Raw genomic sequence first — 576716 nt, forward strand, 5'->3', positions numbered from 1 at the left:
AACATAGAGGAGAGAATGAGGGAGCATGGAGGAGGAGGGGAGGGGCAGCAAAGGAATGTCTCCCTCTTATTTGGTCACTGAGTGTGTACTTCCCATTCACTTCCTCTTTATAATCCAACAGCCCTCCCCTCACGTGCACACACACATACGCACCGACATGCACACGAACACATGCACCCTAGTATAACCTAGATGCACACATGCACACACCCCTGCTGACCCGCACACAGCCTCTTTCCCCTTTTGTTACATTCCCTGAAACAATCACAGGGAGAAGAATGAAGTTTAAAAGTAGGGCACCTTCTGCTGCAATGAAGTTTCACACAAGCAGATTCTTGGAAGTGGGCCCTGGGTGAAAAGGAGGGAGCTTGTCTTTGCTGTGTGTCTCTCGATGGGAACCAAAGGAGGATCTTCACTGGGGACTATGAGACTGGCAGTAAAAAGACATGAGGGGGGCGTTGGATGGCAGGGTGATGGAGACTAGGGTGGATGAAGGGACACGCGGGCGTGAGAGGAGACATGGGAGGTAATGGAGCTGGTGGCACTTGCGGGGGGTCATATTTTTACAAGGACACATTCCTCCGTTGGGAGAAGGACGGCTTGATGCACAGCACCAACACCAGCACAGACAGGACAGATGGTCTAGGTTTCCCTTACTGTAGCCACAGTCCATACAAACAGCAATCCTTTCTGGTTGCAAAGTTAACTTTAGGTCAGCTGATTTAACCATGAGGTAAAAAATACATTTCCAAATAAAATATGTACTGAATGCGAGCTTTCATCTCTGACAAGATGCTGCAGTTGAAAATTTCCTGTTGTGAAATCATGCGTTGTGATCACAGTAGCAAAACAAGAACTGAGAGCACAGGTGTGCAGGTGTGACACTGTGTACTCTGTGGCCACATCTAGTTCCCGGTGAGAAGGTGGGGCGGCGTTCCTACAGTTTAACCTGAAATGCTGCGTGGCTGGGGGCTAAACACCTGCGCTGCACTTGCAGGGTTACAGAAAAATAGGTAGGCAGGGTGGGGTGGGTGGGTACATCTGAGCTGCTTGTGTTTATCCCCCATCCCTGCCTAACAGGGTCTCTGGTTACTGTAGTCTCCTGGCTGAGCTGTTTCTTTTAACACATTATTCAGGTCAGGTGTACAGGGACATCTGCATGGAAAAACATTACAATAATGCTGCACTGTAGCTCTATTGACTGTGGCAAGAATAACACACCTACACCTGTTGCACCTGCACTGCCTTCTGTAAGCCACATGAATAGATAGACAGATTCCCACACCCAGGTAAATTAACTTCCTCTTGCTGTTGCAGCCTCTATACAGCTTTGATAAATAGAAACAACATAGAAGAGAGGGAACTTGAGCAGGCTCAGATCACAGCTGGGCCGGCAGACACTGTTAAGGTGGGACTTTAGTGTCAAGAGCATCAGGAGAGAAAAACAAAAACTCTGCAAGGCCCAAATAACTTGATTATACTCGCTCCACAATCAAAACAAAAGTGGCAGGCCCAATCTGTTCACTGTCAATGGCAGCTCTCATTTGTCAAGCCCATCCAAGAGGTTGGTTCTCAGGCGACTCGCACAATGCCCAGTGACAAACAGGACAAACAGGAGGGCTCTCCTTTTAGCCCTGCCTGCCACCGGGAAGCCCATCTGAAGTATTAATCTTTGCGTGGAAGAGTGGAGGAGAGGGCTCAGCCTGGCCCAGCCATTGTCCCCAGGCCTGGACTCTCTGAATGGGGCTTTGTCAGCTCCCCAGCTGCCACTGTCCATGCTCCATCTTTGGGCTTTGGCTCCCATGTCCCCTGGCCGTGCTGACTGGACGCCTCTGTGCAGCTGTGGGGATGTGCGGCTTTGTGTGTCTGTGTGTGTGTGTGTGTGTTGGGGGGGTGGAGGTCAGGTGACAAATCTCTCATCTCACACACACACAGAAACATACACAAATATGTGGCTTTACATAGAGCCTTACTTGTCGTTTCAAAATGGTGCATTCAGTTGCCATGGCATCCTAAAAACACCAAAAGGACTTCCTGTTTTGAATGTTTCCCATTCGAAGTTTTATTAAGGAAACGTAGTTTAGAAAAGTAAAACATGTATTTAAAATCATCAGAACCCTTTTGTAGTTTTCATTGTATTGCTCTTTCTATATGCATTTATTTATAATTTACACATCCAGTACACCAGTGCTGCCTGAGGTGTAAAATAAAAATCGTTGGATAGTGAGGACAATACTGAGGCTGATCTACTAGTTTCCCAGAAGCAGTTGTTTGTTTTTTCTGCATCTACCTCTTACAGCAGGGGGCATTTGGCCAGTAGTAATCAGGCCTCTCCCCCATAGGCATCTTCTGGCTACCAGCTGGGAACAGCTGGTCTCCCTTTCAGCTACCAGTGGACCTGGGCCCTGCTGGAAGTCATGGACAGAATGAGGCCTTATACAATCTGAAAAACAGGCAGCATTCACGCATTGACCGGTTCTGCTAATGAAGAGAGAGGCCTCATTAGGCTACATTTACAGTTTCTATAGAGGTGCATCTATTGTTCAGTCCAAGAAGCCAGCTACAGCCACGGGGCTTCTCAGGACAATAGAGCACCTCATCAGGTTGTGTTGCTGGATTCACCGTTTAGCAGAGTCAGCGTTAACTCACCCGAGCATCCGCTGTGCGATGTCAGTGACACACCGTTGATAAAATGAAAAATAAAATAGAGGGAGGGGTGAGGTGGTAATGTGAAATAGTTGCTGGTGGTGTTTTGGAGGGGTGGGGGGTGGGGGATGATGGCCAGAGGATGGAAAAGGGACTCGAGCGTTATTAGATTTGCAACAAGCCGTAACACTGTCTCCCATTGTGTATCCCTCCACCCCTGCCCTCCCTCCCCAAACCCCTGACCGCAGACAACACTACCGGCATCCCCTCCTCCTCTTTCTCACCCCTTCCTCACCCAGCCCCACCCCAGCACCCCACCACCAACCCCAACTAAAGCTCTCTCTAGGCAATTGCCACTGGAGTGGAAAGTATTCCAGAGCACAATGCCTACGCTCTCAATGGGTGCTTTAGCATGCCACCAGTGCGCTGTCACCAGCAGATGGGGAGCTAATTAGAAGCCATTAAAGGCCTTTGATAGTGTGTGTGGGAACCAGGCGGAGGGAGATGACCACAGGGGTGTAAAGGAGGGGGGGGCGTGAATTTTGGGTCCAGTGAATCTACAAACAGATACACATGTACACAAGTGAGAAAATGAGATAGAGGGAGACCAAGCTGTCTCTGTAAGTCCTCCAGAGCCAAGGACACAGACCAGAGGACACCTGTGGGGCTTCAAGGATCTATGTGAGGCTTCACCAAACACCAACTATCAGATGATGGTAGTGTTGCTGTAACCTGCCCCTGGCTCTCAGGGACGGGCATTTATCTACCCACCCAGTCTGCTGCCTGCACACAGGAAAACCCAGCAGGCGATGAGGCTCCAGCCGGTCTGCGCCTCTGATGACAAATCTCTGAACCAGGACTCCCACAGGAAGTGACTCCCAACCACGGGTCCTCAGTCATTACAGAGGCTGGGCTGCCCAGGGAGTTGCCAGGCCATGTCGAGGCACACTAGGAATCCAGGCGTCAACGGACACTATGCACATTGCCAGAAGCAGCGACACACACAAACAAACTGTCCAGCAAACTGTTCAGCACAAACTTCCTCCTCCTGTTTAATTAATGGGCCTTCAGTCCCATAAGTCAATCATCAGTCAGACTAGGATAGATGTGACAGCGTGATGTAGTGAAACCTTTGTATCTGACACTGCACACACACACACACCCCTTCTAGTCCCATATGAGCCTCTCCACACACCTGCACACAGGTGTGATCATTATCAAGCAAACAGGAAGAGCCTGACTGGGAACTGGAAACTAATCCCACAGCTGCAAGGAGATGGCCTGTGTGTGTGTGTGTGTGTGTGTGTGTGTGTGTGTGAGTAAAAATTGCTGAAAAACCTGCATGTGGTGCTCTCTTATGATCAAACTGCCTCCCATTTCTATTTAAAAGTGTATCTCAATAATCAAACTGAATTTCAACCCTCTGTCTAAGAAACCATAAGTCTCCTCTGCTATTATTGTGGTTGAGTCACTTTCATGTTTCAGGAAGTAGTACGAGCGCTACTTATTGTCCCTGCAGCAATAATAACAGCAGCAAAAGTGTGAAAGCATTGCTGGAATGTCCTATTTCCTCTGAAAGTATTCCTGCACCAACCTTTCCCCTTGTGGCTTCCTGTAGTGCGCTTTTGTAGATCTGTTTGCTGTAGCGATAAAGAGGGCGTATTAGCTAATATGTTTCCCCTCCACCAAATGGAACAATTTATCCTGAAAAATGCTACTGGGAAACGGTCTGTGTGCTGGCACAAATACAGCCAACATACACAAAGTCCTAAAAAAACAAAAAAAGACTTTTTGCAATTATGCTGTTTGATGGATGCAGGATGATGTTGCAACAGCACTGACACAAACAGTAGCCTGTCCTAGACAGAAAATACAAAGTGATAATCGACTCGCGAGGCTTGCTAGACTCAAATCTAAAGAGCCCACAGGGAAATGAGTTTTGTGCTGGCGATGAAGGAGGGAAGAGGACCTCTGAGAGGGCACTGCCATTCTGTCACTTAAAATCAGGAGCTAATATGTTTCACTTTTCTTTCCCCTCCTCTGCCTCTTCCCTCTGTCTTCTCTCTCACTCGCCTTGATGTGCTGTAAACAGGCTAAAAAGGGCCCAGCTGTGTGGAGTTATTGTTGGTGTCAGTAGGAAGTGCTGATAGCTTTTGCAGCTGAACAAAAGCTGGATGAGGGGAGTGGAGGGGCGCTCCAGACACTGTGGCTCCAGCCTAGATTCTCTCCCACAATCCCTGCACCGCACTCCCATTGTTCTGCCCACCCGGACCTCCCTCCGCCCTGTCAGCTGCGACCTAGGACAGAGGGCAAAAAAAAAGGACAAAAAGAAAGTTTTTTAAAAAGTTTTTACAGGCTACTGCAACAGCTAGAAAAAGTCCTACTGGTGGTAGTTAACTTAGTTACAAGGAAGCAAAAAAAAGTTATCGTTCTTGTGAAACATCTGTGCAAATTTAAGCAAATACAAATATACTTTAGATTGTAAAGAGAACAAGCTGTTTTAATTTTCTTAGAATCATGCAAATGACCAAACATGTAAGAGAAAAACTCCATGCTACAGTCAGATACCACAATTATTAGTTTATTAGCGTTATAATAATCGCAAAATTGCAAATTGCATCTGTTATTATTGCAAATCCTAAAAGATCCCAATATATTTACCCCTTCGTGGTCTAATATAAGGACAAAATGCATTACCTAAGCACATTACTTTAAATTTACTTTCCATTTTAAAATACTTTACAATGATTTATGCTGCCAGGTTTTTACATATATGATATTATTTACATAAAGGGAAACTGTTCTTTATTCTACTCCACATTACCGCCACAGCTATAGTTTTAGGCAACTTTAGATATTCTGAGTTAGTCATCTTATATACTAGAGCGATGACTGAAATATATTGTCCAAAAGTAAATAAAGTAGGCATAGACATGCAAAAACTGCATGCAATGATGATTCTATGATATAATGTTTGATAATTTTACACTTACAGGGAACTTTGTATTGTGTAATAAGTACTCTTGATACTTCCAAGTACATTTTGCTGATAACAGGCTATTTAGGTACTTTCACAATAAGTGTTGGAGCATGTATTGCTGCTTTTTCATAAGTGACATTTTATGCAAGATTATAGAGGAAAGAGTGACCGGAGTCAGTCACTTTGGAAACTGGCATTTTGGAAATGTACCATTCTTTTAAATGTATCTTTGCAGGCTATACTCTCTATTAGCTTGATGAATTATGTTTAAATTCTTCCAACAATTTATGATTATTGTCATATAATCACCACAGGGACATACAGTAGTGAAAGTGGAGGAATGCAACAGTTTCTACGTGTTAAAATGCGGAAACAACAGAAGGTCGAGCCTCCCTCGCCTTTGCTCTGCAGGTGCGCTGGGCTGTAATCTCATCCCGCTGCTTTAAGGTGATAGATGAACGACAAAGCTCCGGGGCCGGTTTGTTCTCAGGGGTCCGCGCGCCACGCAGGTGAATGGAGGAGAACGGGGTGTGAGCGCTCTTGTTTGACGTCTCCATGGAGACCGCCCGAGCGGCGCCAGGCTGACAGGCGTCAAGGCTCGGATGAATGGGTGACGTCACCGCGCTGGCGCCTGCCAGTCTGCTCGGGCTTGTTTGGACAATCTGGGGGGAAGATTCAGAACAGAGCGATGCGATCTGAGTGTGTGCACACCAGGCTGAGCACACACTGCAGAAACATGTGAAGGAATCCGTGAAGCTGCTGCTGCTGCTGCTCACACTGGGCCGCCTTTGAGCACGGAGAAGTAGGAAAAAGAGGCTCTGTGCTCCGAGAAAAGTTCAGCATAAAGGGAACTTTGAGTTTTGTCCAGAGCGCAGCGGTGTGGAGAATGACTGCGCAGCATATTTTCTTCAACAATGAACAATCTGTCCACGAATCCTAATGTTGTTAAAGCAGCGATTTGACAAATTGAATAAACTGCTGCTCTCTTTACTCACTGCATTCCACAAAGTTCACAAAACGCTTATTTCCCCAATCCTAAATCCCTCTAAGTTTATAAAAAAAAAAACACGCTGTATGTACCCACTTCTCTAACTTTACTGTACTTTACTATTGTCATCCACATCTGCAGTGGCACCAACAATTGTGACGCAAATCTAGGGCACTGTGGTAGCCTAATTATCATTAGCCATTCATCCTATTCATCCTGCCTCATCCCACACACATTCTCACAGTACATACCCAGGCATTCACCACCCCTTGACTGTCCCCAGGCAATCTACACCTGCAGAGTCCCCAAGCCACGGACAGCTGGATTCCCACATTTTACCCATAAAAGACACACATTTGTTTCCATTTGTAACGCCATCCCTCAAACAGATTGTAAATCCCGATAACCAGGCGAGCGCAGTCATTGGCTGGGAGTGTGGTTGTGGACCGGCCCATCAATACAAACGCAGGCGCCTGATTAGCTCACAGCCTTCAAACGGCACGGTTTGGACACGCCTCCGGCTCCCGCTCTGCTATAAAAGAGAGGAGGGTTGACCCATGTGGATGTTGCAAACTGTCAACATTTACTTGACATCATCGCTAAGAGGAGGAGAAGCCTAGTTGCTCATCTACTCTGCTCTTTTCGGAAACTACGCTTCCTACACGAACCAAGATGAAGGTTGTCGGAGCTACATGTGCCCTGAAGAGCAAGGTCGGCGGCGAGGACGTGGTGCGCTGCCTGTCCGATCGGAGCCTGACCATCTCCAAATGCAAGATCCCGCTGCTGGACGAACACATGACTGTCTTCCTCCAGGACATGAACAGCTGCTACAGCAAGCTGAAGGAGCTCGTGCCCACTCTGCCCACCAACAAAAAGGCTACCAAAGTGGAGATCCTTCAACATGTCATCGACTACATCTGGGATCTGCAGGTCGAGCTGGACGAGCCGGAGAAGAGCAGACAGCACGCTGCCGGCAGCGTCCCCCGCACACCGCTGACCACCCTAAACGCAGAGCGAGCCAGCATCTCAGTGGAGGTAAATATCCTGTCACATGTGGTGTGGAATAAATTTTTAGAATAAACCCCTACAGAGGTGCACGCTTCTTCCTTGTAATATGTGTTATTAAATGTCCGTGCGTAAAGTTACCAACTCCGTGCGTAAAAGTTTCCTTTTGCGCACCGCTCTGTCATAACAAACTTGTATTCGCTTGTATTTGTGCTATGCATAGCTAATAATCAATTTTCCCCTCTCTTTGCACATAGAATGGATGCTCAGATGAAAGGATTATGTGCCGCTAAGAGCTCGCGGAGCATCACACCATCACCCTGAAGCGAGCACCACGAAGAACGAACAAGGCTGCCGGATGTGACTTCTCTGTCGCATCTGGGGGGGAAAAAAACCTTGGAACTGTGTAAGGACGTTTCAAACTCCCAATGCTAGAAAACAATAACGTTGTGTGGACATCCTCCGGCGAAGGGGATCTCTGTCACTCACGGCTCTCGATTCATCAGAGAGCTCTGAGAGAAGACTTGTGGTGTCCGGATATAGACTGGGTTAGCCGGGGGACCAAGACAAGTTCAGCGCAACCAGCATCGCTTGTTGCTTGTAGAGTTTATTAAGAAAGCTGATGTTTCTGTTACGCTCTTTATTTACGTATTTTTATGTAATCGTGTAGAGAATTCAACATTTTGTAAAGATAAAGATGAAATTTCTCAGATTCCTGAGCGACAAACTGTATTGTATATTACAATGCCACATTATGTGAAGATATTGTTTTCTTACAATGTACCTTGGTGTTTTTTATTAAAACAAGAAAATTATTTTTGAACAAATACTTTTGTGTCAAGGTGTTTGTGTGTGAGACAACAGAGGGACAGGGAAGCTGTGGTGTAGTATGACATCCTATATTTTCAGTACAAACACTATAATGGAGCAGGTCACGTGGTCGTGGTTATCATGGGCTGTTAGCGCCTCATTATCATTGTGACTAATCACAGTCCGGCTGAATAGCTTTGCGTCTGAATAGCTTATCACCCAGCTGATCACTATGAGAGATTGAGGCGTTGTCATCAAATAGAGCTTCACCTAGAAAAAACCGTTCGGTCACTGAGGTAACATGAAACCAGAGCTGGTGGTCAACATAATGGCTCATAGCCAGTTAAGTTGGTGATTGCTTCACTGTGGGCAATTTAAGGTGTCACATTACAAAAGGAAGTCTCACTTTAAATAGTTACGTTAAAAGATCTGGAGGCAGAAATTGGAGGTGGTTGTTTTTTTTATTTTTTTTTTCCCGAGAGGATTTAACTAACAAAGGTATTAAGACAGTGATTAGTAAAGGTAAATGAATTATAGTGGCAAAAAAAGATGGAATACAACATCAAAGCCATTTCAACCTCTGCAGTGCTGAGGGAGAGGCGTGAAAAGGGAACCGCAGGGACAATTCAACTCCCAAGTTAATCAAAGTGTAAATATCTATAAGAAGCAGAGAGGTGTCGCAGGATGATGAGCCATAACACAAGTAAATCTACCACAGAATGGCTTTAAGAGAAGGGAAGCACCGGGCTTTAACCCCATAGAGGTGCCGAGTGATGACCTACAGAGAGCCTTTAACCTCGGCCATAAAAATATTATAAATGTTTGGGGGATTTTAGCGTATTGCGTTTGTTTTCTCCCGTGTTAAACGCCCAGATCAGATTTTAACGAGCAATTAATGCAGCTAATCAGCTCAGTCCAAACAGCTCCCATGCTACTTCTTGCCACTGTAATCGAGTTTAAAGTTAGTTTCAATTCAGAAGACATCCATCAAAATATGGTGTTTCAATTTGTTCGCGAGTAAATCAGTAGTTTTTAAGTCTCCCTCGGCACTGCAGGGGTTAAAATTGCTTTGGTGAGGCGATTCGTTATAAGATTTATTCTGTCTCCTTGGTGCAATGTTTTTCCCATTTCCCTGCGGTGCGATGCGCACAGCTGCAGCCCCGGCGTGGCCAGTGTGTGATTGTGTTTGTGTGATAGCTTTGTGCCAAGGGCAGGGGAGGGCGGCGGGGCCCAGACTGAGCGGCGCCTCGGCACACCTGGGGAAGTTCAGGTTAAATAGCTCCACATTCCTCAACACACAGCTGATTGAAACATTAACAAACAGTAATCCGCGGGCCAGGCCGCAGATGGGCCGGGAACCATGCCAACACTGGGAGAGACAGAGAGAGAGAGAGAGAGTGTGTTGCTCTCGGATAGAGATTCCCACACTGAAGTTGTATGTTATAAGTTTTCTATTAATATATACACTTCTTTTTTCAGAAACAGCTTGGGCTGTGTCCAGAAGTGGTTGAATAGCCACAGCACATACGAGCTCCTCAGTATTTCTTCGATAACTTACTGCGTAACGAGTTATCGAAGATCTGAATTCATAATTGCACATAATTATCTATATGGCAGATAGAAATCTCTTATATAATCTGGTTGAGCAGTAGAGGAAATCAGGACCAGGCTATTGCGCTCTCCTTGAGTCAATACTAGATATTTTAATTTGACATTAAATTTAATTAGAGCTGAGATTTTCTTAATTTCTCATCAGGCTGTTATTGTTACTGTAGTAAAGTCTGTGTACGTATCGAGGAGCTCTGCCTTTAACTCTCACACAGCGCCGCGATGTGACGCCGACGTGAACTGCTGCTGCTGAAGGAGGGAGGCCACAGATGTGTTGGAGGCCACTGCAGCGCCACATCGTGGTAACCGTGACATGTCACATGTTATTGAGCAGTGGTTCTCAATCGTGGCCCTCAACGAGCCCCGCTTTGCACTACTCACCGCTCATTATGTGGATCAGGTGTGTTCTTCCAGCTCGTGATTGACTGAACACACCTGATGCAGTTCATCAGCAGTAGGTAGTTGGGGAAATAAGAGTGGGATAGATGGAAAAGAAGCCGAGCAGGGGTTCCAGAGGACCCCGACTGAGAACCACTGCTATAAAGTTTTGGGTATTTATATCACTAGAGTTTCTACAAAATAAGGCTAGTTCACTCTTAGACTCCAATACAGCATACATCATTTTTTTGTGCAATACACAAAATATAAAATATACAAAAAAATAAATTTACCAAAAGCAATATGTTGTTATTAGCTACCTAACAGTACAGAAGGAAGTGACATTGGGCTAAATCAAATGCCACTGAAGGCCACCTTGGTTCTGGTGTGGATAAAATGGGAGACCCCTGACGTTGGTGGTTGAATTTTTCTGTTTGATGATATTTTGTTTCTCTACAAAGCCGACACAGGGTCTTCAATTATATTAACATGACTTTAGGTGTCAATGCATTTTTAAATATTAAACCTGTAGGTTACCAAGCAAAAGAGTTATGAGACACCATTACTCTGATGCCGAGTAATAGAACTAAAAACAAAACGAATAAAAACACACACAAAGTCCTTCTATAATTTGTTTTTGCTTTTTCCATTATCTAATAAATTGCATAGGTCACTCATTCCCCCATCTGAGAAGTTTAGAGGGGTGTTATCTCTTTGGTGGAAATGCTATTAACATAAGAGGGAGAAACCCAAATGCCCAGTTTCATGGTGAAAAAGCTTGATACTGTTCTAATCAGACTATAGAATCTTCTACCAGTTGACGTCAGACAGACGCCAGCTGAGATATAATTTTACTGTTTTTTCTTTAAACTCCCATAAAACTTAGACTAGTAAAGAACTTGGGCTGCAGTTGTTGTATGTACATGTATGTCTCAACACCACATGAGCCTTGGTGTCTTACTCAACAGTCTCCTGCTTGCAGTCAGTCAGTTCTTGAGGATGGCAGAATTATATCGGTCTTGTTCCTTATATCATTTATTGATTGAGTTGTACTCCAAAAGAAATTCATTGGAAATGTCCTTGCATCAGTCCACTGGCTTCTGCTTTTCAAAAAGCTGTCCACAGAGTTGGAATGTTCTTTTGTCTGTCTTTGTGTAGTTTTGTCCAGGATACCAATTTACCAGTAACTGTCTTTTCCAGATACAGGTGTATTAAATGTTGTATTTTTATTTTTTCTTGTCCTTTCAGCGTTTCCGTGAGTTCAGGGTCACCACAGTGGATAATTGTCCGCATGTTGATGCCCTTCGTGACAAAACCCTCCCCAATTTTTACCGGGCTTGAACCGGCACTGCACAGCTGGGGATGGGAATGGGCTGTTAGGGGTTCAGTGTCTTGCCCAGAGAAACTTCGACAAAAAGCCGGGACCGAGGATCGAACCACTGACCTTGTGGTATGTGGACGACTGCCTTACCTTCATAATTATTAATTTCACATTGACTGCACTTAGGCAATGTCCATCTAACTACCTCTAGGACTTTGGAAACCAACTGTGTTCACTAGTGTTGATTTAGAGGAGTTACATAAAGGGGGTGAATACTAATGCAACTATTTTCAGTTTTGTATTTTCACATAATTTATATAACTTTGTAATAGACAAAGTGAAAGAATAAGTATCTTTACTTTAATTTAACCAAATCTCTACTCAGATACAATTTTCATGTTATAAAATAGTAATATATCCTAGTGCCCCAATTTCTAACTTAAATTAAATATATACAGCTGTATCAATACAAATCTTTTTTTAAACAGAAGTAAACACACCACTTTGTGCATATACACTTTCTCATCTTAAAATACCAGGTAGGGAGAAAGATATTTAAAAAATTAAAAATGGAAATTAATTTAACATTTATTAGTTTCCTGCCATAACAAGACAGCTGCAGCCGTTTCCTATTTTGTCTCATCAAACTGATTAAGCCAATAATTATGCCTTCTCATATTTACTGTTCCCAGAATGAGAACTTGGTAATTTACATAGATGCATCATTGCTCATTATCAGTCAGTGGCTAATTAGAGAACCAGAGTCAAGAGTGTTTAAATAGAAATTTATATTTACATCAATATGAACATCAACAGAAAAAAATCTGTAATATACATCCTGTAAATGACAGCTTTACCTTCCTCCAAAGTAAAACAACCCAAACAATCTCTTGCCTCTTTTTGCCCTTCAACTTTACAAAGTTCCTTTTCAGCAAAATTTGCACATAAAATGAAATAGTTTCCTGAAAAATAGAAGAGATATTGATATGTATTAAAGTGGATTTCCTTCCATTGGTAATTCATTTTCACAGCAAGACATGCTTTGTTTGTTTTTTGGATGTAAATACTTTCTGTTGTGGGGTTGCAAGTTTCTAGTCCTCTTCACACTGCATTCATAGCTTCCCATGGTGACCCAAACTTAGCCCCTTGTCCTTTAACAATCAATTGTTATTATATATCCATGATATGTACCCATTTACCACCAGAATAATATAACACATATAAAAATGTACACCAGAAACATCCGAAACTATACAGAGATATGGAAAATTTTCTTTGGATTGTGCATATTGAGACGTTAGATTCAGCGACTTGAGAATAACAGTCAAAAGAAGGTGAGAATAAGGATATGTGGACGCTGCAACAACAAGGCCTGTTGATGTACTAAAGGGTGTGTTCCCATATTCAACGGACTGCAGACAAATACACACAGCTCACTGCACACAGTATCCCATAAAATAATATTATGTAATTGACTGCCCTGACAGAATTCACCTCACCCAGCTTTTAATAAAAGATCTGACGGTGTGAAAGCTCAAATCTTTAACTAGTCAGATCGTCACCACTAGCAAAAAGTGCCTCACTAAAACATAAAATACATGACTTTTTGGAAAATAAAATAATAAACAGCATTTGGAAAATGACAAACAAAGGAAAGGAGACTCAAACATGCCTGCAATATTTGCAAAGACATTAGGAAAAAAAAGCATATCAATCAAATCAACATTGACCTATGGGACACAAAAATACAACCAGGTCTCTTACTTTGTGCAATAATGGGCCTTTAAAAAGCATGTTTGATATATTTTGTAGAATATTTACAAATCATATTCACAAAGTACGTTTGAGACATCTAATACTGCCGTACCATTTGTTTGCTCATAACAGGGGTAATGATGCTCAGTTACAGTCTAAAGCATAGAGGCAAGAGTTATTGCTCCAATCTGCATAACACAGTAAACTGTGTGCTTATAGCTTCCAATGACTTTAAGAATGAGGCGCGTCCAAACGATTAAAAACAGAACAAACAAACAAACAAACAAACAAACAAACAAACAAGAAAACCATTGTTGTGAAGGCATTGAATCTCTAGTAAGGCTGTAATGATGAAGAAATATTGCATCAATCTTTGTTTCACACAGATGCCTCCGGATAAAGTGCAGCCACAGCCAGTTTTACCGTAGTCCTGTTCTGCAGCCTGGCTGTGCCCATCAGCTCCAGATCATTCATGTGAACACACAAACACACTCATGTTTGGTGTCGGTGCTTCACTTAAATAAGGTTAGAGCATGTGAGCTTTCATGTGGGGATGAAACCTGATGCACAATGTCCTCCTAGCCCACATCCCCCAGATTGAGCAGTGTGATGTGCTGAATGTATTGTGTTTTTGCTGGGAAACTCATACTCTGTGTGTATAGGTCCTGCTCCCCTCCTGGGCCAGACTGCTCTCTCACAGCTCAAAGCCTCCAGATTCCGCTTTCAGTCATAGGTCCTCAACAATACTTCTGCAGGAATGTAAAAACAATATTATTCATTTGTTTATACACATTTTTCCTTCGTTTTTATTAAATCTTTCCAAACCGCATCTGAATCCTTATGTGTCATCTACCTGATCAGGTCCCATTGGCATTCGTCCCATTACTATGGGGTTTATGCCCATTTGGCTCTGCATTTGCATCTGTCCTGGCATTTGGCCCATCTGTCCTGTACCAGCCGCGTTGACTGGCCCAGGTCCACCCATGGAGTTGTTCATCATCATGGGTCCAAACTGGCCCTGGTTGCCCTGCTGGGGGAACTGTTGCTGTGGGTAAGAGCTGAAAGAGGAGACAAAAAGAAAACATTGTGACGGATGAGATCTTAAACCACAAGTGCTAAAAAGTAAAGTCATGGGTCAGAGACACCTTATGATACCTACTTGTTGCGTGCCATGCCCCCTTGTGGCCAGCCCTTCATGTCTCCAGACGGATACATTGGCCCTCCTTGTGAATTTCCCTGCATCCCTGGCATCATGGTGTTCTGAGGAGGACCTCCCATCCGTCCTTGCATCATGGTTCCTGGTGGGCTGCTAACTGGAGCCATGAATGGTGGGTCCCCCTGCTGGTTCATCCCTGCTACTACAATAACAACAGAAACGCTATGAGTGTCACATGAATTATGAAGGGGGAATTATACAGACAACCACATCTGGGTTGGTCAACTCACCATAGTTACCTCCATAGCTGAAGCCCTGCTGTCCAGGTTGGTTAAGGGGGGGTCCTCCCATGGGGCTGTCCATTCCTCCTGGTGCAGTAACATTAGGAGGAGGACTGAAGCCTCCTGCTGCCCCCGGCTGCTGCTGTTGTTGCTGCTGCATCAGCATCATCATCCTCTGCCTGCGCACCTGGAAGGTCATCATCTCCCTGCTGCGCTGTGCTATCATCTGCGCATTCAGGAAATTTGGCTAAAGAGAAAAATACAGTCTAACCTTAATTCTGCAAATGGTGATTTGACTGACTTTATTAAAAAGTGGCAAACAAATCCAAACTACATTGGTTGTGAGGAACTGCTAACTACATACCTGACCACCCATGCCAGGCTGCATGCCCGGGCGCATGGCAGGGTTTACTCCAGGCGCATTTTCCATCTTCATGCCTTGTCGGGTCTGGTTCATAAACTGCCAGATCAGACAAGACAAAAATACAGTTAATTGTAATAGCGTGCTTATTTTGATGTTCATTATGATATATTAAAAGTAGGTATGGTGAGGCTGCAACTAGTGCTAATATTGCTATCACTGCCTCTGTTTTCGAGTTTTGGTGCAACTTGAAGCTAATTAGATAAAATGGTCCCCTCGTGCTTGTGTAGGTTTCCTCCAGGTACTTTGGTTTCCTACCACAGTCCAAAGACATGCGTGTTAGGTTAATTAGTAACTCTAACATGTCTGTAGTTGTGAATGTGAGTAAATCTCGTCCCTGCCTTTGTTCTGTCCCAGAGATAAGTGTGAAAAACAATTATACTAAAACCATGTTTCAACCATGTTTATTCTGAGGACTTTTGGAAGCCAATTTAATGCAATTTCTCATTTCCAACATTTCAAATTCCCTCATTCTAAAATGTCAAAAAGCATAAAACAAAGAATATTTTCATCAACAAAATATTTGATGCTTACTGTACTAGTACAAATATTTCTTAATTGGTAAGAAATTAATAAAAAGTTAACTTTAATTAATCAATGCGGATGAAAACTGTACCAATGTAATTTTTATTAATTTAATATAACCTTCTTAATACATTCTGACCATTTTGGTTACTTGTGATGATAAAAAAACATTTGTACTAACATGTGCATTATTATTGTGTGTATGTATGAAATATATGTTGTATTAAATTTTACATCCTTATGAAAGAACAAAATGGACTAGCTAAATGTACATTCAGCATTGTGTTAATGAAAAATATGGGCATGCAAACTTTTGCATCACACTGTAAATAGAAGGTAAATTTTAAGTTTATTTTCTGTCTGTGCCTGATCACCTGCTGCCCTTGCAACCTCTGCTGCAGCTGTAGTCGAAGAGGGGCCTTATGTGAGCCCATGCGAGGTCTCATCAGGTTTGCCCGGGGGTTCCCTATAGCCCCCATGCCTGTCATGCCAGGGAAGCCTGCCGTTTGACCCATCTGATTCATCATGGGGTTGAAGCCTCCAGGAGACTGGCCTTGAATTGTGCTGCCACCGTAGCAAGGCTGCATCCCCATTGAGGGGGGCCCTGGGGGCCCAGGATAGCCCTGGCCGTACATGGGTTTTTGATCTATGCCTATGGAAGAGTCCGGACCTGGGAAAGGCTCTGATGGTGGGCACTGACTTGAAACGTGATCCTGGCTTTGCTGGTGACCTTCAGGTTCCTGGGACTGGGGTACAGGGAAGGTTTATGTAATACCATTATAAACAAAATAAGGTTTAATGCAATGCTAATAAAAAGTTGGTTATGATAAACTGATAACTGACATAAAAAAGCAAACATGAGAAACATGGCTACAAGAACAAGCTTAAGAGATTGCTTGCATACAAGATGCTGCCCAAGACAAAAAGCTTATTACCCTAATGCAAACTGGCAATCAATTCTAAACTAATTCCCTACATTTAAATAACATGAAATGCAAAGTTAAGCTTAATTTATGCAGTGGTTGGGACCACCGTCCGAGCTTGAGAACAAGTTCTGGTTTAAATGCTCACGGACTCAGCATTTAGTTAAACAGAAAAAGCAAAAAGCATTTAAACCTATAATTACTCTTTTAAGTTACAATAAACTATACATTTTTAAAATCAATAACAACAGTCAATTTAGATCCACATTTAATATGTTATCTACAAATTGTATATGTAATATATATTGTATACTGTAGTGTGCAGTGTACCTGGCCTACTATTTCAGGGATGCCTAGGGCTCGGTCTATCTCCTGCAGAGCAATGACATCAGCAGTGTTGAGCAGAGAGTCCAGCTGGTCCAGAAGTGCACGCTCATCACTTTGACCCTCAGTGCTGGCCAGGGGCCCCAGCAGTTCTTCCAGTGGGTGTGGAAACTGGTCCCTAAACCAACAAATCACCCACGTTACATTACTTTTCAAAAAGCAACTGAAGACACTTTTAATGTTGTCTAATTAAAAGTTGAAGGTTTACCTATTTGTGCTACCCTGTGGTCTGTCCATTCCCATGGCAGAGTCTGGCCAGGAGGGTGACTGAGGTGGGGGCCCATGTCCACCAAATGGGCTCATACTCATATTGGCTTCACTAGTACCTGCAGGTGAATTCACAATAACTTCAATTTATTATTAACCAAACTGGAGTTACACCTTCACAACCCAATAAAGAGACATGTTAAATACCTGTATCCATGAGTTGATGCTGAAGCATAGACCTGGTGTTTCCAGGTACACTATTGGAGCGATTTATCATGGGTCCTCCCATTGGGCCAGTGCGACCAATGCCTGGATGTCCTGGTCCACCAGCAGGACTCCCAGTGGACCTTGGCATTCCCCACTCCCCCGGCCCTGTCATAGGAGGGCGGTGGGACATTCCCATTCCTCTGCCCATGCCTCCTAAAAAGCAAAAAGTCCATTTACATTCAGTGTTTTGTCATTACTATGGCAATGCCTACCTAAAATTGTAAAAGTAGGTAATATTGAAAAGATAAATAGTCCCATGATGAGCTATTCTGTGGGACCCAGGCCTATAAAGACAGACAGGGTGGGCATGCAAAAAAAACAAAACGTGATTAAGTTACTTGTTGGATTGCCTGGTGGTGGACATGGACCCATGGTTCCAGGAAAGCCATTTGGCACGGCCCCAGGATGGATCGGAACATCCATGTTCTCCTGTTTAACCAATGTGGGGCAGGGGACGTTCCGCCTCACAGCCAGACCACCTCCCACTGCGCCCTCACGACTTATGGGTTTGGCATCCATAGATAAGGCTCTCTGATAGACAGCACGCTGAACTGGAGGCATGGGGCCTCTCTCCCCATCTGAAACACACAGAATACAAAGGTGAGCTTAGATACTTTAACACATTTAGGTTCTAAGATTAAAATTGCAAATGATGTGTCCATGATGTGAAAACATCAAGTAAGAGTTGAAAATGCATGTGACATCTTGCTGCTTCCATAGACCCCGTGTCTTCATAATAATATTTTGCATGCATGCATTTTTTTTAATTTTTGGGTTTTTTATTTTTGAACATGGTTTACAGACTAGTGATAATTTAGTTTGACTTACCATGTAGACTGTCAGGTATATTTCCTGGTTTGTTTACCACTTCTTTCCCCGCTCTGGTGTCTGGTTCAGGATAGAAGCCAGAGTTGTTTCTTGGGCCAGAGAGAATTGTCTCCAGGATTTCAGTCTAAACAACAGAGACAAGTATGATTGGAAAACAATATTCTACAGAGCATTTTAAACTATGTCTAAGAACATGTTATTTGTGGAAAATTCCTTACCTCATCGGATGGCTCCAACTTGACCTTTCCATCAATGCAGTGTGGATCCGAGCTGTTGACCCCTGTCCCATGAGCTCCTCTTCCCTCCAGCTCCTCCACTTTGGGCTTAATATTGCCACCTTCTTTAGAGTCGTCCTTATTGAGAAGGTAGTGAAGGAGGGCATGCTGCTTCTCCTTCTTAGGGCTGTGCTGCTCCTGTTTTGATAGAACACCTCCAGGGGCTGCAGGCCCGGGATCTGGTGCCCCTGGATCCAAACCGCTCTTCCCTGTGGCCTCAGCTGTGATGCGAGCCACATCATCAGGAGTGTTCCCATTCTGCAGGAGTTTGTGGAGTATCTTGTGCTTTTCCTGCAGTGACTGATTTGACAATTGTCCTGTGCCACCAGATGACGACACAGTGCAGTGACTCCCGCCAGTAGAGGACGACACCCCTGTTGATGCAGAGGGGCTAGTAACGCCTGCGATTCCCTCTTTAGTCTCAGGCGTGGAACCAGGTCCGGAGCTGGGTGTATGACTAGTTGGCACCAGCTCATCTGTAGGTGAGGTGAGGAGCTGCAAAAGTTTCTTGTGGCACTTGTTGTCAGGGACACGTCGGTTGGATTCTCCTGCAGCCCGACCCACCTCACTGCTGGCCTGGCTGTCTGGCTTGTCAGGAGGGCCTTCACTGGTGGGGGTGTGTGGATGCTGCTGAGACTGATGTTCTCCTACAGCTCCTAGTGAACTTACTGGGCTCTTTGAGTCGGAGTAGGCTGGGAGGCCTTGTTTACAAGGTCCCCCTGATGCATGGTTGGTGGAATTGATGCTTGGGGAGCTATCAGGCTTGTGGGAGGTGGGAGAAGTGATTGGCGAAGGCATTGGATTTCCTACTCCCTCACTAATTGCTTGGAGGGCATTCAATGAGCTGCTGGAGAAGGTGGTACCTCCTCCCCCACCTCCAGAGTTACCAGGGTGACTGGAGCTCATGGGAGAGTTTATGCCTATGAAGGACAGTTAATTCATCACAATCACCAACTCAAGTGAACAATTCATGAATAAAACACATAGGTAAAGAAGTTGTGTAATAAAGTGAATTAAATAAAGCTGCAAATAAAGTTCTTGAGAAAAATTTTGGTTCATACCTCCAGGAGAGAAGGGGCTAACTCCTGTCTTAGGGCTTCTTCGTACTCTGGGTGAAACCATGACATTGTGTGGTGGCATGTTAATCCCTGGACTGGCCTGGGGGGGACTGGTCATTCCTATCCCATACCCTCCACCCCCTCCACCCCCCGGTCCCCCTGCACCTCCGTGAAATTGACCCGTCTGCTGATGCTGGTGCTGCTGGTGATGCATGCCATGGTGGCCCATTTGATTCATGGGACCCATTTGGTTCACTGAGTTCATAGGTGAGTTCATCGGATGCATGGAATTCATTTGATTTATCTGATTCATATGACCCATGTTGTTCATCTGATGCATGGAATTTAGTTGATTCATCTGGTGCATGGGATTAATCTGATTCATAGAATTCATTTGATTAATTTGGTTCATGGGATTCATGCGGTTGCCCCCAGTGTATGGAGGTACTCCTCTTTGTGGCACATTGCCCTGTTCTGCCATGCTGTAGCCCCTGTTCATGCCCATGTTCATCTGTTGGTTTGGATTGTTCATGCCCATATTTTGAGGCCTTATGCCTCCTCCCTGGTTCCCACGGTAACCATTCTGCTCCCTGTAGGAAAATACAAAAACACTAATTGAAACCATAACACTAACCATAACACCATAACACTTGTTTGACTACATTATATTCTAGTTAACTAGAAGTAACATAGTATAATATTATAGTATAAGTATTTGCACCTTTGTAGCAAGTGTGTGGACAGGAAGAAGTTTGGTTCATTGGTGTTTGGATTCTTGCAGAGGTCACTCCTGGTCTGGGCTGTGACTGGGGTGCCATCAGAGAGCGAGAAGCGGTAGAGCGGGGTCTCTGCATGGCCATTATGGAAAGCTGGAGCAGAGAAAATGAAGGACGTTTCATAAATGCCAAGCAAGTTCCTCACAATATACACTTTAATAAGGTGTCTCACTATGCTCAGATTTTTGGTAATTCATACACATGCAAAATTATCATGGGAAATGAAGTTGCAATCAAATCAGATCTGAATGTTAATAAAAAGCTTTGATGAGTCCTGATGAAGGGAAGAGATCTGTTGGTTATCACAAAGGAGGTAGAAGGTAGAGAGGTGCAGGACTACATACCATCTTGATAGTGGCGTTTGTAGGACCAGGGTTGCCCCTCGCTGCGATTGAGGAACATTTGCATGCAGCGCCTCACCAAGTCCTCCCAGCCTGGGCGCATAGTGGTGTGAAGAGAGCTCTGGTGTTCAATTTCAATCAGTTTACCTGCAATAAATGTTACACAATTGGCATTACACAAAGAATAATTTCGAGGGTTGGTAAAGGAATTCGATCTGGTGTATCTTCTTTAAACAGTAAATGCAATCTCTACATATCAAGAATAACATTTCATTGTGGTGTAAATAATTATTTTTACAGACAAATGGCACTCAGCCATGTTACCTAACTAATGTTAGGTAACATGGCCATTGTTAACTTCTATACAAAATTAATACACAAGGCAACTACTGTGCGATGTAATAGAAACCTACCAGTCAGTTCATGGCGCGTGCTAAATCTCTCGGTCCTCTCTACTGCAGTGATGCGTCGTGCCACACAGATCATACATGACTGCAGATCTGAGTAAGAGACAATGCAACCTTTAGTCCTCATTTAATTAGACTGGATGAGAAATGAAACATGTTGTGTTGTATTTTTGCACAAATTGACAAAAAAACAAAAACAAGAGAGAATGACAATAGACTGTAAGCCAAGCCTAATACTGACATAAACTAATTTTTAATCTGAGGAAAAAATTATTTCAAGACAGTTACTTTACCTTCTCCCTCCTCCATCATAGCCCGTGGCTGAGTGAGGGCAAAACATTGCATGGTCTCATAGCGCTGGCCGATGGGCCTCTCTTCTGGCAACCCATGACTCTGACCGTAGACAAAGTTCACCAGCATGCGACAATTAAATGTGTGGCTCTTTTGTCGGGGTGCCTCTCCACCCCATGATGCCCCATTTGGTGCTGTAAAGAATAAAAAAAAAGGATACTGGTAAACAAATGACCACATTTCTTTGTGTGTGCAAAAAAGTAAGTAAGCGACTATGTATGAAGTGTACATTTATGTGTACATGTTCTTGATTGAGGTTTAACCCACACATGTATAAACCCATGTCTCACCACTAGACTTGGGTAGATTCTTGTGAAAACCTTCTCTGTCCTCATCATGGATGATGTTGTACATGCTGGTGTTTATTAGCTCCTCCTGCTTGTATTGCAGGTACTGGGTCACATTGTCTGACACAAATACAATGTTTCCTTCTCGGTTCACCACAAACAGAAAGCCATCCAAAGCCTAATGACAGAAGGGCCATAAATGTGCAGACATGAATGGAAGAAGACTTAAAATGCACTTAACAACATTATATCACTAAACTTATTCCTTTAAAATTTCCCCCTGCTAGATACCAGCTGACACATTTTTATCAACTTCAAGAGAGCAAGTGACAACAAAGCACTGGTCCAGCATATGGAAGGACGACTAATTGGTGTTAGTCTTTTGTCCCACAGCGATTGTCCCCAAGCTGACCTGTAGGAGTAGAGGTCCCAGATGGTCCTTGTCAATGACCCCTTGACCAGTGGAGGACACATCCGCCTTCTGGACATCATCATCACTGCACGAGCCCTTTCCTAAAGACAGATAAAGCACATGATACTGCTGAAAAAGAAGAGGATCATTTTACAACTAACTAGGCATCTGGACTTTGTACTTGTTGGGTTACATATTAGTGACCTAAAAATAATTTATTTTTCACATTTACTTACAGAATATGAATGTTTCCAACCAAAGTAAGAAATATCTCACCTTTCAGTATATTAACTCATACTCTTAATAACCATAACTGATGTATTGTTTTAAGGCAACTATTCTATGATTGACAGCTAGTTGCTTCCCTTCATTCAATGTAATAAAGTACTTTTCTGACCACCAGGTGGCAGCATAAGTAGTTGATACATGGTTGGCATGTCTTTCTATTTTTAAAATCAGCATGTGTCTGAGGCTTTGTTAGATACCACTCACTCTGTATATCGCTTTCATCTCTGTCACAAGACACTATGCCAGATGACAAATGATGCCACTAGATAGATTTCATTTCATTTTAAAGCATTTTGTACAAGCAAATGGATTTGAAAATGCTGACAGACACCTGAGAAACTGATTGCAATGAAGAAAAATGTGTGAACTGGGGGAGGGAAAAATGTGTTATAGGGACCACTGTGAGAAAAGAGGGAAAAATAGGCCTTCCATCATTCTCATTCTGTAACTATGGCAACCTGGCAGCACAACACCAGGGCCAGCAGTAGCCAGCTGTGACCCTCTGGGTAGATTCCAATGTGATTGCTCTCTTTCTTCCTTATCCACTTAACCTCAGAGATATAATCTTAACCAGGTGGAAGACATATGCTCCTATACCCTTGCAATCATGTCAAATCTGCAAAATAACTTGAAAATGGCCTAGGAGCCACTCTGATTTCTGTATCACCAGTGTTATTAGTCTCCCAGAGAGAAGCAGGGTTTGGCACTTACAGATACAGACTGTCACTGACAGCCTTGAGCCATGACCACCAAGAAGTGGTCTCAATTACTGGTGTTCATTTACCCCCAGACACAAACAGCCATACTGGCTGTTGGTCTGAAGTAGCTTGGCCTTGAACCAAACACACCACTTCATCACTAGCATCACCTGTCCTACACCAGGGCAAAGGAAAAGAGTCAGCCTATAACTTCATTCACTGTTTACTCTTCCAAATCTGTGTTGTCGAACGATAATCAACTTATAGTCAAATGTACTCATGGCCAGGAGTGCATGGTGTATGGGTGTCATTTGTACAGGGGTAGTACCTTGCTCTTTGATTTGTCTGATCTGTCTCACAGTCTCCTTGAGGATGGCACATTTGTCAGGCTTGACGTTGAAGCTGTCGATGTTGGAGAGGTTAGCAGAGATGAGCTCAGCCAGCTCCTCAATGTACTTACTCTCCTGCTCTCTCCGACGTTTGTCACACCTGCCAGGACGCCAAGGGGATTAAACAAGTTGCCATGACAACCTAACCTCCCCATGCCTCATCCGTACACAGGCCATACAGCTCAGATGCCTCAGATATTTTGCTAGTAGCAACCACACATATGAAACACAGGGCCGGAATGTTTACATGAGGCCAGGGGCTGGATAAATGACCTGATGCACTTTCTGACATTCATACAACACACATGCAACACCAGCCGACAGTGGATTTATATATAACACTTAACAGAAGAGACAGCACTCACCCTAAGCCTGGTGTGTCACAGGTGGACAGTTTACGTTTGCGGTCAGAGCACAGTGGCTCCAACGAGTTGTCTCCTATGCCACTCATTTTCAGCACATATCAGCACCTGAAAGCACATTCACATATGCACAGCATATTTATTTGCAGGCAGGACATATGTAATGAGAGTGTAGTTTTACATGCTCACGTGCATGTGTGTGTACGTTACAATCTAATCAAAGGATAAGTGTGGATTGGGAAGTGTCCTGAGCACTTAGGTTTTTGCCAAATCCCCTCAGACATTATGTCAAAGCTTAGTGTTGAGTAAGAGATAAAACTGCAAAATCTCAGAGTTATTAAGGGGATAAACTAAGTGGAGATTCCTCAGTATATTCCTACAGCAATATGATGGTAGGCTATACAGTTAGTAAGGCAGCCTTGGCTCCTGCTTAATGCTTGATGGCAGTGAAATCTCATCTGTTCCACTGTGAGGAGCAACTGATGATGATGTAGTGATTTGGAGCCTCAGGGGAGATGGGTCATTCTGCGTTCAGCCAGCATGCCCGCTAGAGTGATACCACTTTGCTAGCAGTGCTAACACACATTGAATATAAAAAACATTTCTACTACACTCACATGTTAAGGCTTGTTGTAGCAGAGCCTGCAAAAGAATTGGGTTCTTGTAGCTACTGTTCCAGCAAGGTACATATTCATCAGCCTGTCTAACTGTTTAGTAAAAACACCCACTCTGCTCAAGCTTATGGAGCCTAGAAACTATCCAGACAAGGATCCACAGCATTTTCCAGGGACTAGTAAAAATTATCCTTCTTCCGCATTCTCTTTACTCTGCACTTTCCATACTAGGCTTTAGTCATAGGCTTTAACTCCTCTTTTCCTCCCATACCTTCCTCAGACAACCCCTCCCTTGTTCTCCTGGCATATCAGTACTGGACTGGGGACCCTGCCCTTGTTTTCTGCTCTGGCATTGCCCTGTGAATGACCCCCTAAAAGTTCATGTCAGAGGAAACCTCTATAGCTAGATTCTAAGGTCACTGCTCTTTCCTATTCCCACCCTGAAACACACACAAAGCCGTAGCGTGACACTGTACAACCACATTGTTTTACTACAAGTCTATTCTGGACTTTGAGTCTACATGTGTATGTGTGCACACACAAGCACTCTTAAACACTGAGTGAGCTCATTCCAGAGTGGAAAACTGTAGAACGGATGGTACCCATTATGCAATTCCTTTTCCGCAACGGCAGGCTAGGACATGAAGCCCATTCACTCGCTACTACCAGTGCTGCTAAAAAAGCACCAAGTTTCAGACACCCAGTCTGCACCATAAATCTGCATCACATGCTTTGTGTCTGTCTACCTTTCACCACCCCTCTCGAGATCTGCCTGTCCTGATCCGGCTATGACTCCTGCTGCCCTCCCTTCTTTCTTTCTTCCTTCCTTCCTGGTTTCTGTCCTAAGGTTCACCTCTGCAGCAGTGGAGAAAGATGACATCAGCCCTCTACCAAGCTCACATCCCGAAACGGACAAACAGCACAGCTGAGGCTGATGGGATCCTTATTGAGAACAAGGAAAGCACTGCAAGGTAGACCAGCTGCCACTGGTTGTGGGGAAGCAATGCCAAAACCCAGAGTGAATGTATACAGGTTTCTACATGAAAATACAGTTAATGCACACAACTGCAGTAAAACTACCATACAATTTATAGTGCTTTAGTTTTCACAACATTATATCTGATTTATTCACTCAACTTGCATATTTTAAAAAGTTGAAATTATCTGAAAACTGCTAGCCCAAGTAGGTAAAACCTCTACAAGAGAGCAAGCAGCCCAACCAGAACCCCAGAGGATTCTCAACACGCCTGGCGCTATGCCACTGGACTGAATCTGCTTCATATGACAATGGGAAACTTGCTTAGAAATGAGATGAGACACTGCACAAACTATCAAGTTCATAGATAGCAGCTGCCAATGTGAGAAATATAAGATCTCATAAGTAAAAATAAAATGTTCTGAAGCTTTAATAGACAGTCAACATGCAGTGTGTGTACAAGTATAAACGAGTGTATGTATTTCTACATATACCGTATCCTCACCTTGGCCAGGACAAGCCCCAGTCAAGCTCCATTCAGGGTCTAGTTTTGCTTTAATGTCTCAACATCTCCTGAAAACAGAAGAGAATAAGGTCATGAACTGTGGTGCTCTCTGAATCTCTAGATGTGTCAGCATAAGTTGATAATGGCACTCAGCTTTCTTTAAAACTATCAGGAGCTCTTTATATGTTTTGCTTTCACAGAAATTCATGGGAAAAAAAAATTTCTAAAATTGCACAGGAAGCCACAGCAGATAGCATCCTGTTTGCGTCCTCCCCACCGCCAGTTCCACTGCGTCATCATTTCCTTTTCCTGGAAATGTGGCCACTCATCCACCCTATTTACATAATATGTTTATTAGGCTGGTTCATTTTCACCCTGGTTCCTAAACACCTTATATATTTGCTGCTGGCCATTTGAGGCTTTCTAATGCTTAGCAAACTCAAAACAAGATAGAAAAAAAAAAAAAAAAAAAAAAACAGTGTACAAGCAATCCATTCCACAAAGGTCAGAAAGTTCCTGCAAAAATGAATCAAATGGTTTCTAAATTTAAACTCTGACCGGACTTTTCCTGGTTGGCTATATAGTGACGAAGGAATTGCTTCGTTTGTTGAATAATTATTTATAGTAAGTGGGCAGGTCAGTTTCTTTCTCAACTAGCCTTTTTTTAAACACAGTATTTATATTAGTTCGCGAAACATTAGTCAGACACTGCAAGTATTTGCATTACTTTCAATTGTTATAATCATTGTAAAAAAAGGCCTTTCTCACCAAAGCAATTGGAAAAGCTGTCATCACAGCAACAGCATTTAATCGCTCTTTACCTAGTCACCAATATCTGTGTATAATTTTTTCAGTTTTAAAATTCAGTATTACACTTTGATCTAATAATTTTACTCAGGGTTTTCAAGCCACATTTCGTATCAAGGAACATATAGATTATAAAGTCATGACCCAAATACTGGAATGGCCTGATTTTCATTGTGGACACAAACTGCTCCAAAACCATTGACCTTTAGCACCACCATCCCACTTCCAGAGATAAGCCGTTAAAATGTTCTTTTCTACTTAAGAATGTGATAATACTGCTACAATACTCTGTGACTGCCAGTCACTTAAAAAGATTTAATAAATTAAATTCAACACCAACACAACAACAACAACAAAAAAAAAAAACTATTATGACACTACAATTAGGTTTGGCCTTATTATTCATAAGTCTAACTCTTGGACATTAAAGCTGCACACACAGGCAGTAGTTACAAGCTTGCTACTTACTCTCTCTGTGTGTGTGCAAGATGCTTCACCACAGACCACTGATCACATCAGTCCTCAGCGCAGAGCTGCTACTGAGCTAATGCTGCAGCTGAATTATTTAACACAGAAATAGAGAAACGAGCTCCCATTCTTTCAACTGTTCAACAGTTCTGATCAACTTTTTCAAAGATAAGACAATAAAAGAAATTGCTGAAAAAAATTCTGTTTTAACTTTGTCATTACTGAGTGTAGATTAATGAGGAAAAGCTTGGTATAAAGTCTGCAATGAGAGCTCCCCAAGAAAACAAATAACACACAGACACGCACAACCTAAACTCCAGGTGTCTCAAGTGCGAGAAGGACAAAAAAGACGTAGTAGTATTTTGGTTTCTGTGCCAAGTTGTGAGAATTCCATCACTTTTCAATTCAATTAAACTCAACTTTATTTAAATGGCGCCAATTCAAAAGAAAGTCATCTCAAGGCAGAACAAGCTTCTTTACAAAATAAAGTCAAGACTATAAAGATGTATAGAGAGAACCCAACAATTACCCCTGGAGCAAGCCCTAGGCCACAGGCCTTTAACGGAAAAAACCTCAAGAAGAACCAGGCTCAGGGTGGGCGGCCATCTGCCTTGACCGGTTGGGGTGAGTGGAAAGTGGAGAGAGAAAAGAAAAAGAGCAACAACAAACAATTGGGCAGGTTGGTAGGACCAGTAGCTGTGAACTGAAAAACACACAGCTCCAAAGCCAGGGACACCTGCAGAAAGAGACAGAGAGGGGGGCAGAGAAGGAGAAAGACACTGTCATACAGTGGTGACAATTGTGGGGTGAGAGGAGAGGTGAGAAGGACAAGAGGAGGAAAGGAGCTCAGTGCTTTAGGGGGTGGGTCCCCTATAGCAGCACGTCTATAACTAACTAAAAGCTTTATTAAAGAGGAAGGCTTTAAAAGTAAAGAGGGTGTCTGCTTCCTGAATCAGAACTGGTAGCTTGTTCCACAGGAGAGGAGCTTGATATCTAAAGGCTCTGCCTCCCATTCTACCTTTGGATATTCTGGGAATCACAAGTAGGCCTGCATTCTGAGATCGAACTGGTCTACTGAGATGATATGGAACTATGAGGTCTTTTATATATGATGGTGCTTGACCGTTTAGCACTTTATATGTAAGAAGTACGGTTTTAAATTCTGTTCTAGATTTTTTTTTAGATTTTTTTTCTTGCTAATACCAGTCAGCAATCTTGCTGCAGCTTTAATTTCAGGCTCTTTAGGGAGTTACTGGGGCATCCTGAAAGTAGGGAATTAACAGTAGTCCAACCTAGAAGTAACAAATGCAGGGACTAGTTTTTTGGCATCACTTTGAGATAGGATGCTCCTAATTTTGGAAATGTTCCGTAGGTGGAAGAAGGCTGTTCTAGAGATTTGTTTTATATGTGACGTAAAGAACAAACCCTGGTCAAAAATAACTCCAAGGTTCCTTAAAGTAGTACTAGAGGCCAAAGTTATGCCATCTAGAGTAACGATATGGCTGGAAAGCATATTTCTGAAACTTATAGGCCCAAATACTATGACTTCAGTTTTGTCTGAGTTTAGAAGTCAAAAATTGTGGGACATCCAGGCCTTTATATCTTTTAGCCAAGGTTGAAGCTTGATTAACTGTTTTTGTTTTGTTTTTTCCATTTACTTGTAGTTGTGTTGGAGTTTTTTTTTTTTTTATTTGCTGTTATTAGCTAAAACATTAGTCACACATCCCATACAAGCTGTCTGCTCACAAGGAAGAAGTTTCAGAACGTGTGTCAGAACGTGTTTTTCTCAGGGCTAGATAAAGAATTCTAAGCCTGTTTCACATATGAAGTTCGGACAATGTCAGGAGAAATCAACATTAGACATTGTCTGGAGTTAAGTTCCACACATGTAGGTATAACAAACAGCGGGAGATCACCCGAGTGAGAAAGCATGCTCATGGAAGAAACTCTGCTTGTTTTCAGTGTGTGGTCAGCACACACAGGAGGCACAACATGATTGAAAACTTTGTGTTTGTTTACTGTGCATCGAACCAAAATAAACAAGAAAATTAAAAAAGGTTCTATCATTCTACTACAAGAAGAGTCGGCTGATAGATACTGAGCAGCGTGTTGCACGCACAAGCTCATGCACATAATACGTACAGAATACTAGGGGACTCGCAGGACAGTCCAGATAATAATAATAATAATAATAATAATAATAATAATAATAATAATAACCAGTCAGGAGCATCTCACCCTGACATTTTAGTGGGAATCACTGCAGTATAGATTAGAATAACATAATATTAGGACCACTCAAAACCATAATGTATCATTGTAAATTGAAATGCGAATAACAGTGGTTTTATGAACTCAAATTTTGATCCTACTGTCTTGGAAGTGAAGCCCTTTCTGACCATTGTCAGAAATTATATTTATAGGATTGATGGAATTTCATATCCACATATTGTAATTTTAATCAGCTTTTTACACTGTGGCATATTTGGTAAACAGTCGGCTTAAATAGCCGTTTTTTTAAAAGTCACTTCATATTTACCCATTCACACACTTGCACATCAATAACGGAACCTGCCATACAGGTGCAATACACCTGCTAGGAACAACTCGGGGTTCAGAGTCGAAATGTACACAGAAGAAAAAAAGAATCCCATTTGGAGTTCATTATCAAGCATTTGCTCAGTTTCTCCTCAGGTGACATACCTCAAGCCATGCTCATTAGAGAAGATGTTATGATTGTAACTAGGTTTTAGAACCAGCAGAGCAACATAAACGAAAAAAACCTGAACAAAAAACACTGTATTTTTAAATCATCGAATACATACACAGTTTAAAATTTAAAAAATACGTTTAATATAATTGTGACATTAATCCTTGGGTGAAGTTTAAAAAGAATAATGAAGTCTGTCAATAAAATCAGTTTAACTTACACTGATGTGCTGAAATGATTTTACACATTGGCACGATCTAGCTTTCAGTCACATACACAGGTGAAATGGTAGCAATGTGAAATTATTTTTTTTTTTAATAGGCCATGTGGTTCCAGACATCGGCTGATGGCAATTGATTAAAAAAAAAAAATCAATAATCGACCTGATCAGTTATGGTGGCTTGTGGTGGTGTAATGATGTGGGGTATATTTTCCTTAAACCCTTTGGGCCCTTTGGTACAATCGTTGAAATGGCACAGCCTACCTGACTATTGTACCAATCCTCTGATGGCTACTTTCAGCAGAATAATATGCCATGTTACAAAGGAAAAATCTTCTCAAACTGGTTTCTTGAACAAGACAATGAATTCATAGTATTCAAATGGGCTCCCCAGCCACTAGATCCAAAAGAGCACCTTTGGGATGTGGTGTGGTGGGAAATCCATATCACAGATGTGCAACTGACAAATCTGCAGCAACTGCAGGAGCCTATCATGTTTATTTGGACCAAAAATTCTAGGAAATGTTTCAAGCACCTTGTTAAATCTATCCCATTAGGAATTAAGGCAGCTCTGAAGGCAAAAAGGTGTCCAACCCGGTACAAGCAAAGTGTACCTAATAAAATGGCTGGTAAGTGTATGGCACAGGGACTATTAGAATCATCATCAAACTGGTGTGATTGTGTGCATTAAAGGGTTAAATGGAGCATTTATTAAACGCTTTACAGGAGATTTCAAAATATTGAGATATATATCATGAATCATGACACACTCTAAAATTATTGTAATATTTGTTACAGGCTACATTACCTGGTCCTTATGTGAGCTACAGCTCTCTGTCCATGAAGTAGGATAAATTGCCCTTATAAGTGGTTTCACAAATTATAGATTTAAGAATGTGACATCGTTGTGCTAAACAGTGTGCTGTTGTGGCTTAGCTCTGAGGCCATTACACAGAAATAATTTACATTTATTCACTCAATTATATTGAGTAAATAAATAGGAATTTACACACATTGAATGAAACACTTTTAAGACTTGACTGCTCACTAATTGTTTTAAAAATGTCTCAAACGTTAACCACTCTCAGCGCATGACATGAACTTTCATTTTTGTGAGGTCTGTGCAAAATGACTGAAGCACAAAAACAAGGGGACCATGAACATCATCACTGCTGTTGCTTTATAGAATTTGGAACTAAATTTCACTGCTTAGCCGGCATCTATCATCTTGACGTTTGGGAATTTCCCCTTAATTTTGAGGGACGATAACTTCCAGAGGCAAACATTTTTCATAAGGCCCTTCTTGTTTCCTTATTGGCCATTTTCCTGCTAACGTCACCCATGATGTTAATGAAACATGGGCTACTGAAACTGGAGCCAGAGGATTTGATGGCAAGACAGAGAATGCTGCCCGACAATAAGATTTAAGGCTGGGGACGAAGAGGACATATGTCAAGCATATGTGTACAATGTTGATGTTGGGAAAATGAAGCTGTAAATTGTCCACAAAAAGCCTCTATTTAGCTGCCGTGGAATTCCAGCAAAGCTTTGAAACTAGGCTGAAAACAACCATCCTTTGGTTTGTCTGTAGTAAAACCTGGTGCAAAGCAGGATTTTCCCATCTATTCTGTATATCTAAAAACAAAACAAAACAAAACAAAAAAACACCAAAGCCATTTTTTCAGTTTCACTAAATTCACTCAGATACGTCTTGAGAAGGGGGAAGCCTCAACAATTGTGACCAACTTAAAGTTATTAAAATTATTAAAGTCACATAAGGAGCAGTCCACAGCACACCTTTCAAAACCATAGTAGTGACGTAAACATGAAAAAAGAGAGGAGAACAGGAAGGTGGAGCTGGAACAGAAAACAGAAAACACTTGCTCTAAGAAATTTACCGCAGTTTGTTAAGCATTTTAGAAAAGCATCAGCCAAAATGAAGCCGCGTTTTTTTAACGTCAAGGTTAAATATAACTGGCCAACAAGTCTGTAAATGACAAGCTGTTTCCTAAACATTGAACATTTGAACCGACCCAAAGTTGACGATGAGAAATAATGTGATGGGAATTTACATTAAATTAAAAAATTGATTTGGTAGCTCTTTCCTCAAACCTGTAGCCATAATGATTGACGACTGTGGCAAGGGAGAGAAGGTAGCAGAGAGAAAACTTCCATCACAGGAGTGTTTTATCTTCCATCTAGGAAAAAAACATCCCCCACCTTCGCACAATGCTCACATCACACACACAGAGATCAGGCAGGCTATGTGTGCATCTTCCCGTTTTTCCTCACACAAACTGGAACATATAGAAATACCAGGGAAAATAAATGAAGGTGGAAACAAAGACATGGCAGATTCCACTGTGTGTGTGTGTGTGTGTGTGTGTGTAACATCTCTTACAGCTATCCATCATAGCATAAAACAGACAAAGAAAAGAAAAGAATAGGAAAGGACCCATACAAGCACAGAATAAACCAGCAAGCTAATCACATAGCAGAGGTGTAATAGTGCATTTATAACAATACTTCATTTTGAATGAGTGTGACATTAAGCCGTGTGGTACGTGTGAGGATGCTGCATCCTCCTGAAGAGTCCAAAAAGCCCAAACAAGATGCAGGCGGTTGCAAAGCTAACATTATGGAAATTAGTTCATTAATCAATGGCTAAGAAGCCTTTTATCTGTTGAACCAGAACACAAGGGTCTGATCAGCCTCCATGCTGCTCAGTCTGATAACACACACATCTTCACTAGCAACTGATGCAAATGCAGAGAGAAGATAAATCTCATGAAGCCACGGAAAATTCAGTATGAAGTTACAGTATGTCAGCCATTATAATTAGTTTTTACAATGTTTATAGGAGCTCATGGTGATATAAAAGACTGTGCTTTAATTTAACTTTGCTTTCATAAGCTGCATTTGTGAAAATATTTTAACTGTTGTAAAAAAACAGGTATTCATTTTCAGACCACAGTGCAGCTCTGAATGTTTTCTCCTTTCCCTTCCTCCCTCCCTACCGCTTGTGTCCTTCTCTCCGCCCTCTCAGTGCGCCCTCCCCCTCCTGCTCCCTCCATCGTCCCTGTTGGATTGGTGGAGTAAACACAGGAAGAGAGCGGGCTCTGTTCCACCACACCAGAGCTGGAGCTGGGCGTTCCTGCAGAGCTCCTGCGCCGGGGTCAAAAGTTTACTGTGGTTTTCGTTTCACCTTTTCTCAGCCAATCACGGCAGCATACTGCAGCGCCTGAACTTTGACCCCTGAAAAGAATTCCACTCAAAAGATGGTCTGACGCCAGTTTCACAAATGCATCCCCTCCCGTCTTTATCCTTACTACTTCTTTTCCTTTCTTTCAACTGGTCAATTTTATATGTTGGCAGAGACACCAGGTACAAGACACTAAAGAAATGAGGCCTACAGGATAATGCAGAGCAGGAGAAAAACTATATTTTTTATTTGCTCACAGTTATGCACTTTCAGAAAACTATCAATACCTGCTTTTTCTAAATCTCCCACTCTGTTGAGCTGTTGACCTTGGCCGGTAAAACACAATTTACCTACCTAGAAATGTAACTACAGGTGACTCATTTTAAAGAAGCCTTTTTTGTCATTGAGCACATATATATATTCCACATACATGTTACAATGACATTCTTTCTCTACATTTAACCCATCCCCCTGGGGGGGAGCAGTGGGCACCTGTGGGGTGGCGCCCGGGGAGCTAGCGCTGAGTGTCTTGCTTAGGGACACACCTGGTGGGTAGGCTGGGATTTGATCCTGCAACTTCTGTATCCTTTCCTGCTGCTCTACCTATTGAGCTTTTAACAGTGCGACACTTAAAAATACCACTATTAAAAATGGGTTCAAATGCATAGGCTGGATAGAGGGGTTGCAAGGACCATGTGTTGAAAAACAAACAGAAAAGGCATTTGGAGGAAAAAAATGGAGAGCTCTGGTGGCCTTGTATCATAACACTATGGAAACTGTTTAGGAATGAAATCAGAGTTGCTCAGTCAAACTGTACACACGCACATACAGCCATAATTCAACTGTGGAGTTGTTTTTGTCTTTGTGACACTGCAGTCTGTTCTCATCTGCTGAGTGATTAAGACTGCACTGCTTCCCTGTAAGGGAGTGGCCAAAGGACAACACACTCAGATTTAATGGACATGTGACTTACAATTGTAAACTGGTGTAGGGACCCCTCAAAATGCACCTGAAAGGCTCTAAGCTCTGGTCTGGGGTCTAAATGTTTTATATTTGCTACTGGTGGAATCTTAGCAACTGTTTCTCTTCTTTAGTCTTCAGATCTAACTTTAGGTTATTTATAGTAAAAGCAGCAACAAAACTTGAAGACGTGTTTTCACCATTTGTGTTGGATGCAAACAGGTAACTGCTTTCAGAAAATGTTCCAAATGAAATTTTTTTCTAAATCAAGCCATGGAAGGGCTATAAACTGGAAAAACTCAAATGTCTTTAATGATACTACATTACTGCACAACGTTGTCACAGCTCGCAGTATTTTTCTAGTTTTTTAAATATTTAAATTGCTAATAACATATAGTGTACCCGATAATTTAATTTTGAAAATAAAAATCTACTTCTGAATTATAATATGCCTAGTGAAGCATTCTTCATTATACTTTGTTGGCAGTTAGCTTTTCTCTCAGTTAGTTAAAGACAATAGACCTGCCTGTCAGACACATCGAATGCCAAGTATAAAAGCTTAACGGCAACATGTTAGCACATGTTGGTAGCGTTGCTGTAAAAATATGAACAGTTTCCCGACAGTACAGTAAGTTACACCACATTAATAAATTAAACTTCAGACAGATCAAACAATTTAGATTATATTTACAGTAAAATGAAAATCCAATGTCTTGTGACTGACTTAATGTCTTGTCAGGCACAAGCAAATCTGACACCTAATATGCTTACGTCACATAAAAACTGTACTTATCTAAATAAAAGTCAGCAAAATACTCTGCACATATTGTACTGATCATCACGCCTTCAAGCTATCTCATGTGTGAAATCCACTACAACAGACTTCTTTATGCTGATTGTGCTTTAGAAAGAATTGTTGCGTGGGAACTATATCCTGCTTTTATCTGTAAAGCAAAAAAAAAAGAAAAACTTCTAGTACAAACAACTTGTCATTCAAAACTAATACTGTAAATAACTGGAAACATTTTCCTTTGGCTTTATGTAGAAAAACCTGTATAGGTAAGATATTTAGTTTCTAGATTGTTTTCCTAAAAAAAAATTAGGTCCAGATAATATAAAAACAAGCTTATTAAACCATATGGACTGACCAGTTAATGTGACAATATATACTGTACACACTTTTATTTAGTGGGGCCTCGGAGAGTGTGTTTGGCCTCCTCAACTGTCAATACACTGCAATGTCTTCTTAAACCCAAACTCTTTCATATGATTTCAAGCGTGGCCACATGAAACAGCCATGGATTATAATAGTCTATATCTTTATGATACTTTTAATTAAATAGGGGCCTTTACCTTTCCTATGTTTTACATAATCCTAAAGAATCCCTTCTTCCAGTAGGGCAACAGCATTCAAATGAGCCTACAAGTAGCCTACCAAAAGAAACTAACAAAATGAAAATATAGAGTTGCCATATGTAAAACACCTACAAACAGATTACCAGATCAGACTAATGGCCTAACGCTTATGGAAGATGGAAGACAATATAAAATCTATGCCACTGGTCAGGGCTGGGTGATATGGAAAAAAACCTTATCATCAAATCTTATCTTTTCATATCGATATATAAACCAAATTACTATTTCTGTCCAGCTTAAAGGTTCCCTGTTACTTTTAAGAGTGATAAGAAAATAGAAGTTTGATAATAGTTTTAATTTTAATTTTAATTTTTTATATTTTTTTTTATTTATTTTCTTTCACAAATTTAACATGACAAATGCACTGCAGAACATTGTACAACCATTTCAAATAAAAGTAAGTGTATATAATAAACTAGAGTTTCAATTATGACCACTCAGAAGCTTTTAGGTTTTACATGAAAACCACAACAACTTAACTCAAATCTAAAGGTAAAATCTTAAGAGTTTCAAGTTTAGAGGAAAAACAGAAAATAGCATTTATTGTAAGGCATGGAAATGGTTGCTCGCTGGATGTTTTAGGGGGACCACCTGGACTTGAACTTTAAAGTCTTGGATTGTGGACAGCTTTATATTTTAAAAAAGACATTAGTGGCATTATCTGTCTTTGAGGCAACGTGGCTTGGCAATGCATGCTAGTCTGGCTGTTGTTGGACTTTAACTAGCCAAAATATCTCCATGCTACCGAATTCCTCTGAACCTTTTTTTCAACAATGAGCTTGTCTTTGAGCCCTGGAGATGTTACGTTCTGTTGGCGTTTTCTATATGAACTCGCTCCCTAGTGTGCGTACTATTTTGCATGGTTGCCGACTGTTACCCTAAGCTGCCCTCTGCTGTTTGAGTCAGCCTAACAGATGTGATTTGTTCTATTGATGTTGTGTCAACCATATCCTAAATTTCTATTGAGGAAAAATTATTTTGCGATAATTATTCTTATTGTTCTATCACCGAGCCCTACCATTAGTGCAATGCTTGATGTGATGTGGCAATGTCAGAAGGCAAGTGTTAGCTCGGCTATTCTGGGGACCGTGGTAAGCTCCAGAGCAGCAACCTTTTGACTGCAGTTTTGCTTTAACGACAGGCTACATAAACAGCGGCCTCGTTACCAAGCAGAGTGAAGAACATCAACTGTAAAAGAACATTTTCCACATTACCCAGAAATTAGGCAAAAATGTAAAAAGCCCTATCAAGAAATAACTGTTATAAAAACAGGAATAGTTTTAAATTATCTGACACATGCCTTACCAGTGTTGACATGCTGTAGTAAGTCTGGAGCCTTAACAATGGCGTTGAACTCTATCATTCACCACTTGACTTTTCGTTGAACTCGAGCCTCCAATAAAGCAGAAATCGCAATTGTGGAAAATCAAAACAGTGCGTAGCACAGTGCTGTGAGAAAATGTCTGCCCACTCTCTGCAAATGTCTTTTAATGAAAGGAACTTTTGAACTGCAGGTGAACTATAACATAGGAGACATTAAGTGCCTTTACAGACCCTGCCTTCATAGACATATCCTCTTACAACTTGCCATGGCAGCCACAGTTGATTCTCAACTCACACAGAACCAGATGCCACACCCCACTGTCCCAAAAGTTCACCATCAAACTGTTTTGTCCTGGACATGTACAGAGAAAGAGAGAAATACAATGCAAATAAAAACAGGCAACCACACCCCACACTACTGAATTATAGTGATGAGCATTGAGGCAGTAAAGTTTAACTTCTAAAATCTAAGATTGGACAGGAAACTTGGCCACACTGTAGTGGTCAAGGTCAAAGCCCCTTCTTGTTGGGTATAAACTAACCATTTTCCTTTACAGACACACCCTTTTCAATTACTGTGTACTTGATGGAGTTAGAGAACATATCACACAAGAACTGTAGGCAAGGATAAGAGGTCCATTTAGCAGTTAAGAAGTTCACTCTCATCCCCTATTTACCACCCCCTTTTTCTCCCTTATGCTGAATAACAGACAGAGGGAGCATCTGGTAGCAGTTATCTCACAAACCAAACTTTTTTTTTTTTCACCCTTGGTGTTTCTCCCCCAAAACATTTTATCAAAGAAGGCCCTTTACAAAACACAAACAAGGTCTAGCTAACACTTTACAATGGTAACAATCTCAGCCATGGAGCTACCCTCCCACTGGCTTGTTCAGGTGAACCCGTTTTACGAGCATTCTTCAGCTGGGGGAGTGAAAGTTAAAGTGGGAGTTGAAGTTAAAGAAGAAGGGCAAGGGGGGGGGGGGACAAAGCTCTTGGCACCCCCTTCCCTAATAAACTCTGTCTTCATCCAATCAGCAAGAGCTATGGAGAGTGAACTGTCCAAATCCTTGCTGCTTATAAACTGGAATTGGGTGCAATGATTGCTTCAGGCTGCCTGTTTGGCTTTTGGAAGTGTGCATGGCTCACATATGGCCCAGCTAACATTACACTTGGGTATGACCTCAGAGCAGAAGAAGACAGGACCAAGTGGAAGAATGAGATGTGACTTCACATATAGTCAGAGGGCAAACTGCACCACTGGATATGGGACCCTTCCCTTATTTCGGCTTTCTCATATTAGTGAATAAGAATCTTGTATCAGCAGGTCTCATCTCTTACTCTCACATTTGTTTGGGCAAAGTAGCTGTAGATATTTAAGCAGTGGAAGCATGACTGCCATGTTCAGCAGACAGTGTATATTTACATCCACAGGGGTAGGCAGAAAAAAAGCAAACCTACCTGTTTAGTACTACCACGCCAACACACCTGAGAATGGTATGCACACTTTACCTCCAAATACAAATCCTTATATGAGAGGCCTTGAGATGTGGGTACTAAACAGGATGTTTTACACAGCTGACAAACATAAACTGTTGTTTCCTTGAACTTGCTGTTAAAACAGCCTCTCATGACAAGTCAGAGTCAACTCTGACTATTACAGATTAAAGCTTCAGAGAATACTGAAACTGTATACAAACAGTTGAATACACTCGACTTGAAAACCGGCCAAAATAAATATCATGTACACTCACAAAAAATTACTAAACACTTAATTTTTTACTGAATGATGAGCAATAGTTGTAATTTATCATACAAAACAACTATATATTTCTTCACCAACGTTGCACCCTCCATACTACTGCTAATACTAAGACCAAGGAGTCATATTACAAACAGGGAAAACAATCCGGTTTTCTTTTCAGCTTTGTGTGTCATCATGAGTCCACTGCTCATCCACAGTCGTATCACTCTTAATTTGAATAAACACACTACATGACTGATTGGCAGTTACTTGGTCTCTCATAGAACAAACAAAATTCTAAAAGCCATCTATTCGGGCATTAGTAAGGCAATGCTGCTTGGAAAAGTCCTAATTAAGACAGTTATCAAAAAGTCTCTTTGCCACGCAAAATTAGAAAGTTTCCCATTTATGTTCCCTCTGTTATTAAAACAAAATGTATACAGCAAAGTTAAATCAGTATATATTTTTTGAATTAATGTAATAAATGTTTAGGTAAGAAATATGCTTTTTAAAAGTTAGGGACACCTTATTCCTAATGCATTTCCATATATAATTTCTAGCGTTTACAACATATTGGGTTGAAGACAGAGCTCAATGTGGCAAAGTTTACTAAGTATAATAAACAAAATAATTAAAAGCCATAATAAATTGAATTTTTAGATAATTATATGCGATGTCTGCTACTTGGATTTATTTATTGTTTGGTAGCTACACTTGAATTGTTCTGTTGACAGATGGGCATAGATTGAAAAACAAAAGCATTAGTTAAATACAAGTTAAGACACTAAATTTACGCTCATTTGATGATTGATCAGGCGATTTGATCTAACCACAGAATCTGCTATCACAGAGAGACTTGAGTCCCATGAGAAAAAGTGATAAGTTAATGAATTATTGAGAACACAGGGGCCTGCAGACAAAGAGCAAAAGCCATGCATCCCAGTCACTTCTTCACCCCATTTGCAGTCAAAGAATCCCCCCAAAGATTGATTCATTGTTAACACAGCCTGACACCCTGTGTGAAGGAGAAAGAAAGTGGTAGATAAAGGAACGGAGAATGAAGGACAGGGGCTCCATTTACCAAGAATATGAGCAGAAGCATTTCATTGGACAGGTTCCCACAGTGGTCGTTCTACCACTCACAAAAATACCATATACGTGGGATTCAGTAATGGCATTTCATCAGACTTAAAATAAGGACAAGTTCGCTCATCTGATGACTGATAACTGCCAGCAGTGCCATTCCCATGTGTTTATTCTCTGCTGCACACAAGTGAAATACCCACATTAGTGAGCTATAGCTTCCATTGAGCTGCTGCATAAAATCATAGAAGCAAGACTTTTTGAGTAGATGACATCATAGTAGCCAGTCCATGTAGCAATATAACAATAATACCTAAATAATGTCAGAGACTCTCACGTGAAAAAAGCACTGAGCTGTAAATGCCTGCAAGTATTGGCAGGGATGGCCCCAGGGGAGGAGAGCAACAGCACACCTAGACCTCAGCCATTTCAGTGGAATGACTAACTGATCTCCTCATTGTCTGCCTACTCATGAGCACATGGTACAAGAATGTCCTTTAACCACCTCAAAAACTGAGTGCTCAGCATACACTTTGCGGACCAGAGAGAAAGTAAACCTGGACTAGACCTGAACCCGAGTGCTCAACACTCAATGAAACACATCCACTTCCCTCTGCCAGTCTGGCTCCCTCCACACACACCTACATATAATTTATCAGCAATGACAACAAATGTTAGCATTGTTTGATGGGTCATTATACAACCACTGCAATTATGGATCTGTATTCAAACCCCTGAGCTGTACTACTAAGTGTTACCAGTGAGGGACAGTGATGTAGTAATACACACAAGGTGGTTGGTATTCATCACAAAAAAGAAAACATATTTCTTAAAAATCAGCAGGTCGTGGTGTTAAATGCTTTTACTAGAGCTAAATCTGTTTGTTGCCATCTGCATTGCACTTTTTGTGCAATTAACGTTAAAGGTAAGAAAACACAAACCACAATACGATGCATAATACACGTATGACCCCTCTACAGAGTTTTTAAGTGCGTTTTCCCTTGATTACAGTCGTGGTATAATGTAGTTAGACAACAGAAACATAAACCATTTTGCTTTTCTTACAACAGACCAACGTTACTATTGCGAGGTTACCCTATGTTAGCTGTGGACTCAGTCGATTCCTGCAGTATCTGCTAAACCCAAAGTGTGAAGCAAGTTAGATCATCTGATAAAAAAATAAAATAAAAACATTACCCTATTCAACCGTGTTGTGAACCATGAACACAACTAAGTGGCGCTACAAAGTTTTACATGAACACTGAAATACAAACCAGTTCACTCACCACATAAGCAGTCTTGAGTATTAACAACTAGGCTACTGCATCTCAACGAATCAGAGAGCCCGTGTCTCGTAAACTTTGTAGCTAGCGTGTAATAGAAACACCAACAAAAATCCTAAGCGATAATAATGACACATTATAACGACACGTATCATATGTATTATTACCTTATTTATAGTTTAGGAGCCGCCAACATCACAACAATCATTCCGTGAGAAACACACAGTGTCGGTGGGTCGTTGTATCACGGTAGCTTAAAAACCACAGCCTGCTCGGAAGCGGAGAAACACCAACTGCCTCAGTGACAAATTTGCGCGTTCAAACATCACCTAATAACCCAGGTCCATACGTTGTTATACCAGAATAATAAGCCAAATTTAGGCAACTCACCACGCTCGGCGCTTTCATTGAGCACAGCAGTTTCTTTCACGCCTTTACAAACTCTCCGCCATCTTCGGCAGGACCGTGTTTGTTTAAATGGGAAACACTCCCAGAGCAGAGGGAGCCAGCTTGTAGCCGAGCGACGTGGCTTCTGGGTAATGTAGTTGGTTTCCTTTGCCAGCCACATCAAACGATTTGCCACGTTCTGCAAATGAACTACACGTACACCAATACCCATAGGTTATATGAGCAGTCTTCACTGATATAATTATAGGAGAGATTTAAGATGTATTTATAGGCTGGCAGCAAAGCAGATTTATGCAAATGAATGATCAAAACCAGTGGATCCCTCAGTTGTTAAAATAACTTTACAACATTATTTTTTCCCAAATAGTAAAGAAAATGTGTTTGTGCATTCGCTATCTATTTAATAATGGCATACATTGCATACTTGTACACACGAATGAAGCTTGTCTTTTTTTTCTAACTATGCAATATAAAAAAATATAAAAAAAAGTTTTTCCAATAAGGAGTTTCTCTGGGACATTACACATGTCTAGGCAATTTGACAACATTGAGAAATATGGACTGAACTAAGTAGGGATAAATATTATTGCCAAATATTCATTTACAATGATGGTTTGTGTGTTTTTAAATCATAAACCTCATAAACTGCACACACTTGACCCTGTATTAGCTTACACTTCTGTCTGTTACAAAGTAATTGCTCTCATGTGAGACATGTGAAGCCTGATACTGTACCTAACAGATACTGGGTCCACTATTTTCTTTGGAAAGCGTAGAACCATTATGGCCTGGAATAGCCACAGAGGATGGAGGAAATGGTCTCCATGGTGATCTCTCAGGCACACTAGTTTTAAATTTTTACTACTACAGAGGGAATGAGGGCCAAAGATGGAGGGAAACCAGCAGGAGGGTGGTGAGGGGGTTGAAGAGGCTGTGTTAAATAACAGGTACTTAGCTCCAGCTACTTGCTCTTTTGTGTCTTAACAAAAATCTGTATACAATCAACATACTTATACATGAAAAAATGAAAGTGTGTGTATGCAGAATGCAAACATCCTTATAGTTTTTTGGTTTAAATATATTTGCTGAGAAAGAAGTGAAGTTCATTACCACTGGTGCAGTTAACCTTTATGGGACCCATTCACAAAATGTACTCTAACTTCGCTCTTGGGAAGACAATATCTACTTATATTAGATAATTCCCTAAAGTGTTACACAACTTACAAAAAGGGTATTATGGCATTCATATGTTTATCATGAAAACTGATACAAAGCATGACTGCAAATAGATCAATTCAAATTTAAGTTGTTTTTTTTTTTTTTTGCTAATGTTATGTTTTTGATGATTGATTACATAATGAAAAACCAAAGGGGAGAAGCCTTGTGTATTTGCCTTGTGTGTGTTTTTTGGTCTGTTTGTATATCAGCCTGTGTGAGAGAGCTTCAATTACATTCCATAAAGACCCAAAAAGGGGCCCCGTGGCCCTCTGTTTGTACCCCTTCCCCCACAAAACATGGCAAGCTGACCTCCCCCTCAGTGAATGTGAGACATCCCCTCCCCCTCACTACTTTGTAAAGGACAGGAGATAACAGTTTGAAAATACAGGAGATGGCCTCATAATCATGAATGCATTCAGATGGGTTTACCTGCAAACAGATGATAGATGCCTTTCTGTGCTTCAGATCAATTTTCATCCCGCAAATTTGCAGGTCTACGAAGATGCAATACAGCAAAAATGCGAGCAAACAAACAGTATTTATAAGTTAGATAGACTTTGTGAACTTTAATTTCTAACTAGCTAAAAAGGCACATGGATATTAATCACTGTCAGGGTTAGCAAAGTTGCATATTTTATAAATCCATTTATACGTTTTTTCTGTAGCCTGCAGTCCATGTCACTTAATTTGTTAAGTGCAAGCCAGTATAAGGTTAACGTGAGTTAATCAGTGGTCCCATCTGATAGATCTCAAACAGCTGGTATTATTACATAACTCCTTTCAGGGTTAAGACTCCTGTCAGTAATAAATCAGATCAAGCCTTTAAAAGGAGAATAGCGAAACAATTAAACACACTACCCGTAACATTTACTTGACAACTAGAATGCACGTCCAAAGACACGCACGCACGCACACGCGCTTATTATTTGAACCAGGAAAGTCTTACTAGGGCGCCATCTTGGGGACTGCAGGGGTTGTTACGTTACCAGTCAACCACCTGTGAAAGGTGTCTGCTGCCTGAATTGGTGTAAGCACATCACGGTACGTCACGGTGCCAAGTAAAATTTGATTTCAAAATAGCCTAGAGTTGCAAAAGTTATTCTCAGTGTACCAGGGTTAAAGTTTTCGTACACAGATATTTAGTTTATGTCTGCTTCCTAGTCAATGTTAAGCAGTAGAAATAACTTGGCTAAGCTTAGCTAACTAACCCAGAAATGTATAACTTTAGCTTTGCTAACCTTAGCTACTAGCATTACGACGACTATATAGTGCTAAAAATTAAACCGGTTTACTATCTGAAAATCTGGCTGGTCACATACCGTTTCCAGATTTAGTTCTCCTGGAAAAAGTCATAGTAGTAGAATTGATAGTGCACATTTTATATATTTTGTTCAGTTTGCTAGCATCTTCATTTGACCTACACTAAGTAATTGTTGGTAAAAGCTGGTGCACAAAAACAAGGTTCAACGTCCAGAGACAGAGGCACATTTTGTCACTTGGTGGTGTCTGATGTTAAGGCTCTCTCTAAAAGAGGGGAGCTGTTTGAAATTCAGATTTAAGACATTCATTGCATCTTGTTGACATATTGTAGTACGTACATAGCTTTGTAACTACTAAAGGACGTAAAGTTAAATAAATCTGTGGTTGCATGTACAAAGTGACGCTCACCTAAACTTACGGCATGTAGTATTCTAACATAGGTTTACTGATGTTGCAAAATATGATTAGCCTACTATTGACTGTACATGATGAGGAATCGAAGGTGACAAGGAACATACACATAGGTAGATGATGAGTTATAACATTCAGGACATAAGTTCTACTTCATGTTGTTCCTTGTGAGTTAATACATAACAGCTACTCAGAATGACCAATACTTCTGTGTGTCACATCCTTTTTAATAGCAACAAAACTTTTGTCAAATGGGTTTCTTGATTTTTTTTTTTAGATTTATGTGGTGATTGCTGATGTGAGTAAGGGTAGTGGACAAAGTGTAGAGCACTGTTATGTAATTTTCCCACAAGAGGTCACTGCTGTCTTTCTTCCTGTTAAATGAGAGGCCTTGATCAGCCAAACCATACAGGCACATGCTGTTCAGCACCAAAGTCTTATAAATTACTAGAAGCAGCATACAGTTAACATTATCACCATCAACCATCAGTTAAAATAAACAATCCATTCTGGTATATAATCTTTTACTTACAGAGAAGCATTCCCCCCCCAAGGTGGCCATTGGTGCATTGGCGGGCCACACCTGGTGGGGTGGGATTTGATCCCACGTCCTTCTGCATACCAACCCAATGCTGTACCACTGTGGCACCACCCCTTGATTCTCTAAAGTTGCATGTGTGGTAGGTGGCTCTACTGTCCACTATTTCACCAGTTAATTCAATTCAACTTTATTTTTATAGCACCAATTCACAACAAAGTTATATAAAGATGTATAGAGAAAACCCAACAATTCCCCCTTGAGCAAGACCTAGGCAAGAGTGGAGAGGAAAAACTCCCTTTAATGGAACAAACCTCTAGCAGAACCAGGCTCAGGGTGGGCAGCCATCTGTCTTGACCGTTTGGGGTTAGTGGGAAGTGGAGAGAGAAAAGAAATGAGCAACAAAAAGCAACAAGACATTGGACAGGTTGGTGGAACGAGTAGGTGTGAGCTGGAAAACACACCGCTCCAAAGCCGGGGACACCTGCAGAAAGGGACAGAGAGAAGGGGACAGAGAAGGAGAAAGACAACTACAGGAGAAAGAGCACACAAAGTTAATGACACACAGTGGTGACAATTGTGAGTTGAGATGAGAGAAGAGAGGTACAAGAGGAGGAAAGGAGCTCAGTGCTTTGGGGGGTGGGCCCCCCAGCAGTCTACGCCTATAGTAGCATGACTATAACTAACTAAAAGCTTTATCAAAGAGGTTTTAAGCCTAGACCTAAAAGTAGAGAGGGTGTTCCAGAATCTGAACTGGGAGCTGGTTCCACAGGAGAGGAGATGAAAGGATTTAGATTAACAGTTAACTGATAATTTTAAGTCTGTCAAAATGAGACAGTTTTTGAATAGGCAATTTTAAACAAAAAGCTTCCAGTTACAATAGTTACTGTAGGTAGATAGGTCATAAAAAAGGACAATATTGTAAATGTTGTGCTGACATTTGCCTGCTGAAGTGACGAGAAATGCATTTTCAAATGCCAAATTTTTTTAATGGTGTTAAGATAAAATTGTATATGGGAGTCATGGGAAAATATTGTTGATTTAGGTTCCGTGGTGATAATAGAAATCAGAAAAGGAATGTCAGTTTCCTGAACCGTATAAGTCTGGCTTATCTGGAACCACATTGTAAACATGTAATTACACCATTTCAAAAGCTAGTATTTAGGCAAATCATATGACTGTCTGCTGTTTTAGAATTATCATTAACATTTTAATGGTTTGATTTTTTTAATTTAGTGCAACAGAGTGTTTTATTTATATGGCATTTTTTTTAAATAAACAAATTATAAACACTATCTGGAACTAAAGTCTGGAACTTCCTCATAGATGCAACCTCAGGCCTGTTTTTATATGCTGGCTGCCCTAGCTGTGCCAAAAGCCTTCCCTTTAGCAAGTTTATGAAACAACAAAAGCTTTAAGTTGTCTTCCTTGTAGCTGATAGCTGTACAGCTTCTAACTGTCTTGATCCGGGCCTTGTTTGTCTTGCTCTAGATACTGTGTTTCAGCTTGCCTGTGCTGAACAAAAGACAAGCAGCCAGGAAATACACCAGCCAATCACTAGCTGCCTTACATTTTGTCAGCACAGATGGCCAGTCTCAGTGTGCCTTATATGAGAACAGTGAGTTGGACAGCTTGGAGAGCCGTGGTTATGCTCTGAACAGGGTGAGGGCTAACAGGGCTGTCCTCCATGTTTTAATAAGCATTGACATGTCATAAAGAGTTTTTAGCCATGCATCCACAGAGGTAAGCCTTATTTTCATTCTTTCACATATACTACTACATTGATAAAACACCAGCCACTGTGTATGATCTCTGCCTGAGTAATAATACACGCATGTCTGACAGACTGGGGAAGGGGGACTAGTTTTTGTCACAACACAGCATAGGAGTATGGCTTGGAAAGAGAGCATAGCATAATACAGTAGGACAGACTGCCTCTACTAGCTGGATGGCTGTCTGGACACATATGATAGGGGGCCACAGGTCAAGTTAAAGGTCCCTGTATATTCATAGAATAGTGACTGAAAACATGCCTTATTTTGTGAAGATCAAAGTTTCAAGAGGTTTTACGGCTTTTCCTTGCCATTGCTGTCAAGATTGCAGGCCTTGTGAGGAGTCCAGGCACGATGGGAAAGAGGAAAGTCCCCAGAGGAATTAACAGATGGTAAACTGACAGCACAGCAAGTTTAATTTAGGCCTCAAACTGACATGAGAATAGGGCAGCAAGGCACTGTTGTTAATTGTTTGCTAGACCAACCTGACTATAAAAACCCACAGGAAACCATGTTCTTGACAAATATTTAAGCCTCTTATTTAAAGAAAACATTTCACTTCTCTGCAGTTCCCCCTTTACTATATGAATAAACACACATTTTTATTTGTCCAATCCTGTAATCTGCTCACCAGTTTCTAAAACACCAACTACCCAGAGACTAAACATGCAGTAGCAACTTAGATATCACAGGACTGAGCAGATTGGCTCAGTCTAATTTTGTGTAGGACCTAGTGCTGTTCTTTGCTGCTGAGTGTCAGCCATTTTAGACAGCTTCCTTTTTCTGTCCCTGGGTGTTTATATGTAGAGAAAAAGAAAGGAGGGACTTCCTCTGAAAAGAAATCATATCTCATCTATGAGGCATGGCAACCTGTCTGAAGTCAATGAGGTTTGATGGAAATCTGTTAAAATATAATCATGTTGATGGTGATTTTCTGCATGCATGTCTTAGATAAATACAGTCCAGGTATTGACAGTTTAATAATTGTGTCTATTTCTGCCAGTTTATCAATACTTTATTTCCTAAACATATATTTTAGGTGGAATGTGAGACATGTGTTTTGGTATTATTAATAATTACTAAACAATAAATTATCCTTGTCTTTCTCTAAAATGTCCAACGGCTGACCACCTTGGATCTGTCCAGAGGACATATTTAGCCCGGAAATTTTGGCCTTGTTTTGTTTCGATTAAGAAGGATACTTGATACTTGTGTTAATTGTAAGTTAAGTTAAGTGAAATGTATATATTTGTCAAACAGGAGATGCTTAGACAGAAAGAAAAGAAAATGTATAGCCTTGATTTAAGTTGTTTACACATGCAAACAACAGACTATTCCTCACTTTCAAATCTCCAGGCAAATATTGATTTCGAGACAGTACATGCTAAAAAAGAATTGCAGGGAAAGATGGAGGGAGGGAGAGGTTTAAGCTTTAAACATAGTCAGGGAGGCCTGTGACATTTGCAGTTCTGTCTTTGTGTTCACTATTAAGGCCCATGCTGCATATCAGCATGCTGGGGCACATAATAAGCTGCATGTGGTCTCTTACAGCAGATTTGACTGCTGCCGTGTGTACGTGCTGTGTGTGCGGTGCGCACAGCGGTCAGAGAGAGAGAGAGAGAGAGAGAGGCTTCAAAATGGACGCCCTACACATAAACTGACTGAGAGCACAGCGAGGGAGGAAATAAGATTCTCTCCCTCTCCATTCTGTAGAGCTGCATCCTACATGTCTGTTAAAAGGCACAAGGCCAGCACATGTCTGTATTGGGTTTTAAGGCAGTGAGTGACTTGGTTTTCAGGAGGTTTTTTAACAACAGTAAGGAGCTCTACTCTGCATTGCAGCACTGTGACTGAGGAGAGCGGGGAGAAGAGAGCCTGTTTGGCACATCGAGGCAGAGCACCCAATCAGGCATCTCCATGTGGTGCTTGAGCCAATCAGCGGCCTGCAGTCGAGGTTAAAGATTGACAATTGCAGGAGAGAGCAGCAGGGAGAGAAGGCCTTCTGGGAAACCTGGACCCATCTTTTCCCTCATCCCCCAACGTTCTCAATAATTGAAAAAGATTAAAGAATAGGCTGAAGAATCTGTATGTGAGTAAGGAGAAAGGTATGCTGTTGATTTCCTACATTAAAGTGTGGATGTTTTGGAAATGGTGGGTGTGGAAAGGGATGTTTCAGCAGGTTGCATTGTGTGTTATGTGGTCTTCTTGGAAAAATGTTTTTGTTTGGATGGGTAGCATTCATTTTTTCACTTTTTTACTGTCCCTGTCTTTGTCTCTCATTGCTGTATTTCTGGGTCTGGACAGGACAGGACATTGCTGGGGTAGCTTGTGAGGCTGTCCAGACAGGCTAGATGAGGAGGCCATTAAAGCCATTTCACTGCACTCCTGTCTGTGTCTGCAGATGAGCGGTGTTTCTGTCTGTCATTTCATCCTTCTTTATTGATGGAGGAGGAGGGGTGTGGTGGTGGGTCAACAAGAAATTAGATATGGATGCAATTTTTTTGTTTATAGTGAATGACTATTTTTGTAGACATTGAAATTGTCCTTTCTTCAGGTGTTAGTGAAATAGAAAGTTGAAGCCATGTGAACTGAGAGGCCAGTGCATCTGCTGTGGCGTCAGAGAAAATGGCAACATTAACAGGATCGACAACAGGGCACCTGCAATCCAATATGAATCAGGTTGAACTGAAAAACAAAAACCTGCTGGAAAGATTTTTAATAAAAGGAGGTTCAGATCACCCTGTGGCTTGCATTTCAAGGAGGTGTTTCTCAACATTACTGTCTGTGATTATTCAGTTTATTATGATTTGCTATCTATTATTGGATCACTTTAAAGGTGTTACATTAAAACAGCTCTGTTTACAGGCTTTTCACTTGTTGGATGTCAGAAGGTTTAGATACTGTAGATTGTACCGTTTTGTGTTTTCATGATTACTATTTTTAGAACTGTAGCTGGTGCCTGCTATTTATATTTAGAGATTGAGGCACTGGTGCTCCAGTAATGGTCAATGATTTTCTTTAATTAAGTTAAACATCTTTTTAATATTTAGAATAGTTGTAATTGCTGCATTTGGGTGTATGGTTTGTGTAATTTATAGTAATATAATTTAATGCTGTATTGTCAGTGTTTTAGGTCACAATGGGTATTAAAAGTTAGGAGAAGTTATGTTTTTTATTACAAGTACACAGTACCTGTACAGTACTGTATGTCTTATACAAAGAACTTTATACTACTTAAAACCCTGTTAACTGTTAGGGGACATGGGCGCCATCTTGTGATCTGTTCAGGCTTTTTACTTGTGCCTTCTACTGTGGTTAGAATGGGTTACTTCTATACTTTTCTTTGGCAAAAAAAGTTGTTTAAATCTAATTTTAATTCTAGAAATTAAATCCCAATAACAGAAGAGTAAAGGACAAATGTTTTTGTTAACTGCAAATGTTGCTGGTAAAATTAGGATATCTTTCAGTATTTCATTTTTTACCGTCCTGTCTGAAAGGCCATATTTCTTTCAATAAATGGTTGTGGAAAAACGGTACCACTTACAGACACAATTTAGCAACATGAATAAATTCATTCACATCATTATAATAACTAATTTAATTTTTTTTTTGCAAAGCACATGAAATGTAATTTGAAGATGGGTCTCATTATGACTTTATTTATGATGCTTCCAGGTGAGGATCATAAATCTACGTGGCATCTTTGTTGGCAAAATAATGGATTTTGTGTCTCTAACAACACCATTGAAATAGAATGAGAGGAATGTAAAGCTTAGACTTGAAAGTGGAAAACTAACTTTCTTGAGGTTTCCATGAATCTCAAGCAAGTCAGGTTGAAATAACTATGATGTAGAAAATCTCTACAGGCATGAGATTGTTTAATATTAAATCCAATGTGATTGTTTGTGTGTCTTTTTAAACATTGCTGTTTTTTGCCACAGGAAATGACATTTTAAACAACATTTTAAACCCCTTGGAATCTAGGATGCCTTGTCTATAGTGTACTTCTAAAATGTCTTTTTTTAAAGGAATATTTTCAAATACTGTACATTTTGTAACTTAATTATTACAGCAAACCAATTTTAGCATATGATACGGCTTTGGCTATAGGTTTCATTGCACTGGGCAGCCTTTGATGATACTCTTTATTAGTGTTTCAGAGCGAGAGGGACTGGAACTGAAGCAATGGAGATTTCAACACGTTCCAAAGGTAAGAAGATACTATACTAATTTGTTTTTAGATAGGTTAGAAAAACATTCTTTTTTTTGTGCATATGAACATTTGCAGTTATGTGTAAAATGCTTTTGTTTTGGTTATTGGTTGGATTTATAGTGTCACAATGTTTACTGGCTTTACCTAAATGTGTGAGTGCTTACTTAGGTGTGTTCTTCCTGTTTTGCGGACACTGTGAGTGTGTAATATGTTACTATTCTTTACAGGTTCAGACAGTGGGTCAACAGAGCGGATGGCTCAAAAACGAAGGATGCCCAGTCCTTCTCACTCGTCTAATGGTCACTCCTCTGCTGAAACCTCACCCTGCCCCATGAAAAAGAAGAAGAAACCAGGTGCTGTTAGCAGTAGCAAAGACCAGGTAAAAATCAAGATTCAGAAAACCAAGACCATCGCTCTCACCTGTTTTTCTGTTTTAAAGGATATTCATTGATGTCAGCTAGCAAACTCAGTCTCTGCTTTAATTTCTGCTGGAATCAAGACAGTCCCGTTTGGCTCTCGCTGTATGTGCATAAAGTTGAGTTTGCCCCAAATTTTCTCTGGACTTCAAGATATCTACAGTCCCTCCTCTGTATTCCTTGTTACTATAGTAATAGTTAAGCTTTTCTAAATAAGTAGTTATTATCAGTTTTACTTTTTTTTTGCATTCTTTCCGTAGCTACATTTATGGTCACAGTCACCGACTTTGCTGTTTGAAATGGTTAAATCAGGGTAAAGCAAGTTTTAATGTAAATTTTTGCTAAAACTCAGCGAGGGTAGTGTGATGTAATACTACCCAGGAAGTTGTGTAGAACACGTAGGAAAGTCACAGGGAAATCCCTCATGTACAGCATTTTCAACATTTGCAAAAAGGATTTAGTGTTTCAGACAATACTAGATGACACAACCATTATGAACATCTTTTGCTCTGTGGAAGAACTTGTAATTCAGTAATTCATATTCTGTCAGTATTTTAGGGCCTTTTTTATTTAGGGAAGGTTTACTAAGCATGAATGCTCTTTGCAGATCGATGCATTATTCACAGTTAGTCACGCCCACACCTGGAAGTAGCCCAGTACATTTAATGTTTTGCCTCTGAGTAACTCCAGTGGGGCAAATGCGGTGGAACTTTGTTCAACTAAATAAATAAATTAATGTAAGGTAAAATGTAGTTGGTGTTTATTTAGAAAATGTTCTAAATTATGACTGTTTGACATTTGAATGATGATAAATGTTTTTATTATATAATTATATATTATACAAATCTTGTTTGAAACATTTTGATACACATTGTAGAATTCAAACTATCTGTTAGACATTTGCCCTGAACCTCTAATTAAAACATAATCTTTATTTCCCCGTGTTTGCAAAATTCTCTGCAGTCTGTTAAAACCAAGTGGTTATATTTGTTTACTTTTATCTTTGTTTTATATGTGCATGTATTGCTGGCTTTAGGCTTAAAGCACATTTTTGAAAAATTCAAAGTAGTTAAATGATTGGTAATGCTGTACACTTGGCACATTAGGTTGACCATTGTAAATGATTAGCAGCTACTAAACAATTTGACTTTTTGCTTTAATTTACCATCCTGCATATTGTTTAAAGATTGATTTGCAAAAGAAAGAATGAAATCCGAGAACTAAATTACACTTCTTACAGTAAATATCTAGTATGTTATGTAATTTGAGTCACTTTTATGGTTACTTTTAAGGTTTCTGGCATACCCATCAACACATAACACACTACATTTTGTTGATACTGTGCATTTGTGCTTGGCTTTCTAATCTTCCCCAACTTTGTGTTTCTTTTGCCTGCATTCCAGTCAGAACTAAGACATGGTCCCTTTTACTATGTGAAGCAGCCAGCACTCACCACAGACCCTGTTGATGTTGTACCGCAGGACGGCAGGAATGACTTCTACTGCTGGCTGTGCCACCGAGAGGGCCAGGTGCTCTGCTGTGAGCTCTGCCCCAGGGTGTACCATGCCAAGTGCCTCAAACTGCCAGCCGAGCCCGAGGGCGACTGGTTCTGTCCGGAGTGTGAGGTACTGACCCTGGAATGTGTATCGTGTATAGGTGTTGAAAACATATGCTGAGTCATCAACAATTCAGTAATTGTATATAAACAAAATGTTAAACTCTTATCTTCTTAATGTGTTTCAGAAAATAACAGTTGCAGAGTGTATAGAGACTCAGAGCAAAGCCATGATGATGCTTACAATAGACCAGCTGTCTTACCTACTAAAGTTTGCCCTTCAGAAGATGAAACAACCAGGTGTAAGTATTCAGGCCTCTATCCTGCCAGGGACTTCAAGAAGCTTTCATACTGATAAAGTAGTAATGGGGCAGGTAGCTTTAATACAGATTGCTCTTTTTATCCTGACTTTAATTTCTCTTTTTACTTACTGTATATGGAGAATATTCATCATTTGCATATTGGCATGCCATCTTTTTGAGTCAGTCTTGATTTGTAGATAGCTTATGAAACAAAAGACACACTTTTTTCTGGTGATTGTACTCCATTCAGTTAGGATCTGTACCCTAAAATACTACCTGTCCACATATCAGTCTGACATGATATAGTATAATTTGCATGTGCATATAGTCTCAAATAACAGAACTAACAGTCATTGTACTATAATGGGCCTGTCATGGCTGGAAATCATGAAGGTAAACATACTAGCTGGTGGTGAGGATACAGCTGCCCCTCTCACTCTCTTTCAGGATCATCCCCGCTTGTCATCTCGCTCCCCCCATGCAGCTTCCACGCAGAGAAAGACTTTTAATTGGGTAAACAATTACACCACTAACAAGACCCCGTCATGATTTCTTCCTCCACTGGTTTTCCTCCTTTTGTTTGAAGCGGCTTTTAGAGTAGTAGCATGGTGGTAGCATGTTAATGTGCAGTAGAGGGCAAGGTTGTCCTGGTAGTTTGGCCTGAGAGTTTGTTTACCTTCAGTCACTTTTCTGTCTACACCAACTTATAGACTGAACCCTTCCAGAAACCTGTTTCCCTTGAACAACATCCAGATTACGCAGAGTACATTTTTCATCCCATGGATCTTTGCACACTTGAGAAGGTAAATTGTTACACATCTATTACAATATATTTTAAAAAGCTGAATAGTTTGACAATCTTTTCTGCACTGCAGAATATCAAAAAGAAAATGTACGGCTGCACAGAGGCCTTCCTGGCAGATGCTAAATGGATTTTGCACAACTGTATCATATACAATGGAGGTATGTTGTGAATTTTGGGCATCGTATGAAAGAGTAATCTTTTAAAGCTGGGTGATATTACTCAAATCAACATAGTAAATTTAGTAGGATTATATTTTCAGTAGTTTCAGATCGATATGTTAAATGTGGTATTTTATAATCAGATATTAAATTATAAGTGTATGTTATTACATTACTGCTATGCAAAGGTGTATGTTATTACTTTTTTATTTTGTAATCATAGGTTTCCCAGATTATTTTGGATAACACAATTATCTCAATACAATTCCACTGAAATACTATAATTATATTAACTTGTTTAGTCTGTATATGTTGATTAACATACATTTATGTTCTTGTTTCAGGCAATCACAAACTCACCGCCACAGCTAAAGTAATAGTAAAAATCTGTGAACATGAGGTATGTGTGCTTTGTGTCAGATGAGATCTTTATATTCAAGTTAAATGTTGTATTTGTGTATTGATGACAGCAGACATGAAATGACCTTTTGATAAATCTTTTGATTCTTTTTTATAGATGAATGAGATTGAAGTTTGCCCAGAGTGTTACCTATCTGCTTGCCAAAAGAGAGACAATTGGTTTTGTGAGCCTTGTGTAAGGAAGTAGAGTAACCTGATGTTTCTGTTAATGATTCCATTGTTTACTCATGCAAACATGAATCACCGGAATACTTCCACTTAGATCCAGTGTTTTATTGTATGTCTGCAGAGTAACCCACATCCTCTAGTCTGGGCCAAATTGAAGGGATTTCCATTCTGGCCTGCTAAAGCTCTACGGGACAAAGATGGACAGGTGGATGCTCGTTTCTTTGGCCAGCATGACAGGTATCAGCCATTCCTCGTTAATATTTTCAGGCTCAAATGCACATTGTAAGCTTTATTGTAACACAGAATTATGCTGTAAATCTTTGTCCTACAGAGCATGGGTTCCTTTAAACAATTGCTACCTCATGTCCAAAGAAATTCCATTCTCTGTGAAGAAGACCAAAAGCATCTTCAACAGTGCCATGCAAGAGATGGAGGTGTATGTTGAGAACATGAGGAAGAAGTTCAGAGTGTTTAACTATGCCCCCTTCAGGACACCCTACACTCCTGACAACAATTTCCAGATGCTGCTGGATCCCTCCAACCCCTCATCCACTCCTGTCAAACCTGAGAAACAGGAGAAGATCAAGCTGAGCTTTGACATAACTGCATCTCCAAAGATCCCATTGGCCAGGAGCATGGTGTCTGGAGGTGGGGTGGGAGGGAGCACAGCTGGGCGGCGGCTCCCTCTCAGTGACATGTCTCGCTCCCCAATGAGCACAAACTCTTCTGCTCATACTGGTTCAGATGGGGAACAAGAGACAGTGGAGAAGTCACAGACAAAAGCCCCAAACAGCCAGTACAGTACAGGAGAGGAGCCCACTGACTCTACAGGTATGCCTGAAGATGTTTTGTAGTATAGCTTTAATATGTGCCAAATTAAATGGCAGTAGATTTAATGTTTTCAGTAAATTTCCCTGAATAGCGTCACCAACCCATCCTCGGCCTGGTCCTGCAGGCGCTTCACTGGAAAGCCCGAAACCATTCCACTCTCAGACTCCTGGCACCCCCAAGCAAGAGAAAACTCCACAGACCGGAAGCATTCTGAACCTCAATCTAGGTTAATATTTTGTGCTAATTGTGTCATGTGCATTGATGTAAGCAAATGTAGGCAATTATTCGTCTTGTGCACATATTGTTGTTTGTAATTACTTTACGTTGTATTTTGCCAGATCGGAGTAAAGCCGAAATGGACTTAAAAGAGCTTAGTGAAACAGTTCAGCAAAAGCAAGGAACAACACCAGTCCTGACCTCCCCAAAAAGACAGATCAAAAGCCGTTTCCAGCTGAACCTGGACAAAACCATTGAGAGCTGCAAGGCACAGCTGGGTCAGTAGCCAAATAAATGAAATTTTGGAGATGTTGCTTATAATACGATGTAATATCTATTGTGTGAATCTATAAGCAATTTAAATAGCAGTGAAATACCCTACCCCTTCCTTTGCTTTGAAGGTATCGATGAGATTTCTGTGGATGTGTATAAAGGTGTGGAACACAGTGACTCAGAAGACTCTGATAAATCTGACTCAAGTGACAGTGAATATGCCAGTGATGAAGAGCCAAAGAGCAAAGAGGGTCAGGACACATTGCCTAATGATGAAGACCAAAAAGACCCTGCCAAAAGTAAAGTCAAAGACCAGCCTTCAAACAACCAAGGTGGTAAAGTGGATACACGAGTGGCATCTGATTCTGCAGCAGGTGAAACCACTGTGCTAGCATCAGATGCTCCGATAACAGACAAAACAAGCACTGATTCAGAAACAGAAACTGTGGAGAAGACCCAAGCAACTCATGCATCACCTAATCCCAGAGAGAGGGCCCAGGTAAAAGAAGAAGCAAAGCAGCCTGTGCCCGGGGAGGACTCCGACTCAGAGAGGGAGCTGGTTATTGACCTTGGAGAGGAACTGGGAGGCAAGGACAGGAAGAGAAGCAGAAAAGACAACACTACTGTAAAAGATACATCTGCTAGTAAAACTGAAGGTGAGAGTTTTTCTGTGAAGATCTAATTTTGTCTAATGATCCTTCAAAAAATAAACACTCAATGTAATAAACATAATGTAGATACTTTTTCTTGTAGGTAAATCCCTGACCCCTTCGACTCTCCCATCTCAAAACAGTACAACTCCTTCCACACCCTCGAGTGTTTCTACGCAGTCCCCTATGGCCATTCCTGTCACCATGCTTTCTTTTACTACTCCCTCTCCTGCAACAATAAGCCTTGCAACTGTGTCCACTGCCACAGCAACGCCCCCATCTTCCTCCTCCTCCTCGGCCTCCAGCACACCAGCTTTGAAGAAACAGCGTCCTCTGCTGCCCAGAGAGACAGTGCCAGTGGTGCAGAGAGCGGTGGTGTGGAATCCAACTGCCAAGTTCCAGACATCCTCGCAGAAGTGGCACATGCAGAAAGTACAGCGTCAGCAACAGAACCAGCAACCTGTGGCAACGGCACAAATTCAGGCATCGTCACCCAGGCAAGGCCAGGCTCAAGTGCTGACCCAGACTCAGGCCACTGGAAATGTCTCAACAGCTGTTTCCTCATCTTCGGCACAACAGTCTTCGCAAAGCACACGCTATCAAACCAGACAGGCTGTCAAAGGTGAATAAAATGGGTTTTAATCACAATATTAACAGAATTCAAGTGTGTTAGCCAGTAAAAGCTAAATTCCTTCCAGATAATAATGAGATGTAAACATGCTATGTGTACACATTTGATGTCCACTGTATACAACATAGGTGCTAAATTAACCATAATTTGGAGTATTATCAATTTGGACTCTGCAGCCACCGTCCTACATGCAAAATGTTTCACCAGTTTGTCCATAATGATGTTTTGATATTTATATATTATATATTTAAATATAAATATATTTTTAATTGTAGCTGTCCAACAAAAAGACACTCCACTCAGCACATCCACATCAGCTGTCACCCTGGTGACCAGTACTCCAGCCTCTGTTGCAATCGTAGCAGCATCAAGTCTAGGCACAGTTGCTTCATCTTCACCAGTGGCAACAGATCTTTCTATCCCCACTGCCTCAGCGGATGTGGCTGCAGACATTGCCAAGTACACTAACAAAGTAGGAACAATTTTCTGGCTTTCTGAGTTGCAGTTTCCACTGTCTTGTCAGTTTACATAACATTATGATCTTTTGTTTTTTAGATAATGGATGCAATCAAAGGTACCATGACTGAGATCTACAATGACCTTTCTAAGAGTGCTTCAGGGAATACTATAGCAGAGGTACCAGTTCACTCTTGACCTGTGAGACTTTTTACTACTCAGACCATAACAGTGACTGGATACAACTCTTTGCCTACTTATCCAAACATGTTCATGTCTTTTTCTTACAGATAAGACGTCTTAGAATTGAAATAGAAAAGTTACAATGGTTGCATCAACAAGAGTTGTCAGAAATGAAGCACAATCTTGGTGAGAACTTGGAGGATATGAAAAATGTTTTATATGTAGACCACTTTTGCCAAAACAGTGTACAGTATTCTACTTTTGTTTGAACATATGTGTATACATCAATTTAGAATTGACAATGGCAGAGATGAGGCAAAGTCTGGAGCAGGAGAGGGAAAGGCTCGTCACTGAAGTGAAAAAACAGATGGAGTTGGAAAAGCAGCAAGCAGTGGATGAGACAAAGAAGAAACAGTGGTGTGCCAACTGCAGGAAAGAGGCCATCTTCTACTGTTGCTGGAACACCAGCTATTGCGATTACCCCTGTCAACAAGCTCACTGGCCAGAACATATGAAGTCCTGCACTCAGTCAGGTAACCTCACGTGCCACAATTAACATGTTGACGACATTTACACAAACAAGAACTATTGTTTTATGGCAGTTTTTAGCAATGACTGCAAGTCTTCAGTCTTTTGCTGCCTACATAACTACCAGCCACCTCACTAATGACATTTCCATATATCTAATGTTTTGTTTGTAGCCACAGCCCCACAGCAAGAACCAGAGGCTGAGTCTACAGCAGACAACCCAAACAAAAGTTCAGGGCAGACAAGTGGAGGCCAAAACTCCCTCAGAGACACAATGGCCTCAGCACCATCAGACAAAGACTGTGACACAGAGAAGAGTATGGATAATGTTGCTGTCACGTTGTCATAACTGAGTTTACCATACTTGAAAATGTAAATGTTTAGATTGTGTTTTTCAAGAATAAGTATATGTAAATTGTTGTGTTCAAGTGGTTGCAATCCAAATAATTTATGTTTTGGGTTGCCTTTCAGGGATCGCATACTGGTCTTTGAAACATTTAAAATTTAGACACTGGCAGGAAACAGTAATCACTTGAGAATGCAGTTGAAATTGTATACTGCATATTCATACACTCCTCTGCAATCTATAGAGAGCTGTCAGTATAAAAATCTAAAGAGCATGCCTGAGTGTCACTAAACATCCACATAATAATGCACAACCGTTAAGCGGTTAAGACTGCCAGACTTTACCCACATTAATGGACCACTGCAGTTTTAGAATAGAGGACTGTTGACAGAAATGTCTGTAAATTACTTTTGTATTCTGTGTTAATTTATTTGTTATTCAAATGTTGCCTGCTGTATACTGCAAAGAAAAAACCTAATACAAACATTTTAAACAAACTGTTTACACTATGGTGTGTTTAGTTATGAAACCGTATATAATCTGTTATCATAGTTTCAAATGTTGATTGTGTTGAGTTGTAAAAGGAAGCAGTTTATAAAACTCAGCTTCAGATAATACAAGTTTAAAAAAATCTAACATTACTTCAGTCGAAGTCACGAACACGTTTAACTATTAAAATGTTTACATTATTTATTTATAGGGTATTTGTAGACCAGAACGGCCACGAACGTCTACAAGCAGAACAAACCCAGCTTTGTTGGTTGAGCCGGCTCAGTTCTCCTCCGGTGCAGTCGGGGCGCTGTAGGTAAAGAGCGTATTCTTTAAAGCGTCAGCCATCTGCCGCAGTCAGTTAGCTCCAGCGGGAACGGAAAATGGAGGATTGACCGTCAGAGGAGCGAGGGGACACCAACGGTATTTGTAGCGCATAGGTGGGTAGAATGCAGCAATTTAATGCAGTCGAATCGTAATGTTGATCTTGTGTGGAGTGCCGTGTTTTTATTTTTGTTCCCTTGTAGTGGCGGATCCACTGCTGGCACCCGAGGCAATGTTGGACATAATGCGCCTGATAATAACGTTAGCTGTGGCGTCAACTCTTAAGTTGTGCGCTTCCAAACTACGCCTTTACATTTTATTATGTATTTGCTATTCACAGACGCGTCTTGTAACATAATGGACTTTGAAGCGTTAACAATACATCATTGTCCGTGTCTAGCTACTGGTTAAGTTTACGTTTAGCTCGCCCATGCCCTTAGCGGCTAATGCTATTAGCCAGACGTGCTAGCTACTAGTGCACGTTTTGCAACGACCAGTTTCTCGAAGGGACAGAACGTCAAATGACAAGAAGAAAGTGTGTTAAACCTGCTAAATGCTTGCTTATCGTTAGATAAGGAGCATTCCACTCCAGCATAATGTAACGGTTTGTGGACCGTGTAGGTATTTAATAGCAGTAAACCATCGACAATTGTTGAGCTAACTATTAACTACGGGTTGGGGAACGTTCGTGTGATTTGCGGCCATCATTGGCTGGTTCGGATGTGCAGCGCTGTGTTGTTGAAGCTGTATGATCGGTCCCTCCTGGATTTTGAGATCGCAGCTGTAAATGTAACTAATCTTCCGTGAACTTTGTGTGGCTAATTTTAGAAAAAAAAAATTTTACACACTGCAACTGGCACCAAAGCGGTTGCGAATTCAGGAATTATAGGCCACAACAATCAAAAAGACGGCTACGAAATCCTGGAAGGACTATCCGATCCTTTTCATTGGCCTCAATTGTTCATACCTTAATGTCAAGTCCTAATAATGTTCTGCTACCTCCGATTGCGATAACCTTACACGCGTTTGGTTAATTATCTGCAAGCGATAATTACGGCGTATTGGGTCATAATGTGCAGATGGTTTCACTTATTTGCAGCCGCAATTAACGTAACAATTATCCGCACGGCTTGTTGTCAATATGCTGCAATGTTACTATTGGATCTGTACACGCCAGAAATTTGACTTCATTGCTTTGTTTGAAGGTGTAACGTAAATATACGCTTGTGTTGAATTAAGTCGCCTCAGGCCCCTCCCATCTCCCTTGGCAACAGTTTTCTCCCTTTCACGTGGCATGGAGTCGTGACCACAGGCATGTCATTGGAGGAATCCTGCTTAATCGCCTTCAGATTATTTTTTTCATTCCGTGTTGACGGTGCAGTGTGCAACGCTTGTCGATGGCTCGATTCTAAATTGTATAAATCACCTATAATTGCGTACTAACGGAGTATTAAAACTACCGCGGGTCACTAAGGTTTATGATTTAGTGAGAATTGTCTTCAAACTAGGAAAAAAACATTTCCAAACAGAGTGCACTGGGAATGATTCGGATGTGAAAGGACTTTCCAAGCAAACCGCGAAAAAGATGAACTGTGTGCTGAAAAGAAAGGTCTCTAACTTTATATACCAGTGAAGCAAACTTCAAAGCCAGTTAGCATTATATTGTAGCGATTTAAAAGTATAAAAATCTTATAGTATAAAAGATATTTAGCGGTGTTCCAAGGAAGTAGTAGTAGTAATAATAATGATAATAATAATTAATAATAATGTTTAATATTAATAATAAAGATGAGGGTGTCATTACTGTGAATGCGCCAGATTACAAATGGTGTGTTTTGTTCAATAGTTGGCCATCTAGTTATTACACAATCAGTGGGGCAGTTTAAATAAAAAAACACTACAAAAATAAATAAACACACTTTTTTGTCACATCAGTTCATTTGCCAGTTGCAGTTTGGCAAACATATTTAATTTACAGTGAACATGATTTACTTGTTTTTATTATAATAACCTAGTTCATACTGTTATTGCATATGGTCTATGTGGATCCTAATTTGTTTTCCTCTTTTTGGCAGATTAATTAACCGCGTACCAATACTCATGATTACCGCTGCAAAGCCTTTTTGTTTGACAAGGTGCTCTGTTCCCCATCATTGCTGAATTACAGGTACAGACACTGGCTATATTATGTGTTCCTAAATTAAAGAATAGCTGGACTGTCTAGAGAGTTAATTCTTAAATTTTCATCTGCATTATGTCTTGGATATAATTTAACCTATTGCGATCAACAAGAAGCATTTCCGCTGTTTGCTGGGCTTCAGATGATTTTGTTTTATTTTCTTCATTGTCTGACATTGCCTCAAACATGACATTCTGGTCTGGATCCCCATCTTTAAATTAACAGTAGACATTAAGCACCTGTTTTTAGGTGCAGTCTACAGTGTCATATTCAGCCACTCTTTATTTTTTACTGTGATATGCCCTTACTTGCAGCATTCAGCAGAGTGTATGTAAAGATTATTAAAATAGCACTTCTCAAAAACTATTGATTCAAAGTGCTTCACACAGATTGGGCATCAGTTTACACAAATCATGAGATACTACATATATCAGCTTCCCTTCCATCACTCTCTCACACACAGACTTAACATTAGGAAAATGTGGAAAAAAAGAATATAAATAGAAGTAAAACTAAGATATAGTTTACTTTTTATTCAACCAGCAACCAATGAAGAGGGGTCAGCACTACAGTTTTTTGTTCTCTGCACTTTAGTAAGAAGTCAGGCTGCAGCATGTTGAACCATGTTTGTAAAGCAAACAGTACAGTTACAATTATCAAGGGATAAGGACACATGGCTACAATTATTAGTTGGAAATGTTACAATCATTGTAATATTACTTTCACAATATTAACTAATTGAAATCCAATTGTCACAGTTTGGGGAGAAAGGATTCCAAACAAGTATCTCCAGCAGGGTAAATGGAACGAAAGCAGTATTTTGTGAAATGAAAGCCTGTGCGAACATGAAAGACTAAGTTCACAAAATTATTACTGTTTGACACAAAATGTAAGTCATTTGTATTGTTACATATATGTCCGTTCCCTGAGATTTTAGATGGTTTTGATTAGGCTGAATTGGCAAATGTGAAGTAGTTAAAATTAACTATACCTCTAAATAGCTCTAGGCATCTACAGTGTTGTGTGAGGTTAAATAACTCAATTTGTGGCCACATTTCAAATATCCTTGAAACACTGACTGGAGGACACTATATGCTTCATTGTTTAGAGTGGTCTTAATACTTTTAATGTGTTTGTGTTGCCCTCAATAATTCACTTCTCTACATATGTAGCAGCTACGATATTATTAATGAGTAATTGGGATGTTATAATATGAAAGTGATTTTTGCATAATCTCTATACAGCTTCCATTAAAATAATTACTAGGTATTACGAGTAATTGATGCAGATTTGTTTTTTTTATTTGTTGTTTTTTTATAGGTGTACAAGCATAAACATTTTAAACTTGGAGCAAACCCAGCTTTGGATTATTAATAAAAACATAGTAAGCTTCAGAGTCTGTTATACTTATGAACATTATGAACTGACAAGAGTGACTCATAGTTGGTCTCTTGTGCTTTTCTCTTAACTGTAGACATTCAATTTGAAAAATAGTGATTGACTCCATCATCTATGGAGGAGAATGTGAGCCCTGAGCTCTCTCTAGCTCCTGAGCCAGAGCAGAGCCAGGACCATATGGATAGCTCCTCTCAAGGTACCTTGGATGAGTTTCTTGTCCTCTATCAGTAAGGGGTGGTAATATTTTAGTAATACGCTGTATGTGTATATATGATTAAAAAAAAATAAAATAAATATATATCCAATAATATATACACAAACAACTGATGGGTTCTGTGGTGTTTTGAGTGATTTATACATTTTATTGAAACCAAGTAAGGGGTGTATCCAAATCAAGTACTCCATTTTAAAACTTTCTGATTTTATATTTAAGCTTGATCACAAAACAAATCAGCACTTTATTTGCAGTGTCATTATGTTGCACTCTGAATACATGATTAATATTTTGTCCATGGCTTTTTTGGTCAACAGGTGCTGGAGATGGGAATATTGGGCAAAAGGAGCTGTTACAAACTCAGAGCAAAAATGTGGCCAGAGAGACACTAGAGGAGCCAGATAAATCGTCCACAGCCAACAGTGAAATAAAGAAGACTTGGGGTTTCCGTCGGTCCACTGTCTTAAAAAGAGAAATGCCTGTGGAGGCAGCCACCAACAGCCCTGAAAACCGCTGTCCTGTACGTCGTAGTGGTAGGCAGCCTAAGCGCACTGACAAACTAGAAGAATTTCTCTTGACTGCTAAAAGAGGGTCAAGAAAGTGTGCCCCTCCCATTCTGGAGAGTGGAGATCCTCCTTCACAAACTCCAACTGATGCAGAGACTGCCTCAGAGGCCAGCTTTGATGGTAACGCTGACACCAAGGCTGCAGAGGACAAGGTGGAGTGCCCAGAGAGGAGGACGAGAAGTGGTACAAAAAAGCAGACCCAAAGGAAAGCCCAAGCTGCCAGACAGACCAGACGAAGTGGTAGGGCAACAGTAAAAGATGAAGGAAGCTCTGACAATGAGGAAGAGAGCAGAGATGCTGCCAAGAAGGAAGAGATGCACGATAATGAGGTGAATAAAGAAGAAAAGGCTGATCTTAACCCTGAAGATTTAGAGAACACCACTAAAGCACAGCCTCAGCCAGAGTTGGACTCTGAGAAGAACGAGGTTGCAAAGGAGAAAGATGAACATGGAGAGACAAATGATATGGCAGAAACAGAGGAGACTGATGAGGACAGCACGGACGAGCCTGCAGCAATGCTGGTAAAACGTGGACCAATAAGAATGTATGTCAATAAAAAGAAGGCAGCCAATAGGAACACTAGCCCCATTAAAGCTCCTGCTCCTGCCAGGAAGGAAACTAAGCCTAAATTGTCTCAAGCTACAGGAAAAACTCGCATGTCCCAGAAGCAAGAGGACATGGATGATGAGAATGGGTCTTCGTCTTGTTCCTCTTCATCATCGGTTGAGTCTGATGATGGAGGCTATGACCCCAATGCACTTTACTGCATCTGCCGCCAGAAACACAACAAAAGGTATTTTTGTCTTATTTGTTGGTTGGTTATTTAAATATTTATACTGAAAATGTGTAAATGATGTGTAATGACACTGCTCTCAATTTTACACTAAACTCTGCATAAAGTTGTAATTCTCATTTTTGTTATGGCATAGCTATACAAAAGCTCTTGTCAGCAAAAGAAAATCAGCTAATCTTCTCTTGGCAGTTATGCCTCGATAAAGTGGGTCTACAAATGTATTGTGCTTACTAGGTTCATGATCTGCTGTGACCGCTGTGAGGAATGGTTCCACGGAGACTGTGTGGGTATCACTGAGGCCCGTGGGCGCCTAATGGAGAGAAATGGGGAGGACTACATCTGCCCCAACTGCACTGCTAAGAAAAACCAGGTGGTCAGGCCTGCCACGTCTATCCTCTCAACAAGCACGGACACTGGGAAGCCTGAAGGTGATGTTATTCCTGCTGCTGCTTCTGCTGTGACCTCTTCTTCAAATTCAGAGATGGCCAGTGGATCAGATGCCAGTTCATCAGCTGTTCAAGCCGCACGACCAGAACCTCTGTCTTCCGGTGGAACTGAAGAGAAAGGATCAGAGGACATGGGCATTAAAGGCAGGATAGAGAAGGCAACTAATCCAACTGGCAAAAAGAAGATAAAAATATTTCAGCCGGTAGGTCCTTGCAACTGATCTTAACCTAAAATATTTAATTACTGTGTGTTTAACAGCACACAAGTTATAAAATTGAGTTAGTGCACATATTATTCTGTTGTCCAGTGCTTCGTACTGCATGTCAAGTGTTGTCTCACTAATCCGAATTTCAAAATTGCTATGTTAATTTCAGTTGCATGTTTTCTTCTATAAAGAGTTAATATGGAAATAAAATGTGATTGCATGTCATCACAAAGTAATGTAAAGTGGGATTTGTATTAACTTCCTTCAGTCTGTAATTATAGTACAGTGTATTTTTACACTGTACTATAATTAATTAAATATATAATTAAATAAATATATATGCTGCTGCAGGCATTAATTAAATATCTAATTATTATTATATTTAATAATAAACAAAATATTTGTATATTTTGAGCCTTGTTTTTACACTTATTTCAAAAAGTCTTTGTTTCCATCCGTATCTAATAAAAATAGGTATGAGAATCAAAAACATTTTTTTACCCCTCATTACCTGTTCTATTGTAATTGAATTGGCACAGGCATTGCAGCAGCCAGCTGAACTGAAAGCAGATCAGAAGGTGACATCAAAAGTGGAAAGAAAAGCTGCACCCACCACAGATCAGAAAGCGCTACTAGACACAGAGCAGAAAGTGGCGTCAAATGTAGAGGTGAAAACAACCCCAACACTAGAGGTGCCTGATGAGAAGACTGAGCAGAAGGCTGGGGAAGAGTCTTCACTTCCAAAATGTATTGGGCCTGGTTGTGAGAATAATGCTCAGCCAGACTCTGTGTACTGTGGAAACGACTGTATCCTAAGACATGCTGCAGCAGCCATGAAGTCCATCACTGATGTCAAAGAACCCAAGCAGAAGGACAAGGACAAGGCCAAGGCTCTGAAAACCAAGTCCACACCAAAGGTAACCTGGGCCACCTGAAATGACAAGCTTTGCCTATATTGAAACAAATGTTGATGGCTTTCATCTGCCTTGAATAACCAACATAACATCTCTGTAAATCATATAAATAACAGAAATGGAAGCATGTTCTTAGTTGTGTAGGATTGGTAGTCTGTGTCATAGTCATTTAGATGAGTTTAAACCCATGTTTTGAGCACAGGTGAAAATAAGTTATAAAAGTCTTATTGTTTGATAAATGCTTATTATTAGCATTTTTATAGCACTTGTCACATAAAAAAAAAACTCCTGTTTAATTTAATACAACTGCAGTGTCAAGTTTCATTGCTGTTTATACATCATCTGCCTTTAATGTCACAATGTTACCATATGACTTTCTACTACTCCCAAAAAAAAATTTGAGTTTAACAAGTAATAACCAGAAGCTGCTGTTCTTTGATACGTGCGTGTGTACACACAAGTACTGCCTCCACAAGGAAATGTGGTGAGTGGTGGCCTTAAGATATTGATTGTCAGCTGACCATGATAATCATTGTCTGTTGCTAACTAGCTCAGAAACTGGTTACTTTCAGTGGAATGGGATCTATTGACTGGTCAGCTGATTGCAGCAATGGTATCATCATTCCTGTTGGACCTTAGTATGAACAAAGATGCACCATACAGATTAAACTAAGAAGTGGAGAATGTGTTGAGATACCTAGAGTTACTTAATTTTGTAAGCTAACTTGTGATCAGTTTTTATTTTACTGTTGATATGCTGCTTCTGTCACTTTTACATCTGCATCAGCAAATAGTACTAGTCTTAAAATCCTCCACATTTGTTGCTGTTATAATTGATTGGCCGCTAGTTTAAAATCCTACCTATTAACTGCATTTATACCTGGATTTAAAAGGAATGTATTGTCTTCTTAATCTTAACACTGCAGCTGATTGACACTTCACAAGCTTGGTGAGCAAGAAAATGGAACATAGGAGCTGAATGGATTGTGATATTTTGTTTCAAATAAGTTGTGTGTTCAAGCATACGACTTTCTTTTTTTTTTATTATTATTAATACAGTACTACTGTATGACAAATTCCTTAGTGTTGCAGTTAACACAGGGTAAAATGTACCTGCCAAGAATAATTTACTAGACTCTGTACATTTTCATGGAAATAGGTTTGGGTTTCCAGAAGCTACATTGTGTACAGTGTTGGATGCTGCCAATCCTCAGCGTGGAGCATGCAGAGATGCCATGGATTTTCTTTGTTTATATACAGTTGTTTAAAAATGGAGAGCAGACATGCTAAAAGCAGACAGTTTTTTTTTTTTTTTTAAATATTTTTTAAATTTTAACCCAGGTTTCCTGGCATGTTGTACTTCACGGAGGGATTCCTCTGCTTTTAAAAAGCTGGTGTAGCTTGAGCCAAGCATTTCTGTATATGTGAGCTCACTGAATTCTAAAAGGCCTGAATTTTATTTTATTTATTTTGTTTCCCCTTTCCATCCACCCAGAGAAGCACTGCTGGTGGGAAGAAGACCCAGAAAAAGACCCAGGAGGAGTCAGACAGTGAGGAAGACCACAGTCCTGATCCTGAGGATGATGAGGATGATGAAGATGAGCATGCTGAGGAACATCCACCCCCGCCAACCACTGCATCCTGGTCCAGCGACCATAATTACATTGCAGTAACACCAGAAAAGACTACACCCATATCACCAACAGTGTTAAACAAAAAGTGTATGTATCTCTTTGAAGGTCTTAGGCTGTTGTTGAAACCACATTGCTGTTTCCAATATATATATGTGGCTTTAGTAATGCTAACATAATTTAGCAATGATCCATACATTTGGGTAGGAAGAAAATGAACTCATCTGTGCACTAGATTTAAAAATTTTTGCCAAAGTGTTGTAAGCTTAATCAACGTTAAGGCTTTTCCTCAATTAATTGTTGGCAGCTGTGGCAAAGGTAAGTGTCATCTGTGACTTTAGGTAAGTATCTGGTAATGTAGAATACTTGTTTTGGAAAGGGTTTTATTTAAATTTTTATTTTTTTGTGGTCAAAGTGTAAAACTACTACTCTAGAAATCGTATCATATGTGAACCTTTGTAAAATATGAAACTAATCCACATTATGTCTTCAGTACTATTTCGGTTTGAGCTTGGGGACTTAATATTCTTAGCAGGAATCATGTATTACAAATTTAAAAAAAAAACAAAAAAAAACGGGAACTTATCAGAAAGTATAGGATCCAGTGTCTTTTGCCCCCCTCCCCGGTTCACCTCTAATATGGTCTATAAATAAGGAAACAAACTACTTCTGCATTTTAACTTGTTTTTTCTTATAATGTTGACTGTCTTTTTGGAGTAGCCCCTATGACTACGTCAGAATTAAAATGCAGAAAAGTAGAAGTCAAGTGGTTAGAACCCATAAAGAAGCTTGATTATAGGAAAGATGGAGAGTGATGGATGTGATGAACAGGAAGGTGTGTGTCCGTCTGTGTGTCTTGCTTTATGTGCTTCTGTGGGTCTCTCCACTTTCCGGCTTCAGCTGTTGGTCCTAAAAAGCTCCCTCCCTCCATTTTTCCATCAGGTAGGTGTCTCAGCATTCCCCCATGTTCATGTGGACTAATGAAGCTAAAACAGCTCATATTGAGCTTATGTCAGCTGTAAAAACAACCTCGTAGTAGTGGTGGTGGTGTGGTGGTGTTTTTTCTTTTTCCCCCTAGGGTTACGTTTTTAGGTAACTGACCTTTTCAAGTTTTTTTCATACATAATTATATGATGCATCAATTCTCGTGGGAAAGTGGCTTTAAAATAAAAGGTGATTTAACAGATTTTTGGATGCCTCGATTGATTATGTGAGCAGTGTTTGCTTGCTGTAGGAAAGCCTGATCAGTTCAGCTCAAACAAGCATATACAACTGATTTACCCACATACTCTTGAGATGTGACACTGAAGAGCCCAGCAGATGGTGAACAGCTAAGGAAAATCCTCTGCCAGACTTCTCCATTCACAGTTCAGTGTGGGACCAGGCCACTTGGAGGTACTGCAGTGAAGTTCAGGAAGACCACAGTAGAAGATGAAATGTGAAGACCAGGGCTGAGGGCACAGATTCAGGAGACTCAACTTCAAAGTTTTTCCACACATTTTGTACCAAATGAGATTTGCTATGTTGATTGGAACTTTGGTGGGAATGAAATGTGGACGTTCTCAGTTCATTTAACACAATAGAACTTTTAAAAAGTTTTTGAAGGCACTATAAAGAGTAATTCATTCAATATAAGCATGTGTTTAGATGATGTAGTTTGATCATGTTTAGAAAATCAGTGTGATAGGTGATTGTTGTGTGTCTGACAGGGAAATATAGGTAATTGCTTTGGCTTTCCATAGCACTCTGCTGCTATTTGGATTCATGTGACAACCTTCAGAAAATGGTTGACTGCTTCTAGTGTCAAGAGTTTGCACAACATTGAGGTCAACACATTTTTGAGGACATACAAGTGAGGTTAATGCCTAAACTGTAAAAGTTTAACATAAAACTTAAACATGATGGATGAATCACTAGTATATGAAGATGACAGTTTGCAGAGGGTTCTGATAAGTAGTCAGTGTATTGTCATTTTACTTTCTTTAAATGTGTATATAATTTTTATGTGAATATTGATGGATTTTGAAGAAGCAATCATTGCTGCATAATCACACACTACAGAACCATGAACAAAACTTGATTTAGTGTCTTAGTTTTCAGCTCATTTTTATCAGCTGATAATGTCTGTAGCCAAGGTGTGATCTGAATACATTTTTAGTTGAAGGTCTTTCTCCAATTACCTTTTGTTGCTGTCATTCTGTGGAAGTAGTGTGGAGGTTTCAGTAGGGAGTGATGCAGGTGAGGTGAACAGCATTTAAGCCCACTAGTGGTTGCTGCTGTTTAAGTGAGAACTTAGCATTTGGACTCCCTTTATTTTCAGTGACTGCAGGTCATAAGTTCACAGTAGGAGTTGGCTTAAACTAATCCTCTAGCTTATTATTTTCCATAATGGATTTATTGTTACTAAACATGAGTTATTCACTTCTTATGCGCTATGATTAAGCTCACCAGTTGGTGTCTGGGGAGAAAATCTTTTCTTTTTTTCAAAAGGACCTGCATAAACAGCACTATGTATTGTCCTACTGGTACAAATAAAGCAGGAATTGAACTGCCCAGTTGTCAACTTTGTTTTTATTTTTAAATGATTTATTGAAATGTCTGTAATGTGAAAATGTGAACACTTTTGAGTGAAATATTAAGAGGGTTTCATTATTCATTTCATGTTTACTTCTTTGCTTAACATTTTGGTAGTTGAGTTTTTTCAGTGTTGAAATTGTCATTTTATGGAGTTTCTGTTGTTATAATAGCGGGCTTAATTATACATGCAAAATTATAATCTATACTATTACTAAACTGGTTATGCTGCATTTGTCTTTACATATAGTAAATGGTGGCACCTTTAAAATGTTTCATCTTGTTTTTGATTTCCAGCTCCTTCCAAAGAAGAGAAGCTGAATGAGAAGGAGGAGAAAGAGAAGGAACCAACCCCAACGTCTGAGAAACCTCCAGCATCTACACCAGTCAAAGCAAATAAGAGGCCCCTGACCACAAAAGCAGCAAAGCTTTCCCCAAAAAGCAAGAAGTCTTCTCTTCAGACCACCAGCTCAAAGTCGTCCAAGAAACCTGTCACACCACCAAGTAAAACTGTACCTAAGTCCAAGAAAACAGGCTCAGCCCCTGCCCATGCCCCATCTCCACTCCCTCAAGGTCCAATCCACATCACAGGAGCATTGAGAGTCACCAAGTCCAACTTCACCATTCCTAAGAAGCAACCACAACAAAAGGAGTCTCCGTCCCATAGTCAATCCTCCTCATCCTCCAGAGTCCTGTCACCTCCAGTTTCTAAAACTCACTCAAGCCACTCGTCCTCAAAACCTCCACATCCTGCTGCTTCAGCACCTCCTGTGCCCCATATGCCACCTCCACCCAACAACCAGATGAGACAGAATATCCGCCGCTCGCTCACAGACATAATCTATAAGAGGTGAGTGTCCCAAAAAGTCCAGTTGAATTAGTTACGAAAAAGTCTTCTCTAAACATGTTCAAGAACCAGTTTCTGTTGTATTCCTTATCACCAGGGTGAGTGACAGTGATGATCTGAAAATGAGTGAGAGCGAGGTGGGACGACTGGCAGTTGCCATTGAGAAAGAAATGTTCAACCTCTGTCTTAGCACTGACAGCAAGTACAAGAACAAATACAGGTCGCTTATGTTCAATCTCAAGGATCCTAAAAACAAAGTGAGTCGACACAGGCATGCAAGAAAAGTAGATTTGCATTCGTTTACAGAAATTGTTTTTGTGTTTATTCACGTTTTGTATATTTGAAGGTGTTGCCTACATTTAAAAAATCTTGTGATTCATTTCTTCATATTGAATGTTAAATAACCTTGTGGTATGTTTTCCCAGGGCTTGTTCTACAGAGTTGTGGGCGGTGAGGTTAGTCCCTTCAGACTGGTGAGACTAAGTGCTGAAGAGTTGCTTTCCAAAGAAATATCAGAGTGGAAGAAGCCTGATGTTTCTGAGGTAAATATTACTCAGCTTCACTTAAAAACCATGCGTTCATAAATAAATGTTAAAAATATTGAGCAAAGTTTGACTTAAATGTTTGTGCTTTATTTAAATAAAATTACGCTCATTTATGAATGTTGCCTGCAGGGCCAGTCTCTCGGTACAAGGGCCCATTCAGGGCAGTCCAGATTAGGCAACAGGCAGGATTCCTCCTCTCGTAGTGTGGATATGGAGGATGCTCCACCAACATCTGATGCCGATGTATGTATTCCTGCCACCACTTCATCTACTCGCATGGCTTCTGCTGCAGTAAGTGGTGGCATGCTGTTTCTCTATAGCTTTCACACTTTTGTCACCTTTGCATGAGGGTGTCTGTGCACTCACCGTAAAATCAGTAGCAACAATGCCATAGGTTAGTTATGTTAATAGCTGTCCTGTTCTTCAGTGCAATTCCCTTCATTCTGTAGCTTTATCTTTCTTAATCACTAGTTGGCCCTTAATCTTTGTGTTATATGAGTGCTCGTCCGTTCCAGTCCATTTAAGATTGTTTTCTTTTTTCTCAGGACCAAGATGAGTCTGGCTTGACTCCTTCGCTTTCAGCTCAGTCCTCTGCTGCTGAGGGGAACAGTGGCAGCAGCATGCCAGACATTTTCAGTAGTATGCTCAAAGATACCACTTCAGAACACAGGACTCATTTATTTGACCTCAACTGTAAGATTTGCACAGGTAAATAAGTGGCTGACATAAAGTGAAAGGGTAGCATCCATCCAGTGAATTAAAACATTGTTATTATAAGATTATTACTATTTTGTAATGTTGTCTTCTAGGCCAGAAGATGGAAGATGAGCCAGCAGCTAAGAAAGCCAAACTGACTAAAAAACCTGAAATAAAGCCACCCAGACAAGAGCTGCCCTCATCAAGGGCAGTTGACATCTCACCTGTCGGCCAAACACAGCTCCTGACGACCTACCAGCACCAAGACCCCTTAGCCTACCAACCCTTGGTCTCTCAATCATACCAGTCCACTACAGAGCCTGTGGTCCCTGAATCACAGCCACAACCTTACCAAGAGGACCTCAGTTTGCTGGCAGCTCCAGCTATGGCCCCAATACCTGTTGCCCCAACTGTTTCTTCTGTCAGCATCACCCGCCGAGACCCACGCATGGCCAGACACGGCTCTGGTGTGACTGTCACCTATACTGCTCCAGAGAAACCCAGCAACAATTCAGCAGATTCATTCCCATCTCCCGTTAGTGGTCCAGTGGAGGTTGGACCCAAGACACCACTGCCAATGCCACCAGTTCCGCCACCTCCTGTGGCTGTCTCCAAATCAGCTAAAACAAGGTGCGCAATATATCTGTATGCCCAATAAATTTTGTATTCTGTGTGTGTCTGTGTGGAAATTTTTATATCTTCTTTAAAAGGAAAGTTTTATTTATTTATTTATTTTTGTTTGTTTACAGTACATCTGAACCTCCTCCTGAGGGCGAGACTGCAATCTTCCTTCATGGTCAAGAGAGGATTTGGAAGGGATTTATCAACATGCAGTCGGTGGCTAAGTTTGTGACCAAGGCATACTTGGTTTCAGGATCTTTTGAACACCTGAAGGAGGTTAGTAATTTTATACATTTTTATGTAGTTAAACAATTAGGTTATGACTAAGGAAATGTTGGGGATACATAAGACGCTTTTGTCATTGTTGTGCAGGATTTGCCAGACACCATTCATATTGGGGGAAGAATATCTCCAAATACAGTGTGGGATTATGTGGGGAAGCTGAAAACCTCACTCTCCAAGGTTTGTTTGCACAAAGATTAACTTACAGTTTTTTAGTTCTTGCCTTATTTAACTGGTTTTCGCTCTCTTTTAAACCTTTGCTTACAGGAGCTGTGCCTGATCCGTTTCCATCCAGCCACAGAGGAAGAGGAGGTTGCATATGTCTCTCTCTACTCTTACTTCAGCAGCAGGAAAAGATTTGGTGTGGTGGCTAACAATAACCGCCGCATCAAAGACCTCTATCTTATTCCTCTGGGATCAAAAGACCCATTACCCTCCAAACTGTTGCCATTTGATGGGCCAGGTAAGCGTTTACAGGGATAAACAAATACATCCGTGTCGTTACTAAAATGTTTTTGCATTTCTTTTAATGTTTTCCTGTTCATTTCCTTACGTTTCCTTGTCATACATGAGGTAAGTATACACTGATCGGACATTATGACCAACTGTGCAATTTAATGCAGCCCAATACAGCTTTTAGGTTAACACTCAGTTAAAGGGGAAACTTTTACTGTTTTTATTATTGAGGTGTAAGTAGGTAGTGGAGGCAGTTCTAATGTTTTGGTCACCCTATTTAAAATGAACGAGGTGACCAAAACATTGCTTCTCCTATCTCTGACAGTTTCAACCTAAAAACTGAGAAACTATAACCTTGTAAAAGTCGAATTCACGGCAATGCCACTGTATTGGATTGCATTAAATTGCATAGGTGGTCATAATGTTTTGCCTGATCGGTGTATTTAGTTTCACCATAATTTGAAATCTGTTTTAAATGAGAACAGTTGGAATCATGGGTTTGTACTGTAGGGGGCAGTCACAGTCCTTAATTCTCCTCTTGAAAACACCTCTGTGTATGTAGTAGTTACTGTGTTCTCTGCTTTGTATCTGACTTTGTATCATACATTTCTAATAAAGGAGGTTTGCATCGTAGGTTGGTGCCGTTTTGAGTCCAGTCTCAGCCTGTTGTTTCTTAAGACTAGGCTTGACATAAACATACTTGAATACAGCTGTAATCATTCAATTCATGTGTGGTAACGTATTGGCTCTGCGCTAGTTCACAACACAAGCTTGCTTCTCTAACCTTTAGGCCCAGTAACTTTCTTAAACATGTCCACCTAAATGAAGAATCGGTACCTAAACTGAATTTACAATCAGTGATTGTGCAACACTGTTTACTGTACCACATGGCAATTACAGATGTGAAATGAAATGATGTCTTTTTTAGAGGGTCTTAAACTTCAGAAGTTTTACTGCATATTATGCCTCAGAAATGTATCTGTGTATAGATTTAGATAGTTTTTTCCTTTAATTCATTATGTGGGTTAAGAAATGTTTAATTGTACTTCTGACAAATGTTACAGGCTTACAGGCAAATGAAATTTCAATAGTAACTATATTCTGCACCTGACTCTGGATCAACTAGGACAATATAGTTAACCACCTGCTGTAGTCTTTATTAATGCATTGTTTTATCAACTTTTGGCTGCCAAATATCAACAGTGGATGATATTAGTTTCAGTTTGTATCTTGGTTGTATGTGGCTGATCATTTAGATCTCAGCCACAAATATGGGACTTCTATTAACAAAGGGTTAAGTCCTGTCAGCATTTTGTATTTATTTTTCTATTGTAATTTTTGAAAAATAGTTAAATTTAGGAACAGTTTATGAAGTTTGTTTTTATTGTAAAAGTCAGAAATGCTTTAATACTTTAGTCAAACTATTGTGTTTGACTGTGTTTGACGAATGATATGTGAAATTGTATTTGTTATTTGACAAGTGTTTTCTAAGGTTCTTTTTTTTTTTTTGTCTATGTTGCAGGTCTTGAACCAGCTCGCCCGAACCTCCTCTTGGGGCTGCTGATCTGCCAGAAAGACAGAAAGCGGGCTGGGGCTCCATTAGAAACTGAGGAGAAGCGGCTCAAGACTCAAACCAAAGATGCTGATGACACTGGTCTTCCAAAACTTTCTCCCTCAGTCAGAACAGAAAAAAATACCCGCCAGAGTCTAGAAATCCCGTTTAGCACAACTCCTCCAGGATCACCACCATCCAGCTCCTCTGAGACATCAAGCAGCACTGTGGCAGCCTCCTCAGTCCTTTCCTTCCTGTCATCTGTCAAAACTCCAGCCATATCCAGTACAGCTGGCAAAGACTCCCCATCATCATCCAGCTCTGTTGCTTCCTCTGCACAAAATGCCACTCCTCTTCAGACCATCCTCAACACTCTTTTTGGTAAGAAAAAGCATGACTCAGAAGCCTCTAATTCTCCATCTGATCAAAGTGGGGAACTCTCCATCCCACCTGCTACATTACTAGACCCCATTGTGCAACGCTTTGCCCAGATTTCTAAAGAGAACCCAGAGGAGGAGGATGAGGATGACCGACCATATGATCCAGAAGAGGAGTATGACCCCAGTAGGGGCTACAATGTGCCAAAAAAGCCTGTTGAGGTAGTAAGCAAACAACAGGTCTCCCAGCAGCCAGGGGTGGGAGCAAGTGAAGTTGATGATGTGGCATATGACCCAGAAGATGACTCTATTTTTGAAGATGTCAAACCTTTAGTAGCAGTTAAACCTACAACTGAATGTATAACAGATCCACAAAATAGTCAGGAGTCTTTCCAGCATCAGGGAGAACAGCTAATGCCATCCACAGGGACACCTGGTGCCTCATTGACACCTCCAGACTCACTGTTAACTCAACCTGCCAAATCCCTCTTGGGCAGTAGTCAGCTCCTGCAGCTTGGCAAAAAGGTTGAGGAGTTGGTGAAATCTTCATCGGTTTCTCCGTTAATTAACCAGAGGAGAGATCCTAGGCAAAGCAGGGATCCTCGCCAGGCTGCTGCCAGTAGAAAACCAAGTGATGAGTCCAATGAGAAGGAAGATACATCAGCTTCTTTGTCAGATTCTGCTGTTCCTGCAGAGCCTGTGGTTCAAGAGCAACAGCTGTCTAATGTAGCAGAACTCCCAGATGTCCCACAAAGTCCAGAGACATCATTGCTACAAGAAGTAAAAAGCGAAAAGCTGCCATTCATGGAGTCTGACAAGGCAGAGGTGGCAATTCCTTTATTGGGAGAGGAAGTGGAACCTGACATGGAGGTCAACTACATGGATGACAAAGATGTCAAAAGTGAGGAAGCTGAGCCCATCAAGATTGAAACGGAAACGGACAAGTACAGTATTTGGCCAAACGCTGCAAGTATTTTAAAATCCGGTGAAGACTCAGAGTATGATGAGAATAGCCAAGATACACCCGTCTCAGGCTATTATAATGACCCTGAACACACCTCCACAATAACTTCCACAATTCCTGTACTCACCCAGAGCACAACAGTGGTTGACACTCAGCATCATACAGCACATCGCATGTCAGTGCCAGGCATTGACAAGTATAGACTTCCAACTGAAATTCCTCCACCCTCTAACTTCCCTCCACCCCATCCGATACAGGGACAAAACCTGATCATGAGGCCTCCACCAATGTCTATGCCGCCACCCATGCAAAGTCTTCCTCCGATGTCAGTGCCCCCTCCTATACAGGGACCCCCTCCACCCATCCATGTTCTTCCCCCTGTGCGTGGTCCTCCCCCCATGCAAGGTGACAGCAATCAGCCATATGGACCACCTCCGGCTCCATACCCTCCCTATCAGAACCAGTGGCCTGGCACTCAGCCACCGCCGCAGCAGCAGCATCTTCCTGCACCCCCACCTCAAAATATCATGCCACCCAGGGGACCACCACTGCCATTCCCTCCAATGGCCCAGAGGGGCCCCCCTCCTCAAATATTTGATCCCTCCATTCCCCCTCAGCACATTGGACAACAAGGCCCACCTCCTGCTTTTGATGGACAGAACAGCTTGCCACCACCCAGATTCACTGGTCCCCCACCTCCTTTTAATTTCCCTGCAAACAGAGGTCCTCCTCCACCGTTCACGGGGCCACCTCCTGGTCATTTTGAGAACAGGCTTCCTCCTCCATCTCACTTCCAAGGGGCCAGGGGTCCTCCTCCATCTCAGTATGGTGACCATGGGGCCCAACCTCCCATGGTAGATCAACCTCGAGGTCCTGCAGAACAGTACAACACAGACCCTGCTAATTCTTTCAAGCCAAGTGTGGATCAGAATCCAAACTCTCTCCATATTTTTAAGGACAATCAGGGTCCCATGCCAGGCCCAGCATACCGGGGACTTCCACTTTCCCCGTATGAGGACAAAAGAGGCCCACCTCCTGGTGGAGAGACAAGCAGGCAACATTTCAATCCACATAACCAGTATGGAAGCTCCAGGTCCCACTCACCACCACATCGAGGATCTTTTGATGACCATCGAGGTCCTCCCCCTCAGGATAAGAGGCCCCACCCTTCTCAGCCTTTTGTAGGAACAGAGCGATACCGCTTCGATAGGCACTCAGATGAGGCTAGACCTGTTTGCCACAGTGGGCCACTGCTGCCAACTCCTTCAGAGGCCCCCCTAGGTCCTCCAAGTCGCATTGGAGGTCACAGTCCCGACCTTCATAGGGAAGACCATTGGCGCCGCCACTCTCCTGAAATGAGGAGGAGGAGCAGTACCACCAGAGAGGACTCAGAACCTCGAAGTGGAGATCGCTTCTGTCGCTTTGAAGGTGTGCTCCGTGAACCTGCCTCTGGTCTTCTGCAATCCTCTGAAGAGAAACAGAGGGAGCTGCTTGAAGATCGGAGGAGAGAAAGAGAGCGGGAGATGCCACACACTGTCAGGCCCTCGTGGGAGAGGGGGCAGGGAAAGCATTGGAGCAGAGAGCGAGAGTGGGACAGAGGCAGAGAGAGGAACCGAGATCGAGACCGAAGCAAAGAAAGAGACCGCAGCAGAGGGAGGGAAGGTGAGAGGCACAGGGAGGCAGAAGGAGAACGACATAGGGATCAAGAGACAGACAAAAGGAGAGACCGGGAGAGAGACAGAGAAAAGGAAAGGACCAGAGAAAAAGATTCTGACAGGAGGGACTACGACCGTGACAGAGCGAGAAACCGCGAACGTGACAGAGACCGTGAACGTGATCGTGACCGTGAACGTGAACGTGATCGTGATCGTGACCGTGACCGTGACCGTGACCGTGACAGAGAGCGAGAGCGAGACAGGAGACGGGACAGATCCAGAAGTAGAGAGCGAGACCGGGACCGGGACCGTGGGAAAGACCGGGTCAGAGACAAAGAAAGGGAGAAGGAAAAAGACAGAGACAAAGACAGAGATCGTCGGGACAGGAGCAGAAGCAGAGAGAAGAGAGAGGACAAAAAGGACAGTAAACAGGATGCTTCTAAGGAGAGTGACAAAACTACAGAAAAGGACAAAAACACGTCTTAGTCTCTGTTTATGGACACTACGTTGTGGTCTTGAGAGACTCTTAAAACGTTTTCCACTTGATTTCATCACTGTATATGTGGATGAGCAGTATTTTGTTAAATTTCCACAACTGTTTTCCTCCTTGAAAAGCATGTGGCAATATTTGCATATCTGCGTCAAGATTTCTAAGTTAGTTTTTTCACCTTTTGAAAATTAAAAAACTACGGCCGTTTAAGTTGCTTCTGTACATGATGCATTAAGTAGGCCATTGTGTTCCATTACAGTTACCTTTTTTTCTGTCAAAGTAATGTTTTAAGAAAACAATAATGTAACTGATTAACACACTGTTCACAATATGTAAATATGAATGTATTTGTGTAAATACTGATGTTTTTAATCATACTTTTCTAAGTAGAGAAAATAAAAGCCATATATCTAAGATATTGTGAAGGTAAAGGCAACACTGGTGACACAATTGTGTTTATATGTCCTACAACTTTAAACAAAGTTTCCAGCTATCAACAGTATATACCCCAACAGTGGTTAATGAAATGTCCTGAGTTTGTTTCAGCTCAACCAATTAAACACGTTTGATGATATTTGTGATTATCTTATTGTAAATTATGTACATGATGTGAGGAGTTATGGTTTGCTGAAAAAGTATTGTGAAATGTCTTTGTCAAGATGGCATTCTGGTTCAGCCATAATCGTGACTATGATATGAGTTCTATGCTCAGTTATCCAGTTCAGTTACGGATGGAAAAAGTAAATAACAAAATGGCTGTTTTAAACACTATTGAACTGCAGATATCAAGTGTTAAGGCCTTGTTGACTTTAAATCTACAGATTCAAAGACAAACTCAATTCTGAATTCAATATCCAACATTAATTTATTTTATATACAAATTGACCCTGTAATTGTCAGCAATAAAAACAATATTGTGACTTACACACCAGTGGAACAAAACTTTTCACAAGGACATTTGTGCTATAAATTGCAAACTTTCAATTAGGACACAGATGGAACAGACTGTTCAAGTAATTAATTCATAAAAAGGGACCAAAGATCTGTTACCAAAACTTAATGTGAAACTAAAAAGCAGCTGTCAAGCAACAGCATGAGAAAATATTTATTTCTGGCAGAACTGTGCTGTGGGTGAAGACATATTTGAGTAGAAAAGAATTATAAGTAATTTACCACTGTAAATATTCTAAAAGTGAAATATATGCATTCAAATGTTTACTAAAAAAATATTTGCTTCAAATATAAATATAACAAATGTTGCAGCTGTAAGACAAAGTGTAGTAATTTTTACGCTAATGTACTTTCCACTTACATTCCACTACTTGCCATAGCTTGTTGCAGTTTTTAAAACTTCAAAATATTATGCTTGTTATTTTTATCTTCGTCATAATCTGTACTGAAATGGATTATTGCTAATGAGTTAACGTGCCATAATTATTAAGAATACATGCTAGACAGTTTTGTCTATTTGGCTCAGTCTTCACCCTCTACACTGAAATCTCTCTGATGCTGTGACCACATCATCTGTATTTTTTGGGGGCACCACACAAACTCATCTTTGGGAATGTAGTTTAAATAGGCGAACTTTAGAAGACGCCTGCGTTCCGACTTATTACGGACAGCAAACACAAAGTAGTTGAGTACGCTCTCCTTCACACATGGAAGTTCTCCATGGACCAGAGTTTCATTTAGGAAGAAGTGGACCAGAGGGGCTTGGTAGTGAGGGTACCCCAGGGTTCCAAGACACTTCAGGATTCGAGTGATGCGCAGATTGTTGTGGGTGTGACTGTCAGTGACAAACAGTAAAAAGTAAAACACAACATAGAAGGTTTGGTTGTTTTCAGAGAAAAACGTGATTCATTTTCCAAGTGCAATTCACCTGTTGAGGTTGTTGAACCTCTCTCTCCAGTTTGAGGCTCTCCGCACTTTTCCTTTTTCCTTATCATACAAGGTGATACCATAAAAGTCCAACATGAGCTGGTATGACTTCAGCAGATTTTCCTTTGCAGTCTTGTTGCTGAGAAAATCCTGTTGGACAGACAGTATCTCTGTTAGAGGACATGGATCATGTTTGAAATGTCAAGATGGTAGCTTTCAGATGTTTACCTGTATTTCTCCTCTTGTCAGCGCAGGCGCCTGAAAGTTCATCCCTGGTTCCTGCAGTGGGAACAACCTTTGGAGAAAAAATAAATAAGTTACAAATTTCATATGCTGAAATTGCATGTACTTCATTCCACTTGTGACTACAGACAACTTACCATTGAATATATGTGTGCACATACTCCAATGCGTCATACTCTCCATACCAGTCGTTGTGGAAATCTTGTATGTAGATACCTCATAACAGAAATGCAGAAATGTCAATCTACAAATAAATCAGCTCAAATTACAATAGATGCTATAGTTAAACAGACTGATTATGAGTTACAAAATAAATTCTTTACTGATACTGATTTGCACTAAAAAGCCAATCAAACCCTGCTGGATGCTTACCATCAGGTAAACACGCCTTAGTTCCAAGGTAGAATTCCAAAATGGGCTTGTCGCCCTGCAGAGCAGAGCAGAAATTCACGTTAAAACTGGACATGGGACATTTAAATGTATTTCAAATTAAGTAAAAGCCACTCAGACATGTATGTGTGAGACATACTTACAGGGTCCTGGATGAAATCGTGCAACCTGATCGGGGACTATGGGGAGAACATAAAACGGCACTGCGTAAGTCCAGTAAAAGGTGGCAATGTTAATGGACTCTGCCCAGTGTGTGTGTGTGTGTGTGTGTGTGTGTGTGTGTGTGTGTGTGTTTGACTTACATCGTAGTCGTGCCTGTAGTTCTGCATGTCTCTTGCAGCATTTTCAAATCTGCCAAACTTGTACTGAAACACAAAAAGACAGTTGAAGATCAGATTATACTTAGAAATTCAAACATGCCCCAAAATAAACACGTGTTAGTTTCCTGGGGGGCCTAGGTTGGTTTACTCACGGATCTGAAACTTGCTTTACGTCTGGTTCTCGCCCACGTGCGCGGCCGCTCCAGCCCCTCGCTCTCCCACGTTGAATCATACCTGCAGTACAGCTCATCAGTGGCGTCAACACCATAATCCTCGCTGTCAAACTCGTCGTCCTCACTTCCTTCACAGCTTTGTGTCTCGCAGTTTGGCTGTCGAAAGGACTCTTGTGGACCGTGCTCGACCTCCGCCTGGGAACCGCTCTGTGGTTGCGTGTTAGCCTCGTTTATTTCACTTTCTATGGGAGCATCGCCACTGTTTCGCCAGTTGATCGCTAAACGTAGAAGTCCAGTAAATGGAATGGAGAAGTATCTTGGAATAAAAGCCACTACGCGCCATAACCGTTCAATCAAACACCAAAGTCCGCCGAAGCCAAAGCTGCTCATCTTGAAGACCGAATGTCCGGCTCCACCACACAGCTGCTTCTTCTTCAGGCTTCCTGTTTGTGCCCTGTGCATCACTTTCACTTTCTGTAAGAGTCTTTACAGAAAATAGAAACTGTACCGCTCACGAGCCCAATGAGCAAAAACACAATATATATTGTGTCTTAAATCGCCTTAAAAGAAGCATCACGGAGAGGCCCGTTGTCTTTTTCAGCATCCACAGTGGTCAGATAGGAGCTTTTTTACTTACAAGGTTGGGGATTGAACCCACAACCTTGCAACTACAAGTTTTATTTGCTAACCTTAAGGCTACAGCCATAAATCCAGGTTTTAATAGTTTAAGGGGTGATGCCCTCAAATTCAAAGACTATTAGTTACCAAGTTTTAGATGTAGTGCATTACCCTGTTTACTTCCTTAAGCTATATTTGTAAAAAGGAGAAAAATATCCATATGCTGTTTTCAATCACTGACACAAACAAGGTAAAGTAGGACAATTCTTAGACCCCCCACCCAAACTGAGAAAACCTTTAAAAAAACCTTTGTAACATATTTTGTTCTCAGCGTAGTTAAAGCCTTTAGACATTATGGCTCTTTATTTTATGTTGGGCTGTATTGCCCTGGACTTTCAGCTGCCATCTTATCCAGAGCTCTTTTAAAAAAAGAGGATCTACCTGGTTACATTTGTTAGATTTAAAGAATAAAGAAAATAAGAAATAGACATATAATAAAAATAACTCTAAAGGATTCACAAACTTTCAAGCACCACATGGCTGGGTCTAATTGACACATATTCATTTAGGAAACAGTTACATGCATTGTACATTAGTGCTTATCAGTAGGTTAAACATGGGAATAAAAATGCAAGGAACTAGATGATAACTCTGTTTGCATTTGGACTGTCTGGTTCATTTATGAAAATGTCCTATTACATTATATAACTATACATTTTTCCAAAATGATTTCCAAGTCAGATAGAAACATATCATTCCATAATTATTATGGCTATTATGGTGAATTGTTGTAAAATAAATTAAAGTGTAGCTTATTTGTATTAATTTATTTGCTGAATCCAAGTTTTCGTTTTTTTTCACCTTGTTTGTTTCCCTGCGGGCAACACTGCTGATGTGGTCCACTAACCAGGACCATAAAATCACACTTGTGACAAAACATAATCAGATTTGTATTTCAACTCTGTCATCTTTCACAGAAAAAGACACAATTATTGGAATTTCAGAACACAAAGTCTGTAGTCAACTACATTTTACTGCTATCGGAGAAAACAGGAAACCTTATTTATTTACTTATTAAACAGTCTTTAAAGGAAGTGTTATTCTTTTTGTTATAGCAATCAATAGACTACGTCTCAGTGCTGTACACGCTCATCACATCGACTCTCTTTATCTTTACTGCCGTCACCACCTGTCATCAGACTAAAGATAACATCATGTTTGCAGGATATTTCACTGCCTCCTTTTTCATGGGCATGGCACATGGACAGATGAGAGTCTTAGCTCCAGTTGGTGGACATCATCCTCCTAATGTGTTCCTGTAGAAGATAAAAGAATTGCAGGAAGTGAGAGACAGGAGATGAAGTGCATCAGATAATGCAGCATCATTAGTCCATGGTTAAACCACAGGGCCCTTATTAAAACTATTATACAGTATATCTTAACATTTGTGAGTGTATGTATATGTGTGTACCTTCGCTCACTTGCTCTGTGCTTTGGTCCAGCATACAATGTGAAATTTACATAAGCAATTGATCTTGAATAATACTGACGTTAGCAATGTGTGCTCTTACTCAGTTGGTGAGGCAGTTATCTCTCCAAGACGCTTTTCAAAACGGATATTATTGCTCCTATTGCCATTGGAGACAATCAGTCTATAGTATATGCTGCACTGTGGACATTTGCTCAGCAGTAGATTCATTTGCGCGTACTGAACGGGATAAGGTCCTGTGCTGTCACTAAATGATACAAATACAGTGTTGAGATAGCCATATGTTCTGTAGGGAATGGAAGCAATAAATGTGGCTTTTATTGACAGGTCCACACTCTTTATGGTGCGGTTTAATGCATGAATAGGCCCCACAAAGGACCTCCTGAAATAAATGGGAACTTGTGCAGGGTATGAAACTGAAATAACTCTTCAGCCGGAGTTATAGGAGTCAGCCTGTTTTCTGGCTGTTCTGCTGTGAACCCAATTAGCATGACACTGAGCAAAAAGCTAACAGATGCCACTGAAAACCTCAGCGAGGCTCCACAAACCAAGCCTCCACGCTGCAGGTTCAAACTGTACACATAAACCATCTCCACCATCTCTCTCACTCAGCCCCTGGACTAGATTATGACTGCAGCTCTGCGGATCACCCAGTGACTAAGTGTGCTTGATAAAGGTCAGTGCTGCCACCAGTTAATGCTTCATCGCTCAGAGTGATGCTTTAGCCAAGCGTATTGTGAATACTCCGCACATGAACGCTTCACGGGGCAAAATAATCAGAAGAGTAGAGTTTTGAAAGGCCGGTTGTTTCTGCTGTGTTTCCCTGAACCCAGACACAACACACACCTAGTTTCTGACACTTTTGTATCCCAAACCTCTTCAAACACAGGATCATTGATTAACAGCTTGCAGTCAGTCTGGAGAAGCTGTCAGCAAAGATACTTCACAAAATGGGAGGATGTTTGATAAAAGGGACAACGAGTGATGATAAATACTGACAAGTAAGAATGTGGCAGACTTGTGAAGTAGCAGACAAGGTGAATTTCACTTTATGGGCAACAGTATTTATTCAATTATGTCATTTTTTTTTTAATTGTCCAGCACCATATAATTTGTGTCTAATCTGGGAAAAACACTGTTTTTTGTTAAAAAAAACCTATTTTTTAATTTGTAACTTTTTGACAGAAGATGCTTTACGTCCCAGAAACGTCTAAGTGTACGTCCACTGCACATGTTTACCACTTTATCGGTTGTTTACTGGGCCACTATTGACTTTGAAACCAGTTGAGATCTCACAAAATAATTCAAACGTGTCTTTAAGACAGATTCAAAGTGAGCTCAGAAAACCTGCGCTCCTTCACTTTATAATCAGTCATCAGGTTTCAACCCCTGAACGAACACAACTCTGGACAGTGAACGGTAATAAATTGTAGACAGACTGAACGCTGATGCACAGATGTTTAAAGCCTGTTTATCTGATCACAACGTAATCGAACAGACTGAATTTACAACACGTTTTATTGCAGCAGACCAACGGAGTCTCAGATGTCGATAAAGATTAACAGATCTTATGGAGGACGCGTCTGTCCTCTGTGCGTCCGTCCCTATGAGCGGCAGCACCCTGCGCTCTGCGCGCACTCCGGAGACTTGAGGATGAAGACTCAGAACATCAGGACCCTGTCTCTCATCCTCTCCATTCTTTTCTACCTGCTCCTCGGAGCGGCCGTCTTCGACGCACTGGAGTCGGAAAGTGAGAGCTCGAGGAAAAAGGCGCTGGAGCAGAAGCTGAACGAGCTGAAGAAGAAGTACGGCTTCACCGAGGATGACTACAGGGAGATTGAGAGAGTGGTGATCCTGTCGAAGCCGCACAGAGCAGGGAGCCAGTGGCAGTTCGCAGGCTCGTTTTATTTTTCCATCACTGTTATCACCACCATTGGCAAGTAGACGCACTAGTTTGTCTATATGTGCTTCCCTGAACACACATTTCTACGTCTGTTGGTGTGTGATGTTCACACGGGGCTGCTGCAGTGTGATGCAGTGTCAACGTGTTGTGATCACACTTCAGTGACCTCCTACAGATTAGCACCTTGTAAACAATAAATGACACTTCTGCTGTTCTGGTCAACACGTCTTCACACTGGTTACACTGATTTCTGCAACTTTGTCAAAACTTTCCTGTGTGATGCTCTTCTCTGCTTTTCATGTGCTTTTTGGATTGTTGCTCCGTCTTTGTTCTACATTTGGGTTCATCCGTCTATAAGCAGTTTCCATTCAACATCAACTTTATTGCACAACAGCAGCTGGGTTGCTTTTTCTAATATCTGGCAAAAAATGAAACCAGAGAGGCATCTTTCAACATCACCATTAACAATAACACTGAGATACATTTTGGATCAAAACTGACAAACTTGAGTTTTTTTTTTTTTTAAAGTGTTTACAGTTGATCCGTGATTTCAATGTTAAGCAGGATGTTACTGACCTCTATCTTTGCCCTGTTTTTAACTTTTTAAAATGTTTGCATCTCAAACTTGGATATTGAGTGATAGTAATGCTACTTGCAACGTGACATCAAACAGCAGCTAGAGGAGGATAAGCCCCTAAAATGACCTTTGGACACTATCCTCCCATTCTGAACCGGTTTATGTCTCCGTTGTGCATCAGCAGGTTCTCCCCACATTCAGGATCAGACTCCAGCTTACACATCTTTATATCCTAATCCATTTACTTTTCCAACAGTTGCCTTTACAAAGCTGCAGCCTGAGCGTAAGAAAATATGTATAATTGATTTGTTCATGCTTCTATTTGCTGAGGGTCAATGCGAAGGCAACACCCCCAGACAGTCAAAGCAGGGATTCATCATGAATAATGCAAACCTTATGTCAACAGCTTCCAATCAGACTGAGAGAAGACAGCAGGTGATCTGGGCCTTTTGTAAAGATGTATATAGATAAATCTCAGCAATTTTGAGCACAAATTTCAGAGATATATTTATAAAATACACTTTGTATTTGTAAAAATGAGTCAAAGGACCATAATACCAGCTCTTTAAGCAGTGGTCGAGACGCAGTTTGACTTTGACCTTTAGAGTTTAACAAGTGAGTGTCTTCGTCCAAGCAGCAGTATATCTTGGTGACAATTAATGTTCAAAGATTTAGTACCTGACAATGTGTTACCTGCATTTTAATGTGACTTTACAGGTTATGGCCACGTTGCTCCTCGCACTGATGCCGGCAAAGCCTTCTGTATGTTTTACGCAGTCCTGGGTATTCCTCTGACACTGGTCATGTTCCAAAGCCTGGGAGAGAGGATCAATACATTTGTCCGCTACCTCATGCGCAGAGCCAAGGAGGGCCTGGGTTTACAGAAGACAGAGGTGTCTATGGGGAACATGATTCTGGTGGGTCTGTTGTCCTGCATGAGCACACTATGCATTGGAGCTGCGGCTTTCTCCCATTTTGAGGACTGGACCTTCTTCAGCGCCTACTACTATTGCTTCATCACTCTGACTACCATTGGCCTTGGGGATTTTGTGGCCCTGCAGAAGAAAGATGGTCTCCAGAAGCGACCCCCTTATGTGGCCTTCAGCTTTATGTACATTTTGGTTGGCTTAACAGTCATTGGAGCTTTTCTTAACCTGGTGGTGCTGAGGTTTCTCACTGTAAGTTCAGATGAGCCTGACATGAGGGGAGAGGCACAGAGAGAGGAACAGGGACACTCTAGGGGCAAGAAGGACAACAGAAAAGTGCCAGACACTGAAGTAGAACCTGCAGTATTTAAAGATGGAGGTGGCAGGGGAAGCAGTTGGTGCAACCTGAGCCTGCCCGTCGAGGAGGGCACCAGCTGTTTGAACCTCCTCCCTTCTTCGGCAGAGGAGTGCAGACTTAATGAATCTGAGCAGCTAGAGCACTCGATGCTCCCAAGACCCAGCAGATTCAGGTCGTTGGTCTGCTGCATCTGCTGTGGTATGGACATGTCCGACCGTCCCCACCGTGACAAGGAGTGTGGCCACAGCAACCCCGTCTTTTACAACTCCATCTCCTACAGGGTGGACCAGGGCTCATGCAGCTCTTGTACTGTGTCATCACATGACTCCCCCAGCAGTACAGCTCTATGCTTAGGCAAGAACCACCCTCACAGCAGGAGGAGGTCATTCTAACTCTGAAGTCTTGACTTTATGTGAGCTTATGTGGATTTTTTTGCACTCAACCCAGAACAGATAAAAAGAATCACCCTATGCTGTCATAGTCATGAATGTACTAATACCGGTTACTGTACAAATAACATACAGGTTCAAATGTATTTTTCTATAAAATGTGTTTGAAAAAACAAATGAAAGTATACAGAAACTGTTAACCCACGTGTAGCCCAACATTACTGTCCCAGTGCGCTCTGTCGGTGTAAAGGGAGTGTGTGATCAACCAGCAGAAATCTAACATTTGCCTGAGAAAGTCAGGCTCACTGTATCTGCGTGAATTTTTCAGATGTCAGACTTTCTGCAGCGCGGTCACCTGTGACCTCTAGTAATCACGGCTGTCTTCTAATAGGGACGTACACTCTGTCGCTCTGGCTTGTTCCCAAGGTAACGTTTCCATCGCCTTTGCTCGGTGCAGTGGAAAGCTGGAGAGGGACACGCACAGTGCAATGAGCAGCAACTGTCTGAAGGCAGCAACCAGTTAAAACTGTAATTTCCAGACCGAGTCCCCTGTGATAAATGAGTTTGTCGACAAAATGTGAGTGTTTGGACTAAAATAGTGGAAAAATTGAAATGCCTCCAAATGGGATTTTAATTACCTTCTCAGACATGTGGTTGACTCACACATTGCTTTTATTCAAATTAGATGTACATTGCAAACCACAGAGATGAGGAGAAATGCCTAACCTTTCAATATTCAATCACTTAAAAAAAGGGTTTCATTTATTCACCTTGGTATTATCTAATTTATTCAAAACATTACTTAAAGGAGGACTCCACCAAACTACATATAAAGGGAATTCTCACAAAAAGTTAGAGATATTCGAGTTTCGGGTGAAATTTCAGAATGCAACTAAAATGCCCTGTAACCTTTATCGATGAACCTAATTTGACCTTCTCTAGTCTTTGGAATGCACATGTCCAACTGTTTAATGTTTCCGTACTTACTGCAACATCCTGTTCTCCAACAATGTGATTAACCGCAAAAATCACACATGATTCACGCCTGATCCATAAACCGACCACTAAATGTTCTGGTTCAATAATAACGTGCATTTAAACAGTCCTCTCTCATCATTCTGTTCACATTTTGACGTCATGAGACCAAGAGGACACCTAACAGTTGACACTGACATTTTTAGTTTTGGTAAATCCACCACTGTTGTCAGCTTTTGTTTCAGTAGTTTGAGATGAAGAAATGACCATTTAATGCTCCTACTTAAATGCCCTATTTTAATGATATAATGGGAAATGTAGGATCCAGAGGAAAGCTGCACAGGTACAGAGAGAACAAAGAAACGCCACATAGAGAGGCTACAGCCAGCAGGCGAATTCGAACAGGGGACCTTCTACCTGTGAGGTGGTAGTGCAAACCACTCCACCACCTTGTTGCCCCTAAATCACTGAAGTGAACCTTGGAATGTGTGGTTTCAGTGATACTTTTAATAAAACCACTGACACAAGACATGCAGACAGGAGAATGAGATTCATAATTTGGACCTGTGAAACCCATTGTGTCTGAAACACAGGTTGTCCAATCAACTTCCTTCCTATTCATATTTATGTTTTATTCAATAATTTCCTTCTTATTATACTTTCACTCAGCACCATGACATACCTCCTGAGAGTTTTCAATATTTCTGAACTCAGTCAAAAGAGTCATGCTGTTTTTAATTCGGGCAATAATATCACAGAAGACTTTTGGGACTTTTTTATGTTGCATAAAACAGGTATATAGAGACAATTTTCCCGCTGTGCTTCTCGGTAGATGATTTTAAAAAGCAGGATACATTTGAACACTGCCAGCTTTTTGAAGATACAATTTCTAACTTTACTTGTTAGTATTTCAATAATCTGTAACTGACCTACACCCTGTGGACAGTCAACCTGAAGATCACTTTAGTTTTGCATCATATCATAATAATGACAGAAACCTCTAGCGGTCACCACCAGCGACTTGCATTGAATGGCATCTTCTTCATGTTCACATTTCTCACACCAGGGAGCAGCATTGCTCCACATTAAACACGGGCTTCTGCCATGTCCACTGAACAGAGGGGATCATGTGAAATATTTGCATGGTTAAGTTTCAGTTCTCAAAAACTGGAACCTCAACAATTACAACAATGCAAATAAGGTTTTTGTCTCCACATTTATGTGTGTATTTGTGTGTCTCTAACCACAGGACAGGAGGCAGCTGCAGAGGTTTACTCCTGCGTTTCATCAGCGTTCTATATAAAATCAAAGCATGACAGCAGAAATTAGTTTTCATTTGACAGCATGAACCATGACACAGATTATTTCTTTGAGAATGGATGTTCAGGGCCTTGATAAGAGAGCACAAGGTTTCCAGTCATGTGTACAGACGCTTCAGCTTCCAGCTCCGATTTATAAAGATATTTGTGAACCAGTAGAAAAGAGAGAATTGAACAATGTGCCTCATATCTGTGGATACTGTGGATTACTATTTACTGATTGATGAAAGCTCATATCTCATTTGCATAATTGCCCCATTAATATTGCAGATGGTGCTTCACTTTATTCTGTTATGATGCCTAAAACGCCTCCTTATAATATGACTGGCTGCTCCAGCACATTGAGCCTAAAAGTGTTGAAAACTCTGCAGACCACTGATCAAATACTAATACTCATAAATTCTGTTTTTTGACATGCAGAATGTGTTGTTTTACACCTTCACAGAGACCATCGCGTGATGATTGTTTTGCTGTTATGTTATCTTATGCTTTACTGTGGCAAAAATGGCCCCCTGGATAGATCCTGGATTTTTCAAGCTTCCTGTGTGGCTCAGTGAGCTGCAATCAATTGAGCTGTTCTCAAAAAAAAAAAAAAAACTACTGAAGTACTTTATGTGTATATAATGGCCATTATTATCAGTGATGAGCTGCAGGTGGTGGTAGTGATCTTTTTAAAAAGTATTTCAGATGCGTCCAATTTCCATGTACAAACTCAAGCAGGCTCTAGCATATTCTGTTCACATTTAATGCAGTTCAGTGGAAAGTCCATTCATTTTCGAATTATAGGTTGTTTTCTTTTTTTTTCTTTTTTTTTTTTGTGAAATGAATGTGCACCAATGTTCCTGGGCAACCAGGTTACTCAGGAACATTATGCTCAGCTCTAAAAGAGTGAAAATGACTGCAAATCTATAAGCATGTAATTCAGAATGATAATATTGCAAAACACTTTAGTTCATTAAAAAACAACAATAACCTCCCATTTAACTCAGTGTTCATTGATTACTGTGTTGAATTCCATTAAGGCAACACCAATACACAACTGGTTATACTCTGCTGTACCGTAGTATTGCAGGACTGGGAGAGTGGGTGAATAATTGATTAAAGGGTGAACACACCCTGTTAAGTCATTTGTGTCCGGTGTTGAAGGATCTCTCATGTGCAGTCGCGTGGTACTGCATACAAGATTAAACATAAAACAAACTGTGGTTCAAGCAGAGTGCAACTTAAGTCAATTCTTAAAAATAAAACACCTTTAATATGGCAGTAATATGTGTGTTCATGACAGAAACATGCAAATGAAGTGTGTATGAATGAATGAACAAATAAACTGTAGAAGTATCAGCTGCCATGTTTTCATCATTGAGAAATATGTTTGTCTGTGTACACTGTATTGACAGTCTTTCTGGGGGGGCTGGGAGATTATGAGTTATATTACTGGATGCTCTTCAGCATACCAGAGCACATTCTCTCAGGCTCACAGAGAACACAAAAAAAGATTAAGGAACTAAAAACAAATGTTATATTTATTCAGATTGATTAAATAAGTAGAAATTAGGATTCCGTTGGAGAGCATTGAGAAAACAGGCATTAATAGTAGTTTATTGGTGGGCTAATTGCTCATTAATTTTAATTTCTAGCCAATTTGCTGCTTGTGTTGAAAAGGCTGTTTTTCTCAGTGGTTGTCTTCTTCAATCAGCCACTGCATTTGACACACTGTGTCTCTTTGACATTTCATGTGAAAGGGATCATCCTGCCTGATTAATTGCAATTTAAGTTAAGATTTAAAGGGGAGTTTGAATCAACCTTTAATCAGCGGGGCTACAAGTCAGCAATAAAGACATTTAAATTTGATGACAAATCACAAACTGACAATCAAGTGAAGTGCATTCTCTCTTGAAGCCTCGACTTTTAATGGTTAAACAATACAATGCTAAATGTTTCTACTTCAGTGCTACTGACTATATACCCTGCTTTGAGAGAAAACTATGTATATTCACTGACATGGTCTAATCTAATGTGAGCTTTTTTATAGCCATATTAGAAGCAGGGATGGATCATGGATTATAGTGTTATTTAAACCATCCATACTATTAACCCAGACAAGTTAAATCTATTCTACTTAACTTAACGCAAGGGATTTCCTAAATAATTATAACTAATGGATAGTTGAAAAACAAATTAGTTACAATGATATTGACTTAAATGCAGCATATATTACATTTTAAATTCAACACAAGTAAGGGCAGATTATTTGTATTCAAATTTTAAATTGATCAAATATTTAGAATTGAAACCGAGAACTCAAACCCATACAATTTGAGTGGGTGGATTGGGGCATAGTAGAGTCATCATATTTGTCTTTCCAAGATGATCCGTGTTTTTGCGTCCAGATTTAAACCTGATGTCTCATACAAAAATGTTATTAAGCACATTGATCCCTTCATAATAGTACAATATGCTCAGATTGGGTAAGTGATGAAACAAAAATAATAAAAAACAACAACCCTAATCTTTTGAGTAACAGTTACTGAAACAAATTTCAGGCTAACACTCAGCCAATATGAGTAATACTGAAATTTCTTCCACACTGTACGATTGATTGTAATGAGATTATGTCAGACATTCATGGTGCCCAGAGGATAAACCCGCTGATTTAGCTGTATCCAGACTCCATAGGGTCAGAGTGAATGAATGAAATTTGCCACAGATATTCCAGGTTCATTGAGAATAAATTTGAATGACTTTTGTGATGCCTTGACTCATTTCTTGTTTGTCTCCCAGTGGGGAATTTGAGGCAAGCAGCAGTGGTGGATGACACATTACTAACTAAGAAAGCAGTAAAGGGAGAAAAGCCTTTAGGGCAAATCATTCCCAGTGATTCAGTGTGTTGTCTGAGGCAACGGATGTAAAATTATCTAGGTTGGCTGTTATCCATTTCCTATTCAGTTGTACCATTTAACAAGACAACAGCTTCTCTGAACACACGGCTTCCTGTCCAAACAGTGGCTCTGAGATGCAGTGAGAGATGCGAGAAATGAAGAGGTGGTGCTGTGAAGATCATATTCCAGAGGAAGAACATACAGTATCTGCAGCAATGAACTTAAACCTTGGCCAGTGGCAGATTAACGTCTGTTTTTCTATTGTTTGTGAGTGATCTGTGTGATAGGAGGACAGGTTGGAAAAAGTGAAGACGTCAGAAGACTCCAAAGTCAAAAGCTTATTATGGAAGTAGGAAGCACACAAAAGTCACATTTAAGACATATACATCATTGTGAGATGAGGACATTCGTCTATTCTGCAGAATCTATGGCTCATTGCCACACAGTGTCCCACAGGTCACACTTATCTCCTGTCCGACAGCAGCATATTTTTCTCATTATGTGCAGCTCTACATAGAATTTGCAAAAATATGTTTCCTCCTGTAAGTAAGACTGATTCAGAAGTTGCTGTCAGGGCAGAATTTCAATGAGTGCGATAAGGCCATAGAGAAAAATGCAATACAATGGTCCTCAGTGCTGTTGGATAACAAATGTATCATTTTTTCATAATATGTTTTTTTTAATTTTTGTAATGTGCAGGGAGGAGAGGGAAAGAGGATCCTCCAAAGAATAGTTCCCATTGGAGATATGAAAGCTGATTTATTCATGGTTCTTCAGCTCAGAACTCTAAAAGATTGACAACAGAGTGATTTGCCACTTCGGTTAATCTTCCTAAATGAGCAAGTAGTCAGATCTTTGCTACAGCTCCTGCACTAAATAATTCAATACACTGCGCTTCAGTTTTATTCAATTTTTATCTTTTTTCCTCACTGTCGGGAGGCCATCATTGCTACTGTATCAAGAGGCTGCAGAATTCTTTTCATATAGGACCACACTCATTAGGAGCAGTCTTTTGGGAATAGGTCATAACAACAAAGAGAGACGATAAAAAAAGGGAAAATTATATAAAATAATGGCGAGATAAAAGGGCTGCATTTTACTGTAATAGCTCGTCCAGTATATGCATAAGTTCCTCACTTTAGATCTTATCGAGGCTCACAGTCAAGCAATCTTCCTTTTCTATGAAACATTTCATTGTCCACCCTAAATAGGGCCATTTTATCCCCACTGGGATTATCAATGACCACAGCAGCATCTTAGAAATACCAGTTGACTGAAATGGTTCCTTCTGAACAATCAGTGCTGTTTATCGCAGCACCATTTCCCTCCTCCCACGCTCTCATTTTTTTCATTCCTAGATATAATGATTTTAATATTCCATTGACTGTGTCTTTGCTGGTCTGTTGAGCAGGAAGCAGACGTTTCCATCAGCAGAGCTGCGCCTGGCATTCATCATCAAAGGTCTGCCCAGGAAACAGACAGCTTTACACTCATCTGCATCTGCTTGGTATGCCAACTGGGTGAACATCCACATCATCCTACCCACACTGTTATTTCTGATTAGCATATAATGCATCAATTACCTCACTTTCACCAAACAGAAAAGCTACTACAAGTTTTGTTTCCAAGGCAACTATGAAGAGCGCTGGCGGCAGGAGTAAATTGGTTTGGCAGTAAAAGTTAGATTGCGATGGCAAGAGCCAAATATGGGGCAACAATTGTTGTCCGTCACAGTCGATCCGAACATATGGAATGTGATAAGGAAGTCCACTGAGGATGGAGAGGTTTAACTAAACAAATGAGATGGTTACACAATCACAAACAGGCTACTTTAAATAAAAGTATTGGGACTTTCTGATGAACACACTCATGAATCCAATCTAGATGTTTACATCTAGAAAAGTACATTTGACCTGGATAAATCGTGATATTCATCAGTTAATGATGAATAATAGGGACGTTATGTTGATAAAAATCCACATTGATCATAATGCAAACAGATGTACTTATCTTTAAAGGATTAAGGAAGGAAGGAATTACTTAGCCAATTAAGAAAAAGCAATGTCAGCTTACTTCATGCAGTTCTTTGCTGACTCACCAGGTAATAGCTCACTTGTTCTGAAAACAAAAAACAAAAAACTAAATATGAAAGGGTATAACAAAATTGGTCAGCGCATGTTGGTCCGCGGACGACTGTTGCCTTACCAACTGAGCCACAGCTGCCCCCGATGTGTGTATGTGCATTTTAATTTAATTTAAGATGGACGTTCAAAGTTCCCACAACATGGTTCTTGTGCGTTTTGATTTCACCTAATCACCTGATTTTCTTCTAAATGGCATCTTTCAATGTTAGACATATCACAGTCAGATCAAAAGCTTGTCACTGAATTTATTGAGCTCATTTCTGTTTCTACACCATTAAAACCTTCTAATGTATTTAACTTCTTGACCTTTCTCTGAGCACTGTTCATGCAGAACCAGGCATCTATAAGAAGACTTTTAAAATGTATTATTGTTTATTTGTTTGGGCTTTTAAATTGCTTTAAAATTGTGTAAAGCAAGACCTAACATCACAGGTTGGTGTGGTCCAACCAGAATATATATGTAATATCTATGTTTTTGTATTAAGATGTCTACAAAGATAGATTTTTACCTCTTCACATTACTCAACCAACTTATAGTCTAGTCTCTGACACCTTGCTGCTTTTCTTTTCCTTTAGGAGACTTGAAATCTACTCTACTTAACCCAGCTCTCGCTTTCCCTGCCCAGAGTTTCAGGTTGTCTTCATTAATAAATTACAGTATATGAGAATGCTCCAAAACTTACTAATAGAGCTTGTTTGGTTGGAAAGGAAAAAGGTTTACGAGCAAATGTTCAGTGTATCTGGGTCACAGGAGGCTTCAGTGGCAACATTCCACATCAAGATAACTTTAGGTATTTGTAAGAATAGAAAAAGGTAATGTTCTGTTAATTCCTCCAAAAATCAGTAATCAATTTAGTATTGTAAGATCAGCAGTTACTCATATATTAAATATCAATAAACGGCACAAATTATTAATTATGTTATTCCCTTAGCACTAGCCAGACTTTGTCTAGACTATAACAATATTTAACAATAGTGTATATTGTACAATTTGTTCAACAATTTCCTACTTTGGTGCCACTGCCTCCAAAAGCTAAAAGTAAAGCTTTATGTTTTTGGGTCTAATTGTATTTGAATATGCAGTACTAAGGTGCAGTCTAAGTAATATAGTTAGTGGTTAGTCTGATGGATTATTACACATTCCAGATGCACTGATTTGTAAAGTGGCTATTAAAACTGTTATTTTAAGACATTTGTTGTTTATTTTAATTAATATTTGCTCATCTAGTGTTTTATACTGTTTGTCAAAAAAACTGCAAACTGACTGAAACCCAGCAAAACCCAAAGAATTATTATTACTGGTCGGCTTCTGGGGCCACAAATTAAGCTGCCTGCTATGGAGGCCTTGAAACCGACACAATGTACAAAGGATGAGGTGCTCGACTGGGACCGACAGCTCAGTTTTGCCCCAGGGCCCCCTGGTGGGTTTCTCCAGCAATGTTTTATTTTTTTATCGAAAGCGTCCTCCACGCAACAAATTTTCACATGTGCATTTAAGCCTTATTTTCTGTTAATATTTCAGCAACAATTCAGTACAACAAGTCGACGAAAAGACACCGTCTTATTTGATTCATGAATAAAGCAACAAAACCAGACAGCCCAGTCGATAGACATGGCATGACATATGAACTGCAAATCTACCGTGTGTTTTATTGCATGAGGCCTCAGCTGTGTGACTCACACTGGCTGTGCATGCCTCCCACTTGAGCATCAATCTTGTATCTTAAATCTCTTGTTTTCTCTGCACCACAGAAGCATGAGACATCTGAATTAAAGATGGGCTTAAAATGCACCATCACTCATCGTCCCCAGTGTCACCACCTGCAGAGACTTTCTAACAAGACTATGGACGAACACACAAGAAACACAAGACATGCAGGTTTTACTATTTCAAATAAAAAGCTGACTTTGTGATTTTAAAAGTGTGGAAAGATTATAACTATTTTTTTAAGGTTTTGCATACTAGGACTTTAGTGCTGCTACAGTATGTGTAATCTGGTGAAGTGTGTAGGAATGTGTGACTGTGTGACCATATCAGAGGGAAACAATATGAAGACCTTGACTGTAATGGGAAAATCCCCAATACAGTATTAGCTCCTTTGATACTGCAATCACACACATACACCAGATGCAAGATATTGCTCACCCTGACAAAGAAGTTACCAAGAGCCTTTTCTTTTGTTTTCCTGTTTAGCAGCTCTCTTTGCTATATGATTCGCTTCACTGCATAAAAGAACATTCAACCCTTATTCAAATCAAGGCCACCAATGTTTAGGATTATAGGAAAATAATTTGATATTAAAAATGAAATGCTCAGCTTATAAAGAGGATCACAGGACAGCTTATAAGGGGATGCACATGGATTTTACATTTAACAAAGTTGCATGCAATTAACATGATATCCCATGTAATGCTGACATGGCACACTCAATCCCTGGTTAATCTGTTGTGATATGACACAGATGATCAGATTAAGTTGACAGTTTTCACATATTGAATGGATGCAAGAACTGGATTGCATCTAATCATTACATGTGTGTTTTTCCAAGGGGAGTGCAATATGTGTTTTGCGTGGTCTGTCTGTGTGTTTACATATCAAACAAAAAAGAAATCTGTGGGAGAAACGCTGCCAAAAGTTCCTTTGTTTACACCAGAGGAGAAATATATATTGGTTCACCATTACATGAAATGTATTATTATTACGTGAGTGTAGAATACAGCATTGATAATTGCCCTTTAAGATCCAACCTTGTCACTCCCCACCTGTAAAGGCAGTGAAGAGTGATGACGCTTTCTTTTCCTTCTTCTTTCCGCTATGGATGGAACCCTATAGGTGGTGATTGTTGGAGGGAGATGGAGCTTTTGAAATGTTAGTTGAACTGAAGCAGGTAGCAGATGACAACTGTAAGGTGGGCAGTAAGGTGGGCAGAGTGGACGAAGGCATGGCAACAGCATAGTACATCTGACAGCTTTAGTCCACTACCTTAATGAAAAGGGTCTGTTGGATGGGCTACATGCTGGAAAGAATTTATCAGTGAAGCAATGCACTCAAGTTGACTGGGTAAACTAGCTTGCAGGCTTTGCTTAATTTATGTCGATCACAATATTGTTTGTCTCATTTTATTACTTGTCAATCCACTAATCTGACATCTGCAGTAACGTATTGCTGCCACCATTTTTTACTCCGTGTCTGCTTATAATGAGAAAATTATCTCATAACAACAAGAAAACTTCTTGTTATAATGAGAAGATTCTTTGAAATAGTGTATATAGTAAAGCTGTCCTCAGAGCTGCTGCTATTGTTCCTGACAGGGATGAACGTGAACGTTTGAATGGACTGATTAACTGTAAATCCTTCCTGTATACACCTCAGGTATTGGAGCTTATATCCGTGTAGTCTGAAGGTGCATTTGACAGTATCCTTCAGAGTGTGCGCATGTAACAACACGCTGATGTTTCAGTTAAAGTTTGTCAAACTATGGCCCAACGCCGTTTAATTTGTTAAACTTTCTTTTTGGCTCTTTCGTTGATTTGAGGACATACACAAAAGCCAAAGACTGTCACACCATCAATGAAGGCTTTCTTTTTATGGGATGCTCCTGTTCCAACAAGGGCTAAAGCTCTCGGTGTTACATACACTACAGCCCCAGTTAAACATCTGAACAAACCTTTGTCATTCTGTGGTTTTTCCTTCTGATTTATGTTTGTTAATACTGAAGTTATCAGAACTATGACTTAAAATACAAAATTATGTAGTGGTCAAAAACATTTAATCTAAGCAAATGATTTAACATTTCACACTGAGCATACTAATCCTCAACCACTATATCCCACACAAAGACAAACACGCACACGCCGCAGCTTTAATACACAAGAAACTGAGTTGGGACTGTGACACATGGGTTCATGGGTTTGTCTTCAATATGCAATTTCTATATAAGGTCTGTATTTTGTGTACTGTGGAACATGTATTGTGCTTGAGGACTACCAACACCAAGAAGCAAATTCCTTTTATGTGTCATAGCAGACTAGGCCAAAAAAGCCATTTCTATTTTATTCTGTTTCTTTTAACAGCCCCTTCTGATTTGAAAACAGTCTTGCACACTCTTTGTATTCCCTTTATTCTCTCCACCAGCCTTATGAGGTAGTCACCTGAATTTGTTTCTCAACAGTCTTGAAGGAGTTCCTACGTAATGAGCATTTGTTGGCTGCTTTCTTTTACCTGCTGTTCAACTCATCCAAATCCATCTCAGCTACATTTGTGTTGTGTGATTGTGGAGCCACAATCTCCTTACATAGCCTGAAAGAGTGTCTGGGCAAGACATTTCCCCTAAAAGCGTTTCACAAAGCATAGCGGTAATTAAAAACCATTACACATAACTGCATCAAAAAGCTCAAAAAGACATATGAGGGGTCGCAGAGGTTCACTAGCTTTAACAGAAAAAAACAAAAACAAAACATAATCACAATATCACAAGGGTGAGTTGGGTGGGGTATCCAAATGATTGACCTTTGAAGCACCAATGAAGGGAAGAAACTTAGGGACTTAGGTGTGTTTTTGTAATAAAAGTCACCTCTTACTTTGAATAAACTTTGAATAAACCCGGCAAATCATTTCTTAACAGTTCTCCGAGTTATGCTAGTGCTTGGTCACCGAGAAGAGCTTCAAGTGTCTTAAAGCCTATCTATGCAATGTCTACTCTGGGCAATCTACTATATGAAACCTGATATACTTTAACATGTTTTTCTTATTTGATAGTTTTGTTGCCTTCAGTGTAGAGCGACAAAATGGAAAATGGATTGAAACAAACATTTTCACAACAAATAAGCAAGATAAATGCTTGATTAAGACAAAATAGATCATAATGCTGAAGTATTTACAATAAGTAATAAACCTTTGTTCATCACTTCAGCTTAATAGCAGGGAGTCAATGAAAATGTAAACAGTCTAAAAGTGGACTAAGCTCACTTTCAGGAAATCCGGTAAAGATATGTTTGATTAGGGTGGTTTGGAGATCCAGACATCATCGCATAATGTGATAATAATATGATGATTATTGCTCATATGTTTAGTTTTTTTGTAATGTGCCAGTAAAACACTTTTCATGTGGTTTATAATGAGGGAAGAGTCATGTGCAGAACTCCTAGAACAGGCACATGTGATGTAGGAAATAACAAATGTGCCAAATGAGCCAAGAAGAATTAGAAGTTTTTGTGTTTGTTTTGCTACTGAAGTTGCAGTGTGTGTGAATGCATGCATGGATGCATGTGTGCGTGTGTGTGTCGGAGATTGAGAGAGAATATGTCATGCCTGCAGCTAACCTGGCTCAGTGGAGCTGTGTATCCCTTGGAGAGGTGATTAAACAAAGAGTTGAAAGCCAGAGGTGTCTCTCTGTTGGAGTCCAGCAGAATGCGTATGTCACTGTTCTGCTTAATATCAGCCACACGCCCTACATACTGGCTCAGAGTCAGTAGTAAAAAATCATGTTTATCACCAGCTGCAAAGCTGCTTTGACTACATGAGATACTTTATTCCCCTAAGCTCATTATTCTTCCAAATGAGAAGAAGAAGATCATTCATAATTGTATTTCTTCTTGCAACTCTGTTTACATCTCTTGACCGTTTATGACCGGCCTACAACAAAACTTTGTCCTAGCCGAGTCTAAAGTGTATTTCAAAGACGTGGCAGCATCGAGTTCAAATCAGGTTGCACATAAATTTGCAAGTCCACATACTGACATTCTTACACTGGCTGTCCATTGCATTCAGTTCAAGTCTGCTGTGAAAGACGATTGAATCAAAAGTAATCACTCCATTGAGGTCCTATTTCAAAGAATTTGGAACTGTCTACAACCACTGGACTGTAGACACTTCAAAAACAGGTCGTGTTCTATCTGTTTTTGTCGCTTTTGTTTGGGTTTAAAACCATATATATATATACAGTCATGTGGTTTGTTGTTGTGAATCTCATTTTCTTACGACTCTGTCTGCACTTTACAGCTTCTAATCCTTAAGCCCTTTCTGCAACATAGTTTTTCTTCATTTACTTTTGTTTGTTGTGGAAAAGAGATGTTGGCACCAATTAAAGTAATGTACATTTTGATTTTCCTATAATCACACTAACCATAGTGATGTTTTCTGAGTTTTTCTTCCTTTTCTGTTTTGAGAGGCACACTCCTATGTAATTTAGGGGGATGTAATGATTTTTGTTTAACAGAACAGCTGTCAGATGGTGACCCTTATAACTAATTGAACTTCAGACTTGATGTGAAAAAATCCAATTTGGAGCCGCAGTAAAGTGAATCGCAATATACAGAACTCCAATAAAACAATGGAAATCAAACTGAATGTTGAAACATATAAACTCTGATTGCTCTGGTTTTTGTGTGTACGTTTAGGGGTCATTTGTGAGAGTAGAGGAGAAAAAATATTTATTTCCTTTAAATTACGTTGTGAAAAATAGCTGGCAAAACATATTAAACAGCTAATGACCTTTGAGAATTGCTGCATAGCGCTATTGCTGACTACAAGAATCAGTGCTCGGCATGTCGTGGAGCATTGGGCAGAATTCACACCATGCCTCCCTCAAGTACACTTCATGATTATTTATTTGAGGTTTACTGTTTCACCACTATTTTAAGAAATTTACATACTGAAAATTAGACAGGCCTATTGAATTTAGGCTAAGTAAAGGATTGTGATGGTGTTGCTCCGTATTGGCTTTCATCTGAGAGATGTAGGTTTAACTGCACATCTGATAAAAGGAAAGTGTTTACCTATAGAGTTTTACAGAAAATGATGCCCTCAGGTCAAATGCTTCTTGATCACCAGGGCCTGCTGAGGGGAAAAATGTTTGTGCTAACAGTATTTAGTGGCAGAGCTGTGCACTGAACGCAGCCCTTCAGAAAAAAATCTCGTTAGCTTTTCTCTAACAGCATTACACCTGCTGATGAATATATAAATATAATTAAAAGTTAGTTTTCCCCCTTGGTACAGTATGTGCACAGTATAAAAAAGCAGAGTGTTGCTGGAGATATTTAAGGTCTGTGTAAAGCAAAAATAAACATGAGTTCTGAGTTTGTCACACCACAGGAAAATGTGTTATTAATTACCCAGCCAAATTCAGATGAATAAAACACTTGGCAAGTACATAGAAGTAGGTTTAAAAAACACGGAAATATAAGCATTACTCTTTGCTCTTGGGTGAAGCGTGGACAGGTATTCAAGTCATAGTAACATGGTTTTGTCCACATTCGTAATACTCTCAAATCCGTTCTTCTAAAGAACAATCCAATGTTCTAGCTGCAAAAACCTCTACAGCAATCAGTTCCTCTGTTATGCTTTTATTCCAAACATATCAGAACAAGCCATGGGTGGAACATAGTGTTCTTTAAGGGATGCTACACCAAGAAAAATGACTTCTAAATTTGTTGTCTGTTTTTCATTGAATTACTTCATGTTCCCCATTAACCATTACGTAATTTGATCATTTGATCGTCATTCGGGTAAATTAAACTCAACACTCGGACACAGCTTATAAATTTACAGAGTTGCTGGACATAAGAAAAGGGTAGTGAAGAGTTCTGGTCCCTTCATTAAAATGACACGATGCAATGCTGTCTGTAATTCTAAGAAAAACTAATGGTCCAGAAATGATCTGTGTTATTATCAGGCGAAATATTTTTAATGATTTATCGTTATTCTCTAGCTTTGTAGCATGAGTACAGTTGTGCTGGCTGTTTCACAGCAGTCAGTTTATGAAAGATATCTGAAATTTCCCTTTAAAATTAAAGTGTGACAGGCCAAACAGATAAATAAACTTCTAAATGAGAGATTATATTGTCTGGTGTTTCACTATTCAGGAAATAGTGTGTCATTCTCCAGTTCATTAAATTAGACTTTGAAACGATTTGTTAATTTGTCTATCACATTACCATTCAGTTACAGCTGAAACTAATTTTTTTTTACAGTACAATATAGAATTCAGTGTCATTATTGCTATATTAATGGTGCATGCATTATTATTTTAACTATTTGTGTATTGAGTTGAACTGAATTTTTATTAGTACAATGTACAGCGTAACACACTACTCCCTCATTTTATGTGTTTGTACAGATTAGCAAGAATTTCAGCAGCTTCACCAAAGTACGCAGAGAACTGGGTTCCTTCGAAAGCGAGAAGGTCGAGTTTGCCAGTAAGGTATGTGTGGCTTCTCTGACATTCTGTCTGCAGGTATGGTAGCAGAGACCTATAAATTCTTTTTTGTTGTTGTTGTTGTTATGACAGACTAAGGTTGAACAGGGAAAAAGAAAGACGTCATGGTCACATATTGATTTGCTATTTTTGAAAGTATTTAAATTGGTTAAAATCTTATTTCACCTTAGAGTTGTGCACAGCATTTTGGATCTACAATCTTTTACTTTAGATGAGTCAGAGACAAGGTCATTTTATTTTTCATTTGATGCTGTCCTACTCATTTACAAACTTAACCATAACTTCATGAAGCATTAATAATGGGATCTGTGCTACAGACACAGCGTTCAGCCTTTTTTATTGTCATATTAATGCAACTTACATCAGTTTTCCAAAGACTCTTCAAGTGTCCTTCAACAACTTTTACAGACACTGGCTGCAGCTACCGGTCAAACACTTTACACTATACTGTCTGAATCTGCCAAATTACCTGCATCGTTAACAAAATGTAGAAAACATTTTTCTGAGCTTTTAGCGCTGATCAATGTTATTTCTTATTAAAACAGAACTGAAAGATATAACTCTGTCGCAGTTGAAAGAAGCAGCCTGAACTTTTCTCTTTAGGTTATTTTATATCAAACTGCCACACCAGTGTATCTGTGCTGCAGTTAACCTTAATGAGTAAACAAGTTTTTTCTCACCAACACTATATTAAACTACTACATACAATTATTTTAAATATCACAAATAGACTAACTAGTAAATTAAAACAGCCTCACTATTTGCCAGGTCCTGCAGAGAATTGATGAACCAAGGTGAGGTACATTCATATTAATAGTAATAACCATTCAAAACACAGGCTCTACCTGCAGGTGCCTCTGTTTCACCACATTACTGGAGAATTTTTGCCTATTCAATCAACAAAAAATACAGATACAACATCAAAGGTTTTAGTTATTTTTTATTTTTAATCCACAGATCAGTAATTGATCCAAAACTAGAATTCTCAGTCAGATAAATAACACTTGATACCTTTTTCTGTACCTGATATTAGTGGATGACCCTTTCTACCAGTTGGGCCACAGTTGCCCCAACTTTAAGAGTTATTTTGAAATAATATTTTTGAAAAGTAGAGGTGATGTATTATTATTCCTAGTCTTCATTACTATTATTACTAGCATTCTGTATATGCATTTAATCAGCAGGACAAGTTTAGCATCTTGAATTAACGGCTCTGATTCCTGATTTTGAGATAACTGCCGGTATCTTGTGATGGATTTTCGATTACATGGCTCCTGGGCTTTACTTTATTTCTCTGAGATTAAAGCTGATGGCTACTATGTCAGACTTGACTCAGATGTTAGAATAATCGCTTGGAATCGAAAATCCATCACTATGTTATATGTACCTAAGTCCTGGTTCTGAATGGAGAAGCTTTGCGTCCAAAAAAAGAAAGATGCTGTGGCAGACGCCTGATAGAAACATTGTCAACAAACCCATTTGCTACCTCTAAATCCTCCTGACAATTCAGGATAGAGCAGCGCGCTCTATTCACGCACAGGCTCACTCACATTACCCAGACTTTGTAATAGGGCTTGCAGAAGTCTGGGTAATCTCCAGGCGGTCTCAGGAAGATCAGTGCGTGTGAGAAAGCGGCTTATGTTTACATGAAGGCTGGGCTGAGATGAGAATGAAACTGACCTTAGGTGAAGCACAGTACATTTACCAGCAACAAAGTTGTCACCACAGACATTTATTAATAATTACAAACAAAAAAGACAGTAGAACATGTAAGAAAGACTTTCATGTACATATAATGATGTCAATATTTTAGTAAGACCTACTTCAAAAAACCTGAACAATTACTTCATTGCTTAGACTGTGGTAGATATGTGATCTATACTGAGCAGATCTGTCTCTCTCTCTCTCTCTCTCTCTCTCTCTTTATATATATATATAAAATATATATTTACATATGAAAAATAAAAGCAAGAACAATATGGTCTTACATGCCAGAGTCTTCACATGCCCAGGGGTGGGTCACAGAAATTAACTGTGTCTAATGACTCACAACACTGAGATGAAGGCACCATATTAAGCTCGGATAAAACTGTGGCAGAAAAGTGCCTTTTTCATTCCAACAGACGTTTTGTCTGTACTGAAATTAAGCTGCAATAGAAATCAAACCTTTTCTTTTTCTTTTTGAAACATAGCTGAAATGACAAAAAATGTTTTTATCTGTAGAACTAAGCCGTATTATTTACTGGTACAGTGATTTATGTTTTTTCAAGTATGAGAGCTTCTAGACGCCTGGTGATGTAGTCATTTATTTGTATTCAGTGTATTCACTTACATGTGCAAGCCAGCTGGGAATATGGCACTATGGTTAGTTTGTGACGATATCTCTTTAAACTACAGAGTTGCTAGAAGGACAATAATTTCACATTGTCTGTAACAGTCTTTAAATCATTTCTCTTTTGTACCGTTAATAAGCTGTTAACTTCTCTTATTTCAAACTCTCCGGCTCTCTCTGTTGCCACAAAGGTCAGTACTCATGGCTGGCCATAGCAGTTCCTTTGAAATGCAATTTAAATGGCGGTGCCAGGCCCGAAGTCTTTTTTTCCTGTTACACACATTGTGGATGTTCCTTTTGAAACCGCTGTACATTCAAAGGGCAGCCCAATTTTTTGCCTCATGGCCAACAATAGCTCTCTGCCCACAAAGCTGCAGTTCCATGTAAACAGCAGGTAGAAACTCTGGCACTGCACTTTGGAAGCACTTCAAGTTGAGTCCATTAAATTTAGAGAAAATAATGCGAGGGTGAAAACACACTTTTAAGGTTTTTTTTTTTTCGGGAATCACAATTCACATGAGCCCAGGAAATTATGAGGTCAGCTTTGCCCTTTTACTGTGTTGATTATTCACTTCAATAGTAGCAAATCTAAAGTCATCTTTAAACTAATTGCTAACAACATGTTTGGTCACTACGCAAACCCACAAATACAGATGAAAGAACTGAGCTGTGGATTTTAGCTGCGCTACAAAAAGGAGAGCTGTATAACAAGTGCAGCCTGGAGCTGCTCTTGTTATACAGAAAACTAGAACAGTAAGAGTCAGTAAACAGCAGGTGTTAATGAGAAAAACCTTTATCATGCTTGTTTAGCTGAAATTTAATTATAGAGTTGGATATCATTCAGTGTATATTTGTGTAACATAGCAGTGACTATGAAAGAATCAGCAACAACATTAATACCTTCTAATGGTTTTAATATAAAAATATGTTTTTGTAAAACATAATACGAACTGTTAAATGCTGAAATCATCATTATGTTAACCACCTGTCATCACATAAAATGGTTAAAATCGGCTCCATCATTATCGACAGTCTTTACACATTGTACCCTAATTACTATAATCAGTATTTTTTTAAATAGATTGTTTTCCTAGTAGAGCACGTTTGCTGTTGTACTTTAAGCAAAATGTAGATTATCTACTCAGTACTTTCACTTAAGTAAAGACTTCAATTTATACTTGTAGTGGAGAAACAATTTCAAACTTGCACTTTTACAAGAATATTGAGTTTTTGTAATTCTATTACCAGTGCACACAGTGTATGACCAAGGTGTTATTAATGTGGATATAGAAAAGAATCAACCCCCCTGGAATTTTTCACCCTTTTCTTTTAATACATTGTATGATGGACAATTATATGTGTGGTTCTCTGGGCAAGACAGCGAAACCCCTAACGGCCCATTCCCCTCCCCAGCTGTGCAGTGCTGGTCCAAGCTGGTAGAAATTGGGGAGGGTTGCGTCAGGAAGGGCAAGCGATTTAAAAAAGACTGTGTCAAATCAACCAGCGGCGAATGATCCGCTGTGGCGACCCTGAACTCACGGGATAAGCCGAAAGGACAAAAGAAACCCAAATCATTTGAAATTTACAAAACAACTTTTTTATGTCAAAGTAGAAGCAAATCTCCACAATGCGTACAATTTTTGAATTAATCAAAAATATAAAACTAAAAATTAAATTAGTGATTGCAGAGATAACCCCTCTTTAATGTAACTCACCTAAATCATCAGTGGTGCTGCCATTTAGTCTCTAAGTCAGTTTCTAAGTTAATGTGTTTAAGGATTGTAGAATAAATACACTTACTCCAGTTACTACTGAATCAGTGTCCTGGTCAAAAACTACATCATGAACACAAAAACAAGACTGCACTTAACTGAAAAGATGATTAAACAGCAGAAGTCAGAGGATTGATGAAAGAACATTTCCTAGTGGCTACATCTCTTGGCATATGGTGAAATCTATCATTCAGAAATGGAAAGAATACAGTATGTAGCAAGTATAAATCAGCCTAAAGCAGGTCATCTTCAAAAACTGAGTTACTGCACAAAAAGGACACTAGCAAGGAAGACAAACAGGGGAGACCACCAAGACACTTATGACTCCTCTGAAGAAGTTGCAAATGTCAGCGACTTAAATGGTAGAAAGTGAACATACAAGATCTATTGTATACATGTTGCCTCAGGTCGTCAGCGGGAGGAAACAAATGTCAAACTAAATCTCAGCTGTGGGAGACTCTGAAGTCAAGTAGAAGTTTCTATGGTATGATCAGTCCGAAATTCTAAGGTCTGATTAGCTATGTGGCCATCAGACTAAACATTCTGACCGTGGTTTAAAAAATTAAAGCAAATATCTTCCAGGGGGTGTGATTCTTTTCCATATTCACTGTATGTATGGTCTGGCTAGTTTTTGTGTAGATGATCCATTGCTATTATACTGTTACACCCTCAGGAGAAGGTTCTGTGACAGTAATACAGGATAGATGCAGGGTGGCAGTATGTTTAAAATAGCTTCTAGAATAGCTACCTCTGTGGCTTAGTTGTTTCAGATGTATGTGAAAAGAGAAGACTGTGCTGCCTTAGTGGCACAGTGCGAAACGCTGCATTGTGAGGCTGCAGCCGGCAATTCTCCCTGTAACCCCATTGTGACTGGCAGACACGGGGACACTGCTGCTTCCCGCTGGCAGTGCTGCAGATGATGAATGATGCCATGCTGAACTAGTTTAAGAGGAGCATCACACAATTGTTCATTTCAAAAGGCACTGCTTCACACAGCGGCCTGGGAAACTGCATGGAAAGTAATATCCATCAACAGCCAGCCAAGCAGTAGCGCTATCAGCAAACACAATTTAGAGCTGAGAAACATTATTGTTTTTCTCCCCCTGCTCTGTTCATCTCACTACAACGATGAACTGGCTGAGTGACGCTCATTTGATAAATATGATACCGCTGTCATAATAATATGAACTTGGTCATTATTGGGAGGAATTGAGTTTGGATGAAAAGACATTGTGTAAAAACAGAAAAATTCCTTTTTTTATCAGCTTCATATTGGTGCAAGGCTTATAAAGAAACTTTCTTCTGCCTCAAATTTTGGATTAAAGTTGTTGACACTACATTACAGCCTGCATGAAAGTGCCTTACAGCTCTTGAAACCAATATGAAAAATGTAAATTCAATTTCAAAATTGTAACAAAAACAAATTCCATTTTATTGTAATTACTACAAAACCCTCTCAATCGCATAACAAATGACAATTTGGCCTAATAAATCACATTTTATGGAATCACAGAAAATCTTTTTTAAAAAATGTATTTATTATTTTTTTACATGAAAGTGCTGTTGACTGAGAAAGTGTTCTACTAGGAGCATTGCATATTAATCTGTTGTAAAATAATGCTCATTTGTCGGAACAGAAATGAGCAGATTTTATTATTTAGCAATAGTACTTTTATAATAACTAAATATCCTTTGGTTTTCTTGCTTTAGGCTTTTGAATAAATTTCCACCATTTGGGTAATTTGTGTCTCTCCATTCTAGCTTCTATGCTTGTTTGAGTGTGCCAAATCAAAAAATTGAATCCATTACCTGTGGTATGCGTAACACAAATGTAGAAAAAAAGCATGACTTTGTGTAATGGCTCTGGTTTTAACAGACTTTATTGTCAATGTCAGCATGAACACACTGAGTTATAATGTTCAAAAGCTGTTCAAAAACAGCAGGTTCAGTCACGGCGAATATGTCCCAAAGAACAGAATGATATTTTGGGAGATTTTTCGATTATTCACTTTCCTGCAGAAAGTTAGATGATGATACCAGTCTCAAGGTAAATATGAGGCAACAACCAACAGGGATTGAGCTTACTGTAGCACAAACACAGGCAACAAAGCAAAGGTGCTACTGTAGGACTTGTGTGTGAATTGGGTTATCATTAGACAGAGCCAGGCCAGCAACTCTTTATGCTACACCAAACGAACCAGCTGCTGCCTTGGCTTTTTATTTAGTGCAAATATACAAGAGAGGTATTGATTTTTTTAACTCAGCGAGAAGTAGAGCGGGGAATGAAAGGTTTGACGGATTTTCTTCTCTTTGATCATAGGAACTGGAGATATGCCCCAGTTGTCCACATCATGATTACTTATTGAGATTCAGAATACAGTCATGAGATGAAGCAAAATGGGCCCGTCTGATTAAACTGTGCACATACTGTAGTGGATGCAAATATTCAGTGGAGATGAGGTGATAAGTGAAGCCTAAAGAGCAACATTAGAGGGGAAGCAGGGTGAAATAGAACAGTAAAGTGTCTTATTATCCCAGTACATATGAAGTATTGAACATCTTTATCATTTGCAGGTAAATGGTACATGCAGCATGGTTCAGCTTCCTACAGTGACCATCTAAAATCTGAAATCTGCACCATAGCATGTTAAAGCGAACAATTCAGGGTCTGGGAATGTAACTTCCACCATATTCATGACAAGGGTTAGATGGTGGAAAAAGTATCATGGTAGATGCTTTCAGGCTTAAAATATGTGATATATGAAATATGAAATGTGAGATCAAAGTTGTGAAGTTAAAAGCCTTTAAGGCGTTTTTGGCTCTTCAGTTCCACCACAAGGTTGCCACAATCTAGCACAGTGATTTTACTTGTAGTGTAGTAGAGTGTGCGCACACACACACACACACACACACACACACACACACACACACACACACACACACACACACACACACACACACACACACACACACACACACACACACACATACATGCGCATACTGCAGACAAGTTTCAAAACAAGTTAGTAGTTTGTCTCTTTTCATCACAGCCATACTGTTTGTGTTTACTGTATCACTATTCTTGACATCTGTGTCATAATTGTTAAATGTTCGTTCAAGTTAAACCGGGAAAATGAGCAGCTTGAGTAAGTAGTTTCCTAATTATTGTAAATTTATTTTACAACCCCAATTCAAAAAAGATGATGTGTAAAACCTAAATAAAAACAGAATGTATTTATTTGCAAATCTAATCAACCAATAATTTATTCACAATGGAACATAGTGTAAACAACATATAAGATGTTGAGATATTTTACCATTTCATGGAAAATATTAGCTCATATTGAATCTGATGGCAACGACTGATGGTCCCTCTCCTCTTTAGTCCACAGGACAGGGTGTCCATGGTTTTCACAAACAACTTCAAATTTGGATTCATCTGACCACAGAACAGTTTTTCATTTTGCCTCAGACCATTTTAAATGAGCTTTGGCCCAGAGAACACAGCGGCGTTTCGGGATCGTGTTCAAATGTGGTTTCTTTTTTTTTTTGCACGATACAGCTTTAACTTAATTTGTGGATTTGCACAGCGAACTGTGATTTCTGGAAGTGTTCTTAAGACCATGCAGTGATGTCCAGTAGAGAACCCTGCCTGTTTTTAATGCAGTGCTGCCTGAGGGCCTGAAGATCACATGCATCCACCTTTGACCTTTGGCCTTGTCCCTCGCACACAGAGATTCCTCCTGATTCCCCTATTCTTTTGATGCCATTATACATTGTAGATGATGGGATCTTCAAAGTCTTCGCAATTTTACACTGAGGAACATCTTTTTATTGTCACACAGTTTTGGGAAGCAGTTCGTCACATCTTTACATTCAAGATTCTCTGCCTCTCTGAAATGCTCCTTTTATACCCAGTCATGTTACTCACCTGTTGCCAATTAACCTAATTAGCTGTCAAATTCCCAGAGATGACTTTTTCCAGCTTTTTGTTGCCGGTGTTCATTGAGAGTGTTGCTGCTATCAAATTCATTGAATTGGGCTTGTAATATTTACAGTTTGCCATTCAGGTCAACGCTGCTATAATTCTGCAATCTAAACTATCTCTCAGTGGATTTTGAAATAGTTCAATCAATGCTTCAAATAAAAGAGAAAATTAGGTGAATTCTATTTAATGCAGACAGAGAATAAGTAATATCTCCTGCCACTGTTGTTCTTTTATAAATCATGACACAATATGTGTTCCCAGGCTTCTGATGTTTGAGACCCATAAGAAATGCAAATGTGCTTATTGGCTTGGTATATTGTGGCATAACAAAATCCCACAATAGCCATTATCACCAGTGGCCTCCACAGATCACCTCTTAAAACAGCAGATCCTTCTGCAGCTACACCGTCATAAATTCTGACAACAATATTTCTTCCCCTCACCCTTTAGATTTGTCAGAGACATCTACAGTATCACGGCACACCTGACTGAAGTTTCCTCAGATCCAGTTTAATGCCCTACTAGTGTACACAGGCTGAAGCCAAATGACTCTGAGCCCTGCTATGATGAGATCATATCAACAGGTTGCTACACACAGATCTGGGCCTCGTTTCCTGATAACAGGCGTTCGGAGAGGTAAAGTGCTTTTAGGGGTTTATTCATTATCTGTCTGCATTACTCATAGCTGCAATTAAAGTGAGTCTATGCACAACATAATTAAGTGTATGTTAATTAATGCTGCTCTCCCTCCCTCTGAAAGGTGCTGTTGAGGTGTTGTTCATTTGCTTTTATAATGCCTGATTCATCGAATTGTATGTTCCTTTTTTAAATTATATAAAATTGCACTATGAAAAATGAAATAAACCTTCGCATACGCTCAGAACCAGAAACTCCATCCCATAACATTATCTTCCAGTGCAATACACACACAGTACATTAATGGGTTCTGTGTTAATAACATACTGCATGTGCCCCCAAGCAAAAAATATAATAACCTCACATGTAGGTGTGATGATTTGTATTATTAGCTCCCTGGCTAGGAGAGCTGTTAATTTCAGCTACACATTAATTAGGTGTTGCTGTCACAGCGACTACTACACCATATGTGTAAGGGGAGGATGGAGAGAGGACAAGGCTTTGAGGCTCTGCTTCAGCCGTATGATGTACAACTCATGACTAGTTTTACAGCTTGTCGGTGAGTTATTGACATTGTTTTGAAAATAGAAACGTCCCTTTCCTGTCCCGTCTTTCCACAGCATCAATCACAAATTCCATTCACTTCCAGTAGCTGAGTGCATTCAAACCAAGACAGACAATGTTCTACATGGAACAATGTCAATACTGTAACATGAGCAGCGTCAGAAAGCCTAAACATTACCTTTATATATACTGTGGCTGACTTTTCCATTTTTCTGAAATTGCTGATTTTGAACCTTCCTGGAATTTAATTAACTTGCTTTATTTTTGGACTAAAATAGTGTCTGATGAAAATCTAGACATAATTACTTGGAAACCTTGTTGCTAATCATCATAAAATGCCACAGAATGTCAGAGCTGAGTAAAGTGAGTTCAGTTGGATCAACATTCTGTTACTCTCAGACGGAGAAAGCAGAACTTCAGCACATTTTCGGTCACCCCTCTGAGCTTGTTTGTGTGATAAAAGCAGCGGTCTAAAACTCAATAGCTGAAGCTAAATGCAACATGCTTACAGTGTTTCTACGTGGTTGTGCAGCAATGAGTTTTAATGTTTATCCGTATATCTCATTGTACGCTTCCCTAAATCATCTGTGTGTTATTCATATTCATGCTTAACATATCATAAGTTCAAACCACCAATGCATAGACATGCAACTCCAGGACTTTTTACATGAAGAACAGCAATGAATATGTGAACTCTTTTCTGTGTCTCATTTAGAGGGTGCATATGTCTGAAAACATAATTTCACAGCTCATGGGGTTTTATTCGAGTGCTGCTCTTGTGTTACCTTATTTGTCATGGTTCTCACTGATTTCATTTTTCAAATTGACATCAAAACAGTGTTTTGTGCTCCGTACTAATAATCCGATCTCCAGTTGTTTGTGTTGCTTTCCCCAGCCAGTAAAATGTGCACATTATGATAGTATGTGATGGATATGTGTGTGAGCAGCATATTGTTCATCATCAGATCAGAAAAGACACCTTTCTTTATGGTGATTCGTTAGAATATTGGCCTTTGCGTCTGAGTGAGACATTCTCATAAATTGTAATGCTTTCATGTGCTTGTGCTTTAAAAACTGTAGTAATAGAGAGAGAGAGTGGGAGCATGAAAGGGTGGGAGTGAGACGAGAAGGTTGTTCTGTAATCCTTGTCGTCTTGGTAGGGAAGTTCAGTGTTTGAACAGAGAGTGACGAGGCGGGGCACAAACCTCCAGGATGGATCTCTGAGATTAAAGTGCCCCGATCGCTGCTCTCACATCACATCCCCTACCATCAGGGGGGAATTCATTTACTCACACAGAAAGACGGGGCAACTGAGAGTGCAGGGGAGAACTGACAGAAAATGGAAAGCAAAAGCCTGTCTGGAGGCTTTGTAGGAATTGAAAGCAGTTGAACTCTCTAAGGGCCTGTGGTTTGGCATAGAGAGTAGGGAGACACATATGAATATACTTTATGTATAGCGACTTGTGTGAATCTGTTTTCTTTCCTCCTTAGACAAAATATATCACTGCAACCCAAGTGGTGAATCTAAAGATAAAATAAAACCAACAAATGATAAAGTTCACAGCACAAAGGTGGACCTTTATGTAGTATCACGTCTACGTTAAGTCAAAATGTTACATTGCAAATGGAAACGGATACACTTAGAAAGGCTTAGAAATATTTATTTTGGGCTGTCTCATGCCAGGGACTGTCCAGAGAGGAGGGCACTGTTTTCTGGCCGACTAGTGGCTCACGATTCACCAAAACTGGACCGTGTTTGTACAGCATCGCATATGGCTGTGCAAATAACAACCTTTTTAACAAATAAATGTGTTCCAATCTATGTGACAGTGGTCACCATGACAAGTTTTTTCTGGTCTATTGGCTGACTAGTGGCAGTGACATGCAACAGGCCACAAACATCCCCTAGTTTTTTAAGGTGCTAATTTGTGTTACAGTCAGACAGATAGATAGACATCCACAATGCAATAATATCTATTGGAAAATGAAAACATCTTAGCATTTGCTGACCGGATATTCTCTGAGGCTTGTTTGCAAATGACATCACTGCATTGCTGTGGTGTGAGCTGTATGAAGGAGGACAAGAAGTGATTTTCTACATTGAAAGCGCGACCACAGACTCTCAAGACGCCTGTGGTTTGTGTTGTTTATGGTTGTTCCAATTGATCAAGCCAAAAAAGCACAAACAGCTTTCATTGAGTAGTTGTTCATAAGAGGGGGAAATAGAAGAAATAGAGCAAAATACACAGTTTTGCAAACCCTCCTACACTCAAGTCTTCTAAACTTAAATCTCAGTTAAAAAACAGGCAAAGTAAATAACTTATGCAACTGCAATGAGCTGCAATGACTTCTGCATCTGACCTCTGAAAGTGATTAACCTGACATAAAATGTACAAAAAAACTTTAATATATAGAGGCACCATGAAATTAAATGTTTGATTTTTAATGAATTCATAGAGCTATAAAAAGGAAAAGCCACTCACCCTCCCACCCTGTGAAAAACTAAATGACACCATGAAGCACCTTGGTACTAATGCTTACAAAAGAGTGAAGGAAAGTGTCTTGAAAATCTATGTGAATTAACAAAGCACCAAACTTTGACACAGAAAAGCACAGTCTGTTTCAAACTGTTTCACACTTAGTCTGCATTCTTTCTTTTAACCTCAACCACAATTCTTATATTACTTTAACCACAGGTTTATTATTGTAGCCATGTAGATAGACATTCTTTAGCATAACTAGCATGTTATGGTAGCCTAGTTATTTTAACCCAAACCAAGATTATCCCTAAATTTAACTAAACCTTTGATAATCTAACTTTAAGAATCCTGAAACTGAAACAAGCAAATTGAATTCAATCACAATTCTACACTTAAGTTTTTCCCCCAGTAAATGTAAGAGAGGAGGCTTCATTTGCTGTGTTGTTTCCATACATTCATTTAGCCACATGGCATTATTGCTGCTAAAAGTTTACATTGTTTATTAATATTCATCATGAAATGTTCAGTAAAAACTGTACCTTACACCAACGGCACTTTTAAACTCTGAAATAACGTCTCCTCTGTCTGCTTTAAATTCCGGGAGGTCTTGTTTTTTGAAACATTACACCCCACTTCAGCACCTTTTTTATCCCTTTACCAAAGTCCAAATCCCTCCCGTCCGCTGTTCTCTGCCTAGGAAAGATGTTTGGTGGTCCCAGCACCACACAGAAAACACCAAGCAAAACTCTTTAGCTCAGTGATCCCACGATGGTGGAATGAACTACCAAACTCTGCTTGCTCAGCAACCTCACTCCCAATATTCAAAAAACTGCTGAAAACAGAACTCTCCTGCACCTGCCTATGCACATAAATCTATAAACAAAAAAAAAAAACTAAAAACCCTCTCTGCTCATTCGTGCACTTGCATCTTATGAAAGGAAACACTTCTGTTGACAGGACTTTGCTTTGATGTTTTCTCCTTGACTTAGATTTTGCTTGCCTTGCACCTCACTTGTAAGTCTCATTGGATAAAAGCATTTGCTAATTGACTGTCTCAATCTAAATGTCAGTGCAAATATCAGTCTGCTCCAACATTGTTTTAACAAAGGCACACAGCAGTGCCTACTGTCAGAAAGGATATAGGTCAGAAGACAGAAAGGACATCTTAATTAAAAAAGAGTGACATTCCCAGTGATTAGCGCCACTGTCTCACAGCTAGAAGGTTGCAGGTTCAGGTCCCGGCTGTGGCCTGTCTGTTCGAAGTTTGCATGTTTCCTCCAGCTACTCCAGTTTCCTCCCACAGTCCAGAAACATGCATGCTAGGTTAACTGGTGAATCTAAAATAGCCTGTAGGTGTGAGTGTGAATGGTTGTCTGTCTCTGTCTCTGTGTGTATCTCTCTCTGTGGCTCTGAGATAGACTGGTGACCTGTCCAGGGTGTATACCGCCTCTCACCTGGAGACAGCTAGGATAGGCTCCAGCCCCCCCTGTGACCCAAATAGGATAAGTGGTGATGGATGGACAGTTGGATAGTTATTTTACATATTGTGGGTTTAGCTGCTGCTGTTGCTACTTCATAGTTTAGTTAGCTATCATTCACAAGGATTTCAACCTGTATCCAGAATGCATGTTACTGGGCAACTTGACAGAAACGGGGGAATTTTAATATTACAGAATGAATTAAGAGAGAAGAAAATAATGATGCTGCCGAAACATGTAGAAATTAAAGAAGGTAAAGAGAAAAGCTTGAATTTACTTGTATATAAGTGTCACTTATTTTTCATTTTCGATTCTTCATTTAGGTTGAGATTGCTAAAACAGGGGGCAGACAAGTCTGCAGATAACAAAAAAAGCTGTCAAATCATTTCAGGTTTCAAACAAACTGCCTTTTGCAAAGTTTATGAACAATAAATTCCACATCAATTAGCTCCTTTGTGGAATCAGCATTAGAAGACCAGGGCAGTCAAGTTACATTAGGAAAGAAAATGTAAAAAGTTTCCCCTATTGTAGCTACAGCTAAGCAATCAAACTAGAAAGGAATGTATCCCACATGAAATTGCGCCATAACTGATATTTGACATAATTGATATTTGTGATATTATCACATTTATAATATAACTTCATAGGCTTGTGCAGCACTGTACTGGAAAATAGTTCACTGAGGCAAATCTATCAAGACCCTGTGTCAAACTCAGCCTTTGTGCTGAGGGATTTCATTCACTGTCAAACACTCATGGTATCACACACAATGAACATGAATACCCTACTTACTTTATAATAATTCTATTGGCATTTGTCCAGTCGCAAGTGCTCCTGGGCAAAAAAATCCTAGGAGAATAACTGATTAGGCCGTATTAGTAAAAACACCTCTGTGGGGGCCTGTGGGTACATTTTTAAAATGTAGGCAAAGTTGATATTCCATTAATTTGAAGTAGTATTATGGAATATTCTATAAGTGTACAGATGGATTTATTTGAGCATAACTAACAAATAACACATTTAGTAACAACAAATAACAAACATTCAATAAAACTAAAAGTGTGCTTGATCGCTTCAGATAACAATTCACAGAAATATAGGGATTAAAGATAATTTTTTTTATCATCCAAAATTAACAAACGAATTGTTTGCCTTTAAAGTTGGTTGACACAAAGAACAAAACGAGTCAGGCACCTCCTTGACAAAACAAAAGAGTAACTCAGTGAGTTGTTTTCCGATGCCTGTGTTGTGACTGCAGACACTAAAAAATAATTCAGCATAGAGGTTATTTCTGATAGCATCATCAGGCAAAAGTTCATAGCTTGTCTAGATTGTCTGTCCTCTGCTCCTCTCAGCAGTGGAACTTTATTGTGTGTGTTCCAATGGACCTAAACTGTCTTGAGCTCTTCCTTTCATGCTGCAACCTCCAGCAATCATCTGACCTTTCATCTCAAACCACCCAGTTTTTGCTCACAAGAGGTTCTCCACATTACAACTCCCAGAGTGAGCTCCCTTTAGGCCACTTTCTGAGCCATTGGGGAAGAGGACATATGCTTGCTTAGAAAGAGTTTTGGATTTGGGCTAATTTACAAAGCTTAGGCATCAACTTTGATAAATGCTATTCAAGTTCTCTTTATAGAGCAGTGATTCACAGTCCATGTGTAGATTGTTTTCTGAAATAGGGCCATATGATAAGCTACACAATTAGCAATTTCATTACAAGATCAGAAAGCAGATTGCTGTGAAATTATCAGGTCTATTGTGTGTCATTGTTAACTGTCAGTTTGCTTTTGTTATGAACACTATGCTTTTAATAAAATATTAAACACTTACTGTGGTAGAGCAGGTGAAAATGAAACTAATTAATATATCTTTGAATTTTCTGAACATGTCAACCAAAACAACTTAAAAGGCATCACCCACCCTGTATCTTTTTTTCTTCTAAGCAGAGATAACAGTGGGTTCCTCTGAGCTGCCTGTATCAGCTCTTGTGTCTGTGTTTTGTCAGAACAGCCTACAGCACTCACAGATTGGAAAAGCTAACTTTTGTATTTAAACCATTTTACAGTTTTTTTCTTTCTTTTTCCTCCCTGTGATAGGCAGTGCTGGCTGTACTAACAGGGGTCATAACAAACTGCAGAAGCAATATTATATAACAAAGAGGGAAAAGTTGTCTGAAAACTCTTTTGCTGAAATATAGTGTCTCACTGCACATGTCAGTGCTACATAGTAGCTAGTTATAGAAGAAAGGCCTGTGTAAGGGTGAAAGATAGTAGCATGAAAATCCCTTTCAATGAACAGGCATGTAATTAGGGTGGAGATTGAAGCCCAAACATTTGCGAGACAGTTTTTCTAACCACTAAAACTGACACCAGCTTTGCTGCATTCTCCACTCAAGGCGCATTCATTGTCCAGTCACATATACAGTATGTAGGTGTTGATTCCTGCTTGAGATTTGACTTGTAGCATGCTGTAATTCTTTGGTATATCTTGCAAATTAAAGAGAGTTCAAGTGAGTGTTCTTGGATCATTTTGTCTCACCTGAAACAAATTGCCCCCATGATGCAGCACTTTGCTAGTTTAAGCAAACCTATGCAGAATTTAGAAACTAAATTAAACATCACTGACAGTCTACAACACCATTCAGCGGTAAGGTTCACCCAGGGACCAATTTTTTAATTTGGTGCTAATTCAAGATTCAAGATTCAAACAACTTTATTGATCGCATAGGGAAATTGTGTTGCCTTGTTACAGCTGCTCTCCATGTGGACCAAGACAATAGGGGCAACAGGGCACTCAAGTACTTTGTTGTACTTTGTTGATCATTAAGTAAGAGGAGGAGTAAACATAAATGAAATAAATTGAAATAAAAATAAAACCATTTGTCCATATTGTTGATGTTTTACCATTGGGCAGCACGATGTATGTGTCCAAATTGTTTTGTTTGTCTTCAAACTCATTTAATGTAAAAGCAAAAAATTTGAAACAGTTTATTTTAATTGCATTTAAGAGCAGATGTCCTGTGGGGCAACAGGTGAAGTTGCAGTAGCTTTTGTTAATGCACCTTTGACGGTGACACATGTACTGTACGCTCTCAGTGTTGCACTAAGATTAAATATCTAATTAATGCATTCATCATAAACAGAGGTGTGCTACATTTGCAGATTAATTAAGGCACTTTTGTTATTGTATGTTTATGGCCTGAGAAATAGTGTTTTCTGTGTACTGACTGCCTGTCATTTATTTATATATGACAGGCTATATATGATATCCAAATCTGTACTTTTATTAAAGTTAAGTTTATTATACATAACATATAATCTAATTTCAAAAAGTTTGTTGTTCAAACAGCATGGCACAGAACAAGGCACCACAGTAGCATCCACATCTGTCTCTTCACAGGTAGTGTTATAGATAAGAATTTACATGACTGCTTTTGATAGAAAGTAGCAAATTGACAATGCGTTTTGAGCTAAATGCTTACAAAATATTTAAAAGGCTGATATGCTTTAGTCATGTTATGTGGGAAATGTCTACCATATTCACCAACCTATTTTTTAACTTTCTAATTAGGGTTAAAAAAACCACAACTGAGGCTAATAGGCTGAGTTTTGCAGTTATATGGTACAAAACCAAATTTCAGATAAATTGTCGATCTTATAACGGCACTTTTTGAAAAAGAAAGAGAATGTATTCTCTGGGGGACATGAAGGTACATGGTCTGCACTTATATAGCACTTTTTCTACCTATTGGTACTCAAAGTGCTTTACACTGCTTCTTATTCAACCATTCACACACACACCAATGGGGGAGCTGGTATGGAGCCATCCAACCCTCACTGAGAGCAACTAAGTTGGGGTTCAGAGTTTTGACACACTTTGACATGTGACTGGAGGAGCCGGGGATCGAACCAGCAATTGGGGGGGGGGATAGGTGGACGACCGCTCTACCTTCCTGCACCATCCTGTCAAGATCATGACAATACATCCAGTGCTTGAAATATTCTCAGTCTGAGCCAAACTCATGGGCTGAATGACCAACATTGCCATCTGCACCTAACACATAAATAATTAACTTGTCATATTTATCAAATTTTCTTCTTATTGTATCATCTTGCTTTGCAGCTGTTTTGTTACAGTCTCATGTTTTTATCAAAAGTCTCTGTTCGTCTTAGGCACATAAATCAGTAGGTTACTGCCAAAGGGGCTGCCTGTTAATGATACAGTCTCTTAATTAGATAAAGCCTCTGCTCCCAATTTGCTGTGTGCCTATTGTGGATGAAGCACAAACTCAAATATGCAGAGCCAATGCTAAGTGGAGCACAGTCAGGACTCAGGCTGGTGGCTATATTTGTGATGTCTGCTGCCACTGTAGGTTTTTCCTCGGCCCCACAGTATTCGACATAATGAACAGGCTAGAAAAGCATCTCCCACCATTTGGGCGAAAACACACGATACTTGAAATTAGCAGCTCTGTAATTATCTTGTTTTTGCATCACCTTGGATGCAGCATCTTATTTTGACAGAAAGATTAGCAGTGCAATAGTTAAAGCTAAAGATGCAATAATGAGCAGGAGTTGCATCTGAAAGTGTGACTATTTTTAGTTTAGTACTTTTGTTTGTTTGTACTGATCCTGGTGACAAATTCAATTTCACTGGCATATTACACATGAGGCACTTTAAAGATGCTCTCCTACTTTGTAGTATATTGCCCCCGGAACCATAAATAATTGCCCGTGCTCACTATTTATGTTTATTACACTCAGCTCTGAAGACATGCATGTCTGTAGGGGTTAGAACTAGATTAATGTGTGAGCTTGGACTCCTCGTATGACAACCTGTAACCAATTCAATAAACAAGTCTTGATGTTGGCAATTTCTCAGACCCGTATTCAATAATATAGGTCCCTCTTACTCTGTTGGTTCCTGAGGGAAACACATAGCGGAAACTGTATGGCAGTATCATAACACAAGACATGAACCTGCCTATATGAAGTCAAATCCTTATGACGTGGAAGTACAACCTGGTAACAACATCTCACAAACTCTCGTGTCTCGGTTGTGCTTTGTGATGATACCGCAAGGCCCAATTCTGGCTTATCTGCTTAATCAATCTCTTGTACATTTTCTTTTGAAGTAGATTGACTGCTTCTACCTAGACAGTCAATTCTGGCGGGCTAAAGTGAGTGCAGTTTCACACTGCCATTCACTGGTCCTCATGAATTGCAATCTATTGATCATACTGCTGAATAAAGAAGCCAAATCTGGGCCAGCTGCCTTGTCAGCTGTTTTTCTGTTGGCTTGTAGGACAAAAAAACAAAAACAAAAAACGGAGAGAATGCAACCAAGAAGAAATAAGAGAAGCACCAAGAGGAATTTTACTTTAAATGTTGTTTATCTACTGTAGCTTGAAGTGCAAATGTGGGATCTTCAAGGGACTTTTGGATCACTGTAATCCAGACTTAAGAGTGGACATTCATTTAGTTTATGAGGTGACTGTGTTCCTCAAATAATTACATCTTTGTTAAAAGAAAGTAGTTTGTGGTCCCTGATAACGTGTTTCCTGTCGATTGATGCACTTGAAGCCTCATGTTGTGGCACACCGTGACATCCTGAAATGTCACTAGAGCCATTTAACAAACATGCAATTATTAACAGTGAATGCAGTGCAGTCTGAAGTTTCACTTCAGTGGATAAGCCATTTAATCAAATTTATCCAAAAGCGCACAAATCTGTCAGTAAATATGTGAAATTTCTGTGCAAAAGTAGCAAAACACTTGCATCATACCAGTCATTAATTTTGCTGAGATGTGTTTTTATGTTTGAGCGATGATGCTGGAGCAGCTGCAGTCGTTGATGGAGAAAATAAACAGCTAAAATACATAAAAAGACTAACGATATGAAAGTAGTTTGATGAAAAAAAAATCCATCAGTCATGTTTGTGTGTGTTTGTGTATGTCTATGTGTTTACTCCTCATGAGTGCATGTATTGATGACAGCTACATTTTTCTCAGTTAAAGTCATTACCATTATCTGTGGAGATGTTGACTCAAATGCAGTATGCAGTCTTCCTCAATAGAAGATTAATGATAATCATTTATTAAGGTAACAACACAAACTCATGTAATAGGATTTCCAACTTTAAATTTAATATTTGATTAACATTAAAATGTAATGACATCCAGTGCATGAAGTAGCGTTTCCTCAGAAACCTCTGTGGATAAACCCCCATCTTCCATGATGCAGGAACTTTAAGGACATAAAAATGTGGTTGATTACTTCAAGTATTCAGATTATCCGCCATTAAAAACATGATTACACTGATTCAAGTGTGGATTTTCCTTGTGCTTTTTGCATGTTCCCCTTATAGTTGCAGCGGTTTCCTCCAGTGGTTCCAAAAACATACAGTTGGATGAATTGGTAAAAGTGAATTGATTTATACACGTGGATGTGGACAGGAACGGCTGTCTGTCTCTATGTGGGAACCCTGTGATGGACCCTGTCTTTCACCCAATGGCAGCTAGGATTAGCTCCATCCCCCCTGCAAACAACACGTGTCCCTGGAGGCTAAGTGTTGAAGATAACAGATGGATGGATAGATGGAAACACTAAATCATAAATTTGTAATTATATTAGTTTATTGTGTTTGTTGTTTTACCACCAGGCACATTTTTTTTAATTTGGGGGAAACAGGTGAAGCTAAACACAAACCCTGATGTTTTATGACTTTAAATAGTTAATGACGTTGTTAACAAGCTTGTTTAGTTCTTTTTATAGTTTCCACCAGGCTGAGCTCTTCAGTGTCTTAATTCTCCACTGTTTTCACTGGCTTGTTGGTAAGTATGTAAAGCTGTTTGGTGCTGGAAAGGTAGGGGGTTACAAAAAGCTGACTCCTACTTCAGTAATGGAGCAGATGTGGGACTCCAATATAAAGAGCCATTCCATTGTACATCTAAAGCTTGATTCCTGGTTCAGAAGTTGGGCATCTAGGAAACTGAATGAGTGAGTGTTGCTGTTTAGTGTTGACTGCAGGTCACCTTTCAACACCTGTGAATTGAACTGTTCAAAGCCTGTCACGTGCAAAGTAGGAGAAATTTAAGTTACACTAAAAATGATAAGGACCTCCAAAGGATGAATAAATGAATTATAAATATATACATTTTGGATGTTAAAGAAACTGGATTTGTGAGGGAGAAAGGAAGAAGGGCAGGAGGCTCTGTGGTACACTGACATAAACAATTTTCAATTTAATAAATCTACACTTAGGGCTACAACGAAAGCATATTTTCAAGAGTGTTTAATCCATTATTTGGTGTTTGATTATACCTAGTTTGAGTTTACCTGCGAGCTGCGGCCATTCTGTGTGGAGTTTGCATGTTCTCCCAGGGTTTTCCCAGGGTCCTCTGGTTTAATTCCTACAGTCCAAACACTAGCTGTAAACTAATTTTTGATTGTCATGGACATAAGTGCATATGGACAGTGAAGAAAATGTTCTGATTCTGAACCTTAAAATCAGCTAAAATGCATTTGAATTCAGATATTTTAAAATACATCCACAGCAAAAAGTGATTCTTTTCTTCCACACAGTCTTCAAATTTTGAAAGTGCGGTGGGCCTCTTCTGTGAGCTCTGATCTTTAGTTCTTTCCATAGATTTTCAAATGGATTCAAGTCAGGTGATGGGCTGGGTCATTCTCTGAAACCAACTGAGAGTTTCCTTGGCGGTGTGTTTTTGATCATTGTCTGTTGAATTTAATTTCGGTCTCATCTGACCAGACTATATTCTTCCAGTATTTCACAGTCTTGTCCAAATTGTTGTGCAGCAAACTGTCATTGAGCTTCAACAAGCTTTTTCTTCAGCAATGAAGTCTGGTGAGCGTACATACAGGCCGTGGCGGATTAGTGCTTATTGAAACAATTGTACCTGTTAATTCCAGGTCTTTCTGAAACTCTCCACAAGTGGTCCTTGGCTCTTGGACAACTCTTCTGATAATTCTTTTTAATCCTCTGTCAGAAAACCTGCGAGCGGCACCTAGTTGTTGCCAGTTTATGGTAAAATGAGGTTCTTTCTACTACTACCAAAGGAGCTCTTTGATTTTACAAATCATAAGATGTTTCTTGTACTTTGAAATACACAGGAACAGAAATGACTGGGGGAGAAATAATGTCAGTCACAGAAATTGTTAGGTTTTGAGTGAGAGAAGTCAATGTAAGTGTCTCGATGAGTGATCGGCACTAGCCAATGCTAACCACACCTGACCTGACACTTCACTCACAGTACAGAGTTATAGAGTTTGCTCACATACCATGATATAATAAAACGAGTGTTGGTCCTCTGATACTACTGGCAGGAGTTGGTTCCCATAGAGTAATGTGCAAGGATCTTGGAACTTGTCTGTTGTTACTGACATTAAATATTAAAATTGTATTCCACACTAACTACGTTTTATTATGCTCTAGCATAAGGGTGAAAGGAGGAGACACAGGAGAGAGAAGCTACATTTATCTTAAGGCAGATCTGCAAGCGCAACAAGTCTGATATCAGTTACCTGTCGATCTTATACAACTTTTGTCTTTTACCATTGGTGGTAAGTAACATTTACATAAGTAGTGTAATTAAGTACATTTTTGATATACTATATATTACATACTACATACTATGTATTTGCATTTTAGGTTACCTATAGTTCATATCAGACGTAAATGTATTTTTTACTTCACAATGTTTTTTTGACAGCTTTAGTTACTTTGCAGATGTAGATTCTCCAAACAAATATAATCAACTAATAAATAACAGTATGATATAGGCTGTAATTATGGATTAACCTACTGGCCATACTACACTTTTGCTTTTGTTACATTCAGTATATACATTCAGTATATGCCAATACTTTTGCATAATAATTTATGTAACTGTTCCTATGCAGGACATTAATTTAACAGTATTTCTACGCTGCATTGATACCTGATTCACCACCACTATTTACACACCTTCAAACACACTCACTTGTGTTATATTAATGTGACTGAGTTATGTACAGTATGGAAAACTGTGTACTACTGCTCCTTAATTTATCTTTGTCTTAGCAGCGGTCAGACATGAATGTTTGCCACTGAACAACTGTCTTTTTGAGTCTGTGACATAAAGTGTTGCAAAATATAAGAGACTTCCAACTTTTCTCTTCTCGCCCAATTGTTCGGATTATTTTCCCAGGTGCGCTCGCCCAGCACAGTTGCATGGCACATCAGTGTAACTAGGCTCAGCTAATCATGATTACATTTATTGGCAGGTATTTTAATAGTTGTTTATATTGTCACGATTTTGTTGCCCGTGTTTATTTTGTTTCTGTTTTCCCCAGCTTCACTTCCTGTCTTTTATTTTGTAGCACCTCAGTCTACTTCCTGTCTTTAGTGTCATCAGCCCCTGATTATTTTCACCTACACCCCTGTCTTTCCCCTCAGTTCCCTGTCAGTTTGTTGTTGTTGTTGTTATGTTGTATGCTCCTGAACAGCCAGTTCTGGATCATTTCCCTGTTTGCACTCCTGTTTCTCTGTTCTCCATATTTGGACTCACTGTTTTATTATAAGAATTGATTAGTTATTGGTCACTGTTTTTTCTGCCTCTGTTCTACACTCCTGTATTTAGGTTTGTGTTCAGACTCTTAGTTTTTTGCCTTTATTGCTTGTGTTTTCCCGTCCTCTTCGTGGAGTGATTTTCAGTTGTGTTTTGGTTTTATTTTTTGCCCCAAGCTCACTGCATTATTTTTGTGATCTATGATTTTATTTGCATGTAAATGAAACACCTACACTTTCCTGGCATCTTTACTCTATAAAAATGTCTATCTACAGAACATATACAGTAGCGTAGACATAGAAGTGATGCAAGTTTCTTCTACTTTTCAATAGTTTAAACGAGTTATTCCCTACACTGCTGTCTATGCATCAGAATAATTGTTAACAAGGGAATTTAACCTACTCTTTAGGACACTCACAGCACTTTTCTCTTCATGCCATTTCCGGTTTCCGCTTTTTATGACAGTTATCTGACAGTGACTTTTCTTGGCCTGCCACACGGAAACAAATCTGCTGCACTGTCAGTTTGACAGCGCCCTATGTCAGAGAAAGGCAAACTGAAAGGTCTGTCAGGGCCGGTGAAATTATTTCTCCTGTCCTGATGCACTTTCTGACAGATTGCCATCCTCACACACTACTCCGCCTCGACTTACCTCTGTCCTCCCCAGTCTCAGTGGAAACACTGGCAAAACATGATTGATAGAAAAGTGCAGGCAGAAGAATAATGTCAGCACTTGTTGCCTTACAGAGGTCTCCATCAGTGGCACAGTTAACAGAGGCCCTCCATCCATCGTGAAAAAAACTCCAGACATAACCCAGGTCCCCAAACAAATGTCACTCGAGTCAGTATTCCTTGTATTTGCATTGTATGTAATGTTATGGAGTTCTGCCAAGTGCTGACAGACAACTGGTAAAGACTGGAAGATGCTGTGAATATAGAAGAGTTAAGCCTCAGCGGTGACATTTTGAAAATGCTTGTTTTATGTTGGCCCGCAGTGTTGCATTTTGACTCAACAGCTTTTAAGAGCCCTGTGCTGTGTCTACAGAGATGTCAACACTGTTAACAATGTGTCGAGCTTACAGGCTGGAGCTAAAGAAAACCCATCCAGCTTCGTTAGACCTATCGAGTGGGAATATAATTGGTAATATAAGTAAGGAACTTGCCAGGACTCATGTCTGGCTTTAAATGGGGTCATAAATGCAATCAGTGTTTACAGTTTTGTGGCAAAACTGCTCCTGCAGGATCCATTTGCTCTGAGTTTAAAGTTAACATGCCGCTGGTACTTTTCAAATCATAATTCACATTTCTAGAGCTACGGAAGAAGAGTAATTTGTCATTTATTTATCATGTGACATGCATGTAAATGAATTACTTAGATGAGCTTTAGAGTCCATTCTATCCTGCCTCTAGTTCCCTATCGTTCATCCCTCACTCCCACTGTCTTCTCTCCTCAGCAGAGCTGTGCTCGTATCTATTACATGGCTCCACTCCTGTGATAAATCTGTCTGTCAGCAAGACATCATAATCAAATTTTTCCAGAGGTCATTTAACATTGCAGAGGAGGGACTTCACTTTAGCCCTCGGAAGATCCAGCTCAAATACAATTTATGTGTCAGAGATGAATTGGAGAATGAAACATTTATGGAGAAAATGAACAGTCTCGCTGACTGAAATAGCCTTGTTATGGCTGTGTCACTTTATCTGCTAACTTGCATCACTGGTATTTAGGTGCTGTTCCCCCAATCAACCTGCCTTTGATTTAAATAATAGATAGGATAGCGATACCTGATTTTTTTCCTCATTACTGTCACCAGTATGTAACAGTTAATTTAGATAATCAATCAGGTAGAGAAAGGCTGTACAATGAAGGGCTCTGGAGTACAACTCTAGTTGTATAAGTACAGGTAGAGCCATCTAATGAGGTCTAGGTCTCAATGAATGTGTCTCTCAGGCAGTCACAATGTGCCCATACACTTCATGGTGTACCAGCGCTACAACAAGCTACTAGACACGGTTGACATACCGTATCTAATACAACCTTACACAAGAGTGGACCTTTGCTCTTGGTTGATTTAAAAGAATACCTAAAGTGACTGAATATAAAGGCGATGTGTGAAGCCAGTTCTACCTTTGTAGAACTTATATAATATGATAATATTTTAGTGTGTTGTATTGGAATGTAGACTTTCTAGCAAGTTACCTACTGCCATTTACGTAATTTATAAGATGACCCAAAATAAAAATAAAAAAAACACAAATACGCATATTGTATGCTTTGTGTTATGTTGTTGACATTACAAATATTATCAGTTGCAAACTTCCTCTGTGTGCAAAGAGACTGGGTTCTGGGGTTTTTCTCATTATTCTGGTCAAAGAAATTGGCTGCCATTTTAGTGCCCAGCACACAAGTCACAGGGTTTGGACAGACCCAGTTTCTAGCCAGATGGATCAGTTGGATCACTAGGCTATTGGTGGTAATCAGCTGACGACCTCTGTGCCAACTGGGATGACAGCTGACATGTAGTTTTTGAAACACTATCTTCAGTGGATGTTGAATTTGGTAATTATGGCCAAACCAGTAAGCAAGTGGCGCTTGGGTTTGTTATGCAGCAAATAGTGCAGGAAATGGAACCAAAAAGGCTTCACACATATTCCTTCAACCTGTATACAGAATATTGGAATCTAACCTTAATCTTTTGCTTGTGTCTGATACATTCAGAGTAGCAGGGATCAAGCTTAATTATGGGCTTCAGCTACAGATTTCCCATCTCTTCCCTTCCCCTGGTGCTGAAAATTACAAATTAAAAGCTCACTAATCAGAAAGCTGTAGAGTGCCAAGAGCATCCAAAGTAATGAAAATGTAACTGCAGAAGCCATCAGGGCTTTTAACCCCATTTTCAACCATGGACATTTTCATTTATCTGTTTGAAGCATCAGGATCTCATCAGCAGCTCGTGTTGTATGATGTTGTTGTGAAATAAATTAACACAATGGTGCCATGGCTAATTTCAAAAGTTCATCAGTCACCTGACGATTAGGCTTTTGAACAAATAGAGGGTTGTGAATATAATTGCTTCAAGGTATTTAATACTGAATGAAATCTCTTAATTAAAAGGTGAGTTTGTCCAGTATCTTTTTTCAAATAAAGTTATGCACAATATTCACAAAGGAATTTTTTTTTCATGTTGTAGATGCTAATATTGGCAGAAGTTTTATTACACAACACTGAAGTTCTTACATTTGAACTTTTATAAAACGTCTCATGTTGTACCTTTATAGGGGTTATCAGGCTCACAATACAATGTTGGTTAGTCACTTTAATATTAAAGACGTGGATTAACTGTATTTATTGGCTGGTAATAAGTGTTTATTTTATAATACTGTAGAACTGTTCTGTCTAACTTCAAAACAGAAGTGCAAACTTGCAATGAAGGCATTGTGAGTGTGGGTTACTGCTGGAACAGTTTTTCCAACATCAAGGCCCGTGTCACACTTGTTTTTGAAGTGAAATAAACATTTACAAATGAATAATTGATTTTATCTGTATTATTTTGGGGGAAGGAATAGGGAAATATGCATGTTTCGGGTTCTTCAAAGACATACCTAATGCATAAGTAATGCCTTCCACTTTCAAGTGTAAAGTCCCACTTTTGCCTCAGGTATTTCATTTCTCTGTGTTTGTATCTCCCTCTGCATTCTCCGCAAACACAAATCAGAATAAAAAAAGTAGAGAAAAGACACGGAAGTGCTTATATGACACATTAAAGCTCAAATGGAAGTGCGGCACTTCTCCTTATTAAAATGTTGCAACGATCCCATTTTTACCAACGTCATCTGCAGAGCCGTTAGTCCAGTACAGTGACAGTGTTACCAGCAGACCACATGGTGCTCGTCTCAGGTCATGCAGAGTTATTCCACTGCAATGACAACACGATCACGCAAAAGCTGCCAGCTCTCGTGTGGCCCCAGAATAGGTCGGCAGCTATGGGGCCATGATGGCGGAAATGTAATTCTGTTGAGGAGATTAGATTCAGGCTTCTTGACCCTGTGGCAAAGACTAGCTCCCGGCGTTACACATCTGTTTGGACATTAATTGGCTCCAGTGGTTCAGAAACAGTTCTCGAAACAGAGCATGGCTGAGGTACAAAACGGAATAATAAAAAATCGAGCGTGGTCTTTTCCTAATCGATGTTATCCTTAAGGCCAAATTCAGAGGTAGAGGAAGCAATCAAGAAAACAATGGTGGCTACAAGAGTGATTTTGTGGGACAGCAGCTCTGTAGATCGGAGGGTGGGCTGTCTGGTATTAGAGAAAGAGGAGGGCCACGTGCCCAAGCTGACAACAGCAAAAGTAAAATTGGTGAACTGTATACAGGTGGAAAATATTTGAGGCACCCATCTTGCAACAGCTTTAGTACTGTATGGCCTAAAAGGACTGACACTGATAAAAAAAACTGTACCAGAACAGAAAAAGACATCACATATGCAAAGGACAGCATAAAAATTTTGTGGCACCCATGAGGTGTCACCTCATGTACAAAATGTACCTCAAAGGGGTAAATCTTACACCTTTTGATCAATTATGTCTAATTGCTTAGTTTAAATGCACGAAAAAAAACCTTTAAATCCCGATTTTGTTACTTCTACTCTTTTGTTTCGAAAGTATTTAGTAATATACAAAATAAATACATAGAAATGTACCCTGCTCTGTTGTACTACACTGTATGCAACAAACACCTTTAAATAACCTATTTTCATATGGATTACACATTGGGGTCCACACTGATAGTGTGAAAAACATTGTATATAATGACAATTATGACATTGTTTTACATACCAATGTAATACTGCAGCTCTACCTGGGAAAGGACACAAAAGTGTTTAAAGTTTATCTTTTAATCTGAGGATAACCGAGAACTTGAAAATGAAGAAAGTGTCCCCACACACACACAGCAAGGAAATATATTTGTGTTTGTGTGTGTTTGTTTGTGTCTTTAAAAAGACAAATGCCGTTGATTGGACAGTCCATGTCAACGCTGACCACCTGCATTGACTTCTGTCACGTCAGGATTGACTTTAGTCCTCTGGGAGTGTGTTTAGATCCACTTGGTCGATTTTAGCTTACCCAGTGAAGCGCACATCTTGCCAACGTGATCACTTGAGCAGAATTTATATGGACTGAAAGTCTGTGTGACAGTGGGGGAACTAAAGAATCCTGTCTGCTGTCAGTCACTTATAAATAATGTTGGTGTCCCTAAACCTTTATCATGTAGAAGTGTGAAATGTGAGCAGGCTACACTTTCACAGCTCTTATAAATGTATTAACTCACACGGTAAGATTTAATTAGGCAGCTCCATGAATCTGTAGTCAGGCAGGCAGCTGACAGTTTTAATATACAAAATATCTTGATTTATTGGATGCAGACAGTTGAAGTACCTGTGATGCAGCGGCAGACCAGCCAGTGCTGTAGCATTAGCTTCAGCACCATGAACAGATTGTGAATCCTCGGCTGTGGTTTTCTGTACTGATCACATTCATGCTGCACCTTTAGTGAAATAAATATTACTTTTGCAAATAAGTCTCATTAAATTACTAATTACCATTAGTATACTGTGCAAAAGTAAAGGGGTCATGATTTTTTTCTTAACATCTTTGAGCAAACCAGTTAAAACACACGTACTTAGCCCAAACCACACCTTCCTTATCAGCACTGTAGCACTTTGATCACTTCTTTAGCTGTCAAAAACTATGGATGACTTATGAGAGCTACATGCTGGACTCAAACATGGCACCCAGTCACTTGACTCAAAATTACTCATCTTGTACATGACCCAAAAACGTTTCCTTGCTTCCTGCTTCCTCCTGTGACGATCTCATAAAAAAAACATACTTTTTAAGACTGATTTATATGTCTCCGTTGACAGGGGCCTATGCAGAGAAGGGAATTATCGGTAACCGTAGGCCAGCCGTGCACACCTCCAAATTCTCAACAAAGTGTTGGAGATGTCCTTCGACTAAGCTGATTGGATAATGTCTGGAATCGTGCTGAAGAAGAACAGAAAAGTAGAAGAACTGTAACCGTTTACTTGTCTCGATGTTCACAATGATTTTCTATCATATTTTTCTATATTTAAAAATATATTCCATTATTTTACTGCTGCTTTTTTCAGTCTTTAGTGTATCCATTTTGTTTGCACTGTGTTTTGAGAGGTGTATTTAAACTTATGGCATTTTGTTTCCATAAAGGAAAATTTAAAAAAAGGAACTTTATATGGGACAAAAACTACGTTTATTCAATAACAACAAAGTACAGGACATTGTAGTTCTCTTTGTTTTTTAAATACTTCACATCCTCATCGAGGGTACTCCAGAGGCTTCACATACTTTCTCTTCCCATTGGTATTTTGTGCTCTTTAGTTCAGTAGACCACACATCAGCAGAGCGTCTTGCCAAAGAATCGTTTCTGCAGAGGTGTAAAAAGTTAATCAGGTCTATTTTATCGCAGAAATCCATCTTTACAGATGTGCTGTGAACTATAGGACAAGAAATTACAATTTCCACATTTCTTCTTCATTTTTAGCAAATTTGTTTGTTAAATGCAATACTACCCTCTTGTGGAGATGTACATCTTCTCTGCAAGTGTGAAAGAAATGTGTGAACTTACCCAAGCGTAGGTCTACGTTGACGTTACCGTGAATCAACGGACAAGTATAATTTGGCCTTTAAGGTTTTGAAACCTTTTATAGACGTAAATCTCCATAGATTGTTAGAAGTTCAAGGAGTTCTGTCATGAGATGTCAATATTTATCATTTATCATTATTTAATCTTCGATTATTATAGGCAAAATGGACTAAAAGGTGATGGACACCCTGGTCAAATGTCCTAGTTTTTCTAGTTTGGATTTCAAATTTTTGTTTAGCCAAATCCTCTGGGCCTAACTTTTAATGTTATAAAACTGATTTTGTAGACCACTATATATTATGTGGTGACATCAGGGAAGCTAAAAGCACACTTTTGTTAGTATGTTCATTTTAAAATGGCCAACACTGACTAGTTTCTCTAGTTTTTAAATTACCAATAATAGCTCTCTACCATTACCTGACATCTCCCATTCTGTTGATGTTTCTGCTCTGTCTGTCTGTCATGTAACCGAATTCCCTGGATCCTTTATTGTGACACATGCACAACCGTTGGCTTGGGTTGAGTTGTACCCAGCTCTCTTATTAAATACATGTAAATAACAATGTTTAACATTGTTTTAGGATATGAAATTTAATCTGTCATTTTAATAGTTGATCTTTGCTACCTTTTCATAATTTGCTGCCAATTGAAACATCTTTACTGGTCAATTGGTTAGATTCAACAAAAAATACATTTTTTTCTTGTCATTGTTGTTGAGGAGAAATTAATGTGAAGTCTCATAAATATATTATGTTCTTCACCTGAACCCGTCAAAAGCAGGTAGAGTTTTTGTGGATGAACTGAAGAACCCACCTCAGACAATGTGCCTCCTGTCTGGCCTGATTATGGACTGCATTAATGCAGGTTACACTGCATTTATTAACTGGAGTACCCAAAGTGCATCCGAAACATTTTAAATGTATTAAGCAGATGGTGAACCTGGGCAGAGGTGACACCAAGAATTCGGACTGTAAAAAGTGAGCTTTCAGATGCAGGGCTGTCCTGGCCTGACAAAATGCATAAAATCTAATCACAGATGGAAATTATAAATCACATATTTTGTATGTTTGTGTAAGCAGACTAGGTTTTTGGTTAGGTTATGATATTTTGAATAGAATTTAACACAAAATGTACTGCATTGTATATTTAACACAGCACACTTTGTGTGTTGTTTGTGTGTGTAACTTTAAATACTAAGTTTAAAAGTTGTACAGTGAAAGAAGCTTGGAAAGAAACATGTAAACCTGAATTCAAATCACCTCTTGTTTATTTCAACTCAACTTTCCTAAAACACATTATTATTATTATTATTAAATCATCACTTCTCATTATAATGATCTGTGGTAATTTGGGACAGTCTTTATTGAGCACATTTAAAGGCCATGTGGATGCTGGAGCAGTGCTCTTGTGGACTAATGGGATTAAAACTACAGCCCCTTTAGTCTTGTTTGACCTGTGATCATACGTCTGGAACCTTAAAAGGCCGTGTTATTATCTCAAAGATGTGGTCTTGTGGTAACATTCACACCATATTACTCAAGAGCTACTTAGTTCAGCACAATGTTCCCTCACACACCCCCTGTACAGGCCTATTTATTAAAATACCTTTCTGCTTTCACTCAGACAAATGTGTCTACAGAAAGCCCTGTAATTATATTAATAGATTTTCTTCCTTTTTCAATATTCAAGGTCATTTTGTTGTTGAATTATGTTACACCAATTAAATGAATTGGCTTGTGTCGCAAAATGCAATCTCTGAATTGCTGCTATTTGCCTAGAGTAGTGAGTGCTTGAGAAAAATGATTTTTGAAACATCATAAAAACACACAAACCAGACTTGTTCTGTCAGCTCTACTGCTGATTAGTGTGACACTTTTGCCTTTGTGGGTTTTAAATGTAGAGCTGTCTTCTGACCTGCAAGAAAGAAACAGAGCTTTCAGAGGTTGTTTATTAAAATGCGATCGGTAGAACAATAGAAGAACTAAGAGATTGATTAGACAGAAGATGGTGTGGCTTATTGAGTGAGTTTCAGTGAGGCAGAGAGCCACCACCTGTCTAATGGACTGAGTTGCCTTGTTATTTCTCATACACATTGTTGGAAAATAGTTGCAATACACAAGCAATGCATCACACGTTTCTAACATAGTATATGGTTCATAGGCTCATACCTTCTCAGGTAGGAGCGAAACAAAATATGAGTAGCAGTGAGAATAGCAGAGAATAACACAAACCACAGAGGTCTGAGCAATTCAGTCCACTTAATTTAGATGTTTTTGGCTGTAGAACAAAGGTTTCTGGGTAACTGTGAGACAATGTGAAAGCAGAAGAGTAGTGAGCAGTGCAGACATCCAGGGTGATGACCCCCATCGAGTTCTTCAGCTTCAGGCCTAATGAGGCCTGGTTCACTGGTGTCTTATCCTTATTGCTTTTGGTTATAATGAGGGTCAGGCTGTTGGGCCACTCAGCTCTGATCACCCTTATTAGGAACGAAGAGAGCGAGAGACCTAGTAAAAAGAAAAATAGAGATTGTTTTTACTGAGAGAAGAGGTTTCTTAGTCTTTTTTTTTGTTGTCTAGATATACTACGGGCTACATTGAACGCATCTCGCAGATTCTGTTTGATTTTGTGCTGCATCAGCCATTAACAAAAGGAAACAACTGATACACGAGAATCCTCAAAGTGTTACACTTGGTTTCACACGTACTGTACACAGTCTCAGAACCATCTCTGGTCTATTTCCAGCTCCGTCTTTCTTACCCTATAGCATTAGATTTGACCGAGTGAAAGACGAACAAGTAAAAATCAATGAACAGAGCTCTGCTATTAAAAGGTCCCTTGTGGCTGTAACATGAAAAACGCATTTAACATAAATAGATTACCATGTTTACCAGCACAAGTCACCCCCGCTCTATTGCATAGGTTACTGAGGTCACTGGGATTTAATTGGGCCAAATTACTAATGAGAATTATGGAGTCTGGAAGGTTATCAAAGTAAGAAATGATTTCAAGTAGCTCCCGGTAGCTGATGAAGACGTTACACCCCAAAACATTTTAGAGATTTCTTATCAATAATATTAAGAAGATCGTTTTATTTTCAAGGCTTCTGTCACAATAACAACCAAAAATGCAACTAATTGCCTTTCTTACATTCTAATTGAAAACATCCTGAAAAGATGCTTGCACTCACGATACAATGATCTTGAGTACTGGCATTTAAATGTTTTGCATAGTTTTGCATAGTTGCCATGCATTTAAACTAAATGTTGAACTGTACTGAATATACATTAGCCGTGCATAAACCCATCCTTTTTCCTCTGTACTCTCAGCCCACACATTCCCAACCCTTCTCTAAAAGCTTTTATCAATGTCACTTGATCCTGGGAAAGGTAAAGGTAGCACCAGTGCAGAGGGACTTTGTGGTTTTGGATGAAAAGGGGTCTGGTGCCCTCACTTTGATAACCTAAGATCAAAACAAACTCCTAATGTGGTCTACATATAGAGGATTTATGTTACATGACCAAAATCATACAGAAGTACCATTATGCTGTTTGTAGGCTAAAATAGAACAAAAATGTTCAAATGTGGATGATCTCATAAATAGCTTCAAATGGAAAGCATAAAAGGAGAATGAGGAGGAGCGATGAGGAATGATAGGTACTTTAGATAGACGATGTAGAAGAGGCTAGAGCTGCTTCACTTTCAAATTACAAAAGCCCTCAAAGTACACATTGTGACACAGCTGACTGGAGAGTAATTCTGCATGATTTCCGTTCGGGAGGAAAGGCAAGGGCATATGGTTCGACAGCTGGCTGCCTTCACTACCGTGTGGAGGTGCCATGGAGCACAGGGTGATAGGGTGAATTTAGGAAAAACTGTTCTGGATCTTTGTCATGATTGGCTAATTACACTCTAATTAGACCATATAAAGAGTTAAAGGTTTGATTAATTACTGAAATGTTTGTCTCCTGCTTTTAAAAATCTGCAATTGAGTTTTCACCTCTTGGGGCAGTGGAAACGAGCTGGACATACAATTTTTACATAATATTACTTGCTTAACCAAATAATTTGGTTCATGTTGGTAAGAAATGAATAATATAGGCCTTCATTTGGAGTTCAGTTCATGGTGTAAGTCCAACATTCTCTCTCCGTTTAGCTCTCTAGGTCTTCATGCGGCTTAGCGGCTAAATGCTCCACTGTGTCGAACAGATATTGTACAGTAGATGTTCATCAAAGCAAAACAAAGCTTAAAGACACTAAAAGGCAGTGTAGAACCCCTTCACATGTATCAATGAAACACTGTAATATTATTTATGATATGATAGAACGAGTATTGGAAATATACAGTTAGTATAACTGATTTCCTCTATCTCTATCTCTTTGATTTCTGTTGCATTATCCTGCTGTTTTGCATGCAATTCCCCGAAAAGTAGATTTTTTGCTGTATTCCCTCAAGTTATTTTCATTTTTTTTGGTGTGTAATGCTATTGGAGTTTTGAATAAATTGCTTTCAGGCAGTCCGACATCCCAAACTCCAAGAGTTTTTTGTTTTGTCATGATCCTTTCAACTTGTTACTGTTATTCCCATATGTATTGGCAATAGGGATGGGACAGTTTTTCAAATGAAGCGTCCAATAATTCCTCCACCCAACTTCTCCTGCTCACATGCACCTCTGTCTTTGTCTGTCCAAGAAGTTGACATTTAAAAACACCAATAAACATTTTGTAGAAACCTCTTTACCTCACTAAAAACTCCTATAAAGCCAACAAGGATGTTAGACAAGTGCACTCTAAAGAATGGCGAAACACTGCCTCTCTCTCTGAGCATGATAGTGTGGCCTGAGAAGAGAGTGAATTGGGAAAGCAGAGAGGAGGTATAGCAGCCTGAGGCTAGTGCATCCTGATGTCTCCTCTTTTATGCAGGGAATTGAAATGGGAGAAGTGATGGAGGGAAGATGCCACTCGTCAGTCCCAGCCCCACCGTCTTCTTATCACCAGTAGCAGCCTGTGGCTTGAGGGCCCCACACAGATGAGAACCGTGGTGGTGCTGAGACCACAGGGTATCCACAAAAGCATGCTCAGGGTATGAATGATGTATGACGGAGCTGAGCTAACTCAATTCAAAACAGACCCAAACTGCTGCGAATCAAGGTCTCGTAAGGTTAAAAGTTTTAAACTAGCTAGTCTAAAGCAGCATATGGCTAGTGTTTCAAAGAGGTCAAAGGTTAATTGCCTTTCCAACCATCTCTAGGGTGGACCGTGTGTGTGGCAACTGAATTGTATTTCATGAAGAACAAACTGTAATTCTCTCCTCCTCTCCTTTTTCTCTTGATTTCTGCAATTCAAACCATACCGGTGTGGGAGGATATTACCTCTGGCATCGCAGTGTTCAGCTGACCAATTTCAAAACACATCTGTTCAATTATACCTGAGAACCTTGAGATAATCAACTCTCTTCCCTCTGGCTTCTGCTGAATTACTATTGATTCTGCCAACTTAGGAATAAGACTAAGCTCTTCTCTGCATGATTTTGTATGGGGAGAGATTATAAAATCGTAAACTCATCATTTATGTTTTTTCGTTTTACAAAACTGTCTAACACTGTATTTATGTTCTTACATGGTTGTGTTTTCTCTTCTTTTATTGTATAAAATAAGAACAATTTTTGAAAGCACAGTTTTAATTATTGTGAAATAAATACAACTCTATGCATTATTACATAAAGACAAGTCTACATATTGGGGCAAAGGTCTTTCAAATTGTCTTTATTTTTCTTATAATTAAATTTCTACTTGCTGCTTGTGCTCCTCCTTTTCACACAAACCTTTGTCCCCTGCTCTCCCTGCCTTGCAGACGTCCTTTTGTCCTCTCTCTCTGTATTCTGAATGCACCAAAGTCAAACAAAGAAATATTATAAGTAAACATTCTGTAATCAATTACTGTGGCAATTATTATTATACTATTAAACACTGACCTACTGCATAACTCTTACTTTATGCTTTGATTGTCTGACTAGTTACCATTTTCTTCCTCTTGCTCCTAATACTCACTGTTAAGAAACGTAATAATATATTATAATAAACAGGTTGCATTTCAAACACTATTAATGCTATTTATCGTGAGCAAGTACAGCTATATAGTATAGTGTTTAAATAAATGAATTATTAATTGAAAGCTGGTGCTATCTACATAAGTTGCACGTGCAGTGCGACATTACACACATTGCATGTAGTTGTACTTTAGTGCACCTTTGTTCATTGCTTGGTGATACTGTTGATAATAAACTTTCCAGGCAAGTTAGCTATGATAGCTAACATTAGTGATGGCTGACTGATAAGCGCTCAACAATAAGCCTGTTTAAGCATTCAAATTACAGGGTAGCCAGTGGGAGCTCACTGCCCCCATAAGACCCTGGGCTCCCCAAGAAGCAACAAAATCCATGTTTGGAAGGCCTTAATAATGGATTTTTTAAAAATTTAATGACTGACAAAAGAAATTCGTAATGTCTAGTTACGGTCTAATATCTTTTATAATTTTACTTTAAATATGGGTGAACCCTGCTGGGGTCATTGCACCTGACTTTATCTGCTATCGAATAAGGCCTCTTAACACCATTGATGAGCAGATGTGTGCTGTTTTTTAATTTATCATAGGCTGCTTTTATGTGCTGTTTTGTGCACCTACAGCATATAATTACTGCGCTTCGATTTGGCGTCAGATCCACTGGAGCACACCTCTTACAGCTGTCTCTCTCTTTTGCTCTCTCTCATCCTGCATCTGTCTCCTGCCTCTATAACTGGATGTCTGATTTGAACATGCAAAAAGCATCAGTACAGTGGTTTTAGCTTTATTCTCACAATGTAGAATGCATGCTCTCCTCTTACTGTCCGTCCCCCTCTCCTCCCTGAGGTTAAGTTGTGCTCTGTGTCATGTTGTAATAGGAACTGAGCAAAACACTGAGGCAGTAACTATTTATAAGTGTATCATTTTCATAACAAAAAGGCTACCAGAATCGACAGTGATATAACCAATGTAACACTAATTTTACAGTCTAGGTTTACATTTTTTAATGCATTAGCAAGTAATAAAACAGAGAGACAGTACATTGCTAAACACTGTCTCTTTGATGTACCTACCCAGAGGAGTCAGAAAAATCATTATCCTCTGCTGCCAGGGTACGGCAACACCACTTGGACACACCTTTGCTGATGGTTTATTTAGATGGTGCTAAAGTGAGTTTAACAGCAGCCTTGCATTGGTTTTATTGAGTAAATTAATGTTGGTTGGCGACAGGTGATCTCACCTGTGGATATTACGTTACAAAACCAAAAGCAGAGAAACTGCTAGTGAAAGGTTTTAGCATTCAACTAACAAGAGAAACAGAAGCTCTTAATATCCTATATCTTTAAAAAATGTTGAAAAAGATTTTTTTTTTCTGTACACAGGCGAAATTTGGGTTTAACTACAAGATGAATATATGATACAATAGTCAAACATTTCAGCTTGTTGTTTGTTATTTTCAGTACATATTATAAACAACATGCATACATATTTTAAGTGAACAAAAGTAGTGAAACATGTCAGATGTGTTTCTTTTTACCCAGTTATGTTGTGTGAAATTGATTGTTCAAACAATGCATCGCTCTAAATAACTACTCTTAGTTTTAGCTTTGAATTTTACACGTTATTCAAGTAGGATGATTAACATGAACTGTCTGTGATACAAGGGCAGCACCAAAGTGGAGTTTTTAGCATCGCCACCTCACAGCAAGTCCCAAGATCGAACCCACCTGCCATTTGTGGTAGGTCTGTGTGGAGTTTTCATGTTCTCCCGGGCCTGAAACCTGGTACTCTGGTTTTCCTACCAAAAAAAGGCCACACAAACACCACCAAGATTAATAAAAACAGCTTAGAAGTTGCAAAGAAAAGTACACAGAAGAGCCACAAACGTTCAGGAATTAAGTTTCTTGGACAGATGAACAGACCAAGATAGAGCTGTACCAAAGTGGCCAAAGTGTAGAGGAAGAAAAGATTTGCTCATGATCCAAACCATAAAAGCTCATCTGTGAGGCACTGTGGAGGTACTGTATTATGGCTTGAGCTGCTTTGCTGCTCTGGAACAGAATCACCAACTTTAATACATGTGAGGATGGTAGCAGCAGAATAAAATCAAAGATGTACAGATGTCCTTAAAACTATAACTCTGTACAGTAGGTTCTTTGTACCAGCAGACAAAAATGACCACCAGATACAATTTCTGTTTTGTGACATCTAGCTGGTATATTGCCCCTCAGATCTTTATGTAATATTTAAATTGTCAAAGTTTGTTGAGGAGGATAAAGTGGTTAAAAACACAGCACTTTCCCACTAGACACTGAAGGTTTAAATCCAGTGTAAAACTGACATTAAGGAAGCAGTAATTTGTAAAGTAAACCATGACTGTTTTACTTCCCCTAAGCATCTTTATTAGTGCCTACATCTAACCCTAATATTTTGTGCCTAACCTGTTACTTTCGTGTTTAGAGCAGAATAAATGCCTAAAGCTGAACACCATTGTAAGCGAGGGTACCTGACATTTTCTTGCCTGGGTTTTTAACAAACGCCTGCCTCACTATGTAGCTGTGCGTTTTAAACAAATGGCTCTGTGTGTCTCATGAGAGGGTAAATGTAAATTGTTGGAAGACTTGTTGGTGCAGAAACACTTTATCTGCAGATTTACAGAGAAATGCATCATGCGTCAAGACAATGATCCACAACACGCTGCCAACTCAACAAAGGAAATCCTCAAAGGGACAAAGTGGATGTATGTATTTCATCCACTAATGATGAGACTGATGGGGGAACCCCCCCAAAACAAGCAAAATCTCAAGGAGGCTGCAAATAAAGCCTTGGAAAGAAAAAGTCAATGACTGTGTTTGATGCAGTTGTTAAAAACAAAGCATATGCACCCAAATATTAACTTTAGTTTATCTTTTTTTAAAAATCCCCCAAATTCCCAACATTTTGTTCACTTTAAATTCAGGTGATCGGGTACAAAAGGTGTTATGTTCAATGCTGTTTAGATGCAAATAACAAGAAGCAAACGCTGAAAGCTTGAGCTTTTGTCTCATGTTTTGAGCTTTCACCAAGTGTCTTGGGTGAACAGCAAACACAAATGAATTGGCCTTGCCTCTGAAATACTTTTGGAGCAGTCTGTGCATCTTAACAAAACAGCTGCATATTGTACAAATGATGATGACAAAACGAAAGCTATTGCCTTTATGATAAGAGAAGTGCACATTCACTGGGCTAGTTGCCATAGCAGCCTCCCTTCTAATAATGGCTGAAAGTTTGAAATGCAGTGCTGATGGTGAGGGAATGCATCTTCATATTGTCAATGGCAGTGAAATTAACAGAATGGTAGCTGCTGCATAAATGGTGGGATTTCAATGACAAGATGTTGAAACAGAAAATCAGAAAGATCTCTTTGAAAACCTCTAGACTTTAGTTCTAAAAACAGCAGAATCACAATGCTATTCAGCTTCATTTTAGCGTGGGGCCTCTTCAGTTGCAGAATGTTTGATTTGATCACATTGATTTGTCCCCTTCAGCTTCTGCACAAGTACAGGATATTCATAAAAGTAACTGTAACACGTAATGTCCTTTACAGAGGAAGAGAACATGATATTCATTTAGTGACATTTTCTTGCACTAATGCAAGACCAGAACCAAGATAAGCTGTAAAAAAAAAAAAAAACTGACACTGCCATTACTTCAATTTCAATGACTGGGCTTTGTCGCTCTTTTAACTCAGAAGAAAGCCACAGTAGAGAGACGGCATTACTGCATTTGTTTTAAGACTGGAAATTGCTAAATGTCTCTGCTGTAAGCTGCTTGATTTAGAAGAAACGTATAAAGCTTTTCATCTCTGGGGTGTTTTCATGCTGCACAACTCCTCTCAACACCCAGCTCTACAGAAAAACAATTTGCACCCTTAAAAACTAACTGTGTCCAATTCCCACGGATGTGTTCATTTCATTCACTCTAAATGAGATTATGGACCAGTGGACTGACCCTGAAAATATCCATAGCAAATCCATTTCTTGATGCGTGGCAGAGTGTATGGATTGCTCATAAGGTGGCGCACAAAAGCTGTCTATGTAGTACATTTCACTGTATTATGGAGAATGGTCTTAAGATTACCGGTTCAATATCATGTCAAGGAAAATACCATAATCCTCTGTTTGCAGAATGTTTCTCCTTTTGTTTTTTATGTGCAATTGTAAGTTTCATCATCCGGCTGGAAGCAATGCATCATGGGATATTTCAGCCTGGTGAATGCATTCAGTAAAGTGTCTACGTAAATTCAATGGTGAATTAAAATCCAATAAAGTCGACCTTGTTTGGTTAAAGCAGCTGGTATCCGTACTTGTTTCAAAAATGCACTGAATCATTGTGAATTGTAATTTACAACTTAGCAACTAAATACACCAATATGGATTTTTAGGCGCTGCTTTAGGTTACAGCCTGGAACTTACTGCATAATTAAAAAAACAGCATAGCTTCTTTTTGATATAACTGTACTGTTTGTACCTAATTTTAAGTACAAAACAAGAGGGTAGTTTTTAAATTGATATTAAATGTATCATCTAGCATGATATAATAAATTGCTTTGATGTATGTCAAAAACTAATATATAAGATACTGGCCAACATGAGGGATGCAGAGAATAGATGCAGGTAAGAGCATCATTAGTTTACCTAGTGGTACCTCTGCTACTTAAGTGCCAGGAGTGAAATACCAAGAGCTTGCGTTTCTACAGTAATTCTTGTAAACGATGATCATATGACTATGTGTTTCTGTTTTTTTTTTTTTAAATTTATTTAAGCTTTATTTAACCTAATAAATGCCACTTTGCTTAGCAACCTCTTTTCAAAGGAGACCTGGCCAGTTTTATATTAGTTAAAATTAACACTGGCAATCACAACCCAACTCACTGATTTTTTAGTAACTTTCTACAAAATAGAACAAAGGGAATAATCAGAGGCTAACACCTCTTGAGTTACTAAGAAGGCAAATATTTTCCTCTGCAGATAAATTACTTTCCAATTATAAAATGACCTCAGCTGTACGGAAACGAAACAGATAGCATAAATCCATCAAAGCTGCAGCTTCTGAAGATTACAGTCCATACCGCCTCAGAGAACCAGAACAGTGCCAAGGATCAATTTCTACTTCATTGGACACCAATTTAAAGTCACTCAGAGTGATTCATTTGGCTGCAGGGGCAGGTCCAGGGGCCGTCGTAATGAGATTCATGCTGCTTCTCCCAATCTTAAGCCGGCACTGACATCCTGGATGCATTTAACCTCCACACTCACTCTTATATTTGCCGTTGCTTGACTGCATGAAGCCATATTGACAACAGGAATGCCAGTAAATATTTTGTTAGATTGTGTCAGTACTTTCTGTCGATGGGAAGTACACTTACAGTGGTATTCTCAAGGAGAGAGAGTACTCTGTTTTTTTAGATGTATTTTAATTTGATATAGTCCTAAAACATGCACGTGTCTGTCACTTCACAGACAGAAGTGAGTTTCAGTGAACTCTGTGTATTTAAAGGAAAATAATTAGTTGTTGATTCTGAAAGTGACTCATAAGATGCAGTCACAGTCTGTGTGAATCTCACAGATTTAAAAAACATCATTTCTAAAGTCTTTGGATGTTGTCAAATGTCCGGAATTGCTTGTGTGCGTATGTGTGTGCAGAGTATGTGTATATGTGTGCATGATTACCGAGACCTGCTGAGAGCACCCCAGTGCACCCAGAGGGGTGGCAGGGGACAGATGGCAGGGAGGGACGAGAGTGGAAGCTGCCAACTAGCATTAGTCACACCCATTACTTACAGATTCTGTGCTGGCAGACAACAAGTGACTGTGCCCCTGACGTCTACATAGCAAGAAATTCTCATTAACAATTTGCTCAGGAAGGAACAATGGGGAGCAATTAGTGACGAGCAAGAAGCATTAGAGAGGGAGAGAGGAAGGATGAGGAGTGAGAGCTCCTCGGCTGCCACTGGATGCATCATCGTGCTCCCCATCACCATCATCCCTCCTTGGCACAATAACTAACTCACACATCACTTTGGCTCCCCCTGAGATTTCATGCCTAAAATAACAAAAAGCATGTAAACTGCTGCCGCCGTGCTTAAGTGCCACTAATCTATGTGGACAGTCTGCGATGTCACGGTGTCAAGAAATGTGTTTCCAAGGTTTTTCCCCCTTCCACGCTCCCGTGCCTCTTCTGTCTTTCCTGGACATCTAAGGACAAAGACATCCTACGCACTGTTGATCTCTGCTCACAGGAGTGTGTTCTAGGCCACGCATCTTCCCCTTTTAGAAGCCTGCTAATGAAGTCACAAACAGGCCAACCCTGTGGGACGTACCCGGCCTCTGCTGCAGAAATGGAGGGAGACTTGAGGACTAATTGGCAGCACCCTTGTTTCCTGTGTAATTGCACTTATCTAGCGAGTCACCTTCGAGGGTCATTAAGAGGCTCTGGATTAATTGAGCAGAGCGTTGCAGAGTGAAGGAGAGAGAGGAGCCAGGCGGAGCAGAAATTTGGCCCATTACACCGAATGCGAAACTTTCTTGGAGTCTGACACGTCTGCTCACACGGGACACTTTCAATCAGTCTGCCTTAATCGCTCCTCCGCTGTGACTAACAAATGCTCGCAACAGTTTTCTTTTTATAGAATTCTTAGTGATCATTATTTCACAGCCTTACTCCCACCAGCCCACTCTAATGGGTCAGATACACTGCTTTAAGAGCGTGATAGAGTAATGACAGTGCTTTTAGCCTGCTCATGTGCAAGGGAGTCTGTGAATAACAAGCTACAGAGAGGACGGAGAGAAATGTTTCAAGTGGGATGTAAATTATGACTATGAGGCAGCGCGTCTGAGAAGGCAGCGTGACTTTATATGCTACATGTCCTATGTAAAAATTCACATTTCTCATCACATCAAGGGCACATACACTCCCTGGCAAAATAGAGCAGAGGAAAGCAAAGTTTAATGAAACCCAGAGCTTGGGGAAATGGCTATTGTATGTTTTTTGACTGCTTTAATGACGTGCTAGGAAGGGCTGAAATCCATTTTCAAGGTCACTTGTTGTTGGACTGTGCCTTTGTAGACGATGCCATGGATGGATTATAACAAACATGCACCTGCACCTGGCACAGACATGGACTGGGCCTCCTAAAAATGAGCAAGACACACAGAAAAAAAGAAACTACAAACAGCTTGACCACATCTCTTATATTTTTATTTTATATACAAAATAATATTTTATATAATGATTTTATTAGAATAATTTTGCTGTTCTTTGAAGTTTTTTTATGTCTCCATATTCACCTGGTTACTTTTTATGGTTGTTTTCTGTCTCTTTATGTGTTTATGTTGTGGCTGGTGTTTGTATTTCTTTCAATTTGCTTTCAGGAGCTACTGATGGTTATAAATGCTTTATATTGATCTCCATGGAGATTCTGTATGACTCCACTTCTGTCTGACAACTCAATTATACAAATTTCTTTAGCATACTGTTCTATAACAATTATAATAGGAAGCTGCTGAAGAAAGTTGTTTGGATTCATACACACTATTTTCAGAGACCTATTTTTAGTTGTAAATGGCACAACGGCAACATATCAGATGTTGAAACCAAGAAATGCTATTGTTCTGTTATTATATACTGTATCTGTAATACTTGTTGTATTTTTCCCTTAATAATGCACTAAATGTTTTCAGTGGATGACAGGTCTGGACCCCTTTACTATACAGAGCCATGCTGTTGTAATACAGTACAAGGAGAATGTGCGTTGGCATAGTGTTGTTGAAATAAGTCTCCTCTGCAAAAGATGTCATCTGCATGATAACAAATGTCATTTGGCATTAATGGTGACTTCACAGATGTGCAGGTTGCCTATGCTGTGTGCATTGATACAGCCCCACACCATCAAAGACTCAAGTTTTTGAACTGTTCACTGATAATGAGTCAGGTGGTCCCTCTACACGTAAGCATAGAGGACATAGTGCTCATAATTAAGAAAAAGGATTTCAAATTGTGGTTAGCAGTGAAGCCTCACAGCTACAAGGTTGCGGGTTTGTGCCCTTGCTGGCCATGATCTTTCTGTGCGGAGTTTTTCATGTTCCTCTGGGAACCTCAGTTTCCTCCCACAGTCCAAAGACATGCATGTTAGATTAATTGGTGACTCTAAATTGCCTGTAGGTGTGGATGTGAGCATGAATAGTTGTCTGTCTGTGTGTGTCTCTCTGTATTGGCAACCTGTCCAGGCTGTACCCCATCTCTTGCCTTATTACAGCTGGGATAGGCTCCAGCGCCCCCGTGACCCTAACAGGATAAGCGGTTTCAGATGATGGATGGATGGATGGATTTTAAATGTTGACTCGTGGGACCACAGAGCCCTTTTTCACTTCAGCTCAAAGTTTTACCTTGCATTTGTGGATGCAGTTACAATCTGTGTTCACTGATAGTGGTTTACAGAGGTGTTACTGAGCCCGTGCAGTGATGTCCACTACAGATTTGTGTCTGTTTTTAATGCAGTACCCCATGAGGGCTAAAGATCACAACGATTGAATAATGGCTTTTGGCCGTTTCCCCTGTTTGTTTGTTTTAATATTTTAAAATGAACTGTGGCTTTTAATTTTAAATAAAGATTGTTGTAATGTCTCTATGCCGTGAAACTGTTAATTTAGGGAAAAATAGATTTCAACAAGTTTTCAACAAGAAATGATGAGCCTCTGAGCTTGTGCTGGGATAGGCTTCAGTATCACTAATCTATTCATAAACATATTATTTCTTCTGTTTGGTTATAAACGTGATTTGATATCTACAGTATGAAGCTCAGAAGCCTAGTCTATTGCTCAAAACTGGCTTTTAGTCAATGTTTTTTGGTGAAATCTGTTCTTCACTTTTGGTAGCTCAGCAGGTCAGCAGTCACTCCCATAAGGGGACCACAACATGGCTTACAGCAGTAGCTGGAGTCCCACACAGTTAGCGTAACCCTTTAAATGAAGCAGACTGCAACTGCAACGATTTTCAATATTTTTCTGTGTGTATTTGAATTCATTTTAGCCAGAAGTGCGTAGCTGCTGTCTAGTGCTTGCTTAACAAATGAAGCGACTTCACCTTTTCTAATGCTTTCAGATTGATGCATCTAGTGGAGTTCTTGCTTTCTTGCATCTCTGTTGTTTGCTCGTACTGCTGGATTAGGCTGGAGTCTCTGTCGTTTGAGCGGGAGATGGATGTTGATGGGCCTGACCTTTCATTTGCGTGGTCCGCCATGCATGGCACACCAGTAGAGAGAACTGTTGTCAACAGCCGGTGTGTGCGAACAATATGCCTGTGTGCTCACTGTAATCTCTTACTAAAACATCCGTAGCTTTCTCATTGAGAAAGAGATGGAAGACAGACGAAAAGGGCATATTTGTGTTCTGCCACTTTGTGCAACAGAAAAAAAGAACTGTAGGGCAGTGCTTTGAATGAAGGCATGGTATGAGAGAGAGAGACAGAGAGAGGGGGGGGGAGAGAGAGAGAGAGATATAAAGAGAGAGGGAGAGAGAGAGAGAGAGAGAGGAGCATTGGCTGCAGCAAAATGTCAACATGATAAATCCAACCTTTACAAGCAGTATCTGCTCTAAGCGAGCTTGTGTCCCAGAATTAAAAATCAGATATATCAAATTGTTTTGGAATAATTAATTCACCATGGTCTGTCATATATCCCCACTGCGGGGTCTATAAATCCCGCTTTTAAAAAAGTTATGGCCAATATATACGCTGAGCGCTGCCCTGTGAGATAGCTCACAGGGGAAAAGGGTGGTTTTTATTGACAGAGAGGATGGCGCTTGTTAAACAAGCCTCACCAGAGCATGGTGGGTGTCAGACCCGCATGAATGAGAGATCAATCTCTCCGACCTGTGTCAAGCCTCTGATAAATGAAGCCAGAGAGGGGGGAGGGGTTATCATTGTTTCCGATGGTTTTACCTCAGAATCTACCAGCCACCGCTGTACAATAGCAATACACCACTGAAACACAGTGAGAGTGGATGCACAAAACAAACCTCAGGGGAGCAGAGCTGCCACATTCATCTACTCTTTCACATTCATCATGCCATTCAATCCAAGACTGGACTTAATACATAGAGGACTTGGGAGCATATTTTTTGTTCCTATCAATGAAAATAGTTGTGGTAACATGAAAACTAAATCACAGAAATGTTGTAGTTTGAGTTGGCTTAGCAGTGGCTATAAAGTTTACTGTTTGGAAAATATACAACCTTTTATGGTTACATGGATTTTGATCAAGCTAAATTGTTTGTATTGAGCCATCTCTTGTAAACCTTCCAGTGTATCACTCAGCAGGCAGCGTTGTGTTACAGGGGCTCACATCACTTAGTCTTATCAAATTATTTCTCTAAATGTATAATGGGGACGCTGCAGTTTTAAAGCATTTAGTTAGTCTGTAGAGGAGATATTGCCAAAATTGACATATATGTTGCCAAAAGTCTTGTCTCTAACAAATACAATAAGCATTGTGATTTTTTTTTTGTTTTTAGACCATTTTTTTCAAACTGCCAATAAATGAGAAGCTACTTATCTAAACAAAAAGAATAATTCTAGACACCATACATATCAAATCATTTTCATTAATTAATTAGCTTTTGATTTCATTGACAACATTAAAAGTTAACCTACTAACACACATGTATTCATTCATAAAAACAAAGCAGTTCATAAATTAAACAACTGCTTTGTGTTCATTCAGGTTGCAGGATGCTACAGAGTTTGAGAGAACTAGATCTATACAGACCTTAATGAGTGGTCACATCACTACACAGCAGGGGGCAAAGATTGATGGCTTTCATTGAGAGAAAGTTAATCTTATTACACGGCCATTAATAAAACAGCATTCATTAAGTGGAGTAATAAAGCTCCCATCAGTATTGTTGACTTCAACTGACATCTAATCAATACAATCCGAGGATTTCAAACTTCTGAGGATATTTCCCCTTAATTGTAACCTTTTTCAAGTACACAATATCATCCTTTTAGTTTGGGATGCACGTGGATTTTTCCACACCTCTTTTAGTTTAAACACCAGGAGGTGCTGATTAAGATCGTCAGAGATGAGGAACAAGTCACTGCAGGCATTGTTTCATGGGCGTACTGTGCTCACTGACTTTTGTGGCTTTCATTCTAAGAACAGAAGCTTACTTAGGTAGCGAGGCTTAAGAAGAATATCTCAGCTCTGTCTCCTCAGGCAGACGCTCAGGTGATAATTTCCCGCAGCAGATGAAGTGGTAAATGCAGCTTACCTAACTTTTAGAGAGTATGTGGGAGTGATGGAGGTTACCACGAGTCAAGACAGAATAGTTCAGAAAAACATAATGGTTGGATAAGAAGACAGATTAGGAGACTATTCTGCACAACATATTCTTTAGGCTTCAAACCACCAGTTGTTTTTTTCAAAGAGGATAACAAGAAGGAGAAATATAGAATTTAGCTCTATCACTGAAATATGTTTGTGCTCAAGCTGAAGTGAATTTGAATTGAAGGTAATTTTATGGTTGACATAGCAATTTTTTGGCCAGCGAGCGTCTGGTCCGAAGGTGACGATGGCTCGGAGAAAGAAAATGAGGTTCGGAGGTTCTGCTGTTGGTCATATATGGATTTATGTGTGTACAAATGTGAATGTGAAGTTGTAAGATGTTTTATATGGATTAATGTGTGTGTGTGCGCGTGCAGGTGAGAAAGCAATAAATTACAGAGTGCAGAGAAAAGTAAAAAGAGTGCATGGTTAAACACAAATGTGTCCACGCATGCACAGAACCCATGACAGATGTGCTACATGACTGCAAGTAGCCATGTTTACGTGCTCACAGATAAAAGCAAAATGGGAAAAATCCACATAGGTGAATGAAGTTATAATTAAAATCAGGTGCTGGTAACATGTACTGTGTCAAAAGCCCCTTGAATCGAGAAAATTTTAGATTTCACTTAATCTTGCTACAATAAGCCTCTTTGTGTCGGGCTCATAGCAGATGCTGCAATTCCATTGTCTGTGCAGACTAGATGACAAGATACAGCCAAACGAATGAAAGCTACAGGAAGTGATGTCACAAGCGATAAGCAATAACAAGGACACCATCAGACACTGAGCTACATAATTTGTGTCTCCATCTGTAGAAATGGCTTTCTTCCTTTTTGTCTGTGCTCTCGTCCCATATCATCTCTTATCTTAGAGCAATAATTAAACCCACGAGGGAGTATTTTATGATGGACATATAAACCTATTTAAAATGGAATTAAAGATGTTATCACACAGACTGAAATAATGAAATGCTTTGGGGAATTACATTCACTGGGCTCCTCTTGCCGGCTTTCTCCACCTGAATTAAAAGGAAACAAGCGCTCCACGCTGAAGATTACACAAGCTTGACTTGTTGCTCTCAGGAACTTTGGTGTCTATGGTCAGAGAGATGAAAGATGAATCTCTAATCATTGCGAGATTCATCATCGAATTGTGCAGAAGCAAGGCGTGCTCCTGAGGAAGATGGACTAGCGATTCATGCACTCACATTATGCTGCAAATGATCCTTAAAATTTTTCAGGTTGAGGGCTTTTTTCTCCAGAATAAAAGTTGATGACAGGGGGATAATTTTCGTAATCGCTCAATGTGATCCAATCATTTAGGATATGGATAAAACAGGGCACTGAGCCCCAGTACAACCTGTGAGGGAGTGCTGAGATAGTTTTATTTCAAGCCTTCTTTTTTTACGTACTAGATCCCACATAATCAGACCTCTTCATTCAGACCTATTACTGCTCCCGGGTCATGCTAACCCCTCATGCAACTTAGTATAGGCGCTATTCCATTACCCTCTTTCAACACTAATGACACAGAGCGTTTCTCTCTGATGTACAATAATGCAGTGCTGGGAGAGGGTGGGAGGCAGTGTGCAATAGAGATAACTAGTATCTCATTAACGGGAGCACATTCAGCTCTCCTGCTCTTCCTGGGTCTAAACAATGGGAAGTGACTTTCTGTTGCAATGAAGCCACAAAAGCATTCAAGACTAAAATAGGATTAGCTATTTCTAATGAATGCAGGTGACCTTTGGCTTTCATATTCAATGAAAAGTAGAAGTTGCAACTCAAGCAGGTCTTGAGTTTGAGCCTGCTAATTTGCAAACTTTTTCATTACTCATCACGGGAACTTTGTCATCACAGTAAATGCCTTAAACCAATTATAAGAGTTTAGGCAAGAGTGGAGGTGAAATTATCTACAAAAGAAACACTTAATTCTATTGTGTCTACCAAGGTGCAATCTGATATAAGGTAATCTGTCCACTTGGCTCCGTTGATGGTGCCTGATCTTTCATGGAGGCAATTTGCACTGTCTCTGGGCTTCACATTTCACCAACATTAACTGCACGATTAAAAACTAATTTCGGCTGTAATTCCACAGTTAAGCACCTTTTCCTCCTGCATGTTAGACTCTCGTAATCCTCCCTGTGACGTATGGATCTGCTCTTCAGAAGACACTCCAATCTGCCATCGCGCTGAATGTTTTAATTAAAAAAAAAGAAAAGAAAAGACACCTTTAACTAAAATGTGCGCCTTTTTGAAGCATTGTAATTTATGGGGCAAATTAACAAAGAGACAATGCCTCAGGGTTACAGTTCAATAAACAGTAAAAGATTTGTGAGAAAGAAGCTCACACTCGCATCAGCAGAGGAGAAGTTAACACCACATTAAATACTATGTTGCAGTCTTGCACTCAAGGCATGAGGCATCAAATATTTATGGAAGCCAGTCTGCATTGGTGTTCTTTTAAACACTTTCTTCAAGCAGATGCTTTCCCCACTCTTTCCTGGTTCATAATTTAGTTTGAGGTTGGGTGACGTTCGTCCTCGGGGCCTTTCTGAACACTGTTGACATTAAAACATCCGAAGTTTACTTAGGGTTTAAAGCACATGCTGTGCTGTTGGGAATGTGAAAACTGGCAGGCCCCCGCCAGCAGCTCCAGCACAGAGCCTGAGCAGACACAGCTATCAATATCTTCAACTTCTTTCACCATCTGATATGTTGTTTATTGTCAAGTCTGGAACATCGCTGGATCTCTCTCTTGTATGTCTGCACTTGAAGATTCATTTAAGTCTCCAAGACAGTGTGAAGTGTATCGTATCATCAGAGGAGCCTGAGAGACTGTGACGGTGACCTTGGGAACGCACTGGATCTTAGTTCTCACTCTGTGCCAAAGAAGGCTAGTGTGATGGGAGCGATGATCATGGCTTGTCTGTCGGTGTGTGGGGTGTGTGTGCTTGTATGCATGTGTGGTTGGTGTGGAAAATGGGGTCTAGGTGGGGGGACACTTCAGAATCACAGGCGATGGGGAGGGAGTTGCACTGCTGCTTCATTCTTTAGATGTCTTGGTGATGTATACTTTGGATCCAAGCTCCACTAGCAGCAGTATTGATCTCTCCTATAGTCTGTAGCTAACACATGCTCTCTCTGCACAGGAATCATACATCATTGCACTGAAACCATCTCTCATAACAGAGCAGTCAGGTCATTTTTAGTCTGCAGTAAAGAAAACGAGCCGGTCTATGAGTGATGGCAGTCACTGAGATCCACAGAGTCAGAACTTTGCAAATCTATTTCTGAGATGTTTACAGGAAGCGGTGCAATAGGTCGATCCATGTCAGTGAAGTGTCCTCATCACTGCAAAGAACACAGCCTCTAGCTATATACAGATCATGCAGACGTAGAAAAAAAATCATTAATCTGACAACTTCCATCGAAGATTCATCTGCAGTGCATCACAAGCAGAGTAAAAAGGTCTTGTTTCCTGCAGAAGGCAATGATATTTTTATTAGCAGCAGATGAATGATAATGAAAGAGAATCATCAGAAATCGCGATGATCAGCAAGCTGTTCAATGAGAAATTCGGCAGTGGAAGTACAACCATATTAACTTACCAGGTCATGCAAACATATTGATCCATGTGGAGAGTTTACCAGCACTGACCTTTGTGATTTGGGGAATATAATTAAATATGCATTATTACAGACCTTTCCAGTGATGCTTATGGATGCAGAAACATTTGGGAAATGTCAGCTTCTCTGATTTCTATATTCCAGATGAACCCTTGGTTGGTTGTAATGAACCAGAAGGAACAAATGCAGTTGAGTGTAGGTTATGCCATTTTCCCAGTCCAAAAAACACATTTGATCTGCTTGAAATGATTTCTTTGTCTTTGTTTGAGAAGATGCAAGTTAATGTTTATCCAAGTGTAGACGGATTAGCGGTGGCTGTTAGATTTGATAATAGCAGAATATCCCCAATTAAATAATGCCAACAAGCTTAAAAGATTAGCTATTCCACTTCATATGAATGCATAAAGACATTTTAATCATCATATTAACTTTATGGAACATCTTGGGGGGGGGGGGGGGGGTCATTGTTGTTGTAGCAGGCAAATGTTATAGCTGGGAGAATCTGAAATAGCATGAAAACAGAAGCTATGTGCTGAAATAAACAAGAGTACTGACTGCAGAAGAAAAGGGATGTGGCTTATCAAAGAACAGAAATTTTCTCGTCCAGTTTGTGGCGTTTGTGCAAACTTAAAAAAAAAAAAAACTCTCACAAGCTACTTACACAGTAAATTAGCTATCAGAAACCTTCAGATGTGTCCGTGTCTTTGTCAAACACAAGAAGAGATTTACTGCCTAACTTGTCTGATTTAACTTCCTTTGGAGAGTTTCTGAGTTTATAAAAAAGAGAAGTAAAAGTAAAACTTTTTTTTCCTGAATGGTTTATGCATCGGCTTTAATAACAGGTTATGTCAAAGGTATCAACAAACACACCTCAAGAATTCCACCTGAAATGCAGATGAGTCCTTGTTAGTATTCATACACTGGAATTAAAACACACACATGATAAGAATCTCAACTTGGCTCGTCTTTCTCTTAATTTCCTGTACTGTGCTGATTGGCTAATGGAAAAAAGATAGATGCCATCACTCATTGCAGCGATAAGATCAAAGTTGGCACAAATGTTTGTCACTTCATGAAGTATTGATGAATTTCCGAAATCCAGGTGGGACTGATACGTTCTTTTATGAGCAAGGTGCAAATTGCTTCATTTACTCAATAAGGACTTGTGCTGTGTGTATTCAGTATTCTGTGATTAATTGATTCTATTTTGTACATACACCACCATGAAAACAAAGATTTCTACATGTAATAAATATTATAATATTAGACAGTTCCCAGTGAAACACTGATTACACTGATCACCAAAGATTTGGCCGTATTCTGTTGATTAATCGTGGCAAAGTGAAAATGTGATGTAAACAAATGCATTATCACACAGCAGATATGATTGGCATCTAAATAATTGTAGTAGTATTGATCGGCCCCACTGACCTGTCACGGGATTGACATAATCAGCCACTTCGTAATCAGTATGTTTCACCTCTCAGATTCATTCGCCATGGGTTGGTCTATAATCATGATATATTACCTTTGAAATTAAATCGTAACGTCTGCTCTTTATCAGACGTTTTGGTGATTGTTGTGTGAATTGCTGGTGGCCAAAACACAACATGATTTTCCACGGTGCAGATTTGCCAGAAGGAACAGAAAGTTATAGATAGTTATCATTTCAATATTAAGTCTTCCAGAGAGGTTAGTCCTCAATCCGTTCTCCACCATCTCCACCACATTTGTTTACCAGTGCAGGGTAGAGATTGACTGACAATGAGCAAGTGTTAGTTTTACTTTCTGAGACATGACAGTAGCTGTGTGTATATATATATATATATATGTATATATATATATATATATATATATATATATATACACAGCTACTGTCATGTCTCAGAAAGTAAAACTAACACTTGCTCATTGTCAGTCAATATATAAATATACAATACAATATATAAAAATTCCCTTCTCACCCTTTCTTTTGGCGGCGATCTTATTCCGTCTTTCAAGCTCATTCCTCTACCAGATGCCTGGGAGCTTGAGGGTCCTGCACAGTATCTCAGCTGTTCGTAGGACTGCACACTTCTGGACAGAGATCTCAGACTTTGTTTCTGGAATCTGCTGAAGCCACTCTCCCACTTTGGGGGTCACAGCCCCCAGTGTTTCTATTACCACGGGTACAAAATGCACCTTCACCTTCCACATCTTTTCTAACTCCTCTTTCAGTCCTTGGTATTTCTCGAGATTCTCGTGTTCCTTCTTCCTGATGTTGCCATCGCTTGGGATTGCTACCACTACAGACTTGTTCTACTGTTTGTCCACAACTACTATGTTGGATTGGTTGGCCATTACCAGTTTGTCTCTGTCATTCTCCACCACCTTTGGACGTGCGTCCCATTTGGACTGTGGGACTTCCACCCAGTACTTGGCACATATGTTTCAGTACACAATGGCAGCCACTTGGTTATGGTGTTCCATGTATGCTCTGCCTGCTAGCATCTTGCACCTCGCTGTTATGTGCTGGATTGTCTCAGGGGTATCTTTGCACAGCCTGCACCTGGATCCCTGCCTTGTATGGTAGACCCTGGCCTCTTTTGATCTTGTACTTAGAGGCTGCTCCTGTGCTGCTAGGATCAGTGCCTCTTTGCTGTCTTTCAGTCCAGCTTTGTCCAGGCACTGGTAGGATCAGCCACTCCTTATATCTGAGTGCACAGAGTGCTTAGTGCACAGTCTTAGGATGCTGGCTTTGGGGTGAAACCCTCCATGCATTGTAAGGATCTTCCTTGTCTTGATGTCAGTGGCCAGCTTATTATGCCAGCGGGGTACCTGAATACCGGGAGGGCGTAGGTGTTAATCACCAGGACTATGTTCTTCCCATGCAGCTGACTTCTCAGCACTTGCCTCACTTTTTGTAGTTGCTTTACTTGTGGCCTCTTCATTGTTACCATTTGCCTGTGGGATCCCAAGGTAGATGTTGCCGTTGATATTTTAGTCACTAAAGACATACTTCACTCACTGGACCTTCTACAATTATATACACAAAGCTTATTTTTAAATGAAGCCATATTGTCAAGTCTATTTCTGGCTTGTACTGCCTCTGGTTCTGTTTTCATTATTAATTTCTACTCAGACCATTACCTGCCTCTTTAACAGTGCAAGATAAGTCAAGCTTCACACACCCAGATGCGTACAGTGCACAAAGTGTTACTCTCTAACTGAGATGAATCCTTCTGCAGGATAGACATCAGAGTTGTATTAATCTTCTCTCCATGCAGTCCACAGCCACACCCTGTCTGCAGAGATGAAGCACCGCCCTGCTCCAATCACTCTTCAGCACAGCTCTCCACATGAGATCCCCTTACACCAGATTAACTCGATTTGTGTTTTTCTGTTCCAGGCAATTAAATGTGAGTGTGTATGTAGGGTTAAATGAGATCACTGAAAGTAATTACCAGTATCCATCACTGCAGTTCAGTAAATCTGGACCATGCATCTCATTTTCCATTTCATTTTAAGGTAAAACTACAGCTGGCAGTCAGCAGTCTCCTCACCTTGGCTAAAAGGCTACTGAAGCATCATTATTTAATTTTAAGTTGGTGGTATGGCGTAGCTCTTTGTGATAAATGTATAGAACATCATGCCATGTTGGCAGCTGTGGTTCCCTCTGTGTGGTCTGCCATGATTTGTGCTGACTCTGACAGTTTACCTGTTTCAAAGGTAGAGACACCACAGAAACTGGTCAGCACTTACTCTACATTAAAAAGTGGCCAAAATTACCTCAGCAGTGTGGCCCTGTATAGAAAATAGAACCTATAACCATTTTTAAATGTTAGGAGTTTAAATGTGCTAAAACAAGGCTGCAGATATTGCTGTCACACTCTAGGTTGTGGACTACAATGCGTAGAAGACTGTGTTAAGTGTGTTTGTGCTACTGAAGAGCACAGATTCACTGTACCAGAAGTTGGGATATCCTGACTTTTATTCCCTAGAACGTGTCCTGCATCAAAAAGACTTTATTCTAAACTTTCCATAATGCAACCTGTTAACATCTTTTGTTAGATCGTTCCTCTCTGGTAAATGCCAACATCTTTCAAAATCCCCGCCCATGTTTTCTTTTATAAATGCAAAGCCTCCGATTTTAGTTTCCTTCATTAGACACTCAATAGAGCCACAGAAGACATCATACATCAGTTTTTAAAAGCTGGGTGGTACTCCTCATAATGGGTAAACTGATTTGTAGTACTGTAATCGCCACATGGAATATATAAAAGCGTTTGGAAAGATTGTAATTCTTTGCTATTAGTCTGTTTCTCAGGCTGATTATCTTCACAAACTGTACAAATAAAAATGATCTTGACTCAGTTGCTCATAAAGATAAGAAAAACGTGGTAGAATGAATAAGTCATTTGTGTGTGCATTGAAAATGTTCTTCACAGCCCTTTCTTTTGTGAAGAATGTGTGTGACAAAAGGTTCATGGGCGTCCTTGCCAAAATGGACATAGCCAAACACAATGCTCTTGCTTTTCTGTTTCTTTTGCTCAGTGCTTGAACAAGCCCTCTGTGACTCTGAGTATACAAAGGTGTGTTTGGAAAATGTATAGATAAACGTCTGGACGGACGGATGCTCTGATTATTTCCACTGAACATAATGAGAACATTGTGTTCTACATCATATTGCTGCAGCTCCAGCTCAAACTGAAAATTATCACCAGTGTTTGCAGGGGAATGACACCCATTAGGAAACTCTTACAGTCATACCTTAACTATGACAGTAACCGTGACAGTAAGGGATGAACACTGAGGAGTTGAGTCTTGGTGATTTGTAGGTGAATGAACGTTTAAGTGGAAACTTGCTGTTTGCATTAGTAGGCATGTAGTCCTGGATTATCCTTTCACACTTTGGATCTGTCTTTTTAATGTTGGCGACACCGTTTTAGTCATGATCATATTGTACACTAGGGCGGCATTATGTATCGGATTAACTTGATTAATTAATTTTCTTTTCTTCTTGAACAACCTGAAAAATGCCTAAAAATGCGAAAGTGAGATTAGTGATCGCCCTGCTGCCACTCACCAGCGTCAGCATATCTCTGGAGCTATAACAGTAATGTCAGCTGTCACCATTTCCTTGGAGACGCCTTCACATGCTTGAGCTTTGCCAGTTAACAAGCTTGAGTAATGGCGTAGGTGCAGATGACAAAATAATACCAAAGAAAGGTAGCCATGTTACCGCAGTGACATGGAAATAGATGCAGTTAATGCATCTGTTGACCAATAGTTTACTTTCTCTCCATGCTACACAGCCTGTACAAACAGTTCTAAATTGTTTATTGCAAAAACTTCCAAAAGGCTGAAAAAATAACCTTGATAATGCTACTGGAACATTTTTAATTATGGCAATCAGCAAATAGCTTACAGCAAATAGCTTCCAGAATTTCTGAAGTTTGACCTTTGCTAGGAACTAAAAGTTGTGATCTTTGCCTCTGCTCCATTTTGACCACTTTTATATCTGTGTGTTGTGACTTCCCCAAAAGTATGGAAATACAATGCTATATTAGTCCAGCAACTTAGTACGCTTTAAAATGTCCTCTATGTGTTTACAACTGCAGTGAAGTGTTTTTTAACACCCCTGTAAATACTAGATGGGGTAAAGATAAAGAAATATTGATTTCTGCTTGAAAATACTCTGCATGTGGTGCTGTTACAGTGCTGCTTTATTGGGAGGGAATGAGGGGAGAGGTACAGTGCAAATATTGTAAAGATATATACTTTATGGATAAGGTTGGCTCTGTTGATGTAAGCAAGAATATCCTGTTCATAAAAACCACTATAGCTGCACAGACTTTGGATAAAGCTCAGTCTAACGGTATCTCTGTTTCAGTAGTTGTTTGCTTTTTTTTTTTTTTTTTTTTGGTAGTGAACTCCATGTTTATGTTCTGTTCTCACAAAAATCCTGGATGCACTGTGCCCCATATTGCTGGAGAGTAAGCTGTATAAATAAGCACAAGGAGCACCTCTGGGTGTGCTGCCCCTGCCTCTTCTAAAATGACATTTTCTACTGTTTGACAGTTTCATTTTTGTTTTCACAGATGCACACTCATAATCAAGTTCTATAGTTAAACAACCTTAAAATGTTTTTTTCTGCTATATATTTTTTAAATACAAAGGTCACAGTTATGAGTTGATTTTGCAGGAAATGACAGCATTGAGCAAGAACATAGGGAGATAAGTGTCTGTGTGTGTGTGTGTGTGTGTCTGTGCGCATGCTCGCACATGTAGAGAGTAGATAAGGGTAAATTTTACACCTCTGACTAACACTTGACCTTAGGCCAGGCCTTAAATGATATGGAAATTGAGTTCTGGAGACTGTAAAACAGATCCAGCTTGGAGGAGGGAAGAAGGGATGTACTTGTCCATTTCCCTCTGTATCAGACAAAAGTTATGCAGCATGGCAGGAGAGGTCCCTCATGTAGCAAACACTAGTTTTAAAAGAGAATGAAAACAGAGTTACTCTCTTCTTCTTTATCTTTATCTCTTCAGGGAATTAGCCCATTGTTGTTTTGGACCTGGCACTGTGGACAGAGAAAAAGCTAAAACAAAATCATAGACACCAAACACGCTTACAGCTGAAACAACCATTTTCCGAATCAATAATAACAAATCTATGAGTAATCATGTGTGTTTGGGTCCACTTTCAGTTACTGGACGACTGAAACTTTCTATGTTATACAGGTACTTATACAAAAATAAGCACAGTGGGGATTTAATTGTTCGCTGCATGCTGCCTGTCCACTTGCATTTCACACCAGCCCGGCCACACAGAACTAAGATAGAAATATAAGTAGCAAAAAAGGAATGAAGAAAGTGCTGTTTTATTCTCCAGACACCCTGTGTAGTGCGTGCGTCTGCCTGTGGAATAATAAATGGTCTGAGTAAGATATGTGAGAGCAGATCACTGTTAAATATGAGAATAATGTCTGTTCAGAGTGTGATCCACTGACTTTTATAATAGAGCTACGAAGTCTTCTGTGGAGCTCTGAGAGTTGGCATGTTAAACCGCAACAGCTAAGGTCAGCCTATTGAAATGCAATATTGAGTATGTATATAACCCTAGTTGAGAGAGGCTAATGCTGGTTCAGGTTCAATGTGGTAATGAACCTTGCAGTCACACAGTCACCACAGATATTATCTGGTAAGTAATTGGCGTGCAGAGGTCCAGTTTGTGGTGAGGAATGCTGAGCGGGAGGTTTTGGGTCAAAACACACACACAGATTTCAAATTGATACAATAGAAAATATGTGGGATATTCTCTATTACAGCGCTTTACATTTAACATGGCATATCAATTTCAGGATGAACACACATTTTCATTAAGTGTGATCTGCAAGTATTCACGTTAAACTGTCATTCTGCTTTATCAGGTCTTGGGTCTTGCAGCCACAAGAAAAATCTGCTGCTTTGTCCTTTACTGAGAACCAGACAGTCTTATTCAGTCGGTCCAGTCTGTAATTAGCCATGTTCAGATCCTTTAACAGGGCCTTGTATGTACATAAGTGTAAATATGAAATGATATTACTGGGCAGAGAAATGCTTCTACTGTTTGGTTGTTTTAGCACACAGTGTAAAGGGTGGTTTTTTTTGCACATTTTCTGTATTTTACTGTAGTTCTGACTGTTGATTGTAGACTGTTCTTGTCTTCTTTAAAGGCTGGACCAAATCTGACTGCAATGGTTGTGCAAAGAACGCTCTCATTGATTGCACTATAAAACTGACAGTTTGAACTTCCTGAGTTGGCACAGAAAGTGTATTCTCTGCTGGGAATTTTTCATACTGCATCACAGAGCTCAGCACCACCTGAGTGCTGAATGTGTCTTGGTATCTTTACAGTATATTGCCTGCTATGTTTGTGATGTTCTGTCACCAGTGATGGAGATTTCTATTAGATTTAAGTTTTGCTCGGTTTAATTTGATGGGAGCTGTCAGTGGACTGTAGGGATCTTCCACTGACTTTTGTTTCAGGTTTTTAATAAATCATCCTAATATCCAATGCGTCTAAGTGCAAATGGCTTTCGACATGTCCCCTCAGTGATCGCCATAGGGGAACGTGTTCCACACGCTGATTTAGCACAAGTTTTTACACCGGATGCCCAACGGCTTTAGGGTTGTCCCTTCAGGGTTAACCCCTGAGGAACGTGTTCTGCATGTTGATTTGGCGTGAGCTTTTACACCGGATGGCCTTCCTGCAAAAACCCCCTATTTTATCTGGACTTGGGACTGGCACAAAGGTGGCCTTTGGTGACTGGGTGGGGCCAGACCTGGTTGGGATTTGAACTCGTAGCCTTCTGCATTTCAATCCACTGAGCCACTAGGCCCCCAACAAAAAAATTCTACTGAGATGTTGCTTTTTTTAAAAGTAAGATAACTGTGAATCACAAAGTAAGATTTTCTATATGGAATTTGATACAGTGTATTTAAAAGTCACCATGAGTAGTATGTGTTGTTGCAAGCCTATATGTTATGGTTTGTGTGCAAATTTCCTTCCCCAGAATGTTACCTAAGAGTGAAGAGATCTTCTCACTTTGGACTCTGAAGTTCTGTTGGGTCATAGAGAAAAATAACACATTTAGCAGCATGAGTAGTGGTGTTAACAGACCGGTAAAAATTAGCTAATGGAGTTGCTTGTCAAAACTTGGCACTGCGACATAAATAAAACACAAACTGTTTGACATGAGGTTAGTGCATTGCTTTTAAGTTTGGATCCATTATTGCGCCAGATCCACAGCTCAGTTATAAGAAGTTTTATTAAACGAAAATAGTTGACAAAAGCAGGATGGAGATGTGGTAGGACCTCCGACTCACTAGATGGTGCTGCGCTCTGGTCTCTGAGAGATAATACATGAGTGAGCAACTCAGCAATGACTTGTGGGATTTGGAGTATGGAAGGATCAATACTTACTAGAGTGATTGTGGAGAAGAGCAGAGTGTGGAGGCAAGGCAGGGGATTATGGGGTAGAGAGGATGTGGTGTTGGCAGTAGAAATAGATCCATGATGCTGCGATGATGACTGACTGACTGACATGTGGATAAGAAACAGTGGTTTGGGAATTCCCTGGGGAAGGTGCAGTGGTCTGAATCCATAGTACACAAACAGGCCTGGCAGTGAGTGCGTGGATCACAGCAATGGTGAGTGTCCAATCCCTGACTTGAAGAAACTCCAAAACACATTTAGTGACACCGAAGAAAGAAAATCCAACAAAACAAGGTGCTAAACACAGCATGGTCCAACTTGGAAATACATTCAGTGTGTTAGGCCTCATGGATACATACTTTGCATTTCAATGAGTTATGATTATAAACATAAGATCACTTTTAGAGTCATCTCTAAATAAAGTGATTTAGATATTCTGGAAAAACTGACTAGTGTGCCGCCTTCTATTTAGTAGCTGAGTATTTTTACCAACACTATAAAGAGAACGTTCAAGCTGTTTCAAACCCGAATTTTCCTTTAACAGTGCTGCCTCTCACCAAAATAAGTGATTAATGTGCTAAAGAGGGATGTGCCTCACTGATGGCCCAAAATGCTTCAGCCATTGTAACAAGCTTTAATCTATCAACGCAACTGCTGAGCTAGGTCATTTAGTCGAACACATACTGTAAACAAAGCTCTTGCCAACACACAGAGAGGGGAAAAAAAAGCCTCTCCATCACTGATAATGATCCTCAGCCATTTAGAGGGCAGGAAGCAGACAGGTTGCTCCGGCAGTAAGTGAATGAATATTCTTTAAGCATCGGAGACTAATTCACTAGCAGGACGAGCTGCCCTCGTCGAAGACAAATGTGTGTGCATAATGCTTGGGAACATTAGCGGGCGGGGTTTCTGAGGAAGAACCTACTCTTTATTTAATGCACTCCGTGCAGATGGATTGAAACCATGGAGCCCAGCACAGCAGCACAATTAATATTTTCATGAGAACTCTGGGAAAATATATCCAAAGATGTATCGCTGTTGTCAGCAAATGGCTCCAAACTCTGCTCTCCTCAGACATATTGACATTAGTGATAAACTAAGTGATGAAGCACCTCCAAATTTAGTATTGCTCTTTAAGAATTTGCCCAGGATCAACGAAATTAAACAGCTGAAGAGAAAAAGTCTCGTGATGCATTTTTCCTCTGTCGTGCGTTGTCACAGGCCCCCCTCCATGCATAGTGAGGCGCTTTAATTGTGTGCAGTGGACCATTGTTTCCTGCAGGAAGTCGAGGGAGAAAACTCTGTGAGAGCTAACAATGTCCTCGACTGACCACCATCGGTTGCTGGGTGCTCCCGGTGCAGGTGAAGCCGGGTGGTGGTGAGCAGCTGTCAGAAAGGCCTGTAATTGGAGCCCATTGCACCATTAGTTTGCCCATTAGGCCTGTTATGATCGCTGTCTGTCACCGCTACACTTCTACAGTCACTGTCTCCATTTGACCCAGGGCACTCCCTCCTACATGGGGACAGAGCTGAGGCTTAATGACTTGTCACGTGTCCACCTGTGACTCGCCAGACTGACGATCCAGCATGACACACTCCCCCAATGCACTGTCTGATCTGTAATGGTCTCCATCCATACAGGGAATTGGAGTGTTCACCCAAGGAAAAACAGCAAAAAAATTGCCATTTGTGGCAGACAATAGCAAGTAAAAGCCCAAGTGCCTGAAGAGAGGAAAGGTAATAGAAACTGTGTAGTGGTGCGATGGGAGGAGAGTGAGTGAGATGTGAGAGGTGGGTACACAGTAGACATAAAATCATCAGTTGTCAGTGCGGATAGTTTGCTTTAAAGGAGAAGTACTCTCACACCCCCCAACCCATTCCCCTCAAACACTGTGGTTCAGCTTAAATGAAAAGAAAACATGTCGCTTCTTTCAGCTTTCCTCCAGAGGAGGAAATCTCAACAAGCTCAAATTGCAACTAAAATCCTCAGCCTGCTTCCTGTGAGGCCTTACCCTGCATTGTCCCGCTCCTTTATTTACCATTTCTGCTTATTAAGCTCTCCCTCCTCAACTCTGTCAAAACAGCGTAATCTCAAGCATGACACCTGGAAATTGAGTCTAATTGGAGCTAAATGCTGTTTGTGGTAGCCAACAGCATATTGATTCTTTCTTCATTCGGCAGGAGTACGGTGTATGCTGAATGTATCCCTGCCAGGAAAACAAATGGTGAAGAAGAGCGGTGTACACCAAGGCTCGCGGCTGTCCCAGCTTCTGCTGTAACACCAGAGTTATTGTAGCAAGTGCAGGCTGCGCCAGGAAAAAGAGGGAGCTCAGATCACTGTTGGCAGCCAGCGTTGTAACTGAACATTTTTATACAAGGTTTCAATACCTTTGGGAGACAATGCAGAGTTACTTTATACTTCAGAAAATCAGAGTGGTGGTTATGTTGGCAGCATGCACAACAGTCCCTGCAAACCTTATTTTTATATTTTTCAGGTAAGAATACAGATTATTGTTATTGTAACTTTAGGATTTTGATGAATTAAAGTTTGCCATAATGTGACATGCTACACCCCCCCGTTGTGTAAATGTTTTAGCTGCATTATTGTTTAGCTCGGCAACAATGTTTTTATACTATCTCACAGTAATTAAATAAAAAGAAAAACATCTTGTCGAGTAAGCCTGATTAAAGCTGAAAAATTCAGTATGTAAATATATAATGTAGACATAATGTCATAAGATTGTGGCTGCAGTTAATATAGTTTAATTTTGGGTTTGTCTTCTTCAACAACACACCTGTTACAATATTGTGATGTGCACACATTGAATGCAGCATATTTACAGCTGCAATATGACAAGACAATATGATACTGAGTTTTGAGGACACACATTTAATGAAAATATTAAACACCACCAACAAACACTCACAGTTTGTCAAACTTGCTAACTGATTCTTGCAGCCTTATCAATTTCAAGTTCTTGAAGGCCCATCTATGTAAATGTGTGCGTTTTGAAAGTGCAAGATTTTAGTCAATCTTTTCCTATTAAAATCTAAAGGATGATTCGGAAAAACCACATTGAAGCACACTTCATTTAAATTCCTCTAAACCTGATTATTAACTTCTCCAAAGCATCTGACAGGTGAAAAGCACATTACTGGGGCTTGTGAGTGCTCCTGAAGTACAGGAGGTTTGTGTTTAAGTCTGTGTGTAGATGATAGAGTGCCTAGGGGAGTGATCCGCCAAAGCTCAGAAGGAATTGTGATTTTGATGGGGGGGATCTATATATATACCACCAGAGGGGACCCAGGCCCATGCTGTGCTCCATCCTCTCAAGTGCCTGACCAGTCCCATTGGCATAGAGGGCCAGTCAGTCATCACATGTCTGGGATGATGGCTCATATTAGCTGCTTTCTTGTCTGTTGTAGTGAAGACTCAAAGCTTTGACATGTTTCCAGCCTGAGGAAAAATTGGTGCCTCACCTTAGGCACCAATTAATCACTCCTCACTCCAAATGCACCTATATAGACAACATTTACACTTACTAATATAGTACCTCACAAACACGCACAAAATTCACTGCTCATGCAGACCATGGGAAAGGCCACAGGTGACTTTTCAGTATCATTCTTTATTATGGGTCAGGCCTGGCACCTGATGGAACCTCCACTGCCAGTGTCCTGGCAGGAAGTCCTGCTGCTTCTTGTTCCCGTTAGCCTCTTCATCCCCATGCTCCGGCTGTCATTAAAAAAATCATTACACCCCGATCCCAGATGGCCTGTTAGGATTGTTGGCGAGCCTTTAGGTTGTGGAGCAGGCTTCCTGGAAAGCCTGAGTGATCCTTGGTGAGCTAAATTCTTGTCTGTAACAATATTGCAAGTTATCCTAAAATGATGCCTTGGCAGCAGAACATTTTGGTTTTAAGGATTCAAAGTCCCAGATAAACTTCTCTCAAGATGGTTGGAATAAAAGAAGATAGATTTTGAGTCAGGAAAATGAACCAATGTTTTTTCTTAATGTGCTTTATCATAATGACAGATCATATGGTGGTGAATATGATTTATCAGTCCTTGTACAATGCCACGTTACCATATTAAAATTAGCTCCTGACTTTCTGCTCCCTGTTAGCTTAACATCAATGTTTTTTGCATACTCTTGTCTCATTTTTGTGTTGATTCCAGATGTGGCAGGCAGCTCTATGCAGCAAATAGCCTCTGATAAAATTTTTATATGTGACTGTTCCTTGGAGACTGACCTGCTGTAAAAGAAGATTAACCTACTGTATATGGACTTTGAGGTTGGGACATTTGTTGGTTCCTTGTGCTTATACTGTGTCTAATGACAGACATGTTGCAAGTTAAAGGGTAAAAAACTGAATCAGCTAATGGAAAAAAAGAATGGAGGGGATAATGGCCCACAGAATGGTTTGCCATTTGTTTATAGTGGTTGTATAAATGGTTTCTTTGTGATTGCCAATTGTAATTGCTCTTTAGCAATAAAAGTAATTTTTTTTCAATCACTTATTTCAAAAATATATAATTTGTGTACCAATGAGATGGTGGAGATTGCTTTCGGAGGCGCAGCGTAGATCATTACAGCCATGGCCACTTTAGTACCCCTTCACTTTTAGTAGTTATTTCTTTAATGCATATAGTAAATTTGCTTCCTTCACTCTGATCTTTCTTGTAAAAGCACAGCAGGAGGCTGTCTTGTATTTGCCTATTTGGAACAAATGTGAAATTATAGTCAATTAACATTAACATGGAGCACATAACACAACTGAAGGCTGGACATCTTGGTCACAAAAAGAAAGAATTATCAAAGATGGAGCCCCTGATGACAAAGGCAATGCATTTGATTTTCAAAGGGATGCAGATCTCAGCACTTTTAAATCGCTTGACCAGGCCTGGCCTTTCCACTCTCTTACCTTTCATCTCAAGAGCTGGCACCAGGAAAGAAATGATGGAAGGCTGCTCAATAATTAAATGCAGCTAGGTCTGACAAGTTCATGCTTTTATTCAGATTTGATATGAATATTGAAAACCGTGCTTCATAAGCACCAAACACTGGTCTGAAGGAGGCCTAATGGATAAACGCACAGCCCACTTTGTAATCTGTTAGCAATCTGAGGAAGGGTGAAAAGGTCTCCACCACATAAATGGAGGGCTCATTGATTCATCCTGACATTAATCTTAAAAAGTTCCTGTTTTTTCTCTTTAAAGGGTTATTTTTCATTTTAATTAAAAGACCTTGTTAATTTAAAAGTACATTTATAACACTTACTGGTCTTAAATAAAGTGTGTCAAAATTGCTTTCTGTCACCTGGTTCCATGACACACATTTACTCACCTGATCCCCACTCCATTATTAGCCAACTAGCACCCATTGAATTTGGAAAGTGGGAGTGGGTCCCACTTTCTGACAGATTCTTTAACATGCAGCACTAAATGTAGCCTTCTTGGCTTTTGGCTTGTTTTTCGTTTCTGGGCAGCTGTGGCTCAGGAGTTACCGCATTGTCTGTCACCAATCATGAGGTCGGTGGTTCAGTCCTCATCTTCCCCTGTCAACAAGTGTCTTCGCCCAGGACACTGAACCCCAAGTTGCCTCTGATGGGTCATGTAAATACCTTGCTGCTGTCATTGATGTGTGAATGTGTGAATAACAAGCAGCAAGGACTCTGAGTACCAGTAAGGCAGAAAAGTGCTAAATACTGTAAGTGCAGGCTTCATTTTATCTTCCACCTCCCTGTTACTGGACTCTCATCTGTTCAGTGTTTTGCCAATCTCCTACTGACATAAACAGTTATAATTATTATAATATATAGTTATAATTACCAGCATTGTGTGATAGAAAGCCACAGCCCAAAGGCTTTGAGGTTGATCAGTGTGTTAGATGCTGTAAAGAATCTGATGTCTAACTATTCCATTATACCGTATACTCATCCCAATCTTAGAAAGTGTGTTTTCTTCCCCTGCCTGTATATATGCACGTTGTTTCGGAAAAGGAAACCTAGATGAACAAGTACTCCAAACAAGTCTTGAAGGTTGATTTTCCAAAATTCTGCAGTATCACAGACCTTCATCCTGGCAATGACAATAACGCTGGTCCCTTGGTTTTAATATTACTCTGGTTGTTTGATATGAGAAATTCAGCTGGTGAAGTTTTGTTAATCCTTTTTTGTTAATCAGCAAAACATTGTTGAAAATGGGCGTGTTTGTTGTTATTGTGTTGTTTTTTTAAATCATTCAGCATAACCACCTGCAAATTACACAGTAGATTTGAATATGTATTCATCTCATGCTTTCACATGCAGTTTTCAGTCAACCTTTCTTTGTAGCAGCACATTTAACTATCGATGATTTTTGTTTATTTGTGAATATTACACCAGGTCATCCTAATGTGGGAGAAGTTCCAATGAAATTTTGCTTTAGGTCAGAATTATTTTAGGTTGTATGTCAGCCTAGTCCAAACCAGAGTCTATTGCCTTTGGCGTATTGCAATCTGAAGCCAATCTCCATTATGAGGATATCCTGTTTCCCCTGTTACAGTACAAATAAACATGTTATCTGTCCAATGGTGGATGGCAGAACACCTGGGACATCAGCTGTGGCTTTTGGAAACAATGTTAGTAGCTTGCCTTTGGGTTTACTATACTTCTTACTTAGTGGAGTTGATAGGCTGTGATAGCTGCCAGTATAGCCATTATGATCCTAAACATACCTCCTTAAATCTCAAAATAAGTTATTTTCAGAAAGCACACTAAGTGAACAATTTAATGTAAGTAGACACTGAATTCTGTTGCACTAAATGCACTGACTTTTTGAACGTAAACAGGCAAGTTGGTTTTCTGAATTATTGATACAGTGTGTTAAAGCATCTACATGCTTCCAAGTTGCAAATCATGTTTTAGTTTTGCACATTACTATTTGGTGAAATTTTCATCGCTTTCATCCCCTTTTAGCAAAATACACCTTCTTAGCTCCCGTCAGGCTTTTAGCATAACTGGCAGCTTGTGCATTAGCAGTGTTTCATGGAGAGGTGCTGCAGTAATCTAAAAGCTACATTTGCAATGCGTGTTTTGTCATCTCAGTGACACCCATTTGCTGCGTAAGTGCTGTAAAAACTTTTATATTGTGATATTTGTTGAACAAAAAATATGCAAACGAGAAAGTGTTTCTTGCTGAAGTACACTAATCACTAAGTGACTAAATATGGAGTGCACGTTATGTTTGAAAATGCTTGGGAATAATAAAAATCGGAGGCACAAAGTGTCATCTAGATGGAATGTGTTTATGTGTATTTAGAAAGTGTAGAAACACCCTGCTGAGCACTGTTTACCGCCTTGCTTCATTCAGCTGACCCCATGCTGAACTTGTGCGCACTGCTTGCAGAATTGCATTGTGGGATTGTTATTTTAAACAGGCAGCCAGTAGGATATGAATGAACAAAACAATGAGCAGGATTTGGCTTTTCCATCTGCTAACTCCCACTTCAGGTTCAGTGGAGCATTTGCTATTTCCAGAAAAGACCAGTTGAGCGAGGTAAACAATGCAATTCAGCAGCAGTTTGGCTTACCTGGAGGAAAGGCACCTAAGGGACAGGAGGAGATGGTAATTTGATTTCAACACATGTTGTTAATAAAGGCCTTATGGTTCTCTCTGCTGCTATGATTTCATTTAGATGCATAATGCTGAACATTAATATCAATATACACACTATTGATTTTTTTCCCTTGCTTCTTGCTTGAAAGAGAGGGCGTTTTAGAGTAGAGAAAAGGGGGATTCAGTTGCACTGAATTTAATTTGGTGGTTTCATGTCAGCATAGATATCCTGAAATTCAGACTTGTCTGAAGCCCTGTTCAATATCCTTGCTTGACCCCATCCTCTGATTTCTACTCCTCAGAGAGAGATGGATTACTCTGAAGGAAAACAAGGAGCTCTAATCTCTCTCTCTTTCTCTCTTTTACAAATTTTGTGCAAGACTTACCCACAGAACCACAGAGGGTCTCTGAAGGGGTCAGTGTTTCAGCTTTTCCATTGAGAGAAAAGGCCAAGCATGTGGGTGTTCAATGGAAATCCAACACCCAGTGTTTCCTTTGGGCTTCACAGTGGGCATCTGTTGTCCAAATGTCGAAGGTGGTTAGTGTGATTGTTTTGGTAATAAAATGTAATCCTGTGCTGGAAGTGTTCACTTGCCTCAGTGGTTATATACTGGATTCTGAAAAGAAGAATATTAGCAAGCGCTGGTGGGAAGAAGTGCAGTCAAAAATAAAACATAATTGCGATTGATGCGGAAGGAAACTCTAGCATCTCGTTCATCAGACACCAAACTGAATCCAGATATATTCTGAATGTGTACTCTGTTAATAGGGCACAATTATAAATAATGGATGCACTCAACAAAGAATATTAAAGAACAGATGTTTACTCAACATAAGTCAATAGTCGCAGAAACCTTCAATTATGGGCCCCCTGTGGGGAACAAAGATGGAGCATTAATCTGAGGCAATTGACAGCAGATGGAATTGATTACCTTATTATAAGGAAGCTTGGTTATTATTGCCATAACTCACTGCCGATTAGCAATCTTTTTCGCAGCAGAAAGAGACAGCGTAAACATGATCAAGACCTAATCACATGACCAGCCCATATTCATCTTGTATACTTGATTAGGTCAGATGTACAGAGAAAGAGAGACGAAGAAGCGAGTGGGTATCAATTTCAAGATATGAAAATGATTTCCATACACACCCCTGGGTAGTGAGAGGCTACTGTGCAACAACCTGATTGGATACCATTAATCATAACAAAATATATTATTTCAATAAAGCATGTCTTTAACATTCATGCACAAACAAACCCCACAGCCAAGTATTTATTAGGAGATAACTTCATGTAGTCTTCCCAAACAATATTTTTCTCCTTGCCCATTAAAACTGAAATACGGAAACGGGACAATCGTGGACTTTAAAATATTCTACTACCAACATTGATGAGATTTTCATGTTTTCAGGAGTATGAGTTCATATGGCGGACATACTGTATGGCAAATATGCCCTGATTTGTTCTCTGCTTGCTGAATCGCTTGAATGAGACGTTCAGCCCCTGTGCTCTGCCTGCATGATGAGGGCTGGCATCTAAACTTCCATCCTGTCAAGTGTGTGTTGGATGCATTCTTCTGACAGCTCTCTCGCTTTACTTAGCACCAGCGCCTCTTTCCCCAGCCCTCTATTTCACACCACAGAGGTCAGGGATGCTATCCGCGCGCGTGTGTGTATGTGTGTGTGTGAATAGTGTGCAAGGTGGACAGGAAAAGAGCTGAAACGTGTGTAGGGAGAAACTGTCTACCTTCTCAGTCTGTGGTGTTGTCAGGTCCATGGTGTTAAAGGACTCCAGCAGTACCTGTATGCCCCCTACCTCACTTTGCTGCAAACGGGGCCTGATATCAGCTTTCATCCATGGCACAAGTGTGTCAGGAGTGTGTGTACACGTGCCCACTGAAGTGTAACGAGTTTGTTCTTTTCTCCACGTGTGTGTGCCCTCTCCCCGCCCCCCTTCTCTACGTGGAGGAGACTGATTCTAGGACGACTTCAGGGTGAATGCAATCTTCAAACAGAATACAACATGTCAGATTTTCACACCATCTCTTCCCTGTCGACCAGATGGGAATGGGATTCATGAGGGGGAGTGAATACATCTACCACGGACCATAAGGAGGACTAGAGTCCCAGCTGCTGCAGCTTACTCTGGAGCATGGCAAGACTTTTTTTCAGTCCATCTAAACTGTTTTCCTTTCTTGCAAATAATATATCAGGAGACATTTTTTACACATTTACAGGGCTATGGAAAAAGCTCCGTCCCAGGACCCAACACAGCACAGAGAGAACAACTGCACTTCACACAGGAATGTTGCTGAAACATCTGACATCTTTTGCTTTGTATTCCTTCAGAGCTTTCCACAACAGCAAGGCTCCACCACCAGAGCAGCAAGACGCTGTAGCAGTTAGACATGATTCAGACACAAACATAAGCGTCACAGCCTTTGAGATGGGTTTCTGTGCATTTAACTCCAGTTGATGTCACTCTCAGCCACCAATAGAATACTTGATAAAGAAAGATGGATGCATTTGCAGATCATCTATTGAGTCACATTGAACAGACAGATCCTTCATCTCAACACAGAGACAGAGAACAATGAGCAAGCTTTAAAAAAGTGGTGCTGGCTTTCTCTCTACCGTGTTGTAGGACTTCATCCGAGTCTACAAATATTACCAGTGGTAATAGGATTTCAAAGTAAAATCTTGCAGTAATGAAGGAGATATTTAGATAACTTGCATAAAGTAATCAACATCAAACTTAAATTAAAATCATTGCATCTAAAAAGGTAAAATCTGTAAGTATTCAGCACATTAGGAACAATGAGGGCTGTGACAGATCAATTCAATAGCAAAGAAATATCACTGATTAAGACCAACCGTTGCATCATGTCACCTAGGCCTCTTTTGGGCACTAAAAAACATCCCGAAGACATGAGCCAACAAACCTGGAGCGCTGTATGTTTTGCGCTTGTATGAGAAGAAGTATTTATGACTAAATACTTCTACTCAAGGACGTGTCTGATAAGCATTTCCAATAGCAGCACAGGTTGCATTGGCATTGTTAACACTGTGGCCTCTTTTCACCGATGGGCAAACCTTGATCCATGTTGACTCAAGATGTTGAATTGGCTGAAAAGCTGCAGACGGGGGTCCAACAGTGCACGACCCACCGATGCTCCCCAACACCTGATGCTGGCTGACAGTCAGCTTGCTGTGCACCAGCCCTTACAGAAATCTATCTCCTGATAGAGACCACACACTGGCTCATTCATGTATTCACTGGCCACTTTGTCATTCTGGGGAACAAAACCACTCTATTGTAATTGCAGCAAAATATTGTAAGCTTCATTTTGCATACTCTTCTTCTCACCTGTCACCAACACCAGCTGCTATGCTTTGTGTAAAAGTCACGTGTCCTTTGAAGACACAATACTAGCTTTCTCCTGACCTGACACAGATCTGAACACACCGGTTCATCTGTCTCTCGTCTCCAAGTTGGAGCCCCTGCCTGTCCCAACCCAGTCTGCTGCCTGACAGGTAGCAAACTGGGCCTGACAGGTGGCCATCCAGTGTCACGGGCTCACCACAAAGAGCAGTGCCTGTCTTCACTCATTTCTTCCTTTCTGCTCCCCTGACCTGAAGTCCCCTGCTCTAAACCTCAGCCAACTCCACCTGCTGAGGGAACAGCATGCCAAACTTGGTGGCCTCTGTTTCTTTTTTTAAGGAGAAAGTCTGTTGAAATGCTTTTTCTTCCAGCTGTTTGGTGTTGTTTTAATGTATGTGTGCTGCAGCCAAAGATTGACGCATTAACTAACAAAGTGTTGAAGAGAATCTCTCAAGGTGTTAAAATAAAAGCTGTGTCTAACTAATGTCCCTTGTTAACAAGGTGTTTTAAAGAATCTGTGATGAGTTGAAACAAACAGAGTGCAGTCTCATGGGTCCTGAGAAAGTCAAGGTACCAATGTTTTAAGAAGATTTTTCTTCATAGCCCTCAAACATAACAGACATAAAAAGAGTGTTTATATAACCCAAAATCTTAATGAATGAGATGAATATAAGTCAGAGGCTTCCATTTTCAAACCAAGACCTTTCCCAGCAGGAGACAGTTTTCATATGCAAAAGCTATGGTTTGTCTAAAAGGAATCTATTAGTTTTATCAAAGCATACAGACCTTCAGATGATCCACTGCGCTGCATCTCAGCACTCATCCTTTCAGTTCGGTCTTTTCACTGAGATGCGTTGCTCTTGTTTTTTTGTTTTTCATTTTGCTCTGGAACGAGACACTTCTTTCGGCCTGAAATGTAATTGGTTTTCGTGTAAACTGAGATTGGTCAGGAGATCAGCAGATTACCTCTGCATGCTTTTCCTTGTTCTTGCAAGTACGTAAGCATACACATACGCACTGTCTGTCTACAAACACACACACACACACACACACACACACATTTAGGTGAGCACGATTAGATCGTTGCCATGGAAATCTTCCTAATGAGGGCTAAGATGACAGTTGAAATTCAGACATTATAATGCTTCACAGCAGAGGTCCCAGGAAATTGTTTCAGCTCAAGACCAAAAAAAAAAAAAGAGAGACAGTTAAATGGTCCTAAATCAGCCTTAATTTGATGTGTGATCTTCCTCACCCGTAAAGCATAATGGCCTTGAATATGTGATCCTGTCCATTCAGAGCAAGATGAAAGTATCCTGACGGCTTAGTCTGCACAAAGGTGTGCTGTTAGCAGGAACATTCACAAGGCAGTGAACAAGATGGATGTGGTGGTGCAGTTGGCTCCTCAGAGAAAGAAAGATGTCTTTTTCTCCCGCAAACCACTTTAGATGTATCTGTTTTGAAAGCCCTTATTCATAATGTGTACATATCTCAAAAATGTCATGCAATAAAATAATACCACCTAAAATATTCGTCATCCTCCTCCAACACTGTTCCACTCTCAGCATTATTTCACTGCATTGTCCAAAACAAGAAATGCCAAAGTGAAGAAAGACTGAATGTGATTTTAGAGTTATTTATAATTCCTACATTACACAGAGACTCTAGGGAAAAGAAGGGTGACCCTGCTAATGGAAGAGCTCATCAGTGTCTGCCAGGGTAATTAGCCGAATTAGCCAGTCCCTTCATCTCTGAGGTGCCCCCAGTGTCTCGGGTGAGCCTTTGACGTGCAGAGAATCTCCGCAGCAATTACTGACTTCCAGCAGGGTTGTACCTGTTGGCCCTAATGCTTTGTTTATTCCAAAACGTCGGCATGAAAGGAGCCTGAACAGCTTTTTAGATCAAGGTAGATGTCACGACATCCCGATCCATTAAACAACATTAATGCCTTGACACATAAATTAAGGTTATCTTTTTAATGCATTCCAGTTACAGTACTTGGCTTTGTAACAACCTTTAAAAAAATGTAATATAAAACTAAATAACAGCCATCTCGTTAATAGCTTAACGTGCCTGCATAGTCATTTATGAAAACATTTCAACTATCAACTATGCACTTTTTACACTTTCTTGTATAAAAAACAAAACCAATTTGTTTTTCCTCCTTCTCCTTCAGTGAGTGGTTACTTCTTCTGCCGAGCGCTCTATACTATTCAGTAACCCCCAGTCAATTAAAGGGCCTAAAAGTGATTGCCCTTTTTTTCCCTCCATAACTTCTCTCTAACTCAACCTTTTTCTTCCACTGTGGCTCACACATAGAACTGCCGGCTTCCTCTCCATCTCGCCAAGAGAATATTTAACCTTGGCGAAGCTCAGGGAGCAGATGGTGGACCCTTATGTGTGTCCGGCATCATCCACCACTAATGAAGTGATGTCTCTATAAACACCTGACAGTGGGTCAAACCAGCCTGGATATGAAGATAGCCAGCGTTGGCTGCACTGAGCAGGGAAACACTCCCAGTTCCTTATTGCATCCACATTGTTGTGCCAGCACATGAACCAGTCTTTCTGAACCAGGGCAGCCCTGCCTACTGCTGCACCTGCAACTTCACATACTAATGAGCAGAATGTGGGCTGTACACAGTAACTTAGACAGTGAACATGAGGATATGATTACAGACACAGGTCTTAATAAAAACATCACACACAATAGAAGACAAAATATTTTATTGGTCGGAATTGAATTCTTGGCTTGACTCTGAAAAAAGTGCATCTCAGCTATTGTACTAAGACTAAAAATTGATGTATTAAAACAACAGATGTTCTTGTTTTTGAATAGAGCTTTTTCACATTTAGCAGAAAAGTCACAGGTGTAATTATTAATATTGCCTGTGTTTTATTCAGGCAAGCTGGTTTCTGTTCCCTGGTATTGTATGTGCTGCTTCACTGGAATGGCTCACACTTAACCATCATTAGTATTATTAACCACTCAAGCATCTGCTGTAAAAAAAAAAAAAAAAAAGCCTATTACAAGCACTTATGTTACACAGTGAGCTCTCTTGTTTACTAATTCCAACCCTGTCTCCTAAATTTATATTTCCTAGAACTAAACTGCAAATGCAAATATGTTTTGTAGGGATCATACTGAAAACCGTTTTGAGTTTTTGTTAACAATATGAGGATATTTTTAAAATGACCATAAATGGCTAGTTAAATCTAGTTAAAAAATAAACTTTGCACACAACAAATGTGGTCCAGCCTTGCAGCACAGTATGCTGTTTGTCTGTAAGACTGGCACAGTTCACTTACATAAGAATGTTATAACTTTTAGGAGACAGTGTTGCTTATCCAGTATATGTGCTATAATTTAATCTGCAGTGGACAGCAGTTATGGACATCATTAAACATCATCTGTTGTATCATCAATGACAGGTGCTGCGGTAACTGTAATGTCTCTTGGAACATGTAACATTGTGGCATAGTTTGCAAAAGCTTGTGAACCATATTTTTAATTCCATTGCAGGACATTTTGCATTACATGGTGCATATATTTCACACACAGGATGTGGGCACTTAAATAAAATGGCAGTCAGTAAATACAGTATATACTGTAGTACTATATGTTAGGTGTAGAGGGATTTCAGACACAGCTCATTACTTTCAGAGAGTGTTGTATTAAGGGCCATTTGCAGCCGTAATGTTGCTAGGCTAACATGTTTCAAACCGTGTCTGCTGTAGTCAGCCATAAAAGTGTCTAGTAAGGTCAAGTATTACAAAGGGCGGAGGAGGAATCATGGTCACATGGTTATATGAGAAACAAGTGGATAGACTCTCCTGACACCTTTAATGCAAAAATGGACCAGGCAGAGTCTGTCAAGAGGTGAAGATTCTTAGTCATCCAGGTCATATTTATCAGAACCGATGAGAGGTGAAACATCTTCAAGAACTTCAAGTAAGCCCAGTTGCTACTGAGCACCACCTCTGGGACACCTGTCAAAAGGCTGAGACAATAGATTTCATCAAAGAATGTCATGCTGGAAGACAGAAAGCCTGAAAAGCCTGAAAAACCTTTGTGGGGCTGTTAGGACTAACCAGGAGAGAGTGACAGTTGGCGAGCAGGTAGGATCTGAACATGTTATACTGTAGTACTGAAAAGGAGAGTGCAGGGAATAATTGAGGGGTTGGGAGTAATAACAGAATGCACAGGCTAAGAATCTATATACGTTTTTTCTTTAATAGAAAAAAAAAAAACAGAACAATGAGGAGTTCTAACCAATGATGAGTAGAGTAAATTCCCAAGCACCAGGCCCAACATTAGCATTTCCTTTATACAACTGAAAGCTTTGGTAAAAGCTGGAGAGCATCAGGATTTTGTAAATTTGAGTGATTTGTTTAGTTTTTATTGTTTTACAAGGCTCCGCACAGTAATTACATAAGCACACAGGGTTTTTACACCTAATATGCTTGATTGGACAGGACAGTTAATGATAGGACTGTGTTGAAATGTACAGATTAGGGATGTTACCTCTTATTTGAAATTTCAACAATCTTTTGAATGTTTGCTATACTTTGTAAAAATATAACTTGTCTTACAGTGATAGTACCACTTTAACAAAGCTGTGAACACATATTAGCATGTCGTTTAAGTGATGTGAAGTAAGTCTGTTTTACAGAGCGCTAATCTACGGTATGTAGGTTGGGTCCAAAGTCATTTCAGTGTGTTAGTGTAATTGTGGCAGTATGGTCATGGAGTAGTTAGTGCTGCTGCCTCACAGCTAGAAGTTCCCCAATTCCAATACTGGGTTGAATGGCGCTTTTCTGTGAGGAGTTTGCATGATCTCTTGCTACTCTGGCTTCTTGCCACAGTCCAGAGACATGTATGTTAGGTTCATTTGTGACTCTAAATTGTCCGTAGGTGTAAATGTGAGTGTGAATTGCTCTCGGTCTGTGTGCTTCACTTCAGTTTACAGCCAGCCAGGCTGACTGAAAACAGTCGTGTGGGTCTGCATTGCCTTGAAAATATGTTTTATTGTGACTAAGGGTGCATGGTTTTATTTGAAGTCTTCGTTCCCTTAAAAAAAAGTCTTACATATATGCAGCTGCCACTAACAGGGTGAGAGAGCCACCTGTAAATAGTTTCTAAGCACGTACGCCGATCCGCCACTACGTTACACTACATGGTGGATTTTAACACTGTGGTGAACAGGGGTTACCGTGGGAAAATTCTGATGATGGTTTAAACCACGTGTCCTCATTATTGTGGCAGATTGGTCTATACTGTTACTTTTCCTGAAAGATATATAATCTATACTCACTTCTCTGGTCTGCTCTGTCTAAGTTCATCTATTTGTGTACCAAGCTACTTCTTCATGCATAATATCCTATTATCATCATCACTGGGCATGCCACAGGAACTCTTCCATACCTTCGTCCCCTTTCATTTTCAGTGGGAAACAAAGCCTGGGCACAGATAATTGGCTCCACTGCAAACAACTGCCTTTGTCCCTGCCACTAAATTTACTGTACTGAGAACATCTTAATGACAGACTAAGCATGTTTTTCTTTTTTCTTTTTTTCCGAATAGCCGCAGCCTCACCGCTGGTGCTTCCCTCCTGTGCTTTAGAGATGGTAAGATAGGCAAGTGTATAGCAAGAAGACTATTTGTCACTCAGCAGTAGACCGCAGACTGGGGTGTATAATTACTACTTACTGCACAATCAGCTGTCTTGTCACACCCTCAACACCAGAACTCTTCACTTTCAAATTGCTGGAGAGAGTTTTCTTTCCTCCTTTCTCTAAACTGCTTTTTAACTTCCTTATTTGGTGTCTGCTTTCTTTTTCAATAAGCATTTTATTATTCTTTCATTTACAGTAGGTCTTAGTGATATATTTACAGTACATGGAGAGAGAGAGAGAGAGATGATTCTTGGTCCTTCACTTTCTCCTCTCTCCACTTTGCTGCGCCAGCATTTCGAAAGCGGAGTAAATGGGGGTGGTGCTTTAATGCAGGGTGGGGGCTGCAGGCCCAGATGAGAACAGTCAATATTTCATATCTCTACCTGCAAGGAGACACAGAGGGCAGTGCAAATTCAAATATGGTAAGATGTATGACACCCATACACAGTTTTAACTACCTTGCCAATAGGAGATGCTGCAGAATGCTATGCAGCTGACAGCTCCTGACATAAGGAATCCATTAATTTCAACATTTGCAAATAGTACATGGTTTCCAGAAAGATGGCAGCACCGCTTCCACTATGTAAAATGAAAAATTGGATCGCAAGGACAACAATAAAATTTACATTAGCATAAATCAAATAGTCAAACTTTTACATCTTTGGATGAATTGTGTGCAAAACGTGGACATGGGTGGAAGTTTTGAATAATGCCACTTGTGAATAGTAGCAATTCTTTCCCCTCTGATCAGGTTTCAGTTGTGATTATGTGCTGCAGGTTTCAAATGTATGTTGTAATGAAAGTAGATGGCTGTGGATGAAAGAGGTGTTCCCTTCCTCACTGCCAAGTCCCATTCTTCCACCTGAACTCAATCAGCCATTCAGCCCATGTAGACGGAGCTTACTGTTGGCTCCTCATATTGGTTTCTATTGCCCAGAGAATAACTCTGCAATCAGCTCACATTTTTCCCCATATCCCTCTCAGGTTGGCCACATCTGCTCTCATTCAGGCCCCTGCCACTTACAAATGAACTACAGTCTTATCGGGGTCGCAATAGTAGCTCTGAATGATGTGATCTGATCAATTTTAGTCTGAAAATCATGAACGCTCATGAAGATGTTAATGTTGTGACCATATTCCCACATGCAGACTTATTTCTATGGTAATGCACTTATTCGCTAGGCTTTTCCAATATCTGCTTACAGCAAATCAATAAAGGCCAATGTGCTGACTGCTCTCTGTGTCATATAAACAGTGTTGGAACAGTATGCAGCAAACATGCACACATGCTACTCCTATGGCAGGCATGGAGTTGATATAATGGAAGTTTTCAGGGAAACCGCACTCCATCATAAGCCAACCATTACATAGTAAACCGGTTTTCTATCAAAGTGAAATAAATATCACCTGATGTGTGCAAATGGGAACACAGAGGACATTGTTATGAAGTATACAATGCAGTGATCTGCCCATGAAAATGATGTTGGATACACTCCTGTGAGAGAATCACATCCAATTCTCTCCACAACAATGAAGGGAATGAACTAAATCTACCTGTCTTTCTGTCTGGCCCTAGTTAAATGCAGCTTGTTGTGTTTGATCTCTACAGAAACCTGCTGTTGGCTCTTTTGCAGGGCCTTGCCACTTGGGTGCTGAACTGCTTCATTCCGGTTGCCTGTGTTTGTTTGTTTAATGCCAGGCTCTGCTTTCACACAGACATAATTAAATCAAGCCTAATCCACTATTTATGCATTCTGCTTCTGAATTATTCACACAACAGTTTTATGTGTTATTGCATTTTTTTTTCAGACACAGAAGTTGTGAGGGAGCCATTATTGAATAGAACTTCCCTCAAGATTGCTTCTTTTATTAATTAAGTCCCCCCCTCCATGCAATAACACACACTGCAGTCATGTAAAAGCTGTGTTTGCATTTTTTTTTTGTTTAAGCAAGTATGAATTTGCTTAATGCAACAATACAGTGTGTAATTAGAGTAATTATTGTGCCCCTAGAGAGTGCATCAGCTTTCCAAGAATATTTGTTAGACACTGAAATATTAATACACACACACACACACACACACACACACAAAAACCCAACAACATACAATTTATCCTTATATACTATTATCTCTCCCTAGCTTTCAATTCAAAGCTACCGTTTGCTGTGTACTGCAGTATTCTCTACTTACTTAACTTATTGTTAAGTGGTGCGACTCACCCTTCCAACCAATCAGAGAATTTCAATTATTTCTGCTTGATTAGTAAATGTGATAAAAAGTAATACCTGAAGGACTGCACAGAGCCGGGAAGAATGTAGTGCAGCAGGCACTGGGAAACCTGGGTGAAGCAGAAATGAATTAACCCATGTCACCTGCTAGTGCCGGCTTGAGTTCCACGTTGTAGCTTTAAAGGGAAACTCCACCTATTTCACACATCAGAAACAGCTGTCCTTTCAGAGCGTAGCATAGCATTCATGCTCAACACAGCACACCTGCACAGCTACAGCTTCACCAGAGCCCAGTGCCAGCTAATTACTTTGTCTCACTATGAGTGAATGCTACCACTGAGGGCAATGCAGAATTTTTGAAGAAAATAGAGAAGAGAATTGTGATAAAGAAATAAGTCTCCATAAGAAATAATCAAAACTGCTGTAACTCTTTGAAAAAGTTCATAAAATAGGAGCAGTCGGAGATTTAAGCTGAATGAGAAATTGTTCTAGGCTTTTAACATAGTCAAATCAGGAGTTGTTGACACTGAACGAATAAGCAGAACATTCACTGACAACATTTTGTATTCTTGACAATATCCACTCTTGCACTGCAATATCCACTTGTTGCAAGCAATGCATTATTCAATACATGATATATTTAGGCACTCATAGCACTTGCATATGGTTAGGAAGAGTTGTAGGTGATTTGAAGGACGAAACAAAGCATGTTTATCAAATTTAGCTGAACTCCAGTGTTTTTTGTTTTTGTTTTTTTTGTTTTTTTTGCCTTCACCACAAACTTTGGCCTCTGGAGTCAAAGACTTGGGCTTTATGTGCCCAACATTCTTATTCCCCACTTTCTTACAACCATATAAAAGGTGCCTTTCACACTAGAAAAAACACCTTCACAGGAAATATAATGGCCACAAAATTTATTTCTCAACAAAATTATAACAGGAAAAAAAAATTATAAATTAAGTTTTGGGTAACAGAGTTTGTGCCAAGCAGTATAGTGTCTTCTTAACAAATATATTTATGTGACAAATGTCTACATGTAATGTACAGTATATCTTGTCTGAAATATGTTCAATGTGCATCAGGCACAGAGTTTTTTTTATCCCTTCACATGGCAGTGGAAGTCAGCCAAGTGGAAACAGACAGAAAGGTTAATTAGGCAGAGTAGATTCTGATGTTCCAGTTCAAATGAAAATCAAATGACATCTACCCTCATCCATCACAGTCGAGCCACTCTCTGTGCACCTCTCAGGCAGTCATACTATACTGAAACAGCGGTCAAAAGGTTAGGGATACAGACAGCTGCAGGGACTTCCCCCCTGGGCGTTAAATATAGAGATCAGCCCATGCCTTTGTGTCATTACTTTTGGAACCACAGCCCTATAGACTCTGATAAAATGGAACCATTGCATATTGATTTCTCTGTGCTATTAGAATTCTGCTGTCCAGTCCCTGTGGAGGCAGGAAAGTATGTATGAAGCTCATTGGAACGGGGCACAGAAATATTACCTTAGCTAAATTAAAAAAACAGATCATGAGTGAAATTGCTTTTATATTAATTTTACATCATTTGCTTCTTTCAAGGTGTTGAGTAAATGTTTGCTTTGGTCTTTTACTGATAGATAATTTGCTTCCTGTGGTCTCCAGGCATTTCTGTTGTGCACATATCAATATTTCATTCACTCAAGAAGAGCACGTAAAAACAAAACACTGAGTTCTCTCAGCCTTTGGTACGTGAAGGCTGAGAGAACTCAGTGTTGTGGAGTTTGTGGAGGATTTGTGTTACACTTTGAGGGAGCCATCCTATCTGTGCAGCTTTTTCTGTTATTCAGAGAGCATCAATTTGATATTCATACACTGTCAACCTAAATCCTAAGAGAAAAAAACACTCATAAATTATTGTAACAGCATGCTACTCACTATATATGTTTTGGTAAAAGACCAAACAATATGTAGTCACAGGCACCAAAGTTGGCTTTTCAGTACTTAATAATTACCTGTCATTCAAAAGGAAAATGCTGGAATACTCTGTTCTTAATAAGAGAGTCAATGAATTAGGAGGGTCTTTCTGATTTTCACTATGCTGTCACACAACTCTGTAAATGTCTGTGAAGTTTTCTCCTTTGTCAGCAGTGAAAAAAAAGTTTCTCATTTACATGCGGGCCGTACTACTTCCCTGCACAGTTGACAACGTTGCAACACTTGCATCATGAGTGGCATTGCTGTGAACGCCATAGAGATGAACTTTGTGTGACTTTCACACCTCGTGGATACATCTGTTCAAAGACAAATTCACACATACAGATACTGTCACGCTGTGCATTCATGATGATGACATGTTGTGTACAGTTACAACTAATAATTATCTGTTCAAGTGTGATATCAATTCTTTGGGCTTCTGTTTCAACAACTGCATCTACTTGACAGGCTTGACAATAACTTGCAGGCTTATATTAAATGTTCTACATACCGAATAGTGCGGCACCTATAAAATGGCCTTCTATTATTATTAGTGTTATTAGATAAGAAAATGTAACAACTGTTATTATGTGACACATACTTGACTGTCCTGCCCACATGTGAGGACTGACACAATAAAGGCTCAAACAATATGACGGCACCTTTTTCTTTCTTTTTCTTTTTCCACCCAAACAATACTACAATACTCAGCCAGAGTGAGCTCTAAATTATGCTGTCCAATTGAGCTTGGCGTCTCGGTGTCAGAGACCTGACCCACCTTCTCCTTTTGGCCCTCTTTGCACCCGTCTTCCCACTCACGCACCCTACCTGCTGTCTGTTCCTATACTTGCACTCTTGCTCTCCTCTTCTATCTTTTTCTCCCGTTCCATCAGTCTTTGCCCTCTAGCCCGCACTCCCCTTTCACCCTTTTTTTTCCCAGCCCTGCTTCCTGTTGTCAAACTTTTGTTTTGTGGTTCCTCGTTCCTACTTCCTGTTTGTAGTTATGTCGCTAACTTTACTCAATTTACCGACCCTGATTGTTTTCACCTGTGCCCCTGTCTACTTTAACCCTGTGTTAGAGTCACTCCCTGCAGGGTCCTCTTCAGAACTTACCTGAAATGGATTGTGAGTTGGTTTTGGTCTGGTTTAGTTTATTAATTGCTCATTAGTTTCCACAACTCTCAGCCTGCTTTGTTAACTTAGTTTGCCTCATGTTCACCCCTCTTAGTTTAATTTATCTTTATGTGTAGTTTCTGATTTCTTTCCGGCTGTCTGTATGTTTAGTCTTCGCTCAGTCTGTTAGCTTCCTAGTTCACTTCACTCGGGTGTATGTTTAGCCTCTAGTTCATTCTACCCGGTATGTTTAGATTTTAAAAATTTGGTTAATTTCTGTGTTTTTGTTTTAGCTAATGTGGCTATCGAATTCCCACCCCTTATTTTTACTTTATTTTTTGTTTTAAGTTCATGTTGCTTCTGTCCTCTCTTTTGGAGTGATTTTGAGTTACCTTAGTTTCTCTGGAAAATCTCAAATTCTGTCTTCACTCTCCTTTTGTTGTCCTTGCTGCTATTGGTCCGCACATATAAACTGAAATTGTGACCCTCCGTACCTCCTCCCGGTCCAGGTTGAGTTTGGTCCAGGGATGATTTAGAGAGACAACATTTACACAAGTTTTTAGTTGTCTATAAACTGTTTGACTAAACTGGCTAAACCTTTGAGTACAAATGGTTCACAAAAGTATCAAATGATGAAAAACCTAGAGAATTATTAAAAACCTCTTTGTATCAAATAGACTCCCATAAATGATAAACACATGTTACTTAGAGCCACGTGTTATTTTGCTCAGGAGGATCAGAGCTTTGCCGATAGTGAGGGCCACAATATGCAAGCCTCTCAAACCTCTGTGGGGTTAGTGTGTGCGTGCTGGCACAAATGGAGCTAAAGCTGAGCTACAAGTGTATCATGAAAATTAATCTTCAGTAAGTTAAGTTCTTTCCTAATTATTATATTGGTATCAGACCTAAGAAGTCATGTACTGGTTGGCTCTAATTTATCCAGGCAGGATCATTAAATTCCCAATGAGCCCTTGCAAATTTTGTGCCTTGGTGATAAATGCGGTACAAACTGTTGGAAATATGCACTTCCCAAAACTGAATTTATGAATAAAAGTATTGTATCTTATTACATTCAGCTTGTTGTGCCCCCCCCCCCCCCCCCCCAAAAAAAAAAAGGGGGGGGGGGGGGGCAACAGGAGAAAATCGAAGAAATTAGGATATGCTTGTGAGAAGCAGATAATTCTTCCCAAACCATCACACTAGTGGAAACAGTAATTCATGACATGACAAACTAAGAGTCTTGTCATCTTATAATCTAAAGGAGGTGTTTCTAACTTTTTCCTCTCCTATGAAAAGAGAACAGGGACCCATTTTGTGAGATTTGTTTAATAATTCAGCACGGCCTTAAACCAATTCACTTCAAGTACCCAGATGGTATTTTTATTAGAGCAAATGCTCGATACTTGAGAGGAATAATTTACTTCCGTTCCAAAACTGGCAGGGTACCTTCGAGCCACACGGAATTTACTAAATGGAGAATCAGTCGGGCCTCTTCTTTAGGGGACCAATTCAGCAAAACAATAATTTCATGAATATCATTGGGTTTGAGCCGCAGAGACAGATGGGTTTGGGTGGCTGGTCTTTGGAGGTCTGCGTGTTCGAAAGGCACAGCAATGAGACAGTACGAGCGTAAAGAGAGATTAGATATGTCAGACAGAAAGAATCATACTACCTTGGATATTTGATGTCCTGTTCAAAGATAAAATGGGCTGTGCATCACCTTCTCCTAACTTCTGAATGTAGCTTGTGAGAGTCATTTTCACTTGCACACTGGTTACACTCTGACATTTTGTGTAACTCAAACCAGTTTTTCTCTTTTTAACTGTGCTTCCCTGTCAGCAGCTGCTCCCATGTGAGGAAATGACAGTGACTGATATGAAGATGTGAGCTGTGTTCGTTATTAGTCACTGTTTATTGTACAAGGTGTGAGTATTAAATCCTTGTCGAACAGATCCTCTGCCAAGTTTTCCAGGGTGTAATAAAAGCAAAAGCACCACGATGCCCTGAAGACAGATGAGTGGTGTCTATTTCTGATATCTCTGACCTTAAAAAAAATCCCACCCTCTGGACAGACACCCACTGAGCTATAGTCAAGTAGACTAGGTCTTAATTATCAGCCTCTAGCAGTTTGTTTTGAAGATACAGTTTAAAGGACAGAAACAGATAAAAACAGTTTTATTTTTTTATTTTTTTAAGGATATAGTGCTGAAAATAAAGTAATAAAGTGAATGGCAGTTACGGGGAAGACACTGGGCTGTGCTGATTGGCACTGCAATACTGTCCTATTCCTTTTGATGCGATTAAATTGTCATGGCCTCTCACATATGGAAATTGAGGGACTGATCTGAGGCTTCAGAAATGTCAACATAATTAAATTGTGAGTTAAAGACACAGTGCACACTTTCCCCAGGTTATATGGTGAAACTACTCGTGCAGCACATTCCCATCATTTTTAGTTTTCAATTGTTAATCTTGAATGGCCCAGTATCAGAATTTAGCTACACAGACATTTAATCCTGGATTGCATCCTGTTATTCTAGCCAGAATAACCTATAACCCTCACTCACTAGGGTAATCAGTGAAATTGTTTTTAAAACATTTGGAGACTGAATAATGGAAATGATTTGACAAAGTGGACATTAGACTTTCATTTGAACCTCATCTTCACCATCAAAGTCTTATCATAGCAGCTTTAACAAAAAGCTAAAAACTCAGTAGCTCTCGCCTTACTTATACCGTGGATCGGGGCCAGAGAGGGGAACTGGGGTGTGAAATAGACTCCAGTTAGCTGATGGACACATGAAAGGACTCGGATGGTTGGTTGTCGCTCACACCCCCAGACCCGCCTTTGCTTCATCTGAAGTCAAAATATGAATCTAAATAGCCTGGAAAATGCATTTTCTACCAATAGATCCCAGAAGTGTAGCCTGCGGGGCATCATCACAGGGAGTCATTTGGAGCTGCAGACGGTGCACGCTGCCATGCTCGCTCCACCGTGCGGTGGGAGGGGTTATAGTGACGCTGTCATCCAATGGGCACCGGCTTCCTCTGGACTGAGCGCAGCATCTCTGTCTCAGCGGCACTTTTGCGCCAGACAAGTAGGGACGGTCTCTCACTCAGCACCCGAGAAGAAGAAGCAGGGCTCCGGGAATTACTGAGGTGTATTTTTTTTTTTGGCAAACAACACTCTTTTTCCCTTTTTCCTAACACGCGGTTTTGCAAAGATGAACGTTGGCTGCGTCATCCTGGCGTGTACCTTACTTGTGGGCTCATCCTCGGTAAGATGAGTTAATTTCTGCTTGTCTTTTCGGCTAACACTACAGTGGAAGTGCTGCACTGCTGTAGAGCTTTACTTTGGCTTTGCAGCGCGCTGCAGAAGCCCTCGAAAGTGGCTGTTAGAAGCTTACTTTCGTATGGAATGTAATCGAGCTCAGTGGGGCGACGTTTGCGGTCGAGAATATTTTTGTCAAAGTGTGGCTAAGAAAGTCACGGACAACTCTGTTCATTAGCATCCTGCATTAGCAACTGCAGTGCGTTATTGCAGTGGACAGAGGTGTGTGGAGGGGCTCATCGCTCTGCAGGCTGCGAGCAACTTCGTTTACGCACGTTTACGCACTGTCATTTTTTAATGTCTCACTTGACGACTCGGTTTCTTGGTTTAGTGCTTATTTATGGAGAGCGAGCGGAAGGAGAAATGGGTGATTATGCACAAGTTAGATTACTTAATTTGCAAGCCTCGACATTTAATCCACTACTGTTCCGGTAAATTCACCACATGCGCCGATGAGCCATAACATTAACACCACCTGCTGGGTTTAAATCTTGTGGCGCACAGGCATCTGTATGAGCGCTGACTGGTCTGCGCGTCCACAAAGCCCACTCCGCAAGCTGCCGTGCACTGGGAGTCGGTCATGTCCAGCATGAAATTGTTCCCACGCTGACCTCTGGCCACCGCAACCTTAAAACCACCAGGTGGTGTCAATGTTGTGGCTCTTCGGTGTGTGTGTAATAGTAGCTGAGCTTTGCTTTGTGGGGAAATAGTACGTTGTGTATATTATGAAACAAAATGGAATAGATTTTCTGGAAAAAGAAAAATAATGAATGGGCTCCCTTCCTGTGTGTGTTGTGAAGAGTGAAAAACCTGCTGACTACTACACTTATACATCAACTGTACTTAAATACAGTTGTCTTTTCTTCGTTTTTCACACATGGACAAACACTGCACACAGGAGGCTGTTGCATGTTTAGGTCATACACCTACTGTACCAGACATCATGCTTATTATGATTGTCACTTGTGGATATAATCATGTCTGTCATCTTTACTTTATTGTCACCACATGGTGATCACAGCATAATAATCACATTGGTAAAATAATATATCCACTCTTTGTAAAGTATGTCAGTGTCTCTCTTGAGACCTGATGTTTTACTACATACAGTATTCTGAGCAGGTGTCTGAAGCCCCACATCTGGATTTCCATACGATGTGGGTCCAAGTGTAACATGCTCTAATTTGGAGCAATGCTCACTGTAGCCAAGGAGACTGTGAGGCTCGGCGTCAGTCTGAAAAGGCTGTGAGATCAGCCTGTGACCCCGTGGCCACCAGTCAATTTGCCAGTCCTTAACGGGCTGTCTTGTTTTATTCCTCAGGGAAGTAAGGCAGGCCAGCCCCTCAAACCTCCATGTAGACCAGGTTTCTCCCAGAACTTCTACACAGTCATAGTCTCGAGAGACATACTGCACGGCCAGAGCATTCTCAAAGGTAAGTCTCCCGCTGCTGATAGTCATTTATTGACTGATGATATTTTCTCTGCCCAGATGTGTCCCCAATCTCATATTGTGATTGAGTGAGTAATTGTGTGTATGTGTGTGTTTGACGGCGTGTGGGTGGGTGGGTGGAGACATATATTACAGTGCGTGACTCGCCATCATTCCCAGAGAAGTTAAGAGCAGACTCTGCCTGTGGCTGTGCAACATAAGCAGCTCAACCTGAGCTCATATATTCAAGCAGAGGGACCCAGTTGTGATGGAGCTTGGGTTGAGGGGGGAAAAAAAAATCTTGCGACATGATTGAACATTATGTGACAGCAGGTGTGTGATGTGTTCTGCTGAAGAGTTGTCATTTGATACAGAGTTTCATTGATGAATGAACACCTAGATTACACTGATTTCAGGAAATGAACAATACATTTATTTTTTTGATTGACTGAGCGTCAGGCTGACAGAGAAGACTAGTTTAGGTAGTCTGGTCCCTATTTTGCATGTTTACAACTGGAAGCCCCGAACTTTTATTTTATTCCCCGTGTTTATTGTAATACATTTTCCAGCCCTTTTATTCTTTCTGTTTTTCAGAGGAATTCAATTCTATTTTCATTCGCTCCATTTCTTTTCAGTGCAGGCAGTGTACTGAATCTGCTGCGTGGTTCATCTTCTGCCATGTGAAATTATGCTCTCTTTGCGTGTGTGTGTGCTTTTCTATTTGCTGGTGAATGTTTGCCATTATGGAGTAAAAAAAAATCCCTTTCAGCCACATCACAGCATCCCAATTTGCATAATTGACAGATGAACAAAACCTTTGACTATTGATATGCTTCTGTAACATAGAAAACATATCCAAAGCTTTAACTCTTCGGAGTCCACGATCACACTGGCACCGGCAAATCACATGACTGGTTCCATAGTCAACATCTTTTATGTAGAATATCAAAGTAAAAAAAGTTTTCAAAGACAGCCTAATACCCCTAAGGGTTAAAGCTTACAACTACAAGATGAATAAATTACCCCTAAGATGAAGACGGTGTACTTGTGCATTTTTTATAGGCTTTTGCTATAACAAATGAGGAACTTGATTTGGCTTATTTGGGCATATTGCTTTCGTCGTTACAGATTTTCTTCCACTTCCCATAACTCAACACTGTAACTCACACTTGCTAGCAACAGCTCAACAATGAGTTTAGCTCTCCCCTGACACTTTGCTCTTGTAGCCAGATATTTGTCTATTCTTACGTGAAACGCTGTTTGCCAAGAGGAAATTGCATTCTCGTTGTAACAGCTGTTTGATAATTTTCCAGCTTCAAGCTAAAACTGTTGAATTATTGTGGAGGTTATTTTGTTATTTCGGAGGCTGACAAGGACAGTGCAGCCAGTCAGTGGGGTGCAAGTTTGCCTGAAGGGTCTCGAAGCTCAAGGTTTCTGTCTGGTTGGAAATGGGCTGAGGCGTCCTTACTGACCTACACAACAACAGAGGGTGATGTGTCTAGACAGATAACGTACGCTCTCCCCTCTATTTGTGTGTTAATGTGCACGTGTGTCTCAGGGGGATGTTGGCGCACACACACACGTGCCATGTCCTGGTGTGCATAAAGGTTACATCAAAGCCTAAATGCATCAATTTGATTTAGCTTATGTGCTATATTAGCCCCAGCTTTGATCTCATATTTGCTCCAAGTCTTTTTCCTTCCTTCTGCTCATCTGTTTGTTCTGTGTGAAAATCAATCAAGAGAGCCGCACTGTTCTCCCAGCTGACCATTCATAGGGATATAGGCTGCAGAGCTTAAGTCCTCATGTAATGATTAATGTGCAGCGGCTGGCCGTATTGAAGCCCTGTTTTTTCTATAGTGGGAAACAAAGTGGAAGGAAGCCTTTTAATATTATTGCTACAATATGTATAACCTAAAACCGTCACTTTCCAAGAAAATGAATGGCTCGGGGATGGGATGAGGAAGGGTCTAGGATGCTCCAGAGCTAGGTGGGGAGCTGCTGGACCACAATGGGCTGTGGTTGTTGTCTCCCAGGAGAGATGGACAGTGAGCGATGGAGGAAGGCCCAAAGAGCCATGGCCCAGCAGGTGCAGTGTGAACCAGGCTCCTGTTTCCAGTGACTGAACAATGTGTGGACTGCAGCTCTTTTCGTGCTGATGGAGAAGGGGGAGTTGTTTTTCTTGTCTTTTGTAGTTTGGTAGCCGAGTGGGTAGTTTAGGAGTACATAACATCTTTAATATCAACTCGCCAATCTGAGTTTGCTGAATGTGTTAAAATATTTTCCTCGGTAGAATAATAGTATGCTCCTAATTTTCATGCTGTGTGTTGGAGTTTTGCATCACTGTGTACATACCCACTGCCACATCACACTTTCCATTTCACAAGGCACATTGTGGTACTTATATGTTTGACTGTGTTACCATCACATACCTGTCTCTACTGGTGATCAGAGGCCACTTTGTTACGTTCAATATTGACTAAAAAACAATGGTATAAATCTCTAACTTTGCTTCTTTACTGTATTTTCTGCTGTAGGTAAAGTGAAGTGTCCGGTTGAGATTTTAAAGGTCATTTTTGAATCGCAGTTCTTTTTTCAGTACCCCCTTTTGGTGATTTTTTTTTTTATTTTTTTTGCTTGCTTTACACGTTGAAAAGGCTGTTAGGGCTTTGCGTTTGACCATAAAAGACCTTTGTTTAACCAACTCACAAATCTCAGCGCTGCTGCTAAGTTGTGCTGAATAAATCATCCCATGCTCCCATGGAGATGTTTGTACGAGAGCTGGGTCAGGATTGGAGGGGGAGGTTGTGGCATACAGGCAGTTGGGCCTTGAGTCGTGGTCCGTGCAGTTTCCTGCTATGACCACATAAGCTATGAAAAGAAATATTCCAGTGATTGCACATCGCTGAGTAAACAGACACCTTGGAACACAGACAAGAGGATGTGGCTGCAGCACAAAAGAAATTGATTTGAAAAACAGTTCAGTCGGGATAGTGTCTCTTTAAGTCTGTCAATGCATATTTGAAAAGACGTCAGTGATGAGTTTCACCCTTTGCCCCTCGTCGGTCCTGAAAGACGGTGAACAACACAGCTCTGTGTGATTTTAGACGCCTGTCTGACTGCATATTTCGTGTATGTCACCAAATTCTGTGAGAAGGAAAATGACATTGATGGATTTACAAGATGGGAGAAACCTTGTTTTTGGAAAAAAATCAATTTCGGTTTTTCAATGGAGGCTTTTAGAAATGCAGCAGAGGGCCACTTTTTGTGGCCAAATTAGATTTAAAAACAATGATAACAACTTAATGTTTTCTGGCAGACGGCACCTCGCTCCTTAACGAAGTGTAGCATATGCGTTCATAATGCCGGTGTTTTCACCACCTTGATTCCACACTGGTCTTTGAGAGAGAACGGCTTTGTTTTCTTTTCCATCCCCTGCATTGTCTCTTGACTCTGAGGAGATGAACTTGCTGTGTGAAAAAATAATCCACAATTGAGCGACTCTTCCTGCTTCCTTCATCCCAGGGCTTTTATTTTAAAATGGGATCTATTTCAGTTATTTTATAACTGCTGCAGTGCATGCAGGGAAAAACACACAGGCACTGTATTTTCATCTGAAAGATTAACTCAAAGAGGATCATGCCTTCATCAGCTATATGCTTTGGGCATGGATTTCCTATTGTTTAAATTCGTCTCTAAAAGTTGCACATCCAAAATGACTTGTAACATGACCCCAATTAGACTACAGCAGGAAAGTCTGGCGAGGAGCCATATCTGCTTAGAAACAGCCAGCTCTGCGTTCTCTGCTGTGGAGAACTTCTGACTCCTAACCTACTATCCAAACTGACAGAGCTTTCATAAGTATGTCCAGACCCGAGAACTGAGGGGAGGGTGGGATTACATTTCCAGGCATTTGATAAGCAGGACGCCATTTTCCTCCTTCCTCACGAATGTCTCTCTTGTCCTCCAGAGAATCTTTCATCTCTCCAGCCAGGACCCGCAGTCTGTGGCGAGCTGATAGAATACAGGTACATAAGATGAGCCATATCATTTCTCTTTATCTCGCTCGCCTTCTTACCAAACCAAGCTATGCTCCTGTATCCCTCAAACTTACTACAACATGACATACATGCTGAGCCAAATCCAACAAGCAAGCCACCCAAGATTTAGTACATGCCACAGCGTAATGCTTTTCACCCTGCTTTGTAGTCATTTACTCGGTGGAGGTACACGTACAGTAGTAAGTAAAAAAAACAGGTTTTGATAGATGTGAAACCGGCTGTGGCAGAAATATTATTGCTTCTTGTCAGGGCTTCCTTGTGAATTGTATTAGTTCTTATTTTATTAGTGCCTTGATCTCCACTGAACTCCTCTCACTGTGGACTGGCTTTTCTCTGACTGTAGGTTGCTGGGTCATGGCATGCACTCTTATGGAGTTTCATCGCAACACAGATGGTTTCATTGCATTCCCATCGAAAGACAGGCGTGATTCACCTCCTTGCCTTTTAGATGGTGAGAAGCTGTCAGAGCGAACCCAAGCGCTGGAGTCTGCTGCTGAATTTTAAAAGTGCATGCTGTGCGTGTTCGTATTCTGCTGGGTGAATTTATGCAGCAGATCTACATTTCCTGACGGGATAGAGGTGAGCTAATTGTGCCCTAAATTCTGACCTTCAAAATGAGCTAAGCATGATATTATCAAATCTCGGATTTCATCTGCCAGAGCTGGAGGGTGTGGGTTAAATCATGGAGTGATTATAAGAAAAAAAGGAGAAACTAGGCACTTCTGATGGTGTTAGCCAAAAAAGAGAGTCCTTGGCAAGGGATTAACGGATAAGAAAAATTACTGTTGGACAAGGAACTTGAGAGTTACTACTACATTTCAGGAGCCGAGACAAGGGCAAAAAAAGGCATGGAAGAGTGGTGTTTTTTTTCCTCTAATGTCTTACAAACTGTCTGCAAAATAAGTCCAATTCTCCTGTATTTACATACTGTACAAAGGAAATTAGCAGAAAGCCGTTTTTTTTGTAGAACAATGCAACTCTCATGACCTTGTAATCTATGAATAGCATTTGCATTTGTTATCAAACTTTCTCACAATCGATCAGTATTAGGGCTTTGCATCACAGTGCACTTAAACGATCGGTGGCCTTGATTATGACTCTATTGGGTTTTTTTTTTTGTGTGTGTGTAGCAGAGCAGAAATGAACCATTTTCCCACTAGGAGACCTCTTTTTCACCTTTTAGCAAGTGTAACCCAGCAGCTACCAGTTCATTACTAAGGGTTTTGCCCCCTTATTGAGACTCACAGGCTTTATGTGCATCTGCATACAAATCAGGTGTTCAGGAGTGAAGTTGTGTTATTTCAGGTAAAATTATTCACTGCCTTGTTTATTTGTATTGCCGTGACAAACCACCCTTCGTTGTCATTATTGGTAGATAAATAATCATCAATAAATGGAAAAATCTGAATGTGGTCTAACTACAGGAACTCTGCAAAAGAAGCTGAAAAGAGAGTTTATTGCCAACTACGCCAGTCTGAAATAATGTGGAAAAACTCAGTTTGAACCAATTTTCCATTTCTGTTATCATCATTCTGAAATTGGGGCTTTTCAAAGCTATGATTGGCTTTACGTCATGTCAGGCTTTCTTCTTCTTCCAAGAAATAAAACACACTGGGAAATAAAAAGCACACATTCACATACTCTACAAATATGTGTCTGCTATCCATTTGCAGTAACACTGGTTTTTACCATCTAGTTTCTTTAATCTCTATCAATCCCAGTCTTACTTGATGTTCCAATTCGGGGCATTACTCTGGAGTGGATCATAGTCAGAGGAGAGTATTCTCATGGTTCTCACTTCCATTCAGTCCTCCTCGTGCACACCAAAGAGGTGGGACAAGGAGGTGATTTGGAGACTAAGAGCAGGAGAAGATGAAGGTAGAACAACTAGATCACACATTTGAAGCCATTTCTGAGCATCATCCTTTCAAACCAGTTTCCTGTGCACTTGTAAAGCACACTGTGACATTTTCACAGCCGTCAGCATGTCAGACTGATGTTTATTTTAGCAGGGTAACGGTGTGACTACACCAGACTTAGTTTTTCCCGTACGTCCACAAATAGGAATATTTTTCTGTGTTTACCGACTGATGAGCTATTAGAATCTCCACCTACTATGCCTTAGCTGCCCTCTCGCTCAGCCGTATCTCCCTGTTTTTCTCCCCACCCCCATTCGTTCGCGAGTCAGGTGCACCACATGACATATAGCTTCTCACTTTATTGATGAAATATGGCCAAGAGGTTTGACCTTGTGCTGCCACTTGACCTCACATGTTCTCCGACACGCATATCCTCCGTCGGCAGCACTGGAGGAGATGAAAAACATGGCCCCATCAAAATGATTTAAGTTTGGCTTGGCTCAACACATAGATCTATCTAAGCTGCTGCTAAATGCATCTCCAGAGGGCCACTCTGTATTGTAGTGTACAGCTATTTTCTGAAGCCACGGGGCTTTTGCTATTCTGTCGCCTTAATTAAAAGGCTGCACTGTCAGGCTGCCTTTGTTCTACAAACTCTAATATCAAAAAGGTCCCTTGCTGGAGAGGGGCTTGTGCTCTACTTTGTCCTTTGGATTAATACAGCCTGGAATCTATGTTTGATCAGGGTGCCTGCATGCTCTTGTTTTAACCATATTCTCTGGTTCATTTTTTGTTTAATTCATAAACACAGTTATTTATTTAAAAAGCAACACGGGATATTTTGTGCAATGTGTGTTTCTGTGCGTATGCGTTTTGTAGGCAGCACTCCATCCAGAGGGTGATTATCTTAAATGGAGAAATTAAAGGATTACAAACCAGCCCAGTAATCCAGCTGTCAATCTCATGGCTCATTAGTAAGCAAAGCAGAGGGATAAGGCAGAGATAGATATACAGCACACTGAGAGAGAGAGAGAGGCATACCTGTATGTAGCTGTAAAGATGTTAACATGTCAATCAAACTGAAAGGAAGGCTTTGTGTATTCCTATATTAATTAACCACTTTTATTAGTAAAACCGAGGCAGTGATTTTACCTTAACAGCTGAGATGAAAGGCCTCATACTTGAATATTTTCAGTGAGATTTAACTGAAAAATTCAATTTGCCACCGACTGTTATGTACTATGTATGTGTGTGTTGAAAGTCAGCTCCATGATTACAATCTGGCTGTATTAAAATATATATAAATAAATAATGAGGGTCATGCTACTCAACTGTTGTACATTAAAGTGCATTAGCTTGTGCACTGGAGTGTGACTCTGTACATTAGGATCCACCCTAGATTCACGTAGCTTTTCGTATGCCAAGTTGTTAACGGAGTTAATTTGGGGATTGTTCCACAGTTGCTGCTATTCGCAGCTTAAAATAGCAAATGAATGAGTGCAACTACAGTGACGTACACAGCAAAACAATAACTGTGTGTGTGCTGCAGATTAGCCTTGGAGTTGAAAGATATATAGCATCTCTCCCGTTTTTAACAGGTTCTGAGGCAGATAAAAGAAACAGTTGGGAAAACATAGCATCGTAAAAGGAAATGGAAACACAAATCCTGACTCCATCATGTGGAAACAAAGTAGGGAAATTACATCTCCAATGGTGGTGATGCTGTTTTGGATTTGATTGTATCAATTTGCTGTCTATTCTGGTCTAAAAAGCAGATGCTTTCCAGGCTTGTACTGCAACTGTGGATACCCGCTACTGGGATCTATTCCTTGTGATGCACATATCATCTAATCATCATTTTTTTTCATTATTTTTTTTTTTTTCATAAACATTCAGGACCATTACCTCAACCATTAAGTTGTCTCTGTTGGCACCTGCATTTGTTTTCATCCTTGAAACTTTCCGATTAACATTTAGAGGAGACCGTCTATTTAAATTTTTTAGTCATGGTATAGACTAGGTTTCTGGTGATTCAGCTGAATTCCTGGTACCTTTTACCTCTTCAGCAACGACTTGCTTGCTTTGTCAAAAACCACCATTGTTGCTACAGTGGTGTAAATTCGATTGTACTTTCTGCGCACACACAGTTTGAAAGAGCTCATTCTGGCCAGGATTCAGGTGGCTGATTTGGAAATCACAACACAGAAGCATGCTCCGTCCTGTTGTGATGCAGATTTGTCTGTGGGAGGCCGACAAATCTGCAAATATGCTTTGCTGACCAGAATAAACACAAGATATTCCACTGTAGACTTGTATTGCAGCTTAATCCATTCTGTTTCCTGTTTTCATCAGCGGCTCGAATGTCAGTAAAGAATTGAATTTTGTTATGTTTTTATTGCCTGCTTCGCTTTGTTTTCATGAACACGTCTGTCGCTGCATGTCTGTTTCTCTCTCTTTTCAACCTGGAGGGAGCTCATCATGGTATCTTCACCTCCCTTATGAAAAGACACCAAACAAAGCACGCTTTACTTGTCTGACTTATATTTAGACCTGCACTCAGACAAGAGCAGGTCACACACGCACACTGACGCACACGTTAACACTTGCTGTAGAGGTTAATTCATTGCACCAGAGGCCCCTGTAGGTATCTGCACAAATGTTAAATGTGTCATTAAACTATTAGCTTTGACCTCCAGATGGGTTCCTTCTACATTTTAATAATGCACCTGCAGACCTGTATGTTTTCATCCTCTGCTGAAGAACAGGAATGCGCTTAAACTGTCAGGAAAAATAGATTTCTAAATTTCTAAACCTTCTAGTTTGTGCCTTTTTTATTTTTATTGCTTACTCACTTCTTGACATGTTTTGTGTGTTAAGTGGATTGAGACGCGCACACACTCCCCGTGAGAAGATTATAGCCATCGGCTATCAACAGACATGAACAGACAGAAAATGTCCCTGTCGCACGCAAAAGTGTCTTTAATGTATCTGCACAACACGAAGATTTTTTTTTTTTTTAAACATGCTTAAGGTTAACATTTGATCTTTTAGTCTTTATTTAGCAAAAGACTGGTAATTTGTACATGTACAGAGCAAAATCTGTGGTTTAGAATCCGCTTTTCTGAAATGCGGGAGCAAATCTGTAGACCCGTCCTCTTTGCTGCCAACGTGCAATGCAGACACACACTGGTAGCATCGATCACAGCTTCAGAAGAATCACAGTTTTCTTCTCCCACACTCTCTCTCTCTCTGTGCCTCTCCTCCCCCCTCGTTCTCTTTCTCTTGTCTTCTTTTTCTCTGTAGCCTTGTATAGGTTTTCAGATAAAAATAATAGCTCTGAGAACCAAGAGAGAGGAGAGGCATAGAGGAGGAAGGGTGTTGGTGACAGTGTTGCACCACAACCCAGAAGTAAGACAATAAGAGGCAGTCTGACTAACTGTAGCCTCTGGGAATAGAAGGCTTCTTATTGCCATAAACAGCAGTTTAGCCTGGGTAAAAGAAAAACGGATGCTGCCATATTACTGTGTCATGACTACAGCCACCACAGGGCTGTGGCAAAGTGAAAGATGGCTGCTCTATCCAGGCACCTATTTAAAAGTGGCATCAGATTTATAGCAGTGAAAACCAATATAACATCAAGGCTAATCCAAATTATGACACATCAGAGCTGCCACAGATAAATGAAAGATGTACTCTAGTTCTGTGGTTTGGCACTCATTTATTTTTGGGCCTGATTTTTTTTTATTTTATTTTTTATTTTTTTTGTTACAAGCCGAGAGATTGTTGTGCTGATGAAATTTGCATACAATAGCCAACATCTGTGGTTAAGCTTGTAGCCTTTTGATTTGCAGCCCACAAGTTGCTGACTGAACATGCTATAGTCATGTCTAATGTGCCCATGCCCAGCAGGTCCAGAGGCCTACAGCACATAACTCACCTGTCGTGAATAAACATCCATCATCTGTAGATATCTGGCGGGTTTCCTGATATCATGTGGTGATTCACAGCTTGATTTGCATTTGTGTTATACTTTTCCAAGATTATATTAAACTATTGAAATACCATGCGATACTTTGACCACAGCGATGGTCTTGCTTGTTATTTTTAAATAGCTTTTCATGCTTGGGTCAGGTTCAGGGCCTGCAAAGCTCATTATTATAGCGCCAGGGTGGATGTTGGCAACAATACAAGACCTTCTTCCACTTTCAGGCCCTGCAGCGGATTTGATCAAATGTGAGGAGGAGTTGGAAGTAGGCTTGAATATCAGTGCAGTCGTATGAGTGATCAACACAGCAAGCTGCATAACAATTTACACAGAACAGTAAACAATGGACTTATTGTACATTTGCAAATGCACTGACCTTCAGATGTTCGGGGAGTTCGGAGATCATTTCCGTGGCAGTCTAGTAATATAGGGACGTCGAGGATGTCTCTACTAGAGAAACGTACATCTGTCAGCTGCTATCCTCTGAGCTCATGGTTACTCCAGATAGCTTTGTAGCAGGCCTGTTAGCTCTAACACCAACTTGGCCTTGACATGAACTTTCCTGCATAGTGAGATTTGTTGCCTGGTTTTGTTTTGTTAACTTTGGGACATTTTGTTGCAACATGGTTAAAACCGACATCTGCACTCAGTGCTCCACCTGTTGAATGCCACTTTTGGTGTCTTTGGGTGTCTTTGCAGTTTTGTGTGTCTGATGAAGCCAATTGTGAAACCACCTTCATAATTTATTGAACAGACTTTGCACTGTATTTTTCACATTCATCTTCATCTTTGTCACACCAGTAAAGTGTACTTTGCCATTTTACCACAAAAGTAATTACAAGAAACGGTATAAGGCTGAAATGTTTCGCCACTTTCATTAATGTAGCAACTGCTTCAGTATTTTAATCAGTTGTGTTGTTATTAACGCAGTTTGAAGTGGGCAGCTTGGTTTTAGTAATTCTAATGCTGTTGTACAATATTCTCATAATCATTACACACACACACACACACACACACACACACACACACACACACATCCAGTTTCCATGTTTAATATGCAGGAGACATATCCACTTGTCACATTTTAACTGTTAGAACAGCATCCAAAAAAAAAAGGATACAATTAAGAGGGACCACATGGAATCTGCCACAAAACCCACACATGCGCGTGCAAATAAAAACACACATGCGCCTGCACACAGAAACACACATGCACAAAGAGGGACACAAGATCATTTTATTTGCTGGTGTAATTCTATCAAGCAAAGACATCATCAAGAATGGGTCACACATGAAACAGTTGCCTTAAGGGTCCGGCCCTCTCCTCCTTTTTTTTATTTTTTTATTATTTTTTTTTCCACTTTTACTGTCATTCTCTTCTCACTCTCTGTGCTTTCCTGTCTCCTTTCTGTTTTGAGTTTCACCCTTTCTTCCCCTCTGAAGACTTTTGGATCTAATTTGCAGTCCTTCCTGTGCCTGCATTGCCATCTCTCTCTCAGCTTCATTGTATTCACCAGCCTGAAGCTCTGTGTGAACTTCTCTTCACACTTTGGAGATTGTATCTGTCGTTCCAGAAAGAAATGAAGGAAAGGGATCAGATGTGGACAGTGGATATCCTTTTCCCTTTTTTTTTTACAGAACATATGATACATGGAAACAACATATATGGAGCGCCCTGTGCCTGCATGCTCGAGTTTCCTCCCACTTTCAATAATCTTACAACACACCACCACAAGTCAGAAGCAGGGCCCTTGCAGGCTGCATTCTAAATACTCTCAAGGCTGGAGGCAAAGCAACATGAATTTAAATGAATTATTAAAGAGGATTATTTATTTACTTCCTCTGCACCCTGAACCACCTAACTGGCAAATCTACATAGCAATTTTTTCGAACCTGTGGCACATTTGTATGCATAATTTACACTCAGGGCTGAATATTTTCTTTAGGATGTCGAGTTTAGTCTATTCTCTGTTCACCTTTGGGAATCACCCCTGTGGACTTTGCAGTACTGTAATGCTAATGGACTTTGATTGCACATTGCACTGCACTTATCTTCATGAAGAGATTGATATTGAAATATCAGTTAGCATCATTTTCTCCATGGCCATCATATGGCGCCTCCAAATGTTGGTTTGTTTTAGATTGATGCCGTTGTGTGAATCGAGTGGTATTGTTCCGATTGGTGAATGTGTGCCAGAATGTATCTCTCTCTCTGTGTGTGTGTCAGACTATGTTGGCTGTTGGAAAAAGAGATGAATAAGCGAGCAGAGGACTGGAACCCTGCCAGCCTAGTGAGACTCCGACGCACTGCAGATAAGCCAAACCTCCATCCATTCACGTGGAGCTTTTCGCGGTGGGGTGACTACATGCTCCCACTGTCGGTGTGTCTGTCGCAGTCTGTTAGTACAGTTGGACGTGTACTCTAATTGCATAGCAGCAGATACTGTGCCATCTTAAAAGGCATGATTAAATATCAATCTGAATCACATAAGCCCAACAACCTTGGTTTTATTATGAAAATAAAATGGAAAAATCTATCTCACCTATGTCATGTTAAACAGAATTATGTATTTATAAAACCTTGCCTTGGATCATTAATGGTACAGTGCACATCAGACATAAAAAACTGTCTGCGTATAACTGAAGCGCAGAGTGTCTGAGTCATGTGTAAATAGCATATGAAATGTGGCTCAAGCTACATGTCCATGCCATCCAGTGTGATGAACAACACGTGTGCATGTGTGTGGTTGGAGACATCAACCCTGTGCTATGGAGGATCCAGCAGGAGGGCAGTTAGACTGCAGCGGGATCCTCCTGATATTACTACCAAGGGTGCAGCGTGTGCCTGATAACTAAAAATGTAGTGTTTTGTGTCAGGCCTGAATCAGTTAATGAATGGACCCTTTAAGGCAAATAAATGTGCAGGAACCATGGTGATTCTCTGTGCCAGGCACAGGCACCTTGTCTTCTACCAAGATTTACAAGTATTGAGGAACTATTGTCAGTTTAAGTATAGAAGTGCTATTGAAACTGATTATGTACTGTAATGTAGTATGTATGTAAGTGAATAAACACATCAACCTTGTGGCTTTGCCAAAATCTTTAGCCTGACAGAATTTGATTTGAAAATGTTTATTCACATGCCGTATAGTACAGGAGTTAAATTGAGATGCAAATGCATGCAGGAGAAATAAGCTTACAGCAACGATAATAGTCTTTGGAATCGAACAGTCTTTCACCTGTCAAATTCTTGATCTGGAAGTCATATTCTGAATGCAAGATCAGAAGTCAAATGCGCTGTAAAAAGATATGCAAAATGCTGGGAAGAAGAAGACAAAAGTCAAGCACAAATTGCTTTCTTTTGGATGGGAACCCAGAAACCAAGTTTCCAAGGGAGCAAAAAGTCAAAGATCCCCTCCCACACAAAAGAAAAAGCAAACTTGTGTACAGCTGCAGCCGTACAAAAACACATGGCTGCCACCATGACAAAAAATTCTGCTCCTTTTCTCAATATAATGAGAGAATTTTCTGGTTATAATGAGATTTTTTTTTTTTTTTTGGTTTGTAACATGATAGTATATCTACCCATCTGCATTCTAACGAGCTAACCACAGTAATATATTTTTGTTTTATTATGACACACGGACACATTGATTTAATCACAAAGAAACTTTCCTCATTAAACTACAAATATGTATTTTAACTACATAAAAATGAAGTTAAAATAAGCTAAAGGTTGAGTCGATGTTATACTGTGGATGGGAAATTTAAAGGAACAAAAAAATAATAAACTATAATTTGAAGGCTTTGTACATAAACGAAGCATATCAGTAGCGTCAATAATGAAAAGTTTTCAAAAGGTCTGTTCCACAATACAACAATAATTGTCAGTAGAAGAATAAATTCTCAGACTGTCCTCTGCTCATGCACTGTGTTGAGGGGAGAGAATAAGTTTCACATGATTGTTCAGCTTCACACAGCGGGTGTAGAGCAGACCTCTGACCTCTCCCTTCCTCTGACCAGTCAGGCCAACAGCATGCGAGCCATCATCTCTTCTACACGTACAGTGTGAAGTAGACTGGAACCACACGAAGTAGTTTGATGTGTGAACTTGGTGCTGTATCTGACGGCACTGAACACAGGGGCTCGAGACCGGAAGGGGTCTCCTGGGGGGCCTCACCTCCGCACTACTCACTCCTAAATGTCTCAAGCGCTGGGGGAAGGTTAAGTGCTGACAAGCTTGTATAATGGCTTACTCAGGTTATGTTATTTTGGGGGGAAAGAGCTGTGCTGCGTTGTCATATGTAGTCTTGTAAATGCTGCTGAATCAAATCCAGCTGAGCTGAGCTGAGTGCTGCAGTGCTCAGGTTACATGGTCAACATAATCCACAGAGAATCGGTATTAGTCAGGCTGGCATGATGCCGATACGCTCTGACATAATAGAATATAAAGGATGTGTGAGGGAAGTTGCATTAAGTATCTCCCAGGGCTCCTCCCTTTCATCACATGGGCGTGCACTGCACCATCCACAGCAGGGTCTAAACAGAGGAGGCTGTGCTGATGACATGCTGTCGAGTGGAAACTGGGTGAAGAGCTGAGCTGAACTAAAGTGGGAAGACAGCAGGACTGTGTCTGCCTCTGCCCCAGTCTATCTCACTATCTTCTCTGTATACGTTCCTCTTTCTTCGTCTCTTCTGGATCATAATTTTTCTTCCTCCACTGCTCTTTGACATTTATTCCCCTCCTCATTATTCACCCTTCTCTCTGAATGCTCTTTGGTGTGGTCTCTTGTCAAGCTTGTGTTGAACCTTTCTGCAAAGCCTTTGCCTATTTTATTTGTTTTACTGAATCAAGGCCACAACCGTGAGCTCTGACAGGCCTCTCCATCATGCTCGGCCTAGTGATTGATGTCAGCTGGTCTTTGGGAGACTAAGGACTTACAAAACACACAAACGGTGCACAAACGGGATGCGTGTGAAACACCTTACGCACGATAAACGAGCAATAGCTAACATCAAGGTAAATGTTAAATGGTTAAAATGTTCATTTTCTAGTTTGTCTTATCTTGTGTTTGATTAGGATGAAGCCATTTCCAGCATGTTTCTTTTTCTTTAGATGCAAGGACTCACACTAAAAGCCCTTTTATTCACACTTATTTAGATTAGGCTCCTTCAGCCCATTAGCATAGATGCTGTGGCCCTTTGGCATGAGTTCCACGTCTGACATCCAACTCAATCATTTATGCTGGCCAGTGCCAGTGTCCATGTCCAGCACAGAAAGATGGCACATGAGCAGGGGGTGGCAGCCTGCTACTCAGATGGCCTCACTACATTTGTATAAATCAAGACAATTTAAAACGTATCCCATACAGCTACAAATTACATTATTAACTTTACACATTTCTCTGCATGGCTTTCTGTCTACATCAGGTGACATTGATTGATCAAGGTCTTTCAGTGTTAAAACAAAAGAGGAGCTTGGATTGTTGCATGTGTGAAATGGGATCCAAACTGCACTGCAGTCTGCTTCCATTTACACAGAAGGATCCACCGATAACAGATGATAACAGTGAGATCTCAGAAGGCGGCTTGAGTAAAACGGTCTGCTCATTCCACACATCACATTGACGTGTTAGGCTGCAATGACAAAGCATCCTATGAGAACTTTATTGATGTATATACAGTACAAGAGGCCTATGTCTCATGTGACACATTAGAGGGCAATGAGATGGAATAAGTGCTAAGGACAGGGAGGAAGACACAGCTAAAAGAAAACATCATCAGTGAACACTTATTATCAGGAATAAATCTTCGTCTCACTCTCTCTCTCTCCTCATTTCTCATTCTTTCCCTTCTTTTCTATCTGGTGTCTCACTTAGCTCTGTTTTCTGTCATTCAGGAAAGCTCATTGACCTTTTGCCCCATGCGTCATCACATGCCCTTAACAGTAGTTTACTTTACCTCCAACAAATGTAAAACTTCATCTGAACTTTGTTTCATGTATGAAAAAAAGGTTTAGATTGTACATGATCCAATTGTAGTGATTATTGCTGGTATACACAAGGTCTAATAGTGGCCAGTGTTTGGCCAGGAAGGGTTGAATCAGGGTGCTGCTGGGAATGAAATTCCAATTCTTTTCAGGGTGAAAGCCATCAGTAACTGAAACACTAAATCATTACTCCTTAATTGAATCAGAGTTGTACTATTTTTCCTGGTTATTTGCTAGAACAACAGAATCACTTCTCATCAATGTGGGCATGTCAGTGAGAGAGTTGGTTAGTGTGGAGGCGGGGGTGAGAAAGAGAAGGAAACAGGAAGGATGAGTGAGTAAGGTAATGAAATTCCCACGTGGCTTGTCCATCCCTGAGCCCGGCACATTAATGAATGAGCAGAACTCGCCTGTCACTCTGGAATTGGACCACGCACACAACAATAGTTTCTTCCCTGACGAGGCAGGGGCAGGAGGGCTTCAATTTGCTTCTTCTCTCCCACAGAGCTTGGCATTCAGTAGAGCGTTCCTTATTCAGCGAAAGCATCCGAGGCAAAATAAAACTAGTGCCATCTGCTCCATCTCCCCTTGCTTCCTGCCACAAAGCAGATGATTATCAACTGGAGCCTGCTCAGCTTCAGCGGAGCACTGGAGCATCTGAGCCAGCAACCGAAATATCAACTGTCTGAATTTGGAAACTTTTGACAAGTTGCGGTCTTTCTGTTGTACACTTAGATTCTCCGTAATGTGCTTGTTCTCTGAGCATTCAGATCCATTGACATTTTATGCAGAACAACACATTTCTGAAATACCATGCATAATTACATTTTATGTAACACTGTAAATGCAGGCTTCAATATTTTCCATTGTTAGCAGTAATGGGCTACATTGCTTCTAGTAGTCTGTGCTTTGCTATTTTGCCTTTCCCCAGCTATGTAAGCACATACGCACAGGATCAAATGACAGCTCGAAACAATAGAAGACACTAAAAATGTGAAACGATCCATTTTTAGACTATACATATTTGAATATGGTTTATATAGATAGCATCAGTCAGTGTTTACAAGCGCCATTGCAGACTGGTAACTGATGTATATGATTTCCTTCCTGAACAGCAGCAAAACCAGCTGTGTGTTTGTCTTTCTCTTTCTTAATGGCGATGCAGAACAGTTTTCATATATAAACCAAAAATTATACATAAATACAAGCCTGAGCAGTGCATTCACAAACGTTGGGTGCAACCGCTTTTATATTCAGTCCCGTCATCTGTGTGGACTAGGGCATGGGGGTTTAGATCCCAATGCTAGCTCGACATTGTGACGTCGGTCAGCCATCTGCATTGTCCATTGACCCAATCCTTCAAATTTGGCACAAACCTCTAGTTGGACCCACGGATTAACTGATTAGATTTAGGTGGATAAACGTCAAAGGTGAAGGTCTGTGTGAGCTTATGCCTGTCCGAATTTTATCAGTCCAATTCCATAGCACCGGATGGAAAGAAGCTCATTACATCACATACTGTATGTCCACTTAGACTCTTAAATGAAGTCCTTAGCATATGAGTCTGGACAGAGGTGCAACTTGTCAGGTTGGCAGAAACATGCAACCGACCAAAACCAACAATTTATGTACTTGCTGTGTCTGTCTAAAGCCTGGTATAGTTCTTCTGTTCAATGGGATTATTAAATGAGTTACATTTTTTGCAGTGCTTGACATTTGGGTAACAGCTAAGGAATTCTTTCTTTATCAAATAATCTGTTTGTCTGATTTTTTTTTTATGGATACAGTCTTAAAAAAAAGTATAATTTTCCAGCGCTTAATAAATCTACAGTATTTACCAAATCTATAGTATTTTTAGGTTTATCCTTTAGGCAGAGTAATCATTACATGTTTAATAAGCCTAGATCACCAGTGCTGTTGTCGTCATTGGAGTATTGATGTGTATGAATCTAATAATTGATTGTAGCAAATTCGTAAACCCCCCTTTCACTTTCTGGCTCTTACTTTTGGATAAAAGATCCCATGAAGTCTGGGAGATTCCTCAGTGTAGAGATCAAACGTAGCATCATGCACTGCAGCGTTCACTAGTGAAGCTTTCTTATTTAGATTGGTGGTATTTTTTTGGTTTAGACACGCTGTTTGAGTGTATGTCCTGTCTGTCATAGTACATACAATGTCCAGCCTATCACAAAATGGATTGTCAATAGAAAAGGCTCCCTCCCCTTCACCCTAATCCGATTTGCAGCCTATTTGTCTGCCTTATAAAAGCCTTTAAGTCCGCCGCTTGGCTAGTCTTTTTTTTTTTTTTTTTTTTTTTCCACATCTCAGATCTGGGAGACAGAGATGACACGAGGACAGAGAGAGAGAAAGTGGAGCAGAGATGAAGACATGGAGAGACAGAATGTAGCGCAGCCAGGCAGCCTCACCAGGCAAGAGACAAACCAGCATGCAGACAGGACGACGCACAGTTTACAGTCGCTCCACTGCTGCTGTTTCTCTCCTTGACTGGGGAGCTTAAACTGAATAGCTTAAACAATATTTTATCAAATTTATTTCACACATGCATTTCAAATAATAAATGAAAAACATGGCAGCAGACAAGGACATGGTAAACACACAGACTTAAACAAACATCGTACAGAGACGGGAAAGATTACCAACAAATCACATGACGGGATTTGACAGTAAATCAATTATCGGTGCCTTCATCTGTGTCACACAGGATTGTGCTATGATGTGAGCTGAAAGGATGCAAGGTCACAGGGATTAGAGCCCACAATGAGGAGCAGGAGGAACAATACGGCCACAAAAGAAAATGGACAAAGAATTTTTAGACGGGGGGAAAAAACCACACAAGACTCACTTGTGGACCATAAACAACATGCAGTCCCAACTGCAAAACACCTTAAAACCTGTTTATGTTATTACACCTCTGTGCCTCTACTGGTGGTTACGGCATGTGAAGGAGCCCAGGCTGAGCTCAGCAAGTTTCCAGCGCTCACTGGTTGTTGTATTAGGAGGATGGGGGAGAGAGTCAGAGGAAGCACTGTGCTGGAGCTGTCTGCTGCCACATATAAGCATTTGTAGTTACACCTGTGCACACACTTTAAATGCCTCACCAATTCGTGTGTGTGTGTGCGTGATGTATACAATAAAAACGTATGTGTATAGGCATGAGAAAGCTTTTCACTCACAGGTTTGATCCATAGTGCGACCTTAACTTGTATTTTTGAAGAAGTGCTGAACTAATGAGATTCCACCTGGTACAATGTGGGACTGGTCTGTTGAGTCAGAAGATCCCCAGGGAAAGGAAAGAGAGGAAGAATAGCAGAATTAAGATAATGGGGATGAGCAGGAAAATGAATTATTAGCTTAGGCATTACTCACCAGGGACGATGTTACTTTGAGATGGAAACCCTCTGCCTTTCCCTGCGCTCGACTGAGACAGCCAGCTACTTGTGTGAGAGAGAGCACGGTTAAGGAGTGGATGAAGTTGAGAGCACTTAATCAACACAGCCTTTAAAGAGGGACTACACTGATTTAGTGTTGCACTGCTGTCAAGTTAAAGGACATAAACCAGACACATTTCAAAAGGAATAGTCAAAACCTGTGCTGCGTTTCCTTTAAATTTTCCCCAAATTTTAGTCCCTAGATTGACCTACACATTCAAACATGTAGCTTGATGGCGTCTTTTAATTCTTATCTCACCTGGCCATCAGTGAGTCTTCATGATACGTGTAGGGAAGCTGAAATTCATGTGTGAAATCAAACGAGCCTTTCTGAAAAATAAGGCAGCAAATCAGAGGAAAGGATGTGAATAAAGGTGGTGATTTAGAAAGAAAGCAAATGAACAGGGGGGTACATAGGGAAACAAATAGTTTGAATGGGTCTATTGACTCAGTTTGCACCAATACAACCCTGCTACTGACTGACAGTGAATTCTTCCAGAAGCCTTTATGGTCAAAGGTGGATGAGTAATGACTAACCGGCACAATTAACAAATGGATAATGGCTCCCACCGCCCACCTTCCTCCTGATCTGATGGCTTTGCAAAGCAAAGCCTGATAATGACACAAGTTTCATTCAGGCCACAGTGGGAATTTCTTTCAGCTGTCTGGCATGATAATGACCGTTTGGCCAATTTTCTCTCTTTTATCAAGACTAAGCTCCTTTTTTGTCTGAGACTCAAAATGTCTCCTCAAGGTAAAAATGTCTCCTTGTGGGGTATAATTTAAGGTTATGTTCAAACTAAGCTCAGTGAATTTTAAAATGCATCTTTTCCTTTTCCTTCCGTGAGAGGAGGGCGTCTTTCATACCCCAGCAGTAAATGCACCTGAAATTTTTTAGTTATGAGGTTGATGGAGAATATAAACCTATTGCAAAGCGATCGCATACTTTATGTCTTCACAGCACCAGTCAGGAGCTATGTGGCGCAAATGTTTTCAAGAATGTGTGATAGTTCATTTTAATTGTCGTTGTCACCCTGTACGTGTGTTGTGTTGAAACCCAATATAAAGTAAGACCATGGTGAGCAGGAGGTGGCAGAAAGGAGGTTTAAGCTGTCGAAACTCAGTACAGTCACTGGACTGTCCGTTATACTTCATACCATGCAATGTAATACGCTGATTTGCTGTTTGCCAAAGCAGAGGAGTAATAAAAATTGACGTATTTCTTTTTCTGGTGTTTTTGTGAGTCTGTGTTAAGACATTTTCCAAAGTGGCCTGACTATTCGGTTGTGGTTAAACAGTTCTCACGTGTAAAGAAAGTTCTTGAGTTTATGAGGACTGCTGTGGGCTTGGCCCCAAACATCACTTGACAAGGTTCTTGTAGTTCGGGTCAGTGTTTTGTTACTACTTTAATATTTTTTATTTGTCTTGCTGAGAGCAAAGAAGATAATCGAGGACCAAAGCAACACCAGGGGCGTGGCGTGGGAACAAGGTTGGCAATTAAATGGGTCTGAACAGACTCAATACATGCCCTCCATATTACCAAGCAGCTCTGGGAGACAGCCACACTCATTGTTTAACCTTGCAGCAGCCTGCCTGTCAGAGTGAGGAGTACCAACTTTATACAGGGGATAAATAGAGAATTTGATAAAAGCAACAAGTGTGACCCTACTTTGACCCAGGGCATGTTTATCTTTCAGACTAATGGAAGAAGGTACCGAGAGGTGCCCCAGGCGGCCGGGGGAGACAGGGAGACGGCAAATAGGCAGAGAGGGGGATGAAGCAGGATCGCCACACAAAGCCCAGCATTATTTTAGTGCCCCCACCTCTCCTGTGGGAGACTTGGCTGAATGCGGCTCTCCAGGAGCACAAATCAGTCAAGGCCACAGTGCATAGCTATTCATTTATCTGAATAACAAGTGGAATGAGGCAGAGAACGAAGCAGATTCAGTGCAGGTGAGGACATAGTGTCTGTACATATTCTCAGATTAATACTCTGACAAGGAACGTTCAATAAATGACCTTAAGCTCTATAGTGAGCATGTGCCACTGCTGGGCCATCAGTCTAACCACTACTATTGGTTGTACTTAGACCAGTTGTGGGGTTATAAAGAGGCGTAGAGCTGTAATCCTGTTGGGGCTCTCTGGGATTTGATGTAAGAGCTTTCCACTGCACTCATCCTCTGCTGTAGATCCTGTTGATGTTGCAAATTGTTTTAGCCTCTTGGCTTGGCTTGTATCTCCCTGGCCTTCCTCACTTCCTACATAAAGCTGGCAGCAGCACAGGAGGAATTCCCTGGGCTTCCTTACACTGTGCTGCGATGTGGTGCATCTGAGTATTCACTTTTACCACGCACCTACTTGTGCTAATGTTAAAGATACACTGCATTCACACACTATGTGTTGTGCTCCCTTGTGCTCTCACTTGCATTGGACTCTGGTTTTGTAGTGTTTCTTTGAAAATCTCTTTCAAAGAATCCTGAAAGCAGCACTGGTTCCCAGTTCGATGTGCAGGTGAAAACTGCTCAATTATTCTCCTCTACTTCGCTCACATCAAAGACACAGTTTTAACTGTAAGTTCCAAGTTTTTTGTGCTCATGCATTTAAGCCACGGCTCGTAGAAACTTCTGTCAGCTGCTAGAGATCTCACACTGTTGCTGCACCACTCGGCCAGGCTACAGCCACTACCACAAGGCAGTAAACTTGCACAGAATCCTAGTGCAGCCCTGTGCCTGCTGCCTTCGGTGTGGACGGCTGTTAGTACATTGGCAGGGAACAAGCGCTTTAGCCCACCTAAGAACAGGTGATCCTTCACAGATGGAAGAGGCTGCACCCAAGGGACTTCACGCTCTATCGTTTGCATCTTTGGCTCATAAATCTTTTATAAAGGATGTCAGTTTTGCTTACACAGAGGGGAGGCAAGTGCCCCTCAGGACCGGAATGAAATACAGGTATGAAAGGCTTCTGCAAGCCTTATTTGGCTTGTGTGTGAGAAAGAGCAACTTCTTTTTTGTTGCACTTTGTGCAACTGTTCTCGCCCCTAATTTGCTGCATGTTCCCACTTAAATGTGCTTATTATGTGTTACAGCATATTTACCATACTAATAGTGGTGACCATTCAAATGCAAATGAGTAAAAGCTGTTTGGAATCTGTCCAAATCCCTCCTCGCATTACACAGGATTCCTGAATCACTTAGTTTGAATATGTATCCTGACCCGACTATTATACTTTGCTGGAGTAATTCTGTGGCACAAAAGCAACAGTGTGTGTGCATTATTCATTGTCAGTGACATGGTTAGATATGCATACCTTTAGCTGAAGACAAACAAACTGACAAAACGTATTCTCTTTAAGAGAAACACAATACACAGTAGCCACCCTCTTTCCTTCACTTCTTTGTCTCCCCCTCTGTTTTGTGTTTTTTCTCTGTCCTTCTTTAAACTAAGTGATGGCTCCTGGGCTGTCTGCTGCATTGTGGCTCTAACTGCTTATGACATCAGCACTGTTTTGCTTTGATCTAACCGTCTCTGGCAAATGGCTTTTTCTTAGTCACAGCAGTGAAATTTAACACATTAAATATGAAAACAGGTCTGCCAAGGAGTCCGATGCGCAAACACACACACACCAGCTTTTACTGTTATCAGCTTTCTTTATTCTGTCTGCACGACATTGCTGACAAGCAGTTGGCCTTTGTAACCTTTGCAGTTGTTTTGACTTGTCATTTATGTTGTACATGTCATGAATATTTCGGTCCACAACAGTGCGTGTGAGTGAGGCAGGGTTTGGCCTGTAGAGAATAATACAGATCAGTGTAGACAGCTGTTTCCTTGTTCAAAATGAAGTCCCACATCATACAAATAAGAGTCAGAATTTGAATACATGAGTTGGACTCCTCTAGATCTTCCTGTAAATGTCACTGTGCATTTATGCATGAAGAGAGCCGGCAGCTTCCCTTGATAATTTCCGCCACCCTGTAGTCATTGTTGCCATGTAATTGTATTGCAACTCACCTGTTTGCTGGGGGAGTGATACTGGCTCTGTAAATCGAATTATGTTGTTTATTCCACCACTAATGAGTGATTTAATGATATAAGTGTTCTGGGCTAATGCCAACCCGGGGCCATAAGAAAACAGTGTCCCACTCTGGCAGACTTGCCAGCCAAATGAACACCATTAATGCTTGTGTGCTGCATGAGTGGAGATGATGAACAGGAATTAATCACACTGTCTTTTCTTCCAGACTTTTGTTTGTTTCTCCAGTTTCTCCCTCTCACACACCCTCCTTGTCTTGACGTTCACTGCACTCATCTCAACCTCTCTGGCAGAATCTCCATCTCCCTGTTAGTTAGCTGGTCTGTCTGTCCGTACTAATCACTCCATCTATCTGTCCATCCATCAAATGTAGCTACTTTTTCCATGTAGTATTGTTGCTCCTGTAGTCAGGGATGGAGCTGGGAGATGAAAACACATCAGCTGTATTAGAGATGGACGGTAGTTACTTCACCAGGATATTACAAGCCTTAGGGTGCCTATGGTGTACAAATAAACTACCATCATATGAAGAGAAATGCCGTTTTTTATGATCATATTTCCTCAAGCTGTTTAATGTGATTTTACTTTCATCATGCTTCTGTAAGCTGATATTAGATTTCTGCTGTCCTCTATGGAATAGTTACCAAACATGCAAGTTTAAGATCAACAATCATGCTGGAGAGAAGTTGTTAGGGTGCAACTTGATCAAGCAGAGTGGACTAAAGAGCATTTTGTTTTTAACTGTCCACTTTTAAAGCAAAAGAAAGGGATTCAGTAATACATCTTTTTCTCCATTGAGTTAAAAGGAGAGTGACAGTAAATGAGTATCGATTGGCCAGCCGCAGAGTTTGGGGTTTAAGGCCTTCAAACTGCTAGTCTGGCTGGGCGGCTATTATTAGCATTGCTCAGCATGTTGCGCACGACCCAGGTAAGTGGCTGTCCCTGACAAATGCTGTTTGCCAGCCCAGTCCATTATCTGTGGGGAGCAGACTGACCGCTGGGCCTCGCTGCTAATATGCAAGGAGATGCTTATCAGTTCAAATTAAGAGGAGGCCCTCCCAGAGACCAAAGGATGTAATTGTTTTTGACAAGCTGCGGCCCCGCAGTCGTGAACCCTCCAGAGAGGAAATGGATGGAACTCTTCATGTGGGTGGAGGTGGAGTGTTAAGTCTGAGTGAGGGGGCCAAGTGAGATGGCCTCACATACTACAACCTATCACTAGGATGTAGACAGGTGTGTAATTTAATATGGCAGTGGTGATGTTGGCATGGTAGGGGTTGAACTGACATTTTAGATTTCATAAAGTGTGTATGATTGTTTGGCATTTCTCTACACTTTGATAGACAGATTTTCAGGGAAGAATTATGCATAAAAAAAATAAAAAAAATATGTCATGGCTCAGATTTGTGCCCTAGAATATGGCTCCACCTCTGATTAACCACAAATACCATTTTAAATAATCTTAAAGAAAAAGTCTCAGAGACAGTTTATACATGCTGCTTATGAACATGACTGTCTTGATGATGTTGGCCTTGACTTTGAACAGTTTTTAATTTTTTGTGGCTGAGATGGAACGTGTCTTGGATAGCACGGGGTTCAGAAAATGTCACAGGTTCAAAATCAGACAAACCTCATCAAAATTACACATACACCCACTCAGATTATTACTCTAACTGCATGCTAAAAGTTCTGAAATGTCCTTTTTATTTGCCAAGCTCAATGCCTGTGAACTTCCTGTTAGTGATAATGATCGACTACAGCTTGTGGCTTCTTTGTGCCAACATAAAAAGGGTTTGTTTAACAGCACTCAGTGGATTAATCACCACACAGTACAATGACAAAGACCAGTGGGCTCAGTGCAGATCTGAGTAAGAGTATTGTAGATTCACACAAGCCAGGAATAACTTTTGGAGCCGTTTCTAAACAATAGCAGGTTTCAAGATCTGATGTGTGAGCTGAGAGGACATTGACTTGGATGATCCAGGTAAAACCCATAACCCGTATGCCATGGATAAGTTACTGCTGCTTGCTGTTTACATCCAAGCCAGTTTCAAAGTGCTATGGAATAAAAGGCTTGGTTCAAGTAACCCCTGCGCCAGTTTCAACATCGTTAAGCCACGTGGACAAAGTAAAAGCCTTCTGGATGTAAGGCGCCTTGCACCAGGTCCACTGGTGGATAGAGTAATGAAGAAGGAGGATTACCTCAGAATGTGTCAGCTTGACCTTCAGCTATCAGCTGTGTGGTTGAAACTTGGACACACTTACGTGTTCCAATGGGACAGTGGGCACCAAATAAACATCAGACTTGTGCGTGGAATAGATAAAGCAGGATTTTCAAATGGCCTTGCCAAAGTCCCGACCTCATCCCTCATCATCAAAACGTGAATCATGCTTAAAAGTCGCTTTGAGCCACTAGACCAACCAATTTAATTGAGCTCTACCAATTCTGTCCAGAACACTGACAAATATCCAACCCAAGGTCTGCCAGAAGCTTGTTGATGGTTCCCAAAGCACCTTAATAAGATACTTTAACGGAATGTTACTTTTGACTCTATATGTATGATTGATGTCGGACAACCTGAAATAAATTACACCCTCTGCAAAAAGATCAAAGGTATGTTTTGTGTTAATCATTCTGCCTCAGGAATAAAAAAATAAATAAATTAAAAAGCAATTGTCCAACATTGACATGCCGGTCATGTCCGCGATGTAAACAATTGCAACTGTATCAACCTAATAATGTTATTTGCTTTGCTTGTTACTTTAAATGTAAAGCTGTATTTTTGGGCAGTGGAGATGTCTGACTTAATTCATGAGGAACAGAATGGAAAATTACCTGTAATATTCCTGGCATGTTTATGTATTAGACAGACGCACTGGAGCAAAAACTGTAAATTGTCAGGACTGTTCCTGTAAAAACATGTCTTTCTGAGAGAGCAGATTTAAACTTTCCTGTTTCTCAGCTATCACACAACAACTGTGGAAAACACTGTTCACTTCATAAGTGACCCTTATGAATATCCTCTTCTGTTAACCCGTAAGAAGTTAGACATTTTATGTTATTTTTGCATCCTTTCCACATGATTTAAATCTACAGTACATAACTTTTTCTAATATTTTTTTATCGTAACATTATCATTCAGTCTGCATTTTGTTGCACAATAGTGTTACACTGTGGAGCTTCTTCCCTCACAAAGTCTTTGTAAAGTGTCTCTGTGCATGTAGCTCTTTTCTGTAGACAGAGACATAGAATCAATTTTCATTAGTGACAACTGAAACCACATAAGTCATTATAACCTGTAAATGCTGCATTAGTAAAGGCTGAACATGAGAAGCAGCTGCTGAGTTTCAACATTAACCTTTGATGAATAGGCTGTTTATGGTAAAGTAACTACTGTTTCATCTAACCTGCAAATCCTGCTGCATGAGCTTGAGTGGATTCTTCACATCAGTCTGTGCCCCCCATTCGAGCAAAGGCCTGCGGTGAATTTCCAAATGTCCCACAATCTTTACTGTATTGGCAAGTGTGTCTGCGATGCTGCATTGAGAAAGGAGCCCACTGTAAAAAAAATAGTTCAAGGGTGTATACAGCTCAGCCCATTATGACACCCTCATGTCGTCCATAGCCTAATCCACGTTTAGTAGGTGGTACCATGTTGCCATAAACCCCATAAGAAGGAAAGAAAAAACATTTTGGACGACAGACGTGTGCTTGCCGCAGACATCTGACCTCTCCCCGAAGGTCCATTAGTCTCCTGCAAATCGATAGTGTGTTCCTAACGGCTTCAAATCACAAACAAGATCTCAAAATCATATATTTCATTTGTTCTTGTCCTGTGTGGACCTTCTTCTTGCCCTTGTGAGTGGACTTAAGAGAGTAACATGACCGGGCTGTCAGTGTGTGGAAGGCATTTGGGGATTGTACGTAGGGTAGGTCAGTCATGTTTTTGAACAGTTCAGAGCCTAATTTGCTTTACTGTAGCCAGAGCAGCACCGATACCTATACGGATACCAATCACATACGAACAACTCTAGATTTTACTGAATTAGTTCTGTACCCGTTTGTCTGCAGCATGTCTGCTAGAGGTATCTCAGCTGCAGTTGAATGCTTTTTATCTGACAGCTCATGTTACAAGTATTACTGCAATAATAGGTAGAAATAATAGGAAAAATCTGCAAAAACTTCTGTACTCATAAACTTAACTTACAAAATGTAATCTGTAAGATGGTCAAGAAATAATGTGCCCTCACATCATGTTAAAAGGTTGAGATAACAAAATGACAAGTGCAATGAGAGAAATTCATCCCATGGTCCCAAATCTGAATGCTTCCAAGAGCTTGACAGGTTTTCCTCATATCAAGTCTAATGTGATACATGCTCTAAGACAGCCACAGACACAGTTACAAATATTGTTCATCAGTATTCACATTTGCCTCTATCTGCACAATTAAAGTGCTAAGAAAAATCTGCTTGATGGGCTGGATACCTCTGACAGCTGGTCCCTCAGGGAGATGGGTTTACTAATTGTTGGTTTTTACTGGCTATTGTACACTCCATTTGCCAGTATTTATGGCACAGAAAGACTGAGCAATAGCTACAGCTGCTGCGCACGGAGATGGGACAAGACGGGTATGGGTTTCGGAAGATTGCACATAAGTGCTGTTTCAGGTGATGCTGTAGAATTGCTATGAAGGGGAACAGCGGGGGTTTGCGTCGAAATAGAGTGGCAAAAAACAGATTGGAGGATCTGGTAGTTCAATGTGACAAGTCCAATATGCATTACACCGTACTTATAGAATCAGTAAATTGTACTGTTACTGCCTGGTGTTCAGTTTAATGTAAATCTTCACATTTTATTGTTGATGTGTATTGTTACAATCAGCGCTCATTAGAATTTGTTTTCCTTACTCCAGTGCCAAGAAAACAGACCCTCATTTCCCTTTTTTCTCTGTCACTTCTGCTGAAGATGCTTTTACATTTGAGCCATATGGTTGGGCACTGCTGCAAGCTGTTCAGCTGAAAATGAATACAAAAGTTAGGCACCTAGAGACGAGGCTGGAAGGTAGGCTGTTTAAAAGTTAGAACATTTCCAGTAGAATATAAAGCACTTGTTGATTTTTCTTAATTGCTTCTTAATTCAGAAAGAACACATGAGAAATCTTCATAAAAATTGGTCGTGTAGTTACCTTTAATTCTGGAAATTAAAAAGTTCTGTAACTAATACAAATAAAAAATGTTTAACAGCCCTTTGAGCTGATTTGTAAATAAGCTCCAAATGATGACAGTTGACAGATCCCTAAATGCTATGTGTCATAGGAAAATGCTCATAATTGCAACACTTACGGTGTGTACAGACAAACACACACACACACACACACACACAGACACACATCATCCAGCATTCCTAACAGTCAGCCTAGACACTGAGATCTGAAACCAATTTAATATCTGTCATGTCCCCATTAAAATCAGAGCGTTAATTACACCTTATAAAAAGGCTGTCATGTTTCATAATCCCACAAGCAGCAACAATTCAAACTCAATCAGCCACTCAGATCTAGCATTGAATTAGCACAATGTCATTCTGTAACTCAGTGGTTGTCCAGGCCAGGCTCAAGTCTGCCAATTTAAACATGTTTATTATTCCCCATCTAGATCTTATATCTGACCTTGAAGCTTTAGAGGCTCATTCTTTCTTCTGGCAGCTCAGCCTGAAGAGGATAGTGAGCTGCCAGTGTGCCAGAGGACAAGTGCTCTGTGCTGTGCTCAGTTGAGATGCAGATCACGTTAGTCTGCCATTGGCTGGCTGGCAGCTGAGAAGCGGACCACTACTCACACATCTTACTTGGTTGTTTCTCCCTCACTTCATTTGTTTTTTTTTTTTCTTTCTGCTTCCAATTCTTCCTCCACGTACATACAGCCATTTATTTCCTATGTGTGCTGTCATTATTATCCACATTTTCCCACCTGTCCACTTGTACAAAAGAGAGAAAGATTAGAAGACAGAGAGGAAATCTTCCTACTAATAGACATATTTCTGCTCTGGGGGAAATGGAAAAGACGACCAACTATATATAAATACACTATTTAGATTTTCAAAAAAGTAACTTTTGTTCAAATTTCAAAATACTTTTTTTTTTTTATGGGTTCTTTAAAACACTTATTTTCGTATCTAGCAAGCTGTTTGTGCAGATTCAATAATAACAATGAACAGCTACAGTTGCTTTGAGGCTGTACTTAGGCACCATGGTGCTTAAAAGTAATGTCAGCATGGTCACAAACCGTCACAGTAACTACATTAACTTGCATCTTTACTTGTTCGCCATACTAGTCGAGTATGTTAACATAGTAACATTTGCAGAGTGGTGCTAGATTCAAAGTAAAAGTGATGCTGATGATAAAGTCATAAGTTGTTTATTAACTAAAACCGATTATCTTCTAATATTTCATGTATTGTGACATGTAATGGACAATTTAAAACTTTAACCTGGTGCTTTGGTAGATTAACATCATGAAAAGAGAGAGTAAGACATTTCATGCACTGTGTGCTAGATTATATCTGTACAAAATTGTGTGCCAATCCATTTGGTAGATGTAGAGGATTTGAAGCGTTTAATTGAAAATTGTATTGAAATTATTAGGAGATCACCAAAGTTGAGACTGAAGTGGAAACTATGAGAGTATTAAAAAAAAAGAAGTGTTTTTTGCTGGTTTTACTGACTTTCTGAGCATATTCTCTCACCACTGACCAGTGATTAGGAAAGCAGCACAGTTTGGGAGGTTTTTTGTTGCAGTATTTGCTGACCTTATTCAGACACGGTGGTTCTCCCACACTGCATTAGTAAAGCAGACTGCGAGGCCAAAAGGAATGGACTAGGAAGGTCAGTAAATATGAAGTGCACACAGGCAGAAAAATGAAAAGAAAATCAGATGACCCATGAAGGCTTATCACCTGGGTATGACCTGCCTGTAGATTCCTTGGTGGAGGCAGAAGAGGTTAAAGTTTAAGTAGATGTCATGTTGATGTTTGGTGCAGTCCAGGAGGAGGAGGAGGTGAAGAGAGATGAGGAGGAGAAGGAGAAGGAGGACACACTGCATTGGTGTGGGAAATTGGCAAGTCTAGCCTGAAAGAAACCAAAATGCCACGCATAACTGCTGTGATTAAATTTTTTATTTTTCAGCATTTGGTGGATTTGCGTCATTCATGAGATGTTGACATTTGAAGACATTATTACAGAATATTACTTGCATCTATAGTGATTAGTGATTTAATCTAGCGGTGATTTCAGGATTTTACTGTGATTATATCACCCAACTTTTTGTGTAACTAACATTTTGCTGTCTTGATTAGTGATTTTTCTTTACCTGAGATAAAGTGGCGACCTGTCCAGGATGTACCCTGCCTCTCACCCAGTGACCAGGGAATCTAAACAGGAAGTGGTTACAGATGATGGATGGATGGATGGATGGATGGATTTTTTTCTTGTTTCATTAGTATAAATTGTGAATGAAATGCAAATGAAATGAGCATAAGTATGAAATGTGAATTCAAATGACAGGGACTTCACTTTAGCTTTACTCTAGCCAGTACTGTGTGAAAGATAACTGTAACTTCTATGAATTTAGAATGAATTAGGTGAATGCAAAATGAGGTTTTTTTTTTTAAGTAATGAAATATTTTTGGAGCAGTTTTTGTGACCTTAAATGAGAATGAGGAAGGTTATTAAGCCATACTATAAAGGTTTCAGTTCTAACAGTCCACGAAGACAAATAAGATACAAATAGAAAAAAGTCACATGGAAGCAATATTTTAAGTAGCAAAGAAATCAAAGGGAAAAAGATTGAGAGAGCATTCATTCCTCAGTGCTGCATCTGATGTCATTGCAGATCCATCAAAAATACACAAAATCCCAGAATAGAAACAGAATTCACACAAGGGCAGTCAGGAGGACTTTTATTGTGGAAATACAAATTTGGCAAAAAAGGCTGCCAGCTGGAGAAACCTGGTAAGAGCTACATATATGGAAAAATAGGCACGCAGTTCAACTGCCACAGGTCAGCAAGGTTCTGGGAGATGTATATAATTATTTTATTTTTTGGAACTGAATGTAGTGTGAGAGATACATGAGAGCTATTGAACAAAATGATTGCTTGTTTCTCTAAGAAGTAAAGCAGCACTGACTGTGTTCCAACATGACAGTGATCTTTAGTGTTCAGGCAAATATGAAGAAGACTTACAAGTGTTTGGGATTAGCCAAGTCAAAGTCCTGACTTACATCCAGTTCAGATGCTGTGTCACAAGCAGCCCAGTCACACAAAAGAGCCCTCGAACCTTTAACAAGATCAGTGAAGAGGACTGGGCAAAAGTCCCTGAAGGGAGATCCCAGAGATGAATCACGACTGTATCACTGTAGCTGGAATACTTTTTTTCCCCCCAAATGATAGATGATGAATGAGAGAGTTTTGGCAGGAGCAAAGGGAGCAACATAGGTTCAGCTGAAATACTGATGGGTGCTACAGCTTCAGTTTCTACCTGGATGTCAGTAAATGTTGCATTGGATGCACAGGACATCAGATCTCTGCCGTGCAGGTGACCATCAGGTACCTCTTAGGTTCTTACTTCATTGAGTAAAAGAAAAGCATGGGCTCTCTGGTGACAGCGTTCTAGACAGAAAATGGGTCAAAAACATAGATTTAGTATCTCAGTGTACAGTTTACCTTTTACGCTATAGGTGTGTGTAAGTGTGTGTGTAAGTGTGTGTACAAGGCAACTCTGAGTTTGCTTAGTTGCTTATGTAGATTGTATGGCGACCATCCACCTCATCGATCAGGTTGGGCAGGAAGTCTTCAGCTGAGAGTTTTAACTAACACCGTGTGTTCAGCAGTACTTGATGTTTCTATGATGAACAGTAGGTGGCGAGTTAGTGCTAATAATATGACAATACAGATAATTTTGTTCTGAACGTGGTTATTATTTATTTTTGATACAATTTTGTACAAATAACCACACTCAGACTTCTGTTACGATAATGTATTGTAACAAACTTATAATAAAACTAAAATAACACATAACACACTGTGGCAAGTGGCTGATTTTTGATCTAGTTACAACTGCTGAGTAAATAGCAGAAGATTTGTGCAGTAATAGAAAAAACTAATCCAAATTTTTTCCATCTGTGGCAGTCCTTCATCTCTGTGTATCTCAGTGTATATTATAAAGTTGGTCAGATATTTGCAGGAGATGTCAACAGTGCAATCAGAGCCCTTTCATGTTGCTCAGATCTTGTAATGCAGCATGTTTATGGCATTTTCAGAATGTAACAACAGTTCTGTTTATTGCAAGTGATCGCAGTAAACTGTGGAATATAAAGGGCCCTTGGTGTGCATTTGAAGAGGTGTAGAGAGATTAATTTGGATTAATAAATGTCTTCTACAGTCGATATGGACTTTATGGTGGTGAGACCATAGATTGATCTTATATTGCTTGGGTTTTGTGAATGATCCTTGGATGTTTCTGTTCACATCCAGAAACTGTTACATCACCCTTGAGTCTCCCATTATGATACATACAGCAACAAGTAGAGGTGATCATGTTAAAATACCCCCGTTTTTTTTCTTTAAGTGGTCATAAGATATGGTCCGATTATCGTCTAATTCACCAGTATAGACAAAGCCTTGATTTAAAGACACATAAAATGAAAGTTGTGAACAAACCTATTAAACATTTACAGCTCTGGTGAAAAAAGTAAGTCAACTCTTGGAATTAAAACTGAATCAACATAATGTGTAGCAGTAACAAGCACTTCTAGTCGTTGTGGTTTAGACCTGAACAACATTCAGAGGAAATATTTGACCAGCTTTTTGACTAAATGTTATTAAAACTCATTCAGTCTGACCATTTAAAAAACACACCAACACAAAAAAATAACACTATAATTGATTTCCCCTGCTGTCCCAAAATGCGTTTTCACCATTAGTTATGCTGATAAAATAGTCAGTAAAACAGTTGACAGGGCACATAAAATAATAAATAAGGTCAAGTTTTACTTAACTGCTGAGGCTCTATATTTGTAAAGCTTTCCCATGGCCAGGAAAACCAACTTAGCACAAGCAAACACCAAGAATCCCTCCTGCAATCTCAATGTAAGCGTGACCCTATATCTAGCGTAATATAAGATGAAAGAAAGGAAAATAATAGTCGGACAGGTTTGGAAGAACTTGACAAAATTAGATGTAAATGATATAAATAACAGTTATACTGAGTGGATGCTATTTTAGTAATGTTATTCAGAGCCTGTCAAGGTAAACTTGTGAAGTGCCGTGATAAAGTTAACACATACTGTATTATTTTACATTAACTCGCATGGAGAGAGAACATCTGTGATATTAGGAAAACTAAAATGATCTATAAATTGAGATGATTAGTAAAAGAGTAAAGGAATAGCAGCAGAAAACCTTTCGTTACCCTTTTCTTACTGTTGGCTTGAAAGAGAAAGTACACAGGAAGGGAAAGGTAGATGTGTGAATAAGTCCTGTGAATAAAAAGGCCAGCTGTTCTATCAAACTTGCAGCCACAGGTAGGGACAGTAATGCTCTGATGTTGAGCGAAATCTCACATAGAGCTCTGTAGTAGTACACACAGCAGTACAGGGACGAATGGGTAATTGAAGTCATTGTGGAGAGTCAGACATTATTGACTGTAGGAAGCATCAATGTTAAAAAGTCAGATCATAGATTTAAAAACATTGTACAAACTGATGTGCCCACAATGAGATGACAGAGAAACATTTCCAGCAGAGCTGTTAAAAGTAGTGTTTAAATTTAGTGAATGGAGGTTTTTTTCCTCCAAGCAACTTTTTATATAATGCTGCTTGTTTTTGCCTTTGCACCCTTTAGAGCTTTATTAGGGGGATTCTGAGACATAATCAGTGATCAGAGGTGTGAGTTAGACTGTGATTTCATACATACAGTATGCATGCAATCATGTCTGCAGGCCTGCCTGAGGCCTTACATGGTCATTTAGTTTTCTTGTCCACAACTAGATTCAAATAAAATACTAGACTTCAACCTCCAACCTTAGCCCAAAGGCTGTCTTTTGAAAAACTGTCTAAGTAAACCTACACATTCATAGGCAGACATAGTCAATACAGTGGGTGTGTGTGTGTGTGTGTGTGTGTGTGTGTGTGTGTGTGTGTGTGTGTGTGTGTGTGTGAGAGACCTCCATCCCCACAGCTCAGTGCCTCTCTCCTCTCTCTCTGTACGCTTTTTCTGCTGTTGCCCATTCACTCATGGATGAAATGAAGTATCCTGTTCTCTGTGGATGGATACCTGCCCAAGTTAGACTCAGTCTGACAGGTTCTAATGCGCTGGTCAGTGTAGTAAATGAGGTACTGGGAGATAGTGAAAGCTTCCTCTCCAGCTACTCCCCCCTGGCTTTGGCCTTTTCATGTATGTGATGAGTTCAGAATCCACTTGATTTAGGAAATGAACCGTTTGGTTGTTATTTTTCAGTTTGTTTTGCTTTCCTGAAATTTAATGTGTGCTAGACTGCAAGTTTAGGCTTTGTATTTTACACCTAGTGAGGGGCTGAATGCAGATTTGGGCTGAAGTCAGATGGCTATTTGTGACTTGATTGATCATGATGGATTACTTAAGGCGTGGCTTGTTGAAATGTAAGTGTTCAGAAGGGAGCTAAGAACACAGGAAGCAGAGCAGATCATTGAGTCAATCGACCGAAAGGGCTGCGGTCAATTCAAATGTGAAGAGCTTAATATGGAGACAAACGTTTTTTTGGGGGTTATCCACCCCTGGTCCCGATATTACTGTCCACTCGTTCTCCATCAGCCTTTATCCATCTCAGGGCCTCTCTTTGAGGAGAGCTACAGTATGTAGTTGTATGTTTAGTGCTGCCGACATGAACAATGGTACCATTGCCACTGTCTTGCTAGAAGGAGCACCTCAACAATTTGCAATGATTGTTCTCAAATTGCCCGACTGGGAGAATCACTTCTTCTGCTTGATATTTTAAAGTGCCTGTGATTCCGCTGGGACAAGCATCTCCGACTCCCACAGATTTTTCATTTCTCAAACTCCTCCTACCCTTCCTCCCCCCCCCCCCCCCCCCCCTTTATGATTTTGAGGGTGAGAGAGAACAGTGTGGTGCTACGATATATTGGCTGTACAGCTCAAGAAAACTAAGCAGAGCAGGGAGGTGCAGTGCAACTGAGTCTTCATTCTGAGGTGACATCCATCTTAGGCTGAATTCATCACACTCCACTGAAGTTGTTTTGCTGAGGGGAAAAAAAAAAGTTTGCTGCCACAAAGCGCCTTTTCTGAAATATTGTTTGGACTCCCCCAACCCTTTCAATCAAACCACATGATCATTATATTTGTGCGCAAACACAGAACTGCTGCACTGTGGGTGTATTATCTATTTCTATTGTGGTTGCTCAGCAAAGGCCTGATTACCCTGCCCTAGTGTTGTCACAGTACCAAAATTATTACTGTGATTCCATTTCCTGCCTAAGTACAATATCTCACCATCAGTACTGAAACAATCCCATTGCATAAAGCTAAAACATTACAAAAACTAATGGAAAAATACAGTAGATAGAAATAAAATGGAACTTAACAAAGAAAACGAGATATCACTTAGTGTTTATTAAGAGGTCTGTACTCCAGTGTGCACATTTCCATGTAATACAAATAATAATTGACAAGATGTGCAGTACATGCTATGATTTCCATTGCCATTAATTACAGCACCTATAATTACAACATTGCTTGATTGTTTCTAACTTGAACACATGATTTTTACACTTTGAATTTCATGGTAAAGTGAACCTCACCAGTGTGAGTGTTTCTCACACTCTCCTTAATCACATTCTCACGCTGATATCAGAAAGTTTGCTTGTGACAAAATGAATTAGATTTGTTGGACTTGTATTTGAAATGGTGCTTATGGCGACATTCTTAAAGTAACAGTTTTACTTTAAGGATGTTAGGGACGACACCAGGTATTGCAACAGGGTCTTTATATGTCATTATGGGTTAACGACTTGTCAGCATGTACTGTAAAGTTAATTAGCTCCTAAGTCTTGGACCCTTTTCTAAGTACTGTACATGTTTGACTATAATTACTGTAATCAGTATTGTTTAGAATACATTGTTTTCTTAGTAAAGTACTTTTACTTTTGTACTATAAATGTGGATTATCTATTTAGTATTTGAGTAAAAGATTTGAAGTGTTTCTTTGTTGTTACTAGTGGAGAATATTTTAGGCCAAAACTTGTACTTTTACTTGAGTATGTGTATTTTTAGCACCTCTGCACACAGTGTATCACATTTTGCTGTGCATGCGGCTGTATAGCTGCAGACTGCTCACAGCAATCGTGCTGACCCTTGACCTCCACGCCACCGGTGTTAAATTTGTGGCTGCTCGTTGTACAGTCCAACATGTAAACAATTGTCTGACTAAACCCATAAAAGCTGTGATCACTAAAACTCTGAATATCATGTATTTATTCCCTGTGAGGGATTTTTGTCTTCCAGCACACATTTATTTTGAACCACTGAAGTTCATGTAGTAGACAATATATTTGTTAAAAAAACTCAAATCTGAATATTTCATTAGAGCTAAATAACTGGATGTGATTTGGAGTACCTACCCTAATACGCGGTGATGAAATTGTGATTATAATTCATACCACTTGCCACCTGTTTATTACACTGCACAGTGATGTGGAAACATCTGGCTTCCATCTTTTTGACATGCAGCATGTCGGTTGTTAACAGTCTTCATGGTTAATTTTAAATGTGCTAAATGGTGTGTTAAACTTTATCTAAAAACATTTTAGATAAGGTGTAACACATTTTTTTTCTAAAACCAGCTTAAAGGGGTAGAGCAGAAAGAAACTAAATCTTCAGATGTGATAAAAATTAGCCCACACACATCGGGTTGCCACCTTCACCTGTTGCATCATCTATAGCTGATCAATAAGAGGAGCTCTGTGAGTCTCAGCCTCAAACGCCTCTCACTTTTCCATCTGCATTTCATTGTTTAACCTCTCTGTGACGTTTACAAAGTGTGTGCTGCTTAGTTGGAGTGTCGAGACAGTTGGGATGATAAATATATGTATCATGAGAGCTACAAGTGTGACAGGTCTGCCATTACCAGAGAGTGATAGCTCAAATGGAGCACCTATAATTACTGGCCTGTCGAACATCAGCCCCACTGCCTATACCAATTCAGCTTACTTTAATTAAAAAACATTGGCAGATTTGTATGCAGTAAAAAACCCTTGAACTAACATCTGTGTAGTTCTTGTTTTTTTGGGTTTTTTTTTGGGACATACGATACGCTCCGTTGTCCTCTCTCTCAGTGATGGGCCACAGTGACAGTATTGGGGTTGGTTGGTTAACAACTTATTTACAGTTTGGTCCTTTAAAAATGTAATTCTGAAATTATGTGTGAATTCAGTGTGAAGCAAACAGGGTTCTGGGGTACTGTTTGTGGCTTCGTGAATAACAATTTTACCCCATAAAGACGAGACTATAAAACGTACAGTAGTCTTTCTAAATAAGAACTTTTTTAAGGAGAAGTCAACAAGGTCGATAGCCATTGCCACTGACTGACTGTGAATGCTCAGTAAAATGTACTCACTGTTGGACAGCTTCATGTTTTGCATGACCCACAGTTCCAAATGTGACCACTATGGCAACATAACTGCACAGCTTGGTGTGTGTCTTAAGATAACTGCTTGAGTTTCTCTAAGGAGAAAACCTATGTCTCAAATACTAATGCTTTCTAACCATAACATATCTGTTTTTGTTAGTTAATAATTAAGAAGTTAATAATAATTTTTTAGACAGATGTTTGTAGAGAAATTGTTCTGGAATGTAACATCAGTGCAATTAGACAACAGCTGCAGTAACAAGTGGCAGAATTAAATGTATTTCACATTATTAGTATCTTTTTGTAGTTCAGTTGAGACGTGATAATATGGTTAGCTTCAATTTGAATCATATTTCATGTTTGCATGCACATAACATTGTTGCTAACTCTATACAGCTGTTTATTATCATCCTATTAGCTGCATTAACATTGATTTAAGATGATTGACTGGAAAATCATTGTTGTTTTAGTTTTTTCAGGATATTTCTGCAGTTGCTGTTGTTTTCCATCACACAAGAGAGAAGTGTGCATGGTCACGTTTTGTGTGATTACCAGCAGTTTGTCTGACTTTGTGTTTTAAATTGTACATTACAGTGACATTAATTTGCTGTCTCTATGATTTCATGCACATGCATGTCTCATGTTTTGACATTTGGCCTACCTTCGAAGGTATTATCTCAGGTAACACAGCGCTGTGGGCTTATCACCTGTTCTCCTCACCTGTTACCTTGGTTTGCTTGGGTGTACCCGGTGCTCCCTTTGACCCTTCCCTTGTGAACAAGGCAGAGACATTTTGAAGGACATGCCTGCCTTTTCCTGCTACCGTCTGAATCGAAATTCTGTGCTAATCAGCCAGTGCAGACCAGGCTTGCAGAGACTCTGCATGAGAGAGAAGTAAACAGACAGAAAAAAATCAATATTAGCTGCATCAATGGGCCCTCACGCTTTAAGAAACAGATTTATTCAGCACAATATTTCACCAAACTGTGTGTAGTTGTTAAAATCATGTCAAGATTAGTCATCGGTGGATTCAATCAGAAAGGGTTTAGTGTGGGCAGTTCTGTATGATGTGCTGTACTGTGTGGTGACAAGCACTCCTCCGTAATTCTAATGTGATTGGGACAATAAATACTAAACCTACTATTAGCTGAGTTCAGCAAGGTGGAAAATAAGTTGATATAACTTAATGTAATTGAGTCAGCACATGCAAATAAGCATAAGGACAGTTCTAACAAACTTTATCTCTTCTATTCTCTCAGTCTTTTACTCGCTTCCTCTGTCAGCATTGCCGAGACTCGGAGTCCGTGGTGTAGTCCTCTGGGCACTGCTGACGGGGCAGAATCAGGCTGCAGCTATTGTCGGTTATGTAAAGCTGCCAGTGTTTTTGTATGGCTTTGAAGGCCACCTGGCTGGGATAAGCTGCTGCATCTACGTGATGAGCCATCAGATATTTGAGGCCATAGGATTTCACCGCTGATTTTTTTTAAAAAAAGGAAAAGAAAAAAAAACTCTGCAATTTTCTGTTACCATTAATCTTTGTCTTTGTGTAATCTTTCTTAATGAATCAGCCAATATACCATTACTACCACAAAATTGTAACTTTCAAACAAAAGGAGTATATTGTCAAGGTGATCACTAGTTAAATAGCTGTGCGACATGACAGTATTCCTGTAGATCTGAGAGAATTATCTCTGACCGGTTAGTAATGCATTAAGAAGAGCAGTAGTATCATTAACTGGTAGCGTGTCTGTCCAGTAACATTTTCAAGAAGTGCTCAGAGTTAAAAAGTCCCCCAGTAGGACTGGGCTTTTATGTAAGCATTGGATTTGTTCAAAGCACCGTCTGTATTGATCAGATAAAATAGCTGCTATTTAAAGAGGATTGGGTTTGAATGCCATCTTTTGTTGGGTCTGTGTCCGTGGTATTCACCATGTAGATGGTTCCAGTTGTTTTCCTCTAAGCTTTTGTGCTCGGCCTCAGTCTTTTCTTGTTACTTACACTTGATGGCAAATATGTGTAGGTGGAGTTGTGGAGTAATTGCCAACAACCATTTCCTTGCCAAGATCTGTCTACTGTTCACTCTAAAGAAACATTATTAAAAACTTGATAATTTGCCACAATTTTCAGTTTGTGTTGGAGTTTTTATTGATTGTGCATTTTTCCTTTTGTGGGGCAAAAAAACACAAAGTCCTAAGTTATAAAGTTTAAATAATTTTATATTTCGTGCTGGCTTTCTATAAGGCTGCTGCTTTAATACTGTATGTGAGCAACACAGACTGGAATGTGTTGCTAAGATGGCACTGCTGACCTCTCATGTAAGAATTTAGAATTGATATTTACTAAAACCTCTAACCTGTATTAAACTACATATTTCTTCACAGATTTTTTTTTACAGTGCTGCAGATGTTTTTGCATTGCTGCCTTAAATCTATTTTTTAAAAGGGATACACCAAAGTAGATAATCTAAATGAATGGGTCTGGCCTGGCTTTCTTTTTTAGGAAACAAGGTGCTAAAAGGCTAAAAGACACTGTTGACCATTTCCTCTGTTTTGTAGATTAATTTTTCTCTTTTTGGGTAATATTTATTAGATATTGAGACATTATTATTACCTTAAGGGTCAGGTTTAGGTAAACCATGCATGTGGTTTGCAGCCATTGTGCAGAGTGACGAATGTTGCAGACCAGGGTTATACTTCACTCTTTGCAATTCATACCCATGTTACATGTATTGAAGTATTGTGGCTCTCTTGATATAAAACATGCTCTGCTCCTTCTCTCAAGAGGGATTTTATTACTATCAGTGAAGATAGGAAGTGCATTTCTAGAGCCTGGAGGGAGAGGCCTTTGACAAAATGCAGATTGGATTTTCACATGCAATAAATACTGTTTGCTTTTTTTCTGTCACACTGGCCTCACATACTGATCTTGCCCTTAAGGTGATTCCAGCATAAGTCTGCACCACACAGTCTTGCAGGATGGACAGCTTCTGACTTTTGTTCACACTGGAGCTGAGCTGTGTTGACACAAAATGACTTGTGACAGACAGTGAGAAAAGCAGAAGGAAGGCGGTGTGTTATCAGGCCAACATAGGAAGCCAGCCACTCAGAGTGATAACACAAAAAACACATTCACATCAGACAAACTGCCTCATCCCTGGCCTCCCACTATCTGCTTTCCTTCTCTTCCGCATGTCCTTTAAAAAAAAACAAAAAAACATTACATTTGGAAAGTGACAAGTTGGGATTTGCTAGCCTCTGTGTTAGAAATGAGGTTGGAAGAAATTCAAGTTCTGGGAGAGAAGGGAAAGAGAGAAAGTCTCTTTGTCTGGGTAGATAAGGTCTGAGGGGTGAAGAGAAGCCTTTTTTGTGAAGCTGAACTTCACCAGAAACTGCCTAAGGAGAATTTTTTCCCCCCCTTAACTTTCAAGCATAGTTAACATGCAGAATAGCTCCCTTGCGTGAATACTTGTGAGCAGCGTCCAGTACCTGGAGACTTAGGTGTTTGCTTACATGTTGTAGTAAAACTCTTCCACACATTAGACTGTAGCTCTCATTAGTTTCCTACCTCTAAAGAGATCCATCACCACGTCATTTTAAACTTTACGACTAGCAAACTAAAGTAGGTTGTTGGCGTTTGGAGACCCTTCATTGCTCTCGTTTGACAATGTCCGACTGCCTGTCATGCAGCAGTCTGCCGACTCAATATCTGTAACAGTGGGGAGGCACTCAAACATGAAAGCAGCAGTATTAAAATGCTTCTTTAAAAAATGGAACAAAGTCACTCAGCGTCTGATGTCTTAAGCGGATTGAGAGAAAATCCATCTGCCTTAATGTCAGCTCAGCTGTCTATGAAGTATAGTGAGTAGTAAGCTTTGTGGATGGTGATGTTAGTGAGGAGTGGACTCAAGCCGATGGCGAGAGGTGAAAGGAGCCGAGCGGGTGAGGGAAGTTTTTGTACAGTGATACCTGCAGCTTAAATGAGTGTGTGGCTTAAAAGCAGATCGGGAGCACAGGTGTGGCTGAGTGATTGGGGAATGGGAGGCCTAAATTCTGCACTCTTATGGAGCAAGGATTTTAATTGGTTTTGACAGAGACGTGACTCCCTCTTTGCCTGCTTGTCACCACTACTGCGTATTACAAATCTTATGGAAAATGTTGCAGATATTCTGAAGGCGTTACACATAACACTGTTATCGCTTACGTTTGAGTCACCAATGTGAGCTTTTAAATGCACTCTTGTTTATCTGTGCACCCGCCCAAAGTATGTTTGTTTGTGGAAGTAGTCAAGTGCTCGGATTACTCTCACAATCACCGTGAATGTGGTGAATCAAACGTGACGTGGTAAAAGTTGCTAATATGTGTCACAGTTATGGGACAAGTTGTAACAGACAGACAAAAGGACTTTATTTGAAGTTTGCTGAATTAAGCTGAAGAAATTACTGCATTATGTTTGTGTTTGGGTAATAGAACAACTAGAAACACGGAGGAGAGAGGAACTGTTTTCTCAGCTGTCTTTAACAGTTGGAACCGAGTAAGCACATTTTTGCCAAGGAGCCGAATGCATTACTGGTGCCAATGTAATATGCAAATTTTGTTAAAGGAAATGTAATTTTCCATTCCCCTTGTTGATTGCACTTATTGCAAAATGCAAAGTGATGGTGATTTAATTGAATCTCTGAATGCGACTCATTCAAATCAAAGACCAAATTAATCTGTGGTCATTATAATACAGTATGTTATGCAAATATTTTAAGCATATGACATTAAAAGCCTTCATTAATAAAATCTCCTGGAAGCCACTGTCACATGAAGATAGACGGGGTCAGTAAGAGAAGAAAATGGGCCTCACCTGCGAGGGAAAAAATGCCAGTAGCGGTTCACGTTGCTTTTATGTGATCTTTAAATGTATTCGTGTATATATACTGTAGCACACATCTATTTAATAGCAGTGTGATTGAATAGTATCCCTATCTGTATGAGTTGTACTACCATGTACACATAAGTGAATAGGTGGATTTACATTGACATACAGTATAGAACTCTTCCTAAACCTTAAAAGACTTATTATAAATTCAAATCAACAGAGTACAAGGAGCAGAGATGCTAACAGCATGTGATGGGTGTCCTGCTGTACGTCTAGCCTAGCGTATAATGTGTGTTAATGCTAGCTGGACCTCCTGGGCTGCTCTAGCATAGGGCAGAATTTTCCCTCGGGTATCGCTAACTTATTTCTGCCATCGTTTGCACATTCAACCGTATGCTGATGCATTATGTTTTTCATTATCTGTTACCACTTTTTTTCACTTTCTCACTCGCTCTCACCTCCCACAGTGCTGGACAGCATTTAACAAGCCATTGTGATTAAAAGAAATGTCAGTGCATTCATTAATTAGTCCACCGAGCAGCACGGTGCTCACTGTGCCTATTCAGCCGGGCATCTTAGAATTGCTCGATCCTTGTATCACATGACACTCTCCTGCGTTAGGGTGTGTTATATCCTCTGTGTTCAGCTGTTTTTGACTTCCTCCTTATTTAGTATTAATTTATGGGTTTACTCTCAATACTGTAGATCTCTCTTTCTCTGCTACATGCCTGTTCTCCTTTTGCCCCCCCCCCCCATTATTTCGCTTACGCTTAGTGGGATGGCCACAGCTGGCCAGACACACAGGATGGGCTATGCCTCGGGGAACTCCATGCAGCTGGCAGATAGTGAGGGGCAGTATTGGAAGTTGGGGTGAGGGGGTTGGGGACAGTGCGTTGATTCCATGGTGTACTGGGAATTTGAGGCACAACAAGATGTATGTTCAGACATTTCAGAATCATAAATAGGTTTATTCCCAACAAGGGATTTATCTTATAAACTACTTAAATGTGAAAGGCCAAGAAATGCTAAGAAATGCCATCATGGTTGCACAGCATGACTAAAGGGCAGATCTTTACCAGGACCAGGACTAGTTGCTGATCGGCTATAAGCTGTAACTGTCGAGGTAACTACTAACATGCTTGTTAGAAACGTCTTTCTGTTGTGTCTGCAACGTGCTGTTTACTCTTCCCTGGTACTATTAACTTCTGTCTCCCACACTCATAATTATCTGCAAACAATTGCTCTTTTGTGAATACTATGATGGAAAGCTCCATTTTGGATTTCCAAGCTTTTTGTTCGCTCTTAGACAGGCACTGTCAAAAAGGCTGAAAAAAACTGTGAATTAAAGTTATATTTATTTATTTTTTTATCTTTTTTTTTTTTTTTTTTTTTTTTTGACCCCAGAAAATTTTATCTACACATTAAATTTAATGGATTCTGCTGCAAACTTTTGGGTGTTTTTTGTAAAGACCTTTGTGTATTTATGTATTTTATTTATGAAGACTTGTAAAAGTTTATGTTCTATATAAATAAAAGAAAAAACCTATGTGGGTTTAAACAAGGAATATATAATTGAATTTTAAATTTAAGCCTGTTCTGGAGATTGACTATATTTTTTCATTTAATTTCTTGTGAGCACACTGAGAGCTGTAAAAAATGCTGTTCCTGTCAGGCGTGTTGTCTCCGCTCCTGCTTAGATTTAGTGCAGTTTCTGGTTTGGCATCTCGGTTGGGTTTTAATGAAACACATTTTGAGCTGTGAGTGAGGTAGGCAAGTATTAATATGTTATTTTATCCATTCTCATCCTCCATTGACAGAAAGACAAACAGGTCAGTCAATCGCACTGACTCACAGACAAAACAATGACAGCAGCAGCTAGAGGTGGATATAAACAACAAGAAGTAGTCGATACCCTGTACGATTGGAGAAATGTAATTTCCCCACTTGTAAAAATGTTCATTTATCTAAAAATACATATATGTCAAAAGTATTACTATTAGTAAAAGTATTAGTGAAGAGCAGTGGTCGAGCTGTGGTTTACCCAGTTTGATTCTTTTGATTCTTGGAACGAGCGCAGGTTGTTGTGTTTTTGTGCTGCTCTTCTAGGAGATGATCAGTTTGTCCAGTATAGTGATTTCTTCTCTGTCACATTGAGTTCTAGTAAAAATACCAAAAATGCTTTAATTTATTCTTCAAACCAAGATTAGGCAAAACCAAGATGAGTCCAGCTTGGTACTCGAGCCAGGAAATGTGCTTTATAATGAAAAGGATGAGTATTCAGATTCAGATTATTAGCCAAATGGATGGTAGGGGGCATCATCATTTTAATTTAAATTTGCCATAGACCTTCACCAGTACATACAAATTCACCGTTTTTTTATAGCATTGCTGATGAAGGTAAAGAATGCACTGTGGACCTCAGACATCAAGGCAACAGTCACAAGTTCTTGAAGTTATGAAGTTTTTTTACATGAAACCCCAGTACCCATTCAAAATCCATGCATTTTTAGCCAATAACTTTTTATTTTTTATAGTATGTATTGACAGTAGTGGAGTTTGCTGTTCCCACCCTGGATCAAGAGGGCCTGAGTATGTGGAAGTTATTTCTGCACAGTCTCCACAGTTGCCTCTTTGTTACACTGTCAAAGCCGTATTAATTTACCACTAATGCAAACCCAACATTTCTCCCTTCTCCTTCGCATTAAAACTGTTCAAATGGTAAGAAATAGGGTTGATATTAGGACGAAGCTGACCCAAGAAGCGCAGTGTATTTGTCACTTAGGTTAGCACCGACTGATATTAACATTTCCAAAAAACAGGACAAAACATTTAGCAATCGAGTGAGTCACAGTTACTGTATATTATTAGCTGATTGAAACTAATTACCATAATAGGAAGTGTATCAAACTTCTTTACCATTTGAGGTGAAAAAGTGGATAAAGTAATTTAAAAGCAATGAACATACACTCACTAGCCACCACATTAGGCACACCTACCTATACAATGTAATACAGCAGTTCTGTCATAAATTTCATGGTTATAATTTCTCTGTTTTCAAGGTAAATCTGTCAGAAAGGTGATAGTTGTACTACTGTATATGTGATTATTATTGAGGTCATAGTGGGTGATAGAGTTGTACTGCAACGCACTGTAATAAGAGGTGGCTCTAATTTTTGGCCACCCTATTCAAAATGAAAATAAAATTAGAAATGATCACCTTGTAAAAGTAGAATTCATGGCAGTGATGTTGCATTGGATTACATTAGATTGTACAGGTGGAGCTAATGGCCTGTGAATGTACACTATAACCAGCTGTAGATCATTATGGACAACACCGTGAGCACCCTCTTCATCTCCCTGTCACGTATTCTCAATGTACATTGAATGTACAATTTCTCATTTTGTAAGTGGCAAAAAGGCCACAGGACGACTCCATATATGACAGGACTGTGTATAGTGGCTGATAGGGACCTGATGTAGGCTGGGCTACCTGCTGCAGAGGGATCGGAGGGCAGGTTGGAGTCAGCGTCACAGACAAGCCTTTGTTCACCGCCTGCTGCCGCGCTCTCAGCTGGAATTCCATTTGTTCCCTCACCAGAATGAAATGGCATTGATTGTTGGCTCAGATGTCTGTTTGGAGGGAGGGGCTGGGAAACAAGAAAAAGGAGGAAAAAGAGAAGAGGATGCAGAGAGAAATAGATGGACAGCGAAGAGACAGGCAGTCTTCGGTCTTCAGATACAGAGAAAAGATGAGAAGACAGCAGGAGAAGTGTGAGGCTTCTGCAAATCTATGATAGGACTTAAAAGAGAGAAGAACAGAGAGTAAAGGCAAAATATAGGATAAAAGAAGGGAAGCTGGGCAGCAGTGCCATGTAAGCAGGTGGTGTCTGTGGAAGGCTCATCGTCAGATCTTCCTCAGTGGGGTACCTCATCAGCATTCCCACCTCAAATTTAACTATTATCAGAGAGCGGAGGAAGAGAGGGACCAACTGCTCAGAGGGATTAAGTGCTTGCTGTGTACTCAGGACATTGTAGCTTTGAATCTGGCAACCTGCATCAAATACTTTCTTCCAGGTTTCCTTCAACCCCATCAAGTGGATGTAAAAGAGATTTAGTCAAAATGTAATTGTATCCTATTATCAATCAGCTTCATACTAGTATATTAAATAGATAAAGATACAGTGTAAGATACAGTGTAAGAAAGAAAATAATCAACAATGTCCCGTCAGTAGAAAATTACGGAGACAAGAATATTTATAGAATAGTAAGATAAGAAGCCATATAACAGTTGCCTGTGGTCATATAGAAAAGTAAAAGGTATAAAAAAAACACTGTAACGTCTGTATCAACTGACTGCTGAATTTAAAGTATGTACATTGTCTCCAAATGTCCAAATAAGAAAGAATTAATGAGCAACTCACAATCGCATTAAGGGGACAGGTTTTACATTTTTTATGGATTATGCATTATTGATCAGTTCTTTCTATTCATTGTCTTAACTGCTTATCCTTTCCACCGAATCCCATGAGAGACGTACACACGCAAACAACCATTCACACTTACAGTCACTAATTAACCTAACACACATGCACCTGGAGGAAACCCACGCAAGCACAAGGACAACATGCAAACCACACATAGAAAAGCCGCAGCAGTGCTAACCGCCCGACCACTGTTGGTGATCAGATATGACCTGATCACCAACGGGCAGCACAGTGATCATCTGCATTATCTGGTACTTGTTGTTTTGGGTGTTTAGCTTTTTTTGTCAGTTTTGCTTACGTATACTATGCCCCACTAGAAGCAGTTTAATTACTTCAAATACTATAGACTGGCTCCTTCTTCCTTTTCTGGACGGTTTCTTGAACATTTCTAATTGGTGCATTGTTGATTTGATATTTGCCTAAAAAGAATTATTATGTAGCAAAGAGGAAATCAGAACTAATGTAGGACAGTCACCAAGACTTAAAGTCACCTACATGGCAGAGATCCGTGCACGTGTCCCGCTGGGTTTAGCCTCTCAGGTAACTGAACTGGCCACTGAGACTAATGTGAAAACCTGACAGTGTGACTGGAGGAGCAGAGGGCTGCCTCACAAGGTCATGTTCAGTGCAAGAACATCCCCAAACAGAATTGTGCTCCCTCTCAAACTTCAAGGCCTGGTCGCTTTCCATCCAAGCATAAGAAGAAATTTTAATGACACAAGACGGCTGAATATTCAGCCACAAAAAAAAAAAAAAAATCTAATTTATTCTGTATTTCTTAGCTCAGCACCCTCCCTGCTGTAGCTCATACTGTTATACAAACCCAAAGACTCTGCAGGAAGACATATTTTGTTACATTTTTGTAAATGTTAAGGGAAATTCAGCTGAGCTTTAAAGATGTCCTACTGCATATGGTTTTATATGCAGCCAGCACACCTGTGGGTGTTTCAGCGTACAGAAAACATGCAGCAGGGAATTCTATAGAAAGAAAAAGCCTGTATACAGGACATCAAAGCAAAGTGGTCAAATATCTGCACTGGAAAGCACAGCTCTAGCTTTACCCTGCAACTCTCTCTCTTTCTCTCTTCTATCTTTTTTCTACTTCCTTTTCTCTCTTGTTTCTTCTCTCTGTCTGCCAGTCCCGACTGCGGTGTTCCGTCTCCTGTTTTCTCCAGGGAGATACGCTTGACTCACCGCGGGCTAAAGGGAATTTGTTCTGCGCATCAAGTATGCATCATATTGCTGTTTCTTTGGGCAGCACCTCAATAAAATGTAAAACAGACAGAAAAGCACATATAGATTTGCTCCAGTGTCTCCATTCTCCCTCTTGAAGCCAGGATTCAGTTACTTAGACGAGCGTTTCACATATTTGGTTAATGGATTGAGCATGATGAGTACGTTTGTCAAGTTGATGTACCGCTGGTTTTGTTGGACGAATATATGTTTTCTGATGGTATTACAGGAGCAGTAAGTCACAGGTTTAAGAAGTCAACACATCCTGACATCTAAAATGCCACCAACATTCACCAAAACACAAAGAGTACAGAATGTGGGAATGTGTTCTTCACGCCGTGTTTAAGGGCACTGCCTTATAAGTGGGGATGTGTGGAAGCTACTGTGGTTACCTGCATGCGTATGTTACAATCTTGTTGAAATTTGACAAGGAAGTGAAGAAATGTAGAAGGGGAGAAAGAAAGTAAAGGAGGCCCTACAGGGAGAAATTAATTCGACTTGCCAAGCAGCGGTATTTGGACAATAAATCAGGCGGACCCATATTACTTGGAAGCCTAAGACTGGATTACCGACCCTGATGCACTACCTCCACTCGCATACCCGGGCAACATCAGTTATCTTGTTTTTGGTCTGAGTGCATACACTTTCAAAGACTTTAAACCTTTAAATCCCTTGGAGCTCATCAATAAATTCACTACCTGGCAGGCTGTGAGAGTCATCCTCGCAGAAGTTAGTTGGCCCTTCCCTTAACCTGTTCAGTTTTATTTCTTGCTGTTTTCTGTTTGCTGTTCTCTGTTGCTCACAGGCACTAAATGCAACTATTGATTCCCTTCATCCATTCTTAAAATATGGCAAAACATAAACAAAAATATGACATCTGTTACCCAGAATTCCACATGAGGCAATGTCATCTTCACATTCTCTATAACATCCTATTTACTCTGGCTTATTTGACAAGTCCTGCTATGGTGTGCATCTATACTTGGATGAACTTGGCAGCTATCATATGTGCTCTTATGTGAAGGCACCAGGTTTGTGTTTGTAGGAGATTTGAAGGAGGACTGATCACCTAATTACACTGAGAAAGAGAAAAAGACTATGTGATCGCAACACTATGTGTAGAGAAGAAACATTTCTCTCAGTTGGTACAGCGCCTGAGAGTCTATAGACAGATTAAAAAATGAACTGTGCATTTACAATTCTGCTGACTCTATGAAAAACAGAATTGCTACAACAGGGGGCAACATCTATGGCTTTGGTAATTATTATTTTTTTTTTTTAGTTTTTCTGGTGGATAAGAGAAGGTGGGGACAGAAGTAATATAAGAAAAAAATAGGACGGAGTTTGGTTGGGTTATTACAAGGTCAATTCCATTAAGAATGCCTCAGGATGGATGTATGGCCCATTGCTGCCGGGCATGCTGGGACCTGCCTTTCATCAATCACCAGCTCTTATGTTTTGGCCATGACACAGGAAGCAGAGGGGACTTGATTTGATTATTGCCATATTTCTGTGACTGACAGAGTTTGAGAGAAGAGCCCATAAAAATACTCGGGATTCTGTTACCAGGATTTTTAGGTGTAGAGCAGAAGGCTGTTTCTTCAAAAATGTTACTGTAGCTTATAATAACATAACAAAGCTCCCTTTTAAAGTGTTGTACTCATAATCACTGTCTCTAAAGTCTGTAAAATTACTCATGTCTGAGTCTGCAAGAATTCAAATACATGGGAAATATATTTCCTTTATTCCATTTTCATGTTGCTAAAAACCCAAGAATTACATTTCCATTTACAGCAAAAATAGTGCACTGTTGACATAAGCAGTGTGAATAATATATTAAGCTATTTTCCCGTTTGTCTATTTGAATCCATTTTCAAACTACAGTATATAGATAATGAATGGACTGCTGTTCAGCAATGTTTTTTACCTTAGCTGACAAAGTGTAAAGCAGTGCTTTCATTATGTAGTGTTACAAGGCTATTCCCACTTCCAAGTTGACTTTTTTTTATAGCAAGTGTTGTTGTCTAAGACCTGCAAACTGATCTGGACAGCTCTGCTCTTGCATTTCTTCTAACGATCCGATAGATTAGACGAGAACAGGAGTTTGTTCTTATTTGCAATTAAATCCTCATTACATTCAGTTAACCACTGTTGGGCTTGTGTCATTCTTCTCTGCTTGCTAACAAGTTTTTACAGAGTTTTTTTCTATTTTTTTTTTCATTGACCCATTGGTAACACATCCTTCCCTCACCACTCTACCGCCCAGTGGAACCAGCAAGGCTCCAGGGAGAAGACAACCTCTCCAACGGCCAATTACACCATTAATTGCTTATCAGATCCAATTTGGGATTGCAGTAAATGAAGCAAAGTATTCTCTGCTGTGTGTGTCAGTGAAAGAGTGCGAGTGTGTCTGTGTGAGGCTCAACGCAGTGTGTTGCCCTTGTCATCCCCAATCAGTAGAATTGAAACACCTAATTGCCGAGCTCCCACTCGTTTGCCTTCCAAAACATTCCTTTGTTTGTCTAATCACACGGTCTTACACGTACACACACACACACACACACACACACACACACACACACACACACACACACACACACACACACACACACACACACACACACACACACACACACACACACACTGAGTTGGATACTGTGATGCACCATAATTTTCTTATGGCTTCACTTCCTAAGGTTTACTACACACAAGCTCATGACCGCATACTTCCTGTGTGAAGAGGAGATACAGTATATTAAAGGAGAGAATAACGGCTAGATGTGCTCCGGTGGGAGGAGAAGTAATTGATGAAGACCATTTTGTTTTATAGCTGCTGTCATCTGTGAATATGCTGAGAAATCGTTTTATTAATGAAAGGGCATCATTTCTTTTTTCTGCAGTGGTGGAGGTGGTGGAGATCCATGTCAAGACAGGTCCACCTCATAGTTTGCTTTTCCTTGGTGTTTTGATTTAACGTAGTTTGCCTTTTCTGGCTTTTTATTCCTGTCCAACTTTCTTTTTCACCATAAAGCTTTTTTAGTTTTGCACGTGTCTTAAAAAAAAAAAAAAAAAACTCATCTGAACTTGAAGTTTAATTGATCTTCCTCATCGAGCTCTCCCCGTAACCCACCCACACTGTAATGAGCCATGAGAAGATTAGGCTAATTGCAGCAGGTGAGTAGCCTCTCTTGGCAGAAAAATCATGGAGAGCAGATATTTTTCTGGCAGCACCACCAAGGTGCATGGCTGAAGGAAAGCAAATGTAGAAATTCCAAACTGCAAGAAAACTTGGAGTATATGAAACAACTTTTATTGTTAGACTGAAACATATTGAATTTGTTAAAAACTAAAAGGCGTTAGACACTAAGCCACACAAAAGGCAAAAAAACAAGTTATTTAAAAAAAAAGTTTTAACTTTAAAATTTAACTGTGTCTAATACATCTAAATAAAAACTGTTGCTGGAGTTTTGACCTTTTCAGAAAACACGTGGGGACACGATCCAAACGCTCACACACGCGCACATGATTGCTGGTTAGCATAATAACCAGGCTGTTTTATATGATCTCTCATTACGTCACCTGTGACTTGTTGGACAAATAACCACTGATGCATTCAGGGTTGTTGTGTCAATTTTTGATAGACTTTAGCGATTGATTTATTTTCTCAGGGAAAGTGAATCGATGGAAATCTCATTAAAGTAGTAGTTAAAGGTCATGGCAGAAGTGTAAATGAATGCTCCAGTGAATCTGGAGGAACATACTGTATGAACTGCAGACTGCGTGATGATGCAAAGCCTAGGAAGAGTTTAATGAGACCTATGTGTTACTGTCACCTACTTTGCTTCAACCTTGTTTCTTGCTGCAACTGTGAACGGACTGTTTCAGACTGTTGCTACGACGTGTCCTCGTAACAAATGCAAGTAAACTTCTCAACTGTTTTCAATGAGTCGTTTTTTGGATTTAAGTGTCGATGATCTAAGTGTAGAAAAAGGTACTGATAATCTCAATGTGCTATATTTTCCGCTAGATGCTTAAATGGGAGGTGTGTATCAACATAGGCTCACCTCAACTTACGTGGTGGAAAATATTTTTAACTGAAACCTAAGTTTCAGATATTGTTCCTATTTTGTACAACATGGCTCCAGTAATGTGTAAATATGAAGCCATCTTTTATGCCAGGAATTGGTGGAGTTAAGGAGTGAATTTAAGATTTACTTTAGCCAGGTGAACACAAAAACAACTGATTATGTTACTGTGTGTTTGCTGGATGTGTTAATATGCAACTGTAACACCTTCAACATATCAATTTTCCAAGGTGATGATGTGGTTGCGTTGTGTTAACAGCTTGTTCTGCTGCACCCAGGGGGACAAAAACCGAATTAATGTCTGTTAGAGCTTTGGTCTTTGGCTTATTTTGAAGTTCTCTTCTGGTTTTGTTCACAAAGCCTTTTGCTCATATGTTTTAGTTTCATCACAGTCCAACAAATGTTTTCTTTCTTTAATTTATGATGACATTGTCTAAGTGTGAATGTGACTGAAAGTGTTTCTGTGAAATCTGTGAAACAATGGCAACCTGCTAAGAGTCACTGTTATCATAGACCCTTGGAATGAATGGTTAGAAAGTGGCTATAGACAAAAGCCAGTCAAGTTGATTGTAACAAAGATACATTTGTCAAGAAGCAATTTTTATTTATTTATATATATATTTTTTTTTTTTTCTGGGGAGAGTGCACCGACCACACTTAACTGTTTCAGCAGTTGTTCAGATGGCGCGGGGACTCTGCAAATGTGAGAAAATAGCTGGAGCTGGCACTTAAATGCCGCTATTGTGCTTCAAGGCAAGACTGCTCTTCACTTTTCTGAAGTGTGTAGCTATCCGTACAGTGTTGATATTATGTCTTAGGTTTTCATTTCTGGTAGAAAATGTGGTGAAGTCTCCAGGGGAGTTCAGCGTGTTTTCAACTGTTAAAAGACCCTGGACCTTGATAAGTCCTAGCGAACTCTGCGACTGTATGCCTGAGGGGACGAATATTTCCCAGACCCAATCCTCCTAAAAGAGTGTTTGGTCAAGAGCTGTTACTCATTCTATTCCCCTACCTCCTTGCCTACCCTCATTTCCTCTCCTCTTTGGGTTGTCTCACTGAGTCTCTTGCTCCAGTGGCAATGTGACAAGTGAACAATGATTCATATGCAGTGAGTGCAGAGTGGAGCCTGTTTCACGTGTCTTGTGAGCCCCACTCGAGTCACCCAGTCACCCACACATCCTACCCCCTGACACCCTCTTGTGCACACACGCTGTAAACACTTTTTTGCTTTGGGATAGTTGTGAATTTTATTTCAGTGGTGTGAAGCTGGCAGCATATGAGGAGACAGACAGGGTGAGAAAGCTGTGATGTTTACACATCTCAGATAAATGGCTGTGCTGTTTGCTTTAATAACCATACTGAATGCAAAGACACATGTAATTGCTTTGATGTTGCTCTGATGGCTACAAATAATGGCATTCTGTGTGATTACGAGGTCGGTTAGATGCTGGAGGCATACACACAGTCCCGCGTGCACAGACTCAGCACTCACACACGCAGCTGTACGTGAGAATTCCCCCATCCTTTACCTCCTTCAGTTTTTGTCTGGGTTCCCACCCCAAGGGCCTGATTTAGATGAAATGTCACTTTTAATGGAAAATTTGATGAAAGCAAAACAACAACTTGGAATATTGCTTGTGTAAGTAGCAGGAAGGGAGGCAAGTGCCAGGGCGATGTCAGCGGCAGCAGTTGTTTCTCTCTTGATTGTACTCTTTAGGAATTCATTGGCTGCCTGTATGATATTAGTGTTATAGCAAATGTAGCCCCTAGGCAGGCAGGGCAGCCAGCACAACGCTGCTCTTTATAGATGAGTGTGCCATGCGGAAATACGTTTGCAGTCCTGCTCTGCTGTTGACTAACTGTGGAACAAGCTCAGGGGGAGTGGACGCTGGCGAAAAGTGCCACAGCAGCTCATCATCTCTGCCCTCTTTCCTCCTGTTTTTTTTTCTCACTTACTTCTTGTTTTAATTGCTTTCATATCATGAATTTGGATGAGTTGCACATTAATGAGACACCAACCTCCCTGGCAAGCTGGTGTTATTTTTTTGCTCGATTGGCTTCAGTACTCCAGCATTGCTGCTCGTGTCTCTCATGCAACCAGCTGCTTCTCTGCGTCAAACCAGTGGGTATTTCTTAATGTCAGTGGTGCAGCAAATGATCATGACACACCACGGGCGACTCCAGGACCTCCCTTGGACCCCATATGTATCAGTGCAGATATAAGCTTCAGTATCATTTATGCCGGCTGCCATGCAGTTTGGTGTTTCTATAGTAACTCTGGCCACATAGAATTCCCATTAGGCAGCGTAGTAATTAATTTATCTCTATTGATCTCTTGTATCCCTCAAGCCTTTCACCAGGGTGGCCTGAAAGCTGAATACTGCATTGTTGATTGAATGCATTGTCTATCTGCAGATACGATCACAAATCAGTCCCCATCAGGGAATATCTGAGAGTGGGCCAGATTATGTTCTTTCATGCTGCAGTGATAAAGATTCATTTTGTCGTATAGCACACAAGTGACTGTAATTGAAGGTTTGGTACTGGGCAACAACCTCTGTCCTGCTCATGGTCATGTAGACTGTCATGGAAGTGACTAAATGATAAAATAGGCATGTGCAGTGCAGAACACTTAGCTAACTCCAGCTTGCCCCCAATATTTTGTTTCTGATGCATTTTGGCATAGATGGGGCAAGATGCTTAAGGTTCAGATTTTTATAATAAGCTGTTTCTGCCAGCTTCCAGCACAGTCTGACATTTACTCAGAGTAGGGCAAATAAGGATAGAGAAAAAATAAAGAATATTTGCTTAAGGACCTTCAGCTCCCTTCTCTTCCCCCGCCCCCACTTCTTCTTCATATCTTTTTGCACATTTTACTTTTCAGCTATTATGTTTCTTCTATACATATTTGACAAGTAGGAGGCATCCCTGGCAAACAGATTAAAATACATGATCATGTGGACCTCTCCAAACCATCCCAGGGAGTCCAGTGCATGTCCACTGCAGTGCAGAAAATATGAGTGTATCACAACCACTGCATTCATTACCCACTCAGAGATGCAGAGGAAAAAATCTCTAGTTGTAAACCTGCTTCACGCCTTTGGGAAAATAGGAACATACTGTAACTAGTCATTTGGATGTTAGTGACTCTCATTCTTCACTTATGTTTCCCATCTTAGCTCTGGGGTCCAGCTTTGGGAAATAAATAGCTATCAAAGAAAGGAAAATGAGAGAGATGAGGAGACAAAGCTTGAGAAGAATGATAGGGGCAGTAATGGTACAAGACAACTCAACGGGAGGCAAAAAAGGCAAAGTAAAAGCGGCAGAAGCAAGATGTAGATGGGGGGAAAAAGTAAAGATAGCTCACCTTATGTCAGCCTCTGTGACAAAAATGACTTGGAAGTTTGGAGACCAGCGTTGTCATGGAAACAGATTTTTGTGCTGCTGACAGGCGGGTGTTGCGTCTCTTTGTGTTTTTGCAGTGGATGACAATGCCCGCTGATAAAGATGTCATCCTGATAAAAGTAGGTGTTGGCCATCAACAGCCCTGAGTGATGACACGGCTTTTGCAGAAAAGCCGTATTGTCCTGAGCAGTCCACACAGGACTCTAAAGGCTGCTATGGTGTATCCTTATTTGATTTGAATTTGAAGTGTGCTACCCACAGGGCCTGTTAAAATAACACACTACAAGACAGGAGATGGGGCGTGTTATGAACTGTGGTGAAGAGGTACACTTCTGCCTTTTGTATTTGATGATGTGTGTGGGATGCAGAACAGCTGAGCAGTGTGAAAGTAAAAGATAGAAAACTTGACTGATCTCTCATCATCAATTCAGTCTTCATAACCACACAACTCATCCACTCAAGAAGGAGGAAAATACATCTCATTCCTATTAGATCAGGATTAGACGAAGGATTGCGCTGTAATCCATCTACCAACACTTACTGTACATCGTGAATCATCCAGAATCGTCCAGCTTCTGGGTTAATGATCATCAACACCAGTAATACGCAGCGTCTCTGATCACACTCTGTCTTCACTGTATTCTCACATGAGTGTGTGTGCTCGAGGCTAAAAGTCCTGTTTATCATGTCCAGGCTACTGTGCACGGGGGGCTGCATTTTTAATTAAAAGTCGTCGTATCTCTCTCACCAACATTGGGAGGTGTGATCACTAGCTGTCACTTCAGCTCAACACAAACGTGTTTATTTTTGGTCCCAGATTCATTTAATGGGCTTGTCAAAACTGATGAAAATTAGAGGAGGCAGAGGCGGCAGATAAGCCCCACTGTTATTAGATGGGCTAGAGCAGTTGTTTGTCTGCCTTAGTTTGTTCTGTGTTGACGCATAAATTCCTGTGCACGACTAGCCAGAAAATACATGACCCTGCACAACTGCAAATTTGTTCCCAGACACACGAAGTCAGATGATTAAAGTTTGCTTGACTCAAACTTTTAACTATGAATTACAAAAAATTGACACTTGTAGCTACAGAAGAAGCCCTGCAGTATTCAGCAGTGCCTCTACAATGCCGTCTGCTCCGTGTTTTCTGAAAATGTAGAACAGCAGACGTGGGAGCAGACAAACTCCTGTTCTTATTCACTTGGATGCTCTCTATCTTAGATGTCCCTCCTGAACAGACAAAAGACAGATTTTTCCAACAATCCTCTGAGGGCCAGAACAACAGTGCACCAGTGCAGCATACTGTGCATCAAATAAAGATGAGTATCAAACAAAAAGTAGGACTTATATGTATGAATCTTTGTGTAAGTGTCACTCCAGAGCCACATGAGACAACTGTATTTCTGCTAATAGCAAGACATTTGGTTGGTCTCTGCAGTTGTGTTCCAATAGATCAAATTGTAGTTTATTGGTACTATACAAGACTGAATTGAGGAGATGATGGAATTTTTACGGCTTTTCTGCCACCCATAATACAGCACGGTTGTATTTGTTCCACAGAGGGTAGTTTTATTGAAAATCTCTTCTCACTGAGGTTATGCAGACAAATGACAGCAAGGCATACGAATGCAACCATCTGCTCCCTATGTGGGCTTTAGTAGAGGGCATAATTGCGTAGTACTTTTATTGTTTTTTGTTGTTCAAGTCAATTGTCATCTCATAAAAATGCAAATACTGCACATATGGAACATGAGTGAGTCACTGAGAGCAGAGTGGGGTGGAAGATTAAAGAATGAAGGCGAAATTAAGGCAGTTTGAGAAATAAAAAGAAACTATAAATATGAGAAAAAGAGTCACAGGTAAAATGTTTGTTTGAGGTCAAGCAGGGGGTGAAAGTGTCAGGGGTGTAATGACAGAGGGAAAGAGAAACTCTTGCTAAAACGGAGCATACTTTAAAAAAGTTAGCATGCAGGGATCTTGAAATTAGTGTGGCATGTTACAAGGCAAGTGCAGAAGGGGCACTTATAGGTGCGGGTCTTGAATGCTAATGGCACTATGACGTAAGGCACAGGATGCATATGTACAGTACATGCACAGGAACACAAGTGGGACCATTTAACCTGCAGCTGACTACAGAGGGCAATGTGTAATCTAACTATAGCAATGCATAATACATAAAAAAAAGGACAGACAGAGCCAGGGAATATGGAGGAGAAGTGTACAGAAGTGTGAGTAACCAGACAGAAAGTAACAAAGACACACGCAGCAAGTGCCACACAAACACACACACACTGAATCCTCTGGCCCCTTTTGGCATAGTGACAACAGTGGGATCGGTCATTATCCGACTTGACTGCTTTTTCCCATGTATAGATACATTTCATGCACTTCTTCCTACTTGATTATAAAGCAAATGTGGATATAAGTTAAGATAATTTTGCTATATTTCGTCACATTAGAGTAGGAAATGTTAAATTGGATTATCTTCACCATACAATGCACAATAGGTGACAAGTGAAAATATATTTGGCCAAGCCACAGATGCTTAAATATCAAATTCCCCTAAGTGCCACCTAAGACCTTCACAAGAGCGGTTTGAAGTGTGTTTTCTATCCACTTAGTGCTTTCACATATCTAAGTGCTGTATTTGACCTTCTCACTGTCTCAGTGCCCAGAACTGAGATCATCACCTCTTAAATGAACCACTTTCTAAGGTTCACTTGCTGCCATTTCCCTGGAACTGGAACCAAAGACAGTGGACTATGTTAGGATCTTGAAAAAGTATAACCAGTCCTGAGGAACTGTTTTTCACAATAACCACAATCAGCATTTGGAGAAGGACAAATTATTCTATGAATTGTTTTGGCTCTTAGATACAAATGTCACTATTTGTATTAGATTCAAATAAAAACCAAAGTTTCTCATATAGATGGCTAAAAACAAAGTCATTGGTTCTATAAATACAACATCAATGACATTAATGCTTCAGACATGACATTTATAGACCATTGACATTTTAGGAGCTTTAGAAGGTCAGTGTGAAATAGTGCTGTTGGTGTGATGCTACATTTCAAAGTCTGACTTCATTTCACCTGATTTTCTCCAAGAAAGTGGCCTGGCAGTTGCTGTTTTGTACCTCAGCTTGTCAAAATGTGCTCACTGGTCCTGTGAGAGGACCAAGAGAACAATAGAACAACCAGTCACAGTCTCTCGTCATCCTTTGATGTCTCCAGGAAGCCTGTGAGCTCGCAGGGTCAGTCAGAGAGTTCCGTCGCCTCCGTAAACCGTCGAGAGCATCTGTATCAAAGGTTTAAAAGGAGAAAGAAAGACTTTAAATGTCTCGATACAGCTGCTAACATGACATGGCCAGTGAAAGACACGTCTTCGTGTAGTAAGCAGCGTGTACAGTTTGTTCTCTTGGATCAAGATCAAAGACCGCCAGCGAGCACAGAGCAGGTTTTAGTCCAGCTGAACTCACAAGCTCACCTGTTCTTGCTGATTATTGTAGACCTTCATGTTTTGGTAAAAAGACAGTTTGACACACTTTACTTGATAGGCAGAGCCAAACCACCTGCTCAAGAACACGCTACAGGGAATCTGATGAAGCAGCGTCTGCATATCAACATGCATCTCATAATGTACTGCACAGCTCCTCCGGAAGGCACCTAATAGACCTCTAACAGACTCAAGGGAGATTGTTAAAATAATGTGGCAGGTTATCTAAGACTAGCAGGGACGTATTCCCATGCGGGGATCATCAAATATATACCTAAGGGATTGAAAGCAGCCTTTATCTGCCTCCTAATAGTTACACGTTGGACATATATGATGAGAATCCCAGGTGGAACTTTTCAAAGCACCCGTTAGCAGCTCGTTGTCAATAGAAGGCAGGAGATGTGAGGGGGCATGTTGGTTGATGAGTGGGCCGCCTCACTCTTTGTTGGAATAATGGGTAAATGGGGTTGCAGGAAGATGGGGTGGGAGGGTGGAGAGCATGATAGGCTGACAGAGTGCAAATGGAAAGAGACTGTCTGCCTGGTACAGAGGTGCAGTCTCTCCTTTTCTCTCATCCTAACAGTTTAGCTGCTATTTTTCTCAATTTTATTTCAGATTTACTGTATTACATGCAGCATGTGACAAAAGTGGAGTGCGAAGAAAGCAAGTGACAGAGGAAAGCTCTGATACCCCTTATTTTGCGTTCAAATCTGTCTTTCACCCTCCTCATCTCCGTCCCAGTCCCTGTGGATTCACTGGGTCTAACTAAGCACCTTCTGTTCTCCCCAGCTTTCCCGACTCTTGATCTCCCCAGGCCCTCTGCCATCCTTCACTGGTCTTAATGACAGACATTTATTTAATTCAAGCTACTGGGAAATGAGATTAGTTTTGATGGAGGAGGACAGCCGGGACAGGGAGGGAAGTCAGTGAAAACGAGAAAGTGTGTGTGTCTGTATCCCATCACTTGCCACCTCTGCCTTTGTTACTTCAGTACAAGATCTTCTAGAATGGCACATTTAAAGTCACTGGCTTTATTACACCTCAACTCAGGTCGCAGCACAATGATGACAGAGATGATGCTGATGATGATGACGTGACGAGGATGATTATGATGGAAAAATTGTACCATGACAGCCTGTTGATGCTATTGGATGCTAATAGGCTCTGTTGGACCAAACTGTTCTAGGGATTTATTTTTATGAACTAGATCCTGTGGAGCTTCCTCCAGAACCACTTCCCTTTTCTCTGTTTGCATTCGTACCACCAGTATTAACTCTAAAGTGACACAAGGTGGCCAACAGTCTGTATCGTTTATGTATTCTTATTATATATAATAATACATTATTATTATGTATTTATTTTTTGTGAATCTGTGTGTTATAACCAATAAAACATGTAAAAATGTCATTTTCAACTCAGACACCTGCTTTTATTTTCAAAAATGTATTATAACATTTGAAATCCCTTTGAACGTGACTCAGCAGTAAATTGCTGGAATAAGGCTGATTGCCACCCGAGGAATACAGGTAGACATGGGTCACTTGGTCTCAGGAGCTGGGTTCTGAGATGCTGAGATCTCCACCGTCTCACCTGACAGAACAAGGCAAAGTGGTGCTGCATTGTGATTTCTCGATCACATTTATAAATCTGGATAAACTGACCCCATCTTAGAAATTTTATGGTTAGGCATTCCTGCAGTTTAAACACGTGAAAAGGGGGTAACATCTGGTTATAATTCTAAGATCTATGAAGACATTTCTCTAGTTCAAAAGAGCCTAATGTGTTTGCATCCACAAAATAAGCCAGATTATTTCAGTGCAGACTCATTATATTTGCAGAACCTCTGCCATTGTGATATTACTCTCCACCAAACAGCCGCATCGGACACTGTATGCTAGTTGAAGCATTGAGTCAGCAGTGTGTGTGTGTGTGTGTGTGTGTCGGACTTGTGCAGTCTCTCGCCCTCCAGCTCTGACACAGTGCAGAGAAAAGACCTTGGTTTAGACATATGTTCAATTTTGTACACTTCACACACACAAACATGGAGGCAAACACCTGCAATTTCTTGTTCTTACATTTCTGTTGAATTGCCAAGTGATTGGAATTGTGCGTGCGCGCACACACACACACACACACAGTGTTGTGCACAGTCAGCCAAATGCACATCATACAAAATAAAGCATACACATGCTCTGCCTACAGAGATACGGGGGGACTACAGAGGAACACTTGGCTGCCTAAAGCCCCCTAAGCGCATGTCAGCTCCTCCCTCCATCCCACATAGGAGCTCTGCATTTTAACTAAACATCTGGCTGTGTCAGCACCAGTTCACTACAGCGGGGGCCCTCCCCCCACCTCCCCCTTTTTGCCTCTGTGTCTCTCTCTGCACGTAAGGAGATTGCATTCAGAGAAAACACTATGTTTTATACACGTTGTGATTGGTTTTGTGTTTGCGAGTGAGCATTGTGCATGCAACATTTGGATTTAATCATCAGGCAGAAGTTGAAATGGCTGACTTTGGCTGGAAAAACACGAGCGTTTTGAGAATTAATGTATTCTAATGCACAGACACAAATGGCAAATATCCTTTCAGCATGTAAACATCTTATGTGTGATGTTTATATGCTGAAATAAAACCACCTACTGGGCTACAACAATTAATCAGCCGCTACCTACAGTGCATTAACATTAAGGTTGAGTCACCCCATTAAATGTGTTTTGCCTCAAGGGAAAGCATTTTAATGTTAGCTGAGAGAAAGTACAAATAGCTTGTGAAGGCCGGATCCATTTTATATTTAGGGTCTAACAGCATAAAGCATGTATGAATGCACTCTGCACAATAGGACTGATTTGGCTTTTGAGGTTGTTAACAGTGAAGGCTAACACAATTATTGTATAGTGACCTGACATTGTACAGGGAAATGAGAAGTCATTAACAATGGCCAGGTGGGACATTATACCAGGCGGCCAGAGGCAAATTTTTGCCAAAATGAGTAGTGTTCATTGTTTAGTCTCCCTCAGTAGTGTTCCTTTCCAGAGTTCAGATTAGTAAATTCTGTGGCTCTTTAAGTCACCAATTTGAAAAAAGTATTGATATTCTCCCCCCCACTGTTTTTGTAATTATTTGTTCTTTCACTTAAAAAAAAAGAGACACAATTGTTTTTACATCTTTCATTCCCACTGCTGCATTACTGTCTGTTGTTTCCTTTAACGTAAGAGCTGTAATTGACAATTCTTGAAAGTGAAACAACTGAAGACAAATGACGCTTTTTGAATAACATGCCCATTGCTGATGGGGAAGAAAGGGTTTGAAAAGCACCTAAGCAGCAGCTGCCTGTTTGGATAGATTCTTCTTTGCTTATTTATAAGGTTATTGGCCGGATTGATAGACTTGCCCGAGACACTTTAGCCTCATGCCTTAACTTATACCCAGCTGGCCAAATTAGTGGATGATCTCCCGACAGCCTCTCTGATGAAGAATATTTAGAAGTTAGCATCTCCAAAGCAAACAGAATTAACCCATCAATCTATGTTGAACTTTCTTTTTTTCTCATACCGTAGATGTTATGACAAAGATTTATTAGGACATGTGTATGTGTGAAATTCTACTACATGTGAAACGAGGTGATATCTCACCCAGTCTCGCTGCTTGTCTGTAACTATGACGCTGGTGTCAAAACACATTAAATCACAAAGTTCTGTTTACCAAGTTATTGTCAATAAACGCTCAGTGCAGCCTAGTAGGTTTGAATGCAGTGCACGTAAGCAATGCTTATCTCTGAAGAAAAGGGACCTTTAGTGATTACGGTGTATTGGCAGTTTGTGTATGTGTGTGTGTGTGTGTGTGTGTGTGTGTGTGTGTAACAGCAGTCTCCTGAAGTGCCCCATTACCTCTGATTTAAAGTGTGTACAGAGCAACAGGCCAAGCAATACAGTCCCTCCTCTGATGATACCAGTAGCGTTCTGCTCTCAGACAGGAGGGCTGCAGACAGGGAGAGAGATGGGAGAGAAAATGGATCTTATTCACAAACATAAATCAAATTTTATAACATTAATATTCTTTTAGCCTTTATCTTTTTTCCTCCTGCATTTGGTCCTTGCTTTAAAGAAAATCCACATGTTTAGAGACGTGCATTAGAGAAAAAACGCACTGAAAAGCTTTTTATTGTAACTATATCCAGTACACATTTATTTATGCACTCTTAGTCATACTAGATACAGACCTCATGTTAACAGCAAAATGTGCTTCAAAGCATGTGGACCATAATAAATTCTAACTAATTAGGCATTTCTTTTGAACTAGAAACATGTCTCGCTGATTGATCAAAGTGAATCATTATGATTTAAAAAAGACCTGCGAGTGCGCAGTCAAACACTTATACTGTAACTAAACCTTCCTAGTCATCAGCACAGTCAGGAGAGAACGTCATAGATTCCCCAGTGGGCTGCCTGGTATCATTAATCATCCCATAGTCGGCAGGAAAACACACTCAGATTTTGTCATAAGAGGATAAGACATGTGGTCACCAAGGCAGCATCTGCAAAGCATTTCCCTGTTTGAATCACAAACAATAGCACTCCACAGACATTCTGTTACTCTGTGGTGCCAGTCTAAGCTCTCAAGTTGTGGTTTCACGCTGGCCAACAGGGAGACATGACTCACTATGGAACAGAAGGGTTTGTGCATCTGGTGGTCTACTGCTCACATCTAAAAAAAAAAACAAACAATATTTTATTTCCTCACAGTAAATTAAATAACTTCTCTTTTAGATGTGGTTTCTACAAACAGTGGTGGTAACGTAGAATTCTTATTAGAGTTTCTGGAAGTATTATCAGTTTTTGGTAAACCCATAAAAATTAAAAATGTATTCAACAGCTCCTGTTAGAAGTTTAATCACAGGTAAAAAAATCATCTATTACCTGAATTGCTTATCCTGTTAAAGGATGCAGAGTGCTTGAGCCAGTCCCAGCTTTCACTATGTAAATGCTGAAGGGAACCATGTACAAGTTGCCATTTGACATCATGCACACTCATATTCACACACACGGGCAATTTAGATTCACCAATTAACCTTAGACTGTGCATGTCTCTGGACTGTGGGAGAAAACCCACTAAAAAGTCCGGACAATGGACTTTGAGATGATTAAATAATCTATAGAGCTGACGAAGGCTGTAGAGTCATGTGATTATTCCCTGTGGGCTGGTCACTATAAGTCACTTTGTAAACATTACACATTGTGTGTACGCATTTATTAATAGTTGGAATAAAAACATTGAATAGTGCAGCTTTAAATTAACATTTACTCGTATTTACTTTTATTAAAGTAAAGGACTTGTGTGTCTCTTCCATCAGTGTCCATTAGTTCTTTAATCTAGTAAGCAGGACGGAATACCTCTGATGTAGATCGTGTACTCACTTACTCGGCATTACTATGGCATTTTTCTCATTATTGTGAGAGCACATTGATTGAAAAACATTGCAAAGAAAATCATCACAAATTAGCAAGAACGAGTTTAAGAATTAAGCCTTACCACTGTCAGCTTCCTGTTTGAAGACGAGCTGCTGATCATTACTGGACATTTGTCTCTGCAGGCCCATGGATTAGACTTTTGCAGTCTTACCAGATGAAGCTGTAGTTTGAGTTGTATGTTAGAAACCAATAAGTCACCATAAACATACATATCTGTAGTCTGGAATAAAGCCACTTCAGGCAGTGGCCATAGTTTATTTGTTGCACTGAGGGTTGAGTATACAATTGCTCACTCCACAAGGGCCCTATTACTACAAAACGTTAATGCTCCATGTCATTGTGCTTCCATTCAGTCACTTTAGTACAATAATTAATCAAAATAAACATACAGTGCTTGACAATAAGGCTTTTATATTCTGCACTAATCAGACAACTCATTAGGCAGTAATGAGCCGACTCTGCCTGCTCTTGTCGTGTTTGGGGGGAAGTTTGGCGCATGGGGAGAAGTGTTTGTGTGTGTGTGTGAGCACACAGATACACATAGACACACATGCACACACGCATACCAGCCGGCAGTCCTGTAGTCCCACTCCAATTATGGCAGCATCTCACCCGGGAAGAAGCCCACTTACCCAGCATTCACTTTATGAATAATTGATTGTTTGTGCCAGTGTTATATTTGTAAATACACGTTTGCTCTCTGATTAATAGTTTTCAAGACATACTCATTTGTTCAATTTGATTAGACTGTTCAATGTATTATTTATTAGCCGAAAATGCTCTCCTGTTATGAGTCATCAACAAGAAGATTTGGTATACAAGAAGGGCATCAAGAAGATTTGGCATAAGGATGCTTCTGCATGCAGATGTGCTCACAACAATTCACACTAACTCATGTGGCAGGTGGAAGTGTGTGAGCGCATGTTTGTGCATGTGTCTGTGGTTTAACACATTGTTCCAGTGTGAAAATTCTGCCTGCTTTTATAGGTACAGCTTCGTTTTTATAACTGTAAGCACTGGGTGTATATCAAATATCCATATGTACATTCATTGAAACCATTGAACTGTGTTAACATCAGACATTTTTTCCATTCTCAGCAGTCAGAAAGACTGTATGGGCAAGTGCAGAGAGAAAGGTTATCAAACAGCGGATGTAATTTGGTGCTTTGTGTGAGCTCAAAATGTTTTCTTTATGTCTTTGATGAAGGAAATGAGTAACTGTGACCTTTTCGGTAAGTTTGTAATATGTGGGAGTCTGCATCATCTCTTGCTTTGACTGAATCTTTTCACAGCAACTGTCAGCTTCTTAAAAGACCCAGTGAAATCTATTGGGTGAATTTAAAAGAAAACAAATATTGTGTTTCAGGCAATAACATAGGATGTTTGTCTGAAATTAATTTCTTCACTGGAACGCAAATACAACACAAACAGCTTGTTGATTTGCCAGGCATACATACTGTACCTGATTCAGTGCTATTCTTTAAATATAAAAAAGGAAAATCAGAGCCTTTTGAGGCCATGAAAATGAAATTTGTGGGGTGGTAGCATGTATAACTTATCTTTAATACAATACTCATAGATGTGCTACATTGTGTATTACATTAGTTTAGCCAGCTGCAGCAGATCAGTTCATCTCACTGATGTATTCTTACATCAGTGCAGGCTTTGGCTGGCTTTCTTATTTCCGACTCCAGGGAGTGTACTAGCTAGCTATCAGAGATCATAAAAAACACATTTCAGATCATGAAAAGACTGAGAAGCTGACATTAAACATTATCGTACATTCTATTGTAAGTTTTCTGTGTTTTATTCTGATGGCCAGCACATCCAAGTCAGTAGGAGAAAATGACCAGAACAGATCTGTGTGGGGTTATGAGGAGACTCCACTCTCCCTCAAATTGAGACCAGCACAAATGCTATAATTCCATCGTGTCCTATTTTATAGCATTTAACGACCCTTTTAGTTACATCAGCTTATTGCAACCTGTTCTTCTGCAGTAGTTTAAAGGACGATTTTAACCATCGGCTGTTTACCCTGATGAAGAAACTCCTACATTTTGCAAAATTGAAATGGGTGGAGATGCACAATTATTAGATTTCAGCAGATTTTACTGAATTTGGTTACACTGTTGTGCTATACTTGAACGGAACCCCATCTCATAAGCCAATGTGAAACTAAAGCACCTAAATGCATTTCAACCATCATTAATACATTGAGGTTATTGGTGACACCTGTGGTTTTGCTACGGTGACAAAAAGATTTTCATGAATAACACCGGTATGGTAAATTCATTACCTGCTCACATCCATGGTACACCCATGAAGCTCCTGACTAAATCTGGCTGATTAGTCCTCTCATCAAAATGATGTGGGTTCGAACACTGTGCTTGATTGACATCTCCTTGACCCTGCTGTCAGCTATTTACTGTAGGTTATGAATCCCTTGTAATTACTGCATTTTCATAGTTGGTGTCCTCCTCAAACCACTAGCATAGCTCCATCCAACTTGGACCTGAAAAGATATTTAAATAGGCAGAGTAAATCAAAGTGTAGGTGTGCAGAGAAGTTAATGGAATATATTGTGAAGTCAGCTGAAAAGACTGGCTCGCATTAGCAGCTAATGTTTCATTACCGCCAAATCAGGCACAGTTGAGTCTTTTACTGTACCTGGCTGTGGCTGATTTACAGCATGTAAAGTGCCATTGTTAAAAACCTTGAAACCTGTTGCAAAGAGCTTGTGGACGAATTCCCAGCATATCGGTGGGGGGTGGGGGATGAGGGGGGGTCTCACTTACAAAACTGACAGACGTGGTGCATCATTGGTATCTGTATGTGTATTTGTGTGCGTGTGCTTGTGTATGTGTGCGTGTGTGTTGCTGCGCTCCTTGCGAGTGCCAGCAGGCCAACTGAAGAGAGAAGGAAAAGCAGCTCTGCTCTGCACCATATGCCAAATATGAGCTTGCCTGCCAATTTATGGGGGATACTGGCAAGTGCTAGCAAGGCTGAATTCTTGACAGAGGGAGATGAATAATTGAACATGTTCAGAGTGAAGTTCTGTTGGGATAGAGTGGGGTGCCTTTACACATGGAGAGGGAGAATGGAGACAGCCAGGCTGTATCCAAGCAAAACTCTCATTTAGAATTGGGATGTTTGCTTTTTGTAAACAAGTCAAAAAGTTGCAGAGATTTTCAGATGAACTTGAATGGATTTATGGTGAGACATGAATGGAAAAATAAGTACAGCTTATTGGCATTCATGCATTTTGATCACAACTTTAACCAAAGGGGCCAAATGCTGTCATCGATCAAAGTCTGCAACCACACAGAAAACTGTGAAGATAAATATGTATACGGAAAAATAAAGAAAGCTAAAAGAGAAATCTGTGAAACTTAATCAATTTAGCGCAGGCATTTATTCAAATGGGGTATGCATTTTATATTGAATATTTTAAAAATTTAGCAGGCCCTCCGATCAAGATCAGCCTCCGGTAAATGCCACTGTAGAAGCTTGTAAGAGCTTCCACCAAACTCTCCTAATTGGCCAGTAGTCCAACTGTGTGTCTTGACACACATAAAGGTAATTATAGAGAATGTGGTGAATCTTGATCTTTAAATATCAAAGTCGATGTCGAAATATATTTTTATTTAATTTGTTTGAGGCTGGCATGTGTAGCATAGGAACTGTTTGATTTGTAAATTATTTGATTTTAAAGTAAAAACAGTCTAACCCCAACCCCCAAAGTAGAACAGCTAAGTATTGCAGATGAGAATAGGAACATGCTGTTTAGCACAGCTCCAACAGAGCTGGTTTAGGCCTAAAACATCTGCCAGTGAGACTTTTGGCATGTTGATGTGGTGTCAGATTTACTATAAATACAGGCTGTGAGACATTCTTCATCACAGCTTCCAAGTGGTGATTACATGTAAGATATGAGGCTTTATCCCATATCTCCCATGTGTTAAATGTTCCCATTTTGTGTTGTGTCATAATTTGAGGAAGTGTGTGCCATTTATCATTGAAAAATCTCCAGCAAATCCACTTAACATCAGCAGACAACATAATGTAGAATTACTTAGTTGCTTTGTATAACAAAAACACAAATTTACAACCCTCCTCTGCCCCTGTTCACAGGCACAGGCAGTAAGAAAACCTTTGTATAGTGTTTTAGCGTGGGTTAGTTAACATTTTCTAATCAGCACTAATGCAAGTAAGAGCTGAAATCCTTTTTATTCCAGGTATGTGGTTTTCAACCAAAAGTAAACAATTAAGTTTTTTTATTGGTGGTTCTAGATAACAATAAAGATCACGGTTAGGGTAAATCACCCTCAGGGATACATGAGCACACAGATTAGTCCAATATCTGTACGTAAAGCCACAAATGTCACAAAAGCCTGTAAGTGACCTAGAGACCTCTAAGCACCATGCCTGCACCAAATGTCATAGCATTTTGAGCCAATAATTCATGACATTTTTCAGTCAGTCTGAACTAAAATTGGTGGATTGACTGACATTCCCATTCCTAACCATGTCACTGGTTTAGCTAACAATGAAAAAGTTTGATTACTTTTGCCACTTTATGCAAAAATGCATAAGAAAGCAAACTTGTCATATATTATGCTCTTTAAACCAAACAATGGGGGCTAGTGCCACCAAAGAGCCTTTTTCTTCATACTTTTTCTACATATTATTTTCCATTACCAGGAGGCAGGACTTTATGAGATGATGGGGTTTCCTACAAGAGTTTAGAAACCAAGTTGATCCATCCAGAGTCAGTTTTACAGCTTTGTAGTCTGCATTTAGTCATTTGGCAGACTTTTATTCAAAGTGACTTACAAGTGAGGTATAAAGCAAGCAAAATAACTAAATCAATGAGAAGAGCACAACAGAGCACATCTGTGTGAGAAGAAGTGTTTACTTTTCACGAGACTCAAGTGCAAGATAGGACAGATAGGAATATTTAAATAGTTAAACTGCATAGGAATTTGCATAAGAGTATCTTATTCAACTACTTTTTGAATTTTGAGAGTGAGGCTGCTGAGTGTGCACAGTTTGTTAGCATGGCCCCCATATAGGGAACAGTGAGCTGTAGACATTTGCTTGGGATCTTTTACTGTGCGTTGTGCTTTGGCAGGGCGCAGAGGGAGGGAGGAAGGGATTGTAGACCTGGATGATGGAGTTCAGGTAGGTACAGTAGGTGCTTTTGAGATGACCACTCTGTAGATGAAAGTAAGATTACACAGGGTTTTTCCAGAGAAGAATGGGTTTTTTAAATAGAAATGGAATGATAAGGTGAGGGAGGTCCAAAAAAAACAAAAAATAATGTGTTCGGTGTCCTTTCTTGGTGGACTCACAGGTCTTTACACAAGTAGGGTTGAACACAAGGGGCGATGCTCCATCCTGACAGGTGCCTTAATTATGTTAATTGTCTGAAACTGAAAGGACCCCCTCTTTGAACCAAACAAATGTGTGTGCTTTTGTTAGGTCAACTGAGTATATGCTTGTTGATTACTAAGCTGAAAGTAACAACAAGCCAAAAATAAAATTCACTAGAGCAAATCTTTCTAGCTACAGTTCCTAACACTATAAAAACAGACTAAATCAGCAGACTCAATTTCCTCTGGAACAAACATAATCCATTAGCACTCAGTTGTTCAGTGTATCTCCTGTCCTAGTTAGATGCTTGTGCTAGCTTCCCAAGTGGAGATCAGGATTTTTAATAGTCACTCCACTTAAAATACCGCCCCCTTGTTGAAACCAAACTAATTTGTGTGCGTCTGTTTGGCCAAACGTGTAAATGCTCTGATTACTGAGCTGAGACCAACAACAACAACAGGCCAAATATAAAGTTCCTAACAATAAAACAACAGACTAATTGATCAGACTAAGCAACATTATAAGTGTAAAAAGAGGCCGTAATGATCCGATTTCACCAACCAACTCAACATGGGAAGGGCAGACAACCAGGAGAGACAAATCAAGAGCCTCCATGGCTTCTGTCTGTCATGCCAAGGTGTGAATAATAATCACACACCACAATGTACATATCAGTAGTAGTATGTAATGTGCATATGCAATATCCTAAAGTTTCCAGTGTTTCATTGCATGAGCACAAGAACAATATAGAGATCACAACAAGTGTTTGAAGATAATGATGAATCCCAGTGCTGGAGGCAATGACATAAGTATAAGAGAGAAAACAAACTGTATTCTGGTTAAATGGTGCTGCCTGGATAATAGACAGAGACAAATGTGAGCGACTACGCAGTTGTGACAGCAAATTTTCTCCAACAGTAGCCCACGTTGTGTATATGTCACTGTCCGGCTATTGCCTGTCTCAGAAATTGATATGTTTTGTCCTCTTGTTTAATGGTGACTTTAGTATTGTAGTGTCACTTTTACTAAACCCCGTTATGATCTAATCATTGTTTTCTCTTTCCTCTTCCCTTGTCCTTTCTCTCCCTGTCTCTGTCTCTCTTTGTGACAGATACCACCCTGTCCAGTGAACGTGGTAAGTACAGCAGCCGCACACTTCCTTGACTTAGAGCCATCTGTGTACGGCCTCTGCCAACGACAGCTGATTGGCTGTTTGTGGAAGAAACCATTCTCAGATGTTGGTCTCAGTGGGGGAGCATTGAGCCACAAACATCATTAGCATCAACAGGAAGCTATTTTCCTCTTCATCACATTGCATGTCACGGCAAATGTTGAAACGGGGAGAAAAACATGAACCGAAGGCAATTATGAAAGCAGCATCTACAGACCCATGTGGCCAATCAGGATTTGAATTTAGCATATTTTCCCTGCATGCATTTCGCCTCGACCTACTTAGTCAATTTACCCCCTTTTGACTCCAATAGGATTTAATAAGGAGCCAATAATGCCTATCTTTTTCACTTTGTCTCATTTCAGCTTTAATAGAACGCATCTCCAAGTAGTTTAAATAGAGAGTAGATGGATTCCCCCACTGTGGCAGCTGCTCTTTTAATTTTATTTTGAATTTGACTCCCCTCTGTTGTGCTGTTATTAATGGCTTCCTGTGCTTGGAGAAGCACTTAATCACTTCATCAAACAGGTTGAAAGGGAAAGTCCATCTGCAGTACTGGCTTTGTTTATGTCTTTTATTTTGTGTGTGTGTGTGTGTGTGTGTGTGTGTGTGTGTGTTCTGAACAGACATCTGGTTTGCCTTGTAAGCAGCATGGGAGCACCTGTGGCAGTCACTTTATACCACGACTCTATAGGTGTTTGTACTGTTAATGTCATCGTCAGAGTTTCAGTGTGACACGGGGACAAAAAGTGATCTTGCTGAACTTGCTCTTTGCCTCATGAAGGATGACGCTTTAGGGAGAAATTGTTGAGCTAAATTAGTCGTCATCACATCGTGTAGACAAAAGGCCCCATGCTGTGTGTCTAGTTTCTGAAGACTTAAAGTGGCAAGAGGGCAGAGAAGTTTGAAGTTGTGGTTCACATGAAACAGTTGATGTTGCGTTTTGTGTGTCTGGTTTACCTCCATCTGCTGGTGAAGTGGATGTTAATACACAGCACTGAGGAATTCATGTGATTTATTTTTCGAGCTAGACAGCAATTTTCTGTCCTGTTAGACAAAGAACAGGAATAAAAAGCCACATTAGGTAAAGATTTGTATTATTTTGAGTGGTATCCTTGATTTTGACCTCCTCCTCTGCCTCACAATCCTGCTCTCACATTTAAACACTCGCATGACTTCTCTCTTCTCCCACACCTACTTTCTTTTTGGTACTGCTGAGTCTTCACATAATGCGAGTGACTTTCCAAGATGGAAGGCAGAAAAAAGAATAAGAAAGTACAAATTGGATTAAAAAGCAGATCAGAGAGGGAGGGTGTGCAGTGTTAGGTGAAGGTCTGTGTGACCTCGGTCCCTCCCTGATACAACCAGCAGGCAGGCTTCCAGCACATTGCTTATCCCTCACCAGAGCAGCCATCGTTGAGCCTACTCATTTTTCTTCCCACACGTAAATTTATGTGCGGTACATCAGGTACATACAGAATTCACTGTAAAACCTAAGAAACATATTTAACTTATGATTTATTTATGTTTGCAATAACATAAATGAAGCATAATGTTATTTCACTAATTAGCTTCACTTTAAATGTCTTTTACTTCTACTCAAACTTTTATCACCCAATTATATTATGTATTAATTTGCTTTCACTGTTTTTAAATAGTGATCAGATTTTTAGTCTGCAGTGCACAACAGTACATTCTTGTGCTCTTCCCTTTGCTTAACGAGCCCCCCCCCCCCGCAGTGATGGGGTGCGTTTAGAGCCGTCTGAAGGCCTCCTCAATGTGAAGTGGCTGCCGGCTCATCCTCTCCTAGTTTAATTGGCTGTACCTGAGGCAGGAGGGCAAGGTGTAATTACGATAAGAGAAAACGCTGTGCTTGGCTAGTTTTAGTGCCCTTATCTATAATCTCTGGATTGATTATGGTTTTTCTGCCAACCGTGCAAATTGTTCAGCCCGACCAACTGCGCTGGAAACCACCTTAACACTGTCTTGGCCAAACCGCAGTGTATGTCAGCAAGCTGGATGGTGTGTGTGTGTAGTGGGGGCTACAGTATTGGCTTCAAGAATGGTTCTGTTGATTCTGTGTGCCCAGTAAGTTTTACAAGCTCAAATTAATTAGGTTACATTAGCTTATGTCAATATCCAATCTCAGGAAAATGTTATAGTTGAAAATTTTGGAGATTTGTTTTATGCTAACTATGCAGCTTCAGATAGTATCGAGAAAGTTGATTTCTTAAGTGCCATGTAAACGGGAAAGCTGGTTTCCGAAATCGGGGAAGGGGATTAGGGAAACCTGGCTTGCTCAGGTAGATTTCTGTCCCGGAAAGCCGATTGCTCTGCCACGTGTATGTGTAAACAGGTTTCTAATCGGCTTTTTCTGGCTGCACATGTAAGTAACCAAAGGCTGCAGACAGGGAAAGAATGAATAAAAAGAGAGAGCGGTAATGGGTTAAGTGGGTGATGCTGCCTCATTTTACAAACAAAGTCTGACAGAAAGTTTTATTGAGGGCTTCATAGAAGTCCCTTTTCCCTGTGGGTTTTTACAATGTAGACTGTTGTGGATCAGCTGCATGTGTCCCCCCCCCCTCTGCTGTCACGCTGCTGTAACACAAACACACACAGGGAGACAGAGACAAAAGTCAGTAAGAAACGTTTTCCCTCACTATACGGTTCAAATCTGTGCACCAAAAGAAGTAAAAGGTGGAGGAGAAATTAGGTTACTCTTGAGCTGCATGTAGACGCTGATTTCCCTTAACCAGGCTTCCTAAGTGCATGTAAACACCGGTTCCCGATTACCAGAGAAAGCTGATTTCTCTGAGTACCCCGGTTACCTAAGTGCATGTAAACGCAGTTTATATATAGAGAGAAAAGGCTAGTTGGGCTCAGTCCAAACTTACTTGCTGATTGGTTTTCACTTTAGTGTTTTAAAGTAGTGATAGTGCGTTTATATAGAGGCATTTCGGTGCTGGTAGGCTGATTTTGTTTCATTTGGGAAAAAGCCAGCCATCTAGTGTCCCCGTGATTATAATTTTTATGCTAGGCTAATTGCCTGCTGCTTGTACGACGCTTCATATTTAGTGGACATGTACGGTCTGCAGTGATGGGGAAAGAAAATAATTTGCTCTCACTGTATCTTGCACATATAAACTCACTACCTCTGCATCAGATGCACCTACTGAAATGCTTTGTGTACACTTTGTCTCTCTCCCCACTACCATTCTACTTTTTCTATGGTTTTGAGTAGTGGTTGGGACTGAAAGAGCAGCTAATGGGCTGCAAAATGTCTCCAATGCTAGAGCCACAACAGAAGCTAATGTCTCAAAGCTCTTTTGAAACAACACAAGCAATGAAGAACCCTGACAGTGCAAAGAGAAGAAGGGGGCATCCCTGGTTTCTTATAATGTGTCAGCGAAGCCATTTCTGTCAGCCTAATTGTGGTGAATCTTTCCTAGTGGCCTTGGTGAAATGGTGTACAGCTGTAATTGTCTGTCGGGATGGATCGGACTTCACTGTGAGGGGTTTGCTTTTAGCAAAGGATTCTGAACGCGGCGCATCACTGTTCTGACACTTGCTGTTTCAGGCTTTCTGTCTGCAAAGCATTGTGTTGATGAGGGAAAACTCAAAGCTCGGGGATATTGACAAGGCAACGTGAAATATTACAGTTTGCAGTTTTCACGGGACAAATTGATTCACCTTCATGGAGCGTGAGAGGATTTGCTCAAAGTGAAATAATACATTCAGCTTCACAGCTCACCTTATTGATGCTAATATGTGTTCATTTGAAGAGGAGTTTGCTCACTAATCTAAGCATTTCTGTGTTTAAATGTACAAAATGAATAATCTAAAAAATAATCTGTGTAGGGATAAAATGGTTTTGCCAAAAAGAAGCTGGGTTCAACGCAATACTTGATCGTTCGCAAACGTTTTTCTTTAAAATGTGGTGAAGCGCGCAGCACCTTCTGCTTGTCTACCCCCTCAGTACCAATTAAAGCTGTTTTTCTGCAGCGGATCTTGAGCTGATGAAGACAGCCACTAAGAGCTCTTGAAGTAAAGTCGCACAGGACCTGTATGGCAGATGGTTTTTGCAAGAGTATGAGCAAAGAGAGGAAGCAGCAAAGAAGGAAACAAACAAGCATAAAAATGGCAACCTGTCTCCAGCGACGAGTCCCTGTTTTCTACCCAATTTAAGACTTCACATTTTCAAATTTTCAAACTTTTCCTCAAAAATTCTGTCAAACCTGCAGGAGTCCAGGAACAACATAAGATCTTATTCTTTGGAGAATTTTTGCACAGGATCTTCTAAAAACTACCAAGACAACTCTACTATTTCTCAGTGGTGCGAGCTGCTTGATCTCATTGCTTTGACCAGCTCTCCAACCAGAATGGAAACAAGCTTTGCTGTGGCCTTTTACTACAAAGGCTGAGATGGGAGAGTTGAGGCACAGAGGACAGCAACTAATGGCTGCAAGTCCAGCTTTCCCCCAGTGGATTACATGTTTCAAAAAAGATGCAAGCTGATCAGTATTTTTCTAGAGGAAAAAAAAGACACTTTTTGTGATGTAGATGAGAGCAGACAGCAAACTTGGTGAAACAAATGGGGTCTAGGGAATCGTGCTGGTGTCCAGAGCATAAGGAAAAAGAGATCATACACGCTACACAAAAGTGATCTTTATTTGTTTGTTTGTTTGTTTTTTGGCTTACAACAATTTACTGTGCAGTGTGTTCACTTCTACCTACGATTTCACACTTCGGTGTCGGACACATAAGTTACATACTCTGCTCTGAATGGACGGTTGTTTTCTGACATATTGTCCGCTCCCAGAAACGCCGGCAGTGTCGGCAACTTGTTTTCACTTGCCATTATTTTTTCTTAGAGCTGCAAATCCAGTTTTCACAGACAATGAATAGCAGCTGTCACTGACCCACCTTTATGAGTCTTGCAAACTTTGATCATGATATATATCACCAGAAGAACTAAACATTGACTGTGTTTTAAAGTTTTTGAAGTCCTGCCTATTTGTGCACCTGCTCTCATCTTCAGACTGTGCCTTTAATATTTCAGCCACAGTGTATACTTACCAATTAGTTCACGCTTCATTTTAACACCCGTACAGGGACTAATGAAGCCACATTTCCTGGGGTTAATTACACCAACATTATGTGATATTATGGGAAACAGGGAACGGCAATGCACACTTTAGCATCTCTCTCTTTCATCATCACCTCCTGTTGTGGGAGACTTTACCATCTCCATCTCTCCCTCCATCCCTTTATATAACTTCCCTCTCTGCTCTGTTCGGTACTATGAGGCACATCTACTCCGTCCCTCGGCGACAGTGCTGGATGGCACAGTAACATTAAGGGCCTCTGAGATGAGGATGGTCCCTACACAAATTAGAGTGTAGAGACCATTATTAAAGCCAGTTGCCACTGCTTGCTACCAACAGTTAAATTACAATGTCTCTTCAACAAAAATGCGTGCACTTTTTATTACCCGCCTTTTCCCTCCATGGCAGAGCTGTGTAGCGGAGCGAGTGAAGCTTTGCAACTATGTCATTCTTCAAGATCCAGGGTGGAATTATAATATACTACGGAGCTGACATTCGAGGCCAGGCCCTCAAAGAGGCATGCTCATGATTGGCATCCGGGTTTGCACAAAGAGCATTAAGTTTCTTCATTTCGAAAAAAAAAAGAATTTTTTTTTTTTTCTCACAGATTTTACCTCAGACGCTCAGCTTCTCAAAGGCACACAAAATACTTGAGTTTGCTTTCATGTGAAGTGTACTGAGGCGATTTCTGTGGCTGGCTTTTAACTCTTGCATTAGGTTCTTTTCTCTGTCAAATGGGTATTTCAGCAAGAACGATTTGCCTGTCAATCACAACTACCTCTCAGTGTTCTTTCCATGCGCAGATTACTTTGCTACCGTAGGGATGTGCCAAATCTGTGTGTGTGCAAATGAGCTTGTGTTTTGCATTTGTGTTTGCGTGTGTGGGTGGATGGCTGTGGGTGTGTGTGTATGCATGCCAGACATTTAATAAGTACTAATCTGTCACTTCTATAAGATTATTGCTCGAGCTGACTTCATGCGGTGCATGTCAACATCCCATCTGACGGAACCTGCTGAGTTCCTGTTTCTTTGACATTTATTCTAACTGCACTTCTCTCTATGTTACCAAATTACTTTAATCGACCCTAACTTGACACATTAATATCATTTAAACTCTCTCTGACTCATTTCTTCACAGCTGTACTGCATTTTTTTCTCAATTAGTGGCAATTTTGGTATGTGAAACACATGCAGTCTCACTGGGCCTTTTTCCATTGACGACATAATGCTGTTGTGTAATTATTGCTCATCTGCACTTAAAAGCAAATCACACAAAAAGATAAAGAATTCACTAATGATATTGCTCTGAAGAGTCCTGTTATTTTGTTAACATGAACACATTCACTTGAACAACCCCTTCTGTAAGGTTGAAAAACCTAAATACAGGGGACATTTCTGAACATATGAAGTCAGAGTCCCTACGAAATGTTTCCATAATGTGCATAAATTACCTTCTTTTGTAGTAGTAATAGAACTAATCCTAAAATGATCCTCTTTTAATCTTTAGGTCTAAAACTGCTCCGTATATGAGGTAACACACAGCAAAGTGTTACCCCTCATTTTCACACAGACAACGGAAAAACTGTGAAACACTCCGTATTCTCTGTGGAAATGGAAAATGAAACTAGTGTTTTTTGTGAAGTTTGAAGAGCCGTATTTTTCTCACCTATGACAAACTCTAATTTCCTCTGCTCCCTAGTCACGCAACTGTCAGAATCACTTTGCTTTTACAGTTTTTTCCTTCATCATCTGAAACAGCACATCCCTGTCAGACCAGCAGAGCAGCATATGGCCGTTGACATTTTATGAATTGAAGAATAAAAGAATGTTCTGTTGCTGTGAAATCTCATGGATTAATGCTCTCGTTCTTAGAGCAAACTGCATTGTTTGTTGAGGTCTTTCTACATTATGCAATACAGTATATATTCTGCACATTCTTGAGGAATATTTGCATTTTGTCCTTTGATATAGGCCACTAAGTTGCATTATATACATCTTTTGCACATCTTTAATCTGGTCAATTATAACCAGAGTAAATTTATTGTTTTCATTATGATGCTAATCAAACCTGATGATGTCCTGTGTCAGTCACTCAGTCATCTCACTGATCATTTTTGGGTGATCTTCCCTCCTTTTCTGTAACTACAATATTCGACATAGTTGATTTTCAATTCAAACATTTCCAAACTTTGTCTGATCCCAGCCTTTCACTGGGCAAGAGACAGTGTATCTCAGGGCCAACACAGAGAGACATACACAGTCAGTCAACCATTCAGACTCACAACCACACCTACGTGCAATTTACTGTCACCAGTTAACCTAACATTCATGTGTTTGGACTGTAGCAGAAAACCAGAGTAGCTGGAGGAAACCCATACAAGCATGGGGAGAACATGCAACTCCCAGCAGAAAGGCCACGGCCGACTGGTGGATTACAACCAAGGGCCTACTAGCTGTGAGGCAGCAGTACTAGCTAGCCCCAAACTTGGTTTTATACGCAAATATCTGTAACATGTGGCATCTTTCCACCAACCTCAGATGGGTTCTGTGTTTAGTGCTAATGCTAGTATCCAGACATGCAAAACTAAGATGAAGACAATGGTGAACATCGTGCCTTTTAAATCAGCATGTTACTGTTAACTCATCAATTGTTTTTAGTATTGCAAGACAACACTATACTAGGTTGCTATACTCTCTGGCTCCTGTGGACACATGTCGAAGTGTCCTTGAGCAAGACACTGAACCCCAACTTAGTTACTCCCGGTGAATGTAGGCTAGCTGCATAGCAGCTTCCCAGTCGGTGTGTGAATGTGTGTGTGTGTGTGTGTGTGTGAGTTATTGTGAGAGCGAATGGGTAAATGAGAAGCAGTGTAAAGTGCTTTGAATACCAATAGGTGGAAAAGGGCTATATAAGTGCAGACCATTTACCATTTACATTCAAACTAAAATGGGACGTCTATCAGAGTTTTTGCTTTTTATTAAATGTTTGTACGTCAGCCCAGATATATGCTGAAAATATAAACATAACATAACCAAAAGTGAATGTTCAAAAAGTTATCGCCAATAATCTGTTTTAAGCAGTATTTGTGACCCGTTTTTGTCCTTTCCTCATCTTCCACCATTGTTTCTATGACCTCTCAATGCCGCGATTCATTTTGAATTGATTGAATCGTTCTGCGCCCCTGGTATTTTTCATTTTAGGGCCAGAGGAAAGACAGCATATTGCTGGCTCAACCTTTCCAAACAGCACCTGTACAGACTGTTTTTCTTCACCCGTTCCTGCAGCTCCATCACTCTGACTCTCACCTACTCTGTAGATTAGCTCTGCACTGTGCTGGTGGAAGAATGAGGCCAACTAGAATCAAACATTAATCAGCTGCTGTTTTATAAGACAGAGGGAGTGCCTGCACTCCCTGGGCACCCCTCCTTCTTGCCCTTAGCCTGCCCTACCACCGAATGTTAATGCGACTGCCATTACTCATTTATGAGTTGCTCGCTGCCCAGAGCCTGGTGTCCAGGCCTAGGCTAGAATGGCGGGCGCACTGCAGGTGGACATCTGTGCCAGGGCATTCAGTGATGGCAAGGCCAGGTCTCTTTATAAAAGGAACATGATCATGAGAAAGGTACTGTTGAGTGGGCTGAGCTGCTTAACTGTCTGAAATGGGACTCTGGAGTTATTAGAGACAGTGGCAGTTGTGGATAGGGTGTCATATTTACTGTAGGTAGGTGACACAATTAGAAAACAACAATGTAGTCAACACTGAGAGAATCAGTCACATGAGGTCGAATTTCAAGCTGACCAATTTTTATCCAGTTAATGGGCAGTGGGATTTCATGTATTCACATTTAGGCTGTGGTAATTGGACATAAATCTCACTAAATAGTTTCAAAGGTGAGACTAAGTACCTTGATATGTGCAGACAGGCAGCTTTGAAGAGTTAAGAGCTGAGTGGTTGTTCTTGGTATCCAGGACACAGAGCGCAGCAGGAATCATTCTTATTCTTAGTAGTGACATCAATAAAGAAGCAAGCCTGCGTAAGGTGAGGTATACAGACACTTTTTCCTGAGTGTGTGAACAGTTGTCAGGCTATGAGGCAGAAAATAATGAAGGCAGGAAGTATGGTCTGTGTACACAATTGTCTGGACTTGCTACTGTGTGTGTGTCTGTGTGTGTGTGTGTGTGTGTGTGTGTGTGTGTGTGTGTGTGTGTGTGTGTATATATATATATATATATATATATATATATATATATATATATATATATATATATAAAAGAATAAGAATGATTCCTGCTGCGCTCTGTGTATATATGTGTTTGTGTTTGTGTGTGAAGAGAGTAAAGAGTCAGAAACCAAGCAGACGAATAAGGAGATTGAATGTATCTGTGTGCCAGGTGTCCTCTGCTGACGTGAGCTTGTGTGTAGCAGCAACACTAAAGGTGTTGTGAAGTGTGAAGTGGCAGATGATTCAGGATCTCACAGACTGTCACGCGATCCTGTTTCCCACATGTTTTTGAGTCTTTGTTTCAGCCGTGGTTCCAGTGCTACAGTGCCTAAGAACTGTGTGGCTACGGTCTGCTGCAGTCTTCACTGTTGCCCTGCATGTTTAATGGCTGTACTAGAAACACCACAGATGGCTCACTCCAGCACATGACTACATTTTCATGTTACACTTCATCATACAAATGATTCACCTCTTGAACATAACAAGGATATTTGAACAGTGTTTTCTACACACTGAATATATAAAAAAATAATAATCAAGCAACAGAGGTGAGCATAGACCCATCACTGCTGCACACGAGGAAAGAGAGCATAAACACAGTTTCATGTTTATTTTAGGAAAACTTGCCCGAAGAGCTTGTCTTCTCCTTCATCTCTCTTTTGCCTATGGAGCCTCATATGTTTGTGGCTTTGGGGGGGATTCACAGCAGGCAGCAGAAACAGGAAGTGTGTAGCCTCTGGCTAAAAGGTAGATACTTCTCCCATGTATACTTCTCTCTTATGGGAGTGCTAATCCCCGAGAGATGAAAGAAGACTCCCACTGGTCTCTGATCCCTGTGTCCTGCTGCGGTGGTTCATTTGGTGCCTGGTGGAGAGAGACAGGTCCAGTTGATGCTCCCACACATGGTGTCCTTGACCAAAGCACGAACGTGACTTAGACCAAGCCCCATGCTGATCCAGAAAGTTTCCCTATTAGAAATCAATGTCCGTTTGACGCCCCTTTCGTTCAAGCTTTCTCTGTGATGTGTCTGTATCACCATGGAGAAGAAGAAAGGAAGCCAAGAAGGAGAGAGAGAGAGAGAGAGAGAGAGAGAGTGCCTGTATGCATACTGAAGATCCCCTCGAACACCCCTGAATCACGGTGTTTCCTCATGGGAGGCCAGCTGTTAATGCTAGATTAACTATCTCCTCTTCATTATAGGAAACAGAGTCCTCTGCTTAACCTCGATGCTTTGAAGTGGTGTTAAAGTTCATGCCAAGTGCATTGACCATGTCTACTTTTATTGTGTATATGTGTGTCTGTGTAATATTATCCCATGCCTGTGCAGGAGTGCGTGTGTGCTACATGTATGTTTCTAGGAATATACATACATCATGTTCTGTAACTGTGCAGTGCTGGACACGTTATTTAAAAAATGTATTATATATATATTACTCATCACGCTGTTCAAAATTAATATTCTTACTTTACATACTACCCCCTGTCAAAAGTAACTGTTGCATTACTCCGACAGTTTTAACTTTCCTAGAGTCTGAAAGATGGATGGAGAGTCAATAGTGGAAATGAAAAACATCCCATTCATCTCACATGCAGCCACAAGCTTCGTTACTTCTTTGTTACTTTTTGTAACTACTGGGGATGGTTACAATCCAGTTTGTGTTGTTAAACATATTCAAGGGCTACAGCCATCCTCTGCGGCCAGTGAGGGCTCATGTTTGTTGGGATGTATCTCCAGGAACTTCACATTGTTGTGCTGTCTCTGAAAGTGTTTCAAGAAGTTTTAGGTTTTTTTTGTCTTTTTTCAAGGGAAAGAATTGTACCACTGTATGCACACAATTTAGATGTTACAATAGTTGCCATGGTGACAACAAATGTAATGTTATAATGACTTGTTTTTGGTGGGAGTAACTGTAATATAACAAATGTAACACATTACAGCCCAGCACTGTAGTGCGTGTCAATGGCACAACAAAGAACATGCTTAAATGGATTCACTCGATATCATTAAATGGGGAGGAAGAAAAAGAAATATTTATGTAACGGAAAGCTGCTTCAACTTCCACGAAGATAAACTTAGTTATAGCCCCCATTGCACTGCATCCTTGGCCATGCTGAGAGCTGCAGCTGCAGTTAACTGATTTAGGCCTTTGGTAGTTCTCCTCAATGTCATGCATTTTAAAGAACAGATAATAAACCCCAAGGGCCCTTATTCAGCACAACAGCACTTAATAGTGAAATTGCCAAACTATGTCCTCTACATTTAACCACAAATACAGTCCAGATGACTGTCTTCAGTTCTGATGACATCATAAATTCTCTGCTTGAGTGCTGAGTGCCTAAATGTTAACCTTCCTTCAGAGAAAAATAAGAATCCGCATTTAAGATATTCTTCAAGGTGTGTCTGCAAAGCCTCCTGGACCTGAATCCCAAACTATGTAAATCCAACTTGCCTTGTCGAGCCAGAGGTGCATTATGCACCATTTTAAAATCTATAAATGTAAATGAATTATTATTATTCAATTTATTTGTGCAGCGTTACACCAACCATCAAAACTAAATCAAACTCAATCCAGTTTTATGTCAGGTTTAATATCTCACTCTTTTAAAGAACATGTTGAATATGTTGTGAAGTATGGCATTTCCCTTTCTTGCTGAGAGTTAGCTGAGATGATTGACACCACTCAAACATCTGAACGATAAAGCTACTCTCTAAGTTTACCACCTAACAGCTAACTTTCAAGTTGAAAGCTTGCAGCCTACTTTAAAACTTATATTCATGTTTTGCAGAGTAGGTTAGCTCCATTTATGCACCTCCAGTTTCACCTCTGCCGGACATGTTGCGCTATACTTTAACCTACTGCTAAAACAGGTGGCACATGTTCTCCCTTTAAAAGGACACCTTTACATGCTCATAAATAACAATGGTGAATGTTAGAGCTGTGTACAACACATGGGGGTCACCTCCATACAAGTAGGGCATTGTTGTCCATGGAGGATTGAGGTGCATCCTCCCTCCATCTATCCAAAAGTGGCTACCATCAGCAGGTTTAGAGCAGGAATTGCCTGGTTAATATTTAGGACGAATCACACTGAACATTAGTTTTCCCCTAGGCTCTCCTCTCTCTCTCGTTCTCTCTGTCTCTCTCTCTGTCTGTCTTTCTGTCTCTCTCTCTGTGTGTGTGTCTCTCTCTCTCTGGTGCCAGCTATGCGACAGGTGTCTTTTCAGCCCGGAATGTGATACATGAAAGGCTGTTTGTCTGACATAGAAAATAAAATGTGCCCTGTAGGGCAACAGACATCTTGCACTGGATTAATCAAACAATAAAAAGCCCTCCCCCGAGAATCTGCCTGTATATCCATTCATGAAAACAACTACTCTGTTATTCACGCATTAACAATATGATTAAGTACCATAATATCACCTTCCAAGATGTATGCAGCTTGACATGTTGCAATTGCTTCAGTCTTTCTTTATTCACACTTTTCACAAATCCTGCTGATGGTTTGTTAAACTTCATTTTAATAAACATGTTCTGTTGTGAGTTTTTTCCACTAAAGAAACTTACTTTTAATGACATTGTGTTGACACAAAATGTAGTCTCGATTATTACAGATGTCACTTAACCTCATTACATGAGTGTGTGTTTTTGTTGTCATTACTGTGGGAGTTAATGATGCTGAGAGAGAAGGGCACTGCTCTGGGGATGCTAGAGGGACAGAAGACTTGTACCTGTCTTCTCCTGAGACTTCCATTAAGCAGCACAGTGTTCACATCATATCACATCACTGGGTCTACGGACAACTACGTTACTGCTTACTGATTTTTCATTGCATGCAGATGCATTTTCTTACAAGGCTCAAAGGCTGATTTGTAGCACTTAATATTGTGGTGGTTCTGAGCTTGCATTGAATTCAATAGTGACCAAAATTATATCCTTATTCTGCTACAACTTACAGGCTTTGTGAGTTTATCCTGTCAGTCTCCTGGATGTAGAAAATGGACAGAAATCAGTGTCATTTCATTGCACTGTGAAACTAATGGCTAAGTATTAGTATAATTAGACTCACATGATATTTGTATATTGCTGATGTGGATGCCACATTATTAACATTACAACAACAAGATTTCTCTCAAATAATTATCCAATATGGTCATGATAGTAATGTATTCATAAAGCATATTTTTTATCCGTGTTGAAGAGTTTACCACTTTATTTGACGTGTCACAGCAGCTGGGTGGTGGAGTGGTCCGTGCCTATAATCCACTGGCCTGTCTGTGTGGAGTTTGCATGTTCTCCCTGTTTACCTCTGGTTTTCTCCCACAGTCCAAACAAACATGTTAGATAAACTGGTGGGCTGTAGGTGTGAATATGAGCGTGAATGGTTGTCTGTGTATGTCTCTCTGTGTTGACCCTGAGATAAACTGGCGACCTGTCCAGGTGTAATAGGATAAGCAGGTACAGATAATAGATTGCAAGTGTCCTAAACATATTTTCATGTAAAGTAGTCATAATTACTTATGATCAAATGTGTTTTTACAGAATCTAACAGAATTTGTGTACTACTGTGGTTAGCCGGTTTGCTTCACTTAACTATGAAGAAGTAAAAATTGGGTCAAATTAGTGGGTCAGGATAATTAAAATACTTTAGTTGTTGCTTTCAAAGTATTATTCTTGCATTACATTATGGCAAATGCACAAATGCAGTTTCATTCATGCACTGTTACTTTTAAGTATTACTCAAATGTTCTTTGTGTTCAAAAAAAAGTCTATAATTACAATCATGAATCTGCAGTGCATTTTCAAACCACTCATAGTGCAGTAATACATACACACACACACACACACACACACACACACACACACACACATACACACCTCCTTATCCTGTCCACCCCCACACAAATTCACCTGGTAGAACAGAGTGACCTCGTTCTGCCAAAACCCTTCAGTCATCCTCGGTGCTCCGCACACACATGCATACACACAAACACACACTTGCCTCTCACTCAACCGTGTTGCAGGCTCCCAGTGAGCACGCTCCCTCAGTAGACCTGTTATGTGATTAGCTCAACATTGTACACTTCCACGCACACAGTTCAGGCACTAGAAAGACTGGTTAGGATCATGCTACCTATAGCTTCCTTTACTGCTCTGATGAGCGAGGGATTAGCCAGAAACTGCAGCAGCTGATGATCCCATCACTGAAAAGTTAAAATGGTGTATTTTTAGGACACTCAGTGTTTGCAGAGAGTTCTGACAGACTGTATGGACCCAGAAGGCAGTAAAATATTGCCTGACAGAAAATGTTTAACTGAGCACAACAGGGTTTTGACATGAATTTTAGATTATTATAAGGTTACAGAATGTGCATAAAAATTAATAAGGTCAGGGACATGGACAGACATTTTAAGAGGCTTTTGGTTAGATAGAGAACCGTGTGCTTATTCTTGCGCATGTAAACCAAGCAATAGATTATATGTATGTTCCACATAAAGAATACATCATTTATTTAATAAAAGAAGCCCGTGTGCTTTATATAAGAGCCATTATGTATATGAACTTGATAACTAACTAACAAAATACATACATTGCCCTATTTATACAATGTCACACAAAATTACATAGCAAGTCTAATAATCAGAACATAATTAATACAAATATATATCAGGTAAATATCAAATGATCACACACAAATGTTCAGGCAAACATGCAAACAGACCTCAGGATGAAGAATCACGTGTTTAATCGGGCATTCAGGCCTCTGTACCTTTTTTTCAACTGAGCGAACATGGCGATGCACAGGGTTTTAAAAATACAAATCTCCAGAATTTAAGCTGGTGAAAAAAATGTATGTCCCTGATCAACATATGTACTTTTAAATGTTTTGGGGGTAAAAAATTTGTAACAATAGCTTTGCAACCATGCCAGTGGGCAGTAGCAAGTAATCTGCCAATTAGTAATTCATTCAAATCAGGTCCAATGTTGCAGTGAATAATCCATACGTAACCTGCTCCTCCTCTCTAGACTCCTCTTGTCTCTGGTCTTCGACATTACATTCTTTCTTTTAATTTCTTTAATTTCTCTTTTCTTCTGTTCACTGCCAGTCCCTTTCTGTGTGACACCTCAGTGTGTTTCCTTTGTTAGTGTATAAAACAATATTTAGTTAAACTAAATACACGGATTGAATTTCAGATTTGGATTAAAGAAATTAGTCTCAAATCATACATAAATCAAAGCAAAATGCATTTTTATACAATACAATAATAAAATAGACTAATAGACTAATACATATGATACTATGATTATGCTTAGCTTGTATTGTTTAACTGAGTGTAAATGATCCACTGTAATAACTGATCAGGAGTTTTTATTTGTGCTTAACAGCACAGGGACATAATGTTACTCCTTTCCTGGGCAGTTCCTGCTCTTCCTCTCTCATCGCCAGCACCTTCTCTTTTGCTCCCAGTCTCCTCATCTTGACCCATATCTCTTCACTTCCCATAGCTTAGCTTTGATGATGCAGTATTTTTATCTTCATCTGTACAACTAGTGAACACAGTTAATATATGAAAAGCTTCCTCCACTAGGATAATCCTGCAGTGAAAATAAAATAGAGGAAGCTCATTTTAACATGTGTTTCAACCCTTTACACTAACTGAAAGGATTAAACAAGCTTTTTAACTTGTGTTGGAAGTTTAACAGTTTGACCTCACATGAAAGGGATGTTTAATTCATTTAACTAAAACTAATGAGCTGGTATATTACCAGAACATGATTATTCACCACACAGGTAGTTTGTATGATAACTGGTTATTATTCAGAAACAAAACTAACATGAAAACCAATTGGCTTTGAAATGTGTTTGTAAACTGAAATACAATATATTACTCACAAAAATGAAAATCTAAAATGAAACAAAACAGGTAAACAGAACCAACTAAAATAAAATAATAAAAGACAAAAAAAAAAAATTGTTTTTCATCATTCTGTATTTTTTTCCATTCAAAGATGTAGTAAAATCCCCGGGTGGCTCTCCTACACCACGCTCCAGGATCTAAACTCAGGCTTCATCAAGTAAAGAAACGAGGTCAGGATGTCAGGGAGAAAGCGATGGAGTCCTGTGTGGGATTACTTCAAATTGATGGTGAAATTGATCGGCAACAATGTGTAGTCTGTCTGCATAGCTGGTCTGTGTTGGACTAGTAATTTCAGGTAACGGGATCTGTGGTGCAGAAATCAAAGGTAAACCCTGACATATCTTAAAGTTAATATTTAAAGTCACCATCAAAGGAAAGATACATTGTTGATGGAAAAAGATGCAGAGAGAGAGAGAGCAGTGAGGGAAAGGTCAAATTCAGCAGCACACAAAGGATGAGCAGCTCTAGTCAATACAGTGAATCAGCCATCAATCTGTTCATTGAGACTCGTAGGATATGTCACCAAGGTTATGTGACATCTGAAATGTAAAACTTGCATGTGTCTCAGAGTTATTAATCATTTTAGTTCAACACAAACATGTCATAATATTAAAAGCGCAAAATAGGATTTGAATGAAGCTAAAATGCCCATGGGTATGAATGGCACTGAACTACAAGTAATCTTTTAGTTTAACCCCATAGTTACCTGGATCAGCTTTGGTGGCTTCACCTGTCAGTTTGCCAGAAACACGGTAACACTGTGTTAAGACAACATTTCATAGTAGGGACAAGATTATTCAATCCACCATCACCCGTCAATTGACATCTGAGATAATTTCTACTCATGAAGTTTACGTCTTTCTGATTTGATAATGTGTTTAATGTCTTTGTGTTAAGAATTGACTGAACTCGATCTCATGGAAGAGTCAAATTCTGTTCTCAAATTCAACTCACTCAGTGTTTTTGCATTACGTAAAAATCTCCCATGTTCTGCCTGGGGAAGCTTTTATCTTTCCCCCATGTCCTGTTAAATGTTCAAGTCTATTTCTTCATCCAGCAATTTCCCAACGTTTATAATGCTGCCTCAAATGATGAATTAGAGCAATGTGAATATTTCATTCCTCACCACCCCTGTAATGTTAATACTATTCAGCACATGCTGAATTTCTCTTCAGCAGAGAAAAGCAAATGTTGTACTGTCACTCCTTGAATGGAAATTTGGCAGTTACATAAATAATTTGAAGCACAACAACAGCAGCAGTGGGAAAAATGGCAGCAATACTAGCCATGCTTATTATTTATTAATTCAGCCTAGGATGAAACTTTGGTCGAAGAGGGCAAAGAGGCAGTTGCTTGGGACACTTGAGATACTCTGCACATCCTGGCATTACGTGTATTTTCATGTGAGAATTTACCAAGCCAGTTCCTACACTGTACTGCAATATTGATATCTGTCTGTCTGACTAACACGTTTGTCATTAAGTTTTGGAAATGAGTTGAAATCCACAGTGTAGCCAACATTCACAACATCTTCGTGAGGAAACCAACAAAGGATTATGGTCTGTCTGGCACAAGAATACTCTAAGTTACAACTTTAGATTTAGTTTTTGTTAAAGTCTCTCTCGGCTTCTCCACTATCTCTAGTCCACAGTAACAATCATCCATTTAACTCGTCCCGCAGAATTTCAAGCCCTATTTGACTCGAAGCCTTCACAGTAGGAGCTGTGTGGTCGCACATTGACAGTCATGCAGGAACAAAGAATAGAGTGACTCTAAGAATGTCTGAATCATCTTTTAAATATTTGTTCATTTGTGAAGTTGTATGGTTAACCCTCTTTGCAAACTTCAGACACTCAAGACGGACCAGTAAAATTCCAGGAACTAAAACTGAATCAAATAGGATTATTCAAGACACATTTTTCATTTTATTCAGTGGTACATTGGTGCATTAGTAACCACTCTTCAGAACTATTTAGGTCTTTAAGTGCACATTTCACCATGAACACGACTCGCCATTTCATCTCTCTCTCTTTTTTTTCTGTCTATTTTTATCAGATCACAAGCTCCAACAGTGTTCTTACAAATGTTTCTGCTCTCCCCTTTTCCTTTCTTTGTCTCCTCAATTTTGAGTCTCCTGACATTTCTTTTATTTAATTCTTCCTTGTCCCTCCGTCCTTTTTGCCTTCCATGCTCATTTTTATTGTTGCCTACAAAACGGAATGACGTTGCAGACAGGCTAGAACGGTTTCTTGCCTTAATAACTGTGACCTATTAAGTGACAGTGATGTCTCGGGGGAGAACTACTTGTTCTTAAATTATACATGATCACTCTCTCTTTACTCTCTCTCGCTTTCTCTTTGTTGTCCCTATGGTTGTCTTTCTTGTTATTTGTCTCGTCGACTGTATAAGGTCATCAGTATCATTTTGTCCGCAATCTTTCCTAACACCTCTCCCGATTAAGTTGTTTTTGTGCTTAAATGCCCTTATGACTGTATATGAATATCTGTAACCACCTCAGTAAAGGTTGAGGTTACCCATGAATTTGCATCCCTACTGCAGGTTGTCAACAGACCTTGTTGCTTTTGTGAAATGCTCCTATGCTTTTTATCAGGGAGAGACAAATTGCTGTTGGAAGACTGGTATTACTTTGTTGTCATTTGCCTCTCAGGTTAAAAAAATTGATGGTTATAAAAGAATTTAGAATGAATGGTTTATCAGTGAAAAAGCAGAGCTCATCCTGATAGAACTGCTATATAAAAGGAGCAGCCTTAGTAACACTGAAAGGCTTATTGTTAACTGTTAACACTTGGAATGTCACATCAATTCCTTACCTGCAATTTATAATTTCATCAGTAATAATTAAATTGCTTCACATTTGATTAGATGCTGTATAGTCAGTAAAGAAAAGGCCTACATTTTTTATATAACCAGCAAATGAGTGTTGCCATACTGCATCAATAAGATACAACGCAAGTTGTACTTGTACTATTCTGTTCATAGAAGCAGGTGACTTTTTGTCACGTTTTCATTAACTGTTGGCTAAATCTGCAATACAAGGGCATTTTTATAGCCTGCCGTTGTTAACATCAGTATCCCGTTACTGCCATTCTCTGTGAACTTGTCTAGGTGAAAACTAGTGTCCACGTTCAAGATTAAAAATTGCATTTTTTGCCAGTTAGTAACGATTAGTCAGGATAAATCATAACTTCATATAAAGTAAAACTAAGCACCTAACTGGGCTAAGTTTATCTTAAAGTTAAGGATGCACCCAGGGCACTATAGGAGAAAATCTAAGTTTGACTTTGGCTTATGTACACTTGCTCCTGGCCTGCATTACATTGCCACACTTTAAACATAGGAAAACTATTCCTTTTACTCAATGTAATATCCTGCGTGTGCCTTTCAGCTCCAGCACCATCAACATGCCTTTATTTGGTGAGCAATGATTTCTATATATTGGACATGGATGTCTTTAAATTGCCACCCTTCCAGCAGTTTATTGCATCTCGAATCTCTAATTTCATGCATATTCAATAACCTCTCCGCCAATAAACGTGGTTTTTAAAGATGTTATGGAAATTGGCTAATTCCTTGCATCTGTGGTCATTATAGTACACATGATGTGATCGCTGGAAGCACATTTGACAACATTTTCTAAGTAAATTGATAACGCAGTGTCAACATTTATCCTTGGCACTGAGGCACGAGCTCTGATGTTGTAGTTGGTGGGGGCGTGACTGTGTGGAGAATGAAAAGTGGCAAGACATCGCCTCAGAAATTTCTGCAACAAATTAAAGTTTATATTTATTTTATGCAGACTTATGGGAGACGTGAAGTTGGGCTAAATTAGACTCGTCTGCTGAAAATGATTTATTTAAAAAAACAGATGAAATCCAATTTATATATAACAAACACATAACTATTTTTACCTCTTTAAGTTAACTTTTAGCTTTTAGCCTATGTGCATAAACTGCTTGTTATATGCGCTCACTAATGATGCTTTTCCTGGTGTTTTTATTTGATTTCACCCTCATTAAAGAGTCTAGACCAGTCATTTCTATCCATATGTTGTACCTTTCATTTCACTGCTGAGAAAAACTACATAATAAAGTTAATTTTATTCAGCTAACAAGTAGGCACAGTGGACAAAAGTGACCAATAGGAGTTCTCTTAACCGAGTGCTGCGTACAATCTTAAGGCTGAGGTGTGGGGCTGAGACATCCAGAATTACCTCACTAAATAGAGCCAGTTGAGGTCATTTTTGGCATCTAATCAGGACACTCTTCGTGCACCTATCTGTGGAGATATTCTGAGCACATCCACCTGGGAAAAGAACCCGGGGCAGACCCAGAATATGCTGGAGAGATTGTATATCCCATCTGGTCTGGGAACTTCTCAGGTTCTCCCAGGAGACGCTGGAGGTCGTGGCTGTGTAGAAGGACGTGTGTGCTACTTTGCTTAGTCTGCTGCAACAAACTCCGACCCACATACTGCAGAACATGGATAGATGAATGTGAAGATGGACATTGAGCCAGATAGCAAAGGGTAGAGCACTTGGTGTAAATAAAAGCCTTGCTACTTTATAATAGTAATTCATGTTGAGCTAAACATAGTCATCAAAATAACTTTTCAAGTGTTGTGCTGCAACAGTATTTATGAGAAAAGCAGGGCTGCCATGGTCCCTTCAGATTCTGAACAATTTACATTATACAAGACATCAATATGTAGACCCACATGTGAAGATGTTACAGGTTTAGTTAAAGAAATCTAAAGTCACCCAATCAGTGATGATAACACAGGACATGAGGTAGAGGAGTGAGCAATACTAAACCTCAGATAAAGCAGATATACCTCAGCCTAGAGCTGCACCTATCAATATTTAATCAGTTATTTTTTAGCTTCTTCCCCTTTAGTCAACTGGGCATTTTTAAAGTAAATCATCAAATAATGGGGAACAACTACAAATGATTGTGTGAAAAAGTAGGATCTGGAGTTTGCTGATAAAGGTCTAGAGCACTGGGCAACTGAGCTGTTGTAGCAGGACCTTGTGAGGGCTGAGCACATAAATCACTTCTTGCACATAGAGCAAGCTTGTAAAACTTTGTGGGACAGAATTCCTCCCATTGAACGGAAGACAAATTAGACAGAAAGTGATCGTTTTATGTTGTTGTGCCAGGGTTGTGCAAGCTACAGAATTATGGAGTAAACTCAACGCCGTATTATTTTTTACCTGAAACAAATCAATGGGCACAGAGATGAAAGAAAACATTTGTAATGCAGAAACCCATCAAATATATGATAAAACTATACAATAATTGTCTAACAATTAATTCACTTCTGTGTTTAGTCATAATTCATTGAGCTAAATATCAATTTTTTTACATGTAAAGGTTTGCAGTGCTGCTGCAGAGACTGTACACACAGATGGATGCTTATAATTGCAGATATAAAAGATTACTTTGAAAAATGTTGGTGAATTGATTCAGCATAACTTAAAAGCCAGCATGGAGGTGTCTTTGAATACAGCTTTTATTTAAGTGCTTATCGGTCACATTAAGATACCTCTCCTTCTGCCTTGAACCGCATAGAGAGAACAGACTTCTTATAACACAGAAAAATGTTGAATGTTAAGTGCAGACAAGCTGTCATTTGACCTTACTCTTCTGCGAGTTTATAAATCTGTCCTTGTGTATTCACACTGAGACAAATCTATTCTTTGCTTTTTATTATCTGAAGAATGGCAAAGGGTTTTGTAAGAAACATCAACTGTGTTTTTTGGCTTTAGTATTTTAAAAGCCATACAGTATGATGCAGAGGATTTTTAAAGCTACATTGTGGAGACTGGATAGCTCATTTCATTTACACTCCTGAGTTGTGCTTATACCTGGTAAACACCGTGTTCACCGAGGAACTCTCTGGGCAGCTAAGGCCCCGAACTCATCACCCGGACTATACAAGTAGATTATTTTCATAAACTTATGGTGCAGCCCAGATCATTTGTATTGAGCTTTAAAAGTTGATTCTGTTTTTTAGTGTGAGAGTCGACTTACGCTGACAATACTTTGATATTTGTGGAGGATGTTTGAATCATTTTCTGTTGCCTAGCAGTTAACTTAAGGCTTTTGCATAGAATACAAACAGTGAACAATGTAGAAATGAAATGATTAAGAAATGTCTTCTTCTCTCTGAATGCATTATTTCCTTTGCCCCTTGTGGCCATTAATTCAGCGGATAATTGTATATGCTAATGGTGTATCCAGGGAACACGGCCTTCCTGCTGTACATGCTGACAGAGAGGAAAAGATTTTTACCACTGCCACTGTCATTTTAAAGCATGCTGGGGTCGGGGCTTTAAAGATGTCCATGTTTGTCCATCTGTCCATTGGTCAGTTCACCACTTCTATAACTCTACAACTATTGGCTGGATTGTTGTCGTATTTGGCTCAGACACTCACGTTACACTGACTTGTAGTAACTTCGGTGAGCCTCTACACTTCATCCAGTGCCATCAATAGCTTTTAATGTTTCAATATCTTTTAATGTGGAAAAAACAAATACCTGCATAACGGCCACGCTAACACTTGATTGTGAGCCTATACTGTCAGCATGTTGACATTGGCTCTCTTGGCTCAAAGCACCTCTCTTTTAGCACTGTGTTAATGCCTAATGTTGTCTGGACTTTGCTTTGAAACCCAAACGTCAGTCTTTGCAGAACAAAACATGACTGGACACACCAAAGCCACAGACACTACAGACATTTCTCAGTCCTGCCAAAATGCAGATGTCCGCTCTTTTCATAGCGGAACAATGAATTTTTAATAAGCCTGTATCACCATTCAGTGAGGGGGGAGCAGAGAAAGCGATGGAGCTGCTCAAGTTAATTTCAGTCTTCCTGGATCCATGTCTGTGCCACGTCCTCATCATATCTTCATTATCTCTTCCTCCTCCCATTTCTTTTTATCTGTGAATAACCAAAGGAGCAGTAAATGAGGAAAAGGAAAGGGAAATTGTCTTTCTTGTGTCAGTGTGGAACTGTTTGATGTGACACAGACTGGAGGGAGAGAAAATTCACATACTGTACCACAAAGAGTGTTCCTTTTTGTTTACAGCAGCCAAAGATGGACTCATTCTTCCCTTTGCTCTCTGCGTCTAGCTTAAGGCAGAAGAGAATGGAGAGAGTTTGAAGAGCTGACACAATGAGTCAGAGCGAGGCGGGAGTGAGTGTGAGGGAGAGGGAAGGGTGGTAAAGGTTTAGGCGCCTGCACTGACAGCTTTCTCCTGCAGTCTGACAGAGCTTTGTTGACGATCCGGGGTTTCACCACTGTTGCTGCTGCTCCAGGGTTTCACTGATGTTCCTGCTGCAGTAAGTGCCCAGCCCTGACCTCTTCATGCACACCGTACAAATATCCACAGTTCACGCCGCCATTGCTCGTTCCACGACCAAGTCCTCTGTGTGCGTGGATCTACATTTATAGCAGAGGAAAGGAAGTAACAAAACGGGCTGTCATGTGTTGACAGATGGCCCACACTGTCAGTAAAACGTCATCGCAGACCACATTTCCCACGAGGAGGGAGCTTGGGGGAGCGACGCCGAAGATGGCCGTTGCCATCTGTGTCTCCGCAACAGATGCCGCAGACAATACAGAGGCCACATGTGTCACACCGTGTTTCATACACAACGCTGACTGTAATGCCCCGTGCAGAGTATTAGTTCGGGTGTGTCAGCACTGTGGAAATTGCTTGATTTTTTTATTTATTTCTTTTTTGCTTCATCCTGCAAACTAACTCTGACATATTGAAGCTGTAAACCTCATTCTGTCTCTCTCATTTCTCTTCCTCTCTGCCTGATTCTCTGCCTGTCTGTCACTCATCACGTCTATCTCTGCGTCTGTTGCTCTCTCCTCCTCTCCATCTTCACACCCGCTGTCTCACTCACTCTGCACCTTGCCGACTGTGGTTAAGAGAGAGCGTGAAAAAAGATGAGCAAACACGCCGGCTGCCTCAGAATTTATTTTCAAGCCCCACATGCTCCCGCCTTCTCCCCATCTCTGCCTTCCCCTCCACCTGCAATATTCCTCCTCCACTGCACCCACACAGGATTATGCTTAAATTAGAAATGTGTTGTTTCCTTCATTCAGTCAAGTCAAAGAGTAATTGAGTTAATCTCTCTGTTCTTCTGTCTGTTGGGAAGCAGCAGAGATTAGGGCCTCCATTGGCAGAGATGGAATCACAGCTTTCAAAGATGGAATAAAAATGTCACTGCCTCTTTAATGACAGCCAGCTTGACATTTTCTCGCAAGCTTTTCTTAGAATTACGTATTAAGGATTTTTACTCTTTTAACCAACACTATGGGGGGAAATGTCGCGTCATTCCATTATTGCATCGTGGAATGTCAATGAGGGCTTTTTCAACCAGTTCACAAGATCAAAAACACAGTGTAATGAAATCCGTCTTTAGGTCTTAAAACATTTTAAAATGTTTTATCAGGACATAATTACAATTTGCAAATGTAATGTTGTAGAATAGGTGCAGTAGCTTCGTAGGATTACACGTGGCCTCATGTGCTATTGGTCCCCATGAAAACAAAGTTTCTCTTCAGCCGGAAACAAACTAGCTTTATTACATGGACCCAGATCATGTTGTCTCTCCATTACTGACAACCCTGCAAATTTCTCCGTGTGTGCAAGAATTTGCTTATCCCACCTAAACTGTAACCATGCCAGCATAGCAATTGTGCCTAATGGATTTCACTGCTCCGTTATTGCTGAATACATAAATAGTTATGGGGAGAATGAAAGCTTTTATTTTCCCCTGTGCACAGCAGAAAGACTAAGTTCAGTTTTACAAGTCCCTGCAGAATTTTTTGAATTTATTTTTTCAGATAAATGGTTTTTATGGAGGCTTATTAATGCAATATTGGAAGTGATTGGAAGTGAGCAGGGGTGTGTCAGACCACACCAAAATCCTGCGGCGGAGTCTGCTTATGTCAAGATCCTAAGGCCACCACATTATATTCTTGTTGCCCCACACAGTTCAACAAACCAGGAGCTGTTTGGTGTAAATATATTAACAAAATCTATTAATAATCCGACCATCATTGATAAATGGCTAGTGAATCTGTACTTCATTTTTGGCTTGAATGATATTACACTCATGGTTATATACTAGTATACAGTACCTTGGCTGTAACACTGGACACTGGATGATTCCACTGGCTCTATGTTACTGGCTCACAGTAACATAACAAATAAATCCCAGTTACATGATCTGGCCTATTTGTCCAAAACTGCGTGAAAACAAGTGTACTGCACAATAAAAAACCAGAAAAATCCCATTTACATTTTTGCTCTTTGGCTTGTATGTACATATTAAACAAGCTACATATACCTTGTAAATCAGTGAGTTTAAAATATGCTGGCAGGTTAATTTTTCTTACTGTTTGCTGTTTTTTTTCTCCTTACCGTTTTCTTACCGTTTTTCTTGCCAGGCTACTTGCTATGCAAAGCTGAGTTAACCCGCTGCTGGCACCACTTATGTATCTAACACGCATACGTGAAAGTTAAATTTTTCTCCTCTCATTCTCGACTAGAAAGCAAATAAGCAGATTTCCTTAAAATGTCAACCTGTTTGTGCATCCCAGTAGCTAAATGTCTACAGCGCACACCCCAAAATGTCGCCCATGGTTTGATTCCATCATCTTCCTCAAGCTTCTAATACGGAGAGAAATGGCAGGAAACAATCAAATAATCTATTGCATTGTGGAACTGTTGCTTTGTGTTGCTGTGTTATGGAGTTACAGGGTATTATGGAGGGTCACTCTAAAGTACCTTTCTCAGAGCCAGCTTGTTTAAGTTTATGGCCAACCTTGACTGCCATAGTCAAAGTGCTCCAGACTGAGCCCAGGACTTGTGATTTTAACCAAATTTGATTTTTCTGTCCATGTTTGTTGAATCTGTCTGCCTCCTCAGCGAGTCAAGGCCTGTGCTTTTAGACTGTGCAGGTTTCACACTCATTTGTGCTCTGACTCAGATGAAGAGGAAACTTTAAAAGAGTTAACAATAAAACTGGAAGTTCAAAGTCTACCGTCTGGTCTTTATTGATTCTGTTCAGTAAGTGAAGTGACGAGAGAGCAGAAAGCCTCTGGGTACATCCAAAGTGACTTGAGAGATTAATGGCACAAGATATAAACTAGTGTACATGAATCACCGTAGAAGACAAACACAGGCTACGTGAAGACATCTCTTTGTGAGCATTCCATCACTAGTGCCAGCACACCTCCACACGAGTAAATATATGAGTGGATTAGCAGAATTAAGTTTCCCGGAGGACCAGTTGGCAGGCTGAATTGGACAAACAGGTGCTTCTGTTTAGAGGTAGATGAAGGAGGAGCAGCTCCAAAAGCCTCTTCTGTCTTTTTGCTTTTCCCCTGCCTGACAGTAAACTTTAATTTGCTTGAATCTCAAAACCGTTAGAAAATTATAAGGAAGCACTCACTAAATAGTTAGCAGTTATTTAGCCAATCCTGCACCACCTGTCTGGTTCGAGATAGATCAGCATTTTCTCCTCCTCTTCTCGGGGCTTTTTCTCCTGGGTTTCTGACAGTGATCAGGGCATTTGGAGCAGTGCTGAGCCGAATGGTGCTGACAAAGCTAAAAGGCTGTGCACTTCAGGCTCCGGAGTGGCTGGATCGATGCAGTGCCATCACCGTGGCCTGGGGGGAACTACTGCCACCATCCTTCATACTGCACTGGATGTCCTCATCTGCTTCTCTGTCACCTCTGAGCCCAGGGCATGATGGAGATTTATGCATAACAGACAGCTCAAGGTCAAGCATACGTTACAGGTTAGCAAGCTACAGCGCGTGACCCTACCAATTGTGTTGGCTAACTTAGGCTCATAGTCTAAACATTCATCCATCGGAAAGTTTAACACCTCCACTGATAAATTGATGCTGGCAAGAAAGTCAAACACAGTCATGGATTTGGCATGAAAATAAAGCTCAGCACTTAATTTGATATTTTAAGGCCTGAAGCTGTGATTGCAGCAGTGCTGAGCACATTCCTCCACCACAGACTGTTTACATGGTGATTTGCAGGTTTAAATATACTTTTCACACTCAAATTTATTCCCTCAAATTTTTTATATTAGCACAATATGTATTTTCTCCCTGGAGATTTGTGAGCTTGTGGAGTGTTTGTAAACACGAAAAGTAAAAAAAAAAACACCACTCGGATGGGAAGAGGTTTCGCATGTCCTTCCATGTGATAGTAGTCATATGGAAAGATGATGTCACATTGATACCTTTGCTATATAATAACCTGCACACTGGACACACATCTTTTTGCATATCTGTGTAGTCAGTATCATTGTTTATAACTGTTTGCATTGAATCTCCTCACTGTGAACAAAGACAACGTGGTTGTTAATATTTTTCTATTTTTTCTCAAGTAGCCCTGTCTCAAGAAGCAGGGTAATCGTGTTAGTTGAATTAAGGAAAACCCTGAAACCTGACCAGAGACTGAAGGAAAAATAACCATTCTTTCTTGGTTTGACTGCTGGTAACTACAAATGTAATAATCCTGCTTTGGGAAACAGGCCGTTGATGGGCTTTTGGGCTGTATATTCAGTTCTGTTATTTCTGGTTTGGTCTTACATCCTCAAGCTTTAGCTTGTGTGAAAACAAAATTTAGCCAACCTCTCCAGGGCCCCAGAAGTGGGCCCTCGAGAGAGAAATTTTAGAAGTGGATTGCCAGGCTGGCAACGGGCCATCAGGTTTCATTTGCCAAATCAACAGAATGGATGGTGTGTTTTAATTGTTTGTAATGGCGGTGATAATGTTTCTGTGTAATTAGAGCCCTTATCTAATTAATGAAAAAGAATACCAAGAATGATTAAACATATTTTACTTAATTTGAATGGCTTTTTGCTTCTCTTGCGGTCTTGTGTGTGTCAGACAACACACAAATACATGTATTGAGCTGCAGAGTAAGTGTTTAACTTCTCTGATACAAAGAAAAAAAAATAACTCACTAATGATTTGAGAGTGGGAAAGTTTTGGAAGTAAGATAAGTTATAGTAGGGGAAATAATTACCTGCTGTAAACTGATTAGACCTAACATTTGTCAGTGGTGTCAAATGAGAAATAGCAGAAAAAACAATTTATATTTTTAAATTGAGTAAACTGTTGTTAAAAACTTAATTGCATTCATTCTTTTTTCATTTATTTCTGCTTTCCCTCTATGGTTTGGGTAGAGGGTGAGCGCCGCTTTTGTTTACACTGAGCTGTCTTAAGATGGGTTCATTCTTCTTGGTTACCCCTGGGTGCTGACAGTTTATCGTTTTTTGTTAATCGTTTGTTTTTTTAGGTTTTTTTCAGAGTGGTAATCCAAGGAGTGTTTTAGCCTTGCTTAGGCAGAAACATATCCCCATACACTGAGGAAGACATAACAAGAAGTTGGACAAACTGAATGCATTAAGGGTTTCCAGTATAGCTATAGAATAACAAAGTATGTCTATGCATGTAATTCCATAGCTCTACAAAATGTACAAAAAATAAATGTAGAGCCACAGCAACATAGAGACACCCTTGCATAAAGTGTGATTGGTGGGTTTGGTATGCGTTTTCTGAAGATGTGGTGTTGGTGGAGCTTGCTGAGAATGAAGAAAACATTAAAAAAAAGTTTCAGACCACCCAAACAGCCTCTTCTTTTTCATTATCGCACACCTACCAAAGCTGCGTGCAAACTTCATTGCGATCGTCATTGTGTGAATGAAAACAAGCAATCGTCTCTTATTCTGCTGTGCCCAGCTCTGTACTGTAGATGATTCACACCTCATTATTGTTTTATATTACATCGTAACTGAAAAAAAAAAATTCAGTAACTGTGGGGAATACAGAAGACTGTAATTAAAGCACAATACAGCCTGATGAGATAAAGTATATTTGTCTAGAGTTTGAAGAATATTCGTGTTTCTCTCTGAAACTGAACTTTAAAATAATAAACTGCATAAAACCTATACCAATCCCTTTAAACCTGGGTCAAAAAAATCCAGCTTTGCTCTCAAGAAAAAACACTTTTCCGTAGCAATATCTTTCAAACATTTATAAACTGTTCTTGCATTATAACTGTTCTTGCTGCATTATGTTTCGTTCTGGTTGTGATTTGTCTACTTACTGGTCAGTCGTCCTAAACCACACTGGCCTATGTTAGTCAAGCGTGGTGGAGTCAACTTTTCTCCCAAAGACAACACATAAAACACTTCTACGATACACTGATTTGTCTAAGTAGAGCAATTATGCCAGTTCCCATTACTTGCGATAAAACGTACAGAGTACCCATTCTAACCTGATAACCTAAACAGCCTGATTCTTTATAGATTAATGACTTGTCTCCAGCTAATGTATTTTTATCACAAGGTCATGAGTGATGTATTATCATTTAATGAGAAATACAGATATGTCTGGTGTGAGAGAGGTGGGGAAAAAGTAAACACACACATACACACACACACACACACACACACACTCATTTGACCTTTCAGAAAGGATTTTTTCTGGCCTGCGGTGAGTTGTCCTGCAGTGATAAGAATAATGGTTTTGGCATCATGGCCAGGGGGAGACCGACCTCCCATTCCCTCCTAGTAGATAGTTGAGCAGAGAGGTTCAGCCTCTCCTATTGTGCTTCCTACATCCACAGCAGACAATGAGGCTTAGCGCTGCCCACTTGAGGGACAGCCTTATGCTGGTATTAAGGACCACTGCAGATCTCTCTGATAGCTGTCACTAGGGGACTTATAGAGGAAATGCAAGGGGGGATGTAGGAAAGAAACTCGGATTAGAATATTTATAAATATCACAAATGGAAAATGTTTTTACAGGTCTGAAAGACAAAGAGGACATTCACAGGGTGTAATATTGTACCATTGTCTGAGGGGCTTTGGAAGAGTGTTAGATTCTACTGTCAAGTGTTGTGTAAAAAGAACACAGTAGGAGTTCTCTGATATTCTTCATTATTTCATTTCACTTTAGTTCACAGCTTCACTTGAAGCACAGAGTAAGTGTGAAAGGGTCTTTACTGAAATGCTCCCATCACTATCTCTGTGATCTCAGTATTTACACAGCGCCAAAGCAGTGAGGGACATCAATAGGAAAAGTTGGAAATGTTAGGTGCAAATGTATTAGTCATGTTTTTAATTGATTTTCTGGAACAGGCCAGGGTGACTTCAAAGCAAATAGCTGCTGAAAGAAAGTTTTTTGCTTTTTAAAGTAGGGCTGCACTCTAAATGACACTTTTTGGTTGAAGTACTCGGGCAAATCCAAGCTCAAATGGGATGGTATAAAAGCACACAATGACATATTTTAGCTGTAGTATGATTCGGTTTACTTATACGACGTGCTGCAAAATACTGTTTGTTACCGGTTTTATATACTACATTCTGAGGCTTTTATTTCACAATCATTTATATTACCAATACATGTAAACGAAAAAGGTGTTTTGACATAGAATTACTCTCCCGTCTAGTTTTTCTCAGCTGTGCGGAGCATTTTTGTGTCTTTGAGCTTTCACTTTCACTGGTTTGTTTAACACGCTTAACCTCGACCACATTTTCCACAGCAGCAGGGAGCTTTTCAGCAACAAACACAATCTAATAAACCCACTGTACACAACCTGCACTGAACCAAACATTCAGCACTTTATGCAAAAGACAGACCTTGGAAAATTTACAACACAGACCAAATGTGATGTTTCCAAATGTAATTTGTTCTTCCTTCCTTTCTGCTTGACGTGTAAATAAGGAACTGTCTGCTAACACCATATCCACTTTACACAAGCATTTGATAAAGACTGATGGATGGATTCAGCTTTAAAAGTATAGATTCTTTACTTACAGAATGAAATGAAAGTATTCACTTCTTCTTACTCTGTTTTTATTGGTTTGACACTAAATGTAAAATGTTTCCTGTTCAAGCCTGAAGTACTAGACATTGATTCCTGTTTTGACTTGAACACTTATGCCCTGTGGCTCAATGTTACTAGTTAGAGAAGCAATTACCTTCATAATGACAACATCAGCACCGGGCTCACAACAATTTGTCCCTATAGTCTATGTACTTGTGCTCTTTAGCTAGACATCATCTGCTTGCAGGCTTAGCTCTTCGGAGAAAACCCACCTAAATCCACTTTTGTGTCCTGGTTAACGATTGAACGGTTACCTTGGCATCATTTTTGGCTGTTTTCAACTCATAGTCTCTCTCCTTAGATCAGAAGTGAAAAGTGGCCCTAAATAGCAAGTATGTATCTAAATGAAGAATGAAAGAAGAAGCAGTGGAGGAGTAGGTGTAGCTGATCCCTCGGGTGGCCCTGATTTCCTCCTGGGGGAAATACGGATAAGTGTTTTCCTGGGGACTAATGGCTGGCCCTGGCCTATCCCTTGCCCCAGGGGGCTACGGAGTAGAGACAGGATTAGAGAGAAATGGATGAGAGCAACCGATAATGAAGGAGCTCTGTCTTAAGTCTAATCATTGGCACATGACATGATCTGGGCTGGAGAGAGGGAGAGCAAGAGAAGATAAGAGGTATGTTTCTTGTTGTGAGTACACCTTTTATCACGATTGAACATCCAATATGTTCCACATGTTGGATGCTCAGTGTGCTGCTTTATTCACTTAGCGCAAACACCCCACTCACGGATTAACATAAATGAAGCGAAAGTGTATTTTTAGTGGACTCGGATAAGACACCTCATTATTGAGACACAGTGATACACCTTTTATCACACAAATTTAGTGTTACATTTTCCTCTAACTTCAGTTCCTTTAAATTAGAGTGTCGGGCATAACAGATATTTCTGCTCTCCTCTAAGTGTATATTTGTAATGCTAATTAGGGCAATTGTGGGGAATCAAATCAAGATGCAGAACACAGCAGCTAAACAATCACCAGGGAAGGATGCAAACACTTTTATGCTAATAACACAAGAAGGGGGAAAAGATGGAGGGAAAAATAAAATGGACCCAGGGAGAAGAAAGGGCCGCTGGTCGATAAAATGAGAGAATATAAGGGAAGAGGGGGGGAGAAAATTAAAAGCTGATTACCTTGTGAGTGAGTCCTTGTTTTCTCAGAGGACTGGAGAGAGGAAGCAAGGAAGGTAATGCGAGGAAGCCTGTTTTTAGTCTTATAGTATTTATTAAGGCCAGTCTCGACGGTAATCAGGACCTGCTAAATATAACCAGCTAAAGACATAAACGCTGGACACAGACTGACTTATGTACAGTAACTGGGCTCATAACATCTCTTCTGAACTGAGGGTATTTACGTTTCAGTTACTATAATAAGAGTGTGACCATTATCTGCAATTTGTTCTCTCCACTGTACAATGTATGCAGTGGGAGCAGTGTAATTCTCACACACACACACACACACACACACACATGCTCACAAACCCACACACATACGCTCAGACACCCCCACACTCACACACACAGTGAAAATACTTACTTGAAAATAATGGTTTTTCATTACGGTCATTATACGGTTGAATGAGAATCACTGATATTTCCCAGACGCTCCTTTTGTCCCCTGATCGTTGCCCCTAGTTTGCTCACATTCCCCTCATTGTCACTTTGCCCAGCTGAGGTCCCTTCACCTCGCTCTGGGCTATGTGAAATTATTATATTGTACTGGGAGATAACAGACAGTCTGTAGCCTTCAGGCAGTATCTTCGCTTCACCTCCTTAAAAAAGATATTGCTGTGATAAAGCGTTGCTCCTTCTCTGCTCACGCTAAATCGAAGGGGAAGCCTTGAAGGCAAGGTCTGGTGAGTGTGAAGCCAGATGAAAGAAATACAAGAAGGAATTGGTTGACATGTTTTGCTGTTTTTCAAAAAGGAACATTTCTCATTACCATAAGACTCCGGGAAGGGCCACCAGCTCGGTCAGGGGAATTGTTTCCCGCCACAGTTTACTAAAGAAGGTGGATTGTTCGAAAGATTTCACTGACTTGGTATGGTCTGAAATTATTTAGTAGCTGCTGATGAGATGGTCAACTAAACGGCATGCAAACAAATTCAAGGAGAGCTGGTGCTCATTAAAGTTCACAGGTATGTGAACGAACCTGTAAAGTTTAGCAAGAATTTGTATGCTGTGTTTTATAAGAGCAGTTAGTTGTAACTTCTGCTTCTTGCAAAGCTTTAAAGTCACTCTTTGGTTATTTTCTAAATACTTGTCACTTCCATGCATGTTTTCCTAATTTGGAAGGAGACATTTCTTAACTTAGATGTTCAACTGTTGTCTGTCCAAACAACGGGCCGCCAGGATTCCCGACATAACCTTTAGCATGCTTAATCCTGGCACACCTGAGGACGGCACATATTGAGACGCACTGGTGCCCCCTAGCTGCAGAATGCTTAGGAGATAGCACATTCACAAACAAAATCACACATGCTGTGCAACAACACACACATCCACACAGAGATGAGAAAAGCTCCTGGGCTGATGGTGGTGTATTAATCACAGTGACGCCTGGCACTGCGATCTGTGACCCAGACTTTTAATTGCATCCTCTCTGCTTTGCTCCCACTCTCCCTCTTTATCTTCCCTCTTTCCCCTTTCTCCTTCCTCAAACCTCCTCATGCCCATGAGAGGAAGCTAATGCAGAGATAAGAGGGAAGGCCAAGGATGCGCAAAGCCCAAAAGTGTCCCAGCCAAAGATTGCAGGACAGCAAATGCAGCAACACATTAACGCGCTGAGCTATAATGTGAAGCTCACCGCCAAATGCGATGATGTGCAAGTGAGGTGGTGTGCAGAGAAAAAATATCTGTGAGGGAAATCTTCATAATCTATTGAAATACCATGACAACCTTTGAAAAACCCCCACAGAGCGAGTGGCCAACAACATCCACAGTATCCTGTATGTCTATATGCTTTCGTTACAGACAAATCTGCAGTATAAAGACACGCTGCATCCTGACAGGCGGGTAGGATCTAATGCAGGAAGGCTGTCTTTTACAGCTGTTCCTCTGTACCTGCAGAAGGAAAGACTCGACAGAAGGAAAACAAAGGTGTGATGGGGTGGGGGCAGCAGGGCTGTGGGCGGAGGTTGGCCGTACAGACATGGCATCGCACTAACAATGTGACAAGGTTTCATTCAGCCCCGTTAAGTGCAGCAGCACCAGATAACAAGCGTGTAGTGTTTAAAAAGTGAAACATGAGCACTGACGCACACAAATGCAGGTTGACAGCACCTTCTCTACCCACGCATGCACACATACACACACACACAAACACACAAACCTATGGGAACGCAGAGAGTCGATGACACCTATACCCATTTATGCATCAGCTGCAATAATCGTATATGCTAAGAGCTCGTGTCACACGCTCCCACTCCAATGTCCTTCTTCTCTTCTTCACTCTGGCTGCTTCACACGCACAGGTAGAGACACACACACACACACACACACTTGAGTCACAGTGGTTCCCTTTTGTGAGAACGAGCTGTCAGAGGGAACTGTGTGGGCTTTTGTTAAAACAGAACTGCAGAGGCAGAGAAATTCATTTCCAACTGCGGCAAAAAAGGGGGCCTTTTCAGGAAAGTCACATTGTACCTGCAGTGTTTTAAAAACAGCAGCATGTAAATTGAATTAGTTATGAGCATTCCTGTGGGGGTAAAGTGGGCTAGATTTCAAAACAGTTTCAAGCGTTGTGGATGTAGTGCATGGGGTGCCTCAGGTTTGACTACAGATTCACAAGATGCTGTTCTTTAGTTGTGATAAATCAAGAAGTCAGAAAATAGAGCTTTACATCTCTACGTCTCAATCTCGTTGTTCTACTGCAGTTACTTCGCCGCCCACTGAAAGGTGTAAACTTTTCCATTTCTTTTGCCTCTCGTAGGTTGAAGGAGTATTACTCAAATCTCTCTAGTAGATGAACTTGGAACATTTTTAACATTTTTAATGGCTCTTAGGTGAAAACTTTGCATGTGTATTTGTATGCTAAAATTTGGAAGATAATGTGAAATTTTAGGAATTGTTTTTATTAATCAAGATCTTTTATGAGAAAATTTAAAAACACTTCGCAGTCAAGGGCAGGTTTTTCACCAAAGTTTTTATCTGTTGCTATCAGCAGTGGATCCTCATGTGGAATTCAAGGGTCTTTAAAAATTAATTCAGCTTATTGTGAGTGACCCTGATTATCCGAGTACTTAAAACCAAATGCTTGAGCATCCTACATTTCACTCATGCTGTTTTAGTTTTAAATAATAACGGTCAAGAAAACAATGTAGATAGAAGGTTTGTTACGAACGAAGTGGTGCAGTGCAGCTACTGCAAAGAACAGATACAGATATTGGAGCTAACCACGAGGTTATGGAGAGCAACAAGGTAGTGGTGGAACGTTAAGTGTGTAGCTGTGGAGGTACGTGGTTTCTTACCTTGTTCGGTCGCAATGATTTGTGAACGTGTACTGTGGAGTGATTATGCTATCAGCTCAATTGTGGGACATGGAATTGAATAAATGTTGTGACCTCTGGAGTGGATAATCTTTGGAAAACCGGACACGAGTAAGCTCTGCCTCTACAATGATCAATCAAACCTTTGAAACTATGCTGATAAATAAGTGCAGAATTAAAGAAAAGTCACAATCTTTATGGGTTGACTTGCTCCAGAGTGCTCTGCCATCTCATACATACAGTATGTTCTGCGTTTTAGTACTGTTCATTTACTCGTCATTGGGCCCCGTGCTGCTGTCTATCACATCCTCAGCATGGCACAAATACTGTTATTTGCAAATTGAGTGGGTGGCACTGATTTTCTTGTTGGCTTGAGAGAAGCAGCGGGGTAGCAGAGGGAATGTTTACTTAGCGCTGTGCCAAGACTACGATGAACAGCACCTTAACAAAAAGAGCTCCATATGCTCAGTCAAGACCTATTTACTTGCTCCAGTCCTAGCAAAACTGACTTTCATGTCTTCCACAGCCACATAAAGTTTCCTGCACAGAAAAGGGGACATTTTTCTGACACCAGCCTTTTTAGGTACAGGGTGGTTGCTGTCTTTAGTTTGAAGCCGATATTTATACACTTTCCAAATCGCAAAAACAAAGCACTTGCAACTAGATTTCAAACAGATCAGATGGCCCAGAATAGAAGGAAGAATTATAAAAGAAAAGCTTAAGCCTGGACAGCGACAAAGCTCAGGCTGGCTGTCCTGGTTTGCCTTAGGAGGAAGTGCCTTTGTCTGCAGGGGATACAAGAGATGGAGGATAGATGAGGACAGGCTGGGATAGTGGGTGGGGTTAGGGTTAAAAAGGGTGGAAATAAGGACAGTTAGAGAGGGAGGCAAGGAGTTGTGACACTGGAAAACAGGGAAGCGGAGGAGACAAGGAGGGGATGGTGACAGGAAGAGAAGAGGGGAGGCGTGCACTGTAGACAGGTGAACATTGTGTAGGCGGATGCAGATGGATGACGGAGGCATGCTCTATGTGGATGCACAAAGCTGGCTGTGCAGAGTTACTACCTGCCATCTGTATTATGCACATGTAATGTTTCCATTCAAGAGATGCTTTGGCCGTCTCGGGGGTATTGTCGTGGATCTACAAGCAGGAAGAGACAAAGAACAGAAGCACCCGCCTCTGTGTCTCATTCACTCTGTGTGTGTGTGTGTGCGGTGTGTGTGTGTGGGGGTGTGGAGGATTCAGTGGTCGGTGGTCATGGCTGCTTGCCTGCTCTGTTTTAGCCACGTCTCTGCCGCTCTAGCCGCTCTGTTGGACAGCATGTTCTGGGCCGTAGAGTCCAGAGAAGACCAGCCAAGCAGAATGACACCAGTCTCAGCAGCCTGCCAAACACCGCTGTGGATGACAGGCTGCTCTAAAATGTACAAGACACACACGCACGCGTGCGCAAACACACACATACAGTTCAGCTGCTAGTTTAATACCCTTGATGTTTTCTTCATCAACTACATGGAACCGAGGCAGTACAGGGACACACACATATACACACACACCCAGAGGAAGAAGGCAATTGACACAATAGATCTTTGAGTCAGGACACTGTTATTATAACCACCAAGGCACAAAATTGCTCCTATTTCTATACACTTTACATTGTTTGCAGAGTCTGAACTGCTGAGCTAGCTGTTTTAAGCTAGCTGACTAACAGAGTGCATTACCACCCCTATGCATTGTAATCAACCATGTATATTATATAGTATTATACAGACATTATATAGTAATTTCGGTGCATTAATTCACATGAGATATAAAACTACACATGCAAGCTGCTGAAAGGTTTTTAACAGAGTGAGTCTTCCTGACACTCTCAGTATCAGAGAGATGCACAATTGTTGAACAAAAGGCAAAAATCCTGAAATCTTATTTTGATAAGATAACCTTGATGAAAAAAGCAAATTGTGATTGACAAACTATGGTCCAAGTCCCTGCATGCACCCAGATGTGAAATTGGCTAGTTTAGAGTTCTTCATACATTTTTATCAAGCCTTTTGACAAGCACAAGCTGACCAGGTGATGAGGTGAAGTCCAGTGGTACCATTGACTGAACCTGGGTTAAAATATGCACGTGACATTGTTGAAGAGCTGTGGGTTCACTGACCTTCGGGGCTGTCAGCTTAGAAAATGCCCTGGAGCTTGGTCTTGTTTACTCATTTTAAGTTCAGTGGTTCCTACAAAGGGATGCTGTGGTTTGCCAAGTATAATACGACCAAACAAATTACATGCACTATAGAACAATAGTGAAAAAGAACCGATTAGTAATCAACAGTGTCCCTGTTTCCATTTCCATTATGTGATGGCAGTGACTAAACTCTACAGCATTGTTTGCACATTAACTGTCTTTGTCCTAAAACTAAGGATTTTGTGAAGGCGTTGAATATTGTTCCTATTAGAGTTTATTTTGATGTATCATCCATTCCTATCTCCCTCTCTCTCTCAAACACATACCTACTGTATCTACTGTCAGAGTTGTCGTTCTGCCACTTTTACTTAACAGCACAGCAGATCAGATCCCACCACCTGATTTGAATGTGCTTTGTGAACAGGATTTTTAATGAATAGCAGAGCATTCATGAATATCTCCACACTAAGTAGATGTGTCAGCAATCGGGGTCATGGTCCCGGCCTCTCGTGGGTACACACAAGTAGGCAGTGAATGGTAAACTGGGACCCAGCCTGGTGCCCCTACAAAGAATCAAAGACAATCTCTGAACAGTGCTTCACAATTTCAGTGGCTCACACACCACACTTGTGTTCCCATGCCAACTGGCACAACTACAACACACAGGGCAGCAGACAGACCCACAGAGACCTTCTTGGTTTTATTATAGAATTAACATTGAAAATAATATGCGCCAGCTGAGGACAGACACTCTTAAAGTAGCTGTACTTTGAACTTATGCACACATACAGGCAGGAACTCATGCACATGCATTTGTAAGCAGCATTTTCCAGTGCACGTGTCCCTAAGCCTCACTTCTCCAGCTGCACCACATGAGACCTGTCTAAGTGACAACAATTAGCCAGCTCAGTTCAGGCTAATTGAAATCATTTATATAATGCACGCCTGCCATCACAATTCATCTGTGGACAATTCAAGCGGGTCTCTGTCATACAGTATATTTAATACGTAATGTTGACCCCCCCCCCCAAACAAATGATCCCCAAAGCAAGGCCATAATTTCACACCAAGTCTATCACTAACATAGTAACATCCACTGGGTTATATCTTTTTTTCTTTGTTTGTTTGTTTGTTTGTTTGCTTGTTTTAATGAAAATATAGATTGTGCTTTCCAACACAGGCGGATGCTCACATTGTCAAAACCGTGTTTACCAACTGTCTCATTACGCATGCAATTACTCAGAGGTTGAAAACAAGCAGCCTCATTTCTGTGATGCTAAGCTGCAGTGGCCGTGCGGATCTTATGCTTTATTAGCCTGTTGTTTGGGAGCTGCTTTTGACAGGAAGCTGGGCGATAAATTAAATAGATGGCTTGATAAAAAGCTTGCTGTGCAGATTTCTTCATGCTGGATTTTTGAAAAATCACACTGCCATAGCTCATAACAGGCGATCTGTTCCCTGAGTGATTTATGAAATCAATTTGTCTTGTTATCCGCAGCCACAGTTTGTGATATAAGATAAGAAGACATGCATTTAAACTTGGGGGTAGAGGGATGTGTGGTGTGTGTGTGTGTGTGTGTGTTTGCGCATTAACACAACAGCGATCACTCATTTCTGATGTCATCCCCTTTCTCATGTCATTGCATCATGGTTTAAATCATGGTATAGTTATGCCTTGACTGTTGATTAAATTTGGCAGTGGAGTGAAAGGATTTTCCAAATTGTTCTGCCTGAGACTTTGTTGGTTTCCCCTGTGTTTTTGTGCAGTAATGGCATACTCATGTCAGCCGTCAGAATATGTACTGATGCGCTCAGCTGCCAAACACCATCTCTGCCCGTCTGTCCCTGTGCGATCTATCCTGACCCTTTACTGCCGTGCACAGTGGAAAGACTGAAAACACCACATGCACCCAAACTGTCTACCTATAATGCACATGTGGATATCTCTGAAAAGATGAGTGCCAGTTTGTGTGTGTGCTTGCAAACATTGTGGCTCATCATACTGTAGCTCCTTTTCTTTTGTCTCAGTCAAGCAGAAACCTCCAAATGTCATTCAACACTGTGCTGTGTGCTTGGCAGCCAAGAATGGAGCACAATCGACCCAGTCAGCCTAATGTGCTCTAGACCTTCTCTTCATGCTCCCCCTGGAGAAGCTGAGGGAAGTGCAGTTTTGACATTGCTATCCATCTAGTTTGGGAAGAAATTGAAATGAAAGAGAATTAGGTCTCCCTCCCCCACCCTGATGTATTCCAGTTTAGAAGCAGATAAGCAGTTTGTTTTGCCAAAGACGTGAAAGCAGGGAATCAGAAGCGACAGGAAAAGGGATGAGATATTTCAAGATATGTCTTGATGGATGTGGGTTAATCTTAAACCTGCCAGATGTGTCAAGGATTTGCGAACACCTCATGGAGTAAATCTCACTGTGCCGCTCTCTAATTCTGTACACCCGTTCCCCTTTTCTGTCTGTCTCTCCAGTGAAGTTTGAGGATTGCCAGCGCAGCAGAGAGGTGGGCTTTGTCAGCAGTGACCCAAACTTCAGCGTGAGGCCTGATGGGACTGTATACGCAGAGCAGGAAGTGGCCAACTTGTCAGAGCCTGTGCAGTTCATGGTGACAGCCAAGGGGGTCCATGACCCCCACATCTGGGAGACCACTGTCAAGCTGGCTTTGGCTGGACATCCCCACCCTTTGCCACTGACAAAGGTAATGAGAAGTAAATATTTTAGCTCAAACCCAGGAACAAGTTGATGGCATTGCTTGACCTGTGTCCTCATGATTAAACTGTCAACATAAGTTAGCAAATAATACATTTGCATAACATTCAGGTCAAGATAATGTTATTGCAAACCTTCTTGTTCTTTTTCTATTACCGCTGAACAACACAGAAAACATTAAGGGAGCAGGCATCTTATTTTTATCCAGCACAGATTGTTGATTTTTGAATTATATCAGGTTTATCTGATGAATATCTATTACAAAATGGCCAAAATCAAACCTTTTGCTATGGTAATGTGCTCTCTGCAGCCAAAGAGCATTTGTTAGTCAAAGCAAACCCCACAAGATGATTGCAATCAGCCAAAAAATACAGATTTTTGTTTTAAATGATAGCTAAACTTTTGATACAATATTCTAGGAGGATTTAGATTTAACAAGAAGATTTCAAACTGGATTTAGAGTCAATAAATGCTTTAGGAGTTCAATCTGTGCTTGTTTTTTGATTGGATTTGGTGTAGATGCTGTAAAGCATCAACCCCGATGCCATTAATCGGCTCAGACTTTTATAAAACAAATAAAATATCGGAAATTGGATGAAATACAACCATGGGGACTTTTACTGATCAGAACTATTAATGCTGCCCATTTTTGGAGTCAGCGTTTACAGCGAACTCACCTTTCACTATGTCACTTACAGTACACACAGTCTTTGTGTTCCCAGCTGTCTCTAAGGTATGATTTTTATAAGAGTGCATGCACAGCAGTTACTGTAGGAGGTAGTGCGTCTCTGTATGTGAGAGCTAGAGACATGGCCCTATTTTGCTTCCAAGGCTCTATTCGCTAACAGAGACTGTAACTACACAAGGCCAAATTTATGGCCACTGTTACTGACTTTCACTACCAGGCGGCACTTTGTTGAGCGACAGACACATTATCATTTTTCCTGCACTACTTGTTGAACACCATTGGGCTTAATGTTCAGTCATGTTTCTAATCATGACAAAAAGCCCAAGACTCATGTAGCTAAAGCAATCGCAGAGTAAGGATTAGAATTCTGCCCACTCCTGGCAGTGCAATAATGGAGACTGGGAAATAATTGACATTGATTGAGCTAATGTTCCACTCTGTGGAGTCTGTAAGGACCAGGTGATGTAGTTTCAGCATACAATTATGTTCCAAACATCGTAGAGCTACAGAAAGATCAAATAATTGAACAAGAAATAAATGTGTTTTCTCTAATCGCATGGAAATTTGAAAACGAGCTTTTATACGAACAGGACAATATGCGTTATTGCTAGAACAGTGTTTACATGTGTAGTCATTTTAACTCAAATGCTATAAAGAGGTGCTATTTTAAGGTGCTTTGTCTTTTTTGGGAAATAAAGTGCTATTCTTAAAACAAATGTAAATATTCAAATTACAGACTTAGGCTACAGGAAGACATATTTACCAAACCACCATGGTGATTTTGCTAATGGAGTTTGTATGTTGACTTATATATTTCATCCTCTCAAACTGCCACTTTTAGTTTTCTTACTTAATTAAAACTACATAACATAAGAGATTTGAGTGATGACCTTTTTCCTTTTTAACGGTTTTTCCTTACTGACGTCAAGGATTTAGAACTTGAGCGCGAGACACTTATAGAGTATCACAGTTTTACTCTATACTTATTCAGAGTGGTGGACTCCTTTTTGTTACATTTTGTACTTTTCAGAATGTAACATTTATTAAAATGGAAGGCAGAAAATCAACCCCTATGTAGAGCAGCAGCGTTTGTGACCTGCTGTAATGTCAGACTGCCCTGCAGACGAGGCTCTGACATTGTGGGTGAAGTCATGTTGTTCTGTCTGCTTGGATTTCCTGTCTCCTGCTGTCTTCCCCGTCTTACTTCTACAGTTTAACAGGAAGACGTAATCTAATTGCATCATCAGTATATTGAACTGCTATGCAGGACACTTTACTATCGCGAAGTTTATCAGGTTTAGTGTTTACAATATTTATCAGCTTATAGTATTAACATGTTAGCATGCTAAGACAAAAAGAACAGTTGACTCAAATAGGCAAGTCATTGGTTTTTAATCATTGGTAGTTTGTCTCGTCCTACAGAGATATTTCCTTTCCTGCATTAGAAAAAATGTACACAGTGTAACTATACAAATATTTTCACTCTTTTCTCACCTAGCAGCATGCCAAAACCAATGAAATTACCCTGTAGAGGTTGTACATAATTTTATTTAACACATATTCTTGCATTAAATGCCTTGTTTGATCCATGCTCCACATCTAACGTGATTTCGTAACTGGTGAATTGATTGACAGACCTCTGTTGGCACATTGTGCATTACTGACACACGTGTACAGTGCATGGCACCCATAAATATTGCTGTTCCTGTTTGCATCTATTAGAGTATATTTGTGTCACAAAGAAAGTGGCATTGACTGAGAGGGTCTAGATTTCTTAAGTCCAAAATTGATCTTCGGTTATGTCTTCTCAAATTAGAGATGCTCGCTAATGTTAGTAAAATACAGCTAGTTCCCTTTGTAAGAGTAAGACTGTCCACTTTTTGCTTTTATCTTTATTCCACCTCCACTGATGTACTGCATAGTAGCATTATGAACTGGTGAGTCATTACACAGGCGTTTATTGTGTGGAGGTCAATCAAATAATTTCACAGAATTTCTGCGAGTGAATGTTAAAACAGTGTTATCAGTTCAGTGCAGTGTTTTTTGAACTATGTGTTTTCCTTCTCTACATTGGTAAACACACACAGAGGGGTGAGTAGTTGTTATCTGAGCCTGTCTCTTTGTTCTAAAAGTCAATAGTTATTTTAGACAAAAAGTTATCATAATCACATCACCTAACCGCAACCTATCTCTGCGTAATCAACATGGCAGCTGTGGATAGAAACCGCTCAGGATATCCTCTTCTTCCCAATGGCAATTAAAAGACAGGCAACTCAAATACCAACTCATTTTGTTCCCTCGCTCAGTGTAGAGACAGATAATGTGCAGAGAGAGATGCTCTAGTGTGACAAATGGTTTGCTTACTTCATCTTGTCTTAGACAAACTGTTTTCAACATGCCGTGGCTTTCTTTTCTCTTGCATAGTACCAGTGAGTTGCTGATTTGGTTTTAATAACTGGCTTAATTTCTCACTGTTGTGTTTTAGTAGAATAAATTAGCATACTTGGAATGTGCTCCATGATCGACCAGCTCAATTTTCCACTGTACAATACCACAGCAATTGAAGTGTAGAGCATCTTTGGCCTGAGAGCCCTTTCTGCTGTGTTTATGTACTCAGGCTATCGCACCTCACACAGGTAGGGCCTCTCGTTGAGTGCTCTCCAACTCGTACTGATTTCATGGCACGTTGGTTTGCCTGCTCCACCAGCTTAGAGCCCATCAGTTATGCACCACTGGATTTGGAGTCAACTGGTTGCCGGGTTGGGTTTTAGTGCTTATTTGATTTGCATTTTTACCACACTCTTCCCAGATGGCCTCACCTGTTCAAGGTAGATTACAGTGAAGGCCGGCAGCAGCAGGGTGGAACGTAAGACCCTGTGGTCCCCACTCGTGGTTGAGAAGCAACACCTGCAGGGTTGAATGGTTGTGATTTTTGCTGTGTGCTTTAACTTTGTGATTATAGCCTGATTCTGTTGACAGTCCACACCAGAAAGTTGCCAGAGTCATGAGGCAAATAGCAGCAATGTGAATTTTGTAAATTAAATACCAAGTAAGATTTAAGTGTTACTTTTCTTCTCTTTAGTTTTTGAGACATGATGTCATGGGAGAACACTCATTCCCATTGAAAACTGGTGCTCTGAATTTATCATAGTGAACTAGCAGCTCAAAGACATAAGAAATTATATCAAACAATATGAATCAAATGTTTTCAGAGGCAAACTGAATAGAGAATGGCCATTGAGTGCACATTATTATTATATTGTTCCGCCTGTTTGTCAGACTGATAACCTCCAGATGTCATCCCCAGGGCTCTGGGGCTGCAGGTCTGAAGAATGCCGCAGAAATGCACAGTCTGCCTGCGAGCAGGGAGCTGCCAGCTGGCCCTGCCTGCCTCTGGGTGTCAGGGACACACTGACTGACTCCCTGTCATGTGTTCATTCACATATTGTACACACACAGTGGGACATGCAAACACACAGACAGATATACTCACACATATGTCGACGTCTTATTTTTTACAGATTTGTATGTGTGCACACACGATTTCCCATATGCGCACGCAGGCATGGCTGAACAAACTTCACATGAACATGCCAAACTCATACATGCAGAAGAAATGTCTCAAACCCTAACAATCACATAACTTCATGGCTGCCCAGAGCATTTTGCAGTCTTTTATTGTCTCAATGCCTGTCAACTGCCATGCTGTTTGAAAGCCACATGCAGCCCCTACACCAATATCGTCTATAAGCAGGCTAACAATAAAGGGTGTCTCCCCTTTTATTGCCTCTTCTTGTGTCAGTGCCTCTGCTTAATTCCCTCATCTTTATTTCTGTTTTGGCAGCATTTGCAAAGGAATGTTGGTGCCCGATCAGTCGGATGCTTCTACCTGGTTATCTTCAGTACTGATGGGCTGCTTTAGCTAAGAAGGCTGATTACAGATTAGACTTTCTCATGGTAGCAGCACACTGGACTCATAGACAGGCTCAACATAGATGAGAAAATGCCTGCTCATGGAGTCACATATGTCGTCTGTATTTATAACTGTGCATAAGTACTGACATACAGATAATTCTGATGATCTGTATGTCAGTACAGTCATCTGCAAAAGAGAGAGTTGTTTGTCCTCACATTTGTTTTTTTGTTTGTTTGTTTTTTGTTTTACCTTCCTTTTGTTTGTTTCAATGAACATCTGCAAATACGCGCAGCCACAGAAACACACACACATTCACAGACAGAGACTAATTCCACCTGCCGCCTGTGGAGAAGGCTGGCATGCTCCCTGCCTCCCTCGTGCCAGTTGGTACCTGTGAGTGTTTTGGATGAGTGGAGCTGGAACGAGAGTTATCTTATCTGGGAAACACATCTGGTCCCCTCGCTCCTCTGTTTGTCCTCTAACCACCCACCCCGATCGCCCCGCTGCCTCTCCTGCCCGGCTCAACCCAAAGCCCTGGCTGTCTAGAGGTCCACACGGAGCTTGCAGGCCAATCCCCTGAGCTGTGAATGCGCAAGGAGTTAAAACTAAAGACTGTGCGTGTGTATACACACATACAGATAGATGGATAGATAGATAGATAGATTCTGCTAACGTCTGCATCTCTCCCAGGTAGAGCAGTTTATAGGATTAACTGCTGGTCCGTGTTTGTCATGGCTACATATCTGTGTGCATGCGTGTCTTTGCATGACATTTGTGTGTTCCAGGTGGGATGAGAGAGAGGAATTTTCAGTGTTCTTCAGGTGTGCCAAACTGCCAGCAAATGTCTGTGTGTGTGTGTGTGTGTGTGTGTGTGTGTGTGTGTGTGTGTGTGTGTGTGTGTGTGTGTGTGTGTGTGTGTGTGTGTGCAGGGGGTGCAGAAACAACAATAGGATTAGGTGGATTACAGCAATACAACCATCTTACACAGGAGGACACCACAGAGGATTGGGGAAAAATACTCAGTCTTTTATACACACTTCTAACCCTTCTTTCACCGAGCAAGATGAGCAAGAACACAATCTTCTTTCTGCAGCCGGAGCTGGGGGGAATCATTGCAAGGGGCAATTGCTCTGTATATATACAGCGACACCCATATATTCCTACATACAAGTTTCCCATATTACTGTCCTGTATGATTTTTAACATCATGTCCAAAAAACAAGATTACTTGTTTTTACACTGGAATTTTATCAATTCCTGTTTTATGTGACGATGGGCTAAAGTCAGGGCAAAATGGCACATTGTTTTCTGTCTTCACCAGAGACAGAGAGACAGGGGTGAGGGGGGAATAAGGTAGTCTTCTTTGGGATTCAGCAGGGTTAAGACACACAGCTCCTCTGTGGACAAAATCCAGCCATGTAGCCTGGGGGAGGTCTCACTTTCTTAGACAGAAGGCAGTAGGGACTTGGACAGGTTCAGGTGTCTTGCCAAAGGCCTTATGAAATGCAATGCAGCAGCACTCAGAAAAAAATGTTTATTTATGTATCATTTGCTTCTGTCACTCTTCCAAAATGGGTTTATTGTTAGTGTGACACCCCATATTTTAGTTTCAACTTTAGAAGAGGGGAAAACATGTCATTTTATAGCACTTTATAGATTCATCTTCCGACCTGTCATTGCAAAAAAGCATTCTTCAAACGATAACATGAGCAAGTTATTCACTTTGCGATGCAGCATGATATGATGTGTTTGCCTTTTTCTTTTCAGGTTGGCATTGAAGAAATGCTGTCAAGAGTGTGGGACTCCCAACCTAGAGTTATCAAGTTTCTACGAAGGCATCAGAGAGGCGCCTCTGCCAATGGGCTGAGGCGACAGAAGAGAGACTGGGTCATCCCTCCTATCAATGTGCCTGAAAACTCCAGAGGACCCTTCCCTCATATGCTTGTCAGAGTGAGTGGCAGTTTATATAAGTTTATCAAATACGACACATCTTTTCTTGATGTGCATTGACTTGGCATGCTTCAAGTTTTTTCAGAGAAAACCTAGATTCAAATTAAAACAATCAAAACCCTTGGTAGACAACTAATATACGTAGTCGTTCTACAGTCGTTCCAAGCCCTTAGTGTGAGCAAAAAAGAAGAGTGGGGAGTTAACTGTAATATTTCTTACAATCACCATGAGGCCATAAAACCCAACATTCTGGTATTTTCCATCAAGCACACCCACCAGGCAAAAAGTGCTGCTCTTGTCTCCGATTTAAGTCATGATGCTACTCTAGATGATTTGTCTGCTGTGCCTCTGGGCGCCACAGACAGGTAGACAAAAAATAATAATCCTTGCTTGTAAAAGCACACAAGTACACACGTCCTGCTTGGTCTCAAGAGTATAAATCTAAAAATTACTCTTGAGTATTTTCTCTCAGGGGTGTTTCTACAGGTGTTAATATAGCTGATGGACAGTTTTTTCTCATAACAATGCACTACATCTCTTCATAGATTATAGGGTCTGAAGTGATAAGTGGTCGTGTCATAGTGAGACTTTTTTAGTCCAGGGAGCCTAAACACTTCTGTAAGTTGGTTGTTTAAAACCAGGAACTTTAAAGTTCTACTTTGCAACAAAGTTTAACTTAATTTATGAACTGCCAAAGTAAGATTTAGAGATGTATTTTAGTGTTGTACAGTTGTTAGATTTCGTCGCTTACCCTGTTTTTCCATTTTCACTTTTGTACCATATCACAGTGAGCTCCACTGTAGAAAAAGGTGTGGATGCCAGCTCTGCATATGCAGGAGTGGTGCTCATTGCATAACCATACTCTTCTTGCTCCAAGACACAGAAGGATTTAATTTTACTGCAGCTCTAGAGTTCTCTGAAAAGAAAATGTTCAAGTGAACATGTACAGTATGCAAACATTTCTTAATTACAACCAACTGGCAACAATGAGTATCAAAACTAATGAAAGTTAAAAAGCAAGTTTCTCTTGGTGGCATCATACTCTCAGCTCTGTGCTGCTACACAAATTCCCATCACTCACTGCCTCTTATCAGTTTCCCAGGCAGATGTGCAGCTTTCTGCTGGCATTTCTGATACACACATACATACATACACTCACACAAAGTCCCTTACACCCATTTGTACAGCGCAGCTTACACTCCCGGATTACTTAAATCGCCTCTCACCAAGAAAGACGGCAGCTTTTCCACCAAAGCATGGAAGCACTCACCCTTACACACACACACACACACACACACACACACACACACAAAGCAGGGCCACAGAGTGTCAGGGAAGCCACCAAATTGTGCAGTCCTGCTGGAGAAATGGACACTCTTTTATCCCCTTTTCACATGTTTGGTGTTAGATTGTCGGATTAAACCTCAGAGGCTTCTATTGTGTGTGTGGCCATGTGAGTCTTGAGGTTGAGTTTGTTTGAGTGTACACATGCTGTGGGAGGTATGTGTGTGTGTGTGCGTGCGTGCACGTGGGTGTCACCTCTGTATACTGTATCCGGACACAGCATAGGTGTTCCTCAGCTTTCAGCGCACCACGGGGGATATGACTCTGTTGCTCTGTCCCCAACTGTCTCTGTAACTCAACTCTCCACACTGACAGCCAGCTGAGGAGCAGTGGGCATTTTCAGCTCAATCTTTAAAGCTTACACCCCTGATTACAGGACACATCCCATCTCCTGTGCTGTGGAAACTCTTTGAGCTTTCTTTAGTTGTGTGAGTGTACACACAGGTTCACCAGGTATAAAAAGACTAATTAAGCTTCAGCGTGTAATTAACACTCTGCAAACATCAAATGATGCCCAAAGAGGTGTGTGGTCGAGCCCTGGTGGTCGTCCCTTTGATTTAGAGTGGTGAAAGAACTGGCAGCATGGAGTACACTTGCAAGCTAAAGTAGAGTACATGTCCATAGCTCCACTGCTGAAGGATATTTAATTAATCCAACTGACACCGACAGGTTTATGTATATCTGTAATAACTGATCTGATCATCATTTTTTAATACTTCATTTTATAATTCATAGTTATTAAATAATGGTGCTATTTCAGTTATAGTACTTAACTTATTTTAAGTTGTAAAAACTGGCCAATAATTTGAGCAATAACTTGTCTAGATGTACACACTCACACACATACACAAAGTCTAAAAGAGCTACATTCAACTGCTGACCATTTTTACCTTGATGTGCAATTCATTTATGAAGAACCACTCTGATGTCATTGATTTACCATTGTGCTGAAATGAATGTTTCCTAGCTTCCATATTATTTGACGTGACAGGTGTAAGAGCAGTCGAAATGGAGAGGTTGGAAAACAGCTTGAGTTAAATGAGAATGAGGGGTAGATGGCAAGAATGACTTATTTTGAGAAACTGAAGAGCAGTGACAATAGGAGCAGGAAAGGGGAGTACGGGGGAACGTCTGGGACTGAAAAAAAATAAAATAAAAAGGCTTTAGAGAGTGTTGTAAATCTGTAGGGTGAGGGAGGCCAACATTAGTTTCAGGCCATTTGTGGCATTCTCATCTCAACCGTCTCCTGCAGCACCTACACTGTGGGCAATGAGGCAAAACTGATGGAAAGCAGTCTGAATGTGGGAGAGAAAAGGTCCTCCTTTCATTTAACCAGGCCCCAGACACTGGTTCCTCTCTGACCCTCTGTTAGGACAGGGAAACGAACAATATGAGTTGGAAATAATTGAGCACATTTTGGATTGTTATTTTAATATTATGTGAATCCGGAGCCAAGAGAAAGACTAAAGAGACACGTCTGTGCTTTCTGTTTCTTTTACTCTCTGCATGACTCTCTGTGCCCTTTCCGTGGAGCAGAATAGAACTGTAATGATATCTATATCTATAATGATATCTTTGTCATGCATTCACATTTTAGAAAAATGATGGTCTTAAGGTGAATAGGTGAACTGGGATTTTAGAGTGCATCTCAGTATGATTTGGTGTAGCTCATTATTCTGAATAGCCCATTATAGTAGTGCTCATGGCTAATATAATGTGATACAGTGCAGTGTCAAATGTGTCACAGTCAGAATAACTGGAGACCCCTCGTTTAGATGGATTTTATTAAAAGCAAACAAGCACACAAATAAAAACAAATGTTGAAGTTCATCCACTTAAGTTAACTTTTGCTGGAGAAAATATGACTCTTCACAAAAAGAAGTAATATGTAAATTTTTGTTACTTTTCTCATTGATTTTACTGTATATAGTGTATATAAGTGTTTATGCTTGTGTGTTTGGGTGTGTGCAGGGGGGCAAGATAGCTCACTGACACTGTAATGTCTGTAATGCTGTTTGCTCAGGATCCAAAATGAAAACACAATGGTTTATTTACCACCTCATATTGCACCGTGTATTTCATTACAGCTCATAATGAGCTTGTAATATGCTTTTTGGATCTGCTTGATTTGTCTGCAGTTTTATTGCTTCTCTTGTGCATCGAAACGTATGGTGTCCACTGTGTCTAGTTGGTGTGTGTGTCTAAGGGTGTGTCCATTAACATACATGAGGTAGTTGGATATAAACATACACCATTGCCTTGCAATATTCAAGGCAAAAGTAACCGAAATGTAACACTTAAAATAATGTTTTACTGATTTACACTCCCAGATCTTTATTTCTAGAAATAAAGTACCCATGTAACAACATCCCAGCAATTTGTTTCTCTAAGGAGAACAACAAAATAAACTGTTTAAACCACTTGTCACCATCCCAAACACATGTAGTTTTAATAATCTATTCAGTAATTAACTACTACCCTACAATTATCTTATTCCTATGACTCATAACCCATTGCTTAGCTACTCTAAGTTTCAGTTGTTGGGAGGACAGCGGCTGTAATGTAGGACCTCAGACAAAACATATCCACCATATTCGGGGATAAGGGGTGTTAGGGACGTAATCGTTACATCTTGATGACTGCACCCTGTTCCGACCTCCCATCATATTCAGTCCAGGGTGGAACAAAGGCTTACTCTGAAGGAATATCTGTGTTCCCCAGCCATTTTTTCATACTGAAGAAGCTGCTTGGATAAGTAGCGAAACGTTTTTGACCAAGAAGAAAGAAGTCCAGTTGGCATAATTCAATCTCGGATTTAATTGACTATGACCATTGTACTTCAAATTGACTAATAATTTAGTCTCTACCAGCAATTCAGTAAAATCTCAGCTACAGTTAATATCAATAGAGACATTCCATGTTCATACTGTATGAACAGTCTGTTCATACAGTTGCTCATTACATCTCAGTTCCTACAGTGTATCATCATACTATCATCATAATACAGCTTCATTTTTTAGGTCTGCATGAAACGTCTGTCTGGGGTAGTTTTTAGCTTCAAGGAGCAGACAGTTTGTTGACATGTCTCGTTCTGGTTTAAATCAGGACGCCTCTCTCTTTTTGCCTGACATGATCCTCAGAGTGTGTCCCAGAATACTAGAGTTTCTGGGTGCTGAATCATTCACATTAACAACAAGGTTGTCTGTCTAACCCACCTGCTCTGCCAGATCTGCCAAAATACGTCTCTTGTCTCCTTCTCTTTCTAGGTCTTGCATTTGAAACAGCTCAGAAAGTTTCAAACTCAAACATTAAATATTTAAGATTTAAGATTCTTCATGTTGTTTTTATTATTGTAATTAGTACAGAATTCATGATGGCCTCTTTGTCACACAAAGGCTGTTTGTATTTCTCAACCTCTAAACCTGTTGTTTTAGCATTTGGTTTAGAATGTGAATTTGAAGATCTCAAGACCTGCATATACAGGGCAGTTCAGTCCATGCATTCTGGTCTTATGAGAATTTACCCAGAAACCCAAATCTCTGTTTATGGGCCAAAATAATCATTCAGCTAGTAAAATTGTTTCTTCATCAACAAAAGTAACAGAAATATTTAAAGGAGCAAAAATATATAAATTATAGTATAATAATGAAAATTATATCAGTCCAAAAGTTTGCATCTCTCTTAATAAATTTAACACGTTGAATCAGGCATCTGATCTTTGTCAGCACTTTATGCTTGACGTGTTAAATTGGGCTTGAACTTCTAATTTGCAAGTGGACAAAGAGGCCTCCAAATGAAATTGGTAGACCTTCAGAAAGCTGGAGAGGGATGTAAAATATTTGTTTAGAGATGCTACTATCAGCTGTGAAGATCATAATGAAGAAATAGGAGAAATAAGGTCACATTAAGACTCCTCTAAGAAGACAACCAAGAAAATGTATTTGCTCAAGGGCTAAATACGTATTTAAAACAAACAGGAGATCTGGATTGACATAAGGCTGATGTTTTATTGGTACATGTCTGCATCAGGCACCGGAGCTCTTTATAAAGCGGACGGAGGAATAAATGCAGACCAGTATCAGAAGATTTTAAAGCATCAGTCAAAAAGCCAAAAATTACGAGGCAGTAGATCTATTCTCAAGACAGTGATCCAAAGCACAAAGCAAAGACAGCTCAGGACTGGTTTAAAAAATTTTATCCGGACCCGCTCAGTCTCCAGACTTGAATATCATTGAAAACCTGTCGATACATTTATAGAAGGCTGTACATGGCAGACAACCAAGTAACGTGGTAGAGACTTGGAACAATTATGACATAAAGAATGGGCTAAAATGACTCGTGTAAGCATGAAAAAGCTTTTCATAGGGTACTCAAAGAGGTTTAGAGTTGTTTATAAAGGTAAAGAGAATATAGAAATATATTAAAGAGCATTGCGTACAGGGACAATTTTATTTACTGTAAATTTGTTTTTATATACCTCTTGACCAGTTTTGTTACCTGTGATGATGAAGGAATGTTCATATTACAGTAGCTGAACAAGCAATAAATGTGATGGCGATTTCAAAGTTCTGTATCTGTGAAGGTGTAGGTGTGTGTCTGTGGATTTGTTTTCGTTCCTTCTCTGTGCTGTGTATCTGTGGGCTTCTTTGTTATTCTCAGCATCCCCCAGTAGGATAATTAGAAGGTGACAGTCCCATTAGAGCTGGCCCAGTAGTACAAAGGCTGAGTGCTGTTGTGAGTGACGGAGAGCTCAGCCTCTCACTAAATAACTGTCGGTCGGCCCTCGTCCACTCTGACCCCTCTGGCAACCTCCCTCTGAGCCTCTCAAACTCCCCTCTGGACTCTCATTGGCAGCCTTAGCAGCTCCCTGAGCCAAGCATGTCCCTCCTTTCTAGACTGGCCTCTAACTGATTGGTTGGACCCCTCTAGCCTTAGGCATGCCAGAAGGGCTTTCCACTGGCTTCAGGGTGCTGCTGATTGGCCAGACTGTCAGGGCCGCATGTCTCTTATGGGAGCGCATGGCAACCCCTTGGGTTGAGGGATGCAGTTTTACAATGGTTGTACTGTAGGTGGAGAGGAAAAGTGCAAGAGCAGCAGAAAGTTCTTCACTGCCCCGTCTCTCCATCTATAATTTGAGCAACAGTATATCTGTCTCTTTATGCCCTCATCGTGCCCTTTAGTCAGGCTTCCAGCAGTTAACCATGCCTTCATAGTAATTATCTTGTGGGACATTTCTCTGTTCTTAGAAGACCTGCAGCATGGTTTACCTATTGTCTTTATATTGAGGAAGTCTTGGGAAGAGCAGGAAAATGAACCTATTTAATGAGTGGATGCTCTCTAAGGGTCTGTGGTCTGTTTGGGGCGGGTAAGACATAAACAGTGGCCTCTGTCTCCTCCATTTCCATGGAAGAATTGGGGAATGTGGCTCTTTTCATCTGGGACACAGAATGGCTGTATTTGCTATATTCTTCTCCCTCATTGTGAATCGGGGGAATTAATGCCATTGTTAATGCAGAGAGACCGCTGGTACATTTCAACAAGATTCTTGCCTCTTGCAGAGCTCATCTAAATTGCCTGGCTAATGCTGTAATTGGGTTTGTGAGTCACTTCTTAACTCCCATTAATATTTGTTCTCCCTGTAATTGCCCCTTTTTTCCACTCCTGCATTTCATTCCTCCGTCTGGTTAATGGTCTAAGGTGGAGGCTGTGACGCATGTGTGTGCGTGTGTGTGTGTGTGTGTGTATATGTGTGTGCACTTGAGAAGGCATCTAATTTTTAATCTTTTTTTGAGCTGATAAAAAATATTAAAGCTGTGTGGCTCCTTTTCCTCATCTGGGTAACCAGGAATGATATACAGGACAGGGATGGAGGGTATTTAAGTGTAAGAGGAAGATGTCAGAATGGTTCAAGGTCAAATTTTGAGGAACAACTTCCACATATCTGTGATCCTGTGAGCTTACGATAAAAAAAATCTCCTATCCAAAGACTTAATATCAGTTTTTAAAAGAGAGCCAAAAGCTTCAATTTGGAGGTTATTTATTGGATATGCTGCGAGCTTTCAGAATTCTTCTTTCTCTTCATTAAAAGACATATTACTTGACAATACCTCTGCGCTCTCAGATGTTTTCCTCTAAGCTCCTTTCTTCTTTTCACACTCACATATAACAGGATTGTCTTTTATACATCACATTAGAACAGCTCCTCTGGAGAGAGACAAACATCGCCCCCAACAGGATTGAGCTTTTTTTCCTTAAATTGTCAAGACAAAATTTCTTAACCTATTATCCTTGATCCCAGATCCACTCCACAGAAAACATTACCTCAGGAAACCTTAGGAACTCAAGATTCAATTCAGTTGACCGTGTTAGAAAGTGAAAAGGAATGGCTGAATAACAGTGTCAGCACCAGAGCAGACAAACCTTCCTCAGGTGGTAACTCTTGGTCGTTTGTAGTGATGGGACTCTCACTGCTTCCTTCCCTCTGAGGAGAGTGAAAGACAGAGACAGACAAACTGATATGGCAGCACAACCACAGACAGAATGCGAGAGCCCACCAAATAAAAAAGAAAGTTGGAAAAGGGAAAAATATATATTTCTGGGCAGAATGGAGCTCGGTTCATTTCCCATTCAGTTTCCGATCCATAATGGACTAGCCTTCCTGCGTGCTGCGGCGCAGTCGCAGCTGTTCTTTATGAGTATCAGGGATAACTGTGTGCGACGGTGGCTGTCAGTGGCTCTCACTTGAGAGATATTAAACCTGAGCTCTCTGCAGCTTCTCTCTCACAGACCTCCTATGTGACTATTTTTAAAACCATCTGCACCATTCCTTTCTCATGGCACCACTAAAGTGACAGGTTTTACCGCTCTTCATCGCCACACTCGCACATGTAAGGTTGTTATTGTATTTCACAGGTAGGAAAGTATGAAGGCTGGCAAAAACTTGAGGGCCCACATTTTCTCTAATTGGAAATTTTGTTTCCATTTTGTCAGCCCATCTCTCTTTTTCTTTCATCCCCTGCTTCCCTATTTCCTCCTATGTCATTTTGTTGGATGTTTGTGTGGATGGCCTATCACACTGTTTGATTCCTCTTCCCCATCAAAAGCAGGGCACATCAGCTTTGAAGAGTGACAAGCACACAGCAGCAGGGATCAAAGCAATGCAAAACTAAAATTTAAGAGGAAGTTAAAAAGCATGTAGTTTTGCCATTTCCCTCGTGTTCAACAAAGAGAAAACATACTGTATGAGCAGGGAAAGAGGAGACATTATCAAACAGCGATTTTTCAAGGACTCCTGTGTAGTTTGCAGATGCACAGATGCTTTTGATAATGCTGTTTAACATTGCAATTCACCCATTTGCAGTGTCTCGTTTTAGCAGCACTTCCAGTACCTCAATGAGTGCAAAGGTTTATTGTCAGATCTGAATATTTCAACCCCAGCGGTGACACCGAAGTTAGACTGCTAAAGATAGGAAAATCAGTTGTCGACTCCAGGATGACAGTGTCATTTTCTTTCTTTGAAAGCAGTCACTAAGGTGCCAGACCTGCTATAAATCTGCTACAAAAACATGCAAAACACTAAAAGCATATTTTAAAACCATTAAATAGCTTGCCAGCAATTCCCCAAGTCGATTGGCAGCAGCTTACAAAGGAGCAGTAAAGCAAATAGAAATTAGACATGTGAGCTTGCATCTGAAATGACTGGAAATTCACACTACTTGAGGGAAATGCAAATCATTAAAGGGGGAAGAGTAAGAGAATCAGAGAGCAAATTAGATTTGGTTATCTTTAAAACATAGTGTTAAACGTCTAAACAAAAATGCTCTGTTTTGTGCCTGATCCGATTCCATACGAAGAGACGTCCATCAGATGCTTAGACAGAATACCTCAAATTAATCCTGACTTGGAGCACTTTCCTTCATTATTTCAAATTTGGAAATGCAGAACTTATGCTTTCATAATAACTACATAACCATATTGTTATGTCTTATGTGCAGACAGTTCAGAGTGGGAGACAGGGTGTCGAAGCAGAGCAGTCTTCTGAGTATCACAGGCATCCAGTCAATAAGTAGTTTCTATTAAAGGCGTTTGGATATTTGGCAAACGCCGTCTTAATTATTGTTGACAGCTATGACAGCTAAAGCATGACTAAGAGGCCGCCAGAAGGGTGCAGTCATAGCCTGTCTGTCTCCTAAGTGGTTGGCATCACTTCCTGTCATAATGCACCTCAGCGCAGAAAAGCCAACAATTTGGTTTTGTTGCATTTATACACTGCATATTAACCATCCTACAAACAGACAGACATATATCCCTCATACCACATTGTTATAACTACTGTGTTGATGTTTTCCGTGGAGCGATTGACACCATCAATGACACTTACCATCTTAGTAACAGTTGGCTTTAAGCTGCTTGGTTTTTCTCATAGAAATGTAATATTCTTGCTAACACAGTACCAAACATATCTTTATAGCTGTAAGATTAAGATGGGAACTCAATAATTAAAGCGCACACTGAAAAAAGAAGACAAATATAACAATAAGAATAAATGTGATAGATGAAAAAAATAACAATCATAGACATATCTCTAGTTAACAAACTGTGTGTGTGTGTGTGTGTGTGTGTGTGTGTGTGTGTGTGTTTTGCATTTCCAAACACCTTATAACACAGGTATATAGAGTCAACATGACTCACTCAGAATCAATATGGTTACAAAAAAGGTTAAGAAGTACAAACATTTAACTTTACTTTGTGCTTTACTGCTTTGCAATAGTGATGATGCTACATGCTATACAGTAACATTTAAATAGACAGAAAAGCCTTTAATAACTAATTATACTAATCCGTAAGTGTTACACGGGCTGGAGACGAAGCCACAGTTCATATTCATATATTTGACCCTTACATACTAGGTTAGGTTAAGGTTAAGACGTATTGGCAGTCATGTTACATCAACTATAGCCAGGTAAAAAGAGACTAATTAAACATCCACATTCTCGATGCACGTGTGACATTTAGTGGTGTATCCGTTGTGCCTCTGTAACATTTGATGTGCTGTAAAACCCAAGTGAAGTGACTGAGCCCATAAAGAGCTATAAAGTAAAATAGAAGAGAAAGAGAGAGAGAGAGAGAGGAGGACGTGAACGCAGAAGACTACCACGCAGGCCTGAGCCATTAAGCATGGAGCAAACATAAAAGAGGCTATCCAAGAGTGTAAACCACAGATTCCCATTATTGTGTGACATTAGCCCATAGCACTCAGTAACCCTTAATGATCCCATGGGTCCCTGCAGCACACTGTCCTTTAATGACTTCCTGGTTGAATCATTGTTGTTTCCTGGAAGCAAAATATTGCAGAGGAAAGGGACCTACAGCTCCACATGTGCGTGCCCTTTGCCCAGTGCTGCTTTGTTTGTTTTTCAGCATTGCTAGAAATAAGCCTGAGATGTACCATCAAATAAACACCAAATTAGTCAGTGTTTATGTAGGCATCAAACTATTTATGCAGCTAGGGTGATCATACAGGGCTGGATCAATTAACAGAGATTTGGACAAACTGAAACTTCACAGTGCGCTAATTAGGCAGCCAGCCACTATGCTCAATAAATGGAAATGTATTCCTTTCCTTTCCGTTCCCTCTGTCTGTTTGTGAGCCTTCCGTCACCCCGAGGAGTTTTAACAGAACACTAATTCTTCATCTAATTTCCCCCAGCTCCCCATTGCTTTCGCTGCCTGTGTCCCTCTACCTCTCCATCTTTCTTCTCACGCTGATAGCTTGTCCCACAGGATCCCAGCAGTTGTCAGTAATCAAGGAAATCACTCTCAAAGAGCTACAAATAGGTCACTTATCTGATGTCTGGTCTGATCTGACGGAGACAGACAGCCAGTTATGTCCCTCGCAACTGCCTCTCTCTGCTATTTTTAGTGTGATTAGTAGCCAGTCTATCTGCCAGGAGGTACTGAAGTGAATGTGAGAATGAAAGATAGCGATAGATACAAAGTGAGGATAGAAATCCCAGCTTTCATCATTAGTATTCTATTCAAATAGCTCAATTGAGGAGTTGTCACTCATGGGATTCCCAGGACTCCGAGAAGCCGTGCTTCTTCATTTATTCAATTTATTGATATAAAGCTTCTTCATTAAGACACACCAGCAAATGTGACATCTGGTCTCTGGTGGCCTCCGTGTGGAATTCTAAGCAGGCGTGGAGGCAGAGGCCACATGATGTGTAAGAGCTCCTTTGTGTCCTCTCGAGGCTATTACACAAATGTGTCAACTACACACATTCTGCTTCAAATGTACAGTGAAGAGAGTGATCAAGCACACACACACGCACACACACACACACACACGCACACATACACACACACACATACACAGTCATTTACACATCTAACTGCACTTATGTCCAGATGCAGAAGCAGGAAGCCGTGGCAGGTAAAAATTTCATGTGTGTGTTTCCCATATGACGTGGCCTTGTGAATTATTGAACTGAGCTGGTCCTTTTGATCTGCGCTTTGGTGCACAGACAGAGAATCCCTTGCCTGTCAAACACTTCACTACTCTCACATACATGACTACAAGCTACCATTTGTGCACCCAGGTAATTCTTACATGCAGAAATAGCAGATGCAGTTTGGTGGATCTTTTTTATTTTTTAATGTTCCTGCAGCTCGAGCAGATGGCATCTTTGTGCTGCGCCTCAATTCATTTATTGCGAGGCCTAAACATGTTTGTCTCCTTCACGGAACAGGACAGGCACAGTCTTATTGCTGAATATTGCATAATCTCTTTGCTCCACACACATCTATGATACACACATGAGGAGGGAGAATGAGTGAATGTACTTTTTATTTTTAAGTTAATTCTCCTTTGATTGGCAGATGGTGGCATATCATTGTCATGCCACATTGATTGATTGCTGGCCAAGTAGAACAGCCAGAGTGCACTTCAGCTGTAGAGCAATGAACATTTCACCTGACCCTGCAGGGTCCATATATGGAATGTGTGTGAGGTGAGCTTAGGAAATGAAAATTGTGTCTGTGAAAGTGTGCAGCAGAGTGCTACACTGTGGGTGTGGAAAGACCACGCTGGAAATTAAGAGAGAGGGTATCATGTTCAAACAGAGAGATGTTTTATGCAGAAGCTGCCGTCACTGCTGAACGGATGAAGTAATTTCATTTTCATGCATGATCTGCAGCCTCACAGACCAAGAAAATTGCATAGGAAGGGAAGAGAAAGATAGAGAGAAAAAAGAGTCAGGCCTTTCCTTTTTGCTTTTTCTCCATTTGACTCTGTGATTATTCCCTCTGACTTGTAACCATAGTGATGGTTCATTCCCAATAAAATAAATCGTCGGTGTTGTGTTCAGAATCTGATTTGAGGATATTTTAAAGATGCATCAAACCGGTCCGGGATCTACATCAGAGTTAGTGAGAGTTCAAACTGTTATTAATTACCCTTATTGATAATCACTTAATTTAGTTCATGTCAAATAAAATAGGTGTCCTCCTTTCGTCTTCTCAGTCATTAAGATGTTATGTTTCTTTGTCCTGTCGTACAAGAAGGAAAACATTCAGTTACAATTTGTCACATTTGGCTTTACAAAAATAAAAATGGACCCTTTTCACTCTGGGAAAGTTTATGGACAAAACTATGAATCACTCAGTTGTTAAAAAATAAATACAAATTATTGATAATGGAACTGATTGTTCAAGATACTTTTATTCAAATTCCACATCAGTGAAAGTTAAGCAGTGAAAATCACTCCTCCCTAAACTTACAACTTAATGACATCTCATGATGACCACTGGTGAGTGGACATTGCTGTGAATATAAGAGGATTAACAGCCACAATGGCTGGAAATGCACAGGAGATAAATAAAAAAACATAAAAGTAGCAAATTGTCGCTAGTGTCTCCACAATATACATTATGGGATATTGTCATACTTAATATAGTAGCTGGAGTGGCTGATGTACAGTATATAAAGCTGAAAGTGTACAATATTAAACACCACTGACCCTAAAGTGACCCAGATGGAAATTTGGCCTCATAGCTCGCCGCTATTTCTTAAAAATTGGCAACTTGGTCGATGTAATTACTGACTGAAATAATTAGTGGTAATTTTAAAAAGTAATTGTAGTTTGTTTTATTATAATTAGCCTTAATATTCGTGTATCTGGAGTGTGTGTCTCGCCTTGCATTGTTTTAGGTTGCATAAAATAACACCACTGGAATCATCTAAAGTAGAATAAAGTAATAATTTAACCCAAGAATTTATGAGAGTTACAGTATATTTTCTGTAATTATTTAATTACTTTCTTTGGGTGACAGATGATTTTAAAAAGATCTTTTCCAGTTAAGCTAAGCTATTCAGTGGCTTTCTTCATTTTTGCAACAGAAAGATGTGAGAGGTAATTAAATATATGTCCCTAAATGTCAACTAAGTCCTCAAAGTACATTAGAAAATGCTGCAATGATTAACTAAATCATATAATTATAATTTATCCTGGTAATTGTTTTGGATGCCCACATTGTTAGCATTGTTGCATTATATTGTGACACAGTGGAATCCTTGGAGCCTAATGAAAATCAATGCCACAAAAAAATAAAGAGAAATTCGATCCATCTCTTTTTGTCTTTTTTTATAGTCAGCAAGGTGCTGAGCCACAGTATTGATAGTTCTATTAATGTGGCATTGGAGGCGTTCATACTGAATCCTGCTCAATGAAAAATATATCACTCTAAATGTCACTTTTTGAAGTTTGTGTGAAATAACAGCCAAGGTGTTAAAGGTGGAACAGGCACATTGAGGTTTTAAGCTCCAGTAAGACATATTTGAGAATAACTGCATGAATCAGTGTTACGTCACCCAGGCTGGTAGCCGTCAGAAACACCTTTGTGCTGTGGCTGGCAGCGTGGACCTTTTACACTTATTCAAGGTCGGCTGTGAAAGTGCAATGCAGGTAAAGAAAACCAAAAGCTCAATAGGCCACACGCAACATTCTGATGGTGGATCTATTTCCTTCTCTGTACACGGTTCAATTTTCTATTTCCACCTTCAGGCTGTAGGTTCAGTGTTGGAACAAAAGAAAAACTTGCTGCAGAAATGTTATCATCAGTTTATCTATAAAAACTTTTCATGTACTCTCAGTCCTTTTTCCAACTTTTGGCTTTATTTTACAATTTGATGCTTGCTGTGGTCTAAAAAATACCCTTTTTCATGTAAGTGCAGAAAAGCCTGAAAAGCCAGGACTAAAAATCAGATTTTCCCCTCTGTTGAACTTGTTGTCTGTCTCTGTGTCCTCAGATCCGCTCAGATCAGGACAAAGATGTCGGCATCCGCTACAGCATCACCGGAGCGGGTGCCGATCAGCCCCCGAGTGGCATCTACAACATAGATCCCATCAGTGGCAACATGTTTGTCACGCAACCTCTGGACAGAGAAGAGAGAGCTTCTTTCCATGTAAGTCTGCTTCCATTTCTCCTCTAGCTCTTATTATTATATTTGTGTCACGATTTCCCAGCTGTCCTTGTGAATAAATCGCTCACCTTTTCTCCTTCTCCTTTTACCTTTCACTGTAACACTAATGTTGGCCAGCAAAACAAACCCACCAGTTGGAGCCCATTCAGATGACTTGCTGTTCTGTTATCCGCTGCACTGTACCTTCACACCCACCTCTTCAGGATCTGATTGATGCCAAAGCCAGCAATGAAATAAAGAATGCCTTGACAAAACACACAGCCACTTCAGCTGTCATTGAGATTGGGAATTAGCTGCACAGAGAGGTGCAGGATGGATAGAACAAAGAGGAGAGGGAGAACCGTAGTGGAGTGCAGGAAAACTGTAGTCTTTGTTCTTACCGTCAGAGCTAATGAGCAGGTGCCGCAATGTGTGTGTGCGTACATGTTTGCGTCTGCAACAGCATCTGTGCATGTGTGTGTGTGTGTGTGTGTATTAAATGCAGTCCACTATACTGTCTGATGGGTGTTTATGTCACAGGCAGAATCCATTCTCTCTTTTCTCTATCCCTTCTCACTCAGTGTGTGACTCCCACTCCTCCTTTGTGTGCTGCTGCCCCGCTTAACTTCACCATCCATACACATTGTTGCACACTCACCCCACGGTATCTGCAGCTGTGCTGTTCAAAGGTGCAGGCTGACAGCTGTACAGTTAGCCTGCATATGGCCTCTAGGAATCCTCACTAATGCACACACACACACACACACAAAAAGGCTGAGTTCACAACTGGCCCATCTGGAACTTCAGGTTAAACATCTTCGTGGATGCATGAATTAAATATTCAGACCACATGAGACTCACATTAATGCTGGGCCATTGGTTGATATGCACACAGTACAGGTCTCAGTTTATATCAGCAGAGACTAACACCTCAACTCGAGGTGAGCGCTGGTGTCAGACTCCCAACGCCTGTGTGCCTGTCAGCATGATAGATGGCTGCGCTGCAGATAGAGCTAATTCAGAAGCACATCCTGTCTCAGAGGAAGGATAGAATAAAGGAGAGAAGATCTCTTCAGTGTCTCCATCAGTGCACATCACGGTCAGCTATATGCACGCATTCTAAACACCAGTGTGCAGACAACCACAATACACACAGTGACTATCAACACATGAAGATTTAGATAATTCTCTCGTACATCTGCAAGTGTGTGTGCGTGTTTGTGTGTGTTCCATTTAGATTTAGATGAGCCTCTTGTTACCTTACTTGCTACGCTCAGGCTCTGAACACTGCTTTGTGAGTATTTGTTGACTCTCCATACCTGCTCCTACAATCAGCCAGCAAACTGGGATCAATAAATCAGTCCAGTTATTGGTCCCTAGGACTGGACGACCACTCAGTAAAGAGTTCTGATTTGACACTGCCTGTGGTGAAAACAGCATGTTAGGTTGAGGGCACTTGAAGTTGAATGCAGCTCCTATTTAGGCGCCTACGGACCCATGCTGCTTGTGATGTGATGTATGATTTAGTGTGGGAGAATGCAGCCAGCATTTGACCCAGGGGAAATTTAGTCCATTGCTTGCTTTCTTTCAACCTGACAGGAAGTTCCCAGCACCGCTGCTGTCTCGAAGGCCAAACTTTGCTTGTTAGTTTTGGGTTCAAGTGAAAAGAGAGACAAGGCTGGTGTTTTTGACAGAGTAGCACTAGAGGGAAGTGATCGGCGAGGTGAGGAGAGTGGGTGTTTGCCTGAGCCTGAATTTTGTCAGACAGGAGCTGCAGTGAGTCGTTAGGTCACAAGGAGAATCGAGCAAATATGAGAAGATTGTGTGATGAAGATTTTGTTTTCTTTTGTTTTGCTTTTTTGGTTTCATTCGTTTTTCAGTTTGCTTTTTGCATGAGTACATTTCAGCATGCAGTGACTGTTGGCCTGTGTTTCCTCTGCACAGATGCGTCAATCAGCTGCAGTTGCTGTTAGATTTTTGTCTGTTAAACTAGACTAAAGGCCTGCAGGCATGCAAGTGATTTTTTTAGACATTGTTCTTACTATGGGCATAGTGGTGCTGTGACCTAAAAGTTAGCAATAGTATGCTAAGATGCTAATGTGTACCACATACCAAACTAACATGTAGTTGTATGTATAGTAGTTTCAGCAGGAAGAGCTCTAATATTAAAGTGAGAAGGAAAAAAAACGCCACTTGCAGAATTCAGTATAAAATAGTCGAGGGTGTCCTGGAAGGACCATGCAAGTATGGTTATATATTGGGTAAAAGAACCAATAGGCCAAATATAAACTATATTTCTCCTCTGTGGTTGGTCCACTCTCGCTAAAGCTCACCCTGCAGAATACTGATGTCAGTTCACACACATACATTTGCAGTCTGAGCAGTGCACGCACTCCTCCAGGCCCTCGGATCACATTTCCAATTCCTCCATTGAGCACACAAACACAGACCCACATAAACAGACTCCAGCAGACACACATACACAGATCTGAATATAGAGACATAAACGTATAAAATATATGCAGCAAAAGTACACACACAAAACCGCTGACAGAAATGACAAAGCATACACTCACACAAATGCAACCACTTAGAGAGTAGAGACAAAAAAAACAAATGCTATCATTGCACATTCACGCAACACACAGCCATGCACTGAAGCAGCCGCACATATCACAGTCACACATCCCTCAGCGTGCAGCGTACACAGCTGAGAAAACAGATTGTGCTTGTTTGTTTGTTGGTTCTCCCCTCCATGTTTGTTTGTTGTGCTTCAGCCAATGGAAAACTAGCATCTTGAGGATCATTAAATGGCTAAAGAGGGCTCTTCTGATTGGCTGTATGTATCTCCCAAGTGTATATCTGCACACCTGTCTCAGTGCCCATGTTAATATGCGTAAACATGTGTCTGAATCAGTGTTTGGATAAGTATGTGAATACTCAAGCTGCCGCATGTTTTTGCATGTTTTGATACATCCTTGACAGGCAGGCTCAGAAGCCGACATGATTAGTTGTGCCGTGGTGAAGGCAGGTGCTGCCATTCAATCTTTCATGTCACCCCACAATACATCACGACTTCCTGTAAATAGGCTGGCAGGCAGATCCTCCTCAACTGTGTTGTGGCAGACTAAATATTTTGCTGCCAGTGTGACAGGTTTAGCCAGAATGAGAGCCCTTCTCCGCTTACCAAGCCAAGCTGTGATTGAATAACATTTCTGCAGAGGATATGAATTTATAGGCAATTGAATGAGAGGAATGTAAGTCATGGCGAACAGGGTTGGTTTATTTCCAGGGCTATTACAAAGCTTTGCGTTATGTTAGATATCATTAGTGAGGATTGGTGGGGAGTAGAGGGTGTGTAACAGCAGTGGTGGAGATTAAGACATCCCACTGTAGATGATGATTGCTTTTGTCAGTCCTCCCTGTTCAAGCCCCCACACCCCCACACTGCCTCTTTGTGTCTTCATCTCTCATTTACTTGCACAAGGCTCAGTCACTTTCCTCCTCTCCTTCCCATCTCATTTGCCATTTCCCTGCACTGCTTTTTTGTCCTTCATTCTCTTTATTTGTGCTCTCTTTTTTCTCCCACTGTGTCTGTGTGTCTATTGTCAAGAAGAGATCATCAGTCGTAGACATCCATCCAAATGGCTGCCTTTGTCAAAACAAATCCAGACAAACATTCACGCCTAACAAAAAGAAGCCACAGCTTGAGCAGCAACACCTCTCTGGTATTTTTTAGGCCTCTGGCTGTGCTAACAACAAAATAGGTGTTGTTTGTGTGTCTGGAACATTTCACTACTTTGCCCCTTTCTGTGTTTTTCTGGTCCGTGCCAAGATACCAACAGGATACTCATGCCCCGTTGGCAGACAAGAAACAGAACACTTGCCAATTGAATGGAGCTGCCAGTTAACAATGTCAAAGTTGTGCCATGTGTTGAGTTTGTTCCAGTCCAGCCTGGGCTGGAGAGTTTTATATCAATCAAGCCAACATCCTTTTGTCATCTGGGCTACGCTGAATATTCATTTACCTAAGCTAATATTTAGCACTGAATGTTAATAATCCTTTCTGTCTTTGTGTCCATTTTTGTATACTGACAGCTGCGAGCCCATGCTGTGGACATGAATGGGAACCAGGTGGAGAATCCTATTGACCTCTACATCTACGTGATTGACATGAACGACAACAGACCTGAGTTTCAGAACCAAGTTTACAACGGCTCTGTGGCCGAAGGATCCAAACCAGGTAAAAGTTATGTCCACTCACTGTAGTCTGCTCTGCATCATCAATGATGGAATTTTGAGTGAAAACACATGTCAAGTTTAGGTTGGCGTTCATATCGCACAGCAAACTGTTGTGAGAGATGAAGTGGGGGCAGAGAAGGAATAATGTGAGGAGACATATACTGCTTGGGATGAAAAGGACATCTGCAGGTTTTATTAAAACCACACAAAGGGGAGTAGAATGGTTTCAGCATCTGCTTCATAAGTGCAATGTCCAGCTGTTGACCTTTGCTGCACGTCACACGCTCTCTCCCTATGTTTTCTGTCTGCCCTATTATCGTCATACTATAAAGGCTAAAATGCAAAAAAAAAAAAAGAAAGAAAGAAAAAAGAAAAGGACATCATTGTAGTTTGGCTGATTTAGAATTAGGAACATGGTCAACAGCTGGAGCAGCAGCAGTGACTGTGAATGTGACAGCTCTCTGGCCCTGCTGGGGCCTGTAGGTTTGTCCCCAACAATCCTGCTGGAGAGAAACAGATGGTAACCAGCAGCTACCGGGAAAGAGGGACTACAGAGTGAACAATACAAAAAAATAAAAAATAAAAAAACAGTGGTACATGTTGGAAAGTGGTAGGCAGCGTAAAGCTAAATCTTTGTGATTTGTGCAGCCCTTTAAAGCTGAAAGTGTGTTTTACATGTGCCCTGAATCTACATAGCTCTTGATATTTCTTAAAAAGTTTTCTATAAAAAGACTCTGTATTTTGTTGACAGCTGTCATCAAGCTATTGCGAGTACAAATACACAGCACATTATACCTGCAGTACTTTGTGTGGCTAAAAAGTTGGTGAATTTAAAAATGTAAAATACTATCAAAAAAAGAGTACAATTTTGTGATGCACCGCCTCATTTCCTGTTTGTCTTTACTTTTGACAGTTTGAGTCTTTGTAGGTCATCCTCCTGTAACTTTAATGACAGTTGAACCAATGAAACCCATTTATTCCTTTATCAAACTTAATTTTTCAATCTTACCTGCTGTAGTCTTAGATTAACTTAGACTTGAGCAATGAACCAACATTTTAAAGTGTGAATTTGCTGTAGGTTGGTTCAGGTGTGAGTGAGCTTATGAGATATTTGTGTTACAGTATCTTGGTTGGACGCATCATTATCAGATTCTGCAGAGCATGGAGAGATACAGACCTTCTCTCTGAATCGGGGAACAGAGTTGTGGTCAGTGCAAAGCCAGAGACGAGAGCAGAATGTGCAAGTAGTTCTCATGTCTTGACTGGAAGAACTGTTGTTCTAACAATCAGACCCCGAGGACCTGTGTTTGTCTTCACAGCGTTCAGATATTGTTATGCTGCAAAGTTTAATCTCAGGGGGATTTGTAAACAATATAGGAAAGCAGGTTGTGTGTGTGTGTGTGTGTGTGTGTGTGTGTGTGTGTGTGTGTGTGTGTGTGTGTGTGTGTGTGTGATTGTGTCTGCATCAGTGTACGTGTGTTCATGGATGAGCAAGTATGGGAGGGACATTGTGTGTGTGAGTGTGTGTGTGTGTGTGTGTGTGCGTGTGTTGGTTACTCCTCAGTGGAGCGTGGGTCTATATACAGAGCTTCTAATTAGCGAGGGCAACCAGACATTCCAAAAGCTACTTTCTACGTTTTTCACTCTGATACCCTTAGCTTAGTTAAAAACGAGAGCACGCAACAACAAAAGTCTTTGAGTTTGAACAGAATTCAATCTGTGATACCAATTAAAAAGAAACATATTACATTAAGTACAGTATAATTGCTCTGCTCTTCATTAAGCAACGGCTGCCAACAACATTTGTTCCCAGAGTGCACAGTTTCAGGTGTTGGGTTTGGTGTCAGATCATATTGTGTGTGGAGTTCACTCATTGGTTTCTGAATTGGTGAATTTTAATTAGGACAAAAGGCTGCAGAGCTGTGTTGGCCTAATTGCTTATTTAGTTGAAGAAAACAAGAATGAGAATCTGATTTATCTTTAGTGCAGGTTGAAGAAGACATTTTATACTTTTCTGGCCCATTTAAGTCTTTAATTAATCCACTGCCTGATAAACCTTTTACTTACTATTAATGGACCCAGTTTAGACCTCAACCAAATTGCTTCACATTGTTGCTGAAGTTGTTTTTTATGCCCAGCAGTGGTGCAGATAGAGAACAGGATGCACACATACAAGTGTGACGCGCTGAGACATGTACATTAATTAATGTCAGTTGTGACTTTGTCTTTTTTATGCCACCATAAACACTGCTATACCGCAGCACAGAAAAAAACAAAATAGCAGCACAAGACACACCACTGAATCAACAGCACTCTGAAATTGTCTGCCTCATAAAGGGAGAGTTATCAGATGGCCCACCAGATCACTGCTAAGCTTCAGAAATCCTTTTGTGTGCATCCAGCATTTGCATGTGGCTTGGATCATTCTTTGGACTTAAAACATGACCATGAAAATCCCTCTGGTGTTACCCCAGGTGACACTCTCTTTCCAACCCAGCAACAACTGATGTGATGAAACCTGTCACAGCATTGCAGCTGGCAGGTGCTCCAGTGGGCAGCAATTTTGCTGGAATCTCTCAATTCTCTGCTTCCCACACCAGGTCTGACCAATGGTGAAACATCAAAGAATACTCATATCCATTACTACACTATGATGTAAGGTAGTACAGTTACAGTCATGTTGTAGTTTTTTTCTTCTTTTTTTTTTGAAATATTGTAGCCATTCACTGCATATACCCATCAGGATGGGGAGAACTCACCAGTACATATATGGAAAAGACAACATTTCACAAGCTTTAAGTACAAGATGTCATTGTAATTAAGTAGTGTAGTACTTTCAGATTATTTTAGCCAAATCCAAATTTAACAAGCAATGACAAACATATTTATTCACTTACCCCTTGATGCTATGAAGCCCCTCAAATTAATTTTATTCACTTCACTTGAATTGGACAGAAGCCTCAGCAGCTATGATTTTGGCAAGAAAGGGAAATTATCTGCATGATTTGATTCACAACTAGAAATATTGTTTAAGTTCTTTCAGCTTTAAAAAGGTCAAGCTGTTCAATTTTACTATTTTAATAAATGTGTGAATGTCTGAATTTGTCCAAATTGAACTAAAAAATAGTTTTAATATATTTAACTCATACTGGTAGTGTACTGGTAGTGAGCAGCCAGTTCAGTGCCTATGCTCTCTCATTCCCTCAGAAATCAAAATGAATTGAAGAATTTGAAGAAGCTGTTTTACCACCAATTGAATAATGAAACATAATGCATGAAAAGTAGAAAAATTCTCTTCGTAGATTTCTGTTGTATCATGCCAATGTCAGAGGGCTGAATTAAACCTGGGCACAAAGGAAGGTATGCTCCTCATCTTCATGCCTAAGAACAGTTTAAATTTTGTTTTAATGGTTATATTTTGAAAATAATTGTGTCATGGCAAAACATTGTTGAAATTCAAGGCCTGTATTTTTCGTAAATGCCATGCAATGGGGGCACACGTGTAAAGCTGCAGAAGTGCCGCATTCTGTATGTGCCGGCTGCGAAATCAAAGGTTTCGGAAGTATTACTACACATCTTTACATCTAGCACTGTGTGAAAACCATCAAAGACCGAGACCCACAGGGAAACGCCCTTATCACCGTCACCAGATGTTGTGTACAGAGAGATCCGATCAAACTGTCAGTCAGGATCAGTTTGCAACAGCTTCATTTGTCACTGTTTGCCGCTGTGCCCCTGCTCAGCAGCAAATGAACCTGTGACTAATAGAATTTAATTTGTGCAGGTAATCAAACATAATAAAACAGTACATGACAAAATGAGCTATCTGATCACACTGACTTCTTGTTAATAAGGAACAAATGGCATTCATTCTCAATGTGTGACGATTATCCATGGGGAATCTGATAATCTGGGGCTGCTCAGGTGGAAAGGTGGAAATGTGTGCAAGTCATTTCTTTTGGGTAGTTCTGAGTTAGCTACAGTATAAGCTCAGGTTATCAATACACACATACAATACAAAAAACACATGAACAGTGCTCGCTTTTAGGTAAGGTCACAAAACAGATCCAAAACTCAGTAAAACCATCATGACTGGGACGTGAGACAGTTCTTGCATTGTGCTAAGTGGCCTCAGATGCCAACATGGCGTGACTCCTTCAGAAACCTCTTGTGCTCTGAGGCTGCAGTGTACTCAGTGCATTTTCCCTGTGATGTTCTGCCCTTGTCCTTCCCTCCCCCTCATCCCAGACTCTGACAGCAAGTTGTTCCCTTTTATGGATCATCTTTCTCAAAAAGGCCTTCTGAAATGAGAGGCAAGATCAAAACCAGCAGCTGAGTGCCTTATCTCACAGTCAATTTGCCCTCCCAAGAGGGAACAGGGGGCTGCGTCTTTCTCTTTCTCTCCTCTTTTTCTCTCTCCTGAAGAGTTTGGTAACCATTACAGAGAGAATTAAGAGACTTATTCTGTCTTGCCTAGGAGGGGAGGGGTCATTAGGGATTGCGTAGGAGTGGAGAGAAGGAAGTGAGTAAGAAGTGTAAAAGCGCAACAGTGTTTCCATCAGCGTGTTGGACCTCAGTCATGTGAGCAGGTGTTTCTAGTTGTGTCTCTTACTGTGGTGGCAGTGCCAATTTACCAAACATATTACAACCATTTTTGTTGACACTGAGATTTAGTGGTTAACACTGCCACCTCCGTATCAAAGACCCTTTCTGTGTTCTCAACTTTCAGTTTGATCCCACTACAGTACAGGGAAGCAGTGTGTTTCAGAGAATTTACCTTTAGCACAGGAGCTGTCAGTGCCACCTTTACCTGATAACCTTCGCGAGCCTCTACTTGCATCTGTAAGTGGGTTTTCCCATATAGTGTATTTTGACTTTGGCATGCTACCAAAACCTCATTTGAACTTGTTTTTGAGTCCTAACAATTGGCTCATCAGAAGGGGTTTATGGCTAATCTGAATTGTCACGCATCAACAGAGCCAATTGGTCATTTCAGTTCTTTTTTAAAAGGCCAATTCAATATGAAAAAATCTGAAGATGATGGGATACTTGATTCCTGCTCAATACAGTAGTGCTGTTGATGCCCAATTAGCACGTAAAAAAAGGTTTTAGCCAGTCAGATGGACGGTGAAGTGATTTCTTATTGAGAAAATTGTGATACAGAGGATAATGAACTGAACGTCACAGGCAGCTTTTAGACTTTCTTTGGATTGGTGTTGAGCGTAAAAGTTTGAACCTTCTTGTTTTGAAATGGCAAAAAGAGATAACCATAATTTTTAATGTTTATTCAGCTCGTACAAACTTTCTTTCATCAACTAGTTTTGCTTGATAATTTCTCAACGCTGTAGGTTTCTACTACAGTCACCCAGTTTAATTAGTTGAGCTGTGATTCTGAAAAGTCAGGTTTTGTCTTTTCATGGTTGTAAATATTATGATGTCTTTGAGCTTGAACGCTGCAACATTTTTGCTGTATATACAAGTAAACTGGTGTAATTATGTTAGTTGTATACGGATTTTAAGTGTTTTCTTTCTTCTTTTTATTTCAATATTAAATTGGCCTCTCAAAAACCACTGGATCAACCAATCAAATTGCCTAATGCAGTTTTATTATAGTTTCGACTTTTCCTTCGTGGTTTTTATTTCTTCAACTTCAAAATATAATTTAGTGTAGTTTAAGACTGGGTTTGTTGCTTTCAATTTAGTTTTTTTTTTATGTTGATATTCACTCTGCAAATGCTTGGGAAGGAGGGACACAGTGCGTAAAGTGTACATGGCATGTACACAACTTTCTGCTAACAATCCCACAATGCAATGCTTTCCATTTTAGTCCCTTAAATTAGTCGTGTGGCTCAAAACTCTGTTAGTGATGATGCAACATGACAACAGTTGTTAAGTATCTGTAATGCCAATTGCATGCTCACAATTGAGTGAACTACTTATTCTACTTACGGGTAGAATACGGTTCAATACAATACGTAAAATACGATTCATATACTTTATATATATATTTTTAACTTTTGTTTGGTGCTATTTTTCTATGACACATTGTTGAGATTTCTGAGGTGTGTTGCACACCCACAGCTCCCTTCCTGCCATAGACCCATAGATGGATTGCGTGTAGCTTTGTGTTATCGTAGTTCTGTCTTTAGCTGACTTTACTAAGAAGAAGCCAGTTAAAGACAAGATATTATCATTTTAAGTAGGTTCAGGCTTTTTTTTCTTTAAGTTTAAGAATTTTTCTCTTGATGTTTTATTTTTTATTTATTTATTTATTTTTTTGAAGGACTTTCAAATATTTTTTATTGTATTTCCATTACATTTTGCAATAGAGACCTGAAAGGGGGGAAGCAAATTGCAACTCCAATGTCTTTCATTACAACCCGTCTATTGTAACGTTGGATCAATGATTTTTTTTGCCCATGCCTATGGATGGATAGGTCCGGACTAGTAAAACTCCCTCTCCCATGTTGTACAAGCTGCAGAGCATGTGACCCTGCACTAGGTAGGTAGAGATCCACAGGTATGGCTACAAGTTTCCAAAAAGTTTCCCACATGTTAGCTGTAGTCTTTGCGTTGAGGTATAAATGTAATGGTTAGTTTTGAATGATTTGACTGTGTCTTTGTGTCCTCAGAGGGTAGTGGGATCCATTAGAGGCACTTGTGTGAACACTGTGTCCCCTTCATCACTTTCACCAAGATTCACTGGGTTTCAACCTTTTCTCTTACCTCTCTTACCTCTCAACCACTACTTCTCCTTCCTGCTCTCTACTTACTCTGCCGTGGCCACTCTTTCCTCCTGAAAGGCAACCTCTATCTTCCCTCCACTGATGAGAGTTATTATCCTCTTATACCATCCATCCCCTGCCCTCTCGCTCCCTGACTTCCCCTTGTACTTTTGCTTTTAATGGTCTTTATAAACCCTCTCACCTCTATTCTCATCCTTACTTTTTTTCTACTTTGCAATTTCCTCCTCTGGTGCTTATCTTTGCATCTCTGTATGCCTATCTCCCTGTTCCTGCTCTGTCTATCGTTATCAGTCTATCGCCTTTTTTTTCCCTCTCTATCTCCTCTTTACTTGGGAGGCAGATGTTGACTCTGGCTGACTAGTGTTTAGGAAGCAGATAGCCCTCACCAATGATCTCAAGTCACATGGGCAAAGTGGCCAACAATATGCACGCCTGCCACCAGTTAAATTTTCAGCTCCAGCGATTTTAGCAGAAAAGCAATTAGGATTTGGAATTAGTGTTCAAATTAAAGAGGAATTAAACAGGCTCAGAGATTAACCCTTTCAGGCATAGCCATCTTGCTGAAAACGTACCACCATCATCATATCACTGAATCCTTGTCACTGAAATGACAAGGATTCAGTGATTCAACATCACGTCCTGTCACTCCCTACGGGACTGGAAAGGTTGATTATATATTGATGCGGTCTACACTGGAATAGCAGTAATTGTTTTTCTTCTTCCTGTCTTTCCTTGGATCTCTTCTTTTCCTGGCTAGACAAAGTGACAAATCCTCCATTGAAACTTAATGAAGTTTGAAATAGAAATTCGAAGCGACAATTATCCTGTCCATACAGCCTGTCACAGGAATGATGGTGCCATCTAGACCCAATTATGGGAATTGAGACACCTGTAACTGCTCAGACCCTCAGGGGATGGCCAAATCTGCCACAAAGACATTTACATTTATGAATTGGCAAGGTGGTGAAGTGAAACTTGACATTCCTACTTCTGCTGTGTGCTCAGACGCACAGGTTGTGTTTTTGCCAACTTATTTTGAATGCTTTTGATGCTGAACTGTGCTGGTTTCCTGCCTGCTTACTATTATCACACCTACCGAGGCAAACCGAGTGCTTGTGAGTTTTAAAATGACTATGCAATTCTATAGTTTTATATAGTATAGCTTTTAATTAATTTAGACAACTTTCTCTTCTTTACAATTACGATCCTATTTCCATCCTTCCTGCTTTTAAATTTTTATTTACATACATGACATTGGGCAGAGCGGGAGCCAAACTACTGACCCTGCAATTGGTGGACAATCCGCTCAACCACCTGAGCCACGAACCGTGTTGTTGATGATTCATCTGTCTCTTCTGTCTGTTGGTTCCCCACCCCCTGCAAGCTGACAGTCTTTTTTTCTTTGCAGCAGTAGCAGCAGCAGCCTGTAAATGGCTGCCTGATGGAAAGTGACATTTTCACAGAACCCTGTGAGAGAGGCGAGGTGATCTCTCCTCTTTCCAGCACAAAGTGCTCCTAATTGCCTGGTCGCGTTTGTAAGCCCAGCTGACAAACTCGTGCAAATCAATAGTTCTGCTCGGGGTAAGATACGGGGACACAGGGCCTCTCGCCCTGATACGTGCGGCGAGAAACCACACACATACATGCATACAGATGCACACACGTACCTGTAAGTAATCCTGGGCATACATACACTCGTAACCCCACACTCACACACACCCTCCACCTCGACACTGCTGTGCTGTCTGCCTTAAATGGCAGTGTTTATCCATGATTCTAAGACAAATAGGAAGAGAGCATCAGAGCATTAAGGGCAGCCACGGTGCCGCTGAAGGCTGAAATAATGGATGGTGGAAATGGCAGAAGACCCAGCGCTGCTCATTACTAAATGGACTCTGCAGAGGTGGAAATTATGCCCCACCAGCTTGGCTGTATACAAAGGACAAAACTGCACAGCTTAAAATAGGGGCTTATTTAACAGATTTTGTTTGTGTTTTGTACTCTGCTCTGTAATAGCTCTCACTCACAAAGTTGCTTTTCAAAGAAAAGAGAATGTCACAGCAATTTGCTAAGACAGATTGACTTATTTCTTGTATAGAAATGGGTTTGTGGTCTGCTGAGTTTTCTCTGAGTTCTCTTCATTCTCAAATATTTTTTTCTACAAATTCGTTATCAGTAATGGGCTTACAAGAATCCTGCATTTTTTAAGTATGTATTTTCAAAAAGTAAGTGTCCAAAAACCTTTGAAAAGTACACAACTACTGCCTGCTTGTTTTATTTTGCTCTTTACCCAGCTGGACCTCCACCATGTACACTGATGTACAAAATGTGCTTCACAGATTGTTCCACTAAGTTCTGAATCTTCTTAACTAACTAACTTTTTCTTCACAGGCTCGTCCGTGATGCAGGTGACAGCCACAGACTCTGACGATTCCACCACAGCGAATGGCATGGTTCGCTACCGCATCCTCTCTCAGACACCCCACAGTCCCATTCCCAACATGTTCACCATCAACAGCGAGACTGGGGACATAGTCACAGTGGCAGCCGGCCTGGACAGAGAGGTCAGTGTCACACACCTGTACGACAAGCCATTAGAAGGTGGCATAATTGTTACAGCAATTTAATTGGTCTAAGTCAGAAAAGAGCTAATTTTTGTTTGTTTGTTTTTTGTGGGGCGCATTTTGTACGTAGAGAACCATGAAGGTTGACCAGCCGATAGATCAAAGTCTGCTTCTACAGTATTTTTTTTTTTTTTTTCTGGATACATATATGTATGGACAGATGTGAGTTGGATGTTTCCCTTTCTGCTAAGCTAAGCTAACAGTCTTCTTCATGTCTTGAATCTCCAGACTCCCACCTGCAAAAACGTGGATATTTTCTAAAATGTTTTGAGCCACCATTACACCCATTTGTTATTCTGGTACCTTGTGTCCATTTTGCTCTTTCATGTCCCACCCACTCAAAAACAAACTTGAAAACATGACCATTCCATGCAGTCATTTATTATTTTACATTGCCTTCCTACAAGAGCATTACCACATAACTCATCTTGCAACACTGCCACCCAAACACACAGGCCAGGGGGTTGCTTTTCAGCAACTCGTGTCGTTGTGACTCAAGGATTAACTCAAATGCAAGTCAGCTACAATGACCTAGTATCATTAGATTTATTCCAAGTCTCCAACATTAGTTTTAAAATAGGCGTCTTGGCCGCCCTTTAGCCTTGAGATATCTAATTTTATTTTTATTATGAATATTTAACATTATCTTTTAAATAGCAATATATATTTTCTTTGCATAAACTTCTTGTAGCACCATGCTTAAAATCTAATAAAAAATATCAACATCAAATTCCACAAATCCCACTTTGATTATAGATATCAACCTTAAAAATATCTGGATCACTTTTAACAGTATTCACCTTTTGAAACGGTCAAATTAAATAAATGAAGCACAAATATAAATCTTGTTTTGTTTTCTTTTGAATTATGTATATAAATATAAATGACCAGCCAATATGTTTGTCTCATTGCAAAGAGCAAAGCAGATATAATGGCCTGCAAGTCCAGCATCTCTCTGCTGGAGATGTCGCTGGAGCTTTTGCTTTCATTGTCTTCTTTTGTCTTATGTTGCTGTGTGTCTCTTGTTTGCTGTGGTTCTTCGCCAACCCACACACCACCCCCAACACTTCAACACACATTATCGCTGTTCCGTCTGCCATCTTATTCTGATAATGAGGGAGGTCAACTTTGGTTTATCCCAAGCTGCATCAGGTAACTGAGGGCAGTCGTGTTTCATGGCAGCTCACCCTACAGCCTTTCTTTCGCTTCTCTCTCATACACAAACTCACACACACTCACACAAAACTTCCCCTATCTGTTGCAAGACAGAAAAAAAATACAACTGTCAAAATCAGAAAAACGTTCAAATTCATATGCCATCATTATGAGGATATTCTCACCCTCATAACTTTGTTGGGTGATTTTAGTACCGACATAAAAGCACAGTTGAGTGTGTCTCATAATGTTTATATTCTGAGAAGTCCCGTTGGTCCCCCGTGGCACTAAACCAGGCCAGGCAACACTTTGAAAATTAAATTTTACCCACAGTAAAGCCAGCGTATTTAGAGAATAATTACGGTTAAAATCTCAAGAACAGAACCAGGTTTGATAACAGAAGAATACAATATATCAATGAGCATTCCTTTTCCAAATTTTATACGGATCTGGCACGGCTTGATAGTGTGATTTATTTGTGGGACAATAAAAATGAGTGTAGTGAACGTGGGCCAGCTCAGTTCCTCTGTTTCCAGCTTGGCCCAGCCGGCAGCAGTAGCAGCTGATGTGAGTGAGAAAAAGCTCATTAATCTGGACACATCAAGCCAGGCTCAGTCCCACCTGCCTCTGATCCTCCCACTAAAACTGGGACACACCTGGGAGTTTACCCACCTGCTGTCAAGGTCATCAACACAAACGCACAAACACATTCAGACACATGGGCAATGTTTGCACATGCACACCCCCATGCAGCCATGTTTGTTGTTCGGATGCAGCTCAGACGCTCACACAGGGTGAGGAGTAGCATCGAACGTGATAAATCTGACCCCTGGTATCACGCCACAGTGCTCTGTACTCATGTTATTACACAAAAACATTTATATGCATATTCAGTGTGTAGAAACTGAATACCCGATAAACCTCTTCGCAGCACATTTAGTATTTTCTCTGTCTCCCCTCCCATCTCTTTCTCACATTTTAGCTAATCCTCATCCACCATGCTGGTTTCTAATTAGAATATTCATGTGCTAATTAAGGGGTGAAGCAGGTTTTCTCGTGTTAAAGGGACCGGGGGGTACAAGGGGGTTAGCCTGTATCACTTACCTCTGACATCACTGAATACCAATTATTCTTCCTCACTCACAGCTCACAACCCCCCTCCTCCTTTAACCTCACATGCCTTCATGTGCTCCAGCCCACTGGCTAACAAGATGGGCTAAGCAGTATACCAGTTTTTGTCTCCATGGCTCCTAAACCTTTCTAAAATATGGCTGTATAATTGTTCTGTGTGTGTTTGTAGCTTCATGTTTTAAGGGGATATAATTTAGACGGGAATTAGAAGTGAAAATGTATCTAGTTTTGTGTATGTTAAAACACAGCTTCTATTCAGGGTTGTTGGTCACCTTCCTTGTATGAATTGCTTGCGTCAGGTCCTTCCACCGCATCCCTATAGGATTAGGATCAGGACTTTGTGTCAGCCATTCCAAAACATAAACGTCTTCTGCTTAAAGATTGTTTGATAAATAACTTACGTGTTTAGGGCAATTATCGTGCTGTGTGACTCACTGCCTGTTGAGCTTCAGTTCAGGGATAAATATCTTCACATTTTTCTGTAGGATTCAAAGCTCCATGGTGACAAGCCATTCAGGTCCAGCGAAGTTGTTGGCAGACCAGTGTTCTTCATTTGTCTTTAGACATTTTTGTAAAACCACTTTCCCGCCTGGTGAATATTGTCAATTTATTTTACATTTTTTTACCTTTTTGCTTTTATTAACAATGAGTTGTGAAGACGCCGACAGTAAACATGGTAAGAGGGTACAACATCCAACAAAGGTCTCCAGCCATAACCGATCCGGTGACATTTTTGTTATACGCCATGTGCTATAATCATTTGGGTACCAAGTCGCTCCCAATTCAGTTTAATTCAGCTTTATTTAAATAGTGCCAATTCACACTCTACACAATAATAATCTCTAATCCTAAAGGTTCACATACTTTTGCCACGAACAGATACGTTAATTTTATATATATATATATATATATATGTGTATATATATATATGTATATATATATATATGTGTATATATATATATATATATATATATATATATATATGTATGTATATGTATATATATATATACGTGTATGTATATATATATATATATATATATATGTTTTTTTGCATAATTTCTTTATTTGATTCCCTTTAGTAGATTAAAGATCTATTGTAGATTTTTTTTAAAGGGTTCGCAAACTTTCAAGCACCTCTGCATATGCTCTCATAAAGTAGACTGTTCTGTCAGTCAAGGAAATGCATGTCTCATGAAGTGCAGTTTGGGTGTAGCAGAAAGCACAGTGTGAGATGTCAGGGTGCCACAGCTGGCTTGGACGTTCTTCCTTTGTGCCCTCTCACCATGGCTCTGCTTCCACTGGCAGGCAGAGCTGTTGTCTTTTATTACCTCAGGCTGTCTCAGCTTCCCATGAGCCCTCGTTTGGCATGATCTGGTGTGGCATGATGTGGTATGGCCTGGAGCCAGGCTGCCCACCATGCTGATGCCAGCTTCACATTGGACTGTCTCACAGTCGATTAGGACATCGCCTGGACTGCCTCAAGGACATGAGTGCCCACAGCCTGGCTCTGTTAAGTTTTGCAGAGCCAGGCTGTGGATACCGGCTGGGAGCAGGCTTCCTAAATGGACCTAGGAGCTTTACTGTCTCAGAGACGCTTAGTTATGTGAACTCGCCACCTTTATACCCCAGCTCCAGCATCCAGACAGCAAAGGCTTCTGAGGATTGTGAGGGGGTTGTTGATTGACATATGTAGGTGGATGTTGACTGCTTGTAGCAAACATACAATCAAGTAGATATTCACTCAATATTCACCTTGTTATATGCACGTTGCTAATGTTGAATCTGACCTTATTGTGTGTCCAGACAAGCTTGATTCGTTCCATTTACAGTACTTTCAATAGGTACCTACAGATATTTACATGTCTGGTATTATTCTTTCCAGGGTATGATAATTAACTATGTCCTTTTATTATTTATTTTTCTTTAGATCCTTAAATTGCTGAAAGCACACTTACACTAGTGGCAAATGCTAATTCTTCTCCCTAAGATGTGATTTGACTACCGAGTGACATTTTTTTTATTTGTACTGTTAAACTGTTAAAGGCATTAGTTTAACAATGTGATAGTCTGTGTGGTTTGTATTAAGTCAGCATTGTAGTTAAGTGACTAAATTCCCTCACTTGTTATATTCTTTGATGAGAGTGGAGACACCTGACATGCTCTGCTGCTGTGCAACAGGGAGCATTTGCTTGTTATCCTTCTTTAGAGTTTTTATCTGTTTGTAACATGCTGGAGCCGGCAAATCTGGCAAAAATATGCTCATCATGTTCATATTTGCCTAATAATCGTGTCCTGTGCATTGTATTGTAATGCTCGGTTAGACATTGAACTGAATCTCTCGCCAAATCTGCATGTTTTATTCCAGCAGCTTTATTCCTATGTGACTCACAGCCTTTATTTATCCAGTATGTGACTACGAGCGGTTTACGTAATTGTGGGGGCGTATCTAATCAAGTGGATTCTGAGTTTGTATCTCAGATTTACTTTCATATCTGAGTGAATGTCTCTACACTGGGACCCGGAGAAAACCTTTTCAGAGAACAGCGCAGTGCTTGCGATAAGTCTCTGCTGGCTTGGGTTCTGTTCAAACCAAGAGACCGTTGATGAAGATTGAGACAAAAGTAAAGTTAAGTGAAATTAATTGAACTGAACTTTAAATGATTCAAGTAACATTGAATAAAATAGAATCGAATGCAGCTCATTGATGTGATCTCAGGTGAACTGAATGGAAACTTTAGTGAGGGACGCCGACACTGAGGACTGCTGAGGTAAAACGAGACTAGTTAAAGTAAAGTGAGGGAGCTGGTTTTAGCTACACGTATTGGCCATTTGAAACCAATTGTAAGTGACAGGCTAATGACTGTGGCCAGCAGGAGCCCGACAGGCTGGAACACAACGCACAAATGACACGAGTAAAGAGCAAGTCTCTCTCTGCCCTCGTTGAGTGGTCTTTTACAGCACACCGAATGACATTGCACACTCAGCTCAGGTATAATTAATTCACCACTGTACGTGTGTTGCCAGAAAACTACTCCTCTCCATTTTCTTGTTCGACTTCACCTCACCATTATTTCCCCCACTTTGTTCTTACTAACAAAGTCTCACTGGAGCACAGCTCTATTTTCTTACAACAGAACAGCCCGTTTCTCCCACCTGTCCAGTCTGCGGCTTGGCTTGAATTTTTGAGAAGCTAGGACCGATAGCCTGAAGCCACGTTACTATTTTTTTTTCTTTCTTTCTCCAGTCTGTCGGCTGGTAAACTACCTAATTTAGTCCCTATGAAAAAAGGGATTGTGTTTTACTGTTCGAGGAGATCTCTGTACAGGTGTTTCTGTGGCCTTTGATGGCTTTCAGCTTGTGCAGATTAAGTCTGTGAGGCTTAAGACCTTTGAGGGAGAGTCTGGGCTGTTGCTGTTGGTCATGAGACAAGAGGCTGTTTTTCCTGCCAGTGCTGGACTCTAATCTAACAGAGAGATTTTCTGTGCAGCACTTCTGTAAGACTCATTAGAGACCCCTTTGCTGGCTTGTTCATGCAGCCACGTTTGGACAGCAGTGTGCATGGCTGTGTGTGTATGTGTGTTTTTGGGGAGTGAACATGCATGTGTATGTGTCTGAGTTTCCCACCTGTTCCCACTCAGTGCATGTGTGTATTAGAAGGGCTATAAACTCACAACTACCCTCAGATGAGGGATATAACTGTGCAGGATATGACACATTGGCCACATCCCCTACTGTGTGAGAGCTCCACCTGCTGGCTCTGCTCCTGTCATTTGTCTTCACCTGACCAAAGAAGAGGCGTCCATCAAAGCTCGGGCCTATTAGCTTCCTACAACCATCTGGTGCTATTTCCATATTGATGTATGTGACCGGATCTAAATGAGTCAGCAGAGACACAGTCATTGGAGGCTCTATTTACTGAAGCGCTCTGTGAGGGGAGATGGTATTGATATTTCATTATGAGTCTAATAAAGGGCAGCCAGTATTGAGTTTTCATTAATAGGGTTGGTTTGGTGCAGATTAACGTGTCTGCGCTCTTCATAATGGCTTGGAGAGATACTAAATGACTCCAGCAGGGTGTTTTAACTGGCCCCAATGGTTTGACTGATCTAACAATCAACTGCATCTTTCATGACTGACGAAAAGAGTGGGAGGAAGAAAGGAGATATAAAGATACACAGAGACAGAAAGACACACAGATATTGCAGACAGGCATAGAACACTGAGCAACCACGATGTGATAAGAAAGATAGCGAAAGATCAAAAGAAGCACAGAATGTGCTTAACAAAGAACACACAATAAACCAGAGGAGGATAAAAAAAAAAAGACACGACTCAAAGAAATAAAATAACAAAGAAGCAGCCACCTAAGAATGAAGCACTAACTCGCCCCTTCTGTGTCTGTATGAGTCCTCTGGCTGAGTTTATTCTCATTCCTTCAGGCACTCCCCGACATCAATGCCACTGGCCGCCAAGTCCTTAGAAAGTGCAAACCTCAGGGTGAATATGACGAAACTAGCCTAGCAGCAAACCAACATCAGTCCATCGATAGGATGCATTGTGGATGTGGAACAAAGCAGCAGGCCCTGTGCGCCAAGCTCTGGCCTGTCCTTGACGCCCATTCTCCTTCTTTGCCTCTCTCTGCTCTGATACAATAGAAGCCTGAGCGAAATGGATTATTAGGAAGAGAATAAGACCACAAAGCAGAGAGGCTTATACTGTCAGGATGGAGACACACACACACAGAGTCATCTTTCCACTGCAAAGTCTGGGGACAGCAACTTTCAGCACCATGGACAGTGTCATAATGGTGGAACATGAAGCAGCATCTCCATCTCTTTGCTTTTAAATATGGTTTTACATTTATTTTGACTAAGTTGTGTGCGAAAAAAAACAACTAACTTTTGATGGTGTTTCTTGTAAAGGTGCTGTATTATTGCAATGTGTGCTGCTGTACACTCTAGGGCAACTCCCCCTTATTGTAACTGGACTAAATAAAGCCATCATATCCCATTCCCCTATTATCTGCAGCACCATATCACATCTTAAAGGGGCAGTACCTCAATTAAAAAGAGTAATAACAGGCCTGTTCTTACAGAGGAATGTTGATACTTTGAGACATTAAAGTGCCTTTTACCAACACACTACTCCGTGTGTGTGTGTGTGTGTGTGTGTGTCCTGTTATCCCAGCCTTTGACCATGTTTTCTCTTTTTACAGAAAGTGTCTCAGTACACCATCATTGTCCAGGCCACTGATATGGAGGGAAACTTGAACTTTGGCCTGTCCAACACAGCTACAGCCCTCATCACCATTACTGACATCAATGACAATCCCCCAGAGCTGACAGTCAGGACGGTGAGTTATTTCATTGTTCTGTTAAAGAGGAAAGGACGATGCTTTATCATTTCATTCCTCTCTTGGATAAAAAATAAAATAGTTAAAATTACCTATCAATACTTGATGCTATTTCTTTGCACCACTGCTAATAAAATGCCAGTGGGCAGTTTTATTTTATTTATTTATTTTTTTATGAAATCAGGAGCTTGTTTCTGGTTTACTCCGTTTCATAACATTTAGTTGTTGTTGTTGTTTCTATGTCAGGGTTAACATACAAACTCACAAAAAGTTTGTAATGCTGTTAATGTTCAGATCAAATTCAGCCCCTCATCCCACTTTGTTATCTGTCATGCAGTCTCGAAAACCTATGCTTGGCTCATATGTCTATACAGATGTTGACCATTTGATTTTCACACTAATACTTTAAACACTATGCTACACAAATGTCTCACAAGGATATTCTGCTATGTAAAACACATAAGGATGTTACGGTCGGCAAGTCAAAGACTCCTCTTAGATTTATTACAAAAAAAATCATTATCTGGTCCTCTCAGCAACCCTTCAGTAGTAGCTCTGCTCACGTACTTTCGGAGAACTCAGAAGTGAGAAAAATGCAAATAGAACAGCTGAAAGTGTAACATAGGGTGAAAGACACATATGTAAAGAATATAAAACATGCACTATTGAGAGACAGAAAAACATCAGTTTTGGTGATGGGAGGTGTTCTCCTCCCACCCTCCTGCTCTGTGATTTCCCTGCCAGCAGAGCCTCTGGTGGCCAGGGTTTGTCTGCAGGCATCTGGCTCTGGTCCCTGATACTTCCCCATTGGTCTGACAGGAAGCCACGCTACAGCTGTCCCACTTTTTCATACTGTAGCAGTGTGTATGTAGTCAGGAAGGGCGTTACTGTTGTTTTTAGCGTGAGGGTCACTGATTTAGAAACAGCAACTAAAAGCACATCTTTCACACTGCACCCAAATGCTGACCACCACTGCCTCTTCACATATAGCTTGCAGTCTCAATTCTCAGCTCACAGAAGAGTATCAAATGCTGACCACAGCTTGACAGACCAACAGGACTTTAGCTTCTCTTTATGAGTGCACCTGGATTTCTGAGATTCCAGAGAGAGACAGATGCTGTCTGCAGCCGTGCTCAGAGGCAGAGCGAACAGTGTCTCTGCATCACACGGTGTGATCCCCGACTCCTTGTTGGGGCCGTCGTCAGCATGCATGCCAGTGCAGTCAGTTCCAGCCGCATGCTCTGATAAGAGCTCCCCAGCTGTCAGTGGTGGAGCTCACAGAACAAGGCTGCCCCCCTGCTTAGAACTGCTCCATCCCTGTCTGTGCTGCTGGCTCCATCTTTGCTCTTCGCTGGGGAGGAGCTCTGGACCTTCTGTTAGCCAGAATTGGACATGCTACACTTCAGTAGATCTGCAAAAGCACAAATACATTGTCCTTGGCCCATGCAGCTCACAGTTGTGAGACAAACAGTACATGTATGCTCCCACACCCTCTGATACTTTTTTGTCATCTTTTCAGTGCCTCATTATGTTCTCTGCATCTCCCTGAGTAAATGAGCATAGATTTGCCTGAGCTTTCCAGTAAAGGAGCAGCTGACCACATTTTCATGTCTAACTCAAAGGTGGTAATGAGTAAAAATGACTAGAAATGTGTTTTTGTTGTATGCCCTTCACTTAGACACAAACAACACACACCTTCATATGAATATCTACAACTAAGAAATTGTTCTCCACCAGATGCCGTTTCGGCTGCTTTGTCAATCTCTACTTTTTGTTTTGCTTCCCACACAAGCATCTATTCTCGGAGTAGTTTAGTAATTATTTGTGTATGACAGATGCGAGAAGAATTCATTGCTCTCTACGGAAAGCATAAAACATAAGCACACTAATTAAGTGAAATTGCTTGTGGGGGCGTAAACCTTTGCATCTAATTCAGAAAAAAAAGGCTGATGTTTTATTCATTTCACCACATGGGCCTCACTGCGCTGTGTTAGTGCTATGTTCATCATTATGTGATAAACAAAAAGACAGTAGTACTTGCCAAAGTATATCCAATCAAACTATCTAATCAAGTGTATCACACCCTTGCTGAAGTGTACCCAGTGGTTTGTCATTCACCAAACAGTGAATGCAGGAGCGTGGCTTGGAAGTCTGATGCTTGAACTCCCAGACATACAGGCATACAAATCTGAATAGAGTGCTATTTGTGATTCACCCGTAGTGCTGCACATTCTAAATAGCTGAAAGAGTTTGAGCAACAGAAATTCTCAGCATTTGCTGTTTTCCTTTGCTTCTCACTCCAGCAGCTTGATATGTCTGCATAATATGAAAAATGAGAGTGAGGGCAGACGCCTGTTGCCCGTAGCTACATTTTTATGGCACCTTAGTGAAGACATAACAGTCTTCTTAAGTGGACTGATGTCAGTCTGATATCAGTAGGAGGCTGTTTTGGGACATTTATTCTACCTAATGCTGTCATTACCATTTGGTGTTGTTTTCAACACCCCGTGAATGAAAGGGAATAGCTCATTTAGTCTTGTTGAGCTGTAGCTGTGCCATCTAATATGGAACATTTTCATTTGCTGCGTCAGTTTGCAGTTAGAAGGTAGTCGATTTTCCCTGACTGTGCAGTGCACCTTGATGCAGATTTATTTGTTGAAATGGTTTGGGGCCTGTACAGCACTGTAGCCCCACTAATTTTCCCTGGGGTGGACTGTAGCTCAAACGTTTGAAGGTTCAATCATGTCCATATTCAGATTAAAACATGAAAAGTAACTGAAATGATCGTGCACAAGTAACACTGTATTATCTGGGTTTTTGAGGGCTCCCTTTGATTAATGTTCTGATCTATTGAAATGTGTGAAGATAATAAAATAATACCCTGACACTAAGTGTCAATGATTATGCATGCAGTGAATGGTGAGGTTATTGAAGGAAGTCCCTCCTCTCAGCTCCTGTCCTTGTGTGTGTTTTTTTTTTTTGTTTGTTTTTTTCAACCCATATTCTTTATAGCAAAGCTGTGCAGCTTTTCAAAAAGTTAACTTTTAAGCAATAATATCCCACTTTGGCTCTGTTTAATCAATTCAGAGATTTTCGGTGTTACAGCCTTACTTGGTTTAGTATGACCACACACTTTGTGTATTAACTATAATGAATTCATGTCACTGCACCTAATGGTTGCAGAGCTTAAGACTTAGCTCTAATTGTGCTCTAAACAACTACATTTACAGAGGTTGTATGATACACAATATGCTGAAGTCTGAAATAATGTGTCAACTTTTATAAATAAGTGTCTGTTGAGCCATTAGCTTTATAAAACAGTGCTTGTTTCAGTAGTTTCTCTTCTTAATTTAACACAAGTTGAATTTTAATATTTTACTATAAAAACTTGTTTGTGGGGTTTTGTTTTGATTTAATTGTGCGCATCTCCTTTTACTGCCACTCAGAACATTTCTCTTCATTTATTGTTGCTTGAGAGGCCACGCTTTCCTGGGATTTGCCTCAAATAAAGTTTTAATTGCTGGCAGAGCACACAAAGTTTACATTTAAAACCCTATAAAGCCGGAATCTATAATCCTGACAACACTTTTGCTGAAATTACAAGGGAAATGAAATTTTATCATTCTTTTTATTTTTATCCTATTTGGGTTTTACACTCGTTGGTAAAATAGCCTGAGCTCCTTGATGATTACCTACAAGTGAATCCTACCTGATGCTGCTCTCTTTTCCACCTTCTTTGTTACTCCTAAATCCTTCCGAAAGTCATGGTGTGTGAGTGTGTCTGTCTCGAGCGGCTTATCAGTGGGTCCACATTGCATTTATGAGAGAGGGGCCATTTTTGGAAGCATCCTCCCCTACAGTCAGCACCATTGTGTGTGACGTTGAGAGAGCGTACTCCATTTGGCCGCCTGGCAGCATAGCCAAATGAGCTTGGAAGGTTTGGGGTAGTTTTTGTGCTAAAGCTCGGGGTAAAAATGAAATGGAGGCACCCACACGTCAGAGACTGAGAGTGCATATTTAATTTGTTCTGTGCTTATCAGCCTGGTTGTACAGCTTAGGGCAGGGAAAGAGAAGCTGTGTGGTTTGGACTTTCCTTCTATCCCACCATGAAGAAAGCATTAACGGGAACAACAGCTGGCAGACAAACACCATAAACAAGTTAACACTTCACAAGAGGAAGTGCTCTCATTGTCGTCTGTCGATGAGAGCATTTAGTGTGTGTATGTGTGTCCACCTTTCAGTGCTCATCTCTCTGCAGCCACGTACAGAATTGTAAGTCTCTATTGAGAGTCACACGTATCCTATTGCACTGAACTTCAGGCTCTGCAGCTGTCAACAAGTTTCCTCCAGAGTTAGTTCAGAGGGGAGTTGTTTGAGATTGCAATATAATGAAGATCATTAGCCAAAGATTATTCCTACCGCTGCCTTAATTACAGTACTTATCTAATTGCTTATTAAGACCTAGATTTGGTGAATGCACAGAATCTAAATGAAATGGGTAAACACTTAATTGAACAAATCCATTAGAGCAGACATGGTGTGGAGTAGGAGACTGTATTAACATAATGGAAGATATGATTCTCTATTATCCATATTAAACAAATATGCCTTATTTTCTTCCTCTCCAATCTAATTTCTCCTTCATTTGTCTTGCTACCATTTTCAATTCATGTTTTAATATAATGGGCATTATTGGCACAACCCTAAAAGCTGTTTGTTTTCATAATAGCAATTATAGAAGATACTAAATGATTGATGATGGCACAAGCAAATGTTTAAGATCTCAATAAATCAACTTTTTAACATGCATTAGCCGACTGCGGGAACAACATCAGCATAATGTAATCTTTCCCGTGCTCCCCACTGTCACCTCCAACTCACTCCCCTCTCTCTGCTTTGCTTCGTCTTCTCTCTGCCTCCCTGTAGTTTTCTGGGGAGGTGCCAGAGAACAAGGTCAACGTGGTGGTGACCAACTTGACGGTGGTGGACCGGGACCAGCCCCACAGCCCCAACTGGAATGCCGTGTATCGCATTGTCAGCGGAGACCCCTCTGGACATTTCACCATTCGCACTAACCCCATCACCAATGAGGGCATGCTGACAGTGGTCAAGGTAAAAATGAAGCTTGACCACACACGGCTCCACACACATGCTGATAATTAGCTCTTTGAAAATGAAAGTGTGCTGTTGCTTTTCATTATTATTATTCAACACTGCGTCTTGTGTGTTTCCACCTGCTCTGAAGTGCCAGATGTTTATAGCTGAGTACTTTGTTCTCACATTGTTTTCACTGAATTATATGTCATCTCTCAAATTGGAACTCTGTTGGAACTAATCTTGCAATCAGCTACACTCATTTTCCTCCCATCTCTCATCGTTTTGTTCTATCTCTCTATCTCCCCTCTCTCACCCCTTTTTCGTTTCTTTCTAGCCAGTGGATTTTGAGATGAACCGTGCTTTTATGCTGACGGTGGTGGTGTCCAACCAGGCCCACCTCGCCAGCGGCATACAGTCCTCACTTCAGTCCACAGCAGGAGTCACCATCTCTGTTCAAGATGTAAACGAGCCCCCCGTATTCCCTGTCAATCCCAAGATGATCCGCTTTGAGGAGGGCGTGCCGGCAGGGACAACCCTTACAGTGTTTGCTGCCCAGGACCCTGACCACTTCATCCACCAGATTGTCAGGTACTGTAGAGATGACACCACTTTGTACTGTAGCGTTAACCTATTTGCTGATAGGTTAAAAAAAAGAATTTCTGTAGGAATTTAGTAGGTGACTCTCAATTATGGCAGACGACTGTATTTTTCACGCATAATATTTAGTCCAAACCTACAGTTATAAACTATGTCAGTTAAAGCACTGAAGTTACTCTGAAGACCAAAAACAACTCTATACTCAAACAGTGTGTGGTATTTCCAGTATATTGCCACCCTGCGTTTGTATCTTCCTCTGAATCTGTGTGTCACCAGTGTTTAATCAGTGCTGAACAGTTTCTTCACAGTTTATCCCTCTTCTGTGACATTTTCAACTGACCCCCGCCCACATTCCGAGCTCCACTTCCCTCCCCGTTGCCAGGCGACTGGTGTGAAGAGGTCATCCTATAATAAGTCGGACACTGTCTGTCTGCCCTCTTTAGATCCCTATCTTCTTCTCTTCCTTCCAATTGATCCCTCCATCCTTTCTAACTGGAATGACACACCGCGGGCAGCGTGCCATCCCGGCATCGACCCTGTGTGACAGAAACTCCCACGTGTCCACTAAGGTCCAACGGCACCGTTCCACTTCGTAGCCAGCTCCAATGAGAAAGATTGATTTTTCTTAATGTCAGTGAAACCACCTCTTCCACCGAGGAGCCCAGTGGAAATGTTACTGAATTAATAGCGAGCGAGTGGGAGATGTCCCCATATATACTGTAGGTTTGAGCAACATCCACATCTCAGTTTCTTCTTCTAAGAAGACATGTCATAGAAAGTAAGTGGACTGGGCTCTTCTGTCCTTAGAGAGAACTCCTCTTTTCTCTCTTTCCTTCCGCCCTCTCACCCCCTTTGACCCTGTCGCTTTCTTTGCTGTCAGTCTGTGTGTCTGTTATTGATGGGAGCTCAGAGCTGCTGTTTTCACCATAGCGTCTTGCCAGCAGACGCTCATCTCATGCTCAGATGGCCTCATCTCTCCAGCTTCTACATTCCCTTTAGGCGACCTCGATTGAACCACCTCACAATACACACACAAAAGGCACAAAAATTGCCCAAACACACGAGCACCCGCAGAGAATGAGTGAAAGGCCTTTGCGAGAGCAGGAGATGGGAGAGGAGCCAGGTTGTGTTTTTTTAGGTTTCAGAATTTCTTGCCTTGTCTCTCTCTCTCTCTCTGGAGGAAAAAGAAGATGATGTGAGGCTAAGCCTGCTTGCCAGCTGATTTTACTGTTAGATGCGTGTTTGTGTGGGTAAGTTCTTGGTTTTCTGTTCCTGTTAGTATAAGAATATAAGCCCTGCAGAGTGAGGACCTCACTTTGATGTGAGGTCACGTTCATTGGCCCTCACTTCTAAAGATCTTAGGGCGTGTCTACACAGAAAGCATTTCAGCCACTTTTTTTCCAGTCATCTGCTGAACTAGCATCGTAAAGAACAGACACGCATTTTCATCATTCAAGCTGTCTACACAGGCTGCTCAACAGATTGGGCTTTGCTCATGCTATACACACATGAATGCAACCTAAACATATTCTTTACACATTTCAGTCTGTGTGTAACTACAGTGATTGTCCATTAGGCTTTGAGTGTTGCCAAAATGCAAGTCTCTCACCTGTGTAAATACAAATGGAGCAACAAAGCTGATTTTGCTCTTCAACCGTGCTGTAATATTGGGCACTAAATAGAGCCAGGTTAAGAAGGGAATGGTCCAAACTGAAGCAGCACAGACTTACATACAGCATCCTGAAACATCCACAATGGTCACTAAGCCCATGACTGCAGTTTTACGTGTGTTATTAAAAAGAAGAAGAAAAGAGATTAGCAATGGTACATGATGTTTGTGACCCATTTATGCACCAGAGACGTTTAACTCCCTGTTTGACTAGGTAAAAAGTACTGTCAGCCCCTTTAACGAATAGAAAACACATGAAAATGTGTACTACGGACGGAAACACTGAGACTCCAAACAGAATAATGAGTCATTTTCTCTGGAGGACATCGGTTCAAAATCATTTTTAAACAGCAGTTCTCATAAACTGAGAAAAAGTCAGCAGGTGTCAAAGCTGATGATGTTGGAAATGTTTCTGAGCCGTTAGTGTGGTCTCCAAGATTCTAAATAGAATATAAGGGCTAAGTTACTGCAGTCCTCACATATATATTGTGACATGTTGCTCTGCCAGCTGCAGATGAGGACGCGAGGAGGTGACATCTCGCTGGCACAGGAAGCAGAAGAGAGTGCCAGGCATGTCACGCACACACCAAAATCTAACCTGCAGGGCAACATCAGGTCCTGACTAACAGTACATGACAAGCTCTTACGCTTAAAATCATATTTTGTTAGTATATTTAGTTTTTCACAAGAAGAAATAAATATATTTAAAAATCCAGAGGGTTTCCCTATGTCTGTCTGTTTGCTAAGTAAGTACCAGTTCGGTGTGTGTGTGTGTGTGTGTGTGTGTGTGTGATTAGCTGGAGGTGGAATTTGTTTTCTTCATGCCTGTGAGGCTCTGGCTAACTAGTGTCAGCCTCCAACGCACTGCTTTAATTAATCCCCCTATCCCACTTATCACGTTTTCTTACTTCTCACCATGCTTACATTCAGAAACACGCCTCTCTCACTTTCTCGCCAGGTCTGCCTGCGTTTCTCACCCACTGCTTCTGTCGTCACAGTAACGCGCTAGCCATCCACCTACCGTGAGACTTCTTGCTGGTCCACAAGTAACCATTTCTCATTAGACCTGAGAGAGAAGCACTTTTCAGCCAGTTGTTAAGCCTCGTCATACTTGTTAATGAGATTTATGGACTTTAATTACAGCTGTCACTTTCCGCACACAGTTGATGTATCAACCTGACAGTGATGAGATGAGTTGCTGTGGAGGCTGTGTGGGTATAAAGAGCAGTGAAGTTGTCAAGAGCTGCTGTTTTGCTGTTCCACATATAGGCTCAGGTTTTCATCGGTCTTGATGCTAATGAGCTGCAGTGATAAGCTCGGTGAACATATGTTCCACTCTCTGTCATTGTAATATTTCAAAGGTGCTCGACTTGTATTGCTTATTATAGTAATGAACACTCATCTTAATAACGAGTACTTTGGATCAACAAAATTAAAATGCAGTACTGCTGAAATTCAAGTAATAGTTGGCTGCAAAAGTTAATTTGTGCAACATGTTTATGTATTTGCTTTGAATTTAATGAACTGCCTCTACTCTCTCTCTCTCTCTGTGGATGTGTGTGCGTATGTGTGTGTTCGTGTGTGTGTGTACAGGTACTCCAAGCTTTCAGACCCAGCTAATTGGCTGAAGATTAACAGGACCAACGGTCAAATCACCACCATGGCCCTGCTGGACCGAGAGTCGATGTATGTCAAGAACAACGTGTATGAGGCCACTTTCCTGGCATTCGACAATGGTAAGTCTGGTAAGTCAGGATGACTGTGTGTGTCGTGATGATCTGATAAACAATAAGGCACATACAAGGAAATATATATATATTTATGCAAAGTAGCAAACTGTCGCTCCAGTGATGGTATTGTCAGTCAGTGCACCACTTTGGTGCAGACAGAAAAACATTAACATCTATCGAGTGGATCGGCATGAAATTTGGTGCTGACATTTATGTGCACAGCTGATGAAGCCTAATGGCATGCTAAGACACAAAACCAAGATGGCACATGCCAAATGTCACACTGTTAAAATCATGTCAGTGCACTGCCTGACATACCCAGATGTTTGCCACATCGAACTGAAAAAGACAAAATCAGGTTTAACACACTTCTCAGGTTTATATTTCACAGCTCCACTGAACTCAAAACTGAAGATGAATGAACCAAAATGACATAAATAGCAAACAGTTGTGGATTTTGGCAGGAAATTGCTTCAACGGAAGTAGTGTGGGAGCGTTAAATGCAGTACGTCATAATCTTGCTACTGTATTTCCCTGCCCGATTAACTGTGGTGTTGGTGATTGTGAATGAGTGGGATGGTCTGTTCACACTATATGGTAAACAATAATCTTTACATATGCAGATGGGCCTTTGGTGGAAAAGATCTAAGAATATCTATCAGGCTCTTGCATATCAGCTTCAGCTGTTGCTACAGAGTAACCAGCTAAAAAAGTAAAGCTTCACAAAAAGGTTTACGCTCTTTGTATAAGTAGGAGGGACCCAGGTGTTTTTACTGCAGTGAGAAACCAGGGATTGGTTGCCCTGAAGCACATCAACTTTAGCTCAAAGTGTTGACTGCCTATTGATTCGGGAGCCCTGTGTCAACAAGGGGATATATTCTACTTTGATTGAAATTCTCTTTACTTATTCTACTCAAGCGAAGCATAAGATACAACAAAACACCCAGCCAATCATAACCGACAAGGCGGTCGATGGGCCTTGGGGCCTGGAGCAACAGACCTTTACATAGAGTACTTGATGCACCAAGTTACTGTCAGATAGAGGAAAAAAGGTTGAAATACAACACTGATGAGCTACTGGGGTAAACTGTATCTATGCTGCACTGCATCAGTAATTTAGTTCAGCTTGCTGAAAGTCTGTGTGCCGGAGGTTGTCAACCGAATATCAAGGCCACAATATATTACTGCAGCATGTTTGTTCGATAGAGCAACACACATAATTTCTTCATCTTTAGTTGCACTTCAAAATGTAGCTTTTGCTGTAAAACCATTGAGTTCCTTTACTCACACTGCTGCTACTGTAGTATAACATTATTTAATTACAAGTGAACATCCTGCACTAAATATTAAAGAGAAATAAACATTCTCAGCTAAATGTAGTGATTATTTAAGCTGATTTGGCACCTTTTTTCTTATTATTATTATTAAGATATGAACTGTGTTATTATTGAAAATGCTTATTTGGGATTAAAAGAGCTTATTGACCACTTACAGAGTTTTAATGTCATGTTATTGTGACCTGCCAAACCTTTTACTGAAGTTCATCATGTACATGTATAATATTTTGGTTGTAATGCATAACAGTGGACTCAGTTTTTTTACATTGAACAGAAGTTATTTCATAAGCAATTTTACACAAATTTCTTATATTATGATGCATATATAGTATTTACATAAATATTTGTCTCTATGTAATGATATTGATTTTAACCATATGAACTTACCCAACTACTTTATTTGAATAAAGGTAATAATTGTTTTTTTAGTACCTGTGTATATTCAGTACAGTACCAGTAAATATACCTGTTGTAAAACACAATAAGTTACTTATAACTTACATATTTTCCATTCATACTCCAAAAATGTTCTGTTTAAAATAACCCTGGAGTCTTTTCATCTTTTTGATTCTGCCCAGGAGTTTATGTGTAATTTGAACCACATCCCAGTCATAACAAACATTGTGAAATGAGATCATTTGTCCATTCTCAGTTTTGATTCGCCAATTTGCCACACTGTGGACAAGTGCGAGCTAGGATAGTTCTGTCAAAGCCTACATGCCCACAACCGATTCAGACTCCGTCTATGAAAAACAAAGGGCATAATGATATGTATATAAAATTATTACAAAAACATGCATAGGGTATTCTGTGATTACAGAATTATTCAGCTGTTACTCATAATGTCTCTAAATGGATTTACTAATATTGATGTAAGCCTGCAAGTTGTATAATAAAGGAATAACAATAAATAAAATCTGAATACACAGATTATGTCCTAAATCATATGCTCAGCATCATTCAAACCACGACATTAAATGGGACATACTGTAACAGGAACTAATGTTCATGGTAAAGATAGAAATACAGTATTGATACAGACACATTTAGAGTATACACACGTTTAGAGTCGCCAATTAATCTAACATGCACGTCTTTGGACTGTGTGAGGAAACCAACACAAGCACAGGAAGAACATGCAAATTAAAATAAAGTGAGATTAAATTTGTATTTTTTTTGTCCTTTCGGCTTATCCCGTGAGTTCAAGGTCACCACAGCAGATCATTGTCCGCATGTTGATTTGGCACAGTTTTTGCGCCAGATGCCCTTCCTGATGCAACCCTCCCATATTTCTAGCGGGCTTGGACCAGCACGGCACAGCTGGGGAGGGGAATGGGCTGTTAGGGGTTCAGTGTCTTCAGTGTCAAACAAGGTGCCTGCCAAAAAGTGACAAAAAGTGATTTTGTAATAGAAGCGTATCTGTACCCCTCCAGAGGTAAGGTTTAGGGGAAAGGGACAGTTAGCATAGGAAATCAGTTTTTTCATGATGCCAATCAGGCCACATATGTTATGTCAAACACAAGTCACAGCAACCATTTTGAGAAATCTCAATCTGTCCTGCTGATAGGGTCATGCTAACTTTATTTCATAATTCTTCCATGTTTCACCTATCTATAAAGTCCAAGGTTCCCTGAACTCACGGGACAAGCTGAACGGACAAAAAAAAAAGAAAAGGTTGTGGAGTTATTTCTGGTTACATTTTTGGTTATTTTTTTCAGGCAGAATTTTAAAGCTCCTGAGAACCTCACATTTTAGACATATGTCTATAAAAAAAAATATTTCTGACAATATAGGAACAATCAAGTTTATGTTTGCATAAAATATCTAGTATCATTTAGGTAACGATACGATAAGTTGTTATAATGGTCTGGCAACATAAATACACATCATCATAAGTGTCCCTCGTGCAGAGTCAAATACAACTCATCTGTACATCTACGCTATGGACACAAATTTTAAAGCAGAAAAAAAAAGCACCATCTCACACATGAACCGACCCAGCTGTTCTGTGTTTAACCTCACATGAGAATTCATCCTTTTTACAAATGTTTTCACTGCTTTCATGTCGCACCGACTTGAGCTTGACGAGCAAAACAACTTCGGGTTTCGCTTTACTTTTTCGGAAGCAAGCAGTGCACTTAAAAAACAATGAGGAGCATATTCCCAGCACCATGTTGTTACAGCAGCAGAAAAACATTTCTCAGCCGGTTAAAGTGCAGTTCAGTTACTGTGTGTGCTGTAATCAAAGCACATTAGAGCTCTTGCACTTAACAGTGCATAAAACATTAAAAGTGTGTCTCCCAGGCTGATTCGGTTCTGTTCTGGTTTGGCAGTTGTAAAAGAAACCCTGAATAGGTTAGGATGAGTTTGTGTTGCTAGTGAAGGGTTGGTGTTTGAGTCATTTCCCAGCAGGCCTTGCAGAGTGAAGATAACAGCAATCTTAACGCGTGTGTTGTCCGCTCCAATATGAGTCTCACCTCAGACTTTTCAGAGAGCAGATAGTTCTGAATGCAAGGACTAAAACATTCATGTGTTCTATCGTTTGTTTTCACTGTTTTGTTTGGGTGTGCTACTACAAATGTGTACAGCATTGTTTCTGCACTTTCAGCCACTCAGTAAACAAAACCAATTGTTTCTCTGCTGGTGCGCCTCATTTTCTCAGCTCCACTCATGAATCAGCTGGAAGACTGTAATTGAAATGGAGCGATTGTTTTTGCCGTCTTCTGTAGGTTTCTTGCTCCCTCTCCCATTATTTCATCTTTACCCGTCTGCCTCTGTTTCTCACTCCTTTCTCCATCGCTAAACTATTATCTCACCATCTCGTCCTTTGATCTCTCTGCCTCCTCTCTTTCCTCTGACCCCCCCTCAGGCTCCCCTCAAGCCAGTGGGACAGGAACCCTCCAGATCTACCTGATCGACGTGAATGACAACGCACCGGTCCTGATACCTCGGGAGGGTCAAGTGTGCGAGCGCATGCGCCCCAACTCGAAGATCAACATCACAGCCTCCGATGCTGACGCCGACCCCAATGTGGGGCCCTTTGTCTTCGAGCTGCCGTCTTTTCCTGCCAGCGTTCGCCGTAACTGGACCATTTCCAGACTGAACGGTAATTAAATGTCGTAGTGCCTTCAAAACAGTCCAAAAATGTAGCCTCGTGATGGAAAATTGAGCAAGTATGGAGAAAAGATATATGTCCATTCTGCATCCTTAGCTGAATTAAGCAATAAACTTAACAGATGGGATGCAAAGCTCCTCTACAGAATAATGGGCGACATCAATTGGGGAACTGGGGATGGCTGTAAGCTGTGAGAGAAGTCCAAGTTTAACAAAATGTCTCACAAAGCTCACAGTGAGAGACGCGGGTGCCATCCAGGGTTGACGTACGATCCATCGTTTGTGACAAATGAGATCCATTCATCTCTCTGTCCCCTGAGCAAGCGATCTGTCACCTAATCCACCCAGATGGATGTATCACAGCAGTTGTCTTGAGGACAAATCTGATCACATACCTGCATTCTTCTCCCACAGAGTCTCTCGTCTTAGCTTGACTGAGTGATAGATGCTGAAGGTTATACATTTTGTTTGGTGTTTTTTTATTTTTAATGCCTCTTCACATACATATATTTTCAGAACGCTGACAGTTTGTTCAGTTGCAGCTTTTATTTGGTGCGTCCTCGTAACCAAACACATGATGACAAGATGTCCTGAGGTAAACAAAATGTAATTTCTCTGCATTTCACCGTCTTATCTTATTTTCTTCTTCTTTTTCTTCTTTTTGTTTTACTCCTCTTCCTTCCTCATGTATTTTCGTCTGCTGCCCACGTCCCTCTATCTCGTTACATTGCCCCCCTTTCCACCATTGTCTCTCCCCCATCTCACTCCCTCACTCCAGGTGACTATGCTCAGCTCCGGCTAAGGATTCCCTACCTGGAGCCAAGCATGTACGACATCCCCATCATCGTGTCCGACTCGGGGAATCCACCTCTGTCCAACCGCTCTGTGATCAGAGTCAAAGTGTGTCCCTGTGACGATAACGGAGACTGCAGCGCCACAGGGGCTGTAGCAGCAGCCGGCCTCGGCACTGGGGCCATCATAGCTATACTCATCTGCATCATTATACTGCTCAGTGAGTACAACAAAGTGACGCAACCAAAACTAAGCACAGATAGGTCATTGCATGTGCATGTATTGCAGGATTGTTTGAATGACAGTTCCTAAGCAAAATGTTGCACTAAGACATGGTAATGCTTATGAACCCGTCTTGTGTCTTTGATGCGTTTCTGTTTCTCGCAGGCATGGTTCTGCTGTTTGTAGTGTGGATGAAACGCAGAGAAAAAGAGCGGCAGGCGAAGCCCCTGCTGATCGACCCTGAGGACGATGTCAGAGACAACATCCTGAAGTACGATGAGGAAGGAGGAGGAGAGGAGGACCAGGTACGGTTATTAGATACAGTGTATCCAGCTGTGTCCAGCTCGAAGCTGTTAACCAGCAGTGGACATTTTCTGTTTGTTTGTTTTTAAAGATGGTACTAAGCTCCTTTTAGAAAATGTCATGTATCTCTTTATAGATTAGGTTAAGTAATGGCTATTATTATGGCTTAAACAAATTATTATTTTAATTATTGATTATCCATCAGTGTTTTTCTTAATTAAAACACCACAACGCCAAATTCTAGGTCTTGGTTATGGTACCCTACTACCTAAACAATACAGATAACAGCTTATCTTAGCAGACTAAGGTTCCATTCAAGTCATTGTGACCAATGTTTCGACCACAAAATGTATTAATACAAACTTACACAACTACAATTGGTCTTTTTCAAGATCAATCAAATAGTGGCACGACACAGCTTTGCGTTTTTAAATTTGTCTCCTGTCACAAATGCAGCTGGAAGTCTGAGAACCTTTAACAATATATGTGTAAAAGATTATTTGCAGATTAGTATTTATTGCGACTTATTTAGAACCACCTCTTGTACTTGTGGGCTGTTTAAACAAGGTGCATTTTTTTCTTCTCTCTTTACTTTTCATCGACATATTTCTAATAAGTGTCTGGCTTTTAAAGGATCTCTGGCCCGACTCTGGTATTTAACTTGCCTTAAAAAAGGCCAGTTGTGGTTGAAAAGGTTGAATTAATACATTTTGGAAGCCTATAGTGCACACTCACTACAACCTTTAAAAAAGGGTGAAAGCTTTCACAACAGTGAGCCCAAAAGATCTTCTATATGATGCTGTGTAGCCTTGTTGCCCTATAGTCACTCCAAACACATCTGAATCCTTTGAACTGAAGTGGAGTGTGAATGCTGTCCTCTAAGAACCAGACATTTCAAAGAATCCTGCTGACTTTGAATGGCTTCCTGAGGAAATATCCTGGACTGTGTCTTTTTCATTTCATTTCAATTTCATATCATTGTGAACCCCTGGATATTTAAATGAGGAAACAATTTCAACTTGGTTATTACTGATGAAAACTGGTGATGTGGCTTTTTTCCTTTCAAAAAGGTTAATAAGTAGCTTTCATCTTTTTTAAATTATATTTCATGAAACTGAGAAAACGCAGAAAACTTGTCCACGTAACACTATTTCAGAATTAACTGTGGACAAGATTGGGTACAATTAGTTCACCTGGACTGGAGATTCAGTCTGTGGAGCAAAAAATAAATTTCTCTATAAAACAATGAGACTGAAATGTTTTCTGTGTGAATTCTGCCCTCTGCCCTACAAGTAGCAGGGATATAAATCCTTTTTAGTTTAAGTTCCACAACTGTGCAGCTCTCCATATGATGAGCCCCATTTCTGCTCAGAAATGGCTGTGAACATTGTTATGTGATTTATACCTCTGCTGTTTACCATTTATTCTTCTTTTGGTTGGGTCCAAACGTTTTGAAATGACAGAAAAATATCAAATGAATATTTATTTTGATCAACATAATATTTACTCCACATTCACCTTGTACAAATGTTTCTTCAACAACTCATTTTTCATTAATTTAACAGGGGAGATGGACACTTACCCCTAACATAATAATAATTCACACTGAGCTAGTACAGAAAATCCTTTATCATCAGAAGTAACAAGCATGTCCAAGTAGCATATACAAATTATAGTAAAGTTAAAAAAAAAGTTAGATAATTAGTGCAATAGTTTGCATCTCATTTTGCTCATTTGATTGATTCAAAAATTAATTTGATAAGTTCAAAATTGTGTATTTTTCCACTTAAATGAAAAGGTCTAACAGTGCTTAGCTCTGTCTCCTTTATTTAAGTCGGAGATGTATTATTAATTGTACTAGTTTTGATGCAATCCAGGTTTCTATTGCATAAAACCCTAGTGTCAGTTTCAGATGGATGCCCAGCGTATAGACATTTTTTTCACTTTTAGACCCCTGTGTTATGTGAGAAGTGTTATTTATGAGCTGCAGTGGAACAGTAAACTCAATATTCTGCTTTATTTATTTACAACATGTAGCTAAAAAGACATATAAGGACAGAAAAGACAACCAACAGTTGTATGGAATGCATGCGTATTACCAGCATCGGTTATCATTTATGTACAATTTAGTGTAGACTAAACCGCGTCCAGCAGTGAATATAGATCCAGCTGCATATTTTACATATTTTCATAATAATTATCAGTGTAAATATCAGCAGACTGAGAGCGTCCACGTATGTGTAATCTTCTCTAAAGCTTATTGTTCAATAAAAAAGTTTAATATAACAGAGTGTAATTTAATGTTAATTTTAATCAGGATTTTAGCATTTTCTGTAGACTGTGGTGTGTTCACATTGAGAAAGTGACAGAATGAGTGTTGCAAGCAAAATAGATTTTGCGTTTTCTATGTAAAAGATTAACATGCAGTTTGATGGATTTGTTATGATGCAAATATTGTGCCATATTTTTATTACAATTGGTAAGTGATACATGGCACATTGATTTTTTACTTAACATGGATTTGGGATGCAGCTAAAGTCTGTAGCAGTGCAGATTTACAAAAGAGTTCAGTTTGTCAGAAAGGCCTGAAGCCCAGATTTCACAGCCAGTCAGTCCTGAGTGCTCACAGACTTAACAGGAGCGCACATCAAAGTGTGTGAGTCAGTAAGTGTGAACAATGAGAACTGACCAGAAAATAAATTCAAGTGTTGAATCTGAGGACTGTCACAACAAAACACAGTGCTGCTCATCTTCAGCAGTAAGATGCTGCAGTTTAGAGACTGTTAATAACTCATCAATTCAGATGACGAGCACGGGGGTAATTCTCTTCACCAAACTGACCTTCTCTCCACTGCCTTCATCCAGGACTATGACTTAAGCCAGCTGCAACAGCCTGAATCTCTGGACCACATCATCAATAAGCCGTCGGGGGTGCGCAGAGTGGACGAGAGGCCTGTGATCGCTGAGTCACAGTACCCGGTCAGACCCAGTCTTCCCCACCCTGGAGACATAGGAGACTTCATTAATGATGTAAGTATGAGAAAAAACATATTTGTCTTTGTGCTTTTTCCATGGCTGCAAGTGTTTTCCAGTCACCGAAACATTCTAGTTACCAGAATTGAATGAAAGCTTGGAATTCGCTTCACTACAGTACATTCCTGCCTGTGTGTCTGCCCGCTGGAGATATTCCCCTCCGTTACACTCCTGGATAAAATGCAATGTCTGGCTCTGAAACAGCATTCAGGCTGTAATAGGACATTAAACCCCTAATGGGTGGGTGAACTAGATCGGACAACGTTTATTAGAACTGGCACCTAAGTTGTTACCATGAGAAAATTCATCACCTCCGTTATACTGTTGGTGAAAAACAACTAAATCCAGTTTTATTAGAAGCTCACCCTGACGCAGTATAAAGGTCTAACCACACAGAGCAGTAAGGGATTTTACTGCCTGTCTTCCTTGTCTTTTTATGTCCAGGGTCTGAGGGCAGCAGACAATGACCCCACAGCTCCTCCCTACGACTCCCTGCTGGTGTTTGACTACGAGGGCAGCGGTTCAACAGCTGGCTCCGTCAGCTCACTCAACTCCACCAGCTCAGGAGACCAGGACTATGACTACCTCAACGACTGGGGCCCTCGCTTCAAGAAGCTGGCCGACCTCTACGGAGGAGGGGATGATGACTGAGAGTGGAGCTGGGGGCGGGGTGGGGCTGCGGCAGGCGTCAGGAGAGGAACAACGTGCAGGGGCCAAGAACATGACGCAGGCTTCATGGTGGATGTGAGGAACAGACCCTTACTGGGGAGGTTCTCACCGAGCCCGCAAACATGATTTCCGCTGCAACGCAACTGTATTCTGGCTTTATATTTTTCAGTGGCGAGTTTGTAGTGTGATGTTTTTTAATTTTTTTTTCTCTCTTTCTTTCTTTTTGATGTTCTCTCACCGTGCTGGACCTGGAGCTCTCTGGGGACGAATCAAGGCGGTCGTGAGAGACACGAGTAGTGAATTTGTGCTTTGATTGATTGTTAAAAACGAAACCATCTCTTGCTTTAGTCTCACACTGAAGAGAATGTTTTTGGGAAGATTCTCTCTGACTCTCTCTTTCACTCTGTCGACTTGAATTTCCTTAGAACAGAAGCACTGTCATTTTATAAAGTGCCTTTTGTGATGTGTTTTTTGTATCAGACTCCTGCTATCTCAGGATCGGTTGCCATCCGTGCAGTACAGTGGAGGCGCGTCCTCTCGTCGATGTCGCCTCCCCTCCCTTTCCCACAACTCCTGCGCTCCTGAAACCAGCCCTGCCTGTCACTCTCCTCTCTCCTTCACAGTGGTGCAGATGAACAACCCCAGCAGCCAGTCCCAGGAGGGAAGGACACCACCGGGGCAGACTATCAGATATCATAACCTGATGAATTACGGCCTGAAAGAAGCCAACAGGAGTTGTTTTGGTTGATAAGAACCCTGTTCTCCAAGGACCTGCTCAGTTTGACTTTCACAAGCATCACCTGTCGACACAACTACAGCAACACGCTGATATTGTGTGACACCATTTTTATACATGTGGGGGTTTTCTAATTTAGTGGAGAATGCCTGCCTTTCCTCTGTGGTCTCATGACTTTAGGAGCCTTTATGTTGAGATGCTTGCCTGCCCTGTATGGTTTTGTGTTGCTTTCTCCACAGTGTAAAGCTTATGTAGGCATGATCTGATTAGTCAGACAGTAAAAGAAAGTGGGACTTGAAATGACTCGGAAGAAAAGGCATCTGAGAAGGATTTTTTTTTTTCTTTGTCGCCTTGAACATTCCCATTTTTTATAGGCAAACAAAATTATAAAAAGGTGCATGATTTTTTTTTTCAAAATGTTTTACTCAAAGCACTTGTTACTATGTGGTGAGAATGTGAAAATAGTCAGCAGAAACTATATGAATATACTCTGTATAAAGACACTGAGAAAATAAAAAATACTGTAAGATACCTATTTTTGAAGTATTGCTGACATAAAGGTTGCTGCTCTCTTTCTCTAGCTCCTCACTGGGCTTAGGGGATTTTTTGGCCCGTTCATTTTTAATATGTGAATCTTATTATTTTTTTGGTTTCTTGTCCTTAGTTGAATCATAATCCATTTTAAGTCAGCTCATACATTATTGTTTCAGTTTAGCTCCCTTTTTTATTTTCCATTTTAAAAATGCTTTGTTTGTACTCTTTTTATATGTGAAAACACAGCCTTCCTCGCTCACTCTGTATTGTCTCTTACAGACGTTTTCCTTCTGTCTCTGGCCTTGGGACAGTGGAAGCTTCATCAGCCATGCCTGCTGATAGTTGTTCTATTATTCAGTGTACTGGGATTCCTTTGTTCATTCATCTAGATACTGGATGTATGCTTTAGAAAATAAACAAGACATGTTTTGAAAATGGTCAGTCGTTTTATGAATATTCCACGCATGCACCATCTTCAGCAATATGCTGCTGGTTGGGTAGTAGTCCGAAAAATGTGTCACTCAGCGCTTTACATTTATAACAGGCCAGTGTGACCTTGTTCTTAAAAGCATTTTTACTGCAGCTTGATCTCTGACCAGTCTAGTTTAAAGATACCATGTGTTGGATTTGCGCATTTCTTACCAAAAATGTAGCAAAGCATGCAGTTATCCCACATCTATCCATACAGGAGGATCAGATGATAGAGGGGCCCTAAACAACACACAGAGTGCTTTAGTTATGGGCCATTGGAACAATTTAAAATATGCCATAATCTGATAAAAGAACATTTACACAGTGGCTGTAAATTCACTGTTATTTGTTCAGGAAATTATTGCTTTGTATTTGCACACTGAGTGATTGTGCTCTCAATTTGCAGTGAAATATTGTATTTGTGAGTGTTAAAAATAGTCATGAAGTGGAACAGACTCCCTTTGAAATTGAGGCAGTTAATCTTTGACCCTGTTGTGTGGATATGGGTTCATGTACTAATAAAACACCTGCTACTTGCCCATATGTTGCATCTCAGACAAAAGGAGTGTTAGAGCAGTGTATGGGGTCAGAAAGTATTTTTGTGTCCGTTCCTGTGATTTCAATTAGTCAGCTGAAGCTCCAAAAAACCCTCTGGGGACTTAAAGGGATTTAATCCTCTCCGGCTGTGTGTCTATCAATTAGCCACACCATTAATCCCCACGGCGTAATCTCATTAGATAGAGCGCCTTTAATGAGACACCCAGAGAGAAAGCAGAGAGGCAGGCAGTACGAGAGGGAGAAAAATGAGCTGGTGGCTAGCTGCAGGTAGGCCGTGTGGAGAGGTGATTAGTAGGATGGAAGAGAGGGTCAACAGAAGGAGGGCGGCGAAGGCAGCGAGACTCAAGCACAGCAGGGACGACACATAACATTTAGACGATGTTTTTGAAAAAAATATGAGAAAGTGAAGCTTAGTGATACTGTATCTTGTGATGTCCACTTTGACCAGAATGTAGAGGTGTGGGTGAAGTGAGCAGGGCTAACAGAGCGAGGTTAGTGCATGAGGTTCTCTGAGTCACACGATAGTCCAGACTGAGTAGCTCAGTAATGAGAACATCCTGTGGTTAACACCCTACTGTAAGTTAACTCTTGTTATAATAATCATGCTATAATATTAATGTATTCTCCCCTGGACTCCAGAGGTGGGGTGGGCTGTTCTAAAATAATACAGCTCGTAAAAAGTCATCTTGGTCAGAGCTAGTCAGAAGATAAGGAGATTAGCTTCGGGAAAGGTTTCTTTGAAGGGCTTAATGGAACTTCACTTGGTTTCCCTGTGGCAGAAGGAAAGAAGAAAGCAAACTCAAGTTGCCCTCTTGATAAATGGCATATATAGACTGAGAGCTTTGCTGCTGGCATGCAGCCAGTGCCTTGTGTGTTGTAAATAAAGTTCTCCACTTCAAACATGTCCAAGCCTGGCTCTTTTCATTTCCTTTCCGTATAGCTAGTGAGTCTCTCGTGCTGCTGCTGGGAACAGTCCAATCTGAAAAACACCAGCGGATGTTGGTTCTGATGCCGGCTGCGTGATCAACTGTTCACAGTTTAGTGTTGATGTTGCTGTTCAGCGGAGGTAGCAGACGGGCTGGCTCTGCTGCCTGCTTTTCTGCTGACACCACTCTGGGCCTCCCGCTATTTCAGCGCTCAGTCTAAAATGAGATCAAAGAAGCAGAATAAATTTGATGTTCCTGCTGCAAGTGGGGGAGAGAATATCTAGTGTTTAACGACCAGCCATTTATGATATGGATGGCTGGTCCAGTGGAGACACTCTGCTATTACCAAGACAGGGTGCTCACATCAGTCAGGGTTGAAACACTGTCTGTGCACTGTTAAACAGCATCTGAAAAAAAGACCATTTCCTACAAATCATAGTTGCTTTTTTGTCATATCAATAAAAGGAAGATTAAGGGGAGGACCTAGAATGTAGTATTGTTTAACTAAATCTTCACTATTGTCAGAGGTGCTGTGTGATGAAAGTACAATACTGACATTTTAAACCTACAGTGCAGAGGAATATGCAGTACATTTTACTTTACTACATTTGTCTGACAACTGCAGTTTCTCTGTTTATCTCATTGACCAGCTTTTGTGTTAACCATAATAGAATTAGTTATAAATACTAAAGCCCGTATCAGCAAACGTGGTCCAGCATTGTTTCCTTATGGCCTGAGAGCTTTGTTTAGTGCATTGGCAACAAGACTGTACATGCATTGCAGTAAGTAACCAACAAATTTAGTATTACCTACAATTTTCCCCTGGCACTAGGTCAACATCTTCAGTTTGTATAAGACTTTGGTTTGGTGCAAAATACAGTCTAGTTCGTAAATTTTGGAACGGAGGCATTTGACCTCTGTACACCACCACATTGAATTTGAATTTGAAAACATTCAAGATATGAGCACGGTGAAGATTTACAGCTTAAATTCCGAGGTTTGGACAAAAGTGTGGCATCAACTGTTCAGGAATTACAGCTATTTTCATACACAGATTTTTGGTGGCTCATAAATAATGACAAACGGCTGACAAGCAGTCGTGTGGCCTCTTCCCTTGTTACTTCATGAATAATCAAGCAGATTAAAGACCCGGAGGTGTTTCTGAGTGTTACACACGCATTTGGTAGCTGTTCACTGCTACTCTGAACATGAGGTCCAGACAGTGAAGGAGGTCATCATTAGGCTGAAAAGGCACAATAAAGCCAGCAGAGAGACTGTAAAGTGGCTCTAATTCCCGAATGGTGACTGCCACCCTTTTGTTTAACCCTTTGAAACCAAGCTGATACAAAATCTTGACTTCGCTCACAACTTGAGTGTTTAGTTTCAGATTCAATGTGGTGGAGTACAAAGCCCAAAAGCCAAAAAAATTAAAAATGAAATGTCCTAGCACGCTCATATTCAAAATTAAGATGGTGAACAAGTATTCTTGCATGTTTCTAAACTAAAATGAATTTAACCAAATTAATACACAATCATTGTCCTACATTAACACTGGCTACTGATGGGTGGGACCCAAAAAGGCCTGAGAGATTGTTTGATAATTAATTACTTTTTGCTGCCAACATTTCTGTATTTGAGCATCTATGAAATTCCTACCTCAGCAACAGGATAATATCAATGAGTTGCATTATTGGAAATGGAAAGTGTTTTGTAGCCTAACTCATACTAGAAACTGCACAGAGCATATCCCAGACAATTTTACAATTCAGTTCATTTAAGAGATCTCTTGAGAGTCAATCAACCTTATAGACGTGCAATACTCACTAAAGTACCTTGTTAATGTAGAAATAATATTAGAACATGACATGTTCTCATATATTTTCTCATCATGACATAAAAGGGTCTGAACATTTCTTCTATAACTCATGACTTAACCCTCTAATGTGAACATTCACACCACTGACTTGTCATATTCTTTTACAGCTATAATACAATAAGCATGAATGATGCAACATGGGATTGCCGTTGTGTTATTTGTTGACATCCTCAAAGCAAGTACATAAAAGCTGTGCCGCTGGTGCTGATGCTGAGCATTTTTGTAGAGAACAGCATCTATGTTTGATTACATGCTAGAGTGCAGTGAGAAATCTGAGCTGCATCCTTGAGCAGAGCGGCGTTTCTAATCAGCCGGATGTAATTCTTCACCTCCGTCACGGGTTAACTGCTTTCACCAGGACACTGGCTACATCTTTAAATAGTAGGAGAGGAATCCTTGGCAGCCAACTCAGTTTCTAGTGTCTTTTTAGGAGACAATCAAGCTACCATTCGCATCTGCCCCTCCACTTCCCCCCATCAGCGTTTTTCCAAGAATGCAGACAAACACTTATCATGAATAATGGATATAGAGCACAGGTAGTAGTCCGTGTAAATTAGTAACTGACCACCACACGTGTGTAACAGCATTAGTGTTGTAAATGTAATGATGATATTACAATAACATGAAGTGGAGTAATGACAGATCATCTGGCCATGTGCCTAATGTAAATTGATTAAGTCAGTTAGCTTTATGGCTGTTTGTATATGTGTTAGTACTGCATATATACACTCTTCTTTCAATCTCAAGAGCATAATTTACATATGTTTTATGGTAATTTTCCACTAAAGAGGCAACACTTTCCATACATAATTCATTTGTGTCTTTCTGAATCTTAAAAAGTGCTTCAAAGTGAGGTGAATGTTTTGGCCTGAAGGTGTCTCATGGTCCTTTTTCTTTCTTTTCATGATAAAAATATGCAGATATTTAATTTTTTGTGGCGGGATATATCTTTGTGGGTAGCATTTAACATTTTAAATTGGACCTTTGGTCTGTTAGTCAGTCCAGTTCAGATCCAAACTGAAAAATCTACCATTTTAAATCTACTGCCATGTTTCATACAGATTTTTATGATGAATTCTGCTCTGGAGCCACCATGAAATTGATATAATTTTTTTTAAGTGTCATGACTCATTCCGTGATTGGATGGTTTGCAATGGAACTCTGTGCAGCTTTCGTTGTAGGTGTAGCCATAGGACTCCTAGGACAAAGTGTATTCATTTTGCTGGGGTCAAATTCTAATCTATGCAATTCTCACTTTTGGCTCAGCTTTAAGTTGTGTTCTGTACCTGGCTAATTTCATGCTGACGTGATCGATCACCTATCGGGGGGGGGGGGGGGGCGCTAGAGCCACTCACATTGACATCTACAGGCAATTTATAGTCACTAATTAACCTAATGTGCATTAGTCAAACAAGCAGTTAAAGAGTCCTCATCACAAATTAAGATCAACAAATTGCCGTTGAGTCCCAGTCTGAGAATCCAATGGAAGACCACTGTGTTAAAATGGAAAAAGTGGCCTTGACTTTCACACATCAGCCTGAGTCATTTAGAGTCTTGGCACCTTAGCTTGTTTGTTCTTGTGTGCATTCAAGAGCATCAGGTCACACGTTTCCCAGTGTGAACCACAGGTGTGTACCTTCAGCATATTTTGGTACCTGTCCCACCACATAGAGGAGATGACTTTGTAAATGGAGATGTTAGTCTCCTGGGGGCTGACACTGCCTGCTGCTTGGCCTGATTCAGCTCCATTAAAGAGGCCAACGGGCTATTAACCCCTGCGTCAACACCTCACAGGTTCAGTCGTGCTTACAAACCCATTTCAGCAGTGGTCATAAACACTGGCCTTATTATAGCATTTCTGGACCAAAGCAGACTGCCCTGGTTGACCCTAAAACGAAAGAGTCCTAAAGTCAGCATTGACCTGGGGGGAAGGAGGGCACCGACGCACAGGACCTGGAGTTGTGAGGAGGTGTAGATGAATGAAATGCTTTTTGCATGTTTTATTACAGTGTTCGATTCCTCAGGAGAAGTTGTCGTTTGCTTTCATTTCAGGATAAAAGTGGTTATAGGCTATTGGATTCGCGCATCCTAATGGATGATAAAGTGCAGTGACTGAATCACACTGTGCCACATCAGTTGATCCAAATCACATTCTCATGTCCCTCCTAGGAGAGAATTTTATTCATCAGCTCAAAGCTTAATCAACAATATGCAAGGAGGCGTTGAAAAGGATAAAATTAATTAACTGACTTTTAGTATTGCATTTGTCTCACAGCATGGATACGGTGGGATTACAAGTGGGATTCTGAGTTCACTGGTTTGCAAAGTTATATCAATGAAAAAAATATCACAACCTTCCTATTCCTCTAGCTTTAGGGGTCTTGCCTTAATAAAGAATTTTATAACCTTCCAATTCATGTAAGTAATTGGGGCTAGGGGAACTCTAATTAGCCTCTAACCATCATTAAATCTGAGCCCCTCTGTGAGCATAAACAAGACAAGAATTTTAGACTGGAGACTTATCTCAAAAGTGCAAGAGAAGAACCCTGCTGCGAAGCACTATCAGAGCAGTCAAATCCCATCTTGGAATCAGACAAAAGCACTCATAGATAAGAACAGATGAACAATCACAGGCTTCAGCATGCCTGCACACACACACACAAACACACAAATAAACTAGCTTTAGATATGGTTATTATATCATCTTACTACCTTGGGGTGAAAGCAAAAATGACAAAAGTAAATGTAACAAATTAATAACAGCCGCCCCTTTTAATAAATGTCAAGTAAGGAAACAGTGATGATACTTCTTTCTTCTTCCCTCTGGCAGGCTTGGGGTGTTTACCCAACACCCTCAGGTGCAGTAACTGAGATGTCGCTAGGCAACCGCACCATCCCTGTTGTTGCTCTGCCTCTGGCACTCAAGTGGGAGCTTATGTGGACTTAAATCTGAAAGAGCAGGAGTGTTGAGGAGTGGAAGGGGGATTACCAGGAAAAATATTGGATTGGGCTGAGGCACAAGGGGCGAGGCCTTACCCGAATCACCACTGCTACCAGACAGAGACATCATGAGGGACTGTCAGACCGTGTTGGTTCTGTACTCATGACAGAAAGCCCAGCTTTCATTTATCTCTGCTTCCTCACGTGGTTTTATAATAATAATAATAACACAGATGGCTTATATTTTTTATTGTTGCCATGTGAGACCTACACATGTTGGCCACTTCTATATGTAATCAGAGCACATGAACAAGTAAACCAAATGTAACCAGCTGATATTTACTGCTTTAGTCCATTCCAGCAGTGGCCTTATAAAATGAGCTATTGCCACCTAGTGGCTCCCAGATGTACTTTAATTATAGAAAATGAAATTGTGGCTCATCAGCACTGATGGCTCCAAATATACACTTATTGTTCCTCTATGGTTTATGCAGATAGAAACACTGCTCCCAATCATTGTAACATCAGGGTACGGTCCCAGTGGCAGAATGGTTAATTATTTCCACCCCATTGTTGTGGTGAATGTTAGCAGCTGATGTGGCAGCTGTTGCAAAGGCACAGTGTGTTGGGCTGATAATGGAGACGAACTCAAACAAGACTGCCCAACAAAGAACAGCACAGACTGGTAAAGACCGTGTGCGTGTGTGAGTGATTTCATTTTGAGAGCTGTGCATGTGCTTATTGGGGTTATGCTTAATGTATAAACCTGTATAAACTCAGATTTCCTACATGTGGCTTTACAGTAAAGTAATATGTACATTTATTTGTGAACAAGTAAAGTTAGAATTTTTTAAAGGCACATTCAGCTCATTCATATACAAATCCAAATCCTTGCTCAGTATCTACTGTACTTAGGAACATATTCAGATTGTCTAATACAATACTGCCCCCTTGTGCAATACAAATAAAATACATTCTACAGAGAGCAAACCACAAATGTTACTGCAAAATCATTATTTATTAAAACTTTTAATAGAGAAAATGTTTTTTCCTTATGCCATATGGGTAAATTCTCAATTCTATACAAAACCTTGTGTAAAACCTTGTGTAACATTTACAAATATACAGGAAGAAACTCCAGTTTCTTATGTTATAGATACTAAAAACTAAAGGGGCTGCCCAGTGGCACATCAAAATATTAGCAAGTACAGAAATGATTGGAGGGCACTGTCAGTCACTATTAAAAGAGTATAAATGTGCATTGGTGAGCAGCTACAAAAATAGAAATCAGTTTCAGGTAGATTTATGTTTGGTATAGCAATAAAGGTTAAATGCCTTCTGACAGCTGTAGGAATTTTTTTAAATCAATACTTGATGTCAACCTAATAATAACATAATAAAACAACAATTTCACTGATTTGTTTTAAAACAAAAAGAGCACACCTCTCTTTATGCTAATTGTACTGTTTACATCCAACAAAATCTTGAAAACACTTTAAACATGTCCTATGCAAGTAAACATTTTGTTTTGCACTGAAACAACTGAGGTGTCATGTAAATTTAAATGAATAACTAAAACATTATTTAGGCTTGATTTTAGTAAATAAATATGGAAAAACAATTCAAGTAATGGAGATGAGAAAGAGCAGGCTACAGCTTTATGAGATACAACAGGGTTAATTGCTTTAAGATGGCTATATGGCTTATTCATAGTTAGGAAGGCAACTCAGTAGGATACACAGTTTGGAGTTCAAAGTAATTTAGTTGAAAAACAAAAATAAAATCATTATTCAATAAAATCAGTTGGGGTCTAATAAAACATACATACAAAGCCTAATTAACATACAGATAATCAGAAAATAAACTATGCTGTGTTACAGTGCATAATTGTACAATAAGTTGTTTGTTCATTCAAAACCCCTTCTTCACAAAACATAGAATCCTTATTAGCACTTTCTTGAAAAGAAGTTCCAGGGAAAATAAAGGGGAACAAGTCCATGACTCCTCTGAAAGAAAACAGGGATTATTTGAGGAAGGAGGTAGAGAGGCCATCCAATATGGCTACTACTATATTTCAGGTTTTCAGGTATGTCTAAAAACCTAGTAATGTGCCAAGTCGCTGCAATACTCCTCTTCATTTATAAGAGTCTTACACTCTCGGTGTGGTGGGAGCGGTTGGTCTCTCCACACACTTCATTTCCCCCCTCTCACCTCTCCTCGTCCTCGTCCTCGTCCTCTCCTCTCTGACATCAAGCCTATTTGAGAAAGCCCTTGTAGAGGAAATGGGAGCGACTGGTAAATCTCTCGTTCTCTAAACAGAAGAGCAGGTCCCTGAGATTGACACGTGTGATGCGCTGCCGTGTAGGTCTGGAGCCCGATGAACCAGCTCCACCAGACAGAGAGGGGCCTGTTCCTGATCCCTACGAAAGATGGGAGGGGGACACAGGTGAGTATTTGTCATTTGTTGGAGGAGCAGTCTAATGTGCCAACCATTAATTTAGAAGAGTTCCTACTTGAATGCACTTACTGTGAACCCATATTACTCACATATCCACATTTTAATGAATAACACTGTCCAACAAGGAGCATTGTTTAAAAGCGCCATCTGGCTGTGTCCTTCCTGTGCAAAATGTACTTCTCCTGAACGGGTTACTCTGAATTACTCCCACAGTCCAAAGACCTGTATTTTAGGTCAGTATTCCAAATCAAGGGACCACAGGAAGCAACCCGGTTTCTACACTTGCCAGGGGACAGCATTGAAACATTGTGAAGTAGTAATAATAAAAAGCAAAGAGAGATCTAGTAAGAAACAATGGCTAAAAGTCAGGATAAACAAAACAAAAAAAAACTAGCTAAAAGGTAACAGATAAATGATGAAAACATCATCAGTAGTAAATAAATTATAATGAAGTTATGTACACATGTTGAAGTGTTGTCTAAAAGTAAAAGATAAGTGGTTGAAACAGTTGCAGGTGCATGTGTACTATTGCAACACAGGTTTTGAAATGGAAAAAAGACAACATTCAACTAGACAATGGTCTAGTAGTTTTCCAAAGTCAAACAGTACATAACTAGGAACCCTAAAAATGCCCCTATTTGAACCCGTAATGTCATGCAAATTATTTCAGTATTGTAGTAACACAAGCATTGCTACAATTAATGAAAACTGTCACATCACCCAATTCCCTGCTACAGTACAACAATTTGCACTATAATGCAATTCTTTCTTTTCAAAAATGAAATATAAAAATTCAAAAGAAGGCAGCACTATTGTGACAGAGAGGTGCAGAAAGTGGACATCTTCTTTAAATTGTTGGAACCTGACTTAAAGGAAATGGAGGATACAGTACATATTAGCCAATGCTTCCTAAACGTGTTTTTATATTATTCATTCCTGTCGCACACACTCCAAAAATACAGGGCCATTTTTGGCAGCAAATGGTAAATGGTTCTTTTGCCGAACAGGCCAAACTCTTGCAGATTCTCCCCACTGAATTCAAACAACAGTAAGAGGTTCACTTGGGAGTGAATGAATCACTAAATGGAACAGATCCCAAAACATGCATAAAAAGAACAATACCAGGTACAAATGTCTGGTAGCAAAAACAAAAATCAATAAACTCAACCAATAATAGCAGAGAGCTTCAGGTACTACAGAACCAGAATAATGAACACTGTATCATCGAAATCTGACTGTTGACTTGAGTAAATATATAATGTGATTAAAACATTTGGCAGAAACATTTGAGTGTGCACTAGTCTAGTGCCTGAACTAATCAGATTCATAACACTGTTCTCTCCAGGTATGAGCACAGATGACCACCAGCAGGTATCTGTCAATGATACAGGATTTTCACATTAAACCTACAGTGTCTTTGTTGAGTCATGTTTGGCATGTGCATGCATCCTGTTTGAAGTAATACATAGAGTTAACATAAAGAGATGTTCTCTGCATTGTGGAGATGTTGCAGGTGAAAAATGTACAAATGCACATCGTGACTTTAAAGCTGTTTATAATAAACCAAAGCACAAGAGTAATGTACTGTTACCTCAGCTGCAGAAGAGGAAGATAGAGAATCCAGAATCCTCTTCTTCTTCCTGGGGCCTATGGCTGCTAGTGCAGTCAGATTGGCCTCTCTCTGTCTCATCTGAGCCAGCTCCTGCTGCTGCATCTGGATCACACATATATACCAACATAAAAGTTGAGCACACAATGCTTAAACATCCAGAAACAGAGACGTGTGGATTCCCTCTCTCTCCATTTCCTACCTCTTTTGCCTTCTGTTTCAGACGCAGCTGCTCTGGGTCCTCCTGGCGAGCTCGAGACTGGAGAAGAAAGACACATTAGCCATTGATGTTGCCAGAGGGTAGAGCCAAAGCACAGGTTGTGTGGGACTAAAGATACTGTAGCATTTGCATATGTTTCAAAATTAAAGAAGTTGAATAAAGTCAACAAACTTTTAAAGTTTATGATGCAAATTCTATGTCAAGAACCTGTTTTGGCAAAGCCTGGATAGATTATTTGCCTCCCTGTAACAATGTACCTTAGCTGCCTTCAGGAGGATCTCTCTCTCCTGTTCCTCCTTCCGCTGTTTCTCTAACTGGTCCAGCTGCTCAAAGAACTTAAGCTGAGTGCGAACATCACTGCTCTGCTCATAGTTGTCATCCTCCTGTCAAAGGACGGCGACATTAGTCACAAAAGCTTAAGAAAAAATAAGACTGTACGGCAGAGATTATTGCACATTTAGGAAATTATGTCGTTATTTGCATAAAAACGTACATATAATGGACAAACCAGCATTATCTGTCTGAAAAGATTTGTTTGAGATATGTTTAATCCAATATCCCATCACTTGGAGTGTGGCTGTGACTATAGTGCAGCTGTAAACAAACCTTAAAATTGACAATTTTCTGCTGGGCCACTTGGGAAACTTTATCAAGCAGGTTCTGAAGTCGCTGCTGTGTAGCATAGGAGACATAGTTCACCACATCTGCACCCAGATCTGTAATACCATAACGTCTACCTGGAAAAGAACCAGAACAACACTTTGGTGCTTTAGGAAATGGATGAAAAGATGGATGCTGTAGAGTCCTTAATGGTGTCAGTTAATCACCTATTTCTAGCATTCTTCTCTGCAGCATGGCGCAGGAGAGAAAAGCCTCATCCCTACAGGAATGTGTCACTGCTCCTACTAGTCCAGAATTGGTTGCTAAGATATTAGCACTTTCCTCTGACAGGTTCACTCCAGCCATTGAGGCAACATCATTGATGTCATCATCATCTCTGTAAACATAAGTGAGGAAAACCCAATCAAGTGTGATGACAATGACTCACTTGAAGGACTGACGCTTGGATAAAATTATGTTTTTTAAAGCTATTATGTGACAGGTTATTTGCCTTTAAATGTGGCTTGTTAAAATAAAGTTACAGAGTTACAAAAAGAACATTTCATACTCTAAATTAACAAATTTGAACACATTTGTTTTTGTTCTTACTTGAAAGTGCCACCCGCCTCCTTCAATTTGTTCTTTTGAGCCATAGTCAAGGCTGCAGCTGTGACTTGTTTAGAAACAGATGGCACCTCTGGCCTCGCAGGAACTAGCAGGGAAACAAAATATACATACATACCATTAATCATCCAAAGAAAGACACACCAATGAACAGAGAGGTAATATAAGAATGACAATCTCACCTGGCTGCAACTCTTTAAGCTGGACCTGTTGCTGTCCCAGAATGATGCGGCCAGGTGCCTGATTCCTGAGAGCCACCATGGGGGATGTTTGTAATGTTACCTGAGGTCTCAACAATGCTCTCTGCTGCTGAGGCTGGAAAACCTGAAAGTGTAATAGTAAAATGCTGCGAATACAATTTTTACTACAGCAATTTGTGTATTTTAAGGGGGTTAAAAGTTAAGTTGAGCTCACGTCTGAGATATTGAATAGTCAGTTTACCAGTGAGGTGGGCTGTCCTGGCTTAGTGATGACCGGCTGGAGCTGTGGCCTGCTGATCGTAGCAGTGATGCGAGGGGCTGGGCTGCTGAGGACCACTGTGGTGGTGCTAGGTGAGGTGAAAGACACTGGACCTGAGGCCGGCTGAGGGACCTGACTCTGCTGGATGAAGGCAGCTGAGTCTGGGGTGAGCTGCCTTAAGGCTGGGAGGCTTCGCTACAAATGGTGAACAGGAGGACAAACATTGCAGGAATGTACAATATGAAATTAATTTTCCTCTGGTCTAAAAAAAAACCCGAAAACATATATTTCACTGAAATAAAAATGACAGTAAAATATAAGTTGTTTTACCTTGAGGAAAGGCACAAGGTATGGTTGTGGTGAGGAGTTGAGCTCTTTGTACAATCTGCTGGTAAATTCCTCAGCTTCTAGTTTGCCCTCCTGGTACAAGACATAAAGAGCTAGGTGAGAGATCTGTCACATATACAGTCCCTTAGTTGAAGGTTTTGGCAAATCAAAAAAACTTCTAATTTTGAATAATTATATACCTTATCATAGTTCTTAACAAAGTGCAAATAATAAAAATAACCAATTGCGATTGTTCTGTTAATTTCATTATCAGCTGTACAGCTCACTCACCAGCAGGTTCTTGACCAGCTCTCTTACACTTGCTGCAGTCTCTGTTGACTGCTTCCCAGTGGATGCTAGCTTTATCAGCGTAGACAGGAAGTTCTTACATTTCTTCACATTTTCAATTGTCTCCTGCCATAAACACAAAACTCAGATTGTAAAAAAATCCAGGACTCACTTAACAACCAGTTATGCATTCAATTCAATTCAATTCAACTTTGTTTATATAGCGCCATTTCACAACAAAGTCATCTCAGGGCACTTTACAGAATAAAAATGCATCACAGCATGCTTTGCCTCATTTTACTACATTTCCTTATTTGACATTAACTCTACACTCCTTGGGGTTAGCACAACAAACCTTGCTCAGTGTTACTGAGGTAACGGCAGTCGCAGCTGTTTGAGTGACGGAGCTGGGGGTCATTCCTGCCACTGCAGCCCCAACAGTGCTCTGGGAATAGAGATATTGCCATCATGACATGTTATTTAGGTTTTTGAAAGGTTTCAACTCCCCCCCCCCATTACTGGAGAGTGTGGGTTGCTCTAATACATCAAACAAACCTCTGGTTCATAAGAGGAAACAGGTGCACATCTAATGCACTGAATTTTAGATGGGTGTTCACTTTTAAAAGAAAAAAAAAGCACTTGGTTGTGTTTTGGGGCTTCAGTGGTACATCAAGATAATTTGTGTTTTTTGCTGAATCTTTTGAATGTTATGGCATCCTCTGATGAGACACATGCTTCAGATGTGCCTCAGATTTTGAGCTGAAGAAATTCACACAAGAAATCACCCCGTTGTTGTTTACCTGTTCTTGTCAAAAACAATACTGTAACCTGGCTACAGTCCCGCTGAATACAGTGGCGAGTAGAGTGATGGCCAAGAATAAAAACCCATTCTTTTAATTCTATTTAGCAAATGCAGGCTATACAACTTCATGGTAGTGCACAAACTTTGATTTCCTTTTTTAATATTACAAAACTATGTTTTGTGGCATCCTTGTATCTAGATGATGGCTTAAGACGTCCTGTCCAGAGTCCAGAACATCGCGATCTCTATAGGTAAGAAAATTAATACAATAGCTCTCATAAAATAGATATTCTGTCGGTTTAGGTCTTAACTAGTAAATATAGGAACCAATGAACACGATTGCCAATAAACTGAAATAAATAAACAAAACAATATTTATTTACATTGTAAAAAAAACCATCTTTCTGTAGAGAGTTTGCATGATCTTTAAAGATACACTAACAAGATAATTCCGGCGTCACATTGGAAATATTCAGTTTATGTCTATGCTGAAGTGGCCCAAATGTGATCTCTGCCCTCATGAGACTGATCTGATTTGTTTCTGTAAGGTGTAGACAAACCAAATCATATTTTTTCCAATAGGATTTGGTCCACTATTATATGTGGCTCTGATTTCTATCATCATGATCTTTGACAATGTGACCGCTGTCAGAACTGTCAGATCAAAATTTTTGTGTCTCACAGTTCGGTAAAAATACACATAGAGGAAAACAACAACAGAGATGGAGGTGGGTGGAGAGATGAGGAAGTTTTGGTTTTGTTAGATATTTATGGAGAACCTTTTGTTCAAGCCAAGATGGAAAGAACACACCATATGAAAACCAAACAGCTTATAAAGAATCTAACATACGATGTTCTAGTTTTGATGAATGTGACTATTGACAAATTACCGGGTAATATTATGGTGTATTACAATAGAATTTTGATGATCTAATTTCAGATAGAGAATTTTGCCTTTTACTGCAAGTTCAAATTGTAAATTAGATATGTTTACACTCTGTGGTCGAAGTGCTTTGCCACATAATACTCCAGATATTACATAGTAAGTGAGAAAGTCTGAAAGGTAATTGACACAAAATAATGTACAACAGGGGTCACCAACATGGTGCCTGTGGGCACCAGGTCACCCGCAAGGACTGCATGAGTAGCCCATGGGCCTGTTCTAAAAATAACTCACCCTAGCGCCACTTACCAATGAGCTGCATCTAATTATTTGTTGTTATTCTTTTTTAAAATCACATTTGATAGCTATTGTGAGAAATCATTAACATGATCCGTGTCTTCACATCGATGAATATCATTAATGTAATTGATTATCAATAATAACATAAAAGGTCAAGGTAAATTGAGCAAATTTGTTATTTCAAAGGTGTGTATCAAACTGGTAGCCCTTCGCACTAATCGGTACCCAAGAAGCAGCTCTCAGTTTCAAAAAGGTTGGTGACCCCTGATACAACAAGCCAATTAAACAATGTCACCAATTATTTGACACCAGCTGCTGCGGTTACCTGAAGGACAGGAGGTCTATGAAGAGTTGTCGTTGCAGCAAGTGACGCTGGCGCTGGACAGCCCTGTCGGATGATGGGGCTGGGAGTCACCTGTCTGTTAATAATGGTGTTTCCTGGAGCCTGAGATGAGGCAAAAAGAGTGATGTAATGTGTAATATTCACTTTCAGAAAAAAACAAAAATATCTACCTACTGATAAATGTATTCATAAAAACCTTTCAATGTACCTAAATAAGCTATAATATTTGTAAAATTGTCCTCAACTGGAGCTTCTCTGCGCTGTAGGCAGGAACGCAAGCAGCAAACATACTGTGATACTGAGCAAGCCACTAAAAAAAAAAGATAATGGTTTCCAACATAAAGCTCATACTAGCCTAACAATATGATCATACCTGGCCAGGAGGCACGTTTGTTGGTGTAGCACTCCGAGGTGCCAGGCCTCCTTGTACTTGGGCCTGCATCTGGGCCAGAGCCTGCTGTGGAATCATCAGCAGCTGTCCACTTTCACTGCGTACAAGCACCATCCCTGGACAAGTGGGAAAATATATCAGACTGTTCACATGAAATTGCTAAGTAGAAGCTGTACCTCAAATTAAGGTAACAGCTAAACCACGACAGACAATAAACACCATCAAATCAAATGTGTGGTTTTCAGTTATTTAAAGATGTGGCTGTGGTATCAGATAGTCTGAACACACACTTTCTATAAATTCTTGTGCTAGACTAACATTACGTTTTAGCTTTATCACTCAGTGTTTCTAATAATGAAATCAATTATAAAAGTCAGTTCTATGGAAATAACCACCTATGAACATGCGGTATAAAGTTCTGATTTCACTCACCCGGGGGGAGCTGAAAGTTGTGGACACTAGGCTGTCCTGGGGACGCCTGGGGGAGTCTTGGGGCCAACGTCTGAGGCGTGATGGCTCGGATTCCGCCTTGACCGACAGCTACCGAAGCGCTGACGGCGCCCGGAGTGACAACTGGCTGCGGCGCAGACTGTATTATTGTCGTGGGCGGCTCTGCCTTGATAATGTGCGACCCTGCGCTGACAGACACCGAACTGGACAGCGGGCCATTGTTTGCAAGCGGAGGTTGTATGCCGATACCTGGTTGAGCCGTTGTATTGGTAAGCAGCGCGGGAATCGCATCATTGTTGCCATTCAAAGTTGCACCTGACCCCGCGGTTTGCATAGGCGGCCTGACGAGTGTCACAGTGGGTCCTGTGGTCTGGCTCACAGGCTGAGCTGAGGCGGCGACACTCTGTGAGTTCATGAGGGGCGTCTGAATTACACTGTTTGACGAAAGGGGCATTATCGCAGTGGGCAGCCCTTTCGACAACACTGTTCCACTGTTGACAGCTGTGACAGATACGGCAGGACCGCTGTTGTTACCACTGCCACTTGTCACTGTCGTGCCCCCGAGAGGGGCAGCGCTTCCTGAATTGTGTGAGTTCATAGCCTGGCTCCCATTGAAAGTCTGAACTGGGTATGAGCCTACTTTCCCTTGGTGGTTAGGAAGAGAAGTTACATCGCCACTAACAACAAGTGTTTTACCAGGGTCCTGTCCCGCTGTGGAGTCCGTGCTGGCCGTCGATGCGTCCATAGTTGAACCATGGGGACTTGGCTATGCTGAGACCCCCTGCGCTTCAACTTGTTTAGGAGCACAAATAATCTTGAATGTGATGGGACACCACTTTGACACATCTAGCGCTTTTTTATGTCAGCTCCGGCGCTTGCTTCTCGTGTATGCACGGAGACAAAGAGGAAAACAGCATAAGTAATTACAGCGTACCTGCTTTAGCAATCGTCTTGACCAGGTCCCAGCTGGACATTAGCTCGCGCTACCCCCTTGTCCCGGAACTATAACAATGTAATTACCGGCTGCCTCGTGCCTAGCCCAGTGGTTGTTGTGACACAAGACCGACAGTTGTGACTCTACAGACTGGAGAGGATGACTAACTACCGCTTTATTCACCTCTATGTGTAAAAACAGCTCGTCCAACGGGCCAGGGCCAACCGCCATCTTCACACTTCTGCGAGCTTGTGAGAAGTGAGGTACTTACCAACTGACGTGCGCGTGCGCACAACAAGTATACGTCTCCGTGCGGGGATTTCGTCGAGCTGTGATTGGCTGTTCAACATTCTAAAAGGCGGAACCAATGGCTTCAGCTGTCATTCCACGGGATGTTAGAGACGGAACAACGTCTTATCGGAGACGAAACAGTTTCATTAAATATTTATTCGACGACGGCGACTTTACTTCATCTCGACAACTTTTTCGAATTATAGTCGTAGCGTGTGACTTTTGGTGGAATAATAACGTGGTTTGCCACAAGCTAACACACCAAATTTCAGAGTTGAATCACTATCGATGCGCTGTGCAAGATGGCTGCAGTGTTCTGGCCATCAACTGAAGTTGCTGTTGTAAAGAGGCGTTTGAGGGCGCCCCACCCTCTTTGTAGAGAGGAAATACTGCTATCAGCTTGTCATGGGTTTAGTGTGGCCAAACTCCCCACAAGCGCCGATTTTAGACAATGCTCAATTTAAACACATTTACTTTAGTGTTGTGAAATTTCAATGCTGTAGTTCTTAAGCCATTCAACGAGCTTAGATATGAGTTTGAGAGACCATGGCACCTTCTAGAATTGACTATAAACGAATTTTAATAAATAGTATCTGGCAGGCTACGTTGATCTATATTTCAAGACATGATACATTTTGAACTGCGCACTATGCTGCACGAGGTGCGATTAGGCATCTAGCTATTTAAGAAAAGCATGGTGTTTTTTGTTCTAATCGGTATACCAGGAATTACAGGTACGTATTAAAAAGATGAGGGAATTAGAAAAGATTAAAAACTATACATGGCTCATAGAATAACTTAAATGTAAGCGTGCTTCATATTTCTCAGTATGCCAACTTTCACTTTTTGTTTTCTTTTTAACGTTAAAATGTGGCTTCATCGTCTCGTTTTGTACAACATAGCTCTGTTAATATTAGTTTCAATTCCGTTTTCAACTCCCTTTTTTATTTTTTGACACGATTTCAAGCCATATAAAGGTCTGTAGACCTTCAAGATTAAGTGGAATAACCAAACATTGTGTCAATAGAGTATTTATTTATTAACCCAGTCACGCGTCACAAATAATTTTTTTTAAATCATGTTTTTACTGCGGCCCTATTTACTAATTTTGCTACCTCAGTTTCCGGTCGTGTGGAAAACAGTGTCTATCAGGCTTTATCACGACAGTTTTATGAGAGGTCATCACCCTGTGTCACCTAGGATCCGGCCCCCATTGTTGCTCGCGGTGTACGCCTGATGCCTAAAGAAACTAACCCCCGTTGACGCACAGGTGGCCCTGCAGAAACGTTATAAAACACACAGGTGGCAGCTGATTGTTCACATTAGTGATTAGCTGGTGTCTGGTGTGCGCTGTGGCTTATTGCTCTGCGATTTAACCGTCAATTTGAAAACGCATTTCCTATGCAAACATGAGTGCTGGAGGGGGCACACCTTACATAGGTAGTAAAATAAGTTTGATATCAAAGGCACAGATTCGTTATGAAGGAATATTGTCCTCTGTCGACACAGAAAGGTCCACGATTGCTTTGGCCAAAGGTATGTTGGAAACGTGCTCTTGGTTACACGTGGGTTTCTTTTCTTTCTATTTTCTTTGCAGTTGAGCTGCTTCTGTATTCTGTAGGGGTTTTTTATTTTTACACTGCTCGAGATTTAACGATTCTTGCCATTTTTTTCCTGCCCATTTAACTTTATATTCCTTCAGTTAAATCGTATGGGACCGAGGACCGGCACACAGATAGGCCTGTGCCACCCAAAGATGACGTTTATGAATACATAATATTCAGAGGAAGCGACATCAAAGATATCACTGTATCAGAATCACCAAAACCCCATCATGGACTGCCCTGTGATCCTGCTATTGTGCAGGTATGTGAATTGGATTTTTTTTTTATTTTTATTCCAATGTTGTAGATATCTTTGTTATTAAAAGGTTAAAAAATGGAAACAACTTTCTTTGTTGTAATTCTTGTAAATGTAGTCCTCCTTAGGCAGTGCAGGAGCTGCCTATCATCCACGGTGGAGTCCATACAGGGACATTATGCCCACGTACAGCCAGCTGGCTGCTAGTTCTCTACTCAACCAGCAGTACAATGTAGCACTTGGCTTAGGTACAGTTACCATATCTTGAGATGCTCATATGTTCGGTGTTTGCAGTTAATCGAGCCCAAACATTTTTTTTTCTTTGTCCTTTCTTGTTGTCAATAAAAGGACTTCAGGGAATCCCAACCAGAAGAGCCCCAATGGTTGAGCAGGCTGTCCAGACTGTGCCATTGACCAGTGATGCTCAGAAAAGGGGGAAGACTTTACCCCAACCACAGAGCAGACAAGCTGTTCGCCCATCCCAGCGCTCTGGCCAGGAGAGTTCCCAGCTTCAGAAGGAGAACCTTCCCAGCAGTGAGTGATGAGGATTCTCAACACAAAACTATTACTTTTAATACAACTTAAATAAGTTTTTTTTTTTTTTTCACTTCATGTTTAGGTCTGGCATCCCCTCAGCCAATTACATCAAGAATTCAAAGCCAAAGTAATGAGAAGCAGAAGCAAAAACAAGGTATTGCATTTAAAATGCATATTAAGCTTAATTGTTTTTTTTTTGTTGGGTTTTTTTGGGGACAGAACATCAACATTATCTTTACACTTTCTGGTGTTTAGTCACATCTAAAGAAGGTGACAGCAGCACTTGTCAAAGTAAATAACCAAGACCAGATGGCTTAACAAATTTTACATTGTTTTTGTCTGAACTTTATCTGGTGCTCGCATGCAGGCAGTCGCAGGTCCAGAAACCGAAGCAGAGGCCAACTTATTGTCAAGAACTCAAAGCCCACAATGCTGCAGTTTGAGTCAGATTTTGATTTTGAAACTGCAAATGCTCTGTTTAAAGATGATCTTACAAAGGAGGTTGTTGGTATGTTTATTTAAAAAAAAAAAAAAAAACACAAGTTGGTATCAGTTTGGTGACAAATGTAAAAACACCTTTGTGCATTTTTGTTTTTTAAATTGCTGCAGTTGAGAAGGCGGATTCGTGGGAAGGCCAGGACAGTCAGGTTCTGCAGGAGGAGGAAACCCTTGGCGATAAGTACTATGACAAAGCGAAATGCTTCTTTGACAACATCTCATCAGAGTCCAAGCCCAGGTGATCATGTTAGGCTAGGGGTGGAAAAGTCAATGTGTTCAATTATCTCTGATCTACTCATTGCTGATTACCTGGGTCAGGTGTGTTTAGTCAATTGAAACCTAGGGGAGCAGTGGGTAGTGCAGGGATAGTTGGAAAAGCAAGCAGGGCTGCTGCCCTTGAGGAGCATGGTTCCTTACACTTGCTTTTGGGGTTTTTTAATGCTTTGCCAACATAGTTGTTTTATTAGCCTATAAGCCATTAGTTTTCTTTTTACAACCTGCTGCAAAAGTACAGGAAATCAACAATTACAGTAATGGTAAAATACAATATTTCTTGGCATGTAAAGGTATATAAATGGTTATTCAACTAAACTTGGTGTACTTTTTTTTTTTTTTTTTTTTTTTTTTAAATGAATAAAATGACAAGTTCTAATCATAACTGAACATTCTCAGGAGAACATGGGCAGAGGAGAAAAAGTTGAACATGGAAACATTTGGAGTACCTGGTCGTTTCCTGAGAGGCAGAGGATTCAGGGGCCGAGGACGTAAAGGGCAGAGCGCCACAGAGCAGCGACCCCTCCCACAAGTTGGTGGTGGGAGGGTGTGAGGGCTTTTCTGTTTGATGGTCTTTCTGTATCCTGTAAATATTTTAGTTTTCTACTTATTTAAAACAAATGGTGCATCCCTATTTTCCCCTTTTTGAAACTCTTGAAACAAAGATGTTTTTTTTTGTTATCCCAAATGTACAGTGAGGGTAATATTGTACTGGATCCTTTATATGAAATGGGAGAGGAATTTATTTTATCCGGCAGTTGTGCCCTAGAAGCAAAGTTATTCATTAAGGGTTTTGAAACATGCAAAGTGGTATTTAAACAGGCTACCAGGCATGAGCTTTATTTTTTTTTTTTCACCAAAATGTCTAATATATTAAATCTCTCTGACAGTCTTTCAAATTGCTCTTAGACTATCTTGAAGTCCAGTGGACAGACAGCCATACTTTAATTTTTTTTTTTTTAGTTTCCTTTATTATCCTTAAAGTAAACTGTAGAAACAAGCGTAACAGTGACATTAAACATGTGATTAACAGAAGTGGTTCTTGACTATAATTTCTTAAAGGTAGCTTTCCAAACTGCACCAAAGAATTTTACAATGATGGCCCCTTGCTTCAAAATATCAGTTTGAGACAATTTGTATCAGATTTCTGTATGTGGTGTCTTACAAATCAAAGCCAGTTGTTTGAACTTGGGGCCCAAGTCTTCCTGCATTATCTGAAATGAATCATCACTGGGAATTGTCATAGTGTCTAGGTCAGAGGGATCATCTGAGTCCCCTTCCTCCTCATAGAGGTGAGGTTCATAGTTGAGCAGATCATCCTCAATCTCCTGCAGAGTGGAGAGCCTCTGCAAAAAGTAAAAATCAGTCAAGCTAAACATAATTTTACTGCTGCAGGCTTACGTCACAGCACTACCAGTTCAGTAAACTGTATGTATTACCAACCCAATGGAGTAGTGTTTCGAGAGCAGCATCCAATGCATAGCTTGAGTCCCTTGTATAGTGGAAATTCACTGTGCCCATGTCTTCTTGCTGAACACAACAAGCTTACGTTAAGATCAAGTTTCTTTAGCTTCACAGTAACAGTGAGCAAAAAGTGAGCAACTTTTACTTTATCTGGTGGGTGTGGTAATAGCCATTGCCTACTGGAGAATTCAGGTTTTCTAGGATTAGAAAAGTTAAAACATGGGTAGCAAAGACATAAATATTTTAATGCACTGACCATCAGTGAGTGTGTATTTCCCTGATGCCAGTAGTCTTTGAACATGTAGGAGAAATTTTCACTTTGATGATCCCCAGAATTTTGAAAGGTGTCTTTCTCCATATCCTGTTGAAGACATTGACAAGAGCAACATTTTCAGTAAGGCTGCTCAGCAGCCTTTAAATCTTACATTTACAACAGTACTTGTACCAATGTATGTGGAGGAAAACTTAAAGATCAACTTGCTTTCTGTTCTGTTGGAGAGACCTAGTTTTGTTTTCAGTTTGCTATTCAGTGTTTTCAGTTTAACCCGTAATAACGGGGCAACTTGTCCTATGAATTCCCTCAGTACTCACCATTTTTGATAAGGACATGTATTGCGTTCCATCATAGTGACTTTGCCAGTTAAATGGGTCTTTGTATATAGCAATGGATACTACAGGTGACTGGAGGACAGAATCAGGTACCTTGAGGGGGAAAAATAGTAGAAAAATTATTCCTTGTGATTGCCCAGAAAGAAATATGCAAAGCTATCAATGACTTATTTGTAATTGTTTGAGTAATGACTTTGCAGTCCGTTCCTGGTTTCTCAATGTTTGATTTTAGAAGAGTATCTCCAGAGGAATCACTGATCTGCAAAGTTGCGAACTCTTTTTTGCAGGAGACGACAACCCCCATCAGCAGACCTATCAGATGGACAAAAAGTTTCAACATGAGTGAGTTTTAGAACTTCTCAGTACAGTGTATATACATAACAAAATGGCAGTGACTTTGTTTCTTACACAGGAGTAAAAAAAGTGATGCAAAGATTATGCCGAATGCACCAGATGCAGCTTTGGTGGCAATGTTTCTCTGTGTTCTGCAGTTAGGCATCACAGAGCAGTCACACACACAGTCACACTGAGGTTATAAACCCCAAACTGTCCCTGCATGTCAGAGATCTTCAGATCAATTATGTGTGAGCCAGCATTCACATCGGGCTGCTTCACCAAACCAACTGTGTAACCTGTGAGAAATGGTCACAAAATGTAGTGATTGTTTTTAGTATTGAATATTTGATATATATTTACTACACAGCCTAGGTTTCTCTACCATATGAGGGATCTAGTTTCCATTTTCCTTTAACATCCCCCAGCAGTTCAAATGTGAAAGGCCCTCCAAAAGGATATTCATCTAGGTCAAAGGCTGTGATGTTGGTGATAATTAGGTTGTGAGATGCACATACATCCAAATAGTCCATTGTCAGCTGTGGCACATTATCGTTTTCGTCGGTCACATGGATTTGGAGGGTAGATTTGCCTGTCAATGGTGGGTTACCTGTCCATGGGATTAAAAAAGAGAGAGGGAGAAAATGCAGACACCGATAAGCCGCAACATTGTGACCTTAAAAATGTCAGGGCAACATGGCCACTCCGAGCAGAGGTGTGCAGTTTGCAAAGGTGATAGAAGTACACAAATTCAAATACCCACTACAAGTACCACTTCAAATCTAATACACGAGTAAAAGTGCTTAGCAAATTATCTTTTTTAATTAAAGTACAATGGTAATGAATACAAAGAAAACAATGTATTTGCAAAATGTACAATGATAACTAAGATCACTGGTAAGGGTGGAGCTGATTTTAACACCACTTTGTGGTGACAGGTGATTAACTCATAATGATAAATCACCATTTATTAGTTCATACAAATTTAAAATAAACAACATTGTAACCACCAAGTGGTATTAATGCTGTGGCTGAGCCAATGTTGTAGGCCATCATTAGCTATGTTGTTTAACTTTTATAAACTTATCGATTTAAATAAATAAATGCAATCATTTTCCAACCATTAACTCTTTAATTATTTACCGTTATCCACTGCATGGAGCAAAATGTTGTAGACACCGTTAACAACATGAGGAGATTCTCTGTCTGGGGAGTTAACTGTAGTGATATCGCCAGTCTGGGGCTCCACCATCACCCAGCCAGCTGGATCATGTCCTACCTTGTACCTGTGGACAGACACAACATGTTTTATTATAGGAGGCTTTAGATCAAAGCTCACACATGTGAAAATTAACATCCTACTTACACAAAATCATGTGCGTGACTGGTGTCGGGATCGACTGCTGTCACTTTCTCAACCCAGGTTCCAGTGGGTGTGTTCTCCTTCAGCACAGCTTCTTTGACAGTCGGACTGAACACTGGAGGGTCATTGGCATCCTCTACCTCAATGATGACTTTTACAGAGTGAGGCTGGTTTGCACTTGAACCTTCACTTGTATCAATAGTCCAGAGACCTGAGGATGTCCTCTTCTTGACTTTACAAGAGACGTATGGTGCCTCATTGACCACTGAGATGGACAACTCCCTGTGTGCTCCCTTCTCAAAATCTAAAGGCTGAAATTAAACATGTATCAGTCAGGTTCACATACAAATCCCTTTTCCACAAAAGGTGGAAAATACAGGGAATTGCAAATAATTTGATACCTACCGGACTGGATTGTAAATATTACAAGGACAACATGGGAAATGTTATAACAGAGGCAGCTGCTTTGATGGGTTATATGTTGGGAGCCTCACACTTTTAAGGGATCAGATTTTTGCTATTTTGACTTGATGTTATTTCTGTACTGAAACATGATTTCAAATGTTTTGCAAATCATTGAATTCTTTAAAAAAAAAATTAACTACAAAAATGGTTTTGTGTGTAAATATTTGGACACTGCCCATAAGGACAGGAACGTACATACAAACATGTGTGTCATAATTACATGTACAGCTGGGTGTCACTGCAATGTAAAGCATGCATCCAAATAATCTAAACAGCACTTACTTTCACTACTGTCAGGATGCCATCCTTGGTGTCTGGGTCTAATTCAATCTTAAAGTGCTCTCCCTCATCACCCTGTATCGTGTACCTAGCTCTCCATGCTAAGCTGTTTGGGGTATCTTTGTCTGTAACATGCAGCTACAGCGGAGAGGAACCAATCTCATCCTCCTTTACTTTGCCAGTGCCCTAATGAATGAATCCAAGGTGCAGATGAAAGGAGAAAATGTAGAAATATGTTACTTCATATTGGTAACGTGTTCACCTAGACATCCAGCATACATGCTGTCTTTTTTAAGCTAATTTAAAATATTGTATACGATTGAATTAAGATGATCACTGTGATTATGATTAATGAATATATTTCTAATGTTGTTGAAACTGAAAAAACATACAAATGTGGAGTTATTACTGTATGCAACTCAAAATTTATACTCTAGATTATGTGTATGCACTTGACACAAAGACAATTTCCTTTTATGTGTTCTTGGCTGTGCCTGGCAAAAAGCAGTTTTCTGATTCTGAAAATGTTTATTGTGTCTTTTTGCGTTTGAAGGCAAGTAATTACATTAACATGTCAAGGGGGGGGTCAACGGGGGCCCAACAAAATATTTGCCCTGGGAAGTTTATGTAACCACGCCTACCGTTTGTCCGCTAATGGTTGGTAGGTGGTTGTTGCCATCCTGGACATAAATAACAACAGTAGTAGAACTGGACAGGCTGACTACTTCCCCATGGTCTTTGGTCTCCACCAGTAATGTGTACATTTTAGCCACCTAATAAAATCAAATGAACATCATTGGTGTCCTTTCACAAAACCAGTTGCTAAGCCATCCTATATTGAAATAATCTTAAACATCCTGCAAGAAATATAGATAACTCCTAACCCATATAAAATACATTCATTCAAGTCATTAAGCTCATCCCAACCTCATGTCACGTAATTAGAAAATGATCAAAGCAATAAAGCTGGACACAGGTCATAAGCTCCTTTCAGACATGTACTGGATTTCTGACATTATCCTGACTTTTGGGTGTATGTGTGAACAGAATTTTCCAAATAAACCGCTGCCGACATTATTCGGATTATATCCACTCGAGCCCCCTAGTGCAAAGTCGGTATTCTGCGCATAAAGTCGTCCCGAACCGGTTGGAGGAATAAAAGTGATCGAGTGGGCGTGTTTATGATGTTTTTATCGCTCAACTGCCGCTGTAGTCGAATGATTGAACCATTATTATTAGTTGCATGCATGTGATGTGCTGTAAAATAAAGACAGTTTCGGTTTTATTTCAAATTGTGCGTCGATCGAGCGGGTTTTCACACCTTCCCTCTCTCTCTCTCTCTGAGTTATAGCGGAACAGGAAATGCCACTATCACGTCCATCTATAAAATGTACTACACATCTCACTGTGGTTCTGACATATGAAAGACAATTTCCTGCCTCATGATCCAAACATCCTTTGAATGAAATTGCTCCGGACTCCGCATCAATGAAAAATTCAGTGTTTGCAGTGTTGGGAGAAGTATGTTTGATTTCATAGTGGAATGTGGAGTTTGGGGTCCCACTCTGGTCTCTGTCATGAGCCACAACTCTCAGGAGATCGGTGCCTGTTGCAAAATGACATAGATACAAAGAGAGGACTTTAGTAGATGGAGCGAGTAAGAAAACACAGCTGAGAGTGTATATTCTTTGATAAATTAACCTTGTATGCAATCTTCAGCTACATGTATTTCGTATAGATTACTCTGAAATCGTGGCGGGTTGTCGTTGATGTCCCGAATGGAAATCTCGAGTCCTAATTTAGTGTCAATTGCGAAATCTTTCTTTCTCACTTCAAATACCAGCTATAGTAAGAAAGACACTTAAAGTTAATTACACCATGAAGAAAAATTGATTATGCAGGATGTGGTGATTGTGATATTAAATTGGGTAAAACAAAGATCCAAAAATATTGTTACGTTTTAGTGTCTTTTTTTTTAAAATAAACCCTTGATAGAGATTTATAAAATTAATTGGGTTTTACTTTAGAAAAATGGGTATTATACACATCCCATATGCGCCATGTAAAGCAGCTGAATTTCTTTGCTTGCCAGACATTTAAAACAGTTCAACCACAGCTCATTGCTCAATTAGACAGCGCAATCAGCCTTAACAGTTTCCCATGTGTGCAGACTCATTAAGTCAATGTCATTAACCATGTGACATAGCTGAGATGCTGGTGTGAAATATGTGTTGAGGCAAACCTTAAGGAGTTTCTTTTCCTCATAGTCCACAGCTTTATGGATAATCAAGGCACCAGATTCTTTATCAATGGAGATGACTCCCTTTGGCTCCTCATCCGCTCCTTCCCCATAGAGATCAAAGTATACTAGATAGTCCCGCTCAATAATTATCTACAACAGAGCACCAGACAGTTTACAGTTGGCTTTTGAAAGGATAAGTCAGTTAAACATCTTAATGATGAAAAACCCACAATCTACAAAACATTTGGATAGAAGAGAGATAAACTGAAGTTTTAACCAGTGTCAAAGCAAGGCTTATTATAGGGAAATAAAGATAACAAACCAATGAGCAGACTGTCTCAAAAGCTTAGCATTCATATGTTTGGTAATTGTATTTATTACAATTCATTATATAATCTATTAGTGAAACTGTCTATTTGTTAAAATTTACTTGTGGATTTCTCACCTTGCCCAGCACATATGGGAAGGGCCCCGCATGCCCCTCCTCAATTGTAAAGGAGTTGATAATCCAAGAACGTCTTTGGCGGCTCAGCAGATCTGAGCAGGTAGCACTTGACAAATAGTAAACCTGCATAACAAACATAACCTGAAGTGCACAGTCAAGTTATAATATGTACAGAAGGACTGACTAACCCCTAACCCACAATTAAGATGTATAGTGCAGAGGAGTTGGTGAACAAGTTTCTATGAAGTGTACACATTCAAATAGGGACAGTGCAATAGTATTCTTTGCAATAAATGTGTGACCGTACACGAATAATATGCTGACCTATTGAAACACCTTGAAAAGTCACTGGCCTACATTTAAGCGTGTACTAGAAGTTAAACCAGATTGATGTGCTGCATAATTACCAGTTCCTAAGTGCACACGCACAGGCATTTTATCATTTGCACCTTATGTTTAACCATTCAAAATATTTGTATCATCTATGTGTGCATCAACAAGGTCAGTGTTACACTTACTGCAGTAGGACACTGACTTTAAAGAAAACATCAATTAAACAACATATTCTTTACCTTATAGCTCAGCAGACTACCAGAAAACAACAACTGAAAAAATGCAAATGCCTAATTTTTACACATAATTAAAACAGTTACTTTAGTCTTTAATTCTCCCAAAAACAAATGTGCCCCTTTAGGTAACATTCCAATAATCTATAATAGACATGCATAAACTCAATATTAACTTTAAAGTGATTACAAAAGAGGAAAAAAAAAGAATGGAAGTCAATGTTGCCACCTACCAAGAGGATAAAGCAGAGCATGTTGCTTGTTCAGTAAATCCAGCTCCAAGTATTCTAGGACTGACTTCCCTGATATTTGAGCAAAATAAGGTGAGACCCTGCCCCTTCTGCTTTACATACTCACATAATCACAGGTTACACTGTTTGGTGTGGCCATACATTGTGAGAACCTGTTTGAGCTTTACAATGATAAAAGTAGGAAGATTTGGGGAAATTTGTATATTTAGACTTATCTTCTAATAAGTACACTCTCTCAAAGGGCTGTTTCAGAGTTAAGCTTCGTTTTAGGGTTTTAGCTGTGAATGTTGAGATTATAGTAAGGGGCCAGGGAATGTGTTACGTCAGTAAATGTCCTCACAGCTATACAAAGACACATCTGTGCATGGGTGTGTACAAGTTATTACTCACATTATAGGGACTTAAATATGACTACACAATCACTTGTGGGAACATGGCTTTTCTCATGGGGACAAGATGCTGGAAATCATTAAATTTCACTGTGATGACTTGGTTTACGATTATGGCCTGTTTTACTTTATGTTAGGGAAAGTCTCCAGGAAATAAATGTAAGTCAATGTAATATCCCCTAAAGTTTTGGAAACCAGACTCTCTCACTCTCTTTCTGTGTGTGTGTGTGTGTCTGTGTGTGTGTGTGTGTCTGTGTGAGACTGTTTGCTCATGCTGTTGAGAACCGAACAATGGTTGCAGCAGTCAGGGTTTTCAAACACTGTCTTATAGTTGCTGACCCACAGCACTCTGGTCTCAGCACTCTGCAAACTTGACTAGTTTGAGAGGTTTTTTTTATGACGTTGAACTTCAGGTTATTTTGTGGCATCCTCAAGGTTCCCCTGAAGCAACATTTTTAACTGTTATCTACAAGCACAGCCAGCTAAAATATCCGGGAAAAGTTTTGTTATTTTTGGAAACATATGAATAGATGTTACAATTTCTTTATTGTTCAAGCAAAGGAATCTGGTTAAACATTGAAATTATTGGCAAAAAAACGACAGGACAATGCATTACTTTAAAAAATTATGCAGTTAAAAGTCAGAAACCTTCTGTCCAGGTCCCACAAGTCCAGGTCCCACTTCATTCAATTATGTTTTTTAAATTGAATGTTTGCTCTACTGTACTGTGCTCATGTTCATACTGTACAAAATTCATTATTTATCACTGACAAGTCAGGTAAGAAACATGAGGAAAACAATCCTATCCTTTAAAACATGCCATAATGGGAATTAAACAGATGTGAAATAACCACAAATCTCCTCATTTTCAGTTCAAGGCCTTCAAAAGTTCATGGCTTCCAAACACACACATAACACCTACAACCTACAAGTAAGACAGTGAACATTGACTTGGCTTCTTGCAATAGTTTGCATGCCAAAGCCTGATTTTCAGCCTCTGGCCATGGTGTCAGCAACTGTAGTTGATTATGTGAAAGGGTGAGTCCTACGAAGACAAGGATGAAGATCCAAGAAGACTTTTCACAATCTCTTTATCTGGAGGTGCAGCAGTCTTCGTGACATTGCTAGTGTGTGTTTCCTCATCGTCCGACCCAACTACAGGAGTGCATCCTCCGTTAGCACTGGTGGTTTGACTGTCAAAGGATGAGTGTGAAGATATGGAGGACATGCGGGACTTAGCTTCAAGACCCTCAAGGACGTGTCGAAAGAGGCCATTACTGATGACTTCTTCATTGTTGTTGTTATGTTGGACTGTGAATCAGATGGAAGGATTGAGTTTTGCCGTTAAATCCAATAATCTCAGTTCTAGTTGTGGTTTTTCATACCTGGCAAAGGGGACGTCAGCATTCCCTCTTCTCCTCCAGAACTGAAAAAGACATCTAAAGCCTCTTGGTCAGAGATGTCAATCAGTTCCATCTGGTCCAGCAAGTCCACGTTCACCTCCATAGATGAGATGCTTCCAATGGGGGCTGCAAGAGAAGAGGAAGGTAAAAAATGTTTATGTCTGAAAGTGCATGTAATCACAGAGATGCTACCAGTCCAACTCACGTCTCTTGTAGTCTCTGATGCAAAGGTGCGCAGAGGACAGGTAGACGTCCACATCATGCTGGAAGACCTCTTCAAAAAAGCGCTGTCTTTCTCTCAGCTTTTGCTGTTGTGCTGTGTCCACATCTGGCAGCCTCTGGCCACGTTCATTCTCGGCTGATAATCACAACAGCAGGATCCAAAGTTAGTTTTCAGCTCAGATTAAGTTTTCAGGTCAAGTTTTGTACCTAACACCAGGAGCCTTGAGGTGAGCCAGCATGTAAGAATGCACCACACAGGCTGATTTCATGGACTAGTTCCTCCACTCTGAACCTGAGAGATTACGTGGTGTTGTATAGCATAACATGACACATACTGCAGTTTAGACCTACTTTGCAAACACACGGGCATCTAATGTTGTAGCCAGAAGGGGGAGACATTGAGCTTTAAGTATTATATTCCCACTTTTTTGGACTCTGAGATTGTCAGTTGAAATGGAACACAGCAAGGACATGTAATGATAAACTCTAAACATCTTAATTTGTTCCCATGTTTCCACTTAATGTTCATTCCTGTGGATCATGACACCTTACTGATAAAACACATAACTCTAATTAAACAACTTGTGCATTCACACTGTAGAAATTTTAAATCTGTTCTGATTGATTTACAAATGGGTAAGTTGACATTCTACATTTTGAGGGAAAAATACACATTGACTTACACAGTAACATGAAATGATGGAGAATCATTTAAACAAGTAACTGGATTCCACAGACTGTTTTCTTCACACAGGAAGAAAACAACACAGTGTTGATCTCCTGCTCAACACAGGAGCTTTAGATGTGTTGATTGGTGGGCAGAGTCAAGCTATTTCCCCTTGTTTCCAGTCTTTGTGCTTAGCTGAGTGTATCCCAGCTGTACCTTCTTATTTATCTCATTATTAGTTTGGTGATTCGACTCAACCTTCATATCTAACCTGCAGCAAGAAAGTCTTCCACTGCTTTTAAATGTGCTGACAGATTATACCTTGCATATTTCAGCACATACCAGACCAGGGCTGCGGCGTCTTTTCATGCTGAATACTTGCTTTATTAGAATTCCTCCGTTTAGAGCAGTGTTTGACGTTTAAGAACTATTACAAGCAGTTGGGTGGGGCTGAACTAATTGGATGAGGCTTTCAGGCCGTGTCTAAACTGGGAAGTTTATCTGGCCTGTGTTGAGAGCAGAAGTCCCGGCAGCTCCATAAATACCCCACTGTGTGATGGAGACAGAAAAGACATTCTGCTCAGGATGTTTACAATATCACAAAATGGAGAGACTCCAGGGAATTTCTCTTGTCTCTGACCATATGAAGATACGCTCACTGAGACAACTTTTCTTTAATGCTCTCATAGCGAAGTACACGTTCAACTGCTACTGTCAGAGAACCAGCAAAAGATGTCTCCTTGTAGCATCAACAGGTGGCTTTTCTTCAGTGTGCTGCATCAGCACAGTCTTCTCCAAGTCATGCCCGGACACAAGTCTGTGGTGACAGCAGGACACAAGGCTGTGACTGCAGCTCTGCTGTTTGACAGCCTGCCTCCTGAGTGCAGGGACCTCTCTGGCTCTGGGCTCAGACAGGCAGGAGGTAGCAGAGGAAGGGGAAAATTGGGACTGGGCAGAATATGTCCAGTATGTCCATGTTGACAGAGGCCCAATAGGAATGATATTCCTCATAAAAGTAAACTGCAGCATGTGATGAACTGAAAATATCTGCCTCAGTGAGGTGATGATTTCATTGAGTCATTTCCATCTTTCCTTTTTACCAAAGAGTACAAAGCAGGTATGACTACAACTATTGTTCAGGCCACTGGTTACTACTGATTATGTAACAAATGGGTTTGACAGCATGTCACACAATACCACAGTTCTTTCTTAGTTGCATGAGAGAATCAGTGTGTCGCATTTATGAAAGCAGGAATAGTGGTTACACAATCAGAAACACAAGGGAGGAGTGCTGACCAAGCAAAGCTTCTCATCAGAGGCGTGTGTTTGGATCAAAAGAGCCTCGTGTTTATTGTGAACAAACAAACCACACACTTTGTTCGGGTGAATGACCTACTTTTCTTTGTTGGTAACACAGGTAATTGTTAAAAAGTGTTTTTGTGTGGCAGTTGTGTCTAAGAAAATAATGTTTTTCATTACAGGCTAAGGGTTTAAGTGAACTGCTTCATCCTGGAGGTTTCCCCACTCAGTTAAACCCTGATTGATCACACCATTGATTGTTTCTTCTTAAAAGGGGGAGCCTGTGGAGAGCTGAAGGTTAGCTACAGATGCATATCCTCACATTGATTTGCTTTCCTATCCTGTTCTTTTTTTCCACCGAATCGTTTTGATCGATAAGACTTCTCTATGCGGACGACCCCTGTGACCTCTGAGATGCACAACTCACATGGGTAAATCTTCTGTCACAAGAAAACCATTGCCACAGTGTCCACTGCTGATGACATCACATGTCTGGTCTCCAGCAGCCCCACCACAGCCCACTTCAGTTTCAGACCACAAGACGTCTGAGGGGTCTGTGGCTGCTCAAGAAAGAGGACAGACAGAAACTGTAAACAACCTTTGGGCATGAGCTTGACCTAATATTCTGTCTTTTTGTTCTTTCTCTCTTTAAGTCTCTTCGTCTTTCTTTCTTTCTATCAGTCTTTTTGCCTTTCTCTTTCTGTGTCTTGGCATGTCATTCTTTTCCCTATCAAAATGTCTTCAAAATCTTTTAAATGTTTTAATACTTTTTTCCTGTCATTTAGTCTTTCCATAGGTTCTTCCGTTTCTCTCAGTCCCTCAAGTCTTTTTACTTTTCCTCTTTTCTGTCCTCTGCCTTTGTTCCTATCTTCTCACTCTCTATTTTGAGTCATTGCCTTTTTATCGACATTTGTGTCTTGTTCTTTGTCTCTATCTTTTTTCTCTCTTTCTTTCTTTCTTTCTTCTTTCCCATTTCATCCTTCCTGTGGGTGCGTAGGGACTCAAGGAAGAAAAGGTCATAGATCAGGGTTTAGGACCAGCTGGACTTGCAGAATGACTGAAAGAGACAGAAAGATAGACACAGACAGAGTGGGCTGGACAAGTCTGCCTGTCACTCTGCTTCCCCACATGAAGACAAACTCAGATCCTCCGCTCAGGGGGCAGACATAGAAAAGGCTCATTCAGAGCCAGACAAAAGCAGAGATGTAAGGGAAAAGGACTGGCCTGCACGCCATAGAGATGATGCCAGTTACAGGAAATCATTTTGGACGTAGTGGAGGGGGCATGTTCAGTCTGTAATTTTATGCATAGAGCTTATAGATGTTAGTGAAAAATTGTATCATATTGTCAAATAAAAGAAATCAGTATGTGTGTACTGTAAAGAACCCCAATGTTTCTGCTTTTGTTTAATTTAGATGAAAACTGAGTCCTAATGAGACAGACTCCTGAAAAGACGGGGGCAAAGCTGCCAGCAGATGTACATCAGCTGATATAGAGATCATTAAGGGCTCTATACTGTCTTCTATTTGACTATATCTTATCTTAACAGAGCACATTTTCTAGTGTAAAAACAACATAAATGCAAAAGTTCAGATCAATGTCTGTTTTAATTTAGAATCAGAAAGATGTGTGTCTTTCCTCTGTCACATTTCTAAGAACAAGACCCTGAAAGGCTGGTTTCGGGGAAAGACAACTGAGACAACACATTCATCCTGTGGCTAAATGAAGGGATAAGAGGGTTCAGTGTCACCCACAGGCTGCCATTAGTTCATCACTATGCAAAAAGAAACTGTGAGGTCAGAGGCAGAGTCCCCTGTGATGAGGACGCGGGAAGGTCAGTGTAGAACACAGCAACACAGCTCTTCTCAACATGTGTGAAGTGTCCCTGTTAAAACCGCTCTATTGGTTGGACAGTACTTCTGCGTGTTGACTTAGCCGTCATACCATTAGACTTAAACAGCAGACTACCAAAATTAGCATCAAGCACTGCAGCGACAGTGGTTTAAGCAAAACACGTCATGACTTATCACTTTCCCCCTGTTTTTCATGTAGACCAGATCTTGACTACGGAGGACCCAAAATGTCTTGTTTATCCATAAATAGTAAATAACCTTATAATACAAACAAAATGAAATCATACATGAAGGTTATATATAGAGATAAATGATACTATAAATACAATAATATATAAAGCAGAAATACACATGTAAAAACTCTTAACCAATCAATATGAAAATGTATGTAACAAAACTAAACACATGACAAAATAAATTAAAAATATTTATTTTATTATCTTTATTTTGCTGTAAATGCTTAGTCAGTACTCGTGTAGCTCCTATTTCCCCTCTGTCAAAAACACTCTTAGGCTCTACATTTAAAAAAGAACCAGCCAGCTTCGCTGACTACTGATCACTGTGACCGAAACTCTGAGGTAATACTTGTTTGAGCTGAGACCACAGTGAAAAGACCGGCTGCTCTTTGGTTTGATGGAGGAAAGAGGTTTTCTTTCACATGGATAGGTTCCCAACTGCAACAAGAAAGGAAAGAGAAGCTTTACACACGGAGTGGCAGCTAGAAGAGTGAGGCAGCAAAGGTCAGAGAGGACAGCAGCAATTGTGAAAAAAGGCTACAAATGAGAAGGAAAACATCTACAGTATGTGGAAAAAGAGGTTAGCCAAGAGCAACGCAACACAAGGCAGTGAGTTGGCGAGAAGTAGATGATGGAGATAGGGAATTCTGCACATGTTTATTAGTTAAAGAGGACGTCTGGATGTTACTGGGAGTTTCTTCCCTACAGCACAACATAGACCTCACCAGCAGGAGCATGCTGCAACAGTTTGCAGCTGCTCTTTAATGGACCAGTCACTTTGCTAAAGCTGATACAGTAATTAATGTCTCAGTGGTCATGAAGTGCAACTGATGTAGTGCTGATTTGTCTCATAATATCATGCTTAATAAGACATGTGGTGCTTTTCCACATCCTGGGCAGCACATCCTGAAGCTCAGAGTCAGCCCTGTTTTTATTAGCCAAGGGAAGGCTAATAAAAATCTATCTATCTATCTATCTTTCTATCTATATTTCTATCTATCTTTCTATCTTTCCATCTCATGGCTGCACTTTAAAAAAACACTGTATAACACCAGTGCTTGTATCTCATTCCTCAACACAGAAAATATCTTGAATGTGAGTGGAACAGACAGGTGGCCATGCTTGTAAAATTTCAATTCTGGAGACTATGCAGTTCCTCTGTCTCACAGTTTTATTTTTGGTTTCTCTCTCTCACTGTTTTCACTCCAAAAAAGTGGGCATTTACTGGGCTCCAGTTGCAAGCACAGTGAATTATTTATGGCAGCTGTTGATCTGGCCGTTTTTGCTGGGACAAAGCAGTGTCCAGCACCATCAGGACAACAATGACATCAGTGTTAACCCTCTCCTTGCTTCCCTTTTGCCTGAAATACAACCAGACTGACAATAGGACTGTTTGTAGGTCAGCAGTCTGTCCCACTGCCCTCTATAAGCTCACAAACAGCCTGCCATGAGTTCTTATCAACACAATAGGCTTCAGCAGCTGACAAAATACCAACATATTTCCTACTTTTAAAAAAATATTCTTATTCAGAACGACTATTACTGACCAATCATATAAGATTATTAAGTATCATTGAGAAGTTCAACCAGCCAGTAGATCTTAAATGTCTGTGATGGGATCAGTAAAGTAACACAGGCTTTTGAGTTTGTTCAAAGTGAAGAGCAACAAAGCAGGGGTCTCTTTGCCTTTGAATTAATAATCAAATCACATGTAATCACAGTGAAAAACCTTCAATAATTCAGTAAAGGTTGCTTAAGTTAATCCTCTGTGTCTGAGGGTTGGGATTAGGGGTCTAACAGGACAAACTTCTTTCCCCAATAAAATCCTCACATTCACGTTAACATTCATGCTGCTCCCAGTTATTCTTGGAAAGTCTGCCCCTCCTCTCCCCATATTTGTGGAGGAGGTTTAAAGATTTTTTGTCTTTTTAGCTAGAAGAACTGTAGGAATGTTTTGTTAAAGTCAACACAGTCTCTCAGACATTTCTTTTCTATTTGTTGGGACTGTGGCAGGGTGGCCTGCAGATTCTGTATTGGCTACAGTGAACGTGAAGTTACATCATGCTGTGATAACTGTGGGGGACAGGGGTACCATCTTGTGAGCTCTGTGTTCAGCCTGCTACAGTGGTTACCTACATTCCTTTTTTGATTTCACTGGGCTAAAATGAGTTTCAAGTGTTACTACCATTTTGTCCCATCTCTTACAGTAAGCAACTGCAAGAGCCAAGTAAAATTCTCACTATATAATTATCTGAATGTTGGTTTTATTCTTTTGCTTGTTAATGTATTTGTTTTGTTTGTGTTTGAAAATGTCCTTGCACATTTATTGTCTTATTAGGCTGTGCATTTGGGTGGAGCTATACTGGAATCAATCAACAATTGCTTGTTGAAAACCCTGTTTTTAAAATTAGTGGGCTGTGTAAATAATAAATAATGTATAGCCTAGTTTGATTAAAAAAGGTTTTTTTGAAAAGTTTATTTTCAACTGGCTGCCAGCCACAAAAAGGTTGGAACAGGGACAACAAAAGCCTGAAAAAGTTGTGTGATAATGAAAAAAAAAAAAAACATCTGGTGGAACATCTCACTACTTAAGGTTAATTGGCAACAGGTCAATCAAATGGTTGACATTGACCTGAGTCGTTAAGGAGTAAAGATCAGAGCAGTTTGGAGCAGTATGATTCAAAGGAGGCCTTAAACTGTTGTGGAGCTAAAATCCTACATCAAGCTAAAAATAAACAAAAAGCTTTTAAATCTAAAGCAATTGATCTACTCAGTTCCCAAACACTTACACACTGTGATGCAATACAGTGGTAACAACATTTTTAATATGTGGTTTTACATATTTTGTATCCACCAACTCCTGGGAGAAATATGTGAGTCGTTTATTGCTAAATTTTCCACTGTTCTCCAGCACAAAATACTGTAACCAACTGTAAGAAGCTGGAATGAGGACAGTGGTGCAAACTAACAATTGTGTAGACTTCAAAATCTGAGCATTTATTTGTTTAATTGAACTACTTGTTTGTCGATAATGTTAATTGATACAGAAATAGTTACAAATTATGCTTTTTGTTGATGAACGAATCTCTTACCTAACTATTTGCTGTTGTGTGTGCAGAGTAAGGTTTCAACAGTAAAGCTGGGAGATTTAAAATAGCCTGAAAGTTGATGGAACATTTGTAGAGGTGTTTCCCACTTTGATCATCTGACAAATCAGTTTTCTCCTTTGGATATTAGCGCTTCAGTAAACAAACCAAATGACTGATCCGTCCTTTTGATTCAATGATTAACTGACCAAACAGGTGAATTTGTGTTCACTTGAGTAAACAATGTTGTTTTCTCTTTTTAGGGCTCAGCTTATGCTTGGAGGACTTAACTCTGTCTGTACACGTAGGATTTAGCCGAACAGAGATGACAGACTTGTTTTGATTTCACAGGCTGTTTTGTGTAATCACACACAAATGCACATAGAATTAAGTTTAAATGCTGAAATGCCATTAGGCGTCGAGTGTAAAGGTAAATTTTTGGTATTTGCACCATTTGAGATATTGTCACATTGGCAAGTAATGGTCATCCTGTTTATATTCCTGTGTCTGAAACAGCGCAACACAGTTTTCACACTTCTGTTTCATCAACAATGACTGAACAGCTGGAAATCTGCATTTTATTTATATAATTAGATTTAATGTCTGTGTTTATTGAGAAGAGACAGGAGCCCTAATGAATCTTCACTGACATTAAACCTCAAGAAAGTTTTTTTTTGTCTTTTCTCCATGTTTGTTCCCACTTATACACAACACTACATCCTTAAAACTGTGTTAAAAATGTACAATGTTTTTGATTTCTCATTTCCTAATAAAGATCTGAATGCTGAGAAATGTTTTTAACTGCAATCATCATGTTGTTATTGGCAGTGGAAAAACAGTAGTCTTCAGGTAATATGACAGGGGTCACTTTAAGTGATGAAAACATACCCTGCAATTTTACATTTTTCTTCACTCTCTAACAATTCTCTTATTGTTTGTGGCTGCAGGAAACAGCTGTATTCAGCAAAAATGTCCCACCATCTCTCACCTGGCACCCAACAGCACACAGTCAAAGTTATTGGCCATCTTATTTAAAACGAATGAGGTGGCCAAAACTTTCGAACCACCTCTTCTTATAATGCACTCCACAACGATCCCACTACTCACTTTGACCTCAATTAGAAACACAAAGTGGAACTGCCAACTGTAAACTGTCACAGTTTCAACCTAACAACTGAGAAATTATAACCTTGTAAAAGTATAATTCATAGCAGAGCTGCTTTATTGGATTGCCTTAAATTGCACAGGTGGTCATAATGTTATGCCTGATCAGTGTATCTGCTAGGCCATTAACAAATTATAAAAGTGAAATTGTATGAATTGTTTACAGCTTGTTTGCATTGCCCTGCGGTGCCTAGAAAATTTGTTTTTATATGTTCCAATCATAATTTCATTTTCTAGATTATTCATCATACAGGTGTTATTAAACAACAACAATGAATCTAGTTTAATGACATTTAGTCCAACAAACAATTAAAAACACATCAGCCAGACACACTCATCCACTGGGTGACATGCTTCTTCATTCCAAAGCATGGCAACGACATATTTTTAACAAATGTTGCCCCATAATGCTCCAAATCACCATGACTCAGTACAGCTGTCTGAAGTAAGCCTGTGCACGTCAGTGCACGTGCAAGATCTCCAGTGGAGTTATAGTGATTCACATTGTTTTGGACAATATTTTGTTATAAATATGTTATTTACAATATATGGCACAGTCAAACAACCTAATTCAGGATGCAGACAGGTACAAAAATTGAAGAGCTTCATTACTATTTTTTTTTTTTATTGTGGACAATACCATTAATTTAGACAATAACTGAAAGCATCTTTTTAATAAATATAAATAAAGTGTGGTATTAGCCTGTGAAATATCCTTTAAGTCACTGTTCTTAATTGTAAAACATAAACTAATTTAGAATTGTTAAAACAACCAAACTAACACTCATTAAAAAGCATCTACCTTCTCGGTCCATCACATCTAAGGGAACTGAGCTAAAAATACATGACGAGTAGAAGCAATTTTTCAACATCAAACATCCAGCCTGTCATTTAAGTCAGTAACTTTCCCCAGCTGATATGTTCTTCTCCCCACAGTGGCTCTCTGGCACATTCCCCCAATTATCAAAACATGGCTAAATTGTAATGAGGTACAGAGGCCAGGGCCGAGCAGCAGAGGGGAGACATCTTCTCTGGAGTCCCAACCCAGATCCTTTTTAGCCTCATGAAATCACACATTGATCTCACTGTGACTTATTTAATTTCAGGTCCTATCTGGGTTGGCATGTCTGTGGAACAAGCTGCAGACACCACTGCAGTCAGTCAACTCTGATGAGATCTGCAGGCACAATCCCATTAGAAATTAGAGATCTTTGTCAGGAGCTGTGCAGTGGCCCTAATCCAGGCCTGCCTCAGTGTGTGTGTGTGTGTGTGTGTGTGTGTGTGGGAATGCATCCCAGATCCTGTGCAATGAGAGTGTGACCTATTCACTTGGTATTAGTGAACATTACTCACGGTGATGACTCAACATTCCTGTCTGATTTTTGGCTGGCACAGCACTCGTACTGGTCACTTCAGGGAACATCAACACAATGGCAGGTACTTAATACTGGCTAAGCTGTCACACTGGCTTCCACATTATATCTGACACACAGACACACACACACACACACACACACGCACACACTCATTTCATGTTTGACAGTGATTGAACAGTAAATAATGTTGCCTTGAAGTTAAAAGTTTGAAGAAACAAGTCAATCAGTCCTAAGTTTCATTTAACACAGACAACATTTTATATAAACATTAAAAAATGTTTTCAATCTCTACATCCCTGCACATTACAGATACAACAACTGCAAACACACACACACACGCACACACTCACAGAAGCTGTAGATGTCGCCTGAGTCTTCTGCCTTAAATTTTCGATCTGTCTGGCCTGTACTTCTGATGACCAAATATAGAAATGAACTTTCTACTCTCTAATGTATAGATCTAAAAATAAAAACTAACGGCACATACTTGTGATCCCATCCTGACACATCCACTTGAACTAAAAGATAAGTTAGTGCAAAAGAAAAGTTATTTTTAAACATGATTTACTCACAGGGGAGGCATTTGTTGTGCAGGTTTGCTGAAGAAGAGCTCATGTTGCTGTAGAATCAAAAGAACTAGAAATAATAAATCAGTGTATCAGTGTGTGATGGCCAGTCAGCCCTGTGAGAGTTCAGCAGAGAGGCTGCTGAAGATCATCTCCCAATTCCTATGCTCACTTGCAACTGCTCCAAAGTGACTGACGCTGGCTGCCACACTGCTGCTCTCCTTCGCCTGCTTTCCTCTTTGCCCTCAGTGGATACTAAGCCTCTTGGCTGAGGCGAGAACAAGTTTGTGGATTCATGGAGCAGACCAGCTGACCAATGACAGTGAGAAGGGAGGAGCTGGGAGGGCAGGATTGAGAAGAGGGAAGGAGGGATTTTATGTAACGGAGTGGAAAATACCAAGGAGGGACAGATACATGCCTTTGTTATTTTAGTCTCCTTACACCCCCTCCCTCACCTCATCCCTGTCCTTTCTGCATCTTATTCTGTCTCCCTGTTTTGTTACTCTCTCTCTCCTGTGTCACCTTCAGGGTCAAGTCATGTCAAGAACGAGTAAAATTTCAGCTACCAGTTATTGTGGTGTTGTCATACAGCTTATTTCTTAATAATGACATCATAATAATGCTGATGTCAACCGTTTATTTATTTGTTCTTAGATTTTACTGCTAAAAAGACATTTTCCATCTTTAGTTGCAATTCTTGTAATTTCTGGTGATACTAATCTCATCAGAAAATGAATGAACTCTGTATGACCAATACTGGCTTTTAAAGCTGCACATTTGCACACTTTGTCAAGAACTAATAATCGTATAATCATGTTCTGTTTTAATGCTGAGAAAAATAGTTTACATAGACTGAATGGCAGAGTCTGGAAACTGTCAGTGTTTGAAAATCTGTGTTTTCCGGGCACCATCTAGTGGAGAACAGATGTTATTTCCACTTTCTCTAAGTTGGACGTGCAGAGGCCTCACAAAGTAGCATTACATCATTGCCTTTTTATTCTCAAAACGCTGCTTTGGCACTAGATAAAAGCTTTTAAAGAGCTTTAATTGCAAAAGATGCTGGTGTGAGTCATTGCAAAAATCTGTGGTAGATTAAGCATGAGGGAGATTAATTGTTGTGCACACTAAATCTGATTATTGGAACATTTTCAATAGAACAATATGAATTCATATTAATTGTATTACATTTTTATAAAAAAAATAAAATACATTTCTTACAAGACAACAGATTAACAATTATATGCTTAATGTATGTTGACAAGAGCACTCAAACATGCATTCCGTGTGAGCACAGAAATTTTCACTGGTGAAAGTCACACTTGGCATCGGTGCCAAGCTGCAAAGCGAAACTGCAAATACAGGCTGTAATGTAGCAGTTGGGAAGTGGTGGGAGTGATTGGCAATTTCTATCAATAAAAACATACCATTTGTAAATGTCAGTGGTTGGAGTGGTTTAGCCTAAATGCGCTAGTCGTGGCAAACACTGCGTTGCAGCATTTTACCGAACTGTGAACTTTCTTCAGCGTGTGTGTGTTTGTGTGGAGAAAGTATACAAAAAAAACAGAGAGGAAACAGATAAAGAGAGAGAAAGAGAGAGTGTGGGCAGAGCAAGCATGATGTGACTCAAAGTGAGAAATCCTCTTCACCTCAAACTAAATTATGCGTGGGCTTTCTCATAACTGGGGGTTCACCTGCTGAGGCCCTGCAAAATCAATAGCTGAGACCAGGACTGCTGTGCTGCTGAGGCGAAAGCCAACTCCTCTTTCTTGTGTTTTAAAATGAGATGAAAGAGATGGGCCAGCAAGAGGAAAGTGAGGAAAAGTATATAGAAAGGCAGCTGAGTGTGGGTGAGGGTGAATCGACATTGTTTATGGTGTCTGCACAGCCCTGAAAGGCCCCCTTTTGCTGCAAACGACTGCTTTCAGTACTTAATGCTGACCTTTGAGCAGTTTGATCAGAAGCAGTTACTGGCCATTTAAAAGCAATCACACTGTTGGACGTCTTGCTCATTCAACATGAAACACTATTAGTCTGCAACTGCCTCACGAGGTGAGAAAAGCAAATAATTGACAGCAACTGAGGGCTGTCAGATTGTGGACGTGATAGTAACATCAGCAAGATTTTGCATGTGCACGCCCAGTCTAAAGCAACGTTTTTCCAACCTCACTACACCAGGCATAACGCCAAAGCCATCAGGCAGTCATACGCCTACCATCAGCTGAGGAGTTGCACAGCAGTCTCATTTCTAATTATATACCCAACAACAGAGAGCCACACAGAGAGAGAGGGAGAGAGTGTGTGGAATTATGGAGAGAGGAAGATGAGGGTGATTACAAATGGAAGAGAGGCTGGGAGTGCTACTCAACAGCAAACACCGGGTGAACAAGTTCAGGTGTAAGAGACGGAGTGAGAAAGAAAGTAAGGGAGGTATAGAGTGAGAGACATCAAATCTGTCTGAGAAAGGTTAACAGGACTGACTGACTGAGTGGAGTGGGAGTGTAAAATGTAAAAGCGAGTAGGAGGGAAGAGAGAGAGAAAGAGAGAGAGAGAGAGAGGAGGAGGAGGAGAAGAGAAAAGAAGAGAAAAGGAGGAGAGTGCGTCTGACAGACAGTCTGTTGAGCTTGTCTGGATGCTTCTGCTTATTCTGCTCTATTTTGTTATTTCACCTGCAGCGTGGGGAGGACAACACCAGCCACACAGGTGTGCATGTGTGTTTGTGTGTGTTTAAAATGTCTGTCTTCATCTTGTGGACCCAGATGGATGAGCCGCATGAAGATGGATGCACAGAGAGACCAATGAATGGATGGAGGAACGTGTAGGTAAGTCTCCTACATGAAGCTTTTCTGAAAACCAAGACTTCCAGATATATGTAGCAAAGACCTTCGGCACATCATTTTAATTTTAATCCATTCAAATGCACCACTCGTGAAATTAGTCAAACTCTACAGCTTCATAAATAAAAACATCAAACTGACTATGACCAATATTGTCACTACTGATATGTAAATAATCTCATCTTCAGTGCAGATTATTGTTATCATGACAGCTTCAAATACACTAAACACCACTGTGTATACACTGGATTTACATAGATTAACAACCTTTAACTTTAGTGAGATTAGCTGTAGTGAATTCATCACCTCATAAGGTCTTTGAGCCCAGGTACCTTAACAGTGCAGGCCTGTTTGGGTCTGGATCTAATCCTACCTATGTGTTGGTCAGTGTGAGTAAGTACCCAAGACCTCGATTCTATTTGAATGAATTTACATTTACACTGTGGGCATTTAGCTGACAAATACATACTTATCTATTTATGTCTCATGATATAACGTTGAGTGCTCACAGAGGAATGTCAGTGTGAGGGTGTTGTCTAACATCCCCCCTCCCACACAACCACAGAGACACACATAATAGAGAAACAGCTCATATCAGAGATGTGCCTGTCAGAAAGAGTCAAAGAGGTCCATTCAGCGGCAGTTCTCAGTTATGATGATGATGACGTAACATTGGGCATTGAGATGAGCTTTGCATTGACAGGCTGTAAAAGTCCTGCACTGCTCTTTACCTCCCTGCTTTACCTTGTTTAAATATGTCAGCAGAGCTGTTGTCTAGGTAGGAAGCTGGTGTGTGTCTGTCGCCACAAAGTGCTTACATATTTATACACCCTGAACATAGTGAGTAACTGCTGTGCATGTATACAAGAAGGATGACGAGGTTTCAGTAGTTTGAGTTGTTGGTTTACGATCACTTTAGGCCCATAAGAAAGGTGCAGGCTGAGGCTGCGTGTTCAACATGCTGCACATTTAGGCGATGTCTTGGGGAAACCACAAATACTCGCCTGATCAAAATAAATGCATCTCAAAGAAGGCAAATTTACTTTGATAAAACCTTTCATCCAGCTTCAGCTATTTACTTGCTTTGTTGACTCTATCCTCATTTCCACACCAACCACACTATGCAGTATCTTCATAGCATAGTACATTTTTTTTAAACAAATGAGTTGGTAGATGTTAATCAAACTTTACCCGGTATCACAGTAGGTGGTTAGAAACCCTGATGAAGTTATGGTTGAAATGTCAAGAAGATATTCACAAGTGATGATTTCACCAAGAGACATCACATCACTTATCGTACAAGTTTTAGAGACACGCAATGTCAGAGGCAGAGAGGCTGAGTACAGAATAAAATCACTCTATCCAGCTGGACACCTTGCTCGTGACGATGTAAAGAGGAGTGATATTTGTTTCTCATACTTCTCAGATTGTGATGACCTTGGACCTTGGACCTTGCAACGTTTGCTAGGAGACTAATGGAGTCTGTTTCACATGATCACAACACCTCCCTGATGTCTGTAGGGGGGCATGCAGTGTGAGTGTCAGTGATAAGCAGCGTGAGCCAATGAGCTTCACAGCCAATCCTGCTCTAGTCCCAGACAGGGACAGTCTACCACTCAAAAAGAGGGACCAAAGACCAAGTTCACCACCACAGCCGAAGCAGCTGCCGCAGCAGTGTGATTCTGCAACGTTCAAGGCACCTTACCCTTACAAAAGCCACAGTGAGTTTAAAACAAAATACACAGGACCTTTTCAGCCCGTGCCAAGACGAGTTCCTGCACTCTACCAACCCTGGATGCCGACTCACACGTCCCCCAGGTCTAAACCTCATGTGCTATCCACCTTCAGGGAGCATGGTTGGGCTGAGTGGAGAGAGTTCAATGGCCTGCACCCTGGATGGGACTTTTCCCCTCACTATCAGCATCACAGCCACTTGTCTGGCACCTCTGCACTCTACTCTAGCCATCCACACCACCCTCCCAGATTCAGCCCCATCCCCCTGGTCTCTGAGGGCTTCCACAGGGTGGGTGAAGGATATGGCTGGGAGCAGCTGAAGACGTTAAGGGACAAGTGTTTGAATTCAGAGAGGCAGAGCAATGACAAGAATAAAGGACCTTATGTAAGGAGAAGGGACAAAAAAGTTGAGTGTTTTCCCAGGTTGGAAAAAGCAAATCCTCCATTGTTGAGCACCAGTCTACCTCCCTCTCCACACGAGGACCTTACACTGCAACGGAATTCATTGCACAAATCCACAAGGCTTGTCAACCATCCTATTTCTGGACTTTCCTTCACAAGAGTTTTCCCTGAGTATAGCTCAAAATGCACATACACGTCCATGAAAGAGGAAACATCATCAGCTCCCGCTCTCCCCTCCCCTGATGACGCCTCTTCTTCCTCTTCCTCACCTAACCATTTCCCCTGGCTGCTCCCTCACTTTGTGGCCGGCTCTCTGATTGAACTTAGAGATGGACGACTAAGAAGAGTGGAGCATTTACAGACGGAGGACTTCCTGCTCGGGTCACTGGCCTGTCCAGACCTGCGTCTGAGCTGCTACACCGTGCAGAGCATCTCGCCTTCAGCCTCCTCCTCCTGCATTTCACGCCTCCTCATTCTGCTCCACGACCAGCAGTCCCAGGTGAAAGAAATCACTGTAGTATTCATCATTCCCAGCAGGCATTTCACATGTAGCTCTTTATTCCCTTAAAGACCAGATCAACCAATTTTTGCATTCAGGTCATTTTGGAATTACAGTAAATCTTGCTGATCCATGTTCAATTTAACTTTATTTATATAGCACCAATTCACAACAAAGTCATCTTAAGGCACTTTACAGAATAAAGTCAATACTATAAAGATGTATAGAGAGAATACAACGAATCCCCCTTGAGCAAGCCCTAGGCAACAGTGTATCTGTAATATTACTGAATGAATAGAATTAAGCCACATAGTACAAATACTTGATGACAGGTTTTTACAACAATCAACTGATTCTACTCTCTGTGTAGCTAAACGCTGATATATTTTTTGCCACAAATGTAGCACAAATCTAATCAATTCTCTAGACTGTAATAATTCCACCCTCTGATGAGCAAGTGCACAGCCTGCATTTTTTCTGATTTTATTCTCCTGCATATATGCCTGTCCCTCCTCCAGGAGTTGGTGGATGTCTACGTGGAGTATCCCTTCTTTGTGCGCGGGGAGGGCTGGTCCTCCTGCAGCCCTCAGAGAACTGCCCGTATCTGTGGCCTGCAGTGCCGCCAGCTCAGTGTGGGGGATGTCTGCTTGGCTCTTACTCCCATCTCGGCTCCACAGCTTCCGACATCAGCCACCCCGGAGCCAAAACCCTCGCCCGGAACGTCAGGGGGAGGGAGTGAACTCCTAAAATTACCACACCCACTGGTTCCTCCTGAGCCACGGTGGCCGACAGGTGAGAAAAAGAAGGAGGCTGAAGCGGTCCGGAGGAGACATTATTCCGCCCCTGAGCTGAGAGGTCCAGGGACTAATTGCATGTAGGGAAGAGGGTCAATATGTTTTAATCTCTGCTATTTTCAACCTGTATTTGCTGTCATTTCTACCTCTATCATAATTCTGTGCTTGACTGTGTTGTTAAAATGTATCTAAAGAGCAAAAGCTAAAGAGGAAAGATAAGGTTGATTCTCAGGATCCCCCAGAGGCTATATTAGCAGCTATTTGTCAAGTTAAGTCAGGGATCACACACTGAATGTGTGAGTTGAATCAGAGTCAAACATCACATCTTCAGTTAGCCTGACCAAAGTCTGTGATAACACAGGACTTAATCTGTTTCATTCATTTTATTCATGATGCCTTTTGTGAGAAAGTGAAGAACAAGAGTGTAAATCTATTTTTCCACAGGGAGCTGCTTCAGTGACATGGATTCCTAGGCATAAAGAATATTGTTTTATTTCATATTATTTCTAGCTGTTTCCAGCAATGAGACAGAATCAGCCCACATTCCCTGAAAATCACATAAAAATACTCCGAACAGTCACTGCTGATGATATAGCTGAAATTCATTTTGCTTCCACCTAACATTATGTAGGAGTTCTTCATGATCAAAAATGAAAACCCTTAATGAGAGCAGCCTGATAATATTTTTCTGACTTTAAGAGGGATTTCCACATTGACAATCAACACCTATCATGATTGTATCAGAATTTATCCTTCTACCTCTATTTTCTATTTACAGTGAGAGATATCATTTGTGTTTTTATCAGTGTGGGCTGTGTTGAAATATGCTTTGCTGGAAGATTTGAATTTCTCAGTAAATGTCTTCTTTTTCCTAGTTGTTATATACACACATTATATATAGTATGTGCTTTGCTTTGTGGAATAATGTGTATTTTAAATGTCTGTTCCACTGTTTGAAGTGGAGAGGCCTGTACTATTGTGGATATTTTAAGGTGCAATCTGTGATAAGTGTACAGCATCATCTCTCAGCAAATTGTTCATGATTAAACAAAATTGAAATGTTTACCGCATCTACTTAACTTCGATGTCACATTTAGTACACAGAGGTTGTTGTACACCTATTCACAGATTGTGCTTTTCGCTTGTGAAACAGCCTTAACAAATAAACATTTTAAATTCCTGTCATATTTTTTTAGTTTTACAAAATTTTGAAAAACCAAATCACTAGGTGATAAAACCGCATATTGTCCATTTCGTGGCTGTCCTAGAGCTTTCAATCACATTGCACAATCTTATGAAAATGTGGAAACCCGCCCATACCCTTCTAAATGAGCTTTCCTTAGAAAGCTCCTTTCCTTTGCTACTTTCTTTGATTGATGACGTACAAAAATGTGAGTTTTTTCCCCCCAATTTATTCAACTACTTGAACCTGGCAAAATAAAACAATAGCCTGTGTTTCCTTACCTGCAGCAGACCAAAGGGAAGCCGCAATGAGGGTGATGGTGCAAACCCTGATATACCCTATACAAACCCAGTGATATAAATCTGCACCAGGAGACTAGGTCCGGCAGCCAGTTCTTTCCATCCTGTACACTGTTATTGACAGTCTGGGCTGTCATTCTTTGCTGAGCTCCTCTACATCAGCAGCACACAGACCAGATGCCAGACATGGTCCAAGTTGGCTGCTGAACCACAAGTGAAGTTTGTCGCAGAACCTTTTTTTTCTGATCAGGGTATCAAATTCATCCACCTCTTCCAAAAGACAAGGTGCAGTGATTCAACAGGAAGATGGAGACTTGAAGATTTGGGTCCTATGTAAAATGTCATTCATTCTCATGCCTGATGCACATAAGAGAATTTAAATGCAGATATATGCAGCACAATATTTGATCTCTTTAAACATGAAAACTCTTTACATTGCATTTAACAATTAATGTTTTGTTTCCACTGCAAAAGTAACTCAGAGCCACTGAAAATTTGTTTAGTACATTTTCTCGTTTCACACAAAAAAAATACTAATAATAATAAAATGTAAAAGTACTGTATTTAGTCCTTCCCTGTAAGCAATACTTCTGAATAGGCTGGTAGTGGTTAATATTGCATGAGAGGCTGAGCTGCTGGTCATAAAAACAGTACACCAGATTAAAGATCCATTTTTGACAGGAGTTCCCTGGTGACCAAGCAGCCAGTCATCATGTCTGTGGTTCCTCTGCTTCCTCTTTTTTAAAGCATTCCCGCCAGATTTGCAAAAGTCGTACAAGTGGGGAAAGTGATCAGTGACAGCCGCACGCTCTGACGACCATGTTGCGGTACTTCTTGAGGATGACATTGGAGCTGTCGTCAAAGTAGAGCACCGAGATGCCATGGAGCTGTGTTGGGGCACAACAGGGCTTTGGCACTGTCTCTGGATTGATAAAGTGCACCTGTGGTTAACAGAAGCATAAATCAGTCTCACCGAAAGTGGAGGTTGTAGTGAAAGTGCCTGTCATCACGGGCTGTTTGGGACTTACCAGAGTTTGCACAATAGCGTGATTGGTGGCATTCATGTAGGAGTTCAGAGGGAAGGCACATTCTCCCTCGCAGTAGTATGCTGCATAGCCCTCTGGTGCTATGATCCAGTCCTGTAGAGTAAAATCACATGCAGATGTTAGTTAAATGTCACTTTTGCAAATGAAATAAGATTTATATGAAATACAATTAAAGTTCTATATCATACCTGCCATCCCAAATCTCTGAAACTGACATAGAGCTCATGTTTTTTACATCCTTCTTTAGAAATCCCAAGGTTATCTGAACTTGAAAACATGATAATATGAGTTTATACAAATACACTCGTGTAGGTAGAGTAGCAAAGACCTCAAAGTTAGTATATTAAAAGACTGGATTCTGTGGTGATGACGTCTTTAACGGCACCTGTTTCAGCCTCTGCTGCCTTTAGTGCATCTTGGACAGTCCTCTGAGGTTTGGAGCGGTTGGACTGACGCCCTTTATTGCCATGGGCAGAGCGGGTGCCGCGGAATCGCACCTCATTGGCTTTGAAGAAGACAACCATAAACGGCTGCTTGTCCTGGGGCCCGCTGCCAGTGACCAGGCCTGCCAACCTGGGATTCGTCCTTTGACCTACAGGGGGAGACAGAGGGAAGACTTATGAAAGTTTCAGCCAAGCCCCAAAAGGACAATCACATGAAGTTTCTCCTAAACAATAAAACGACAAGAAGAATAATAACCTAAACTCTGTAAGAACTTCTTAGACAGATTAATTCAATATGGGATATCCCTTTAAGAGCATTAATGATAACCATAAATCATTAATCAAGACAATGACTGTAGTATTTGATCCCACCCCAGAACTGAATGGCAGTGACCGACCATGGCTGTCCTCCAGGACCAGGTGCAGGCCGAGGTTCTGTTCAGGGTTGACCACCCAGAGGTTACTGGTGGCGGTCAGGTCAAAAACCAGCCAACCCTCCTCTGCAGCCCAAATGACTCGCTGGTCTAGCAGCAACAGCTCCAGTTCACTGGGGAGGGAATAATATGTACTTAGAGTAAAATGAGATCCAGGTTTTAATCCTGTATGTGTCCACTCCATCAAACCATACTTGTTTGATGAAGTGCTCCCTTGAAAATGTGTTTTTGATATAAATGTCAGATTCTTGGAAGTTTCCTTGGAAGCATGACATTAAACCACCCATGCTTGCAAGTAGACAAAATGCAATGATGATGAGATTTTCACTGGGATGGGTTACTTAGAATTCATTGTTTTCAGTTGTGTAAACTGTTTTTTCATTGAAAATTTATGGAAACCAGTGGCTATCTGCAAGCTATGAAAACAGGCTGAAAAAATGCCTAGAAGCTACATGTGTGGTCTTATAATAGCTGTAGTGCAGATATATAAATGTTGTTTAAGCTAAATTCTTTACACACACTGTCCAGTCCAATAACATTGTGCCACCTACAACTGTTTATTATAAGAACTTCAAATTACAACTGTAAGAAAAGTATATAATATAGCTATTATTCAATTCTGAATCAGGGTTCCAGAGGAACTAAAAGAAGAAATGTGCTACAGTCATCAGTATTCTATTTATGTGTTATTGTTTGCTGTACAGACACTAATCTTACATATATTTTAAAAAATGCTGGCACACAGTTAGGAAACAGATAAATTACCTGCTTATTTAAATCATTTCAGTCAGTAAATTCACTTTAGGAGGTACAATAGCACAGCTAAGTGCTCCCCTCTACAGCAAACAGCCATTATAAAAGGAGCACTTTCTTAACATTCGAGAAGAAGAATACTAATTTGCTGTTTTGGTCTAAGGGCAGATTTCACACCAGAAATAGACAAAGGCATTGTTTACAGATCGTGTTTCAGACCCCAGGGCAGACGTCTGCCGCCTGCTCGTCTGTGAGAAGTGGCTTTTTTGTGTGTGTGAATGACAATGGTGTCGCCCTTAGCTTGTTGTCCATTGCAGCCTCACCGTCACCGAGAGCGGGGCTGACCAGAAGGACCAGCCCTGCCCACGCACCAGGAGGGGGAGTTGTCAGGAGTTTGAACTATTCTTCAGCACATCTGTCCTGGTGTTATCAAATTTCAAAACAGGTTTGAAAGTGTGAAAGTAACAGAGAAGCTGTCAGGCAGTCAGACAAACAGAACCATGGAGGAACATCCCCCTGTGTACCAGAGAGAGTGAATGGACATCTTGTGGGTTGAGAGTGTTGTGGTCGGAGCTGTGAGTTATAAATGCATGTCTCCTGGGCACTTTCCTGTTCTGACTGCGAGAAAAACTAGCGCTGCAGAGAACCACTGTGTTTCTGTAATTGACACTAATGTCTGTGTAAACAGCTACGGTGCTGACACTAACATCAGCAGAAATAACCTGTGGGGAAATGCAGACAGACACGGCGAGTGCAGAGAGATTTGTGTGCATGAAAAGCAGCCTAACAACTCAGTGGCGTGTCTTTAAGATGAACCACACTACTACTACTACTATAACACTAACAAAAGAGGATAATTATAAGTAGTAATGAAGTGACATTCAGTAATAGACTTAAGAATATGTTCCATCCAAAAACATCAGCACCATAGCTTTGGACCAGAAGGTACATGCTTCACATGCTAGTAGGCTCAGCATGTATATATAACACAATTTTATCCACAACTATGTTGTTTGGTTTTGGCACAACGAACGTACATGATTAGGTTAAGGCAAAACCTATTTATTAAAAAAAACTATTTGCCCCATTCTCCACCCTACAAAGATTTGTCACTTCACTCATAACTATGCTAGTAGTTAGCGGGTAACCTTCCAAACCAAGATTATAGGCTAATAACCACAGATAAGTCAACATTCGATGGCATTATGACACTGAAAGCAGCTGGATTTTGTTAACCAGAGCCGCAGAGACACTCCATAGCTCTAGAGATGGTGTTATTGGTGTGAATCTGTCATCTACTGGAGGGACTTCCTTTCATTGTACCTGTAACTTCTCTACTGCCACAATAAGGTTGATTTCTCTAGTTTACAGAGAAATATCTCAAAGGTTAAGTGGATTGTCATGACATTTGGTGCAGATGTTTTGATCCCTCAAATAGAAATGAACAAACAAGGGTTTCAGCATCTTCAACATAGCCACAATCACAGTTCCCAGACAGTGTGTCCTAATCACTTCATGGTAGAGAAAGGATTGGGACACACTTTTGGGTCCAAACCCGATCCCACCCCCAGTGTGAGTGGCAGTACTGGAACCAAGTCCAACACAGCTGAGTTTGTGCTGTGTCCAGTTTTCATACAATTAACTGGAAGAAACATAGCCAGTATGGGGCTATTATAATGATTAACAAGTAGAAAGATGGATTCATGTAATCTGTTTACTCATTTGAATTATTTGAGTACCAATGCGACTGTCTGGCTCTGTTTGGTAACCACCCTCTACTTCAGAGATCTCCTGATGTTTCCTTTAAATGAGTAACAATGTGTCAACAAATATTAGATTGCCATGAAATTGCTCAGATGATTTAAATAGCCTAATCGAAAAAATCGAGGGAAAGCAGCAATAGAACAAGAAAAAAGCATGATTATAAAAGAAAACACTCCTACCTGTTTGGAGGCTCCTGCAGGACCTGGTAGAGGCTGACTCTGAATGTCTCATTCTCATAGCTTTCCTGAATGAAATCCTTGTAAATCCTGAACTCTGCTGCTGTGACGACCTCTTCCTCTGGAATACGGGAAAGGTCAAAACGAAATTCCTTTTGGTGCTGCTGGTACAGATGATCTTGATCCTGATCCGCTATCAAGGGAATACAGAAAGATGGTAGGATAAAGATAAATTTAACCCAAGAGCAGATGATTTTCTGTTAGATGGAGGGAGGTTAGTATCTGTAAATCTAGGCTGTGATGTGTTTCAACAAGATGAAACCTTCGTATTCCACCCAATTATGAGGATTCTGTTCTCTACAGCTACCACAAAGTAAAAGACTTTTATACAGTAAAAGAAAGCTTGTGCAGCCGTGGAAAAGGCAACCGCTGGTTGCAATATCTGTCAAAGCTGATTCTCTGATGTGTGTCACTCTACCCACATCTCGGAAGCACTGTGTCAGAAATAGGAAAAATCCTGCCACTATGAGTAAAGCGATTGATCTAAACATCAGTTAAGTCGAGGCTACCATACATGCCAATGTGGGGGAGAAAAAACACACTCATGGCTCATTTTGGCTCCATGTTTAAATTGCACACATGTGCTGGCCACAAGAAAAGGCCTGTTAAGGCCCTGCACGGAAAACCACAGCAGCCAGTGAGCCTTTACACATACCCTCACAAAGTATAGAAAGCCTCACAAATTCACGAATGACTTAACTAGCAGAGTCTGTACCAACTACACCACCCTGATCATTTTGCCATGTATCCACCACCCAGTGAAGTCAAGCTGCAGTGGCCGGTGGCACAGCGGGATTTCCGCCCTGCCTTGAGCCAACTGAAGCTCTCCAGCACTCAGAGTTTCCAGGAGAACAGTGGTCAGAAAGACCCCAAAGCTCCCAAACGCATTCCAGTGTCATGTTTTTACAGCGTTAGTAATGTGTTTGTCCTTGGAAAGAGCAGTGTAGGTCTCTGCTGAAGGTGTGCAGAGCGGTGCAGCGATTAGGCACTTTAAACACATCCTGCCCTGTGGCACACGCTATGACTTCATGATGACATCACCCTGCATTCCTACTGATGGTCCACTATTGTTTCAGGGCACAGACACCCTTACATACAACATCCTAATGTTAGAAACAGAACTTTATTCTTTCCACTAAAGAGCACACGCATACTGACTCAAGCTCTTCAAAAAAACAGTCCTAACAACACAAAAACACACACAAGCCGTTTATCGTTAAGAAGAGTGCATTCTGAACCCTGCGAGTCATTTGTTTGACCGCAATTAAATGCTGGAAGGGAATGAGGGGTGTTTTTATGAAAGCAATAATTGCTTGTAAGGACTTGGTGTGTTTACGTTAGGGACCATTAGCTGCAGAGATCAGACCTCAGATATGCAAACTTCCCTCTGGGAGGCATTTCAACACTTCACATGACTTCTGAAACCGACAGCCCACACAGCCGCGATGCTATCATTAACCTACTGCCAATTTTTATATATGGGAGTTTTTTTTTTTTTTTACAAATCAGTGTGGGTGGTTTGAAGATATTTAAGACAAAACTTGAAATTTCAATGATTTAAAAAAAATCCTCTTAATCATTAATGATTAGCTTCAGTGATAATGTCATTCTGTGCATTCATCATGCTCTCTCTATTGAGATATATATAATTTTAAGTCAATAAAGTTAGTGGTAAAATTACCCATATAAAAACTTTCTGCTCTTTGTAAACTGCTGCATCTGTGGGTGAGTTTGTAAGCGGGGTTGTTGCAGATTATTAGAGCCACCAAAAGACTTTTACAGGATTTTTAAAAAAAATAAATATCCTGCAGAATGTGGAACGAGAAGAGTGAACATATCACATCAATATGGTTTGCAACTGAAACTCAGCAAAGGCTAAAAAAGAAAGCAATCATTTTGCACATGGATGTATAAATAATGAGGAGGTTAATGAGCCTTTCTGGCAGGGTGAAGGAAATTCTTCATATGATCCTCTTATTCTTCCTACAGATCAGCTTAGCAGCACAAACATTTCTTCCTGCTCTATTCTCAAAAACACAATAGTCCTTCTGTTCCTCTGTGAAACAGTCATTCCTCCAAATGTTAGGAAAACATTTTGCACTCATTCTTTTTTAATAAAATCCAGTGACATTTATCGTCATTAAACCATTTCCCATGCTCTGCAGGTGTGTTGTGGTCAATGCAACAAACTCCATAGTGAACTCATGTGTACTTGTATCCAGGAAAAGACTTCAGCAGCAATAAACAAAGAGTAGCAGAGTAGAGGCTTCGACTGATAAAATCAGGCCTCATCATCACATTCAGTCTATTTCTTTATATGTTGTATGCACAATAGAAACTACAAATGTGGACTGCAATAGCAGCTGTCTTGTGTAATGTTGCATGACAATGAGATGAATGTTTTCTGCCTGGGATTCTGAAGTATGACCTGTGGTTTGGCATTCCAACAGAAGTAAACATATGCAGCCGTGTGCATGCATCAGCATGTGTTGACTGATGTGATATACAGAATGTGTGCGTAGATTTTAAATATGTCTACACAAGTTCTTAAATAATTTTTAATAACTTCATATAACTTTTCACATACTTTCTTTCTGATGCAATTCATTTCACTTAATTTATCCACAAAAACATATACTTTTTCTTATATAATATATAATATAATATAAAAATTAGCTGCTCTAAGGTCTTTCCACCTGCAGGATATACCTGTGTGCACGGGGTAAAAGGGACAGACATTTCTTCAGCAGCTCTGCCTCACACTGGAAGCTGTGGTCTTTGGAAGGGAAATACTATAATCTGGCTTGGTCTTGAAGCGATCATCCAGAGACCACCATGATTGAGTCACTTCAGCACAATATGGGAGCCACAATTCTACTAAAAACTCTGCCAACCATCAGCACACGAGGCTAGACAGAGAGAAATAAGATTCATTGGGTCCTTTTCCCACTCTTTCCTTTTATAATCAAACTCTTCTGATGTCGAACCACATAAATCTGTTCAGAGTTTTCTGAAACATTGTTTGTTAAAGACAATCAGTTAAAACTTCACAACTGAGGACATAAAATGTCATGCACTATCAGATTATTTCACAGTCTGCAAATGTATTATATTAACTACGGTTATGGGAAAAAAATGAAAACAAAATGATTCTTTGCATAATCAAGTTCAGTCTCAATGACAACAAACAGGTGGTTAACTGTTCGAAACTTCATCTTTTCACATTGACCTGCAACCTTCACCCAAGCCCTAAAGCAGGAGATGGGCCTAAAGAAAACCAAGGCTGTTTTTTGGATGTTACCACGTCGGGATAAGAGCCACAGGCCCTGTGCTGTCTGTTCCACTATAGTGATATCAGAACAGTTGTAGGATCTCCAATAGAAACAAAGACAGGATTCGCCTTAAATACATTTAATGTGTTCTATGTGAGCCCCAACTCCTACCTGGGACCCCCTCTTATATAAACCCCTCAAACAAAAATCCAAGAAAGCAGGAATGCACGCACAAGCACCTGCAACCAACAGATTAGTACAGCAATAAAGTCCTGAGATGCAGATTGTAACTTGTCTCTCACTCCCCAGGGGTTTAGAAATGCTTGTTCAATTCCTTGTCATGCGAAACAAAGCCATGCTAAAGCCTCTCCCTGGAGCTTTGAAGGGATTCTGGTGAAATCGGATACAGGCATGTTGTCATAACATTTACTACTTGGAATGCATTCAGCTTGATTTCAAGTGAATAAAGTGACCTAAAAGCCAAAATGTCAGCGATAAAGTGGCTTTCACATTGACACGCACACTTAACCAATGAACTCTTGAAATGACAGGAAAGAACTTGAGCACAAGAAGAACATTTTAAACGGTGTATCTTAAACTAAAGATAAAACAACACTGGTTTCCACGTATACTCACAAAGGCCTTACTAGAAAATACCTTTTATTTTACATTTGTTTAATTACCTATTGATGATATAAGAGGAGCACATTTTAAGCTTGACTTCCTACTAAGCATAACAGGCAGGTACAGTAAAATATTAATATTAATGACTTTCATTATAAAGGCATAATGTTAATATAAAGCCACTATCAACACAGTGTCTGTTATCTAGTAGAATTTAGACATACTACAGCAATAACCTGCAAAAGCTGAAAGGACCAAAAGTAAGTTTGTTAACTCACCAAGATTGACGAAACTCATCACCATATCTGCGTTATCAAGGAAGCGGCTGTCCTGTGGGGTCACCGCGGCGGAACCCTGAGTCGGTAAAATTGGCTTATAATAAGAGTATGCGTCTGTCGAGATAGTATTGTACAAGTCCAGCATGAACATGGGGGCAGCGTTGTGTTTGGTATGGACGATTGGCCGCGGACGGTGCGGCAGCCCCAGGAGAGAGAGGATCTCCCGCTGCATCTCCTTGCGCTCATGGTTCCGCAGCCGCCGCTGGATGAAGCTGGAGCGCACCTCATTGTCTATGGAGAAGTTGGAGAAGGCGACCTGCGTGGCCAACGCGCAGTAAGACCAACAGAGTAGGGTCATTGTGGTCGCCAAGGAGCTTGTCATCATTTTACGCGCGGCTTTAGCAAGTCGAAAAATAAGACTAGGGATTTTGTTTCTTTATAAGGAGTCCTACTGCATGTAGGCAAATAAAACACACAGTCCTGTGTCCACTCACAATACCATCCCATCAGCGTCTGACACAGCGGTGCGCTTTTCTAGATGGCAGTTTGGGAACGGATTTTATTGAGGGTGTTTCAGGGGAGGGGCAGGAGGGGTTCAGAATGGGATAAACCAAGACTTGAAAACTGAGACAAGGTGTGGGGGTGAGGCAATTAAAAACAGCGAGAATAGATCAGTGACCCATCATGAAGTGCACTTTTATTTCTTGGTAGTAAGATGGCTGGGGTGTGGACCCCTCAGACCCAAGTGTCCCATCACTTTATCCATTGTTTGAACATGATTGTTTAGCTATTGATCAAAGTAGGATCTAGTAAATATTTGATATGCGTCTATTTCTAGGCTACTCACTTTCAAACCATCCTAATTTGCTTATAATAGTTCTGGGACAGGTACATTTACTGGGATCACTGGGATCTTTCAATACTTAAATGAGTGTATGATAAAGTATTGTCTATGATGAAGTGTTGCCCCTCCCTCCCCCACAAATCCTTTCTTCGGTGGATACCTTTGAACTCAAACAAAGTCAGGCCCACCCTAATTGTTGAGGGGTCTGAGCACCAGGAGCCCAGGTACATGAAGGGACATGCTAAAGGCCCCTATGAATACACTCCACAGCAAATGCTTAAAGGGGGTGTGTGAATGATAAAGCAAGAATCCAACACTTAAGTCCAAATTATGCGTGTGCTTAACTCTGGTTTGAGGACAGCTGCAACTAAACAATTTAAACTAAGATAATCCAGGAAAAAAAATGATTTAAAGTTATAGTTTATAAGCACAAGTCATTAGATGCTTAGTTTTCCCAGCAGAGGTCATTTTATGACTCATTCCCTAATACCCATTAGAGATCCCTATCCAGTACAAACATTTGTAAACCTTGTACTTATTCAAAAGTAACTATTTAAAGAGTGTAAAAGTTTGTTATGCATTAAGATTCTTCAGCATTGCCTGCCACATATGTTGGAATGTCTAAATGTCAATCTCTATCCACATTCTCATCTGTGTCAGGTCTAGTATGAATGGTGGACCTACGTGCAAATCAAAGACGGAGTATAATTATTATTGTTGTTGTTGTTGTTATTATTGTTGTTGTTTTTGTTGTTGTTTTTGTAGTTATAAAAAGAACAGGGTACAAGAGCAAATAAAAAATGACTTCAATAAGGGAGGGTAAAACATATGTCCACACAATCTAAGCTGTAGTAATAAAAACATAACAGGGGGAACAAGGAAGCCAAATAACCAAAGGGGAACAAGATAGACTAAATCTAACCGGCCAAAGGAATCTAGATGAAGCTGAACTTGAACATGACTAAAGGAACTATGAGCTAAATATAGAAAACTAGGAAGATAGAACATGTTAAAGATAAGTGCGAAAAAAGTTAACATAGAAGCAAAAATTAAAAACTAAGGCACAAAACAAAAGAACAATTCACAATAGAACCAAGCGCTTAGAGGCAAAAAGGCAACATGGATTTGACAAACACTGCAAGAAGCTTATAAGAGTAGGAGACTGATCAGTTGTGTGGAGCCAGTGAGGGAGAGAAATTATCATGGTGTAGCCAGGTGTGAAGTGAGTATTAGGTTGTGTGTAAAATGCAAAATAATGAGGCTGTGTATATGTGTGAATCTGATCATGAGGCAAAGAACATAAATAATCACAACAAAAACAAAGTCCAAAATGTGGATTATGACAGTATGAGACATTACGCAAAGATATTTTACACTGATCTGTGACATAGATGCTTTTGTTCAAAGTGACTTACAAGTTAGGAACGCACACACTAGGAGCTTGGGTTCAGCGTTACCCTGGGTAAGACACAGTTGTACAGGAGGAGTTAGGGATCGAGCCCCCAACCATGCAATATGGTCCACAACCCACTCCTGAGTCACAGATTGCTTTCAGTCACAGGGATGTACTGTTTCTAATAATTTAAGGTTTTCTGGTGACCTCTCTTTATCCCTGATGTGATGCTGAAAGTATGTACTGAATTAGTCCAATACTGAGTCGGTCATTTCTGTCTCCTGCTGAAACAACCATTCTGCATGTCATACTGTTTTGTTCTAACATAATAAATGTTCTAACATTTAATTTTGGGGTCTGGGTCTGTGAATATGTGAAAGATTTGATATTGTCCATGCACCACACAATCTTTATTTTAAACTACGCTAATTGCTTAATTACATTTTTGTATAAAAGTCTCCTCTACAGATGGCCGTCATTTAAAGTCAATGCTGCATAACCTACAGGGAATAGTGAAGGGAAAGTGAAGCAGATGCCCATGGGCTCAGTTTAACACAACTTTAGTTGCCAGGTAATTTGTGTAATTTTAACAGAATAAAGTTGTAAACTGTAATTTTAAAAGCAATAAAACCCTGTAATATATATCTAGTTGTATACTGTAATTCTTTTTACAGTAATTAAGTGCAACATTTAAAAAAGACTTTGTTGTTCTACAGGCACCTTTGAGAGGTGCATATTTTAAATACAAACTGGACTATAATACAGATAACAGCCTACTGTTATTTTATTTCAGTAAATTTTTAATAAGGACTTTAATTTGTAGATGAGGCTTTATAGTGTCACGATAAATGATATGGAGACTTCTAACGGTCCTTATTACTTACTTCACACAGTACTGCATATGGTAAGAGTTCATTGCCCTTTATTATTTTATACTTCACACATTTTTTCAGATGATTAATTCCCCATTAAACTATATTCAAACCCAAGATTGTCTCCTTAGCCATTTATTTTTTACATATTTAATTAAGATTACATATTGCTTGAGTTCTACGGCGGGGCATTGCATTCACCAAAGATAAAAAAAAATAACGTTTTTCGTAATTACGAGAAACGGATCTCGTAAATACGAGTTGCAGCACAGTATTTACGAGTTGTGTTTCTTGTTATTACGAGATCAGTATCTCGCATTTATGAGATAAGGTCTCAGTTTTTTTTTCTTTGGAGAATGCAATGCGCCGCCTTAGAGTTCAGTGGTGAATTGATAAAAACGTGGGTTGGAGTCAGATTTGTGAATGTGTAATTTATTTATATGATCATCAACTGGACTACGAAGGAAATCAACCATTCCATAGTTTACAAGATTTAATATCACTGATCAAAATTTCCATCTATCTGTAACAAATAAGGATAAACACTTTGAAAAAAGACAGAGATCACAGCACTTATCTGTTTAGCCTAACCTTTTAACGTTCCAATACCAGTCGCACACTTTTAATTGATGATCACTATTATGAGTGAAGACTGAGGAAAATGTTTGTCTTGCACTGACTCCAAGCGGTAAACCTTCAAATAGCATCTGTTCAGCTGGTTAATACGTCACCAAACTGCGACATATCGAAGTAGCGCCACATTTTTGATGCGCCAAATTATTTTGGCGTCTTCAACCTTTTCGGTTTAGCTACAGCCACGGCTAAAGGAAATCTGAGGTATGTAAAGCAATTTAGTTATGCGGCGGTGTTCCAGATGCTCTAATTTTAAATTTTGCTTAACGAATCAGCAACCGGTCACATCGGATTGTCTCGCAAACGGACACGGCTAACGCTAGGTAGTGTTGAATTGACTTCAAATTCTGACACACATAGCGGTAAAAATTAAAATAGTATCACAGACTTATTGTAAATATAATACACGGTAAAGTGATAGCCACATAGCCTTATGTTACCAATCTAGCTTACATCTAACGAGTGTGTAGAGGCTAGGAAAGACAAGCTAACTGACGCAGCTAGTTAGCAGCACACCTGAACGTCTCCGTTTACGTCTGTTTTGGTCTAAATTGTGTTACGCTGTTGGCTTTTCAGTATATGAAACATGTAAGTGTTGTTGACTTTCGAAACCGAATCTTATCATAAAGGTAACTTAACTGTGGGATGCTGCAACGTTAGCTAGCAAGCGTTGTATGTTAAATACAATGTTTGTTTGCATGAAACGTTATTGGACTATTAGCTACATTTATCATTATTTTTTTCCCTTTTTTGTCGCAGCTAATCTCCGTTACCTCTTAACCGCATCTTGCTTTTTGTAATGATGCACTCGAAAACGACACCCAAATGCCAATGCGATCTGTTATTCTCTACAACACACCGTACCTCTGTCTTCTCTCCCAAGTATACAGTAGGAGTCAGGTTACTGCACAATGAGTTTATTCGGGGCGAGCACGGGGTTTGGAACAGGAGGGACCGGTGTGTTTGGAAACACAACAACAGATCCCTATAATCCTATGAAGGTAAATCTGAGGAGTCAAGAAGATAGGCCTTCATGCCTTTTATAACCTGTTATGATGTATGTTTGTGTCTGGTAGTACAATGTTATTTTCTGTCCCTGCAGGATATTGAAATGACCTCACCTCCAGATGACAGCATTAGCTGTCTGGCTTTCAGCCCCCCAACAATGCCAGGGAACTTCCTCATTGGAGGTTCCTGGGCCAATGATGTAAGTTATTTTGTCAATCCAAAAAAATAGGTACACTAGACTACATTTTAGTGATTGATAATAACTTTAATATGAGTGAAGCTGAAAGGCTGTATGACACCTTCACTGTGCTTGACTACTTCTACTTTTACAAAAGCAAATTTGTGTATTAACAGTTCATCTCTGTGTTGACCTCAGGTCCGGTGCTGGGAGGTGCAGGATAATGGTCAGACTGTCCCTAAAGCCCAGCAGATGCACACAGGTCCAGTGCTAGATGCATGTTGGAGTGATGTAAGTCTCAAAATACATAGTAGCTTTAGCCCTGCAGCTGATGGCGACTGCTGCACCAGTGAATGATTTATGATCTGTTATACTCCTAAATCAGGATGGGAGTAAAGTCTTCACAGCATCCTGTGACAAGACAGCCAAGATGTGGGATCTTAACAGCAATCAAGCAATGCAGATTGCACAGGTGGGATGAGAGTCACCAATTTTACTATGTTGTCATAAGAATGAAGCAGAATCACCTCACGTATCCCATAATTTCTCTTCACAGCATGATGGTCCAATCAAAACAATCCACTGGATAAAATCTCCTAATTACAGCTGTGTCATGACTGGCAGTTGGGATAAAACACTGAAGGTACAACAGCCACTTTAAAAGAAATGTAACTGAATAACTGAACATCTAAGATAAAAGAGAGCTTTAGACAGTTATAATCAATAGATTCTTTAAATAATAGGTTTACTCAGCTTACTTTTAGCTCTGAACTTCAGTCTATCATATAAATGTTCAGATTCAACAAGAAAAATTTTTAATATTAGACTAGTTTATGGAAGATACTGAGTGCCTGTTTTTAATTTTCACATTTATGTTTTGCTTTCTTGTAATAATTAAGGATGGTGTAGGAAAAAGGTACTTCTAAAAATTACTCCTCAAGTTTATCAATATTTTGTAATTTCTGTAATTGCCAAAACTCAGTCTTTATTTCTGACTTGCTTCACGTGTAGAGACTGCTACAAATAATCGGGATGTGGCAATTGTAGGAATGTATAATGTAGACTAGAGCTTAGAAACATGTCTTTGTTTTATATTTCTCTCCAGTTCTGGGACACCCGCTCTCCCAATCCTATGTTGTCTCTGCAGATTCCAGAGAGATGCTACTGTGCAGATGTTGTAAGTGATTTCTTTTTTGGTGTTGTTTTTGTGTGTTTGTTTTTTAGGAGTATGACATGTATTTTAATGCTTGCTGAATGAAAGTTTAAAGTGTTTGGGTGTGTGTGGATTTAACCTCTCTAATCTGATATGTAGGTGTACCCCATGGCAGTTGTTGCCACAGCAGAGAGAGGTCTGATCGTGTACCAGCTGGAGAGCCAGCCATCTGAGTTTCGCAGAATAGACTCTCCTCTCAAACATCAGGCAATTACCAAAGTTCTATTAACCTTTGATTTTGATATTTCCTTATACATATTGATTTTTAAACTTTTCAAATCTTCCACAATTATATAATTTTTCTTTTGATAATGAGTAAAATGCCAGTCTTTGTAAGATATGGAGTTTTCATGCTTGGTTGCCTTTTGTTCTGATTTCCTATTCTGGACTTGCAGCACCGATGTGTTGCTATATTCAAGGACAAGCAGAATAAGCCCACAGGCTTTGCACTGGGAAGCATTGAGGGCCGAGTGGCCATCCATTATATCAACCCTCCAAACCCGTGAGTGTCTAGAACTGTTTTTACATCTTGCGTATTGTCCATTACAGTTGTAAATATAGTTGCTTTTTGTTTTGGTGTTTACAAAAATAAAGACAGTGTCAATGGCATAAGGCAAAAAATAATATGAATAAATTTGCCAATGCCTCTTTAGAGCCAAAGACAACTTCACCTTCAAGTGCCACAGGTCTAATGGAACCAACACAACCACTCCGCAGGATATCTATGCTGTAAGTTGTTCTAAATATCGGATTTTTATAATAATGTATTATTATTATTATTTTTTTTTTTTTTGTACAATTTGGTTGACATTATGCTGGAGAGAAATCCAGGTACCATTTCTCACCAGCTCATTATAATTTTCACCAAACAGGTGAATGCCATTGCCTTTCATCCTGTCCATGGCACATTGGCTACTGTGGGATCAGATGGGCGATTTAGTTTCTGGGACAAAGATGCTCGCACCAAGTTGAAGACCTCAGAGCAGCTAGACCAGCCAATTACAGCTTGCTGCTTCAACCACAATGGCAATATCTTTGCATATGCTTCCAGTTATGACTGGTCAAAGGTAGGGTGTGTAAAGACTAAATTGCAGGATTTTGTTTTTTTTTTTAACACACTAGCTGAAACCTGACCAATTGGCAGGCATCTAATCTGCATGAGCTCACTCTTCTGTTTTGGATTCATTGTGTTATTATCTAAATACCTTAGGGCCATGAGTATTACAACCCCCAGAAAAAGAACTACATCTTCCTGAGGAACGCTGCTGAGGAGCTGAAACCTCGGAACAAGAAATGGTGAGAGAAAGGAAGTCACTATCTCTAAACCTGAAGACTTTGGTCACTTGATGGGGCTGACCCAAGTCCACAGAGCCCTTGCGAATCATGCGGGGGCCTTTTAGGGCAACCCTTCGCATGCATTGGTGTTGGCAGAGTGGCTATTCACACGATTCAGTACAGCTAAAAGTAACTATTTGTTGTGGGAATGGTGCTGTACTAAACTTAGTGTTCACTTTGTAGACATATGTCTTTTCTAATGTAACAGTGTAAACTAGGCGCCTTTTGAATTTCTACAATCAGGGATTTTTCATAAATTTTTTGCAGTATGTAGCATGTAAGTAGTAAAGCTTGGTATAGGATTCAACGACAGACTTTTAAAGAACTGTCATTTATTAAATGGCGTGCATAACATTGGCATGATTCAGGAAATGTTGAAGTAAGGGTTTGTTGTCAGCTGAAGAATGCTGTTTATTCTGTTCGAAAGGGACACAGCGAAAACCTTTTCAGAATTAAAACAAAAGCAAAATGTAAATGTGACTCACTGCTCCCTCTTGTCTTTAGATTCATCGTGCCAAGTCCCATCACTTGAGGGGAAATGTGGAAGACCTACTGCTTTAGTGTGTGTATAAGCTCAAAACAGACTCCTTCCTTTGGGCAAACACCTGGAACAATGCCAAGATGCTGCGTGTACTGTCCATGGATGAATCAGAGGGGCCTACCCAACCTGGTCTCGAAGACAGCTGCAAGACAATTGGTCTTAGATCCCTTTTTTTTTTTTTTTTTTTATACTACAGCTCTCCAAAGACTTTTCATTCTTCTCTAATTTGCTGTTACTTACTTGATTAGCTCTATTATTGAAAATGGGATGTAAAATAACTAAGTGCATACTCTAAGATCAAAATGTTTTTATCCCAATTTGAAGAAGTAAGAAGGCTAAACATAACCTGATGTTATTAGTTGTTCATTGGGAGTTTATGGACCTGTATTGTGCATGCAAACCCTGACCACTTATTTCCTCTCTCAGCTGTAATTTTCTCCGTTATGTGGGTCTGACATTGGAATCGTCACAAAATCAAAACGATAAACTGAACATCTGTATCACAGTGACTCCTCCTGTCTGCTTGTTTTTATCAAAGTTAACCAGCAGGTGGAGTTTGTTAGCCTGTCAGTGTCTCAGAGAGATCAAAGCAAGACGGGGTGATTCTTCACCCAGGTTTTGTCCTTTTGCCTGGAAATACAACTGGAAATGGAGGGGATTTATCAAGAGGATATGAATGAGGTGTCATGGGCAGACAGAAAGGCCACGTGTGAAAAGTGAACCAGTTCACAGAGGAGAAGGTGTGAATTAAAGTCCTTTTTACTGAGGTCATTAGAGTATCACCTCACTGCTAGCCCTACTTTTGGTACTTAGCAGTGGAATTCCAACACTGAGGGTGGGGAGAAGTGCTGTTGCTACAGTTCACCGACCACTTCTAACGTTCATGGTGTGACATTGGTACCACTCCTCTAGACCACTGCCCCTTCATTCTTCATTTATCTGCATCAAGTTTTTTTTTTTTAACACATTGTACAGGAAGTCCTCCAGGTTGAATTGCACTCATGGTCATAAATAACAGGTTGACTCCGTGTCTTTTGCCAGCACCAGATAATGATGCCTATATTGTTAGGCAGCTACATAATTTTCACTGTTGGATGGACCTGTTGCTTTGGATCCTGGGATATGCCTTGGCCTGCACAAAAGTAATCAGTCTCTGTCAGTAACATGTAGAAAACATGGAAAATGAAAACAAACCGCACTCTTCTTACACTGGCCCAATTTCTTCCAAAATATGCCAATTGTTTTATTTTAGGGTATGCTAATGGAGAGGTTTATTGTTGTGTCTCTTCCAAATAAATGTACTGTGCTTTAGCCAATCGGTTTTCCAGCAGGATATAAAAATAACATGACAAATGCAGTTGCTTTAAATGAAGCCTAAGAGTGTTTGTGTGTTTGGATGAAGTGATGTGATTCCGTTGTACATTTACTTCAGCAGCACTTTTTGATAAACTTTCTGCAAAAACTAGACGCACCAAGATGTGGCTTAAAAGGTTCTGTGACAGTTAAATAAGGAAACTTAAACTGCTGCCAGATGCCGAAACAATTACTTCCTCATTACAGTAGTAGTACACACCATGTGGCAGGGCTCTCGGCCGTACAGTACGGATTTCCTTTGTGTGCTGAAGGACAAAAGCAGGTGCAGGTCAGCTTCGGGGAAGGCGGACCAATAGGAGGAGCCGATGAGCCCGTGGGCACTTAGCGGCAAGGCTGATTGGCTGAGAGTTGTGTGTGGGCGTGGCAGCTGCTCTAGCATATAAAATGAGCCGGCACATTTCCTCACAGTGCTTCAGAAGTCAGCAGTTTGGCTCGACCGGAGGAGGCGGCGTGGCCTGAATCATCTATGTCATCAGATTGTTGCAAGTTTAAGCGAAGGTCATAACAGAGGAGGAAACCTACATCGGAGTACAGTGAGATAATAAGTGACGCTTCACTCATGCTGGGACGCTATTAATCGCTTAGTTAGTTGTTTAGTGCGCCTCTTTTCTTTCCCCCGGCGGACTAATGCTTCTGCATCAGTTCATGAACGGAGCTTTGGAAGTCATGCATCCCACATCGCTGCAGAAAGACACTACTTTTACCAAAATCTTCGTCGGCGGGCTGCCGTACCACACCAACGATGCCTCTCTGAGAAAATACTTCGAGGCCTTTGGGGACATTGACGAGGCGGTGGTGATAACCGACAGACAGACCGGTAAATCCAGAGGATACGGCTTTGTAAGTAATATCAAGTCAGCCGTGCACCATAACATGCAGCACCAGACACACACACTCTACGTCGATTTAAACACGATAAAACAATTACAAGTAAATACAGGAGTACAACTTATTTCCTCTAATTCATTCAGGCAGTTTAGTTCTGGCGAGTGTTATTAAAACATGCGTCAAGTGTTGCACTGTGTACACAGCAATTGGCTTTTATGCGCCCTGGACCCCTTTCTCTTCAGATTTGATTTTCCTCACTAAATAAACACACTAGTTACATCAACTACATGTAATCGTTCAGATTCATCGTAATACCCCTACTAAGGTCTAAACTCATAACACCATATAGCAATTCCCTGCCTTTTTTTTTTTTTTTTTTTTTTTTGCTGGCTTGCTGTTATTTCAGCCTAATGAGGATGAGTGATCGCACAAGTTGATGGGTGAATAAGAAGATTATATTTCAACATATGTCTGACGGTCACCCTCGTTTACCCACCCACCGATGAGGAGCCAAGGCTTGTGGTTTTGGAAGTGTGTGTGTGTGTCTGAGAACGACAGAGAAAGGGAGGGGGGGGGGGGGTCTGTACTCCTTGCTTGCTTTATATGGTTAGTTTTGAGCAGTGGGGAGATTGACCTTGAACACCCTGCCCCTCATTGTTAAGGACCTGTGCAGTCGGGCCCCAGCACATGATTTACATCAAATCTTGGCTGCTGGGGGAGAAATTCCAACATCAACAAATTGGCTCACTCCTATCTTACAAATTGATTTTAAATTTCCCTTTTGATCTTATCTTTTCGAGTCATTTGACAGGCCAGTACATCATAGGTAATGTTGTGAACTCCAGAAACTTACGGCAGGATGTTTATGGTCTGTAACCTGCCGTCTGCCCTGAGTTCATGGTGTGGGTAGTGGGGGAAATGCTGTTTACTGTTTTTGCAACTTTATCTATGCCACAGTTGCTTTAGTTCATATCATCGAAAATAATGTAAGAATTTAAAGAGGTTTGGGTTTAAAAAACAGATAAACTATCCTATTCCAGGCAGATAAAAACGGCCACTCTCTGTGACACAAAGAACAGAAGCAGTAGAAGAAATGCAAATATTTACCAGAACCTTGGAAAGACACATCAGCACCAATGTGCTATCAGGCCAAAGAAGGAACGGAAAACTGTTGTGTGTGTGCATGTTTACATCTAAAGTCAGAATTGTAAGACAATTGCTCTGTGTTTACACATTAGCTCTGTAACCCAGAGGAGAGCTGTGCTGTGAGTCTCGTTTGTATCAAACGGCTGCATATGAGGCTGGTGTTTCAGGTTAAACAGGCTCAGGGCGATGTGGGTGCTGCCTGGGAAAAAGACACTCATACCCGTGATGGTGAAGTGATCAGCACTTCCATACTCCACACTCTTAGTGCGGCATGAAGCAACCTGCCAATTCTGTATTTGGAGAACTGAAGTCAGAGAAAGGTGGCTGGCAGCAAGAGGGGAGGGAGGCGCCTCCAAAGCTGAGCGCACCTTTTTTCTAAACACACTTCAGAGGTGGATTAGTAGAACCCCCCCCCCACAGCATGGCTGAGTGTAAACAAAGCCTCGTTCCTTCCTGTGTGTTCACAACACAGGCCCTGGAGTGGGCTTTGTTCCGGCTCCTTCCACTACGAAGAAGCGTACTGCTTTTAAAAACGTTCTCTTAAACAATGCAAGCTGTGGCCTACATTTACCACTGAGGTGCCTGAACTTGGCAGGACATGGCATCAAAACAGAAGGGCTCGTCTAATGCCAAGAGGGAGAGAGGAGGGGTGGACTAATACCAATCTACTTAATATTTTGTCCCTAATTGGATAAGCCCCTTGTTGCTCTTGCTAGATCCATATTTTAGCCGCTCTGCCCATGGCTGAGTGGCACTCAAGTGGCTGGCCACTGCTGCTGTGGGCAGTTTTCAAAGCTTATCATTGTGTTTTGTTTGTAGTTTCCCTTTTCCTTTAGGGGAGCAGAATCCTAACAGTGGAAAGCCTGCAGGGCTAAATTTATTATAACCCCAATTGAACACATGTTTGTTGTTTTGTGTATTTTTATTTATTTTATTTTTTTTGTTACTTTTATTTAGTCTTGTTGATGGGTTCGACTCTGTCTCCAGGTAACAATGACTGATCGAGTAGCAGCAGACAGAGCCTGCAAAGACCCCAACCCCATCATTGACGGAAGGAAAGCCAATGTCAACCTGGCCTACCTGGGGGCCAAACCTCGCAGCATACAGACAGGTGAGGTTAAGAGAATCCTTCATGAAATTGTGGTGCCTCCGTCCTACATAGCTAATGCTGATTGAGCATTGAACACAATTTAAACACCCTTAGCATAAAACTTCGGATAAACAAATAAAAAATTAAATAAACTTCAGCAATGAGAACAGCCAGAAACTAGAGCTGCAAGCAGGTGTTCTAAATACTTGTACTGTCAAACCCTGGAGAATAAAAGGTACTGTTTACTTCTGTTAAATGTGTGTGACAAAAAGAATAATCTTCCTGCTGTGTTCCAAATGTGGCAGAAGGTACATGTGCATACCAACAATCATTGTTTTCCAAACACATGTTCTTACTGTTGCTTTATGCACATTCGAAACTGTTGTTCCATTATTGGTCAGTGTGAAACAGCCTTTGCCTCTGTCTCTTCATGCCCTCTGTGGATTGTTCTCTGGTCCTCCTCTGTAAATGCAAATGTGTGTGTCTGACAGCCGGCCTCCTGTCTTCCAGGCATATCCATTGGAGTGCAGCCCATTCACCCAGCACTCATCCAGAGGCAGTATGGGTAAGTGGGCGGGAGTGGGCGCTTGTTGTTTTCTCTTGTATTTTGCTTTGTGCAACCCCACTAGGCTACTATTCCTTTGACAAACAGGGCCTCTGGAAAGTACATGCCAGTTTCTGTGTCCACATGCAACTCCACCAATAGTCTATTAGCATATCTGAGTTTTATAGGGGTGGGAGATGGTTCTCATATCTGTGTTAATAGAAGAGCATTCCAGAACTGAAAGTGTTACTTACTCGTTAAGTTCTGTCAGAAGCCCCTTGACTTATGCACATGCCTGAGTGGGCCCTGTCACTGAGGAGACTTCCTAGAAGTGGCCGTGTTGTAGAAACAGCCTGGATAGCGTCGAGGAGCCATGGTCTGCTGAGCGGCTAATGAGCATTTCGCTGCAGTAATGGCTTTTCTCACCCCCTGCAGCTCTCAGATATCACCCCTCAAGCTAAAGCTCACTGCCATTCATATTTTACACACAAAACCTCAGATCTGTGCAGAACATGAAATGCCAGAAGTAAGTCCATTCAGCATCAATAAGTTTACAAACACCTTTTCACAGAGTTCTTATGACTGTTTTGTAAAAGCAGTTAGTTAAATGTCTCACCTCTGAGCAGTTAATTTTTAATCAGTTTATAACCACACCACCATTTGCTACATTTATCTTAAATGGACTGATTTTCTAGATCTAGTTGTTAGATTTGGACAAAACTAAAAATCTATCTTTGATTGTGGAAAGCTGTGCATGCATACTTATTTCTCACGTTATACATTTCTCACATTGTACAGACTAATTAATTAACTGTAGGATTTATCACTGCAAATATTTTGTGGAGGTGGTAAGAAATCCAAATCCTTATTTATCTTCTAATTAATCTGCTTGGCAGATAAAAACACAAACTGACTCATTAAATAAAATTTTGCTTTGTGAAATGGCACATATACTGCCATGAATATAAATGTTTCCCTTCATACAAATGTAATATCATTTGTTTGTATTTTAGGAGAGCTTTATTTCAGTCTTTCTATAAAACACTAGAGCAAACCCTTATTGTTTAACATTGTGGAGATTAATATGTAATGAAAGTAATCAGCTCTGTCCAGTGTGACTCGAGCATGTAAGCTTCATGGAAACCCCAGCACAATCCACAGGGTTAAGGACAAAAACAGAAACCTTTTTGTAGTTATGGATTGTGATGAACTTTGATAAAGACATGCTATTGACCTGACAAGTAGTTTAAGCCACCCCCCTCTGTGAGAGCCTATTGGGTCTGAATAAGGAATTTAGGGATCCTTTTGGGACATGTCCTATCATGATTCAAGATCTTTGCAGGAAAGTCCCTCCCATCTCCATACCTCTGCTACCACAGTGATCACTGATGGTACCAAAACCCCAAGGACTACGAATGTGGGGCATGGTACAGCTTTGAGGCATGTGTCTGACAGCTGCTGGCTCACATTACAGCCTGTTACACCCCCTTAATCTCCCATGACCACCACCCCGGAGACTTGTAGAGGCGCACTGAGCACCTGTCCGCCCGCCTTTTAGTGATCGTCTTGCATGGCGGGTGACAGACACAGGCCTCCCCAAGATGGCAAGCACACAAGTGGCTTTTCTTTTTCTCTTCTCCCCCACAGAACCCTTGATAACAAATGGTGTGAGGACACAGTTGGGGAGTTGCATGTAGCAGTGGTTTGAATTCAGTGCTGTGGATGTGTGTGTGTGTATAGCTATGGTCAGCAGATGCTGTGGACCCTGGGATGGAGGGGTTACCCCACTGAGGCTAGGAACCTTGTTTTGATGGCTCAGTGTGTTTGCTCATTCACCTCCTGCCTGTCATAACAGTCCCCACTCTACTCACAGCCCTACTGTTTTCCCATGTCAATTTATCTTTTTTCTTCTTTTTTTTTAAGCTTTCTCTCATTACAGTGAGACCACTCCCAGCCAGTCAGATGGAGACAGTGAAAACTGACACCTCTGTGAGACTGTGAGGGATGGGGGTTTAAAGAGTAGATGGGGGGTGTACTTTGGGACTTAATGCTTAATGAGGCAGTGTGCTCCCTAGGAAACACACCCCTACAGATGTCAAACAAAACACCTTTTCTCCCCCCTCCTGTTTTCACATACCACTTAAACAAAGGAAAGGGAGAAACATTGAGTCTTCATACAAGTTTTGTAAGGTGTTGTTTAATTCTGCCCAGCCCAGTCCGGTGTGTTTTATTCTGTAGCTGTGAGTCATGTACTGAAGGTCATTTGCGTTATCATGTAGAAATATTTAGCTGCTCACTGTGATATCACCCAAGCTTTTCACATTAGCTCATTACATGGCCTTTATTAACAATGGATGCTCTGGTCTGTATTTTTAATGCTGTACGCACATGAAACGTGTTTCTGGTGAGTCTGTCTCCCCAGTGTCTCAGCCTGGCATCCGTCGAGTGGCACTATGTCAAACACACACCGACTGGGAGTCAGCACAAAACCAGCTGACCTATGATCTTCTGGCCATCATCCACATTCCCCTGCCACAGTCCCACAGTCCGCTTGGCATCTGGCATCTCTGTGGGCCCGGGAGCACGCTACTGTCCCCGTCTTGTCCTCGTCCCTTGTTTCTGTTCAAGATAAATGTTGAAATTACAGCTAACCTTTCTAGCTTTTGCATGCCCCAAAGATATTTCTTTAATTCATATTACTTTTTTACATTAATTTCTTTACATTTTACTTACATAAGTTTACTTTATTTGAGGCCCAGACTAGGACAGACCATCTGTGGGAAATTGCTATGAAGGCCAAGGAGAAGGCAGGCTTGTTATACATGTTGCAAGGGACAGTGTGTGTACATGTATGGTCATCTTTTAAAGAAGGTGTGAGCGTTTGTGAATGCCTCTTTGTAAGTAGCTCTATAGCACTGGAAGATCAAAGTGTAGTTTGTGCCCATTGGTGGGGGTTGCCTTCATTTGCTTACTCGTTACATGCCACTGTTGTCTGCTGTTATGCGTTCAGGGCTCTGACACAGTTTTTCCTTAACTTGCCAGATGTCTCGGCGAGCTTCTGTAACTGTTGAAGCACATTTAAAAAAAAAAAAACATGCCTGTCTGTAATGCCAGCTGACCAGTGTCCCAGCAGAGGAACAGAAGAAGCCCACAGTACAGGACTAAAGCCCGAGGAGGGGTTTCACAGACAATGTCCCCTTCTCCTCCTCCCCTCAGCCAGGCTCTCTCCAAGGTGGCAGTGATGGCTTGAGAGTGCAGTGCAGTGTGCTGTGATGGATTGAAGTGCCTTTTTTATCTTTTCCCTTTTGTGTGATATGAACTGAAGAGGTTGTGCTGATTGCGGTGTGACTCTTTCCCTATTATGGCATGGTTTGGGGTTTGCAGTGGTAACTGGTGTGTGGGCGGATAGATGAATGGGTTTATTTATTTTTTCCGGGAGGGGGGTGGTTTGGAGAGTGTGTGTGAGTGTGTTGAAGAGTGATGGCATCCTTGTCCATGCATGCTTCCATCTTTTGCTGTGTTGACTTAATGGCTGCCACTCATTACTGATCATCTCCTTCTTAAGGACTCAATCTGAGGAAAATTTCAAGACTGGAAATTAAATGTCGTCCATGGAAGGAAGATTTTTGTCAGCACTGAGATGTAGCTGAATGGTGAAAGTCGATGTGACTTGTGACTATTTTCTCTTTGTCTCAGGGTGTGTATCTGTAGATGTTTTCCCCCAAAAGTGTAGTGTCAAGGGTAAAGGCTCTCTGAACAATCAGTTACATCACCCTTTTTATGGGCAGTGGGTGCTTTCTGCCACTGCCTTCACTCCCTCTGGCACATACTCAGGAGAGATACTTCAACTCCTAAGTAAAAATAGACTCCAGTAGAGACTTCTCGCCTTCCATTGTCTTATGGATTAAGTGGCAAGGTAAAGACAAAGAAGGAGAGATGGTTTAATCCCCAGACCCCACAGCGCCAATCAGGTACATCTGAGGGCTGACCCATGAGGCCCGGCAGAGCCTGCCACCCAGCCTTGATGAGCTCCCCCGTCACCATTACTTCCCCCAGCTACCATTATAACCTGTGATAGTCTGCATAAAATGTACACACCCAGTGAGAACTAGGAGACTGCAACTTCTGCACTGCCCTCATGTACTTCCCTTTTTTTTTTTGTCTGTGTGTGTTTTCCGTGAGTAAAGAGCAGCAGCTGTTAAAACACTATGCTGATGCCTGAGCTTGAAAGCCTGCCAGTAACGGCTGAGTCTATCATTCAACCCCCCACCCCAAATTTACCTCATGAGGCCCTACCTAACAGGTTTTGTAGGTTTTACTAACTGACAGAGACAGAAGGTTGAATCATTTTCACCTTGTCTGCCTCTTGTCTGTTTAGCCTTTAATAACAGTGGAAGTTCATGTGAGAGCTCTCTAAGTTGAGCACACCTACAGAGTTTATATTCCCAACACACTAACCCTCAGGGAGCAAAGTAAATAATAGAAGCCAGGCCTTGAGAGTTCTCTGCTCTGCTGCTGCAGCCATTGTGTCTAACCTCATCTCTGTGTCTGTGTGCAGGTTGTCCCAGCCGTATGTCTACCCACAAACCTTTGTGCAGCCCAGCCTGGTGCTGCCTGCGCAGGTTTCCACCTCTGTCAATACCAGCCCCTACCTGGACTACAGTGCAGCCTACACCCAGTATGCTCAGGCAGCCTTTGAGCAGCAGTACCCATATGCTGCCTCCCCAGCTGGATTCCTAGGATACAGCTATGCCACCAGCCCCACAGCCACCGCTGGGCCAACTGCTGCCGCCACAGCCCCAGCCACTGTCCACCCCACCTTCCCCTCTGCCACCAGCGCAGCCCCGGCCTTTCTGCACTATGCCCCACAGCAGCATATCCAGCCAGACCGAATGCAGTGAGCTGGGAAGGAAGTGTAGAAGCGGGGGTAGTTACAGATGGAGGAGGGAGTGGTGTTTGCAGATCTTTGGAGTATGGCAAAACACCCTACAGGGTGACCCTGCTGACCCCAACAGGGGATTTCAGGAAAAAGGGTGGGACTATTGCACTATATGATTAGGATGAGCTTGCTGAGTTTGCTCACTGGTTTAAAGGGTGGGTAGGGATTTCAGGACTGACTAGGTTCAGGTTGGGAAGCTAATCGGCATAAAAGGAGGTGGCTTCCAAGGGCTTCCAGAAGCTGACACTTCATTTTTTATTATCATTATTTTTATTATAATTTTTATTGTCCTCAATTATTGTAATAATGTCATTTTCAATGTTTATTTTAATGCCCTTATTATTAATGTTATGTTTTTGACTCAATCAGTGGAAATTGTGTCTATGATGCATGTTAATATGTTGAGAGCTGGCTGGAACATGTAACACCTCTTTCCTCCTTAACTCAAAGTGTCAAGGGTGAATTTGAGGAGGCACTGCTTGTGTTAGAACACTAGAAAACAGACATTCTGGTGAAATGTGGTGCCTGGGGTGGCATACATCCAGCCTTGCGTCCAGTCTTTGGTCCCAACCTGGTGCAAAGCAATGCCCTGTGGCCAAACCTTCAGCATTCAGCTCCACACAGGAAAACGATGAGAATTCACCTCAAGGACAAAATGTTTCTGTGTAAGACTGAGATCAGCTCAATCACCACAGAACCAAGTGAACAAAAGCCTGTGTCACTGTTGGGGCTGTTTTCAGCAATCAGTCACATTAATTTGGCTTGCATGGGGCTTGATATTTTCAGAGAGATTTTGATAATCACATGCAATATGTGGATGAAGGGGACCAGGAGCGCTGGGCATCAATGTTAAAAGGTAGCTGACACTGAGCTCAAACACCAGTGTTTTTATTGTTTGTTTCTGTTTTGTCAAACTCCTCAAAAGGAAATTTGTGTACAGCATTTTCAACAGGTTTTCAGCCATAAGGTACATTTACAATATTTATATGTAGGTATTTATAAGAGGTACTAAGTTAAAATGTAAATTTTGATTACTGTGGGTATAGTTTTGTGGCACTGTCCTTTAACCTGCAGAGGAATAATGCAGATCCACAGGTGTCACATTCATTTTGCTTTTTGTCCTGTCACCACGTCGCCAGATTTGCCTAGGTGCACAACGGCTACAGTAGATTTGTCAGTCTTTGACTGGTTAGATCAGAATTTCTTTAGATTACTTTTTTTTTTTTCAATAAAATGTCTTTTATAGTCCCTTAAGAGAAGAAATGCCAAAAAATAAAAAAAATTGTATTTAGAGATGGCTCCTGACCTTTTCTTTGATTGTCAAAATGAAGCATCAATCTTGCCATTTTGTGTGTGTGTGTGTGTGTGTTATTGCAGAGTCACTATTTATAAGACAACTGATATCCAGAGCTTACTGTGATGTAACTGCGAAGGCCCTGTGGGGTGCAAGGGTTCAGTTTTGTGCGTATGCTTGTTATCAAGGTTGTCTGCTGTTAGGACTTGTGGGGGAGGGGGGAGGCCCAGACCTTTTATCATATCGCAACACCACCACCTGTCATGGGGGCTGGGGGCTGGGCGTTCCCTTGCCCAACACGCTTGGTTAAAAGAAATAAAAATAAAACTAGTCAGAATCTCTCTTAGCCAGAGTAGCAAGATTTAGTATTTTTTTTTTTTTCTTTCACTCTGCTCACTGTTGCCCAGCAGCGTCTCAATAGGTTTGTGCTAACATCAGCTATTTTAGATGTCACTCCTAAACCCCACCTTCCCAGGAGAAAAAACTAAAAGAAGGCAGCTAGAAACATAAAATGTTTTTGTACTTTTAAGGATAAATTTACCTAATGATTTACAATATAGTCTTGAGTATTTATTTATTTGTTTATTTTTTTGCTTTGTTTTAAATGAAGCACATTCAAATCTTATTTACTTGTAAAATTCTGTACCTAATTACCTGGAACACTTACCTTATCATTGTAAGTCTAAAGAGTGTGTAGTTTTATTCCTCTTACCATGCTTTCTTTTAAAATATCAAATATTGCCATGCATACATTTTCCTGAACTGCCACAATCTACCTAGCAGTAGAAATTTCATGACGGTCCTTTAAGTTGGTGACATTTCGCTCTGGATAACAGTCAATCAACCATAGAGCATCATTGTCCAAAAATGGTTTATACTGTGTATCGTTTCAACTTAAATTCAAATTTTAAAAATACAATTCTTTCTTCTTACACAACTAAATGTTAACTTGGTTAACTTTTGCATGTTGTGTAAACTCTCGTCTTAGTTTGGTTGATTAAGATTTATTAGTTTTATTGAACAAGTTGGGTTGTTTGAACAAAATAATCTATGCTATATTTGAAGTATTTGAGTCCCAAAACCCAGAAATCATTAGAATTTTACACTGGTTCCCTCATTCCAAAGTTTTTTGAATTGGTTTTTGGTTAAATGCCTGAACTAAAGTCTGTAGTTAAGCCATTTTTCTCTCCCACATAAGATTTATTAATAAATACCCCAATAATTTTTTTTCTGAGCATTTAAGAATCTTAAAAAACGTTGTTGCTTACAAGTGGCTAAATGAGACTTGAGAAGTCGTTGGGGCCAGTAATTGCATTCTTGACAGACACGGAGCCACATCCACTCACTAATCTGCCTTTATAGCCTCGTTCCCTTTATTACTCACAATCACCGGCTATATCAGGTCACTATGAAAAAAGGGATTTGTAGAGAAGTATGCCATTGGCTTTTTGTCAAGGGAACCATAGAAGTGCTAACTTCTGGATTGACCTACAAACATGCCATCAGACTTGTTTGATTTTTTTTTTTTTCAATTTAATTTGTTTATTTATTGAACATTTTTGGTAGTTCTGTGAGCTTTAGCATTCAGAAAACATCTAAAACCATCAGCTGCTCTCAGTGACTGACAAATGTGTGAAGGGGTAGGGAGTAAATTCAACACCCATCCTCATCATGGTTAACACTGTTTTCACTATTGTCAAAACAAAATAGCCCAGAACTAATTTAATAAAGACAGATAGCAGGTTTCCACCATTAATGTTTTTTTTTCATTAAAAATAAGAACATTGGGGAACTTTATCCCTCAAACAATGTGGGCATGTCTGCTAATATGCTAGTTTTGTTTTTCTATTAATTTTCACGAGTTAGTCGAATTCTCAGTAATTATTTCTTTCAAGCTTTTAAGTTAAATTATTTATAAGCTCTGCCAGGAAAAAAATGAATAAAACTTATGTTTTATTAGCTTGAAAATATTCCATGTAAATATTTATGTATGTTTAATTAAATGAGTATTTAGAGTGTAGACACCTCCAAGATTCCGACATTCAATATATACAACCAAAATAGAAATTACAGCCTTACTCAAGCACTGAAATAGTTTCTACAATTGGTAAAAAATATGACAATATCTCCCATAATGTGATTTGATTTGACAGTGTTCTTAGCTGGATAATTTGTCTGGTAAATGCTCACATCTGTTAAACTTCATAACTTCAGTCTGAGATCACTCCAAAGACATTGTCCGGGTTATTTGTTCTACGCTCTGCAGAACCAGTGAGGATAACATGTAACTGTTCTAACAGTCGGTGCTGTGGGTAAATTGACTTTTGATGTCACGTTACCGGATGAGAGCGACTGAACGTGTTACGGTGAACATAGTCTTTCAGTGAGGGTGGCAGAGTGTGCTTGTGTCTAGGAGCTGTGCTTGGACAGACAGCCTTGATATATGGCACACATTGTGTTAGGACATGAAGACGATAACACAACGGTGAAGCTGCAGTTTCTGTATCTGAATCATGTCAATGAGTTTTAAACACACTTGTTTTCAACAGAGTCCATGTCTGTGCTGTTGCTGTGTTTACTGGTTGTTACTGCAGCGAGGTAGCTCTGCTCCCCCTCTCTTCTCTTCACTTTGTCACTGTTTATCTCGCACTATCTCATCTCCCTGTTTTCTGTTTTTTTATTTATTCAAGTTTTCTGCTTGTCACTTCTGTTTTTTCTCCCCTTATACCATCTCTCCCCGTCTTCCCCCACTTCAGTGCCCAGGGTCCTGTTTCTCTTCATGTGCCATTGTTGCTCCCTCCCTCCCTCCCTTCTTCCTTGTCTCTTCCCTCTCTTTCTTTTCCTTCTATCGTTTTCTCCCTGTGAATCACACCAGAGAGGAGCAGAAACGGAGCCGTGTGTCAGCTTGATGAACGAGGTCATGCAGGCCCAGCAGACCTTGTTATGCTGAGTCACCATAAGGTCTCTCTCTCTCTCTCTCTCTCTCTCTTTCTCTCTCTCTCTCTCTCTCTCTCTCTCTCTCTCTCTCTTTCACATGAACATTCAAAGTAGCTTCAGTCAGATCTCACTCGCCACATGCTTCTTGCTTTGCTGTGCAACTCTGATGTCAAAGAATTCCTCCGAAGTCATGGACACAGTCCCACCTTATCAGACCTCCACTCAACTTGAACCAAAACCAAGAAATGACATGTCTTGTTTTTATGGTCTGAACTACATGTAGGACAACACAGAACACCTTAAGCAGCATAGTTGCATCCTTAAATTAGTGGTGAGAAACACAATCAAAACAAGAACGTCAACAAATTTGCTGTTAATTTTAGGTAGTGTACATAGATCTTATCAGATTCTGACCTCAGTCCTGAGCACGTTAACATGTGAATAGTTTGTACACCTTAAACCTCTCTGCTTAGCAGTTCTGGTGGTTAGGTAGCTAAAGTTTGACAGAGACCCATTAGTCAGCTCAGCCGCCTGTGTAACTTCAGGATTCCATTAGTCCAGATGGGAAAATCGTTAGTGTAGTTTTTTATTGTAGTGCACCTAAATTTAAATTAATCTGAAACAAAGATAGTCAGATAGTATAACACATATCATGGAAACTTATGCTAAAATGCATTTTATAGTAGTATTGCAGCTATTAACTGTTAAATAAGTTCATTTATTACATATGAAATAAGTATTTCTCTAAAGAATATAAAATAAATAACAAATGTATGTACTGTATGAATCAACAAATGCCATTAATGAGCTGCATTTAACCTAAAAGATATATAACACTACTCATGTTTGGACTTAAATAATTTATATAGAATCATCATTAGCTATAATGCAGGGGCTCATTATATTGAAACGGGAAAAGAATATGCCTTAATGTTAATTTATGCAAAAATATTCTGTCACTGAATGTCAAGCATCTTCCAGCTAACCATGGTCCCTGTCTCTGGACCTTCCTGTGGCACAACTAATTCTCCATGGGTCTCTGTGGGCCTGGGTAGTGTTGGGGCTTTGGCATCAGCTAGGCCTCTGATGCAGGCTATTTTTACCCAGGCTCTCAGAAGAAAAGACCAGATCCCATCACATGCTCTATCCTGTGGCCTTTTCCCGCACCCATTGAGATAACATGGACAGGCCCTGGGAGACAAGTGAGTAGGTGGTTGGAGAAAAAAACTAGGAGGTCAGGGGGTATCTGGCCAAAACCACTGCTGCACACAAATTTGTTTATATTTGGTTTATTACTATTGTTTTGTCTATTAAGTTAAACAGGAAGTCGTACAAAAAAGGATTAGCTAAAAACAAGAGGAGCAGGAACTTGGATCAACAGTAGGCTTTTCCATAAAGTTGGGATAGCTGTGCAGTGCCCTGCTGTGATTGAAAGGGATCCCGCCAAAGATGGAGGAACGGCGCTAAAGTATTACTTAGTCTAATGACATGGTGGAAGTTTAAATTGAACTAAAATGACAGTAAGTATGAATGGGACCAATGCTGAAGTGAAATAAAATCTGCAAGGACAAACACTGTTGTGACTCAGATGCTATAACCCCAGACAAAGGATTAAGAAATATAAGGAAATAAGGATTTAAAGCAGTTAAACTGGCTGCAAAGCTGGCAACAACTTGTAACTAGCTATGCAACCCGATCACTCAAATGTGTACCAACGCATTCTACTGGTTCAGCCAGTAAAACTGGGCACATAGCAGGCTCTTCAGCCAACATGCACCTGTCTTCTAAATAAAGATGTCCCAATTGAATTGTTGTTTTGATAGTAAGTCAGAAAAAGGGTATTGATGAGAAAAAAAAGACATGGGTGAGTGTTTTAAAGAACTAAGTTTTATAGCGTGAAGCTGCATTTAAAATTTTTAAACAAGAAAAAGAAGCTTGGACCTTTTGTCAGACAGTGAAAATGTTAATGCAAGGTAACTTTTCAACTAGGACTGTGGAGTTGTGACATATTTTTGCTTCAGTGTGAGTTTTGAGGCAGAAACAAATGCTAATTCTGCAGCAGCTCTGTGTCCTATCAGCTATTCTGATGGCCCTACACACCACTCTCACACCTCCAGCTCCTTCTGGTACTTCCTATGAGCCTGCTGATAATGAGATGAGCCAGAGGAGATATGGCCCTATACAGGACTGATACCTGTGGTAAAGGTTATCACAGTAAATGGGAGGGAAATAGTATTAATTAGTTTGTGAGACAGAAAAAGACAGACACAGTAACAGCTGGAGCAGGTTCCACTTGGAGTGAAGTGAAAAGATTAAGTGTATCTCAATGAACTGGGCACCTGGATATTTTCTAGATTATCAATTAACGCACATGCTTGTTTGTGTTTCCTAATTTGGTTGTCTTTACCCTGTCTGCCCTCCAATCATCCGTGACTCCAGCTTGGTAATGTGATCTGAGTTTGTCTCATTCATACAAGGCCTGGGTCCATCACAGCTCTGCTGCAGCATCACATTCACCCCTCATTCTCCATCACCAACAACCACTATCCCACCCCCATATCACCCAAGGGCAAGTGCAGTTGGGGCGCCACAGATGCCTACAGCCCCTCATGTCCTCCACTCATGTCCATTTCACACCATGCCACACCAGCCTGACAATGTCAATGTGCGCACACAGAAAAAATGTCACCCTCACCAAAGGTGGAGCAAGTTTGGCAGAGTGAGTTTGTTCTGTGTCTTTCTATTTCCTTATCTCTGGACAACATACTTGTACTAACGAGCAGCGCCTCCACCTCAACCTCAAACCCAGCCAGTTGCTGTTGGGGGGGCAGAAAATGGGAGGAAAGAGCAAAGGAAAAAGGGAGGGGGGAGTGAGGTTAACTACAACAGGATTAGCAAAGAAAGAGACAGAGAGGCTCAGCGCCTGACAACTACTGACAGCTGAGCTTCCTCTCTCAGTGGCATTTGCACAACCACAAACTGACACAGTCTCACACACACAGACACACATACAGATCGATCCACTTCAGCTGTATACATAGCAACTGAGTGGTCATGCACAAATTATACCCATTTTCTCTCCCATGCAGAGTTTGACACAGACTCTGTCAGACTGTGCTGCACAGTTGTCTGTTTGAAAGAGGAACTCTTATATAACAAGTACTGATGCTCAGTGTGTGAGTCTGTTTAATGTTATCTGGGTTTTCTCTGCTTTTCTTTGCAGCATCATCTCAGCTCAGATAGACACACTGAAACCGCTTTTTACATGTGTATGTGTGGTCACAAATGTCTTTCTGTCTGTGGCCACACACACCAGACCAAAGGGGGCAGTAAGCAACAGGTATAAGTGTTGGTGTAAAGGATGTTAAAACACACAGTTAGCCTTTTTTCTTCTTCTGACTTCTGGACATTGGTTGTTACTGCTGGCATATGAGGACAGCTGTGAAAACAGCCTCTTGTTGGCCTTCTCTTTTCTTTGTCTTGCTTCACAAGACAAAGAAAAGATTGAATGTGTGTCAAAAGGTGAATTACAAGTGACCTGCTTCTGCAGGTACTGTTATTTGTGGTATCTATATTTCTGTCTGTGGTCTATGCATGTGACATATATTTTTTAGATTCTCATTCAAAGTTCTGGTTTTGAAAGTAGGGGTCTCCAGGGAGCGCTGGGGGCTGGGGTGGGGGAGCTCAAGAAATTGGAGTGAAAAAAGTTTTTTAAAATCACCTTTGCTATAATATTGTCAGTGGGTTTTTAAGACATCCAATAAAAAAAAGAGCTGAATGCTGTATGAAGGATCTAGGCAAGTTTGTGAAAGATAGATAGCTAGCAGTCTGGTGTCTGTTCGGTTAAGCCAGCAGCTGGTTAACTTGATGATAATATGGAGTCTGGAACACGGAGAAACAGCTGGCTCTGTGCAAAGGTGGCAAACCTTCACAAGTCACAGTTTATCTGGTTTCTTTAATCCATACAAAAACTTTGACAAGTAAATTACAGTAAATGAGAGCTCCACAATCAAACACCAATGTTTGAGAGTTTTATACGCCCATGAATCCCCTCCCCTAACTGCGTCTTGGATGTTACAGGAGTCCAAGAGTTCGTATTAATTTAATGCACTTGTATAGGGTTAGGAGACTTGCATTCACCTGTATGCACTGAGTGTCATTCGATGCACCGATGAAGCCTTTAGCTGGAAGAAACGTAAGAAGACGTTTGGCATGTACGGCAGCTCATGAAAGCCTGTTGCCCTCCAGGTGGGGGTCTCATAGAGGTATGACATCACATGAAAACGATCAATTAAAGTTCTCTGATTTGCCCTGAATTACAACTCAGCCATTTACAGCCTAATATGATATGACATAAAGGCAATAATAACTCAGATAAAACAAGATGAAATGTGTTAATCAAAGATCTTCTGAGGTTTTGATAGGTACAGAAGATTTTGTTAGTTTTGAGCCTGATCAGCTGTTTCCTATATTTAGTGGGTCCATAAAAACACTGAGAATAACTAAGTAATAATTAACCTAATCTTCTCAGGTCTTGGCAAATGATTTAATTGTCTTTTGTTTTAGGCTTGACCAAGTTTAAAACGTTGCCCTGTCTCTAGAAAAAAAAAAGAGGACTATAGCTCTTTAGTTGAATGAGAGCAAAAAGGGACTTTTGCACTTAGGACGAGCCGTCCTCCGAGATATGGATGTTAGTCTGCATCTTGTTTCTTCATCTCCTACACTGTCTTGAACTCTCAGGCCTGTAACATCCCCCCATCACTTGTTGCTCTCATCATTTCTTTTTGGAGGCTTCCTCCAAACCTCTCCTATTTTAGTATGTTCCACCAAACATGATTTGCCCCCTTTATATAAAGAAAAAAAATACTGAGCTGCCTTCTCCTCTCTCTCACACATAAAACAAAGTAGCCCTGTGTGTTTGTGTGTGTGAGTGTGTTTCCATGCACCGCCAGTTATGTTCCCGATCCTAGAGGGAGTGATCAGCGCTCAGAGCAGCGAGGAGAATAGTGAGCATGGATTCACCAGCAGCTCTTTATAAGGGCAAGGGAAAAAAGGCCCTGCTGCCTCTATATTTAGACAGACTTTATTCGGCCTCTTCTCTTCGTTTTTCTCCCACCCCTCCAATCCCCCCACCCTCACTGCTGCTGTTAGAAATCTCTCACCAAAGCCTTGTGGGCGGGCGGCCGTCCTTTCCATCGCAGTGAGGGAAGAGAGAGCCTGATAATGATCTGGGTGATAATAACAGAGCACAGGAAACGATGGAAAGACGGAGAGAGGATGGAGGGAGAATGACAGAGAAGAGGTGGGTGGTGAGAGAAGTGTTTTTCATCGTGTCCCCTTTCACTCCTCAAAGTCTATTATTTACAGTACTAGTGATGTCCTCTCTCTGGCCCATACTCCAGTTTGTAGGAAATCCCAAGAAACGTGCATGTTATCCATCCAGCCACATAGGGAGGAGACTGACAACCGTTTGATGTCCCTGAACTACCGACTGGGCCTCCTCTAGGTCCTCTTGCTGTAACTTGCCCACTGTGTTGTATGTTGATGCAGTTTGGCACATCCTGTTGCATTAAATCTGTGCTCAAATATTTGCATATACAGTTGAAACCAGATGTTTACATATACTGTTAAAGACACATAACCATTTTTTCCCACTGTCTGACACTAAATCAGACCAAACATTTCCTGTTTTTGGTCATTTAGAATTATTGAAATTATTTCTATTTTCTAAATGCCAGAATAACGAGAGAGGGATTTTTTTTTATTACTTTCTTAATATTCAGAAGTTTACATATTTGGTAGCATTGCCTTTGAACTGTGTGACTTGGCTCACAATAGTTACCTGAAAATTTCGCCCATTCCTCTTGACAGAACTGGTGTGACTGGGTCAGGTTTGGAGGCCACCTTGCTCGCACAGGCCTTTTCAGCTCTGCCCATACATTTTCTGTAGGATTAATATCGGGGCTTTATGATAGCAGCTCCAAGCATACTGCTAAATTAGTTACTAAGTGTCCTTAAGCCACTTTGTAACTACATTCACAGTATGCTTAGGGTCCTAACCCTAACCCAGCATCTTCACAAGGTGTTTTGCTTTAGTTCTGGGGTTGATACCAAAGCACGTTCATTTCTGGGACACAGAAGCCGTCTCCTTCCTGAGCGGTATGATGGCTGGACATTTCAGTGGTGTTTATACTTGCGTATAATAGTTTGAACAGATGAACATGGCACCTTCAGACATCTGGAAATTGTATCCAAGGTTGGACCAGACTTGGGGAGGTTCACAATTCTCTTCCTGATATCTTGGCTGATTTCTTTTGATTTTCCTATGATGTCACAAAAGGAAGCAGTGTGTTTGAGGTGTGCCCTAAAAATACATCTACGGGTTTGCCTCAATTAACGTATCACAAGCTTCCAAAGCCATGACATCATCATCTGGGCTTTTCCAAATTATTTAAAGGCATAATGATCTTGGTGTATGCAAACCTCTGCATTTGAAGAAAAAAATTCTCCTTACATAGTCTTATAATTAGTCGTTAGGCCTTTGTTATTTGGCCTTATCTTCAAAGCAAAGCCTTTTTTTTCAAGAGTTTTGCCCTCTACTGTCCAAAGCAATGCCAAAGACAGGCAACACACTAATATGGTGCTCTTTCATCCACATTCATTCTTATCTTAGCTATTTCCTGGGTGTATTTAACTAACTGTAGTCATACACTATAGGCACTGCAACGGAAACAAGAAAGAGAAAAGATTTTGCGAATTTTTGCTTGAGATGAGAAAGGCTGTGGACCTGAGTCCTTTCAAACAAAAGACTTATAAAACCTAAAATAACACTTGAGTGCAGCATTGATCTCATGGATATTTACATATTATAGTTAATTGATTTGTAGGTGAATGCCAGGTCTCATGCTCATCTTTGCTTTCTAATGTTGACCTCGCTAGACGTGTTCAGTCACATCCTCCAAAGGATAAGCACATATTGTGTGTATGCAATACAGTCATTGCAGTCATACAACACATTAAAGGCTGAGACTGAGAAATGTAATTGTTTCTTTAACATTGGCTCATTTTAGATTTGTATGCCAGCAACACACTTCAGAAAAAGTGGGACAGGGCATGTTCACCATTTTCTTGCACCACCTCTACCTTTAACAACACCGTAAGTGTCTGGGGATTGGGGAGGCCAATTGCTTTAGTTTTGAAAGCATTTTTCCCTATTCTTGGTTGATATAGGATTTCAGTTGCTTAATGGTTTGGGCCCCCCTTTGTTGTATTTTTCACCTTATATTGGGTGACAGGTCGGGACGGCAGGCAGGCTAGTTTAGCACTCAGACTTTATTATGGAGCCATGCTGTTGTAATATGTGCAATATGTGGTTTGGCATTGTGTTACTGAACGAAGCATGGTAGAAGGATAGTCATTTCCAAAAAAGGATTTCAAATTTTGTCAGGATAAAAACAGAATGCAATGATTTACAAAACTCATCAACCCGTATTTTCTTCACAATAAACCTGAGACATTTTACCATTTCATGGAAAATATTACCTCATTTTAATGGCATCAACACCTCTCAGAAAAGTTGGAACAGGGTGATGTTTACCATTGTGTAGCATCCCCTCTTCTTTTAACAACTGTCTGTAAGTGTGTAGGAAGTGAGGAGACCAGTTGCTGGAGTTTAGAAGAGCTGCCCACGCCACAGGCACTAACGTACCCCCCTACCATCCTAGATGCAGGCTTATGAACTGTCCGCTGATAACAAGCTGGTTGGCCGCTCTGCTCTTCAGTCTGCAGGACACGACGTCCATGGATTCCAAAAAGAATTTCAAATTTTGATTCATCTTACCACAGAACGGTTTTCCATTTTGCCTCAGACCATTTTAAGAGAACACGGTGGCTTTTGTTCATCATGTTCACATATGGTTTCTTCTTTGCTTGATACAGCTTTAACTGTGTTCACAGACAGTGATTTCTGCAAGTGTTCCTGAGCCCACACAGTGATGTCCAGTAGAGAATCATGCCTGTTTTGGTTGTAGTGCTGACTGAGGGCCCGACGATCACACACATCCAGTTTTGACATTCAGCCTTGTCCCTTGCGCAAAGAGATTCATCCTGATTCTCTGAATCTTTTGATTATATTATATACTGTACATTTTTCTGAAATTGTTCCACAATTTCTTGGCACAGTTTGTCACAGATTGGTGAACTTAAAAGGTTCCCATTCAGCAGAAAACACGCTATGACTGATTTTAATATGTTTAAGATTATTTTGGATTTCGGACATGGGAAGTGTTCACACAAACATCTGTGGCAAAGGGCCACAAGCAGACATTGCTTTTTTCTCAAGTTTCAAAAGCCATTCAGAAACAATTGTTTTATTCATAAACCATTAATGTAATTTCTAATCTCTCTATTAAATCATAATCTAAAAAGTAACTAGTGGAAAGCTGTAATTAATGTAGTAATGTAAAAGGAACAATTTTTATAAAGTGGTATGAAATGGAAATACTCAGGTAGAAAACAGGTATCTCACATGTACTTAGTTACTTTCCACCAGTTCAAAAAGATCAACCTCACTGAGTTATGACAATCCATCCATGTACAGCAGTTGTTGAGATACTTCAGTGTGGAACAAAGCAGCAGCCATCAGTGTCATCATGATGCCCCTTCTTATAGACACATGTTGTCTGACTGGATTGTCTGTTGTCGACTGTGCTTATCTTGTGCGAAATACCCTGGAGGCATTAAATTGTGCAAAGGGGACTCAAGAATGTTTATCTTTTCTTCATTAATGAGCAAAGCAGCCCAGACAGGTGGGGCCGAATGAGGCAGAAAAATCGGATTTGCATGTGAGCTGCCAAATTCAGGAGTCACACAAGAAAAGCATCAACTGCCATGCAAATGAGAGGCAAATGAAATTCAAAAGAGGGACAAAGCAAAGGAGGGATCAAAAAATGACCGCACAGGTGTGTTTTTGGTTATGAAAACTTGGGACTATCTCAGCACTCATGGATCCATTTGTTTGTGCTCCTGACTTCAGGCTGAAGGCCTGTAAAGTTTTACCACAACAGCAACAGCAGTTTGCTAGGGGAAGGACAAACCATGACATCAGAATAGTGAAAGCAGCTCTGAAGACAATAATTCTCTGTGCAGGAGAAAAGCCAAGGCGTGGCCTGGCTGGACAGAGGCTCCTCTCAGTGGACTAGTCGGCCCAGCAGCTGTCTCAACCTCTGTCTGTATCTCTGTCACACTCACACAATTTTAGTCCAGCATGAAAGCTGACATAGCATTAGGACAAAGGATCAACAGATTTATGTTAAATCCCCTGTGTATCACTGTGTGTGTGTGTGTGTGTGTGTGTGTGTGTGTGTGTGTGTGTGTCTGTGCCTCAGCTCTAGCTCAGGAACGCAGGGACAGAGGTGGAGTAGGAGGAGACCCCAAAGAAAGAAACATAGTGAGTACAAACTGGCAAAACAAAGAACCAGTGGACAGGGAGGCCGTGCTGACAGGAGATCCAGAGTGACAGTAGCAAAGATAAGTGTGTGCACATATAAACACATAACACACAACACACAGCTTGCCCACATGAAAGCACTGTATTTACATTTTTTTTGTCCACTTGTAATTGCCTAAGGAGATAGAAAAGGCTGCGTGTGTTCTGCCAGAATACTTACGCAAGTTATTTACCAAGACCGTCCAGTGCAGAGTCCTCTTCTTCACACAGCCATAACAGCTTACAGGCCATGACAGAGAGGAGTGAAGTAGCTCACCACGTAGCTGAATTTCACACGGGGGCAGGAGACTGCTACATGATCAAGTGGAACTGAGGCTGAAGTCCCTGAAGCCTCCTAGATCCCTCCCGGGACTCACCACCTGGGTTGTGAAAAGGAGTGTGGCTGCCCTTTAAAAACAGCTCAACATGAGATGTGCAAACAGCAGTTGAGCATCATTGAGCGTGTATGAACAGTGTATCAACACAAAACCCACCTGCCCTTCAATTTAGGCCTAATGACAACAAATGCAACAAAAGCCGTGCGCAATACGCCCAGCCTCGAGGGGCCACCACAGCTATCTATTCATCTTCTCATTCACCTGTGAGGACGATTCAATAGGTCTGCATATTAATAAAAGCTTTCATACATACACACGGGCTGATAGCTTTATGAATTTGCGTAAAGGATGCTGGGTTAAACTGAGGGGGAGGTTTACATGACGATTGGGTCATTGTTGGAGCCTCCGGTTTGGCCATAAGCTTTGAGCTGTGCTCAAAGACATAAAATGCACCATTTTGTTGTTGTTTAACCAGTCAACTGTTTGCCTGAAAAGACAGACTGCTTTGATTATGCTATCACTTTTCCCATTACAGCACATAAACGCAGATGCTTAACACGGTATTGTTTTGTTTTTTTTTCCCTCTGTTTGATAGATTGCTGAATGGCTACATGTAAAATTACAAATACATTCATGGGGAGCATACTTTCTTTGTGCTCTGCTTCACATAAACCTCTCTGCTCAAAAGCAGAGCAACTCGTTGGACAAGCCGAGAGGCTGGAAATACATGTATGTGGAGACCTGACATGAACTCTGCCTGTAGCTTTGATGCTACTGTACACACTACTCAGATGATGCTTTAAGGGTTTAATAACCTTGGAAACAAGATAAGGAGCAAAGACAAAACATACTGTAACTAAAACAAGTGACATGACTGAATATGCTACATACACTGATCAGCCACAACATGCAACTAGTGATTTTAATGTTCTGGTGGACAGAGGTCAGTATGGGATCAACCTAAAGCTCGCCATGATTGACAGATGTCAGAACACTAAGATGAAAGACACCAGGTAATATCAGTGATGTGGCCTATTGGTTTAAACATCAACTGACTTTCAACAGGGAAGACTTAATATCTGTCCAGTAACACAGAAGGTTATTAAAGGTTATTCACAATAAAAAAAGTTGCTGACATTAGTGGCATTATTCAGTATGGGTCTACTTTATTCTAAAACACTTTTAGTTGCAGTATTAATATGCTTTTTTTATGCAGAATCCTTTTGAATATGATAGCCATAAGTTAGAAGACTAAATCATGACAACTATTACTTGAAGTACTGACCAGGCGTCATTAAAACCTCTCAGTATGTTTCAATTTTTGTTTATTCTGAATCTATTGGTGTCGTGGTCGATGATGTGACCATGTGATGGTGTGGGGAATGAGCCGCTTGTCTGAGTATAGTGTTATCCCTGGTCAAATCCCCCTGGATAACTGTACAGTCACTCCATAGGATGAACCGAGTGACCCTCACACACATACAGCTGCACACTGAGACACATAGTCTCCGGCTTTATCCCGGGATCAAGATCAGTCGGGACATGTTCGACTAAAGACTGGACACACGTTACACTGTCTTGAGGCAATGACAGCCACAGGGCCTTTGCTATGTGAAAGCTGTTGGCCAGCGTAGGCAAAGGACAGTGACTGCCATCTAGTGGTGCCTCTGTAAACCAGAACGCTTTCCACAGTTACTGATGTGATTTCTGAGGCAAGTTCAGACAAAACCAGCCTCCAGTGACACGGGAAACTTCCACCCATAATTCCAGATGCTGATGTTCAAATGCAATAAAATTAAAAATGTAAGAATACTATAGAAAATCATTTATAAAAAAATCCAACTTTTCAAACTATGCAACAGACCGGTAGGACTATACCATTTTTTGTTTGGTTTTGTATTTTCATATGACATTGTTTGAAAAACAGGTGTGAAAAATGCTTTAATAACTAACAAAACAGCAGTTGGCTCAGTCTACCCAATAGTCACTACACTGGTTAATCATATTGTTCATGGGCAATTTTTTTGCACTTTATTTATTTATGTTTTGTAGAGATGGGATTGTTTGCCAGTCACCAGTTTGGTCCTTGTCAAAGTTGCTGATATTCATGCTGCCCATTTTTCCTGCTTCAATCACATCAACTTCAAGAACTGATGTTTTTGTTTTTTACTGTCTAATTTATATTCATATTCTCACCCCTTGTAAGGTGCCATCGCAACAAGATAATCATTGGTATTCACTTCTCCTATCAGTGGTTTTAATGATGTGGCAGGGTTCATAGTATTATTTTTGAAAGTCTTCCTTTCGGCTGTTCCCTTTCAGGGGATGCACAGCAAATCCTGTGCCTCCATCTAACCCTGTTCTCTGCATCCTCTTTTTTCATCCTCTGTGTCAGCAACAGTTGATCCAATTTTCGTTTGAATGACATTAAGTATATATTTCTACATTTGAACTAACCTAACACCCAGAAATGAAAATAATGTAAGTTACCCAATTTCACTTCTGCTTTAGCAGATAAGGTAAAGGTTGGCAGAAATGGTAACTCTGAAATAATACAGCAGCAGATTCTTCATTTTTTTAAACATTTGTTTTGAGGAAGGGTGGTGAACATCCAGATGCATTTCTAAGCCCTGTGTGGATCTCACTTTTAGATATGTGAAACCTTTATTTTATTTATCAAGACATTAAGACCAAATGTATGTATTCACTGCTTTCCCACCATCCAAATTTCATTGGACTAGATCTGGATAAAGACAAAATACCACCACATTAAAACTTGTAAAATGAGAAATAGATTAAAACAGAGTTTAAAGGTGATTTGAACACACATTGTCATTTATGACAAGCCTAGATAGAAGTTTTTCTTCAAGTGGGTCAGAGGTGGCCTACTGATAACTAGTAAGACATGCTTACACACTCGTTAACACACAACCTGCTGAAAAAAACTGACATAAAAGCTGAACATATATTACTAACACAATATTAGCTAATTACAAAACCTAACATCAAAATATTAGACAACTGAGATATTAATGCATATATTACCATGTAACATTCATTGATGTTTGCATTTGTAGGATTAGTTTACACACAGTAACATTTCGAGAGGAATCTTATCTGAGCTGTATTTATTCAGAAAGTGCTCACCGTCTTCACTATTATTCATCACTTTTCCTAATCCGGTCGCAATACGGTGACAGCACACACTACTACACATTTCTTCTTTACATTTCATACACAAAGAAAAACTGCCTTTATGAAGTACTGATTTATTCAAACATTCATACATATTGTTTCCATTAACATGACACAATGGTAAACAAAATAAAAAGCAACATAAAACTTTAACTGACAAATTACAGCTTACTGTTACTAAATATTTTAGCATTCTGTTGTACATGACACAAAACTACACAAATGTCTTCAATAAAATCATGTACAGACATCATGGATACAGTTCACGGACCATGAAGCAGATGTTGTGTCAACCTGCAGGAAAAGTAGGTTTCTCCAACATTTGTTAGAGATAAAAAAAACAAAACAAAAAAAAACAGATACAAACTGTTGCTTTCACTATCCATCCAGTAACTTGAGGATGCTTTCCCTCTCCTTCAGTGCTTTCCAGGCCTGGTCTTTTTCCTTCTTGGTTGGAGTTCGTTTCTTCTGTCTGGCTGCCATAATTCGTCGAAATGCCTCCATCACCTCATTGTCAGACACCCTCACCCTCTGTCTCAGCTCCTGCTTGCGCATCTCCTCCTTTGCCAACCTAGGATAAAAAAAAATTAAATCATAAGTGTCGGTCATGGCTGATCAATAGTATATATGAATGCACTGTCGGTCTGTTTCATCACCGGAGAAGCTCCTGTTTCCGCGCTCTGTTGTGACCACTTAGGGCTTTCAGTTCTGCTTGTCGCTTCTGTAGCTCTGCCAGGACCTCATCCTCAGAATCTCCTCCTGGTCCAGGCCGCTCCTCTGAGTCCAAAAGCCCTTGCGCCACCAGCTCCTCTTTGATCCGTGCCTCCAGGGACCGTGTATGAGGAACACTTTGGGGGGGGGTATGACATAGAAATAATAATAAAAATATAATAATTCTGAATGGGAACTGAAAATTACAATAACACAATTTTATACCAATGCTATAAAACAAGCTTCCACCTTCAAACATACTCCAACATTACAAAGTTTATAAACCAAATATGGCATCTGTATGCAAAAATGGCTGACAATGTACCAAGTTAGCATATGTACTGCCGTCTCATATATTTATTAGGTGCAGCACAAATACCTAAAAGCTTTTCCTTGGCTTCGAGGAGATGTCCCAGCAGCATCATTAGAATCCTTCCCTGAAATGTCTGGTATAGGAGAATCCTCCATGGGGGATATAATGTTCTCCTGGAAGAAAGCGGAAGATTGTTTTATTAGTCTTTTTTCACTCATCTGTGGCTTGTGTGTGCAAAAGCCACAGTGAATTATTTAAATTTTAATCACATGTACACATGCTAAAGCTACAACACACTGACCTCTACAAGAGCCTGGAGTAGACGCTGTGTCAGAGGACCAAAAGGACAGCTGTCTTCTTGGGATTCATGCTGGGATTCTGACTTTTTCAGAAGCGAGTCCACATCTACAGTAGTTGAACACAAACAGGAGTATTAGGTTGCTAGTGCAGTTAATACAGTCAATCCATGGCAGGACTGAGGGCAAACTCATGTTTAAGATTCAGACTCCAGTCTTTCCACACCTTTCGCATCAAGTTCAGACAGCGGTCCTCCCATGAGGTTCTTCTTCTTATCGTTGGCTCGTGCTCCTTCCCTCTGCTCCTCCAGTAGATCTTCCTGAGCCCACCGCTGAGAGTAGTGTTTTCCCAGAGCTGGAATCTAGAGTTTGCACACACATAATGAATAAAGCCCCGAGTTATGGTGTGCATGACATAACAACAAGTGCAAAGGCTTTTCGCAACATACTTTGAAATATTCTGCTTCATCCTCTGGGGGTTTCAGAAGTTCTTCTAGCAATCGTATCTCTTCATTTGTGATATCTGCACAATATGGCTCAACTGATGCCCAAAATCTGAAAAAAAAAAAGTATTTAAATTGTCAGAACACCGTGCCAGAAAGAAGCATGTTCATTGAACCTTAGAACAAGAGTCCTGCTAAACCTGATTTTACTTGAGGAGTTAAAAAATAATGCAGACAAGGCAAATACAAAGAAATCTATGATATGAAAAATATTTAGAAGAACAGTTGATTCCGACCTGTTGGGAGCATCATTTTTAGGAGTGCGGGGAATGTCTTGTGGATCGTCTGTAAATTCATACTCGTGGACTTTAGGCTGCAAGTTTTTGGATTTGGGTCTGCCGGGACCAGGACCTGGCCCATGACCCCCTTTGACATCTAGCTTCTGTTTCTTTGGCTTGTGGCGAGATGTGGCAGCAGGGTCTGGGTCTTTTGCCAGCTTCAGAAAGCGCTTGTCTCCCTTTTTGTCTTGCCAGTCTGTAAGGATCTGAGATAGAAAAATGGCATTGTGAAATATCCCCAACTAAGTGATGCACATTGGATTATCCCTGTTTCTCCTACCTGTCTCTGCTCCTCCAGGGCTCTGAGGCGGCGACTAGCCGAGGACAGGAGTGTCTCCAGCTCCAGCTGCAGAGTATCCAGCTCCTCAATGCCAATGCCATCGTCCTCTGAGCGTCCTAGCACAGCAGTGTAGCGGGGACAGACTTTAACATGCTCGACGGGCTTGAAATCGTAGTATTTTAGTGGAGGACAGTCCTTCAACTCACTCATGATGCCGCAAGACAGAGAACTGGCAGTACCTGTAAGCTAATGTGGATAAGAGTGATGTGCACGATGATAATACATGATGAGTTACAGTGATGAAATGTTAGTGGCCCCTTGTCTCCACCTTTTCTATGTATCTCTCAATCACACATACACACACACACACACACACACACACACACACACGGTCAGCCTCATAGCAAACAGCTCGCTGGGGCCCAAGTGTTCACATTACTCTGACATTGTAACACCGGTCACTATCATTTAAAGTTTTCGCACACCAATAGTTTATAAGAAAAACTTCCAAAATTACAAGAAAAGCATAATACAAACCTAAAAGACAGAAATATAACTCTAATTGTTTAAGAGCAACTCTATTTACCGTCAGTGGATGGCGTCCATGTTGGAAAAACCCATCGTGATAATAGGGGGTGTGAAAAACAATGGGATAAAATGATATCCAATGTTTAAAAACACAAGGATTTTAATAAATACAATTAAAAACACAACATAAAAAATAAACAAAAATTTGAAATAGTTCTGTTTATCAAAAATAACTTTGTAGATTGTGAACATTTTAATCGGGTGTTAGAATGGTACAATCGGCCCAAACCATATTGCATATGGCAATTATAATAATTAGACTGTCGCTAAGCATTCAATTCCACATTTAAACCTTGTAATCTATTTTGACAACATTTTGTTATGCAATTTAGTCAAAAATGTCTTATAAAAGCTAAAAAGACTCATGACTGCTCAAAGTGTGTCATGTTCACAGAGCAGAGTGGACGCATCCAGGGTGTGCTCGTTTTAATATAAAAGTACTCCAGCGAAGCGGGACGATAAGTGCTAACAACAGCATATGTACTGACTAGAGAATGTCACTTCCCCCAAGGAGGGGCTAAATTAAAAACGAGCGTACCATATCGGTAGTCGACGATGTAGGATTTACGGAAGTGAGTCCCAGGCGTGGCAGAAGAACTTCCGAGTTTTGCAGCACAAAAATGGTGAGTCCTCTGTATTAAATATCTCTTATTTTCACTGATTTTTCCTTTTATTCCCTCAAACTATATTTCCATTGAAAGCGAGGTTAGCTAGCTAGCTGCGTGGTTCTCAAAGACGGGGTTTCTTGTTGACTGCAGGGAAATGAGAGGACGGGCATCCTTCACATGATGCCTACGGAAAAAGAAGTGATTTGGCTGAGCTGTTTTTTCCACACTGTCGGCCACTTTCCTCCTGGTTACTAGGACTTAAAGCTCTCTCAGATAATTATCTCTGACGGTGGAAAAGCTGTGAATTATTGGTGTAACAAACAGGGCGAGGTAGACTTGTAACATGGATGAACTGCAGTCTCGGTCACTCGAATGCATCTCATTCATATGTTAATGCAAAATTCCGCCATTCGTGTTTTAAAGACCCTTATCTATACACAGATAACATTGCATCCGTTTGATAATGATTACCATTACATTTTCTAAAGTGACTGTCGATGGCAATACGTTCACACACCGTGATCTAGTTAACAAATAGCATGAACTCACAAGACCTTCTTTGCAGTGTTATCCCCTCAGACACTGATCTTATCTCACTTCTCAGACGGCGACTCTGCGCCCCTACTTAAATGCTGTGAGGGCCACCTTGCAGGCAGCCCTCTGCCTGGAGAACTTCTCCTCTCAGGTAGTGGAGCGCCACAACAAACCGGAGGTGGAGGTCAGGTATGTTTAATGGCATATGCTTGGAATTAGCAGTCTCACTGCCTTTCATCCTGCTTTGCTTCCTCTTGTTTCTTGCGCCTGTAAGCTGTTTGTAGATCAGGTGCTGCTGCCACACAAGTAGAGACTTGTGCATGGGTGCAGAAGAAAAGCTAAGAGAGGAAAAAGAATGACACAAGCACGGGCATGGCTGTGGACTTGCTACAGCCTGTGTTCAAGTGTTTTACTAATACAATATAAAGATTACCATCTGAGGTCCTACCTGTAGCCATACAAGTTTTTAAACACAATTGCGATTGTCTGTTTTTGCTGTGAATACAGGAGCAGTAAGGAGCTGCTACTTCAGCCGGTGGTGATCAGCCGTAACGAGAAAGAGAAGGTTCTCATTGAGGGATCCATCAACTCTGTTAGAGTCAGCATCGCTGTCAAACAGGTGAATAATACCAGAAGCATTATATATTTCTAAACATGTTTCACATATCCAAAATTTTTCACACATTTAAAAAAAAATCTTCTGGTATAATTGTACGTAGGCTGATGAGATTGAGAAGATCCTTTGCCACAAGTTCATGCGTTTCATGATGATGAGAGCTGAAAACTTCTTCATTCTGAGGAGGAAACCAGTAGAGGTAAGAGACAGAGTGCACACTCATATTTAAAAGGATAAAAAAAGCGAGTGACAGAGGACTCAGTATACAGTAACAGTATGATGTGAAGAATAAAAATAACATTGGGCTTCTCATGCAGATATAAACCATTTTCCTTAAACTTGTTGCAAAAAACAGATTTCTAATAAGTATATAAAATATCTTCATAAGCTAAACAAATTTTACAAACAGGTTTTTACTCAAGTGATATGTATTTACCAGTCTTGGACTGACTCTGTTTTTGTTTCCTGTTTCACTTTGATTCAGGGATATGACATTAGCTTCTTAATTACCAACTTTCATACGGAGCAGATGTACAAACACAAGCTGGTGGACTTCGTCATCCACTTCATGGAGGAAATCGACAAAGAGATTAGTGAGATGAAACTGTCTGTTAATGCCAGGGCTCGTATCGTTGCTGAGGAATTCCTCAAGAACGTAAGGAGTTTGTTTTATGTAACCCATTTGTGTACAAATGCTCATTATTTTAAAAGGCCAAAATGCTAACTCTGAAAGTAATTTGTTCCGGTCTTCTCTACAGTTCTAATACCAGTGCTGTAGATGGTCCAACAGAAGGCTGGGTAACATTTAAATGGCCAATCAGCACAGGAGTGGAGAACTGGCCAATCAGCGAGGGGGCGAGAGGAACTTCACCAATCTGGCAATAACACCCTGACGCCTGGACACACCTCAAGTATTTCCCTGTACTCATGATTATCAATGACTGTATATAATGAACTATTTACCAGTTTCATTTTCAGCCACTTAGAACAAATCCCCAAACAAAGGCGGGTCCTTAAAGTATTAATCAAGTTGATAGCTATGAATACAGGGACATTGAGGAAGTGTTGCAAATAAAATGGCCGTTTTTGTACTTTGTGTGTATGTTCTGTCAGATTTGTTATAAATTTGTGTCTCGAATTTTCTCTGTTCAGGAGAGAAAACTTGTCAAACCCATGTTTGACAAGTAGCCTCTGTTGTTTAATCACATGAAACCAGAGCTGAGAAAAAAAACACCAAATCCCCTGTATGAAAATAATGAAAGATAATAAAACTCACTTGTTTATATCTGTGTTGTTTGTATTCACACACTGTCATTGATGGGGAGATTTTGTGCTGTGCATGTACCTATATATGGATGTGTGGCTTTTGAGGAAGTTGTTTTTTTTTGACAGCACATCTCACCTTATGCAGTTATTTCAGCTGTGAGGAAGAGGAAGTAATAACTTCATGCTGCAGACAGAATGTTAAACACTGTAGTTCTGTAACAACTTAATCCTAGCTATAAATGAAGATTAACCTTTTTAGATAGGAAAATTACATTTTCAAAATTAAGTTTACTCATTTTCTTATGACTGCTGAATATGCAGATTCTGTAGTTGCACAAAAACCTGTTGCTCAAGGTTTGTTCTACTGGATGCATACTGCCTCGCTAAACTGTTTGAGTTTTATTAAAATAAAGTAATCTTCTGAACACTCCTTGCTTATGATAATTTTCACTGTTCAATCCCAGTTCACCTTTTATATACTCCAGCATTGACAAAAAAGTAAGGGGTCTTCACCCAAACTTCCATTAGTTTGCACTTTGACCTTACAGAAACAAAGACATTTGATGGTTATTTCTATTATTTTGTGACATTTTATAAAACAATTTCTCTTTTAAAAACATAAGCAAAGCCCTTGCAGAGGGTATCGTCTAATCCAGTCACCCAAACCAATCTCAGCAGATAGACATGATGACAGGTTGGGTTATAAAAAATACATTTTTATTATAGTGGGGATGGGAACATTTTTGAAGTCATTATAAATATCCACACCAACAACTGAGAAAAATGTTTCAAGTTTTTCCTTTTCCAATACTACATTTGTTCAGATGTTTTCTTCAATAATATGCATTAAGGGCATATGTTAATATGATTGATGGTCTGTGTGTAGAATCACATTTTTGCAGGTGATCATACATTTGCAGTAGGTCACACAGGTAACCAATCTTTTAATTTTTATTTCACCATTCTATATAAAATTAAAGTGATTGTTTTCACCATAGAACTCTTTTCAATAACCCAATCTCATGACCCTGCCCATGCATTCATTCATTAAATTCCAATGTTTTAAAAAACTACACTTGAGAGTATCGTTTTCTGAGTAAATTTGTAACCTTGAAGATGCACATTATCGCTGAAGACACCCTCACATGTAACGATGATTGCACAAAACAGAAACACAACAAACATGTTGCAGAAAGTCTTGTGATCATTGCATGAAACCACAGTTAATACTGAAAAATATATATTACAGTAACCTTCAGTGGGAATTCTACTGCTGCACAATATCAACACTCCTAAACAATACTAAATATAGTGACACAGAGGAACCTGTTGTGACCGAAGTCCCCTCTATGCAAAAAGGCTTGATTACCAACTAATTTGCACCACCTTTCCAATATGAATGCTGATACCCCAACACTCATTTAGTTTTCAGGCTGAGCCCTTTCAAATCCCTTAAAAAAAGACGAACATAAATTTTACAGAAAGATGTGGAGCAACGGATGCGAAGTAAGAGGCACATCACCCAGACAGTCACCAGTGTGAGCAACTTGAAAAGGTGAAATGAAAACCCACAGGAGTTCATATCAGAGGAGGGGGGGGGATGAGAGGTCCAGCTTCATCCTGATTTTGTTCCAGCAGCGTCTGTCAGAGGTGAGGAGGGACTGTCTGCAGGGCGTCTGCAGCCGAGCGATGGACGTTCACATTCTGGAAAGAGGAACGCAGCTGTGTCAGATCGCTTTTGTACACACACGGAGGACATTCATAAACGTCAGCGTAGTTCAGGCTATTTGCCACATTTTAGGGTTTTCTAAGCTTTTTTTTTTAAATTATGCAACATATGGTTGACATAATGAACAGTGCAGGTTTTAATAGACACGGACAGATGCTGTCAGTGGCATTTAACGAGATCCATATTTGTCGGGATATCATTCATTTTAAATTTAAATTACATTACTTAAATCATGTTGCTAAAAGCTTTTGAATCTTGTTATCACTTAGAAATAATTTTTATTTCAAATAAAATGATTTACTCTTTTTACACCAAGTGCCCATTTGTAATATTTGTTCTCTAGACAGAAGAAAATCTGTGTGATAGTGACAGTTTTATTCAGGCTGATGAAAGGCAGCACTTTCTCATGCTCCCCACTGAAGTCTTTGCATATGAATGAAAGGAAATCTCTGTAGACTTCGCTTTGCACAGCAGAGTAGAAAGTAGCAAGGGCAATCGACGGGCATCTTATCGGCAAATAGCCAAGATAGGAATAAAATGGAGTCTTGTCAAATTAGTAAGAAATAGCTCTGAAGTCTAGAAAGGTCGGCCGTTCATTAGGGAATATCTTTAAGTTTAAGCTATTAAACCAAGATTTTAACTTTCTTACAATAAACAGGAAAACAGCTTGCGAGCCAAGCTTTTAAAATGAAGCACAAAACCAGTGTCGTGAGAATAAATGAAATGAAGGAGTGGAGTTTATTTAGAGTCAAGTAAACAAGAAACAGAAATATCTTCCTATTGATTCTCATCAGTGATATGGATATACTGGAATACTTTTTACATCGTTAAACAAAAAGCAAGTTTTTTTGTGCGCCCAGGATTTTCATTAGACAGTGTGAGACATCATAAATCTAGTGACAACCTAACAATGGACATTTCATAAGAAACTAAAACAGTTGTTTATGTGCAAGATGTAAGAAAACACAACTTTGTTTTGTGTTGTGCAATCCTATAAAACTAAGATTAGACTTTCCTGACCTGTGCCATCAGACATATAAAATATACAAATTAACATAGTGAAATCACTTTAACAGACAACAATCAGTGACAAAATAAGCTGCATGTTCTCAGTGCTATAAAAAAAAAAAAAAACAAGGTGCTGGGGTTTCACTGCTTCACAGTTTGGGTTACAGCATCCTTGTTTTTGTTTAATTCTCCAAAAATGGGAGAACATGCCTAACACATGATCTGTGTTGTACCATTAATTAGAAACTGGATTCCAGTCAATTACCACCATGGTCCTAAAAAGGTAAGTGGAGGAAAAACAGAAGATTCAACTAAAGCAAGGTGGAGAAGGGGGGAAACAGGATGCTGTATCTGGCAGGTACTTTGTGGGTCTGAAGGTGAGCGTAATAAAGTGTAAACGGGAGCGCATTTGGGGATTGGGGGATGTGGGGTTAGGGTACTGCCTCATTGGTGAGCTGGCACCGTTAGCAAAGCCTCCTCTGACATCCGTGAAACTTCTACGTTCTGTTTGTAAAAAAATAAAAATACATAATAATGATAACACAAACACAAAGAAGGGGAGGTATCAAAACATATTACATAAAATCCACTGAACACACTATAGACTGAAGGAATTAGGAAAAGGTAAAGAAGTTTTTTTTTTTTTTTTTAATGTGGCTTAGATATTGCTTTCCTAACTTTGACAACTTTAGCACACATGCATATTCTTAGAAAAATATGACACAATAACTTAGTTCAACAACATGAAAATGTATAAATGCAAAGTTAGTGACTTTACCTGTGAAAAATCATCCAACTGGCTTTGAGTTGTTTAGATACCCATGATACAACATATATTCATTACTATAGGACCTTGTTTTTAATAATCTTGCTGCCAAAGACAGTATTTGCATTATGTTATTATATTATGGTATTTCACTAAAAACCACCACTGGCTGTTTGTTAGGGTTGGCTCCTTTGTCAGCGCTGTTCACCATTAAAATATTTAAGAAACTGTAACACAGTCTACTCTATCGTATGTTTACCTAAAGGGTGTGAGTGTGAAAAGTGCAGTGTTGGAAGCTAGAAGCACATTTCCACAAAACACTTTCTGTATTCTGACACTCTTTAATCCACACATAACACTAAACTCTGCTCTGACCACATTAGTTCATACCAATGACTGAAAACTCAGCCATCACAATGCTGCTGACAAAAAATTTAAAACACTGCTCTGTGCTCTAACAATGCAGTGAATTACCACACCTGACAGCACCGAGGCTAACAGACCTTTTTTTTTAATTTTTACCTCAGACAAATGTGAGCCAGTTGTACTTAAGTCTGTATACTTGTGCAGAAGTGTGTCGTACCCACCTCTGGTCGTTCTCTGTGCGTGTTGACTGCATCCACATTTAGGCTGATGGACTCCACTTTACAGCCTGAGCATGCACAAATGTGAGGCTTTTAGATCAAACTGCAAAAGAGTGCTCATTGATAGATTCAATGCATGTTAAGACTGATTTACTGGGAGAGCAGTCCTACCATAGGCTACTGGAGTTAGCTTCAGCACTGTGTGCAGTGGGCACTTCAGGTATGGCAGCTCCTCTGTGTGAAGTCCAACAGAGTGTGAATCCAGGTCAATCAGAGAAAAACTATTCTTGCTCATTATTTCCACATAATTCTGTAATGCTTCAGTGTTTATTATGCACATGGGGTGAAAATATGTGAAGCTCTTAAGATATACAGTACAATATACCCTAATAATTAAAAGGGGATAAAAGAAAAAAGGAAATCACATTTCATACTACAAACCCCTCTCTACAAGACTGAAAATGAAGTCAGTCAGTTGGGAGTGAAATGCATTTCTCTATCAGAGCATTCAAAGTATGTCACAGCTTTACAGTGAATGTGTCTCGTACGGAATATTCTGTACCTCTGTCACACTCATCTTGAGGTTAAACTGGTGGACTGACCTGCGGTTTTATCTAGGAAATAGGCCAACAAGCAGCGCATGACAGCCTGGTGACAAATAACCAGTACATTTTCCTGCCTCTCCAGCTCCATGATGACTGGCTCCAACCGTTGCACCAGGTCCTCATAGGACTAAGGCAGAGAAATAAGAGGAGAGGTAAATAAGAAAGATGGAATGTAGAGTACTACTCTTCTAATCACATAGTGCTGAATCACAGACGAGCAGATTGACATTTTAGCAAATGAAGAAAAGCAGTCCGTTGAGACTGACAGACTTTAACAAGATTCCTTAAAAGCACTACAGCAACACTGTCCGCTCAGACAGCCAACTAATGCCTGTACTCATCTTACTGTGTGAGATTAATGGAGAGGTAATGGGGTGGACTAAGGGTGAAAACAGACCAGCAGGCATTCAGGCCCACACTCAACAACCCGGCTGCAGATTTGTGCTGCACATGAGAACACGCGCACACAAAGACATGCAATTTGTGCATGTGATCTGGCATTTAGCCAAATCAATCTGAGAGACAGCTCATCCAGACTGAGGCTCATTAGCAGAGTGTAAGTGACCAGTTGCCATCTGGATACAACTTAATGGTGTGTTTATGGTTACAAGAGTGAGTGTATCATTACACTTATAAATTAGGGCCAAATTAGGGAAATTCCTAAATTCAGAGACTCACTGTCTGCAAACATGCTGCCTCAATTTTAATGTGAAACCCAACCGTTACAGAACCACAATACACAGACAAAACGCAACATTACAGTTCAGCCACTCACCTCGCCTTTTGGGTAGCGATAGCGGTATTTGTCCTGGTCCCTCAGAGCAAACTCTAGAGGATAGTTCTCCTGGATCTCCTCGTACATCATTTCCTCACACACACCCTATACATTACATCACACAGTCTAAATTGCAACATCACAAAACACAGTAAGCAGAGGTTCAGTCAAGAGGTGAAGCACAACTTACAGCATCAATCTCATTCAAGACCTTCCACTGTTCATAGGGCACATTGAGAGCCTCAGCTGTCTGGATGGTTCTCTTCATCTGACTGGTCCATACCTTAAGGTCACTGATGCCCTGTGCCTCAATGAATTGGCTCAGCTTCTTAGCGAACTGCGGGGGGGGAAGAGATACTTTTGACAATCTTATCGGGTCAATAAAAAATACTTTGAAGACATGACTTGTATTGTCATGCTATACCTCCTTGCCCCTGGGTGTGAGCCCTGAGTCTCCTCCAATTCGACCCTTGACGTTGAGCTCGCTCTCTCCATGACGGCAAAGGTAGATGGAGCGTGGTGTGATGTGGATGTTCATGAGGTAGTAGACAATCCGACTCTGGATGTGGTCCAGCACCCTGTTGACCAAGTACCGCTGACCTACGTCTATAATTTTTATGTAGGAGAGATCCCTGAAAGAAGAGACAAATTAATCTCTGTTCAATAGTCTAATTTGACAAAACCATTTATTTAAATAATTGTATCCCAAATTTACAATTTCTCTAACTTTATCCACACCAGCTCCAACTCACCTGTCCAGAACTTCATCCAGTGTCTCATAGGAGTTTTCATAACACTTGATCCTTTTCATAAAATCTTCTATTGCATCCTCCGTGTTACAATTGGTGTAGTCAGGACTACCCAGCTTCACTTGCTAAGCAGAGATAACAGCAGAGTAGTATGTATGACATGGACAGAAGTTAATTTTCTGACATTTTGACAGTTAGACACTTACCACTATGTTTTCCTGTATGACATCTGGGTCTTCACACACAGACTCCACGAAGAACACCTGAAAGGTGAGGAGAGAGAAGAACAAATTAAGCTTTGTGTGAGTGTCAAAGAATGTAGCATCTTATCGCAGAAGAGGAATCCATAAAAATCACCTTAAACCCATTCTGCTCTGCAAACTGAATGATGGTTTCCCGTCTTTCTCTGGTAGTGTTTGTTGCATCAAAAACCTGCATAACACAGGAGAGAATAAAAGACAGTACAACAACAGTCTTTTTAATATATCCAGCATGCATCAAACACCTGAAACAGCAATTAGCATTTGACCTACCGCAACTTGGCCTCCTTCTTCTGTGAGGTATTGCCGCACATCATTCAATGCTGCTGAAGCACACTGTCTATAAGGATAACAGATCACATTAGTCAGAGATGTTGCATGGTTGGTAAAAAAATGTGTCTTAAGGCCAAAATAAACTCTTTACCGCCTGATCTTTAACCCCTCCTCATTGTCCGGACTAAAGAACTCAAAAGACTTGTATATCTTTACACACTCTCTCCTGTACTGACCAACATTAAACTCTGTAAAAAAGGTGGACAAAAGGACAGCTAGGTTAGCCTGTACCACAAGTTTGGCAGTTAAAATGCACAAATCCAAACCACATGTGTTTGTTTGATCTTTTAGAATTCCTGTTTCTTCTGTCCTACCTCTTGTGGGCACCCCAATCCAGTTTAGATACCGGGTCAGCTTCTTGGAGATATAAGTCTTCCCTCTGGCAGGTAGACCCACGGTCACAATCAGGGTGGGACAGTTGGTCATGCATACTGGAAAGAAAGGAGTAAAAGAATGGTTCAGTCTGGCTAATCATATGTATGCAATTTAAAACAAATTTTTTGGTTTAAGATTTCATTCCCCAGTATGAAAGCATGTTCAACTCAAAATTTGTCTTAATAACTTGCAACATATGGCATTTCTATGGATTAAATATTAACATTTATTTGTCCTTATCAGTGTGCATGTAATCTTGTGTCATCTGCCATTTAGACAAAGTCACATTGCACCATCTGAGAATGCGATCAGAGGTCACAGTGGCACCGAGACGCTTCAGAGGAGTTGTGAAACGCTGCCCTGCAAATGCTCAAGATATGGGGTAACCCAAAATTTCAACACTTAAGCCATTGTGTGTCCAGACAACTGGGTCAGAGAGCATGATAGGTTTGAACATTTCCTATGTGCTAAAGCAAAAGAAGGAACAGTGGTCAGATAAGTGAATTTCTGGAAAGATTTCTGACGTGTATATTACTTTGTTTTTCTTGCTTAATGCCTTTCCCAGCCAGCTTGCATTTTCCACACCATCCAAACAAAGCATTCATCGACCACAAGCCCAATGGCATTCTGGTGAGTCTACTAAATTCTATTGATTAAAACATCCCTTTTTAGCCAGGCCACAGTGAAGAGACACTCTCTGCACGAAGTACTGATTAGTGTGGGTGCAGACCCAAAGGACAAATCACTCACATGAATGCAAGGATACAATTCTGGTTTACCAACAACTTTGACCTGGCACACAGTGACAATGAGATGGGCATCAATAGTACCAGTCTCCTCTCTGTGATGAGAGCAGCCTTTAATCTGCAGTGAACATCATGTGAACCCTTATATAACTATGTGAATTAAAGGCTGCGGCAACACGTTATAGCTAGCTAAGCGTAGTAACGTTAGCTAGCACAAAATCTAGACCGATAACAATGCAGGTGGTCTGGCGTAAGTAGTTACTTGTTGTAATCACCGAGGCAGGGCTTGGCAATGTGCTCCTTAAAGCGAACACAACCTCATACGAAATAAATAAATATCTTTTGTCAGACAGTAAACCACGGGTGAAAGAGCTAAACACGGAGATGCTAACTGTCGTCGTCATACACACCCTTTCTCTGAGAAATGTGTTTTTCGGGAAGGCCGTTTTTATACGGCATCCAGATCTTCTTCAGAGGGTTCTGTGTGAGTTCCCGCGGATTCGACGGTGATCTGTCCTCCATTCCGTCTTGTCGTGAGGTGGATGCATCCACGCCGGGAACACGGGGCTTTTCGCCGCAATGCTGCTCTACAGGAACCCGGTGCTTCATCCGCGCTGCTCTGAGAGGATGGAGGTGCTCGAGGTCACTGGGTCTTTCTCCCCGTGCTGTTGTCACGTGCTCCTGCTTGCCCACAATGAAACCTGAAAGGTGACCGTAATGACCGCAATGTGCGCACCATAAGCCTTCTATTCTACCGTAAGTGACAGGAGCGGTGCTCGCCCTCAAAACACACGCTAGGTATGCACAAAGAAAAGCGGGGAAACATACGGTAATAACACATTTATTTGTATTTGCGACATACCTCTAACAATGCGTGTATTCCTTAATGAATTAAAACGTATTAAATTAAAACAGCACCTCTCCTAACCTCAGTTATGTTATTCTAATCTTTAGATGAATGAAGCCATTGATGACATCAATGACATCACACAATTACCTTTGAAACGTTAACTGGCTTTGAAGTTTGCCTATAAAGAAATGACATTTCGTTTCAGATATTTTAGCAAAAGCCAAACTTTCAGCAATTTCAGCAGAAACAGTTTAGTCTTGCTTGGAAAATCCTTTCAGCGCCAAACCATTTTAAATATATTTTCTATTTAGAAATGCTTTTTCTAGTTCTTATTATTATAGTGCTTCTTCTGAATCGCGTGTTCCATATGTATCCTACTTTTAACTAGAAACACTGTTCAAACTTTAAAACATTCAGCTTATTAAGGACATGTGCTCTTCCATTCAGCTTTTTAATATCTTCTTTACTTTTAAAAATATTCAGCTTTTTATTCAGCGGAAATTTGTTCTCATTCAAATGAATGGAGAGACTCTTCAGCTCCTCTTCAGTTTTGTTCACTTTCAGCTTTAACTAATCTGTATACTTCAGCCTGGAGAGACCATTCAAACTTTCAGCAAATCATAAGACTTTCAGCTATTATTCTTCCATTTAGATTTTTAATGTCTTTTATGGTTTTTGAATAATGAAAGTTTTAGTTTGTGGTACTTGTTGGGGAATTTTCAACTTCTCCAAAACTGTATTACAGAAAGTTGGCCCAGCTGGAGTGGGTGACATCACACTTACTGTTACTTCTAGGTTCTAGTTTTATCAACTTTTTTCTTTGTCTTTTCTGCAGTCAACTTTAATCATACATTAAAACAGAGATATTTTTGTGTTTTGTGTTAGGACCTATGTCTCTTTCAGTAATTGGCCAGAAGTGGAGAGAGTGCCGTCTGAAACTCCCAGTGGAGCCCAATATAACGGAGGTCCAGAAATTCTCCTCAAATCAGAAACAAGGGCTAAAATCGCCACCCTTCCCTCTTTTTAGTGAGTATTTTAAAACAAAGTAGGGTTTGGTGAAGCCTTCTGTCGCTCACCGTTTTTTAAATTGTGTTAATAGGACTAATACTTTTTAACATTTTGTGAGGGAAAGTCTGAGCAGTTTATAATCTTTCTTAAGCATATGTGAGTGACTCAGCAGGGTCAAAGCTGTCGTTGCCATGGTAATGGACACAGCTGAATAAGGTCATGTGACCAGCCTCAGAGCCATGTCCAAATAGTTTACCTGTTTTTCTCCCACATGATACATTGTGGAGATACACACACACACACACACACACACACACACACACACACACACACACACACACACACACACACACACACACACACACACAGACTGACAGAAACATACTTTTAAAATAGAAGCCTTTATGATGCTTTTTATTTATTTTAACATTTAAATGGTAAAATGAGATTGTGGTTTTGATCTACCTGCAGTAGCTGCAACTGTCTACCTGCAACAATTGTACCTGCTGAACAGTTGTTAGAATCTCTTCAACTTTCTCCACATTGAGATGTAAATGGTTCTGCCTAATTTGGCCTTCTGAGATTTCGACTTTAACATGATGTTTTGAAAGGGGTCATGGTAGTTTATAACTTCCACTTTTTTGCAGGGGTTTGACTTAAACTTTGCACTCAGCCATTACATTTCTACAGGTTCCAGGATTTTTATGCAACTATTTCACGTTACATCCACTTGAGGCAAAAAAGTTACCCTTCAGTTCTGCTTATTTTCTAATTTTTTCTTTTTACATTTTATAGTAAATTGTTCAGTTTCAATTCAGCTTTCAGCGAAAGCAAACATTTCACTATATATTAAAATCCTTGTGAAAATTCTTGGATTTTCCAAGCAATGCAAATGTAAAAAAGTACCTAAGGCGTCCAATGGGTGCAAAGTGTATAAGTAAAGTATAGAGTATGACATGTAACAGTAAAAGACACTGGATTTTAAAAACATTTACTAAAAAGAAAAGTACTTGCAAAAAATCAAGCAAAAATCATTAAACAGTAGCACAGCCAAAATGGTTGCCAAATCCCAAAAAAGTTGCGAAAATGTATAAAAAATGTATAAAAATGCCCAAAGAGGGAACAATGGTTAGAAAAAGGCATAAATGACTTGTCATCATTCAGATCCGTTCAGTATTCTTCTGTCCCTGTCTTGTGCTTTTTTGTGTTTCCATAAAATGAAAGAGAGAGAGAGAGAGAGAGAGAGAGAGAGAGAGAGAGAGAAGATTTGAGACAGACACACTTAATTTATATAAAGACACATGTCATAAAAGACTCAAAACTTTGGCTCGGAACAGCACAATAGATAAAAAACTAAGACTCATATCTGACAACTTTCTTCACCATGAGCGACAGAAAGCTTCAACTAATACAGTACACAATATACAAAAATACTGTCAGCACCGAAAGGATTTTCCAAGCACTTCTGAAAACAGCTGAACTGTTTTGGCTGAAATAGCTGAAACTTATTATAAAAATGTAAAAAGGTCTCAAAGGTGTCCAGATGGTACATAAAGCAAAAGCTTCAGCTATTTCAGCAGAAACAGTTAAGCTTTTTCCAGCTTTGCTTAAAAAATTATTTCAGCACAGAAGCATTCACAGTGAATTTTCTTGTTATTTTTTCTATTTTACATTTTTTTTTTGTTTTTGGTGACCCATCTTTTGCCACCCTTTAATATAGGTAAAATCAAAAGGAATAATTTATAAGCTTCCAAAACACCTCTCCGGGTGTGCTGAGACATCAAGAAGCCAGTTTGTGTTTTTATTGATACTTAAAACTGCATTATATCTGAACATAGCACAGTGATTTTCTTTAATAATTCACTTGACCTGGGCTACATTGTTTGTCACCACATTTTGTGAGATTATGGTGGGTGGACGTTTAGAATTGAGTGATTTTAATAGGTAAATACATCAATCGGGGGCAAAATAAAAAGACTAGATCTCTTAAAAACTGTGTGCTCTTGTAAATAGGTTTGTTTCCTAGCAGTAATTCAAACGGTATGTATGCTTACATTTATTTTTAAGAACATTTGTGCCAAGTTTGCGCATCATAAAGCCTTTCTTTAAAACACATACCTATGGCAATAAATCACTAGACTGGATATCTGTTGCAGATTTCCGTAATTCATTTCTTTCTAGTCAAAAAGAACATTTCAGATGATGTAAAGTCATGCTTCCTTGGACAAATTATGCTGTCGTTCATATGTCGTTCATATTTCAGATATCCACAACTGCATTTTAGATACCCAGAATGAATATTCTTGATATCTACAGTTGAATTCTTCCTAGGAAAAATTCCCATGTAAGATACAGTATCTAAAGTGCAGTTGTTACTAGTCATAATGTTAATATCAGGTATCAAATTTAATATAAAACATGATTTAATAGTCCATTTTATTTTGTGGTTTCAAGTACAATTCATATGCTGAACCAAAATATGTAAAAAACAAAACCAACAAAAAAAAGGTTTTTGGTCATGTTGTTTCTGAAGACATTGAACTGTTAACTTGGGGGTGGAGAACGAACACAAACGCTGCTTTCAGGCCTTTCACAGAAGATACTTTGAAATGGAGCAGGAAAAGTACCAGTGTAAATAGATTGAAACTTTAGTTATTGTTGACTTTATTTTTATCATTTAATTTTAGGGTCCTGGTGTTGTGCAATCTGCCTTGTTGTCATGATGGAGTGGGACTCTAGATTAGGGTTCTTATCAAGATTTTCCTACACTTGAATCCTGACAATACCCATGAGATGGCAGCATCACTCTCTTTGTGTTTGTGAGAATGGCCACACTACCACTGTGTGCAATGTGTGCTATGCAATCAAACAGCAGCCATTCCAAAAATTTTATATTTCCTATGGTTGTAATACTTTTAACATTTAGTTTTTGTTTGGAATCAGGCATAAAAGTGTGTTTTAATAATCTGGCCATCCCTAGTAAGCAGGATGCTTTTCAATATGCAGTCACTATCATACACACCCTCTATCACAGTGACTGTATATATAAAGTAATACATAAATCCAGCTCTATGTAAGCTTTGCTTTACATAGGCAGAGTTTTGCATAGTATTCGATTGCATTACTCCATTGCATTACTCCACAGTGGTATAGCCAATTAAGTTGCAAGTGAGTGTACATTTTCAGGTGAGGTCTGTTTGGTCCTTATGAGCTATATTATGCACTGATTATATTAAGCTTTTGAACACTCAGTGCTGGAGCAACAGCGCTTGTGACCTAAATATGGCCAGATATGGGCTTTCTAATTAAAAAGTTCTTCCTCTCTCGATTCCCTGACTGCTATTAGACTATAATATATGCCAGGTTCATCAAGTTCTAAAATAATGGCTGCTGGAAGGTCATACTTTTTAGTCAGCTCGGTAAATTAAGCATGTTGCAGTGCCGGGTTTTTTGTCAAGTACAAACGGTGGCAAGAATTGAGTTTTATCATCTCTTTAACAGTAAGAATCATTAGTTTGTCTCGTCTACATAAAGCTGGAATAACCTATAAAAGGCACAAGCAAAAAGCGATTCTTGTGTGAGTTGTCTGAAATATGCCATATACTTTTCTCCTGGAGCAAATGAGGCATCATGATTACTGCACACTGGGATATGAACGGGAAACAGATCTGAGCTCCTCCCAGCAGCTGCCAGGCTCTGATTGCAGCTAACAGCATTTAGCCTTTCACTATACGGGACAAGTCATTTCCCCGTACAGTGTGCTGGCATTACACTTGTCAATAGGCCAGTGTTCACCGCTTCAGCACAGGAAGCACCGTGCAAACACACATGTATTGCAGTGCATCGCAGCTGTACAATTACAGCCACCACAAACACAACATACACACAGAGAACAAGAGAGCATCAGCCGCTGCTATGGCATGTCCACCCCGATCAGTGTATGGAAAATTAAAATATAGTAACGATGATGAAAAAAAAAAAAAAACCCGAAAGATTAACGTCAGTCTACGCAAAACCGTTAAAAAAAGGTTTTAATGTGAATTTGGCCAAGACAAAACTGAGGCGCCTGGCTCTGGCTTTTCATGCCCTGTGATAAAACACAGCTGCTGCTGGTGTTACAAACGAGGCTTGTTACTATAAAAAACTCGAGGTTGTCGCCCGTTGTTGTTATGTAGGGTAAAGGTGACAGCGCCAACACACACACGGACTGCACGTCGTTTACGTGTTGGAAGGCGGCTCTCTCTCTTTCTCTCACTCCCTTTCACCAGGTTAAAGATGCAGAGTATAAACTCCAGTGTGAGCAGATCTACGATTACAGCCTTTACAGCGACGTCTCTTACCCGCTAAGCCCTGGTTCTGTGTGAGCTTGGCTCGGCTGGAGCAGCCTCTCATCATGGGCGTCTGTCTGATGGAGCGCAGCGCCTGTCGGTGTGTACGTGCGTCCAACAGCAGCCTGCGGAGCGCCGCACTCGCTGATGATCACTGTTCACACACCCACTGTGTGTGTGTGAGGGGGGGTCCACGGGCTGCTAGCGAGGCTTTCTCCAAAACTGTAGGAGGTGGGGGCCTACCTGGCTCCTGAACGCTCCTTACACCCCACCCTCTTTCTCTTTGACAGCTGGGAAATGTCCCCAGCCACTCCTGACAGGGCATGTCCTATTTTCCATGACCTTCGTGGTTAAATTTAGGATGCTACGTGCATTGCAGGAAATGTTACACTGTACAGTAAAGATAGTTACCTGATTACAAAGTAACTTAATTTACTAGTCTCTATTCTGTGTTTAGGTATATTTAACCCACAGGAAACACCTTAATTCGACGATTGACACAAACCATATTTCACTGTTAAGTGAATATAAAAAGAAGTTTTCCAGGAAGAATCTGACTAGCAAAACTTGTTTTACTACATTATCTGGAAGAACTATTCCGATCACTTTGAAATGTCCCACGTAAAACAGTAGAATATCACCAGTGCTGGATGAAGTAGGACTACTCAAAACTGTAATTAAGTAAAAGTACAAATACACACACACAAAAAAAAATGCACTCTAGTGAAAGTATAAATAAAGAGCCCCAGAAGTCCCTTAACAAGGAGAAACACACCAATGAGTAAAATCACTGCACAGTGGCTCTCAAATAAAACCATAGAAGTAGGGAGTGACAATATAGCTGTCTGCACTTGGTTTAATGAGGAGATTCCTGCCTCTTTAGTGATTAATTTTCATGAAAAAGAAGAAATTAAAAGGTGGTATATTCTAAAATATGTAAAGTAATGCCATTGTAAATTGTAACACAACTTTGATTAGAAATGATGTGAAGTAAAAAATTATTAATATTTCTAATAATTAAATCTACTTAAGTACAAAGTAACAAAGTAACAAACTTAAGTAACAAAGTACAAATACTTTGTTACTTTCCACCACTGAATATCAACATGGATTTCTTAGGCTTAAACAGAGACACTTTGATATAAAAATTAAAACAAATTCCTACAAATTGAACTGAAGTAATGCTTGAAAATGCTCATTGATTATGTTATTGTGCACCTCTTCCTGAGAAACACAACCTCAAAGATTATTGGTGCAGCTTGTTTTTGGTTGTTTCCTGTGATTAAATCAAGGTGTGATGAGGAGTCATCAAGATAAAGAAACAGTCCAAATAAAAATATGACACATTTACCAAGAATTGCTGTCCAACAAACAGAGTAATTAATATCTGGTTTAATGTGCCAAAAGATGTGTGAGTATTCCCGTGTATCATTCTTGACAGTTGATATTTTGATATGCCACATGTTGCTGCCGTGGATATCAGATATAGATCAGTTGGGCATTACACACCTGTATCTTTAGAGCAGTCCAACATATGTTTGAGCGGCTTCTAACTGCTAACTTCACCCAGGCAAGAAGCAAACACTCAGTGGCATGACCCAGCCTCCTTTCTACATTGTTGTAGATCTCATTTGTTTTGGCTGTGCTGGCATGCCTGTTCCGACTGGTTTGGGCACCAGTTTCATCTTGGAACCATGAGCCCCTCAGGCATCAAGTGGATATTACTACTATTTGTCTACTTCCACTAGTCCTACTGGTAGTTATGAAGTCTAGTTAAACTCTATCTTCACGTTAACAAAGATCAGTTACTTGCAGCACGACCCAACCTTTACTAACTGGCCCAACTGGCTTGTTATGCATTTTCATCAAATAGCCAGGCCCAGACCACGGCTGTGTAATTCCACTAATCTCAGCAGTAACCACAGCTTAACAACCCATCTGACCCGTTTTACAATGACATTGTGTCAAACTGAATATGTGTGGGAATGCAGCTAAAGTTGCATAGGAAAGTATTTACATCCCTTCACTTTTTAAACACTTTATTGCATTGTATATTTACTTTGAAATTGAAAGAAGGTTGCACATGTTTTCCATCAATTCACATAGTTTCACAAGTGAAGCATGACGGTGGCAGTGACATGCAATCGAGGCAGGTACAGGGACACTTGTCATATTTGAAGAAAACTATAGTTAGGCAGTTTAGCCAGACTTAAACCCAACATAACATCTGTGGAGAGACATGAAAATTGCCGTTGCACAGATGCTACCCATCTAGTCTAATGCAGCGTGAGACGATCAGGAAGAATTGGATAAATGTGCACAGCTTGAAGAGACTCACCAAAGACTCAGAAATACCAAGGGTACTTTTCCAAAGTATTAAGTTATAGGAGTGAAAAAAATATATCTAAACATATCTAAAAATATGTTCTCACATTGTCATTATGACTAGTTTTTGTAGCTCACCGCCCACATCTACCATGGACCCAGTATAACTTTTCATTAAAGTTTAATTTAGTCCAGTAGCGACTGTGTTACAACCAGTGTTGTAAGGAAGAAAATGGGAAGAATAGTGAACATGTAACTCTTTAAAGAGAGACAGACTTCATCATGATAGACACCACCCAGGGTTTTTTGTACTGTGCGGAAAGTTTCCAAAGGCTTCCATGGTACTGATGGAAGATGTTTCACTCTTAGTTGAAGACTGAATTGCAGGTTTTATATAAACCCCTTAACTATTTAAAGATGTAAAAAAAAAACCCATGAAATTGTGCATGTGGAGTGAGCAGTTGAATACTGTTAAGTATTTAGATACAAAATAGTATAGAACCAACATTAAATGTCTGGTACTTGAGTCATGGCAACTGGACTTAAGCATTTCCATCTAGCAAAGGTACATTAGCTTTCATATAACCTTCTTTGTACAGTGCTGTTAGACTATAAGCCTGGGATTTTACTGGCCCAGGAGAAACACAAGCACACTCTGACAAGTGACCCTCTGGAGATAATACAAGCATCACGTGACCCCTCTGTGAGGTCTTGAAGGCTGCTCAGTGGCAGTAATGATACCATTATCAGCAGCCTTTGGCCATGATGACACTAATTGTGAAGCACAGGGCCTGCAAGAGCACATCTGTGAATTAATGAGACACTCAGAAAACAGAGAAAAGAAGGAATTATGGGAAGTGTTGAGGGACCTTGATAAAGAGGGGGAAAACAATTGTAGGTCACATGGCTCTCAAATGACCTCCCAGACATTCCTCCCTAAAAGGCAAAGTGAACATCTTGACCCCACCCATCACACACCCCCTACAGTCCCTGTGGTTTACCACTGAGCCTAACATGACATGGCACATTCTACATAGTGTTGTGCAGCACTCCCCTTATGACTACCCTCTTTAAGCAAATATATTTATTTCTTCTTTAAAAAAATGTATACAATTTTCACAAATCCATCATAAATTAAACAAAGAGGTAATTAAATCCTTCTATAAACACTTACCAAAAGAAGACATCCTTTCTGACGCCACACCAGGCCGCTGAACAGGCTGGGACACTGAAGCCTCACAGGCAAGTAGTAATCGAACTGTTTTATAAATCAGTCCAAATTTCAAAATAAGCAAAAACTCACAGCTACTGAAAACATGCCACTTGGTCTCAGAATGAATAGTAGTGAAAATAATGCCTGTACCTGACTGCTGACCTCTGACCTTATGAGTGCTGTTGTATTCATGCATTCCTTTTTATGTTAAAGCCAAGCTGTCTGTTGTTTGCAAACCTCTGCACTGGGATTGGACACTGTAGTGTAATTACACAAGGTAGAAGTGTATGAAACATAATTATGTCAACAGCCTATTGTTGTAGTGTTAGTGTTGTAATCATGATTGTGTGTGTTGTTACCAAATGACAGAGAAGAAATGCTTAACCACTTTTCAAGAGGAAATGTATCAATTGCAACAACCGGTAAAACTTCAATCACAAATACTCTATTTTTTAACAACTTTTATACCTTTATTTTTTGCCAATAGATGGAGTTCTAAACAACAGCTGAGAGGTCATGCTCTATTTGGCCAACATCTAATCATGGCTGACATCCCATATTTACAGCTGGGAAGCCATGATGTTTTTTTAATTAGTTTCCCTGCATCCCAAAAATACTGTGCAGGGATCATGTGATCAAAGTGGAAGACAGCAAAATACAATATTATCTAAACATAATATTGTTGAACTTTTCAAGTGGAACACCAAGTCAGATGGCTGTGTCCCAAATAACTACTCAGCTGTTGCTATTTACAGCAGTTTTACGAACCCTAAGAGGCACGAATACGTAAACAATAAATGTCCAGCACCTTAAAATGAACAAATGAACACTTCTGCTTTTACTTTATGAGGTTTTATTTTTGACAATCTGTTGAGGTTTCCGTTACTAAAGACTGCAATGTCTTGCTCATTCTTTAATGTGAAGTGAAACTGTAACCACTATTTACTGGAAGCATTTAACTCAACCCCCATACACACACACACACACACACACACACACAGACCCACAAACACAAAAGCCCTGTCTCAAGGTAAGTGTCACAACTCATCCATTTTGCACAACCAACCATTCTCCACTGATGTGTACATTAGATTGTCTGGTTTCATGCTGACAGGAAGGAGGCAGGTTGTGCCTTGCTTCTTACGGCTCCACCTTAGAACAAAATGTTGATCTGTAGCAGTGGCACAGAGTAAAATATAATAACCATGGTGTCTGAGAGGCCATTTTAGTTAGAACACTAGAACAGTAGTTCGTTATAGATGTGAAATTTATTGACAAGTGCAGACTTTAATTTAAACCCTGAAATGAAGGTAGCAAAACACAAACTATAATTAGACAACACAGGTAATAGTGAGTGTTCTAGTTTCACAGTCTGTCCACTATTGGTTTGTCTGTGTGTCTGCACACTAGTGCATAGTTACAAAGGAAACCTCAAACAGGCACCAAGCATTCAATTACACAAAACATTACCACTACAAATTCATGTAGTGTCTGCACACAGACACTGGCAAGATCTAAAAATCACATACATATATAAAATAAGTAGAATCTGCAGTGAGAGGGTCTTTTCTACCACTAACAGAAGACACAGGTGATATTGTGTCTTATAATGTCTAATAAATGTCCATCTCTGATTTTGCTGTTGTCCCTTTATTTTTAGAGAATACTCCCTCAACATCCAGTCTTTCAAGAGTCCCAAACCACTCTCTAAAAAACCTTCTCCTGCACAAATCAACAATTCCTCCATCTCCGGGGTTGCTTTTCTTCATCATTGGCTGCTATGTCATATTTCCACCGATGCTATTTTGGGTCTTACTGACTCTGGCAGACCGTGGACCCGCTCTTGGCCCCTGCAGCAGCCTTCTTGCGCCTCTTGTTGAGGAGTGGGTTGCTGGAAGTGTCAAGATCCTTTATCTTCACCTGGTCGTAGTCCACACGCATAGTCGCTAAAGCACTGGTCATCTCTTCCTATTACAGACAGGGCAGATGGATGATTGTAGAAATGTATTAGCTCAGCTAGGAATAATCAACTGGTGTTTTAGCATATTCAAATTTTTGAAGGCAGATGGAAAGAAACAATTACTTAGCGAGGAGCTTCCTCTAGTCTCCAATCGGTTAAACTGTGGATGTAACAAGTCTTTATGCTAAGCTAAGCTAACCAACTGCCAACTTATATTTAACGTATACAACTCCAATTGAATTAAATTGTGAAAGAATAATTGCGGATGCCAAAGTGTCAGACTGTTCCATTAAAGCCTGTAGGGTTCATTCATTTACTAAACGATTCATACTGTGACAAGGCAGAGAAAAGGTCCAGTAACATTTTTATCGCTGGCAGAGTTCAAAAGAACCCAAGACAAAACTGGCCTCAAACTGTACAAAGCGTGGTGAAATGTCTGCTCTGTAAACTTGGGCTGAGAGTTACAGCCATTCAAATGTTAACTCTTAAACCTTTCGTTGTTTATTGTTCTTGATTGGAGGCCACTTGTCAGTCGAGAGCTGCGTGAAAAGAATGTAACGCCTTGTTTTTGTACTTTGGAGAAGTGGTTGTTCAGTGCAATCTAAAGTTTTTACGCAATGTGGCAGTGCTCATTGCAGGACTGAGCACTTGCGTATTGTGTGCATATCATTTTGAATACATTTCTTATCACCACATTCTCAGTTATTGACTTGACTCATGATGTTTGCTCACATTTACACTGTAAATGTGAAAAATGCCATTGCTTAACATTTTGTATGTTTCTGGGAAATTCAACTCACTGTGATGTGTGAACATATTCTTTTTAAATCATAGAAAAAGATTTGAAAAGAACAGCACAGTGTTTTATTTTATGTGTGTGTGTGTGTGTGTATATGTGTGTCCATGCATCCATCCATTATCTTAACCACTTATCCTGTTCAGAGTCGTGTGGCCTGGAGACTGTCCCAGTTGTCATAGAGTGAGAGTTTGGGGGGTACACTCTTAACAGGTCACCAGTCTATTTGAGGGCCAACACAGAGAGACATACACAGACAGACAAGCTTTTACACTCACATTCACACCTACAGGGAATTTAGAGTCTCCGATTTGGAATTTGGGAGAAAACCTGACCATCTGGAGGAAACCCACGCAAGCACATGAGATCATGCAAACTCCACACAGAAAGGCTGCAGCTGGCCAGTGGATGTGAACCAGGGACTTTCTAGCTGAGGTTGCAGCGCTGACGACTCCATCACTGTGCTGCCATTTGTCTTTGTGCAATCTTTAAATGAACTATAAATTAAACTAATCATTGTTAAATTAAATTAAACTAAGCATTGTTAAATTAAATTAAACCAATCATTGTTACCACTGTTACCACTCCCCCCTGGTGGCCAACTTGCAACATTAAGGTGGAGACACACACACACACACACACACACACACACACAAATGCACTCTCTCACAGAAAAAAAATGGTGCAACATTGTAAGTGGTTTTGTTCATTCTAAGATGTAAAACAATTATATAAAATTTACAAACCAATGTTAAAATTATAGCAGCAATGCTCCTAATAATAATTATAACAGCCTCACTATATATCATTATTGGTGTGGAATGTGAAGATATGTGTCACACATATATATTGCAATTCTGACCATTTCCTCCCCATCTTTGATTATTTTTAAACTGAAAACTGGGCTTTACTACAAATAAAAGTCAGAATATCTGAGCTTTCAATGCACTGGTTTTAATCCCTGTTTCTGAATCTCTCTATCGTCACTCCTCATGTTTTACGGAAATGAACCTAATCTTTGGTAGTGATGCATTAGCAGCTTGTAATGTCAAAAAATGACCAGAGGGGGACAGTGTTGTTGCTCTACTGACCTTCACATCTTCCCACATGTCTCTGTCTTCAGTCAGGACGCGGGTGGTGTGGAGCGGAGTGGAGGGAACCATCATGGACTGCTGCAGAGTGCAAACACCCACACATACACATGAGCAAGCACCCAGACAGGAAGTAGTGGATGAAGTATACAATGTCTTTTTGCCTTGATACACACTTACATTGATCCAAGGGTGGTTCATAAATTGAGAAATGGTCATTCTCTCATTAGGGTCTGTCTTCAGTAGCTGGTGAATTAAATCTTTTGCTGGAAGAACAGAAAGCAAAAATGACAACATTATCACCAGCAAGATACACACAAGCTTTTGATCCGTTCCTCTAGGCCAGTACTTATGTAAACTATAATTGAGTGATTTTCTGTATTTACAGAGACTACACTCAGAGACTGCACATTAAGGTTGATGAGGTTGTAGCTCAAAAGAATAAACAAGGCAAATTAAAGCATATCTCAGTGTTTCCTTTACACTATCTAATGTGATATTTTCACCCAGCAGTAGTCAAGCATGTACTGAGAGTTTCTTTATAAGAACCACTTTGACTAGGTCATCCAGTAAACCTGTAAAGTCAGAGTTTGTGCAGCACTGTGGTTTTATGGTTTCCTGTTTTTGACAGGAAGTTTTAAAGTGAGGCCATACCCATACTGATGCAGATAAATGAAAGAGCTGTTCACGTGTTAGTTGAAACTCTTCAACATAAGCATTTCTGATAAATTTACTCTACTGGCCACAGTAACAAACGCTAAGTCAGAAAGAAAACTTTTACCAGGACCAGAAAATGTTGAACAACACAACGCTTTCAAATGGGTCAGCATGGTCTCAGTGTGTGAGTTTTGTCTGGAGGGATTCTTACCTTCCTGCGACACCTCAGCCCACTCAGGGTTGGGGAACTCATACTGGCCCATCCTGATTCTCCTCTTCATCCCTGGTGAAATGGCCTGGCCCGTGTTGGAGTAAAATGGGGGGAAGCCGCACAAACTAGTGAAAAAAGCCAGACGGCCATTTTAAAAACCTAGACTTTGTTTAAATATATCAATAAAGACACTGCATTAACAAACATTTATTTGTAAATTTGTGCACTTCCAACCACTAACACACAGTACTTACAGGATGTACATGATGACGCCCAAAGACCACATGTCACATGACTTGTCATATTTCTCTGGACCCAAAACCTCAGGAGCTTATCAATTGTGATAAACATAGATAAAGCACACAAACAGAGATTAATGTTGTACTGCATAGGTGAAAAACTACTTTGCTGCATAGTTTTTCAAGTTGAAATTTTAGCCGTTTTCAATAGCCGTTTTCTGCCAAAATGCTACATAATTATCAGAAAAGAATGTAAAACAACATACCCACATAGTACGGTGTATAACAGGGAGTCTGTAGTGAGTTGTGTAGCGTGGTCTCCTTTGCAAAGCCAAAATCTGTCAGTTTTAGGACCCCGTTTTTGTCTTTAGTGGTGTACAGCAGATTCTCTGGCTGCCGAGGAAGGCAGAAGAAGCAAAAGGAACATATTAAAACTTACTTTAATTACTCAGATCTTACGAGATGCTGTTTGATCCGTGATGATCTCTGTGCACCTTGATGTCTCTGTGTGCAATGTCAATGTTATGGAGAAATTCGATGGCCGTGCCGATGTCCCTCATAATCTCAGACGCCTCTGGGATGAAAAGAGAAAAACACACACTCTCAAACCATAACGCAATTCAAATATTACACTCCGACGTTTTTTTTCGAGATGTCAAGAATAAATCTTTCCTGGTAATAATGGGTCTTTCTGGATGTGTTCATTACGTCCTCCATCTCATTATCACTCCTCACCTTTCTCAGTGAAGGCCTGGTCTCCCCTGGCCTGGATTCGGCTGAACAGCTCCCCTCCTTCCATACTGAAATCACACACACACAGACACACACAGACACACACACACCATTTATAATCTGCACAAATGACTCTCCACAGAATAATGTAAAAGGCATATTATTAAACTGAGCAGAGATGCCAATGATGAATTCATCAAGGCCAGCGCTAATAAATCAGTGTTTTATTAGACAACTATATCAATTCCTGTATAGTAAGTAAACTGTGCAGGTGCTGAGCAGGCTGAAAGCAGCAGCAAACAATTCATATACATTCATATACACTGTGCTCTAAGCTAAGCTTGAGTTGTTTTACAGCTCAACTCACTGAGCTCTTTCAAGTTAAGCTTTCAGTTTCTTGCAAAGAGGAATGTGAAACTGCACAAATACACAGTGAGTCTAATTCAGTGAAACAGAAAAGAACAGGATCAAAGAAGCAGAAGGGGAGAAGCCAAAAAAATCTTCATTTTAAAAGAATCAACAGGGTTTACATGAAATGATACAGTATTTTGTTACTTGGACAATTCAAACATTACTATGACTTATATTTATTTCTATTTATCTTCTCTGGAGTCTTATTTACACGATGATTCGTTGAACTATTTGATGATCTTAAAAACCGCATAGATTATTTGAGTCAACACATTATTCTGATTACATTTAACACCTCAGACCTGTGACCTGGTTCATTTCAGATACTCTCACCACAAAAAAATGTTGCAGTTTCAGGATCAGATGCTTGTGCTTCCCACTCCCCATTTTCACAACCTCACATCAAACAGCCCTCACTGATGCCTGAAACTCTCCCTTCTGTTCCTCAGAAAGGTTTGTTTGTGCTCATTGTGATGTGGACATATTTTAATGTTCATTAAGTGAGGGTGTACTTTTTGTGGTTTAGAGATGATCTGATGGCTGAGATAAAAATATGTGTGTGGCTGTGAGTTAAACTGAAGCAGGTCACTGCTGCAAGAGAATACGAGAAAACGCACACAAGGTCGCTGCATACAGTACACAACGCAAACAGTTGCTGTGTCAACAGATGTAATGATGATGCTTATGTGTTAGTCACATTAGTCACAGGACAGTGTTATTTCCCTTTATGGCTGTTTCTCTTCTTTTTCTGAATTATGTTTTATTTCATCCACAAGATGCAAAAAGAAACAATATACAGTCCAGAGATCTCATACTATCTACGGAATGAGAGTAAACACACACACACGGCTTAATTTTTTTTATGAGCTAAATAGATAATAGAAATGTGAGTGTGAATGGTTGTCTGTCTGTATATGTCTCTGTGTGTTGGCCCTGAGCTAGACTGAACACCTGTTGAGTGTGTACTATACCTCTTGCCCTATATGACAGCTAGGATAGGCTCAGGCCCCTCATGACCATACACAGGATAAACGCTTACAGATAATGGATACATATGATATATAATATAGTATAATATAATATGTATTTATTTTCTTTTGGTTAATTACTTAACGTTAAATTTGTTGAGACACAATTTTACTTGAATTATGGCGCACAGATAATGCTGCACCGTAAAACAAACAGTGTTATTTGACAGAAGGAACATATTGAAACATATTGACCAACATCTTGGTGTGTTTGTGTTTAGCCAAGTTTCATGGGAAATACTGTAGTCCTATATATGGAAATACACCCTAACCCTAATTCTATACATTTCCTCAACTTCAAAAGCCATTTATCATATTTAAACAAATTTATATAATATGTGGTGGTACAGAAAACTACAGTAAAAACATAATAGATTAATGTCATAGCTACGGTTTTAGCTTACAGTTTGTTTATGGTTATCTGTGTGATTCAAGTACTGTACCATAAAGACTGTATTTATTTATAGTGATGGCAGAACTGAGAAGATGAGAGTTAAAATCTCTATTTACAACAGAGCAAAACAAATTTAAAAAACACCTGTGGAAACTCTGAGCAAAGTGCAACTTCCTCTTTTCTGGTCAACAAAAAGACAACGTTGCTGGACGGATCTAACAGCTTATATTCAAAACAATTTTATTTAAACAGACAGTTAAATGAATTGACACAATCTTTAAATATCTTTACGCCTATTAAGGCGTGTAACTTTTGGAGCTTTCCGGTTTTGAGCCAGATTGAAAAGCAGGATTTATCACTGTCTAAATAAGTCTACTTTTCAAGTGTGTCTTAAAACAGTGTATTTTGCTGTCAAGGGAAGCATTCGAATAGGTCGGGGAGAGCAAGCTGATAGTAACTGATAGTAGAGTGGTGAAATGTGAATCCTACCACTCCATGATGATTAGCAGACATTTCTTCCCATGATGCATGTTCTCGTACAAGCTGAGTATGCGAACGATGTACGGCCCCCCTGATACTCGCCAGTGAAGCTCCACCTCTCGCCTCGCTTTGGGACTGTCGTAGAGAATCTGGCAGGGACAGACAAGTCATGATTACAAAAATGTATTTTCAGAGTGTGCGACACTGATTGATATTACAATGGTTCACACGGTGTTGGAGTGGCATGTGTCATTCTGCGCGTTACGTGAAACATAAATAAATAGGAGCTTGGCATCTTAGATTATCATCTGGTCAAATGTCAGCAAGAAGAAGCTTGTGACTTATTTTTAGGTATTAAACTGTGTGTATAAAGAGTTAAAACTAGGCGTGTTAGAGCAGTTAATTGTGGTAAATTACTTTAGGTCTATAAAAAAAACCCACACACATTTTTATGATTTATTATGTATTATGAGTTTATTATGATTACATAATAAACTCAAAACAGCTGTTAAAAGCAGTCACTTTTAACTTTTGGACCAGGACTATAAAAGATGTCACTATAGAGCACACTCCATTGTCCTGTAATTGAAGCCATGGTAGTTCTCACATTAGATTTTGACTGTCTCCACAGCTCCACGTGTAGGCAACATGATGTGCGTTTGACACATACACAGGCGCACACACACACAGCAGACTGTGGACCTTGACATAACACACATCTTCAGTCATGGTGTATTTTTGGACTTGACATTGATGGAGTGATCTCCTGCAGTTCACAAGGCTGGTTTGGTCTCAGCCTGAGCCTGGAGTGCATAATACACATACAGGCTGACTCATTGATGCATGACAGACACACGCACGCACGCACGCACACACACACATACACACACACACACAAACAATCTTTGTGTGGAGCCTTTAAATAATTTAAATATAAAAAGCACATTTATACATTTTACGATTCAGTTGTGTGGGTGTAACTAACGTTGGGTTTTAGTTTTTTTATGTCAAAGAGGAAGTAAGGAATTCAGAGAACAGAGTGTTGAAAGTAGAAGTTGAGGGTTTTCCGGTGACTTTCTTCTCTAATCTACTAATACATGTGTCCTTTTGTTGTCCTATTGTTCCACCTCACCCACTGAGCTTGATGTTGAGCCAAGCAGTGCACTGGTTAAATTGTCCTTTCTCATTTATATCTTTATGACTACAATCAAAGCAGCCAGCATGTGAACTGGTTTCCTTCATTGTATGCAATGTCACAGATTTGGCTTTAATAAAAGAGGACTGTGCTGATTAACTACACATTAAACAGGATGAGACAGATATTTTTCTGATGTGTAGTGACATCATGGAGACCAAATTCATGATTTGCTGAAGCACACACTGGTGTGTGTGTGTGTGTGTGTGTGTGTGTGTGTGTTTACTACACACAACCAGAATCCTCATCTTCAATTAATACACACACGTACACACACACACACATTTACACATGTTTACACTCTTCACATTAAATATTAGAGCCTATCAGAGTGCTGGTCTTTATATCTTGATGAGAAAGCCGTTTATCTTTACAATTCCTACTAATAAAGTGCTGCTCATAAAGTCCTTAGTAATGTGGGCTAGGAAGTGGTGTAGAGTTAAACATTAATGAAAACCTATGGAAATTTAATAATAACAATAATATATCATGAGCTCTGAGACAGCACTTTGTGCTAAACTGTAATGTGCTTATGATGACAATGCTAACACATAACATTAGCAGGTAATGTGCCATAATCACTATAGAAGTTTACCTTTACAAAGTACAGTTTAACAAAATGTTAAAGTAATCCATGCAAAATGTGTCAAGATGTTGACACATGGCCAACTGAGCACCTCAGTTGGCCATGTGTCATGAAGTCAACGTTATTAAGATATTTTAGTGTGGAAAAATTATGCAGTGCCAGGCCTAGGGCCATATATTTTTACAATAAGAAAAGAGAGAATAATAACATAGATAGCAAAGATGCACATATTCACTATGTTTAGTTTGAAAAAGAACCACACATTTTAGTGTAGATAACACTGTACACACAAATGTGAATAAAATCCCCAGTAAACATCGCCATTAGACCATAATAAGATCTTCCTCTGTGGTGTACAAGAAAAAAATGTGATGGGGTGATGTACACCAACGCAACTTCCAGCTATTTTGAATACTGCAAAAATCAACCACAGGGGTTACTGAGGTTGTATTCTGATTAATTGACTCAAGGCAACCTTCTACTAAGGGACAATTCAATAAGATAATGAGCAACAACAGATAAAACCTGAGAGTCACTGATGACTAGCAAGCCCAAATCTCTGAGACTGAAGAGCTTGTTTACAGCATTGGCAGCATGGTGTAAGCGGCCATGAGATTTGAGTGGAGTTTTCAAAATCGAGATGTCTTCCATGCGCTGCCTGATCACACCACAGATTATTTAATAACACAATGCTCTCTGTGGGTCTCAGAGGAAATCCAGATGTCTCACATGTTTGCCAGTGGGCTGACCACAAAGGTGAGCATACGCAAAGCCACTTTAAACAGGGTTTTGACTATAATTGGAAGCCCGTACTCACAGCTTTACCTCATACAGCTTTCCGTGTGCTAAGCTCAAAGGCACTTAACACGCTAAAATGGAACAATCTCTGGCCAGATTTGTTCTACTAATTGTATTAAGAGTAAATGGTGGCGCTCAAGATGCCTGCCAAGAACCATGGGGCTCTCTCAGGTCCCTCTCCTCCCAGGAGTCAGACAAATCCAAGTTAAAAGAATCCTAATGACTGTAACTGAATTACAGCAAAGTATGGCTCCCCTCCAGCTCTTCTGCAAAGTGGATTAACCCAATACCCATTCATTATGTTAGCGCTCAGAGCAACAGTTAATTAAAAAGCCAGTGAGCTGGTCAAATCTCCTCACCCCCATCCAATTCAAACACACTTGATTATTTCCTTTGGTTTTGTGTTTACCCAGAGATTAAAAAAATACAAAAGTGCTTCAACGTTTTTCCAGTGTAAATGGTAAATGGTCTGCATTTGTATAGCACTTTTTTACCTATTGGCACTCAAATCGCTTTACAGTGCTTCTTATTCACCCATTCACACTCACAATCACACACTGATGGGGGAGCTGCTATGCAGCTGGCCAACGCTCACCGGGAGCAACTAAGTTGGGGTTCAGTGTCTTGTTCAAGGACACTTTGACATGTGACCGGAGGGGCCGGACCTATTTACTTTATAGGTACCTGATGGGCAAGAAATGACAAAAACTTTCAGCCCAATCTCATTTAAAAGCAAACAAACAGGTGGCAGAAAAAAATACAAAAAAGAGTGCTTTTCTGTTTCCTCTCTGGCCCCTCAAACTATGAAACAGGTTCCACCGGCCTACTTTCCCTGTTCTGGGTGCAGTCAGTAGTCACAGTTACAACTCATTCTTGTACTGTGATACCATGTAAACAGCTCCTTGTTCTGTAGAAGTTTCTGCTTTTGTATTAGTGCTGACCCCCCTGAAAAATATCTAAGTTTCAATTCAGCAAGTAGCCTGGAGAGTTTATAACATAAGTTTTTTTAATTGTTCTGCTACAGTTTCATTTGCTATCTCATCTTGTTTGTCTCTGTCTCTCCCACCGTGTACTGCTCTGCTTGTGACTCTGGTGCTGCCTGCTGTAGCAGATGGATTACTGTAAGCCAGTAAAGCTCTATGAGTCTGTAGCCCAGTGCTGACAGGTGACACGTGCATACGTGCTCGGCGGAAGGTGTGTCTGAGTTTCCACTGCTCCCAGAATAAGGTCTCACAATCTAAATTCGCGTATCTCTAAGAAACATGTGTAACCTGTCAGAGTGTATGGCCAGACAACCACCCAAACTTTAATCCCATTCTGCGATTACACATGTAGACCATGTGAGGCCAGGGGAACATGTACAGTACCTGTCAAACCCAGTCTGAGCAGCAGGAACAAGTACACTGTACATGCAAATGCATAGGCAACATGGATGCACATTGGCTAGGGTCTTCAAGCGCACACACACACACACACACACACACAGAGACACAAACAAACACATTACAAGCAGCAAAAGTAGGTTAAACCATTATAACTGGAGAGGTACTCCACATCACAAAATTGGATTTTCTTAGTTGCTATGGAAAACTTCTCTGTTAATTCTTCTGTGAGTGGGTCTGACCGCACTTAAGTCAAACCTGGCTACACTGTCAGCCCAGTTAAACTAATAGCTCCAACACTTCAGATAAAAAACATTGAAAAGAAGGTGTACACAGATCTTAAGATTGCAAAGCTCATGAATCAGTAGTACATTTTATTTTTAAAGACAAATAAGAGAAATTAAATTAGAGATGAGAGAAATTAGAAATTAGACAAATGAACCAATATACACAAGTGAAATTCATGTAACATAGACTTCAGTATTCATATGATCATCTGGGAACCACACACTGTGTACATATGTAATTATACTATGAGAAAATACACAACTAATATCTAAAATTGCTAACTGGGCCACTTCAATTCTACAAGAGTGTAAACTGGGCTGGGATCTATCATCTCCACCTTGCATCTAACACTCTCATAGGTGTCAGGTGTCTTCTTCAGTACCTTTAATGCGCACTTCTCTCCAGTCTTCTTATTGAAGCACTCGAGGACTTTGCCATTGATCCCTAAGCCCAGAACCTGACTGGAGATCTTATAATCGTCTGTCACTGCGTTACGTTTTATCTCCAGTTTAGGATAAACGGGCAGGGGGAAGTGTGTGGGTTCGGTGCCCGCGTCGCTTATGTCAGTTGCGGGGGCAGCAGGTTGCTGCTGTGCCGGCTCGTCAGACGGGGAGTCTGGCTCTGCCTCAGCCTTTGGCGCTTGCAGCGGTTGCTCCTTTCCGTTTCCATTTTGTAGCATGTTCACATCGGCTCGTTGTCACCAGCGGTGCTAAGGAGGAGAACGTGTGAGTAATTCACCAAAGTAATGCGCTGACTATGGCTGTCCTTCGGTAATAGCGCACGGCAGACCGAAGTCCTCTGGTGCGTCTGGCTCTCCTGGGCACCGAAGCCGCTCTAATGACTCCACTCAGTAAATCCACCGTATCTACACTTTATCCTATTAAAACTGGTTTCAACTACACACAGTTTTCTCACTGAACGTCAGTACCCGTTTTCATTTAAGAACCGGTCTTTCAACATTAACGTTCCACAGCTCAAAGAAACGCGAATAAGAGTAAAATGAGATAGTCACAGACTTCTTCCTGTCAGAGATGTCTTTTGACTGGCAGCGGCGGTGACAATCATGTGGTCACTTTCCCGGTGATCTGGTGCGCGTTGCTTGTGTTCTCGTGGCGAGTCCCTGTCACTGTTAAGCACCACCTCCTTCAGTTAAATGATATTTCTTAACTGGTCCTATGTGGCCGCCTTAAAGGAGCAGGGGAATGTTCAGTGTGAGGGACACGCGGAGCTGCTCGTTGTCTGACGACATATGGTTTTGAAAGGTTAAAGTATATTAAAGTGTTAATTGGTGGAGCGGGATCACTCTAACCAGCCTCTTCCAAACAAGAAAGTAAATAACGGGTGTAAAGGACAATATCACATTAATGTTCACTGTGAAAAACTATTTCTTTTACAGACTAAATCAATTTTAATTAGCAACATATGATGCACAGAGAAAACATTGTGCCTGATCTAAATGTGTTTGCATCGTTTAGTAGTCCAGTGCACATATGAGGGCGACTCCCCGTTTGATCCAGTGTCTTTGACTCTGATCTGTAGGCAGCTCCACTGCGATCACATAGTTAGTGGAATGACCAGTAGTGGAGAGTGTCCCTACAAAAGAACACAGAGCAATTCAATGAGACGCAAACACCCACCCACACACACACACATCTGAAATGTTTGCCTTTGAAATGTTTGTATTATTTAATTCCTGCATTTTTAGTTAAGCAGTCTAACATGTCAGCACTGGTTGCTGCATAGCCAGCAACCAGTGCTGGTTACTGTGAGGTTGCTGTGAGGTGGAAAATAGAGCTTCACTTTCAGACACTCCGTGAAACAGGACACTAACTGGAGTCTATTCTGGGTGAGTGATAAAACCACCAAAAAGGAGATGCACACAAACACTAGAGCCAACACCCAATCACACTGACAGTTCATAACAGGTTTCAGAGACAGTTTCACAGATGGGGGGTTAATCGATTGCCTTAATCACTTTTTTCAGCTTTGTAGTTAGGCACTGACTGATCTGTTTGGTGTAATAATACACAGTTGACTGTAAGTACTGACCAGCACGTGTGAGCGTCTTGTAGATAGGGCAGATGTAGACCCCAGATGCTGGAGGTCTGCGGTTAGGTTTGGGGATCAGCCAGATAACAGCCATTTCTGTGTGGAGCTCTTTGGGTCTGGACTCTGTGAGCTGACCTGCCCCATTATCCCAGCGAGCACCCTCCAGGAATAGGCCATGAATGTAGCAGCCCGTGTTAGGTTTCTCTTTTATCTCTGATACTAACTTTACTATTACCTAAGAGAGGAAGTAAGAGAAAAGAAATTTAGAGGAAACTGAGTCACAGATGAGAACATTTAAAAACTTGAAAGTCATTTTATGGGAAAAACTGTGCACTGTGCAATCCTTTAAAGACTGCCAGACAAGCTGCTTACTGTCTGACCTCAAAGTCAAATCCAATTGTGTCAATGGAGGTGCCAGAGCGACGGGCATAATTCTGGAGGGTTCCGGTGAGAAAAGCTTGTGGGAAAAAGAACCCGCTAATCCAGAAGACAGGTGGAATGCCTTTAGAGATCCATCTCCGCAGGAAATTGATCCTCTGAAGAAGGTCTGACACCCAGGAGGCTAGAGGTTTCAGAGATGGGTAGGCCTAGAGTACGAGAGATACATGGGCAGTTGAACAGTTATGTATTCTTTGAAAGCAGATTATGAAATTTACATTTACATTTGAGTCATCTGGCAGACACTTTAGACGCAAAGCAACTTGCAACTGAGGAACAAGGCAAGCAAAAATATAGGTCAAGGACAAAACATTACAGCAAAGTGCTATGAGAAGAAGCGTTTTCATTTTATGAAATGCTAGCGGAAAAAAAAGAACAATAGGAAGCTTTATTTTTTATTTTTTTAATTGCATCAATGGCATAGAAAGAGTTCTGTCTTCAGCAGTTTTTTTTTTGAAGATTGGTAGTGAGGCTGCTGAAGTTATCAGATCAGAACAGGAATGCCACCAAAAGCCTGAAATCCTCCCTAATGGCATAGAGTTAAAAAAAATAGATGGATATCAAAAATTTGTTCAGTTCCAGGAACATGCTTTAACATTTTGTATTTTACCAAAGTTCCCGTGTATATTGAGTTTTGTTAGTCAGGGTTTCTTTTTAAAGTTACCCAGGGTGAGACAAATATAGCACAAGCATGCCTACTAGTGTTTACATTGTGTTATATAAAACTAGTATTTAAAAAACATATTATTTAGTAAATTCTTTATTTCCATGCATTTTTAAATGTATTTTTCAATAGTTGATATGTTAGGGGTTTTACTAATATGTTATACAATTGACATGTGACCACTGATCGCTAACCCAAAGAAGTTCATAAGGGGAATAACGTGTATGTGTGTAGTCTTGCCTTGGCTTTCCACATATCAGGCACCACATTGTTGAACAGGCTGTTGGCCATAAGCTCCAGTTCTGATGACATCACCACTAAACCCTTCAAAGCCTTCACGATATCAGTGAGACTATGAGAGATAACTACAAGCAACTTGTTATATCTGTAAGACAAAAGATACAAGGGCAACAAGTAAATTACTAATGCATCAGAAATGGCCAAAAATTTAACAAAAGTTAAATTGTCTGATTACCCAAAAAACAAACTGCACATCAAATGTAACAAACAAAACATAATAAGAAAAGGCAAAGATTCACCTAATATCACCTAAAAAATTATAGCAGCTCTTTTATTTACGCACAGTATTTAAGGAACACTATACTTTGTATTTACAAAAGGCCGATAGGACTGCTGATCAATAGCATGACTCCGCTAAGACTGTGTCAGGTTAACAGATTTCTGACTTCCCAACCTCACTGTAAACAAGCTTCTGAAATGATAAACAGCAGTAGCAGCTGACATGCACACAAATAAAAAAGTTGTTATTATTACACTATGATTACAAACCATATCATTATGGTTACTGGCTGTGAATTTCAAGGGTACAATTTTAGCTACTAGTCTCAAATAGATATGTGAGATGAAAGGTTTCATATGTAAGTATTATTTTCATCTCAAAAATGAAATAGTGTCACAGTTACACAAAGACAGAAGATGAAATAAGAAGCAAGCTCTCTAGTGGTTCGTCATGTTATTTTAAAGGGCAATCAAGTGTTACCTGATGACCTCCTGGATGAGCACTGTGTTCATGGACTCTTCATAGAGGACTGGGTATTTTTCCATCACTTCTTGAACACTGAAAGGCGGAGGGATCTTTTCAGCGATGCCCGCCACTATCTCCTCCACTATCTACAGTAAAGATATCAGAATCTGAATTAGAAATACTTTATTAATCTGCAAGGGTAAATTGTTTACGGGAGGGGAGATTACAAATGGTACTCACATTTACTGTTTCACCCTTGGTCAACTCATTTCTGTTACGTACTATATATAACTCTGTACCAATCACAATCCAATTCCTGTCAAGCTACACTACCTTATTAATTTAACTAGAAAGAGAAAATGATGGTGCCTTCTATTCTCAACCTGCATTCTATTAATTAACATACAAATCATGACAATGGATGAGTGAGTGAAAACAAATCAGTCAATATCTGTACCTCCTCCAACGTTTTGCCTCCAGTAGATGCAGCTCGAGGCTGCAAGCAAACCACAGCTCCCAGCAGGGCGAAGGTCTCATTCTGGGCAAAGCTGATGTTTGCGTTGTCATGGAGACCAAAGATCTCAGGCGTATCATTGATGGGCAAACTACGGATGTATGCCAAGTAACCCTAGGGTCGGAATTGCCATCACAACATATGTTAAGAAAAATCAAGAGATGGTAAAGTATTTAAAGCCGTTATTAACATGCAACATCAACTCTTGTAGAACTGCAGATGTGTATACTTCTAATTTTTTGCAACATGTCAAAAATACTTTAAGTCTTACTACTTATATTTTCATGTTGGTTAAAAAGGCAGCAAAAACAGAAAACCTTTTTATTTTCAACTCGTAAAGGAACAAACTCAAACTCATAAAAGTAGAGATATGACTAGTTTCTTAATTTTTGGGGGGGATAAATAATTGAAAAAGTACTGTCATATGACTTCATTGACTTTCATTAAGTTACACTGGCTCATATTCTGCATTCTAGTAACAGACATTTAAATCCTAAAGCTGTTCGGATCTTTGGTCATTTAAATTTTTACGATTTCATTTATACTTAATTCATATTTGAAGGATGTGCATCAATGATGACATGTCTCAGTGTGCTGCAGCTCAAAGGTGGTTTCACCCATTTTTTGAAGATTAATGCAAAGATTTATTACTGTGTATGTTTGCTTATTACAAAAGTATTTCTTACTTTAGTTGCCAGTTTAGTTACTGTAATGCTTCATCAATGCTTGACTGTCTTGCAAGGTAAAACGTCTTAAAAACTCACCCTGATGTAAGTTGTGAGTTAGGCTTCGAGCCTTAACCATAGGTGATTTTTTGGAGTATACATGCCACCGAACCAGACAAAGTTTCAGTTTAATGCACTATTGTTATTAGTCTTCTGAATGTTCTTTTACGTATCTAACCTGGACATCCAGTTTAGTGTCTATCTGCCGGTAGACTCCAGATGAAGAGTAGACATGATCATCAACAAGAACAGCCGAACAGTAGAAATCTTCCAGCACACTGAGAAGACATCGTCTGTCCCAGTCATCTGTCACACGACCACCATAATTAATTTCCCCTGCAGTGTATTTTAGCACCTGGTAAGGTAGAGGACAAAAATTAAAAACAGGCAAATGAAGAACATGCATAAACATACACTGTTTAGCTGAGCCAAAACGTATGTTTTCTAAAATAAGAAATAAAGAAATGTAAAATAAGAAATTTAAGCATACAAAAAAAAATAGGAGGAGGAACAAAGAACAGTGTAAAAGGACACTAAAGTGAGAAGGGCTGTTCTTTTAACATGTACTTAAAAAGCCTTTTCCTTATCACCTTGTATGGGATATCCTGATACTCATCCAGAAACATTTTGAGTTGGCTGATACAGATGTTCAAGTCGCCATCAGTGAACTCGTAAGGTATGTTGAAACCCAGAGGGCCAAACTTCCTTCGCTCCAAAGCAATTCCATGGAACAGACACAGAGACAGTAGCAAAGATTTGAAGTTTGATATCTGGAGATGAAAGACAAGGGGAAAAGAGCATGAGTTTAAGATATTTCTAGATATAAAATATTCTAAAACCATGGTTGTGTGACTGAAGAAGAAACTTACTTTGGTGGAAGAGGAGATAAAATCATTGGTGAGCCTTAGGTATGTTTTCTGAAGGTTGGCCTTAATGCCCCTGGGAGGCTCAATGGTCATCTTGGAACCATTTTGGAGAATGGATACCGGGAACTTGTTGCTGGGAAGACTTGTGAGCCACAGACGAAAGTCTTTGTGCACCTTTGAAGGGGGGTTGTACAGGCATTTACAATGAGTTCTAAAGGAACTAATTAAAACAAAGGACAATTCTGTGCGGCTTGTCTAACATTTGGTACACACGTAAGGCAGTTTAAGTGGTTAAGTTCTTTTTTGTTCTTTGTGTGTGAAGTTTTGTTGTTGTTTTTTTGTACAGGCATTTATACAGCTTCTGACCTTTGTTGGGCTGATGTTTTCAATCAGTCTCTCAAGGGAAGGCATCCAGCTGGGTGCCAGGTGACAGTTCTGGAAGAAGACCCATTGGCCTCTTTCCATGGCAGTGTGCATCATAGCCTCAGCCCAGGGGCCCTAAATCATACAACAGCAGAAACAAGGCAAATATGACAATATTTACAATAAGTTGCCAGTAAAAGAAAACTTCACACTGCCTCAATTTGAGACACAGTATCCATATTTTAAAGGCCTGATCCTCAATTAAAGCTACAATATACAACTTAGGCTAGTGCTAGCAGGGGACTCAAAATGACTCTACTATGGGTGTGTACATTAAAGGAAGTTCAGCCAGCAATTAGGTTTTAGATATGGAGACAATGTGTTTTTAATATGTTTATATTTCATTACAACCTGCAAAACCAGAAGACGCAATTGTGGTGTCCCAGAATGCAATCTGTAAAAGTAGTATGCTGCATTGCTCTGGCCTTTGGTCAGGAATAGTGATAACAATTAGCTGTTAGGTTGCTGGTCTTAATAGGCCAGGTTGGTATGGCACTGTTCTGTTGGAAAGTGATTTATCTTTCCTCAGGGTTAAAGACAATGTACTAAATACACTGAGAGAGAGAATTCCCAGGCATGCAGCAGGCCCTGACCTGTCCCTGTCCCAGAGAGATGGCATTCAGTTTTTTAGAGAATTGCATGACGTCAGCAAATTTGTAGAGGTCGGCAGCAGGGTCAGTGCCCGGGGAAAGGACAAAGATGAGCGGAGTGGAAGGGGATGACTCAGTGAAGATTGCAGATAGGTCTGATGTCTGTGGAATGATGGAGACAGAAAAAGTAACAAATCATATATAATGCTTGCCCCATAGAGTAGTGCAAGCAACAGAAATAAGTTTCAGCTGAAATAAGCATAGTATTGGAAGATTATTAGTATCACAGTCACACTTTTAAGCCAGTCACAGTGATAACTATGTTTCATTTCATACATATAATTTGTAACATGAACATTAAAGAAAAGGGAGAAAAGGACTCTACTTGAGGTTCTATGAAGCGTTGTCCTAACTGAGCCGAGACAAAGTCCTGCAAGCCTTGAATGAGGCAGTCAGACCTCAGACAACGAAGAACACACAACTTCTGGAATGAGTCCAACTCTGTGTCCCACTCTCCTGGTAGTGGCTCCCTATAGACAGACATAAACAAATACATACAATATTTGATACTGACACCTTCCGCACAGTTCAAACAAAGGAAGCGAGCAGCATTTAAGTTAGAGGTTATCTATGTGTGCCTGTGAGGCTGGTTGCTGTCAAATATTCTCTTGAAATTCTGCAGGTGTCCAGTGAAGCTCTCTGCAAGATTTTTGAAGTTGTCCAGAGCACTGAGGCCCAAGATGTCAAGCCAGGCACGCTCAGACAGCCAGCTTACTGCTGGGTTGGTCAGCTCTTGGGTGGGCATCCCTCCAGATAGGAGGTAGCGCCATTCAGCCTGAAAAAGAGAGACAATGGAGATTCATCAAATGCACTTGGATTAAGAGGACCAGTTTGTTTTGTTTTATGTGTTCCTACACAAGATTGAGCAAACAAGCAAATCACCAGTTAGAAAATCCAACTGCACTGTTTCTCACCATGTCAATTTTGTTCTCATTCATCAAGATGCGAGCACACAAAAGGAAGGAGAACATGAGCTTGTGCTTCTCAAACAAACTGCGACAAACATTACTGTACAGGCTGAAGGTGAAAAATTCATTGATGTTGGCGATTCTATTCTTCAGTGTGTCTGCAAGATACATATAAAGAAAATGTCAATAGCAAGTGTCATATAAATGTTCTCGTGAATTTCTTCTGCATATACGTACAATCTTGCAACAAAGCACAACATTTACTGTAAAAGAGCTCTCTACCTGCTCTTTCAGAGTTAGCAATGCCAGCCATGAAGATGCCAAGGTACCATTCCAAAGAATACTGGTACATTGGGTCAACATTAGACAGGTCCGATACGCAGAAGAACAGGATCTGCGCACGTACAGCCACTGGCACATACTCCAGTCGGGTTGCATCGATGTCCTTTTCTGTCTTTTCTGCCACTATCACTTTGGCCTGCCATGTAAACAAGCTTGCATTAGAACATAATCCAACAATGGTAGCTGCCGTGCTATGACATTTTGAAAAGAGTTGTACATGGGAAACGAGCCCTATGGTATATGCTAAAGATAAAGGGTCTGCCTGACCTTTATCTCTCCAGCTTTGATCTTTGAAGCCTCCAACACTTGAATAAGCTCTTCATTGTCCACAGGGTTTCCCTCTGTGGAGCTGAGCCGGAACAGGATCTCATCCTCAATTTCTTTCAGTTCCTGTTTCATCTTAGCATTGCTGATGATGAGTTGATTCTTAGCTTCCTCCAGGTCAGGACGCTCCTCAGCCACCACCTGGCCCAGCAATTGGTCCTGCAGGCCACTGATTAACAACAGATTTCATATTTAAACAAACACTAACAAGGAAACTGAGAATATATAATCTTTCAAACCTATCCATAGTAACAAAAACATGCAATACAATTGCTTACACATTTTAAACACTTATACATTAATATCCCAAAGATATGGGGAATATGTACATTTGTAATCTTGTTTCCTCAAACTTATATTGCTTAGTCTTGTAAATTAAGCCAATATTTTACTCACATCCTATATAGCTGAGAAAAAGCACAAATAGACAGAATTTGTAACAGAGGACATTATGACAAGGAAATTAGACTTTTTAGTCAATGTTAGAACTTAATACTTAGTGATCCGATGAGCTGGGATTGATTGCAAAAGTACAAAAATAAGTTTAAAGTTTAGAAAAACTTAAAAATTTTCTTTCTTGGATGTTACCTTGGGGACAGGGTGAAGTTAATCAGGGTCACTCTGGTAGAGACCTCAGGAGAATAGTGTGGATTTGGCAGCTTGCTGGTCATGTACATTTTGAAGCTTTCATGGTAGGGGATAATCGAATCACCCAGCTTCAGCATTGTGCTGCCTTGTTGCTTAAATGTCTAAAAGCCATAAATGAGCGTGACAGATATTTGAGTAAGCATGTGAGTGAGCAAGGTTTATTTGTTATGTACAGTCACTGGCCACTTCATTACACCTATACAATCTAATTCAATAGGTGGTTTTGGCCACCCTATTTCAACTGAATAAGGAGAGCATAATATCAGAATCTTAATGTAGTAACTACACCACCCATTATGACCTCAACATTAGAGACATAGTAGAATTGTCACTATTCTGACAGTTTTCAATTAAAAACTAAGATACTATAACCTTAAAGTAGAATACATTGCAGAGCTGCTATATTTGATTGCATTAGACTTTACAGGCGTACCTAATGAGGTGGCCAGTGAGTGCATGTATGTATTCATTTACCTGCTGCAACAAGACAGGCTCTAGAGCAGGATCTAGCTCCTCTCCTACATTCTCCAAAAGGCATGGTTTACCAAAGCGAATGGCATTCTCAAGATTGCGGAGGAAATCCCGATCACTGAGTTTCATCACTTCCAATCCATTGTCCCGCTCCTAGATGACAACAAGAAGCCAAGTATTATATTATAAGTAAGCTTTCTAAAATATGTGGATGAGACTGCACTAGACTATAACTACATTAGACTACATTCAGTATGTCACGTAGAGCAATACATTAAAATGTACAAATAGATATGGCTTTATCTTATCTCACTGGCACCCTCTGCAGTTAATGTAAGATCAAAACAAAAAACAAGTTGTCCTCACCATGTTTTTGATCCAGGTGTTGGCTTGTCCTTGTGGATCAATGAACAGAGCCCAGCGCAGAGAGTAGTGAGTAATCACACCATTCTCTACTGAAAATTTATCCTTAGGCAAACCGGATATCTATGTACACAGAAATGTCAAAGTATGATGACAATAAAGGTGACTGACTGTTAACATAAGTAGAAAGCATGAAAAAACTAAATTTTCCTGATGGTCCCATTACAAACATTTGAGATCTATTTTAAAAGACTTTGATGCCAAACATCAGCTGATAACAGTTTTGGTCTGACCTGCCAGGAACGGATCTTTACTGGATCTTCTAACGTGCTGATCAGGCTGGATTCCTCAGTGTGTGGAATGTTTAGCTCTTTGATACAGAGCAGCCATTCTTCTGCCATGGCTGCCCTATATTCTCCCTAAACACAAAAATAATGCAGCATTTTGCAAATTAGACAGTTGTGATGGCAGAAAAACAATGGCACATTCTTTGCAATTTAATTGTTGACAACTTTACACCAGGAAACATTATAATAATTAATATTAAAATGTGGATGTGGCTGGAATTTGGAAATAAGTATATTTACAGTACAGTTTGGGTAGTGCAACAGTTTAATATGTATTTAAACTCATGAATTTGCTAAGCTACAACTCGCTTACAGTGAAGGGTCCTAGGTATGCCACAAATCCCGCAGAGAGAAACACATCGCCAGCCACATTATTGACCATGTAATCCAGATGTTTCACTGTTTCCTTCCATCGCACCTTCTCATCTGCCAGTCCATTGATAAGCTGTAGAAAAAGAAAGCATCATCATGACACAAGTATTAATGATAATGTTTAATATCCTGAAATTAAAAATAAAATTAGGAAAGGATTTGAAAAGACACTATTACACTGCCTTTCTATTGACATTGCTATTTAAGAGCAATTACTGCCTGTTACACTAAAAATATTTGTATTTTGCTTTATTGTGGTGCTTCATTATTATATTATTAACATAACATATGTATAATATAAATTCATCATGAAAAGAATTACTCTTTATAATCCAAGGGTACTGTATGTATTACTCACTTTTGCACCATTAGTTTTGCATATGCATTTGATTTTAACATCCTGGTTTAGGGTAATATACTGTATTTAGTTTTTAACTTTGATATAATATAATAATATGATTTCTACTTCTCTAATTCTCTTCTGATTTGTTTCCTGTTCCTTACTATCTCTCTGACCTCTTGTGCTGGTATAATAATACATTTTCCTTCAGTAAACAAATGAAAGTTTTTTCTATCCCTCATTCTTACCTTGTCTGCTCTGATGAGGCGCGTTTGACAAAGTTGATACTTGTTGTCCAGGTCATCTTTCTTAGCCAGACTGCCCTGGTATGTGGCCTGCAAACGGACAATACTGCTCTCCACTGCTGCCAGCTTCTCTTTGGCCTCATTAAGGAGGTGCTGGGTCACTGCTAAATCCTCCTGGGCCTCCTGGAGTGCTTGCTGTACAAATATTTCAATTTTTAATATTTTTAAGACACCGTTATGTAAATAAACTGTGAGTTCATTCTTGTTACAAATATCTTAAAATGTTGATCAAGGTGAATGCTCAAACAATATAGTTGAGTTTTTACCCTTTTAGGTTTCACAGCTTTGGACACAAAGTGATATACATGCATAGCTCGCACCCACTGGCAAATGGAGGTACAGGCTTTGGAAACCTTTGCAATGGAAGCTGGCTGGAATTCTTCATTATCTATGTAGGGCTGGACTAAACTAATCACACTATCTGGGATGTTGTCCTGCAGAAGCAATTATTAAAATATTATAAGATAATAAAAGACAATAATTATGTTCAGGTGAGACATGGTAATACATTTACGAAGTATCTGCTTTACCTTATCATACTTAAAGAGGCTCTCCAGAAACTTGCCGGGGTCCTGTAGCAGAGCCTTGCCAGGTTCCCAGTAGTCATCAACCTTAGTGCCAGGCTTCTCTCCAGGTACCTTTTTAGGTTTGATGCCCTTCATAATGCACACTGCTTCAATAACCAGCTTCACTCCCTGCGGTGGTCGCTGCATTGCTCGGACCTGGAACACATTTAGTGTCAGTTCACAGAAAAATGATAAAAGTAGACCAGAATGTTACAGCTATAAACAAACAATGCTGTTGAAGAATATCTTGACAAATTATTTTTCAATCCCTGACCTCAGTGATGTCATTCTTATTGAGTGACTTAAGACTGGTCAGGGCAGCATCCAGGGCTGGCAGAGCCTCGTCCAGATCTCTCTGGGCGTCTGCTGCTATGGCACCTGCTACAGAGGCTTTCTCTGAAGCTTTTGCTTCGTCTTCCTGCACTGATTTTCGGGTCTCCTCTGCAACCAGTGTTTCTTTCTGTCAAAATAAGATGTGTATTATGCTCTATTGGTATACAACTAGAAACAAAAAGCATCAATTTAAACATTGGTATAAAGACATAGGGATACATTATGCAATATAAATGCAAGGGAAATTTAGGAAAACAGTATATGACTTAGTTGTTTCTAACACTATTAATATATCCTTACTTTTATGGTCTCCATTGTGATGGCAATGTCCTTAGAAGCCTGTTCCAAATCAGGCCCCATCGCCTCAATTTCCTTCTGCATCTTACTCACATCTTCAGCTGTTTTGAGGAGCTACAAGATCAACATATAGCACATACTTGAATAAGAGTGCTAAATAGGCATAATAATCAAATTACACAAATTACACGTACATTTACAGTATACTTTAAAACATCCACAAACATATGGAGACATATTACCAAACTGCAAAATACATAAAAACTTTAATGTGACTGCTATTTTGTTTTTTGTTTTTTCACTTTCTTGCCTTGTCCAAACCAGTCTTCATGCGCTGACGAGCACCACACAGTTCTTGTTTCCTGCGTCCAATGAGATCTGAGAAGATTTTGAGCAGTTCCAGGTAGCTTTTAGGTGTCACATAATTATGTCGTGAAAGTTCAGTCAGGTACTTTTCACAATTCTTGGCCACTATTTGGTGAATCTTCATACACATCATTGTCTGGAGAAGTGAAAAAATTAGGGACAGATTTTACTTAATGAAATTGTTTTTAAGTAATTTAGACTTGTTATTTTAGTTTTTCAAAACATTTTTTTGCAAAACAATGTTTAGTTGCAAAATTACAAAGTTTTTGAGCAAGGTAATCCATCACAGAGAGCACTATTCTTTATCCGCTCTACAGTTTCAAATGAAGCTGCAACAGAAGTGCAATCTGAGACTATTGTGCTCCAGCAATCCTTACAAACAGCCAATTTTACTCCTATTTTTTCTGATTTGACCTAACTGGCTTGTATGATACATTTTACAGTTTATGTTTAAGTAAAATTTCCGACATGTACGACTACTTCTCTCAGGAGTAACAACACACTGGGTAATTTTTATAATTGTAAAATATATCTTAGTTTAGTTTTAAAATTGTATAATATATTATATTATATTTAAATACATAAATTTTTATACCTACAAAGAGCACAGAGAGTGCTTCTTAAGGCAGGTCTTAAGAAGTCAGCTGAATGTACAGGTTATTAATACATATGCCATGTCGGTCATCAGACACCCCGCTACTATATTAAACTGGCCAAAAGAGAAGATAAAGGCAGCTGACACCAAGACAATGATCCTTGGCAAATACTGGCCATCAGGTAGCAGAACCAGAAGTAAAGGAAGAGCAGAAACTATCATGGAAAGACAAACCCCTAAACAGACACGTACACACACACACACACACACACACACACACACACACACACACACACGCAGGACCCTCACCAGTCCTTTCATGGCTGTGGGGCTAGCTTCTAGTTCAGGCAGCTCATTAAGAAATGATGTTGCCACAGCCTGGAGAGCCTCATCTGGCCAAGCGCTGAACCAGTCTATGGTACAGCATGTTACCAGGGAAGGAAACTGCCTCAGTCGTGCACGAAACACCTCACCAATAGGACTGCAGAAAAAAGAAAAAGACTATAAACAATAGGGAACAAAGACAATAAAAGAACAGCATTTCCTTTTCATTTGCTTTGGATTAAGTGAAAAAGCTCTTTATAATTATTAACCTCATGCAGAGTACAGTATGGATGTTACTGCGGACCCTCCTGATGTAGGCAGCCAATAGGTTGGCTTTAGTTGGCTGCTGCCCAAGGTCTAGCACCACTGGCTTCATGGATGTCAGGATGCGCTCCTGCTCATCTGCTGCATACAGGTTGGGAACATCCCCAGAGTTCAAAATGTTGTTGATATCCTCTAGGAATGACTCACTTTTAATCTGGCAGGTTAACATAAGGACAATAATGAGTAAAATAAAATTGAGAAAGACATACGCACTCATACTTATGATAATTTAGATAATGGGCCTTTTAAATTATAGTGTTTAGACTGATTAAAAATGAGGGCAAAAGTATCCCTAAAATACAAATACCACTACACCAGATTAGCACAATATGTTCTATTTATGTTAGTGATTTTATTACTACCAGGAACAAATGAAGCAAGCAGTTTACCTGTGTGTCCACAAAGAGGAAAGTGATCTGCTGGTTCTGAAGACCAGCTCTCATCATGATGCTTTTAATATCTTCCTTCCACTCTGTTTGACCATAGTTCTTAGACAGCTCAATCTGGAAACACTCATACTCTGATCTGAATGTGGATAAATTGAGGGGGCATCACAATCTTTATGCAATATTAATCATATATGAGTTAAAGCTATCATTTAAAAATGTAACCAATTAAATTACAGAATAAAATTTATTACACTACTTTTACACTATTTTGTACAGTGACTTAAATAGACATTTAAGTCATTTTGTTAGTCAGTCAGTCTCAGCAAGCCAGTTTCTGTTGTTTGCTGAAATCAATAGAAATAAACAAAAGCCTAAAAAACTTTTCATGAGAGTATCTCACATGTATGAGGCAAGCTTAGTGAGCGACTGCCGCCCGCTGCCACCCACTCCAAGCAGCAAGGCATTGCCCAAGGGCTGGCGCAAGATACGACTTATCCGGCATACGTGTTCAATGGCATCCATGAAGAGCACCAGCTTCATCTTTGTGGTACTGGTCTGGTTGTAGTCTTCCATGTATTCTTCCATAACTTTCACCAACTGCAGAAATTATATTTAGTAATACAGTATAAAACTGAGATAAAAAAAAAAACTACTTTGTGAAGTAAACAGTAACCCATTTATATTTCAGACTGAATAAAGTAACAGAGAAAGGAAAATTTACCTTCTTAAAGCAGAGTTTGCTATTCCTAGGATACTGGCTGTTCACTAACAGGAAAATATACCCTAAAAATTACCCAAACATTGGTTGGCACTGCTCACCTTCTCGTTATCTTCTATGAGTTTGTATACTTTATGGTCAGCTCCAGGAATCATGAAATCTCCATATAGAACAGGTTGGCAGCACACAACCTCTTCGAAGTTGCAGTTAAACTTCTGAATGCAGTCCTTCAGAAGCATGTTGAACCAGTCCCTATCCTCAGCACACACCAGACGGTCCTGGAAAACTCGGCAGCTTTCATGGTACCACAGCTGCAATAGCTGAAATATGTTCTAAAAACAACAAAGTAAAAAGTCTCAACAAAGTCTCCTTTTACAAGTATATACTGGATAATGAAATAGTTATGAGAGTAATCAAACTACTTTCAATCTTTTCTCCTTCTTTAAAACTTCTTTATAAATGATTACAAATCTAGAGATTCATAACATGTCAGGCTTTACAATGTACTTTCTAATGGATAAAGTGACTAAACTAGAAAATTCCTAAAATCAGTTTCATTTTAGTCAATGAATAATTTATTTATATTCATATTCATCCGATTCTGTTGGATCCCTGTACCTCTATCATTTTAGCCTCAGCCATAAAGATGCCCTGGAAGACCTTAGACAGGTCTCTCAGGTTGAAGGTATAATGGGATTTGGCTGGAGTTGGAAGAAGCTGAGAGGTAATGGTAGAATAGACTCGGATAGTGGCATCTACAAGAGACTCATTTAGTGGCTGAATTTCTGGCACAGGTTCTGATGAAAAAGAGCAAGAGAGAGGAGAGAGAAGTGTCAACATCAAGTTAATTATCTGTTTACTTAAGGCTCATTTGATCATTTTGATTCTTTTTAAATTTGCTCTAAAATATGATTTTAATGCGATAATTCGGTTAGATGTACATGTGAGTAATGTATTTTTACCACTGCAACAGATATCCTGAAACTACAAGTTTCCATACAGAAAATTCACACATTGGCAGATCTAGCTCACCCATCCAGCTGCCTAGAATGGTGGAGAAAATCTTTTTCTTGCTGGCATCGTCCATTTCAGTGAAGGACAGGAAGTTGAAGTGGCGAGTAAAACGCTGGGTGATGGGGTTTCGGCCTCCACCTGGGGGTCCCATGGCACAGGCAAAATTGATGTCCACCAAGAGCTTGAATGTCCCTATACAGAACGGAAAAAAAAGCAAATGAGAAGAATAATTAAATAAAATGTTAACTGAAGAAATAGTTTTGTATAAATCAAAAGTAACGTTTATTATTTATCCTAAAGTATGATATTAATTATGAACAGTAATATTAAGAAAAGAGTAAAGACTTTGAATGTTCTCACCTATCTGTTTTCTGTCATACCAGCCCGCATGGTCCATCCACTGCCGAAGCAGCTCAATAGGGGGCTGAGCACCATAGGTCTCCAACATGGGCATGTTTAGATCATCAATGAAGAAGATGAAATATTTCCCCACTGGAGGCCCAAACACACCCTTCCGCCTGATACACATGCACCATCAAGTGGTGAGTCAAATGTATTTTTTTGAAAATAGGCTGCATCAAGGACAGTAAAGCAGACATACCTTTTGTCCAATTTATTGTCAATATAATCTTGTGTCTGGTTGGCTGAGGTACGAGCAGAAAACATAAGGAAGTGTGTGATGTATTCAGCAGGCATGGTCTTCAGCAATTTGTTTGACATAATCAGGGTCTTTCCTGTACCAGTGGGACCAACACACAGCACCTGGATTACACACATAGACAAATATATAGGTACATATCAAAACATTTTATTATCCTGAAAAAGTACATATTTTTAGTAATTTTAATTAAAAAGTAAAACTCTAGATTAGATTAACTATTTCCGGCCTCTTTTGTTTTAATTTTGATTATTATGCCTTAGAGCTCAAAGAAATCAAAAATCCAGTATCTTAAAACATTTATTAAAATTTGAATAAATTACTATTACTATAAAGAAATCCAGAAGATGATAATTGACACCCTCTACAAGGATAGTAAACATCAAAAGGTTATCACTGAAATGGTTGGTGTTTTACTGTTTCCAAGCATATTTATGGAGAGTTGACTTGAAGGGAAAACTGTTGTTTGAAAATGTGAACAAGCAACAAGGATCAATCCAGGCTTAAGAAGATTGGGCAAGCAAAGCCAATTCAAGAAAGAAGCACATCACAAGGAGTGGAGAGAGTCAGTGCGTCAAAAGCCACCACGCACAGATGTCTGTGGCTGCAACTGTTACATTCCTGGACCAGCCACAACATCAAAGGTATCTTATCTGGGCTGAAGAGAAAAAGAAATGGACCTTTGTTCAGTGATCCAAAGTCCACTCCACTTCATTTCATGGGAAAATCAAGTTGCCAGTGTCGGGAGGAAGAGTTAAGAGCCACAGATTCAAAGTTGGCTGTCGTTCAGTGTGAAGGTTCCACAGTGTGTGATGATTTTGAGTGTCATGTCATCTGCTGGTGTTAATCCACTATGTTTTATCAAGTCCAAAGTCAATCAAGCCATCTACTAGGAGATTTTAGAGCACTTCTTGCTTCTGTCTTCTGACAAGCTTTATGGAGATGTGGATTTCCTTTTTCAGCAGGGCTAAGCACATTCCCAGCATGCCAATACCACCACAACTGGTTTGCTGACCATGATATTACCGTGCTTGATTAGCAAGCCAACACACCTGACCTAAACCCCGTAAAAAAATCTATGGATTACTAAAGAGGAAGATGAGAAACACTGGATCCAACACACACTAGCTAAAAGCCACTATGAAATCAAAGGGGTCTTCAATAGAGGATTAATAGTGCCACAGCCTCATCGCCTCCATGCCACAATTAGCAATTTTTAAAGCATTTGGATTCAGATGGTCTACATCAGTCTTATGTTTTTACATTTCACACTAAAAAGTAACGCCGTTTTGACCATTATAACAGTAAAGTGTAAAAAAAAAGTATCAGACATTTGAAAATTATCTATAATAAAGGTACTCACAGGTTTCCTATTTGTTAAAAGCATGTCCATCAGGAAAGACATCCTCACTGTATCAGCAGTGGGAACGATGATGTCAGCATAATTTGTCTCGGGTGTGATTTCAACAATCTCTGCATCTTTCATCCAGCTGACCCACTGGACCTTAATTACAGTTAAAACAAAGAATGGCTCAATAAAGGAATTTCTATTCTCTATTCTATATATTCAAGTCTTATGTGTTTACATTTCTTTCCTCATCTTCATCCTGTTCCTCCAAGTTACTAATCCCTGCATCATCAAGTCTGTAGTCATACACCAGCCCCTCCTCTGGAAAACATAAATTAATCTGAAGGACAAATACACATAGGTTATTTAATATATTACTATACTAAGAAATGCAATGCAAATTATATTTCAAATAACTGTAATGCTAAAGCAGTGATAGTAATCTGACCTTTTCCTCTGCCATCTTGTTCTTAAGCCAGGCACTAAAGCGCTGGCAGCTAGCTGCATCTCCTGTGGCTCCTACACTCCACACCAGAGAGAAAAAGAACCAGGGCTCAATAAGCTCTTTCAAACGGTCCAATTTCTTTTGAGGTGGTGGCCTTTCTTCCTACAAGACAAATAAGACTGGATTAACACACTAACTTGCACATGTAAGTAATTTAACAAGACGCAGAGCTAAAGCTTCTACCAGCGGTCTCGTTTCAAACCTCTTGCATTAGTAATTACTTTAACACACTATAATTGTATACACACCTCTTTAATGTCAAATGGATTAAAGAAGCAGTCCATTAGTTTAAGCAAACTAAATGTAAGGTTGCTGTCTAGAGAAGTGATAACCTCCTTTACTGATGTGCGGACAAATGTAATGGAGACCTGCAAAAAGCACAGAAAAAAACTGCTATAATGTTTATATTATGATGATTTATCATAGTGATTACCAATTTGTCTCTCTTAATCTCTCACCTGCAGGAATCTAGCAAACAGGGCCCTGATCTCTCCTGTGTGTACTTTCAGGGCATTAGGGACCTGCTTCAGCCAGCAGTCTATGAAAGGGTTGAGGCCCAAAATACTGGGCTCCAGATAGACCATACCACAGCGGGACACCGTGGCCGGGGATGCCACAGCCAAGTCTTGTACCTCAAACATCATTGTCATTACCTGCAACGGACACAAAATGACACAAAATGAGTGAATGCACATGAGAGAAGACACAACACAGGGACTGTAAAAACCTTACATCAGTGAGTTTGATGATTTCCCCAGAGCTAAGGCACAATTTTTTGTTGTCATCGAGCACAGTGTTCATGTTCTCGATCCATACAGCATCTACGGGCCCATCAAACATGTACCACTTTTTCTCCTTGTCCATGGATGATGCACCTCCACGGATAAGAGATGAGAGAATTCCATCAGTCCTACAAAATTAAAGAAAAGGGGTCTGTGTATCTGTATTTTACAGATTTTTGTTTGCTTTGCGGTTTTTGTAGAACAACAGATATTTACCACTCATGTGTGAGCAAGTCATACTCCCCATAGAGCTGTCCCATGGTGATAGACTTAGGGTTGAGGACATATGTCTGAACTGACTCATAAACACCACCACTCACAGAGGGCTGGCCTTTTAGAGCTGTTAGTGCTGCACCTAGTATTTCGTAACACTAGAAAAATGCAAAAATAATAGATAAATATATGGTTCTACACTGCACTACAAAAATTAATATTAACTTTTCTCCATAAAATTATAAACACTACAGTGACATGGGACTCACCTTGGTCTTCCCTGATCCAGAAGGTCCCACCAACATCAGGCCATGTCTCACCACAGTAGTCTCATACAGCTGAATACACTTTTTTATATACCCTGGAATCATCCCAATACTGTGATTTACTCATTCTGAAAATATACAGGTCACAGCATTTCTAAAAAAAGACAACACTAGAAACACTAACCATCCACATCTTCGAGGTTCTTCTGTTTGGAAACATTACGCATGGACTCTTCCAGTGTACCATAGTTGATTGGCTCCTGTTTTGTTTTAGGGAAAAGATCGGACACAATACCATTGAAGAGTTTTAGGTCATCCTGTAAAAACTTTGGTACATTGACATCTTGAATGGCTCGCAGACAAATCAGCTCCTGGGAGACATTGAGATAATAGGATACATGTTTAATTAGGCAAAAAAGGTTTCTAAAGCTTCATAAGTATCGTATGCTTTCCTATATTTTATACACATTAACAAAAAAGCATTTCTAACCTCATTCATGTTAGGATTTTCTCTCTTTAGGTTTCCAGCTGCTGAAATCACAGTCTTTACAGCTCTCATTCCAAAATCATAATGATCCTTTAGGTAAATAAGAGGAATTGGCAACATATCACAACCTGTAAGTCATTTGAACCATGCGTTGTTTCACATTATCTTGTAGTAAGATACAGTAAACAATAACAGTTTAGAAACTGTCTGTTACAAACACACTTACTTACTTAGACTACTTTGTTTTGTTAGAAAGAAATGCACTGCATGTGATGATTGGGTTGATCATAATTCCGATTACCTCTGGATCCATACAATACCTGAGAGCTAAGCTGTTCAGATGAGAGCTTGAATGTGGTGGTGATCTTCTTCGAAAGGACTTTGGCATCACTGAAGCCAAATGAGTACAAGGAGATCTCAGCTATCATAGCATAGTCAGGGACCATCATGGCCACAGGACGAAACAAGGCCTGAAGAAGATGGAATGAAATTTGCAGAAAGCTATCTCCTTATCCTCTGAGTTTTACAGTTATTTAAGATTTAACTATTATTTCAAACCTTGAGATTGTCAGGTAGTTCTGTGCGGCCAGCATAGCCAGGATTCATAGTGATGAACACAGCACAAGATGGTACAAGAGGGATCTCTGCTCCCTCAAACACAAACCGCTCTGCCTAAAAACACAGAATGTTCACAGTTGTCACAGAATCAGAGAATCAATTAACCTCCTCTGTATAGTGTGTAGTGTAGCTTTACATGTTTTAAAATTAGGAATAGTGCAATCGCTAAAAATGTCATTAATGTAAATTTCAAGTGATAATTTTTAATTTTACATACAGCCTAAACTTCTCTCTCTGGCTGTCTTCTTTGATCTTTCAGATAACTATTCTGGGACTTTCCATCTGAACAATCAGGAAAAACACTATGAGAAATTTTGTTTTTTCGTTTTCGTTTTCAAACAACATGTCATAAGTATTAATCATAGAGAACACAAACTACCAGAAATCTCTGAAATAATGATAATTCAACTCGCATATATGAAATGCTTACATTTTACCAAGGAATAGCATATTTTTTATTTCTTCTGATATAGTACAACAAATAACAACATATGCATGCAGTATGTATATGTATATGTATAGTAAAGCATAGGAAACTCAAGTGTACCAGCATCTCACCCTTTGCTGCTGTGCCTTTTGTATAGTGGTGATCTGTTGTGCCACCACAGACAGTACCTCCACATCAATGCGATTAAACTCATCAAAGCATGCCCAGGCACCAGAGCTACAGGATGTAAGACAGCCAAGAATTCTGATTGAATGTTATTTAATAGTAAAACTATCAATTCATTGCACTAAAAAACTACTACTGACCTGGCTAGTCCTTTGAGGAACTTGCCCATTGCAATGAAGTCCAGTTGGTCAGAACAGTTGAAAACCACAGTCTGAATGGCCAGAGCTTTTCCCAGGTCTTTAGTTGTTTCTGTCTTTCCTGTTCCTGCTGGACCTGCAGGAGCTCCTCCAAACTTCAAGTGTAGAGCTCCTGTCAGGGTCAGGTAGCATCTAAAAAAGGCAGAAAGAGGTGCATTTCAGAGAGAGTGTATGGTACTCAGGAAATGACATTAGAATTGAGAATTACCTGTCAGTGAGTGGGGTGATGACCAGACGTCCAGAGTTGCCAAGGTACTCATATCCATACAAGAATTCAGCATTTACTGCGCGTGTGTACAAGTCATCCTTTGCCCAATAATATCTACAGACAGGATCTGATCAGTATTATGCGCAGCCCACACCAACAATATTTTAAAATTATATTATACAGTGGACATAAAGGTCAGGAGTAACAGAAGCATACAGTAAAGAACAAAACAAACCTAAGCTGGCTGATCCACTCAAAATCACTGACACTTGAGACCTTCTGCTCCACCAGTTTTGAAACGACATCCTTAGCATGGACTTCTATGACAATGAGGGCTGAAAGCACAGCTCGCTGGTTCTTAGAGAGACCTCCTCTCACTAGCTGCACCAAGTCACCCAACTGCACAATTGTTAAGTAAAAGTTTGGGAATGTAGTTTGGGAATGTCGACAGATTCCGTAGCGTACACAATGTTCGGTGCTTTTGGCAGTGACATAAAGGAGAATCTGCTTACTTCTACACAAATTATAAATATGTAAAGGGTTCAGATTAGTTTTAATATGTTACAGTGCAATACCAATTCCAAACCTGTTTCTGTAGCTGGGGGAAAAGGCAATCTGCTAAGTCTCCCTGCTCCAAAGCCTCAGACACCTCAGCAGTCCAGAAGACTTGACAGCCAGCTATCACCACTTGACCTGGCCATGATAATACCCACTGTTCACGGGGTTGCTAAAGGATTAAGAGGTCACATCTTACAAAAACTCACCTTAAAATGTATCAACTTGATAAGTCAAATAATAACAATTATAGTGAACATAAAGATTTCAGACCTTGGGGTAGACTTTCAGTGAGCAATCAATGTTATCCCTTAGTGTGGCCTTCATAGATCTCTCCACATCCCTTAGCCAGTCCTCTACATTCCCAGTTGGCCACACTGGCAGGAACAGCTTCACTTCCTCCCCTTCTCCTGAGTACATATGTGTGATCTGCAGGTCTGACTGAAATTGAAGCTGAAAACAAACAGGTGTGTCATGTACAGTAGCATGAATGTTATGTTTCTAATAATATATGAACAGAGTAAAAAAATAAAAACCAGACAAAACAAACCTGTGCAATGTTCTCAAAGCATTTGCGCAAATGTGGCTGAACAGCAGTGGGGTCTTTGGTCTGGGACAGAATCTCCAGTAGCTCATCATCTGACAGGAAGTAAAATCTACAAACAAATATTGGCTGAATAGTACGTTGTAATGTGCAAGTGTGTTTCAAAACGTTTTTTTTTTTCTTGGTATCAGTTAAGTGCAATCATAAGACTGGTATTAACAACTTCTGGAATTAAGTGTTTTGAGGACATGTCCGCTGTTACCTGGGGAAGGAGCCTCGTTTTGTCTCCAAGTACTCACTGAGACCCTTTTGCACTTGTTCCAAAAGTATGTTGCACTCTTTCAGTTTTTCTAGTAAACGAGCATCTGGACAAAGCTCAATCACCTAAAAACACAGAAACTTCACATAAGGATCCTTATCATTTAGTTCTAAGGTCAGTCTCTTAATAAGAATTTATGTGGCAATGCAGACCTTCGGATTATTAAAGGCATTTTTCATGACTCTCTTCCATGTTTGTTCCACTTGCTTGTATCTTTTTCCTTCCACAGGCAGCTGCTGGTTGATATCATCAGAGCTGAAGATGGGCTCGAGGTAGAGCCAGGAGCGCTGGCATGTTAACCACTCCTCCACCACATCCTACGTGCACCAAAAGAGGGCAATAGAACATAAGACAATGCATTCAAGCACAGATGGAAAAAGATTTTGTTGTGAATTCCGTGTGTGTGTGTGTGTACTTGAGTCATTCGGAGCTTGCTCTCCCAGGTGTCAATGCGTTCCTCAAAGGCTTTCTTGAAGGGAGAGAATGACATGCTCTGTGTCATGACAATATGGTCATCCAACAACTGGGACACTTCATCTGGGCTCTTCAAGATGTAGGTGCCCGTCTCTTTGTAGGGTAGCACATCAAACACTACTGTCAACCACTCATTTTCCATCTTTTCCAGGGCCTGGGTTTAAAGGTGTGAAAAAAAACAAGTCACCACTTTTAATGAAGATAGTCACATACTGACACTATGCAGCAAAGAGGAGTTACTTTAAACTAAGTTACTAAGCCCCTTGTTGGTGTAGAGCCTCTTAAGGTTATAATAAAAAATATATTTTAACTACATTTTATTAATTGCGGAGTTGACCCAGATCCTGTCAAAACTTCCACCATACATGAATCAAAAATCCAAAAACCCTGAACAAAATATACTTACCTGTTCAATAGTGTACTCCTTCCCTGCCACCTCAGCCACTTGAGCAATGACATTCACATGATTCTGTAGGCCAAGCTCCAGACAGCGGGAAAAGGTCAAGTTGGCTTTGGGCACGACTTTCATTTGAATATGTTCGGAGAGCATCTCCCAGTGGCGCATCCTCATCCCTGGGTTCCTCAGACCCTCAAAAAGAGGGATGTAAGGTTGGAAATCCTCAATCTTATTGCGGACTAGTGTTGCCAACATCTGGCAGTCTAGAAAAGTGTAGAATAAAAAGAGCAGCAATAAAAAAACTGTCACGACACATTAACATATACAGTTATAGAGGTTTCATTGGTAATAGACGTGTGATTTACCAGGAATTTCTTTGAATTGCTTAATACATTTGTGCATGGTCTTATGTGCTTCTGTGACATTGCGCTGAAGCTGCTCTGCATCAATGGAAGATAGTGGGTCATTCATCCAGCTCTCATGCCAACGAATCCAGTCAGAGGTGGTTGTCCACAGGTCTTTAAAAGGCTGGAAGTCCTTTACCAGCCTTTGCACACAATCATACTGTAACAAACATTTCTTTCAGTGTCAAGAAAAGCATGAACAAAGTTCTGTATATTTTTATTCAATAACAAAATTCAATAATTGTTTTATGGCAAAGGAAAAAACACAAGATAAAATGTGTATACATTTTTTTTTATCTCGATACACTCTCATTCACTTACGTTTGTGACTGGAATACCAAACAGACGTTCTCTATTGTTGTAGGTTTGGGCCATGGTCTGGCACTCCTTAAGTTGTTTGGTTGTACGCCTTACCTCGCTGGCAATCTCTTGGACATGACGAATGTCTGCATGACCAGCAAACCCAGCAACTAGCATCTATAAAACAGCACATATTAATTGGCTGAACCAAATGATCAAAATCCCAAGCTGAGTCTATCATTTTAGATTTTGAAAGCTGAAGACACACGTTACAAAAGAACAGCAAAACTAGGATATTATGCAAATCTCAAATGGGGTAAATTTTAAGCCTCATCCAAAAAAATCTTTAAGTACATAATTATTTCTCGATATTTAAAATTATATCAAATTTATCTGGTACATGGCTTTTGGGAAAAGCCCTGATTGCCTCAGCTGACCTTCAGAGAGTCTAGATGCTCCTCAAAGCTGTCCTTATCAACAAGCAGGATCTTTTGGAAGCGTTCTTCATCCTCCACATGCTGAATGGTTACTGTTTCCATCTGGCTAATTATCCTTTGAGGCCCCCCAATAGCTTTCCACCTGCATAGATAAGAAGCAAACAATCCCTTACTTCTGTTCACGCTACACACTATGAACCCATCAAATCACTCCCACATGACACATAATCCAATTTTAAAGTAGTTTTCAAAAAATTTGCATGATAATTCTACACTTACTTTTTATTAACATCGTCGTCTGAAAGACAGTAGTGAAATTCCTCTATCACCTCGTAGTCTGCCAAGGTCTTGCCAATGCATTCCTGTTGTGGACAGATAAGCAGAGCAAGTTCTACTGACCTTTCATATGATATGTATGACAGAAATATCTGCTTTATCCCTTCAGTTTGCACCTTATAACTCTTGAGCTGTTCTGGGATTTGTTTCATCCAGTCCCTCTTTTCAGTCAGTTCCTCGATGCTGTTAGGCTTCTCATTTAGCTTTCTACTTATGCTGTTACATTCTTCACATGCCTAAACACACAGAATAATAACATCCAAATTTCATGGTGCTAGTTAATAAGTCAGGGATAGGTCATTTAAGCTGAAGTAAATTTAGATACTGTATTAATAAAAAATGATCATAAGACTATGACACAATAAATAATATAAAGGGTTTGTCAAGAAAACACTTACTATTAATGAAATTTTAGAAAGTTACTTACATCTTCAACCTGCTTGCGCAGCTTGCGAGCCAGGCGGTCCAGAATTGAAGTGGCTAAAGCCTTTCTTTTGTTAGAGAGAGCCAGACGAACAGCCTCAACACGCACAATAAAGGGACCAATAACAATAGAGGTTGGTAAGGAGTGTTGGATCCTTTCCTTTTCTTGGAGTTGATGTTCCACCTGTGCCTTCACTTCTTGGGAAGTTTGTTCTTCATGTACAAAGGAACTAGGTGCAAAAATAGAGACATGACAAAAAGAAGAAATCATTCAGAGGGAACCAGACATCCCTAATATACCATAAATTTGACACCAATTTGAATCATTTTAAACACAATCCTACCTGAGAAGTGTTTCTATGTCCGAGTTGTGTAGCTCTAGAAATTTCTCATATTCTGTAGCATAAGCCCTGAGAGGTAGGGCTGCTTGTACCAGAGCATTCTGGACTTTCGCTCTCAGCTTAGTTACTTCTGGTTCCCACAAATTCACTGACTCCAGCAAATGATCTCCACCAATAAACAACTTCTGCATGACAAACTGGCGTGGTCAAGAGAAGAATAGGTAAATCCACAATAGAAGACTACAGTGAAAGCTTTAGCTTTGCTCTGTTAAAATGCTTCAACTATAGTCTTATGTTTACTTTTATTGCTGTTAAATAAATCCATCCAGTATCATTAATCATTTGTGGTTATTATCATCAATGACTTGTATTTTGAATTGTACTTTAAAGCTGTGTGATTCACAGAATTTTTCTTTACCTTTTCAAGTTGCTGTACATTATACGTGGCCAGAATGCTTTTATCAAATAAGTTAATGACAGATCTCTCAAAGTTCTCCGGTGGAGTGTTAAAATGTACCCCAGTCTGGTCTAGAACCAAGTCCAACAGGAATAGAGGGTTTTTCTTTGGCCTAGATATTGAAAACAGAGTAACTTTTGACACACTCATTTTAAAATGTTCAAAAGTAAATTAAATGTATAATACATATCAGTAAAAAAACAAGATGCATATAAGCACAAACACATATCAAGATGTTTATATTCATGTCCTACTTGTAGGGGCTAGTGATAAGGTCGTTCCCCCAGACTAGGTCCTTAGAACATGTCAGGACACTGTGGCAGGCATCCAACACAAGGCAAGTCAGGCTGACTAGTGAATCCTGCACAAGATAGCGCAGAGAGTCCTGCATTCTGAAGCGCACTACACCCATCAGTTTGTACAGCTTGGAAATCTTGTACATGTCCCATTGAGACTCATTCACATTATATGAACCCGAGCCAATACTTCCCAGATTGGAACGGATGCTGTTGCTTAGAGTAACCCTCCATGACTCCCGCAGAAACACGCTTATCTGAGGAGGGAAGAAAAGATTTATTGGTTAATTATAAGTCCAGGTGTATTTTATGTCTGAATGCTGTGTTTCTCTGGTAATTCTTAGTTGACATCTGAAGCAAAATGTACCTATGTTGAATTAAAATAAACAGGATCTGCACAGCCACTTTTTCCTAGTACTAAGTAAATAAGCTTCAATTATTCCAGGGACACTGTTTTGGCAAACTATGATTTAAGAAAAACATCTTTCATAGCCCAGCACTGGCAGGCAAAGACAGTGAATTGATGTTACAATACCTGCGAATGCAATTGAGACTGGGTGACTTCAAACTCATCCAGTCGAAGTGGTTTAATTAAGGTGACATTGAACAGTCTCATGTTTGCTACGTTGCTGCACTCAGACCATACTTCAGATAATACACAGATCACCTCTGGTTTTGTCAGCAACGAGTGGAATGCAAATGCCGCTTGCTTCTTCTTACTGGCAAATTGAGGGACTGGAACACACCCTGTAGATAAACCAGTTGATTAATTAGATTATCAGATGAAATATTTTTACTTGAATACAATCAGTTAAACATGTATACTGGACCAACTGACTCACCTTTGTGTGGTACATACTCAGGCTCTTTCTTTGGCAGGATGATATGTGAAAACTCAGCTGGGTGGTTCATCACTACTTTGTTAAAGCTCATGCGGTTCATAGTACGGTAGTATTCCAGCTTGACCTCCTTCTCCAGGTCTCTTATACGGTTCTCAACACTGCAAAAATAATATTCACTTTTCACTTCAATAATAATATTCATTTTTTATTTAGTTAACATTTGAATTCAGTGAAACCCATTATGTGACGGTGTATACTCTATAAGGAGAAATTGCCACCAGGAATATGACTGACATACATTTTTAACCTAAGGCCAGGTGTTGAAAGGGCATATTTCTTCATACGATGGAGACTCTCGGTATCAAGAGATGGTGTTCCACTCCAGATAGGCATGCAATCCACAGACAGGTGGTAGAGGAGCAGAGCCTCTGTGTTCTCCCTCCACTTCAGAGCAAACTGGATTCTTTCAACAAAGATACGTGGGTCCTCAGCAATGAATAACAATCTGATCCTGGGCACCCAGTACTTGGTGCCTGCTACCAAGGGGCTGACTCCTATGCAGCAGTAAAAGACAGAAGGCAGACATACTCAACACAACAAACAGAGGGCAACGGAGACAAATTGATATTTTGGGACAATAGTGTGCTGCTATTATAGTGCCGTAACTTAAAAACCAACCGGGTGATTTGCTGTTTTCATCTTTACTGCTTAAGGGAACCTTCTGTACTAGGTACTGGCATTTCACTTTACTATAATCAAGAACTCCAACTAAATGCCAGCTGTACTCCATGCAAAAGCTTCCGGTGTCCTCTTCAAAAGAAAGAGAAGAGAGTATGGAGTAAACATCAAACGGAAGTTATGCATGTCTATCTCTGGCTACTGTACAAAAATCCTTTCTTCCTAATTTTACCAGAGGGAATATTGTCATCTGTAGGCAGCAGGGCTTTTGCAGGAATAGGTTTTCGCTCAGTTAATCCCTCAGTATTGCCCAAGGCAAGCCAGTCTTCTGGAGTCCGACAGTCATATTCCTCATTGTCAAATATCTAAGTGACAAACACAGGGAAGCTAAATATGGAAAACGCTTATCCCCAAATTCTGGGATGTAACAGTAATAGGGATTCAAATTGCCACAGAGAAGATTGAAGCAGACTCACCTCCAGTGAAAGGTAGGGCGAAACGTCTGATGTGTTCACATGCTCCACACTACTGCTTGGATGTCTTGGCATTATAATTTTAGAGTCTATTCCTTTTTCTGCCAGTAGCTGTTCAAAATCAAACTGTAAGTATTCCCTTCGACACCTACAGGAAAATAATATAATACAATATGAATAAGTAATGACAAAAGGCAATACAAAAACGTAAACGTAAAATCTACATATAAACAGAGTGCAATGATTTACAAATTTCATCAACCCATATTTAACATATCAGGTGTTGAAACTGAGACAATTTACCATTTCATGGAAAATATTAGCTAATTCGGAATTGGGATGAAGTATGTGGTTTAGCATTGTCTTGCTGAAACATGCAAGGTCTTCCCTGAAAGAGACGTTACGTTGTCTGGATGGGAGCTCTTATGTTGCTCTTAAGCCTCAATGTCGTCTTCAGCATTGATGGTGCATTTTCAAATGTATAAGCTGCCTACGCCACTGGCACTAATTCTGTGTTCACAAACAGTGGTTTCTGAAAGTGTTCCTGAGCCCACAGTGATGTCCAGTAGAGAAACATGCCTGTTGCCTGATGCAGTGCCACCTGGGGGCCTGAAGATCACAAAGTCTTCACAATGTTACGTTGAGGGACACTTTTCTGATATTGTTCCACAATTGTTAAAACACAGAACCTCTGCCCATGTTTGCATGGCTCTGCCTCTCTGAAATGCTCTTTTTATTCACAGTCATGTTACTGAACTGTTGCCAATTAACCTAGTTGTCAAATGCTCCTCCATTTCTTTTTTATTGCTTTTCCAGCCTTTCAACATGTGATATGTTGTTTATGTTCTATTGTAGATAAAATATGGATGGATTTGATTTGTAAATCATTGCATTCTATTTATAGTTATGTTTTACACATTATCCCAACTTTTTTTGCAATGGGGTTGCACACCAATTCATGGATCCCACGAACCCCCTAATTTACATTTGAAGAAAATCACTAAATATGTATTGTACACTAAAAGCTCAGTGTCTAACTCACGCACATGTTACCAAGGAGTCTGGTATGCAGCCTAGAATTTGCTATGATGAATGCAACTAACTGACAACATAACTGATTAAAGTTTTCTCTTTTTTACGCATGATGCACCAACAGTAACAGTAGCAAACAACATACCTCTCAATCTCTAATTTGCGGGGTATTTGGCCAGGCTTTGTTTGGTAAGGCATCTGAACTTTGGGTGTATTTCCACCCTGGGAGAAGTAAGAATTCTGTAATAGCTGTGAGGTAGGTCCGTGTTTATACTTTTCAACAAGCTTGCAATGATCCATTGTAGTCTTGAAGGTTGTAACTGGTAAAAAAAAGAGTGTAAAATGTCAAAGATTTACATAGCATATAACTTAAAAATGCATAGGATGCAGAATAGAGATGAGCATAATATGCTACTGCAAGAACAAACTCTGGCATATCGGATATAATGACATAAAATGCCTGTGTACCTAAAAATGTCCCGTGATGCAGTATCTCACCTTTTGGTATACCATGCTCACTGAAGTCAAGTTTAGATTGACCCTGGTACCTCTGGTGGGTTTCAGGCCACATAGTAATAGACAAATCAAAAAACAGTTTCTTGGTTTAGGTCAGGAAAATAACAAAATCTCAGAATTGTATGGTCTTGATTAAAAAAGAGTCAGATGTAGTGGCTTCAGTTATTTTTACCTGAAACTTGAATGTAGTGATGATATCTGAGTAGATGCCCCTCTGCTCATGCATAGAGTTTTTTCTGATTGGAGGGAGTCTGTGACTCCGAGTTGGAGGTTTGGGCTCTGGAGGTTTGCTGGGGGGATGTGGCACCAGAAGCCCGAAAGTAGGCACATATTTTCCATCCATCTTCTAAAAATAATTTATATTTGAATTACCCATCTTGAATTCACTATTCGATTCCCTATTTCTCTTCTTGTATGTACTGGTAATATGCTTTAGCTACGTGGAAAATGTGTATGAAAAGCCTTTGTTTGTCGACCAAGGAGTATTCGACAACTTACGAATAAAAGGCAGACTAAGTGAAAAAAGGTCAGTTGCTATATAAAACTACTGCTAACAAACTAACTACTAACTAGCAATGTGATGGCCAGCGTTGCAGTTAACGTATGTTAATGCTAACTTACTTTCAGCTAACTCACTTTAGCGTTCGCCAAATTGCTGCTCCGAATTTCCTGCTTTCATTAAGAAACAATATACCTTGACGTACCCTACCTTAGTTTGATTTGCAAGCCGTACGAATTCTTTCAACTATCCCGTTCATAACTTTTGCTAAAACACCGGCTAAAGAAACAAATTAATCTCAGTTTCCAACTTAACTACCGGTATTGACGGCGAAAGTATACACACGCAGTTACGGTTGCCATGGAGATGAAGATTGCCAACTCCTCCATACCTGTTGGCAGGGACACACGGAGTTGTTTTGACAGGCTGAAAGAAGAAATACTATTATTTAATATACAGAAAATTGATAAAAAAGAAGGGAAATGACAAAAAAGTCCAAAATATTAGTTATTGCGCCTACACCAGTAGACTAGCTGCTATAACATACTGTAATGTTTTAAAGCAACGTAGCGTTAACGTAGTATGATTTTTAAGATTATTCTATACCATGGGAAATTGTTTTAACGCTAGGAAAAAAAACAACCATGTCCAATTAAGTTAATTGGCACCATGCAAGTTTTAGGAAAGGGTATAAAAAGAGCATTCTATAGACACAGGTTTTCATGAATACTGTGAAAGACTGCATCCCAAATAGTTTAGCAACTATTGTTAGCAACTTAAGAACTATTTAGCAACTTAAGAATTGTATAAAAATGCAAATTATTTAGGGTTTTTTTAAGATCTAGAGTTAATAAAAACATAAAACATACAGTATGCTTTGATTCATGCAAGAGATCCTTTCGTTGTCTACACACTGGCCTTTCCATCACTTTAATCTTGGTATAATCAGTTCTGCTTTTCTCCCACAGACAGCTCTATGGTTTTCATGTTGATTTATCCTTTTTTAAAAATAAACATGGTTTTCACGGGTAAAATACAAGACTAAATCCAAGATTAGCCGCATTGAAGTATTTATTATTTGAAAATATATCTCACAGGACACACCTGTGTAATGAAAAAAACCTGTCAATCAAATGTTTCAATAATTTTTGGAGAGATAAAATGTAGGTGATCTGCTACAAAAAGTACTATTTTCTAAGTTGTTTAACACATCAAGGGGTAAATCCAATCAAATGAAAAGCGAAATTTTGAACTTTTATTTCATATCTGTCCACTCAAATGGTCTTCAGTCTACTTTAGATTTTTTTAAAGGCTACAATTTACTGTTAATACCACTTACAGAATAGAGATTTACTTTGCAGTATTGACATTTTGCCTTAAAGTAAAAGATTTTTTAACATTGGTAATAGAAGAAAAAGTAAACAATGTAAGAAAACCAAGTAGAATGAAACAATGGAAAATTCACTGAACATAAATTGTGAATAATCACCAGAGAACTCACGCCCCATGTGATTATGGGTGAAGATAAGTTGATAATAATAGGGATAGAATTTTACTTTCCTGTACTTGTCCTGTACGTGTCCATATTTTAAAGGGAAACCCCAATGACTCTTGCAGTCCCCACACTCCTGGGTCACAAGGGCATCAAAACCTCTTTTGTTCCTATGATAGATCACAAGCATCATTCACTGCGGCCCCTTCTCCTCTTTAGTTGAAACCCATCAGAGCAGCCTGATATTGTGTAGTGAAGCACAAACAAATAGACTCATGTCTGAACGCTCACGTGTCACATGTTTCCATGCAGATTGGTCAATGTAAGGTTGAGAAGCTAGTGGAAAGTGGAGGAGCGGACTGTGTAACAATCGAGCACAGGAGGTTATGTGCCTGCCTGTGGCAGTGGTGCTGATGCTATGGATAACACTATGTACAGCACTGGGTCATTACACAAGATAGATTTATTGAAGTGCACAGTAAGAGGACTTTGACTTCACTGGCTTGTCCACAATGAAACCTAGTCTTAAATCAATGATCTCACCAATAAGGAAGCCCAAACTAAATAAAAGATTTCTCCAAGGATCTAAATTACCCACATCACATCTTGGAGCCATGACATCAGAGTGGCCTCCAATTATCCTGACCACAGCAGTTAATTAATTGTTAACAAATGCCTAATGTGATTGATTAAACAGATCTGGGGCAGAAAGGTTCTAAAGAAAACCACAAGTCTCTGATGAGGTGGAGGCCAGAAACACAGTCACGGAACAACGTTTGGTTGGCACTACTGCAGCCATCTCTGGAGCCAGGAGCCCCCTTCTGCTGGTAGGACTTGATTGGACAAATGTTGCCCACAGCGCTGTGTGAGTGGAAATGATTAAACCCCAATTATTGATTAAACCTATGTTTTGTTACAGCTTTGATCCACCCTGTGCTGTTCTTTGTATCCCAGTGGGCCATGTCTTACTACTTGTGTTAACAGTCCAGTGGCACTCAATTTTGACATGAAAGACCTGGTTCAACATCAACTGTTATAGAACATCAATAATCACTCCAATGTGTCCATATCTTTCCTAAAGTCCTTAAACTATTCATCTACTTTTCTTAGTGGCTCTCTCTAATACTGGGAGTTGTGGGGTTATGCCTTTGTAACTCCCATGTTACACTAATGACATCAGCATATGCTGCTAACTTTAGCTCATCCTTAGGACCAGATGTCAGCTGATACAATCAAACCTTGGCTAGCTCCTTCTTATTGTCACATTGTTGAGCAAGCCAGGAGGGCTTAGTGATGACACATATTACCGCATACCTCCCTTCCCCTGCAGAAACCCAGAATCTAACCACAAATGTGAACACACCCCTGAATTGTAGCATGATTTTTCTTTAGCACTGTCAGCTAGTAATGGAAACATTGGCGTGCTGTAGAGATTCTGGTAAAGTCTCATCAAGCTTTCTTGAGAATAGATTGACATATAATTTAGTTGCACTATGACAAATAAGTTGGGAAAATGCAGAAAAACAATCAGTGCTGCAGCATATTTTCAAAGAATCTATATACAAAGACATCTGATCTGAGTGACAACACCACTGTGGTCAATACATGTCAGTAGTGTCAGTTCTTAGATGAACCACTCTGAGCCCAGTAAATGTAACTTTACCTTAGCATCAGTGCTGTGATGTGAATTTTTTGCATTGTACAAAGACAAGCAGACACTGGCAACATATGTATATTCAGTATTTACAGTATACATTTGTCTTCATTCAGAATGGATTTTTGACTTTGCCTGGTCAAATGAGCTACCATAGTTTAACTGAGACACTTGCCCACATTATAGATTGCAGTGGCTGCCCTAGTTTGGGTGATTTACAGGTGGACTCAAGGCATGCCCATAAAGATTTAATGAGGTTTAATGAGTTAAGGAAGGCTTCAAAGCAGCAAAGTGGCCAGATCTGAGAGAGAATGGACACCCGGACCTGTGGCCTGGGACCTCAGACAGCTGTATTTAATTTATTCTCTCATTTGCTTCCATTTCTCGTGACTTTTAGGAGGAGAACCAAAGTCAGATGCTATGGGTCATAAACATATTCAGTGATTAAACTTAAATTGTCAATTCATACAACACAATCACCTTGTTTCTGGATGTCCATATTTAACTGATGCTTATCTTTAAAGAGTGCCTTTTACAGCTATTTAAATTTAAACACTTTAATGTGTCAGACTAGATTTTCTTTGAATTTCCATAATATTTTGAGACAGTTAAGGTAAACTGTTACGTAAGCCAAATCTGAGATGGAAAAATAAAAAAGGAATCTGTGTTTATGAGGTAAACAACTCTGCGTACTCACAGGCATTGAGGTTTTTTTATGAGGTAGAAAGTCAAGAAAAAGATATGAAGCAGTTGTCTGTGTGTGTGTGTGTGTGTGTGTGTGTGTGTGTCGTTGTCCATGCATCTGTGTCTCAGTGTGTTTATGTGAGTGAGTTGGTGAAAAACAAAATTAAATCATGAGCTTGGTTGATGACATCATAAACATATATAAAGAAGTGAGACAAGGCCACAGCCAAAGGGAGGGGGCAATCAGTATGTGTTAGCAAGTGTGCTTGTAGTTTGGAAATAAAGTTGTTTTTCAATATTAAACAGAACTTTCAGCTATAAATAAGTAATCACCACTCAACTGAAGCCTCTTTGAGTCACTCTTTAACATGCCTGACATTACTCCTTGTTTAAAATTAATAAAGAATACATAAATGAAAACTGTTCCACATAGTTTCCTGTCACATATAAGTACATGTACAATACAATATGACAAAACTTCAATAAACAAACCCCACAAATCCAGACATAACCTTCACACATTATTGGTTTGGCTATGTGCCTAAGAGCTTTGCAGAGAGGCCTTGATTTGTCATCTGCTTCATCTGGTCTCTTTTAGTTTCTGGTCTGACAGCTTAATGTGTGTCATTCGTTTTCTTGGATCAAAGCACCATGAAATTTAAACCTACACTGGCACAGAGGTACACAAAGTGTATGTGCACATGTTCACATTACCAAGCTACCACGAAACTATCTATTTGTACTTTATAAATACTCTTTCATGACATAAGGATCATTACAATGAACATCATAAGTAAAGAGAGCAATAGGGAATGATCAGACCAACTCAAACCATCTTAAAAAATCACCTAGCTTTTGCCTTTATTGGAAAATGAACTTTAGACCTTTGTTGACCTGTAACCTTGACCTAACTTCTGACTATGTCAAATAATGTTTGTCAGGGTGAAGTATTGAGGAAGGCTTTCTTGTATGATCATAATCTTTCAAAGCTAGAATTTCCTGGATCTACAGTCCATGTCAGACTTCAGTACCATGTAGTAGTAGTTCATCCCTTAAAGTATTTTAATTAAAAAATTCAACTGGATAATTAACTCTGACCTTATTGCATAACTCAAGCACACCACAACCCTTGGCGTTTCCCAGTTGCCCTTGCAGCTACTGAATAACCTCATACCACTTTGTACTGTCTTGCTACAGTCTCCATAACAAAAGTGCCATAACAAATGTGTATATTGTCCAATGTGGGACTTAAAGCAACAAGATCACATAACCAGAGGCTTATATAAAGTAAAGTCATGCAAAGAACCAGTTTAATCCCCAGAGAAACTTGTGAGGTGACATTTGGGCACAAAGGAGCAATAGCGGGAGATGGAAAAGTGTGTAGTGACACCACATGTGCTTGGCATGTATGTGCAGCCATAAACACTGAGAATTATAAAAGTGGTAGGGAAGGGGGGTTCCCTTTTTGTCTGAACCTGGCTCCCTAAATCCCCAGGCCCCATTAAGCTCAGTAAATGAGAGAAAGAGAAGCAATTAGAGACGCAGACATAAGGTAAAGGTAGTAGACCCCTGTGACCTTTCCTGGTTGGTATTTGACCTCACACATCTGGGGGCATTGCTGAAGATACAGCCTGAGCATTAGAGAATGTACTTGCTGAAAGATACTGGAAGAAAAAAGAGAGAGAGGGCATTTTCTCTCAGAGCAATTAATTCAACATGTTTTGCACAGTGACTTTGCTGACTCTGTTGTTTATCCTCTCTGATATGCTCATGTTTTAAACAAGATGGATGTGGGTGGCTTTACACTCCTATATCACAAGTAATACCCTAAATTACGATGTAATCGAATTTTGAAGCTAAAATGAGCCACCAAACATAGTATGCTTGCAACTGCTCTTAAAATGTTTTATGGCTCCTCTGCAAACCTCATTTACTGAAACTAGAATGTTGGAGTCTTTGTTGCACTGTCACAAATCAGTCGCATACAGTATGAACTTCCTCTAGAATTTTGTCAGTGAAGGAAATACCACAGCTGGACCACACTGAGGATATTACTGTTTTATCCATTACCCTTCCTCAAACACACAAATGCACACAGACCCTCTCGACCTGCAACCTGGGAGAAAATGGCAATCTCATTTTCATGTGTCTCACTGAGCCAGAATCAGACAGAAATTATGTCTGTATGCCACTAGCCTTACCAGATAACAGCTGGTCGAACATAAATGGTATTATCTTAATCTCTAATAAAGCTATTATTAACATATATTGCACCACAGGAATGAGGCAAATGAAGAAAATGTGAAACGTGTAAAGATGAAGGAGAACCTCTAGGGTTTTATTGCACAGAGGGCTGCCAGTCACTAGCAGGGGGACATAGTGAAGAGTAGTGAGGGGTAAAGAAATACAAATGTATAACATAGAGATGGAGTGGTATATAGAGTGGTACAGATGAAAACTTTAGCAGCAAGACTTTTTTTTAAATCAATGCATTTCACAGGGATAAAGACTGATAACTGGGACAAAATGATGGGACTAATCCACTGTTTGCTGCTCCTAAAACATCATCATATCATTATTTCTTTTAGTACAAACATAACACAGATCATAGTCTTTATTGGCCCACGAAGTTCACATATAATTCTGTAATTGTTCTCTACTCTAGGGAAAAGCTGACAGACAGGTCTGTAAACAATTTGTAAAGGCATTTTATGGCAACCAATCCAAATCTGCGGGCCCATTCCAATTTTCTGAGCCCCCTGTATTTGAAGTTGAGCCATTAAACTGAAGAGAGATACTGTTTATTCTTCCAACTCTCTCTATCTCTCTCTCTGCCTTGTGTTGTGTGTTGTGACACACACACACACCCAAAAATACAAAAGACATCAAGCTTAGCAAAGGACTTAGGTTTCCTTACATGTGTGTGGCCCTATTTTTGTCCAAATCATTTCTATGAAATTCCAAGTGATGCAGTTCCTTTGGAGAGAAAATGCTTTATCAAATAATAAATGACTGAATTGTTTTTTATTGATGTATTCATTTATTTGTTTAGATAATAGGACGTGTCATTTTGAATAAGTGCATCTGAAAAAGGCTACAGTGGAAGGAGATACACTGATTTCCTCGAACTGTTACAAGGTCCCTGGTTAGTGAAGGGACCTGGTTTAGCTCTTCACATTAAATGCATACAGTCCCTGGTCTGTCCTCCTCTGCACACGGTCTCTGGCAGAATCGCATTTTTCCAGAGTGAAGAAAAAGAAAATCCAGTCTCTAATCTCAGTCCACAGTTTTGTTTTGTTGTTTTAATGCCGCATCCTCCTCGGTGTGTATGTGTATGGGCGGGGGTAACCACAAATAAATAGAGCGCACACTCCCCTCCTGTGCGTAAACGCGTAGAGATCTGCCCAGGACACGCAATTCTCGAGCTAAGTGGGCATTAAATTGAAATATTGCCATTAATAATTAACACAAAAAGACCATCTTTTATTGTGCAGAATGGATGAGGGAAATCATGAAATGGAAATGAACGTTTCATTATGTCCGACGAGCAGCATTTACTGTATTCTTGCACTAACCCGGGATCTCTATTTGGATGCACCTGGAAGACTTCAGTCAGAGATGCCCTAGTTTCGAAGGTTCTTTGAAGTTCATTAAGGAGTTTTCAGCATTATTCCTGGGAGGACACAGGACACAAATTCCTAGGTTTTTACGCATTGTGTATTGCTTAGACTACTGGGCACAGAAATTACCTTGATCGCCAGATGCGCTGAACATAATGGGACTAATTTCTGCTGGATAGCGTTCGTCGCACCTTTTATGTCGTAAAAAGAACAGAAAAGGGGATGAGAATGTTCAGTGTACTTGGGGAAGGTGGACATCAGATGGCGGTGGCGCTCAGTTGGCTGGTGTTGGTCGTGACGCGGAGCGGAGCAGGTGAGGCGTATCCTCTGTTACTGTTGACGCTGTTTCTCTTCATCAGTTGCGTCATTGTGACAAAACTTGTCTTCTCGTTTTCCCATTGTGTTTAGACATTGTTGTTACGTGAGCCGACAGATATTGTGACTAAGCTACGTGAAATGTAAATTAACCAGATGACGTAATGCTGTTCTTCATTTGCAGAAGACGTATCTGCTGAAAAGTAAAGCAAAGGTTATACGTGTTGCGGATGAATTTGATAGTTGCTGGTGTCTGATCATTACAAGTAACCTGAGTCTAAATCCCTTCCAGTGGGAAAAGGAAAGGTTTCTGTGTCACAGAGCACAGCCCCACAATGGTCAGGCTAATGAAATATTCATAGGAAACAACGTGAAGAGAGACCTTTGATTTTGTGTTTATTCTACTGTGTAAGCTGTTTTTATCAAAAGATATAAACCCAAAAGGCTTATCTGAACACACACAATCAAAATACTTAACACTCTCTGTTCAGACTTTCACTGACTCGCCATCTCCTCCCCTGTCAGTTTCCAGATGTGAGGAGAATGCCTGTAGTCCACCCATTGGAAATCTGGCTACTGGTAGGACCCTACACACTCTTTCAGGCTGCTGTGGAAACAGCTCCCACCACCACAGCCCATGTCCCTATTCTCCTGTGGTCCCTTACCTCTGCCCTAGAGGCACCCACCCACCTGCTCACATGACTGATGACCCCTTCTTGCATCCAGATACATGGTGGGCATCAGGTGCAGGTACCACCATTCAGAAGGAGCAGGATGAGATCCGGTTAGACCTGGAAACAAAGTTCTGTCTGTCCCATGTCATTTTACTGTTCAGGTCGCCCCGGCCAGCTGCCATGGCCATCGAACGTTCAGCTGACTTTGGGACGACCTGGGAGCCTCTCAAACTCTTTGCACACAACTGCAGCACAGAGTTTGGTTTGCCTGATGATCTTACTAAACCAGGTTCTTTATGTACATCTCGGTACACAGGTGCTACACCCTGCAGTGGTGGGGAGGTAAGACAATATGCAGGAAGTGGTAATGCTGTATCTTGTAGCAGATTGACACAGATCCACAGGTTTTGGTTCAGTGCTGATCAGTTCTCTTGTTTCTCCTTCCAGGTAATATTACGGACACTGGAACCAAGCACTGCTGGTACACTGGACCCTTACAGTCCAGAGATCCTAGCTCGCCTCATCCTGACTAACCTCCGAATCAGACTGCTAAAAGCTCAGATCTGTCGAGCATCTCCAATCCCCCCTGCAGAAGGGATACAACCCTCAGACTCAATTCCGACCTCAACATTCACTGTAGAAAACTCAGGCTTAGCACCATATGCTATTTATACTTTACTGGTCAGAGGGACCTGCTTGTGTCATGGACATGCAGAGTACTGTGTGCCTCACAACAGCAGCCAAGAGAAAAGAAAGTACAGCAATATGGTAAGTGGGTTTTTGTGTTGCGTCAGGCTGTTACATGTCAAAGTCAGCAGGTAAAGAGCTTTAAAAAACTTCATTTACTATTTACACCTGTTTTGATCAATTTTATAGACGCCTCTAGACAGAAGGTGTCTGTAACATCTGTCAGTGTAAGTGAAGTAAACCAAGCGACCCCTGATGTGTCTTCCAGGTGTCTGGAAGGTGTTTGTGTACTCACCACACAGCAGGGCATCACTGTGAGAAGTGTGCTCCACTCTACAATGATCGTCCCTGGAGACCTGGCAATGGCAGAAGCGGGCTGCCGAATCCATGTCAGAGTGAGTGACCACCAACAGGACTGTACGACTGTTGCATCTGTACGCCTGTGGGTTTTCATCTTGTCAAAGAAAAGGCTAAAGAAGAAATAAGGATCCAGTGTGAATAGCAGAACTTTGGATTCTGCTTTCTCAGTGTTATCCCACAGTGCAAATCATTTAGACAAGAGCATCCACTACACTCATTCAAAAATGTACAATACCTCACTCCCTCATCTTCTGATGTTCTCACTTTGTCTCTCTCGCTTCTCTGACTGCTATGACATCACACACCTCTGTGACATCAGAGTGTCAGTGTCATGGTCATGCAACTAGCTGTCACTTCTCCCAGCGAGCATGGCTTTCCTCGGGTGGTACCAGCGGGGGAGTTTGTGATGACTGCAAACACAATACTGTTGGACGAAAGTGCCAGCGTTGTCGCTACGGCTACCACCGCCACCCATCACTGCCCCTGAATTCCCCTCATGCCTGCACACGTAAGATAAACACAAAACAAGGAGGAGGATCACTTACTCTGAAAGCATATTAAACAAGGTTGCATGACTGTTGTTATTGTATTATTATTGTAAGTGGATTAAATCCATGTTTGGGAATGATCTGGAAAAGACCCCCAAACCTCTCAGAGCACCATCTGCTGGCATATAGAAGAAAAACAAAATCTAAATGTTTCTGTTATTGTGTTTCTCAGGCTGCTGGTGTGATCCACAAGGCTCCTTGTCACCACATTCTGGAGATGATGGTCCTTGGTGCCATCCTAGAAGTGGCCAGTGCCGATGCAAATCAGGTGTGGGTGGCACAAGCTGCAGTCACTGCCTGTCTGCTTACTGGGGCTTTGGAGAGGAAGGCTGCAAACCATGTGCCTGTCCACACAATTGTGACCCAACCACGGGGCAGTGTCTGAACAGGTAGTTATTAGCTTAATCTGTGGTGAGCTGTTGTTACCACACACTAACGGGGCTAAATGTAACTAAAAAAAGTCAAGACCATTGTCTTTTGGCTTGTCCCTTCAGGGGCTGCCACAGCGGAACCTGTTCCGCACGTTAATTTGGCATGTGGTTTTACGCCGGATGCCCTTCCTGCCGCAACCCTCCCATTTTTTCTTTTGTCTGGGCTTGGGAGTGGCACCAAGGTTGCCCTTTGTGGCTCGGTGGGGCCACACCTGGTGGGGTGAGATTTGAAACTGCTGGCTTCTGCATCGCAACCCAATGCTCTACCACTGAGCCACCAGCCCCCCCCCCCAAATGTAACTGAAAAAAGTAGCAGGTAATAATGACTGTTGTTATACTCTATGCTCTATTCTACCTTTGCAGCTATGGAAATAATCAGGTGTTCAATGTGCCCATTGGTGGAAAAGTACCAGGTTTGGATCATATTTTCCCAGTTAAAGAGAAACTACAGTGGTCAAAAGAACTTTCTGTCTCCGCTCTGCATTACACAAGTGAGTGTTTAACAGCCTATACACTTACATTGTGCAACTTACTTTATACTCACAACTTTGCATTGCAAAATTGAAAATGGTACAGTTATGACTTTTAGACAGTATAAGGAGACAAACAGAATCAGAATCAGATTGATTGGCCAAGTCTGCTATCATATACAATGAATTTGCTTCCGTCATTGAAACAGAGAAGAGATCAGAGCATATCTCAACTTGTTTCCACAGGAAAATGCAGCTGTAAGGAGAGAAGGCTGAGGAGTGTGTCTGACCTCTGTAACAACAACCATGATTATGGTACGAAGTGGAGGAAATGATAATTTTTCATTTGTCCAAAAAAATGTATGAATTTTGATCTTGATTTTTGATAAGTGTTGCTCAAAAAAAAACCTTCTCAGCCTTTGCTAACTTTGGGTTGACCTGTCTGTGTGGCTCATGACAGTGATCAAGGCCAGTGTGCTATCTGCTCACGACAAAGGCAGCCATGCAGAAGTGGAGGTCAAAGTGCGCAAAGTTCTTCGATCAGGCTTGGTGGCACTGTACCTGGGGACTGTTAGCATCTATCCTCTGTCCTGGACCAGCCGTGGTTGCACCTGCCCCATATTAAACCCAGGTAAAATAGATTCAAAATGTGACACTGTTGGTACTGTACATGGAGCTCAGTAGTATTGATCAGTATATCAGGAGGCCAAACATGATTTACTGTATGTAGTTTTTTAGTGTTTTATAAGCGTAGGGCAACATAACAAAAATATAAAGTAAGAAAATGACTATTACACTGAAACAGGGTAAAACATCTTACATTTTTTAACCAGGTGTGGAGTACCTGCTGGCAGGCCCAGAAGAGCCTGGAACAGGCCGTCTGCTTGTCACTCTGCAGAGCATAGTGGTCCCCTGGACAGCCAGACTGGGTCTGCTTATATCAGATGGCCTGAGGAATGGATGTCCATGAACCTTATAACTTTAATCAGTTTCACACGGATGCTCACAAGTCAGCCAACAATTGAGAAGAGGGACGGAAATTAACTGGACAAAACGCTGTGTCATTGAAAGTAAAACTCATGGATACTGTAGCTCAGTCTGAATACCTCTATAATGTTCCCCACTCAAGACTTTCTTTGCATAAAATGTTTATTTTGTTCATTGTTTACCTTAGTTGCAACTTGTTTTTTAAACTTTCCTCAGGTTGGACATGAATGGTCTGTTGGTGCATGATCTACAGTATTCATAGTTCTTGATGCCATGTTAGAAATAAGATTAGTCTTGTGAAGCTAAACCTATACAGGGAGCTGCTGCCTAGCAGCTAGGTCACCGGTTCAAATTCACATGTGGCCCCTCTCTGTTGTGTTTGTGTGTTGCTCTGTGCCTGTGCAGTATGTTTCATCCCACTCTCCAAAGACAGACATTTAGGTTAATTGCCCATAGGCGTGAATGTGTATAGCTCTCTATGTGGACAGTCCCACATAGAGATAGACTGGTGACATGTCCAGGGTGTCCTCTGCCTCAAATGATAGCTGGGATAGGCTTCAGCTCCCCTGCTACCTATAATAGGATAAGCAGTTAAGATAATGAATGGATGGACCTATTCAGGGAATCAGATTTAATAAAATATGAAACTAACAGTACTAATACAAAGGCAGTGGGATAAGTAAAATATTCGTTCTTTATAGATCAAAGCTTTCAGCTTGTGCAGCGGAACGTGTTCCGCACATTGATTTGGCATAAGTATTTTTTTTGACAGATGCCCTTTCAGCTGCAACCCTCCCATTTTATCCGAGCTCGGGATCACCACCAAGGGAGCCCTTAGTGGCTGGGCGGGGCCACACCTTGGTGAGGTGGGATTCGAACAAGTGGCCTGCGGCCCCTTATTGTTTTGTCTATATATACACATAGTATATTGTATTAAGTATCCATTGCATGACTCACAGCATGTGTGGCTTTGTTCTAGGCTATCGCTATACTCATCTGATTCCTGACATGTGAAGAGAAGAATTGTTGACATCAGAGGATGTCATTCTTAAGTCATTAGATGAACAAAAGAAAAATGAAAGTTGAAATTGTCTGACAATCATTTTAATTTGGATTTTTTTTTTTTTTGGAAAAAAAATATAACATTAACTTTAAGGCCTGACGACACTGAATGGTGACCACAGCATCCAACTGGAGACTCAATACACTACTGACCCAACAAAAACATTGATACAACAGTTAAACTTGACATACCACTTTGGTCTTTGGGCCCAACACATTGTTAACTAACAAATGTGATGACTGTTGTTTATGTGGCACAGAAGTGGGTAACAAATGAAGTTTCTTCAAGATGTCAAACAGTTAAAAACACTTGTGTTAACATAATTGTAATGTCCACTGCGAGAGAAGCAGTTATCTGTGTTTTGGTCTCTGAAAGAATTTCAGCTGTTAAGATTAAAAACTGTCTTGAGTTGAGGTAAATTCCTAAGAACAACATTGCTTAAAAAATAAATGACTACAGCTTAGCTTGCTGTCAAATTTAGCTTTTAGTAATAAGTGATCAGTGCTAACCAGTCATATCAAAAAGACAAAGAACTGCTCTTCTGATTTGACACACAGCAAATATATTTTGCTATTGCATAATAAACAAGTCTTTCAGCTAATGTTCCTGCAGCCAACAGCTATTCCCGTTGTGTTCAAGTCATATCTTTTAATATTTTGTGAGTGCTCAACACAAAAAGCAGCCTAGCCTTTCGTAAGTGCGCTACATTTATACCCAAAGGCTTCCTCTCATGGCCCTTGACAATACTGTCCATGAGTGTCTAAGCTGTGTCAGTCCAACTGGTCATTCACACATACAGATTCGAAAAGCTTGACAATAGCAGCTGCTGTTCACTGTGAATGAGACCATGCCTCAAATCTCTACATGCTGCTTTGAGCTTGACAGACTGAAAGGCACTCAGCAAGACTACAGGGGAAACTTGAGTTAGGGCCAACTATATACTAATATCCTCGGACGCAATGTGAGCAAGGTGCAAGCCAAAAGTGATCATCTTGATTGGAGTTTACTAGTCAACTATGTGAGGTTTTTTTAAAACTTTAAATAAGATGTCAAAAACAGCTATCCAGTTGAAACACAACTGAAATACAGATTCAACAAAGATCAGATACTGCAAACTACTCCAGTATCCATGTGTGTGGACACACCATAAAGCTGCTGCATAAAGATAAACAGCAGAAGGATCCAATCAGGGCTCCTGGAGTCATTTATGCTGGGCAGTGTTGCACGCAGAGAACAAGAGCCTGTGGGTGACATGTAACAGGCCTTAGCTGGCGGTCTGGCTCTCTGTAGGGGATGCACTGTCAGATGAGACATTTGAAGTGGCTGGGGTAGAGTCACTCTCAGGAGATAAGGCAGAGCCCTCAGTCAGGGCAGCAGAGGCAGAACCCGTATTGGACTCTGCTTGGGAAGATCTTTCTTTATCTTCCTCCTGGGGATACAGCTCAGGGTACCTCTGCATGCACTCTTGCATGTTACGGAAGTGGTCAATGCACTCGGACCCCTTCACCTCTTCCTTACTGTAGTGGAAGCAGGAAAAGGCCTCTTTGAACTGAGAACCACAAGGTCCGCTGGCCATGCCGCCCAGGCAAGGGCAGTTCCAGTTGATGTCTCCATTTGGCAGGATCAAGCCTAAAGAAACAGGAAATCAAACACTAGTATGTTAGCATGTCTAATACAAAAAGGATGGTGATATTCAATACTTTGTTACTGTCATGCAACCCCACACTAAAATAAAGTCAACTAATAGAATTAAATACCGAATTTTTGGGGGCCTATTTTAAATGTAGCATTTACAGCTGTTTGACAGTCTTCATGAAACTGATTCCAAATAAACCTGTGTGCATTCAGTGCACTGAATAAACAATGGAGTTCTGTGGCACAAAGAAACTGGGCTTGAGATACATAGAGAATATTTTTTAAATTTGATGAGAAATATATAAAATAGCATATAATTGACTGACTAACCCTGCTCTTCATAAGGATCATCAGGGTCATCTGCGACCAGCTCAGCGTTGCTGGGTGTCTCGTGGTCTTCCTTGGTCACAAAGATGATGCGATCTTTACCTTATGAAGAACAAAACAAACAAAGGATTACACGAAATTCGTCTGTAATTAAATCTGGTCCTGTGTGACATGTTCGCCTAATCTGTATGTTTTCCATTTACAGGACAACTACAAAATATTGTCTACAAGTAAATTATCCCCGACGACGCACGTCCCCATTCATTTTAACTTGTTCATATTCTCTGCCCTTTGTCAGTTCTACAAAACGTATCATTTAGCTTAGATCTTAAATTATTGCAGTAGTTATGTAAAACCCCACATCGCCCTAAGTTGAGAGCCCTAAATTCGCTCGCAGTTAGCAAGTTAGCTAACCTACTGTAATCACCTTACCTACAGAGTTACCCTAGCATGGTGGCTGGCACGATGACATTGCTGTGCTATGGACTAAAGATAAATACAAAAAGAGCAAAATTACCCTCTTCTTTGCAGTACGACATGTCTCCCTGTGTTTGCGTCGAGCCTCGTCGTCTGTAAAACAAATATGACCAGTGTGACAATTATTCAACCGAGAGGAGTTCATTTGACAAACCACCCGGCGTCCAACAGCCTGTTCCCTGTGACCTGTCCCAAGTGTGGGCGCACAATAATGACGTCACGCTAGCTTAAAAAAAATGCATTTATAATATTATAAACTGTTCATGTTGCGGTTTCCTTAAAAAAAAAGCACAAATATTGACTGTTCATAAACTATACGAAATAAATAAATTTAATAATAATAATTTAATAAATGTATATATAAACTATATAAATAAATATGAAAAACTGATACAGCATTGAAAATGTAAAATTACTACACATTTACAGTTCAATTATTGTCTTAATATTGTGCTTATGAAGTAATACATTTGCAATAATTCCCATTTGTCAGTTTTATTGCATTCAGGTGATTTTGTTATTCAGGTCCTTGCATTAACTTCAAGCTAATCTCTAGACTCCAATTGGCTTTGAAGACACTTTCCAACTCCTATTTTTCTCAATTTTATTTGTAAAATTAAACTTTATAAACGTATGATATAAATGATAGTTAGATGATTTCTGTATTTGAATATATTCACTTTGATAATCGCTCTAGTTAAACTTCAGTTTGTGAAGCAGGTGCAAGTCTGACACACTAGTGGAATTTTAGTACAATCTACAGCACTTTAGTATAACAAGCTATTAAAAATAAAATGAACAGAGCAACATTCTCCAGTTCATTCATTCATTTGTAGTATTCTATTTTATTAAGTTATTCTTGTCTACAATCACCATACAGACTGTACAACTAACATTGAGTAAGCTTTACTTACATTTGGTCTCCTGTCAGCCAGAAGCTTAGGATGCTTGTTTGCCTTTGCCATAGACATCTATACTCTACAACAAACAGACTTAGTGTCTGTTTGTTGTAGAGTATAGATAGACTGGGTAACATATTTCTCCACTTCAAAACTTGGTTGACATGTTGTCAGCAGAAGTGTTACCTCACACACTTCTGATTGAAATTTCCTTGTACTGCTCAATACTTGTGTGTATGTGGGTGTTGTAATAAGGCGGTGTGTCTGGCTGATGGGTTTTTGGACAAAAATGGAAGTCTATGGCATAGACAAAAACCTAATCCAGGCAGCCAACTATAGCTTGGTAAAGAAGATTCGGTGCTGGTTTTAGCCATCTTAATGGTAAATGTATAAAATGACAAGTTATCCTTTATCACTGACCTGTGTCATCTGGTTGCTATGCCATTTTACCCACAAATTGCATTTTATGATTGTCACAGGACATGCACAGCAAGGAGACAAGATGAATAATAACACAATTACCAAGTCTTTTGGAAAAAAATCCTTTTTTTAATAATTATGTTTGTTACATAAAGTAAAAACCAAAACAAAACCCCTTTTTCATCCCTATCAAACCCACCCTCTGCCCAGCCATGTCGGCAATATTGTGCAGCAGTTCAGTCTGGGAATAAAAGAGCAATACAACACACTTTCTTTTGAGGACCCAGAGACAGTGGACAACCACTGTTCCCACATAAGACCAGAGTGAATATAAACAGTCCATCATTTAAAATATCAAAATAAAAGGTAAATGGAAACCCCAAACTGTTTGAGTTTACCAGAAACCTTACCAAGAGTACAAGCATCTTACACCCCTGAAATCCTCAAGTACAACTGATATATGATGAACATGACATGGCTTTTTTTTTCAAAATTCAATGGACAGTGCTTTTAGCTTGAAATAAGCACTAACATGTTTTGCTGCCTTAGCCCTGCTTGAACATGCTGCAACAAACAATGCCTGGAGTAAGTCAGAGAAAGCATCTTGCACTTTTGTGTTTTTCGGCAATTCTCACACAGTCAGTGGGGACTTGAAGAGCTTGGGTAATAGCTACTGAAAGTACTGAAGATACACAACACTATGCTCAGTCTGGGAGTAACCGAATCATTTTTCTCAGTGTTTGCATGTAGGAGCCGTGTAGTAGAAAACAAAAGTTAGCAAATAAGATACCTATCCCAGCTGCAAATGCACTGATTGTGCAAACTGCAAAAAATTGAAATTAAAAGGTAAGTGGGGGGGCAGGTGTGTGTGTGTGTGTGTGTGTGTGTGTGTGTGTGTGTGTGTGGACCAGCAAGTTGGTGTGCTCTAGAAGAGAAGTGCTCCCATGCTGCCCATTTCACTCTGCTCCTTTACAAAGATCTCAAAGTACTGGTAGATGATAGTCACAGCTAAGAGGATTCCCGTACCCGAACCAATGGCACCCAGGAAATCTGCCATGACAGACAGTGCTCCTATACAGAGACCACCAAAAGCAGCAGCTGTGGGGATGTACCTGCAGACACAAATCAATGATAAAACTTAGTATTTTGTAAGGGTGCTTTCCATAAACGGCAATCAGCAAATATGAAAACTGAGAACTGCCTTGTACCTGTTGAGCTCATGCACCATAGAGGTCTCTCTGTGTCCCCTCATTACCATCTGCTGCTCCTTCAGCTGCTTTGCCACCTGAGATACAAAAACTGATTAGTGAACTGATAAAAATTAAAAATCAAATGTCAAATAGTACATGCTTGCACAAACACACATCCTTGGCAGAGGATCCTGACACTTCAATCCAGGTCTTTGAGAAGAAGGCACAGGAGCCGAGCATGAAGAAAATGTAGATAACAGCATGAACTGGGTCATCTAGAACAGAACCGAATGACTCTGGAGGAGAAAGGTAGTAGCAGAGACCACCCACTGGGTAGGCCCGAGCTGGTCCTCCACTGGAGGTGTCCTGAAAGACACAAAAATGTTACTAGACTAGGTAAAGTACAAGTGAGTCAGAACCTTTTTGTACACTTTTAAAAAAACACAGACTTCATAACATCTCCTGGTCTTTTTTTTAATATTACAAACTATACCAACAAGACATACAAATTCAACTATCTGCCCCATTTTGACATAATAGCGCTAACCTATAAAGCATCTTTGTCATATTCCTCGAACCATTCCCTTACGGTCACAGGATTCATTATCATGGTGAAAATCCATCCACATGAACCAATGCAAAGGACAAAAGGTTTAACAGCCGAACACCAAGCCTCTGCTAACTTTGCTAGTGCTTCCTGTCGCCATCTCTTTTACAAGTAAACATTGTACATGCACCTGACCCTTAACGTGGCCTACAAAAAAAACAAAAAACCATCAATAAGCCACATTCTTTCATTGCACCATGGTCCTGTTCTGATAGTCACATGCCCATTGTAGTGGGCTTTTGATAATGGACAGGGTTCAGCATGGGCACTCACCAGTCTGCAACTACTCATGGGCAAGCTGCAATGCTCCAGATGTTCTATCAATGAGCATTTTTTGACAATTTGTGTACAAGTTCACTAGTTGTCAATCCTAGGGCCACTTTTGGTAGGAACTGACGACTACATACCATAAACGATACACATTTTTCCTGCTTCAAACATAGTACCAAGCAAAAACTGAATGTTTATCTGCGTAACATGTTAATAGTTCTTTACAACTACATTTATTTACCTCTGACTCACACTGAGCATCTATTACTATAATACCTATTCTAGCATTATAATGCTGTATTTAATTTCTACTTTGACAGTTAAGATAAAGGTTATTATAATTTCAATGACAATGTTAAGTAAAATATAGCAGTGGACCCTTACAGTCTTTTTCTTCTTTCTAACCTCATCTAAACATAAAATTGCCCCGCATTGAGCTGCATGTGGACATCTGACATTTCACTCTCAGCAAGAGAAAAACAATAAGAATGTCAATATATTTTTTTTTCCAGAACACCACAATGTTTTTCCCAACTTTTACTGTATACTTACAGACCAGGTTCCCAGTAGGTTGACCAGGAAGTTGCCACTGAAACGTGTTGAAAGCATCTGGGAAATTACATAGAGATTGGAGACCAAGGCAGATTGCAGGATGATTGGGATGTTGGAGGTGTAGAAAAGTTTGATGGGGTAGGTGTTGTATTGACCACGATAGCGTGCTGACTTGATGGGCAGGTCCACTCTGAAGCCCTAGTGAGGCAAGTGTGTCAGTATGTAAGTAGGACAGCAAGGAACCATGTATTTGTTTCCAAAACCTTCCATCCAAATTCTTTTAGCATAATATTATCTAGTTGGTTTCCCAAGATTACCTGGAAGTATATGACAACTGCAAAAACAAAGACGGTGGCAATGAGGTTCATGAGGTTGGGCAGGTTTTGTCTGTAGAAGGCTTCTCTCAGAGCTCGCACCTTGTCTGTGCGGGTGGCCAGCAAGTGGAAGAGAGCAATAACAGCTCCCTCAAACTCAGTACCTGTATAAACCACAGATCCCACAAGGTTAGACATAAAACTATAAATTAAAGGATTTATCTCATTTGTCATTAGTCATATTTAAAATGCAAATCTTCTTGGGGCCCATACCTCTGCCAGTGTTGACTGTTGTGGGGCTGAAGGCCTTCCAGACGATTGTCTCACAGATGTTGGTTGCAATAAAGAGAGAGATACCAGAACCCAGACCATAGCCCTTCTGTAGCAGCTCATCCAGAAGTAAAACAATCAGACCCGCTACAAAGAGCTGAAGAAAAACGCAGGAGATTTGTATTGAGATAGAACAGTAGATATTTGGCTGTGTATAACAAAACAGTAATACGGTGTCTGAAATGTTAGCCAACCCTAAACAAAACCCTTGCAGAATTTGTTTTGAGTAAAAAAATAGTTACACTAGAGTCTTAACAGATTTCATTTTAAGCAGTCATAGTCTGTGTCTGCCTGATACAAATACTACCTAATCAACTGAAACTCAATGGACTGATTTACTATGTAATATTTGTTACTTGCTCCAGTCAGAGCAAATAACAAAGGTATAGGCAGTAAGAGTTTTTACTAACCTGGATGATGATGAGCAAGCAGATGCCAGCACCCATCTCTGAAGGGTCTCCATACATGCCAGTCATTACATATACAATGGCCTGCCCAATGGTGATGATCATTCCAAATACTACAAAAAGACAGAAGAAATTATTTTCAGGCATAGCTATTGCAGAAATGCTGCTTCTTCCAAATAAACAAGTGTTGTGAGTGTGCATTCTTTTAAGTGTAAGACATCATCAAATCTTCAAAAAAGTTACATAACAAGTGCAATAAAATAGCAAATACTGAAAGTAAGAAGACCTACATTTCTGAGCTCCATTGAAGAGGGCTCTGTCCTTGGGAGTGTCTCCCACCTCAATGATCTTCGCACCAGCCAGTAGCTGCATGATAAGGCCTGAGGTGACAATGGGTGAAATTCCCAGCTCCATCAAAGTACCTGGAGGATGGAGTGAACAGTATTAGTGTCAGAGTTACAAATACAACATCAGCACTAAGAATAATAAAATAAAGTCTACAATTGTAAATCTTTAACCTCTCATATGTGATAACGTAACATTATCTCAGGTGTGATAAGAAAGGAATTAGATTATTTCTTCCTAATTGAGCTAAACATGACACAACAGAGCTCTGTAATTAAAAAGTAATAGTCAGTTTAAAATGTACAATTCAAGCACCTCTGTTGGAAGCCAGGATTACTCTCATCCAGTAGAAGGGATCTGCTGAATCTGATGACATGATGCCAAAGAGGGGAATCTGAATCATTGAAAACATATGTAAGTGTCACAAATGAGAGAACCTTTAGAATTGTTCTTATTAATGTTTGTCATTAGTAGATACTAACCTGGCAGCACACCAGAAAGATGAATAGCGTGATGGCAGTCCATAGCACTTTTTCTCTAAACTGAATCTGTGGTGATTTCAAAGGGAACACATGTCAATCATGTCAATTCAGCCCTACATACACAGTACACAGATATTACAGTGTTATTAAGCCTACCTTTCTTTCTGGTTTCTGAATTTCAGGCAGAACCGCACAGAACGGCTTGATGACCTCCAAAAATTTAACTGCAGAAACAGGTTAGTAGGTTAATAGACCAAACCAATATTACACGGACACTTGATTCAGCTGCACCCTTCTGAATGTTTAACAAGATCACTGCAGCCCTGATGTTTCTGGTTAGCTTAGATGCTACGTCATCACTAACGCCAGCTAAACAGCTGCCAGCACAGCTTAGCCGGGCAGCCTGGTCAACTAACTAACTTTAATGCAACAAAAGTTTAGGCAAGACTTAAATTACAAACAATATTAAAATATGTGAATTTAACACAATTGGCTAAAATAGAGTGGGTCCTCGTTTTACACAGTCGCTTAATGTTGTGTCTCGGAGTTAATCAGACGTGTCAATCACTGAAGTGACAGGAACCGATCTGACATAGCGTTAGCCCCCTTAGCGGTATTATTTTCGTCCAGGCAGTTTGGCGTTGCAAATTTATCATTGGGATTAAATAAGCAGAGAAAAACAGGTTCAGTTTATCTTCAGACTAAACGACCGTAAATGAACAACTCTTGCAGCTAACGTTAGCATGTTGCTAGCTATCGCTTAATCAAAACGAACGAGCAATCACAGAAATAGGCTGCATGTTAAAAACTCTATTTGTGTGAGACACAGATTAGTCCTAGAATTTTGATCTCAACACAAATTTAGTTTGTGATATGAGCTAACTTAACCTGACAACTAACGTAAGCGCTATCATTAACCTACAAAAAGGTTAGCGTTAGCTAATGAGCTAACCGACCAGAGCTTAACCTCCGTTACTGTTCGAGATCAATAATGCAGCAGGTATTTTAGACAACCCTAAACACTTATATAGCGGAGAAGAAAAAACACTTACTCCCCATTGTGTCCTTAGACCGACTCCTGGCGTGTTACTGGAACCAGTGTGAGTGCTCAGCGGGGTCACTGTGGCTCCATGAGCCGATCCGTCAGAAAAGAGAGAGTCGGAGAGACACGTCACCAGACAAGCCGCTAGCACACGTCACTTCTCTGAGACGCACACCGCACGTCACACGCTCATTTTCGGCTCTGCAAAGCCGTATCCACAAAGACACTATATTCATTGTGATCAGTAAATAATACAACGCCAGAAAATGCATGATTTTGCTTTTTTACATTTATAACGTAGCTTCTGCAACGCACAGTCTTCCTGGCCACTAGAAGGCGCTCAAGCCCAGACTCATTGGTAGCTCGGGTCAATGAACTCTATGTGACTCCTCCCCCTTTTCAATAAATAAGATGTGTGAGGAGCTGACTGTTAAAAAAAACAAAAAACAAATGATCAACCTAATATTTACAAAGACTAAATCAGGACAGATGTCCTAAAAATGTCCTCAGAATCTTACATTGTTACTGTCTTTAGACAAAGATGATGACACAGAGAGAAACAGCATTGTCACCAATTTTTCAACGTTAGGAGACAAATGTGTTATGGACGTGACTATATGGATCTGAGGTATGGACTTTCTTTATATATAGTAGTTAATACCTTATTGCACTGCAGAGTTGCAAGTGAAAAGATCGGTTCAATATCATTATGATGATATAAATACCACATCTACACCTTTGAAGCAGTGAAATGTTACCTCAGTACATTCACTAAAATACTGTTGGCCTACTCAAAAACAGTATGGTCATATAAACGTACTAATCAAGCTCATTGCTCTTCTCTTATTTGTTAACAGAGTTAGCCTCGCTCCAAAATACATTTAGAAGAAAATACTTGTGCAGCTGCCTGTACTGTTTTATAAGTCACTAGAGGCTTTTAACACACTCTTCCACATTAAGATTATTGCTGGATCATATTTCTTTTAAAAATATGTAAAAACTGTACCTTTTAGCTTTTGCATTGAATGCATTCTGGGGATTGTCAACTTTCACCTTTAATCTTTGAGCCTGGGCCTTGCTAAAATAGCTTATTGTTAAGTACAACAAGTACATTTGGTGGTATTATTTATAAGTTATACTTTCACCAACAGTAAAATATTCTGATGCTTTTTCAACCACTGAACATATGCAAACAAACCACTTATAAAACCAACACTATTTGGTGTCACACGTGGAACAAAGAAAACATGATGGTTTTTTACCTCGTTAAACAGCTTCACTCATACAGTTTCCTGTTTATATCACTAAATAACCGATTTTTTTCATTTTTTTAAACAGGGCTGCAGCAAGACTGTAGGCCACATCCACTGAGATCAGCGGTGTGGCTGCATAGTACACTAGCAAAGTACTGTATATATGAATAACAAAATCTGTTAAAGCTTCTAGTAGTACAATGGTAAAAGGTGAAATGTAATGATAATACCAACGATTCTGTGTACTTTTTGGTGCAAATTTCATAATGCATTTTGTTTTAATAAAATGATGCCAGAAGCAAAAGAAGTTTCACCACCACTAGAGTTCACTGTTGTTCTAGTGGTGTGTGTGTGTGTGTGTGTGTGTGTGTGTGTGTGTGTGTGTGTGTGTGTGTGTGTGGGTGTGTGTGTGTGTGTGTGTGTGTGAGAGAGAGAGTGTGATACTCACATTGTGGGGACCTAAACCTATAGACACTCACACTTTGGGGATTATGTAAAACATTAAATTGTATGGTGATAATTTAAGGATTAAACCCAACATAAGTGAAGATGAGATCGAATGATAGCACTAGCTCAAGTTGCTTTTTGTAGCTTTAAGGTTAGGTCAAAGGGCTATGGAATGCATCATTACAATATGTCACGAGTATAAAAGAGGCATAACTTTATGTGTGTGTGTTTGTTTGCGATGTCTGAAAACAGACTGAATCAAAGCCTTTGTGTACAACAACAAGATTTCATCATTTTATTTATACAGGTTAGACATATTTCTGGAACTGTGATTGCAGTAGGAAATGGTGGTGAGCACCTTGGCTGCCTAGTGCTGGCAGCACACTTGGCAACTGACCCATAACAGCATGACAATGACTGGAACATCAGTCATCTGTACATGGATTCAGTCTAAACTCCCAGGACCTACTAACAGATATCACTTAGTTTGTTTTTCTGCTGGAAATACGCACACACTCTACCCACCTACACACTCACACATAGACGAAGGGGTAGTAGAGAGTGGTTAAATGCGAGCTCATCTGCGTTCAGATAAAGGAATATTTGTTCATGCAGTTACATAATGACCACAGAGCTGTGAGCTAACACAGAAGCGCGGACGGGCAAACGCCACACAGCCCCCCCCCCCCCAGCCACTTGCACCATTCTGTGGAGTCTGGTTTATGGAAGAGAACAACAGTTCCTCTAAATCATGAGGGAAAATAAAGTCCGTATTTGTTTTGATGTGACATAGAAGTTATTATTAGCTTGCGGGGATTTATTTCTGGATCAATCACACTGGTGTTTTAACAAAAACAGAGGAATCTAGAAATAAATCGTTAAATCTGCAGTGCTTTAATGATCTGAAACACACCTTAATAGATCATGCAACCATGTGTATAGGTAATACAAATAGTCTGAGGTAATTATTATGTATCTTTTGGGAAAGTAAAGAGCTGTGCAAATAAAAAAATAATGCTGACTCACTTTTTAATAGCTTTAATGTTTACCCTGCAGTAGAGGTGCACTTGTTTGTCTCCCTGGAGGACATTGTCTGCAATTATGTAAACACACCAACGTTTTAGTGCAAGCCTGATACACAGAATCCCAGGACGTGGAACTACCCGGGCCATACTATTTACATTCTAAATTTGCATAAAGGCTAACAGAAGTAAGGGGGCATGTCGTTCCTCATGAATAAGGGCTCAAAGGCAAAAGTATCCTGGATCACCTTGTCTACACCCAGGAGTAAGAATGTCTTTGAATATAATTGTAATTGTAATATGATTTCCTCATTAGTTAAAAGAGGATGAGGTTTTAGTAATGGCAGTAATGGCATTTACAAATGAAATCGTGAAAAATCACAAGCTTAAACCTATGATCAAAAAACTGGGTGAAAATTTACAGATATGTTTTGTTTCAAAAGGCAAAACTTCATTGCAAGGGAGTGAGTTTATTGTAAAGTCAGTTTGGAGAATAATATGTGGATGAACATATTAAAAGGACATTACTGTTATTCTATGAAGGTTACCTAAATGAAACAAATCAGTGTCCCAGGTATATTATTATTACTTATTACAGCCATGTGCAAAAATTAGTGCCCCCTTAATTTGAAGTGGCAAAGAATTATTTAAATCAACACAATATTTAATGCACATTTAGCTATTAAAAGTGTTTTTCATCACAAATTAAATAAAAGTTACTTTTTAATTAATTTATCAGGTGGATACAAACCTTTGCAGTTTTTTTAAATGTTTAAATTGCTCCTCTAATTAAATTAATTTGTTAATAGGATGAGCCTCGCTTAAAAATGCTTTTAGAAGCAAATCTCTGTGCACCGCTGCCAGTGCTGTTCAATAAGTCTGTGTCACCAGAGGCTTCCAACACACCTCTCCACATTAAGATAAATGTTTTAGCAAATATGTGAGACTGTAACTTTTAGCTTTCTGGTTGGATTAAATTAATACTGGGAAATGTCAACCTTTTACCTTTGACCTTTTACTAAAAATATTAATCATCTAGGACATATATTTGGACCTGTCTGACTTGCTAAAATAGATTATTGGTAACACTTTTTTAAATGTTTTATTATTGTACTATCACGTTTTATACAATTTTTATATTTACCCCTTGACCATATTTGTAACTTCAGGTGATGAAACATTTATACTAATTGAATGTACATGGTTATTGTACTAAGTTTAGGGTTAACTTTGCATTTCCCTATATGCAGTTTCATGTTAAGGGGGTGCAAACGTTAAAACTTACATAATAACACTGGTTTTAGTCTCTTTCACACATCAATATCAATACCAACTTGACACAAATGGCATGATGAAAGTAAAGTCCTTTTCCAGGTCCCCATCCAGAACCCCAAATTGAGGTCTTTACATTGCATAGTTTGTCCAACCAGTAGTGCAAATCCCAGAGATATGCAGTTTAGTATCATATACAGTAAACCAAATAACCAAGTTTTTCATTAAAAACAATCTAATGTTTTTTTGACAATTGAATAATATGAGCTGGCGGCAGACACCACCCTGATGAAAAATATTTTCAAACAAAAGCAAAGGAGTGGTCAGAATGATTTTTTTTCATTAGAGCCTTGTACCTTATGAAACCATGCTTAGCCAGCTATGAACACAAATAAAGGTGAACTGCAAACTGATAACACTCTTTTGACTCCACTATTGCCTTTTCATTAATGGCTGACGCAAAGCACTATTTAAATATGATTTTGAATGAGTTCTTTCTCAATGATAGTCAACAGCACACCCTTATTTGTCACACACCCTATTTGTAGAAAAGATTAGAAAAGTAGAAGCATACGCTCTGTGTTCATTTTCTTATGCCACAGCTGCTGCTTCACATATTATTAATTCCAGCCAAATGTGTTCTGACCTAATTTGCAGGGAAAAAAAGTACTTATTCACATAAGCAGTGATAGTGTAACACATGGACTCTTTATGAGGTGTGGGAAGCTGATAATTGTAAGGGGTTGAAAGTAATGAAGACCTAACAATATGCCAGACACAAGCCATTTAGTTTATAAACGTTTTAATGAGGAGAATGCTTACCATGCTTACATAAAGTAATACATTTTAATAGAATTCTGATGAATAATTTACGCTGGTCAGTATGGTACTGAGTGGTTAGCACTGCCACGTCACAGCTAGAAGGTCCCCGGTTTGAATCCCTGGCCAGCTGCGGCCTTTCTTTGTGAAGTTTGCGTGTTCTCCACGTGATTGTGTGTTTCCTATTTTGGTTTCCTCCCTCAGTCAAAAGACTTGCATGTTATGTTAATTTGTGACTCTAAATGGCCTGTAGGTGTAAATCTGATCGTGAATAGTTGGCCCTGATATTGACTGGTGACTTGTCCAGGATGGACCCTACTTCTAGCCCAGCTGACAGCTGACATAGGCTCCAGCTGCTTCTTGACCTTGAACCAGATAAGTGGGTGATGGATGGATGGAGTAATTTATGCCTGTGCTCTGTTCAAAAATGTGTTATAAATACCCGGATTCATTTGCCTACCCCTTGGCTACACCTCTAGCACCTGTCTTTCAGTGAAACTATGTCAGAGAGTGGACAACAGAAGCTTAGTTTGACACTTATGACTTACACTGTTTCACAATAATGTTATGTACAGTTTTTTTTTTTTGTATCTATTTTTCAATCCAAAGCTTGAACTGCTGTAATCTCCAACTAATCTGATCAAGCCCTGGCAGCGTAATGCAAGCCCGAGTAACAGCCAGGGAGCGATTAGACATGGCTAAACTCTTCCTTTATTTGACTTTGATGGGTGAACATGAAGAAAGAGTGAGCTTAATGATAAAATGTGCCTCTGATGGTTCACAATAGCAATTTAACACTTAGATGCATGAGTGGGTCAAAAATGACCCACTCAAATAAAAAGTCATCATTTCATATTCCAGTTATTCCTCCAAAAAAGTTTTTGATGTCATGCCACTTACATTTTTTACGTACCATTTATAAATTTTAGGAAATTGTAGCTTACATTCATTTCCTTTGTAATTTCATGGGAACCTCCGATTCTCTGACTGTCAGGAATATATATTCTGCGGACCAGCCAGAATATCAAACATACTCTTTCACACAGTAGTCATGAAGGACGAGGACACACATTCCACATGTGTTTATCATATATCAAATTTGCCTATTTTATAGTTTGCGAAACTAGTTAGCTAACATTGCATTGTGTCTGTGTGTGCACATGCCTGTGTGCATTTATTTATATAGCTACATATTGATCAATGGTTTGCTTGTCATTCAAAGAATTCAAGTAACAAAGATCATAATGTCAACAGTCACAACTGCATACAGGGATGAAACAAGAAGGCAAGAAAGGAGAGTTACACACACGCATTTTGTACTACAAATTATGTGGCTGCAGCTCAGCTGTGAAGCAGTCTTCCACTGACCTTGTGGTCAGTGGTTCAATTCCTGAACCCTCCTGGCTACGTGCTGAAGTTTCCTTAAGCAAGACACTGAACCCTAAGTTGCTCCCAGTGGGTCAGGTGAGCACCTTGCATGGCTGCCACTGCCATCGATGTGTGAGTGTGTGAATGGGTGAATGAGAAGCAACATTGTAACACATTTTGGATAAAAATGGTAAATGGTAAATGTTCTGCACTTATATAGCGCTTTTCTACCTATTGGCACTCAAAGCGCTTTACACTGCTTCCTATTCACCCATTCACACTCACAATCACACACACATTCATACACCGATGGGGGAGCTGCTATGCAGCTGACAAACACTCACCGGGAGCAACTAAGTTGGGGTTCAGTGTCTTGCTCAAGGACACTTCGACATGTAACCAGAGGAGCTGGGGATTGAACCAACAACTGTGAGATTGGTGGACAACCGCTCTACCTTGCTGCGCCACAGTCGCACTATATAAGTGGCCATTTACCAACACACACAGTGGATGTTGACATTGTTCTATTGCTGTTGTGTAAGTTTCAAAATTTTCAAAATATTTAAAAAATGTTTAAAAAGAGAAAAATAAAAATATTTCACTCATGAAATCATTCTAAAATGATTATTTTTAACCAAAATGATAAAAGTGGCATAAAAACACATTGATTCTAACACGGGGCATTTTTGACCCACTTATGGAAGAGTGTAGAGTCCAATCACTGTAAAAAAATTTAACAGAGTGGCATGGGTACAACAGGAGCCTAAGGCCAGTTTGAGCCCTGATGCCTGGTAGACAGCGTCACTGCAACCGTTATGTAACAATCTAATTACAACTTGGCTCAGTTTAGCTTTTTCTTGTTTGCATTTGCTCTTTATTCACTCTGTTTCTATGTTTATGTGACTGGGTGAGAAGTCAAAAATGCACAGTGTGGTCATTAGATTTATAGTTAGTGGTTCAAACCTGCAAAAGGTATTTCTTATTACTAGTGATAATATTCATTAGATATGGTAACTCCTGCAGCTAGATCATAAGTAAAAGCAATTGAATGTTTTAGTTAAGAAAGTGCATGACTTACCCGTCTTGTGATAAATATTCATTTGTTTGTTAAGTCATGTTGTAATATTTTCATAAATCATTCCCGGAAGCACTGCAAGTGGATTATGAGTCAGTCTTTTTCGTTGTTTGTTAATAAAATGTCAAGACAGATGGAAATAAGGTCAGGATGCACAGAATAAATCCACCACAGAATGTCTTCCACTGTTACAGTACTAATTTCTAACCAATGTGTCTGATGTAGGCTTCTGTGTAATGTGATGTGTGATAATGTTGCAGCATTCTTTGTTTTTTTGTGCCTGATGTATTGAGGTAAACATAGATGACCACGCGTAATCACACTGTGCTCTGACGCAATGACTTTTTGATTAAATCCCCAAAGTGCCAGCAGAGCAACGTCACTTCAGAAATACTAAGAGCTCACTTTGCTTTACTTTATCTGAGTAAACCTGCATAATCATGTTCCTTCTCAAACAGGCAAAGTGAATTACCAGGTCAGGAAAAAGATGGAGCTGGTTGTTTTAAGTGGATATGAGCAGAAACTTCACGAGGATGAAGCAGAAGAAGTGAGTGATAGGAACACAGAAGAAACTGCAGACCAGAGTCTAATTTCATATTCTCATCACATAATTTCCCTGTGGATTCTCACCATTTCCTGAGAGTGCACCCAAGGAACTGACGCCTACATAACTTTGACCACAATTTTTTCAATCCAGAGGATGTTGGGATGCTCCTTTAATATCAACACAGTCATATTAGTGGCATATAAATGCCAGTATTAGTTGGCTGATCCAAAAATGTCCCTCAAGATTAATTTTAGTAGGTTTAGCAATGGCTGTGAATTGTGCAGATGATTGTCCTATTTTAGATGTATAATTCACGTCTTCGTAATGTGTAACAATATGGGCTAATTAGATACATTTCAGTGGTCGTCAAATGAGGGCAGCTAATGGGGGCTGGGATTAAAAATGTTGAGAGATAAGAACTGTCTGCTTGTGTAGCCCAAAGAAAAAAAAGGAAACTCAACTGGTTATGAGAGAGGGCCTTCTAGGTAGGAAGTGTCAGGATTATATAATAGAATTATATTTATATGCATTTATTTTCTGCGAGGAACTTAAGTGAACAGTCACATGAGCAGGTGCAGTGCTTATGTGCCACAACCAGGATCATGTGAATCACACCAGATTTTATTTTCTTTCTGCAAAACGTTAATGAGTCATTACATTATTGACCCAATATGGTCTCCTGATTTATGGAGCTCTCATTTATTATTATATATTTTCTTGTCGGCCCAAATCCAAAGTTTCCTCTTAGCAACTAAGGTAAATTGCTTGTACAACATTGTCTCCATGTTTAAAGTACATGTTAAATTTCGACATTCATATTTTACTTAAGAAAAAATATTTATAATTAAATACCAGCCGTTAAACCTGGAGGCAAATGTAGTGCTTTTTGGTCTGATTGAGAATGATTGAAATGTACAAACAAGATTTGGCGGTAGGTTTTATCTCTAGTGCAGCATGTAGCAGCATTTTTAGAAATACGTCATTAAAGAAAGTTTTAAACTTGGCTACACCCGTGCTGAGTGGTTTTAACCTCACTGTTTCAAACCCTGAGGCAGCAGCAGCATCCACTCTATCCACTGCTCGCTCATGAGGTAAACTGTGTGACAGATAATGAAACAATTCTTAGATGGCAGAGGACACAGATACATGGTGCTAGGTCACATATAGGAGACATCAGACAGCTATTGGATTGATTCTTTTCACAAATCTCACTTTTAAACCCAAGATATGTGTGATATTCCAGGCTACGAGTTGTAGGTGTGGAACGTCTTTTTGAGGGTCAATGACAATTTCTAGAAAATTCAAAAAGCCAAGTGAAAAATGGACCTGGGTCAGGGAAACACAAATGTGTTTGGACTGAATAGAGAGGAGCCAGAGAATAATTTGGTGCCTTTCAGCACCAAATAATAGTGAAAAAAAGTGAAAGTGCTTCACAGTTATAAGATAATCCTCAGTCTGTTTCACACAATGAAAGAATGATATGAGTGATAAAAAAATGAGTTAAAGATGAGTTAAAGATAGTGAACAAACACAAAATAACAAATTAAGAATCAAATTTATGCAGAACCATACATGATGTTGAAGTTATGCTTTAGTCTGTACAGTGACAAACTAAATGTTCATGAGATGTTGGAGCAGATTTGATAAAAAAAAACCTCAGAAAGTGTGTTAATGTTTTGACAAGGGTGTGATTCTTGTGGCCCTAAAAGCCATGACATGTTCATTCCCAGTAAAGGCTGTTGTTGCCATAGTGATTTTAACCACAGTTATGAAACAGCTCCACTTGCAGTAGCAATCTCCACAAAGCAACTCAAGGATGCACACTTATGATAAATGGTATGCAAGCAATATCTCATAGGATAACAGTGAATAGTATATACAGTGGTGTGATATACATATGCCCACAAATTCACACACACACACAACGACGCACACACACGCACACTACTGAGCGACAGAATGGGATCATTTTCAAGGCTTTAAGTAGCCCACTAACCCTGAGGCTGTTATGCAACATTGGCTGTCTCCTACTGTATGTCCCTCTCTTTGGGCTCCCTTTGCAGTCACATGACACAGAAACATCACATGCATGTGCTACTTAAGTACAGAATGTGCCTCTGACGACTCAATGTGACGTCTAAAAACAGTGTTCTCATAACACACCATATAAACCTACATCCTAAACTTTGTGTGTTCAGGTCAAGCCCTTCACTTAGTAGCAGTTGACCTTTTACTGTACATCCAATACATTAATACCAGTAGAAAGTCTGTACAGCATGTGTATTTATGCTAATATAAATCTGTACAGATATAGAAAACCTATTTACGTCCAAAATCCAGCAAGCATGTGACAGGTGGTGATAAGCAGATCCCTATTTTCAGCAATGAAACAAGCACACAACCTTCATATAATGTATTTTAAACAAGTGACAAAAATTCAAATGAAAAGCCCAACATCTAAGTCTTGTCTGTAACTGGGTGTGACTAAAGCACACATTGGAAATTTGTGAAAAAAAAAAAACCCTGAAAATAAAATATGGTTTTCTATTTCAGATTAATACTTCCCCATTTGTGTGTCAGATGGATGCCTGTGCCTGCCCTACAGTCAGCACATTACAGAAAGAGAACACTTATGCATTAATGGCTCATGCACTCTGTTGACACAAGCCTGTATCAGCTTAATAGCCCCTCTCACTGTGAGCCAGAGACTCTCAGAGTACGTCTCGCCTCGTCTCTGTCCAGCTCAGACTGGTCAGCGTATGACCAGACTGGTTAAGGCAGCCCAGAGCCTCCACCATTACTTCCACTAAATTGATCTGAGATATTACTACAATGCAGGAATCCCATGTCTCGGCTGTAGTACACCACATTTAGTTGAAATCTTTTTACATTTTCTAAGGTTATCTGTAAAGATATAAAACTTTCATCCCATGCATGCAGTGTCAAATGCTTAGAAAAAGGTGATTTGTCTCATCATGCATACATGTTTACAATCTCACATCTAAGACATTTATAAGAGATATGATTTCTGGGACAATTACATTTTAACTAAGTGTCTATAAGCAAACATGAAAAAAGAGACAAACCCATTTTATTAGCACAAACCAAAATCTTTAATTTCTCCCCCAAAACTGGACAAAACTAATATACAAGAGAGGTATCCAAACATGTCAAATAACAATTAATATCATTATTGTTACAATAATAACATGGAATGTAGTACTCTCCATTCACATTCTTTTTTGAACTTTTCATTTATTTTATGAAACATGTCAAATAAATAAACTATATCTCTGATACCTACAGTATATGAATATATTCTCTTTGAGTGAAGATGAACAGGATAAGAAGGATGGTAGAATGAAGAGGCAAAAGAGAAGAATGGAGAGCGTCAGTTCACTACCTTTCTTCCCGTCGACCCTGTCCTCATACACATATGACTCCTGCTCTCTCTGATAGCCCTGTCTCAGTCTGAACACACACTCATTCAGCAGAATGAGCATATGTTTGTTTGTGCAAAATGGTGACACTTTCTTTGGAATTAGACACAAGAAAAAGCATTTCAACTGTTTCAGACTTACATCTGCTTTTATTTGCTGCCTGCACTTTATCCTAATGTTGAACTGGGTTAGAACGATGATGACAATGGGTAAATCACTGCATCAGTAACGTAGATGATTCTTCCGTGTTACTTGCAGGTCTGTTTCATAAAGACGGACACACAGATAACAGGAATATTGAGAAGCACCAATGACAGAAGAAGAAAGGGGCTCCAATGCAAGGCCAGCTACGACAAGGTTGAATTTTGAAGAGGAGAGCAGAAATCTCTCTCCTCTTCTGTAGTCTAGTCCTTCACTTTTCTTCAGAGTGTGTTATTGTGCCTCTGTAAATGTGTGTTTGTCATGCCAGTCTTCAGTCTGTGCTGTGGTTCTCCAGCTCAGAGATGATGGTGATCAGGTTCTGGAGACCAAAGATGTAGTCACTGTCCTGGCCTTCGTGGACAACACTGTCCTCTCGGTAATGTCTGCAGGTGGTGTGAGCAAAGTCTATCATCCTCACATCCACCAAAGAGCTGCAGGGGTCTGCAAAAGACAAGCAAGGCTGGAGTGCACCCGAGCTCCCACTGCTGCTGTTAGTGCTACCGCTACCGCCGCCGATGTCACTAGACATGGAGGGGGTGTGAGGGAAACCAAGGGCACCCGCTGCTTCACCCATTTCCACTTCTTCTTCCTCCTCACCCTCCATCTCTGGTTCAGTCTCCACCTCCTTGTCTTCATCCGCATCCTCTTCTTCTTCAGATAGTGCATCTTCAGTGCATCGGCGTGTGCGTTTTCGGTGGGGTGCTCCATCATATATGATGAGCAGAGAACTAGAGTAGAAGCGGTAGGATTCACAGGCTTCCAGGGCAGCTTGCATATCTCTGAGCCTGTGCAGTACCGGGGAGAGGAGTTCACGTCGTAGACGCTGTCCGCTGTGAAAAAACTGGTGCAAAGCCTCTTTGAAGCCAGACAGGGTAAGTTTGCGACCATGGTACTTGTTCATGAACATCAGCTGGCCTGTGTCAGACTGGTACACCTGAATGGAGGAAGAAGCATTAAGAGGTTGGAACAGTTGGAACAGAATTCTCTGCAAAGCATTAAGCTAAGCATTAAGATTTGTATGATTATGTGGAAAGTAGAACCTCAAACTAGCTTTGTTTTACCTGCACCACACTGGACAACAAAGGAGTGTTAAAGTCAATCTACAGTCAGTTCTACAATAAACCTCTGATGTCTTATAATTTCTTTTTTAGTTTCTAAATACTTCATTTAGGGAAAACATAGATGGGGTGGATTCAGTTCAAAATGCTATAGTCAAGAAGATTTCACTGCTAAATAGAGTCAAGTTAGACGTTTCTCCCTTTCTGGTGTTCGTACAAAGCAAGTTAAATGGCTGCTGACTGTAGCTTCCGGTCTATTAGACACATATGAAAGTGGCATTTAGGTCAAAAAGTGAGAATTGGTCAGTGTTTGCTCAAAGCCCACCTGCATGCCACAGAGGCGGACTCCTATTGAGGCGGATGTACTCTGCTCACACTTGCGAATGTGCATCGCCTTCTTCTCCTCTGAGGCGTCGTCTCCATGCTGCCGAGTGCCCATTTTCAGGTCCAACACACAAGGTACTTTGTGCCGCCATGTCAGGTTCTCCAGCAGGATGAATTCTAGGAAACTAAGTCAAGGACAAAGTAGAAAAACCATGGCCTTCTTCTACACTTATGACAGCTTACAACTAACAACTGCCTGACAAACGGATGTAAACATTTTTCTTAACTTCTCACCACGCTGACATATATACCTTTATAATTACAGTATATACAGACAAGTCCAAGTAATGTAAATCAACTGGGCCAATTAGAAAAGCAACTTCATCAAACAAAGACAGTGAGAGTTAGACACTGTATTAGACAATGGGCCTGTTGTGTTAATTCTGTCTCATTCCATTTCCATACTAATCATTGGCACAAAGGATCCTTAAAAATAAAACAGTGTAGGTGTCAGTCAGTAAAGGGATACTGTACTGGTTGCGGTGCTTGGCATTCTCTTTCATCTTCTGCAGGTGCTGCTGGTGACACTTGAGACTCCAAGGGTTGTGTTTTAGCTGCGGGACAGCGTTACTCTGACTGCGCTCCAGCCTATAGTATAGCACCTCAGCCTGGTGCCGCCACTCCAACTCTACATCATCTGGTAGCTTGTGAACACTGTACAGCAGAGGGAAAGAGAGAGATACTTTTTAGTTTGACACATACAGCAGAAAAAAAAAGGTGAACTGGTTTTGTAATGTTTTGTTACTTCTTGTCAAATAAAGCATTATTTAGTTTTAGTTTAGCCTGTGTGTCAATGTCTGTATCATCAGTCAATGCATGTCTTTAGCCTATAGCTTTACGAATAATGGAAAACTAAAAATTGCTGTAATTATGCTATGACCACTATTATATATCACTGCTGTATAATCTTCAATTTATATCAGTTCTAATATCAAAGTAAAGGTGACTTAGCTCCTGTTTGATGCATCAACTACACCTTGTACTTCTTCAAGGATTAACATATTCGTTAGCATCTCACCTCTTGTCCTTATCTTTGCGTGAGTGGCGGCTCCGGGTGTCTTTGCTGAAATGTTCACTGTCCACAAGAAGTGAGGATGCCACCATGTTGCCCCACTTGAGTATCTTGCCCTTGTGCTCAGAGTCAGCAGACGGGTCCATGTTCTCTAAATCTGCAGCTGGGTCACTCTGCAGTGGGTAGGCAATTAGGCAAAGATTCCCTTCTTCATCCTCCTCAAAGCTCACTGACACTACTCCTGAGGCAGAAAGGAACAGAAAAGGAGATAGAAAGAAATCTGTAAGACATTTGTGTCATAAAGCATTGAAGAGACTGTCTCTCATAAAGTTTCAAGCATCTCTTATTCCCATCTTGCTGCTTTTTGCAGCAGCTACTTACAGAATAGCTTTTGTTGACATCCACATCTCTTTGCATATTTCTAACAATTGCTTAACCAAAATATAACAGACAACGTCACACAGATACTGAGCTCTCAAAACCACACAGAAAAAGGCACAATAATATACCAAACAAAAAGTCAAAAGAAACCACACTCTCTTAAGCATGTCGAATGCTAAAAATCACGCAGCAGCACAGAGAATCTAACAAGAAAATACAAGTGACACAAAGGTACAACACTGATGTCAGATTTTATTACAAACCACTTTACACCATACATATGATGCATATACAATGCATATATAATATACATATAAATCCAAGAAAAAACACAAATCGTCACTACGCAGGTACAGAAAATAGAGTTATGTAGTGTGTAGACAAAATGTTCATATCTAATCAGCTTCTGGAAATATCAGTAAAGATCCAGAAATTCTTCAAAGCTTCAAAATTTACAGTTATTCAACAGCAGAATTATATTTTTACAAAATCCCCACTTGTTTGAATCATAAACAAGTCACACCTGTTCCTCTTCACGTGTCCCATAAAATGACTAGAGAAGAGCCAAGGTGACAGAGAAGCAGCCCAAGAAACTACAAATAATGTTAAACAGTACAAGAAAGAACTTCAGTAGCGGCTTTTCACTAGATAGGCTAAAAAACCTGCAGTGTATAAGGCAGTGTCTTAGCTAAATGTCAGTGGGGATGTGCTGTAGTACAACAAACCTGAAAAGCCTGTTGTAAACATGTAAAATGTAAGTCTGAAATGAGTAAGTAATGATGGTAAACCAGTCCAACAAACAGGGTCTGTGTTACAAGCAGTTCTCCATTTTTTTAGATACTACAAAGGGTGTGGTGGTCACCCTAAGGTTTTGCAGAGCACTGCCTATAGTCACCTTTTAACGTAACCCCATGGTCTCTCTGCAGTGAGTCATTTCTGGATGTGAGAATTGAAAAATCTCACTTCATGAGCATTTCAACCCACTGTATGCTAGAAAAAACCTTCCGCCTGTTCACCTGACTTACTTATGTTAGTACATTCACCATCAAACAGGAAATGACAACATTGTGGTGTGTTTGAAGGAGGCCCATTTGTAATGTTAGTTGCAGCCCCATCCCGTGGCTCTGTTCAGTATATACTGCTGGCAGACACAAGACTAGAAACAACACTTGAGCAATACCACAAAGGTTCATTCAAACAAAAAAAAATCTAATTATTTACACATTACATTACATACAACTTGCAAATATGCAAGGAATGTCAGCCAAACATGTATATAATTGAGTTGCCCTTATGGAATAGAACAGAGAGTACAGAAAGAGAGAAGCAAATGATAATATGACAAAACAGTCACCACACAGGGTAGAAAAGATTCGTTTTCATTACCTCTATACTGAGGAGTAAACGTCCTCATTGCAGCAGGCAGGCTTTTGTAGAACTGATGCTCACGGGGTATGAGGGGTTTGCAGATGGTCTGCTCTCCAAAACGCAGGACGCAGGAATGTCCTCCGACCTGGTGCACGAAGGGTTCAAGCATCACCCCTTTTTCCATGTAACATTGCTGCTGCAGCTGGTTCTGTTGCTGCTGCTTTTGCTTTTTCTCTGCATCTCTGGCCTCCTGGGCCTGAGTCTCCACAGCCGGACTCATCCTCCTTTGGCCCTGACCACACTACTGCGGGCATTAGCCTCCTCACGCAAACACACAGACACACACACACAATGTGGTGAGGGGGCTTATCGGGTAGTGACAAACACACACTCACTCACACACTGCAGATGCGTAGAGGACTAGTCGTACAACTCGCATTAAGATCTTTTTCAGGTTGTTCCCACGATGTCCTAAGAAGCTGTTAAAGTGATGATCGGCTTCGTCTGTGCTGTCAGGGATTGTGCTGGTCGAAAACAAAGGACAGGAAGATAGAAAAAGAGAAGCAAAATAAAAACCTAATATTTAAATATTGCTGAGTTTACTGTATTTCCTTTAACTCCTCGACTGGCAGTTGTTACAGTTGAGCAAAAACAGAAAGCCCTTTGATGTCCTTTAAATGCTAAGGTTTGGACTAGTGCTGCAGTGGCGGATAAAGCAAACAGAGACAGATCTTGCTTGTGCCTCTGCAGCAGACTGAATGCTATCTGACAGCTGAGAGCTGGCTCAGGACTGGTAAAGCTCTCACAAGCCTCGCACTCAGCCCGCCCACATCACAAGCAATGCACCAATGAGAAGCATCCAAAGCAGGTTGTTGGGTGGTAACCCTTTAGGAAAATGAGCAAGCAAACAAAGACAGTGGTGGGAGGGGGAGTCTGGGGGAAGGGAGAGAGAGAGAGGAAAAGGCGAACAGAAACAAGGAAGGAGGGTGAGGCTAAACTCAGCTGTTTCTGTGTCTGTGTGACAGCAGGGGTTGAACAACTTGACAGAGCAAACAGCACTGTTTCCTCATATAAAGAGGATTGCAAGCAAAAGAACAGAACAATAAGGGGGGGACAGAAACTGCAGTCACATACAATCAAAATTGCTAACTACATAGAAAAGTTTGCCTGAAAGAGTAAACTGTGTCATCTTGTGATTAATTATTATATGAAAAAAATAAAGGTGCCTTTTTTAAATGTTGGCACACCTAAAATGAATGTTTCTTCATAAGTAAGCATCCCTGAAGTTTCGGACACACATAAAACAAAGAAAGATTCCAAGTCCATGGTAAAGTGAATTATTGCTGGTCATAGTAAAGCCGATCTTAAGCGTGATGAAGGTGTAAATATCAGGACATACTGTTAGGAGGATACAAGGTGGTGTGAGGTGTTTGATAAGGGCTTGTGTTGTAGCTACAGTGGAAAGTATAATCCTCATCTCACACCCTCCCAGGGCTTCTTGACACAGATTACTGTAGCAGGCAAAAAACTGCAATAAGATTACTGCAGTCACTCAATGCTTTCTCTAGTCACCACCTTACAAATGAAAACAAAACATAAATGTATACATAGTATACTATGTTAGTATTTTATTTAGGTTAGTATTTTATGGTAAAACATAAAAAACATACATTAGAGCCATGGCAGTACAGTTGCTCTGTGATTACAGCGCGATAGTTCTGGGTTTTGGAGGCTATATGTTCTTCCTGTGCCTGTGTGTGTTTGTGTGTGTGTGTGTGTCTGTGTGTGTAAACCCTCTATCCTGCCTCTCATCCAGTGTCAGCTAGAATTGGCAACAGTCGCCTCTCAACCCTCAGATAAGCCTTCAGAGCGTATGGATGGATGGATGGATGGATGGATGGATAGGCAGTTAGATGAATGGAGTATCATCAGCTTATAGTTGCCTGAAACTAGCATGCATCATCCTTTGGTTTTTGTGAGTGTGTACATCTACAATATATGTGTTTAATATACATTTTAGTTGGAAACTGACTTGTTGTGTGGGGAAGAGTCAAAAAGCCCAGCACTAATCTCTCTAATCCTTCCTCTTGGAAGACAAGAAGAAAATAGGCCATGACAAACAAGTAGAAAATAGCCACAGTTACACTTAAATACGCGTGTTGTGTACATATACATGTTTATATAAAACTATTTTATATAAGTGTTACTTATATAAACATGACTTGCAAGTGTTACTTGCAAGTCATATCTAACCTTACCTGTGGCCCTGTACTGCAATCTTTCATCACTGGGCAATTTTATAGATGAACCACAAAAAGGACTGCACACTCACAAAAGAGGAAGCTTTGTTGTATCACCACTGGCACCATGTAATTATTTTTTGGAAATATAGCAAGAGATACAGCTCCGGTGTGCTCTTTTCTCTTATATGTCTTTGTTGACAGTGGGGCAGCATGAGTAAACAAACATGATTTGAAGGTGTGTAACAAATGCCACTATTTAACCAAAGCTAATGGTAATCCCAGATGTGCAACACTGAGCCCCTTTAACAAATCTCTATTATTTTATTGTGCAGCGCAAATACAAAGCTAGGGCAATATCTTATATTAAAATTGGCAATCAGAGAGAAGCTTAAAAATGACAGCTGCAATGTCAAACCAAAAACAAAGATAACTTGTAAAACAACAGAGTGATTGTATTTAAAAAGGTACATAAAACAATGACTGCAACATAAATGAGTTGCTCAAAGCAGAAGTGCTATGTCCACATATTAAAAAGAATGTGCTATTTTAAGCTAAAATAAACAATAAGGAATATAAGCAGCAAATAAGAGGTAATTCGTGTGCAGATAAAGTCAACAGGTGCAATATAATACGCTCGTGTGAAGGTTAGAAAAATTACTTCAAAGGAGAAGCCTGTATAGAGAGAAATAAAAAGAGGAAAGAGAAGCCATGACCTTGAAAGAAATGGGCTGAGTACAGCATGTGGCTTCCAGTGGGGGGTTTTACACGTACACAGGGCTACTGGTGCATGTGCCAGTTGCAAACAGAGACATGTGGATGTCCTGCAAACACAAAGTTGGTATCCAGCAAAACAGGAATGTGGAAAACCTCCTGACAAGATCAGAGGTTTTAATCTATCTAATAAGGTACATCAATTTTGCAAATATATGTCAGAGTTCGTGGCTTGTGTTTCCTCTCTTCTCTCGCCTGATGACTATCAATCACTTGAGTTTCATCTCTTCTTAGACACAAAGTAAAATTCAGGCCCAGTTAGGGATCGAGATATTCCAAATGAAGGTATTAAGTTCGGGGATGTCCCACTGCCAAAATGTACCTTTTTAAATTAATAGTCCATATGAAACTCTGTGTTCTAAACTGAAACGCAAATTATTGCAATTCTGATTCACTGATATCAGTTGTCATTTGTAAAAATGACAGATGAATATGTTTTAAGCTGTAGCCTCATAAGAATGCAGATGTAAGAAGAACCTGGATCCACCTTTCTCACAGTAAAAGTTAATGTGCTTGCAGTAGCCAACACCACGTTTGTGAAGTGTCACATACTTCTGCTCCATATTCTAAGTCAAAGTCATGCAAACAACTGTCTCAATATCCTTAGCATGACCTCACTCGGCAGACTTAATCCGTGAGCTTTTATCTATCAATAATAATATTTCAGCAAAAGGGACAGAGTCCAAGCAAGTATATTAGTGAGGTTAACCACTGGGTTGATGTTAGATTGAATTGAGGCTGTGGGAGCTCCAAAGGGATTTGTTCAGGTGTCCTAGAAAAGTGATCGGCAAATATATCTGTATTAACACAACCAATTCAGAGAAGGATGTTTGGTGGCAGTAGAGGTTGCGTGAGTGCAGGAAGGAAGTGGGGGTGAGGTCTGTCTTTTGCCCTTGTGTGACCATGCACATTTGAGCTGAAGACTAATATGGAGGTGCTGAGTGAAGTTAGATATGAAACAGACAGAAGATCTCGAAAAAATGGAGGGTAACGTGAAGGGCAAAGTAACAAAGACCACCCACATACACAAATATATTTATTCTGCTATTTATGAATAGGCACATTACATGGGGCATATTTGCAGTAAACAGCACATAAACATTATTGCAGATAAATACCCTATACATAAATTTTGTGCCTCCAATAAATGTGTATCCTGGTTCTGGTGTTTATGTTCTATTGGCCTTATCTCATTCAAGAGCCTTAACAGATTTAGGATGAGACACATAATCTGAGGTAGGTGGCATCAGTCGGGACTTACGTGCACTGACTTCTGCAAAGGCCAAGGGGAAATCTGCGTGGACACGTCAACTTATATTTATGTGCGCAGAACATTCTGATGAGAAGGAGGTCACGCATGCACACAGGCAAAAAAAGTGCAACACACACGCTGAAAATTGTTCCAAGAAGGACACCTGAACAAATAGCCTCCACACAAACACGTTCTATTCCTGCTGCCCTGGCGCCTGGCATGATTGCAGTGGAAAAGGGATGATCTTACCTGTTTTAGGGTCAATTTCCAGGCTGATCGCTTCATGCCAGATAAACCTGCTAACCAAATCCTCATGGGTCACCTAAGTCCCCACTAAAAATACCACATAGTGTTGGCAAATAAGGCTGGGGTGTGGCTATTAATAAACAACGTCTGCTTCATGCCAAGTGCGAGAGACAAATAAACACAGGGATCGTACGAGTGGCAAACAATCTACAGACTGCTACAATAGGCCAATAGGGCAGACACTGATGTTACATATCTGCACAAACTGGTCAAGGTCTGCTGACAGCTCCTGTCTATACTTATCATTGTACAAATGAGTACAAATGAAGGAAATGAAAGAAAACAATGAAACTTAGTGATAAATACACATGTGTGTGGTCATCTGAGCAAATGTGAATGGGTTTTTAGTAGGAAGGTCATTTCACCCTCACTTTGTGGCTGCCTGACAACTAACAGAGATATAAAGAAAGCAGAAAATGGAGCAGTGACTGTAATACCAAGAGACAGTTTGAAATTATAATACCACACCAGGTTTTTGGCCTGATGATTGGCCTAATTAACTTGTAAATGAGAGTACAAAGTACAGTGCCAAAAATATCCTAATGTCCCCAATAAACCATTGCCTTCAGTCATCTTTTGCAAAGACTATGATGAGTGACAGTTGGTGAAGAATCCAATATTCTGACTGGTTTGTCAAAAACTCTTTACATATTTCTTTAAACTCCAACTCAATAAATTCTGTATGACTAATATCTCAATACATGTGATGGGTCCCAGCTTATATAATAAGCTGTATTTGCAGTTGTCTTTCGCATTTACTTAGAGACAAAAGTGGTAGTCAATTTAATATTTATCATCTATCTTATTTAAAGTGCTATATACGCAAAACATGTACCATATGTTAAACAGCAGGTTATGCTTTCTATGCCAGGATCGGCAGGGCGATAAAGAAGACAGTAAGAAGACAGTAAGATTAGGATAAGATTACAATTAAGAGAAGTCTAAATTGGGAATCCACTAAGTAATAAATAGAGCCAAATTAAAGCTGTGAGTCCCCAATAGAAAGCGGGACAGGCACCAACGTCGTGCCAAGCAGCAAGCCATCTCAAATTATTAACCAATTATTTAAATTCCCACCACTGCCAGAAGTAAGGGCCCCTATCCTAAACAGTCTTTACATTCTGTCTAAAGAAATAGCTGTAAAAATGATCGGTTTTAAGGTATTTTAGTCTTTCATTAAAGATAATACATACTTGACATACAACAGGACTGAGAATGTTTTTCAGACTGTATAAAGTTGTCTTTGAGTGTCCACTAATCCATCAATATTGCAAAAGTTTGTGACCTTATTGGTGAGCCATTGACTTACAAGGGCAACTTCACCACATTGAAACTTAGCTTTCTATGGCTTTAGTTTAGTGTGTAAATGTACATTAACGCTTTTAAACTTCTCTCTAACGTCCCTATATTAAAATATTTTCTGATTTTAGCTAGACAACCCGTCCAGATGACATTACCCGGAGGAGTTTTTCATCATCAGGAGTTCAGATGATGTCATCTGGGGGAGCTCTGGAAAAGCAGGTTGACGATGGTTACAAACTCCATAGTGTAAGCAACAACATGACATAATCTGAGCTGAAGGTTCCTCCAAGTGATGTCATCTGGAGGCCCTTTTCAGCTAAAAGAAGAGAGATATTTTGATATAGGGAAGTCAATGAGTAGATAATGGAATTTATGTACATGTTCTCCCCAAACTAGAATTAAAAGAAGCAAGTTTAAAATCAGTTACGGCATCTCTTAATTAAAGATAGGCACACTTTACAGGACACACGCATATGGACGTCACACATTTCCTGTATTTAAGCAGATACTTAAACTGTCTGCGCTTCTCAGAATTCTCATTAGACAGAGGCTCAGCTGGCTTTAGTCCATTGACACAATGCAGTTCACCAGCTCTAGTCTGGCGTAGAACTGCTAATGGGTTCTTGCACTACCGAATGCCTCATACACACTGCAGAGTTATTGCTCAATTTGGATATGTTCTGTGTGAACTGCCAGCAATGTGAGGCACAACAAATGATGGATATTAAATACAATTATTAAAATAAACTTACATATTTGTCTTCTGTCAATTTTTGATTTTTTTTATGTAAGTCATTTTGTTACAAACTGTTAAAGAGAGCCCTGTACAGTGACAATAAACCCATATTTTCCAAGTTGTTTTTGCTCTGACATTCCCTTCATACAGCCTTGGACTGGATGAATTCCAGCCATTTGGCTGTGTTCCTTCTCTGCAGCTGAGGAAGTCCAAAGTGCATTGGCCCATTCTCACTCTTCAGTTCAGTTTCTTAGAATCCACACAGATACTGCAGAACAGCAGAGCAGTCTCTTCTCTACTCTAACAGCACTATGGCTTGGCTGATGAAAACTTCTAGCTCTGCTTCTCATACAAACCATGCTGGAACACAAATCTGTAATTCTTCTCAGAAGAAAAAAAGATTTTATCCAACATTTTTGCAGCCAGTGAGACTTGAAATGAGTGGCCCTTTCAATTAAAACAAAACAAAATAAAGGAAATATTGTCACGTAACGGGCACTAGTCCTAGGCATGAGGTTTGGGTTGTGTGAGCAAATGATAACTGTGTCAACAACACTTAACACTTCAATGTCTGCTTTACATGCAGTGACACTTCAGTCTGACATCTCCTACCATAAAGCTTATCATAACAGACAACCCACATTATACAGCAGACATGTGATACTAAGTTCTAATGCTGTGTTTTAAACTTGGCTATTTTCTTCATGGAAAATTTTCTTCAAACAAAGGATGAGTGCATTAAGATCTGCTTGTGAATGAACTGCAACAATGTAAATGAGGCTGTCAAGGAGGCGGAATACACAAAGTCATTCTTTGTAGTAACTCTTTTTAGTGAACTTCACAAGTTCTTAGACTTTTGAACCATTTAGGATGTTCTGTCATGTTTTTTCTCTGTCTGCATGTTTATGTCAACAGAATGTGCTTCCTTAAAAAATTCGTCACCTCCAAAGTGTGTATCTTTTTGGCATCCACTGCCCGACATGAGATGCTGGGATGCAGGGCTCCACTAATTCATCAGCATGTCGACACATCTCTCACACCAAATATAAACACACACACATGCACGCACAGGCACGCACACACACACACACACCTATCTCAGCATAAATAACAACACTTTATCACATTCTATTTAAAGAGGGGCACTGACTTAAAAACACAATGGTATGCCCCTACTGTATCTAACCAGACCAAAGCTCTTTCCAGACACTTACATTGTTATACAGAGTCATAACATCATTTGGTTGCAGTTTTATCTTAAAAGGACAGTCCATTGCAATGGTGAAAGCACACTGTCAAACCCTGTAAAATGTCTTTTTATGTCTTTATACAGATGTGGTTTCAGATAAAAAAATAAGCTGGCATAACCAAATATTAGAAGAAAACTACGTGGTCCAACCAGAACATTAAAAGTAAACATCACGGAACAAGAAAGAATGAGAAAGTGGAACCTAATGGGACAGACTGAAAGAAATGAGAAGCTATAGCTTGAAACCTCATACCATACCAAGGTGATTGTTATGGAGAAGACAAGCACATGCTTCATCCAGGACACCTAATGTAAATCAACTTAGCATGCAAAAGGCACACAGTCTCAGCATCAGCTGACTGCTGCCCAGATGAATATTAATCCTTGGAAAAAGCCTACACACGTGCAATAACATGATATGGTAATATAAGGCCCTAAGACAGAGTACTGTCTGACAATTTGTCAACACGACCTCAATTATGCACTCCTTCTTTACATGGATGAACAACTGAACGCACATCAACTACCGAACATGCACATAAGCACAGATGCACACACACACACACACACACACTATGTATACACATATATATAATGTTTTTTGGGGGGAATTCCTTATCAAATGCAAACACATGCTATGTAATATTCCTTATGATTTTATTAGACAGAAAATAATGCACACGTAGTACTAAACTGAAAGTAGGTCAAGAAGCATACCCAAATCCCCATAATACACATCATAAAGCAGACAGGCAGTGAGGTGTGGAGGTGCAAAAGAGAGTGACTAAGAAAAGGTATAAACCTCCACTGTGAAGGTGAAAAACAGCAGCGAGATTTAATGTGAGATCTGTGAGGAAATGCAGTGTGTTTACAGTGTGTGTGGGTACGGATACTGGATGCACAAAGCAGTGTGTGGGCTGTGCCACAGACAGCTCTGCACTGCAGTGCTTGTGTGTGCACGTGAGGAACAGTGCACATGTCACAGGATTACAGAAGAGCCCATCCATACCCCCTCTGAAGACACCCTTCCCCCCTTCAGACAAAATCTGCAGCCCTCGCTGCACTAATGCAGTCATCATTTCTATTCCTTTGTCGAGCGGACATCCAGTTCTCAATCTTGTCCTAAATAGCAGCATTTATCCACTGTGATAAGCACTCTATCCCAACAGAGCAGCAGTTTATCCAAAAATCTTGTACATTGTACACAACATTTAATCTGCTAACACTGACACAACTTAATTCCACAGTATTCCCCCTTTAACAGCAATCTACTGAAATTCTCTGCAATCTAATCCCCAATCTAATCCCCAGAATTCTGTAACAATTTTAATAACCTCTTGACTTTCCATCACTTACTGTGTCTCTGTTATGAATTACTACTCCTGAGCAGTGCAGGTGATAGGTAAGCAGTGGAGTGCACAGGGCACTGAGACTGCAGGGGTTATGGGTAAGCTGGGCCTTATGATGGTTTCCACGTGGGTGAGTAAGCTAGGCCTTGGTCCAATAGAATAATTGAAGAATGCCTGGGACTGATAGACAGACAGAAAAATGGACACCTAATTCCATGGTAAAAAAAAAAAAGGCTATTTTTTTTTTACTTTTTTAATATAGATATTTATATCTAAAATGTTTATTTTCAACATAGAGACTAAATATTAAGAAATAAAGGGACTAAAACAACAATTTGTTTAACTCATTTCTCTGTGCTGTATAGCTCTGTTATTGTACTGCTGCACTTGGTGACACATGATTTTTCATTTTATGTCATGATACCACTAATTAGTATAAGAGCTGCTAACACAATATTGGCAAACATCCTTGGCAAGGATGTTTGCAAAACAGCTATGCATTACGACACATTAGCCAGGATGAAGCCTGTAGCTCTCAGTCAAGCCTAAACTTACAAAGCACAAATGCGATCTGGGCTAGTAAAACCATACCCGAGACAGAATCAGGAAGAGAAAGAGGGGGTACAGAATAAGCACAAAGGAAAGAGATGTAAAATGTTGGCAGCAGGAGGTAAAAAAAAGCATTCTGCTAACTTAAAGAGGGTGCATTACAGACAAGCGAGTGGTTCTTGCCTACCTAAGGCTACCCTAGTCTCATGTCCTCAAATGACAACCTAAACTAGGCTCGCTACCAGAAAAACAAAAAAAAAAAGATTGTGCATATTACTAGAAAAAGGTTAACAGGTTTAAATAATAACACAAGTGCAAACAAAACCAAACTCTACGGATAGAAAGTCTTGTTTCTATGCTACTGGCCTCTTCTGCACTGACAAGGGTTTTACCATAAAAAAATTTGCTAAAGTGCTTTTCTGCAGAGCGCAAAATCAACCACTGCACTTTTAGTCAGTGACAAATTCCCTCCAACTCTCACAAGCCCAATAGGACGGGAACACTGTGTTCCTCAAAACTCAGCAAATGCACACACACGATTTGTGTCAAGCAACGCATGGAAGGTGCATGTGCATCCCATGCATGCACACGCTCACACACATCTGGTGAGTGTAATCACACAGACAAATGTCAGAAATGTCTGAAATGTCTGACAGGACAATGATATGAACACAGAGACAGTTAATCTCTAGGTGTTTTGCACGTGTGCTGCAGCTGGAGATTCCACAGTGAGAAACTAGGTTCTGCTGAGGCAATAACTTATAAAAGACCATAGGAATCAACAAAGGCCACTGTTTGAATTATTATAAGAAAGTCCTTGAAACCCAAAGATATAAGACAGAGAAGCGGAAAATGTGGAAAGACACTCAGGGGAGTCAGACACCAGATGGACACAGATATGGATTCTAAGTGAGCTGGCAATGCCAACAACTCCTTGGATAGTCGAGTGATAGTGAGAACAGAGGTTAAATATAACTCAGTAATCCCTCAACAAAAGGGCATTTAATGAGAGAGGCCGGATGTTAGGATGTGAGCTACAGAGAGTGAGGTGGAGGAAAGTATGCAACTGGCAAAGGCCCAGGATTGTGCTACAGCGACTCAGAACAGGTTGGCCACTCATCAAGGAGAATGGCTTCATGCTTAGTGTCCTTTCAATGACAAATACTACACTCTCCCTCACTGTCCAGCTGGTTTCCCTGGCATAGGCTAGCAATCTATCCTAACGCTGATTCTTGCAGAACCATGCAGCATTAAGATGGTGAGGAGATTAGCATATGCAGTCTCTGGATTAAAACTCGTCACACTTTCCTTGACTGAGAGACGGTGACTAAGTGGTAGGTCCCAGCCATTAAGAACAATGACAGCCCTGACAGTCACCCTAATGCATTGAGGTAAGTAGCTGAATAATTTAGTAAGGTCAAAGAAGCACTGCTGGCTCCAGGCCTAGGTCACACTTTGATACTTGAGCCTCAAATGAGGTGCTGGTACAGTGTTACTTTCTCTCCACAACACAACCCTGATATGGTTTCATCTTGTCCATATCCAGTGTCGAGTGTATTTCTCCCTACGGTTTGATCTCAGGGTGAAATCCTTCTGTGTTGCGGTCAGTAGAGCCATTTTTTAATGGGACAACCGGTTTTCCTTGGAACAGGCAGAATGGGTGGAGCGGAGGATCTATGTGAAGTTTTCTTTGACACATATTTGTGTTGCTTTATGATGCTCTTGATGATGATGATGAAGATGATGATCTTCAAAGAGTGTTTCTGTCACTAGGCCAAAGCTCGCTGAGCCAGTTATTGGCTAGTGTGAACTCATGCCTTAAAGTAATGGTAAAAGTATGTGGCCGTGTTTCAGTGACAACATAAATTGTACAGGCTTACACACTGGAGCACCAAAACATGCCCCAAAATGGTAAAGCAACTTAAAAACATTTCCATACTGGTAAAACCACCCTGGTTGATTTTCCAGCTAACACCTTTAACTCCCACAGTTCAATGGCAACAAAATTGGCAGTGTGTATGAGTGTGTGTAATAAGAGCTCTCTGATCAGAGATTAACAGGTGCTGAATGATTGAGTGCAAGAAGCTCCATGCCTCTAAGGAAGCAGACAGGAACGCTGGCAATGCTGCGGCACAAGATTTGCGAAAAAGTGAAAAAGAGAAACCACAAAGGCAACAACTGCCACAATGCCACAGATATTACATGAAACTGGTTTTACGCTGCAGTCTGTTGTGACATATAGAAATATCTTTGCTGTCACTTTAAATACATACAGGTCAACATATATTCTGCAATACCGGTTTAGTGCGTTGTTATCGCAGTACACATTTGACTAGTAAGTTAAAGCCTAGTCCAGCCCATTTCTGCACTAAATTGTGGACTTTTTTATGCTTTTTCTCCCTTTGATTTTCTTTCCCATAGTCTTACTACCAGAGAGTGAACAGGGGAAGTCAGGGAGTCAGAGAAGATCTTTCCCTAACACAAAAAATAACATCTGCACACCACTGCATTCAAGGAATAAAATCTGTTTACCTAGTTACTTACCACTACGGCATATGATCTCACCCAGGCTTTATGCCATTTGGAAAGGCAACAGCAGGTTGGTTATCATATTACTTTGAAACAGGCCTTTCCAAATGCTGTCTGCTCAGTTTATCCCTTGCCCTTATTATGATGTTGGTTTACCTCAACATTTTAACTATACAGGAATACAAACAAAAGGCTGGTTGAATCATCATTATGCCTAAACATGTTTGTGTCATTGTATACACATAAAATGTCAACAGAAAATGAGAAGTGCCCGTGAAATATGTGGCGCTAAAATTAATCTTCGCCCAGAAGACAGCTTGTCATCATCCATGCAACCGTGTTTTCTATTTCCAAAGATACTAAATACTGTAACAGCATGGGAGACTTCAGCTAAGCCAGTTGGAAGCTTGTGCATGTGGGGGAATCCTCATACATCAAGTGGCATGTGAGGGGCTAATTTAGCGGATCCAGTACTCACAAGGTGAGATCTAGAAGGTTCTAAAGAAATCCTTGCATCGTTCATTGGCTGCGGTGTTTGCATTTAAACTACAGCAATCCATTTTCAAACTCTAGGAAAAGAATACATATGTCCAACCACCTGTTACTTACATCTGAAAACCATTTGCTGGAAGGTACATAATTGAATAC

At 40.3% G+C, this 576716-nt stretch overlaps 23 protein-coding genes, 2 long non-coding RNA genes and 1 pseudogene across 61 annotated transcripts; 12 read left to right on the forward strand and 14 right to left on the reverse strand.

Moving 5' to 3' along the window:
* Nucleotides 1-3216: 3216 nt before the first annotated feature.
* LOC137127715 (uncharacterized) lies at nt 3217-7142 on the reverse strand. 2 transcript variants are annotated; one of them, XR_010914453.1, is made up of 2 exons: nt 6025-7142; nt 3217-4943 (listed from the first exon to the last, which is right to left on the reverse strand). It is a non-coding gene; the product is annotated as an uncharacterized lncRNA (long non-coding RNA). The 2 variants fall into 2 exon arrangements; XR_010914454.1 differs by having other exon boundaries at nt 5949-7142.
* Nucleotides 7143-7156: 14 nt separating this feature from the next.
* On the forward strand, nt 7157-8448 carry LOC137127714 (DNA-binding protein inhibitor ID-1-like). Its single transcript, XM_067505046.1, is given in 3 exon segments — nt 7157-7216; nt 7218-7649; nt 7877-8448. Coding segments are annotated over 3 exon segments (513 nt in total). The 5' UTR covers nt 7157-7171; the 3' UTR covers nt 7913-8448.
* A 4059-nt stretch (nt 8449-12507) lies between these two features.
* LOC137127598 (nuclear receptor coactivator 3-like) lies at nt 12508-41959 on the reverse strand. Of its 5 annotated transcripts, XM_067504764.1 has the most exons (24): nt 41827-41876; nt 41604-41704; nt 26223-26290; nt 24131-24235; nt 23705-23865; nt 22391-22491; nt 21982-22156; nt 21634-21825; nt 21347-21433; nt 20937-21080; nt 20538-20685; nt 19820-20406; nt 18702-19678; nt 18484-18607; nt 17994-18233; nt 17596-17808; nt 17390-17507; nt 17128-17299; nt 16249-16620; nt 15293-15388; nt 14938-15175; nt 14651-14849; nt 14345-14549; nt 12508-14240 (listed from the first exon to the last, which is right to left on the reverse strand). In XM_067504764.1, the coding sequence occupies exons 4-24, from the start codon at nt 24214-24216 to the stop codon at nt 14229-14231; spliced, it is 4647 nt and encodes a 1548-aa protein (XP_067360865.1). In that variant the 5' UTR covers nt 24217-24235; nt 26223-26290; nt 41604-41704; nt 41827-41876; the 3' UTR covers nt 12508-14228. The 5 variants fall into 5 exon arrangements, with proteins under 5 accessions (XP_067360865.1, XP_067360868.1, XP_067360867.1 ...); XM_067504767.1 differs by lacking the exon at nt 41604-41704 and having other exon boundaries at nt 17137-17299; nt 41827-41959; XM_067504766.1 differs by lacking the exon at nt 41604-41704 and having other exon boundaries at nt 14947-15175; nt 41827-41959.
* Nucleotides 41960-46893: 4934 nt separating this feature from the next.
* Nucleotides 46894-59691, forward strand: zmynd8 (zinc finger, MYND-type containing 8). Of its 12 annotated transcripts, XM_067505923.1 has the most exons (25): nt 46907-47014; nt 47368-47435; nt 48886-49148; nt 49348-49507; nt 49598-49722; nt 51196-51253; nt 51484-51635; nt 53076-53297; nt 53416-53529; nt 53977-54042; nt 54240-54332; nt 54405-54492; nt 54837-54892; nt 55010-55087; nt 55202-55317; nt 55412-55911; nt 56003-56137; nt 56250-56405; nt 56529-57056; nt 57154-57672; nt 57957-58153; nt 58237-58317; nt 58428-58506; nt 58614-58853; nt 59022-59691. In XM_067505923.1, the coding sequence occupies exons 5-25, from the start codon at nt 49669-49671 to the stop codon at nt 59195-59197; spliced, it is 3708 nt and encodes a 1235-aa protein (XP_067362024.1). In that variant the 5' UTR covers nt 46907-47014; nt 47368-47435; nt 48886-49148; nt 49348-49507; nt 49598-49668; the 3' UTR covers nt 59198-59691. The 12 variants fall into 12 exon arrangements, 11 of the variants coding, with proteins under 11 accessions (XP_067362023.1, XP_067362029.1, XP_067362028.1 ...); XM_067505922.1 differs by lacking the exon at nt 47368-47435 and having other exon boundaries at nt 46894-47014; XM_067505928.1 differs by lacking the exon at nt 47368-47435 and having other exon boundaries at nt 46894-47014; nt 53154-53297.
* Nucleotides 59692-59964: 273 nt separating this feature from the next.
* Nucleotides 59965-79987, forward strand: LOC137128140 (death-inducer obliterator 1-like). 5 transcript variants are annotated; one of them, XM_067505917.1, is made up of 17 exons: nt 59965-60123; nt 62083-62174; nt 63661-63780; nt 64116-65157; nt 65392-65806; nt 66349-66726; nt 68219-68444; nt 71226-71778; nt 71873-72032; nt 72201-72317; nt 72450-72611; nt 72866-73028; nt 73130-73646; nt 73766-73913; nt 74010-74099; nt 74187-74382; nt 75898-79987. In XM_067505917.1, exons 3-17 carry the CDS (start codon nt 63699-63701, stop codon nt 79407-79409), a joined length of 7761 nt encoding a protein of 2586 aa, XP_067362018.1. In that variant the 5' UTR covers nt 59965-60123; nt 62083-62174; nt 63661-63698; the 3' UTR covers nt 79410-79987. The 5 variants fall into 5 exon arrangements, with proteins under 5 accessions (XP_067362018.1, XP_067362020.1, XP_067362022.1 ...); XM_067505919.1 differs by having other exon boundaries at nt 72450-72563; XM_067505921.1 differs by lacking the exon at nt 63661-63780.
* A 265-nt stretch (nt 79988-80252) lies between these two features.
* LOC137128143 (opioid growth factor receptor-like) lies at nt 80253-82894 on the reverse strand. The gene is made up of 8 exons (XM_067505934.1): nt 82397-82894; nt 82227-82289; nt 82068-82103; nt 81907-81961; nt 81672-81750; nt 81520-81586; nt 81293-81441; nt 80253-81199 (listed from the first exon to the last, which is right to left on the reverse strand). The coding sequence occupies exons 1-8, from the start codon at nt 82877-82879 to the stop codon at nt 80887-80889; spliced, it is 1245 nt and encodes a 414-aa protein (XP_067362035.1). The 5' UTR covers nt 82880-82894; the 3' UTR covers nt 80253-80886.
* A 3017-nt stretch (nt 82895-85911) lies between these two features.
* Nucleotides 85912-89100, forward strand: LOC137127705 (potassium channel subfamily K member 15-like). The gene is made up of 2 exons (XM_067505029.1): nt 85912-86460; nt 87722-89100. Exons 1-2 carry the CDS (start codon nt 86070-86072, stop codon nt 88678-88680), a joined length of 1350 nt encoding a protein of 449 aa, XP_067361130.1. The 5' UTR covers nt 85912-86069; the 3' UTR covers nt 88681-89100.
* A 99630-nt stretch (nt 89101-188730) lies between these two features.
* On the forward strand, nt 188731-365539 carry cdh4 (cadherin 4, type 1, R-cadherin (retinal)). Of its 3 annotated transcripts, none has more exons than XM_067505522.1 (17): nt 188731-188959; nt 190334-190445; nt 262008-262031; nt 302419-302645; nt 309028-309210; nt 323864-324019; nt 328115-328259; nt 337396-337568; nt 345130-345267; nt 350194-350379; nt 350699-350952; nt 354224-354375; nt 358567-358803; nt 359590-359823; nt 359991-360130; nt 362994-363158; nt 363606-365539. In XM_067505522.1, exons 1-17 carry the CDS (start codon nt 188906-188908, stop codon nt 363810-363812), a joined length of 2787 nt encoding a protein of 928 aa, XP_067361623.1. In that variant the 5' UTR covers nt 188731-188905; the 3' UTR covers nt 363813-365539. The 3 variants fall into 3 exon arrangements, with proteins under 3 accessions (XP_067361623.1, XP_067361624.1, XP_067361625.1); XM_067505523.1 differs by having other exon boundaries at nt 188732-188959; nt 354224-354366; XM_067505524.1 differs by lacking the exons at nt 188731-188959; nt 302419-302645 and having other exon boundaries at nt 190333-190445.
* Nucleotides 365540-372884: 7345 nt separating this feature from the next.
* On the reverse strand, nt 372885-383025 carry taf4a (TAF4A RNA polymerase II, TATA box binding protein (TBP)-associated factor). The gene is made up of 15 exons (XM_067504425.1): nt 381608-383025; nt 381158-381291; nt 380767-380886; nt 378812-378901; nt 378460-378582; nt 378172-378261; nt 377824-378036; nt 377565-377706; nt 377368-377470; nt 376986-377155; nt 376765-376895; nt 376416-376541; nt 376141-376197; nt 375921-376043; nt 372885-374291 (listed from the first exon to the last, which is right to left on the reverse strand). Exons 1-15 carry the CDS (start codon nt 382368-382370, stop codon nt 374127-374129), a joined length of 2550 nt encoding a protein of 849 aa, XP_067360526.1. The 5' UTR covers nt 382371-383025; the 3' UTR covers nt 372885-374126.
* Nucleotides 383026-383077: 52 nt separating this feature from the next.
* On the forward strand, nt 383078-387036 carry LOC137127444 (protein LSM14 homolog B-like). Of its 3 annotated transcripts, none has more exons than XM_067504426.1 (8): nt 383088-384386; nt 384553-384716; nt 384829-384958; nt 385059-385244; nt 385330-385401; nt 385615-385755; nt 385857-385983; nt 386418-387034. In XM_067504426.1, the coding sequence occupies exons 1-8, from the start codon at nt 384260-384262 to the stop codon at nt 386569-386571; spliced, it is 1101 nt and encodes a 366-aa protein (XP_067360527.1). In that variant the 5' UTR covers nt 383088-384259; the 3' UTR covers nt 386572-387034. The 3 variants fall into 3 exon arrangements, with proteins under 3 accessions (XP_067360529.1, XP_067360527.1, XP_067360528.1); XM_067504427.1 differs by having other exon boundaries at nt 383089-383584; XM_067504428.1 differs by lacking the exon at nt 385615-385755 and having other exon boundaries at nt 383078-384386; nt 386418-387036.
* Nucleotides 387037-387098: 62 nt separating this feature from the next.
* LOC137127443 (cadherin-like protein 26) lies at nt 387099-391922 on the reverse strand (annotated as a pseudogene).
* A 3029-nt stretch (nt 391923-394951) lies between these two features.
* On the reverse strand, nt 394952-406586 carry si:ch211-253b8.5 (dysbindin). The gene is made up of 5 exons (XM_067504429.1): nt 406469-406586; nt 406303-406366; nt 396033-396185; nt 395810-395953; nt 394952-395735 (listed from the first exon to the last, which is right to left on the reverse strand). The coding sequence occupies exons 2-5, from the start codon at nt 406343-406345 to the stop codon at nt 395470-395472; spliced, it is 606 nt and encodes a 201-aa protein (XP_067360530.1). The 5' UTR covers nt 406346-406366; nt 406469-406586; the 3' UTR covers nt 394952-395469.
* Nucleotides 406587-408543: 1957 nt separating this feature from the next.
* LOC137128019 (uncharacterized) lies at nt 408544-412643 on the forward strand. Its single transcript, XM_067505668.1, has 3 exons — nt 408544-409115; nt 410557-411765; nt 412284-412643. Exons 2-3 carry the CDS (start codon nt 410695-410697, stop codon nt 412641-412643), a joined length of 1431 nt encoding a protein of 476 aa, XP_067361769.1. The 5' UTR covers nt 408544-409115; nt 410557-410694.
* A 1225-nt stretch (nt 412644-413868) lies between these two features.
* On the reverse strand, nt 413869-423422 carry LOC137128020 (bone morphogenetic protein 7-like). The gene is made up of 7 exons (XM_067505669.1): nt 422892-423422; nt 418661-418850; nt 415929-416077; nt 415473-415679; nt 415276-415349; nt 415070-415180; nt 413869-414982 (listed from the first exon to the last, which is right to left on the reverse strand). The coding sequence occupies exons 1-7, from the start codon at nt 423274-423276 to the stop codon at nt 414833-414835; spliced, it is 1266 nt and encodes a 421-aa protein (XP_067361770.1). The 5' UTR covers nt 423277-423422; the 3' UTR covers nt 413869-414832.
* Nucleotides 423423-426717: 3295 nt separating this feature from the next.
* Nucleotides 426718-431417, forward strand: rae1 (ribonucleic acid export 1). Of its 3 annotated transcripts, XM_067504744.1 has the most exons (13): nt 426718-426837; nt 427517-427634; nt 427736-427840; nt 428018-428110; nt 428205-428291; nt 428376-428462; nt 428925-428996; nt 429132-429239; nt 429428-429534; nt 429686-429761; nt 429905-430099; nt 430243-430328; nt 430872-431417. In XM_067504744.1, coding segments are annotated over exons 2-13 (1107 nt in total). In that variant the 5' UTR covers nt 426718-426837; nt 427517-427544; the 3' UTR covers nt 430873-431417. The 3 variants fall into 3 exon arrangements, with proteins under 3 accessions (XP_067360845.1, XP_067360843.1, XP_067360844.1); XM_067504742.1 differs by lacking the exon at nt 430872-431417 and having other exon boundaries at nt 430243-430332; XM_067504743.1 differs by lacking the exons at nt 426718-426837; nt 430872-431417 and adding an exon at nt 426936-426956 and having other exon boundaries at nt 430243-430332.
* A 1264-nt stretch (nt 431418-432681) lies between these two features.
* Nucleotides 432682-442122, forward strand: LOC137127588 (RNA-binding protein 38-like). Of its 2 annotated transcripts, none has more exons than XM_067504745.1 (4): nt 432682-433122; nt 435244-435367; nt 435857-435911; nt 440449-442122. In XM_067504745.1, the coding sequence occupies exons 1-4, from the start codon at nt 432910-432912 to the stop codon at nt 440789-440791; spliced, it is 735 nt and encodes a 244-aa protein (XP_067360846.1). In that variant the 5' UTR covers nt 432682-432909; the 3' UTR covers nt 440792-442122. The 2 variants fall into 2 exon arrangements, with proteins under 2 accessions (XP_067360846.1, XP_067360847.1); XM_067504746.1 differs by having other exon boundaries at nt 432987-433122; nt 435214-435367.
* Nucleotides 442123-458138: 16016 nt separating this feature from the next.
* On the reverse strand, nt 458139-462342 carry tada3l (transcriptional adaptor 3 (NGG1 homolog, yeast)-like). 3 transcript variants are annotated; one of them, XM_067504755.1, is made up of 9 exons: nt 462207-462342; nt 460462-460707; nt 460140-460387; nt 459850-459955; nt 459627-459762; nt 459406-459509; nt 459171-459277; nt 458737-458928; nt 458139-458651 (listed from the first exon to the last, which is right to left on the reverse strand). In XM_067504755.1, exons 2-9 carry the CDS (start codon nt 460669-460671, stop codon nt 458459-458461), a joined length of 1296 nt encoding a protein of 431 aa, XP_067360856.1. In that variant the 5' UTR covers nt 460672-460707; nt 462207-462342; the 3' UTR covers nt 458139-458458. The 3 variants fall into 3 exon arrangements, with proteins under 3 accessions (XP_067360856.1, XP_067360857.1, XP_067360855.1); XM_067504756.1 differs by lacking the exon at nt 462207-462342 and adding an exon at nt 461048-461404 and having other exon boundaries at nt 460462-460700; XM_067504754.1 differs by lacking the exon at nt 462207-462342 and adding an exon at nt 461048-461404.
* Nucleotides 461531-464090, forward strand: arpc4l (actin related protein 2/3 complex, subunit 4, like). The gene is made up of 6 exons (XM_067504758.1): nt 461531-461672; nt 462262-462380; nt 462699-462810; nt 462911-463006; nt 463292-463462; nt 463566-464090. The coding sequence occupies exons 1-6, from the start codon at nt 461670-461672 to the stop codon at nt 463569-463571; spliced, it is 507 nt and encodes a 168-aa protein (XP_067360859.1). The 5' UTR covers nt 461531-461669; the 3' UTR covers nt 463572-464090.
* Nucleotides 464091-464768: 678 nt separating this feature from the next.
* On the reverse strand, nt 464769-481938 carry pfkfb4a (6-phosphofructo-2-kinase/fructose-2,6-biphosphatase 4a). 6 transcript variants are annotated; one of them, XM_067504749.1, is made up of 15 exons: nt 478202-478460; nt 472414-472704; nt 471197-471313; nt 470974-471070; nt 470823-470889; nt 470647-470721; nt 470496-470552; nt 470293-470414; nt 469965-470172; nt 469731-469877; nt 469541-469645; nt 468763-468892; nt 468332-468394; nt 468164-468228; nt 464769-465777 (listed from the first exon to the last, which is right to left on the reverse strand). In XM_067504749.1, the coding sequence occupies exons 1-15, from the start codon at nt 478254-478256 to the stop codon at nt 465718-465720; spliced, it is 1659 nt and encodes a 552-aa protein (XP_067360850.1). In that variant the 5' UTR covers nt 478257-478460; the 3' UTR covers nt 464769-465717. The 6 variants fall into 6 exon arrangements, with proteins under 6 accessions (XP_067360850.1, XP_067360854.1, XP_067360852.1 ...); XM_067504751.1 differs by lacking the exons at nt 464769-465777; nt 472414-472704; nt 478202-478460 and adding exons at nt 466522-467314; nt 481689-481772; nt 481878-481938; XM_067504748.1 differs by lacking the exon at nt 464769-465777 and adding an exon at nt 466522-467314 and having other exon boundaries at nt 478202-478459.
* LOC137127595 (uncharacterized) lies at nt 471580-473871 on the forward strand. Its single transcript, XR_010914441.1, has 3 exons — nt 471580-471704; nt 471823-471887; nt 473739-473871. It is a non-coding gene; the product is annotated as an uncharacterized lncRNA (long non-coding RNA).
* Nucleotides 481939-482976: 1038 nt separating the features above from the next.
* mapkapk3 (MAPK activated protein kinase 3) lies at nt 482977-495016 on the reverse strand. Its single transcript, XM_067504757.1, has 10 exons — nt 494358-495016; nt 489736-489875; nt 487417-487481; nt 487176-487255; nt 486948-487074; nt 486697-486772; nt 486443-486567; nt 485755-485840; nt 485575-485655; nt 482977-483695 (listed from the first exon to the last, which is right to left on the reverse strand). The coding sequence occupies exons 1-10, from the start codon at nt 494652-494654 to the stop codon at nt 483540-483542; spliced, it is 1233 nt and encodes a 410-aa protein (XP_067360858.1). The 5' UTR covers nt 494655-495016; the 3' UTR covers nt 482977-483539.
* Nucleotides 495017-495350: 334 nt separating this feature from the next.
* On the reverse strand, nt 495351-525385 carry dnah1 (dynein, axonemal, heavy chain 1). The gene is made up of 76 exons (XM_067504230.1): nt 525337-525385; nt 524984-525158; nt 523810-523954; nt 523566-523698; nt 523334-523465; nt 522954-523209; nt 522656-522813; nt 522349-522560; nt 521772-522070; nt 521479-521629; nt 521064-521257; nt 520724-520949; nt 520413-520532; nt 520240-520322; nt 519961-520102; nt 519545-519700; nt 519185-519383; nt 518829-519082; nt 518364-518576; nt 518101-518265; nt 517892-518013; nt 517636-517741; nt 517359-517538; nt 517117-517257; nt 516766-516929; nt 516531-516644; nt 516266-516454; nt 516071-516176; nt 515453-515566; nt 515215-515364; nt 514898-514984; nt 514592-514778; nt 514411-514502; nt 514145-514299; nt 513879-514056; nt 513605-513799; nt 513395-513514; nt 513090-513248; nt 512880-512981; nt 512657-512797; nt 511237-511397; nt 510996-511153; nt 510654-510827; nt 510240-510418; nt 509723-509953; nt 509304-509500; nt 508904-509039; nt 508460-508668; nt 508176-508347; nt 507216-507407; nt 506909-507019; nt 506550-506735; nt 506240-506431; nt 505976-506143; nt 505653-505844; nt 505006-505137; nt 504639-504764; nt 504349-504468; nt 503986-504135; nt 503452-503612; nt 502807-503032; nt 502480-502675; nt 502204-502355; nt 501868-502064; nt 501615-501759; nt 501233-501391; nt 500583-500714; nt 500220-500390; nt 499941-500120; nt 499529-499705; nt 498569-498739; nt 498127-498257; nt 497367-497511; nt 496405-496611; nt 496025-496259; nt 495351-495568 (listed from the first exon to the last, which is right to left on the reverse strand). Exons 2-76 carry the CDS (start codon nt 525136-525138, stop codon nt 495447-495449), a joined length of 12288 nt encoding a protein of 4095 aa, XP_067360331.1. The 5' UTR covers nt 525139-525158; nt 525337-525385; the 3' UTR covers nt 495351-495446.
* A 7170-nt stretch (nt 525386-532555) lies between these two features.
* On the forward strand, nt 532556-538719 carry si:dkey-202e22.2 (netrin-4). 2 transcript variants are annotated; one of them, XM_067504474.1, is made up of 11 exons: nt 532556-533616; nt 534144-534351; nt 534454-534634; nt 534740-535060; nt 535248-535374; nt 535659-535847; nt 536060-536276; nt 536682-536809; nt 537035-537103; nt 537249-537419; nt 537622-538719. In XM_067504474.1, the coding sequence occupies exons 1-11, from the start codon at nt 533526-533528 to the stop codon at nt 537756-537758; spliced, it is 1839 nt and encodes a 612-aa protein (XP_067360575.1). In that variant the 5' UTR covers nt 532556-533525; the 3' UTR covers nt 537759-538719. The 2 variants fall into 2 exon arrangements, with proteins under 2 accessions (XP_067360575.1, XP_067360574.1); XM_067504473.1 differs by having other exon boundaries at nt 532557-533616; nt 534144-534634.
* A 143-nt stretch (nt 538720-538862) lies between these two features.
* Nucleotides 538863-541504, reverse strand: chchd4a (coiled-coil-helix-coiled-coil-helix domain containing 4a). The gene is made up of 3 exons (XM_067504476.1): nt 541318-541504; nt 540804-540902; nt 538863-540467 (listed from the first exon to the last, which is right to left on the reverse strand). The coding sequence occupies exons 1-3, from the start codon at nt 541337-541339 to the stop codon at nt 540103-540105; spliced, it is 486 nt and encodes a 161-aa protein (XP_067360577.1). The 5' UTR covers nt 541340-541504; the 3' UTR covers nt 538863-540102.
* Nucleotides 541505-542704: 1200 nt separating this feature from the next.
* Nucleotides 542705-548300, reverse strand: LOC137127472 (protein transport protein Sec61 subunit alpha-like 1). The gene is made up of 12 exons (XM_067504475.1): nt 548146-548300; nt 547250-547317; nt 547094-547159; nt 546927-547005; nt 546557-546688; nt 546270-546379; nt 545803-545956; nt 545533-545693; nt 545216-545413; nt 543961-544152; nt 543805-543881; nt 542705-543708 (listed from the first exon to the last, which is right to left on the reverse strand). Exons 1-12 carry the CDS (start codon nt 548150-548152, stop codon nt 543522-543524), a joined length of 1431 nt encoding a protein of 476 aa, XP_067360576.1. The 5' UTR covers nt 548153-548300; the 3' UTR covers nt 542705-543521.
* A 10727-nt stretch (nt 548301-559027) lies between these two features.
* LOC137127780 (inositol hexakisphosphate kinase 2-like) lies at nt 559028-564559 on the reverse strand. Of its 2 annotated transcripts, none has more exons than XM_067505179.1 (5): nt 563801-564559; nt 562040-562274; nt 561496-561675; nt 560963-561146; nt 559028-560513 (listed from the first exon to the last, which is right to left on the reverse strand). In XM_067505179.1, the coding sequence occupies exons 1-5, from the start codon at nt 564060-564062 to the stop codon at nt 559851-559853; spliced, it is 1524 nt and encodes a 507-aa protein (XP_067361280.1). In that variant the 5' UTR covers nt 564063-564559; the 3' UTR covers nt 559028-559850. The 2 variants fall into 2 exon arrangements, with proteins under 2 accessions (XP_067361280.1, XP_067361281.1); XM_067505180.1 differs by having other exon boundaries at nt 559029-560513; nt 560963-561138; nt 561491-561675.
* Nucleotides 564560-576716: the final 12157 nt, after the last annotated feature.

This window comes from Channa argus, chromosome 5, assembly GCF_033026475.1.
Source record: "Channa argus isolate prfri chromosome 5, Channa argus male v1.0, whole genome shotgun sequence".
Lineage (NCBI taxonomy): Eukaryota > Metazoa > Chordata > Actinopteri > Anabantiformes > Channidae > Channa > Channa argus.

Excerpts from the sequence above, each read along its gene's own strand:
- dnah1 (XM_067504230.1), bottom strand. The coding sequence starts at position 525,138 with ATGGATCATTGCAAGCTTGTTGAAAAGTATAAACACGGACCTACCTCA. Across the intron at positions 502,065-502,203 it reads ATGAGAACAAAATTGACATG|GCTGAATGGCGCTACCTCCT; the intron begins GTGAGAAACAGT and ends TCTCTTTTTCAG. Across the intron at positions 500,121-500,219 it reads TTATCTCCTCTTCCACCAAA|ATATCAAACTTCAAATCTTT; the intron begins GTAAGTTTCTTC and ends TTTCATCTCCAG.
- zmynd8 (XM_067505922.1), top strand. The coding sequence starts at position 49,669 with ATGGCAACATTAACAGGATCGACAACAGGGCACCTGCAATCCAATATG. Across the intron at positions 49,723-51,195 it reads TGCAATCCAATATGAATCAG|TGTTTCAGAGCGAGAGGGAC; the intron begins GTTGAACTGAAA and ends ACTCTTTATTAG. Across the intron at positions 53,298-53,415 it reads GGTTCTGTCCGGAGTGTGAG|AAAATAACAGTTGCAGAGTG; the intron begins GTACTGACCCTG and ends AATGTGTTTCAG.
- LOC137127705 (XM_067505029.1), top strand. The coding sequence starts at position 86,070 with ATGTCGATAAAGATTAACAGATCTTATGGAGGACGCGTCTGTCCTCTG. Across the intron at positions 86,461-87,721 it reads CACTGTTATCACCACCATTG|GTTATGGCCACGTTGCTCCT; the intron begins GCAAGTAGACGC and ends GTGACTTTACAG.
- LOC137127588 (XM_067504745.1), top strand. The coding sequence starts at position 432,910 with ATGCTTCTGCATCAGTTCATGAACGGAGCTTTGGAAGTCATGCATCCC. Across the intron at positions 433,123-435,243 it reads AATCCAGAGGATACGGCTTT|GTAACAATGACTGATCGAGT; the intron begins GTAAGTAATATC and ends CTCTGTCTCCAG. Across the intron at positions 435,912-440,448 it reads CTCATCCAGAGGCAGTATGG|GTTGTCCCAGCCGTATGTCT; the intron begins GTAAGTGGGCGG and ends GTCTGTGTGCAG.
- LOC137128019 (XM_067505668.1), top strand. The coding sequence starts at position 410,695 with ATGAGCTTCACAGCCAATCCTGCTCTAGTCCCAGACAGGGACAGTCTA. Across the intron at positions 411,766-412,283 it reads TCCACGACCAGCAGTCCCAG|GAGTTGGTGGATGTCTACGT; the intron begins GTGAAAGAAATC and ends TCCCTCCTCCAG.
- arpc4l (XM_067504758.1), top strand. Across the intron at positions 462,381-462,698 it reads AAACCGGAGGTGGAGGTCAG|GAGCAGTAAGGAGCTGCTAC; the intron begins GTATGTTTAATG and ends CTGTGAATACAG. Across the intron at positions 463,007-463,291 it reads TGAGGAGGAAACCAGTAGAG|GGATATGACATTAGCTTCTT; the intron begins GTAAGAGACAGA and ends ACTTTGATTCAG.
- chchd4a (XM_067504476.1), bottom strand. The coding sequence starts at position 541,339 with ATGTCGTACTGCAAAGAAGAGG. Across the intron at positions 540,903-541,317 it reads GTCGTACTGCAAAGAAGAGG|GTAAAGATCGCATCATCTTT; the intron begins GTAATTTTGCTC and ends GTTCTTCATAAG. Across the intron at positions 540,468-540,803 it reads TGATCCTTATGAAGAGCAGG|GCTTGATCCTGCCAAATGGA; the intron begins GTTAGTCAGTCA and ends CTGTTTCTTTAG.
- taf4a (XM_067504425.1), bottom strand. The coding sequence starts at position 382,370 with ATGGACGCATCGACGGCCAGCACGGACTCCACAGCGGGACAGGACCCT. Across the intron at positions 377,156-377,367 it reads GAGGCGGGTGGCACTTTCAA|AGATGATGATGACATCAATG; the intron begins GTAAGAACAAAA and ends TTATGTTTACAG. Across the intron at positions 376,896-376,985 it reads GAGAAGAATGCTAGAAATAG|GTAGACGTTATGGTATTACA; the intron begins GTGATTAACTGA and ends GTTCTTTTCCAG.
- LOC137127444 (XM_067504426.1), top strand. The coding sequence starts at position 384,260 with ATGAGTGCTGGAGGGGGCACACCTTACATAGGTAGTAAAATAAGTTTG. Across the intron at positions 385,402-385,614 it reads GAAGCAGAAGCAAAAACAAG|GCAGTCGCAGGTCCAGAAAC; the intron begins GTATTGCATTTA and ends GCTCGCATGCAG. Across the intron at positions 385,984-386,417 it reads TCATCAGAGTCCAAGCCCAG|GAGAACATGGGCAGAGGAGA; the intron begins GTGATCATGTTA and ends GAACATTCTCAG.
- si:ch211-253b8.5 (XM_067504429.1), bottom strand. The coding sequence starts at position 406,345 with ATGAGCTCTTCTTCAGCAAACCTGCACAACAAATGCCTCCCCT. Across the intron at positions 395,954-396,032 it reads CATCAGAGACTACAAGAGAC|CCCCCATTGGAAGCATCTCA; the intron begins GTGAGTTGGACT and ends CTTCTCTTGCAG. Across the intron at positions 395,736-395,809 it reads GCTGACGTCCCCTTTGCCAG|TCCAACATAACAACAACAAT; the intron begins GTATGAAAAACC and ends TCTGATTCACAG.
- cdh4 (XM_067505522.1), top strand. The coding sequence starts at position 188,906 with ATGAACGTTGGCTGCGTCATCCTGGCGTGTACCTTACTTGTGGGCTCA. Across the intron at positions 190,446-262,007 it reads CGGCCAGAGCATTCTCAAAG|ATACCACCCTGTCCAGTGAA; the intron begins GTAAGTCTCCCG and ends TCTTTGTGACAG. Across the intron at positions 360,131-362,993 it reads GAGGAGGAGAGGAGGACCAG|GACTATGACTTAAGCCAGCT; the intron begins GTACGGTTATTA and ends GCCTTCATCCAG.
- LOC137128143 (XM_067505934.1), bottom strand. The coding sequence starts at position 82,879 with ATGCACAGGGCACAAACAGGAAGCCTGAAGAAGAAGCAGCTGTGTGGT. Across the intron at positions 82,290-82,396 it reads GTAAAGCAAGTTTCAGATCC|TACAAGTTTGGCAGATTTGA; the intron begins GTGAGTAAACCA and ends TTTGTGTTTCAG. Across the intron at positions 81,200-81,292 it reads AGGTTCAACAACCTCAACAG|TCACACCCACAACAATCTGC; the intron begins GTGAATTGCACT and ends TGTCACTGACAG.
- LOC137128140 (XM_067505917.1), top strand. The coding sequence starts at position 63,699 with ATGGAGGAGAATGTGAGCCCTGAGCTCTCTCTAGCTCCTGAGCCAGAG. Across the intron at positions 63,781-64,115 it reads TATGGATAGCTCCTCTCAAG|GTGCTGGAGATGGGAATATT; the intron begins GTACCTTGGATG and ends TTTGGTCAACAG. Across the intron at positions 71,779-71,872 it reads ACAGACATAATCTATAAGAG|GGTGAGTGACAGTGATGATC; the intron begins GTGAGTGTCCCA and ends CCTTATCACCAG.
- tada3l (XM_067504755.1), bottom strand. The coding sequence starts at position 460,671 with ATGAGTGAGTTGAAGGACTGTCCTCCACTAAAATACTACGATTTCAAG. Across the intron at positions 459,510-459,626 it reads GTCTGAACTTGATGCGAAAG|ATGTGGACTCGCTTCTGAAA; the intron begins GTGTGGAAAGAC and ends CAACTACTGTAG. Across the intron at positions 458,652-458,736 it reads CGGAAACAGGAGCTTCTCCG|GTTGGCAAAGGAGGAGATGC; the intron begins GTGATGAAACAG and ends TTTTTATCCTAG.
- mapkapk3 (XM_067504757.1), bottom strand. The coding sequence starts at position 494,654 with ATGCTACAAAATGGAAACGGAAAGGAGCAACCGCTGCAAGCGCCAAAG. Across the intron at positions 489,876-494,357 it reads GAGAGAAGTGCGCATTAAAG|ATTCTCTACGACAGTCCCAA; the intron begins GTACTGAAGAAG and ends TGTCCCTGCCAG. Across the intron at positions 485,656-485,754 it reads TGAACCACCCTTGGATCAAT|CAGTCCATGATGGTTCCCTC; the intron begins GTAAGTGTGTAT and ends TGCACTCTGCAG.
- LOC137127780 (XM_067505179.1), bottom strand. The coding sequence starts at position 564,062 with ATGAGTCCGGCTGTGGAGACTCAGGCCCAGGAGGCCAGAGATGCAGAG. Across the intron at positions 561,676-562,039 it reads CGCAAAGATAAGGACAAGAG|TGTTCACAAGCTACCAGATG; the intron begins GTGAGATGCTAA and ends TCTGCTGTACAG. Across the intron at positions 561,147-561,495 it reads AATGCCAAGCACCGCAACCA|TTTCCTAGAATTCATCCTGC; the intron begins GTACAGTATCCC and ends TCCTTGACTTAG.
- rae1 (XM_067504742.1), top strand. The coding sequence starts at position 427,545 with ATGAGTTTATTCGGGGCGAGCACGGGGTTTGGAACAGGAGGGACCGGT. Across the intron at positions 429,762-429,904 it reads CTCCGCAGGATATCTATGCT|GTGAATGCCATTGCCTTTCA; the intron begins GTAAGTTGTTCT and ends TTCACCAAACAG. Across the intron at positions 430,100-430,242 it reads CCAGTTATGACTGGTCAAAG|GGCCATGAGTATTACAACCC; the intron begins GTAGGGTGTGTA and ends TAAATACCTTAG.
- pfkfb4a (XM_067504749.1), bottom strand. The coding sequence starts at position 478,256 with ATGATGAGAGGCTGCTCCAGCCGAGCCAAGCTCACACAGAACCAGGGC. Across the intron at positions 471,314-472,413 it reads ACACATTTCTCAGAGAAAGG|TATGCATGACCAACTGTCCC; the intron begins GTGTGTATGACG and ends CTTTCTTTCCAG. Across the intron at positions 470,553-470,646 it reads CAGAGCAGAATGGGTTTAAG|GTGTTCTTCGTGGAGTCTGT; the intron begins GTGATTTTTATG and ends CTCACCTTTCAG.
- si:dkey-202e22.2 (XM_067504473.1), top strand. The coding sequence starts at position 533,526 with ATGAGAATGTTCAGTGTACTTGGGGAAGGTGGACATCAGATGGCGGTG. Across the intron at positions 535,375-535,658 it reads GCTGCCGAATCCATGTCAGA|AGTGTCAGTGTCATGGTCAT; the intron begins GTGAGTGACCAC and ends CTGTGACATCAG. Across the intron at positions 535,848-536,059 it reads TTCCCCTCATGCCTGCACAC|GCTGCTGGTGTGATCCACAA; the intron begins GTAAGATAAACA and ends TGTGTTTCTCAG.
- LOC137128020 (XM_067505669.1), bottom strand. The coding sequence starts at position 423,276 with ATGATGACAAGCTCCTTGGCGACCACAATGACCCTACTCTGTTGGTCT. Across the intron at positions 415,350-415,472 it reads GGCAGCAGAGGCTGAAACAG|ATAACCTTGGGATTTCTAAA; the intron begins GTGCCGTTAAAG and ends TTTCAAGTTCAG. Across the intron at positions 415,181-415,275 it reads TCAGAGATTTGGGATGGCAG|GACTGGATCATAGCACCAGA; the intron begins GTATGATATAGA and ends TTTACTCTACAG.
- LOC137127472 (XM_067504475.1), bottom strand. Across the intron at positions 545,957-546,269 it reads GCTTGCTCATCATCATCCAG|CTCTTTGTAGCGGGTCTGAT; the intron begins GTTAGTAAAAAC and ends GTTTTTCTTCAG. Across the intron at positions 543,709-543,804 it reads ATGGTGCATGAGCTCAACAG|GTACATCCCCACAGCTGCTG; the intron begins GTACAAGGCAGT and ends TTGTGTCTGCAG.
- LOC137127598 (XM_067504763.1), bottom strand. The coding sequence starts at position 24,216 with ATGAGTGGCATAGGAGACAACTCGTTGGAGCCACTGTGCTCTGACCGC. Across the intron at positions 16,621-17,127 it reads TCCCTGAAATAGTAGGCCAG|TCCCAGGAACCTGAAGGTCA; the intron begins GTACACTGCACA and ends CCTGTACCCCAG. Across the intron at positions 14,850-14,937 it reads CAGCTATGGAGGTAACTATG|TAGCAGGGATGAACCAGCAG; the intron begins GTGAGTTGACCA and ends TTGTTATTGTAG.